This window comes from Callorhinus ursinus, unplaced genomic scaffold (assembly GCF_003265705.2).
Source record: "Callorhinus ursinus isolate GAN/ISIS: 27379988/994484 unplaced genomic scaffold, GSC_fseal_2.0 scaffold3, whole genome shotgun sequence".
Taxonomy (NCBI): domain Eukaryota; kingdom Metazoa; phylum Chordata; class Mammalia; order Carnivora; family Otariidae; genus Callorhinus; species Callorhinus ursinus.
This window is the reverse complement of record NW_027397065.1, coordinates 66,344,199-66,781,362: the sequence shown is the minus strand read 5'-3', so window position 1 is coordinate 66,781,362 and position 437,164 is coordinate 66,344,199. Positions and strand designations below refer to the sequence as shown.

General features: G+C 43.2%; 6 protein-coding genes and 3 pseudogenes across 10 annotated transcripts in view; 5 read left to right on the top strand and 4 right to left on the bottom strand.

Annotated features, from left to right (window-relative positions):
- Nucleotides 1-7,394, top strand: part of TARS1 (threonyl-tRNA synthetase 1) — a 26,047-nt gene extending 18,653 nt beyond the window's left edge. Inside the window, exons 14-19 of the mRNA XM_025867429.2 lie at nt 495-572; nt 728-828; nt 919-1,023; nt 2,988-3,060; nt 5,791-5,905; nt 6,868-7,394. Coding sequence (XP_025723214.1) covers nt 495-572; nt 728-828; nt 919-1,023; nt 2,988-3,060; nt 5,791-5,905; nt 6,868-7,016 — 621 coding nt within the window. The 3' untranslated portion in view covers nt 7,017-7,394. The remainder of the gene's footprint in view (nt 1-494; nt 573-727; nt 829-918; nt 1,024-2,987; nt 3,061-5,790; nt 5,906-6,867) is intronic.
- Nucleotides 7,395-39,946: 32,552 nt separating this feature from the next.
- On the bottom strand, nt 39,947-337,415 carry ADAMTS12 (ADAM metallopeptidase with thrombospondin type 1 motif 12). 4 transcript variants are annotated; one of them, XM_073891049.1, is made up of 25 exons: nt 336,826-337,415; nt 328,268-328,632; nt 224,123-224,273; nt 168,106-168,302; nt 167,291-167,374; nt 151,996-152,120; nt 148,356-148,505; nt 140,334-140,420; nt 139,236-139,379; nt 138,523-138,667; nt 133,118-133,210; nt 131,554-131,699; nt 127,032-127,201; nt 114,889-115,022; nt 107,561-107,681; nt 97,559-97,803; nt 95,678-95,816; nt 88,596-88,722; nt 80,975-81,185; nt 71,049-72,161; nt 65,033-65,185; nt 58,608-58,784; nt 55,483-55,626; nt 48,613-48,766; nt 39,947-41,434 (listed from the first exon to the last, which is right to left on the bottom strand). In XM_073891049.1, exons 1-25 carry the CDS (start codon nt 336,950-336,952, stop codon nt 41,256-41,258), a joined length of 4,881 nt encoding a protein of 1,626 aa, XP_073747150.1. In that variant the 5' UTR covers nt 336,953-337,415; the 3' UTR covers nt 39,947-41,255. The 4 variants fall into 4 exon arrangements, with proteins under 4 accessions (XP_073747150.1, XP_073747151.1, XP_025723212.1 ...); XM_073891050.1 differs by lacking the exon at nt 65,033-65,185; XM_025867427.2 differs by lacking the exon at nt 140,334-140,420.
- On the top strand, nt 233,411-234,808 carry LOC112820303 (mitotic checkpoint protein BUB3 pseudogene; annotated as a pseudogene).
- LOC112819843 (histone deacetylase complex subunit SAP25 pseudogene) lies at nt 330,730-332,135 on the top strand (annotated as a pseudogene).
- Nucleotides 337,416-353,067: 15,652 nt separating the features above from the next.
- RXFP3 (relaxin family peptide receptor 3) lies at nt 353,068-356,804 on the top strand. The gene has a single exon (XM_073886889.1). It carries the CDS (start codon nt 353,680-353,682, stop codon nt 355,054-355,056), a length of 1,377 nt encoding a protein of 458 aa, XP_073742990.1. The 5' UTR covers nt 353,068-353,679; the 3' UTR covers nt 355,057-356,804.
- A 3,049-nt stretch (nt 356,805-359,853) lies between these two features.
- SLC45A2 (solute carrier family 45 member 2) lies at nt 359,854-392,802 on the bottom strand. The gene is made up of 7 exons (XM_025867425.2): nt 392,337-392,802; nt 390,332-390,508; nt 372,553-372,878; nt 367,420-367,563; nt 366,602-366,725; nt 362,509-362,723; nt 359,854-360,137 (listed from the first exon to the last, which is right to left on the bottom strand). Exons 1-7 carry the CDS (start codon nt 392,719-392,721, stop codon nt 359,916-359,918), a joined length of 1,593 nt encoding a protein of 530 aa, XP_025723210.1. The 5' UTR covers nt 392,722-392,802; the 3' UTR covers nt 359,854-359,915.
- A 7,392-nt stretch (nt 392,803-400,194) lies between these two features.
- AMACR (alpha-methylacyl-CoA racemase) lies at nt 400,195-418,498 on the bottom strand. Its single transcript, XM_025867426.2, has 5 exons — nt 418,145-418,498; nt 415,921-416,064; nt 414,660-414,820; nt 409,743-409,929; nt 400,195-401,079 (listed from the first exon to the last, which is right to left on the bottom strand). The coding sequence occupies exons 1-5, from the start codon at nt 418,389-418,391 to the stop codon at nt 400,670-400,672; spliced, it is 1,149 nt and encodes a 382-aa protein (XP_025723211.1). The 5' UTR covers nt 418,392-418,498; the 3' UTR covers nt 400,195-400,669.
- On the top strand, nt 405,154-407,435 carry LOC112820300 (protein SET-like; annotated as a pseudogene).
- Nucleotides 418,499-422,733: 4,235 nt separating the features above from the next.
- C1QTNF3 (C1q and TNF related 3) overlaps nt 422,734-437,164 on the bottom strand; it is a 23,965-nt gene continuing 9,534 nt past the window's right edge. For both annotated transcript variants that reach the window (XM_025866664.2, XM_025866666.2), the window contains exons 4-6: nt 433,870-433,999; nt 428,431-428,530; nt 422,734-424,671 (exon numbers count right to left, since the gene is read on the bottom strand). In XM_025866664.2, coding sequence (XP_025722449.1) covers nt 424,512-424,671; nt 428,431-428,530; nt 433,870-433,999 — 390 coding nt within the window. In that variant the 3' untranslated portion in view covers nt 422,734-424,511. The remainder of the gene's footprint in view (nt 424,672-428,430; nt 428,531-433,869; nt 434,000-437,164) is intronic.

The following is a 437,164-nucleotide window of genomic DNA, read 5'->3' as shown; positions in this document are numbered from 1 at the left end:
CAGCTACCAGGGCCTTTCAGTCATGAGAACACAGCTACCAGGGCCTTTCAGTCATGAGAACAGCAGCTCCCAGGGACACTGATAGGCATCGTGATGACAGTAGCGGACACTGCTGTGTGACACACAGGAAGATTGGTCAGATAGTGAATCCTGGGAGTTCTCTTCACAGGGAGAACATGTTCTTTTTTTCTTCCCTCTTTTCTTTTTATTGTGTCTGTGTGAGAAATGGATGTTCGCTGAATCTAACATGGTAATCGTTTTACAGTATATGTAAATCAAAGCATCATGCTGTGCTTCTTAAACCTATGCAGTGATGAGTTTCAGTTATTTCTCAGAAAAGGGGATTTGTATGTGAGTATGTTTAGGTGGACAGAATTCTAACACAGAAAATAGGGACCTAAGAGACTAATTACCATGGTTTTAGTCTTAGATCAGGCTGGAAGAAGGGAAGTTGCAGATGAACAAAAATAAAAACCATCTTGCTTTATCCTTAGCAACTTGAAAACAGTCTGAATGAATTTGGTGAGAAGTGGGAGTTAAATCCTGGAGATGGAGCTTTTTATGGTCCAAAGGTCAGTATGAAAGTATATTTGAGTAGTGTGATTTTTATTTTGGGGTGAAGAAGACATACTTTAAGTTAGAAAGAAAGAAAGCCAGTCTTGTTAAACTACTGAGTTGAGCTTTAATATAGACAGCATCTTAAAATAACCCAGTCTTTACTTCTTAGATTGATATACAGATTAAAGATGCAATTGGTCGGTACCACCAATGTGCAACAATCCAGTTGGATTTTCAGTTGCCCATCAGATTTAATCTCACTTTTGTAAGGTGAGTTTCTGGAGTCTGCTCTGAGTGTACTCGTCTTCAGGGGGATATAAAGGAATATGTAAAGTAAAACAATTTTTTTTTCCTGTGTAGCCATGATGGTGATGATAAGAAAAGGCCAGTGATTGTCCATAGAGCCATCTTGGGGTCAGTGGAAAGAATGATTGCTATCCTCACTGAAAACTTTGGCGGCAAATGGTAATTTTTGTCATTGATTTGTCTAGACAATGTAAATTGACTAAAAGAAATGTCTGCTGTCCAGTTTAGTTATGCAGTAGAAAAGGAGAATGATCTGATTGGTCACTTCTAATTAATGACAGGTGTTCACTAAAGAATCATAATCTAAACCAAAATTTTTGCTTCAAGAATAATTAGTAGTACTATTTTTATTTCAGAACTTGATTTGTTTGAATGTTATATAATACTTTCTAATTGGAAGTTATTATACACTAAGAAGCACATTTGTTGTTTTGGGATTAATATGGTTTTGATGTTTCTGTCTGAGTAAACAAGAGTAGGCTTACCTTGTTGAGTATTGCTGATCGTAATAAGCAAGTATTTTGACGTCCCTTAGAAGCCAATTACTTTTTTTTTTTAATTGATCTTCAGGGGTTCTTTTTTTTTTTATTATGTTATATTAATCACCATACATTACATCATTAGTTTTTGATGTAGTGTTCCATGATTTGTACTCTGGTTTCTCTTCAGATCGTATAAATCTTTCGCCAGTTACTTTTTAATTGAAAGTACAGACTCCAAACTGATCAACATTTTTTGTCTTGTTTCTACAAGATTATGCTTTTGCTGGCAGAATATGAGCACATGACTTCCTTTTTTATTTTTAAGCAGTTTTGTCTGGGCCCACAATTTGTAAAGGCAGTTGAAAGCCACACAAGGTTATAAAACACTCATTTTGTAGAGTCTGCCATATTAATTATATTGATACAAAACTTTTGTAAAATGTTAATCGGTTTTACCTTAAAAGTTGTAGTCATTTCAATTTTATTTCTAATTTGGTTAGTTCAGTCATTAAAGGGAGTTTGTCATACTTGTCAGTGAAATGAAATGATCTCTTTTCAGTTGTTTCACAAAATCCAATCAAATATGGAAAACACTCTACTTGGTTTCTAGAGACTATGGCAATCCTCAGCTGATTGTTCTGTCAAACCTGTGATAGGTGGGAAACAGCCAGTTCAGGTAGAATTTAGTGCCTTTTCCCTGCTGTAATAAAACAACTGAAACTAGAGGACTGATTAAGAGAAACACTAGTCCTAATGTCTGCAGCATAGGGAAGATTTGACACCTGAAATCCTCCACAGGTAGAGTTACAAATAGTCAGTTTTTAATAAGAAGTGAAAACATAGGAGAACTTAGGGTGGTCAGGCTTGCAAGAGTCCAGACATTATTAAACGAGGCGCTACAGGTGGCATCTGCCTTTCAAAAAAAAAGGGAAAACACTCAATTTTTATCAAATACTGTCACCAGTTATTATCATTTACAATTGCTGAATACCGCAAAATGGATCTTGAATAACTGAAGGCATGGTCTGGTCCATGTCCCCCATGAAGAATAATTAATAAGAGAATGTTGAACAGTGAATCACTAAATGCAGTTCTTTCTTAGGCCCTCTGGCAGCTGGTGTGTGATGTTCTGTTTCCTGATATGTTGAGGTGCAAGGCAGAGTCCCTGCCCTCAATGTGCTTTGCCATCTGCCCTAGTAAATCAAACCTTAGTTACGGATTTTCCTGATTTAAGTTTCCCTCTCTGCTCCTGAATCTCCTCCCTTTAGTCTTTATTGGATATAAGGGGCAGGGGGAGAGTTTTTTAAAGTGGCCCTTGGAGCGCCTGGGTGGCTCAGTCAGTTAAGTGTCTGCCTTCAGCTCAGATCATGATCCCAGGGTCCTGGGATTGAGCCCCGCATTGGGCTCCCTGCTCAGCGGAGAGCCTGCTTCTCCCCCTCACTCTGCCTGCTGCTTTGCCTACTTGTGCTCTCAATCTCTGTTAAATAAATAAATAAAAATCTTAAAAAAAAATTTTAAAAAATAGATAAAATGGCCCTTGCATATTTTGGGAAGATACTGAAAAGCAGACTTAAGAAATGTGCCATCCTTTTTTAGGAAAGGGCCCCAATCCACATTAAATATTTTTAATTTCTTCTAAAGGCCCTTCTGGCTGTCTCCTCGCCAGGTAATGGTAGTTCCAGTGGGACCAACATGTGATGAATATGCCCAAAAGGTAATCCTTAAATACAACTTTTCTTTCAATTTACTGTCTGCCACTTGGCTTTCTAGATCTCATAAGACATACATATCCTTGGTAGCTCACGCCACTTGTGGTATAGAGAAATGTTCCTATTTCTGAACAGATTACATTACCTCTTTGATACTTTCCTACATGTTTCATGATCAGAAGACATAATTTGGATAGTGTTTTTAAATACGCTTGTATATTTTAGTGTTTAGTATGAGGAAATAATGCCCCAGTATGATACGTAATTTCCGATGCACAATGCAATTTAAGCTGCTCTTTGGTCAAAGAATAATTTTGCTTCATGTTTGTAATGTAAATTTCTTCAATTATTTGTAAATTTTCTTTTACCTTAATGGTGTGCCAGACCCATGTTTTGCCCTACCCATTGAAAAACTACCTTACTGGGCGCCTGGGTGGCTCAGTCGTTAAGCGTCTGCCTTCAGCTCAGGTCGTGATCCCAGGGTCGTGGGATCGAGCCCCGCATCCGGCTCCCTGCTCTGTGGGAAGCCTGCTTCTCCCTCTCCCATTCCCCCTGCTTGTGTTCCCTCTCTCACTGTGTCTCTCTCTGTCAAATAAACAAATAAAATCTTAAAAAAAAAAAAAGAAAGAGAAACTACCTTACTAACAGATTTGTAAATATCCATTCATACTTCACACCTTAAAGACTAGAACAGTCTGTTCTGTTAGAGGGACAATTCCATACTAAGGAATTTCAAATCGTTAAAAGTTGTGTTATATATAAGCATTGTTTCATAATTGCAAGCTAAAAGTAATAAATTGGCTGGTTAAAATCTAAATATCAGGGAACAGTATAACGTCAAAACCATCATGTTTCTAGATCATCAGAATAAATTGCATTCAGGTCTTAACTGTCTTAAAAAAAAATTCATGAACATTAGACCGCCTGAAAAGCAAACCATTCAGACATACTATATTTCTGTTACTTCGCACAATAGTTTTAGTTATAAATGATGAAAATCAGTTATGTTCTGTGCTTAATTGATTGTACTTTCTCTTATTTGCACTATGAAAGCTCACATGGTAGGAGAACGGTCTGTAATTAAATAACTCATTTCTCAACTGTAACAATACTGACTTACCCCAGTTGCGTCAGTGGTGGGGGTGGCATTTGGAGTTATGCGGGCATGGGGTTTTTGGTTCTATTGAGTGGACGGAGTGGGGGAGCACTACTACTGATACTTAATGACTGGAGACCAGATGTGCTAAACAGCCTATGATTATCCACTTCACCAGTTCCCGAGTAGTGCAACTCACATGCACACAAGGGCCCATGTGAAGAAACTAAAACACTATGCTTTATTCTTTAAAATAGCTTACAGTTGAAAGTATAATCTTATCGTGGCACCCATAATAAACCGTGCAAGAACCCTTCTAAAATTTGCGTACTTAACAAAAATCCCTATTGGTTAATGATCATGTAGACATAACAGCCTATTAGTGAGATAAAAATGGTTTATTCAGATCTTTTTGTCCTGTTAGTGGTAGTTGGTTGTCAGGTAGATGGAAATTTTAATCTAGTTTAATTTAACTTACAATTAATAAAATTTAATGTAGTGTTGCCTTTTTTTTTTGGAAAGGAAAAATGAAAACATTGTTTACTGTTCAATATACAAAAACTTAAGATGGTAAAGTGGAGCTGGTATTTTTGAGGGGAGAAAAAAAGGCCTGGAATAATAATCTCTAATGTAGATTGCCAACTTTAGATTCCTGGAAGTTTATTTCAAGAAATTCCAATTTGGTCTTTGCCTTTGGCTCCTTCATTTAAGAAGGTTTCTTTTTGGGGCACCTGTGTCGCTCAGTTGGTTAAGCGTCTGACTCTTGATTTTGGCTCAGGTTCATGAGATCAAGCCCTGTGTCTGTTTAAGATTCTCTCTCTCCCTCTCCCTCTGCGCCTCCAACCCCCACCCCCGCTTGCACTCTCTCTTAAAAAAAAGCTTTTTTTTTTTTAATCAAAAAGAAAATACCTGTTCAGAGAGAAAAAAAACTACTTTTTAGTATTTCTCAAACTTGATGTTTTCTTTTATTTTACATAAATTATTCTTGTAGAGTTCTATTTTTTTTTCTTACAGAGTTCTGTTTAGCTTAGGTCATGTACACAAAGTTATTATTAAAGAAATAATTAGTATTAAAAGACAATTTTATATGACTGTATTCCATTCTCTAGAAACATAAAAAACTATTAAGATGGTTTGGGCCTATTGTTTGTGCTGTCAACATTTCATATTAAAATGTTGCACACACAAATGACAGCAACAACTGAATTCCTGTTACCAGCTTGCTGCCTATTTGAGGGATCAGAAATACTACATTCTGTGTTAGATTGGACATCCATCATTATGTATTAATGTGGAGACTGATAAGCAATTTGTTTCTTGGCAACTATTTAGTGACTATAAGATATGTTTGCAAAAGGGTTTTTTTCTTTTGTAAAGAGCTGATTAAATTTAGCTGCTTGCCTGAATTCTGATTTTTAAGGATTTTCTAAAACATTTACCTCTCAAAAGCAAAATATATCTTTTTAATTTTTGAAAATGTAGTCCCAAGTCACAGATTAATAATATATGCTTCAATATACCTATTAGCATTCCTTTTTTAATAATTGCATGACTATCCAAGTCATATGTTAAATATTCATTTAAGATCAAAATATAATTCTTACTTTAGATCTGAAGAATTCTGTATCTGTTTAAATAGGTACGGCAACAATTCCATGATGCTAAATTCATGGTGGACGTTGATCTGGATCCAGGCTGTACGTTAAATAAGAAGATCAGAAACGCACAGTTAGCACAATATAACTTCATCCTAGGTAAGAAAGGAAACTTACCAAAGAAAACCTGCCAAACCTTAGGAAAACACTGAAGTCTTGAGACTTATGAGAATTGTGGTCGTTAGTTTAGCTCCCTCTAATCCAGATTCTTACACTATGAAGTTTGTTCATTTGTTGTAACAAAGGGAAATTTTGGTGTGAAAAAGAATAATGGTAAAGGTTTGTTTAAAAATCTTCTTTCCTTTATCTCCTATTCCTTCATATGGTAAGTTTTTATTAGGTTGGCTGGATTAAGTGACTCAGTAAGTACAGTGGTTTGAAGCATTATGAAATGATAGATTTTTTTAAATGAAAAGATTTTTAAATTGGTTGCCCAACTATACATGGTCACCTGAAAATTTTATTTTATTTTATTTTTAAATAGATTTTATTTCTTTAGAGCACTTTTAAGTTTGTAGCAAAATTGAGCGGAAAGGACAAAGTATCCTGTATACCTCTTGCCCAAAACCAACACAGCCCCCCTCACTACCAATATCCTGCACCAAACTGGTATACTTCTTACAAAGTCTGCAGTTTACATCAGTGTTCACTGTTGGTTTTGTACATTCTATGGATTTGGACAAATATATAATGACATTTGTCCACTGTTATGGTTTCACTGCCCCCCCCAAATTCTCTGTGCTCCACATACAAAACTCTCTTCCTAACCACAGGAAACCACTGATTTTTTCTTTTTTTTTTTTTACTATTTCCATAGTTTTGCCTTTTCCGGAATGTCATATAGTTGGAATCAGTATGTAGCCTTTCTAGATTGGCTTCTTTCAGTGAGTAATAATGCATTTAAGTAAGATTGCTACATGTCTTTTCATGGCTTGATAGCTCATTTGAACATTTTAAAGAATCAAAAGCTACATGGTGGCTTCTGGGTCCTAGGATCATTTCTGTTCAAATGTTCAATAAAAATCCTTCCACCTAACAAAGCTTTTTGTCTTTTGTTTTAGTTATTGGTGAAAAAGAGAAAGCCAGTGGCACCGTTAATATCCGTACAAGAGATAATAAGGTACATGGAGAGCGTACGATTCCTGAAACCATCGAGCGGCTACAGCAGCTCAAGCAGTCCCGCAGCAAACAAGCAGAAGAAGAATTTTAAAGAAGAACTTGACCCAGATTGGCTCAGTGGGAAAGGATTCTGTAGCATTAACTTTATACTCTAGAAAACATCGATTTATACCAAATTTGGAATAGTTTAGCAGAGTCTGCATAGGTGACTGCAGGATCAACCTATTTTGTGACCTATACAGGTTTTAGACAACATGTATTTGAAGGAGGTAATTAAAAGACATTAAAGTGATTTTATTTGTTAAATAAACATTGGAGCACTGGAAATAAAACATGAAGAATGCTTTAATGTAATGTGGGAGAATGTTTTTTTATAAATTTAATGAAGTTGAAAAACAAAAATTTTCAGATTTGATTAAAGTAAAAGACCAGAATTGGATTATGTTGGAAAAATAAAAACTTGAATTCATGTAAGTCTCAATGCTCTGTCCTTCACATACGTATACACCTGCCTGGAACAAATTGTGTGATTCAGTGTTTATCTTTAATGTTTTTTAATATGTTGTCATTTGGGAGGGAATGCTGTTCTCAGAGTGGGGGATGGGCTGGGTGGCTGCTTCTCAGGCATAGCAGGCATTTTTTTTTTAAGATTTTATTTATTTATTTGACAGAGAGACAGCAAGAGGGGGAACACAAGCAGGGGGAGTGGGAGAAGGAGAAGCAGGCCTCCCGCTGAGCAGGGATCCAGATGCGGGGCTCGATCCCAGGACCCTGGGATCATGACCTGAGCCGAAGGCAGACACCCAACGACTGAGCCACCCAGGCGCCCCATAGGAGGCATTTTTTAGGAGTGTCACTTTTTGATATGAACAATTAGAACCAACTATGAATCTAATATAAAGTAGATGTGCACAAATTTTTAAGATGAAGATGAGTTTTCAAAGAAATACATGTGGCTGGCAGACTGCTCTGGGCCTATATAGCATCCTGGTTATACAAATTCCCTATTTTCTCATAAGGAATAATTTTTCAATTTTCTACTGGTAAATGATTGGGAAAGCGCCACCAAATAAGGAGTTCCTTGTGTGGACATATATTAATTCCTCTTTAATACAGTCATCTGGAAAAGGCAACAGCCTGTCAGTTCTCTAATAACCGCAGTAGCTTGTTTGGCAGGGTCACTTCAAAATGAAGTCATTTTGCATAGATTAATCCTTAAAAGAGAGAAGACCTCTAATCATAGGGCTTTTTTTTTTAGAACTTTATAATTAATCCTTGCTTATAAACGTCTTAAGACTTAGCTTTTGACAGGTTTGTAATGAACTTTTATATGTATCTTGAGACTATATATTTGAAACAAAACCTTACAATCCTAAGTCATAATAAAATTTCTGATTCATTTAAAAAACCATGTATTTTATTTTTATTTCTTTACAATTCGTACTATCTTAATTTGAATTTTTCTTTGGTTTGAAAAAGTTCATATCATAGAATTATTTCAGATGGTTTCCGTAATAGTCCAAAAACCAACCTTGGTTTAGCTAGACTTTTTTGGGTACTTATTTTACACAAAGCAACAAATGGGTTATAAGTGATTTCCTTGAAATGTTTAGAGAAGCTTTATAAACCTCTCAGAACTTAAGATATAAAAGTGTAATAAAGGCACAGGTTGGTAGGACCAGGAGTCAAAGAATCTTTGTAACTGACACCTTAGCTTTAGTCCTCAGTCCTCAGTTCTAGGGGAAACATTAGGGCGCAACCCTCTAAGACCTCTTGGAACCGGGGGCTTATCCCATAAAGCTCTTAAGTCTGTAGTTCATTATGTTTTTGCTTTTGTTTTGTTTGTTTTTTTGTTTTGTTTTTGCTCTCTCCTGGAGTGCGGAGACTGGTCTATTCACTGTTTTATCCATCCATTCTATTCTGGTATTTGACTTGAAGAATTGAAGAGCTGAATTACTAAGCTTTTATCAATGAGCTAGTCTAGAGTTCTATGATCTCGGTAATCAAATATGCAAGAGCAGTTTTAGAACAGTGACAGCACAGTTGCAACCAGCATGCGACTCAATCTGTAAAGACCAATTTTGTGAAGTAAAAAAGGTACCAACACCAAAATATGTAGGAAAATGTAAAAGAGGTGCGCCTAAACCAAAATCTGCAGAGACAGATTAAGCCAGGAGTACTGGGGCAGGTTAAGGAGGTAGAGGCAAGGATAAAGGACCTCGAGTTGTGGGCTGAGTTCACACAAACCCTCTGCTGCCTCGTGTGCCCCATGAGTCGCCTCAGCTCACTTCTTCGCCTTTGTTACAGCAAGGGACACCTGCATCTCACTTCAGACCCCTGCACCATGACTGCTACAGTGCTCCTCAGATTGCTGGGCATGTGAGTCACCAGAAGGTGGCATGAAATACAGACTCACTCTCTAGGTTCTGGGCTGGGTTCGAGATGCTGCATCTAACAAGCTCCCAGCTGGTGCTGAGAAGCACACTTTGAGAAGTCTCTCCTTCGGACGGGTCTTGCTCAATTCGGCCTCAAAAAAAAAGTCGAACAGTAACAAAAGGCTTAGGAGGAAATCAGTCTCTTGTCCTTTGACAAGATTTCACCCATTCCCACACTGCCCCAGACAACCACTTTTAGGCGCGCTGGTGTATGCCCTGTTCCTGTTTCTAAAGACGGCTGCTCTCTCTTGGTTCATCACTTTTGGAACCCCTCTACTGACTTCTGTTTCAAAAGATGGGGATTTTCTTTTGTACTCCTTCATCTTCTCCCTCCATCCTTCCAACATCTCACCTTGTTAAATCCATATTAGGTGCTATTTTTACTATGTTCATAAATGCTATTGCTCTGATAAGCCAAATAGTCTTCTATGATTACATTATTTTTCTAGTACAATTTTTTGTTTTACTGGAGTTAATAATTATCTTTCAGAATATTTTCTTGGAATATCTGACTTGACCATCTCTGTTTTATTCCTTTCACTCCAGTTTCCCAAAAGTCAAAATTTTTTCCAGCTTTATTGAGATATTATTGACATATATGAGTTTAAGGAATACAATGCAATGATTTGATACACATATATATTGCAAAATGATTATCACAATACGGTTAGTTAACACCTTCATCCCTTCACAATTACAATCTAAAAGTCAAACTGGACAGACATTTCACTGGTTGCATTTATCCCGTGAGACAAATCCCCTTTAGAGTCCTGTCTCCCGCTCCGATCCAGGCTCATGGCAGCCCTCCCATGTGACAGCCCCCACCTCTCTAGCATGTTTGGTTCTCTTTCCTGGATTCCATGTTTTCCTTTTTCCGGGCTACTTCCTGTTGGACAGGATTTTCCAGTTGCTTTTCAAAGAAGGATGCATAGGATTCTTGATTGCAAACAAATTTTTTTCTTAGAATTGGGAAGACCTTGATTCTGTTTTCTTCCGCCTTCTAGTGCTTCTATGAGGAATCCATTCCGATTCCCGTTCTTTTGTATGTCCGCTATCATTTTCTCTGAAAGGTTTAGATCTCTTTTATTTAGCCTTACTGTTCTGAAATTTCATGGGGATGGTGTAGGTCTTTTGACTTCCAATATAGTGAGCAGCCTTTTCATTCTGGACATTTGTATCCTTCCGTTCTGAGAAATGCTTTTTGTGTTGCCTTTGTTGGTTTTCTCTTCTGTTTTCTGTTCTTAATGGACTTTCTATTATTTAGGGGTTTGATTTTAGTTTCTAAGAGTTCATTCTTGTTCTTATGTTATCTTAAAGCATCCTATTCTTGTTCCTTGAATTCAATTTCTTAGGGTATTTGTTTAAATTACATTCAAGTTTTGTTTAGCATACTGCATTATCTCCACTTTCTTCTAAGTTTATATGTTTATGTTCTGGGCTCTGTCATATTGTAAGTATGCCTAACTGCCAGAAATCCTTATTGAAGTGTGAAGTGCTAAAATATACATCGGAAGCGTGTGCGCACGTGGGCGCGCGTTACAGAAGGTGGTTTATAGTTTGGAGGACTCAGGGAATTAATACCTGGTGGGCAAATTATTTTCTCATTCTCTTCTGTTCTTAATGGAACTTCTATTATTTAGATGATCTAATTTCCTAGGGTTCTTCTTAACTTTATTTTTCCGTTCATTCTACTGATTTTTTAAAAAAATATTTCAATTGTTTACTTTTTTAAGTTGTTAAAGTTCTTCCTCGTTCTTATCCTGTTTCCTTATATTATAGCATCCTGTAGGGGGCATTAAGTTTCTTTAGAGAACTTTCTTCCAATCTTCCTGAGAGGTAGCCTGTGGCTTTTTGGTGTTGCATTTGGGAAGCGGGCTAAGGAGAGGAAGTCTAACAGCCAGTATGCAGACTTCCACCTACACTCCTATGGGCGGAATAGTACCTCGTCAGAGCCCTCCCCTGACTCAGCTGTCCCTGCAGTCTCTCTGGTTCTCTACAGAATAAACCCAGCAATCTTGGGGAGGGGGATGGGCAGGATGGAACAATCACCTGACTGCACAAGTTAAGATGCAGACAGGTGTCTAACTGCTCTCTATGTACTTTCAAACAATGCTTTTATATTTAGTTCCCCTTTTTCCCTTGTACCCGATCCTCTAATTCCTGAATCCTTCTCAGTTCTTCAGGGCAAATAGCCTTGCTACTCCTACCCTTTTCAAGTACTTAAACTTGACCTTCCTTTTCCCTGCTGCATCCAATGCCCCATTTACTTTCCATCTTCAGACGTTGTGGTTTCGGTTACAGATGTCTCCTCCTAGGCCAGCCTGCTAATTGCCTGTCCAACTTCTTACTTCCTGAACTCAGATTTTGTTGAGGAAGTCACTGTGCCCTCCTTAAGATGCTCAGCTTCCCAGAAGTTTGTTTTCCCCCCTGGGAGTACTCATGAGATAGATCTGACCAATGAGAGAAGAATGGGAGTCCTGGCGGGGAGTTCTGGGAAAGCTTGCTAAAGAGGACAATTTTTCTTTTTCTTTTTCTTTTTTTCTTTTTTTTTTTTTTGCCCTTTCCCTGCCCTTCTTGTCAATTCCTTCTTCCTCTTTCCGCTTGGAAGGCAATTCAGCAGCCACCATGCACCCACAAGGTGACCATGAGAATGAAAGCCACATGTTCATAGTGAAAAACACAATGATAGAAGGACCTCAACTCACTGGTGATGTTGTGGATCTGCTGAACCTGCCCAAACTGCCAAAGTCTGGATTTCTTCTGTGAGAGAAATAAACACACGTTTGATTGAATTCCTATGGTCACGTTTCTGGTTCATCATAGCCAAAGCAGTCCCCAACTCATACACCTCCTTTCATCAAAGATGAACAAGTGTTTTGCTCTTTGTTTCAAGGTCATTATTTGAACTAACAGTACTGAAAGTCCTTTATCTGCTTTAGGATCTCACAAGAGTCTAGTCTTCCGATTCCTTTTATTTTACCCCTGCCCCAGGACACCTTTTGCTTTTCTTCCTCACCAAGCCTTGACTTCCATGGCTGATCACTTGAATTCCTTTTTCATGAACACTCTCAACTTTCAAACATTGTTGCTCATTTGACCCATTGAACAAATACTTAACTTTCCTCCATTCCTACAGCCAAATGACTGGGCACTGTTAGGAAAAAGTACAGAACCATAAGAATTAGTGCGACATCTAGTTCATGATCTCCAACTCAGATGCACGATAATTTATCCTCGTGAGTAGTTTCTTTATCCAGTCCCTCAGTAAGTATCACTACTTTCTTCAAATCTGCTACATCTCTCTCAGCTTAAATCTATCTAAAAGCCTATGGAAATCATGCGACTTTATGTTTTCAAATATCACTTCACACTTCATCTACCCCCCTCACTCTCAGTAGACTACTGGCTCTCCTCTTACTTCCTTAAACCTAGAAATCTCTATCAGTGCTTCCCTCCTTCTCTCCAGTGTGAATGAGGTCTTCTTCCTTCTCCTTTTAAGGCCAACCATTCTACTGGAGCTCTTAGTCCTGTGGGAGAGAATGTGGTCTAGAGGCAAAGGTATGGGCCTTGTAGCCAGACATTTGGGTTAACATCCTAACTCGCACTTACCAGTTAGGCAAGTTCATTTAATTTCTCTGAGCCTCTTTTCTTACCTATAAAGTGTGGATAATGCCTCTTTCATTGAAATTGTTATAGAGTCACTAAGTTTTTTATGTAGTGTAAGAAAATAATGTTGTTCTCATTTTCCTCCAGCACTTTGCTACAATAGTTATTTCTGCTGTATCACAGACTTCTCGCCTAATTGTCTTCTACCTCTCAACCCCAAAGCACCATCTTTTCTGTTCTGCTGTATTGTGTTTTTGCATATTCTGACTTCAACCCCCTCCACACCATTGAAGGGGTGCTTTCCAAAGACCAGAGATACTCTGTGCTGCATTTGACCACTCTCTCTGAAGGAATTCATGTGTTCGGGGGAAAAATAACCCACTGGGATCCAACTATGGAACTGGGGCTTCATTAGGCAGTGATCAATGAGGATCTTGTCCTCATGGAGTTTACAGTCTAGCAGGAGAGGACGAAATCAAATACTTACAGTCCTGATGTATATTGTGAAGGAGGAAGCATCGGGACAATGGAAACACGCATTGTCTGCAGAGTCATGGAAGGCAGATCAAGAATGAAGGGCAGACTGTGAAATCAGGAGCTGTGGAGAATGAGAGCAAGGGACTGACGGAAAAGCTATCAGGACAGAAGTGACCAGGCTTGGGAGGAGGATGGGGAGAAAGAAGTAGCGGGAATAGGAGGCAGGGATTCTGTGGAATTGATTTAGATTTGCAATGGCCTGCTTGCGGTGACGTTTATGTGTTGACTTCGAAACTATAACTTTATAGTCTGGGCTCTTAAGATATTCAATCGGGGAGACTTAGGTAAGCCAATTTCTTCATGGCATGACTTCCTGAAGTGCATTAAAGATCTCCAGTGATGCCGGAAGTCTGTTTATCGGAGGGGACTCTCTGGCTACTAGTGTAAGGAATTCACTCTGGGAAAGCCTCATCTAGGATTCTGTAGTCGTGGGAAAAAATGAGGCTATTTTAATTCCAGGCAGCAGGGGGCAACCTTGCCCTCCTTATCCGGATTGATAGAGGCTTCAGGTGAGGTTAAAGTAAAATCAGTTAAAATCACCTTAGTGCTAGTTCGAGATTCTTCTGTTTCCTCCATGGTTACCCCCAAGTTTATCTCCATTATTGCAGAAAATCAGCTATGAGAATTGTTGGAATAAGCTGCCTACTGAGGTGTCAAAACTAACTCAGGTGGAAACATCTTTCTGAGTTGCCCCCTTACTGGAGAAGCGTAATGGAATCAAACAGCATTATTTGATTATGTTTACATCTTAAAATGGGACCTTGCACTGGTCGTTCTCAGCTGCTCCTCATTATAACCATACAAGATTATGTTTCATATCTGTATGTATTTATCATAAATTAAACGTAAGCTCATTTAGAAAAACTAAAAATATAAATAAGGAATAAAAGACTCATAATTTCATAGCATAGATAATTACCATTATACTTTCCTGTATATCCATCCACATTAGACTTATAAATAGGATTATATGTTATCAGTTTAATTATCTGATTTTCATTTTCACTTTATACCCCAAACATCATTTTAATATCTACAGAATAGATCAATAAATGACTATAACACATGAATTTAATAAAATTCCTACACTTGAGCAGTTAGCCTTCCGGCCTTCTAAAATTATATATAGGAATTTTGAACCAACTTGTAACGCAACCTTCTAATGTATTTTTGTTGATGTTAAAAAAAAACTTTCTCTGTTTTCATTATTTCCCTATTCATATTCTGCATTAACCATCGTCATGTTTCTCTCCATACCTCCCTCCAAGTTCATACAGGAATGTTCAACCATCTATGCACTTACATAGTTTTATTTTTAATAAACAAAAAAATAGCATTATAGGATTATACATCTTGCTTTTCTTGCCTAACAGTAAACAGTGGCAAAACCTTCAGGTCTATGGGTATAGATCCAATTTATCCTTTTAAGAAGCTGTAGACAATCCCATTGTAAGACATAATCACTTACCTAACAGAGAAAGACAACTTTGCCGACCTGAAGAGTAAAAAATGCTAACTCACTGCTCAATGATTTTCTTTCTTCTAGTACTAGGATATAAAATAAACTGTTGAATGAGAGATATAGGCATTACTTCCAGTTTGGAGACAAGAGATGGCAGAGCCATGGCTGTGCTGGGAGTTTGATGAACTGTAAAATGCACTTGCCCTCAGGCAGGGTAGCAGTGATAGTGAGGTGCACTGTGTCCGTCCCACCTGGCTGTGACCCCCCAAAGTCTTACCTCCGTCCTGCCAGCTCTGCCTCAGGCGGCTCCTTCCCCAGGGCCAAACTTGAATGGAAAGGGAGCAGGGCAGGCAAAGAGGCCCAGCTGATTCTCAACTGTGGCCAGAAAATACAAAATGACACAAAACTTTATGATACATAGAGTTACTATTATGATAGGTGATTGGAAGGAAACACATTTTTCTATGGCATTATTCCCCAAAGAGGATCAGTAAAGCCCTTTTGCTAAGACATCTTGCAGGAACATGTTGTTTTTTTAAGGACAATTTTTATTTTTATTTTTATTTTTATTTTTTTTAAAGATTTTATTTATTTACTTGAGAGAGAGAATGAGAGAGAGAGAGAGAGAGCACATGAGAAGGGGGAGGGTCAGAGGGAGAAGCAGACTCCCCGCCGAGCAGGGAGCCCGATGCGGGACTCGATCCTGGGACTCCAGGATCATGACCTGAGCCGAAGGCAGTCGCTTAACCAACTGAGCCACCCAGACGCCCTTTATTTTTATTTTTAATTTTTTTATTTTATTATGTTAGTCACCATACATCATTACAGCATTAGTTTTTGAATAGTGTTCCATGATTCATTGTTTGTGTGTAACACCCAGTGTTTCATTCAATACGTGCCCTCTTTAATACCCATCACCAGGCTAACCCATCCCCCAACCCGCTCCCCTCTAGAACCCTCAGTTTGTTTCTCAGAGTCCATGGTCTCTCATGGTTTATCTCCTCCTCCAATTTCCTCCCCCCCTCATTTTTCCCTTCCTGCTATCTTCTTTATTTTTTTTAACTTATAATGTTTCATTTGTTTCAGAGGTACAGGTCTGTGATTCATCAGTCTTACACAATTCACAGCACTCACCATAGCACACACCCTCCCCAATGTCCATCACCCAGCCACCCCATCCCTCCCACCCCCCACCACTCCAGCAACCCTCAGTTTGTTTCCTGAGATTAAGAATTCCTCGTATCTGTGAGATCATACGATACATGTCTTTCTCTGATTGATTTATTTCGCTTAGCATAATACCCTCTAGTTCCATCCACATCGTTGCAAATGGCAAGATTTCATTCCTTTTGATGGCTGCATAATATTCCATGGTATATATATACCACATCTTCTTTATCCATTCATCTGTTGATGGACATCTTGGCTCTGTCCGTCCATAGTTTGGCTATTGTGGACATCGCTGCTGTTTAATGTGTTCATTTTCGTTAAATCAAGGGTGTCATGGGATCAGTAGCTGGGGATTAGATACATAGGTAAGGAACCGGTGAGGGGGAGATACAAGAATATAAGGGTTTTAGGGTTTGGGAAATAATTCCCCTTTCTCCCTCTCCTGGATGTGAAACCAGTTGAGAAAGAGAGAGAAATTCTAGCAGCTGGAGAGCCCGTCATTTCCTTTATCACTGACAAATTGTTCAGAGTATACAGTCCCATATCTGTCATTCTTTATAGAGGTAGATGTAAATTCCTCCATCCAGTCCAGGGAGAGTTGCAAAACCCTCTTCTGATAAAACACGAGGCAGAGCATTTTCTGGACTAGTTGGTTCACAGCAAGAGGAAGAAGACAGGACTAACAGGAGGAGGCTCTTCCTCTTACCCCCTACCAGCTAATGTGCCCCCCTTAGTTGGGGAGTGGGGAATAAAGAGAGGTGCAGAGAGGAACCAGGGGACTGAGTCTACATAGGAGGAGGGAATTAACATTCTATCAACAATTGTTGCTTAGACTCTTCTTCAGGGATGCTCCAGCCACTGAGAATGCCCAGGTAGGTTACAAAATGCCCATGTGGATGTTTAGGCTGCAAAGGTCAAAGCCTCAGACCAGGTCTCTTCTCTGAAATGCAAATGGGACTCTGAATTTTTTTCTGTAGCCACTACTTTCAAAAGCATCTGCTGTTTGGAACCCTACCTACTCACAACTGACTGCATAGACAGAGACCCAAGGGCTTTGTTTACGCGATCTGGAATGAATAGCTTCCATACACCAGCAATTCTCAGCAGCTGCTCATACATTAATGGAAGAAACAGCGCTTATGTGCTAAAATCTCCATCTGGGGCTATCCTGGGAGATGTGGAAGCTGGATGTGGGCAGGTGTGGCCACTGGAGTCAGAGGCTGTGGATCTGGGTTCCAAACTCCAGCTCTGAGCCACTAGAAGCAATTGCATCCCTCCTCCCTGTGGACTTCAGTTCCATTTCCTGCACAGAATGAGGGGTTTGAGTATGGTGGCAGCCCTTCCACCATAACACGGGTTCATTTTAAATATACGAAAGGAATACTCGTTACTAATGATGCATCTATGTTTGAAAAAAAATTCGGCAAACTGGATGTGATGACATTTCAGATAACGAATAAATATTTGTAGATGACAGGATGGACAATTACTGTTCTCTACCAGGATTCTTAGCAAAAAACAACGGAATCCCCTCCAGCTTGTTCAATTGTTAAAGGATACCAAGCAGTTCACAGAGCCGGCTCTAAGGAGGGATTCCGCCCTCACATCTCCATGAAGGCTGCCTTGTAAAGCTGGGCATCTCTCTCCATAATCCTCCTGCCTCTCTTTGCCAGCAGATTCTCACGGTGCCACCTTCTTCCCCGAGAAAATCTTGCTCCTTGTATTCTCGTTTCAAGGCAGGTTGGTGGAGGGCAGAAGGGGGGAAATTGTGCCATGGTCGCAGGAACAGAATTCAAAAAGTATTGAGTGACAAAAAACATGGCAAATGTTCATGCCCACTGTTGCCATCCCGTCCTCCAGGCAGAAATCCTGGGGACTGAAATGTAATGCATCACGATGCCTTTGATTTGCATGTGTGTGCCCACACATCATGGAACCGGAGAACCATCCTATATTAACTTGCCATCATAGTTCTTGAAATAAATACTTTCTTTAAAAAAAATTCAGTTCCAGCAAGTGGAAATCATTACTGTGTTCATTTAATTTACATTAAATTCGCTATTGACCATTAATTCAGTATGCAGCTAGTTGGAAAGGTTGAGTAAGCTGTCTTAAGGCGGGGTTTTTTTTGGCGGGGGAGGGAGTGGTTAGCCAATTCTTAAGTGTTTGTTTTTCAAAGGTTAGCCCCTTCTAACACATTTCAAAATCACCCAGGGTCCTTGTTAAAATCCTAGGCTGATCCCTGACCTAACAAGTCAATATCTGGGGGGAAAGTCTGGAATATATAGTTTAACAAGCTCCTTCGGTGATTTCTCCCACATGCCAAAGCTTGAGAACTTCTGCTTTATGCAACAAATATAGAGACTGTGAGGAATGTTAATTAATACATTTAAAGTTAATTAATTCATAGATACAGCAGGGCATTGTTTATATTGTGATTTCTTCTAGTCTTTGTTGACTTGAAGTCTGCTACTTGTAGTCCACAAATTCTGGAGTGAAAATGTGTTTTTTTTGCCGGTACATTTGAACTTTAAATGTCTAAGGTTTCCCGGCAGTCGTTAGCTCACATTTTTCTAAGTCAGTGGTCACAATCAGGGCACCACTGCTTAGTGAGGCCGTTGAGTTTTTGTCTTTGATAGCAGAGCAGGTAATAGGGCTAGTTTCCAGCCCACCACCACCCCTGCCCCACACTGGGCTTTGACCTCTAATTGGCATTTATTTTGAAAAATGTAAATGTCATCTTCCTTCAAGGAAAACGATTCCTTAAACTTTCCCACTAGTTAAGCTTTTGAAGCCAGTGTTCCCCAAACTGAATGCACATCAGAAAAATCTAGAGGGTTTGTGGAGTCGGCAAGACCTCTGAGTCGGTGCCCGGGATGTGTGTGGGGTCTGCGCACTGGGCACTCACTCCAGGGGACGCTGATGCAGGAGCCACCCTTCCAACAGCTTGGAGGGCCCTAACTCCCCAAGTCGTCGTTATCCTTCTGCCATAATCACCAGGAGGATCGCTGAATTGTCTAAGACAGATTCTAACGAGTGCGTCTCAGGCTCATGAAGAACACAGACAAATGGGGGGGGGGGTAGGATGTTGCATCCAGCTGTCTGGACATTCTGGAGCCGGGTCCCTGTGTTGGCTGCACCTGCAGAGACGCTGCAGAGACTCACAGAGGAGGGCAGGAAGTCCTCTCCCACCACCTAGTTCTTCACCATTGCTTCCCGCTGGCGGGCTGTGCTTGCCCACGGCAGCGCAACAAGCCACTTCGACATGGGGCTTTCAGAGTTTAACTCTTCTGCTTATTCCTTACCACAACTTTGTGAGGAAGGCATTATTATTATCATCAGCCCCGTTTAAAGAAACTGAAGGTCAAAGAGGTTGGCTTGGCCAAGAACACGGCCTGAAAGCCATGACCAGGTACCAGTGTGTTGATGGAAAAATAAGGCCAACCTCAAAGTAGTTTAGTAAATGCTCTATTCTTGTCTTACTGAGGACAAAAGCCTGGGAGGCAGTCTTTCAGACTGCCCTGAAGAGCGGCTCAGAGCGTGTCAGTTTGCAGGAGATCATGTGTGAAAAGTGGACGAGGTTCACATGCTTGCAAGCAGTTCTCTGAAGTATAATTGTGGGTCATGAGGTTTAATTTGGTTGGTTGGAAAAAATAAAGGCTTACTGATTTGCACAGGGACATATGAAAGACCCTTAAGTCATCTTAATACATTATATTTCTATCATATCTGCTTGTTCAGAAATATTGCCTGCACGCCTCTGCCTCAGTGGTTTTCTGGTTCTTCTTGGTTTTGTTTTCTCCTTGAGGTCACTGGGGATGGTCACAGGAGGTCGGCAGCAGTCACCTGCTGCAGTGGTAGGGCACATGAGGATGGATGGAGCTCATACCTGTTTCCTAGGGAGCCTTGGAACACAGCTCTCCGTGCCGGCAGCGGGCAGTGAAGCTCAGGGGAGAGCGACTGAGCCGCCCATCAGGCCAGTGGAGCCTGTCCTTACCTAGGATGGAGATGGGGCATAGGACTGACACCTGACCCCTCATAGCCAGATACTCTCAGGTGTGAGAGGCGACCTTGGGAATGGGAGCAGTGGACCCGTCCTTTAGCACTGGAGGGGCCTCAGGGAATAACATGCCTTTCTGAATGGCAAGTTGCAGGACTTGAAACCCCTCCAAGAAGTATTTTTTCCTATGGGCTTACATAGAGCCTTTGCAGCCTCTAATTATTATCTGCAAGGAATGCCATCTCAAGACCCTTCCAGTACCATTTCCCTCGGCACACACGGAGACCCAGGAAGGCGCCTGGCCCGTACGAGGTGGACACACACCGAGATGCCCCAGCCATGAGCTTGTCTCAACATTGTGTTAGGGCTGGAGGTGCAGGTGGCCATGAAACAGCAAAACTCGTGAATAAGACTTAGACAAGGAGTTGTAGCTGGGATCTGTCTAGTATCTTAACCTCAAGATAGGAGAGAACTGATTGCAGGTATGCTAGGGCTGAATCAGACCACAGAAATCCACAGAGCAACATCTTAGTAAGTCTTCTCTCTCTCTCTCTCTTCCTTTCCTGGAAAACTCAGCCCAAAGATCAGTAGATGGGATTGAACAAAACAGGCATCTATTGTGGGGTGAGGGGCAGAATTAGTGCAGGATGTCAGGGCCTAAATGGGGTGAGGAGAACACCTGTGGGGTGAGCGGCAGGGCAGAGGCAAGACCCTGCAACCCTGGGAGTCTGAACAGGGTGAAGAGGGCATCCAGTCCAGTAGGGGAGGTGGTGGTGGCCCAGTACAGAAGGTGTGAACTCAAGTGAGGTGAAGAAGGGTCCGTGGGAGGGGGGGAAGGGTTTGATTGGAGAAAATGCAATAAATAAATCCATGGTGGGAGCCAGGTTTCTCACAGTCCAAGAAGGGAGAAAATTCACATAAGTCCTATGATACTCATTTGGAATTGGAGATATCAGCGTGGATTCATGATTTTCAGTAAATATAGATAGGTATAAAAATAAATATAGATATAAAAGTTTGTGTATACACACACACACACACTCAGACACCACCTTAAAAAAGTGATCAAAATTAAAATTACTAGTGATGGGACAATTTGAAATTGTGTGTCACTTGATGGGATTCGGTGAGAACATAGCCTCACTTCTGTGATATTCCTGCCCAAAACTCTAACCTGAATCTCATCATGAAAATATCAGACCAATTTGAACTCAGAGACATTCTACAAGACAACTGGCTTGTAATCTTCAAACACACCAAGGCCCTAAAAGTCAAGGAAAGATGGAAGCACTGGTCCAGACAGAAGGAGAATATGATAACTAAATGCAATGTGTGATTCTGGGTTTTATCCTTTTTCTATAAAGGACATTATTGGAACAATTGGTGAAATGTGAATGGCGTCTGAGGACTGGAGGCTGGATAGGTATCCGTGTCGATTTCTTAACTTTGATGGTAGTTTTGTGGTAGGAGAATGTCCTTATTTATAGGAAATACCCTGAAGTATTCAGGGGTAATGGGGCAATGGGTCAGCAACTGATTCTCAAATGGGTTCAGGGAAAAAAGTTCTTTGTACTATTCTTGAAACTTCTTTATAAGTTTAAAATTATTCCAAAAAATCTATTAAAAGATTTATGTATTTCCTTAAAATTGCTTTTGGGAGTTACTAACCTTGGGGCACCTGGGTGGCTCAGTTGGTTAAGTGTCTGACTCTTGCTTTCAGCTCAGGTCATGACTCAGGGTCCTTGGATCGAGCTCCTCATCAGGCTTGGAGTCAGGCTCTGCACTCGGTGGGAAGTCTGCTTGGGATTCTCTCTCTCTCTCTCTCTCTTTTCCTCTACCCTTCCCTCCCCCACTCTCTCGGTCTCAAAAAAAAAAAAAAAACAAAGGAAAGAAAGAAAGAAAGAAAGAAGAAAAAACAAAGCCTTAACTGTGGATGCTTCTTTTAAAACTGTTCAGGAATTAGTTGGGTTTTTTTTTGAAATGCTTCTATTTTATAGGTATAAATAGTAAACCTGCTCTTTCCAATATTTAGATATACAGCATGTAATACTAAACGATGTTTGATTTTTCTTTAAAGGTTAAAAATCTGACAATAAAACAGAGACATGAAATAAGATCTTTCACTGAAGACAACGCTTGAATTTCCTCTTTTTCCCCCATTAAGGTAGAATGAGTGCAGTATAGAGCAGGGGGATGTGCCTCTGCCAGGAAAAGCCTCATTAGTCCCAAGAAGAAGCCCTGCCCACCCGTCCCACTGTCTGCCCAGCGGTTACAGACACCTTCCTCGAGGGGTCATGCTCCCGAGTCTTTGAAATAACGCCTATGTGCTCCGCGGTGGGCCATGCACTTAACTTCCCTCGTCCTCACGTTTGGCTAATGGGCTGTGAAGCACGGTCTCACACTTGCTCAGCGCTCTATGCTGGGGCTCAGATCTCACCGGTGGCTGGAGGGAAGGAGTCGGAAATGGATCACTGAGCACAGGAGTCATAGGTCTCTTAATTCATTCTCTGCTTTTCCCTGACGTCCTTGTAGCAGGATAGAAACATTCAACTCTTGTCACAACTCAGAGGTGAGGGGAAAAGGAGATTGTTTTCTCTTGAGCCCTCTCCTGTGGGATACTAGGTGAGAATTAACTACATCTCCGCTCCAGTCTAAACCTTATTCCCTCTAAGTGGGGTTCAATTCCTTTTTTTTAAAGTTTGTATTTTTTAATAATCTCTACACCCAGTGTGGGGCTCAAACTCAGGACTCTGAGATCGAGAGTCACATGTGCTTCTGACTGAGCCAGCCAGGCAAACCTTCCGTTCCTGGTAAGAATGCTCAGTCCAGGGGCACCTGGGTGGCCCAGTCTGTTAAGCATCTGCCTTTGGCTCAGGTCATGATCCTGGGGTCCTGGGATTGAGCCCTGAGTCAGGTTCCCTGCTCAGTGGGGAGACTGCTTCTCCTTCTCCCTCTCCCTCTGCTCCTCCCCACCGCTTGTGCTCTAGATCTCCCTCCCTCTCTCTCAAATAAATAAATAAATAAATAAATAAATAAATAAATAAATAAAATCTTAAAAAAAAAAAAAAAGAATGCTCAGTCCCTCAAATAACATCTCTTCCTTTGTCCCTCTCCCTAAGAATGTGTCTGATATTGGAGGATATAGCTTACTTGTCCTTGTGGCTTTGGAGAGAAGTTGGGGTCACCCGGGAACCCTAGAGACTTTGTGCTGCCCAGTGGATATGGTTTCTGGATGTTTCTTTTCTACCAAGTTACTAAGTACCTTGTTGGTCCCCTGTGCCAACATCTGGGTGGTATTAACTCAGGGTTGTTACTATTCTTTGGGCAATGCACCCAGAGTTGCTTTCTGGCCAATCCGATTTCATCTCAGCTACTGCTAGTACTAACCAGCTGAGATACGCAGTGGTCTCCAGCCTCTGCTTCTTGTCCTGTGGGAGTTTGTGCAGGGCTCCCTTGTCCCAGTTAAGACAACACCTGGCAATTTCCCCCAGGCAGACAGGCAGGTACTTCCAGGTCCTGTGCAGCGTCCCTCGAGTGGACCGGGGTGAATTGCTGAACCTCTCTGCCTGTGATTCTTCATCTATAAAATGAAACTCATGAGAGCTAATGTTAATTAACAATCACTATTTGGCACTTGTTAATGTGCTTTACATCGTGATGTGCCAGGTAGTTTCTTCAGAGTTCCTGTATTTCTCAGACTCTCTGTGACCAATGACTGCTCTCTTCCTTTAATTTCCAGTTTGCCACAGATTAGCGTTTTTGCAAAATACGTAAAAACAAATTAGTGGAAAATGACATAGGAAGAAAGAAAAAAATATAAAACTTGTGCATACTGTTCATTGAAGGGCTATGTACGATTAATGTGGAGAATTATTATTATACTAGTAACTTGTTATTTCACAATTACTTCACAAGCAATTATGAGTGAAATAGCAAGTCCTCACATTAAGGTTCTTTATGCATACCTTGGATAAATACCATACACATTGATATTTAAAGTTTGTAATATGACAAATAAGATTTCTTTTTGCTTTTTAAACCCACTGATCCAATGAGATTTGCTTGACAAGTTTCAAAACAACTTCCACTATACTTCATATTGATCTGGTTGTGGACTGGGACTAAGCAATCTGTGGACTGTATTGGTTCATAAAATACACTTTGAGTTGCATTTTGTACATGCTTCTACATGCATGAACTGATTTAATTCTCACAATAACTCTATGAGGATAATATTATTATTATTACACAACTAGGGAAAGCAACTAATACATGTCAGAGTTTTGGGACCCAGGTTTTGAGACTCCAAGGCCATAGCATGTTGTGGAGTGAAGGAGAGATGTGCCTAGGTTTTCCTCATCTTGGAGACCCAGGGTGGAGTGAGCTAATGATCAGTAGGCTGTGGAAAGGGCATAGGATGAAATTAAAGTGAGTTGGAGTGGTCTGTGTCATCGAGGAATGGGTAAAATGGATGAAATGGTTAAAATCAAATGATTTTAATGAAAGATAAATAACAGGTATGGGTGAAACCAAAGAACCTATGGTGGGGTCCCAGCCCCTCGTCCTGGGAGTGAGGGGAGGCCTGAGAGTTGAGAGGTCCCTGTTGCTCAGTATTGGTTAAATATCCTTCAACCAGAAGATAAAGAATAAAGCATGCAAAGGATCACCACTTGTTCTGTGAACCAAGTGGCTGATATGGACAGTTGATTGTAGCTAGCAGAACAGTGGGGCTAATTAACACATGTTGAAAGAGATGCTTGACCCAGTTCTCCGTCCGGCTGCCTATACCATTGAGAAGGGAGGCTTGGCTCCTAATAAGTATTTCGAGAACGTTCTAGAAAGTTCCCCTTTTACAGTAGTGTTTTCATGGAAAGCGAATAAAATGTTCCCAACATCTTATTTTATTCTTGTGACTTACATAAGACCTTAAGGATTTGGGAGACATTTTCTCTATGATAAAGCAGATAAATAGGTGAAAGGGTATATTTCCTGAATATTCTTATCCTAAAGGAGTCTGGTTTAGAGAAAGGCGATGCTATTTGAGGTGTCCCTGCCAAATGCAGGGAGGTGGAAAGAAACCAAGATGAGGGTAAGGTACGGGAGTGTGTGTGTGTGTGTGTGTGTGTGTGTATGCACGCGTGCATGTTTCCCCACTTTGGGGGGCAGATCTCCGACTTCCTCACAAATACGTTCTCTGACCCAGCCTGGCTGCAGAGAGAGGTAGAGGTGACTGCAGGCTAGCCGTAAGTAACGACACTATCTCAGTTAAAGTGGCCTCTCAGTTTATTAGATGTAGACTTGATGAGGGTGAGGTTTGAGAATTGGGCTACAAGTGTCCTTCGGAAGTACTACATCTATAATTTCTCCTCCTCTGGTCCCTGGATGGGCCTTTCTCCAGGACCTAGTACAGTACCCAGGCCTGGAGTTCCTTGTTTGGTGGCTTTTAGTCCCCGTTCCCCACTACAGAGAAAAAGAGAATACAAGAGTTTAGCCCAAAACACAATGTGGTCATATTATTCACTTACAACCCCCTTTGATGGCCTCCTTCCATCCTTAGACTGAAGTAGAAACTCCTGTACAAGGTGGCAAGGTCCTTTGTAACCTTTGTGGTAGGCAGAACAATGGCCCCGCCAAAGCTGTCGGTGTTCTATTCCCCCGAACCTGTGGGTAGGTTAGGTTCATGGCAGAAGGGAATTCAGATTGCAGAGGGCATTATGGTTGCTAATCCGCTGACACTAACACAGGGAGAGCATCCTCAATTATCTAGGTGGGTCCAATGTAATCACAAAGGTCCCTGAAAGTCAAAGGAGTCCAAAGAAGAGAACCAGAGGGAAGCCATGTGCGAAGAACTTGAGCAGCTGGTGCCGGCTTTGAAGACAGGATGGGGACCGTGAGCCAAGGGATGCTGGCAGCCTCTAGGAGCTGGAAGAGGCAAGGAAGTAGGCTCCCCAACACCTGGATTGTAACCCCATGAGGCCGGAATTGGACTTCCGACCTCCAGAAGTGTAAGACAAGAAACGTGTGATGTTTTAAGCTGTCCAGTTGGTGGTAGTTTGTTGGAGGACTCAAGCTCAGCTTCCCAAGCAGGAAAGCCAGCAGGAAAGTCTCTTTTCTCCCTCTCTCTCCCCGTGGAGCTCGGGCTTCAGTTTCAGCTCCCTCGTGCATGGTTACATGAGAGAGACATCCTATAGCGTGTTCTTCCTAGTACTAGCTGGGGGAGTTATGCTGAGAATGACTCGAGATTATGAACGTAAAACGATTCTTTCCAGAACGGCTCTGTCGTACACGGCAGACGCTGTAGGCAGGGGGCAGTTCTCCCTGCTTAGGTGTACTTCCTATGCCGTACTGCCCTTGGGAATGACACGCCCTGGGTGGGCGTCCTGGCTTGAAATGCCGCCTGTAGACTGGGGCACCCGGGACAAAGGCGAAATACGTTCCTATGTTTTGTTTTTGTTCATTTTTGTTTTTTACACTCCAGATAGATCCCCTGGGCTCCTCAGGCCAGAGGCTCTGTGGGTGTGAGGACATGTGAGTGCGGGCTGAGGAGGTGGCATCGTGGCCTCAACCCGAGGAAAGCAGACAGAGCGTGGCTGCCCTGGCTTGAGGGGCAAGTGCACAGGGCTCGTGGGCAGAGCAGATCCCCCAGATGACCGGGCTCTCCCCTTCCCTCCGCCGCAGAGACATGATTTGGGCAAGTGTTTAGAAGTGCCTGCAGATTTTGAGCTGGAAACCTGAGGCACCAAGGAGGTGACCCTGCATGTCCTGAGCTCCTGGGGAGCTTGGCCAGGTCCGTGTCCATCACAGACTTGGGATCAGTCCTGGGGCTGGGCCAGCTTCTCAGGAGGCAGGACCAGCTCAGGGATGGTTTGTTTAACTTCTCAGTAACAAGGGGAGAGGGCCGTGCGATGCTGGATGGAAACCCAGGCTGGGCTGAGGATGTAGCTTTTTCTATAACCTTTAAGCATTAAGACATTTGGTATGTGGACCTCCAACTGGACTCTTACTCCAGGCCCCACAGATGCCAGGGACAAGGCTAAAGCAAACACCGCTTGGGACTCAGAACAGGCAGGGCAGGGGCCAACATTTGGCTGGTGGAAAAACCTTCAGCAGCTCTAGAGAAACCCAGCACATACTCTCTCTGCTGCCCGGGCTGCAACAGGCTGGGTCTGGTGCAGACAGGAGGTGGGGTCAGATCAGTGTGAGGAGGGAGGAAGTACCCATCCAGCCCCCTCTGAGATGGCCCAGTGTACCTCTGGTCTCCTGCCACGGTGAGTGAGTAGGGCAGGACACTGTCTCTGAGTTTCAGCCTCTTGGGCATCCCACTCCTCGGCTCAGCTCCTGGATGTGCACCTGCTCATGGCACTACATTCTCCCTCACAAATAGGCTGCTCTCATGTCCCCAGAGCATGACCCGTGTCTTCTCACCTCTGCCTCCCCACTCCAGCCCTTATGTTAGCTGCCTCCTCCTCCAAATTCCAACTTCTTGACTACACATCTCTCCGATGAATCCATGAACAAAAGAAAAGATGATTTCCACAAAAGTTATTAAATTCTTACTATATGGCAGGCACTGTGCTAGACATTGAAATTCTCAGAACATATTGCCTGTCTCACTTGCTGAGTGAGATCTGGGAAAACAGAGGCTTAGTTGCCACAGTGGGTGGTCAGCTAGCTACTCATGCTGAGCCTCAAAAGGTTTTGGGTTGGGGGGGTTGGCTCAATCATAGTCTAAGTTCTGACTTTCAGCTTGGCAGCTTTAGAAACTGAATTTTATCTGAGGAGTTGACTTATATTAACCAAGCTCACAGGAAATTGATGTATAAACGAGAATGTCAATTTATCATATTTCCAGGGGTACTTTATCAGTTGATGGTGATAGTTGTATAGCATGGTGAATGACTTTCTAGTTTGGAAAGTGGTGGAAAAGCACTTGCAAACTTTTATCTTTGTTTGCCTCCTGTAGGTGCTGAAGAGCAACCGGCTGTTTTCCTAAGTTTTCTCCTTAACAGATCAATTGTGTCCATTGGGCCTCAGCTGGCTTTCACAGGCTGGCGTAACTAGATGAGATTTACAATTGCAGCTCTTATTGCTTAGACTAGGGGAATGACCACGCACTTTGTCAGTGTTCCATGAACTCACACCAAAAGTTAGATACTGGTGAGCCTTTCCCCAACTAGAAGTGAATAAGTGAAAATAGGAAGTCTAATACATTTTCTTTCAAACACTTTTTCCTCGAGACTTTGGTAACCTCTATTCCTTCTTTGCAAGAAGTTAGCAGAAGCTGAAACAAATGAAAATGGATCAAACACATAACAACAGATGATCCTTCTTCCCTCAGACACATGTGTGCATGATTTTTTATAGCATGTGTGGCAGAGTATGCACTGAATTGATTAACATTCCTAAGCGCATTAAATAAATATAAGTAGATTGAGGGGCGGTTTGGCTAAATCACAGTTCAAATGTTGGAATGCAATATTAGTATCTCGCGATACTGCTCTAAGAGGCATCACTTCCCCTGTCGTGTCTCCCTGCTCACATCCGATGTTGCAAAGCTGGAGGCAACTTCTACACGTGACCATTTCCATTCTGTCTGGCGATCTTCCTAGTGACGGAAACAAAGTTTATCAGTGCTGCTGTGCAAACTGCTCCTTATTCCATCCACCCTAAACTACCGGCCTGCCAGAGAGAACTCGTGTTTTGTTCTTGCCGGCCCGGCTTCCCTCCTGTGCTGAGCCTCTAAAGAGGGTCCTGTCAGGGGCAAGCCCATTCCTGGGTTATATGCTGCCAATTGAGGAGAGTGGTTAAGTAGACTCGGGCCTGGAGACGATGGGGACAAGCAGGGAAGGTGTCGGGCTTCCTGACAACTCTGGGAAGAATTAGCGTTTGAGAAAATGAGCCTCTCTAAATATGGGACAACTAGAAGGGAGAAGAAAAAATTTAGAGAAATACAACTGTAGATTTTGAATTGCATTCCTTCATGTTCTTCGAGAGAGGCTAGCAAAGTTTGGAAATACTTTCCACTTGCTTTTGGTTGTGGGACTCTGTTTGTTTCAATGAGACATTGTACTTAGATTGGGCTACTCAGATGAAATTTCTCCCTGTCGGTGATCTTTTCAAACTCTGATGGCTGGTTATTCTGATTCCCTATGCACAAACTATTCTGCTTTGTGGTGACCTTTGATGTATTCCCTTTTACTGTATTTTGCTTCTGAATTTGAGGGAGAGACTCTCAAGCAGACTCCCCACTGAGCGTGGAGCATGGAGCCTCACATGGGGCTTGATTCCAGGACCCTGAGATCATGACCCGAGCCGAAATCAAGAGTGGGACACTTAACCGACTGAGCCACCCAGGCACCCCTGAATTTTTCTTTTTAGATGTTTGGGTTAGCTCTCTGCTGGATGGCAAACTCCTTTAGGGTGGAGACTTGTCTTAATACTTCTTTGAATTGACCCTAATTTAAAGCATAGTGTTCGTTGTCCAATAGACAGTCAATAAAATCCTTAGTGAACAAGCGAATGCTGTGATGATGCTAATACTAGGTTTCTACTCTTTCACCTACACAGCTTTTCATGGCAGGAGGACCACTCTCATTCGTCAAAGACCCTAGACAGAGCCCAGAGGCTTATCTGCCAAGTAACCTACTAAGGAGCCCCAGAAGATCCTTCTTTGTTTACTTGGCTAGAGTGGATATTTTCTTCTACACTGGACCTCAGAGGCCATGTACGATAGCCCAGCCAATGCATCTTGGGGGAAGCTGGCCTTTGGAATTGTGACGTGAAAATGTATTAGGAATACTATGGTACAAATGAATAGTCAACAAAATTTCAGCTTGGTGAGTATCTTGAAAAAAAAAAATCCCTACAATGGAGCCCACAGCTGTACCACCTTCACTTCTGATCTCCCTGCTACCAGTAATCTGATATTTAATTTTAACTGACAGCAATTTAATTTTAATCTGACAACAATTTTAACTTAAAAGTAACCCTCTTGTCCCTGGGTTGTTACTCCCTAAGTAAGAAGGAGAGAAGAAATGTTTGTCAGCTTGCATCTTCTTTCCTCGTCTTCTGAGGTTCAGATGCCTGTTCAGATGGATTCAGATGCCCATGTGCCCAAACACAAATGAAGGAGAGTTTTCTTAATGTTTTGTTCTTTGATAGGTCATAAAGGCAATTAAAGGCAATTGGCTTCCCAGCAATACATAACAAATCCATTTCTCAACCCACAAGGGTCAAGGAGAGCTAATTTAATCTCATGCTTTATTAGCTTACTTATTGTCTGAAATCGAAAACAGATGCAAAGACAATCAGCCAAAAACCAACTGCCATTTTGTGCAGCCGTAGATTTAAGCTGGTCCCCTGCAGCTCCGCCCATTGGACTCCATTAACAATTATTTCCACTGAGTTGGAGAAAGGTGTTCCTGTTTATTAGCTGATTGGCACCACCACTGTCTACCACTCTAATTTCTTCTCACAAGAGGATTTCTTTCCTGTTGAGACTCAGCATTGATTTTAAATGGGAAATACCAGTTTTGTGTGTTGGCCAGGTACGTTGGTGCAGCTTTTCTCTTCCTGAAGACAGCCACCAGGGGGCAGCCCATGCCTGAGTAAGCCCAGGTTTGTGCGAGAGGAAGTGAGGATGAACTGGGAGGGACCATGGAAGTGCAGGTCTGAGAAGAGGCCAACACTGGAAGAGGTTTGGGAGAGGGAGGCAATTAGGAGACCAGGAGAACTCCCCGCGCCCTGGGGATTCCTAGAATCAGTCTCCAGAGATGCATCATGAAGAGGCTATGTGGGAATAGAGATGAGAGCTCGTTAGGCTGGCCGCTGGGACATGAGAGAATGGAGGACACCCAAAGCTGGGCTTGCTGTCCCCAAATGCCTCCTCATTATGGGTTGATAATGTTTCACTCCCTGCATTCCAGAGAGTTGTTCTTGTTCCTGTGTATATTGGTTGTTTCTGTGTTTAATATTTTGGGTCTAGAGGCTATAAGTATGCCTCAGCACCATGGGATCCAGGCCTGGTCATGTCTGGTTTCTGGTGGCCTCACAGCTTCCTGCAATGGGGCCACGCATATATGATCATCTTTCTATGTTCCATACATGCTGTTCTAACACTTCTCCTGACAGACAAGGACAAGGCAAAGTGACACAATTCTAAGGAAGCAGGATCCACTGATGAAGTGTGATGCATTAAATTTGTGATCAGGAGACTCTCAAGGGGCTCAGAGATCAGGCAGAACATCTGGGGAACCAGAGGTCAGAATCCAGGGAGTGTCCTGAGAAATGGGCATGACTGACCAGAAGGAGGAGAGGTGTTTGATACTGAGCCACCCATCTTCATCCCTGTGACACCGAGCCACGACCCTGGATTCTGCCCCAACCAAGGCCAGGCTGAGAGCAGGTAGATCTTTGTCTGCAGAATTGAGTAGACACTGGAAGTTCAAATGGGAACTGTGGAACAATAGATTTGACAAGGGTGCAGCACAGTCAAAGCCATTGTCCACCATCTTTCTTTTCTACGGTAATGTCAGGTGCCACCCTTCTGATCATAGTCAGCATTCTTTCATCTCCCAACATACACCCAGTTATCTTAGTTTGGCTTCCCCCAGGGCCTGAGACAAGGACTTGGATGAGAATAGCTTATTTGGGGGAGCGATCTCAGGAAACAGAAGGGAGCAGGGAAGGAGAAAGCCAGCTTCAGGGTGTGTTACAGAGGTTGCTTCTGTGGGCAACAATGCCAACACCTCCTGCGAAGCATGCAGGATCCCCACATTCGTGCACCTAAAGGATGGGGGTCCTAAACATTTATCCACAATGGCCACCCTCATTGGTTGAGAGTTGCCTCCAGCAGTCTTAACTCCTCCGCCTTTCCGAGCTGCATGTACACATGGTGCTCTGGAGCAGAAAGCAACCAGATGCACGGCATGTGCTTGGAGCGAGATGAATCTGGGTGCATACAGAACGGAAATAGGGCCTTGGGAATGTGGCCAGAGGTGTCTGCTATATCAGTCAAGCAAGGCTAGGTTAGAGCAATGGTTCTCAAAGTGTGATTTCCAAGACTAGCTCCTGGAAACTTATTAGAAATGCAAATTCTTGGTACTGAGTCAGAAATTCTGGGCACAGAGCCCAACAGTATTTCACATGGCCCTTTCTAGTCAACCCTCCCTCCCGTCCAGCCCCTAGAGGCAACTGTTATTCTAATTTTTTCCACTATATATTGGTTTTGCCTGTTTTCAAATTTTATTTTAAAAAAGATTATGTAGTCTTCTTTTGGGTAAAGCTTCTTATATTCAGCGTATGTCTTGAGGTTCTTGCATCTTGTTGTGTGTCTCTATAGTTCATTCCTTTTTATTGCCAAGTGGTATTCCATGATATACATCTATCACAGTTGGCTTATTGCTCTTGCTGTTGATGGACACCAGAATAGTTTCCAGTGTTTGGACTATTTTGAATAAAGCTGTATCAGCGTTTTGGATGGTAGTGTAGTTCCTGCAGGGTAATGATAATTAATTAATAATTGATATGATAAAGAATGAATAATTAATACCACCTGAATGCTTTACCTAACTCTCACGGTCATGAAATGCCATGACCTGTGGAGGTCATTCTAACCCAATGTTCTCTCAGACTTTAGCATGCCCGGCACAGTCTTCTCGCACCTCACAGCCCCAGACAGACTTCAGCGCTATACTCAGAGGCCATTTTAACCAGTGAAGTCACCAACAAAAAGCACTAAACTGTGAAAAACATGGCACTAAATAGACCGTGAAGAGAACACTCGTTTACTATATGAAAGCTGAAACAAGAAGGCAGAGCATTGCCTTGTTCAACCTCAGCTGGGAATATGTGTGCAGGTGACGCCAATTTTTTGCAGCTCTGCGTGTATCAGGAGAACATTGCCAGTATTGATTTGGGAGTTATGACCACATTTTAACAAATAGGTGAATTTGCAAACATGGAATCTGTGACTGGTGAAGTTCTATCGCACACAGAACTTGGAACTTGGTGCACATGGTGGTTTCTAGTCAAAGGCCCAATTATTTAGCACCTCCTCCATGGAGAGGTGGGTCCATGTCCTCTTGCCTTGAATGTAGGAAGTGACCTCACTGCTGCGAGTTCAACTCCAGTTTGTGCAGAAGTGACTGGTGTTTTAAAGGGAGAGGGTGAGAGCAGGAAGGGGGAGTGGGGGGGGGCTGGAGCAGAGTAAAGGGGTGAAAAATTACTAAAATTGGGTTAGAGAGTTGGTCAGTGTCAATGTGATTAGGTCATCTGTGTCAAAGTGGGGTTTCTATCCTCCCACAGAGACTGGGAAACGGGCACCCTACCCTTCCCGATTATTATATTTCAAAGGAATGGCTTTCAGTCCTTGAGAAAGACACTTCTGGGCTGTAGGAGATACATATACATCTCAAAGGGATGGAGAAAGGATTTATAATAAGTTTTTATTTAGTAAATAAGAAAAGGGAAGTCAGGGGCCTATCCCCAAGTGTTAGCTGGACCAAGTGCTAAATTCTTTCCGTGCACTCAAGCTTTTCCAGACAGAAACTCATCTGGGGTGGGGGGTGGTGGGAGGTGGGGGTAGGGTGGGCTTTCCCAGGGACAAGGCCTTAAGCTGCTAGAATTCCCGCTAATATTTGCTCAAGTCTCTTAGTGCAGGGGTTTTGGATGGAGTCATTCGTGCAAAGTTTTTGCAGTTCTCAACATCATGGAGCAGAGACAAATTATCCCTCTGTGTGTCTGCTTGCTAAGCCTCTGCCCCACAGCATTGGCAAGCACAATAAAGTGGTGTCTCTTCTTACACCAAGGAGTTTGGGGGAAGTTTGGGAGGCAGCAACAGGAACTGGAACGTTGCGATTCATCTCCTCTGCCAGGAGTGGCCCCCAGCCTCCTGCCTCGGACCAGTGTAAATAAACCAGCTGGATAAAGTGCCTTGGATGGATCGCTTATTCCATCCTCAGAGTTGTGGTCTGAAGAACACTCAGCAACTGGCTGCTATGGGTTGAAGCTGGAAGAGAACCATTGTTTTACTTGGCATCCTGCCCATGATTGCCTCCAGGATAGTGGAGGGTGACGGGGTGAGGGGTGGAGTGGAAAAAGCCAGTCAGCCGCCATCAAAGCTTTATTGACTGCCAGCAAAATTGGACTAGCAAGCAAAGAGCATTGGTGCAGGGGGGCGGGGGGGGGGGACTGCAGTGAGGAACTGTGCAGCAGGGGAGAGACAGAGGGGGGATGTCCAGCGGGATTTCCATAGTGGCCAGAAGGCAAGAAATCATCATGTTACAGACTGTAGGAGCAGATCTGACTTCAGAGCACACTGGATCCGGCCTTAAACATTTCCACCAAAGATTCCCAAGGCAGGGGAGAGGCCTACACAACTGAGGAAGTGCCCTTGGAGTTTCCCATTTTATTTTAAGGATTTATACTTCATATGCTACAATATGTATTTTATTTTATAAAATGCTTCCCTTCTCCTAACCTTGCATCACATCAATAGCTCAGAAGCAGCATCATGATTTTCCTGTGCTCTGAACAGCCCTCAGATGCCTGGACTTAGTCCAACAGCCTCGTTCCACAAGTAGAGCTGTCCACGCAACCATTCCTTCCATGTCAGACATGGCATTTAGAACTGGGGGGATAATGACGAGTAAGAAGTGACTCTTGCCATCAGGGAGCTGATCACACATTGGGAGACAGAAATGTAAGTGAATGAATCCACAAGACTTGCCCAAAGTCTACAAGCTGGTGGTACTGGAACAGAGACTTACATCCAGTTCTGCTCCCAGTGTAGTCTGTTTGCTTCCCACCACACTGCCTCTCCTTCAAACACTGGGAAGACCCCAGAAAGAGGATGGGCATCAGACATTAGTAAAGTCGAAATATTGGGCTCCTTAGTTTCAGCCTCTGGGTCCTGTGTGAGAGGGTAGTTCACAGGGCACCCAAGTATGGTCCCAAATACCGTTCCTGAAAATTGCTTGGACATTTCAAGTGCCTATAATTATTGATTACTAGCTATGATGGTGAGTTTAGCTCTCTCTGGTGGTTTTGAATGGATTACCAAGTTCAGCTTCCAGAATAATCTTTCACCTCTCAGTTACTAAAAGACTTTCATGTGTCTTCCCAACTCCTTCACTTGGCATCAACACATTTTTATTGAACACATACTATGTGCTAGACAGTGAGCTAAGTTCCAGGAACAGAAATAACAAAAAATATTCTCCTTCTCTTCCAAGGGCTGAGTCTGGAGGAGTGGCATGGTAAAAGAATTGTAAGCAGGTTCTTGGTAGTCTGAAATTAAGACTATAGTTAGTCATGGTTTAAGAGTTAGTTTTTCCCTGGATCTGTTGCTACCTACCTTACAAATTCCTGATAGTTTGGGAGCAACAAGAGAATGTCTCCTGTGGACTAATTCTCTTAATGACTTTCTCCCACACCTCAGTGGTTTCCTATTGGCATTTGGGCAGGACCCCCACCCCCACTCCCAGCTGGCTGATACCTGATGCCCAGCTCCAGCCAGACTGTGCTGCTTCTTTGGGAATCTCTTGATAGGACTCTGACCCCGGGGACCATAGACTATCAGTACAGAGGCTGCAGGCACCGTCACTGAGGACCCCTAGTCTTCACAACAGCCCACAAAGCTGGAGATGGAGGTGTGCCAGGCTGTACCAATAAAAGGAGAGAGTCTGGGCTTGTCCAGGGAAGGCGTGGGTAATGCTTGGTTGGGGAATGCGCACAAAAGCAGGAGCACTCTCTCATTAATCTCTTTTTTTTTTTAACTATGCCTGCCACGTATTTTCTTTGTGATCTTTAAAAAATAAGTCATATCCTCATTTAGGATTTATGGAAAAGGAATCTTTTTAGATAATGCCTTCTCTGTTCTCCCCAGTCCCACATGTCTTCCCTTCACGCTACTCTTACCTCTCTCCATAGAAACAATAGGACTCAGTGTTGGTAGTATTGGGATATCCTTTTGGGACCTTTGTGATACCCTTGTCAAGAACTCTTCCCAGTGCAGGAGGGAATGCTGCTATTTGTGAACATTTAATGGCTATGGATAGTTTTAACGGGTTAATGGGTTGAGTGATCCATCTCTCTCTCTCTCTGGCCCCTATCTTCCTCGAGCCTGAAACCTGGAGAGGTAGAGAAGAATAGGAAAACCCTTTTCTATCTGCATCCAAAGTATGCTCTCTAGGCCAGCCTCACCTTTAGTGAAGCTATTATTTCGATCTGACTTATGTCTGTTCTGTTTGGGTAGAAAACTCAGTTGGAAGAGGAGGATTATTCCAAATCCCCAATACGTCATTTTTCTATTTTACTTGTTTTTGGTTTATTGCCCCTGGCTCTAGGATTGAACACTTGAGCCCCCAGGGGCTGATTAAAACTCTTTTGGAGCTATACTCACTCCTCTTTCCTCCAACATTAAGATGCTTTTTCAAGCAGGTGTGCTTTGAATCCTGATAAACATATTTTCTTCTTTGGAGGTTTCCTGACCCACCTCATCAGTCCTTTTGTGGGTTCTGAATTTTAGGGTGAGCTCAGTTTTACTCAACCCAGAAATGCTGCTACTCACTCCAGGGTGGTAATTGTTTGAGTGCAGTTTTTCAACTTCAAACTATTGACATTTTGAACCAGATAATTCTTTGTTGGGGGGAGGGGCTGTCACGTGGTATGTTTAGCAGAAATCTTGGCGATTCCTATAGCACTCTCGCCCCACTCTCCTACGCCTCAAATTGTGAAAACCAAAAATGTTTCCAAACATTGTCAAATGTTTCCTAGGGACAAAAATCATTCTTGATTTAAGAACTATTGTTCTAGAGAGAAACAGACCAGGTGAAGGAGGATCAGAGAAGTGTCTCAGTCTTTCTGGCAGGGTTAGTGTAAGCTTCTCGGGGGGGAGACAGAATTTAATCTGAGTTTTGTAGGATAAGAGTTACCTAGTCATCACAGAAAGAAGAGTTTTTAAGGTACAAACAAGGAGGTGTTCACGGCCCTCTGTGAGGTCTTCGTGACCAAAAAACGATACCACTCCTGTGTATGCCTTCGAACATCCTAGGGATTGCCTGCAGATGCCTGGCTCTTGCCAGTCTCATTTTTTCTTGTTCCATCTGAGTAAATTCCATGTCTCCATGTCCAAATTCTAACTTTGCTGACTACACTTGCTATGCTATGTACCATTTTGGAAAAAGGATTGGATTTCCAGAGTCAGATCCTCTAGAGGTGGATTACTTTCTCTTAAACATTATGTCTACATGTTGGATAGATTGAGGAAGTAAGTTCTACTGTGAGCTGCAAGTCTGAATACACTGAACCTGGTGCTGAGGAGAATTCTAGGCATCACTTCAGATCATCATACGGTGGACTGTGTCAGTTGTATAATCATGCACGAGAAGAGACCTACGTTCTACCTCACCTGGGTTGTGACTCATCCAGGGACATAATGAGCTAGGGGTGGAAGAGAAAGGAATCTGCATGGAGTGTGGGAGGAAGAAATTGGCATCCTCCTTCTCCAGTTGCTGAATTCCGGGGTAACACTGGTGGGTGGTGGGAGTCTCACAGCAGGAGTAAATGAATCACATGGAAACATCAATGAGTTTAGCCATTTATTAATACCACCCAATGGCAGGCTGTGATTACAATCTGGTTTTAAGTACTGAGGTACCCACCAAGGGACCCCTTAAGGAGGCTGGGCCTGGCCAGCACAGCACAGAGATGCAGGGAGAGCAAATGGGTCGGGCCATATACATTATACAACCACTTTGGAGGACAGTCATAGGTAGAACTGTGCTTTGCCAACTATGTGTTTTTTTTTTAAATGACATAATTTAAAATAATAATACTAATAATAACAATATTTGAATTTGCAATACAACAAAACAGGAGTAGCATCAAATATGTTGGCTAAGTTATAGCACCAGGCAATTCATGTCATGTGGTTTCTCCCCTGAAAGTGAATCGCTGTGCACTGAGCACCAGAAACACTGTCCCCTGACTTCATCGTAAAGTCAGAGGGAGAAGATCTAAGACCTGCAATCTCTGGGGTAGCAATATGTAGCTCTTAGAGTTTGAAGGATTTAAGCCAATTGATTGAGAAATTATGGTCTGAAACAATATAAATCGCTCAAATTTGCTTCAGAAACTTGATGAAAGTTATCAAAAACATTCACTAAATATCTGAAAGCACCACATTGGGATCATGCACCAAGAAAGCCCACCATCCAACAAGTCATTCCCACAAAGAGGCAATTGTAGTATCCACAAAATGATTTCCCTTTTTAGAAAAGTATTCACTAGTCTCTTGAAATAGTTTTCTCATGGTGCACTAAATTATGTTTCAATATTCAGAATTAAATTAACCCACAAGTTTTCAGAGAACGGTGAACTCTACCATGTGAAAGGCAATGTAAACCAACATGGGTTCGAGAACCTTGCTGTATTTAAGCACCAGACCCTGTGGTGGCCTCTCTGGTTCATGGTAGATGGGTATCCAGTGTGTCTTGCTACACCTCTCACTTGCTTATTCAAGGTGGGAAGAAAAGAGGACGTGTGTGAAATAAACCAATGATGCTGCTTTCGTGTTATCCCGTGAGCTCCAAAGAAATGGTGAAGACATTGTCTAGGTTCTTGTCTTCAGTCTCCCCTCTCTGATCGCAAACACAGGGACCTGTCAAAACCCCGATGATCCAAAGCTGAGTGATTGTCAAGGTAATGACTGTGTCAGATAACTCTAACAGCAAGGGCTATTTTTATCCTGGAGTCCAGAATGATGGATGTCACACAACTATCCCACAACGCAGCCTCCAAACAGGAAGGGAATGTGTGAGATGCATGATTAGGGGCTAATTTCTTGTCTTTGAGAAACTGGAGAAAGGCCTAGAATGGAGTATCTGGGCGGACCCTCCCCACATGTCTATCATCTTTACCACGTGGGTCATAAATAACGTGGCCCACTTTGTGTATTGGGAAATGTGGCCCAGCTGAGTTTGCTGAGGTCAGCAGGGATCTGGGTTTGTTCCTGAGTTTTGAAAGACTGGTCATATCCAGGTCTCTGATGACATGCATGAGCCTCTGATAGCTAGTACAGTACCAGGTGAAATAACTCAGCCCCAATGACAACATCCAGCCCCCTGGAAGCCCACACTCCACTCCAGGAACAGTCTTTGTGAACTGCCTCGTTAGAAAAAACCAGATTCTCCTCCACCACTCATGTCACTAACCATTTAAAGCTCCCCTCTCTAAAACTGTCGTTTCACCAGAGATTATCATCAGCCAGCAATGTTTGCCTTTAAAGACAGAGAATACAAGAACGTCATCTTTGAGAAATAAACTCCCTGGCTTCAGGTAAACATGTCTGTTTTCATCCTGTTTCTCTTTCTTAAGTTCCATCCCAACCCCAGTGTTTTATTTTCTACAGGACTTTATCAGAATAATACACATTAATGGCTTGAAAAAAAAAATAAAAAGCACATCATACAACAATGTTAAGCTTCTAGTGCCCAAGCAATAGAACTGGCATTGGCCAGCAACACCATTACATATTTAACGGATGTGGATAGACTTGCCCACTTGTACAAACACATCTATCTATGTGTTTATGTTAGTTCTGCCACCTTCTAGATACTAGCACCATTTTTCAATAGCACCATTCTGCTGAATGGATAGGTAATTCAAGGGAGCTAGGGGACACTGTGCTCCATGGTGAATAGTAACTGCCCTCTACCTGTGCATAAGTCTGAACTATGCTGCTCATGACATGAAGGCCCCATCCCTGCCTTCTCCTCTGTCAAGCGGCCCACCCACCCACCCATCCTCGCTCTCTGGGTTCAGTTCATGTAAATGCCTCCCCTTACAAACTAGGAAAGTTGCCTTGTATTTGAGACCACAGCCTCCTGATGGGTGGTGAGAACATCCAGAATAAGCATTTTCACGTTCATTTCACTATTTTGGACTCTCCTGACTTGGAGAACAGACCAAGGAACAGACCTTCAAAAGTAACTATTGGGTGTACTGGGGTCATGTTTAACCTCACTTTGAGTTGTGGGTTTTTTCCCTCAAGACTAGAAGTTTGTATCAAGTTCTTGTACTTAATACAGTTGACCTGGTCCTCTGAAATATTTTGATCTTGAGCTCCATCTTCCATCCTTGGGGTAGGTGGGGGTATGTCGCACCCATGGACCTGGCTATGGCAACTGTTGTGCAGGAACCCCCAGCAGTGGAAAGACAGTTGATCCTCTGAGTTGATGATTCAGGCAAGGAACACACTGGAGAGGAAGTCAGATGGGAAGACTCATCAGCTCTTCCCCAAAGAAAAGGTATTGGCCAGGAAAGTGGGAAGTATAAAGGTCCATGTTTCTTTTCTTATACCGGCAAGAAATTGATTTCTGTTCATTTCTTTTTAAGAGTTTTCATAGAAATTATCCTTGAGTCAGAAATGTCTCCCCTAGAATTAAGCTAAATCCCTTACCTTTACTAAATCCTACAGTTTCTGACCATTTCCTCTCATTTCTCGTGTCTCTAGGCAGGCACGAGAGTCTAAAGAGCCCAGATACCGAGTCTACAGGGGCTGAGTGATAATAGCCAACACTTTCTCTCCCTGCCCCAGCTGAGTGCTAGCTGAAGAAAGTGGCCCTCTGCCTGGGTGAATTAAAGAATGTTCCTGAAATTTCTCCCACGCATATTAAACAGCAGCTTCCCCAAGTAAGGAGGAAAAAAAGGATGATTTCACCAAGCTAAATTAACAAGACTGCTCCCTGGATGCATGTGGTTCTAGTTCCTGATACTCCTGAGGTAGTCTGGGAAAAATCTGGTGTCTTCATTTTTAGTTTTAAGGGAGGGAAAGACATCATGTCACTGACTTACCTAATTTGGCACCTTTCCCAAGAGCACATCCCAGGAGATGGCTGAACCTCCTGGATATCTCACCTGCCTATCAGGGAGCAGCAAGCATTACAGTCCCACGGCTTTTGCAAGGGCATTTTGTGGCTGATAAGACACAGGGGATTTTGTTTTGAGCCAAAGTTGGACCCGAAAAACCTCAGCAAAATGGTTTCCTGGGGCTGGAATGCAGTCGAGTCAGTCCCCGGGCTGCTGTAGTCTGTGGTGGGGGGTGGCTTCCTTCTGGACTTAGAATGCTTTGGGGTTTTTGAGCAACTGTGGCTTTCTTGGCCTTCGGGTGTGGACGATGTGTGTCTGGGAACATGAGAAGCAGCACTGAGCCCTCACAGTGGGCACAGAACATTTCTTCATGGTTTTTAGTGTTTGGCAGAAACTGGCTGATAAGTTGTCCTTGGTGCAAAGTAAATCTGTGGAAGGAGAGAAAAATAAGAAAAAAAAAAACCACAAAGATTATCCTTTGTAAGTGAATGAGCACAACTTCTATTAATGGAAGATGTTATATGTCTACCCAGAAAGGCTTCACAATAATTCATAGTAGCTGACACCCACTGAACAGTGATTATGTAACAGACACTGTGCAAAGTGTTTATGTTAAACTGAATTATCAGTCACAGTTCTTCACTACTGTGTAACAGTGTTATACACATTCCCACCCTTGCCATGGCTGCCTGGTGGGTGGTGAATACTTCACTGCTCGACTTTGGCTTCAGCCCAATACTTGCCTTGGACAATGTGATATCAGTAGAGATGATCCCTACGGGGCCTTGGGAGGTGCAGGGGGATGAGCCCGGCCTGATGAGCTTCTGCTGTCCCCAGGAGAAGGACCTGGTTTGCACAGCTAGTGGACTACGGAGGATGGGAGACACATGGAGCAAACCTAGACCGAACCTACGGCTGGCAGTCAAGGCCAACCAAGGCTAAGCTAGATTAGCTGAACCTTAGCTGACCTTCAGACGCTGAGCTAACTACACATGATTGTAGTTTTAAGGCCCTGGGTTTAGAGGTGTTTGGGTCTGCAGTATTGTTATGCGATAGTTGAACGCGATGTTTCACATGCATTGCTTCACTTAATATCCCCAGCAGTGCTATCAGGCAAATAGGAGTCTTTCCATTATACAAATGAGGACTGTGAAGCCTACAGAAGTTAAAAACCTGCACAATGTTACCCAGCTGGTAAGCAGCATAGCCAGAGCTAAACAGAGACAGTTTTATCAATCATATCATTCAAAGCACCAGACAATAACCCAGCTAGCTGACTAACCAATGGGTTCAGAGCAGAGCTCAGCAGAGCAGAAGCTACAGATAAATAAAATGTGATCACTGCCCTCCAGAAATGTACCACGTAGATGAAAGCATAAAACATACACAGATAATTCCCACAGTAAGCATCCGATGAGTTACCTGGATTCTAATCCTTGTTCTACTCTGAAACCTCTAGGCAAGTAAGTCCCTCATCCCCCCCACCCCACCCCTTGGCCTCATTTCCTCATCCAAGATGCAGGGAATTTCTCAGGGGTCCCCAGCACATACATTCTAGCAGCGGTACTCAGGTTGGACTGGTCCACGTACTCTTGGGCTGGAAGATATTCAGTAAGGCCCCAAAGAGCAGATTTTTCTTCTCTAAAGTGAAATTGTTTCAAACTTTGCCTGAGGGCCTCTCTGAGCTCTGGTTGCCTTGCTTTCTTCCTTACAGAAGAGATTTGAATAGTTTTGAAGAAAAACTTTTTTCATAGACTCCTGTCTTCTGTCAATAGGACTGGCAGTAAAAGTAGAGATTGAGGTACTATCTTCTACCCAAAAACTGTGCGAGTATTTTTTCCTCTTTCTGCCTTTTTTTCACCTTCCAGTCATGAAAGCAAAAAAAAAAAAAAAAAAAATGCTTTTAATCTCCTCATAGCTCATCATTCTCTCGATGGCACCTTGTTTTCCGCAAAGAAACAAATGTCTTCGGTTAGCTGTCAGAATCCTATTTTGTTTGCAGGTTCGAATGGCACTTAGGAATCGGTAACGCACAATGTTCCTAGAACCCAAAAATCTTCACTGCTGATTCTTTTATTCTTTAGGCCTCCTCTTTAAGCCTATTATAAAATCCAATCTCTCCTAAAATCCCACAGGAAAGTTTCTTCAGTGCTCTGTTTCAGAAGGAGTACACGTTTCAGCCAAGGATTCCTACTGGAAGAAGAATTTGGGCTCTTGGAGCTCTCCCACAGCTCCAAGAGGGCAGCTGGTGTTCTCCGTGGGGTCTGGGCCAGGCATCACGTGCGCTGGTATTCAGAACCAGGCAAGGATTCCTTTCTAGGCTGCTGGCTTTGGAACAGGACCAGCATGGATGCCTGGGTGTCACGGGCCTGCTCCAATTTCTTAGCCAGTGTCTCCTGAAGCCCTTGTGGAGGGCGGCTGGAAGAGGCGCATGTGGTGTAGCTCTCTGCCCCACGTCTTCCCTAACATGAGTATGGGAGTGCTCTGGGGCTACTTCAGGAAAGGAAGAAGACAGAGGAAGTGTGAAAGCTCAGCTTGCATCCCATCTCTTCATGAAGCTTCTCTTGGCCATGCTGGCCCACATCAGTCTCCAAACTTGCATTATTATTGTAATATTTGCTCAAACACGGCACTACATTCTATCTTGAACTGTTCTGTGAGTGGTGGTATGAGCCTTTTCTGATAAGGCTCTGGTGTGATCTCTCAAGGGTGTTTACCATTCTAAAAAGGGCTTCCTAGAGGCTCCCAAAGCCCTAACCTGTTGTGGGCTGAACTACATCCTCCAAAGTTTAAGTGTCCCCCAAAGTGGGAGTGGTACATGTGAATGTGACCTTATGTGGAAATATTTCTTTGAAGGTGTAATAATGATATAAATTAAGATGAGGCCATACCAGAATAGGGTGGGCCCTTAATCCAATATGACTAGTGTCCTGGAGGAGACACAGGTACACACAGTGAAGAGAAAGCCACCAGAAGACACTGACATCTGAGGGGAAGCTGGCCATGTGAGGACAGAGGCAGAGATTGAAGTGACCCAGCTACAAGCCAAGGAAAGCCAGGGATTGTTAGCAACCACCAGAAGCTAAGACAGAGAGCATGGCCCTATCGAGACTTTGATTTTTGAACTTCTGGCCTCCAGAACTGTGAGAATACCTTTCTGTTGCTTTAAGCTCTTTAGTTCCTGGTAGTTGGTTATGGTAGCCCTAGGACAGTAATGCACCTCCTCCCCTATGACAATAGTCATAACAGAAATACAACGTATTGAGCACTTACCCCATACCAGGTAATGTACTTACTGTATACCATCTCATTGGATCCATATAGAAATGTATCAGTAGGTATAGCTATTCTTTTAAAAACTGAGGGTTCCAGAAAGGCTTAGTAACTGGCCCAATATTGCATAGCTGACATGTAGCTGGTGGCTAGGATTTGGTTGTTGCTTCAGTGCCTCTAAAACTCTGCCACCAAGGGAATGAAGCTCTTGTACTGGCGATGGGGGAGGAGGGGGTCACATGGGCAGATTTTCCTTGAACACAGCATCTTCACTTGTTCAACATAGGCCCCCCAACTGGCAGGTCAGGTGACACCTACAGGAACAACAGAGGCTCAGCCACACCTGCTGTTCTTGCCTGATCTTGGGAACCATGGGATTATGAACACTGCTTTTTTTTTTTTTTTGAACCCTGCTTTTCAATGGTCCTCGGAGCCCTGGGAGCATGCTGGGTCTTGCGGTCCTCCTGTTCGAGAGTGGGGGACTTGAAGGAAGAACGGATAGTGGTGGCCTAAATTGGGAGCCTGTGTTCCAGGCCCATGTTTAGAAGCTCATTTAGACAATGACCATGAGCCTAACATCGTGGCATGGCTTGACTGCACAGTTCTCTTTATTATTATAAAACAATGAAGGCTTGTTGTGTTCATCAGCAAACTGGATCCCAGCCGAAGCACACACAATGCTTATAATTAGGGGCAACTTGGAGAGGAGATCCCAATTTGCCTCTGCCAGTTCAACAGAAACCAAGCTTGGAAATTTAAAGGGACAGTTAGAAGCCTGTTTCTTTGTTGTCAGCTGTGTCTAGGTTGAAAGGATAATATTTTGCCCACAAAAGAAAGTTGAAAAACAATTTCACTATTGCTGACAAATACAGTTTCTGTAAGAGTTTGGGTTCCTTGAGGCCAGGGGCTGTATTATACTCATTTCTGTATTCTCACTTTTTAGCACTTGTCTGAGATGTATCTTGTGATTCCTTATATTTGCTGAATAAATGAAAACATGAAATCCTATTCATCTGGAAGAATATTCCTGAGTAGAAAGTTTGCTGACTCAAATGTTCATTTGTAGCAACTCTGGGCCTAGGTAGTGTCTTTATTACTTTCCTTATTCTTTCTCTTGCCTTCTCTACCCCTCATTCCTTAAAACAAACAAACAAACAAAACAAAACAAAACAAAAAACCCCAGGAATGGTGTGCGTAAGAGTTTTGCTTTTGTTTTTTAATCATTATGAGTGTAATGCCTAGAATATACCCGATACTCAGTAAATATTTCTGGATAAAATAAAAAAAAATTTTTTTAACCTACTTAGGGTTTTACAGTCTCTACTTTGGAAATGGTAGTTCTGATTTAGAATTTAAATCATCAACAACTTAGATGGCATCTAAAGGAAGTAAAATGGCCTGGAGGAAAGCAAGCCTCACGCGGAATTCATATCTGATCTTGTAAGATGTACAGAGGGCATATGTTTATTGTGACGGCTAGCTGGCTGACAAGGTTCCAGGCACTGAATGATTTATTTTCAAAGCATTTCAGAGGGCACAGGGGTAAGGGTGGGTGGTGGGTTTTTAAAAGCAAGGAATTTCTTGAAGCTGCTCTTCGTGTTGTTTCTATATGAGTAAGCATGGCTCTGCCTTCAGGAGAGCTAGTAATTAACTTCTGTTGCTCTGATAATTGTTGATGAGTGGAATTCATTGCTGTTTACATCTGTTGCCAGTCAGCTGTTAGTCATCATCTTGACAGTGTGAGATTTCAAGAGAAAAAAATACCAAGTATACATTTAACCTGGTTTTGATTATTGAAGATTGCACCGTCCAGCAATAAAACAGTTAAAGACTATCTACGTAGACTTTAACAGGCCGTAACACTGGGCATGGTCAAACAGGACTAGATTGCTGCAGTCTCCCAAGTGGTCTTCCTTGTCTATCTTCCACATGGCAGCCAGCATGGCTTTCTCATCCCCACACCCCTGTCTGGAATATTCCAGTGCTCCTTCTGCACTGGGGATAAAGTCCAAACTCCCTGGCATGCTTCCAAAGCTCCAGCTTTTCCCTCCAGCCCTACCATTCTTAGCTTCCCATGACCTTCATACTTGAGTTAGACTCCTGTGCATGACCTTGTATTCTTCCCTGATTACTGCAGAAACTGAAGGCCTCTCCAGGAACCTCCTGTCTGACCTGCCTATTCACCCTTCACTTCGTCTGCAGACCTTCCCTGCTCTCCCCAGTTTACGGTTAATGCCCTTTCCAAGAACTCTTGTAACATCCTTACCTCCCTTATCAGTGTCACTGGGTTGCAGCTTTGTTTCTTGTTTGACATTATATTTACATGTAGTCAGTCAGGGCCCAGCAAATATCTGCTCAGTAAGTGCATGATCTGTCAACAAGCAACCTCTAGGGAAAATCTTCTCAGGGTATGAACTCTAATGGCATCTCTGTTGAACGCCAGCACCCTCAGTCCTTGGAAGGAGGTGAGGAATAGATTAACAGACCACAGCCTTCACTACCTCTCATCTTGAAGAATCTTCAGAACACAACTACCACTGTGTACAACCAACATGCTGGTTTTCAAGAGTTTTTCACTTAGCTGCTGATGTCTAGTAGTCAGTTCTTTAATTAGGGGCAGAGTAAATTCAACCTGACCCTCTAAATCCCAGTCTCGGGACTACATCTATAAGAGGCATTCTTTACTTCGTAACAGATGGAACTATCAAAAAATCCTCTCTCCCTGCCTGAAAACCTTCTCTCTAGGTTTTTAATTTAATAAAAAAAAAAAAAAAATCCTCACATATCAGTGAAGCCCCAAATACCAATGGAATGGACATTAAAATTCATGTTTGAACCCATTCATAAATGGATAAGAAAACTATAGTCTACTGAAATGAATAGTTGCCCAAGGAAGGTAACTGAACTGGTTTGTTGATGGAATTTTCTTTTTTCTTTTCAAACCTACGTAATACCTGGTATTTAAAATCTTGACAATACCTTTGGAAGGCTTGTGTTATTATTCTCCTTATATCCAAAAGGAAACAGGTTCAGAGCATTAAATATCCTGCCAAGGGCGCCTGGGTGGCTCAGTTGGTTAAGCGACTGCCTTCGGCTCAGGTCATGATCCTGGAGTCCCGGGATCGAGTCCCACATCGGGCTCCCTGCTCGGCGGGGAGTCTGCTTCTCCCTCTGACCCTCTTCCCTCTCGTGCTATCTCTCATTCTCTCTCTCTCAAATAAATAAAATCTTTAAAAAAATAAAAAATAAATATCCTGCCAAGGTCACGTAGATAGAAAGAGGCTGCTACGAAATGCACACCCATTGCTGTCTGATTCCAACACTGGATTCCTTCCACCCCCGAGGAAGTGAGGCATGGGAGGGAGAAGGAGACCTGGCCTGGCACTCTGGCTCTGCAATCGGCGCCCCCCCCCCCCCCCCCCGTAGTTCAACATACTTAACATGACAAAGGTGATCAGAAGTCATTCAACTTGGGATGCTTTCTGAAAGTGGAGGGTTGAATGTAGCAGACAACACTGATGCTTCCCTGTTCAGGTCTCCCTCCTTAGATTTGTTGCTCCGTTTTCATGTGTCACCCCCGACACCCCAGTTCCAGCATCCCTGTTCTTTAGCCACTAATACCCAGAGACCCTGGCTCTTTTGGAGGATTGCCCACAGAGCCTACTGGAGCTGGTTTGTCTCTCCATGTAGAGAGCTTTTAACACCTGTGAATTCCCTTCCGCTGGGGTAGCCCTTGGCCCATGGTTGAAAAGTGTGGGAGTGTGAAACTCCAGCTCCCGGGCCTCAGGAGCAGACGGCTCCGACCCATGGCTTACACCCCGGAGCTCCCCTGTGGGACCAGGCTGAAGCAGCTGCCTGGCTGTGCTTTCTCCCTCCTCTGTTCTGCTTCCCCTACTCCCTTCATGGTTTTCCTCGGGAGCACTTCTGAAATGGATCCCTTGCACCCAGATCTGCACCTCAGAGCTGTTTCTGTGGAACCTGATCTAAGCCAGTGGTGCTGCATCGACAGAGAAGGCCGTTCAGCCCCTGACTGGTTTCCTGAGAAAGGCTGGCACATCTCTCAGAAATCCCTGAAAAAGCAGAAGTGATTCTCATCTGTGTAGGATGACGTCAGTGTGAATGCGCTCTGAGGTAGGAAAATGGATGAATAACCCCTCAGGAATTAGAGTCAAATCTCACCAAATGGACAGCTTGCTTTGAGTGGAGCTGGCTGGCCTCTTCAGCATAAAGATTCCTGGCGCAAAACAGGGGACTAAAACTAACCACATCGATTCACACGGGACACCTTATTTATGAAAAGCTCTCTCCCCAGCCGGCGAAGTCATTCACCCACCAACACTCTTCTTGCAGGCCTGCTGGCTGCATTTCCGGAATTCTGCAGGTCTGGGTTCGTGATCACACACGCATCGGTCTTCGGTCGTACTGTCCTCTGAGGAGACGCAATGGACGGTCCTCTTCTGAAAGCCACCCCCACAGGAAGCAGTGCACTGAAAGAGAGGGGTGCGCGGAGAGTCACAAGTCTTCCCCAGTGGCACCATGAGGGCTCTAGCGGAGCCTCTAAGGCCGCCGTGCTCAAGTAGGGAGAAGTCTCCACTATCAGGAATCATCTTGAAGGGGTCAGAGAATAAAGCACTAGTCATCTGGAGATGTGAATTTAGGAGGAGTCTGTATTACTGACTGTGGACTGAATTTGGCTTAATTTACTATGGGGTTCTCTGAAGAATGTGGATGAAGGTTGAACAGCAAGAAAAATAGAATAAAATTTCGTATCTAGGCCCCGGTGCCTCAGGAATCCAGTTTCTCTGAACTCGTTTTGATTTGCGGCTGGGAATCAGATGTGAGGAAAGAGAAATGGGAGAAGAAAACCATGGAGAAATGGAGAGAGAATGTGGAATGGGCCCGGCTGGCCCATGTGTGGCCCCAAGCCACAGAGGTAACATGGAACCCCAGTGTCAGGAAGTGGCGGCCTACCAGCAGAAGGGAGGTTCTCTGGCCTGCGAAAGCAGCTTAGGATTCCTGGGGATGTGAGAACATGTGTCTGAATTTATCACATATACTTGTGAAAAAAAAAAAAAAGTATTTTTATTGTGTATACCTATAAAACATAAAAATTCGGTATTTTAACCATTTTTAAGTATACCGTCCAGTGCCTTAAGTGCATTCTCGCTGTTGTACAATCATCATCTCTATCCATCTCTAGAACTTTCTCATATTTCCAAATTGAAACACTGTTCCTGTTAAATAAGAGCTCCCCATCTCCCAGCCCCAGCCCTAGCCCCTGGCAACCACCATTCTATTTTTTGTCTCTATGAATTTGACTATTGTAGTTACCTCATATAAGTGGGATCATACAATATTTGTCCTTTGGCCCTTGCTGATTTCAATTAGCATAATGTCTCCAAGGTTCCTCCGCATTATAGCATGCGCCAGAATTTCTTTTAAGCTGGAATACTATCCATTGTATGTTTATACCACACTTTGTTTATCCATTCATCTGTTTGGATACTTCCAAACTGTTGCTTCCACATTTTGGCTATTGTGGACCCCACATACTCTAATGATTAACATCTATTTCGTGTTTTATTACTTTTAGCCTTATCTTTCTTATATAATCAAAACCTCCCAGAGGGCAGAAACCAGTAAGAAATAACTACTGAGCTGATCCTGAATAAACAAAAGTGTGCAACAGAGGACAGCGTGAAGAACAAGGGAAATTAATCAAGCCAGAATTTGACAAAGAGTACTGGACCAGGATTCCAGAGATGGGCTTTTCCATTTACTTCATATTGTCCTGGATCATTCGCTCAACTTCTTTCTTTCTTTCTCTGTAAAATAAGGTTGTTAGATAAAGAACAAATGACTTCCCTTCCTGCTTTCTGCTCCTAAGGGTCTGATGGAGCCAGGCTGGGCTGGTCCTGGGTGTGGAAGTCCTCCTGGCCCTCTTGGGCAGGGCAGATTAAGATGAAAGAACTAATTCCAAGCCAAGCACAAAAATAAGCAGAGAGGTCACTGTCCATGCATTTATTAGTCAATGAAAACGACTTGTGATAAAGAAGATGCATGAATTTGAGTGGTACTTAATTGGAGGATTAAGCATGGTTGCTAATTTGGGTTCTGTTAATAGTAGTAATGCTGTGAGTTGGGGGTTTTAGAGAGAAGGTGCACCTCTCTGAATGCTCAGTTCCACTTCTTTGGAAGCAGCAACAATAAGGAATCTTTGTGTAGAACTGAGCATCCCAAAATAGGGATGGGGCTAAGGCTGATTAGCTGAACTCCACGCTAGTCTCACTCAGTCCTGGATGCCCTGTCCAATCAAAGCGCAAGGGTTCTCTTCAGCTTAAACTGTTCTGTTTGGAAATGTTGATTCTCAGGATTCAGCAGATGATCGGCAAAGGTTCACCCTGTGGGCAGCTATAAAACTCTGGTGTTGCTGCCACTCAAACAACATGGATGGAATGGAGAAATATGAAGAGGAGGAACATTAGATATTTTAGAACTAATGCAAGCATCTTCACTGAATAATTTTCTTGCACTTACTACTAATTCCTGGTAGACACAGTTCTAAGTGCTCAGGAGATATCCTTGAGTTCAGTCCCAGTAACAACCATGTAAAGTCAGATTTGTTTTCTGCTTTTGCTGGTGTAGAAACAGGTCCTCCGCTCTCCTGACTTTCCTTTTTCTTATAGCATTTAATGGGCATGGAGCCTCATGTTCTCCAAATCTGGAGAATTTTCTTCTATCAATTCTTTGCCTGCCTCATTTCTATTCCATCCCCACTCTCCCTTTCTGGAATCTTATTTTGATGTTATGTCTCCTGGTCTGCTCCCCTACGTTTATCTTTTATCATATTTTCTTTTTGTCTTTGTTCTCCTTGAGAGATTTCTCCACATTATTTTCCCAATCCTTATACTTACATTTTTACTTTTGCTATTATAAAAATTTTTAAGTTTTTCTTATGTTCTCTGAATATTTTTGTATAGCTGTACTAGGAAGCTATGTCACGGATGTAGTCTCTTGTTTCTCTGAAGAGAGTATAGTTTTTGGCGGGGGGGAATTCGATGTTTCTTTCAAGGTCTCTGTTCCTTGGAGTTTCTTTTGTTCTGTGTTATTTTGTCCTTGGTATGATAGATTTTTTTCAAATGTCCAGTAATCCTAGGCTATTGACTTAAGATGAGGTACCTACGAGCTGACGGGAAGTTTCATGTGTGGCAGGTACTGACAGGTGCTTTATATAAGGTGATCAGGAAGAGATCTATTATGTGGGGTTTTTTTCTCTTGGGGCTAACCCAGTCCACTGCCTTTGTGGAGCTCTGTTGGGGGAAGGACACTATTTACTGTGTGTATTTTCACTTGATCATTGGTGAGATAAGCTCTTTTGTCCCTACCAACCGGGACTGATTCCAAAGTCTCTCTTGGTTTGCTTCTCCAGTGAGAAGACCTCCAGGCTATGGTCAGGATGTAGGAAAGATCTAAAGATCCAACTGCCTCTCTTCATAAACTTTCAAGCAACTCCATCCCCCCCGCCCCCCCCCACACACACACTGCTGCCTCAGAGGTACCTGGGAAATCTCTGCTATTCTACAGTTTTCAGCTTTCTCTGGCATGCTAAGTCAACTGTAAGTTTGGCTATCTGCTTCTAGCTTCCAAAATTTTATTGACTCCTTCTCCAATACTGTTTCCTGTCCTCTTGTCTTTGTGGATTTGTGGCACTTTTAAATTTTTTTATCTCTTCTATTGAATGCAGTTTGGGGAAGAGAGGCAAATATATATGTTCAACCCATCCACATGTGTTACCTGGGCTCTATAATTTGCCTTTTTCACTTAATAATAGGTGTTGGAGGTCAAGAGCAATTCCCAAAGCTGGCTTGGTAGGTGTTAGCCACTCTTCATGTCCCCTCATCTTTGATATGCACAATTGATGGACTTTTGACACATGGCTCTTCCAGGGAAACTTTAACTCATGTCCACCTCCAAGAGGCAGTTACCTCTAACTCTCTCTAAAGCAATTTTGAACTTATGCTGTTAGAAATTTTTACAACTCAGAAATATAGGTCTACCTCATTCTTAAAAGGGCTATACTATAATAAATTAATAGATTGACCAGTTCTATCAGAGCAGATTAGGTTATTTATAGGAATTGCTATTACAAACAACACGGCAATGAACATCTTTATCATCATCTAGGATTCTGTTTGATGATGTATTTGTGGGCTAAATTATTATAGGTAGAACTGCTGAGTCAGTCTATGTATTTTAAGTTTTTCACTGATTTTAATGCTTTCTGTTCTAACTCCAGACAGATGATTATAACTGAAAAAAATGTACTGGAAATTGAAGAACAACCACCACACAAAACCTTTTACAACCTGAATGCTACCTAAGTGCCAAAATGAGAAGCTGACTGCACTCTTACAGGCAAAGGGGGTGTTTTTGATAATTTCCTCTTCTCAGTGAGTTCCTTAAGAGCAGGATATGCTTCACACGTCATTACTGTAATATTTTCTGGGCTATCATTATCTTTCTTGCCAGAAAGAATATCGTTCAGCTTTCCTTTACAATGAATAATAAGGTACTAGAGCCTCAGGGAATCGACAGACTTAAAAATGTCCATCTGTAGTTGTTAATCTTCTATGGGATTTTGTTGTGTTCCTTAATGGGGCCCACATTTTTAACATTTTCATGATAGTTCATGTTATAGCAAGTATTTTCTTCTAATGGTCATATATGATTTGCTTAGTGATCCTTATATTGTTACCCAAGGTTCCAAGGTATTTTTCTTTTAAGATTTTATTTATTTATTTGAGAGAGAGAGAGAGCATGGTGGGGGGAGGGTCAGAGGGAGAAGCAGACTCCCCACTGAGGGTGGAGCCCAACACAGGGCTCAATCCCGGGACTCCGGGATCGTGACCTGAGCTGAAGGCAGGTGCTTAACTGACTGAGCCACCCAGGCGCCCCCCCCACTCCAGGGTATTTTTGGAAAAGCCTAATCCCGAAACACACATTTATTTGTTGGGTTTCATCTTTTTTTTTTTTTTAAAGATTTTATTTATTTATTTGAGAGAGAGAGAATGAGAGAGAGAGAGAGCACGAGAGGGAAGAGGGTCAGAGGGAGAAGCAGGCTCCCCGCTGAGCAGGGAGCCCGATGTGGGACTCGATCCCAGGACTCCAGGATCATGACCTGAGCCGAAGGCAGTCACTTAACCAACTGAGCCACCCAGGCGCCCTGTTGGGTTTCATCTTAAAGGTTCTGAACTCAAGGATGGATGAAGAAATTTGGTTTTGGAGTAATTGAATTTCTAGGGAACAGAAAATGAAGTCATTTTCCAAGGGAGATATTGTAAGATGCCCAAATATAAAGTGATTAAATTACATTTAGATGAAAAAAATTACAATTGCACGTGACATTTTCCACTGTTCACATGACCCATGGGGACAGGGTGAAAGCTGGGGGCTAGCCCTGGCAGACAGCTCAGTGGAATGCATAAACAAAAGCTTGCCCTGACACCGGTATCTCCTTTGGCAATTCATGAATCAACATTAGATGCCAGTGAAAATAGGGAATTCACAGAAAGTACTATGTGCCCTGTCTACCTAATGAAGTGGCTGACATCATTTTTCCTTGTCTCCTGGATATTTTGTAAGCTATGAAAATAATAAACGATGCATTTTTTATATTTCTGCAGGCCACACGATTCATGTACAATGTCCCTTTAGCACTAATGAATCATCTTGTTCTTCCTGGATTCAAGTGGGTGATAGTCAGAGACCAGCACAACCTTGAGTTGGATGTGCCAGCAGAAGCCTTTCTCAAGAACACATGCCAGCCTGTGAACCGGTCATGGGCATGCAGGAGCAACCGCACCACTCTGAACAATGAGAATCAATAAGGATATAGCGGCTTCAAAGTATCTGGGGGCATTACATTTGGCAAAAATACTGCATTGGCCTGTGTTATAACTATCAAAATATACAAGAACAAACTACTTTAAAAAATATTAATAGTTGAGGGATTTGTGTATCAGATCCTCTTGCCTACCCCCCCCCCACCTCCCCGTCTCCCAGTTGTTGGCCTTTGATCCGTCCCCGCTGAGGTGGTAACCAACTTCAGGAAGGCACAGCCCAACTCACTGGCCTGCTCACCATGTCCATGCTGTGTGCCTCTCACCTCCCGACTCTCTTCTTGTTGAGACATGAGACATGGTGGGGCCTGCCCAATGCCCACACATGAATAACCCCGGACAACAGGGGATATTAGTCATCTGAGAGGAGACTTTTTACCCAATCCCAAGAGATAGGAGCCAATAGATCATTTCCTCCCTTCCTGCCCCTGGACAAACTACCCTAAGAGGAGGTAGTTCATACAGCTTTTAGAAGGCCTTCTTTTGAGAGCAAGCAACCAGTTGTTCCTGACCCCGAGCAGTGGTCAGTTAGGACACGTGGTCAGTCTGGTAACGTATCACTCATATTCGTTTCCCCTCCTTCCCTGTCTCCCTCCTCTTTCCCATCATCCCTACGTCCTTGACATTGTATTTCCTAATAAAGTTTTAGATTTGGCCTTAAGACTCTATTTTCTAGAGAATCCAGGATATGACAAATCAGAGGGATGGCACAATCTGTCTATGGGAGAATTTTCTTTGTTGTCAGTGTCACTGATACAGTTACTTACATAACAAGTAAACTCTGTGAGGACAATCAATCTTTCCCTCATTTGCAGTTTAATTTTTTGTTTGTCTCTCCATCCAACAGGCTGGCCATCTGGCAAGCTGATCTGCGGGTTGACAAGATCTGAAACTCACAAAATCAGGCTAAGCCTCAAGCTTCAGGGCATATCCACTCCTGATTGCTTCAGGAAAAGCCCCAGGATCCAAGGTATTGGGACCCAAAATTGCCTTTCCTTAGGTTTTTGTGCCTCTGGGATAATATTGGTATTTGATCTGTTTTCTTTTGATAGTATTTGAACTTTTCTCTTCTGAGCTCAAGACAGTAAACATTGAACCACATGTCAGTTAAGGATCAACTTTTAGCAGACTTAGAGGTGTGGATGGCAGAAGAGTACCCGAACTAAAATATGTAGAAACCCTCTGTAAATCAATGGGGACACTGAACATTGACAATGAATGTACCTTACCTTTGAAATCAAGAGAAAAAAATGCTATTTTTTAAAAGACTAAAGTAAATGGAAGGGAATATAACCGACTCTTACCAGGTCCCAGTCTCCAGTGGCCCAGTGACAACAGGGGTGGCTGTTGCAGGGCACCGTGGGCGTGGGCCTTTCCGTCCAGTCACAGAGGCCTCCCGGACAAGTCACGGCTCTCTCCTGAACTCCGCCTCCACAGGACCTGGAACACTGAGGTAGGGCAAGGACACGTTTAGGTAAAAATCACCTGACGACATTTGCAGTGATCAGGGAAGACCTTCTTATTATCATTTTTGTTGTCTACAGAGCTATTAAGAATACCAGTGTCTCTACTGGAATTTGCGCCAGGGTCCTCGTGATGACCGCATAACAGCGATGAAACAAAAATTAAAGAGAGAGAAGGAAATTAATAAAGGGCATTCTGAGGATATGAAGAGGAGAAAAAAAAATCAGAAGATGCTACATAGTTCAATGTAAAACAGTATGTCACACAGAAGGAATTCTGGTTAAAAACCTAAATGAGTGGTCATTCCAGAATGGACGTCATGCTATTTGCATTCCGACTTCTAGCACAAGTATCTAGAAACCAGAATGTAAAATGTAGGTGTTTTCATTATGATTAGCTCCAACAGTCCAAACAGGGAGCACACATTTGCAATAGAATTTTATTTCCTCTTAAAATGGGATTCAGTCTTCCTTACCTACTACAAAATGCTTTAGAATTAAATTTGTCCATACTTGGAATAGGGGAATTGATGGGTTTGCCCCAGGGTCTGATCCACTGACTATAATGCTCACAAAAACAAATTTGAGATGACAAGCTGGATTCCTAAAGTGATACAACTCTAAAACATGTCAGGTTTTTGCTCACTAATATAATTTTATAAGATCTACTGTCTCATTTTCCTAAGGTTTCTAGAAGGAAATTACATTATCCACTAAGAATCTTTGAAACATAACATAATAAAATTTTAAAAATTAAAAAGAAAGTACTTTTAAAAATCTTAATTATGGTATGGCAACAACAACAGCAACAACAAAATAATTATGGTTGGCAACATCTTGCCCATCACATCAGGCACGACGTTGAGTGGTGGTGCCATAGAAAACAGGATAATTACATGCAATAAATGCTTTCTGCTCAATAAAAGAACTATTCTATTGCTTTCACGATATTCCAACTTTGAGAATCAACATGGATTTTTTTGCATATTTGTTGTTTTTAACCCTACATGAGGAGAGGGATTCCCCCACTTGAGATCATCATACCTACACGTGTGCATATATTCAGGGCCACCTGGCCACATAATGTCCAGGAAAGGAGGTGAAGAAAGTACAAACCAGCGGTTCTCCAAGTGTGGTCTCCGGACCAGCGACTTTAGCATCTTCTGGGTACTTGTTAGAAATGCAAAATTCAGGCCCCACCCCAGACCTCAAAATTGGACACTCTGGGGGTGGGATCCAGGCATCTCTGTGTTGACAAACCCTCCAGGTGATTCTGAAGTGTGCTAAAATTTGAGAAGCTCTCCTGTAGAGACATCCCCACAGCAGAAATGCTTCTTCCATGCTGGAAGGCTGGGCTGGCTGACAAAGTGAAGGGGCCCACAATATTCTCATGATGGTAGTCTGCTAGTATGTACAGACAAAGTAGCATCATGAGTAGTCAGGGTAAAGCACCTAAGGGTTCCCAGACTCTCAAAAGCTCCAGCGAAGTACTCAAAATGATTTTTGCATTTTCCATCTCCCTCAGAGGGTAGTCTTCCAACTGTGTGGTTTGCTCACACAGAGTACAACTTCAGAAAAGAGGGTGGTGGGAGCCCTTCAGGGAACAGCTCCTGGCTGGGGCTCCCAGAATACATCTTTTTCAGAGAGCAGATCTGATGGCTCATCTTTAAAAACCTACAGTTGCATTTCTCTACAAGGCTCCTCTGCAGATTCCTGGATTCTGAAACCTGTCACCAGGCTCATCATACATGGATGGCTTGGAGGCGCAGGTCCAGAGTGTGGGAATAGCAGGCACTTTATGTGCCCTAGAGCTGAGCAGGGAAGGAGGAGAAAGAAGGGACAGTGGTAGCTGCTGCCCCAGAAAGCACCAGGTACTGGCCCAGAGCCTCAGGAATCAGCACGGCTGCTTCACATGTAGACGGGAAGTGGCTTGGGGTGGGGCAGTCTTCTGTAAGCTTTGACACTCTGTATCCTATACTTGCGGTTCACCACCTTCCTTTCCAGAGCAGGTGGACGGTTTGGTCCCCCCCCCCCCCACCCCCCCAAACAGTTACTGATTCACTCTTTCTCCTTAGTTCACTCTTTGTTCGATGCCTACTGGGCAAATTGCTACGGTACAAAGAGCACAGGCACTGGAGTCTGCCTTGTGCTGAAACTGATGTTCCACCATTTATTTTCTAGTTGTGTGAACGCATGTAAATTTCTTAGTCTCTGAATCTCAATTTCTTCACCTATACAATGAAATTAATAAAGCCTATTATTCGGGTTGTTGCGAGAATTAAACCAAGTGTTGTAGGCAAAATGCCTAGCCCACAGACACACTCAAAATATGCTGGGTTCCTTTTTTTTTCTTCTTTCTACCACACATGGATATGGCTGGGAGTAGTTTTTGGGAGCTATTGATGTACTTGCCTATTGGCAAATGAGAAGAACAGTCACTTTCCGTTCATGTGCTGTCGTAGGACAAAGACCTAGCAGAGCCTAGGCCCTCACAAAACAGAGGACAGACACATACAGGCACAAACACACTTCCTTTTATTTGTATAAACAATGATCCGGGCATTGAACTGAGAGGTGGAACTCTAAAATATACTGTGTGTGGAAAGGAGCTGGCCATGACCCCCAGCTCAACTAGGCAGAGGCCTAGCAGAGGGATGTGAGACTCTGCCCTCAATGGCTCTCCTCAGAGTGGTCTGAGTACATTCCCCCAACATGGACCCCAATTGTGCCCAGTATATCCATAGGGAACCTGGGTTGTGCTAAAACACTGCATTGTCACAGCTGAAACCACACAACGTAGTCTTTAGGTTGACCTGTTCGGCCTCCTCCAGACAGTGCTGGGCCACTGAGTGGAGGCCTGTCATTGTCACGATGCACGGGTGGTCTTCCCTGACCTCTAGACTCGCAAGGTAACATAGAGATTCACATTTGCCCGGGTCTGTGGACGATGTATCTGGAGGCCATACCTGGCTCCAGGGCTCCACACACCACTCCTCACAGGGCGCCACGTTGCAGCTCATGCTCCGTGGGGGACGAATGCCGGCCAGGAACTGGCAGTGAAACGGCCTCAGGCTGCGGTGGTCCCGGCTGTCCACACACTGGATCTCCCGGACCCGGAAGCCCCCGCTGCAGTTTCTGGAGCACTGCATGGAGAGGGACACAGGAGGGGATACCTGGGTCCCTGGCGCCAGGCTTCCATTCCCCTGGATTCCAGGGGCGCTTGCAGGGAGAACCGTGGAGTTCCAAGGCTTCCAGGCACAAAGGAGGGTGAAGTCTAGCTCAAGTGAGCTGTTTCCCTCACAGGCCCTGGAGAGGGAGTCACTCAAGCAGCAACCAAAGATGGGGCCGCCCATGTCAGAAAACACAGGTGGGGAGGTCTAAGAACTGGGTGGCAAGTCCCGTTCTGTCACTCACTTGTCATGAGCTCTTGGGCAAGTCACAGAAACATTCTGAGCCTCAGGTGTCATAATTGTAAACTGGGATATAACTGCATCTCCCAGGGCTGTGGTGAAGACCACAGAGCCTGGCGTCGGGTGTCTGCAGGTGCAGGTCTGCCTCAGTGGGCAGCCTGTCCCTCTGGTGTGTCGTCATCCTGGGTGACCGAGGCTGCCCACACGGGGATGTCTCTGCCAAGCCACACCCATCTCTCCCTCAGAATCCTGCTGAAAACCTGTTTGCTCCGTGACTCTGAAGGCAGGATGGGCTGCCCTTTGTCAAGTGAAGGGCCTATATGAGGGAATTAATTGGAATAACTGCTCAGTGGTTTGACTCATGGGAGTGAGCAAACCCTGTGCTTGTCCCTACCACCATCCTTCCTCCCACAGCCAACATCCCCTGCCTTCATCACTGAGAGTTTGCTCAGCACAGGCTCATGGAAAGCCATTACAAGGCCCTCCTCACTGCCCGCCTCCCACATGCCGACAGCTTGCATAGCATCTCCTGCATCCTGCTGGCCCATGTGACAAGGGACAGATTGATGCTCTAATGCTTCCATAAATTGAATGTTTAGCTTCTTAAAAATAAATGACACTTGCCAAACAGCACCCCCCCACACACACAAATAAAAAACCTCACTTTCCTGGGCACCTGGGTGGCTCAGTTGGTTAAGTGGCTGCCTTCGGCTCAGGTCATGATCCCAGAGTCCTGGGATCAAGCCCCGCATCAGGCTCCCCGCTCAGTGGGGAGTCTGCCTCTCTCTCTCCCTCTGCCCCTCCCCATCGCTCATGCTCTCTCTCTCTCTCTCTCTCTCTCAAATAAATAAATAAATAAATAAATAAATTTTTTTAAAAACCTCACTTTCCGGCCATTTGGTAAGTGCACAAAGTAAAAAGTAACTGTCAGTTTGAAATCAGCCACAGAGCGAATGAGGAAACATGCTAATAATTTCCACACAAAGCAGCCCTTCATTTGACAAAACAGATTTCTGGGAAATAGCACGTGATAAAGCAACAGGGCTCTGTATTAGGACAAGGGAATTTTACAAGATGTAAGTATGAAATGAGATTTTATTTTCCTATTTTTCATTTGTTGCTGCAATCTGTTATTTCAAAATTTAATTTTCAAATTAGCATTCCCCTTTGTTATTCATTCAATGGGAAATGAACTTTATTAATATGCTGAAATAAACAATGGAAGACACTCACTAAACCATGACTTTTCCATTCCATTTTCAAAACAGCCTCTTGTTCAGTTAGCAAGAGAGAAGGGGCAGGATATTAAATCACTCCTAATGCTGTTCTGTTTGTATGCTGAATGCCAATTATTATATTCATTTTCTTACTGCCCTAGAGGACAGTCATTTGGATTCATGTTTTCCTAACCTGGAGCCTGTGGACCAGACTGAGGACAGAAGTCAGACTAGAACAAAAAGCCTGGCCAATGCCCTACTGTGACCAAAAGTGCTCATTTTCCAGTTACCACCTCAGCTCAACTAGTGTGATCTGCAGACCAGATCAAGTTAGAATGAAAAATACCCTTAGCTTATAGGAGCCACTGGAAGAGAAAATGAAATCACAATTCTCCCTTGTGTTGTTCTGATTTACAAAGTCATCCTGATACACGTTCCATGTTGGACTCACACAGGGTGTTCAGTCAAGAATAGTGAAATGCTCGAGCATAGCGTTGGGAGGTCGGTAGACTGCACTCCGGTGTGATCCTGACAGCAAGTGGTTACCTGACTGTGGGTTAACCACCGCTCGTCTCAGCCTCTGTTTCTCCATTGGTGTAGAAAGGTTAAACTAGATGATTAGACTATCCCAACATTCTGGAGTGGTATGAAATAAGGGATCGCTGCATTTGTATTCTGTTCTGATTTCAGAATACTTTCCTTGCTTTCCAAGTTGAACCAAATACTAAATTGGGATATAAAAAAATTCTTTTCTGTTCCTTTCCTTATGCTGAACAGTTTCGTAAGACCCTTAAGATTAAATATTTCATTCCAAAAATTCTAAGCTGAACAGCATCAAAATTCATCCTTCCATCTCTTCCCCCATGCCACCCCCACTTCCCTTACAGTTATTGGGCATTTCTATGTTCCAGACTCTATATTCCAATCTAACAGGAGAGGAGAGTTACATAAATGAGTAGAAGGAATAAAGATTACATCGTAAGTTGTTCATGATCTAGTGAGGGCACAATGGAGGAGGTGGGCAATTTCACCTGAAGAGGTCAGGAAAGGTCTAAATGAAGGAGCCAAAGTTTGAGCTGAAGCATATAGGATAAGTAGATGCTCACTCAGCTGACAAATAGGGTGGGGGACATTCAAGATGGAGAGAATGGCATATACAGAGGCACAGTGCTATGAAACAAGACTTGCTTGGGAATAGCAAGCTGGTCAGAATGCTAGGGCAAAGAGTGGGGGTGGGCAGAGGGACGGGCAGGGGCCATCATGGAGAGCCCCATGGTCTGGACATCAGTCCTCACTGGAGTGGTCTTGGGTTCATGCTTCCTGTGGTCCTAAATGTTTCTAATTCATTGTCATTCCTCTATTTTTTAGGGATCCCTTAATCTAAAACCTTCAGGGGTGTTACATGTCTGACAGTTCAGACATACAACAGATTATACCAAGAATAAAATAAATGCTGTGATTTTTAGTCTATAATGACCTTCTTGCTACTCAATGTTTGCTTTCTGGGGACAGAGGATCCCTTATCACATGCAATTCTATGTTTTGACGTCTGCACATTGGACTTCAATATATGTTCCTGGGAACATGTTATATATCAAAGTTGGGGATGGTCTGTATTTAGCAAGAAAGGGGCTCTTTCCTTATGAGTTCGTTTCTAAAAATTCAGATCCAAAAAAATGTAGCAATGCCACTGACAATCCGTAAAATCTAATAAACACAAAGGCAAGAAGGAGAATAAGACAGAAAGACTAGCAATATATGCAAATATATTAGCAAATATTTGAAACCCAAGACCATAAGGAAAGACTGCCACTTTCTCTCACTTTCCAGCAAAAGTCAATGACTGCTGAAATAAAAGTGCAACACGGCCTACGAGGGAAGACAGAACATTCCAAGAAAAAATGTAAAAATGTTTCTGATTCATTTCAGAAATAGTCAAGATCTGTTAAGATTTAACTATGAAAAGGGAAGTGCTCATTCTCAGAAAGCAAATAAAGGGGCGGTCAAATCACCAGTTTACAAAACTTCAGAAGGTGCAGGGATCAAGATGTTCCACTAGGCGGTGAGTGGAGCTGTGGGAGATGCATCGCTTTGGTGTCAAACCCAATGGAAGGCTTTTCAAACCCATTTTGTCACTTCCTGAATTTCCTGCATGACGACGCTCCCTCTTTTTTCCTCATAGAAATTTTAATGCTCTGAAATTGGCATGTGTCTTACAACTGATGTACATATTTATTGTATAGTGTTCTCTTTCTTCCCGAAAAGCTGTCATTAATTGGATGACGTGTCCCCCTGTTGATGGTTTCTTAAAATCGGGAGCATTTGGTAACAGCTGTGTGATTGAGCATTCGTGATTTAAACACCCTGAGCTTTCATTTCCTCAGTGGGAATTATAAAGAAGGTCCTAAGCTGGATGAAAATGGAATTGATGATCTAAAGCTCTTGTGTAATGCTAGGCACGTGATAGTATCGGCGAGTGCCAGGGCCCAAGGTAGGTCAACTCCTCCAAAGTTCCTGGACACTTTGAGCACCTTGTCTGCTTAATACTGGGGAGTAGACACCTGCTCCAGCCAGTCCTGTTGACAGAACTTTCTCCAAGGTCACCTGTCTACAGGCTTTCTGCCCTGAATCCAGGAAGCCAGAGGATAGTAAGCACCTAAGAGCCAGTCCTGACTTTTACCTGGAGCTCAAAGTTTGCCCAGGATTTCTTCTGAACAGTCTTTGACCATTTACAAAGCTGTTTCACTAACATTTTCTTTTCTGATCCTTATAACCACTCTATGAGGTAAGTGGAGGCAATATCATCCACTTTACTTCTCAGAGGTGTGAGAAACACAGTTTCTCAGATGAATGCACCAGTGTCATATGCTGGTAATGACACAGCAAGGCTGCCAACCCACACGTGTCCCATCCATCGCCCAGCACCACTTTTAGGATTCAGTTCTGCACAGCCGTCTTCCCAAGCATGCCTCTGGGACAAACCCAAGGACTACAACCTTAACTTTGCTTCAGACAGACTGATGCGTGAAGGGGAAGCAAGCCATCCTGAAAGACTGCTTCTAGACATGGTAAAGGCAGAGGCTGAACACTGAGTCCTATTCTACTCTCACACACAGGGGAACATGTCCACAGCAGCTGCCTCGGGCTTCATCAGGGAGCCCCATGGTGCTGGAGACAGAAGCCAGTAAAACAAGCACAACTCACAGCCATCACAAAGCGAGAGCACTATTGGCGAGTGACCCAGAGGCCTCAGGGGTGCTACCTGTAGGCTTGGGGCTGGCTGAGGCAGACCCGCAGTCCTATGAGGATTAAGGTGTCTGTGGATGGGGGGCAGAGACGGGGGGGGTAATGCAGAAGATTCAAGGTAAAATTAGAATTCTTCCCTCTGAGAAAGTATCTGTGAAAAGGCAAACCATCAACATGGCAGAATCTAAACCCTCTGGGCATTTAAAGACATTAAAAGGGCCTATGCTCCAACTCTAGGTTTTGGAGGTTTGCCTCTGAGCATGTTTGGAAGTCCTAATAGAACAGTGAAACGAAGAAGGCCCTCAAATCTTTCCTGGTGCATGATTTGGACTTCAGACATCTGTATGAAGTGGTTAATGATGCGGTAGTTAAAAAGGAATTACACACACACACACACACACACACACACACAAAGGAATTACACTTACTTGTCAAAATTTAAGATAAAATCTAAATTAACATGCCTGGGAAAAATGAAAGTCAGGTGTGTAAGACCCATAATAATAGAAACACAGAAGTCAGGGCAACTGAGGATCAGGGTTTAAGCCACATCTTTGACAAGGTTTATCTAGTATCCTGAGAGAAGAAACAGTTTCTTGAGTGAGAGGAATGGAGTAACTTGGAGGATCCGATTCTGGATGTGGTGGTTATCTCATTCTGGCAGGCCTGGTGATATGGGAGAGCTCCCAGGAAACCACCAGAACCAGATGCGCTACAGGGGGTCATACATAGCCCTGCAGCCCCCCTCTTCCCCCACCCCCCCGCCATGAGAGAGGACACCCAGAGACAGATGGGCCGGCCAAGCAGGGCTTTCCTCAGGAGGTCTGACCCCAGAGAACTGCTTCTGGATCTCTCATGCAGGGTTTTTCACAGGCTAGAATTCCTGGTACTTTTCATGGGAGTGTCTTTTCAAAAGTGTGAATGATTTCGCACATCTGTCCTTTCTTTGAGCTAGACAATTTCCAAGGAAAGGACTGTTCCCAGTGATAACAAGGCGGGCCTTTAGGACTGCTCAACGTTTGGCCGGGTCAGGAATATAAAATGTCTCTTGAGATTTTTCTGGATATGGAAGAGAATTTGTAGCAAAGCATTTAGTCTTTGCTGGATCCTGAGTTTGTAAGAAGTTGGAAGAAAAAGAAAGAACTAGCACTCGTTCTTGAAAGAAAAATAGTATGAAAGCAGAAGAAAGGGAGGGTGGCAGGTATCAAAGGGATGTGTGGTAATCTTTCAGGGAGTAACCCTACTGTCCCTCTCTTCCCCAGAATCGGAGCCTTACTTTGGGAGAAGGGGCCTAACGCAGATAAATGATGTTGCACACTGAGCCCTGTACGTGTTCTAAGGCTGCTGGGTAACTTTGAGAGGGCCTATGGTGATGCCCAGGACTGACTCCTCCAGGTGGTATCAGAGGGAAGGGCAGGAGGGAGGTAGCAAAGGAGGAAGGGAGGAGACACGCCTCCTTCCGCAAGCAAGCGCGTGGCAAGGCTGTCCCCCTGGAACCCGCGGAGCCCGGTCACCTACCTTGCTCCACAACCCCACTCTCCAGCTGGTACAAGGACGGAGGTGGCACCTCTTAGCGGGGTCGGGCTTCTGGATGGCGGCACAGTCAGAATCCGTCCCGGTGCTACAGTCCACGCTTCGCCAGTAGGCCCCTAGCCCACAGCTGGTGGAGCACTGTGGCAGGGAGGGGGACAGGACAGAGGCTGAGGGCCGCCTTCTCAGACATCCCCCTGCCACAGCCTGCAGTCAGGCGTTCTCACTCTTGGACGCTCACCTAATCGCCCGCAGGCCTTTCACAGAAATTCCGGCGCTGGGGTCCCGCCCCAGACAAACGAATGCGAATCTCCCTGGGTAGGGCCTGGACATCAATGTAAAAAGAAATGCCCTGGGGGGTGGGGGGGGCGCCTGGGTGGCTCAGTCGGTTAAGCGGCTGCCTTCGGCTCAGGTCATGATCCCAGGGTCCTGGGATCGAGCCCCACGTCCGGCTCCCTGCTTGGCGGGGAGCCTGCCTCTCCCTCTGCCTCTGCTCCCCCTGCTTATGCTCTCTCTGTCAAATGAATAAATAAAATCTTAAAAAGAAAAAAGAAATGCCCCAGGTGATTCTAATAAACAGCCTGCGATGAGAATCCCTGATCAGCGCATGAGAAGAAAAGCAAGGGGAAATTTGCTTCTCTTTAAAAATCATCCTGGCCGGAATGTCTGGGGGCTGCAGGCCGACTGCCGGCTGCACTTCTTATCAGTGCTGTCAATCAGTGCATAGGGGGTGTCAGATCCACGCATCTGCCTGTCAGAACACCGCAATGACCTTATGTCACTTCCTCCTCTCCACGACAAACCCGTGGGTAGCCTGGGATTGTCACCGTGCTGAATAAACCCCATGAGGCTTGGAGAGCTGGCCTGACCAAGGAGTAAGCCTGGGGCTCTCTGCCTCCAAAACACCATACGCTATCTGTTAGAGCAGTTCCTCTAGAACTTCAGCGTCCGTAGGCGTCACCTGGGCACCTTGCTAAATGCAGGGGCTGAGTCAGCAGGTCTGGGGTGGAGCTGCAGATTCTGCATCTCTAACCAGCTCCCAGGTGCGGCCGACACCGTGGATCCTCAGACCGTGCTCTGGGGCTAGAAAGACGTTACAACGTGGTACTTTTCACCACTTGCCCTGCTGGTAACGCTGGTAACGTACAGCCCTTTCCTCACATGATGTTGTTATTTATTTGGAATTCTTGAATACCTCAGGTTTAGCATGGGGTCACCTTGAAAACTACCCACCCTGCCAATTTCCTTTATTCTATGTGCTTCATTCTTTCATTCAGCTGATTTTTCTTGCATCCCTTCTTCCCCGCCCGCCTTCAGAAGGAGGGGTTCTTTTGTACACAGGTAAAACACAGCTCTGGGCTTATAAAAGAAAGTGTAGAAATTCCATCCAGGACATCTTTGAAAGCTCCTTTTGATGAGTTGTAAATAAAAACCAGCCTTACATTTCTCTTGCTCTGCTATTTCATCCTCCATATAATTTCATGTGTCACGTTATGCAAGCTCTTGTGTTGGATGTATGTGCGACAACACAGACTCTAGGTAGATGAGTCCACTACAGAATCATAGAATGGAAAGAGTAGAACACAGCCTAGGTCATCATTTTTCCAACTGGCTCATTTAGGGAGGTACTATCTCCTCCGCCTTAAAGTTCTTTAGGATTTGGCTTCTACCTAAGTCCCTAGCACTTTCTCTGTTGTGCTGCATCATGCAGATGTATGATAGAGTATGGACCACTGTCATAGGTTGATGGCACTGGTGGCCCACACGGGACACACCATGCTCTCTCTCTGCAATAGGACTTGGCAGCTTTTCTCATCAAGCAGTAGGATATATTCCCCTAGCTGAATCAAGGCTGTTCTTGTGACCTTTTTTGGCCAATAAAATGCAGTGGCTGATGTACCAGTTCTCAAGGGGACATGCTAGTTTCAATTCTCTATCTTGGACCCCTCTCTCTGCCATGAGAATGAAACCAGGCTAGCCAGCTGGAGGATGAGAGCTCGTGTGAAATAGAACTGGGTGACCCAGCTGAGGCCACCTGAGACCAGCCAGTCTGCAGCCGACCCTCTAACGGATGCATGGCAACTGAAGCTGAGATCTGCTGAGCTCAGCCCCGCTCAGCAGAACCTCCCAGATGATCCATAGACTCATGAACAAAACTCTGAGGTTTTGTGGTGGTTTGTCATCTAGCATTATTGTAGCAATAGGCAACAGATACAACCACATAACAGGTACCTTTCCTACATTTTCTCTAGCCTTCTGAGACTCGGGGTACAATTAAAATTCTGCAGTTAGCTAATGGTGTGATCTTTTGCAGTTTCCTAACTCCCTAGCCTATAAAACTGGTGGTAACATTAGGACCACAGAGATTCATGCACATGGTCAGGACTCTACAAATGTTACCTATTAAACACAACACAGCTGCGAGGTCAGCATTGTGAGTCCCACTTTCTGGGTATCTGGGGCCCAGAGATAGAAGCCACGTTCAAGGCTACATCATGTCTGTTGTTAATTTTGTATCATGACAGAGAGAAAAATGTATTTGCCCAAACCCAGGAAAGGACCTAGTGAGATGGAATTCCCAGGCTAGCGATAACCTGGTAAATCTCAAGTGGTGTCTAGGACTCTTTGTACCGTATTTGTGGGGCAAATAAATGCATGTTGTCTCTGGGGCTCTGACTTAGTCCTGCCAGATTCAGATCCCGTGAGCAGACATTTAATTCCTTTTGACAGTTTCTACGGAGGCAGCCAACAACAGCGCAAAGGGAAAGCTGACAGAGGGAAAAGCATGGAACACAGTGAAAGTGAGATGGGGTTCCATCAACCGTCACTTGTATTAGTTTCAAACTGGGAGTGAGGGATGAGACAAGAAAGGGGGACCCTGAGGAGGTGGAAGGACTTCACTTTGTCCTGGAAACCTTCATCCTTGTTAGGTTTGCTAGCGGCCCTGTGGCCACCGTTGTACCAGGGTAAGGAGCAGGTTTCGGGATGTTCAGAACCGGAACTAACAAGGAGGGCTGCGTCGGAATCACGTGAGAACTGCCGTGAACGGCTCTGGAAAATCGTTCTGTCACTTCAGTTCACGCAACTGCACAGCTGACGTGTAACGACCGGCCCTGGGGATCTGACTGGATGACGGGGAAATTCAGGGAGACGTGATTTTCTGACCACGTAAGAGCCACACCATGCACGCGGCATAGCACCTAGGTTTTCTGCTTGTAAACAGATACCAGAGCAAAAACACTTACTGGGTGCTTCCTATGTGCCCCATACTCTCCTGAGTACCTTACACATAGTTACTACTTTTACCCCCTACTGATCTTTGAGTCGGGCATTGTCACTGTCCTCCTTACACAGATGAGGAACCTGGGTATGTGAGGACACAGACAGTGAGTGGCTGAGCAGGATTCCGGCCCAGAAAGTCTGGTTTCAAGCTTTATGTCTTTTTATAGTGTTAACTTGGTCTTTATATCCATTCTTTAATTTTTGAAGTCACAGTCTGAGGAATGTGTTGTGTACAACAGGGAGCCTGAACAGCCCTTCCACACAGGACAGAAAGTGGGAGGACACAGTTCAGAGCGATTTTGGGTCAAATGATAAGGCGCTTTAGAAATGACTTCCGATCTTAGAGATCAGGAGAGGCTTTCTGGAGGAAGCAGCTCAAAGTTTGGTCCTGAAGAACAGGGCAGGATTCACAAGGGCAGAGGAGGAGGGGAAGGCACTTCAAGGCAGAGGGAACAACGTAAACAGACTGAGCAGGGCAAGAGGCTTAGGGGAAACTGAGCAGTTTCGATCTGCTGAAGCTAAAGATGGTGAGGCAGAGGGGAGGCAAGTAAGGCTGTTGAACTGTCTGAGTCGGTTTATCTGAACAATGAAGAGACAGGAAAGATTTGTGAGCAGGAGTTTGGAATGATTAGCATATTCCTTCCAAAGACTAACTTGGCAATTTTACGTCTCTTGTGATGATGTGTGGAAAGTGCTGCTGAGGGGAGAGGCTGGAGGTGCGCAGACCAGCGAGGGGCCGAGAGCAGTGACTGAGGCTCCTCCTTTCTTGACTATTGGGCCACTACTGGCATTGGACTGGACGATTCTTCCTTCTAAGAGACCTCCCTGAATGTCACGGGGTTTTATCATCTTCGGCTCTCAGATATTCAGTGTGGGTAGTGGCCCCCGCCCCCCATCACTGGAACAAACAAAAACATCCCACTCTTTTCCACGTGCCTCCCGCCATTAGACTGGAAGCCACTGGCCCCAAACGAACAAGAAATAAAGAGGAGATGACAGAGATGATGAGGTGACACCGACTTGAAAAACTGTCCAGGTTTTTATAGGGCGCTTGGGGAAGACTGGTATCAATGGGGTGACTGAGAGGCCATCCTAAAGAAACAGCTTCAGAAATGGACAGAATAAAAAAGTCACAGGACAGTGGGAAAACCAAAGTTTTCATTCTGAGTCCTGATCCTCTCTGACAATTCTGTGTATTAAAGATTTTGTCTCAAAAGATGTATAAAGGGGGCAGGCAACCAAACCCTATCACAAAGGGAGTTTCTGCCAAATGTTGAACTCTCTTCTCATAATATCCTTTGCAGCTCTGAAAAGCTGCAGTGTGGACCAAGTCCCCTTTTCTAGTCAAGCTACCCGGAATTAACAGCTCTCCGTGGCTTCACCCTGGTTGCCAAATTTTTGGTGAGCTATGATGTATTCTGTCGGACAGTTTATTTCTGTCAAAGACAAATGACGACATTTGCCGTAAGTCAAGGGTAGCTTGATTTACTACGATCAAAATGTATCAATTGACCTCTGGCCTCTTATGATCATCTGAGCAAATATATACTTTTATTTTGACTTAACTTACAGGTACACCTCACTTTACTCAGAGATAATGTGTTTTTTACAAATGGAATAGAGTGGAGTTAGAAAGTTCATCATCCAACTGACAATTGTGTCTTTAGACAAGTCACTTGACTGCCACAAATTTTATTTTCTCTATTTGCCAATTGGCATAAATGAGACCTTACCTGCTCCTCGGGACTGTCAAAAGGAGAAAACAAGAGCTAGATGTGAAAGTGGTTTGGAAATTAACATGCTTTATAAATTAAATGTACTGTAGTTATATTAGCTGCAAATACTTCATTTCTCTTTGGCCAGGGAGAGAAGTCATGAATCGTCACAAAAATGCTGACTAATTTGAACATGTGATTATTTTGCCACAAAGTCCTCCTTTGAGTTGTCAAATTATTTTAACAAGTTCATAGATCGTGCATTCAAAATTCAAACGGGTGAAAATGATTTTGATGCTTCAAAGGACATTAATTAGTTCTAGAAATGGAAAAACAAGTATTTAGCCAAATTTCTGAAGCTTGAAAACAGGGGCCAACATTCTGTCGTCATATTTATTCTCTTCTTCTTCCATATTCTAATTCTTTTAATGAGCCAAAATGATTTTTTTCATGCAAGTACTCAAACAGACCAACAAGAAAAGAAAACCATTGCTAACCCTGAGTTAGAGAAGGCATTTCAGGAACTTTATCTTCAATTCCCACTCCAATTAGGATTACCTGACAGATCTAGGGTCCCAACATCAGCTTTGCGAGTGAAATGCCACCTCAGGCCCTTTCAGCCGCTCCTCAGCGGTTCGAAGCTGGGGGTGTGTTGTGGGTGGTCTACACCAGTGCCACCACTCCGTAGGTAAGAAGCGGCTTCCGAAACACGGACTGAGCTCTCCGCCCTCTCACAGCTGGCTCGCCCAGCCCTCCTTAGTTCAGAGTTCTTTTCACTTTATCGCACCGTATTTGTCCTCCCTCCCCAGAGATTTTTAATTTTCCCTCTCTCCTTGTTGGAGTTAGGGAGGCGAGGAGGGAGGTGAGGGCATGGGCCTGACTGCTTCATGTTTCTTCTACATTGGGCTAGATCTTATACAAGCCCATTTTGAAATCTGTGCAAGAATGCAAGAGCCCTAGCTATTTTCCTACAGAGTCGGGCATGGGGTGAGAAATGGAGCTCCTACCTCACTCCAGTTTCCAGCAATCCAGTATGCGGAGCCGCCGCCGCCTGTTGAGAGCGTCTTGTAATCCGAAGCATTGAGCAAAAACCCCTCAGCGATCAGACTTGTAGCATCTTCCTCGGTCAGGACTGGTCCGGAACCCTGCGTTAGATTGGCGTCGTTTGGAAGTTCTGGAGGGCTATGGCGGACGGTGTGTTCTGTCGGTGCTGGCCGGCGGTCTCCTCCCAGAGGGAATGGAGTGTTCGCTGGCTTTTCAGTGACCATCCCCTCAGCGCCAGGCACACCATTTTTGAGAGTAGCAGGCCTTTGGCTGGGCAGCAGACCTTCCATGGCTGTGCTGAAGGGCGCCCAGAGATAAGGTGTTGGTGGAGGCCCAAAGGGCATTTCCGTACTTCTCACCACGGAAGCATCATTTCCAGCTACTCTGATTTTGGTCCATGTTACGGAGTTGTTTTCATTTTTGTTCTCAGACTGTTCACCGTCTTCCCCTGAGCCACTATGAATCTCTATCCCTGGCACTTTGGTCAAGGTATCGTAAAATGGAGTCACCTGCCATGTCACAGGCTTGCTGGAAGAGGGCAAATCAGCACCAGTCACTGTCATGGTGAAAAGGTCTCCCTGTGAGGTAGGAGCAGTGTCTGAATTGGGAACATTCTCTTCATTTGGCTGGATACTCAAAGCCCAGGAAGTGAGGATGGGCTGGGAAGTACTTCCGGTGGAAAGGACATAATTGGAGCGCGGTTCAGTTTGGTGTGAACTATTCTGCCACCGTTTGGCACCCAGGTCTCCTCGTCCGGGGGCTGTGGTAGGACCGGGGCTGCTGACGGCCCGAGTGCTTGTGCTCACAGGCCTGGGCACCGTGGGCGTGCTCAGTGTTCTGGGACTGGGTGGAGTTGGAGGGATGGGTTTTAGGAGGTCCGGCTCAGATGTTGGGAGCTTTTTCCCACTGGGAATCGTGCCTTTGTGGGGTTTCAGAACTCTTCGGCCAGAAGGGCATTGCTGGAGGCCACAAAGAGCTCGGCTGTTGGGTTTCCTTGTCACATCGCAAGGTTCGTCATGGTTCTTGGCACACGTAACACTGCGGATCCGCACTCCACCGCCGCAGGAAACAGAACACTGGAAAAGAGAGACAGCTGTTAGAGTCATGGGAAAGGTGCACTGGTTCTCATGCTCAGGTTTACAACAGGTGAGAACAGGCCCGATGGAAATGGAGCTGGGCAGCCGAACTTGTTTTCTTCCATCTTTGTATCTGGTTTCTGAGCAACTTTAGTTCTCCAAGGAAATATGTATCTCCTGGAGACCAGATGGGGCTCAGGACCAACTGTTTAGTCTTCGCAAACTGAATATACAAACCACGACATAGTAAAACTGAAGTCTCCCTGGGCTCTGAACACAGGACAGAAAATTCACAGGAAGTGCAATGATGTATACGAGTTCCATACTCTTTTTAAGAGATGGTAAAATTATCTTTCCTAGGGTTGTGATGCTGTTAAATTAACACAAACTGCTTACACATTTTCTGGAGTCTATTAAGTTGGTTATAACAAACCTTCCCTTTATATTTAAAAAACACCCAGTGTAACTGACAGAGTCTCACCCAGGCACACTGGCTCCATGTCCACTTGCCTATGTCAGGTGGAATCAAATTAAAAGCTAGACAACCATCATACTCACACCTGTATACAGATCCAGGACCTATTCTGAAATTTAAAGGTGGGGAATTAATCGAAGTAGAGAGATACCCTTTCCAAAGAGTGAGTCCCACAGCATGGTGCCAGTATGAGGGGCCATGGCTGGTACCACCCCCCACCATGTTCCCTCCACATTCTGTAGGGCATGCCAAGCACAGGTAGCTAGAGCACTTTTGGAGGAATCCTAACAGGATGGTCTTTCCTCAGGATTCATGGTAAAGAATCATTATTTCCTCAGTCTCAGCAGCTGCAAACTACATGTACTCACTACATCACACTAAATTTCTAGATGTTTTGAAAAAATCTGTACTTTTACCAGACAGCTCTATGTGCCTTTTCTTTCCAATTTTAAGTCAGCCACCAAATGTATTGCACTTGAATATGAACCTCCAGTGGTCTTCACAGGCTGTTTCACATTTGTCTGGCTTATATTCCTGACCTCAAAGCGGGTTTTTTGAGGACGGGGATTGCATAATGCTTGGCAGATTTCCAAGGGCTCATAGCCACAGTTCTGTGTGATACTGACGATGGCCTTGTGAGATTTACAAGGCAGGAATTAGGATTCTGCCTTCCACAGGAGAGGGAGCTGAGGCTCAGGGACTTGCTTGAAAGGCTACAAGTCGGTGGAGGAGTAAAATCAGATTTCACAGCCTCCATGAAATCTAGTGCAACACACTGACAGGTAGCCATCCACTGATTTCCGCTCTTGACCACGAACTCTCAATTTCCAAAAAGCTACCCAAAGGCAGGAACTAGTTCTTACTCATAACTGAATTCTAGGATAGTTTTTGGGACACAGCGATCACCTGATACACATTTATTAAGTGACTATTTCACCTGGAAAAAAAAATCGGGAATGGGAAAATTCTGTGAGCTTATGCATTTTTTGGCTTAAGTTTCTTGCCTTCTTGAGTCCTATTTTTAATTTCCTCTGTGTAGGAAAATAATGTGGATGTGTAAAACTCCCCCTTTATTTTGTTCCAGTCAAGTATCATTTCTCCCTGATGTCTGCTAGCTCTGGGAAAGCAGATGCTTTGAAAAGCAGGAGAAGCTTGTCAGCACAGGAGACCGTGCAGCTGAGAGCGCACTCAGCTGCGGATCTGGGGTCACCTCAGTTTGAAACCTGGCAAGGGCAGCCCAGAGCCTTTTACTTTCCTGGTTTGCTACAGTATTTCTGCCTTCTTCTGTGCAAAGGTGCCTTAAAGTGCTGTCCGCTTCGTCCTCCTCACTGGCTCTCCACCTGTTACATTCTAATCCCAACCCCTTGAGTTTTCAAATCTCCACTTTGGAAAAATGATCCATTCAATCAAATACCCTTCATGTAGGTCCAAACACATTTCTGCACTGCTTGCCTCAGACAGGCTGGGTTTCGAGAGCTGATCCTTGAAAGAGGCCCCGGCTGACGCCAATGGTCCTCAAGCAGCAGGTGCACCTCCCTTTGGGTTTTTTTCTTTCCAAGAAATGTCAGAGTAGACAGCGACATGGCAGGAAGCTCTCTGATTTTTCTTTTCTTTCTCTTCATTCCTTTGTTTGTTTGTTTGTTTCGACTTGAAATGCTTATCATGTCCACAGGGAAGCCCAGAGACACACACCTGTCTGTGGGAAGCTACAAGGTGAGCAGCTGCCTGGGTGAAGTACTTGTAGGCACATATCTAGAGGATACTGTGGATATCCCCCCTCCCACTGGTTTGCTGCTAGATTTTTTAAGATTTAGATTTCCTAAGGTTAACAGATGGATACATATATATTTTTTAGAATTTATAAATTACACGTATTAAATAACCTTATTTACCACTGTGTGAATTTGCTCAACCTAAAAGAATAAAACAGGAGTAAATAAAAGCTATCTAACAGGTGAAAATACATTAGATTTTGAGCTTTTAAAACTGAAGATTATTCTAGAATAGAGATTCCAAAGTGGCAGCCTTAGGACTACATTTGACCCACAAACATTAATTCTTTGGCCTGTCCAATCTTTTTTGTCTCTTTCTTTTTTTAAAAAATGGTGGCAAGGAGAGGTGGAGGGGGAAGGGGAGAGAGAATCTCAAGCAGGCTCCACGCCCAGCACAGAGCCGAACGCGGGCCTCGACTTCACGACCCTGAGATCATGACCTGAGCCCAAATCAGGAGCTGGATGCGTAACTGACTGAGCCACCCAGGCGCCCCTGGCTTGCTCAGTCTTAAACAAGCAAACAGACGAAATACAAACACTGAATTAGTAGCCAACACTTAAAGTAGATTTCATATTAAAATTCCTGATTTTTAGCTTCTCTCAAAAAAGCAGAGGATCTGCAATTACTGGCGCCATTCTCAAATGGCACGTCACAACTTCCTTCACGGAGCCCGGGGTCTGGGAGCAGTTCTTATGTTCTCCAGCACGCCTACCTTTCATCCCCACCTGCTTCCCTCACCCACAGACCTGGAGGCTTCCAAGTAGCCCAAGGATGCCGTTCTTTAGCCCCAGGGTGTATCGTGCCCAGCGGGACAGTGTTAACGATCTACCAAGTCTGTACGCGGCCTACAAACGAAGTTGCCTTTTCTCGTAGCCGTGCCGGAACAGGCAGCACTGGTTTGTCCTCAGCCCCATGCTCCTTCCGATACATCTTCCACCTGTGATTATCTCCTTAGGAGCTGTCAAGCCCTTCAGATGAGATAAACGCAGGGCACAATGCTGCACTCAGAGCTCATCTTGATGGGTAGTTTCGGAACTCTCAAAGCCAGTATCTGCCAGGTTGACCTTGTGCCCTGACCGTATAGTTTTGAACTCTGTAGCAGGCCAGCAGCTCGTCAGTCTGTTCCTGTCCCCCTGGGGAGTCATCTTGCTCTCACTTGTCATTCCTCCAAGACGAAGGCCTGTGGGGAGCCCGCTGAGAAAGAGGGTTGCTGCTAAATGAGTCAAGCCGCCCACCTCAGGTGCACTGTGGGAGAGGGGAGCTCACAAAGGGCTCGGAGCTGCAGTGCTGAGAGTTTATTCAAAAACACAGTCGGGGCTCATCACAGAGTTAAAGCTAAAGGGCTGAAGAGAGAAATAGCTAGTGCTTTGCCATAAAAACGTTTATTGTGTAGTCTCGGGAATTTATAAATGAATGATTGGATCTCATGCTAAAACCAGCTTTGAAAGCAAGTTGAAAAACTTAGGTAGCTCTTATGGGTTGAACTGTGTCCCCCCAAAAAAGATTTACTGGAGTCCTAACCCTTGCCCACCCCCTCCCCCTATACCTCAGAATGGAGACTTATTTGGACATGGCGCCTTTACAGAGGTAATCAAGTTAAAATGAGGTCCCCAGGTGGGTCCTAATCCAATATGACCACTGTCCTTATAAAAAGGGAAATTCAGATACAGAGACACACACATAAGGACAATGCCACTGAAGATGAAAGCAAAGATCAGGGTGTTGACATCTACAAGCCAAGGAAGTCAAAGGCCGCCAGAAGCCAGAAGGCATGGAACAGACTGTCCCTCGCAGCCTTGAGAAGGAACCAACTCTGCCAACACCTTGATTTTGGACTTCTGGCCTCCAGAGCTGTGAGACGATACACTTCTGTTGTTTAAATCACCCCGTTTGTGGTTCTTTGTCATGGCAGCCCTAGCAAACTAATACAGTACCTAGATAATTTAAAAAGTATTATCAGACAGGATGAAGAGAATCAACATGGCCCCCAACTGGTTTTCTGTGAGTACTTGTGTCAAATGAGGATGCCTGTATGTGTTCTCCAGGAAACCGGGCAAAGCACAGGCTGCTGACATCCGAGGGGCACTGACATGCTGGCACGCACAGACATCCCGTGCCACAAGACGAGGTGGTCCAGGCTCACATCTCAGGGGTCCAGCCCCACAGAAGTGCCTTGGACCTTAACTCAAACTGGGGAGTACCACAGGTAATGGGCTGAGAAGTATCTCCTCGCCCTCCTGCTCCGTTCTTCTTGGGTCTGCAGGCATTTCTGTGAGGCTTCACACAAGAGTTCCCTTTGCTTCTTGTTTAGCCACAGACATGCTGCTGGTGTTCGCTGTGGGCGATTCTGCCTGAGGAGGCAGGAGAGATTGTTTGCTAACATCAGCATCTAGTCTCTCCGGTCACTCGGATGTTCCAACACCCATGTGGACCGCTTTGCCCTTGACAGAGTCTCAGTAAGTTGGTTAATTGCTTTGTTCATTTGTCTGTGCGCTTTCATCAGGCACACAAAGGGCTCGGGGGCTGCCCCACGCCCCATCAAGTATATTAAAAAACATCTCTAGTCTCAAGGGAAATATCATTTTTTTTTTTTTTTTGCTCTGAAAACCATCTGAAAGGCTTTTTCTTCTTTTGCTTTAGAAGTATTTGGGGGGGAGCAATTTATTTAAGAGGGCTCTGATTTCTCAGCAATCATTAGGCATAGTCTGGAATTCCAGCAAAGTGACAAAAGCTGATCTCTAAATTGTTTCCAAATGTAATATGATTTTTTTATGAATACTAAGGGCCGTCAGATTGTTGTATTTTGTAGACGTGTGAGATGCATATGGCAGAGTGTTCCCAGTAAAACTCTGCATTCAAATCCTGGCTCCACTGCTTAAAGGACAAGTCTCTAAAGATCTCTATGCCTCAGTTTCTTCACCTGTAAAATGAGGTTAATAAGGCTGTTAGGAGGTATTGTGCTAATACCTATAAAAGTGTTTAATAGTAATACCAGTAAGTATCCAGTAGGTACCTGCCATTAATATGTAATTAAATATTGATTTATGATCTTGCTGTGTCCTTTGTTTTTATGGAAACCATCCATTAGCCTTTTCGTTAGGTCTCAAACATTTTTGTAGACCCTTGACCTCATGCTTATAGTGCTCCATGCAGAAAATGGCCCTGACCTTGGGGCGAGGGTCTAGATGAAAATGCAGAGGGGCACAGATCAATTCTGTCAGGGCATCTGGGTGCCACCAACTGGACAAGGCTTACAAAACCAGGGTAGCATAGAAGATAGACACTTGCCTTCTTGCTTGAGAATGAAGTTACCATTTAGCAAACACTCACTATTTGCGGACACCGTGCAAAGGGCTTCGGTGGATTATCTTCAAGCCTCACATTAACCCTGTCTTTATAAATGAGAAAAGGCTGGGCGGGGGGGCAGTTAACACTAGCTCAAGGCCACACAATTAGGGATTGCCAGGGCTAGAAAACCTAGGAAAATTACTCTCCCACTAAATCTATTAGCGTCTAACTGCCAAGAGTAACAGGGGAATTCATGAACATCACCCTCATGGAGTTACCTTAAATGTTAAATGAAACGAACCCTACAGTGTGAAAAGCACTCAACAAATGACAGACGATGTTGTTGTTCCCATCTACTTACTCTGCTAGGAAATGACTATGTCTATACTTTACTGTGTCCCAGGCACTGTTCTAGTAAGAAGTTGATGAAAGTACTGTCTAAGTACTGATGAAAGTTGAGTCTAAGTACTGCTGTTATTCCTGCTTCATGGATGGAGGAAACAAGCCACAGAAAACTAAAAGGAATCACAAAGAGATTAAAGTCACACATCTAATAAATGGCAGAGCCAGGATTTGAACCCAGGGACCCATACCCCTGAGACCGTGCATGTCCTTCACCACTAGACAAGGCATGTCACTGAAGCAGTATACCTAATAAAAATGGGGGGCACAGAAACTCTGATACTGTGTTTACAACAAATCCAGTCCCCCTTCTTTATCCTTCATGCCCAGAAAGTAGATTGGGTGAAAACAGAGCAAGATTCTTGGTGAAATCTGAGATTGCGGGTAGGAGTCAGTGTTCAGGGCATGAGCTTAGAGAAGGAGGGGCTGGTCAGACGGGCAGAAAGGGTCCCCCAGCTCTTGCTAGGTCGTCCTTCAGACCCCTGCTGGGTCAGGGATGAGGGTGCCAGCCTGGCACAACTGAGCCCACCCTTCTCTCGTTGCTTGGGTTGGCAGAGGTGTCTTGGCAGGGAAGGGAAGTCAGCCCAGAGAGGATGACTCAGCAGGAGCCTCCTAGTTCTTGGATATTCTGGCCCAGTTACCTCCCAGCTTCTGACATCTAGGGTGACCCAGACAGCTCAGTACAGACCAAATCATGAGGTATATCTGGAGTGCTATATCCTGCATCAATTAATGCCAATCTCAAGGCAAGATCCATACCATAAATACTATGATAGCAAAAATACAGCACTGCATCATCTCTCTTAAAAATGTATCTGGGCCTAGATAGAATATCAGAGACATTTCCTCATATTCCAGAAAAGCTCATTAGAGGGCTCACAGGTACAGACATTAGCAAAACAGCAGAAGGAAGAAAGGGAGACCCACTGGGTGAATATTTCCATGCTGATTTAACTAAAAGCACCTCTCATGACAGCATCCCAGGGCTCAGCCTTTCTGCTCAACTCCATCCAGTGGAAGCCAGAAACTGAATCCCATGTCTGCTCACAATACACTATGCAATGGCCTGTATTTGGGACCACAGACACGAGTACTTGTCATACTGTGCCAACTTTTGTCCTTTGTTCTCCAGTTAAGGCATATCATTTTGTTCCCCATAAACATGAGCACAGTAAGAAGAACTTCTCATACAAATATGTAATTGTAGTCCTTTAAAAAAGCACAAAGAATCTGGCAATTGGTAAATTCTACTCGACAAGAATTATGGACTGCTTTGGATGCAGCCCAAACATTCCTAGTAAACAGATGTAATGGACCAGTCACGGTACCTCATCCAGCCTTATTTTGACAACACTGTTATTTACAGCAATCCAGGCTGGTGGTGGCCTGACAGGCCAGGCCGGCCACAGGCTCTCATTGCCCTCTCCCAGGATCAGCCCTGTTGCTGATATCTGCACAGATTCATAGTACACTATTGGTTTGCAGATATGTTTTCTTTGCTTATATTTTTCTTTTTCTTTCTTTCTTTCCTTCCTTCCTTCCTTCCTTCCTTCCTTCCTTTCTTTCTTTCTTTTTCTTTCTTTTTCTCTGTCTCTCTCTCTCTCCTCCTTCCTTCCTTCGTTTCGGTTTTTGGTCCCATCTCTCCCATTTGATAGGAAGTTCCTACAACACAGGAAACATACTTGCCATTTTCTTTCTATTTTCACCTTGATGCCAAGAAAGCATTCTGCAACAGATTTAGAAGTTAAATAAACCTAAACTGTGACTGTGAGCTAATGAAATAAAGTTCTGGAAATAAGGTTATCACAGTGCTGTATTCAAATGAGTGTTTTCTACTTTCAAAGAGCTTCAGAGATGGCACCTTTGTTGATACAAATTTTCAAATTCTTTTTTACATAATACTTTGGAGTACCTTTATTAGTACAGATGGTACTTACTGCATTCTCCTGAATCAAGTATTTTCCATTTGTTTGAAGGTGAGTCCTAAGAGGAGTTCCTATGACATTCTGGTCAGTGGTCGCATTATTAACGAAAAGGACAGGGCTTTCCAAGGAAGCTCAGAAGAAGTCAGCATCCACCCATAAAGTCGGGACTGTTAGTTTAAAAAATCATGTAATTTGTAGTCATTCCTGAGGTCACTGAACTGCAATGTGCACAGGGAAGTAGAACAAGGCCCCTGGAGACTCCAGGACATTTGGAAAAAAAAAGGCTCCACACAGCGGACTCTGGCAGCACCAGGTGTGATAGGACCAGGTTCCATGGTGACCTAAAGAAAAATGAAGCCTGGGAACTTTTGTGACCTCCTAGCCCACTGATTTCTAAGTATACTTAGAGGATCTGATCAGATTAATTTTGGAAAAATGCAACAACACTTATTTGAATTTGTGTGGCTAATAATAGTACATGTTCTAAACCTCGGTCAGGTCTGTCCTTGACCCACGCCGAACAGACAGACAATTCGAGGGGCTTCTTCAAGTATCAAGTACACTGCCTATCATTCTACTATTACAGCAACACTCGTCCGGTTTTAACTCTCACGGTTTCAGGGAAACAGAAATATCAGTGTTTAATGACCTAGTTCTTGATTTGCTGCCGATGGTTTAACAACGGGACGGCAAAAAATCCTGACAATGTACCAATTAGCTGTTGAGAGCCTGGGCAAATGGGGTCCAGCTTATCCCTGGCAGGTGACTGACTCTGGACAAGTGAGAAGCAAATCCTGTAAGAACAGAAAAGAAGCAAGATGGGATACAAGGCAGGTGGAAATGCAGGAAACAGGCCAGAGGTGATACACACCAGCCATCGTGCAATTTTCTCTCAAGCCGCTTTGGGTTGGTTACTGAAGAGGCAGGGGTGGGGAAGTGATGACGCTCACCTCACTCCAGTTGCCTACTGTCCAGTCTGATGGACACAAGATGTCTCTGTTGCAGGAAATGAGGGTCTTGGGCCTCAGCAGGTGCCGGCAGTCTTTAGCCGGGAGAGCCTGCTCATCAGAGCCCATGGTCTGGATGCACAGCACCGTCCGCCTCTTCTCTCCGTGGGGCCCACACGTTGCTGAGCATGCTTCCCACTCCCCGGCCCACCACCTGCAGGCGCACATGGACACCAAAAGTATATGGACACATTCAGTTCAGCCACCGGAAAGAGGAACCGGGAGCAGAAGTGCAGGTCACAGAGCTGGGTGGCCCTTGGAGATACTCCAGCCCACTAGAGGAAGATAGGGCCACAGCTGGTTTGTGCAATCACGGCTCAAGTCCAGCAGAGCACCCAGCAGGAGGGGATGCTACTTAACAATGTCTCTGCATGAAAAAAAAAATGCCCTCTCTCTTTACAGTCAAGAACACTGAGGTCTAGTTTTCTGTTATTACAGCGTCACGTCAAGCAAGTTTAAGCCTTACTTTCCTCATCTGTTAAATGGGTATGACAATACTGACTTTATAGGAATATTGTAGATTAAACAAAGTACCAGATTTATATGTGGTGCAACATACAGAGCCTGACACATAATAGAACTTGATCATCTGTAATTATTTATTGTTATTTTGATGGTTGCTACTGAGTAAAAGAATCTCATAAAACGTAGGTCCCCTGGCTCCTAACTGAATGTTTTTCTTTTCTGCTCTGAAGCAGGTAGTGAAACAATTGCTGATTTTCAGTTATTTAGGAGATGGTCAGTCAGAGGCACTGCCTTCATCCTCCCCATCTCCTCCAGTCTACCTACTCCTAGTTTCACAGGTCCCTTTAATAAGAAAGCAGGAGAAAAAGAAGAAACAAAATAATTTCTTACTTCTCAACTATTCTTGACAAGTCAAAGTGTTGACATGGTTTGCTAAATGAATACTCTGGATTCACTGTGGAAAAATAGGGATGTGAGTTCTTTCTCTAGCCCCTTATCACGGATGATTTACTCCAGATTCTAGGAGGTTGACCCCGTAGCTATGTAGAAATAGCTTTTGAAAGCAGCAGGGAGCTCTCTTGGTTTCCCCTTCTCCATCACTGTGTAAATCTTCCCCAGCACAGAAGGGAAAACAAGTGTCTTGATCCAGTGTGGTTTGGGTTCACCATTGTTGGAAAGTATGGCCCACTTCTTTGGCTCTCTGTGCAGTAATAAAATGGAATGCTTCTCTTTTTCATGGGAAAATAGTATAGCATATGAAGTCGTTCATTCCTGAATTTAAGGAAGACTTCTGTCCTTGAGATAGTATGGAATTTTGAAGAAGACAAAAGTTTGTACTATGATTTAGAGTTAGTAAGTATTGGATTTATTGGGGTAAAACTTTTGAGTCTCACACTTTTAATCTCAGGTTAAAAATATGTGAAGAAAGCTATTCCTTGATTCTGTTACATTCTTTAATAAGTTACTTTTAAGTTATAAGGATTACTTATTTATTCTTTAGTGTTTAACATCTATAATTATGTAATTAAGATGAGTTATTCATTTATTTATTAAGTAATAATAATAAATAAGCTTACTCCCTTATTCCTTAGTGTTTATCATCTGGCTATCCTGTGTGGATAAAGAGTTAATATTGGAACCACATGATGTGAAACCAAAGGAACGCCCACTTTGGTAATCATGAATCTAGTTACTTCACCCTACTTCTGACATGTCTGGGGGAAGCCAGACATGTTACCGAATATATAAAATGTCATTCTGGAAGGCCTTTAATAATCTGAGTGGACCAAAAAAGTATAATTTATCAAATTACTTGCTACCAGGCTTTCAGCTGTGTCCCCACAAAGTGATAATGAACCTCCCTATTTTCTCTTTCTGGAATCTCCCCCAGAGTCCCCTGGGGACATTTTGCATCTGTTGGTCACTAGTTTAAAGTGAAAACAGCACCTCCCTTTCTTTAATATCTCCCAGCAAAGGTCTTCCAGCCTCAGGGCTCAGGAACTACTGTCCAGTTCTCTTGTCCATTTCACTTTTTGATGTCTGCCATAATGCCAGATTTCCAGGAGATGTATAATAGAGTATTGCTTTTATATTTATAGGAGATTTGTGGCAGAAGGCTGCTGAAATGCCCTGAGGGATTGGTGAGAAGGGCAATGTAATGCAAAGAACTCAGCAGGACAAAAACCCAGCCCATTTATTCACCCCACAAGACAACCTCCCTGGCTTAATCAGCACAGAATTAACAACAACCTTCCCTGATTTGTTCTGGTTTTGCTATTGATCTTTACCTTACCAGAACGCTGATGACACTCATCACACATCATGTACTGTTTCTTACTGTTCTTTAGACCCCCTACAGCAGTCAATCTCACCACCCCAGTTACAATGTAAAAGTCCTTTGGGGGGGCGCCTGGGTGGTTCAGTTGGTTAAGCAGCTGATTTTGGTCATGACCTTGGGGTCCTGGGATGGAGCCCCATGTCTGGCTTCCTGCTTAGCGGGGAGTCTGCTTCTCTCTCTCCCATGGCCTGTCCCCACCCCGCTCATGCTCTCTCTCTTTCTCTCTCAAATAAGTAAATAAAATCTTTTTAAAAAAGTCCTATGGACTGGGGCTCTATCAAAGATTCTCACTATAACAACACAGTGGGAGGATTTAAGAAGCAAAAAATTCTACCAATGACAACGATTTTAAAAGATTTGTTTGATTGCTATGCTTCCCTCTTCTTAAGTATAATTTTCAAATCGTTTGGAGGGAATCGCAGGAAATTATGTTTCCAATGTAAGAGCAGAAGCTGCGGAACAGAATGGGCTGTCTTGCTCCCCTGAAGCGCAACGATGTGCAAAGACAGAGACCGCAGCTGCAAAACCGACGCTCAGCTCACCGAGAACACCTGGGCGCTGGAAGGCACACCTGTGCTGGCCGGGACTGCCCAGTGGCTGCCTGGTGCCCAGCGCCTGCCTGCGGCCACAGAACCTCCTTTCTCACTGCGACCGGGGCTTCAGCACTGATGGTGGGAGAGGAGGCTGCATCCCTGGTCCATTTCAGAAGTTTGCTCTAAATCAACAAGCTGCATCCATGCGCTCAGCTTAAGAAGCCTTCCAGGGGGAAAAGGTATCACTTGCCTTGTTCTAACAATGCTGCTTTTAGAACGAAGACATAAAGACATGTCAACTAACTACAAAGCCCCAAGGGGGGCAAGGACCATGGGGACAGTGGCCAGGAGGCAGGGCTTTGAGTAAGGGGTCCCCATGGCTGGCTGCTGGTCTCGCCCTGACAACAGCTTGCCTTGCCCATGAATATGTATCTGGTAGCCTGCCTGGCTGCAAGCTTCCTTGGGAAGTGACCTATTTGTGCTATTCCAAAAAATTCTTCAAACAATGAATCATGGAACACTACATCAAAAACTAATGATGTAATGTATGGTGATTAACATAACATAGTAAAAAAAAATTCTTTGCCACACATTCCAAGAAGCCCCAATCCCAGGGTTTTCCAAGCTCTGGAGCGTCTATCGCTGGGCTGGGGGATCTCTCCTCTTCTCTTCACTTGCGTTAAACTGCCTCCATTAATTTCCTGTGGTTGCTGCGACAAATTAACCACAAACTTGGTGGCTTCAAACAACAAAAATCTGGTTTCTTACAGTTCTAGAAGCCAAATCTCGTCTATTATAGTCCTAAAATCAGTGTTACTGGGATGAAATCAAGGTGCTAGTGGAGCTACGCTCCCCCCAGAGGCTCTACAGAAGATCTGTTCTTTATCTCTTTCAGTCTGTGGTGGCTGCCAGCATCCCTCGGCTTGGGGACTGTCCCGCCAGTCTTCAAGGCTGGTGTCTTCAAATCTGTCTGTTCTGTCTTCATACCACCCTGTGTGTGTGTGTGTGTGTGTGTGTGTGTGTGTGTGTGTGTGTGTGAAATTTCCCTCTGCCTCTCTCTTATAAGGACACTTGCAATGACATCTGGGGCCCAAGTGGATAATGGCTGATAATATCCCCATTTCAAGATGCTTTAATTTAATAACATCTGCAAAGACCCTTCTTCCAAATGAGGTAACATTTGTAGGCTGCAGGGATCCGGATGGAGATGTCCTTCCAACCTGTCCCATGACCGCACCGAGGGTCAGCTTCAAGTCCACAGAGCTCAGCTGGTATTTTTTAAGAATTCCTTTACCAAGGCTCCACTTCTGTGTCCATGGGCTTCCCCCTCGGCTCAGCCTTTCCCCAAGAGTCCTTCAGCTTCTGGACTCTTGCTCCAACATCCTTCTCCCTCTCACACCGATAGTACCTTACTGTAAAGTCACCTCCAACTAGAAATTCTGATAGTTGGAGTGTGGACTCTCGTAAGATAACCACCCTTACGGGAGATGAATTCTGAAAAGAGTGAGGCCAAGTTTTCAGCCACAGGTAAATAAGAAAATGTCAGCAACAGATAAACGTCTGTTCTAAAGCCAGAGCTGATACCAGAATCTTCTTTGACTGTGTTGCTTTTACATACATAGCCCATGTCCCCAGAGTTCTATCTTGGCCTCAGCAGGTGAGTGTCTGCATCAAGAACCTTCAGAGCCCACCACACCTAGCACAGTGCTTGCTTTGCTTTGGACACAGCCTGGATGGGGGAGAGGTATGTGCCTGTCTTTGGGGGTATGTAATGGAGACCACAGGCTTATAGCCAGACAGACCTGGGTTTGAATCTTTGCTAGTTGTATGATACTGAGTGAGGTAAAGGAAATTTCTTCCTCTATAAAACTGACATAATAATAGTTATTTTTCTGAGTAGTTGAGAACAATAAAGGGAAGATATAAGGTATCTCTAAAACATCATCAGAAGTGAAGGAGGTGCTTAAAAACCCCACTGTTTTCAGGGTGCCTGGGTGGCTCAGCTGGTTATGAGTCTGATTCTTGATTTCAGCTCAGGTCATGATCTCAGGGTCGTGAGATCGAGCCCTGCATCGGGCTCTAGACTGGGCAAGGAGCCTGCTTAAGAATCTCTCTATCCTCCTTCTGTCCACCGCCCCCCCACACTGCTCTCTCTTAAAAAAAAAAAAAAAGCTAAAACCCACTGTTTTCTTCTTCTCTACTTTCACATTACTTCTGTTTCAACGAATGTGTGGGTTTTGCACACCAAGCAATTCTGACCCTTATTATCTGGGGTTAGTGTAGACCGGGCAGGTTAAGGGCTCAGCCCCATGACACCACCCCCACCCCTGCTCTTCACATCCAGGCGGACACCTATGCTGCTCACCAGCTGGCTATGAATCAGGGGTTCCCACAACCCCTGCCAAGGGTTTGATAATTTGCTAGAGGGGCTCACAGAACTCAAGAAAACATTTTACTTACTAGATGACTGGTTTATTATAAAAGGATACAACTCAGGAACAGCCAGGTGGAAGAGGTGCACAGGGCAGGGTCCAGGGGAAATGTGGCAGAGCTTCTACACCCTCTGCACAGCGCTCTCCCAGCACCTCCGTGTGTCAGGGGCAGAGACCGAATATACTGCCTTTTTGGTATCACACTATCTCAGTGCTCAATAAATGGTAACTCTTCTATGGATATAATCACCACTGTATCTCTTGTGGGAAATAACAGAAGCTTAATAAATATTTGCTGGCAAGAGTCAGGCCAAGGGAGACTATGTAATATGATGAAAATGAGAACCTGAACGCCAAGGACAAAATCAGAGCCAGGAAATAAACAGCTGTGGTTTTGAGAGGGTATCAGCCCATCAGAGCGAGTGGCTTTGAAAAGTGAGGTGAGAATCCCAGGCATGTGTGTCCCCAGGAGTGCAACAGAAGTTTACTGGTAGAAGGTCCATAACCTTGAGGGAGACAGAGTGTGAGGAAGCACATGAGCCCCGCAGAGCCGTGGGCTAGCAATGAGCCCCAAGAAGTGTGCCTCCTTCCTGGCTCCCTCTTCCCGGAGGAGAAATGATAGAAAGTGCAGCCACAAAGCCTAGGAGAGGTGACCATGTGAGGTGAGGCAGGGTGAGTCCGGCTCCCCCCTCAGAGCCCCCTCCTCCCCCACCAGGAACCACAGAGCTGGACCGAGAATAAACCTTCTGGCTCTGGCTGCTGGGTCCCGCCTGTCTGCCCCCACCAGAGACCAACATTGCCGGCTTTGTCTAGACTCTTCTTTTTACCCAGTTCTTCCGGATTTGTCACATTCTTCTGGCTCTTCTTTAGAGTTCAGTTCGTCACTTGTTTATTTATTTTAATTATTATTATTATTTTTTTTAGAGAGAGAGAACATGCATGAGAGTGGGGTGGGGGTGGGGCAGAGGAAGACAGAGAATCTCAAGCAGGCTCCACGCCCAGCTCGGAGTCCAACCCAGGGCTTCATCTCACAACCCTGAGATCATGACCTGAACCGAAATCAAGAGTTGGATGCTTGACCGAATGAGTCACCCAGGCGCCCCACTTGTTTGATTTATAATACCAGTGAGTCCCCTCCTGTTTAACTGAACTCCTTTTAGTGTGTCTTCTTAGGATTGGAATGAATGCCTGATGGAATCTGTAACCTAAGTGCAGCCCTACTTGAGGTCACTAGAGAATGAAGACTCTCCAGAATTAGTTCTTTCTTTCTCCCTTCCCTTCCTTCCTTCTCTCTCTCTCTCCCCTCTCTCTCTGCCTCTCTCCCTCCTCCCCCTCCTGCTTCTTGGTTTTTTTTTTCTCTCTCTCTCTCTTTAACCCTAATAACATTCCAGCCACCTTCTCGGATTCCAGTATCTAGAACCAATATGGTGAGCAGCAAGCAAATAGCTCTGTAACGCTGGTTCTCAACCAAAGGTGCTTTTGCCCTCTACGAGACACTTGGCAATGTCTGAAGATACTTTTGGTTGTGACAACCCAGAGGAAGGGGGGATGTTGCTACTAACATCTAAGCGGATATAGGCCAGGGGTGCCGCTCAACATCCTACCACGCTACAGCACAGCCCCACAACCGAGTTAGCCTCTCCGAGTGTCAACGGTGCTGACACTGGGGAAGTCTGCTCCGGATAGCCACTCTTGCAGGCTGCCTTACGTGCGGATGGGCATGTGATCTGAAAGGGGACGCCCCCGCTGCCTGGCACAATGCTCTCGGAAAAGCTGGACCCGTTAGCTAAAGAACTTTTGGGGGATCCATATAGCATTCTCTTCAACAACGCTCTGACACTTAGCCTTACCAAACAGACAAACACAGAACACACTGGCTTTGTAAGAAATACTGCTCTATGGAGAGAAGATATCCTCACTCACAGCTTTCCGCGGGCTCCAACAGCACAGCCACAGGAACCTGTAAGTTTCCCTGTACTTGTTCTAATAACAAAGCCTCTCAAGTCTCCTTTATCACTGGGAATTAGACTACTACTAAATCAGACATCATGCTTTTTTTTTTTTTAAGAGAGGGTGGGAAAGCGCTTGCGGGGCAGAGGGAGAGGGAGAGAGAGAGTCTTAAGAAGTTTCCATGCCTACTGCAGAGCCCAACTTGGGGCTCAATCTCACAACCCTGCAATCCTGACCTAAGCCGGGCGCTCTCAGAGCCAGGCACTCAACGACTGAGCCACCCAGGCGCCCCAATCACACATCTTTCTAAGCAGACACACAGAGCTCCAATTCTCATCAGTGCTTACCTGGGTGGACAATCCTTTTCGCGGCACTTCTTCTGTTTCCCATTGGGCTGTGTTTCTGGGTCACAAAACGTAGCTTTCACCATCCCATGGCCCTTCTTCACACAATGGGCAGTCTGGCGGCGAATACCTGGGGGTCGGGTAGAAGGGTTCACACATATTAAATCTTGAGCCCACATGCTTAGTGTCAGGTGAGGCCCCTGGTCATGTCAAGTGATCATGCTTACGGCTGATGGGAAAGTTGTCCGTAGGGTGTCTGGTTTCTAAAGTGTGGATGAGGAATGGGGTCTCTAACGCACCCGTGCTGCAGCCGCCAGTGGGTGGAAGAGATCCTGCTTTAGAAGGACTACAGATAATACAGGTGGATTAATACATAATCTAACATATAGATTATAATCTAGCTGTGGAGACAAGACAAACACATATATGCCAAATAAAAACAAAGTGAGATTTTAAATAACGAAAGCAGATATTATGACCAGGTGTTATAACACAATTGCTACAGTTTAATAAAGGAACAGAGAAGGTAAGGAGCTTTATATTAGAAAACTCTGAAAGAAAGGAATAAAATTTAAAAGAATGTTATAAAGTTTGAGAGGCTATGTTTCCAAACTAGAGGGTTTGATAGCAGGGACTGATAATACCATTGTTCCCTGAGACCAGGTCGGTAATGTGAGTAAGAGGAGCACGGGGGGGGCGGGGGGGTGCGGGCGGTGGCAGGTTCCACACGCAAACCAAGCGCATCTGTAAGCTGGGTTTAACTTTGGAAAAATAATAACAGCGAACACACCCAGTGCTTGCCTTGTCCCAGGCACTGTTCAAAACTCTATGTGTATACAAATAGACAAATATATATAGACATACATAAATATATAAAGATGTGGGTTACTTATTATCTATTTTGATATATAATAACCCAAACCTCACAACAATCCAATGAGGTCAACACTGCCGTCATTCGCTATGTGCGAGATGAAATGAAGGCACAGTGAAGCCACACAGGTTGAGAGAGGAAAGGGACCACAGGTTCTGCTAAGTAAGACATCGTTAGCAAGAGAGGTTAGGGGAGTGGCCAGAATGTCACTGATGGAGAAGCGCAGGGACAGTGAGAAGAGAGTCTTCAGGCACCTTGAGAGGGTAATGCTTCAATGTTTGATGTGAAACACTGGGGGACAAGACCGAAGACTGGGACACCCGCCCCCGGGGCGGGGGACAGAGCAATCAGCCTGCACAAATCTTGGCGCCCTGAACTCTCAGGGCATCCAGGCCTTGAGTGGGCCTGCTGGTGTACGGAATTCCCAAATTGGAAAGGCCACGAGGAACCTACAAAGCTGGTCACCGCCTCACTTCGGCGCATGGAGGGGTTTCCCCACAGGCACGCAGCTGCAGGACCTGACCTGGAACCCGCTGTCCTGTCCGCCGCCTCACACCACCTCCCATGAGTTGTTCCAACCCAATCTCCTAGGCTGGCTTTCATACTCAGATGCCAGAGATCACATCTCATCACTTAAAAATGTCAGAGCGAGTTGTCATAGAGTCAGCAAATCCTTTAAAATGAATCAACAATATTTCTTTTCAAATTTTTTTTTGTTTTTTTAAAAAAGATTTTCTTACTTATTTATTTGTCAGAGAGAGAGAGCACAAGCAGGCGAATGGCAGGCAGAGGGAGAAGCAGGCTCCCCGCGGAGCAAGGAGCCCGACCCGGGGCTCGATCCCAGGACCCGGGGATCGTGACCTAAGCCGAAGGCAGATGCTCAAATGACTGAGCCACCCAGGCATCCCTGAATCAATATTTTATTGTTAAATAAAACAGCATTTTCTTCTTTTGGAGAGACAGGCAACCTTTCAACCACTCAGGCTTTCTCAACTGATACGACTATGTTATTCTTCTTTCATCATATAAATAAAACACTGTCAATAGCTGGAAGTAACGTCATAAAAGGAACTCCCATGGCACAAGGAAGGAGTCCTTGGATGGACACAAGCACCTGTAGAGACGTCTTAGACAACGTGAGCAGAATACAGGCTGAGGTGGTTGAAGCCAGAAACACTGGCGTGCACCTGCCATGGTAGAGCAAAAAAAGAGAAAAGCTTAGGTACTTAGAAATTTCATGAAAACTTTGGGTAGTGTGGCAAATTCTTAATATCAAAACCTAAAATGAAAATGTCAGGTGACTCTCAGAGGTTGGAAACATCCCCCAAAAAGGCTTGTTTCTGCGTATGAATAGCAAAGATAAGTGTCCTTGCTCAATGCTCCTGACTCCAGAAGTAGCAGAGGGGCACAAAATATTACATAAAATCCCTGTCGCAAAGTTAACAGTATTGCATGGGTCACTGTGCTGGCTCCGCAGCGAGCTGAACAGATGGACTGGCCAGGCAGATACCGTCGAATGCATAGGGCAAAATTAATAACGATGTGTCAGTTTCTCTTTTGGAATTAATGGTGTTTATCACTATATATTACTTGTAATTTATCTGACAAATACTCTCTATTTATGTGTATGATAAACTATATAAACTTCATTCCACAGCATATGCTTAAATCCATCTCAGTAAATGTTACTACTATTTTTATGAAGTCTTAAATATTAAAAAAGTCTTCCAAATCTTCACTTGGTTGACCCTACCTGACAATTATAGTGGATGAAGCCAGGTGGATTAGTACCGAGATGAATGCAATTTTAAAATAGTCAAAGAAGTATCTGACTCTGATTTTCCAAAGAAGTGAACAGTCTTCTCAACATCATCAGTATATGGTCACACATCAAGGTCAGATTCGAATGTGTGTCCTTATTTGTGATGCTCACACTTGGTTTTTTTTTGAGATTTTATTTATTTATTTGACAGAGAGAGAGTGAGAGAGCACAAGCAGAGGGAGCAGCAGAGGGAGAGGGAGAAGCTGACTCCCCACTGAGCAGGAAGCCCGATGCCTGGCTCCATCCCAGGACCCCAGGATCACGACCTGAGCAGGCAGATGCTTAACCAACTGAGCCACCCAGGTGCCCCGTGATTCTCATGCTTTATCAAGGATATGTGCACCTATGTCAAATGTATGTCAAACCTATGTCAAACGGTTACTTTGAGCTTTCATAATATTGAGGAAAGCTGTTCATTACAGCATTACAAAACTGTTTATAACTGCAAAATAGTGGAATGTATAAATAATGGTATATTTGCACAATGGAATAGTATGCAGCCCTTCAAGTGAATGTACTAGAGCTACTTTCATTAGTGTGGATTTATCTCAAAAGCATAATACTGAGTAAAACCAGCAAGACAACAAATGATACATAGAGTATGATACTATTTACAGAAAGCTTAAATGCCTGAGAAACAGTATTTTTTAATGTATATGGCTATTCACATGTATACTAAAATATTTAACAACATGCATGAAAATAATAAATACTGATTTCATGACCTTAATTAGCTCTGGGGAAAAAGGAAAGGGAGTGGAGTAAGGGAAGTGCTCTTCAAGTATATCTGTGCAATTTTTTTTCTTTAAACATGAAGATTGAAATAAGCATAAGTAATAGTAAGATCTGAGAAAGGTGAGTGGCCGGCATGCAAGAGTTTGTTGTTACATTCTCCATTTTCCTTGGACATTCATAAGGCTTCCCAGCGACAAAGTGTAAGGCTAAAATAATACAGTAACAGTAAAAACAAAAACAAAGTAGTTGCTACTACCTGTTTGTAACTCTTTTACTATAGGGATCAATTTGGTAATAAGTTTCTTAATATTACCATCATATTTACACTCTTTGAACCTAGAAATTCCAACTACAAATTACACTAATGAAATCATTCTTTACATGGAATCGGTTAAAGACATTTTGCTTTGTCTTGCCAGGGAAATATAACGCATCCATAAAAATGATAGCTGTGAAGATTGAGTAGCACTTGGCAAGGTTACCCATGTTACCACATTAAGTGAAGGCTTGTGTGTATGTACATAAATACACCCGTGTGCACACAACTAGATACGTCTAAGACTAGGAAAAAGGATACTGAAAGGCAACAAAGTACACAAATGCATATGCAGGGGGATGACTTTTTCTATTTCTAATTTTCCAGTAAGGTATTTAACTTACTTTTAAAATATAGGAAGTTTTTGCTCAAAGAAAATAAAATGACATCGTTGACTGATTCAGTGTTTCAGGCAGTCTTCCATCTTTATATTTAGCCACGTGTGTCCTAGGGGAATATTAGCATTTCACCCTCTGTGTCTGACAGCAGGAAAGTAGAAATGCTGTCTTTCTTCTCCGTCAGAGGAAGAGCGCTCACTGTCACTCAAAAAGGCAGTGGGACTGCGACTGGGACGAGCACATGGACCACTGTGGCAGCTCGCTGACAGTTCCTGTGAAGGTTGAACAACCAGGATGACGTCTGCCCACGCAGGCCGAGGGTCAGGCCGTTATCAACACCAAATGCCTCCTTCACATTTGGTCAGGCCACTTCATTTCCTAGCTAAGAAAAGCCTGCTTTCCGATGACTGCACAAATCAGCCAATTATCTTGTATGCCTATTCTCTGAAATACTGCATGTATAATGCAAAGAATTCATCCCATGCTGGAACAGAAGGGGGGGGTGTTCTCCTGTCCCCTGCCCATCTGGACTGGCTGAGTCTTCCCTCCCTGGGGTCCAGGGACAGATGATTTAAGCTTTGCAGCTACACCTGTACTTCGCTGAAAGAAGAGAAAAATGGGGATGAGAACTGGGAAAAGTATTGGTGACTACAGTCCCCACGACCTCATTTTCCTTGCAATTGCAGGGAAATAGTTTTCACGAACTGATTTTCTGCTTAAATTGCTCGAGCTCCCCGGCCAGCCCAGCCCCCTGGGCAGTGGGGTGGGGCATCTGGAAATGCTGTAGCTGCAGCCGTGGGGTGACACCATCGACACCGACCCCACAACCAATTGCTGCCACACAACCCACCTTGGACCCTAATCGATCTCCAGAGGCTTAGGATTTTCGAAACATCACACATTCTGAAATGAACATGATCCCCAGGATTTCTAAAAGCTAACCCTTCTTGGTTCCTGTACTGAAGGAGGGAAAGAAAGAAGCTAGTAATACAAACGTCGCTCATTAGGCTGATGGCACGTGACACAGTGTCTGCCGTTGGACCTCCTTCCAGGACTACTTCCTGGGGCAGGGGGAGAGCAGGTGGATGAGGGGTGCAGAGAGAGACACAGGATGTGGGAGAGAAGCCCATGGCGGAGCCAACTGGGTTCTACTGAACCTTTCACTCCTTCACTTTCACTCCCTTGGCTCCATTGCTGCAGCGGGCACTTGCCCCTGGTGGGGCCTTGGTTTATAGGCAGTAGAGACAGACTCAAGGCAGGAAGTTCCAGAACAGACTTGGACACGATCCGAAAGGAGACAGAGGTGGAGGACTTCTCATCCAGTACTATTAAAGCCCCCCAAACGAGTGCAGAGCCCCAGGTACGTGACAAGCCCAGACCCTGCCCTCCCAGGCCTCTGAGAATTTCATCTAGCCTGCAGCAGAGAGAGCCAGTGCCTTACAAATGTCCCTGTGCTTGTCCACAGTTCCTGGCTTCTCTCTGCAGTTACTGTACCCAGAGGACTAAGGCCAACCAACGAAAGGTGAACAGAAATGATCTGTGTCACCATCAGGCCAAAGCCCCAAGTAAGAGCCAGTCCGGGACACCTCGATGGCTCAGTCGTTAAGCGTCTGCCTTTGGATCAGGTCATGGTCCTGGGATCCTGGGATCGAACCCTGCATCAGGCTTCCTGCTCAGTGGGGAGTCTGCTTGTCATTCTCCCTTTGCTGCCGCTCCCCCTGCTTGTGCTCTCTCTCTCTTGCTCTCTCTCAAATAAATAAATAAAATATTAAAAAAAAAAGAGCCAGTCTGCCTTTTCCAATTCTTTCTTCTCCTGTGGGGCACACTGGGAGCCACACCTTTCAGATGTCTTAGCTCCAAAATGAAGCTGGGCCACCCAACCTGCATCAGACTTAGAATGGGTTAGAAATAAACCTACATCGTGTTGAATTCCTGAGATTCTGATTTCTTTATTATGGTAGCAGAACTTTGTCCATCCTGGGCACCTGGGTGGCTTGGTCGGTTTAGCAACAGACTCTTGATTCAGCTCAGGTCATGATCTCAGGGTTGTGAGATCAGCCCCACATAGGGCTCCGTGCCCCTCAGGGAACCTGCTTAAGATTCTCCCTCTCCCTCTCCCTCTGTCCCTCCTCTCTCTCTCAAATAAATAAATAAATCTTAAAAAAAAAAAGAATTTACTTCATCCTGACATACTTAACAGCAAGGAATCTCTCCAATGTTCGATTTTATGAGAGAAAACTACTCTCCTCATAGATACAAATACTTGGTAAATTGGAGACAGAAAAAAGAACAATGGATGGGAATCAGGAGAGCTTGTTATGGTCTGGATTTGGCCATTGTTTACAGTCTGCCTCTGGGTGGGGTGTTTGACTTGTGTAGGAGTCAGGTCCTCACCAGGTTATTAAGGCTTTCTGTTTTGCTTTTTAAAACACATGTAATGGAGCACTGGGTGTTATACACAAACAATGAATCATGGAACACTACCTCAAAAACTAATGATGTACTGTATGGTGACTGACATAACGTAATAAAATAAAATAAAATTTATAAAAATAGATAAAGATAAAACCCATGTAATACTGTATTGTATTCTTGAAAGTTGCTAAGCGAGCAGATCTTAAATGTTCTCACCACACCCAAAAAAGGTATGTGGGGTGATGGGTGTGGTGGCTGACCTGATATGGTAAACATTTCACAACATTCACGTGTACCAAGTCGTCCAGTTGTAGACCTTAAACTTACACAATGTTTTGTGTGGGTTATAGCTCAAGAAAGCTGAAAACAAAACAAAGCAAAGACACGTAACACTTTTTTCAAACAAAACCTTTCATGAAGGACAGTATAAAGGGAAAACTGTCTCTGTCTTTAGACCATGACCAGCATATTCACTCCCACAGAGGCCCCTGGGCCATGTGTGTGGAAGGCTGGGACCTCTGGGCACCACCCGATGGCCCCGCATGAAGCGGACATGGATTCACGCACACAGCGGCTGTCGCTCACCTGTCCCACATGTTACACTGCACTCAGTCCAACGGCCATACTGCCAGGAATACCCCAGTTTTTCCACTTCGTTGGCAAGGCCATCTTTCCGGATTGTGTACTCGTACTTGATGCCGGGGTTAGTCACCTGGAACAGCAACTAAAAGGCAAAAGAGGGGTGACAATGCTGTCATGACTTGATACTACAGAACACAGCTGTGTGACTACACTACAGAATGCCCATCGTCTTAGGGACGAAGGCATGCATCAGAGAAAATGCCAACAAATGAACGTATCTCCACCTCTGCCTCTACGTCCACCGATACCCATCTCTCTGTAGCTCCGTCTACCTACATCCGTGTCTTTACCTCTCTATACCTCCTGTCTATTTGATCATTTCTTGGCTGAATTCCCACGGAGGTCTAATCCTGTGGAAACTGCTCTGAGGGAATGGGGTAGCATCTTTTCCGACTACAGACCGGTGGGCCACCTTGCACTCCTGTGAACTTACTAACTTGGTGATTACGGGTAAGTTACTTAATCTCTTTGTGCCTTAGTTTCCCCATTTACAAAGTGAGGATAATAATAGCATGACTAATAAGGTTGTTGTGAGAGTTCAGTAAGTAAATAAATGTACAGTGATTCGCATGAAGAGAATAGTGCCTGGCACATAGTTAGCATTCTATAAACACTGACACTTATTGTTTATAACTAGCTGTCATCTTATGATACTCTTCTCCAGCTCTCAGGCTGGTTAGTTCCTTTAAAGCATACGGCTCTGGGGTAAAAACTGTCATGGGCTTGAGCAAGGCATACCACTCTTGGGGCCTTCTCCTCACTTCTGTCTCCTGCAGGCAATCTACTTATCACACGTTTACTTTTTTTAAGATTTTTTTTTTATTTACTTATTTTAGAGAGCGAGCGAGTGAGCATGAGAGCAGGGCAAGGGGCACAAGGAGAGGGAAAGAATCCCAAGTGGACTCCACACTGAGCACAGAGCCTGACATGGGGCCGATCTCACGACCTTGAGATCACAACCTGAGCAGAAGCCAAGAGTCAGACACTCAACTGACTGAGCCACGCAGGCGCCCCTTACTACACATTTAAAATGGATTAATCTTAAACTTAGAGGTGCTGGATGGTTGCTCCTTGGGATCGGGGTTCCCGTATATGAATCCTTCACCATGCAAGCAAGTAAGATGTCAGGTAGACATTTATGAATCACAGCTGTCAAGCCTTGGTTTCTGGCTTTTGTGAGCGCTCTGATCTCTGGCTCTGGAATCACCTCCCTCTAACTTCTGAATATGGTTAGATCTGACTCTTGGGCCATTTGTCATCCCCAACCTGCCTCGTCTCTACTGGTATAATGATTCCACTCTTTCTCTATGGTTCCTTGCCAACACAAAAGGTGAATCACCCGTGTCTTTAAGGTGCACATACTACATTCTGACCCCCTCCCCCCCTAAGAGTTTCACAAAGTCAAACCTCCTGCCTACAAACAACCACATGGTAACATATGAAAAAACCATGTCAGTCCATCACCACTGCTGGAAAGCTACCTGGAAGCTCACGCCAGACCAACATCGACTGACAGCACCCTCTGTACACCTGAGAAACAATCACCCTCAGATGAACAGCCTATGTCAATCATACTGGAAGCTGAATTCAAAACTCCCAATAGATGACTTCAGGGCCCACGGCACTTCATTATCGGGGTTTCAGCAATTTTTAGGCAATAAAGGATTAACAACACAAAATAATATCTTGCTTTCCTCCCTGCTCCTTGTTAAAAGAAGTTTTAAGGGTTCTGAATGAGTGTCCCCTAACAAACACCTTGGAAAAGAAAATCAGAAACACCCTAACTAATATACACATGAGCAGCTGCCTTTGCTTCTGCATTACCTGGATCCACACCGACTCATTGGTGGGACCCGTGGCCATCAGTCTCTCCAGGTCTCCTTTCCTGTCATATTGGAAGGTGGTCCCCGCCAGCTTGTAGTTCCCATTCCACTGGATAATGAATCCTCCATTGAGGTAATATTTTTGGGGGTCTTCACTCCTGATGGCCAAAAAGTTTCCAGCTCCCTCAACCTCCATTACCCGTATGTCCCTTGCTCCTTTTGGAATCAGTCCGATGTCAACATAACCTAAGGAGAGAAGACACGATAATGAAAAAGGCACACTAGCTTAGCTGAACACAATCTGTTTCTGAGCCATCGTTCAAGCCCACTGTTTAGCGCCCTTGCCTTCCTCCTGGGTGGTCACTGGGATGAGCAGATGCAGTAGTCATGGGGAATTTTAAAGAGCTTGGCCAGGAGTGGAATGCCCAGGAGCTCTGTGACTCAGGATGCACACAGTTTTGTGAGAAGAGATGAAATAAATGCAGACTGGACCCTGAAATGTTTGTGGTTGATCCAGCATTGACTTTTCTGCGATTTTAAGTTGAGAGTTGACAGCCCTTAACTAGCTCTCCATTTGCATTTCTGCTCCCCCATTTGTTGCTGCTATCAGATGAATCTTTTCAACATTGCCCTGGGTACACCCTTCTCCTCATTCGTCCTCACTGCCTGCAAGTTAAAGACAGACTCTTAGAAATAATCTAATCATAGCTTAAATTCATTAAGAGAATCCCTGAGGGAATCTTGGATTGATTTGCCACCTGGCGCTCTTGAATATAGCTTGTGATGAGAAACTCAGCTCGCTCTGAGCACAGCTTTTTATATTGCTGGACAATTCTCTTCATTAGGTTTTTTTTTCTTACTTTTTATGTTTTGCTGAAATATGAACTTACATTCTACTTTTGTGAAAAAGCACAGAGGGCATCCATTTAAAAATGGCGATCAATTCTAGGTATAGTCCTACCCTTATTTACTGGTTGTCATGGCAGGAGACATGCTGGGGACAAAAGGAATTAACACATAATGGTTTCCTCCCTTAGGCAGACTCTGCGCTAAGCACCTTATGCATTTATCCTATTTGTGCTTCTTACGAATCATGACCTCATAAATGTGATAGAATGGAAAGAACATGGACTTTGGGGATGACATGCAAACGTGCTAGGGCAGGGGGCCAGAACACGTGAGTCCTAGTTCCTGCATCATCTTGAGTGAGCTCTATGGTGTTCATTGACTTATGTAACGTCTTCGAACGTCATCTGCACAATGAAGGGGCTCCAACAAGATGATGTCTGACATCCCTCACAACTCTGATATTCAATTGTTTTTCTCTCTTCCAAGTGAAACATTCTTTTTTCTTTTAACCTTCCCGTACAAATGCTGGCTTTAAGGCCCTGATCATCCTGGTCATTTTGCACTGGAGAGATACTAGGTTTTTCAACCACAAGCAAACCTTCATCTCTGTCACCTGAAAGTGCCTCAACCATTTCTTCTCCCTGAGACACTACAGTAGTGGGGAGTCCTGGGGAGCTCAAATCCTAGGGCTGGCCAGGATGTACGATTTGCTCAGAAGCTCAGGCCACACCCTCAGCTCCATTTTTCAAACTGGCAGCTCCCATCCAGCCAGACCAAAATGCAGGTCTTGTAGTATTTGATTCAATTCCATTTGGCCCTAACAATACCTGCCTGAAATAGCTGATTAAAACTACAAATTTTTTAAAAAGATTTTATTTATTTGAGAGAGAAAGAGAGAGAGAAAGAGAGAGAGAGAATGTGAGCAGGGAGGGCCAGAGGGAGACAGAGAGAATCTGAAGCAGATTCTGCACTGAGCATGGAGCACAATGCAGGGCTCGAGCTCACGACCCTGAGATCATGACCTGAGCCGAAACCAAGAGTCAGACACTCAACCGACTGTGCCACCCACGTGCCCTAAAACTATAAATTTATAACTAGCTCAGGGAAAATATTTATCACGTGTAATTGAGGCTAATGTAATTTTCTGAAATGCCTTTGGAGTGTTGTGACCAGCAGCCACTTTCTGACTTGGGATGTCGCATGCCTTCTCATAGCAGAACTCATTCAGGAAAATCAACTGGCATGAAATATTGTGGTGACCACCTTATCTCCTTTGTTTACAGACAAACAACAAAACAACCGCCCCCCAAAAAAACAATGAGAACTAGATGGAAAAAAATCCAAAAGAGTTTGTTTTTTATCTTTCACTTAAGAGAGAAAATCCAAAATTAGAAATGTTTATCATGGCAGATTCTGCCAAATTCAAATGGGAGGTACATCAAATTAGAATAAAAGTTTTCAGTGACTATAAGTGCTGCTTCTGAACAGTTTACATACAGAAGATGTAAACCGAGACAGATTTAGCCATGAGTCAAAGTAATGCACATTTACAAATATATATATTTGTAAAAGAATATCTAAGGGGAAGCCAAAAAATAAAATTATGGTAATTTGGAGTTAAAAATAACCACGATATATCCACCAGACTCCTTTGCACATGACCACAAAAGCCCACACTTTAGAAGAGTATAAAAGGAAAAGTAAAAATTTCAATTTTCCTTCATCCCCAGTCCTATGTTCCAAAGACAATTACAGTGAATGGTTTATTGGATTTCTCTTCCAAAATCTTCGTTTGCATGTATAAGCAATTTTTTAAACAAGTGGGATCATATTACATGAACTATTCCAACTATTGCTTTTTAAATTTAATATACCTTACATATCTTTCCATATTTTTTGAGCATTTCAACAACAGCAAAAATGACATAAACCCATTTATTTAACCAATCTGCTATTAATGGACATTTAATTGGAAATGAATGGCTACAAACATTTCTGCTTACCAAGTGAGAAAACTGAGTTCCCACGAAGGGGAGAAATCTATGCCACATCACACACCTAGGTGGAAAGTACATATACCTATATCTAGGGTTGGCTAACAAACTCTTAAAATTGTGTTTTTAATAAAAAAATGTGGTTGGTAGAAAGAGTTTTAAAAAATCTTTTGAGTATCTTATCCTCAAGGGTCTTCCTTACAGAAATGAGAATCTTATTTAAAGTAAGGGTGGAAAGTCACTTAGACATTTATTCCGTGTCAAAGGAAGGCTTTCAGGGTTGGTAAGACTCTCTCCAAAGTGTTAAGAATGGTGAATTTTTCATTCATAAAATCACTTCTCTCCCACCTTCCCTAGTAAACATTAGTCATTTGCACTAGTACTGGGGCAATAATGGGAAAATTGGGGAAGTAGGAAAATGTAATCTTGACCTCAAGAAAGGAGTCTGGGCCCATGCAGACTCACCTGGAGAAAACATCCCATCACTGAGTCCTGAGCCCCTTGAGCTGAAAGAATACTCAGGGCCTGTGGGGATGGGGCAGAAGAGTGGCCTCACTTCGGAATTATCGCAAGAGCTACAATAGATCATTGGTGCTAAAGCACATCTTATCCAACTGTTCTTTGTAATCCACCAAAAAGGATTTACCCAGTAGCATATGTGGTTTCCAGTCTGTCACTTCTAATAAAAAATGTGCTCATAAAGAGGTCATACTATTAACCCCAGATATCTTTTTAAAGCTCATCTTTTTAAAAAGATTTATGCTGTCAGTTTGAGGTGAGCAAAACAATCCACACTGCGGGCCCAAATCTTATGGTTTAATGTGAGGAGGCTCCTCGGAAAAGCCAGTCCATCTTCTGATGCTTGCCTTGACAGCAATGACAAGTCAATGTCAAGTTCAGGTACAACCCTGCATTTGACCCGCTCCCAAATCAGAGAAAGTAAGAATTATGTACACATAAATGTGTCCAGCAGATCTTTTGAGAAGTCCAAGTGCCATGACCTACATTGAGAGTTTTAGCTTCAATTATTTCCAAAAGCGGGTGGTAAGGGCACCAGAAGCTTGGCACGCGCAATGAGCAACCACAGCCCTCTCGCTCGAGGCCAGAGGAAAGGAAACACAGAAGAGGGAACAGATGTTGATAGGGGCTTCCTGACCCTAAATGCTTCTGGGACAAAGAGTGGCAGCCCGGGGCTCTCTTGATAGGAACACTGTCACGTAGAGGGCCCAGGCCCTCTCCTTCCCTTCCATTCCTTCCAGTCTGGGATTTCTCAGAAAACATGATCTAGGACAGTCTCCACGTAAGGTGATATTCTGGTTTCAAGGAAGCCACATCCCTTCTTCTTGTGATGCATTACCTTCTGCCTCAGACTTCCTCTGAAATGTTTTCTTATAAGAGTCTCATCCTGTCTTTGTGGACTCATCTCCTAGCCCTGGGCTCCCCTGTCCCAGGCAGTTGTGTGTGTTGTTGGCAAATCAGTCTTCTCGGACACTGACCTCCTTGTGTCATTCACCCACCTGAAATCGCACAGCAGACCCCATTCTCTCTGAAGCCAATAGCAAACTGAACCTTGCAGTGGAGCGTAGAGACAACTTTGTGTCATGAAGCCATGTCATCGGTTCCTAGAAGTGTCTCTTCCTTCTCACTGCCCAGACTTGTAGCTGGACCTCGCATGTACTGCCACCACAGCCCCCCAACCTGTGTCGTGAGGTGTTCTCGATGGGTTCCATTCCTTCATGAGTTTCCTCGGTGTGTCACAGAGACTAAGTGGCCCCAAGAAAAAGTCCAGAATCTGCCTCATTATGGGATTAAGACAGCAATCTTAACCTAACTTGAAACTGGTGTCAATTCCTAACTCTAGGTGAATCCAACCAAGAAGATCAGTGGCAGAGACTAGGGAGCTACACCTGGAAGAAGGAAGCACATAAACATACAGGCTCGAGAAGTGGGTGGGTATCCAAGAGGTCAGGTTCGAGCATAATCCCAGGCAGTTGCTTCTTTCACTACATTCCAGGAATCTCCTAAAGGTGTGGATACCAGCAGCAAGGGTTTCTAGAAGAAACTTTCTGTGCCCTTCCTCTGCTTTCTAGACTGCAGATTTTTTTTCGTTGTGAAAATGAAATTGTGACGTATATCAGAGGAAACCAAATTAATTTAAATATGCCAAGAGAGTTACAATAACTCTACGATGGGCATCAGACCCACTAAACAGATATGCAAGTGTATTTAATATATATTTCATAATATTTAGTAAGGAGAACAGATATTAAGAGTCTGAGCACATTGCTGTTATGATGAAATAAGGGAGGTAGGATTCAAGGCTGCCAGTCTGGGCAGTGAGGTAAGTGATACAATTACCTGCATGAGAGTCCCAGGGCGCTCAGAGAATGGGGTCCCTTTTTCCCGGCACCAGATCAAAGCAGCCAGTGTGAGCAAAACCAGGACGTGGTTTCGTGGTCACTGGGTCTGGCATTAGTCAAGTCTCGAGACGCCAAGCAAGGCCAGAGGAGTCAAGAGTGGTCATTTTAGGAAGCCAGTGAATTAGTCCAAGAGGCTAAAAACTGTCAGGTTTTAACATTTAAGACCAAGGTAGGTGAGTCATACAGAATCAAGGAAATTAGGCAACAGGAAAAAAAAATCCAAGCCTGAGGAACTAGACGACAATGGGTCAGTGTTGTAGGCCAAAAAGAATGGGCTACAAGAGTTTGGGATGAAGGTCAATGTTGTGGGTAACAAGCCCAGGGTGCCCTTGGAAGAACAGAGCTTAATCTCTACCACTTCCTTCTGAACCAGGCTCTTTATTTAAGTTCTGCCTCAGGGCCACATGGCAGAGTGGAGCCCAGGCCTGTTACCTGGGCAGGGTAAGGCAGAGAAGGCAGTGGAAAGAGTCATTTTTTTATTCGTCATTCTATCCCCCATGCCAAGCACAAAATAGATAGTCAATGTTTCTCAAGTAATAGAGTGAATGAATAAATGGACCTAAGTTCTTTAATGCCAGACACTTCTACTCACAGTAACCATGGCACTATCCCAAGAGGGCAATTCTTTTTTCTTTCTCTAAGAGAGGAAATGGAAGCTATTCTGAAGGGTCTACAAGAAAGTGGGCCTTATGTTCCCCAAGTGTGACACTAACTAAAAGGCATGATGCTGCCATGTGACGGCACAGTGTCAAATCTACTAAATGAGTTCCTCTTCACAGAGGTAGACAGGGACTTAGTTGTTGGGACAGTCCAAGAAGGCCATGGATAAAGACACCTTCTCCTGGAGACTCAGACCAATTTCAACACTTAGATATCAACAAACAAAGGATCAGCCTTAGGGCTGAGGGCAGGGGGAAGATAAAAAAAATACCAGACAGAGTTGAAAGGGGCCTCACAAATGGAGGTACAATGGGGTGATTTCCCCATGGCCAGTGGTAATCTAGATCAGCGCCTGGTCTCTTGTTTCCCAGCCTATTTTAATTCCACATCATCCATCATCTTCCCTCTTTCTTAGGAGCACTCACCAAACCAAACCAAACCAAACCAAACAACAATAAAAAGGAGGAAAAGGGACTTGGCTAATATTTTATGCTTCCATAGTCAAAGGGAGCAGCAGTGAGAGAGGAGGAGAAGCTGGGTCTGACCACCATGTGCATCTCTACTGCAGATTTCTCCACCTACACTTTTGTTTTAAACCACTCTATTAAAAGAGAGCCACAAGCCAAACTAAACAGGAAGGAAGAAGAACACAAGTAGACACATGGGTCAGTGAGGCTATGCAAGGTTTGAAAGAGTTTTGGATTCTTCTAGGTGACTGATTACCTATTCCCATTATTTCCTAGTCACAGAGATGATCTTGCCTCAAGTGCTAGCGGTACCTGTTGCCCAAGTTCACTGTTTTTCTGGTGTCGTCTGATGGTTGTTAACTTCGCTCAGAAAGGAGACACTGGGTTTTCTCTCAAGGTCATGGTTGTGATAACAAGGCTCTGGAGATCTGACGCATAAGTGCCAGGATGATGAAGCCATCTCTCCAACCACAGCCCCCATGTAACTGACTGCAGAAACATACTTGCTCTGGAAGAATCCTCCTTCAGGGCTCACCTCCTATCACAGATTCTTGAAGGTGCCTCGACCAGGGAGACGAAGTTACAGTGTGAACCCCCCAAGCCAATCACTGCCACCCACCAAAGAAACCGCAGTTCTTCTTTTTTATTTTTTTAAGAAACCACAGTTGAGGGTGGAGACACAAGGAGAAAAGAATACTTCAGGATATGTATAAGAAGGGGAAAACTCTGAGATTTATGTCTTTGGGCCACAGTAAGAAAGTGACCCAAACCCAGTATTATAATATTAGGTTTACAATATTACAGTTGCAATATTGTACCAATTCATGTTAAAACAAAAACAAAACAAGAACAACCAGAGCTACAACACTACAGCTAAGCCGGCAGGACAACACAGAGGAAAAATATCCAATATTCCTTCAACATAACTGTAAAACAGCCAATGATTTGTCTCCTTTATTGTCAAAGGGATATGGAATCAACCTTAAGAAAACCTTTTTTCATTTGCATTTATATGAGCGCTTATTGAATACTTCCTACAGATAGAAATAACATTTGCTGACTTGGGGTTGGGCAGGGTGGCGACAAAGCCTAAAAGACAATTCACCCCTCAGTTTACAACTGCACTAGAGAGAAAGAATACAACATAAGGAGAAGTAAGGCAGCATGTGAATACATACAGAAAGCAACTATGCCTTGGGTATCTTCAAAAAGAGGATATGAAGTTCCCTCTTTTGACTTTGGCCTTCGAGTTAATCAGTCTGCCCAGAGCCATCCCACTCCATTTCCCATAGTTTTGCCTTATTTCTTGGTTTCATTCCTATAGTGGAGTGGTGGCAGCCAGGGCATGCAGCAAAGGTGGGATCTGCCTGGTGGGTAAAAGGAACACAGACGACCCTGCTGGGTGTTAACAGGGTCCAGAGTGAGATCTGGCTGGATTTCCTCACTGTGCTGGGGTTAGCAGTGCCAGAGAGCCTTGAGGCTTTCTCAGGATACACACAGTCTAAAGTTGACACCCCTCTCTGAGTGCCAAGGGCCAGCAGAAGCTCTCTGGGAAGCAAATGGGAGAAGGACTGCAAATCAAAGGCAAGAGGGATGCCAAATATTCGGTGCTGGGCATGTGGCTGGAGGCATTAAGGTCTCTAAGGCAGGGGTGGGGGTGGGAGGGAGGCTCCAGATGCTTCTGGTCTTTTCCCTCACTCCCAAGAAACCAGGGTAGAGTCAAGAATCCAGAACCAAAGCCCAGTTTCCTAAGGGCTTAGTTAAAAGGTTAAGTGGTGGACATTTGAGAATGAAAACTGCTTTTCAAAAGAGTTACCATAATGTTAGGAGCATAGCATATCTGAGGGCAAAAATAGGAACTCCCATAGATAAACAAACAATAGGGAGAGTAAATGTAGAAACGTGATTTTAAGGGTGACTTTATAATCCAAGTAAATAAGGTCACATCTAACTAACAGAAAATATTTACACAGCAACTTTATAAGACTGAATAAATATTAGCTATTTATTTATCATACGCCTAAGACACACTGGGTTATCATTCACATTCCAAATAAGTGATTCAAAGGACAGGTTTCACGCATACGAAAGCCATCAAATAGACATAAATATAGTCCTTCAGTGATAATTCTAAAGGGCAAGATAAGCATTTCACTTTACAATTTAACCTTATTAATTCAATAGTCAAAAATCAAAAAATTGGGATGAAATTAAACAAATTCAGGTCGTCCTCTGTGATGTGTCCTAGGGGCCAAAAGGGCCTTTAATCAATGCACCTGATACTCGAGGGCATACTTAGTAACTTCATCCTGGGCGAAGAGCATGTCTAAAAGAGAGGCACTACTTTGTCGGGACCCAGGAAAAGGGTGGCCCACTACATCCGGGAGTCCCTGTCACTTCCGGCCCCGGGTAACGCTCCAGTGTAGACACCGCCCCTCTCTCCTCAGGCCCTACCTGGGGCGTGCACGGTGGACTCCCTACTCTCAGCACCTGCATTTCTTTGGAATCCAGAGAATTAACAACCTAACCGCCCCCTCCTCAAAGTAGCCTCAAGCAGTGACCGGCAAGAATTGGCATATATGGTCTCAGCTCCTTCACCCCTTGGGTGGGGAAATTCCAATGTACAACTTCGACACTGGCTCCTATATAATGGTCACTGGCTTAATGACGCACTCTTTCTTTGCTCTCCTCCTTTCCCCATTTCACTTCTTGAATGCCCTACTGGTGTTTTCCAGGATCCCCCGACCCGCAAACAAACTCTTGGTTCCTGAATTCTTGTCTTAAGGTATTTCTAGGGGAGCCTAAACTTTGATACTCCGAGTCGTCTTCCCCACCTCTGGGCCTCACTTAGCCTCCTCCCAAGACCGCTTCAGCTATCAATCACTGCTGGTGCCAAGGGACTGGCAGTTTCAACTGAAGACAAACAGGCAGGGCTCATGGCTGATTCGGGGTGAGGGTGGGCTCTTTATTCCCGAGGATTATTAGTAGCCCAGAGCCGCACAAAGCAGAAATCTTGTGGAAGGTCATCATGGGAAAGGAACAGCAGAGCGTGGGTCAGGAGAGGACGTCAGGTGGCAGCCGCCACCTGGGTCACCATAGGGCGGCAGGGGGTGGGACCCCCTTCTTGGGAGAGATGGGGAAGAAGAGCAAGCCCAAGCCACCCTGCCTTGCCTCTCCTCTGTCCCTGAAGGTGCACTCCGAGCCTTCTGCCTTGAAGCCCACTGCTGGCTTCTCTGCCCTCTCCCTGAGAGCCCGCCCTGTGTCTGCACCCTTCATGGCCGGCTTTTGAGCTCCGTCTCCCCCAGTCCAGTTCGAGGTCCATTCCTACACCACTGGCTTCAGCCCTGGATGCTCTCCTAGGAATGACACTCATTCCCGTTCCCGGGGACAGCCCCCAGGCAGTGGGAGACTTAGATCCCCGTGCAGTGGGAGACTTCCTGTAAGTGCCCAGCAATTAGCCCCATCCCTAAACCTGTCAGGGAGCCCTTATGCCTTTGTCTGGAAGGCTAGGTCCGTGCGGAGTTCTTTGAAAGTTACAATCTGTTTTAAAACACAGCCATTCATCTTGCCCTCCGTTCTCAGTCCCCTGCCACTTCCATTATTTGTTTGTTACCAGATCCTTCTTTCTGCTTAAACATCTTCTTCACGGTCTGGCAGGCAGAGCCATCCCCAAGGCACACCCCGCAGCGATCCTCCGTGGCATTGGAGCCGATTTCGTAGTCACAGCCGACCATCTGTGGGGAAGAGAGGCGAAGGGTCACCAACACGGACAGGGGACACCACACCCGCCTTCTCCTTTTCCCCTTCCCTTTTGATGAGATCGGGGCTGGGGACAGATACAGGGACAAACGGTTCCTGTCCCTGGGGGCAGCCAGAGGAGTAACCACAGCATCCACTGATGGTAAAGGCACTACCTGGTTAGGGGGACAGAGGGCCACACTGAGTGGGTATCTGGTTTCCCCTGAGTCACAGGCAGAATTGAACACAGTTCCAAACATTTAACATCGAAAATGTCTTGGAATCAGAGCTGCTGGAGCAGTAAACCCCCTTCTGATGTGCAAACCTCATGTCCCCTCGTCTCTGGTGAGAATTCCCGGAGATGATGGAGTTACTCCGCCTATAAAGTGGTGGTTCAGTCCCTTAACGCGCCTCCCTGGGGTGATCCCTGCTTCCTGTCTGAGCACAGCGGGTGAGCCAGCGGCCACCGAGAAGGGCTGGCTCAATGCTGACACTCCGTCAGTCCCATGAGGGGTGACATCTCTGACCTGTGGACCATCATCAGATGCTCTGCAGCCTCCTAAGACCCAGCCCCCACTGCACCTCACACGTAGCCGTATCCCAGCCATCGTGAGCTTTCTCCTGTGAGCCGAGACTGACTTCGCCCATGCTCTGGATCGGATCCCTTCCCAGGGCTCTGCCCATCGGCCCTTCTCTGTCACCTTTCCCTCGCCATGGATCCTTCTCCTCGGCCAAGTCTTTCCCACCCGAAAATCCCCATGCTGGGAAAGGAGAGCAATTAAACTGGGGGTGTTCAGTAGCATCAGAAACCAAAAAATCATGACACTTAGACAGAAAGTCATGAAACACACGAGCCTCCCCTGGAGGTCTTTGTTGCTTGCTCTCTGGCCAAAGAGAGAGGGAAATTGGACCATATTCTACTAGTCAGACTTCTTGCAAAGAAGTGTGTCTACGCAGTTTTATTTTTTTTTTCTCCTTCAAGGATAATTCCCTTGTTTTATTTTTTATATTTCTAAGTTCGTGTTTTAATTCCAGTAGAGTTAACATGCAGTGTTCTATCAGTTTCAGGTGTACAGTACAGTGACTGGGTACCTCCACAGAGAAGCGGTGCTCATCACATTTCCTTTCTTATTTTAGAGCCAACTCAAATCAACTGAAAGGAAGAACAGTTTGGGTTTTTAAATATACCCTCCCTCCACCAGCTGAACAGAGAATTAATGGCCAGTGACAGAGAATACCGCCATTTCCCAGTTGGGAAAAAATGAAGTGCTAAGAGATTTTAAAAAATTAATCATGCTAATCACAATAAGAAAAAGAAACTCTCTGGATGTGTACTCAGTGGTCACGAGTAACATGTCAGCCCTTCACAAGTGCTATGTTTACATCAAGCTTGAGCATACTCTGATAAGCCGATCTTCACAGATCATACCCCCAGAGACTTTCATTCCTTCACTCATTTGGGATGAGCCAGGAAATCAACTGGGAGACACAGTAAAGTGTTTTCTCAAATCTCTACCAGAAGAGGATAGACACAAATGTGAAGAATATTATTAAGAAAGCCAGGAAAACAAATACAGTGAGCCCATTTTTCTTCTCCAGCAATATCCGTCTGCATACTTGGGGCTGGAGGTGGGGGTTGGGGGAGGAAGACAAGGCATATTTGCGGTCCTACAGCATATTCAAGGGGTCCTTGTAGAGGCTTCACCTCAACTGCTTCTCCCATCAGCGGCACCCAGCACAAGCAACACTGAGTCCAGGGTCTAACACGAAGCCTAGGAAGACAGAAGCCATTCTCCCTTGCTGCACATAAATGCTGCACATTTCCCAGGGGAAAACAAACAGATGTCACTCTGCTTTTTCGCGCCATGTGCTCTGGCAAGGGGGCCCACAACAATATTGTCTTTCCGCCTGCAGCAGAATCAGAGGTGGCTTTCCTGCAGCTACCAAACGTGGACAATGAGTCCAGCAAGGATCTCCTCAGATGGGACTCCTCACATGCCTGACTGCTACTCCAATGAGCAACATTAAAAAAAAATAATTTAGATTTCCCATTATATAATTTCTTTCTTTAAAAAACAGCTTTGTTGGGGCACCTGGGCGACTCAGTTGGTTAAGCGTCTGTCTTTGGCTCAGGTCATGATCCCGGGGTTTTGGGATCGAGCCCCGGGTCCAGCTCCCTGCTCCGTGTGGAGCCTGCTTCTCCCTCTCCCTCTGCCTGCCACTCCCCTGGCTTGTGTGCACTCCGTCAAATAAATAAATAAAGTCTTTAAAAAAAATGCCTAAGGGACTTCTGTGAGTCCCAATTTCCTCATCTTTAAAAAAATAAATTAATCAAAATTAAAATTAAAAATTAAAAACAGCTTTATTGAGGCATAGCACATATAGAAAATACTGTCCACATTTAATGTAAACAACTTGATGAGTTTGGATTTACACAAATACCGGCGAAACCATCACTTACAATCGAGGTAACAGGCATAGCCATCTTCACCCCCAAGTTCCCTTGTGACTCTTCCTGTGTGTGTGCTAAGAAACTTTAGTGGGGGATCTAGGCTCTCAACACATTTTTAAGTGGACAATACAGTATATCAACCATAAGCACCATATCCACAGTGATGTCTAGGACTTGGCATCTTGCCTGACTGAAACTTTGTACCCATTGAACAACAACTCTCCACGGTTCCCTCTCCTCAGCCCTTGGCTTCCCTGTTTTATTCTTAGCTTTTTTGAGGCTGACCATTGTAGATTCTCACATAAGCAGAATCATGTGGAGTTTGTTCCTCTGTGAGGGTCTTGTTTCACTGAGCCTAATGTCCTCCAGACTCATCAGACTCATCCCTATCGTCACAATGGCAGGATTTCCCTTTTTTCAAAAGCTGAATAATATTCCATGGTATGGATACAACATGGTATATACCACATTTTCTTTGTCCACTCATCTGTTGATGGACATTTGGGTTGTTTTCATAGGTTGGCTGTTGTAAATACTGCTGTAATGAACATGGGAGTACAGATATTTCTTCAAGATCCTGATTGCAATTCTTTTGGATACACACCCAGAAATCCCATGTCTGGGTCATATGGTAGGTTCTGTTTTTAATTTTTTGAGGAAACCTGAATTTTGTTTTCTATAATGGCTGCATAATTGTACATTCCCACCAACAGTATGCAGGGTTGCCATTTCTCCACATCTTCAGCAACACTTATCTTTTGGGTTTTTTGAAGACAGCCATCCTAACAGGTGTGAGGGGTATCTTATTGTGGGTTTGTTTAATAGTGTTAAACACCTATTCATATACCCATTTGTATGTCTTCTCTGGAGAAATATCTATTCAAGTCCTTTGCTCATTCTTTTAATCAGGTTATTTGTTTTTCTGCTATTGAGTTGTAAGAGTTCCTTACACATTTTAGATATTAATCCCTTGTCATATATATGGTTGCAAATATTTTCTCATTCTGTAGATTGCCTTTTTATTCAAATGATTATGTCCTCTCTGTCAGAAACATATCACCAACTCTTGACCCTGTCATTTGGACTAAAGTGCACACTGTCTTGAGTATTAGAGAATTCAGGTTCCAGGCTTTCATCCAGGCCTCCAGCTCTGTTAGTAAATGCATAATATGTATTCTTAGCAATTCTCACATTTTGCTTATGAGTTAACACTGTTTTACTTTGTAAATTCTCAGGGGATGGAGAAGAACTGAAATAACAACTGGCGCCAAGACCCGATCCACCTAGGGTGTCGTCACTGCTCTCTACAGTCCCTTGGCAGAGGTAGACAACGGAATTCTGCCTGGTCCTAAGATGAGACTCGTTCTTAGCTGGTGAAACTCCAAGTGTAATACTGGGGCAGAGTTAATGCTTCCCTGAAAAGAACAGGTAAATGATACTGCCATTTGATAAAAAGGCTGTCCTCACCATAACTTTGAAAGTTAGGATCTGGCATTCTGGAGAGAGGTGTGGCCCAGACAAACTGATAAGGGGATGTTCCACAAATCACTGAAATGACCTAAATGGCCTGGCGAGAGAGCAAACCAGGTTCAGGACAGTTTCTGAGAGAAACGAGAGAGGGGAGCTGACATAGGACAGGTAGAAAGATACCAGGTATGGTGGAGGACTCAACTGGCATTCACAACGTTGAATTTTTATTTTAAGATGTATGCAGTAGGCTGAGCCTAAGAGCAAAAAGGGGTTGATTGGGTCCAGGGTCCTGGGCCGAGAGGTGGAGAGAAGGCTAAGAGAAGTCTGGGGACAGCTGATGTGACAGATCAGGGCATCCGGGCTGCTTGGGAAGGAAGTGAAGCCAGAGCCATGCTGACTGGGAGAAAAGGGGAGAGAGAAGAACTTGAAATCAAGAGCTGGTTCCCAGGAGAAAGGGCTGGGGGCAGGCGTGGGAATACCTGCCCTTAAGTTTACAAGCTTATTCCATGTCCTGCTTGTGATTAAAAATGGGAGATAGGGGCGCCTGGGTGGCTCAGCTGGTTAAGCGTCTGCCTTCAGCTCAGGTCATGATCCTGGAGTCCCAGGATCGAGTCCCACATCGGGCTCCCTGCTCAGCAGGAAGTCTGCTTCTCCCTCTGACCCTCACCCCTCTCATGCTGTCTCTCTCTCTCTTTCTCTCTCTCTCTCTTTCTCTCGCTCTCAAAAATAAAATCTTCTTTAAAATTAAAAAACAAACAGGGGCGCGTGGGTGGTTCAGTCAGTTAAGTGGCTGCCTTCGGCTCAGGTCATGATCCCAGGGTCCTGGGATCGAGCCCCACATCGGGCTCTCTGCTCAGCGGGAAGCCTGCTTCTCCCTCTGCCTGCCACTTCCCCAGCTTGTGCTCTCTCTCTCTCTCTCTCTGTCAAATAAATAAGTAAAATAATTTTAAAAAATTAAAAACAAACAAAAATGGGAGATAGCCTGCAAAGTCTAAGTTTAAATTCGTATCTTTGATAAACAAGTTTAAGAGCTTAGTACAACTTTTTAAAAAAATGGAGAAGGGCAGCAATAGACAGTTACCTCCTAGAACAAATTCAGCTCTGAGCAAGGCCTGCTGACTCTCTTGACAATGGAATCTGCAAATCTAACAGGCCAAAATGATGGCAAATATCATCATTTCAAAATAGCTGAATATATGAATAAAAGCAAATTCAATGAATGCTTATGTGAAGATAAGCAAACGTATTTTCATACTCACAAAGAAGATGGATTAGACACTACATATATATTTTTTTCTGATGGTGTATCTTTTTATTTCAATATACGTTCAATGTCCTTTGAAAAAACCATAGTAAATGAGTTTTACTAAACCTGAAAATAACCACAACCTAGATCCTTGGAAGGTAAATTGTATTTAGGCTATTAAGACAAATTTGATTTGACATAATTTTTCAGCTTAAAATCTTGCTCAATGTGGTAAAGAGAGAAAGTGGGTAATTACAGCTTCCAACAAGCCCCAACTGGTTTCCAAAAAGAGGAAGTCAAGCTGAGAGACTCCAGCTTATTCTATTAAGCTGATTTAATTGGTGTCAAGAGAGATACCCAAGACCCCTTATGTTTTGTTCAAAGCATCTGTGTTCTCCATCATATGCTAAAGATACCGTCTCTGTGCTTGCAAAGGTGTTTAGGTCTAACAGATAATTTTAGCATCACATTCATTTCTCAGTGATTAAGGTCCTCAGCCCTAGCTGCATCTGGCAATTACCTGGGAAGTTTTTAAAATGTCAGTGCTTGGGCCCCAAATCCCAGAGGTTCTGAATCAACAGGTTTGAGATAGAGTCCAGATATCACTAGTTTTTAAGAGCTCTTCAGATGATTCTAATAGGCAGCCAGGCCTGAGAACAACTGCCTCTGGACAGTGATGGGGCTGTTTTGGCCTGAATTAGCTAGATAAACCTCTTCCCACTCTGGAGAACAGATCTAACCTCAATACATATTAATTACTTCTGGCTCTGTGTAGCTACAGTGATGATTAGGAATAAGTCTGAAAGAGAGTTTTGCCGGAGTTCTTACAAATGTAGAGTATGATTAGGACTTGCTTTTAACTCACTCATTCCCAGGAATCATCATGTTGCCTCCTATGCTTTGGTCACTACTGGAATAAGTCAATAGGCAACTTCAAGGTGATAAATGTGTCTTTCCGGGGCAGTGAACATCTATGGGCAGGAGCTTTCCATGGCAGCAGTTTAGTCCAGTGGAAAAAAAATTACGATAAACATTTACAAAAGGAAATAAAATGAATTAGAAGTTTATTGTATGCCAGGGGCTCTGTTAGCAGCTTAACATATATGTCTGTCTTTAATCTTTTTGACACCAACTAGGAAGTTACATTAACATTCCGATTTTAAGAAAAGAAAACCGAGTCTCAGCAAAATATACAGAGTTACACGATTGGTACACAACGGTATTAAGTTCAGATTCTAGAGCCTGAGCACTAACCATTGTGCTTTCCTAACAGCTAATTAGAACTTTTATATAACTTTTCCTTCATTGATTAAAAACACCTTTTCTTTAATCAGAGATTTATGCCTGGGTGTTGGATCACAAAACTTGTTCATCAGTTCCTCGCAAACTAAACGGCAAGCACCGGAAAAGAATTCTTCAAGGGTTGCGCATATAAAGGCACTGACAGATCAGGTCCCAGTCATTTCTAAAAAGGCAGAGTTGATTAATGGAGTCAGTGTGGAAAAGCTAAACAGAAATCAGAAGACCTGGCTGAAAAGTACCTGTCATGCCATCTCTCTTCCTAAGGTGGATCATGTTGGTAATCAATGGAGAATTACATGTAAAAATGCTTTGCATAAAACACTATGCAAACTACTGTTAATTTCAGCTTTTTCTCAAGCTTAAGCACTCTGCTGGCAAGTAACCAATGAATAATTTAATACCACAAAAATAATCAGGGTCGTCTCTTAGTAATAATTCTTCCTTTAAATTGCTTCTTCAATTTGACCCTGTTCTAATGCCTGAAATGATATCACAGAGCACATCAATAAGTCCAGAAAGAAAGACCACAGCAGGAGGGAAAGCATTCAGTTCCAAACTGTTGACTCTGATCAACATTGTAAATTCCTGTCTCACAGCTCACATATAAACACCAGACCAATGTGAGGTTTTCGTGCCAATGTCACGAAAGCAAAAGCTTAGAACATCTGACTTCCTGAATTAATAAAAATCATGATTTTTATAAAGTTGTAGATTAAGGAAACATACCCAATACCTTACATATGCCATTAATACAGACATTTCTGCTGTTGCCACCTTCAAAGCAAGGGGTACCATCAATGACAGCATCCAGCATTTTCTCGGAAAACTGGCCATCTATGGGTCGGCAGTAGAGCTCACAAGGACGTGCTGGAGTGAAAAAGAGACAAATCCTTGCAAGTTAGCTTTTTTAGCTCAGCACCCTTCCTGCAGGATTATTTTTGTACATACTACCCCCCAAGAGTCGTTTATCTGGAGGTTCCCATCTTTCACCTTTCCTGTGACACATGCTGAAAGGCAGGCTTTTTTTTTTTCTTTTTCCAGTTAAAGGGTTCTACAACAAATTAAATGCAGAAGATTGCTTTAAAATGCTATGCCCTTTGTTATGAATGATGAGACCTTTCAATCAAACACTGAACTGTGCTTCTAAAAAGAAGGTGCGGAGCCTCTGGCGTTAACCTAGAAATGAGGTAAAAGCAACCACAGGACTCCAGACAAGCATGGCGCCTGCCCACCATTTGCTGCAAAGTAAGTAGACCTCTAGGGAAGAGGCAGTCCCCTCCCACGGGGCCCGGTCTCTACGAACACTGCCGCCACTATCATGACCCCACCGCCAACGAACATTTTCCTTTACTCTCCTCAAGTCCAAGAAGTCCTTGGACACAGATTTACAAACACAGAGAAACAGAAAGCCTGATTTTTTGCTGAAGCTGAAGCCAACGTGCTTACCGTAATGGTCTATCCCATTATGCTGGGTCCTACAATGAATATATTTTAGGGTTCAATTTTCTATTCCCTTGTGAATGAGGATGGGGTGATTTCCAGCACAGGAACTGTTCTAAAGATTTACTTAATAAAATAGTACCTATACATAGGTAAATACAGTAACCAGAAAGATAACTTTGAAAGCATAAATTGCCTTCAAAATTTTAATAGGCAATACTGTGTATGATATGAAGAATTCATATAGTAATTTTCTTGTGAATGTTACATCTTGGTTTTTTTTTTTTAATTGAAAAACTTGAGAATGTCTTTTTCAGAAAGGTCTTTCTTGGGGGGAATCTCTTTGGATCTGTTTATTGAGGAAGGACTTGAGTTTCTGGGGGGTGTGACCAGCTGAGAGTTCAATGAGACCAGCCATCGGCCATATGCCATGGACCCACCCAGTGTGGATGCTAATACAAATACCCAGCTAACACAAAGCCAGAGTGCTCAACCCTAGGTATGGCTGCTCAAGAATGCAAGATCCATTTGGTAAAGAAATAAAAGTATAAAACACAAACATAACTAAGAGCAGAAGTTCCGGGCAAACTTGAGGCAGAGGTCAAGAGCATCTGTTTAAAGCTTAAAGGACAAAGGTAAAAGCAAAGAAAGCATACTGACTGATGTTATATAAAGAGCAGTGGATAAGTTGTCTGAGGAATTGAACAAAGTCAAAATGAGTTGGAGAGATCACAGCACAAAGCACCAATGGAAAAGGACCAGAAGACCCAGGGACAAAGCAAGATTTGGGATTATTGCAAACCTTTATTCCTGGCAGTGTGATTAGCTCTGTCACTGCCTGAACCAGAGCAGAAGGACTGAGAGGGAGCCCCCTGGGTGCAGCTCTGCTCTCCTGGAGATGGGATCACCCATCCAGGTGTGCTGAGTCTGGGGAATCATTTCATGAAACACTGGGCTATTAAGTAGAAGGATGGAGGCAGGGGAAACACTGTTAAATAAGATTTTGATTTGAGCTTTAGAATTTGGATTTGAGATTTTGTATTTGGACACATAAAGCACAAAGAGAAAGCAGCTCTGAGTAATTCTGGAGCTTTTCTAAGGAGTTATCTGTTCTAGCCTGCTGGGAAGGGCTGGGACTAGAAGTGCCAAGGGTGTGAAATTTAAGATGGCGCTCACTCTCAGGGGTTGTATAAATGGGTCCTCCTAGCAAGGAAATCCCCATCCAATGGCAAGTGTTGTACTGAATTCCAGACTGGTGGAGTTCCAATGTTTGCCTTAGTTTTACTGCCTCTGGGCTTGTACTATTTGACTCACTCCCTGAAGGAAAAAACTATCCAGAGACTTTCACTGGTCTTGTTTATATGGTGAGTTAAGAGGAATTTTGCTTAATAAAATAACAGCCAATATATCATTTGCACACTCTTTCCCAGATCTTGTTGTGCTTCACAGTAGTGATCTCTCATTTTAACAATCACAACCCCCCTATGGTGTTAGTTCTTTTATTATCACCATTTCATAGATAAGGCATAGAAAAATGAAGTTTCCTGAGATCTCATAGTGTGAGTGGCAGAGTTAAACCTGGTGCTTTAGCTTAGAGCCCACTCTACTAACCCCTAACCTACAGGCACAGAATTTTCTTTAACAGAAGCTCTCTGAAGTATCCACTCTTTAGGCTATTAGGCAATGCATTTATTTACAGATCATATCTGAGGTGCAAACTTGGTAGAATTCCAGTGGAACTCCATTTTAATATTCTCTCACAGGGCTTAAATACAGAGAATCACCAGCCTCTGGAGACACTGATTTCTACAGAGAGTGTATGTAAAATTTTAGCTCATGAAAGTCCAATATTTCCGTGAGAAAGTTACTGAAGCTGTGACTCAGTTTCTTCATCTGAAAAACGGGGATAATAATACCTACCTGGCAATGCAATTGGTGAGGGTTAAGAGATCGTATGTTGAGCACTCTGCATGGGGTCTGGTATAACGATAAGTGCTTGACAAATGGCAGTTATGATTGTTGTTTTCACCTCTTTACCATGAACTCTAGATGAATTCTAAAGGTCTTGGGGTCGCCCCACCATGCTATGCTTCTATCATTCCAATCTTCTCCCACAGCAGCCAAAAGACACAAATTTTGTAATGCTGGCTCAGTTCTCCTTCCCACACAGACAAACCTTTCCTGAAATAGCCTCTTCTCCTTCAGATTATTCTGTTAACACCACTTCTAATCAGTTCTACACTAAATCCAGACTTTGTGTTACTATTTCCTGAACAATTTCTGTCTTGTCAGTTTAGCATAAAAAATTCTAGATCCCCGCTAGGTCAGCAGGTGGTTCCATGACTTTCCTTTACTGCCACTCTGGACCCGGTTCAAAGATGTTCTGCTCATACAGTAACTACTGAGGTCCTCACAGCTCTATGCTTTCAAGACTATGGATTTTACAAGCTCCTCTCAGCCAAGCTGCAATGTCCTCAAGGACACTTAGGTCCTCTGTGCATTGACCGGCCACTGTTGGCCAGCTCAGCATGTGAAGGAGGAGCCATAAGACACGCTTGTTGAGGACTCAACCACACAGTAGAAGTGAGAATAAGCACAGTCCGGGGGATTCTGCTTCACACAGCTTGAACATCAGATCCCCAGGGATTCCAGTCTAGGCCCCAACCCCTACATCTTACCCAAGGCCTCCTCGGTCTCTAGTCTGAGCAGTAGGCTTGTCAGAGAATGATATTAAAACCTCTAATGAGGTATCTGACACAGGGTGGTTGTTTAGATGTGGCAAGTTATTACCATTAACCTTTCCCAATGAATACTAGCAGGCCGTTACCCCTAGAAAAGGCTCTTAACGCATGTTTACTAATTAACAGACATGACCGAGGTCAACACTGTTAGGGAGAAAATTTGGGACCAAGTGGCAAAGAGATCATCTCGATCCAGAGAGAGAATCAACTCAGTCATAAAACTGAACCTTGACCTTAGTGACAGAAGTCAAGGGTGTTCACTGCAGCAATTAAAGGTTTATCCAGAGAGAAAAGGACAGATCTTGCACTTACATAATGTTGTTTAGTTTATTCACAGACTCAGTATGCAGTCACTACAAGGAATGAAGTAAACTGTAAAGTTATGACATTCTGCTAATGAATAAAGAAAGCTGCAAGATGGGCGAGGTATGATTTCATTTGTGTGCCAACTAAAACCTGCTGTTAACAATGGTTGCCTCTAAGGAATAAGTTACGCATGGTGCAATAATAATTTATTTTTATTCCATTCTATTATGTACACTTGCATGTGTTTTAAAGAAACATACATTCCTTTTAAAAATAATGTCTTAGCCATCAGACAATTGTGTGACAATTATCACACGGTTTCACCTATTTGTGGAGCACAAGGAATAGCAGGGAGGACATTAGGAGAAGGAAGGGAACATGAAGGGGGGGAATCGGAGGGAGAGATGAACCATGAGAGACTGTGGACTCCGGGAAACAGACTGAGCGTTTCAGAGGGGAGCGGGGTGGGGAGATGGGTTAGCTCGGTGATGGATATTAAGGAAGGCCACGTATTGCAATGAGCACTGGGTGTTATACGCAAACAATGAATCATGGATCACTACCAGAAACTAATGATGTAAAGTATGGTGACTAACATAACATAATAAAAAAAAATAATGTCTTGGCTATCCAACAAGAACACTGGAAAGGTCTCCTTTCTCCTATATAATAACACATCTCCACGAAGAGAGGCCCTCAATTTAGGACTTCTTTTCATTTTGCTTATGTAACACATGACTAATGCATCCTTCAAGGTCAGACAGGTTAGTTCAAGTCTACTTCATGCAAGAAACACAAATTTCTACCGAATCTAAGCACAGTGGTCCATGGAGTCTTAGGAATAATCTAATAAAGAATCTCCTCTGGCCTTTGTCTTCCATGGTGCTTTGGATATGTCATTAGGTTGGCCTAGGACACGGGCCTCTGCAGAAGGAGACAGGAGTAGCAATAGATGCTCTTAGCTCTCCATGGTCATCGTGAGTATCAGAGAGTCTGTCCCAACCTCATGGATTTCAGAACATCCACAGAGTTGAGTATTTTCACTGTCTCAGATTTATTCATCTGCCCTGACACGCCCTTTGGATCATAAGATTTTTTTTTTCTCTGCCTCTCAAGAGCATTCAAATCCATTTATAATTCAGCTAAGGGAAGAGCCTCAGACTCATTTACTGGTGAACTCTCAGCCTCACACTGATTAATCCTCTCCAAGGAAGCTCAGATAACTGAATGAACTTACTGAATCAAAGGTGGCATTTTCAGTTCTGGTGAAACAGGATGGCTCAAGATTTTCAGATAATGATTTTAAGAAGTGGTCATTAGAAGCCAAAGATAAAACTTGGTAAGAAGGGAAAAAGTATTTCTTAGGTAAAGGAAAACTTTTGATGCATTTCACATTTTGTAAACAGATTGCTATTAGAGTTTCACCATTTAAAAAAATCCAGTTTCTACATTCCATTTTCAGGCAGGTCTCCACGGGTATGAGCCCCAAAGCAGTTGGCCAGGGCATCACACTTGGTTGAATGCTCTGTGTCACTGTCTTAAAGCTCTTAATTTTTTTTTTTTTTTAAAGAGAGTGAGTGGGGGTGGGGAGCAGAGGGAGAGGGAGAGAGAGAGAATCCCAAGCAGGCTCCATGCCCAGCACAGAGCCTGACATGGAGCTGATCTCACAACACTGAGATCATGGCCTGAGCCAAAATCAAGAGTCGGACACCTAACCCACTGAGCCACCCAGGCACCCCTTGAAGCTCTTAATTTTGTACTTGAATTTGTGTCTTATACGTGAAATCTGATGGGACAATGAAGTGTGTGCATGAGCAGAAGACAGGGGTGATATGCACATCTGCTGTTCCTTGCCAGATTTTAAGAAATACTAAACCTTAAGCAAAAGGCATAACTTAAGATGTTTTATTGTTGTAACAAGTAATATTTAACTTAAGAAAGAAACTCAGTTTAATGACTAGGCTCAGATCAGCTTGAAGGAAAAAAACATATGAAAACTTCCTTACCAAAAACTCAACCAAAAATCAAGTAATTGCTAAGATCTGTAACTTTTGGCTGGTCTAAACTGATATATTCTTTTACTTTCTGATATGGCAATATTATAATCCCCAAATATATCAAAATATACATTAGCCAAACAGAAGAAGGCATTAAAACTAATATATTCTACAATAACCGTGGAGCTATAAAGACAAGAACAGAGCTAATTCTTTCAAACAAGTTAAACCTATTTCACTGATGTTTTAGGTGAGGCTAAATGTAGTAGTATTTTCTGTTTGCTATATATTTTTATGTTCTGTCTTTTGATTAATATGTTTAAGAACTGTGATTCTACCTTTGGAATTACAACTTAAATTATTTAAGAACAATTTTGTCGTAATGCTTAAATGTTTAGAAACATTTGGTTTTCAAGGATTCAAGACAGATCAGTTTAACAAAGCCAGCATTTGTCATAATGCAAACAGCATTTGGGGCTCTTCTCCCCCCACCAGAGTTCCTTGGCCATGAGATCATCTGTTCTTAAAATAGGAACGTCATCTTAGGTAAAATTCAAAATGTGATGCATGGTTGTTAAGGACACAGGCTTAGCCCAGTGTCTGTTTTACTGGTTAACATTTAGGCTACAGTCAGGCCTGGGCTAATTCCTCCTGGCTCTACTCAATAGTCTGAGTTTGGGCAAGTCATTTAAATTCTCTACAGCTATCAGCATATCTGGATAAATTGTATGAAAACCCTACATTTCCCCATACGATTTTCTTGTAGAGACAAAAATCAGGAAAACATGGTTATATAACAGGCTGAGTGGAGGGCCTGGCACAGAGCAAATACTGACCTAAGTCTAATATAAGCTCTTCCCACTATCAGTTAGGAATTAGTTTCACTGGGGTGCCTGGGTGGCTCAGTCGTTAAGCATCTGCCTTCAGATCAGGTCATGATCCCAGGGTCCCGGGATCGAGCCCCGGCTCCCTGCTCAACGGGAAGCCTGCTTCCCCCTCTCCCACTCCCCCTGCTTGTGTTCCCTGTCTCACTGTATCTCTCCCTGTCAAATAAATAAAATCTTAAAAAAAAAAAAAGGAATTAGTTTCACTGCAAGTAGCAGAAAATGTTGCTTCCTTGTCTGTAATAGCCAGGACTTTATTTTCCCCCACATGATAGGAAATTCAGACATAGGAGTTCACCTCCTTCCAGTCTTCCTGCTCAGCCACTCGGCATGGAGTGTCCACTTTCTGGCTGCAGTGTGACTGTCCCCCGACCCCCGGGCAGCAGGAGCGGGAAGGGTGAATGGCAGAAAGGCGAGGGGGTGAAGGACAGCTTGGTTGGTACCATTAAAAACCTTTCCAGAGGCACCTTGGTGGCTCAGTCAGTTAAGCATCCAACTCTTGATTTTGGCTCAGATCATGATCTCAGGGTCTGAGATGGAACCCCGCGTCGGGCTCTGCATGTGCACTGGGTGTGGAGCCTGCTTAAGATTCTCTCTCTCCCTCTGTGCCCCCCCCCTAAAAAAAACAAAACAAAAACAAAAAACCCTCCCAGAAGCCTTACCCAGTTGGGCCTCCATCTTTATCTCTTTGGTCAGAATTGGGTCTCCCAGGAAGATGAGTTCGTGAGTCTTTCCATTTCCTTCTTTTATTATAGAGGACAGTGAGGGCAAAGAGGGTTGGGACTGGCTTTGGGGTGTCTGCAAACATCACCTATTATTATTCCATCATTTTCTCTCTTCTAGCCCCAGATTCCCAATCTGTCAAATGAGTGGCTTCTGGCTAGATCTCCCAGGTTGCTCCCCACACTTACATTCTCTTTAAAGGCTGTTTCTATCAAAACCCCAAGTATTACTGTAATAAACTCTGTGCACACCACCCAGGCCCCTGGGTGTGGGCCTTAGCCCTCCAGCTCGTGGGAGCACCGCCTGCACCAGCCCCCAGTTGTTACCCTGGCATAAGAGCTTCCTTTCCCAAGGACACTCACTCCGTCCCTAGGCAGACACACCCCATGACTGGTCGAGCCAGGGCATAAGGCCTGGCTCTCCCACCCTCAACCTGGCAACTCTGAAACTCTGTGCCAGTTGCAGAGCTCCCCCTGGGGTGGGATACAGCCTCTGCTGAGCGTGCACTGCAGCTCAGCCTCCCCCCTGCACACTCCCTCTGCCTTCCCTCTCCTCTTCTTCCACAGCTGCTGGACTTCCTGCCTGCTAGTCTCCGAGTCTGTTTCCTAGGGAACCCTAACTGCAACAATTCCTGAAAGATGTTCCTGAAGGATCCTATTCCAGGAGGAGCAGAGGTGGTCTGACTTCATGTCAGACCCCCACCTTTGCTGAAAACCTCACTGGCGTCAAGCATTACTAGGGCTTAAATATCTGGAAGCAACAACTAAAAAATTAGCCTAAACGAATTTGGGCTAAATTGGGTGTTCTGAAAAAGATGAAAATCTAAAAAGAGAGATTCCAGGAAAGCGATGACATTGAGACCAGGCCCTGGTCATTTCCTAATAGAAGATGCAGGATATAAACACATTTCTATTAACACAGGCTAATAAAGTCCCTGAGAACCTACATAAATTAGTTTCAATCTATATTTATATCAATCTCTCTATCATCAGCTTTTTTTAAGTTTTATTTTATTATGTTATGTTAATCACCATAATTACATCATTAGTTTTTGTTGTAGTGTTCCATGATTCATTGTTTGCGTATAACACCCAGTGCTCCATGCAGAACGTGCCCTCTTTAATACCCATCACCGGGCTAACCCATCCCCCAACCCCCTCCCCTCTAGAACCCTCAGTTTGTTTCTCAGAGTCCATAGTCTCTCATGGTTCATCTCCCCCTCCAATTCCCCCCTCTTCATTTTTCCCTTCCTGCTATCTTTTTTTTTTAACTTATAATGTATTATTTGTTTCAGAAGTACAGATCTGTGATTCATCAGTCTTACACAATTCACAGCGCTCACCATACCACATACCCTCCCCAATGTCTATCACCCAGCCACCCCATCCCTCCCACCCCCCACCACTCCAGCAACCCTCAGTTTGCTTCCTGAGATTAAGAATTCCTCTTATCAGTGAGGTCATATGATACATGTCTTTCTCTGATTGACTTATTTCGCTCAGCATAATACCCTCTAGTTCTATCCACGTCATTGCAAATGGCAAGATTTCGTTTTTTAGCTTCTTAGTCAGACTTATGCTTCAATTCCAGCTCTATTATGTAAAATCCTGTCACCTTGAATAAGTTATTGTCTTCTCTGAGACTAAGCTTCTTCACCTCCAAGGATGGGAAGGGGGTAAGTGAGAAAATATAGAGTCACATGCTTATATAAATACTGGCTCAGAAAATGCAGTTGATTATGGCAGCTCTTCACACTGGTACCTACATGGGAGTGATCAAGGGGAGTTTGGATAATTTTTTTTGTCGGGAGTGCTGGAAAAGAAAATGTCTATCTTGGAAAGGAAGTTGATCTAGATTAGTAGTTTTTAAATCTTTTAAGCAGAATAATTATTTTTCTTTTTTCAAACAAAATCTTGCAAATAAAGCAAGGATTTAAAGTCAGGATTTTATTAAGCAAAATTTTGTAAGTTCAAGGATATAATGGCTAAAAATAAGTCAGTGGGATCTAAAGAAATTATTAAGATGAATAGGAAATTTTGAAATCAAGTTATGGATGGCAGTTACAGACTTGATGGCAGCATTTAATTTTTTTCTGTGAGTTTTTTGGTTGCACAGTACTGAAAAATCTTGACTCATACAGGCAAACAGTTTCAAATAAGAACAGTTTAGAGCAACTCAGCCTGCAATCTCAGGATATTTCTCAATTAAATTGTGTTGATGGGAGACTTTTATTCCAAGGTCTGCAGAAAGCCAAATTAATTTGACTGTGTAAGTCAGTGCATTGGTGGTCTTTGGTATGTTAAAATTTGAAATATAATGTTTTTGAGTGTAAGCATTGTTCTTTATTGCACTTTTATTTTTATTTATTATGTTCAATTAGCCAACATATAGTGCATCATTAGTTTCTGATGTAGTGTTCAATGATTCATTAGTTGCATATAACACCCAGTGTTCATCACATCACATGCACTTTTAAAGACTAGTTTAAAATTTTTTTTGAAAAATGAAATTAGAATCAAGCATTTTTGGAAGCCCTGGGATTCCATGGAATACTACAAGATTTGATGGAGATTCTATGCTTATTCCAAATGCTTAAATCTATGATTCTTCTTCTGTCATTGGCTAGTTAGCACATCTGCCAAAGGTCACTCACCAAGACACTTCTCGCTGTCCACTGAGTGGGTTGAAAACCCTGCTGTACGTTTGCTTTATCCTCTGGTGACTTCTAATGATAAGGCTGGGAGGGTAAAGTGCTCCATGCCTGGCACAGAATTAATGCTCCATTCACAGTTGTTAACATGAACGACCTACTTCTCACCACCAGGGGTGCCCAACAACCAAGCAAACAACAACTCCGCAGGTTAGAGTTTAATGAGGGAAATAAATCAGTGTGTTGGTCAAGGTAGTAGCTATCTGGATTAGCAGCTAAGTCACTATGCTTCAGTAATGGCTCCGGAGCCTGCAAGAAAGCCACGAGGATGGAGGAGGGAGGCTTACAGCCCAGGTGGATGGTGAGTTCAGCAGATGACACTCAGCTGAATTCCCTCCTCTGGTTTACACAGCCTCAATACCAGTGACAGATGCAAAACATCCCTCCAAAGTGAGTGAAGTTTATGTCCACTTTTATGACTCATTTCTTTGGTACCTATTGCTCTCTTATGCAATATTGTAGGCATACAACAAACTCCTTGTAAATAAATGAAAACCCAAGTCAAATCAGATCTTCTTATTCTAGGTTCGGCTACTGGAGCTGTCAGAGTTCAGATCAAATCCCCACCCTGCATCAGACAGGAGGCGGACCCCAAACTAAGCCCCTGTCACAACCCTGGGGCAGCTATGTTGTCTTAGTTCTGGAAGGTTGCTCATTCGGGGTCTATAGTACTACTGTCCCAAATAATTCCAACAAAATAGAGAATGTCCAAAATATAAATATAGATAGTACTGACAAGATGTACCTTTCATCATTAGTTGTGTGTGTGTGTGTCTGTGTGTGTGTGTGTATGTGTGTGTGTGCGTGCGTGTGTCCACATGAGTATATACATGTGTTCTGCTGCATTCAAATGCCTGGGTCAGGAAGCCGAACTGCCCCAATAACCAAATGACTCACTCCCCTAGAGCATGAATGATGCTCAGCAGTGTGGGAGCAAGGAGCAAACGTTGCCCATGACAACCAAAAGCCATCAGGGTATTTCAGAGATCCAAAATGGCAAAGCACTATTGAGTCTTATTGAGTTTTTCTTTCAAAAACAATTGACTGTATCATTTTTTTAAACAGTCCAAATATGTAATTTTCATTCACACAATTCCTCTTGTGTTCTATCACACTGAAACTTCAGAAACTTAAAAAAAATCATGAAAATTTTGCTTATTCTTTACTCCCTTGACTCAAATTTCCTTAGCTCAGGAAAATCTTTTCTCTTTCATTTTCTACTTGAATAATAACACATTGCACAGATATTTTTGGATGCTAATCTGTACCTAATGGTTAATGACTCTTCTTCAGTTTCAGGAGAGAGGGTGTAACGGGCACTTACACAGGGGAAACATTGTCAAAGCTGCTGTTCCATTCATTCTCCAGCTCGGTTGTGTCCCCATCCCCAGATGTGCCTCCTTTAGATGCTTGGTTTTACTTTTTACACTTCTTATACTGTCCTGTACATACAAAATATTGATTTCTGGCCCAGTGCTGGCTCTCATTTATTTCTGATGAAGGCATGCCTACCATCCTGTTTTTCTTGTGCTTTTCCTCCTGTCAACTGGAATGACTGATTCTATTTTGAACGCCTTCCCTGTTCCTTCTTCCAGTAGAAAGACCTCTCATGCTTAACAATCATCAACACTTCCTTAGCAGTCTTCTGTGAAGTGACTCCAAACCTACAATGACCTTCTCTGAATCTCCGCCAAAATTACAGTCAGTTCACACATTCATCAAGGAGCACTTTGATCAGCAATCCAGTACTGAATTCCTGCTTGCCCCACTGACCTCTTAGCTGCACCTCCGCTGTTCTGAAGTGAGCCGCCATGTTTGATAAATGTCTCTTTCATTTCCCACAGAACTGAGCACCGAGTTTGATAAGTGTCTCTTTTATTTCCCACAGAACCCTTCAACGTGTACTGATCAACCTAACCAGGCCAGCGTTTCCACTTCTTAAATCTAAAACTCCTCCTGGTGCGATTCACTCTCTGTGGAGCTTGGCAGGGCATCCCAGACACCCTGACGTAGCAATCTGCTCTCTCGTCATGGCTGTGGCCCGACCTCTGGAATAGACTGTCATAGCTCCTTACCTGGATTAAAAACTGGAAACCAGTGGTAGAATTCGTTCTTGTAGGGAACGGTGTCAAACTCACTGCACTGCATCTGCCGGAAGGTGGGCGTGTCCGGGCGGCAGGGGTGGACATTGCACAAACGATAGCGCTTCCTTTCCCCGGTGCAGTACTTCCCGCCAAACTTGGGTCTACGCAGGAAACAGACAAGCTGTTCGTTTCGTTTCCTTAAAGGCTACCATTATTCCTTCAACATTCCTTGCCACCTGGTCATGCCTGTTCTTTGCCAAACCATGCCCTGCTCCACCCTCAAAACTCACCTTTTACCTAAATTCTTCCAATTTTATACATTTTTTGGCTGTTGCTGTTGCCCACGACCATTCAGTCCCAGGTCTATAGTGGCCTAATTTGAAACAGTGTGTGTATCTTTTCTGCTTGTATATCCTCCCGGCCTCTCAAACTCAAAATATACGCCGAGAAGGGATACATCATTTTCCCTCCGAAATCCGCTCCTTCTCTAATTCCTGTTTAGCAAGTTAAAAGTGGTCAGACTGCAGAAGCTTCCATCCTTTGCCTTCCTTTCACCCCACTGTCCATCAGCTGCCCAATCATCAGTCATGTCTTTGCTTTTGTTTCCTCCTCCTCATTCCCACAATCACCAAACTAGTCTAATCCTTCTCTCTCCTCCTGTCTCCCCTCTGCCCATCTTTGCCCTCATTCAATCTACTGTATGCACAACTGGCTAATTTTTATGATTACCTTAATTACTTTAGTTTCTTGTTTAAAAACCTTTCGTGGCACCCAATGACCACAGAACTGAGTCCAGCCTCTTCAGCTTAACATTCAAGGCCCTCATGATCCTGACTTAATTCATCCTAACAACCACTTCCTACCAATGCTTTCAGGACCTAGAATAATGCTTTATCTCCATTATGAACTCTTCCTGGATTTCTGCCAGGAATAAGCTCTTTCTCCCTTTCAATGACACCTGATTGTTCCTACTGGATGCACTTCCTGTCCTTATCACTCCAAAACACAGTTCACTGATGATCCAATCCAAGCTCTATGTCATCTATGGTCTCTAAGTCATACTTGGAGTACAGAAGGCTCTTAATAAACATTCAGTCAATAAATAAGTTCATCTTATTTTAGAATAATCCTTCTCAACCTTTTATTTCCTTTACAATACACGCCAAGGGCAATAACAACCTTCCCATCAGGATCAATTATTCACTCAAAAAGGGAGGAGGAAATATAGCAGAACTGCTATCACAGAAGAGGAAGAACTCCCTGTCCTTCAAGAAAGCTCCAAGCAATCTATGTATGTCTTCTTGTCTCCACCTCGCTGCATCTGAAATCAGGAATTGTGTCTCCTTTTGCAATGCAGCATAATGGGCTCAAATAGCCTAGGGTTTGAATTCTGCTTTACTTTGTATTATTAGTTAGATGATTTTGAACAAGTTATCTTATTTCTCTGGGCCACAATTTTTTTTATTTGTGAAATGAGCATAATAGTTCTTATCTCACAAGATGGGAGGACTGAACGAGACAATGCATAAAAATTTAGTAGAGTAGCTAACAGAGTAAGAGCTCAGTAAATGACAGCATTGTTGGATTATTATAAATAATAATCAACAAGTATTTATACAATGTACTCAACATCATTTCCAGGGAGGACAGAGTCCAAAAAAAGGTCAACCCATGCCCTGTGTCTCCTAGAAGCTTATAATCTTGAGGAGAAAAAAAAAATCATCTATATAATAAATAAGAGAAAATTTAAGAGCAATTATGTATCCCTGACTGTAAGTACAATGTGAGTTTGAAGAAGGAAGAGAATAGTGGAAGACAGGCTGATTGGAAAGAACTCATGGAACTGTCCTGGAGAATGGACTTAAAGGATGGATGGAAGTGGCTTCTCAGTGCAAAGGCAGAAAGCATGCAAGTGAGCAGCCTAAATGAAATAATATTCAAAGGCACGGGAAAGTAGGACATCTTCCCAAAGTGCCCAGCTGACAGTGAGAGCGCCAAGATTTAAACCCTTATCTGCCTTAATCCATAGCCTGAGCCCTTATCCACTGTTATATTGCCTGACCATGCAATCTAAGGGGACAGAGACCTCAAATCTTGGCAGTCGGGTTCATTTCTGGTTGCAGTTGTACTTCTCATGAGGTTCTGCTGTACTTTGCTCTCCTTGAACACCTATGAGATTTTTCTATATTTCCCTCCCTCCCTTTCTCAATGTGGCTTGAATAGGCTTCTGTTCCTTGAACATAAAAGAGCTTTGACAGGGGCGCCTGGGTGGCTCAGTCGTTAAGCGTCTGCCTTCGGCTCAGGTCATGATCCCAGGGTCCTGGGTTCGAGCCCCGCATCGGGCTCCCTGCCCAGCAGGTAGCCTGCTTCTCCCTCTCTCACTCTCCGAGCTTGTGTTCCCTCTCTCGCTGTGTCTCTCTCTGTCAAATAAATAAAATCTTTAAAAAAAATAAAAAAGAGCTTTGACCAAGGCAGTTCACCTTCACTGACTCCATGTAAAAGGTAGTAAGAATTGTCCATGATATGTGAGGTTAGATCGGTTTTCTATTCATGATGATAGAGTGACACTCTATGACTCAGCACCTCTCCAGTTCATTTCCATCCAACAAACATCACTGAAAGCCTTTTACAAGCCCTGCTGGCTTCTCACTAGACACCTGACCAACATCAAGGGCAGAGTCTCAATGTCAGCTGATCATGCACTGACCTGAATCTATAACCTGAAGCACACAACTGAATCTGAGGCTGTTTTTCCATTGTCATTGTTTTCAACAAACTTAAGCAAACCAGCTACTGAGATCAGACATGGTCACTCACCTGAGAAGACTCTATGACAAACTGTGGTCTCTAAGATGGGTGTTAGAACCATTTTTCTCATGAGGCCAAGTTAGAGATTCATCCTACAGTTCCTCAACAAAGATGTCCCTTTCTGACCACCACAGATTACTGACCATCCTCCTGAGAGGCTGTAGACAGTGGTGGCTGAATACAAAGCACTAACAATAGGTCCCAGAGCAAATCGCCTACATTTCCTGATCTCTAAAATGGAAATCATATTTCTTATCCCATTGAAATAACCCATAAGATGAAGATTTTCTGCAAAAATAAGAAATCCCTGGTTTCTAATTTTTGAAGCCACAGAAATCTTGTATTTAAACAAAAGCAACTTTTATCAAAGAGTAAGATTTAAAAACAGTTTCATCCAAATTCCTCAAAGGTACAATTATATGTGTGGCAAATGAGAAAAGATGTAATAACTACTATAATACCTACCATTTATCGACAATTTAATGTAGTAGGTATTGTGTTAAACTATATATATTAATTTAATCTTTAGAAGAAATTTATTATGTACTTTTATTAAATATATATACTGTATGTGTATATATACATGCACACATATATACATAGAGTAATATATTTATTAATAAGAAGGAAGAGTAATATTTGGAACTGAGATACTGAGCAGATTGTAATCACATTTATCATTTGCCAATAGAAAAAAAGAGAGACTCTTACTCTTCAGTACAGACTAATGAAAATCTAAGCAAAAGAAGCTTAACATATTTTCTACTTACCAGAGGCATCATATGTACACTTCTTAAAAATTTTACTTGGGAACTCATATACCAGGAAATAATGAAGTTAAGAATGTCACATATATTTGGGGGGCACTGGGTGCCTCAGTCAGTTAAGCGTCTGCCTTCAGCTCAGGTCATGATCCCAGGGTCCTGGGATCAAGCCCCACATCAAGCTCCCTGCTCAGCGGGGAGTCTGCTTCTCCCTCTCCATCTCCCTCTCCCTCTGCTCATGCTCTCTCTCACTCTCTCTCAAATAAATAAATAAAATCTTTTTTCTAAAAAATGAATGTCATATATATTTAGAAAGCAAGAGAATTTAAATTTAATTCATATATAGTATCATTATACAAATTTAAAATAATGAAAAACTTAAGCACTTTGATTAAAAAATTGAAAGCCTCTGTGAAATAACTGCTATGGAAACTTTAATATGGCTAATATAGAAGCTTAAGGTTCATAAGATCTTTATCTAAAACATTCAAAATAATTATCCTCAAAAATGTACTATTTTATTAGTTACTTAAGGGAAGAAAATTATTTTTATAAAATTAAACGTTCATTATGATTGAAAGAAAGCTACAGTCTATGAGCAAAATTGAGTATTAAGTAATCTTTCACTGACGGAGTGATGTTATCTAGAAGGATTTCACTGCATAGTCTCCTAAGACCTTTCACATAGATTATACTCTTGCAAATTTGCTTATTTCTCCAAATGACGGCATCAGCTTACTTATCCAAGTTCTAGTAAGCATCCAGTGCCACACCAAAATGAAACAAAACAGAACCATGTTTTTAGGAATCTTCTGGTTCCCTTTAGTCTTTAGGAGCCCACTGAATTTCTCCTAGGAGGCTTGGGCTCACTGGCATCCCATTATCCAAGGCTGGTCTTCGGCGCTCATGGAAGGAAGGGAAATAGTTTTGGCCAGACTTACTCAGGATTGTTGCAGAGCCTCTCTGCACTCTGGGCTCCAGCCCCACAGGTCCTGGAACAGTGGGACCAGGGTGACCAGCGGCCCCAGCCCCCAGGAATGCTCTCTGGTTTCTTCCCCACTGTGATACACTTGCCAGCCATACACCACTAGAGAGGGAAGAGGCGGGAGATGCATACGTCATGAAGGTTCCCATAGCAAGGTGAGCCAAGAACCCCAGGAGTCTAAACCCAATTCTCCCGGAGCAAACAGGCTTCCTATGGTCACACAGCATATGAAGAACAAAGAAGGGCTTACAAAAAAATGTCCCCCAAGAGTCTTGGGTTTTAGAATCAGACAATGTCAAGAACCAAAGGGAACTTTATGCTGCCTTGTTGCAGTCAGCCAATTCGGTGCAGTTGGCAGAAGGCATGCCAGAAGGTAAATCCACACACCGCTTCCTTCACTGAGACAGTCTTGCTATGACATGCACGGCGGCTCAGTCTGCTTAGTTAACACAGTTGTTTTGTAATGTAATTGATTTACTTTTTGCTGCAAGCTCCTTATCTTGCTGCAGACCATAAACAGACATTTTGCAGACTGACACTGAGATAACATTTCTCTGTAGCCTCTATGGGTATCTCATGTCTGCAGCAGATACCTCATCCTCTTGCAAAGTCCACTCATTGCCAAAAAACACTAGTTGAAGTTCTTTCTAATATCAAGAGCAATTTTTGCTTCCCTGTTAACTCTATCCGTTGTTTGCAGTTCTAGCTGTGGCTCAGAAAAAATTCCGTCCTCTCTCTTCAAGGCCATCCTCCCACAACTGTCAGTTTAGGAAGGCGGACATACAAAAAAGAAAGAAAAGAAAATGCAACTTGGTTGTTTGAGGATTTGGGCATGTTTTCTCTGCTGGCCTCCTTTTCCTCATTATTTCTGGTCACTGTGTTTTGTGACCAAGTTCTATAATCTTGGTGATAGATCATGCCACTCTTAAGCTGCATAAAAATACACATTAAATGTCTGGATCTTAGGCTCACAACAAACTCAGCTGGTCTTGTTGAGCAGCACACATGACCCTGCCCTCAAGCTGTCTGCAGGATTTCTATCATCTGAATTCTTGGGTGTCTGGCTTTCCTCCTGAGTTAAATGGGCAGAATTTCAAGAAGTGTAGTCCAATCGGATGATGAGAGCGAGGATAACAAGTGGCTCAAATGCAGCATGTTTGGAAGGCAGAAGCCACTGGCTTGCCTTTTCAGTTTTTAACATGGAGGGGGGAAGAAGTCAAAATGAAGGGTGATAATAAGCTCAGCAGATGTTATTGGCCATAAATTCTGCAGACGTTCATCAAGAAAAGATGGGCCGGATGTTTTGCAAGTGAAGTGTGGGACTGGGCCTCAGCCCTCTCTCCTTCACTGTTTCCAATGAAAGCTCAAAAGGCGTCATGGAAATAGAATCCTTCTCCCTGGCTAGTCTGATTGTGTGACCTCCATTCACCCAGACAGCTGCTCTCCAGGGCCCTCTCCCCATTCCTCCCAAGAACCCTGGGCCCACCCCCCCACCTTCCTTCCTCAGCCCGACACGTCACCTTCTTCTCACCACATCGTGTCCCATCTGCAGCGGCATCCAGCTTAGAGCGACAAAAGCCTTTCACTGAGCACCACAGGGTCTGACAGACATTCTGGAAAACAAGTGTGAAACTGTACTCTTTGGGATTTTCAACACTTGCACAAAAGCATTTCTACAGGGATGGTGAAATATACACTTGGTCACCCACAGACTCACAATGATGCTGCTGTTGGCAGTGAGCAAGAGTGAGAAGAAGGGCTCATTTGAGAACTCTCGATTCAAACTTAATTTGGGCTTTGTCATCATTCATACACAGTGGTATGGTTTACTAAGCGATAAGAAAATAGGAGATAAAACACATTTCCTAGGAATGGAGACTAATTTCTATATAGGTGACACAGCATCACTGACCTCAGACAGGGTAACTGGTGACAGCAACCATCAAGGGCCAAAGCAAACTCTGCACGAAGGACTCTGATTACGAACAGTTGGGTGGTTATAACTTGAGCCTGCTCACTGAAGGAAATGGAAACTATTCGACTTAGACAGCCTAAGCTTATTTACTTATGACTCAGAGTAGCCAGCTTGTTTTATCTGCCAGGGAGTGAAACGGGTCTTCCCTATTGTTTCTCCTCCTACAGTAGGAACAAGGGAAAGTTGGTAAGATTCTTAACATATCATCAGAAATGGCTCCGCTGCTCCTATCCACCTTTTAGTCTTTCTTCTATCCACCCATCATCCATCATTCCATCTATTTAACTGTGCTCTAGATTCAGTGTTTTTTAAAATAAGAATTCATATTTTTACACAATTTTAAAGAATTCTCAATCTTGATCTAAGTTTTGCCTCTCCCTGATTACTGCTGTTCTCTCCTGGAACTCTTAACTGTTGGTCATGAGCCTTCCCATTCTGTCCTTCACATCTCAACTTCACTTTTATATTTTGAACTGTCCACTTTCTTGTATATTGAAGTTGAAAAAGTCTGGATTTCCATCATGCAACTCTGGGAAATACTCAAGTGAAATGGGAGGTAATTTTCTCAACTCTAAATTCCAGCTGATTGATTTTCTCTTCAACTGTGTCAAGTCTGCTGTCTAACCCAAACACTGAATTTAAAATCAGTGACCATATTTTTCATTTCTAGAGGCTGTAACTATTTTTCATATCTACCTTACAAATATCTTCTAGTGTATTTTTCCTTTTCTCAAATGTAACTCTTCTTTTATGCATTCATTTTATTATCCTTACCTAAAATATTCACTTATCCTAAGTCACTGAGGGTTTATCTCTCCTCACTTAGCTGTAGATTGTTTTAAATTTTGAATTAGAAGACAAATGATGAATTCATCTAATCAGAAGCTTTATCTATTGGAGATTTTTCTGCATCTTAGCTGAGCATTGGTTTCTCCAAGGCAGGTTTTTAATCTTTGTTTCTACCAGGTGTCCCATGGTTTTACCAGGTCAGAAATATGTTTATCTTAAATTTTTTTTGGCATAAGCGTTCTCTGTTTCAGGATTTCTTTTCCTTTAGTGTCTACAGTTCTTGGTTTACGCCACTTCAAAGAATGAAGAGGAAGATCAGATGAAGAGTGGTGGACAGCGGAACAAAGTTTATTGGGGATAGTACAAAGCTCCCGAAGAGGGAGGGGACCCGAGAGGTTGCCATTTTGGTGTTTAAATCTAGGGGTTTTTATGAGATTGTTGGCGGGTTGTCTTCATCTGATTAACCCTCCATGCGCCTGTCACCCAATCAGGTTTTTGTCTACATGCTCATCTACCTCTCAGGTAGTTGTTCACATGGGAAAGGGTAGAGGTCTCCTTTCAGGGTGGTGGAGATTAACATGGGGTCTTTTTCCTTTTAATGGTAGTTTTCCCTGGGGGAGGGGGGTGGGCCTTGCCCCCATCTGCCTTTCTTCCGACTATACATTACAACCACACGAGAGTATAAATTTGAACTCAAAATCAGTGAGGCTGGCCTGTGGTCAAGTATTTGTTAGTGAGAAAGTTATCTACCAGCATCCCTCCCTCTCAAAACCCAAGCTGAGATAAAAGATGCTTCTCTGCCATCTTTACCTTTGTTGCCAATGAGTTCTTCTAGCCCCCCTCTCCTCAAGTCCCCAGCTTCGTGTAAGGGTCTCACTTTTAACTCCCTGCCTTGCTCCAGGGGCGCATGTCATCATTTGTTGCCACTGGATGTTAAAATTAAGGTGTTCTGGTTTTCTCCCCGTCAGCCTCAACATGCTTATCACTCCCTTCTTTTAAGTTTTTTCCCCCCCTGAGGATTTTTTTTAAACTTTCTTATAATTTCATTATGCATTTATAAAGAACTCGGTAAAGGGTACGCAAACACTCTCTGTACTGTTTTTCCAACGTTTTTTGAGTTGTAAACTGTTTCAAGATAAAAAAAAGGTTTTAACAAAGAAGGTTAATATTGTATTCTCTGGTATTTTAGGTTTTTTTTTTTTCTTTACTGAAAAGAATTAGGTTATCTTGGCTGCAATATGCAGGAATCTGAAGTCTTCATTCATTTATCTCAAGTCTTCATTCTACTTATCTATGTGCCAGGTGCTGAATGTCAGGAATGAAAGGTTCCCTCAGAGTGAGATGAGGGCACAGATAAATAGAAAGCAACTATAATATCATCTAATGAAGTCTTTGTCCAAGAAAACACAGAATAGAATGCAAAATGATGTTTAAGCTGAGCTCCAAATGATGAATAGGAGGGATGGTGCAGAGGAACCAGAGCATACAGAGCTCAGGAGGTGGTGGAGAACCCACAGGACTTTTAGGGATTGAGGCTGTTCAGTACAGGGATAAACACAGAGCATGAAACAGTAATTGACCAGAGGTAATCAGGGTGATCTGTTTCCAGTAAACCACAGAATATCCTGGAAAATCCTTACCTTTGTAAAACATCTAAAATTGTGGATAGAAATATTTTAAATGCATTCCTGAGTTGGCAAGAAAGTAAGAGAAATCCTCAGAGGCTAAAAAGGGAGGAAAAATGTTGGAGATCTAGAGATACAAACCTGGTCCCTTAGACTTCAGTTTTAATGGTCACCTGACCACTGGAGACAATGACCTGGGCCTGAGTAGCATGGAAAGTTGGACTGGAGACCTCATAAAGACCGTAACCCCAGAGGACTAGCCCTTGTGTGAAAGGGTGAACTAAGAGAAACCTGGGGACACAGCTGGGAAACGTGTCTGTTTTGATTTTAACTCTAGAAGGCGTGGTAAATGTTACCCCGAGAGTTTGTACCCATGTTGGCCCTCACACAACTCTTGTAGTCAAACAACATCTAACCAATAATTTATTTTAACTGACTCCAAATTCTCTCTGGAAGAATGTGCCAGCCATCTCAGCCTTAAAGTAACTTTGGTAGGAAGTTTCACAACCATGAGTTTACAACAAAAACAAAAATCAAGACAAGGAAATAATCTGTAATAAGAGAGACCCACAAAAAAATCCCAAATAGGAGAAACAGAGCCACATAGACTTAGGATTCTGGAATTATGCAACATAAATTGCAAAATAAATGTGTCAAATATAAATAAATTATACGATCATATTGAAAGTTTGAATTAGAAACAAGAAACCATAACAGAGAAAAATTAGAAAAATAACCAAATAGATTGTCAAAAGTAAAAAATAAATAAATAAATAAATAAACAAATAAGATTAAGAAGTCAACAGACAGCTTAAATAGAGGAGTACGTATACCTGAAGAGAGATCTAGTGAGTCAAAAGATAAATAAATTACACAAAATACAAACATATAAAGGGACAAAAAATATGAAGGCGAGGTCCCAAGATATGGAAGATTAGTGATAAAGACCAACATACATGCAGGTAGAATTCTGGGTTACAGAATGGAGGATTAAAACAATATTTTAAGAGATAAGGCCGGAGAACAAGAGATGGGATGAATCCTGAGGCACCTTTTAAGCCATTTTAGAGAATGTAAACTTGATCGTAGGGAATGGGGTGACTGAAATATTTTAATCAGAGAGGAACACAATCCAATTTCCATTTACAATGTCACTTTGGCTGCATTTGGGGGATGGATCAGAGTTGAGAGAAGTAGTCAAACTCCAGGAAAGGAGAGCAGTGGGAGAACTACTGCAGTCACCTAGGACTTGGATTTGAGAGATATTCAGGAGGTAGAATTGGCATAACTGGGGAACCAGTTAGGAGCGAGGGGTCAGGAGTTTTTGCACCAACTTGACCTTCTCTATTAAGTCTCGCTTGTTGTGTTTAAGCACAGTTACTCACTGCCTCCTCAAAAGGTCTTTCTACATGTCTTTTTGTGTATTGATCTCACTGTATTGAAATTGTTCTGTCTGCCTCCTCCACCAGAGCACAAGCTCCTCAAGGTCAGACAACTTATCTTATTAATTTCTGAGGGCTAATCTTTTTCATCTCACTCAGTACATGGCACTGAATCTGGGAGGGGTTCAATGAGTCTTGCCTCGCCCATGTCTATGTGTTAACACTGGCACCTTCACTCTGAAAGTGATGCGTTCAGAGAATAGGCCAGACTCAGATCACAAAGGAATGCCACACAAAGGAGTTGGGACTTCATCCTGTGGTCTGTGGACCCTAAGAGCGGAGCAGAGCCATGGTTAGATCTGTGTTGTTTTGAAATAACCTGAGCAACAATTTGAATGGGGGGAGACTAGGTAATTACAATCGCAAGGAGAGAAAATGAGAGACTGAATCAAGACAGTACAGTGGGAATGAAGACAACAGGGCAGAGCCACAAACTCTTTGGGAGGTTAAATGTCAGGGCTTGACTGAACATTTGGGTGCTGAGGGGTGCCTAGGTGACTCAGTCGGTTAGGCATCTGACTCTTGATTTCAGCTCGGGCCGTGATCTCAGGGTGGTGGAATTGAGCCCTGCATTGGGCTCCGTGCTCAGCAGAATCTGCTTATCCCTCTTCCTCTGCTCCTCCCCCTGCTCTTTCTCTCTCTCAATCTCAAACAATAAATAGACAAAATCTTTTTTTAAAACTTTGGATTTTGAAAATTAAGGAGAAGAATGAATTGGGATGAATCATATTCCTACTTTGGAATCTGGGGGTTCTCTACAACCAGATGAAAATTCAGGAAAGGGAGCAACTTTAGGTTGCTACGGAGTCTACAGGTGTGAGTCACTGTGATTCATGAAAATCACTATAAATGTTCTTCACCACTTGCAAAGGAATGCTGTCTCCACAGAATACCAAGGAGGCACGGTCAAGGAACGTAAATGACTCCGACTTCACACCTTCTGTCTTACAAACACCTTGCCATGAATAGAAGGTTTCTATTTCTGTGTCTGGTTCTTTGGATTACCAAATATTTCCCTGACCCCTCCTTTAGCATGCTAGAGATCTCAAGCCCGGTACACACCCACCAGAGGCACCAAGATACCCAATACTTACTTCTACTTCCTGGCAGAAGGTGGCATTGGGGCCATACTGCAGCTGGCATTGATGGTGGACATCATAGATCACTCCAGGGGCAATAACCTTGGACTTCAAGCCTTTCTTTTGGGGGATGTCATCGAGACAAAACCCCCAGCCCCGGCTGAAAACAAGTTATCAGAAAGGAGAACAATTGCTTATGATTTCCTTCGTCTTTAGTCTTTTATTCAACAGAAACTTCCATCCCTGTGGTTTACTCTTTGTCCTTCAAAACAACTTTATTTCCACAAGGCACAGAACCCTCCAGGCCCAAGATGTAGGAATGGCCTAAAAGGAAATTAAATCATACCCCACACTGTTACTTCAGCTGTGAGCCAGGAAATACAAGCGGGAGAGTAAAATAACACCATCAGAGGGGTTTCAGAGACCACTCGAAACATATCCCAGCTGTTCCTGCCAGTGCCCAGGGACTGACACACTCAGATCATAAAGAGCCTCCCTGAGCAGGAGCAAGCAAGGAGACAGCACGTTCACCTGGTGTAGTGGGAAGGCAGGACCCACCTACATCTCAGGGGTGGAAAGCAGAAGTGAAATCCCCCCCTTTTGATGCCACCCTGATCCGATGACCTGTGAGAGGAACGGAGACTTTTCCAGGCCTCAGGTAAAACTCCAACGGACTTCCAGTTTCAAGAGCGCCAAGTCAGGCCGTCCTGAAACGTGCTGTCACTTACTCCAGGAAGCGGGTGATGTACTCCTTGCTGCACTTGGACCACGTCAGTGGGGTGGGGTTGTACTGGAGCTGGCGGGACATGATGTACGGGTGCCTGCCCACGGGCTCACAGTCATTTTCCTTCCCGTCATGCTGGATGCCGAAGCTGCAGGAAGGCACAAAACACAAGAGTTTTAAGGAGGCGGGGGGCATGAAACGGAGAAAACTACAGTCTCTCCAAGGTGAAAATTACCCACTGAGAGCCACCTTTGTAAACAGGTGCATTACAAAGTGGGACTCCAAGGTTGGAGAGGGATAGCTAATTTTGAACTAAAGAGCACAGGAGACATTTTAAGCCTATGCAACCGTGGGAACCATGCGGCTAATTTAAAAACTTCTGTTTGGCTGAGAGCTCCCAGTTTGGCTTTCTAGGAGTCTGGAGGAAGGAGGGCAAATCCTGCCTCAAGCGACCACAGCACAAAACACCCGAACTTTCCTTCTCCCTTTCATTATCATGTAAGGAAGGGCATGGAAAGGACAGCCTATGAGAGACTTTGTCAAAGGCCACAAGCTTTGAGTGATTGAATTTCTTTTGAGTATTGTCACAGGAGTCCTCCAGGATCGGACGCATTAGGGAGGCCTCCCAGGTCAGTGGTCAGAGCAGGGGTTTCACAGACAGATGATCTGGAGGGTACCAACTCTGCCACTTAATGATGTGGGAGCTCCACTCCTGGAAAATGCAGAGATCATCACAACGCTGGAGTCAGATCTGAATATAAGAGTCTGAAAAACACTTAGCAAGGGCCTGGCATATAACAAGGGCTCTGTGAATAATGGAAATCCTTTATTGCTGTTTTGATCCTTGTCTAGCTTCTTCTAAAACATCACAGAGCTCATGAGTGGTAAAACCAGGTCCTCTGCAGTGTGTGCTGCTCGATCTGCGTTCTTACGCACGTCTTGCTCGCCCTGCTCCCTGGCCTCCCCCTGCCAGGGCTGACCAGGTGAGGCAGCCCTGAACGCCCCGACAGAGCTCGCCCACCATGGCAAGGGGTGCCGGGGAAGGAAGCGGACTCAGAAGTGTCCATTTATAAGCTGAGTCTTCAGGATCGCCCCAAGATACCTGCAGAGGTCCCCACAAGAACTCTCTTCACTGGGATCTGCTGATGGCACACTTGCATCCCAGCACTGTTGGCTCAAACTTCCAAATCTGAACAGAGGGGAAGTATGACCTTTTACTCTGCTAGTGAAATTCAACCCCTCTGACAGGGAAGCTCATATGTAACTTTAATAAAATCTCCCGATCCACATTAGCAACTCTTACAGAGAATAATCTTGGGGGGATTTAAAGGTTTCTTGTATTTTGCTTAATGCAGTATGATGTTATCGACTTACTTCCAGACTCTGATCACATTCCACATAAGTACAAAATTCACAAAGGAATCGGAGAATTAATCTACAAAACTCTTCTCACTCAGCCGCAACGAATGTGACTCAATGAAAGATTTTATTCTAAGCAGGCCTTCCCTAGGCTGTTTCATATCATTCTTACCCAGCTCATGAAGCATTCTACAAGTTCACCTGCTTAATAATTAGTAAAAACCCTAAACTGTAAGCGTGGTTCAAAAATATGCCTGAATAATGGTTTTTCTAGCATTGGATAGTCTAATGCAAGAACCGTGCAGCTGCATCCTACACACTGGGTGGATTCAAACCTATGTTCAAAGCATATCAGTTCCCTTAAAGCTCATTTTGTTCTATCTAAAGTTGTTGTTTTTTTTTAAGATTTATTTACTTATTTGAGCGAGAGAGAGTGTGTGTGCACAGGGTGGGGGGCAGAGGGAGAGAGGGAGAGAGAGAATCTCAAGCAGACTCCCCACTGAGCACGGAGCCTGATCTCATGACCCTGAGATCATGACCTGAGCCAAAACAGAGTCAAAAGCTTAACCAGCGGAGCCACCCAGGGGTTCCTGTTCTATCTAAAGTTTTTAATTCACTAAAGGATTTCCCGCTCCAGCTTTGTCACCCCTCTGTACACCCATGTTATGAGAGAAAAGCAGTGCTACTAACAAGAAATGTCCCCCTGTGCTTGGTCTACCATGTCTAAATGCATGGAGCGCTCCTGTCCCATGAGCACAGTGGGCCAGTGAAAGCACACGGGGTCCTAGGGATGGAAGCTTTGTTTCCAGGAAGCTCCTTTCCAGCAGATGGGATGGAAGCTGAAGAGCAGTTGGCCGTATGGAGCCCTCTATAGTCTCAAACAACTTACTGGGTTGTTGGATTCATCTGTTTACCTCATGTTTGGCTTTCAACTCTTATTAGATGAGTTTGACCAAGTATAGATGTGAAATCGCAAGTTAATTATCTGGGTTTTAGGGTATCATATTCCTTGCCTTTTATTATTCTTTTTTTTTTTATTTGAGTAAAGGTGACACAGTGTTACATTAGTTTCAGGTGTACAACTTAGTGATTTGACAAGTTTACACATTAGGCTCCGGTTCATTGTACGTTTAGCTACTATCTGTCCAGTTACATCACTATTACAGTATCATTGATTGTATTCCTCATGCTGCACCTTTCATTCCTGTGACTTGTGATTCATTTATGGTGGAGAGGTAATAGCAGAGGACAAAAACCATGAAAAGTGTGATTGTGTGCTTTTAAGCTCATTTAGGAAATACCAATTTCATATATGTGACATGCAAAGGTCTCCAATGAAATCCAGAAGCAGGAGAGAAATACTGGGTGAATATTGCCTTTTAAGTGTTCATCTATATCGTGATATTTTCATTACTTAAAAGGAAAGGATGCTAGGTCCAGATAAGTTTTTAAATTTCCTCCTAGAATTCTACCTTCATTTTTGGTAATGTACCTACGCAGCCTAATAAAAAGGTAGTAAGAGACCTCAGGAATAAATGACGGATATAATCCAGGGTCCTCATAAATGGATTTTCAAAAAGTTTTCTCTCAAAAATGAAATTATTCACATAAGGCCATAGCACAAGTTAATTAATTTTACTTTCTATTTTGCATCACACATAATCAGTAATGGAACAAAACATGTTTCCTGGGAACAATGGGGGTCTATGTTATTAAACTATAAGGAGTGTCTTTGGGGATACTGTTTTATCACAGTTTTGTTTTTCTTGACCTGCCACTGGCCATTTCATTGATCTTCCCAGTTTCTCAGTTTGGTCCACAGATAATTAGAGCTATATAGCTAAAGAAAGAACTAAATACCTCAGAAGTATCTTTTGCCAAAAGCAAAAGTTTCTTAGGAAGCTCCTAAAGTCTTCTCTGGTTTGGTTTGTGTTTTACTAAAGCATTTTTTTCCATCATTCAAACTCAAGCTTATGTGTTCTTTCAACTTTCTCTTTAACAGTGACTCTAAACTTTTTTTTTGTCAATTAAAAGACAGTGTTTTAATGCAAATCAAAAGCACCATGAGATACCACCTCACTTCTGTCAGAATGGCTAAAAAAAAAAAAGAAATAATAAGTGTTGGTGAGAATGTAGGGAAAAAGGAACCCTCATGCACATAAATCAGTACAGCCTCTGTGAAAAACAGCATGGAGGTTCTTCAAAAACTTAACAATAGAAATACCGTATGATTCAGTAATTCCCCTACTGGGTATTTACCCAAAGGAAATGAAAACACTAATTCAAAAAAGATATATGTCCCCCATATTTACTGCAGCATTATTTACCATAGTCAAGATATGGAAGCAACCTAAGTGTCCATCGATAGATGAATGGATGAAGAAGACGTGGGGTGTGTGTGTGTGTGTGTATACATACACATATATATATATATATATATGTATATATATATATATATATATATATGATGGGCTATTATTACTCAGCCATAAATAGAATGAGATCATGCCATTTGCAACAACATGGATAGAGTAGAGGGCATTATGCTAAGTGAAATAAGTCAGACAAATACCATATGATTTCACTCATATGTGGAATCTGAAAAAGCAAATGAGTAAACAGACAAAAAGCAAAATCAGATGTGTAAATACAGAGAACAAACTGGAGGTTGCCAGAGGGGTGGGGGTGGTCAAAATGGGCAAAGGGGAGTGGCAGATACAGGCTTCCAGTTACGGAATGAATAAGCCACGGGAATAAAAGGCACAACACCTGAATATAGTCAATGATAGCGTGATAGGGTTGTGTGGTGACAGATACACTACACTTGTGAGCACAGCATAACTTATAGAGAAGTTGAATCACTATATTGTATATATGAAACTATATTGTATACCCAGAAAATGTAACATTGTGTGTCACCTACACTCAAAAAAATTTTAGTAAAAAAAATAAATGACAGTATTTTATTAGGTCATCTTTACATGGCCCATATAGTAGTTAGAGGTTTACTATTTAAAAAACTGACAACCTGTTCTCTATAGAGCCTAAACCACCTTACTTTCTCATCAGCAATGTATGAATGATCCAGCTCCTCTGCAACCTTGTCAGCATTTGATGTCATCACTATTTTTTTAGTCATTCTGATTGGTGTGTAGCAATATTTCATTGTGGTCTTAATCTGCATTTCCCTGATGGCGAATAATGTTGAATATATTTTCAAGTGCTTATTTGCCATTTATATATCCTTTTTGATGAAATTTTGGTGAAATTTGGTGAAATGGTCTTCTGCCCATTTTCGAATTACTGTTTGTTTTGTTACTATTGAATTTTGTTAGCTGCTTATATATTTTAGATGCTAGTCCTACTGAATATATGGTGTATTTGTTTCCTAGGACTGCCATAAAAATTTACCGTAAGTTCGGTGGCTTAAAATAACAGGAACTTATTCTCTCACGGTCCTGGAGGACAGAAGTCTGAAATCAGGAGGTCAGTAGTACTATGAACACTTCAAAGGCTCCAAGGGAGAATCTGTGCTTGCCTCTTCCAGCTCTGCTGACTGCAGGTTTCCTTGACTTGTAGCAACAAGACTTGAACTTCTGCCTCCAACTGTGCATGGTCTTCTCTTTGATCTTTCTGTGTCCACATCTCCCTTTCCAGTCATTGCGTTTAGGGCCCAGCCTGAATCTAGGGTGATTTCATCTCAAAATTATTAATTATTAACAACTGCAAAGACCCTATTTCCAAAACAGATTACATTCTGAAGTTCCAAGTAGCCTTGAATTAGTGAAGGGGAACACTGCTCAAGCCACTACATAGGGTTTGCAAATATTTTCTCTCAGGCTGTGGCTTGTCTAAATTTTCTAATTTTGATGAGTCCAATTTTTTAATGTTTCCATTTATGGACTGCACGTTTGAGGTCAAGTTTAGAAACTCTTTGCCTAACCCTAGATACTGAAAATTTTCTCCTATTTATGTCCTAAAAGTTTTTAGTTTTACATTTTACATTTAAGTCTGTGTTCTACTTCAAGATAATTTTTGCATATGGTGTGAAGCTTAAGTAGAGGGTCTTTTTATATTTTTCAAATTTTTGCCTACGAATGTCCAATTGCTTCAGAACCCTTTCTTAAACAGGCTACCTTTCCTCCACTGAATTGTTTTTATACGTTTGTGAAGAAATCAGTTGGATATATTTGTTTTGCACTATTTTTGCATTCTCTGGTTGATTCCATTGATCTTTGTGTCTCTCCCTCCACCCAAACCACACAATCTTGGTTACCGAAGCTGTATAATAAATTTTGAAGTTTTGTAGACTGATTCTTCCCATTTTATCATTCTTTTTCAAACTGTTTTGAAAACTTATTCTAATTCCTTTGCCTTTCCCTATACATTTTAGAATAACTTTTCTATATTTCAAAAACAATCCTGCTGGAATTTTGGTAGAAATATCATTAAACCTATATATTTATTTCAGGAGAATTCCATCTTGACCATGTTGAGTCTTCCAGTTCAGGAACACAGTATGTTTCTCCGTTTATTCAGATCTCTGATTCTTTCCTCAGTGTTTTGTAGTTTTCAGCATACAAGTCCTGTACATGTTTTGTTAGACTTAAAAGTATATAATAATTATATGTAAAAATTTCATACTTTTGAGTGATCGTGAAAGGTGGTACTACATTTTTAATTTCAGTGTCCACCTGTTCATTGACAGTATATAAAAATGTGATTGATTTTTGTATGATTATATTGTACCCTGTGAGCTTATTTGTTCTAGTTTGTGTGTTTGCACACATTCTTTGGGATTTTCTATAGATACAATTATATTATCTGCAAATAAGGCTAGTTTTACACCTTTCTAATCTATATGTCTTTTTTTTTTTCCTCATCTTATTGCACAGGCTAAAACTGTACTCTTTTTTTCTTTGTGGTCTTTAGACTTGATCATTTTCATTGTCCTATCTTCAAGTTCATTGGTTCTTATTCTGTCTGCTCAAACCTGCCAATGATTCCCTCTAGTTAATTTTTTTATTATAGTGATTGTACTTTTTAGCTTCAAAATTTCATCCTGGTTTCTTTTTAGATTTTCTATCTCTTTATTGATATTCTCATTTTGTTCATACAACATTTTCTTGATTTTCTCCACATCTTCTTTAGTTCTTTGAGCATCTTTAAGGCAGTTGTTTTAAAATCTTTGTGTAATAAATCTGCCATCAGAAATAATTTCTGTTGATTTATTTTTTCCTTTGAATGGGTCATACTTTCCTGGTTCTTCGTATGTTTTATGATTTGTGTGTGTGTGGAAAAATGGACATTTGAGTCTATTAATGTGTTAACTCTGGAAATAAGGTTCTTCCTCTTCCCTAGGGTTTGCTGTTTTTATTGTTATATCATCATCATCATCATCATCATCATCATCATTATAGGCTGTGTTTGTGCCAAGAATCAACCTCAGGTAAAAACTTAAGGTCTTCTCAGGTCTTTTCTGAGTCTTTACTTGGGCCTATGTGGTTACTTTCTAATCTTCCCCATATACGCAATTACTTTTAGAAAGTCCTATTCTTTATTGTCTGGCTCCCCAAAGGGGAAAAGGATAAAAATGAAGGGCGGGGAAGGGTGCTCTGGAAATCACTCCAGTTAAAGGGGGTAAGGGTCTTGCAACAACATGGAGAGGTGCAAAAATGACGGCTGTCCACAACTTTGTCTTTACCTGTATGATCAGAAGCAGTCATCAGCAATGAGAGCACAGATCCTTGACATTTAGGGGACAAATATCAAAATATCAAATCAATTCAGGTAGTGACTCACTTCTACTCTGTTACATAATCTACCACTTCTGATGACCAGTAAACATCTACAACTCTTTGTTTTCAAGAATTCAGGGAAATTGTGCTGGAGTAATGTTACCAAGGGGTTGTCACCCTTATTGGAGAATTTCTAAACTCTGAAAGGTGGATCATACTTGCCCTTGGCTTTATGGCCGTGGCTTTGTGGCCTTCCTCACAAAGATGGTAAGTCCATGTCCAGATAACCATGCCAATGATTGTGTCAAAAATTGGAGCAACTCTGATTTTGTAGAACCTGCTTAACATATTTCTGAATCCTTTTATAAAGCCAGATTAAGTTGAAGATATAAGGAATCCATTCTTTGAACACTGGCAATGAGCATTTGAGAGCATCTTTTATCAAGTCTTCTCAATTTTTCTTTACCTTGAGTATATCACTGCTGGGAAGATCTTGAGCAGTCATTTCTCAGTTTGACTTAGCTATATTCATTTGCATTGCTTAGCCAGCAGGTGCTACTGACACCAAAGACTTGACTGGAGGCTGCAGGGGACATATCCCTCCACATATCAGGATGGAGGATGCCTATACGTTTGCACATGAGAATAGCTTTCATTTTATCAAGTTTTATTATCGGCGTGCCAACAACTACAGCCTAGTCTTTTCAATACCTAGCCTTCTGTCTCCCATCATTAATTACCTGTATAAGCAAGTCACTTAACCTCTTTGTCTTTACATTTCTGATGACTAAGGATACTAAAACATATCACATTTATCTCCCAGGGCTTTTTGGTAAGAATAATAAAAAAAATGACAATACCTAAGAAATTGCCTTAGTTCAACCTACTCACTTCACAGATGAGGCAGCAAGTGAGGAGAGGTGAAGGGAATTATCTAAGGTGATAATAGTGGCTGATGGAAAAGCCAGAGTAAGCACTCACTTTTCCCAACTCCCAAGCCAATACTCTAGTTTTGTCATGCAGGTGAAAGTATTTTGAAAACTTCCAGTGTTACATGAGAAAAATGATGCCCAGACCAGGGAGGCCAGGCCTGGAATATCCAATCTCCAGGGCTCTTTCCAATCCCAACTCTTTCCAACCTGTACACTCAAAGTATGTCATGGGGTTCTGCTTCCTTCCTTCATGGGAGGAAATCCAGCCTGGTGGCTACACGAAAGGGAAGGGGTATAGCTGAGTCATTCACATGGCTCCCTACTCTGAGCTTCTAATTAGTATGATCTCTTATTTGTTGTTAGTAAATATACCAACAAATTAAGTTATAAATAAGCTAATACCTTTCCTCTGATACCTGGAAAATCCAGAATCCTCATTATCTCTTCACTCAAAACATTCTGCAACCTGCCTTCCATGAATTCATCTAATCAAATTCACACATTATTGAGACAAATGCACCTCCTGTTAACGGACATTTGCTTGATGGTCTTTTCCGATTGATGGCAGTTTTAAATTTCTGCTTTATTCAATGAGTTCCTTTAATCCATATAAGTAAAATGGGGCTAACAATAGTATCTGTTTCATAAGGTTGTTGAGAGGATTCAATGACCCAACATAAAGTGGATGACATAGAGTAAAGGTGCAAAAATGTTAATGTTTGTGACTTTTTAGCGATATTAATATTATTACTATTTCGTAAGAACTAAACAGGGATTGTTGTTTCTGAATTAATCAGGTGAGTTAAAGCTTATGTCCTTGTCTGTGCTCAACTTATTCTAATTCAGCAAACTGTAGTAGCCTCTTTGATTCTGCGATGTAGACAGGCACAGGTGGCCAGGGAATAAAAGACACTGAAATCTCTGAAGTTCATCATGATCCCCACTTTACAGGTGAGGAAGCAGAGGTTTAGGAGGGTGAGTCTCAAGACACAATGCAACCCAACTCCTGATGCCCCATTTAAGGTGCTTTCCCTTCTCTCTACCAACGTGGTGCATAAACATGGCAAGGAGATCCCCGTTTCCTTGGCCCTTTACCTGTGTCCGAGCTCATGGGCAATTGTGAAAGCCAGAGGGAGTCCAGAGTCTTCATTGATGTTACAACTCCGGTGAGGTTGGCACATTCCCGACAGGTGGGACAGACCCAAAGTCTCACAGGGGCGATTGACACCAGCACAGATGTCTTTTCTGGAAGCAGAGAACAGAGATGCATAGGCTCCCAAAGAAACATCTGAAAAAAACCCTTCTGGAAAAAATATGGGTAGTAATTCACATTCGATGTGGTCCGGGAAGCATGAATCAAATTGTTTTTAAAAGTCCATATGAATATAGCGGGGCAATTCTGAATTCATTAGATTATTCTGATTTCACCTCTTAATTACTGAATCTCACTAACACTTAAAAAATGTGCGAAAATATGACAAATGTTTTATTCTGAGTTGCTTCTGCCCTTAATCCCAGGAGGCCAAATTACACTGTTTGGACCAAAAGACAAGGATTTGATGGAAAATTAAAGATTATTTGAACTTTTATATAGAGAAAGGACAACCAGCAGTGGCTGAAGGTGTTCAAATATGAAACCCCTTTTTGGTCTTTCTGAGGTCTGTGCTCAAAATTCATCTGAGAACTTTTGCTTATTCATGAAAAAGGCAATTGGTCTCATCAATCCATCCGGAGCTCAAATCAGTTGTCTCTCCAGCCCCACTACCCTAACAACATTGCATATGGGAGGGAAATGCACATGCAAAAAAAGACTCCTGGGATCTCAAAAAATACTGGATATAGTCCTTAAATGTAAAATGTGCTCCCATATGTTTGTGGGGATTATTTCAGTCATTGATAAGAGTTAACTAGTCCTTTGGTTTTCTTCAAGAAGAGCTCTCTGCCGAGAATAAGTAACACAAACGCCAACAAGGCTCTGAGCTTCAGTTAGTTACAGACCTTCAACTCACCGGGCAACACATGGTCTGTTTTTTTGTTTCCACTGGGCCACGGAAAAGATCGAGCCTCTGAAAACTCCTGTGAGTCCTCAGTCGTCCAGGAGACAATGGTCGGGACAGTGGGAGAGGACAGAGGGCAGCCCCCATCTCAGGGCATGCCAGCTGGTCTGGTCTCCACGTTAATAGCAATGGTTGCTGGGCGGTTTGGTGTTGGAGAGCTGGACTGGATCATGCAGCCCAATCATTCTAAATAATTGCTGGGTCTGTGGGAGGACCAAGCAAACGCTGTACTGCCCCTACTGCAACATGTACTTGTCACTATTTCTTTTTTTTTTTTTTAAGTCTAGGCCCGCATGGAGCTGCTGGGAAAAGATGATTGGTGTCTCCTGCTAACCCACTGGTTTTCTCATTGTGATGGGACAGGAGTCAGGTCCATTAATTAATTGTTTGCTGAGTGCCTACTATGTATCCAGCACTAAAGAGGACAAAAGGGGGTAATAAAAGAAATGTATAGGAATGTGAGTCTTCCAGGGCAGGAGTTTACGCTCCCCAAAGCAGATTAGCTCTACCTCTACCACACGCTGGGAGCAGGATAAGAGAAAATACGCCCTGGTATGCAGCTACGGGTCCCACTTCATTAGGTACATTCAAGCCAAATATACTTTCTCCTCAATGCAACTCTGCAGAAAGCCTGTGGAAGTGAATCTCATCCCAGGCCTCCAGAGGCAAGTCTTATACCTCCCTCCCTGGTCCGGCTGGTTTCTTCAGAACAGAGGTTCCCAGAAGGGGTTGATTTGGCTCCCCACCCACTCCTAGAGGACATGTGGCAGTGTCTGGAGACTGTTTTGGTTGTCACACTTGGAGGAGGGTGCTACTGGCATCTTCTGGACAGAGGCTTCCACGCACAGGACAGCCCTTCACAACAAAGAATTAACCGACCCAAAATGTCTGTGATGCCAAGGGTGAGAAATCCTGTTTTCGAATTTGAAATACCCTCCACTGTTTAGGAGCTGGTGAGGTTCATCATACAGTGAAACCAGGCCCTTGTTCCAAAGAAGAAAAATTATCATAATAATAAGAGAGCAGATCCTTCATATCTTTATGGGTAAGAGTTAAGAGTATAAACTATTAGGGTCCAACTGCCTGGATTTAAGTCCCAGTTGCACCTGTTACCAGCAATGAGATTTGGGGCAAGTGACCTAACCAAACCTCAGTTTCACCCTCTGTAAAATGGGAATGGCTGATGGCAGTCAACGACCAGGGTTGCTGTGGAGGTTAAATGGAATGATGCTTGTTCTAACAGATGTAGCACAGTGCTACATCAAACACTCCCCAAATGCCAGCTCTTATCAACTCACTCATTTCTTCATGTGAGAAGGAGAGAAGAAATGATTTGTGCTTTCAGGGCAAGAAGAGAGGTGGAGCTGACACAGCTTCCAGCGGTGGCCCCAAAGCCAGGGTTATTCCCTACAGATAAGTCCTGCCTCGACTGAGCTCTTTTCCTGGCTTCTTGCCCAGGTCCTCAGGGTTTCCTGCCCGCTTGCTCGCTCCCCAGAGCCCCTGTGCTTACATTCCCTACTCACATTAACCTACCTCCCAGGGGAACTACTGATGTCACAGGTCCCAATATGAGCCTAATGTAATAGGTTTATGTCACAGACTTCCTTTGGAAATTGTTGGCATTCAACCAACACTTTGATACTTTCACTCAAAAGAAGGATTCTGATGGTTGGAGTGAAGGCCGGTTATCATCCTTTGCAGGCCGTCACGTGCACTGGGATACCAAAGGGACAGATGACAGGCCAAAATGTTCAGGAGCAGCCTGTCCCCCCAGGGAGAACATACACACAGGACCTTCCAGCGCCTGAGGTTCTCGGTGGCTGAAAAGCCAGGACAAGTGGCCTCTTCGAGGACACGTTCCTGGATTTCTTGATGTCTCTGAATCTGCACAGGGGTTCCCCATGAGAACTTACCTCCCCCATGAATGAAAGACCTTCATTTGTCTGGATTAAAATAGTGTTTGGTACACAGGAGGTATTCAACAAACATTTACTGAATCAATGAGCACACATAGCCTCCCTGAGCCTGGGTTGATCAGAAAAGTTCATTAGCCTTTCACAGCTATGAGTCCTAAAAGGTTGATGGTTTTTGTTAGCACCATAGGGTTTATCTGTAATCAGAACAAAATATTGTCTTCATGGGGGTAAAGGGAGACAAGTGTAAGCAAACAGCTCTGCCTATTCAGGGTGGGGACCTGCTGCCTATATTCTGTCTTCAACATCAGTCAGGGATAGGTTACCAGGAGGACTGATTTCTGTAGAGATAGTTGTATGTTTCTAAACTGGAGGAAAATGTTTGAAAATAAAAGAAAGGATAGGAAATCTCATGCTTAAGAGTTACAGTAGTCTTTAATGAGGATCTGCAAACATCTTCCTGATTGTTTATGGAGCTGCATGAAAAAGCCAATTTTAAAGATGAAATCATCGTTGGGATAGGAAAAAGCCCTGCAATTTGCCCGCAGATGCAGTTTATCATGGAGAGTTTTGCTACACACGTTTACTAACTGCCCCCTCACTGGTATGGGCATTGGGAGTCATCTGGTCACAGAAGCTACCTTTAAAAATGACTGAAAGCAGCAAAGAGTAGGCGATAATGCATAAGTCTGAATATGGGATAACTCTTTCACCCACTAGCCCCCCTATTTGCAGCCCCTGGCTTCCACGTAGTCCCCGGGGTACCTGGTGAGGAGGACAGCCACATCATGATGGGCCGGGTTGAGGTCACTCTTTGGATTGATGCTTTTCTGCCACTTACAGAAGCTGGACAGTGTCTTCTCTGCATGGTGGACGATTTTCAATCCTTGCTAGAGAAAGAAGAGGAAGAGACAGGCACAGCTGAGCTTCCCATGCTCAGGTCTCATCACACAAGTCCTCGGAAGCAGCCAGATGTGATGCGCTCTGGGTGGGTGCCTCAGACATCTATTTGGCAGGAGTTTGGCAGAGGGAAACTTACTCCCTGCTCTCAACACCATTACCCTCATGACTTTTATTAAAAGAACCTGAAGTCTGATTGCTGTTGCTAGGACTTGTAGTACTAGGTTGAATAATAGTGGCGAGAGTGGGCATCTTTGACATGTTCCTGATCTTAAGGGAAAGGCTCTCAGCTTTTCCCCATTGAAGATAATATTTGCTGTGGGTTTTTCATAGACGGATTTTATGAACTTGAGGAATGTTCCCTCTATCCCTATACTGTGAAGAGTTTTAATCAGGAAAGGATGCTGTGTTTTGTCAAATGCTTTTTCTGCATCAATTGAGAGGACCATATGGTTCTTCTCTCTCCTCTTATGTTCTATCACATTGATTTGCGAATGTTGAACCATCCTTGCATTCTGGGACTAAAATCCCACTTGGTCATGGTGGATGATCCTTTTAATGTATTGTTGGATCCTATTAGCTAGGATTTTGTTGGTGATTTTGGAATCCATATTCATCAGGGAGATCGCTCTGAAATTCTCCTTTTTGATGGGGTCTTTGCCTGGTTTGGGGATTAAGGTAATACTGGCCTCATAGAGATTCCTCAAAAAATTAAAAATAGAGCTACGCTATGACCCAGCAATTGCACTACTGGGTATTTACCCCAAAGACACAGATGTAGTGAAAAGAAGGGCCATATGCACCCCAATGTTCATAGCAGCAACGTCCACAATAGCCAAACTGTGGAAAGAGCAGAGATGCCCTTCAGCAGACGAATGGATAAAGAAGATGTGGTCCATATAGACAATGGAGTATTACTCAGCCATCAGAAAGGATGAATACCCAACTTTTACATCAACATGGATGGGGCTGGAGGGGATGATGCTAAGTGAAATAAGTCAAGCAGAGAAAGTCTATTATCATATGGTTTCACTTATTTGTGGAGCAGAAGGAAAAGCATGGAGGACATTAGGAGAAGGAAGGGAAACATGAAGGGGGGAAATCGGAGGGAGAGACGAACCATGAGAGACTATGGACTCCGAGAAACAAACGGAGGGTTTTAGAGGGGAGGGGGGTCAGGGGATGGGTTAGCCTGGTGATGGGTATTAAGGAGGGCACGTACTGCATGGAGCACTGGGTGTTATACGAAAACAATAAATTGTGGATCACTACATCAAAAACTGGTGATGTGCTGTATGGTGACTCACATAACCTAATAAAATAAAATTTTAAAAATAAAAGAACCTGAAGGACAGAAGTGCAGGATAGAAATTATCACTGGAACAAGTAGCCCTTGAAGAAAAATTAAAAATACATTGGCCAAGACCAACAGCTGTTCGAAGTTCCGTCTCTAGCAGCTCTCTGCTTCCTAAGCCAATACAATTCCAGAGAGGCATTTGTATTTCTAATTAAAAAAAATATATATTTTCAACAACAAGCTTCTTCCTTGCATGAGATCTCCTACAAGGCTGGGGTTGCACTCAGTGTTTCCTTGCCCATGGCTTCCATTTTGGTCTCACATCTGTGGGTGAAGGGCAGAGGGTGACATAATCTCTCCGGGCTTCTAACCCGTTAGGATCCCTGGTTGTCTGACAACAATTAGGATGCTGCGGTGGACATCTCCAGCCTGCAACTCCCAGGGCTCCTGAGTCACCCACTTGGCCACAGTTATAACTAGCGATGAAAGGAGAAGACATGTTCCAAATTAACTGCTGAACATCCGTCAAAGGAGGGAGAGGGATGATCAGCTCTAGGGGGACTCCAGCTTCATTTGAATTTCTAAAGGAGATACTCTTTTCACTTGCCCCATTTCTTTGGGGTCTCTCTATGGAGCTGTCCCTCATACAGGGTGGGTTCTACCTGGAGAATGACTACATCCACTGGCCCAATCTAATCTGAGTCTGTCACTCCGGCCTCAAACCAAGGAGTTCAGGACAATCTCTATGTGAAACTATGAACCTGCTTCTGTCTCATTCTGTATTTTGCTAAGGCCCACACCCCAAACAAACAAGACCCGAGAGGCTTCAGATGCCTATTAAAGGCACTTACAGGTCCCCCTCCTGCATGTTAATGAACCACCACAGACCACCTGCCTTTTACAAAAACACAAAAAGGTGGCTCATCATCACTCATGAAAACTCACCGAACTGCTGAGCATTATGAATTTAAATAGAATCAACAGACTTCACTATTTACTAATCCTCACTGTTTCATCATCCAGCAGAACGCTAGATGGTGGAGGAGGAAGAGGAGTTGTGGGGGGACTAGCCGGGCACAGGGGTCAGCCTCCTGTTCATCTCGTCAAGCGTAGTTAGAGTAATAGCCCTACCAGAGCCAACAGTCCCCACCCACCATAAAGAACTGGCAAGGGGCATAAAACAGGCATGGGAGGAAAGAGAAAGGAAAGGAAAGGAAGGAAAGAGAAGTAAATACAAAGGGAGTGAAGAAGGAAGGGAAAGGAAGGCAGTATTTCTTGATCATTTACTATGTGCCAGATACTTTCACATATATTCTTTCACTTAATTTAACTGCATCTTCCTGGCATTATTTCTAAAGAAAGCACTGTTATTTTCATGTTAAAATAAGAAGGAATTAAACCTCAGAGAAGTGAGAAGCTAGCTGAAGGTGATTCAGGCCAGATATTGAATCAAAGGCTCCAAGAACAAAGGCTCCTGGGAGAAGCATGCCTCCGGTGGGTAGCCAGCTTCATCAGGAGCCCGCCTCAGTTACAGCTCTTTCACACAGGAAGGCAGATCAGCAAACAAAGCGTCAACGGCGATTCGATTGTTTTGCGGTCTGTTTTCAACCCTACATCTCTTTGTTTGGTTGTGGGCTTTTGTTGTTTTATGTGTGTGAGTGAGGAAGTCTCTGAGAGAATACTCATGAATTAAAAAATAATACCATCTAGAATTATCCCAAAGAAAAAGAAATCCTTAGGCATAAGTCTAACAGAACAGGTGCAAGATCTGTATCGGGAAAATTACCAAATGCTGATGAAAGACGGGATCCTCAGTCTGAACTTCATACCTTACACAAATACTGACTCAGAATGGATCATAGATTTAAATGTAAAATGTAAAACTATAAAGCTTTTAGAAAAAAATCATAGGAGAAAATCTTGGGGACCTGGGGCTAGACAAAGAGTTCACAGACTTTACAGTAAGGACATGATCTATATAAGGGGAAACTGAAAAATTGGGCCCCGTTCAAAATTCAAAACTTTTCCTCTGAGAGAAACCTTCAAAGACAATGAAAAGATGATTCCAGAATGGAGGGCAATCTCTGTAAGACAAAGGACTCGGATCCAGAATACATAAAGATCTCTCAAAACTCAACAATAAAAACAACAAGAAAATAAGCAAACACGAAGTTTCTTCTCACCAAGGAGGATGGACAGATGACAAATAAGTATGTGAAGACGGGTTCAACATCCTTCGCCATCAGAGAATTGCAAGTTAAGACCACCGTGACCTATTACTACAGACATATCAGAATGAAGGCAACGAAAGACAGCGGCAGCACCCAAACAGTGGGGAGGACGGATGTGCTAAGCTGGTCGCTGGGACCAGGGCTGGTGAGGAAGGAAACGGGTACAGTCACTGCCGACATCGCTTGACAGTTTCTTTAAAATACGGAACAGGGGTTGCCATGATCTTGGGGTCCTGGGATCAAGCTCTGCATTGGGCTCCCTGTCCAGTGGGGAGCCTGCCTCTCCCTCTCCTTTTCCTCCTCCCCCTGCTCGTACTCTCTCCCTCTTTCTCAAATAAATAAAATATTTTAAAAATAAAATAAAATAAAGTAAAATGGAACAAATGCTTAAAGACACAGAATTTGGATGTTTCTTGAAGGAATTATGTTGAATGAAAACAATCCAGTCTCAAGAGATCACATACTCTATGATTTCACCTGTACACCATTCTTGAAAGGACACAATTACATAGAGAACAGACTAGCGCTTTCCAGGGGTTAGGCTGGTAGGCAGAAGGGAGGTACAAAAGGGTAGCATGAGGGGACTTGGTGATGAAACTGTTCTGTATTGCAGCAATAGTCACATAAATCTGTATGTATTAAAACTGCATAGAATGAAATGTACATACACACACACACACACACACACACACACACACACACACACCTCAATCAGTGCTGGTAAAACTGATGTGAAATCTCAATAAGGTAAGGGTCTCTACAAATATTAACTTTTCAGTTATGATATTGTACTACAGTTACGCCAGATGTTACCACCAGAAGATGGGGGAAGGATATAAGGGAACTCCTTGCACTATTTCTTTCAACTGCATGTGACTCTATAATTATTTCAAAACAAAAATACTTCTAAAATATCTTAAAAATAATAACTGGTCTGAATTAAGGCTCAAGGGTTGCAATAGAAAATCTTACACTGTACTTCTCAGTATGATTCTATGTGGGTTACTTACTACTTAATTTTATGTGAAATCCCATAGTTTTGAATCAAAGGGAAGCTTTCAATGGGTGACAGTGGGTAAGAAGAGCCCACACACTCAAATACTCACATACCCATACACTTCACACTCTCACACACCCACACAAAGGGTCAATTAAGCTCCCTGTCTAAATAGCCATAAATAGACAAACTTATTAGAGTTAAGGTGACCACACAGGTAGAGGCAGAGGGACCTTATTTTAGAATGTTCTTCATTGACTCACAAAGTCCCTGGTCAGGGCACACAGCTCAAGATGGGATGCTACCGGATCAGAAAAGCTCAATTTTTGCTTCGATATTGGCTGGACTCGCCATTTTGTAGGACTTACATATCAATCCATGAATGTTTGTTTAAAGAAAAGTGAATGTTTACAAACTTCCACTCTCTCCAGGACCTGAGCCAAATTCAGTGTCAGCAAGGACACCTCTTCATCATCCTGGGGTAAGCAGGGTCAGTTTTCCAGATGTTGCAGCAGGAACTCATGCCTCCAAGTTTCCCATCTTTACTAAGCCTATTTCCCTGAAGGGCCTTAGGTTTTATGCATCTAGTCTTCTCACTTTGACAGTGAGGAAATCCAGGCCAGAGAGGGGCACTACCTTAGCCAAGTCACACAGCAGGTGTTGGCAAAGCTGGGCTTTGATTCTAGGTTTTTAGTCCTAGTCTGGGATTAGTGGTTTCCAAACTGTTGAAGACTTCTCTAAACTCATTGCTTGGACAACTGGAACGATTTAGCAGTTAGCCAATGGATGACTATTGCTTATTTCTACTCCCCTAGGTCACACCCCCCCCCCCCAGGAAGGAGACAAACGCAGGAAGAGACCCTCCACTTCTCAGACACCCAGCTCTTCATCCCCCTCCTGCTCTCTGACTGCTTCTCAGGCTCCTTTACAGGCTCTTCTACTGCCCTTCTTTTGGCTCATTGCTTAGTTCACTCTCAATCACAGTCAGATTTGGGGAACTCATCTATATGCCGCTGACTCTCAAGTCTATAACTCATTCCAAATCTCTCCTAGAGTACAAGTCGTGCACTCAAATCTCTCGATAGGCACCTTCTAAATGGTACCACAAGAGCCCCCAAGTCAGCATCCCCAAAGTGCCCCCGCCCCCCAGTTATTAACCTGCTATTCTTCCTGCTTCCTCTTAGTTGAAGCACCAACAGCTTAGTGGTCTAATCTAGAAACACCAGGGTCCTCCTGTTGGTCCTCTCTCCCTCCACATCCTGCATCCCCATCTGTCCTCATGTGCTGCGAAGTCTCCCTCCCCTCCTCCATTTTTACTCCCAGCTGCCCGAGCTGAAACTCTCATCATTCCATGCCTGAGTTTATGCTCACATCATCTCATAACTGTCCTCCTTTCTTCCTTGTTCTTAAATCCATCCTCCATGCTGTTGCCAGGGTGATCTGGCCAAGACCAAAGTCTACCCACATCATGACCCAGGGCTCAAAACCCTTCAAAGTCTGACCTCCAGGAAGCTCTCCCTTCATCTGCAACCTCACAGTGTATGCTCCGGCAACATTCAAAAGGCTGATATTACCTTCCTCCCACACCCCACATGCCATATATCAGGCTCTTTTACCTTTCTTTTTTTTTGTAATATTTTCTTTATTTTAGAGAAAGAGAGACAGTGGGGAGAGGGGAAGAAGGGGAGGGAGAGAGAAAGGGAGAGAATCTCAAGCAGACTCCCTGCTGCGCACCGAGTCCGACGCGAGGCTCCATTTCATGACCCTGAGATCGTGACTTGAGCCGAAAGCAAGAGTCGGACGCTCAACCGACTGAGCCACCCAGACGCCCCTTCACCTTGCTTTCTTCAAGCTGCTCCTTTACCTAGAATGTCTTTCTTCCCACTTCTACCCCTTCAACCTATTCAGCATCCATTCTTTAAGACCCAATCTGAGCATTTCCAGCAGGTCTTCCCCAACCTCATTCTGGATTAGGTTCCCGCCAGTTTATCTTGTGCCCACCTGGCTCACAGCACTTGCTGCTCTGGGTTAAAATGATCAAACTGTATGCCTGTTTCCTCCTTAGCTCTTTCAGATCAAGGACTGAGGTTTATTCCCCTACTCATCTCAGGCACTGCCCAGAGCCTGGCTCACAGCAGGTATACACCCCACATTGAGGTTACACACCACCACCCCCCCCAACAAGGAATGGAGAAAAGGTGGAGACTACATCCCCTGTGCTGGACAAAAGAGCTGCCCCCACGGGGACAAGGTTTTGTGGTGAGTCAGTGAAGAGGCAAGATCTCCTGCGGATTAGAGAAGTGGAAGGCAAGGGGTCAGAAGCGTAAGAACGGAGCAACGAGCATCTGTAATAATAATTCTGGTGCCTGTAGGAGGAACCGCTGGGAGGCAGGTCCACATGGATCGCTCGTGTTTCTTCACATCATCTGAGCAAAGGCACTGACAGCTTTTGTCTCTTTCCAAGGATGTTGTGTAGAAACAGACTTGGAGTACAGAGTCAGTGTTCCCCTCCAGAGAAGAGGACAGATATCTTAGCTGTCCGGGGCAGGGGGCGGGGAGGCTAATGGCTCCCTCAGGGGCACAAGCTGACAGGTCTGCTCACAAGCACTTCGGAAGGGCTGATGTTTCCTTGTGTTGGGATTCCTCAGCCGAGATCAAGCCCACAACGTGCCCAGCATCCACCGGGGCTGTTCCCGTCACCCCGGTAAGGGGACAAGAGGGGCAGCTGCAGACATGAAGCTCGAGCCGTGTGTTGTGCTGTGAGGAAGAAAGTCCTCTTTCCCTGCCCGGAAGCCTCATGTCTTCTGCCAGCGTTGAGTCCAGGGACGCATGGCCGGAGAGCAGGTGAGCTCGCAGGGAGAACAAAATCTGAGACCCTTCATAGCTCGTGACGGTGATGAGGACGAGAAGGGAGAACAGAGACCCCAGGCAGGAGAGCAAGGTCGAGGCTGAACCGTCTACACACACGGGCCGGGTCTGCGAGGCTGTCCAGGTAAGCTGGCAGCAGGACGACTGGCAGAGGGAGTGAAGGAGAGGGAAAGGAGCTGAGAAGTAGATGGCAACAAAGGGGATTATTCTTCCCACATTCCATCATTCCCGCAAGAGCAATTCTGGAATAACCTGGGGGCTAGTCACTGAAGAGGAAAAAAAAAATGTTAGGGCCTGAAGGCTCCCCTCAAAATCTTCCCTACTGCTTTTGTCATTTTTTGTTTTTTGTTTTTTGTTTTTTACAAGGCAAGTGCACAATGAGCTAAGTTGCTGATCGTTTGTGGCTGGGTACCCTGCCCCTGTGTAGAACTTCCATGCACGATATGTGGCGCTTAACACAAGTTCAGTGACAGGGTCATCAGGATACCTTACTACTTTTCTACTAAATGTCATGACTCTGCCAAGAGGTTTTAAGTGAGCACAATTTTTCTGTGCCCTCTTGGCCTCTTAATCTCCAAGTCTCATAAAAGGTTAGTCCAGGAAACACTCGTTTATTTTCTTGCATGCCCTTGATCACAGAAGCCTCGAGAAGCATTAATTAGCTCTGCCTCAGTACCACATGCCCTGAGCATGCCCGAGTTGCAAAAGAACTTTAGGGAGGTCATGCTGGCTCACCGAATGTGGGGAGACTTGGACTACACATGTTCTACAAAGCACCCTCTTAATCATTTGAGCTTATCAAGACAAACCCCCATCCACACTGATTTCGCCCCCCCCCAAAAATAGCTTTCCCTTTTTGTTCTTTCACTGTTTTTTTCTCACCTCATTTTCTCAGGTGAGTTCAATTCACTCCCCACTTCCCCTTCCCTACTCATTTGGGTACATGACACCAAAGGATGGGAAGAAGACCTCAAGGAAATCAGCAACAGCTCACAGAAGCAGCCCCAAATGGGAGACAGGAAATGATTTTGCAAAATGTGGCTTTTGCTATAAATTGTTCTCTCTGGGTAAGCTCCCCTTATAATGAAAAAAAAAAATCTTGTATCGATTTCCTTGGGAATTGTTAGTAGCAGCTTGGGATTCAATGCAAAACCTGATTATTCTCTGCCAACCAGGCTTAGGTTCCTAGGAAGAAAAGAAATTGGACAGAGAAGAGAAAATAGTACAAAGTTTTACATGAAAACTAAAGAATAACTCATCTATCAGAGGAAAAGATTCTTTTTTTTTTCTTTAAAGATTTTATTTATTCACTTCAGAGAGAGAGAGAGAGAGAGAGAGAGAGAGCTAGCGCACAAGCAGTGAGGAGATGCAGAGGCAGAGGGAGAAGCAGACCCCCTGAGGAGCAGGGACCCCGATGCGGAGCTTGATTCCAGGACCCTGGGATCATGACCTGACCCAAAGGCAGATGCTTAACCAACTGAGCCACCCAGGTGCCCTATCAGAGGGAGAGATTCTTGATTTAAAAAAGTGATGAGTGTACAAATTGTTTGCCAATATTTTTGACACTTATCCTGAAAAAGCTACTATCATATGGGTTATTACAGACCTAAACACCTAGAGGGCAGGAGAAATCATCCCCCCGAGTTCCCAAAACTAACAGGTTTTTTAACTCCAGAGTCTTGCAAAAGGGAACCCAACATTAAATCACTCCCAGACCAAGAGGGAAATTCATTTTCTGTGCGAACAGTCACCATCTTCCTGCCTATCCGCCCTCCGGCTGCTGCTCCTTCAAGCCAGCCTGACACCCGCAGGCTCCACCCCAGACGGCACATCCGGCCTCATCCTAACTCACTCCCAGCCCTGTTTTTTCTGTATCCTATTCTTAAAAGAAGTCTCCAACTTAGGATCCTAATCTCGTCCTTCCTATTTTCTATTTTCCTTCAACAAATCTGCACAATTCTGTGCAATGAGCATACCAGCAACAGATTTACAAGGTTGTGGTAGGACCTTAGAGATGATGATGAGAAGTAACATTTACCCCCTGGTTTCTATGAGCCAGATACTACGCTAACTAATGCAGGAATTCACATGTCTGATTCTCACAGCAACCCTAGGAAGTAGATATGATTATCCCCATTTTACAAAAGGAAGAAACGGAGGCACAAACAGGTCAAAAAACTTACCAAATTTCCTATAGCTTGAAAGGGGAGGGACTAATGATACATCTGGAACTCTCCCTGATGTCAACTGCTCACAAGAGTTGGAAAGAGGAGAGTAATCTTATCCTTAACCTCTGACCCAAAAGGGGAACAGGGAGGCCATCGAATGAAATGGTCTAAAGCGGAAAGGGCTTGAGGCCAAGTCTGTGTCCAAGTCTTTGAGGGAGAATGAAATGTTCAAAGGACAGGTTTAGGGTCATAACAGGAAAATGAGAGCTTGATTCAGGGCTGGAGGGAGGCAGGATAGGAATGAGAGAGCACACTGCCTCATATCTGAAGCTACTCTTTGATTTTGTGGCCCATGATGTCTCAGTATGACTGACATGTCTTTCCAGTGCATGGTTTTGGGTACCTCAGTTTCCGCTGGTCTGAAATATGACCACCTCATCTTTGAGGAAGCCTCCAGGATGCTCCAAATTGAGTATCATGTCCAATTATATCCCGGTTTATTCTCAAAACATAATGAAAATCCATAGTGGTTTTTACATAGCAGTGACTGACAAACAAAAACTGTACTTTATGTATTAAGCAGAAAGTCTCTTGGACCCACCACAGGAAATGAAGTCCAAAATGATGTCAGCTGTCAGATGTGATTAGAATAAGAAAGACGGGGGTTGTAGAAAGGCATTATGGATGCGGCCTACCTCAGCATTCCCACCTCATGTCACTTTCCACGGAGCCCTAGAACTCTCTCTCTAGTGCCTTTCTCTCCATTTCATCCCTCAGTTTGGAACCACCCAGAGGCTCCCCTAGAATTAGATCCATATCCCCTTATTTGGACTCTATCCCTTTACAAGGCTTGTCATGACCATGGCCACTGCCAACCCTCACCTTCGCCCTCTGACTGCTGACTTCACATGCTCACTCTTTCCCTTATCTATTATGTACCAATAGGGCTAGGTGGGGAGCAACACCAGACCCAGCCTCTGTCTTTAAGTCTTGGATACTAATGAAGGGAAGTGCATCAAACAAACAGATGTTAAATTACAACTGTGATATGTGCTATGAAGGAGAAATGCACAGCACTGTGAAAGCATATGATAGAATCTTGCTGGGCATGAAGGTCAGGGAAGGCTTCCCCAGTGAACTGACCCTTGAGCCAATATCTGAAGGATTAAGGGGTCAACTGAGTGAAGACAAGAAGGAAGACAGTCTGGGCAACAAGACCAGTGGCAGGAGACACCATGAGGAGAAGGCTACTGCTCTATCCCAAAGGCAAGCGGGGCATGGTAAGAGATGAGAGAGGGAATCAGAAAAGCACGAGATGGCTTTAAACCAGGGGTGGGGGTCGGAGAATGGGTGCCAGGAGGGAGGGTATGATGGGATTACCATTTGGCTGCGATGAGAAAACGAGATTGAAAGGCATCCAGGTAGAAAAAGTAAACACAACTGTAGCCCAAGAAACAGAGGACTCTATCTTGAATTTAAGCGACAGAAATGCAGATGGTCAGACAAAATTGGCAACACCTACCGATGGACTGGATATGAGGGGTGGGAGAGGGAGGTGCTCTGGATGTCTTTGGATCTCTGGCTTCCTCCTCTGGAAGGGTGATGATGTCAGCACAGAGACCAGGAGGGCAACAAGACCAGGTGTGCATGGAGAGGGGCAGATGGGGACCCCCGATTCTCTCTCCTGCCTCCTGCAGAGTCCACTGTCTCTGTGCATGGCAAGGTTACTCAGCCTCCCGTCTGGGGGTTCATTATCAGTGATGTGTCCTCAGGTGTAAGATGCTAGTTTACATGCTCAAGCTGACTGTGCAGCTTCCTCTACCTGGAATGTCCTTCTTCACTAGTTAATTCCTTCTCATCCTCTAAAACCCAGCTTAGCCTTCCCTAGCCTGGGGCTCTTTTACTTTTTTTTATACTCAGGACAACTCAGTTTGAAATTTTCTATTTTGTGCTTGTGCACATCAGACTCTAAACATCTCAGAATCAGGAAATAAGACTTATATTCATATTTGTATCCTCAGAGGCCAACATAGTGTTTGATATACAGTTAATATAGAAAAATTGCACTCTCTTTTGATTTACAGATGGCAAAAAAAACAGTGTGTGCAGCAATGATGTCACTTCTTCAGAGTTACCTTCTGGATGAGTGCAAAGTGAGACTAGAACTCAGGTCTCCTTGCTCAAAGGAGGAGTCCCTCCCAATACCTCACACTGTACTTTCTGTCTCTGGCTGCTACCCTCATGTCAGTTAAGGCTGGGATCATTGTCACTCATTGTGGTCAAGGCTGCTCATTAGTCAAAGATGTGAAGAATAGCTTGAGTCATGATCTGGCAATCAAGAAAATGAGAATTGCAAATTGTAACTCTTTGATGAGACAGCAATTCTATTGTCAAATTATGGACCTTGTGTCACATGGAGGGAGATTCTATAAAAGTCTAAGATATTTGGCAAGTAAAAGGAAGGAAGCCATGTTTTTTGTTTTGTTTGGTTTTGTTTTTTAGCAAATCATTTGCATCTCTGCTCTTGCAAAATGAGAACAGGAAGAAGAAAAACAATATTATTGTGATGGAGTCAGAGAGGTAGGTGTCAATCAAATTCTTTCAAAGGATTCTGCTGAGGTTGCTTTTAGGCAACCAACTTGAACGATAGAAACATACGTAAGGTAGAAGAACCCACAGCGACACCTTCCCCGCCAAATACAGACAGGCCTATTAGGCGACCCACCTCAAAATACCCATAAGCCCTAGCTGACCAATGGGTCAACTGACACCCAGACACCAAAAAAGGAAAACTCCATATGTTCCCATTCGTCCTCACCTTCCTCCTTAACTACAGCCTCCACACTGCCTCCCGGCAGACAGCCTTTCCCCAGCTGTCCTGCCTGCTGCTCCCTGGCAGTGGGTTCAGTAGACTTCTATCCCTTTTGCTCTGTCTCAAGTCAATTCTTCCACCGCCCACGCTGCTGGCCTCCATCCAATTGAGTCACCCCACCTTTGGTGGCCTCCCCATCTGATCAGGAGACTTCCACAGTCTCCAAGGGCCATTGTTTCCTAGGGATGGAGAGATGTGGAGTTTTAAGGGGCCTGATCCATGGAAGGCACACTTTGAGGTCTGACTAGCACTACCATAGGGACTGCAGAGGGGAAAGTTTCTCCTTGGCTTTTTGTTTGTTTGTTTGTTTGAAAACCCTAAACTTCTACACATTTTGCAGTTATGCATGCATGTAAGAGAGATGATTATACAATGGTGGATATTTGTCTTCCAAAGTATCAAAGTATAACTTTTACAGAGCTAAAAACATAATTTTCATACAAATATATAGTGAGCATGTTAGGGATGTATTTAACTCATTGATAAGAAGATAGACAAGATGTCCAAGCTGGTTCAAAGGCAGATACAGGAAAGTGATGCCACTTTAGCTGGTGAAACTATAAAGAAGAATGCCGGAATCAGATCGCTAAATTTAGATACAAAATTAGTCAACAGACCAATAAAACCGCAACCTTCAGAGCTCTCTGCTAGATACAAATTATCTTCACCTCTTCGGGACAAAAATCATTTATTTGTACCCTGTCAGTTTTCTGCATCTTAATACCTAACTCTACTGTGTCTAGGACCTACTCAATAAGCACTTAAAAATCAGGCAAAATTGCATTCCCATAGAGTCAGATAGGTCATGTTAGACATTGAAAAGATACAGAGCTTTTGTGTTGCTTGGTTTCTAAGTTTTAGAAAACTTTTCATAACAAAAGGTTCACAGGAAGGAAAAATAATACAACCATCAGTATTCCAAGATACCCAAAGTATGCCTTGAGTGATTCGTTAAGTGGGGAATGGTAGGGGAGAGAAAAAGGAAAATGGATCCAGGCTCCAGATATGATTGTTTTTCAAGTCTTCTGATTGTGGAGGCCAGAAAACAGTAAATCCTGCCTCGAGCCTTTTGACCTCAGGTGTCTTGCAGAGGGAGACTTGAATGAGGCCATTCTTCACATATTTCAGCTGCTAGGTAAGGTGAGTAGTTTGCAAAGGCATTTCACCAGGTTGGCTGGTTCATTCCTTCACTGAATGTTACTTCATTCATTCACGTCCCAGGCACTGTGTTACGTGCTGGGGATACAGCCAAGAATAAAGAAGGAATTCACATTGTGATGGTGGCTAAGAGAAGAGTAAACAGGCAAGAGAAGAGTAAACAAATATACAGAAAAAGCAATGAGCTGTGAGAGAAGTACCAATAAAGGAAGTAAAGCTTATTCTGTGACGGAGAACAGCAAGTGGGGTTGGCTTCGAGTCAGCTGGTCACTGACACTTGTCTGGAGAGGCAGCATTTAAACAGAGATCTGACAGGTGCCAGAGAATGTGCCAACCATCAGTAGAGCCACGGAAGGGGTATTTCGGGCATCAGCAACCATAAGTTGCACAAGCCATGAGGCTGAAAAGGGCCATGCGTGTTCCAGAACCTACCTGAAGTCCAGGGAGTTCGAGGTGGGAAACAAGGCAGAGAGCAACATAAGGAAAGACCGGAAAGGGGGATGCAGGCATGATCATGAAGGTCTCGGCAGGGCACGGTAAAAATTTTTTATTTTGTTCTAAAAACAACAGAAAGCTATTTAACAGTTTTGTGCAGTGGAGCAACTCAATTTTCATTTAAGATTACCAGTCTAACTGCTACATGGAGAAAGGATTATGGAGGGCAAGTCTTAAAACAGGAAGACCATTTGGGAGTTCCCTGCAGTAAGATTACAATAAGGCCTAAGGCAACATAATGACTGTAGAGATGATGGACAGTGGGTGGTCTTGAGATGATCTTGAAGGTAGCATTGTGGGCCTTGCTGTTGAATGTGGACGATAAGAGGAGGAGGATTCAAGAATGACTCCTAGGCTTCTGCATGGTTAGCAAGACGGGTACCACAGAGGGCTGGAGCACGGGGGCAGGCAGAACTGAGATGATCCGGGCTGGGAGAAATCAAGAATGCCACGGTGGACTTACTGAGTTTGCACGTTTGGGTGGGCTCTGACACATTCAGGGTGAAATGGCAAGGAGGCGTCAGGACATGAGTCTGGAGTGCAAGGAAGCGGTCTGGGTTTGAAGAAGAAACTGCGTCTCAGCATGTAGAAGACATGTAAGTCTCTGCAAACAGATGACATTTCCAAGGGCAAAAGTACAGAGAGACAAGACAGCCCAGAGTTGAGGGGTATGTATTAATTAATTAACTAATATGCAAGAGGTAAATAAACAGGATAAAGTGTTCAACATTTCCATGTCCCTTTTAACTTTTACTGAAACCATGCAACCATTTTCTGATTTAGTCTTTTTCACCGTGGAACATTCTAAGTCACTGCTGTAAATCCGATTTGTGTGTTACCAGACTAAATGACTGCCAGGTGATTCCAATGATGTCTATCTCAGAAATGTTCTCCATCTCCCACTTGACAGCACAAAATTCCCAAGAAAATAATACAGAAATATCATTTTCCTTCTCAATAGGTTTCTAAACACCTTCCTGGTGCTCCCTTTCTTGTCCATCAGGAGCTGTCCTGTCAAGGAGGTAGGGAGTGTAAGAATACAGGTCAGAGGAGTGGAGAAAAACTACCCCTTACCTCTTCTTCTTCAAGTAGAATGAGCCGAACCACAACAATGTGAATTGCATTGCCAATGCTTGGGTTGTGGAACAACCCAGTGACCTAGAGTCGGAAATGGAAAACCATTAGCTCACATGAATAGGTAACAGACAAATGCCGGAGGAGGGGGGAAATAGCATGGTGATGCACTCAAAATAAATGTCATCTTAGAGGTCAGGAATTCTGGGGAGAGTACAAGGAAGAGTGAGAGACTCCCTGGCCAATCCACATTATGATACCCAAAGGCAACCTTTCCACGGTGACTGGCTGGCTGTCTGCTTGAGGGACTGGTGCCTTTCTTCTCTTTGACCCTTGCCCCGACCCAGGGTCTTTCTCTCTTTTATTATCAGTTCCGGAGGCAAATACTTTTCCCCATCTCGACAGGACTAACACTCTCTCTGGGGAGGCAGAAACATCAAGAATGAGAAAGGGAAGTCTGGAATCAGGGGTCATTAACTTTATTCCAGTTCTAACTACCTTCAGGAAATCATGTTCTAGTACTTTGCCTCAGTTTACTTATCTGTGCACTAATATAAATTGGTGAGATAAACTCATACTAAAAGGACTGAGTCACTTGAGAAATACCTAGTAGAAAATACGTGATAAATTCCAAATTCCCCTAGGATACACATTTTTAAGAGACAGACTAATTGGTCCTGAATTTCCAACCTTCCTCACTTAGGCAGGGAGTAGATTCATATATACATGTGAAAAGAACAAAAAAGGTCTCTCTTATTTTTGGAGGGTGACGCCTGTTCCCCAGCTGCCTCTCCTCACCCCACAGTCTGACTTACCATGTTCATGATGGTGAGGATATAGGACTCCACGCTGTCGCTCCCATGATACTCAATCATCTTCGTGTCAGCCACCACCAGCGTCTCCACCCATCGCTCTTTGCTGATGGAACGCCGCGACAGGCCTCTGCTGGGCCAGTGGTTCCTCTCCCACTTCTCTCGCTGTTGCTCCAGCTTCTGGGAGGTGGCAAGACCGTCTAAACATTAAACAGAAGACATGGGGCTAACGCTATGTATCTCTCATATACTACTCACCTATGTTTTAAAGATTCAAGGCCATAAGTTTAATTTATGTTTAACAGTGTAGGAACGCGATGTTCTTTTTTTTTTTTTTATTTGACAGAGAGAGAGAGAGCACAAGCAGACAGAGTGGCAGGCAGAGGAGGAGGGAGAAGCAGGCTTCCCGCAGAGCAGGGAGGCTGACTCGGGGCTCGATCCCAGGGCCCCGGGATCATGACCTGAACCGAAGACAGAAGCTTAACTGACTGAGCCACCCAGGCGCCCCAGAAATACAATGTTCTTATATATGTGTGTCTGAAATGGAAGAAGGGACCAATCTGAATGATTATGACCAAGATAACTGAAATCTGCCTCTTACAGGGATTCAAAGTACTTCTTTGAAATAATTACTACCTATTTCATTAAATAGGCCCCTCACTATTAAGAAGATGTTATAATCAAAACTGGGAACTTTTTCCTTTCCTCCCCCTCCTCTAAACTATTCAGTGCCTACTATATGCCAAGCAGTGTACAGGGTTTTAAAACACCGAGTTGTTTATCCTCATGAACATTTGAGGGACGTACTTCTATCTCTGTTTTGCACATGTGAAAATTAATGTTCAAAATACCTGGTTCAATAATTTCCCCAAAGTCACACAGCCCATAAGGTGCAGAAGATCCAGGGTTTTCTATGCCCTGGAGTCATGTGTTTTTCATATACACCACATTGTCTCCCGCCGAGTAAACATGCATACAGCTGGAGAACATGTAAGCTGGACAAGCTGCATACACTTCTAGAAGGTATGAAGGTAGAGTGGATACACTAATTTGCTCTGTAACCCTTCCCGCTGCCTCAGTTTCACTGTCTACGTGAAGTCAGAACACGCTGAGGAGTAGTTACCAAAAAAAATAAATAAATAAAATAAAAGAGAGAGAGACGTAATCATAAGTCTATAATTTCAAATTCATTTATTATGAGCTTTACTTGAAAATAATAAAGCCGCACTTTGATAAAATAACCAGGATTTTGTTAGCCTTGCAGGGAAGTCTTGTGAAGGTTTGCAGATGAGGAGATGGTTAGCCCCTCATCTGTCTGCGGGAGAACAACCTTCTACTTTCCTTCTCCACCGGCTTTACATGGATAAGTATGCCTTCCCTCAGAAATCTCCGGAGATGTTTTCAATGTGTTCTAACTCTGCACCCCACTTTTCCCCCCGTCTGTCACCCTCTTTTCAAAGCTCATGGGAACGATTCAGACTATGTTTCCAAATCTCTCTGTGCAAGCCAGGGAGCAAGCCACACTTGAGCCCACATGGGGCGTGTGTTCTGGAAGGGGTGTTAGCAGACCAGGCCAAGGAGAGGAATCCTGTCAACCCGCTTAGGTGTGATTTCCTTCTCTCAATCCCCCCCGTCCGTGCGGTGTGGGGGCGGACCTCCTCCAAGCGGCAGGGATCCTCAGTGCGCTCCCTGAGCCCCCTCCCTTGGCCATGTAGGCTCATCACCCACCCCCGCTCACAGAGGCTTTGGCCGGCTCCCTGCAGTTGGCACAGAGGGTGCGACAGCCCGTCCATAAAAGCAGGACCCTCCCGCCCCCCGCAGGCTGCAGCTGTGGGCGCCGCTCCACTCAGGCCTCAGGTGCCTACAGGTAGGAGCTGGTGGGAGGCTGGCTGGGGGGACGCTGCTGGGATAAAGTCCTTTCTTATCTCACGGCTTTGCCTCTACCCACCGCCCTCCACCTTTTATCTCAATGTCGGTCAGCAGAGTTTAAAGGAAAAAAACCAAAGATACCTTTAAAGCCCATCAAGTTATTTCCATTTTTCCAGCAAACAGTCAGGCAAGTTCTCAGTAAACAAAAGGGCAGGTAGGAGGAAATGTGGAAACGAGAATGCAGTCTGGTGAAGACATGTCAACCGAAGATTTCCTACAAGACCTACGCTAAGCACTTGCTAAAGGCCAGATCCTCGTGCTAATGAAAACGTCATCGGGCTTCAAGTAATTCCCAAGGTAGGGATGTCTGTTGTATTACGGACAGCGCCAGAAGCTTTGCAGCCGCGGTGGGATTCACTCCGGGCCCTGAGGGGACCGAGCAGGAAAAGATGATCGTACATATGTAGGCCGACTTTGTCAGGCTCTCTTGACGTCATCCCAGACTTAACAGAAGAAACGCTTCTGTTCAAAAAATTTTAGGCTGTACAAGAAGTCAGCCCCACGCATTTATCTCCAAAGGCCTGGTGACAAAGCCAGACAGTTCCTCAGGAGCAGGTGAGATGCCAACAATTCTAGAAAGCTCCCCCGACCCTGTCACCCCTCCCAACACACACAGGCTGTCTTAGTCCGCTCAGGCTGCCGTAGCAAAATACCATAGCTTAAACAAGAGAAATCTATTTTCTCACACAGTCCCTGAAGCTGTAAGTCCAAGATCAGATGGCAGCAAGTGCAGGCTCTGGCGAGGAGCTAGCAGGAGAACTGGCTCTCTTCCTGGCTGCAGATGGCCACCCTCCCACTATCTGTGAACATGGTTTTTCCTCACTGTGTGCACGTGGACAGATCTCTCTCTCATCCTCTTCTATGGCCACCCATCCTGTTGAATTAGGACCCCACCCTTATGACCTCATTTAACCTGAGTTACCTCCCCAAAGCCCTATGTCCATATACAGCCACACAGGGAGTTAGGGTCTCCACAGAGGAAATTTGGGAGGACACAACTCCGTCCATACACCACGCCACGCACACTGTTCAGAGATGCCTCTTCTGGGCTGGGGCAGCTTCTGCGCAGGCCTCACACCGAGAGCTTCCCACACTGCTGCGACTCCCTGCAGGCCTCACACCGAGAGCTTCCCACACTGCTGCGACTCCCTGCTCTTCAGGGGGCTTCCAGTGAGGCTGTGCGCACAGAAGGGCGTCTCCTGTAGCTTTGTCCCCAGGGCCTAACGCCATGTCTGGCGAACAGTGGCACCCAATAAAGGCTTGGTGCGTGGGTGAAGGAAAAACTGAAGATGAATCAGACACAATTTAGGAATCGCAAATACAGGAAAACGGCAAGAGCTCTCTACTTTTCCCTTTGGGATGACTCGTTTCAATTCAAGAATTCTCCACACTGAGACTGTGAAGTGTTTGTTTTAGGGGGCGAAATCTAGCTACGTGGGCAGTTTACATCAGGACAATTTCCAGTCCTGACCCAGGGCGGACTCTTTCCAGGCCTGAAGCTAGCGAAGGGCAGCTCTCGTGCTAACAGAGCTGAGGGCCTATGGATCTCTGCAAAATACAAACGATAGACTCCCTTTTCCCTTCCGCAAACCCCGCATGCTTTAGGCAGCTCTTCACAGAGCGCTCTCTCATTTAGAGCTTTCCGGGGTAGCAGAGCCTTTACCTGCGGCCCATCTCTCAGCCTTCCGGTGGGGCCAGGTCGTCTGCAGACAGGCAGGAAGCATGGCTGGAGCCAGGTGCTCGGAGGAGGCTCAAGGATGACCAGGGAACAAGGCAAGCGAACAAAGAGGGGAGAAGACCCAGGAAATGATACCTGGACTTTAAGGGATGTTTTCAGCGTGCCAGGAGCTTCTGGCACGGGCAATGAAGTCATGTCTCCACTGAGGTACGTGCTCAAGGCTCTGCCTCCGTCCCTAACTCAGCTGTTCCCTCACCTCGATTCTCTTCCACTGCCTCGTGCACAGATTTCTCGTGGAGAGGGGGGATGTCTGCCTGGCCTATAAAGCGTTACTTACCGCTAACTGCAAACTGGCCATTAACGGCACCTACCGCCAGATTTGAGGCCCAGCTGCCCCCACGAAGATCCTCTCAGGTTAATCTTCTCCAGGCCACAACCCTACAGCTTCTAGACAAATGAGACCCAGGGCCCTGACTCCCCCCTTCCCGCCACCAGCATGGGTGAGGTTCCTGAAACAACACCTCAGCAGCGACACGGTCACTGACTGCCACCGCCTAACAAAAGCCTGGCTTGTGAGAAGCACTTTTTTATTTGATCCTTTACTAGTTAGTTCTCAATAACTTTGTAAGTCTTATTATTGCCATTTTAAAGTAAGAAACAGGAAATTCAGAGAGGTTACAAAATTTGTTTAAACTCTCTAAGCCAATAAGCAGCAGCCCTGCATTTAAAACAAAAAATTGGTTTTTTTTAAGATGTATTTGAGACAGAGAGAGCCACATGCACGCACACAGGAAAGGGACGGAGGGAGACGGAGAAGGAGAATCCCAAGCAGGCTCCACACTGAGTGCAGAGTCCCCCACAGGGCTCAGTCCTAGGACCTTGAGATCAGTACGTGAGCTGGAATCAAGTCAGATGCTTAAGCGACTGAGCCACCCAGGTGCCCCAGCAGACCAGCATTTTAGATGAATCGGTCTGAATGTCATTTAGATTGGTGGGTGTGAAGATGGAGGTGGGGGTCCTGAGAAACTTCTGGCTGGAAACTGCAATGTGGGGAGTAGAAAGGATTAGCTCAAGATGGTCATCCTAGGGGAAAAGGTGGACCAGACACCAGCTGACCCCAAAGCTCCAAGTCCCTACCAGTCCTTAGCAAAGCTCGAAGGAAATTTGTGTAGGAGAAGCTCAATAGGTAATATGTCACTTTTTGCTACTGGCTTTCTGGAAACAATGTCTCACTTCTCTTGTACAATCCAGACGTAACATACTGAGAGAAGATGTCCTGGACCCAGATGTGGTGGCTGGAGAAATGGCACCAGGAAAAAGGAAGAACATTTTAAGTCTGATAGGACCTAGAAAGCTTCTATTCAGGCCCACCGTTGACAACTGTTCACTCCCCGACCGCATGGGCCTGGCCTGAACCACTTCTGTACTGAGCCACTTATAGGTCCCATGACCTTGGAGCAGTGATCTCATCACCTCCCCGACCCTCAACCCCGCCCCCCCCCGCCACGTAATGAGGACAGTGAACTGGACTCCTACTTTTAAAATGTATGTTAGGGGCATCTCTCTGCCTCAGTCGGTAGGGCATGCGACTCTTGATCTCAGGGCCGTGAGTTGGAGCCCCATGTTGGGTATAGAGATTACTTAAAAAAAAATAAAATAAATAAATAAATAAAAATGTGTTTTAGTAACAGAACCCTTTCTTCAGACAAAGATTATGCAAAAAGCAAGGGAAAGAAAGAATCCCAAGGCACGTGTGGCAGATGGCACAGAAAGGGAGTCCACATGGCAGAGCTGAACCACCCGATGACACTATCTCTAAGGGTCCTTTCAGCTCTGGGTGTTGTTCCAGTTGAGCAAACACACCTTCCACTGCCCACACAGTGGGCACACACTTACGACCAGACCCCCTTCCTGGGAGAACACTGTTGCCTTTCCCAACCGAGCTGAATGTCAGTACTGGTGCTCATATTCAGCGGCAAAGATAATTAAGCTGCCGGAGGTGTCTGTCTCTTCGGACCAGCTTTGGGTAGATCTGAAAGGCCTCAGCCAGGAAGCTCATTTTCAGTAAAAAGAAGTCTACTTTATTCACTATGAACCAAAACTATTTTTGTCCTTAGGTAATAGACTATCCATTTCTCAAAACTGGCCACTGCTAAAGTGAAGATGTAGGTCTTCAAGGACAAACAAGTGAAGCAACAGGAGTCTAAGCGTTAATAAGCAGGAGATGTCAAAAACAAGTACTCCCCAGATTTAGGGCTGTGGACAAAAAGTATAAGTACCTGAAAAAATCAAATGATATATGCTTCCTAAAGGCTGACTGGTCCTGGCTGACAATGCCCTCACTTCATTAAGAACATGTCAAAAAGGAGAAAGGAAATGACGAATCATTTTGGAAATGTGAAACCTCCCAAAATAAACAACATAATTAAATCAAGTGCAGGTGAAAGGGAGTTTTTTTTTTTTAAGCGCTCCAGAGAGCCAATAATCAGAATGAGAATTGATAAAACAATATGATCCATTATTATCTTATTTTAAATTGTCAATTTCATTCATTGCCAACACTCACAATGACAAGCAATTCCACTGATTTGAGATCTAATCCCACGCACTTTCTTTCCCTTCCTCATCCTCTGACAGAAATACACGGTACTGGCACAAAAACAGACATATAGACCAATGGAACAGAATGGAGAGCCCAGCTATGGACCCTCAACTCTATGGTCAAATAATCTTCAACAAAGCAAGAGAAAATATGCAATGGAAAAAAGACAGTCTCTTCAATAAATCGTGCTGGGAAAACTGGACAGCTATATGCAGAAGAATGAAACTCGACCATTCTTTAACACTATACACAAAGATAAACTCAAAATGGATGAAAGACCTCAATGTGAGACAGGAATGCATCAAAATCCTAGAGGAGAACATAGACAGTAACCTCCTCAACATCAGCCACATCAAGATATATCTCCAAAGGCAAGTGAAACAAAAGCAAAAATGAACTTTTGGGACTTCATCAAGATAAAAAGCTTCTGCACAGCAAAGCAAACAGTCAACAAAACAAAGAGGCAACCCACGAACATAGTACGTGTTCAAGTCAAAAAATGGGCAGAAGTCATGAACAAACACTTCTCAAAAGAAGACATACAAATGGCTAACAGACACATGAAAAAAAATGGTCATCATCATTAGCCATCAGGGAAATTCACATCAAAACCACATTGAGATACCACCTTACACCAGTTAGAATGGCAAAAATTGACAAGGCAAGAAACAACAAATGTTGGAGAGGTTGTGGAGAAAGGCAAACCCTCTTACACTGTTGGTGGGAATACAAGTTGGTACAGCCACTCTGAAAAACAGTGTGGAGTTGCCTCAAAAAATTAAAAATAGAGCTACCCTATGACCCAGCAATTGCACTACTCAGTATTTACCCCAAAGACACAGATGTAGTGAAAAGAAGGGCCATATGCACCCCAATGTTCATAGCAGCAATGTCCACGACAGCCAAACTGTGGAAAGAGCTGAGATGCCCTTCAACAGATGAATGGATAAAGAAGATGTGGTCCATACAGACAATGGAATATTACTCAGCCATCAGAAAGGATGAATACCCAACTTTTACATCAACATGGATGGGGCTGGAGGGGATGATGCTAAGTGAAATAAGTCAAGCAGAGAAAGTCAATTATCATATGGTTTCACTTATTTGTGGAACATGAGGAACAGCATGGAGGACATTAGGAGAAGGAAGGGAAAAATGAAGGGAGGGGAATCGGAGGGAGAGACGAACCATGAGAGACTATGGACTCCAAGAAACAAACTGAGGGTTCTAGAGGGGAGGGCGGTGGGGGGATGGGTCAGCCCGGTGATGGGTATTAAGGAGGGCACGTACTGCACGGAGCACTGGGTGTTATATGAAAACAATGAAACATGGAACACTACATCAAAAACTAATGATGTATTATATGGTGACTAACATAACATAATTTAATACAATTAAATTAAATTAAAAAAAGAAAGAAAGAAACGTGCTGATGCGTTTCTCACAATGAAGACCAGTGTGGAAGAGGCAGCTAGGGACAGAAGAGGAGGACGAAACCAAAAATTTAAATAATCAACCAAGTAGAATAATGAGTCCCAGCAAGCTGAAACGTTGATAGAACTCTAATGACATCCTTTCCTTAGCTTAGTAAGGAAATGGTGAATAACCAAGGGACTTTCACACTTCGTTAAGGCATCATGAAAGGCATTTTATACATAGCCTCTAGGTCCTCGGTGGTGAGCTCTCCATTTCTGAAGGTGTTCAGAAAGAGTTTATTCCTGCAGAGTTACATTTTCAAGTAGAATATAGAATTCCACCAGTTTATAAATAACTAGCTACACTGCAATCTAAGCAGGGAATTTAGTACACTTTTCCCAAGCTCTCTTGACCTTGGGACTTGTTGCTTTCAGAGCTCTCGTTAATACCTAGTGTTCCATGGCACATCACTTAGGAAATACAGCTTTTAAGGATTCCTAGCTCAGGAAGAAGTCAGATTAAATGAGTGCTGAAGCTTCTTCAGATGATAAGGATCTGTCAATCTAAGATGATCTGTAGAAATGAAGGAAAGGCTGCCTTTTCCAGGAGCTACAGAGTGGGAACAGAAACGCAGGGTACCTATTTATTCAAGTAGCTTATGTTCTCTTTCTAGGGTTCTCTCTGGTCTCAATGAAGGTGTACATCTCGATGGACCCGAAAGACATATGACTTAAGCAGAACGACTGAAAAAGTAGGAGAGACAGGAGGGGGCTCTTGAAGAATGGAGCCCTTTCATCTGTGGGGAGATGGATGATGGGCCAGTATGGGACCATGTTACCAATTACTTAGGGCTGATCGTGGGCTTCAGCAGGACCTTCCAAGAAAAGGCCCACTCTGGAACTCCTGATCTACCTATCCTGGCAGTACTTTAAAGATGATCAAATCCTACAAACATAGTACGTGTTCAATAAATATGAGCCCAACCACTTAGCAGGTTTTTCTTAAAGCTCACGAGGACCTACAGCCAACTGTTGTCCCAAGGAGGAGAAATGAATCCGTGTTATCCAAATAGATCGAGGCCATTCTAAGGTAGTGGGCAACCTAAGGTGGGGACCCTCTCAGCTCAGTGTCCCTTTCCCATCTGTCTACACTCCTGCTCTGTGGTTTGTATCCAACCCTAAAAGTGTCATTTCAAATACTGAACATGTCTAAGGCAATTTGTGCCTGCCTTTATGATAACTGTGTCAGACAGCCAGTTCTCCCAAAATTGGCTCTTCCTTCTTGATTTTTCTGCTGGGCATATGGCCTCCTAGAATCAAGAATAAATTTCCCAGCCTCCCTTGCAGCTCAATTCTAACCAATGGGACACTTGGGGAAGCACCATGTGTAACTTCTAGAACTTAAAAGGAGGGCACAGGGACTTCTTTTCCTGTTCTTCCTTCCTGGCCCTGAATGTGGATGGTCTGGATAAGAACGTGGAAGCCAGACATCAAAGAAGATAGAACAGGATAGAAGACAGGCAACAGGAGTCTGAGTTCCTAATGATTGTGGAGGACGACCCCAACCTTGGACATTTTATTTCCAAATTTTATTTATGGGAGAGATAAATAAAAGTCTATTTTTCAACTAGAATGGAAGAGGGCTGTTTTGTCTGTTTTGTTCATCCTTCTATCCCCAGCACCTAGAAGAGTTCCTTGCACCCAAAAACAATATTTCAAATCAATACATCTTATTTAGAGTTTTCTGTCACACATGAACATATCATCCTGAAGGATACGATGAGTTAATCACTCCTTCCATGTCCATAAGCTTTATCTCGGCTCATCCATAACCCTTGAGGGGTGGGTCCCTTTCCTCTCCAAGTGGTAGCATCTGATCCCTCTCCTTGGATCAGCAAGTTGATTAAGTGTAAATAAACAGAGGGTTCTCTTTTAACACCTCCACTGTGTAAATAGCAGGACAAAGACTGACCACCCCAAATGGCTTCTAGAAACAGCATGTTCAGAAAGGCTACATGCCCACTTGTGTTCTGTGGAACACAATGCCATGAGTCCTGTGTATGATCTTCTTAACATATCACCCACACACAGACTCAAAACCCAGAGTTCAGAGCTCCAGGGAAGCCATCATCTTTGTCTCTAGCATTTGGTGAACCTCTGCTGTCTGCATTCCCATCTTTCCCCCTGCCCCTTTGTTTTTTTGTTGTGTTGTGTTGTGTTGTGTTTTTAACCTCTCAGAGCTCTGCTCATGTTCATGTCCACTCCACTATCTATATTTAAAGAAAAGGGCTATTTTTTTAAAGCTTTTTGTCCAGAATTTTAAAGTTTCCCATATTGGAAGTGAGGGTTAAAGGTTTCTTGTCTACCATATTTGTGTGTTGTTTTTCACAGTGAAACTCAGCCCTACTATATTTACAAAATAGTGTATTCAATTTACAAAAATGTTTTTTGTAAAAGTAGGAAATGCTACAGAGTGTTGAGTTGCACCATGTGCTATAAGAATCTGTTTCCTAGGGGCACGTGGGTGGCTCAGTCATTAAGCGTCTGCCTTGGGCTCAGGTCATGATCCCAGGGTCCTGGGATTGAGCCCCACATCGGGCTCCCTGCTCAGCGGGAAGCCTGCTTCTCCCTCTCCCACTCCCCCTGCTTGTGTTCCCTCTCTCACTGTGTCTCTCTGTCAAATAAACAAATAAAATCTTTAAAAAAGAATCTGTTCCCTAAATAGTCTAAAGTCACTGAACGCACTGAATACAGCGTTTTTTCTTAGCCCTCTGGGATATCACACACTTGACAAAGTAATTCAAGGCAGAGGGAACTCAGGAAACATAAATTATAATCATAGGGGACATGATATCTGCTGCAATCATGGACCGCTTTGTTCTTGTGACAAGTGCCAAGAAGAGAGATTGCAATTTGCTCTTTTCTAGTAAAGGTCAGGATGATATTATCATTGTTATGAACCAAAGGCAGGATTTTAACTATTCTCAAATGTAGCCAATAAACGGATTTGCCACTTAATTCTCTTAGCTCAAAGCTCTATGTTTCATTTAATCTTTTGCCTGGGCCATCCTGCTGGTCTGGACAGCGCCCCCCTGAGGGGGAAGCCTTTCTTTACAAGGGAGGACTGATCAGTGTCTCAGTCATCTGTGTAACTCAACACTCAGCATTGAGCCTGGTGTCTTCTGACATGGGATAAGTGTCTGCTGAATGAGTATATGGATTCCTTCACTTAATATTTATTTGTGGGACTGGAGTGTCATATAGAGCATTAAATAAAACAAAAAAAAAAGTATTCGAATTCTAGTGAGTCTAATCTGATCTTCATCATTCATGCATTCCAACTTCTGTATTTTTCTCAACATATTTAGCCACTTCCAACCCCCAGCCCCCAAAGCAGAATGCTAACAACAAATGTGCATATATCGAAATCTGGCAAGTTTTGTTTCCTAAAGGAAACATTATTCTGGAGGAAAGTGCTCTCTTGCCTCTAACAGATGAGGGAAACCACTAAGTAAAAAGGCATTCCCATTTCAGCTCTCAAATTTCTTGGAAGTTCATTACAGAAAGTGGAATTTGGGGTAATTTTTTTCTTTTATCTGCTTTATTGTGTTTTCTATGTTACTTTTATAGTTGGAAAAATAAACTTTAAAAATGTGACGAAGGCCCTTTACTTTCATTTTCTTCACAATTTATAATTTAATAGCATTGTTCCGAGTATTTTCTCCAATTCTCTCGTTAATGTTTGTCCTTTCAACCAAGTAGCCAGAGGCTATTCTCCCCAACCATCTACAATGCTTCCTTAGCCACAGCCACTCCACAGTAAATGAAATAATTATTAAGAAATAGCTGATGCAATGCATCTATTCATTCATTTTCTGGTTCTCCAAAGGAAGACAAAGAGACCAGGGTGGGGGGGAAATACAAAATTAAGGAGGAAAAAAACGAATTATTCCTTTTATGTAAGCAGCCAGCCGTTCTTCTAGGAAAGTATGTGGTGGCAAAGAGCTTTCAAAATAGGAACCAGCATTTCCGTTAAGGAACTAAAGATACATGAAGTACAAAGGGAGACCCTGAACTTAGCCAGCTAAACACTCTTTCCGGGGCACTGGAAAGAACACTATGGTCCAGGGAAGCGCAGCACAGTCTGGAGCCCACCAACCACATGTGGCTGGAGCGCACCAACCACATGTGGTGCTAGTGTGCCTGAAATGTACTGTACGTGTCAAGTGTACCCTGGATTTCTTTTTCTGTTTTATCTGAAGTCAAGTTAGTTAACATACAGTGTATTATTAGTTTCAGAGGTAGAATTCAGGGATTCATCAGTTGCATACAACACCCAGTGCTCATTCCATCACGTGCCCTCCTTAATGCCCATCCCCCAGTGACCCCATCCCCCCACCCACCTCCCCTCCAGCAACCCTCAGTTTGTTCCCTAGAGTTAAGAGTCTCTTATGGTTTGTCTCCTCTGATTTTATCTTATTTTTCCTTCCCTTCCCCTATGTTCATCAGTTTTGTTTCTTAAATTCCACATATGAGTGAAATCATATGGTATTTGTCTTTCTCTAACTGACTTATTTCACTTAGCATAATACTCTCTACTTCCATCCACGTCATTTCAAATGGCAAGATTTCATTCTTTTTGATGGCTGAGTAACATTCCATTGCATATATATGTACCACTTCTTCTTTATCCATTCATCTGTTGATGGACAGGTGGGCTCCTTCCATATTTGGCTATTGTGGACATTGCTGCTATAAACATTGGGGTGCACGTGCCCCTTCGAATAACTATGCTTGTATCCTTTGGATAAATACCCAGTAATGCAATGGCTGGGTCATAGGGTAGCTCTATTTTCAACTGTTTGAGGAACCTCCAAACTGTTTTCCAGAGTGGCTGCACCAGCTTGCATTCCCACCAACAGTGTAGGAGGGTTCCCCTTTCTCCGCATCCCTGCCAACATCTGTCGTTTTTTGTATTGTTCATTTTAGCCATTCTGACCAGTGTGAGGTGGTATCTCATTGTGGTTTTGATTTAATACCCTCTGGATTCCAGAGATTTAGTATTAAAGAAAGAATGTAAACTATCACATTAACAATTTACATTGATTATGTGTTGAAATAATATTCTGGGCTAAGGAAATTATTAAATAATAAATAATATTTTGGGCTAAGGAAATTATTAAAATTAACTTCACCTGTTTCATTTTTTTTTCTTGGCTGCTACAAAATTGAGAATTACATGTATTGTGCATTAGATTTTTATTGCACAGAACTTATTTAGAGCTCCAGACACTTGGTTATTAATCCAGGGTCTCCTAATTATTTGTCTAAAGTCTGCCTCACGGAATTGCTGTAAGGAAGGAGTACATTACAATGTGGGGGGAGCATCAAGCACATACCTGCCACATACCAGAGTCATAATCAGTGTTATTTTGTTTTCCTTCATCTTATTTGCAACTAAAGATATGATGTTTATAATAGGTTAAAACCTTAGTTCCTCTTGTTTTCAGTTATGTTTATGTAATTTCGCTGATTGGGGAGAGCCATGATTTTAACCAGCCTGGCTGCCTCATCCCTGCCCTCACCTGATAAAAATATCTTGGTTCCTCATGCACTAAAGCAAAACGACAAGGAAGCATCATTCAGAAGCAAGTAATTTTATCTATTATTTTTTTTTCCATATTTTAAAGGAGAGAGAGAGATCAGATAGTTCTGACACTTAGATTTATTCTAAAAGTGACTTCCTGGGGTGTCTGGGTGGCACAGTCAGTTCAGGGTCTGACTCTTGGTTTCGGCTCAGGTGGTGATCTCAGGGTAGAGAGATGGAGCCCCACGTCGGGCTCTGTACTCAGCACAGTCTATCTGGGTTTCTCTCTCTCCCTCTGCCCCTCCCACTCATGCTCTCTCTTTTTAAAATAAAAAAATAAATCTTCCAAAAAAATAAAAAGTGACTTCCTGTCCTTTGACAGGCGAGCAGATAAACAAAATGTGGTGTATATACCTACGTACAATGGAACGTTATTCAGCATCCTGACACCTGCTACAACATCAATGAAACTTGAGAATGTTATGCTAAGTGGAATAACCAGTCACCAGAGGACAAAGACTATATGATTACAAGTACATGAGGCACCTGGAGTAGTCAAATTCATACAGAAAGATAACAGGATGGTGGTTGCCAAGGGCTGCCTGGGGAGGGAGAATATAGGAGTTATTGCTTGACTGATACAGAGTTTTAGTTTGGAAAGATGAAAACAGTTCTGGAGATGGATGGGTAGGGGTGAGGGCGCACAACAAGGTGAATGCACATGAGGCCACTGAAATGCACCCTTAAAATAATGAAAATGGAACATTCTATTTTATATCGATTTTACAATTAAAAAACTAATTTTAAAAAAGGTAACTTCCATGGTAGATGGTGGATGTTGAAGAGAACACAGATCCCCTCAACCTCTCACACTTCCTATCACCACGTCAAACAGTCCCAGAGTGACCTTTAGGTCCCTAAAGAGACTCACTCACCAATCACTATTTCACAACCACTGAAGTGTGCTTAATTATTAAGGCATTAACATTTTAACAAGTAGAGGTGCCAAAGTAAGATTTTTCTAAATAAACTCACATTTTAATTAGCCAGAAATTCCATTTTCCAACACATTATAGTGAAACGGAGTTTGGCAATAACATAGGTTAAAAGTTTTCCCTGACCCTTTCCAGGACTCTTGCCTGCAGCCCGGCTGGTCCTGCCCTCTGTGACTTCCTCCCCCGTCCCAGGGCTACAATCTATTCACCAATGCAAGACAAGCTGGTCTTGACTGAACCTTTATGCCTCTGCCCTCTTGAGTCTAGAGTTTTCTAGGGGGCTCTTTTTGGCTTAATACGGACAACCTGAGATGTGTCCTCCTCCATAGATCCACTTGCTTTGTTGCACTGTTTCAAGCATATGATTTTTCCTCTCTAATCCTCCACCTAATTCCTTGTTTGCCCAAGAAGGTGACTCTGTCAGCATCTACCAAATGTAACTCTTCTCTCGGATGTTGTTTTGGGCCTCCTGGCTTTAGAAAGAGAAACTCTAGAGTTTTCTTTTCTCAAAAATGGGGTAGTAAATTCAGTATGTATACAGATCTTCCTTGACATATAATGGGGTTATGTCCCAATAAACCCATTGTCAGTTGCAAATATCATTAAGTCAAAAATATATTTAGTCCACCTAACCTACCAAACATCATAACTTAGCCTAGCCTACCTTAAACATGCTCAGAGCACTTATGCAAACCTACAGTTGGGCCAAATCAGCTAACACAAAGCCTATTTTATAATAAAGCACTGACTATCTCATGTAATTTACTGAATACTATACTGAAAGTGAAAAACAGCAAGGTTGTATGGGGACAGACGGTTGTAGGGGTACCCGTTGTTTCCCTCCTGATGGTGTGGCTGACTGGGAGGTGTGGCTCCCTGATGTCCCCCACATTGAGACAGAGAGAGACAGAGACAGAGAATCTTAGCCCAGGAAAAGATCAAAACTCAAAGTTCGAAACATGGTTTCTACTGAATGCATACTGCTTTCACACTATCATAAAGTCAAAAAACTGTAAGCTGAACCCTGGTAAGTTGGGAATGGCCCATACTTAACTGTGATACTTAATATAGGCATAAGATATTGTGCATGTATTCAAAACCTGCTAGGCCTGCACTAGCCTCTCTGGGGAAAGATAAAGTAGAAACTAGAGTTCTTTTTTTTTATTTTTTTTATTTTATTATGTTATGTTAGTCACCATACATTACATCATTAGTTTTTGATGTAGTGTTCCATGATTCATGTTTTTGTATAACACCCAGTGCTCCATGCAGTACGTGCCCTCCTTAATACCCATCACCGGACTAACCCTCCTCCCTCCCCTCTAAAACCCTCAGTCTGTTTCTCGGAGTCCATAGTCTCTCATGGTTCGTCTCCCCCTCCGATTCCCCCCCTTCATCTTCCCCTTCCTTCTCCTAATGTCCTCCATTCTATTCCTTATGTTCCACAAATAAGTGAAACCATATGATAATTGACTTTCTCTGCTTGACTTATCTCACTTAGCATAATCTCCTCCAGTCCCCTCCATGTTGATGTAAAAGTGGGGTATTCATCCTTTCTGAAGGCAGAGTAATATTCCATTGTATGTATGGACCACATCTTCTTTATCCATTCGTCTGCTGAAGGGCATCTCAGCTCTTTCCACAGTTTGGCTATTGCGGACATTGCTGCTATGAACATTGGGGTGCATATGGCCCTTCTTTTCACTACATCTGTGTCTTTGGGGTAAATACCGAGTAGTGCAATTGTTGGGTCATAGGGTAGCTCTTAAGCTCAAGATGTTCTCTCATTTACTGGAGAAGGAAAAAAAAAAAGCCATCAGCCAGAAACCGAGAATCATATAAACAATAAATGATTAAAAGCCACTCAGAGTGCAGATAAGCGTTCGGAGGGAAAAGAGATCAAGCTGGATTCAATGAGCAGCTGTATTTTCCAATCACCGGCCAGACCCTGAGATCACAGAAGTGAATAAAATCAACTTTACTTCCACTGAGGTGCTCTCCGTCCAGTGAGCAGATGGAACAGACTTCCTTCTCAAGGAGGGAGGTAGATTTTCGGGGTGAATGTAACTAGACAGAGGAGAGAGGAGAGCAGATGGGGTGACCAGGATGAACAAAGGTGCGGGGAGAAGGCTCGATGATGCAGCTCTTCAAAAATTCACAATGGCCTGGAGAATTCCAAACTGCCTAATCCTAAACTGTTTTCATTTGCCAAATGGTTAGGGGACATTAGCTCTCCTTTGTGTTATGTTTTGCTTATTAAAATGAGTTTGTATTTCTAAACCAACACACAATGGGATGGTGGGGTGAACCCAGAGAGCCTGCAAAAGGGCTGCCGATGGAAGCAAAATGTTAATTTTGCTGCAGAGACTCCATGAAGTGAACATTTCCCATGTCCGCAGCTGAGTAGTAAGTCATTATGGTTCCCAGCATATGAATATGAAAATTGAGCAATGCCAACTAGATAAGCTGAAAGCATTTAAGAGGAATGAGTGAAGCTTGTTCTTCCCAGTAAGAACGTGTACCTTACACAATCATAGTTGCCTCTCTTGACAACCTAGCAGTAGGACTGCAGGTATTACTAACCCTGTTTTCCAGATAGGTCAATTTCATTTTAAAAAAGCTTACATTAGGAGGCATAAACACACAGATCGATGGAGCTGAATAGAGAACCCAAAGGTAGACCCATGTGAAGATGCCTAACTGACTTCTGGCAAAGCTGGAACAATTAGACATCCGTAGACAAAACAAACAAATGAAAAACCTTGGCCTAAGCCTTCTTTCTTATATAAAAATTACTTCAGAATGTATGAACATAATAAAAAAAGTATGAATGTATGGATTTAATCATAAAATGTAAAACTATAAAATTATTTTTAAAAGAGAAAATCTTTGAGATCTAGGACTAAGCAAAGTGTTCTTAGACCACCCATGAAAGGACAAACTAATGAATTAAACCTCATCAAAATTAAAAACTTTTGCCCTGGAAAAGCCAATGTGAAGCACAGAGCTTCACTCTAGGGTGACAAAAATGTTCTAATGTTGACTGTGGTGATGGCTGAACCACTCTGTGCATATGCGAAAAGACAATGAATTGTACACTTTTTAAAAAATGTTTTTTATAGTATTCTGATTTTTTACACATCATTTTTCAAATCTCAAATTTAAAGATTTTATTTATTTGACAGAGACAGACAGCAAGAGAGGGAACACAGCAGGGGAAGTGGAAGAGGGAGAAGCAGGCTTCCTACGGAGCAGGGAGCCCGATGCGGGGCTCGATCCCAGGACCCCAGGATCCTGACCTGAGCCAAAGGCAGATGCTTAACAACTGAGTCACCCAGGTGCCCCAAATTGTACACTTTAAATGGGTGAATTATATGTATGTGAATTATGTCTCAACAAAGCTGTCATTTAAAAAAAAAAAAGCCTAGGGGCGCCTGGGTGGCTCAGTTGGTTGAGCATCTGCCTTCGGCTCGGGTCGTGATCCCGGGGTCCTGGGATCGAGTTCCCCATTGGGGTCCGTGCTCAGCAGGGAGCTTGCTTCTCCCTCTCCCTCTGCCTGCCTGTCTGCCTACTTGTGATCTCTCTCCCTCTGTCAAATAAATAAATAAAATCTTTAAAAAGTTAAATAAAAAATAAAATAAAAGCCTATGTGAAGAGGATGGGAAAACAAGCTGCAGACTGGAAGGAAATATATACAAATCACATATCTAACAAAAGACTAGTATCAAGAATATATAAGGAATTCTCAAAACTCAATGATAAACAAAAAAAATCAAATTAAAAATAAGCAAAAGACAGAAACAAACATTTCACTGAAGAAGATATACAGATGTCAAAAAAGCACATGAAAAGATGTCCAACATTACTTATTAGGGAGATGAAAATTAAGGACAGGTATCACTACATATCTATCAAGAATGCTAAACTAAAAATAGTGACAGTATCACCATTGTGATATTGGATGTGGAGCAACTGGATCACTTATCCACAGCTGGTGGGAATGTAAAATGGTATAGCCACTCTGGAAAACACTTGGGTAGTTTCTTATAAAACTACCCATGCAATTATCATGTGACCCAACAATTTTACTCCTGAGCATTTATCCTAGAGAAATGAGAACTTACCCAAAAACCAGTACACAATGTTTGGAGAAACTTTATTTCTAATAACCAATAACTAGACACAGTCCAGCTGTCCTTTCACAGGTGAATGGTTAAACAAATTATGGTACATACATGTCATGGAATACTACTCAGCACTGAAAGGGACAAACTATTGATACACACAACAACCTGGTTGAGTGTCTAGGGAATGATGCTGAGTGAAAAAGCCAATCCCAGAAGGTTATGTGCTGTATCATTCCATGTACAGGACATTTCAAAATGAAAACAACTTTAGAAAATGTTACAACAGCTTGGTGGTTGCCCGAGGTTAGGAATGAAGGATGGGGAGCATCGAGGCGTGGAGGTGGTATGGTCACAAAAGCAACATGAGGGATTCTCCTGGGGAAGGAACTAGTCAGTATCCCAACTATGTCAGTAGATGCATGAAGCCATACATATAGTAAAATTGTGCAGAACTAATATCACACATGCACACAAATCCATACAAACGAGTACAAGGAGGTTGGGGAAATCTGAGTAAGATCATTGGGTAATGTCAATGTCAATGATCTGATTGTCATGTTGTACTATTGTTTGGTAATATGTTACCATTGGGTTAAAGTGGGTACAGAGTATGTTGGAACTCTTTCTATTGTATCTTACAACTGTATGTTAATCTACAATTATTTCAATAAAAGCTTCATTAAGATAAAAGAAATTCTTTGTCTGAGCTCACATAGGAGCAGCAAAAGCAAAAACTAAATTTAAATCTCCCAATTCTTAGTCCTACTCAATGACTCACCACCATTGAGTCATTGGAAACCTGAAAAAGAAAAATGACAGGGATGTTTGGGGCTCTGTGGCTTTGGGAGATTTTTCATTTTCATTTCAAATGGCTTCAGGCAGACTATGGGAAAGGTACTGTGCCTATGGTTGGGGGATGTGTATCTCCAGATTTTATCCCCAGAAATTGAGTCTCCATTTGGTAAAGGACCTGGAAGACTAGAGTCCCTGTCCTGATTTTAAGGCCAATACAAAAGGCCTTCAGGGCCTCTTACTTAGACAACCCTTCTGAGCTTCTGATCTGTGTTTCCTGCCTGAGTGGAGTGAGCACCAAGAAGAGCAGCCTCTGAGGAACAGAGGTAGGGTAGGGAAAGGGAAATTGTCCATAACAATAACAGCATGTATGATATAATCCCAGGAATGGAAATTAGAGAGCTGTGCATAAATAAATACAAACAAATAAGACAAAGTAAATCAAATACAGTTAGCCTATAAAAAGGCCCAGCTGGGCTAAAACCTGCTAAGGGAATTTCTCCAGATTTTGCTTCCCAACATCCAACCACCCTTAGAAACTTCATCCTCTTCTGGTTTTCTTGGAGAGGCAAGACCACTGCTCTCTTCACACATCTGTTCTTCCTTCCTTCATTACTAGCTGGGCCTGTGGCTGGCTGGTTCCTCCTTTTATTAAGTGTGACCCAATGAGCTCCATCAGCATGCGTTATGGACCATACAGGTGAGTGTCTACTTCTTTCCTTTGAGTTTCCCTTGAAACTCAAAATGGGGTGGCAACCAGCATACCTGTCCCAGGACAGCCCCTGGGAGCAGGCCTGAGACAAGAAGAAGTTATCCAAACGTGGATGTCTAAAATTACCAAGAAGCTCTCCTCATATTTTGTATGTTCAAAATATAAAGTAAGATTAAACAAAATTAAAAAGCTCATCCAGGCCATGGGAAAAGGTGATTTGAGACTGCCATATAAAGTGAGAGCCAATCCCCAGACTTCGGGACAGGGACTCTAGTCTTCCAGGTCCTTTACCAAATGGAGACTTAATTTCTGGGGATAAAATCTGAAGATACACACCACCTAACCATAGGCACACTACCTTTCCCATAGTCTGCCTGAAGCCATTTGAAATGAAGATGAAAAATCTCCCAAAGCCACAGAGCCCCAAACATCCCTGTCATTTTTCTTTTTCAGGTCTCCTGTCAATGTCAACTTAAAGGATAATGACAACCACCAACAGCAAACTTTAAAGGATTTTTGTAGTCCAGGCACCAGATCAAATGGATTTTCTGGGTATTCACAGATGGCCAAAAACAGATTAGTCTCCCATAACCTATTCCACAGAAGAAGTGTTATTAACGCTACACTAAATGACTTTGTTCACAGAACCTTAACGAGCACAAAGTTCAATCTGATACATACCTAGGGCTTCATTCTCCCCTCAGGCACTCCAAGTAATAAAGATATTGATATCAATAATTTGTATAAAGTAGCTTCCAGCACTGGTTCTAGAGGCAGCCCTGCTTCCCTACAGGATGCTCTCTCTTTTGCTACAGTGTTACATGGCATTCATGGTGATCGAGTCTGTGAAGACATATACACGCCTTCTCAATCATCAAAGAAATCCTTGTGCCCATCTGAGCTCCCCTATTGAAGTCTTTTATCACTTCTGTGATTTTAAATGCTGAGGGCACATGGGGACACAGATAAGAGTATAAGTTAAGCAGAAGGTGCAATTTGTCTGAACCCTTCAGCAGCTAATGGTTCTGGACAAAAGAGAGCTTCAAGTGAACTCACCCAACACAAAAACATTGCTAGAAGTGCCTGTGAGTGGCAAATGGCACCGTCTATTTTTTACTTCAGTTCCCCCAAGCCTTCCTAGGTAAGCATTGCTTTCTTTTATGAACCAACTACCCATTTCTACTGAAATCACAGCGTCTCCCTAGGACCTTCTCATGGTACTCCTGAGATTTGGAGAAGTTGGTGGTTTTGGTGTTGGGTCTGTACAACCAATGAGCTGAAATCCATAGGTTTTCAATGATGTTGGCAAATGACTTAAGTTTTCCATCTGTAAAGACTAACAACACCGTCCACTTCAGGGCTGTGTCCTCTACAGACCCTGGTATGTAATAGATAGTAACTCCTTCCCTGAATCCGTGAACTCCCTCCTTTTGAAACCACCCCAACCTCTCCTTTCTCCTGCCTCCCTAATTCTCCAGCCCATGCCTTTGTGGAGCCCCTCCTTCTCAGAACTTCATCCCTACCAGGCTCACTCTGATTCTTGAAAGCATCCTGCTCTGTCCCACCTTAGGGCCTCCACAATTAGATGCTGTTTGTGCTGCTTGGCACACTCTTTCCTTCCTCCTTCATCTCCCTGACTCCAGGCCTCCTTCAGACCTTAGCTCAAACGTCCCTTCCTCATGGGCCCTTACCCAACCTCCCTGCCTAGAATAAATCTCTCATAAACGCAGGGCTCTCGTGCCACGATGTACTCCCTTTTCACGTACTTATCACACTTGTAATTTTATATTTATTTGAGTGTTTATACATTAATGTCAATCTCCACCACTAGACTATAAGTGCTTTGAAGGCAGAAACCACATTTAAAGGCAGGGACTTTATCCCCAGCTCAGGACCCAGACAATGTCCTTCACATCCAAATCCCAGCCCAGTGAGTAACTGACTTGCCCTACTCAAATCATTCCCTGAAACATCCCCCCCTTCTAGACTCACCCTATCCTCCCCATCCAACTTAACGTGGAACGTTTCAAGGCATATTATTACTGATTCCCGCCAGGGGTGACAACCATTGGTAACCTGGCCCCATTGTTAGATATCATACAATTTGTACTGCCGACTTGCTGTTTTTGCTTTCTTTTCAATTATTATTTTGAAACACTTGTGACATACTTTGGATCCACAAGTGGCTCAGGAAATCCTAAATTAAAGCCCTTGCAGAGCTGCAGCTGGTGCAGCCAGGCCTCCGGGACCCGGGGTCCGTGCTACACAAACAGACTCTGGTGTCCTTCCAAACACACTGCATGGTCCAAGCACCACGCCCCGCCATCAGTCTCAGAAGGAATGGAATAGGTCAACAGACACAGGAGCAACATCCTGTCACAGAAACGAAATGCAAAATTAATGCCACAAGTGAACATCATCACTGCCTCCCTCCCTGCCCATCCAGTCTCCTCTCTAAAAATGTCTATAGAGCTGCAATTGCAGTATTAGTTATCTGTTGAAACCCAGGTACGAGTACTACTACATACAGAGAATAGAATGGAGTCTGGAGAGATGGAGGGCCCTGAGGACACAGGCAGAACAGAGGTCAGTAGTTTAATCTTCCTTTTGAGCATAGAATGATGCTGATGTGCAGAGTCTCAAAAGCCAAATTAACACTGCTTCTTAGAAGCTCCTGAGTGACTGTGATTTACCTCCCTTGGCCTTAGTTTCTTCATCTAGAAACAGAACATACTGGAATTTATCTGATGGAATTATTATAAGCATTAAATGAGTTGATGCATAAAACACCTCTAACAGTAGCAGACACACTGTAAAAAAATTTAATAAATGTTAATTATTACTATTAATAATTCGATAAAAACTGGCTGGAAAGCCTTGTCACTGTCAATTAATAGCCAAGGTAGCCTCGGGGTTTTGGATGATAAGAGCAGGTCTCAATATATTGCCCAGATGCACCTAGAACCCAGACAGTTAAGCTTTCAAGTGCTCTTCAAAGGTAGGCCTCAAATATAGACAAAGATAATGGGGATGGAAAAGAACTGCATGCAGAAGGAGAAGCAGGTTGTGGGAAAACGAAGTCATGAAATCCCCATCTTTGCAGTAGATCTGCCTCTTCCAGGTGGGATGAGTCTGCAGCATGAAGGGGAATGGATTCAGCGGAGTACGAACGAGAGTGAAGAAGTTACCATGGGTCTTAGGGGTGCCAGAGGTTGGGAAGAGGGTCAGTGAGGCTTGACAAGGTAAAGGACAGAGTCAGGGCCAAGTCCAAGATCAGTGAAGCAGACACGCTTGACTATTCATGTAATAAACTGGCAAAGACGAACGAGTTTGGCTTCTCAAACTGAAACCCCATTCCTCCTGAGCCTGTGGGGAGCCCCTCTTGTACAAAGAGATGGATCCAAATGAGATAAGCTCATGTCCTCCTGCTGCACACTGGGGCTTTGGCTCACTCAACCCAACATCTGGTCTTGAGACTGTGGAGTCGCCTGTGGACCACTGGCTGGATCGTGGCTTGGACCCAACAGCAATTCAGGTCACAGGAGAACACGGGTCTGGCTAGACTTCATGGAGCTTGGCCTCATTTTAAAATAAATTTGGAACTTGGTAGAGAGGCACATCTTGATTTTAAACAAATACTAGTCAAATACCCCAAATTCCACCCTGGATTTGTACATGTGGAAGGCCTATAATCTGGAGCCTTAAAGCTCTGAATTGTTTCTGAAACTAAGGAGATGCTTCCCACTCAGTTCTTATCATAGGGTAAAACGCAACAAAGGGAAAAATCAGTATTATCAAAAGGGCCAATCAGGGAGCTACACTTAGCACACATTGTTTTATCAAGATGTGTTGTACATGGATGTGTCTGTCAACAGCCGCAGAGAGTGCTAGTAGCTCATTGCTGAGGAAACCGAGTTCTAGGGAAGGCAAACAGAACCAAGTAAACAGAAGCCACCAACATACAAAATAATGTCCTTATTAGTTCTTACAAAGAGCTTTTCGAAAGGGCAGATTTAAAGCCAGAACTATCTTTTTCTGATTCATTCTAAAGCACTTTGGATCTTCAAAACTACAAAAGGGCATCACAAACTGGAATTTGAAAATGGACCCAGGATGGGACTTCAATTTATATATATATACATGTCCTGCTTTATTTCACAAAGGGGTTAACGTGGTTCCCAAATGTAGACACTATGTTAACTTATCTCCAGATTAACTTAAATCAGACCATAGCAAAAAAGAAAGAAAAATAAGAGGGAGGCGATAAAATGAGTGAAAAATTATAAGACTAACAAACTGGTTACTATCTTCTATCTTTTTTGCTTTGGTTGGTCCACAAACTTAGCTACAGTTCTAGCTATTACTGAAAAAAAGGGAAACATGATTAGTTGTTCAAGTCAGACAAATGTTGATACGACAAAAACCCACTGACCAGGAGAAGGGAAACTATGAGAACTGAAAAAAACAAAACAAAACAAAACAAAAAACATTAAGGTCTAGTTACTATCATTCAGAGTGAGAGTCTAAAAGATCTAGTTTGGCAATGATCTCCTTTCCAGGGTGGCCGTGTGACTGACTTGGTTGGACACCTGTAATCAAGGTAGAGACCAGAAGCCTGGGTGTAGGCTTGGCTGTGATACTACTTATTTGCATCGGGATGTCTGATAAAGTAATGGTCCATGACTATTTCTGGGAAAAGGACCTTTACAAAATTTAACTATCTATTCTCAGGGTCTGTTGAATTGCTGGAGTTCTTTTTCTTTCTTTCCTTTTTTGTTCTCCCACTGCACACAGGAGGGGGGGGGGGGGGTGGGGGGGGTCTGAGTGGGTGGGTGGGTGGGTCCGATATATATTATCTCTGTCTGTATCTGCATTTGTGACCCAGTTGTGTAGCTGAAGCTCTAAGCTGCTGGGATGTGTATATAAAAGAGATAGTGGTGGGCTGCGTTATTTGAGCTCATGAACTTTGCTCATGTCTGATGGGGCTTCTCTACAGCAGATGGTTCTTAAATATGACCTCCCAGTTTTCACTCTGAAATAGAAATTAGTTACTTTAGTTAGAAGTTATAAATGAGTGGTTGAGATACACTGAGAACAACAGTGCCCAACAAATATAAGTATAAAAATGTGTGTGTACAAAATCATCGGATGTGTTTTTATCAATGAAAAAAGAAAGTAACTCCATCTCACAAAAAACACCCGACTGTGCGGCTGTGAAAAAAAGACTAGTAAGACCCAAGACCTGAATGGGAACAGGATGGAGAGGGTTCGATGAAAAAGGAACTTTACTTGCCTTTCTTTATAAAACCTGTAAATTTAAGGCTGCAAAGAAGAAACGTTTTAAAAATGTTGACAGAGCTGGCTCAATTTTCATTAAAAAAATGCTCACGGGGGCGCCTGGGTGGCTCAGTTGGTTAAGCGACTGCCTTCGGCTCAGGTCATGATCCTGGAGTCCCGGGATCGAGTCCCGCGTCGGGCTCCCTGCTCAGCAGGGAGTCTGCCTCTCCCTCTGACCCTCCCCTCTCTTGTGTTCTCTCTCTCTCTCATTCTCTCTCTCAAATAAATAAACAAAATCTTTTTTTTTAAATTTTTTTTTCGATTTTATTTATTTGAGAGAGAGAGACAGAGATAGTGAGAGACCACAAGTGGGGAGGAGAGGAAGAAGCAGGCTCCCCACAGAGCAGGGAGCCCGATGCGGGACTCGATCCCAGGACCCCGGGATCATGACCTGAGCCGAAGGCAGACGCTTAACCGACTGAGCCACCCAGGCGCCCAATAAACAAAATCTTTAAAAAAAAAAATGCTCACGTATTTTTTGCTATCAAATATGACATTCATGCAAAATTAAAGTGTGGTTTTCTTTCCATTAAAATGATAAATTGGCCTTGGAGTATTCAGTCTTCTCTTAACAAGGGTAGTTATTTATCTTCTGTGTCATTTGTCCAGATAACGGAGATTTTGCTTTTCCCCAAAATACTTTTTGTGTTGTGTGCTGCCTCTGTATGTACTTAATTTTATATAACAAAGAAGAGAGGGCTCAAAGGGCTGAAGTTCCTTATGTTATTCTTTTTTTTTATTATGTTCAGTTAGCCACTGTATAAGTACATCATTAGTTTTTGATGTAGTGTTCAGTGATTCATTAGTTACATATAACACCCAGTGCACATCACCACACATGCCCTCCTTAATACCCATCACCCTGTTACCCCTTACCCCCCTCCCTTCTGAGACCCTCAGTTCGTTTCCTGGGGTCCATAGTCTCTCATGGTTCATCTCCCTCTCTGATTTCTTCCCATTCAGTTCTCCCTCCCTTCCCCTGTAGTCCTCGGTGCAATTGCTTATGTTCCACATATGAGTGAAACCATATGATAATTGTTTTTCTCTGCTTGACTTACTTCACTTAGCATAATATCTTCCAGTTCCATCTATATCAATGTAAATGCTGGGTATTCATCCTTTCTGATGGCTGAATAATATTCCTTATGTTATTCTTGACATATTTATTTCTGAATATTGGATTACTGTTTGGTAAATAAATTATGAGGCAAAGCCATGTACTATTGTTTGGCAGTTAGACTTCTGTTTGAATAAGTACCTGCCCTCCTCTGATGGCACTTTTTGATGCTGCCTTTTCAAATTAAGACACTAAATTCAGAAAAAAAATGTCATTGCCAAAGTGTTTTTAAGAGTTAAATCATCTTTGGCACTTGTTACATCACAAAAATGCCAACAACCCACTTTTTCACCTTGACACTAATGCTGTAACCCTCTTGTGTCAAGATAGTTGTTTGCATAGATTTGTTAAAAATCTTTTTCTTTTACAGAGATATAATAGAACACATTGATTACTAAACTTGGGCCACACCTGGAGTGTCATACCTGAATTAAATCGCATTTCCTCCGGTACAACAAGCTCACTATTAAGCAACAAAGGTTGGGCTTCATATGTAGAATTAACACCTACAAAACCATCCTTCGAGGAGTACCTGGGTGGTTCAGTCGGTTAAGCGTCTGCCTTTGGCTCAGGTCATGATCTCGGAGACCTGGGATCAAGCCGTGCATCATGCTCTCTGCTCAGTGGGGAGTCTGCTTCTCCTTCTCCCTCTCCCTCTCTGTTCTCTCTCTCTCTCAAATAAATAAATAAAATCTTAAAAAAAATATCCTCGGAAACTGGTATGCATCTACTCTGTGGTTTACTGGGTTCCAAGTGCATGGGCAGTAAGGAGAATCATCACTTCCTGCAGTCTTGGAGCTTTAGCAATTTGGGGGAACCTCGAGAAGAGAAGATTGCATGCGGAGTTGTAGGCACCGTAGGTAAAACCTGGATAGAGGTGAAGTTCTTCATTTTGTTTCTCTAGCTTTGGAATAGATAAGCTTCTAAGGAGGATTAAAAGAAACATTTGGGGTGGTGATCTCCGGAATAATAGAGGTTACTGAGATGCAATCCTAGATTTTTTACGAAGTCTCCAGACTGAAGCTACAGACTTCTCTGGCTCCTGCAGCTGCTTAGGTTCTCGTGGTGGCCCATGTGCTGATGGGTGGCTTGTGGCATGTATGCAGCTCCTCTGTAAATGAGGCTGGCACAGGACATAAACTGCAATGAGACCAGCCTTCTCTTGTGATCAAAAATAATCTTAGGAGACTGTTTAAGACCACACAGGGGACTAGTAACAAAAAATATCCAAATCTTGGAAGAAAAGCAAGAAGATAACTGGGCAATCTTTGTTATCACGCAGGAAGTTGTCTAATGAGCCCACCCAAGGTTCATCTGACTCTCCAGGCTCAGGGATCTAACTTTGTTTGACTTAACTATTTACTACTGATAAGGGCCCAGGCATTTACAACTCTGTAAAGATAGATGTTAATTTGTAGAAAACTTATAAACTACAAATGCTTTTTGTCCAGTGGATAAGATAACCCAAAGGTTATGGTTTTATTGGCCTATGAAGGAAATGAACCAGTTGTATATCTAAATTAGCAACGTGATTGAAGTTTCTTCTTTACTGAAGTGTTCTTTTTGTTTTCCCTTTACTGGCTGGTTATAGGTTAGTTTTCCATGTCGTATGAATCGAATCTGTTATCTGCTGGTCCTCTCTTTACTGTGGCAATTAAAACCTGGCACACGCTCACCAGAATTTGGATCAGAACTGTGCCTTTTTTATTCATTGAGAATTATATTTTGATATGAACCAAGGAACACAGTTTAGCCACAAACAAAATAAATTTAAAATAACGTGAGTAATTTACTTGCCAGGATGAATCATCACAATGATCATTAATCTCTTAAACTCCATCCCTCTGAAAATCCCCCTAAAATCTACTCCCCCAACCCAAGCCCAAAGGCTTCAGATTCTCCTCCACTTTCGCTGCCCTCCAAATTCTCCAGTATAAATGCCCTCCCCCCAAAAAACTAGTCTAAGTACAACTAAGCCCTACTCAGAAGATAGAGGAGTGTCACTGAGCTTGCCAAACAGAATCCTTAATTTTTTGGTTCAGGGAGAGGAAAATCTAAGGGCGTGCACACAATCCAATTTTGGTCCCACCATAGAGTTAAAAAACTTTTTGGCTTTAGAGGCTGGAAAGTTAGGTGTAAGTAGAAAGTGATTAAGAAAAAAATTCTACATTTTGGGATCTGTTGTGTGTGTGCCACAGAAGAAAGGTGCTGTTGGTCAGGGAAGAGTGTCGGGTGCTCCGGCATCATGGGGCTGTGCATGGCTTCTATTTCCTTGCTGAAGGCTTGTTATATGAGCCATGAAGAGAAAGAAAGAAGCACTCATGTTATGCTAGCCACAGTGGCCATCAAATCGGTGAAAAACCGAGGCTTGTGCATGCAATATTTTTAAATAAATAAAATTTGCACCCCTCCCTTGCTACTTTCCTTTAGCAACCTTTTGCCCATTTTTTCAGACAGAAAAGCTCAGTCCTGTCAAGTAAACCGCCTTTCTGTGCATCCAAAGTTCAGCTAGTCTTACTCAGAGCAGACTCTTCATCTTCTTGTCCAATGGAAGAGTTAAGTGCACTGAAGAAAGGGAAACAATGAACTAATAACAGCCCTGAACAAATAATAATCGTCCTGTACCAGATCCTATTTGAAGCACTTTGCGTATGTTAAGTAATCTACACAATAACCTCCTGAGGTAAATACAACTATTACTCCCCATTTTAGAGATGACCTAAGTTCCTTACCAGATGTCACAGAGATAGTAAGTGGCGGAGGAGGGATTCAAACACAGGCAATGTGGCTCTTAACCCCCACACTGTCCCATAAATACCCGCCTCCATCACAGAGCACTCTGTAGCGAGGAAAAAATCTTGGTCACTATGATAATATAATGGTCCTTATCTTGATACCTTCATCATTATACAGACATTCCTCAACTTACCCAATTTATCTATGTAGTAAGTCATTATGAAATTAAAATTGTACATAAGCCAAAATCCACAAATGAGAGTTTAACAATCCTTGCAGTCTCCTTGGGTTTTCATTCTTAGGTAGGAAGGTAGATGTGTTGAGTAGGTGGATGAAGGAGATAGAAAAGTAAGTAAGCTGTGAAAATGGGCAAAATGTGAGCTATAAAGAAGAGACAGATGGATGCTACAGAAATGTAAAGTAGGCCTGTAAAAAGGAGGTTCTTAAGGGGGAGCCAAGAAGGATATGTTTTTGTGACAGGTATTAAAGGAGGTAATGAGAAAAACATACACTCTCATATAGTCTGGACTGAATGAAAAATGACGCGACCCTTCTGGACCACGATTTGGCAGTATTTCTAAAATGTTTAAATATACTTACTCTTTGACCTAGCAATTCCATTTCTACAAATTTAGCTGCAAAATAGTTGTGCATGTGATTAGCTTGCTCTTCTGACCAGGGGTGGTAAGTCAGGTGGCGCAGCTGTGTGATGAGTATGGAATAATGACAGTGACTTCACAGCACTATCAACTTCTGAGTCTGACGTGGGTTCCTCATGCAAAGCGACATCTAAAATCCCTTCATGCTAAATATCCTACCCATAGGACAAACGTTCCTCAATACCCAGCCACTGGCTTTGGTCATCCTTACTTGCTAGAACTTAATTTATGAATAACAGGCAGCATGGAAAGCAGCAATTTTGCTAGTTCTCTCAAAAGCGGAGAAGTTACTATGCAAGATGAAAGCTATTTTTTTTTGTCTTTTGCCCAAAACCCAATAAAAAGGAAAAAAAAAACCTGCTAAACAATTATTGAAAAATAGAAGCTAAAGAGAAATATTTGGGGGGTGGGGGAGGAACCAAAAGTCAAATACCCATTTATATCTAATTTAGCTTTTAAAATGTCACTTGTTGGTTTTTTATATGGTTTTACAAAAAAAAAAGTTTGTCTAATTTTATCCATCTGTGTCCACAACCTCAAATCCAAAATCTTTATTAAAAATGTCTGCCAAACATTCCACAAGAAAATACACTGCTTGTAAAAGCATCCAAACAAATATCCGCAGTAGAAGTTATCCAGAGACTTCTAAAATTGTGAGCAGCTCTTATGCAATTAGACAGTGGGATTAAAATGAATTCTTTAGTGAGAATGAAAGAGATTTTGGGCATCAATGTATCAAGCTTCTTAAAGAGGCTCTTAATACTCCCCTCATTCCCCAAAATGTGATTGCCAATTTCAGAAGGTAGCTTTATCTTCCAACTCCAACTCCAGTCTAACTATTTTTTTCTGGATTCAGGAATAAGCATTCCGAGTTCTTCCACCCTTCCTGTCATAAATAGGTCATGGGGATTCAGTCTTTTGACAGCAACCATGAACAAAAAGATGCTCAGCAGGATTCTCAATGGTCTAAGGAAAACCAGAACCGAGGATCTGATCTGTGTTTCTATCACTAGGGACTTGATGATTCAAGGAAACATCTCATCAACGAGACAACGAGCAGCTGAGGTGAGCACGAACAATACCAGCTCTACTTTGAAAAGAAGGCTAAATAGAATTGCATGTTCCCTGTTATATGTGCTTAGTCTGTGTGCAGTCTGTCATCCTAGCCCGAGAATCTAGGATGGAAAGTAAATGGAACCCCCATACACCAAATTGGGACAACCATTTTGTAAAACTGTCAGTATCAGTGAAAGCTGTCCATACCATACTGTACGACCCAGCAATTCCAACGTGTGTATCCCAAACGCGCACACGTGCGCGCACGCACACACACACACACACACACACACCAAAATGTGCACAATGGCATTCACTTGATGGACTTCTCTACAGCAAAGAATCATCTCCAACCATAGGCAATTTTATGGATGAATCTCACCAAGGTAATGTTGAGGGAGAAAAGCCAGGTACAAAAGTGTGTATACTGAGTTATTGCCTCTTATGAAGTACCAAAAGGGCAAAAGGAATCTATTCTGGTAGAAATCAGGGGGTGGAACAAAGGCACAGGTAGGCTTCTAGAGGGCTAGTCATGTTCTGTTGTTTTTTTTTTTTAATTTTATTTATTTATTTGACAGAGAGACACAGTGAGAGAGGGAACAAAAACGGGGGAGTGGAAGAGGGAGAAGCGGCTTCCCGCAGAGTAGGAAGCCCGATGCGGGGCTCGATCCCAGGACCCTGGGATCAGGACCTGAGCCGAAGGCAGATGCTTAACGACTGAGCCACCCAGGCGCCCCTCATGTTCTATTCTTGATCTGGATGTTAGTTATGTTGGTGTGTTCAGTTTGTGAAAACTATAAATTGTGCACTTATATTTGATAACTTTTTTAAGTTGAATAGATGAAAGAGTTTTAAAAAAACAGATCCAGTCCATCAGTTGGAATAGTGTTCAGATCAGGAGGCAGGGTGGACATCCCATGACAGGGATCCTTGCCTTTTCCTTTCTAGACAGTTCCAGCATGGCTACAGCAAAGGGTTCCATGACCTCCCAGTATAGGAGGGGTTCCTTTTCTCTAAGTCTAGATTTCCACCTGCAAAATGCTAAGTGTTGGTAATTCAAAGGTTTCACAAGCTTCAAGACTGGTAGTGACAAAGAGGTGGCCAGGACAGAAGGTGCTGCTGAGACAGCAAAGGCAAACACTCAACCCGGCCATTCCTCAATGCCAGAGTAAATATTTTAATTCCGTATCCTGAGTTGGATTGATCTCAGCTCTCCTGGGTCTATCACGCGGCCTCCCCCTTCACCACCTGCATCTTCCTTTGTTTGTTTTAAAGCAGAAAGCCTTTGCTGAGGGGGAAACTCAGCAGCTCAGGCTACCACCTCCCTACACTAGACTGCCCTTCTTGCAATAGTCCTCTGAGCCTCCAGAGGCCTAGGCCCAATGCTGTGGTCTCTGCTCACAGCAGTCTGAGGCTGAGATTTCTCTACATTAACAAGCAGCAGGATCAGTGTGTAAAGACTTCTTTTCATTCCGATGGCAATGTGACAAGATTTCCCCCTCATCGGGGCTTCAATAGAACTTTCCCTTATAACGAGATAAAAGCACTTCTTTGTGTCAGCGTATTGTCCATGCAAGAGTGTAAGAGTGCAGTCTGACCATCACTGCAACTGGGAAGATATGTTTTTATATTTAAATCTAATGAAATGCTCTAGTGATATGGTCCACCATAATTATTTGCTATTAGAATGTAGCAAAACAGTGTATAGACCTTTCACCAGATAATAAATAATAAATAATAATAAATAAATAATAAAACCACTGTCACCACTGACCCTGTATTGTGTTGTGTGTTTGGTACCAATAGTGATGATGGTTAGCAGTCACACTATTCTTATGAGTATTCCAAGTGTCTTACACATATTAACAAATTTTAATGCTCAGAAACACTGGATGAGGTAGAAATTACTGCTCTCCCATTTCACACATGAAAGATGAGTGAGGCCCATAGTGAAGTACTCTGTGTAAAGCCTCAGAGTTGGGTAGGTGTGCAGCTGGGTTTAAACCTAAGCAGCCTCACGGCCTCCCCTAAGGCGGCTGGATCTTCCTGGGTTTTTTTTCTTAGGCCGAATATCAAAATAAGCTTGACTCCTTTGCATGCATTTTAGCTACGGCAGATAGGAGGACTGGCTAGAAGGATGGAGAGAGTCTAGAGAGACAATTCCTCTGCTAACAAGCCCGAGGGGTTGAGAGGAATTCGCCAGGAGTGATTTGGAAGCAGGTGAGTCAAAGGCAGGCAACGGCGGCATCACTAGGTCAGAACCATAGTCTAGGGAGTGACCAGCAAGTGTGACGGGAGCAGAAGAGCGAACTGGCCTGGCCCGAGGCAAGGAAGCATTGCGAGCAGAGGGCAAGTGCCCAACACACAGCTGCAGAAGAGAGAGGGAAGGAGAGCAGATCGTGGACGCCAGAGACAAGCCAGACAGAGCCGTGCCAAGGACACTTCCATAGCCACGGATGGCTCCGCCTCTCCTAGCATGCAGACTTGGGTCATCTAAATTCCTGCTCTTTCCCTACCCCCTCAGCCTGTGCGAATGGCCCCCTCCCCTTTCCACTGTCTTCTGTCGTCGTAATCTCGAGTTGGGACTTAGGCTTTGGAAGGCAAACTCCATCCATCCCTACATTCACTGTCTATAAATGACTCTCTTATCCTCCCTTTTATGTCAAAGGAAGAGACACAATCCCATCTCTGTCTGGTTGCTAACATGTGATCTGTGCTTTTGATCTTATTTTCACACTAAGATCTTATCAGTCTTCCGGTCAACCTCCTACACTTGAACTGCTTGTCCACCTGTTCCTGCCTCTCCGCCTCCAAGTGCACAGAGCTGTCCCACCTCACAGCGATCTGGCTTTGGCCTCCTCGTCGGACACACCTCTCTTTCCCTAACAGGAGAGGAGAGAGACCAGAGCGCTAATCTTAAATCAGATCTGGATTCAAGTGCTGCCCACATCAACCTACATGACACTGGCCAAGTTGCTCATCCTCACTGCTCCTGAATTTTCGCCTCTAGAACCTGGGGGATAAAAACAACACGAGACGGAGCATGGGTGCACCCCCGAATCCTGGGTGAGACGGAGGTAGCCGGTGCTCACGGAATGTTTCATGTGCTCCCCTATGTTTCCCAGCCTCCCTTGCAGTCAGGTTGGGCCACAGCCTGTGCACAGTCCCCACAGAGGGGGACATGTGGTGTCAGCTGCAGTTCAGAGCCAGTTCACTACAGTGCCACCCCCTCCCCTCTCTTCCTCCACAGCACTTTGGAGACCCCATGCCTCTGGTGGTAATGACGGAAGATGCAGGAAAGCTGCCTGACCCCTTCCCGTGTCATTTATGACTGTCCCAGGGGCATGGCAAAAGGTGGCACTGGAGTGAGCTCTACACTTGACCCTGACCCTTTCCTCTGCTATGAACCAGTGTGACTAGGGGCAACTGCATCACCTCTCTTTTCTAAATGGAGATTTTAAAAATATCATTCTGGATTTTTAACCCCTCTCAAAACATAAAGCCCTTTCCTTCAGTGAAATCTGATGTAGAGACTCAAAGTCGAAAACAGAAAAATGTGGAGATGCCCTAAGTTGACTGAGAGGTGAGGGGAAGGGCGAGGACCCCACACAGTCAGCGGGTCCCTTTGGTCCCTGAGATCTGAAGCCAACATAATTCCCTTTATTTCTTTATGCTAAATGATGCTAGAAACACACATACTTTTCCGTTCTTATTAAAACAACTTTGAGACCAAGCAAGAATATACGAGCTGCATGTTCCGGACATTCCTTTTTCTGGCAGATAATGAATCTCCTCAACAGCCTAGTTATCAACGAACAGCTTGCGTATCAAGGTCTACTTCGTGACGCTCACCTTGCTGAGCCCACTAATCCAAAGCTGTCATGTCATAACGTCTCCCAATCCCAACCATTTTCTCCCTTATAGGACCTGCCTTGACATCTCCCCACTCTAGACCTGAAAACCCCATCGGTGCCCTGCCCTGACTTCCCCACTGAGGGACACGGCTGAGCCCTCCTTACTGCGGCATGTCTAACCAAACTGGCTACGCGGGCGAGGTGTTTCTGGTGGTCTCTGAGGTGTGGACAGTTGGCACCCCTGAAACGGCCCTCACTATGGTTCGGCAGAAACACTAACTTCTAAAAACCACTGAGTTAAATGATCTCGAAAGTCCCACTAGCTTTAGCACACGGCTTTCAGCTCCAATCCTGATCTCCTCCTAGTGCATCCTCCAGATTTGTCTGGCTCTCCAGACACAGTTTCTCTTTATCTGATTCTATAAGACCAAACATTAAGGGAAGGCATTTGGCACAAGAGCCAGCCCTTCCTTCCCTGCCTTACCAACTCGTCCAGCCCTAAAGAGCAAGATTTTGCATTACCCACCCTTATAATATCAAACTCTGTTGCCATCCCAGAGCTGAAAACTCTCTGAAATATTTAAAACTCTTGTGTGTACAAGCTTGCCAAGTTAGAGGAGGGAGGACGGGGGGCTGAAACTAGACCATATGGAATCACAGAATCAGGAGCTGGGCGCCTTTTAGAGCCCCAGGAAACAGACACGGGAACTTCAAGTATGCGTGACCTTGCCAGGCAGGTCAGTGAGGAGGCCCGCACCTTGTGAAGTTCCAATCGTAGCTATGACCCAGCTTGAAGATGCCTTGGGGATGTCCCTTCTCAGAGTGCACTCCCAGGACCAGCAGCAGCAGCATCCCCTGGGAACTTGTTAGAAATGCAAATTCTTGGGCTCCACTCAAGACCTACTGAACCAGAAACTCAAGAGGGGCACCCAGAAATCTGTGTTTTCACAAGGGATTCTGCTGCGCACTCAGGTTCGAGAACCACTGCTATCTTGGGAAATACCTCCCTAACTCTTTCATTTACAGCTGAGGAAGCAAAATAGAGGCCCAGAGAGGCTGATTCACTTGCACCAGATCACACACCTCATTAGTGCCAGGGCCAGGCCGAGAAGCCAGGTCTCCTGCTCTAGGTCACCTACTAGCTGGCCAAAGCAATAACCACGGAAGACTCAGGGTCCACAGTAGTCTGTACTGAAAAGGTAAAAAAAAAAAAAATTTAAAAGCAAGGGGCTTAAGGCAGCAATGTGGTCAGAAGGAGGAGTGTCCAGGGGAGTAATGTGGAAGCCCCTTTACCTGGCAGGTACACTGATTTCTCTCACACTGTATGCTTGTGTGAGGAGGTCTGGGCAGAGGGCTACAGATGTGAGCTCCTTAAACAATTCAGGGGCTGAACTCCAAGCCTTGACTTGATCCTCACCAGCTGCTCTTTGGCTCCTGCTGGCTCCAGGGGAAACTCCTGGCTCTAACCAAGTCACATTCGCCAACCACCCTCCCCCCGCCCCCACCTCCTGGCTGCCACACAGAGTCCTCTCTCCTCTCACCTCCCCTGGAGGGGTGTTCCCACCTCACCTGCTGGAGGAACAGGGTTGTGAAAGAGGGAAGCCAGACTGAGTTGGGCTGGCAACCATGAATCAAGGTTTCCCTGGCCCTGTAAATCTGGGTCAAGGTCAGGTCCAGCCTGGAGGTCTGGCCTGGGTTGACAGATACCTGCTCATGTCCCTGCATTTCTGAATGATTTCTCCGTTAATCCCAGAGGAGGTTTTCAGGCTTGTGCGACTGTTCTTTCCCCTCAGGGGCATTTCGCAGCTTTGCAGCCAAGTCTCCGGAGGAGAAAGTTAAGAGCAGTTTTCTGACTCCGTTTTGAAGAGAGCACAAACCCCAAGCAGATCTAACATTAGATTTACAGACCGTCCTGAGGTCTGCTTCCTGGGCATCTCCATTTTCCAGATTTTCCAAGGCCTTGGATTATTACAGAGACTTGAGCGACAGTTTAGGGTTTATTCAAGGGGGGCCCTGGCTCTCTCTCCAAGCTCATTCCCTATTGTCTCTCTGGCCACACTAACCTTTCAGTTCTTCAGACAAGCCAAGCTGTCTGTGCTCAAGGCCCTCGTGCATTTTGTTCCCAGAACTCACGTTTCCCTGGATGTTGAGTGGATGGCCCCTTCTCCTTCCCTTCTCCCTAAGAGTCCTGTAGACCATCCTATCATTCTCTTGGTCCTCTGTGGCCTTATGCTGCTAATTCCGTTTCTGGTATCTACTGGTTTGCATTTATTTTTGTTTATTTTTAATATTTATCTGTTTCTTTACCACTCTTCCTATGAAACTGGACCCCCTGCGGGCCTGCTGCCTGTTGTGCTCACAGTCTACCCTCAGCATCTAGAACGCAGGCACTCCATTAGACATATCTGTAGATTCAGTGAAAGCACGAAGACTGGAACCCTTCATATTTTCTAAAGAAAAGAACCAATAAATTTAACAGAAACTGGCTCAAACACCTGGTAAGTCCGTGAAATGCTCAGGTGGCAGTTAAATGAGTCTTGGACATCCTGTCCCCCCTCCCGGGGCAGCCCTGAGACCCAGCCTCTTCCCCCAGAAGGAGGCCCCATGTCTTTGTATGTCGCTGGAGTCCCTGGGACCGGAGGAAGTTACTCCACTTGGGATATTTACTGAAATAATACATTTCAGCTGAAAATCCCCAGCCTAGAGAGAAGAGAGAGGGAGGAGCAGAGCCAAAGCACTGACTATGCAAAGTTCCCTAGGAGGACAGCCTGGGAGCAGAGCCAGCTTCCCCGGGGACTGCCTGCTTGGGATGAGATGCTCACACCCCGGGCCCTCAGTGACACGATCAGCCACGGGCTGCCAGGTGGACAGAGTGAGTTTCCAGTGCCCACAACTTCCAATCCTTCCCTCTTCCCTCCACAGAGCTGTGACCATTAGACTCACAGCCCTCTGCCTAATGACCCTCATAGGCTCTCATCCGATCGCCAGCATTTGGTGGGATTGGCTGTCCCTGGACCCTCTCTTCCAAAGCCATTTGCTCTTTAAACCTGACTTCTCCTTACTGAGGGTAGCGCAGTGTCCATGCTAGCAGGGATTCTCCACATCACAGGCTCTTCCACAAACCGAAAGGCCACCTACCCCACGGAGAGCTCAGACAGCGTGCAATAGAGGAAAGGCCAGTTAGAACAGGGATCAAGAGAAAGCATTTCTAGGATCAAATGCCTATCCAGGAATATCAGGTATGGCTGAACAAGTCATTTAACCTTTCGGTCGTGATGATGTCATTTATAAAGTATCCCATTACAAAGTAACATGCATTGTGTGTGTACGTGTGCATGTGCGTGCATACACACGGACATGCATGCGTGTATATATGTATATGTGCACATATACATATGGATGCATTAGGAGGCCTGATGCACATGAAATATGACATGAACATTAGCTCTATGTGTTGAAGAGTATACTGATATTTTATATTTTTTATACCCATATGAAGTTTCCAAATGTTATACTGTGCAGACAAAACTTACACAATCAGGAAAACAGTTTAATAGGAAAATAAGTTCAAGCCCACCAGGTACATCGGTAGTTATAAGATCCAATGGGATAACGCTCGAAAGTACTCTGAAGAATCAGAGGCATTGCCCAAATGAACATCTGGGATTTTGACAACTGGCGGGTCAGGCAGATCCTGCTTGTTAGCCAGTGGCAGAGTCTCCCCAAATTTCCCTCCAAATGAAAAGAAGAAACCCTGGCAGTGGTGAGATCCTTAACACCTAGTTTCAGGCAGCACAGCAAAAAGGGTGGTGTGTGTGTGTGTGTGTGTGTGTGTGTGTGTGTCTGTGTGTGTGTGTTTTATAAATCACTAGTACAGAATGTGTAGAGTTTCAAATAGTACTTATTAAATACCCAACATTTTAAAAATATGTAATGATGAAGAGGGTTCTATGGGCAAAATGTTCAATTCTGGAACTTTAAGCAAAAGTTAGAAAGTAGAAAGCTCCTCTCCTGCACCCCGGTGCTCTTAACAATGTCCTTCACCATCCACCCAGGGTTAGAAGGAAGGCCCTCCTAGCACAAGGTCAAGCTGAATCTTTCTGCATGAAATGGGATTATATACAGTTTATGCCAAGAGTTGCAAAAACAGCATATTGGTGACATTCTATGAGTATTAATATTGCACAAGGCCACAAGATGGCGATATTATGCTAGTAAAGTCGTGTGTGTGTGTGTGTGTGTGTGTGTGTGTTAAGAGTTAATCCTTTCTGGAAGGGGTGGATGGACAGAAAGGTGGGAGGTAGGAATGACCACAGAATCTGTCTTTCCTCCAGCTCCTTCCCTATTTCTCCTGATCTTGTACTTGCTCCTAAAATATAACTCAAATGCACATTTTTATTTCTTGTATAAAGTTTTGATTCATTAATTCATAATCTCTAGAGAGACGGATTAAAAATCCATAATCTTATTATTTTTCAGTAAGAGGAAAGTATACTAAAACCAGTCCGTGGTCTCCCAGAGGCCAATTCCCACCACCGATGTACAGAAAACAAGTGTCAAAACAAGAACAGTCCCTCTTCCACCTCATTCTACAGCAGGTTTGTTTCTCTGGGAGCCTGCTCTTCATACCCTAACTGTGGCCGCGGAAGACAGACAATTCTTTGCCTGGCCCTTTAACTTGGTTCATTTAGGATAAGCCCGTTATCTTGCTGAGGCTCTTTGGCAACGGTGACCCCCGCCTCAGCAGAGATTGGGGAAGGGTGGAGCATTACGGTAAGCAGCTCAGGAGTTGGGCAGATCTGGACACGAATCCCAGCTGCAGCTCCATCCACAGCTGCTACCTGGACGAGTGCTGACCTGCCTTGTTTTCTCACCTGTAAACAGGGACGTTGAAAATGGCCTCGGTGTTATCCTGAGAATGAGGCACATGATACTGGCAGAGTATTTCACTCAATATCATACAGATAATAAATGGCAACTTAGTTTTGATCACTGTTATTATGAATTACAAATCCATTTCCCCTCTGCTTGTGCTCTGTCTTTCCCCTACAGTACAGCGTGTACTGAAGACAACAGGCACGCATATAGGAGGAACTCTTGCTGCCTGGTCTGCGGTCCTAAGCATCACTCAGAAGCCCTAGTGATAGGGAGATGTTCTGTCCCAGCAGAGGCTGTCCAGGGGAAAGATGCCAGAAGTCTGCAGATGGCTCGTGACTCCGACCGAGAAATGGTAAGACTGTATCTTTTTAGACTGTGTGGGATGAGGAATTACTCCAAATACACAAGATATATAGGATACCTAGGATTTTACAACGACCCATCCTTATTGTCTATTTCAGAGAATGTGTTCTTCAGTAGAGATGTCAAAAAGGTAAAATCGTTATGTTCCAACTCTGACCGGCTGGTAGTGGCTCAAGCGGCAGCTGCATCAATACTCCCAGGCTGCCTCCTCCTGGCTGAACCAGCTGCAGTGTTGTGATTGATTAGTGATGTCTGCCCGGACACCGGGAGCCAGAAGCAGCAATGCACGCACATGCCACATACTCCTCATTTGAAATCCAAATGTAAGCCGTGAAGGAGGTACCGGGAAAAAAAATAGGCGAGTATTTATCTGATACTAGGTGGTAGTATCTTACAAAATAGAACTTTGTAAGCATCAAAGGAATGAAAGAAATTGCAAAGAAAACCAAACATTCTAACAAAAGCATAAAACATCTGAGCATCAAAAAATGTCCAAAATAAAAAGAGCAGGAAACATATTTTTCACAAATATGACAAAGGTATTACACATTTATGAAGCTCTTATGAATTATTAAGAAAAATACTAATGATCCAGTAGAAAAATAACACGTGATATCTCACGGAGAGAAGATTCTTAAGAATTTTAAATGACTCAAAAGCTTAGGTTACTAATGTGCACATTCATATTCACAGAAATAAGTCAAGAACTCATGAGACCACATTATGCACATAAAATCAGAGAAGAGAGTAATATACTCAGTGCTGGTAAGAATATAAGTGGATGCTTTTAGAAATATAAATCACCTTTTAGAAAAGACTTGAAAACACTTCTAGTAACTCATTTATAGAAATCTAATCTAGTATTTTTAAACGCGGGCAAAATTTGTAGCACAAGGATAATAATCATAGGGAATTTTGTTATAACAAAAATTTTTTAAAAAATCTAAATGTCTAAATAAAAGTTGATCTATCCAACAGAGTAGTTTCAAGCAATCCTTATTATTGTTTTGAAATAGTTTTTAATAACTTGAAAAAGATTTATAACTATTATTAATGTGAGAAGATTTTGCACATCCCAATTGTGTGTTTCATTGACATACTGTCTTACACTTTTACAATATTAAATTATATTGTCATGCCATGTATGTGATATTATAGGAAATAAATACAACACTCACAAACAGTGGTTATTTTTGGTTGTGTGATGAGTAATCTTTATTTTCTTCATTTATATTTTTCTATACTTTCCAAGTAAAATTAATATATATTCCTTATTTCTTTTAACTAGGAAAAGTTTTCATCTAGTTTCATTAAAACTGTCACATGAAGTTCTTTTCAAGCAAATGAACTGTAGATAATAGTAGTTGAACATGGTGGCCAGAAGTTCTGTATTCACACAGACCTTTGTCACTTCTAATACTGTGAGCATGGGCATGTCACTTAACCTCACTAAGCCTCCATTTTCTTGTCTGTGTAATGGGGATAATAATAGTACCTACCCATAAGCCAGCTGTGAGTCTTCAGTAAGAGATACTCTCAAGTGGTCACTATGACACCTGGCACACAGGAGGTACTTAATCCTGATCACTAGCTGGTCTGAGGGGAACTGGCAATCAGCTTGGAACAGATGAGCATCAGCCAGTGAAAGGGACTGTGGCATCCATGCTTCCTTACATTCCACATCATGCTTTACATGATCATGCTTTGTGCAAGTCCAGGTGGCTTTGTGGTTGGTCAAAAGAACAAATGCGAGCCGGAGTTTCCTGAGACTCTTCATGGATGCCATCTCCTAAAGCATCATTCCACAACGCAGCCAAGGAGGCTGATCAGTGAGACACAGCTGCTACCAGCCCCCACAACAGAGACCAGCATTTACTGAGCCCTTCATCCTCTCTGATTCATACAGAAATATAGCCAGGCAAGGACCACATGCATTTTATAGATGAAGACAATGAGGCTCAGAGAGCATCAGAAACTCATCTGAGGTCACAGAGCTGCTCCCTGTCAAGATTCATACCTACATCCATGTGACATCAAAGCCTGGACTCTACAACTACCACCAACACACACACACACGCACACGCATGCACACACACACACACACACGCAGCTCTTAGCATCAGGATGTCTCTGGAAGATGGCTGGGCAGTCTAGATCAGTGGTTCCCAAAGCTTTAGCCTGGATCAGAATTGTCTGGAAGGCCAGTTAAGACTCACACACTGGGCCCCACTCCCAGAGTTTCTGAGGATTTGAATTTCTAACAAGTTCCCAGGTGATACTGATGCTGCTGGTCAGGGGACCAGACTTTGAGAACCAATGGTCTAGACGAGGGGTCAGCAAATTTTATGAAAGGGCCGCAACAGTAAATATTTTATGTCTTGTGGATCAAGAGGCAAAATCAAGGATATTATATAAGTGCTCACCTAACCATTTTAAATGTAACCGTTTAAAAATATAAAATCCATTCCTAATTCTCAGGTCCTAACAAAACAGATGGCAGGCGAATCTGCCTTGTGGACAAGACTCTTAATTTCTGGTCTTGGTCCCCGCTTCCTCCCACCCCGCACCAGTTTTCCTGTTTTTCTTGAGGTCCCAGCTGCCTAATGGCCAAGTCAGAAAAGTGCACCTTGGCTTCGGCTGCTGAGAGTTTGACCAAGGTCCAGCACAGGCCACAGAACGGCAGTGACTGTGGGAGCAACGTCATTAAGGGGAAAACCGCCTCTGCAGCTGGCCCTAAACCTCGGACACTCACGGGCATCCTCGTCACCATGGGTTTGGAATGTCCCATGTGGATGTCCGGAAACTGATCATCTGTTTGATTTTTCCAGGGCCAGATGACTTTGAAAGTTCTCTATTTAGTGCCATTTTCTCTGGGAGTAGAGGGTTCTCATAGCTTTTTGAAAACAGTAACGATGATAATAAAGATATCCAAATTAGTGTCACCACCGGCCTTAAAAGTACATAATATTTTGCATATTTTAGATAACCCCAAAATGGAAGATCTGGTACTAAAGTTATTCTGTATTTATAAGGAGTCATCTGTTGGAGGGTTTAGTGTTCTGAATTGTGTTCATGGGCTTCCAATTTCTCAAACATCTACTTCTGTCCCCAGTGATTAAAAACAGGGGAAGTCATCACAAACCCCCTACAGAGACCAACCTCTCCATCTGCCCCCGGGATGTTCACAAAATGAGTGGTATGGAGGAGACATTCCAATAACGACGCTCGACCACTGTCGGGTTTTCCAACGATGACCTCGGGCAGTCCATGCACTCCCACAGTTATCGGAGATGTGTCAAGAATTCCCTGACTCATTCCAGTTATAGAAGACATGACTCAGAACCGGTCTCTATGCTGGATCTGCTGGGAATAACAAGGTGAGCAATTACTGCTTTTCATGGCATGCCTGGAGAGTTCTGCAAAATGCATAAATCCAGTTTTGGAGGTCTCCAGCAGGGTCGAAATAGGCTGGCGGCACGTTCCCCACAGTGCAGTCTGCATGAAGGTTTGAATGCTTTTTCAATGGGCCAGCATCCTACACCACGCTCCATGGCACAGAACTAAAAAGCTGACACCACAACCCATTGCCAGTGTGTGCCCCTCTACTTCTTGAAAAAAAATGAGATGGAGGCAATGACAGAAAAGGGGAGTGTTCATCACTGCCTTCAAGCACCCACACTCTCTCTGCTATTAGCAGAGGTGGTTGCCGGTGTTTCGCAAACTTTCACACCCAGGAACCTGATACTGGGAAGTGGGGAGCTGTGGCAGGAAGCTCCCTGGAGGATCAGAGGAACGGGCCTCTCCAGGACAGTCCCACGAGGTGGGGACTGCCAAATCCCGGTCATTCCTCTTCCCCAGCTAAGGTCCATGAGCCCTGATTCAGAACCCTTGGGGCTAGATCATCTGGAATTCAAAGTTTTTGCCATTATAAACATAGTATGGAAAGCAGGATGGCAGTTAGTTGGGAAGAGAAAAGGGAGTAGCTGTTTAATGGGTGTGGATTTCCGTTTTGCAAGATGAAGCATTGTAGAGACTGGTTGCACAGCAATGTGAGTGTAAGTACACTTAAGAAGGGCTAAGATGGTAAATGTTATGATACACGTATTTTGCCACAATTTAAAAAAAAACAGCTTGGGTCACACACTCTGTATTAGTGAACATCCCTATAGGGTCTAGGGGAGCACCCTGAAACCAAACATATGGATTCTTCTACAGCAAACTGGGCACCTAGTCTCACTAAAATAATTACAAATTATAAGCAGCCTCATATCAATCCGGGTTGCGTTCTGCCGCCAAATAAGGTTGCTCAACACTAAACTACTTTCGGTTTTGAGGGAATCTCTGGAATTTGGGCTTGTAGCTCAGGAACTACGAACCTGAAGCTCACTGATTCCATCCTACCCCATCTTGGTATGAAATCTGCACCACCCACAGTTTACAAATAAGAAGAAACAGGAGTGGGGCACCTGGGTGGCTCAGTCGGTTAAGCGTCTGCCTTCGGCTCAGGTCATGATCCCGCGGTCCTGGGATGGAGCCCCGCATCGGGCTCCCTGCTCGGCAGACAGCCTGCTTCTCCCTCTCCCTCAGCTACTCCCCCTGCTTGTGCGCGCTCTCTCTCTCTCTGTCAAATAAATAAATAAAATCTTTAAAAAAAAAAAAAAGACGTAACAGGAGTAGGAAAATAGTCTCCTGCCCAAGTTGCCTACCAGCTAGCTGGAATTCAAATCTGCCTGGTTCTACTGCTGAGGCTTCACCTTGACCCAGGCTACCATGGGCACAGATGTGATCAACAAACAACAGAATCCTAAAGAAGTCCCCTGAAATGTGAAGATGGAATCCTAGAGAACTCAGCCCAATACGGGTGCTAGTGGAAGGGGCGTGAGACGGAGCCATCTGGGGGTTTTGATAATGGCTTCTCCCCCTGGGAAGGCCATGACTGTTCTCACCAGCCCCTGATTCATGTCATCCTCTGAGCCAGAATCATGAGCAGGATAAACCACTGTTCTGTCCCCAGAGACTGTCCTTTGATTTTTTTTGTTATTGTTACTGAAATGCAGGATATCTCAATCAGTTGGCTTTTGTCCCCCCTTCCCCTCAACACTAACAGTCTGCTTTCAATTGGGACTGTTCCCCAGAAAGAGAAGGTGTGCAAATGAAAAGTGTCTTTGATTCTCTCAGCCTGGCACGTCTCCTGTGTATTCCCGGCAGAGACAAGACCAAAAGGGATCTGAAGCCTGACAGAACGAGCAAGGTAAAAGCCTTTGGCTCTCGTCTCGGGTGTCTGAGGTCAGCTGCCCTGTGCTTTGGCGGGGAGTGGTTCTGAGCTGCCGATATCCTATCTATCGGTGTTCATACCAGACCCGCATTCACAGCTGCCTGTCTTCCGCACACCAACGTGAGCACCCTGGGGAAGCCGCTGGGGGTCAGATGTCCCGTCATGATGCTGGCTGGCTGGGGAAGGACAGGGCCACCAGCGGTAACTCAGCGCCCACGGATCCCACCAGGAGAAAGCTCTGGTGTCCCAGAGGAGCCGGCGGGAAGGGCTGACTCCCTGCTAAAGGTTTCCTGAGGGGGTGGGAGCGGGGGAAGAGGTGGCATCATAGAACACAAGCCCTCTGCCCCTCCTGTGAAAACTCAGCAGCAGGATTCCCTCAGAAGTGCAGTGGCTACAGTGCCAGGGACTGGCACTCTTCTTAGCACAACCTCTCAGCAAGGCAAAGCGTGGACTCTCCCTCAGCTAAAGTAAACAAAGAACCCCTCTGTTGACTAAGAGAATACACTGGGCTTTCAACGTGGTATATTTAACGAGAATGGAAAGAACTTCCATAAAATCCTGAGTCATCACAGCTGAGCAAGCGATCTGCCTCCTGGAGCCAACGGTGTATAATGTGTGTGTTTAAACACACACCTACACACCACACACACACCACACACGTAAACACACGTACACATACTACACAAGCCCACACACCACACATAAACACACACCTACACACCACACACACCACACATACGTAAACACACGTGTACACATACACACACACCCCTCACTCGGGTTAAATTTAGCTAAAACATGAAGTCCCAAACCTAGAATAACAATCCCACTATATCTGATGTCACTCAAATATAAGTGGAGTCTTTTTAATCAAGCACCACATTTCAAAAGAAGTGTGTGTGTGTGTGTGTGTGTGTGAGAGAGAGAGAGAGAGAGAGAGAGGGAAGCTGGATAAGTAGGCCCTCTAATCTTACTACAACATCACATTCTTCCCTCTCTCCAACACGTTAGGGACCTTGGGTCCGAATTCAGTTTCTGGACTGACCCTTCTTCCCTGCTGACACACCAGACACATCCACTAACTCAGGGCCCTGAGGTTCTGCAGCCTCAGCTTCAGAGCCCCTGAAAAGGCAGGCCCAGCAGACCTCCTAGGTTAGCAGCCTGTGCTCCGAAGTTTTAGGTACGGCAGTTTGGGATGGGGCAAGTGTGTAAAGGAGGCAGAAGGCCCAGAAGAAGAATGGCCCTTGGCAGCCCTGCCCTGGGGACACTGGAGAGATGGTTCACACTCACCAGTATGAGACGCCAGTGTATACAAACCCACTTGACGGATTTTAAACCACACTAAGCAAAGAATGTCAACATTGATTTGCTTCTGGATACTGCAGAATAAAAACAGAAACAGACTCACAACATATGAGAGTTAAAAGAATCCACAAAGATCTTCCAAGCCCCTCATCCTACTGATGAGGAAACGGAGGCCATGGTTCATATACCGTGTTCCAGTTAGGGAGGGACAGAGGTGGCACAGAATGCAGTTCTCCTGATTTCCACTCCATTCTTCTCTAACCTCTACTATGAAAGAAAAATGTAAAACTCATTTGCTTATATATGAGAAAAACTAAAATTAATGATTAATAATAATTACTTTTCATCAATGGCTAATTCTACAGCAATCTCGGCATATCATTAATATGTGTCAGATTCACTTTAATTTTTTGCCAGCAAAGCAACTCTAAACCCGGGGCCATGATTTGCAGAGTGCAACACAAAAGGAAAATATAGGGCCCTGGGCAGGGGCAGAGAAGTCAATCTTTCCCTTACGGCCTGTGATCTCAAGCCACCCAGGTGGGTGATCCCGTGCGATTGCAAACACCACACCAGGAGATGTTCAGTATCTCAATGGGAAGTGGATAAGTGGTCCCTTCTCGGTCACCTACCAAATGTCAGCTCAGGATGGAGAGGACTGCTGCCATGCCTCATCCTAAGACACTGTAGGACACTCACTCCTGAACCTCCTCCTGCGCGTGCACAGGCTTCCCCTGGGGGTGGAAGACAGCCACGGGAGCAGGCCTCCCCACATTGGTGTGCTCTGCCCAGACAGGGTCACAGCGGTAGTGAAGTCATAGTAGAAAGTAAAGGTGGCCAAGAACCCATCCTGGGAAGGCAGGGAGGTGGCAAGATGCAAGAACATGTAGGGGCTGAGGCTCCAGGCCCACAGCACATGGTCCAGTGTCTGATTAGACTTCACTTCCAAAGCACAAAGTCAAAGATAAAAAATAAGATAAAATCATTAAGAATTTCAAGATGGCTGCCACAGAGCGCCACTCTTCTGAGTATGGCCCTGTGTGGTTGCATCAGTCAAACACCTTAAAGCCAGTCCTGACTAAACCTTATTGTTGTGTGTACAGTCTTCTGTTGCTCATGCAACATAACCAACTCCCCACAGCTTGAAAGAACTAGGGGAACACCGTGCAGGTAATCTAACAAGTCACTGCTCTATTAATCGGCTAGGCCCACCAGAACAAAGTACCACAGGGTGAGTAGCTTAAACAGCAGAAATTTATTTCCTCACAATCCTGAAGGCTGGAAGTCCAAGATCAGGGGGTTAGCAGCCTGCTTTCTTTCTGAGGACTTTCTTCTTGGCTTGTAGATGGTCATCCTCCCCTGTGTCTTCATATGGTCTTCCCTATGTGTGTCCAAATACCCTCTTCTTCTAAGGACATCATACTGAATTATGGCCCACCTTAATGACCATATTTTAATTTAATTACCTTTTTAAAAATCCTATCTCCAAATATAGTCACATTCTGAAGTGAGGTACCAAAGGTTAGAACTTCAACAATGAAATCTGGGGGGGACACAATAATAATCCCTAATAGGCACCATTCCTCAATGCTGGTGTTCTATAGGCTCCCTAAAAATTTATATCCTGTCTATGGCTTCTCTCAGACAGACCTTCTCTAACCCTCCTGATCATATTGGCTTCCTCTTCTATACATTCTTATGGCATTTGTCACAATGCTCATATGCACTATTTTTACAATTTTGGTTAGGTTCTCCTCCTACAATCCTGTAAGCCCATAGGGAGGGTCCAACCTGCCATGTTCAGAGCTGTGTCACTTAGGATCTGGCCCATAGAAAGCATCAAATTAATATATCTTGAAAGAAGGAAGGTCAACCAATGACACACAAACTCATGTAAATTAAACTCTGGAACTTTCTAATCTTTGACTTATCGGCCCAGAAAGCACCCTAGGGATCCACTTTTCTGCCTGCGGAGGAGGGGATTTGAAGCGTAAAATGCGTTCATAATTTCCTCAAATATTTGATTTCAAATCTAACAAGTAAACTTCCTTCCCCATAGAGAAACAATTTCATGGTTATTTATGAGACTTCCAGCTGCTGCACAGAAATGGGACTATGTGGGGGTGGGAATGTTTGTTTTCCCAAACACTGACATTAATCAAGTGGTGGGACAAATACAGACTTAACATTAACTGCTACCCAAAGAACACATTCGCTTTGCCTCAGTGACTCAGAGCACTCTTGGAATGCTTGGACCCCCAGCCTTGGTGAGGTAAGTGTCTTCTCACACCTGCAGGACCCCATTGCAAGTACACAACATTCACTGATTCAATGGACAAACACTTATCAACAGTTATTAGGCATCAGATACTGGGCTCGATATTTAGGACACAAGTATCCTTGGTACAAAGGTGAGTCGAGTGGTGGAAAGAGAATACAAGTTCAACAGGATAATCACTCATGAAGCTGTGATTCATTCATTTACTCACCATTCACTCAACATTTACTGGGTGCTTACTATGGCGGGCTCTGGGCCAGGCAGTGGGGTTACAGCAGAGAACAAAAGTGCGGACGTGTATGCCCTCAGGGAGCCTACGTTCTAGCTGGGGGACGACAGACAATAAACGAATACATAGATAAGTGACATCAGGTGATGACAAATGCTCTGAAAAGAGAGAACGCAGGATAAATGGTTTTCAAAGTGACGAAAAGACAGCTATGTTAGATGGTGATCAGAAAATCTTCTCTGATTGGGTGAATCTCAGCAGTGACCTGAGCAGTGGGACAGAATAAGCCACGAGGAAATGACGGGGGGGCGGGGGGGATGCGTGTTCCAGCGCCAGGGAACAGTAAATGCGTAAGCCCTGAGGTGAGCCCATCCAAAGGAACATCTAGGGAGTGGGGAAGGAGGGAGAGGTGAGGAGGCAGGAAGGTAGAAGTCTCCAGGGACCACATCAAAATGCAGGGTGAGCTCAGGAAAGGGACTCATCAGTCCTCCTAGGGCCCAACCATGTAGGGGAAGGGGACCTCTCAAGGAGGCAGCTTTTGAAACAAGACTGAAAGGATGCCAGAAATCTGCCGCATGGACTGGTTGATAACTGTCCTCCCAACTCTCCACAGGAAGTTGAAAATCAGTGTGTCCCAGGTTCAGAGGCCAGCATTAGGTAGTGACTGACTAGGCCCTCTCATCTTCCAAGGCACTTGCTCTTTTTTGCCTCTCCCTGGAGAGCACCCCTCTCCTGCCTGCCTTAGGCTTCCAGGCCTCTGTGTCGCTATATTCCTGGCGGGTGAGTATTCTGTTCTCTACTGCATCCCCAGTTCCTAGAACAGTGCCTGGTGCAAGGGAGGAGCTTGCCAAGGGAATGAATGTCACTTACTTTTTCTTATCCATCCATTCTCTTCTTTTCTAAAAAAATCAAAATTTGAAGTAGTCACTTTCAGCTACAACCTCAGGCCAAGAGTCCCAACCATGGCCGCATTTTGTCTCTTTGACAGCCAGGCATCAGCCTATCTACTAAATTTCTTCAGGAAGGTCTGGGTATTCTCAGAGGTTAAATGCGTTCCATGTAGCTAAATACAAGTATGTAATAAGTTGCCAAATGCATCAGAGAAGGTCCGTAAACTCAGTACTTACAAGTTCAACATTTCTGAGTTCCTACCCCTAGTAGGGAACTCTGTCAGATCTTGGAGACATGCTTGTGAATGAGCAGACATGATTCTTGTCCTCGTTGAGCTTACAGTGCAGAGAAGGACACAGACAGATATTCATCATATGATAAAGCCTGACGGAGGGAAAGGAGCTGGTGTTAAGAGCCAGAGGAGAGGCATCTAATGCAGATTGAGCCAAGAAGGTTTTCTAAAGGAAGCCATGCGTGAGTCCTAAAGATGAACACAAGTAACTCAGTAAAACTTCTGGGGAAAGCAAGTTTCAGGCAGAAGGAACCTAAACGCAAGGGCTAGAGGCAAGGAAAAGCAAGGCTTTTTTGAGGAATAAAAACTGGTTCAGAATGGCAAATGCTGTGTTTGGAGTGATAAGCTCCAAAGAGATAGTTATGGTATGTTTGGAAAGTGGGAGCCTATGGCCCTGAAATGATGATGAAACAAGGCAGAGAACTGTCAAGTAGTGAGGACATGCATGGCAGGGAGTACGTGGTGAGGTCTGGCTACCGAGGAAAGGCTTCTGACTGGATCAGGGAGTATCTCAGGGCTACAGAGCTACTCCAGCCCTGAGCCAACTGGTGCTTTGAGTTCCTGTCGTCTTGGTCTTAGATTTTACTACGTGAACAAAAGAACCTGGGTTACCAATTCCTCTTTCCATACATTTACCTATTATGTATTTCCCCAAATTCTCACTAAGAGTCCTCTCATCCTGCTCATTGGTAAGAGCTTGAAGCGCCTTACCAATCTTCCCACCAGTTCTGAAAGCAGATAATCAAAAGCAATATGCCACTCACTAGAAGAAAAAAGTACAGAACAACAATTAAAACGTTAACTACCTCACAGTGAAGTCAGGTATGGATCTCGGTGGGGTGGCTATAATCATAAGGCGATCAGGTAAATCAGGAATTTCAAGACAAGTCTCAGGCAGGTTGTACTCAGAAAGTTTGCTGCTAGCCAAAACAAACAAACAAAAAACTTGTGTGCTTTAGAACCAGCATGGAGTATGGCAGTGATTTAGAATCAACTAAATGGATTTCCAAAAATCTGAACAAGCCCCCTGCACATACTACATGGATTAGTGATCTGATGTGCTAATTATTCTAATGAGCTATTGTTAATGTTATAACATTTGTAACATTTGTTAGTATTTAGTAATGTCTGTGCGTGCCATTTAAAAGGCAACTCAAAAATTTCCAAATGACTTCAAATAAGAAATCTACTCAAGACTGATATCTCGCAATATGGTAGACTAGACACTCTGAAAAACTCTCCCAGTAGTAAGCCCCTGATAAGCATTGAAAAAGGGAAGAAATCTTCAGAGGCCAAAAAGAGAAAAAAGAAAAACAAATACAAGTAAGCAGAAATGCAGAGAGAAGAGCAAAAGATGGACCGTGATGATCTTTTCTCTGTGTCACTTTGGCTAGTCTGCTGTCTCCAGTATTCTAACAAACACTAATCTGGGTGTTGCTGTGGAAAGTGTCTCACAGAAGTAAATTAAAGTCCTTCCATCCGTTGACTTTAGTAAAGCCAAAGTAAAGAGAATTATTCTTGATAATCTGTCAGCCTGATTTAATCAGCTGAAAGACCTTAAGAGTAGGGCTGAGACTTTCTAGAAGAAATTCTGCCTTGGTCAGCTACTTCAGCCTAGGCCTGACACCTGCAGCCTGCCTTTCCTGACGGCCTGTCCCTGGATTTGGGATTTGTCTAGCCAGCCTCCACTACTGTGGTGATCAATTTCTTGTAGTAAATCTCCTCATATATATCTCCTACTGGTTCTGCTTTACTGGCTGAGCTCCGACTGATACGCGTGGCTAGCTGCGGAACCGGGGTATCTGCTGCTCGCTACTTTTGCTCTGGAGGAAAAAAAAGACAAGTTTAAAAGTCAGATCAGAGACTAAGTGAAAAAGTGAACCAGAAAACAAAGAAACAAGTAAGCAAACCTAAAGTTGGTTCTCTGGGCTTCCACTCTGGGTTCAGGGGAGAAAACTATTCTTGGAGAATCTATAGCCACAAGCCATAGATTTAGGGCCCAACTCCATAACAAATATGTTTAAGTTCAACATTAAGCATAGAGCGATACCACTTCATATCCACTAGACCAACCAAATTTAAAAGTGAGAATAGCAAGTATTGGACAGAATATGGAACAACGGGAACTCTCACTCACCACAATTGAACATCAACTTTGGAAAATAAGTTTGCATCATCCAGTAAAGCCAGATGTATATAACCTATGAGAAACTCATTCCACCACTTGGTATATGTCTTTGATAACCCTATGGACTTGAATCCTAAGAAACATGTTCAAGAACATTCTTTACAACATAATATATAATAGCTCCAAACTGGAAGCAGTTCAGATCTACTCACAGGATACTGGATCAAATGGAAGATTCACATAATGGAGAATATAGCACAGCAGGGAAAATAAATGAATTACAGCTACATGTCCTGGTGTAAACATAATGCAGTGGCAAAAAACATGATACATGCCTTAAGATTCCATCTTCCTTCATGGTCTTACCATACACTATAAAGATAAACCCTGGACCGGATCCCTACTTACCCATGTCCTATATCTAGGCTGTCAACTCTAAAGACCAAGAATCATATCCTATTCACATATGAACCCACAGAACTTAGGAGAGCACCAGCCATAAAGAATATACCCAATAGATATTTGTTGAATGAATAAATTTTGAACACAAAAATGCATGCCAGGAACCAGACCCCATGTTCCCAGCCTAAAGTCCTAATGCATGAAATTCCAAACTCTGATCTTACCTGCCCGGACCCCTTTCTGCCATAGATGACCCCGCAGCTGTTAGCATCTGATCTGACTAGTGTGAACTCCCTTCCCCAGCTTCCTAAAACCATAGTTCCCCTGGATACTTCCGTCTAATATCCACTATATCCTCGACAAAAAAAAAAAAAACTTCAGCTAAAGGAAATTGTCATTGTCAATAAAATGAACTTCTGAAGAGTTTAATAAAGTGAACTTCTGGACCATACTAATAAGGGACCCACCGTGAAACTCCTGGACACCTTTCTACGTGGGAGATCAACAAGTAAAGGGACACATTTTAGAGGGAAGTAATTGACACATTTTCCATCCTGAATGACTAGTGCACTTTTAAAGTACATCTTTTTTCAATACCAAAGGGGTTCCTGCTTTAAACATGACAAAGACAGAACATTTTACACAAGTAAAGGGGATCTTTCTTGATATAATCACAGTAATTCAACTTTGAAACACCAACTGACCTAAGTATAAAGTGTACGGTAATGTTGGCTAACGACAGGGCCGCTGTCAGTTAAGTCCATCATCTCTGCAGGGTAACGTGGTATAAGAACAGCGCAATTACCTTGTTTAGCAAGACCAAGTCCATTTCAATACACCAAGATTTATAAAATCCAAATGTCACTTATATTTTAAGAATATTCGCAAGCACATTAGATTATTCTTAAATCTCTAGCTCTCATTTAGGCATTAAATCATGCTTGGTACAGAGATGGTCACAAACAAGTGACATTTTCTCAACTTCTAGGAAATCCACATTTCTTTTTTCCTTCTATCAGTGTTATGTAGACGAGAGGCTAGTATACTCTAGTCTCATCTATTTGGCTATGAATCACTCTTCGTTTCATTCTAGTGATTTACTAAACTTCTGCTTTGCACCTTACACTATGGTATATACTGTTTGGGAAGGGAATTCCTACTTTAATGGGGCTTTCAAGACAGTTGATAAAACAAGATTTATGTATTCAAAGAAGACATAAAGAATAACCATGAGGGAGTATAAAGCCCTAGGTACAACAGAACCTTGACTTCTAAGCTTGGCTATATTCTGAACACCTACTACATTGATGGTTTTGAAAGTTCACTCCCTTCTCTGAGTCACACTTGCTTCTTTGGTAAAAAAAAAAAAATGGGCTGCATTGGGCGCTCTTAAAGGTCCTTCCAACAGACCTAGCTATTTAATTCTGATATTGTGAGGTTTTAAGCAAGTTTATAAGAGAGTATCTTTTAGAAGATATGTGTGGAGAAATTCACAATGCAAAGACTGTTCCAAATGGGATCAATCCAAGAAGTTTCCAAAGTAAAGGTAAGTCTTAGGGTTGGTGGAGAATGAGTAAGGAAATGGTATGACAAGCACTAAGGCTGAGGTATGGTGTGTGACCTAACGGGGACATGACATTTGTAAACCTCACTCCTTTCCTATCCATCCCTTCTGCCTTTATGACGAAATATGTGCCATTCTCAGTTTATTATTAATCAAGTCTATCTCAACAGAGAAGGTGTTCAAGGTGGGTGCGTGAGGAATAGCCTAACTCATTTCACAGCACAACCATGGCTACAGAAGCAACTCTGGCCAAGTTCACTCACTGCCCTAATAACTTTCTCTGCCATGTTGATGACCCAGTGATCTCAAAAAGAATGAATCACACATACAAAGTGTTATCCCATCATCCAATGTGTAGTAGGAATTGGGAAATTCTTCAAGTGATTAGATCAGAGTCCTAAAATTTCACATAGAGACTAAGTTATCTGGATTGGTAACTTAATCAGTCAGACCATCCAGAAGAAGAATCTCTTCCCTTCTCTTAGCTCTTGGCAGGAGATTTAGATAGTCCCTTATCTAATTTAGGGCAAAGTTAGAATAGCTTCCTAAAGTTAAGGAATGTAAGCAGCTGTCCATTTTTGTGTACAGGAAACATTATAGACTCAAAATGTCTTCTTGTTTACATACTCTGCTAAGATTACAAAAGAAATTCCCAGGAAAGTTACCATCTCTCCCAGGGTCTGGGTGAAGTCTATAGAGAAATTAGTTGTCCCCTTGACCTCTCCTTCTCCTGCTTGCAAAGTTCTGAGTCCTCCAAAACCTTTATTAGAATCCGCCTGCCCTAATTCTCTCACTCTCTTATTTTCCCACTGAGGCCCATGGCTCCCAAATCCTTAAGACATACAAATAATATTATGGATTCCTTTTGTTAACTGTCTCCCTGGCCCATTATTTTTTTCTCTGAAAAAGGAAGAAACTATACAATATTTAAGAAAATGTCCCAATTTCCAGTGGCCTTTTATGCATAGATCATATCTCCTACAAGTCAAGAGAGAATGTGGGAATTGCAAGGAAACAACTTGGGTGAGTTCACCTCTGAAAACTATCTGAAACTGTTTTGTACAAGGCAGAGAGGACCAGTTCAGATCACTCTCGAGCGGAGGGGCATGAAACCTACGTCAGTGAACTGCAAACCGAAGGCAGCCAAAAGAAGCTTAGCTAAATTCATCATCTGATAATGTGTTGATATTTCTCTCAGTTTCTCTTCACACATCATTATCAGCATCATCACACACTGAAATCTGCCTTCCATACACCGATACGACCAGCAGTTTGGTAACATTCCACACTAAAGTATTTTAACTTTGCTAATACTAAAACTCATTGTCTTTAATTTAAACGATCATCTTCTAGGGGATTCAAAAGTTTAAAAACAAACAATTCATCATTATGAATATCATGTGAATATCATCAATTAATGTGGCAAAGATGTGCCAAGGAAGTGAAATTATTCCTACAAAGGCACATACTTTGTGGCAACAGGAAGGGGGAGGCGATAAGAGATTTGAATAAGAACAGGTCACCTTGTGGGGTGCCCCGGTGGCTCAGATGATTAAGCGTCTGCCTTCGGCTCAGGTCATGATCCCAGGGTCCTGGGATGGAGCCTCGAGTCAGGTTCCCTGCTCAGTGGGGAGCCTGCTTCTCCCTCTCCCACCCCGCCCCCCGCTTGTGTTCCCTCTCTCGCTGTGTCTCTCTCCATCAAATAAATAAAATCTTAAACAAAAAAAAAGAAGAAAAAAAGAACAGGTCATGTTGTAATAGAACAATAATGGAACAAAACAGACTCCTCAATACGGTGAAGAGATTTAAGTCACAATACCCTTTAATCCACAGGCTTGTTCCTCCTGCTCTGGAGCTCTCTGCCTCGGCTTCCTGTAAATGATGTGTGGGTGGTACTCTCCCTCAGCCACGGGATGCTTTTTGATGGGCTCAATGAAGAAGTCTCCATTTGGTAGACGGAAAAACCCAGTCTGTAAATATATATAATACAAAGGTCTATTTGAATCACTTCTGTATCTATGCGGAGAAAATTAGTAAAGTGAAAATTACATAGATCGTGATGACCCCTTAAAACCCGTAAGACCAGTGCTTTCAGAATCTGCCATCTTATCTCACAGAAAAGCTACACATAAATAAGTTAATGATATGTCTACATAGTCATAGTTATTCAAAGTTTTTACGTCATAGATCCCTTTGAGATTCCAGTGAAAAAAGTGTACCTATACACATGTATCCAAAATGTGGCAGGTTCATTCCCCTGTCCCCAAAACCCATTGCTGGGTTATCTATGAATCTTAAATTAAGAACCAATGCTTTCCAGTTGCCCTATTATGGAGTTGGTACCTATATACCATATTCCACTGACAATTTTTTGGAACATTTACTTGTAGGGGGTCATCCAGCTACACGTTCACACAGCTGCTTGAAGTGTTTTTGCCACAATGCTCTCATGGAAACAAAGAAATCTGAGACTGAGTTTCCAGGAGTCCACAGTGCAAAGTCCTCTGTCAGTTTCCGGGGGAGGGGGGCACTCTCATTCACAGATATGGGAATCAGCAATATGCTGGAAAAAGCCCATTGATGAATCACTCTTTCTGGATGTCAAGTCTAGAAGGAAAATTTCTTAGTGCCAATTTGAGATGTTTAGAAAACTCCTTTGCCAACGATCTCCTAGGCTGGACTTAAGGCTCAGGATCTGAATTTTATATTAATGAAAAAAAGAACTTGCCTAGAAGATCTGCCTAAGGCATCACACTGAGGTGATCGGGAGCTCAGGCTCTGGAATTAAACTGGCTTCGATCCTTCACTTAGGAGCATTGTGACCTTGGGCAAATGACTTGCTCAGTTTCAGCTTTCTCAAGTGAAAAATGGGGATAATCAAGGCTTGTTATGAAAACCAAATGAGTTAATATATGCAAAGCTCTTAGAAAAGGGTCTGGCTCATAGTCTTAACTATCATTAGTCTCTTTCCAGATTTTATGTCATTTCAAGTATTAGGGTCAATAAAGCCATTCAGTGAGAAGACATTCACAAAAGCAAACCTGGAAACACTGGGAGCTTAGGGGAAATTGTGAAGGCTTCCAAGTCCAAGCCCCCTCACCATACCTCAGCAAGCCAGGACCGCCCTGCTCTGTGGATGAGCCTGAAGACTAGTTGAGCAGCCCCCACACTCAAAAGGCCAAGAGGGGCTCCATGAAAGGAGGCTGCTCTCTATGGACAGTCCCTGACTTGGATGTCTATCCAAAATGTTTGCCTCGTTGGACCAGTAACATAACCAGATCTTAACATAAATCTCAAAATTGGCTTCCTGTTTTGATTACTGACTTTGAAATACCTTTAATAACAAGGGGAACAGGAAAAAAAAAAAGGCACACATTACTGGCTGTCATAAGAACAGCTATGTGACTTTGAGGAGGTTACCCAACCTGTAAAAAAAAAAAAAAAAAATGCCTACTACTTTATAGGGCTGTTCGAGGAATCAAATGAGCTAAGGCTTATAAAAGTGCCATGCAAAGTACTTTACAGATGCAAGGTGGTTGTGTTTTCCCTGAGGATTCCCTGAGGAATCCCATGGGACATAAAGAACTGACAAGATCCAGATTGTAATAAAATAGCTGCAAACAGACTTGCACAGTGTTGAGATTTGGTTCCATTTCTACTCTGAGACAAAGAGCAGGGACAGGAGGAGAATGTAAGCCTGTTGCTGATAAAGCTCATTTGTTCCACGGAAACAAGGAGGACTCAAAGACTCCTCAGGGAAGGCTGGGGCGGGGTCCCTTTGTATAACTGCTATCAACCCAATATGGATGTCCCTGAAGAAAAAAAACAAGAAGGATTCATTAGTATTTCTTTAACCTCAAATTTTGGACCCAGGTGGTACAGAAAAAACAGATGGGGCTCCGGCTGAGAACATAATAACCATTTATGAGCAACATGAATGAGAATGCCCGAAAGCCAAACACGCACTTTCCTAAAGGCTTACTTTCATCTGCATTCTTCCACAAGGCCAGCCTTGCACCCAGATATTACCTACTCAGTCTAAGTATTTCTCTGAAGCTGGATGGTGACACCTAGGAGAGCTGGCTGACCCACCAGCTGGAGGGGAAACAGGACACCTGCTCACATGTGCGGACCCCCTGTGTGGGTCACACAGAAGGAGAGGGGATGAAGAGGCAGCCACTGGTTTGGGGGAGAGTGAGGGGAGAAGATATCCCAGCCGAACTCCTCTCTCCACCAACATATAAACACGGAGCTTTAGACGAGTATCCAGGTGGCCACGGGTTATTGGTCTCTTCTCACCTAACCAGAGCCAGGTCACACTGGAAGAACTCGCTGCTTATGGTTTGCTTTCCAAACAAAGGACTGGCTCCATGCTTTCCTGAAGCGAACCACCCAAGAGAATCACCTTCTCCTATTACCAGTTCTGGAAGAGGCACTCTTCATTCCAATCTTTCCTATAACCTGCTGACCTTTCTGAGATCTCTGAAGAAGAATAGGGAATGGACTTGAAAAAAAAGTATCCAATTCACTGGGGGCTTGTACTCTGTTCCCAGAAGAACCAGGGCAGAATGAACCCCAGACAGAAGCTCAAGGAGGACAAATCTGCCCTTTCTCTCCATTGTCACCTGCTCTTCCCCCTCAGTCTCCAGTAGTCTCAGCACACTGCTGACTCCCTTTTGGAAAGAAACTCACGTCCTTGTTTTAACTAAGTTATAAATATCTGTGAATGCTTCCTGAGGCTATCATCTAAGAACTGTTTTAAATAAACTTTATTTTGAAGATTTATAAACATACAAAAGGATATACAAATCATAACTGTAAAGTCCCATAAATCTTCTATTGATGGAACACCTAAATGGAGAAACAGAACATTCCCAGCAGAAACTCCCTATTCCCCTCCCAGTCAATACCATCCCCCCGCACAGAGGTAAGCATTATTTTGATTTCTAACACTAATATATTAACTTGAAGTCCATCTTTAACTTTTTACAGGAAGCATTACTTGATACAAAAGAAAAAAAAATGTCTACTAGTTCATTTCAAGTGTTAGGGACTAACCAGTGGAAAAGACTTTAAGGCAGGTGGATTTCTTAAAGTCCATTAAACCAGACTCTTCAGATTGCTTTATACTCTTCAGGCAAGCCCAACTGGTGGGCATGAGACAAAGGGCTGAGCCACCTTGGTGTGAGACAGTGGCACTGAACTTCTACTGCTCTCTGCTAAGGAAAGGGGGAGAAGGACTTTCACAGACTCTTTAGAACCAACTTATTTTCCCCAGTCTCGGATTGAGAAAAGTTGCCTACAACCCCTTCTCCCTCTCCCATCAAAGTGTTAGTCATCTTGATGTAACTGACATTATACTTCCGTTAGTGTGATGATTTAGGGCCCAGTGGGAAACTGGCAGTGTTTAACAAGGAATTTGTGAATAAAGTGTTCTAGAATCACACAACCTAAAGACCCTGAAGAGTCGCCTAACCTACGCTGGCAGCCTCCTAGGTAAAACCTAGCAGACTGAAGGGTAGCAACAATGGTCTTGTAAAAGACATAGGAAAGAATTACCAAATCAGTTCTGACACTCAGGGCCCTGGGCTACACAGCTCAAAGGGGTGCTGTTCACATAAGAAAAAGCTGTGAATTGTACCCCCTGGAGCTGTACAATGGAACAGTGCTGCCAAAACTCAGCAACCTGTCCTGGAAAGAAATTCCTTTTCATTTGAAAATTTCAGAAGTTACCAGATCAACTTTTTCTTCCCATGGGGACGAAGACAAGATGAGCAACATATTGGTTTGGGATAAAGAGATACCCAAGATACTCAATCACAGTGTATGAATCACTGGAAAAGATACCACCTGCTGCCCTTATAATACACAGGAAAGAGGATAAAAATGTACCCCACAATCATCCTTATTGTTTATCAATCTGTGTCTATCACTTGGCCAGCCCTGTGCTAAGGGCTCTAAGATAGGTATATAAACCTCAAGGTTTACAATGCAGCCAGAAGACAAGACCTGATATACAGCACCCCTGAGAAAGGTGTGTATTTGGGGGGGTGGAGGCTCCCTCCCTAGGTGCTACAGATTCCAGTGCTGTGGTTCAGGGAAGATGAAGACCAGTGAGGGGTGAGTGCTTTTAGAGGGCAAACACAGAAGACTGCACTTCTATAGTCTCCAAAACACTTGGCACAGTCCTAAAGCCATGACAGCCTCCCAGAATTACTAACTTTTTTTGTTGCTGCTCTGTAGCAGGCAGAGCATTTTATCATTTAATATGTAACCAGGACCCTAAACCAGGACTAGAAGTTAGGAGATGACAGAAGCCTCAGAACATAGATGTAAGACCACTGGGAAGATTCCCCCAGGAATACCTCACCCTCTGCTATGACCCCGAGAGTTCCCTGACTGGCCTGCATGGAGCCAATGAGGGGAGTGACTGGTAATGTCATAGATTCATGAAGATTTTCCATATTATTCTTAGCGATACTAATTCATGTGGTGTGAGGAGATAAAGCTCAAGCCAGGAAGACATTCTCTGGAGCATCCACTTGGTAGTTACCATATGTAGGGCAGATATTATAACAATACAGATCTGGTCCCTACCTCTTAGAACAGTGCTGCCCAAAGAACTTCCTGTGATGATGGAGATGTTTTATATCTGCACCATCCAATTTGATAGCCACAAGCCACATGTTGTTACTGAGCATTTGAGATGTGGCTAATATAACAGCAGAACTGAAGTTTAATTTCATTTAACCTTTTAAATTTTTTTCATTTTGAGTATAGTTGAGAGGTGTACAACATAGTGAGTCTACAAGTCTATACATTATGCTATACTTACTACAAGTATAGTCACCATCTGTCACCGTACAAGGCTATTACAGTATCTCTGACCGTATTCCCTATGCTGTGCCTTTTATTTCCTTGACTTATTCATTCCATAACTGGAAGCACATATCTCCCACTGCCCTTCACCCATTTTTCCCGTCCCTCTCGCCCCCCTCCCCTCTGGCAATCACCAGTTCTGACCTCAGTAGTCAAAGGTCTCATTCTGCTTTTTGTTTGTTTTATTGTTTTATTCGTTTTGTTTTCAGTTTCCACATATGAGTGAAATCGTATGGTATTTCTCTTTGTCAGTCTTATTTCACTTAGCATCATATCCTCTAGGTCCATCCATGTTGTCACAAATGGCAAGATCTCATCCTTTTTTATAGCTGAGTAATATCCTCTCTCTGTGTGTCTGTGTGTGTGCATGCATGTGTGTGTGCATGTGTACACATGTCTTCTTTACCCAATCATCTACCAATAGACATTTAGGTTGCTTGCATATCTGGCTACCCTAAATAATGCTGTAATAAACAGAGGAGGGTATGTATATTTTTGAATTAGTGTTTTCGTTTTCTCTGGGTAAATACCCAATAGTAGAATTACTGAATCATAGAGCAAAGCTGGAGGTAACACAATTCCAGATTTCAAGATATATTACAAAAATGTATTAACCAAAACAGCATGGTACCAGCAGAAAAACATACACCCAAATCAATGGAATAAAATAGAATACTCAAAAATAAACTCTTGCTTATATGGTCAATTAATCTATGACATAGGAGGCAAGACTATACAATGGGGAGAGAGAGTTTCTTCAATAAATGGTTCTGGGAAAACTGGACCACTTTCTAATACCACACACAAAAATAAACTCAAACTGGATTAAAGACCTAAATATGATACCTGAAACCATAAAAATCCTAGAAGAGAACACAAGCAGTAATTTCTTTGACATCAGCTGTAGCAATATTTTTCTAGCTATGTCTCCTCAGACAAGGAAAACAAAAGGAAAAGCAAACTATTGGGACTACATCAAAATAAAAAGCTTCTGCACAGTGAAGGGAACCATCAACAAAACAAAAAGACAACCTACTGAATAAGAGAACATATTTCCAAATGATACATCCAATAAGGGTTTAATATCCAAAATATATAAAGAACATTTACAGCTCAACACCACAAAAAAACGATTAAAAATAGGGAGAGGACCTGAATACACATTTTTCCAAAGACATACAGATGGCCAACAGACACATGGAAAGATGCCCAACATGACTCATCATCAGGGAAATGCAAATCAAAACCACAACGAGATTATTACCTTAAACCTGTCAGAATGGCTACTGTCAAAAAGATAAGAAAGAACAAGTGTTGGCGAGGACACAGAGAAAAAGGAAACCTTGTGCACCGTTGGTGGGAATGCAAACTGGTGCAGTCACTCTGGAAAACAATATGGAGGTTCCTCAAAAAATTAAAAATAGAAATGCCACAAGATCCAATTTCTTTTAACTTTAATTATTATCTTGAATTAAAACAGCCACAGGTGGTTAATAGGTACATTGGACTGCCTATTTCTAGAGACTGGCTGACGACTGAAGGAGAGCCATAGCAATGGCATCATACAGTGATGAGTGCTATAACCAAGGCAAATCTGAAGATCTGCCTTAAAAGAAAAACAAACTGCAAAAATGTGACATTTCACTATAACAGTTTGTTTTTTAAGATCAAGTCAATCAGGGGACTCCTCCGTGGCTAAGTTCGTTAAGCATCTGCCTTTGATTCAGGTCATGATCCCAGAGTCCTGGGATCGAGTCCCACATCTCCCTCTGCCTGCCACTACCTCTGCTTGTGCTCTCTCTCTCTGTTAAATAAATAAATAAAGTCTTAAAAAAAAAAAAAAAAAAGATGAAGTCAATCAGGAGCCAGCTTGGAAACACCAATATACTGACACAGACTTCAGAGCAATTAGAGAAATACGTAGCTATAAACAATCCAACACTTGCCAAAATTAAAATGAACCATTTGGCAGGACAAGGGCTATGTGAGGGGGTGGGTGCCATTGTCCTGAGACCAGAATGGAAGGGGTGTGGATGTCCCAGCAGGAGCCTGGGACAGGACTCATGATCATATAGAATTGGAAGCCAGGTTCCACTTCTAGAAAGAGTTGTCCCACTAAGAGCCCTGAAATATCAATCTGCATGTCCTCATACTTCTTCCATGCTCTTCAGAGAAGCCTACCACAACCCTAACATACACAAGACTACATCCCACTCACTGGCTGGCAGTTCAGAGTCTAAACAGTAGAAAAAACAAATCTCTGCATTACAAAACTGATGGAATGGATTCCAAAAAATATATAAGATCAAAAAGTTATGATAGGGTCTATTAGAAATAGCTTGAGCTGTGTGATCTTGGTCAAATTAGTCAACACAATGAGTCCCAGTTTTCTCATTTGTAAAATGGGGCATCACCTATCTTAATTTGCAGGATTGTAACTTTCAGAGACATTGTATGTAAAATATCTAGCAGAAGACTTTTACCGCATTTATTGTCACTCAATAAATGCATAGAAGCTCATGTTGTCAGAGCATCATCCACAGTACAATACACACAACAATTCAAAGTGGTGATAAAACAAGTCTCTGAAGTCCATCTGCTCAGCTCATCTCTTAGCTACAAGTAACTTAACTTCTCTGGGCCCTGATTTCCTCATCTGAAAAATACAAATAGTGAGAGTAACTTGCTAACTAACTTATTAAAAGTTGTCATGTGTATTAAATGAGTCAGTGTAAAGCACTTGGATGAATGTTAGCACATAATAAGTGCCCCATAAGTGTTAGCTATTAGCTATTGTGATAGTCTAAGGAAACATTTCCCCCAGACGCCTGGTGTGATGGTGAATTATATGTGCCGCCTCAACTGGCCACGGAATGCTCTGATTAAATATGACTTCTGCGTGTCTGTGAAGGTTTTTCCATATGACATCAGCATTTGAATTCAGTGGGACTCAGTAAAGGAGAACGCCCTCTGTAGTGTGGACATCACCCAACCCCTTGAGAGTCAGATCTTCTGGGATTTATACACAGACTGGGATTTATACACCATCAGCTCCCCTGCTTCTCAGGGCTTCAGACTCAGATTTAATTATTCCATGGTTTGCTTGGTTCCCCAGCTTGCAGATGGCAGATCGTGGGCGTTATCTTCCATAAACATGCTAGACAATTATTGACAATAAACCTCCTGTATGTACATATGTACTACACTAACTGGGGAGAATCAGTGGTGACCTGGTGTACACTGAGTTGTCTGGAAAAATCTGAGAGGAGACAGAATTAATAGATTTCTCTTTCTTCCTTTAATAGTCTGAGAGCTCGAAGTAACAGTGGAGACCTTCTAATCAAACCTCCAAAACATCACAGGCATCTCCTCAGCCTGGAGGGCCGATTTTCCTGGGCTTCTCTCGGGCAGAATTGAGCTTAACTCCCAAGCTGGGATTTCTTCAAATGAAGGAAGGCTGAAATCTTCAATAAACTTAATTTCACATCGCTAGGTCAACCATGGATGCCTAGTCCTGGCTTCCTTTTCCCCCTGAAAACAGAATCTGCAGCACAGTTTCTCTGCTTCTAATGAGAAAAACCAGACTTTGGAGACAAGGCTGAGTTACCAGTCAATTCCAGCACTAACAAGCAGTGTAACTTTGCACAAGTAATTCAGTGTCTCTGAGGCTGTTTCCTCATCTGTAAAATGGTAATCACAGCATGTTCTTTGCTGAGGAGCTTTAGTAAGAACTGAATAGGGCAATATATAAAATTACCCCAAACAGAGCCTGGCCTTCAATAAATGTTTCCATCCCTTATGGATTTTCTCAAGGTGATGGTATTTGCACTCTTCTCTGAAATTAAATCATTTCTTCATCTTGCAGCATGGCGAATGTGTTGTTTATTTCTGAAATTACTCAGGTTTTGGTTGCAGAAGAAAACTTTCTGCTCACGTAAGGGTAGAAAAGCTGTCTCTCAATTCACTAGATAATACTTGGAACTAAGTGCATTTATTCCATTCTAATTCCCAAGAGCTATTCACATAGATTCACTGTTGTTCTTATTAGGGAAGAAAGACTAAGTCCCTGACAGAACAGCCACTCAGCCCACTGAAGTGGATCTTTAGAAATAAGAACACAATGACAACACAAAGAGAACAAAGCATCAGATGGTCCACCTAGTTCTAATTTTAATGTGCAAAGGAATCATGGAAAGCTTATTAAAAATGCATATGCCCGGCCCAGCCCGCGAGTGCTCGGAGCGAAGCGAGGTGGTGGTGGCGGCGGTCAGCGGCGGCCAAGTTGTTTCTGAGCGGAGCCCAAGATGACCGGTTCTAACGAGTTCAAACTGAACCAGCCACCCGAGGACGGCATCTCCTCGGTGAAGTTCAGCCCCAACACCTCCCAGTTCCTGCTAGTCTCCTCCTGGGACACGTCGGTGCGCCTCTACGATGTGCCAGCCAACTCCATGTGGCTCAAGTACCAGCACACCAGCGCCGTCCTGGACTGCGCCTTCTATGATCCAACACATGCTTGGAGTGGGGGATTAGACCATCAATTGAAAATGCATGATTTGAACACTGATCAAGAAAATCTCGTTGGAACCCATGATGCCCCTATCAGATGTGTTGAATACTGCCCTGAAGTGAACGTGATGGTGACAGGGAGTTGGGACCAGACAGTTAAACTGTGGGATCCCAGAACTCCTTGTAATGCAGGGACCTTCTCTCAGCCTGAAAAGGTGTATACCCTCTCAGTGTCTGGAGACCAGCTGATTGTGGGCACTGCAGGCCGCAGAGTGCTGGTGTGGGACTTACGGAACATGGGTTATGTGCAACAGTACCGGGAGTCCAGCCTCAAGTACCAGACTCGCTGCATCCGGGCATTTCCAAACAAGCAGGGTTATGTATTGAGCTCCATTGAAGGCCGAGTGGCAGTTGAGTACCTGGACCCAAGCCCTGAGGTACAGAAGAAGAAGTATGCCTTCAAGTGTCACAGACTAAAGGAGAACAATATCGAGCAGATTTACCCAGTCAATGCCATTTCCTTTCACGACATCCACAATACATTTGCTACAGGTGGCTCTGATGGATTTGTAAACATTTGGGATCCATTTAACAAAAGGCGACTGTGCCAGTTCCATCGGCACCCCACCAGCATTGCATCCCTGGCCTTCAGTAATGACGGGACCACGCTCGCAATAGCATCGTCGTATATGTATGAAATGGATGACACAGAACATCCTGAAGATGGTATCTTCATTCGCCAAGTGACAGATGCAGAAACAAAACCCAAGTCCACCTAATCATCTCGTGAAAGTGGTTTCTCTATGGAAAGCTTTGTTTTGCTTCCTACAAATACATACTTATCCCCTAAGGGATGCGTTAGAGTCATTGTGGACACCTTATTTAGTATGTGGATTTCTCTGTTTTCTGTCTTAACAAAAAACTTGTCTGTGTGCCCTTTCACGCTGACTGTATAGGATGAGGAGTCTTTGTGTCCTTGTGTGGTAGTCCGAAGAATTGTTTTTATCCCCAGAAAGCCCAGTTGCTGTTTATGAGCAGCTAGAGCTCTTTTTGTAAAATAATTTAAACCTGTTATTTCCATGCTGTCTAATAAATCAGAGATTCAGAACCCTTAAAAAAATGCATATGCCCAGGAGTCTTGCCCAGAGATTCTCGTCAGTACATCTAATGTGTACCCAGGAATCTGCATTTTAGCAAGCACTCTGGGGTTTTTGATACAGATAATTCACGTGTCATACTTTGGAAAAATGACACTATCGCATTAGGTGGTGCTTGATTATTTCTATCTTCTTCTACCATCAAACCAGCGTAACACTAAAGAATGGAAAGATACTAGCAATGACCCCAATTAAACACTTAGTTCATCTCAACCAAAAGAAATTTCAGCTGTAACAATTGTTGACTACAGTTTATGGAGAATGTTCCCCTGAATCTTAGGTTCACAGAGAATGCCCATAATATCTTAACAGATCAGGGCAATACAAGATGCCAAAAAAAGTTTAAAACATTCTAGGAAGTAGATTCTCTACTAGAGTAAGTGTTTTGGATTTGAAATGTGGAATCATTTGATATTAAGAAGATGGGACATCTGAAAGAGCAAGCTTGACACAAATGCTGAAGAACCCCACCAAATTAAAAAAGGAATTTCATTACATCTCAAACCATGCATTCCTAGATAAGCTAACAAAATCAAGGAGCGTCAGCTAAGAGACACTGCAGCAACCAAACCTCATCAGAACTTCTCTCTCCCACAGTCTTCAGGGACAGGGAGGGAGCCTCCTGGACAACAATGTCTTACAAAATGTTCTTTTCAGCCCTGAGCAAAAGGAGGAATTGTCAGAGACTTAAGGTCATTTCTGACTACTTCTCCTTCTCTCAATAATCATCTATCAGAAAAATTTCGTTCCTCGGAATTTCTCTATGGCTTTGCCTTTGTCGGGGAGAGGCTCTATGTAACAAGCCATGTTTGTCATCACCAGAAAATTAGAAGTCCAACTAAAAAGAAGGGGGAAACTGCCAGCACACTGGAAGCCCAGGAAACATGTTATTAGCGAGAACAATGGGAGAGAACCAGCTTTGCAGAAGTGCAAGCACTTTCTCCCATGGGGAGCAGGATTTAGCCAAGATACAGCACTCTTTTTTCATCATGCCCCAGCAAGTCATCAGTCTCAGTCCAGAAACCATCCTCCACTTTAAGGACACAAAGCCCTTCTGGGCTGTAGAGAACATGGCCCTGGCTCTGCTTCTCCCACCATGATGGGCAACAGTTCCTGGCTGGGAGTGCTCCCACGTGGGCAGGAGAGAACACGGCAGCCAGCCAAGACTATTGCTACGGCTGCCAAAGTGATTCTGGCCTGAAACACAGCATTCCAGGGATGGTTAACAGTGGTCTAGGGCCAAAGGTGGATGTCTTCTCTGGTGGCCTAACAATGGGAGAAGGCAAACCATGAGGAAATTTGATAGATGTTAGCTTCGCTAAGTGCCACAGCAGAAAAAGGGTAAGAAAAACAAACAAACAAACGAAACCAAAAAGGAAAAGGAAAAAGAGGTCTAGTGTGAGATGTTAAAGACATGAATGTGAACACTCGTACTTATAACCTCATTACATCTCTAAAATGAAAGGATAAAAAAAAAAAAAAGATTTGCCTTCTCAAGGGCTCTTTCCTTAAAGAATAAGTCTATACTCACTATCTCTCCGTTCTACACTCCCCTGAAGTCACAACTACAGCAGAACAAATGTTAGTGATTTGTAATCCCCCACTGTCCTGTAGGAACAGGTCTTCATAACTCGTATTTTTGGCCAAGAACAAAATCTTCCTCGGCAGAACAGACTTTCCCAACCTTGAAGACAACATTAAAGTGGCAAGGGGAAGAGAAAGAGCAGCTCAGAGAGTCTCAAATGACTATGTTTAAGAAAGAAGGAAGAAGTTGAGAGTCCCGGAAATGAGCCAGGTGTAGACAAAGCAGCCCCTGGACGTGGAGAGCCCGGAAGGAAAGGGATCCACAGGGAACCGGAGAGATACACCAGCCGGCAGCCAAAGTGAAAGCTTTGCAAAAAGAAAGTGGAGCTTTTTCCTTGAAGCACAATCGAAATGTACAGTATAAACTCTTTTACCATTTTCACCTATGAAATCTTCAGTAAAAGAAACATTTTCTCTATTACTCTGATGGGACTAGAAGTGCTGAGGCCTCCTCCAAAGATGGCGTGGGAAGGAAAAGAGAGGAGAGTCACTGAAGCAATACCTAGAGAGAACCTCTATTTCTCTTAGCAGAAAGGAGAGTGCCTACTCACGGCAAGTAGAAAGGGTAGTTGGCAAAGTGCTCTGAGGAATGGGAGAAGACACCACCGTTGTATGGCGTCCTGCTAAAGGCTCAGCTGTCACAGAGCCACTGAAAAGCCAGTCATAGGAAATGACGAATTAAGCAAATGCCGGAGAGATTGTGGTCAGAAAAGGGAATATTAACATTTAAGTATTCATATGTGATGAAGTTAAGGATCTTGAAATGGGGAGATTGTTGACCCAGTATAATGAGAAGTGTCCTTACAAGAGGGAAGCAGGAGGGTCAGAGGGAGTAGAAGATGTAAAGACAGAAGCAGAGATTGGAGGGATGGGGGAAGGGGCCACAGTCCAAGGAGCACAGGGGTCTCTAGAAATTGAAAATGGCAAGAGAATAGATTCTTCCATGAAGTCTCCAGAAGGATGCAGCCCTAATGATGCTTGATTTTTGACTTCTGACCTCTGGAACTGTAAGAGACTGAATCTGTGTTATTTTAAGCCATTCTGTTTGTGGTCATTTCTTACAGCAGTCTCAGGAATCTCACATATCTGGGGAATTAACCAAAGTTAACCCAGTCACAGAAGTCTAGAGAAGGGCAGTCAAGAAGGTCAAGGATCCATGGGGTTAAGCTGTTGGCCCTGACACACAATAAAAAATATATTTCACATCGAGACTCCAGAACATAACCAAACCAACGTTTCAGGAATTCACGCTTCCCTCCTTTCCTATGTAGGAGGCATTCTGATACATTCCATTCTGTGTTACTTTATTTTGTTTAATTTAAATTCTGGTTCCGACACACGAAGTTGATTTCACGTCCTTGTAATGGATTACACAACCTGCAGATTCAAAAACATTGATATGGTCTTGGACTTTATTGCTCGATCTGGATCTGAGTTCTTACCCTGAGTCTCTGCTCTCTTCCTGTGTGACCTTGGTCAAATTGGTTGATTGATGAGTCTCAGGCTCTTCGTATGAGTAACAGGGAGTGCCTACTTGATAAAGCCGTTATGCAGAATAAAGGAACTCTTATGAAGAATCATCTATTACAGTGGCTGGCACACAGCATTAATTAAGAAATAATAGTGGCTTTCCTTAAAATCAGAGAATCTTATCATCATAAGACCCTACAAAGGTTCAATTTTGCAGCTTATACTGGAACTATGTCCTCAACTCCATGCATCCACACCTCAAATGCACTTCTATTAACAAAAGATAATTTCTCAAGGTATCCACTATTGCTAAATTACTTTAATTTTTAGAAATCCCTTCCCTTTGTGGAGTTAAAAATCTTTGTCCCCATAACCTCCACTCATCATCTTAGTTCTGTCTTCTGGAGTTACACTGGAATATGTCTGATATCTTTGGTACACAGTATTTACTTAAGTATATTGGATAACATTTATCAGGTGCCACTGAGATTTCTCTTTTCAGGATAAATATTTCTATTTCCTTCAACCCTTTTTTATTTCCTATTGTGCTCATTCATCAGCACTCTGGTTAATCTCCCTGGAACCATACTACGGCTTGTCAATATTTCTCTTAAAATGACACCAGAATTGGGGGCGCCTGGGTGGCTCAGTCAGTTAAACAGCTGCCTTTGGCTCAGGTCATGATCTCGGGGTCCTGGGATCAAGCCCTGCATTGGGCTCCTTGCTTAGCGGAGAGCCTGCTTCTCCCTCTCCCTCTGCCCGCCTCTCTGCCTACTTGTGCTCTCTCTCTCTGTCAAATAAATAAATAAAATCTTAAAAAAAAAAAAAATGACACCAGAATTGATCATTGGGAGTCTTAGCACTCCAATGCCATCAACCTCGAAGAAATAAAATAGTGGGAAAAGTATAGTTTTTTCCTTCACAATAATCAAATCCTGCAGGGAAGAAATCAGTAAGGCAAAAATTTGGTCTAATAAGGACTTACTTCTTTTACTAGGACTTAACAAAAAGATCTCTTTTCTCCATGGTATTACATGGGGTCCAGGAAATGAGCTCCAGAACTGAGGAAAATACATCATGACAACACTGAAGATAGAATGTCTCAGTGACCACTGAAGTTTAATGATTATTTTTTTCTTAAACAGGCCCCGAATTGACCAGACATCTTCTTCATTAGAGTGGGATTTCCCTGCCATTCGGACCATTCCCTCAGCATCCTAGCGGAGACGGCCGGTTAACAGTTTATGGCAGTGCCGTTTGGGGTATGAACACACCACACCAAAACCAGCCCTCGGCAAATGGTTCCAATCCCTGCAAAAGGAGCAGGCAGTCCCTGCCTTGAGATTACATTTCAGGGGACAGGTTGATTTCCAGAGTACGTATGAATGATGTGTCTTTTCCCAATGTTTTACTTCAAAAAATTTCCACTGAGAATTCAAGGAATAGTATAGTAAATACCTCTATGCCATTACCTAGATTCGACAAATATTAGTATTTTTCCACCTCTGAAATGGATATGCTGCATTATTTGAAGGTAATTTGCAGACACTGTGGGAGTCCCGCATTAAATACTTCAGCATGCTTGTTTTAAGAAGCATTCTCTTAGATAATCGTAGTTCCATTACCTCACTTAAGAAAATTAGTAATAATTCCACAACATAACCTAATTTTCATTCCATGTTCGAATTTCCCGTGTTGTCCCCAAATGCCTTTTAGAGCTATTCACCGTTTGTTTGTAACCAGAATCTAATAACGTTTAATACAATGCATTTGGTTGTTATATAATAAATTGGGTTTTTTTAAGCAATTCATATTACCTCAAGCACATAGCTTAATAAAGTGGAATATTTCCTAAAAGCCTGTGATAAAAAGCAATAATCTTTTGTTCTACCTCACCCAATCCCCAGAGGTAATGACTTTTGGCTTTTTTAACCCTATTCTTGTAGAAGCTACCTCCATATTTCTAAATAACATGCTGGGGTTTTTTGTTTGTTTGTTTTAATCAGTTTTAGGCCTTATCTGAGGTCCTGTGCCTGCCGTAATAGATAAAGATTTGGCTCCCTTACACAATCCCTCTGCCATTCTCTCAGTATCAGTACTTCCCTCAAACCAATACAAACAACTGTGTTTACATTATTAAAATAGCATCAAGGCAAACCTGGTCCTCGGCCAGTATGTGCAGATACAACTTACCAGCCAGTACCTACTCTCACGGGCTGGTCTCAATGCCGCACAAGTTACTAGTGTTTTCTTTCTTGTGTAGCTTTTCGTTTTTCTTGGAATCTTATCTTTCTTTTCTTATTGCACTGCCTTCTTTGTTACTACAATCCATCCTTTTAAAATCCCCAGCATGCCAGGCATTAGGCTATGGAGCTCCCTTTATTCTTAGAGGCTTCCCATGGAGCGCTCCATCTCCCTGCTCCACGCTGGCCTTGCGGTTCCCAGGCCAGCCCCCAGCCATTATCCAGGGACTCCCCGGAGGGCACCTCCAGGTGAGATCCACTGATTTCAGGGTTCTCCCATCAGCATATCTGCTTTATCCGGCAACCAATTTTAAAATTGAGGAATCTAATATCTTTCCTGATTCTCCATCCTTTTTTAGATGGCCTTCAACCTCTCTCTCCCCAGAAGGCTCAGGGATCTTCTCTTTACCCACACTACCTTAGAAATTTCACAGTTATGTGCCTTCGAGTGAGTCTTCTTCTACCCACTGTACTGGACACTAAATGTACCTTTCATTCCAGAGACTATGTCTCTCAGTCCTCCAGTTATGAAAAATAGTCTTGGTTGTTAGACCTCCTGGACTGCTCTTCCATTTCCCTTACTTTTCATCTCCTATTTTCCAAGCATCTTGCTTATCTACTTTTTGAGACATTCTCTTGGCTTTATCTTCCACTGTTTCTATTTGTTTCTTTCTAAATTTTATCAATCCTTTTTTTCCCCCCAGAAAGCTCTTTCTTGACCTCTAACTTGTTCCTTTTCACAGTATCTTCTTCTTGTTTTATGGACACAATCTATTCCAGAGTATTTCTATGAACACTAATGAAAGGTTCTGAGGTTTCTTACTTGTTTGTTTCCTTCCTTTCTGCTTTCTGCATTATCTGATTTCTCCAATGTAATTTTTCCTGTTTATTTATCTTGCTCTACTTATTTCATGTTGGATGTTTTCCAAAAATATCTTGACATCCTTGCTTACCCTTCCATATTTATGAGAGGGTCCTGAAAAGCCGATGAGGTGCTCTATGCTGGCATGGAGGACTTCTGACTGTTGAAAGAGAGGTCTGACAGGTACCTGATCTTTATGGACAGAGGATTTCTTAAATGCCAGAATGTAAAGGTCTTTTTTCTGGGCCATTTAATTCCCACCAGTCTACTGCTGAGTAGATAGACACCTGGCAGTAGTAAATCTGCCCAAGGTTGTGGAAGCAGACAACCATTCCATTTTCAGCTTCAGCCTGCAGCTTCCAGCCTCCCTGCCCTGGGTCACATCCAGAATCTCCAAGTCCCAAATCCCTCTGGGGGCTCCTGTGTCAAATCAACTTTCTTTTTGTCTATATCTCACCAGTGTGCACACTTAGTCATGAAACCGTAGCTATTAATTGTCCCACTTTTGTCTCCTAGAATGTTGTCAAAATCTCATATCCTAAGATGGCTCCTCCCTTATTCTCTGTTACTGTTAGGAAGGTGACCTACTGTTCCATCTGCCATCTTTGAAAACTTGTTGATGGTTTTAGGAACATTGAATATAAAAACAATTAGATTAATTAATACCTCTAACACATTTTAATAGACAATGAGTTAAACCTTCTCACTGACACCAAAGAGATTATAACATTAAATTCCTCCTTTTTAAAACTTAGAAAAATAAGTCTACTTCTTTTTTACTTCACAATTTTAAAACTGTTTATGCCCAAATAGTACGTAATGGAGAAATGATATATGTCACAAAACAGTAAAAATCCCTTTTAATATAATAATTATACACTAAAACATCACAGCCCTCTTGTCAAAATCTAAATAGCACAATTTACTTAATTCTGGAAAGTATGTGGTGAGTGCCATAGAACTTTCTAAAACAGCTGAATGACAGCTGAAGTTTACCTACCATTCGTAACGTTTTCAGTGACCTCAACCCTGATGAGGGCAATGTTCTTGGAGAAGAGTTGGCGTGATGCAAATGCCAACCTGTTTGACACTGAATTCATGACCTCCCAAATTACTAATGAATAGTAAGTGTTAGGTAAAGCACAAAAGTATGATCAAGAATTTGTGACCACAGCAAAAATATCAAGATGAGGGTTATTTTCTCTTTTATACTTTTTCTATAATCCTAAATTTGATACACTTTATATACAGTATATTTGATATGTGTGTGTATACACACACATACATACATATATATGTTTGATATATATTTCTTTTATAAACAAAATGATTATTTTTAAAAATTTGCCAGTGGTTATCTCTATGTGACACATTTATTTCGTTAAGATTAAAATACAAACTACTCCTGGGCACCTGGGTGGCTCAGTCTGTTAAGCATCTGCCTTTGGCTCAGGTCATGATCCCAGGGTCCCGGGAGGGAGTCCCGCATAGGGCTCCTTGCTCAGCAAGAAACCTGCTTCTCCCTCTGCTTGTGCTCTCTCCCCCTCTCTCTGCCCCTCCCCCCACTGCTCTCTCTCTCTCTCTAAAAAAATAAAATAAAATAAAATATCTACTTAAAAAATTTCAAACAATTCATTCTCTTTTTCATTAATATTAAAATTGGTGGAAACTTAATCAAAATCTGAGAATGAAAATTAAAATCTTCCACAGTAAAATTGTGCAATTACTCTGTCAAAATGGCCATATCATAATATTATGGTCAGATGGACACTCTCACACCTCCAGGGAAGTAAGGGAGGACTGCTTCTCCCTTTTGGGACAATCTGCATCAAAGCAGATTGCACACTTGTGCTTAGAAAAGCACACTTGTGACCCCAAAACTCCACTTGTAAAATTATTTCCAAAAGAATTGATCCAAAAAAAAGGAAAACAGTTTGTGCACAAAGATATCCATTACAGCATTACTACTAATATTAATAATAGTAAACAACCTATATGACCAACAACAGAGGGCTGGGAAGTAAACAGAGTAACATTTACACAACAGGATGTTATACAGCAAATAAAAAAATGTGCTGTGTTTGTAATGATATCGAACAATGTCCGTTATACAAGATTAAATGAAAGAATATGACACTGAATGTTCCACATGATTCAAATTTTTAGAAATATAGAAAAAATGAAGGAAAAAATATGCCATCATTGCTGCCAGATTTCTTTTCCAATAAAAAGCTATATCTGAAGAAAAATATATGTATATTCATTAATATTAACTATAGTCACTCCTGAGTTGTTGGACAACGGTTACTTTCACTCTTACACTTCTGCTGAAAACTCTGAATTTGCTACACTGGGTACCTATTTCTTATTAAAAAAAAGTTATCTTCAAAACACTTGCTAGTGCTTTTCTTTGTGTGATTACCACATAATTTTTATTTTCCCTTTGTGCCTTTCTGAATCGTTCAAATTTCTGTATTAGCGTGTGATACTTTTAAAACCTGACAGAATGTATAAAATGTTGTATAAGGCTTTTGTGATTCAATGCCTTGAGTGGTAACACATGTTTTAGCTAGGAGAATAATTTTGAGGTTACTAAGGGATCCCCACAGATAAAGTATGATGCTTGGGAGCTATTTATTTAGGAAGCATGGTTTTCACTGAAGTGCTTTCAGAATACATTCTGTTCCTAATACCCAGTCACCAGTCTGTGCAATCACACAGCTAACTGGGGTCCGCAGGTAAAGCCGCTGAGAGCAGGGAACAGGGCGGTGGGGCTGGAGAACATGGACTGTGAGGAAGTCAGAGAGAGAAAGGACAAGTACATTGGATCGGCCGAGAAGGGGAAAAGAAGAACAGAAGAATTGTAACAGGGACGAGGGGCGAGCATGTATCTGGAGCAAGGAGAAACGGGGCAGAAAAGGAAGAGCAAAGCATGCCCTTCTTTGAAATCTATCTATCAAGCAGGAATTTGGAAACAACATGAAATAAACTCACTAAAAGGCAATAATACAAGGTGAGAGGTGTTCTTAATCAGTAGATAAACTAACAGGGTTCAATCAGGCACCCATTTTGTTAAAAAAAAAATATTTTAAAGCTCTACAAAAGGGGCGCCTGGGTGGCTCAGTGGGTTAAGCAACTGCCTTCGGCTCAGGTCCTGATCCCCAAGTTGGGCTCCCTGCTCAGCAGGGAGCCTATTTCTCCCTCTCCCTCTGCGGCTCCCCCTGCTTGTGCACACACACTCTCTCTGTCAAATAAATAAAAAACAAAGTCTTTTAAAAAAATAAAATAGTAAAATTAAAATTAAAATTAAAAAATAAAATAAATAAATAAAGCTGTAAGAAAGTGTTCTGAGAGGCCACCACTTCAGCCCCCGCCGGTGTGCATGCCGACACTCAGGAATCTCCCGGTGGCCCAAGGGGCTGCACTGTTCATTTGTGCTCGGGGCCACCCTGTCACCTTCACTTCCTCTTCTCTCTCATTCCCTGTTTACCTCACAGCAAAAGAGGGAGAAGGGTAGACAAGTTTTTGAAAGGCACATCTCCCAGGCCAGAGCAGTGGTTTTGAATACAACTGCAAGCCACAGGGAAGTAACAACGTTAAGCTTTGGGAGGCTTTAGGGTTACCCAAATCACTATTCCAAAAGCCTTTCTGAATCATAAAGAAAGGAAAATTCTTTTTTTTTTTAAAGATTTTATTTATTTATTTATTTATTTATTAGAGAGCAAGCGAGAGAGAAACAGCATGAGAGGGGAGAGGGTCAGAGGGAGAAGCAGGCTCCCTGCTGAGCTGGGAGCCCGATGCGGGACTCGATCCCAGGACCCCGGGATCATGACCTGAGCCAAAGGCAGTCGCTTAACCAACTGAGCCACCCAGGCGCCCGAAAGGAAAATTCTTATTAACCAAGTATTTTATGGATGTTTCACTTGCCAAGATACTAGTTTTTAATCATATTTAAACAATGAAGTTAAAACCGTACTTTGATAGCTTTATCATTTTAGGTACTTGAAAATGCAACATGGAATTCTTTGCTTTACAGGGTTTACTAACTAATTTAAAAGATTTTTAATGTCTGTACCTTTTATTCTATAGCATACTGTGAGGTATTTTTTTAAAAGATTTTATTTATTTATTTGAGAGAGAGAAAGAGAGAGAGAAACAGTATGAGAGGGGAAAGGGTCAGAGGGAGAAGCAGGCTCCCCGATTAGCTGGGAGCCCAATGTGGGACTCAATCCCAGGACTCCAGGGTCATGACCTGAGCCGAAGCCAGTCGCTTAACCAACTGAGTCACCCAGGTACCCCATACTGTGAGTTTTAGCTATAATTTATTTGGTTCAAATGTTCCTTACAGGAAAACAGAATCCCACTTATTGCAGTGGTCAGGAACATTTAGTGGCATGATAAACTATCCAAATCGGAGGTTTGGGTTGTTTGTTTTTTTAAGGTTTATTTATTTATTTGAGAGAGAGAGAGTGGGGGGGCAGGAGGGGCAGAAGGAGAGAGAAAATCTTCAAGTAGACACCCCGCTTAGCAGGGAGCCCAACTCAGGGCTCGATCTCATGATCCTGAGATCACTGCTGAGTTGAAACTAAGCGTCAGACGCTCAACAGACTGAGCCACCCAGGTGCCCCTACCCAAACTGTTATACACTAAAATGCGCACTGTTAAAAGGAGACAACTAGAAAACAAAATAATATATATGTAGTAGACAAAATAAAGCCCCCCAAAGATGTCCGTGTCCTAATTCCCAGAAATTGTGAGTAAGCTAGATAACATGGCAAAGAGACATAAAGAATGCCGATAGAATTAAGATTGCTAATCAGAGATGGGAGATTAGCCTGGACTATGGTGGGGGGTGGGCTGGTGTCATCCAAGGATCATTATAAATGGAAGAGGGGGCTAGAGAGATGGCAGTGTGAAAAAGACTTGGCCCAACTTTGCTGGCTTTGACGATGGAGAAATAAGGACGTAAGCCATGAAAGGGATTTCTAGAAGCTAGAAAAAGCAAGGAAATAGTTTATCCTCAAGTCTGCCCCCCTGACACCTTGCTATCGGCTCACTGAGATGCATGTCAAACTACCGACCTCCAGAACTGTAAGATAATAAATCTGTGCTGTTTTAAACCACACGTCTTGCGGTAATTTGTTAAAGCAGCAAAAGGAAACTCACACAATATGCTTACAAGGGCCAAAGGTGAGAAAGGGCCAGCTAGAAGAGGAGCCAGCTCTAAATTAAAGAAGATTACCTAAATTTAGAAGAAAGTTAATATCCAGCCCTGGGGTTGATGGAAAGGGCTAATTTTGTTCCCTGGAAATTGCAGCTACTTGGTTCAGGCTAAAGAGTTTGAAAGAACTTAAAGAAGAGGCCACTGTAATTCACCTTAAGTCAGTCACAGTGGCAGGAGTTCATCTCAGCCCCGGGAGTTTCTGCCAAATCAGCACAAAGAAAATGTCAAATTTCTTAGGGTTGAAATATAGTTCTCTTCCCACTGAGAAGAAAATTTAGAAACAGGAGGCACTGAGATATTTAGTTGTCTTTCAAGATGTCTTAACATAGGATTTGGGACTCTGAGGTGGAAGGCGCAGAGTGAAAAATCGATTAATGTAAGGCAATCAGGAGATGCAGAGTCTTACCCCAGGATGTGACCTGATGCAGTCACTGAATCTCTTGGACCCAGGCTTTTCAGATGAAAATTATAATACCTCCCGTCTTCTTCCCATGGGTATAGTGAAAGGCAAATAAAACTATATACACGAATCTGCAAGTAATACACGCTCACATCCCTCTATCATTTGCAGCTGAAAAATCGCAATGACTTATTTTGCTGCAAATCACAATTCTGCCTTACTAATAGTTTTCTTTCAAATAAACTCATGCCTGGGATGGTGGGTGGGTGTTTTTTAATAATGTGACAGTCCATCAGAAAAAGTCTCATTAGAAAAAGCTCATGGAAATCATGAGCTCATGATTTTAAACGCATTTTCATTCCAAAGGTTCCAAAGAGACCTTCCCAGAACAGTCTGTGTGACCTCAACGGCATTAAGGAGGAAATGGTCTTATGCACTGGGACCAAGTTGTTTCCGATAATGAACTGAGTATAGGAAAATCTGAAATCCGTAGGGAACAAGAGATCCCATTCAGATCAAATTTTAACCTTCCTGGAGTCCCCTGGGAAACTGCAGAGACACTGCTGAATTCTTTCTCATTATTTGTAACTTGCACACTGTTGTACATGGTTGAGGAAAGGGGAGTCTTCAACTGTCTCTGATTCAGTTTTTCCCAGGACATATTAAGAACTCCAAATAAGTCCAGCTCTCACTGATTTTATGTCCCCAGCTTTATCTGGGGTTTTGGAGGGGCAATATAAAAATGTTTTAAAAGGTGTTTCTCAAATCAGACTGAAATATACATTCAGAAAAACTCAGGGGTCTAAGCAGGGAGTCCACTTTGAATCAGTGAAATCGTGTTTTGTTCAGGGTCCCTGCCTTCAAATTCTTCTCTTGTCCCCTTCCTCCAGACACACATACACTTCTCATATCATCTTCTAGAAAGTCCTTCCCTGACCATGCAAACAAAAATATAAATAGCTCCCACCCTAGCCCTCCCCATTCACCTTCATGCTTTATTTTTCTTCATAGCACTTATTTCATACTATATATTGGCATATGTTTACCAGTGTAATCTCGTCTAATGTCACTCTCCACACTACTATGTCAGTTCCATGAGGGGAGGAGTTTTTGTCTATTTCGTTCAATGCTGTATCACCACCATTACTTAGAATTGGGCCCAACACCTGGTAGGTGCTCAACATATGTTTTCTTGTATATTCTAAATCTCCTAAAGTAATTAGTTTTTATTACTAAAATATTAAACTAAAAAAAATGAATATCCATCCAGCAAAAATAGGTACAAAGGGGGTTTCTAGTTCCCCATTATGCATATAAGGAACTAGGTAGTCACCATTCCATCCTAACAAGTAAAAACCTCACAGACTGAAAAATCAACAACTCTGCTTAGATGCATAAAAGAGGGGAAGGACGTAGGGCAAACTGCTACTCCCAGGACTGGGGAGATAGACTGGTGAATACAGAGACAGCAGCTCACTGGAACAGACTCACGAGTGGAAACCACCATGGGAGCCAGAACCTGGAAAACCTGAACTGTAATTCTGAAACATTATTGGAGGCTCAGCATAGACACAACTCTGAGAATTAACACCAAGGGGACTCATTTATAAGGGACCCCTACAAAACTGTGAAACTTGGCCAAATCCACACAATAAATACCAGGAAAAAGATCCCCTCATTCTTCTGGCAGGAGGAAAGCAAAAGGAACCATTGTGAAATACTCCAGAACACTATGTTCTTCACAAAACCTGCCTTCAGAAGAAACTAGTTAACCAGAGCCTCATCTGCTCGGGTATTATCAGAGCCTGACTTACCTTAGGGAAAGGAAATACCCAACTTTAAATAGCTGTACATGGGAAAAAGGACTCCAGTCACTCAAGCCCATCTTGTCCCATCTAAAGGGAGGAAAAAACTGAGAATTACCTCTGAAGTTCACAGCCCAGAGGCAAGGCTCACTAAAACAGAGACCTAATCACAGGACTACAGAACCCTTTCTTTTCCCCTAAACCTCACCACCACATTACTAATGGCAGTTCCTTTCATCTGGTATATCATGTCACCTATCAAGAAAAAAGTACCCCCCCAAAATGGTAACTATGTGAGAAGATGGATGTTAATTAGTTTGACTGTAATAATCATTTCACTATGTATATCAAAACATCATGTATAAACATACGCGATTTTTCTTTACAAAATTACAAAACATACCAAAAGGCAAAAAACACAATTTGAAGAGACAGAGCAAGCATCAGAACCAGACATGGCAGGGATGTTGAAATTATCAGACCAGGAATTTAGAACAAATACGATTAATGTGCTAAGAGCTCTAATAGATAATGTAGACAGCTTGCAAGAACAGATGGGAAATGTAAACAGAGAGATGGAAATCCTAAGAAAGTACCAAAAAAATATGCTAGAGATCAAAACTACTACGACAGCAATAAAAAATGCCTTTGATGGGCTTATTACCAGATTGGTCAGGCCTGAGAAAAGAATCTTTGAGTTTGAGAATATCCCAATAGAAAGCTCTAAAACTGAAAATCAAACAGAACAAAGACTGGAAAAAAAAAAGAACAGATTATTCAAGAACAGTCGGGGCAACCATAAAAGGTGTAACTTGCCCATAATGGAAATACCAGGAGGAGAAGAAAGAAAGGAAGCAACAAAATAAATACTTGAAATAAAAAAATGACTGAGAATTTCCCCCAAATTAATACCAGAAACCAAACCACAGGTCCAAGAAGCTCAGATGACACCATGTAGGATAAATGCCAAAAATACTACACCTCAGCATACCAGAAGAAACAAAAAACCTTGATAAAAATACCTATAAAAAACATAAAACTAACATCATACTTAATAGTGAGAAACTTGAAGCTTTCCCACTAAGATCAAGTACAAGGCAAGTATATATGTCCTATCTTACCACTGCTTTTCAGTGTTGTACAGGAAGTTCTAGCTAATGCAAAAAGACCAAAAAAAAAAAAAAAGGAAAGGAAAGAAAGATAGGAAGAGAGGGAGGAAGAACTAAAAGATACACAGATTGAGAAGGAAGACATAAAAGTGCCTTTGTTTACAGATGACATGATTGGGTACATAGAAAATACAGAAGAGGGATGCCTGGGTGGCTCAGTCGGTTAAGCATCTGCCTTTGGCTCAGGTCATGATCCCAGGGTCCTCGGATGGAGCCCCTCATCGGGTTCCTTGCTCAGTGGGGAGTCTGCTTCTCCCTCTGCCTCTCCCCCTAGCTTGTGCTCTCTCTCTCACTCTCTTTCTCTGACAAATAAATAAATAAAATCTTTTAAAAAAAGAAAATACAGGGGCACCTGGGTGGCTCAGTCAGTTAGACGGCTGCCTTCGGCTCAGGTCATGGTCCCGGGGTCCTGGGATCGAGCCCCGCATCGGGCTCCCCGCTCAGCAGGGAGTCTGCTTCTCCCTCTCCCTCTGCTGTTCCCCCTGCTTGTGCTCTCTCTCTAAATAAATGAATAAATCTTTAAAAAAAATAAAAAGGAAAAAGAGAATACAAAAGAATCAACAAAAATCTCCTGGAACTAATAAAGTTTATAGCAAAGTTGTAGGATACAGGTTAATAGACAAAGGTCAATCACTTTCTTATATATCAGCAATGAATAAATGAAATTTGAAATTAAAAACACAATACCATTTATATTAGCACCCCCAAAATGAAATACCTAGGTATAAATCTAACAAAATATGCAAAAAATCTATATGGGGAATAAACTCTGATGAAGGAAATCAAAGAACTAAATAATTGAAGAGATGGTCCATGTTCGTGGAGAGGAAGACTCAGTATTGTCAAGATGTATGTTCTTCCCAACTTGACCTATATATTCAATGCAATCCCCATCAAAATCCCAGCAAGTTATTTTGTGGATATCAACAAATCAATTCTACAGTTTATAAGGAGAGGCAAAAAACAAACAAACAAACGAAAAAGAATAATCAACACAATACTGGAGAAGAACAAAGTTGGAGGACTGACACTATCCAACTTCAAGATTTATTATAAAGCTACAGTAATCAAGGGGTACCTGGGTGGCTCAACCAATAAAGCATCTGCCTTTGGCTACAGTCATGATTCCAGGGTCCTGGGATCAAGCCCCATGTCGGGCTCCCTGCTCAGAGGGGAGTCTGCTTCTCCCCTCCCTCTGCCCCTCTCCCCACTTGTACATTCTTTCTCTTTCTCCCTCACTTGCTCTCACTCAAATAAATACTCTTTTAAAAATAAAATAATAAAATAAAATACATTTTTTTAAAAATCTACAGTAATCAAGACAGTACAGTATTGGCAAAAGAATGAACAGACAGATTAACAGAACAATATAGAGAGCCCGGAAATAAACCCACATGAATAGTCAACTGATCCCTAACAAAAAAGCAAAGGTAATACAACGGAGCAAAGATAGTCTTTCCAACAAATAGTGATGGAAGAACTGGAATCCAAATGCAAAAAAAAAAAAAAAAAAAATTAATCTAGACACAGACATTACACACTTCACAAAAATTAACTAAAAATGCATCACTGACCTATATGTAAAACACAAAACTATAAAATTCCTAGAAGATAACATAGAAGAAAACCTAGATCACCTTGGGTATGACAATGACTTTTAAGATACAACACAAAGGCATGATCCAGGAAATAAACAATTGATTAGCTGGACTCCATTAAAATTAAAAATTTATGCTTTGCAAAAGCCAACATCAAGAAATAAGAAGAAAAGCGACAGAATGGAAGAAAATATTCATGAGACACATCTGATAAAGGATTGTTACTCAAAATACAACAAGAACTCTGAAATTCAGCAATAAGAAAACAAACAATCTGATTAAAAATGGGTCAAAGACCTTAACACACAGATGACAAATAAAAACATGAAAAGATGCACCACACCATATGTCATTAGGGAAATGCATATTAAAACAATAAAAAGTTACCACTGTACTCCTCTTAGAATGGTCCAAGTTTAGAACACTGCCAACATCAAATGTTGCTGAGGATGTGGATCAGCAGAAACTCTCATTCGTTCCTGGTGGGAATGCAAAATGGTACAGCCACTTTGGAAGGCAGTTTGGTGGTTTCTTACAAAACTAAACATACTCTTAACATACAATCCAGCATTCGAGCTCCTTTGTATTTATCCAAAGGAGTTGAAAACTTATGTCCACACAAAAACCTGCACTTACACAAAACTTTAAAGCAAACAAGATGTCCCTCAGTAGGTGAATAGATGGATTAACCGTGGTCCATCCAGACAATGGAATACTATTCAGCACTAAAAAGAAATCAGCTACCAAGCCATGAAAAGACTTGGAGTAAACTTAAATGCATATTACTAAGTGAAGGAAGACAGTCTGAATAGGCCGCATACCGTATGATTCCAACTATCTAGCATTCTGGAAAAGGCAAAACTATGCAACAGCAATAAAATCAATGGATGCCAGGAATTGGTGGTGGGAAAGGGACAAATAAGCAGAGCACAGAGGATTTTTAGAGCAGTGAAAATACTGCATATAAAAATTTATTAATGGATACATGTCATCATACATTTGTCCAAGCCCTTAGAATGTATAACACCAAGAGTGAACCCTAATGTAACTATGGACTTTGGGTGAGTATGATATGTTAATACAGGTTTATCAATTGTAATAAACATACCACTCTAGCTGGGAGTGTCGATAATGGGAGAGGCCATGCACATGTAGGTGCAGGCAGCATATGAGAAATCTCTGTACCTTTCTCTTAATTTTGCTGTGAACCCAAAATTTCCCTTAAAAAAGTAAAATCTTAAAAAATAAAGTTTGTTTAATAACACAGAGTTTCAATTTTTGCGAGATGAAAGTTCTGTGGATAGATCCATAAGGTGAATATATTTAATTCCACAGAACCGTACATGTAGAGATGATTAAGACAGTAAATTTTATAGAATGTGTATTTTACCATGATATAAACAAAAACTGCAAAAAAAAAGAGAAAAAAATATACCCATTGTCCTTAAAATGATAACATTGTGAAGGAAAATTATGTTGCAGACTAGATACCCTTTGCGGTTCCTTTCAATAAGTAAATTCTAGGGGCGCCTGGGTGGCTCAGTCGGTTAAGTGACTGCCTTCGGCTCGGGTCATGATCCTGGAGTCCCGGGATCGAGTCCCGCATCGGACTCCCTGCTCGGTGGGGAGTCTGCTTCTCCCTCTGACCCTCTTCCCTCTCATGCTCTCTATCTCTCATTCTCTCTCTCTCAAATAAATAAATAAAATCTTTAAAAAAAATAAGTAAATTCTATGTAATTTTAATTTTAAATATCCTTGCACAGAGCTAGTATAATCCACCCACACCAGAGATGGCAAAAACCATGTTCCCCAATGCTGCCACCTGCCTCATCTACATGGCCCTGTACTGTGTTCAGCAGACACTACTATTCTTTTCTAGCACACTCTCATCTTCTACCCACATTACAGATCCTCAACAAGCCATCTAGGCATCCTCTACCAATTAATAAAACTTGACATTGTGAAATGAAACTTTTTTACCATTGTGATCTAGACATAACTCCTCCTAAGATGTTCTATTATTCATTGAGAAAACATATGGGAGATCAGGACATTGAACAAAAATCATGGCAGAATTAAAAATATATATATATATATATATTAGGAAAAGAGATGGAGACAGGTCCCATTTCTGCCCACATGCGTACATAGTAAAGTACATATATGAATGAAAATTGAGAGCCTTTTTCTTCACAGTTCTTGGAAAGAAGCCAGTAGGCTATGCTTCACTTCTTTGCACGATGAGAGTTCTGTCTTAAAGACAGGTCTGCTTTACTCTTAAGAGCTGAACTAGTACATACTGGATAAGTTTTCACTGGATGTGATTTATTTTGAGCACCTACTATTTGAAGTGCATTAAGATGAGCACCACTGTGATGTACATATGAATAAGGCTTGTATTTTGCCTTCTAGATACAGGCATGAACAAGAGATACCAAAGGAAGAGCTACCATACTGTGGGTGCATAAAGAGAGAAATTAATCCTATCTGGGAAGGTTTCATAAGGGGGATGTTTGTGAAATGGGCCTTCCAGAATGAGTAGTACTTTACAGTTTGGGAAGAGAATCTTTAATCTGCTGAAAAGACTCTGCACAAAGCCCAGACAGCAAAGGTATAAGGCATAGCCAGGATTCCAGAAAATGGGAGCATTCGTGATTGAATCCTCTGTTCCAATTCTTCTTTGTCCTTTTAAGAAGAGCATTTGTTGCTCATCTTTCTGTTAAATCATATTTCAGGCTCCAGGGCCTGTCTCTTCTTGAATTGAGGCTCAACACAGTAACTCTTTGGCCAACTTCTTAATAATCAGTCTACTTGATGCTAAGAAAGGTCATGTTCTCGGGGCACCTGGGTGGCTCAGTCGTTAAGCATCTGCCTTCGGCTCAGGTCATGGTCCCAGGGTCCTGGGATCGAGCCCCGCATCAGGCTCCCTGCTCCGCGGGAGGCCAGCTTCTCCCTCTCCCACTCCCCCTGCCTGTGTTCCCTCTCTCGCAGTGTCTCTCTCTGTCAAATAAATAAATAAAATCTTAAAAAAAAAAAGAAAAGAAAAATCATGTTCTCGATATTTTGGTTGGAGCTGGGTAACAATAGGCTGAGAAGTTTTCACAGCTTTAAGAACTGTGAGTTCTTAAAGTTTTCCTTCTTCCTCCTCAAAGAGCTTGCAGAGAGCCCCGGATGCTGATGGCTGAACTATGTTGTCTATAAAATGAAAGCCTGCTCTCAAACCATTTATGGCCTGGCATCTACCCCAGGTATATACGTGTGTCATCTACAGAGCCTATGTCATGGCTTGTCACAGCTACACCATTGTGGCCATCAGTGTGATAAACTAGGGTCTGTTTTTCTATGTGAATTCTTAGTAACTGGACTCAGAATTCCCCCAACTCCCTGTAGCAGCATGGACCTAACTATATGCATAAACCTGTGAAGCAGAAAGATTGTATGTATCAGTCTTCTTGGTCTACCCTACACCTTGTATCCTCCTTAACCCCAAGCAGGTCTTGATGATGCTGAATGCCTTTTCTCCAGGAGACTAGCACAGAACCACACACACAGAGCTACTAAAAAATTAGCTTTTTTAAGATATTGATGATGACTGATTTTTTTTAAGACACATATAACCTTCAATCCTTTATGCTGAAGGGGAAAGAAGGGGCTTAGTTGGCCCTTTATCCAGAGAAACACTGTAAAGAAGCTGCTGACCATCAGCACTGGCCAAGGAAAGCAGCTGGCTGGGTTTCCTCCGAATCCACCATATTGAATTTTTCTTTCACTTCACACAAACCTGGTCGGAGATCACCACTTTCATTCACCCAATCAAGAAGCATGTGTTTAGGGGCTTCCTATCTGCCAGCTTCTCCTTCAAAGCCCCGAAAATACAACAGTGAACACACTAGACGCTCCAGCCCTTGTGGAGCTTACGCTCCAGTGAGGAATACACAGAACTAAACAAGCAATGAAAACCTATTGTAATAAAAGTCCCCATAAGGAAGTGTAGGATTCAGTAAGAACACACAAGAACCTAGGAGTTCCGGGAAATACTTCCCAGAGGAAATGACATTTAACCTAATCTGGCACCAAATAACACATTTTGAGGTTGCTTGTATGGAGGTGAACTATGCTAGTTTTTTCTAAGCATACCTGTACATGTTATGAGAAATTATCAAAAACTCTGAAATAAGGCAAAAGGCTGGCAGCATTTCCCTTTGACTTCATACTAGCACACTACCAGGCCCAGAGGAATGTGCTCTTATTTGAGTAAAAATTGACCATTTTTTTCTTTTAAGATTTTTATTTTTTATTTTTAAGTAATCTCTGTACCCAACATGTGACTCAAACTCATGACTCCGAGATCAAGAGTCCACCGACTGAGCCAGCCCAGCACCTCGAGGTACTATTTACCTTTGATGAGAGTCCAGACTCTGTGAAGTTAGGGTTAACTTGTACAAGATTGAAAAACTGAAAATGATGTTGTCCAGTAGAAATGCAAATGGTTACTTTCCAGTACAGAATATAACCCTGAAGGTTAGTTTTTATTGCCTCACATCACATTAACCCACTCTGCATGGGGCCTGGCATTCTAATCCTAGCAATCTCACTTCCTGTGACTTGTGTTCTGCTTTTACCAGAGTTAGTAGGCTGCTGGTTCCCTCTCTGATGAATTTAACTTTCGTGTGTGTGTGTGTATGAAAATCGTGTTTTCAACTCTTTGAAAGTGATACTAGGACACTGAAAGTCACCAAGGACAGAAAAGAGAGGAATGCTGTAAAAATGTAGGTCCTAAGTCTCCAGCTCAGACCTACTGAATCAGAATCTCTGGGTAACAGGGCCTGAGAATGCTGCCTCTTTTCTCAGCTCCCCATGTGACAGATGCTGAAAGTCAGTGTGACGGTGTTTGGGAACCACTGGAGGAAAAGCACCCAGAATGTCCCCACGCTCAGAGAAGTCATCCTCGGCAGAAGCCTACCCCCCCATCAACAGAACCTCTCCTCTTTATTGCAGAGCTTTGAGCCCCAGAAAATATAAACCCCTCTTGAAGATGAATAATTAAAGCTATTATTAGCCACTTATACTTTGGGGTTGTGGAGGGACAGGGAAGCAAATGGAGAGAGATGAGAGAATGGGATTTCCGAGGTGGATAAAGGAGAGAGGAGAATAAAAGCTCCGAGTGGGGATGAGGTGAGGAGGTTGGTGAGCAGCAGCAGCAACAACAGCATCATCACCATCGCTATCTTGCTTACAGCCCTGGACAGAACATGACCACGTTTAAAAATAATAAATTTGAACATATATACCACTGGTTGCCAAACGTATGCGAGGTTCTTTCTGAAAAAAAAAAAAAAGATACACACAAAAAGTTTAAGACAGAGGTTGCAAATTAAATCCATGAAGAAGGGTAAAATTCAAGTACCTCCACCATGGAGGCCAAAATTGAGCCTCGCTGCAATTAAAAATTAAATCTGCCCTGAGCTTTCTGGTCAGCCAGTTATGAGAGAGATCCGATGCCTTACGTGAGTGTTGTTCTCTGAAAGAAGAAAGTTTTAAATAACAAAAGATTCCTTCTGACACTAGAAATCTGACCCACTCATGCAGGGTACAGGGAGATGCTCAAGAGGTATGGGCTCAATGATGGGTTTACTAGACAAAAAGCACAAGTCATTGTCATATGGCTGCTTTCTTTCTTCCAGCCCTCAAAAAAAAACTCAAGGTGTCTCATTAAGGTGAGGTTTTGACAGGAATCGGAAGAGTTGAAAGGAGAGTAAGCTCAGGTGATTCACACAGAGTGACGAGTAAAGAAAACAGGGTTGGAGAGTTTCCTATGTAAAGATCTTCTATAAAAGTGTCTGGATTTTCATTTATACTACCACAGACGAAGTCTTCATCAGTATTTAGGACTTCATCAGGCTAATAGTATACTCAAAATGTTTTCTAGGGGCGCCTCGGTGGCTCAGTTTGTTAAGTGTCTGCCTTCAGCTCAGGTCATGATCTCAGGTCCTGGGATGGAGCGGGCTCTGCACTCAGCAGGGAGTCTGCTTGTCCCTCCGTCCCTGCCCCTGCTCATGCTCGCTCTCTCTCTCTCTCTCTCTCTCTCCCTCTCAAATAAATAAATACATAATCTTATTAAAATTGTTTTTTAAATCACATTGCTTCAAAAGGTGAAGAGCTAACTTCATTCCACTGGGTCAGGCACCTTTTGCTGCCCAGCTGACTTCTTTGTGTTTACAGCTCTCTCCCAAGCTGAGTCTAATAAACGTGGAAGTGGTCTCTCCCCTTCTCACTGGCAGCAGCATTTCAGGAGTTACTGGAAGTCATGCAGCAGGAGTAATATCAGAGAATCTCAGGGGCAGGACAGCAGAAGTTTCCAGGTAAAACTCTGAAGTTTCCAGGTAAAAACTGACAAACAACTTCTGTTTTCTTCTGTCTGTTCACTTTCACCAAGAATATTGTGGTGGTAGATACAGAATATGCGCTGCATATAATACATTAGGAATAGCTAGTGTCTTCTGGGATCGAGTTGACAGTGCAGCCATGGACACAGAAGTTTAGCCTCTCAGACTTTATGCTCTAAGGTTACAAGATGGACAGTCTCGATTCATATACACAACAGATAAAGTTTTTTTAAAACCTGAATTAGTAGTTAAAAATTTCCCACAAAGAAAAGTTTAAACTCCATGTCTTCACTGGCAAATTCTATCAAGTATTTCAGGAAAATATAATACCAATCCTATACAAAATCTTTCAGAAAGCAGAATAGAAGGTAAAACCTCCCAACTTTTTCTGAAGACTATATTACTAGAACATTAAAGTTAACAAACACAATCAGGAAGAATGGAATAATTACACGTCAATTTTTAAATACATGGGCAATATTTATACCCTGAAATCTATAAAATATCACTGAGATTAATTAAAGAATTTCTAAGTAGTTGAGGAGACATACCATGTTCAAGGACTGAAGACACAGTTTTGAGAAATTCTCCCCAGAGTGACCTATAGATTCAACACAATCCCTATCAAAATGCTGGGTGCCTTTTTTTTTGTAGAAAATAATCAGATGATCCTAAAATTTATACTGAAATGAAATATACCTAGGATAGCCAAAATAACTTTTATAAAGAACAAGGTTGGAAATTCACTACCTAATTTCAAAACTTACTATAAAGCTACCATAATCAAGACAGTGCAGTATTGGTATAAGGAAAGACATATACACCAATGGAAGAGAACAGAGAGCTCAGAAATTAACCCTTACTCTTAAGTCAATTAATTTTTGATAAAGTAGCCAAGGCAATTTAATGGGGACAGGAGAGGGAAACTGGGAAAGGAAATGGAGCTGAGACAATTGGATATCCACATGGAAAAGAATGAAGATGGTACTTACCTCACACCATATACAAAAATGAACTCAAAATGGGTCATAAGCCTAAATGCAAAGGCAAAAAATATATGAGGAGAAAATCATTATGACCTTGAATAAGGCAAAAAAAAATCTTACATATGATACCAAAAGCACAACACCTAAGAGAAAAAATTAATAAACTGAACTTCAACAAAATTAAAATTTTTTCTCTTCATAAGATCTTTTAGAAAGAGAAAGGACATGGAGAGGGAGAAAATATTTGCAAAACATATATCTGATAAAAAACTTGTATTCAGTATATTCTTATAGCTCAATAAGAAGACAAACCAATTACAAAACAGGCAAAATATTTAAACAAATACTTTAACGTAAAGATAGGACTTGGAGCCCCTCCTTGGTGCAGTCGGTTAAGCACCTAACTCTTGGTTTCAGCTCAAGTCATGATCTTGAGATTGAGCCCCAGGTCAGGCTCCACACTCAGCACAGAGTCTGCTAAGGTTTCTCTTTCCCTCTGCCCCTCATTGGGCTCTCTCTAATAAATAAATAAATAAATAAATCTTTCTTTAAAAAAAAAGGTAACGACTTGCCACTAAGCTTACAAAAAGATGTTCGACACCATTAATTAGGGGAATGCAAATTAAAACCCTAATGATATACCATCACATACCCATTTGAAGAATGGTTATAATCTAAAAGACTAGCAATGCCAAGTGTTGGCAAAGATTTGGAGAAACTGCAACCCTCATATATTGCTGGTGGGAATGTAAAATAGCATAGTTGTTTTGGAAAACAGTGTGGCAATTTTTCAAAAGACTAAACATATACTCTTCATTTAACCAAACAATTCCACTCCCAGGTGTCTACTCCAGAGAAATGAGAGCACAGAGTCACACAGGACTCTTATGCAATATTCACAGCAGCCTTATTTAAAGTAGCCGACAGCTGGAAACAATCCAAATGTCCATCGGCCGGTGAATGAGTAAATAAACTATCAATACAATGGAATACAGTTCAGCAATAAAAAGAACGAGCCACTTATATAAGCAACAACATGGATGAACCCCAAAGGTATGCTAAGTGAGAGACGCCAGACACAAAAGACTACATCTTGCACGATTCCATTAGGTGAAATTTCTTTAAAATGCAAATCTTGGGAGACAGAGAACAATGTCTGCCTGGGGCAGGGCTGGGAATGGGAACTGCCTTCAAATAAGCACGAGTGAACTTTCTGGGGTGACAGAAATATTCTAAAAATGTATTGTGGTGATGATGCCACAATTGCTAAGCTTACTCCAAAATCACTGAACTGTACAATTAACAGTGGGTGAAATTTTTTTTTTTAAAGATTTTATTTATTTGACAGAGAGAGACACAGTGAGAGAGGGAACACAAGCAGGGGGAGTGGGAGAGGGAGGAGCAGGCTTCCCTCCGAGCAGGGAGCCCGATGTGGGGCTCGATCCCAGGACCCTGGGGTCATGACCAGAGCCGAAGGCAGACGCTTAACGACTGAGCCACCCAGGCGCCCCAACAGTGGGTGAAATTTGATGATATGCAAATGATACCTTGATAATCAAGCTACTGAAAAACATTTCCTAAAAAAAAAATGCCCATTCTTCTGGGTTCGTGGTTCTCCGATGAGGGTGGGTGCTGGGGCAGGGGAGCAAGACAGAAGGCAGCATATTATCACCTAGGAAGGCTTTTTTTAAACACACATATTTGTTCTTCTGTACAGTATAATACCAGGCATCAAAGAATATCATCATCCATTATGGGGAGACTTACACAATTTGCAGATGATTCCAGGTGATTCTGATAGGCATTAGCCCACACACATATACTCCTGAGAATCTCCTCTGGATCAGACTGAGTCCCAGGAGTCTATGTTTTCAATAAGCAAAACGGCTGATTCTTGTGATCAGACAAGTTTAAGATACACTGCCCATGGTCTACAATGCCAGGAACCTTCAGCATGGTGGCAGGGCACGGTGGGATCAATATGACTTTGGGAAGACCCATTTTCTGACCTTCTTCCAATCATATCTATTCAGTCCACCTCCAGTGCCCGACACCAAGAACAGCAAACCCCTGCCCAATCCTAATGAATTAAACCAACAATTAAAATTCCCAATCCCTCCACCTTTGAGGGGATTCTGGTTCACTGAAAAGGATCCCTCTGCGCTCAATACCAAAAAGGCCAGCAATTTCATTATGATTATGACCTAATCACATCCATTACACATGTTAGCCATGAAATAATTTGCTTAATTTATGCCTAGGTGTGGTCCTCTATGGATGAAAAGAGCTTTGGGGCCTTTCCAATTCCGTGATTATATGATTATACCTCCCCTTTTAAAAGCATCATCTTTTTCTTTGAAACCTCTTGTCATTCCTTAGGCAGGAGGAGTCTCTCATCCTTGGAAGAACACAGGAAACATTTAAAAATTAGCATTTGCAGTCACCTCCTCCTGTTTTATTTTACTGACCGTCAAGTTTACCCAAAAAATCAGGTTGCTAGAGATAAAGGCTAAAGGTTCTTATTTTTTAGAAAAAGGACAGATTTGTAAAGGAGAGAATATGGGGACTTCAATAAAATTAAGGTGACCATCCATGAAAGGGTCATTGCCAGCTCCGTGCATGTCAGCGAGGTTCCTAAACCTGTCTAACAAATTGCCTGAAACTCCTACCATTGCTAGCATTTGTGAACAAAACCTTATGCATTCCCATGAAGGTCCGTTCATAGTGAGAACATGTTTTTTAAGAGAGCAGCTATGTGCACTCCAGTGACCACATATTTGAGAGGGGTACGGCAGCGACATTTGTAATCGGAACCAGCACAAAGGCTTCAAGAACCGAATGGCATCCAATCCACGGGCTCCCCTGGATTGTGACCCATCCTTAGGAAGGCCTGTCTCCTGGTTTCCATCTGAGCTGCCCACATCCTCGCCCCCTCCATGTCTCAGTCCTGGGGGACCCTCAGGCATGACTGCTCCTAGGAATCATTATTGCATCATCCTGTGGGGTTACAGCAGAGTCTCCCCTATATAAAAGGGAGTGGCTTTTCTCCTGGATATTTAGAGGCATAGGGAGGCAGGACAGGAAAAAGAGCTGTTTTCTCCTGACTCTTCCAGAGGCATGAAACAGACACTGAGTGCCTACCACGTGCAAGGGAGTGTCTCACTACCAAACAACTGAAGATGACTGTAACACAGTCCCTGCCACCGAGGAGCTCCCAGCCTCACTCAACGGGAGGGAAAAGGTGACGCTTAGTCACCCTCAATTGAGATGATCTCATAAGGATGCCAATTAATTCCAGAACCGATGGGCACCCTTGTCCCTGCCTTGATCACCAGCTAATGGTTGTGGAGCACACTGAGAACTCCGCACTGCAGTCTGTTCTGGAAAAGACGCCTGCCCACGAGTGGCCCCCCTGCCAGAGTGACTCCCACCACTTAACTGACTTAACAGACCTTGGAATAATGTACCTCCACCCGAAACAAACAAGCAACTCTGGGAGAGGTCTGGATCTCTCTCTCTCCCTCTCTCTCAATCCAGCCAATAAATAAGTACATATCTAAGGTCATAGAGGTATTAAATTTGACAATGACTCACTGGAATGGTATGAAAATGTACCAAGAAGGGAGGAAGAGGGTGGGAAAGAGGGGAAGGAAGGGAGGGAGGAAGGGAGGGAAGGGAAGAACGGAAGGTAAGGGGAGGGAAGGCTGGAAGGAGGGAAGGAAGCAAGAGTAGGAAGGAAGGCAAGAAGGAAGGAAGGCAGGAAGGTGGGAAGGCGGGAAGGTGGGAAGGCGGGAAGGTGGGAAGGCGGGAAGGTGAGAAGGCGGGAAGGCAGGAAGGAAGGAAGGAAGGGCAGGACTATAAAATATACCCGGTAGAGGTACACACAAAAAAGCAGATGACTTTTTCTACTCGACAGTTCATGGGGATTCATTTCCCAGGGCATCCAGGTGAGTTGGGGTGGGGGGGGAGAGAAATGGGACATGATTTAGAGAAAAACCAGAAGCAGGTGCACCAGGCAGCTATTCTGAATTTCTCCAGTCATGAGAGGATCCTTGCCTTACAACCTTAGAGGAAGTGAAGGGCTATTTAAGAGGAACAAGTGTCTCTCACCATAAGCAAACCAATATAAGAAAGCCCCACTTAACATCTGCAGAACACTTCATAATTTCCAAAGCACCTCTGCACACCTCCTCCTTTGTTCTCCCAGGAGCCCTGTTACAGAGGCAGGGCGGGTGTCACCACTGTCTTTCCTACAGATGCCCCAACCCAGTTTCCTCCAAATCTTCTGTTTCTACAGCGCTCTGCAGGAGGTCCTATCTCTCAAAGAGCAAAATCCCAACTCACTGAAAATGTGATTCAGGGCCCAGAAATCACACACACACATACACACACACACACACACACACACACACAGAGGATCACACAGATCCTGTAAACAGAAGCATGGTTTTGCTCTGTCAGTAAACAATCAGGATCTATGGGAACATGGGAGGTTTAAGAGGTTGTGGACATCATGTAAGTTCCCTCTGGGACAGAAAGGCCACACATGCTGAGCAAGGGAACAGCCTGGCAGCGTCGGTGTCCTGGGCACAGGGCCTCAGATCCCCAGAGAACCAGATGCTGCTGCACAGGGCAAGTCACGAAATGTGGACACAGACACATCTGTTAACCAAACAGCAGCTCGCATTGCCTACGCATTCTGTCCCTGAGGCTGAGACCAGGCCACACCCCAAGGAGAGGGGAGGGACAGAACAGCCTCTGTCACTCAGCGCCCCTGCCTACTAACCAGCCCGCTCCTGCCATCTGTCCTTTATTCTATCAGAAAAAGCCAAGGGAGGTTTCTGTGGCTGCCCCCACTGGCCTCTCACGCAGGAAAGCAGAAACTAATAACTGGGTCCATGGAGGAGGGAGACTACTGGTGGCCAAGGGCAGCACATCAGCCATATTCCCAATGGGTCTGAAAAGAAATGATGAACATGTGAGCAACAAGGCTCCTGACATCCTGTCGCTCGCATTTCAAAACTATGGTTTGCATTCCTTTATTTTGAAATTACTTGGTGTTCCTCAGCAAAGGAAACAGTTGACAAAACCAAAAAGACAACCGACAGAATGGGAGACGATATTTGCAAATGACATATCAGATAAAGGGCTAGTATCCAAAATGTATAAAGAACTTATCAAACTCAACACCCAAAGAACAAATAATCCAATCAAGACATGGGCAGAAGACATGAACAGACATTTCTCCAAAGAAGACATCCCAGTGGCCAACAGACACATGAAAAAGTGCTCAACATCACCAGGCATCAGGGAAATCCAAATCAAAACCACAAAAATACCACCTCATACCAGTCAAAATGGCCAAAATTAACAAATCAGGAAACACAGATGTTGGCGAGGATGCGGAGAAAGGGGAACCCCTTACACTGTTGGTGGGAATGCAAGCTGGTGCAGCCACTCTGGAAAACAGTACGGAGGTTCCTAAAAATGTTGAAAATAGAGCTACCCTACGACCCAGCAATTGCACTACTGGGTATGTTCCCCAAAGATACAAATGTAGTGATCCAAAGGGGCACCTGTGCCCCAATGTTTATAGCAGCCATGTCCACAATAGACAAACTTTGGAAAGAGCCCAGATGTCCATCAACAGATGAATGGATAAAGAAGTTGTGGTACATATATACAACGGAACATTATGCAGCCATCAAAAAAATGGTATCTTGCCATTTGCAACAATGGGGAGGGAACTGGAGGGTATCATGCTAAGCGAAACAAGTCAATAGGAGAAAGACAATTATCGTATGATCTCACAGACATGAGGAATTTGAGAAACAAGGCAAAAGGATCATAGGGGAAGAGAGGGAAAAAAGTGAAACAAGATGAAACAAGATGAAACCAGAGAGGGAGAAAAACCGTAAGAGACTCTTAATCATAGGAAACAAACCGAGGGCTGCTGGAGGGGACGGGGGCTGAGGAATGGGGTAACTGGCAGTGATGAACACCGGGTATGTGTTGTAATGAGCACTGGGTATTATATAAGACTGATGAATCACAGGCCTGCACCCCTGAAACAAATAATATACTATATGTTAATTAATTGAATTTAATAAATAAATAAATGAAATTACTTGGGTGTTCCTGATGAAGTGCCTGACTCCAAGGAAAGTCCATTCTCCTGCCGTGCTCCCCAGCGGGCTCTCAGTGCAGGCACACTAGGCTGGCTTTGCAGCCTCCTCCTTCTGACTGGCCACCTCAGTCAGCCCTTGTGCCTCCTGTCCAGCTGACAGAAGATCCAGGCTGGTAGCTGCAGTATTTTCAAGCAAACCTCAACACCACGTCATTTCACACCCAAACTACACTATGAATATTTTAAAACTATGTACATTTTCAAGCATAAGCACCTCATTTTTTGACAAAATTGCAATTTTCTCAAAAAAAGTTTAAGGGTGCCTGGGTGGCTCAGTTGGTTAAGCGACTGCCTTCGGCTCAGATCATGATCCTGGAGTCCCGGGATCGAGTCCCACATCGGGCTCCCTGCTCAGCAGGGAGTCTGCTTCTCCCTCTGACCTTCTCCCCTCTCATGTACTCTCTCTCTCTCTCTCATTCTCTCTCTCAAATAAATAAATAAAATCTTTAAAAAAAAAGTTTCTTTACAGGTCTTCTGTTCAAATATGGTGCAGAGAAGTTCCACACTTGGCATCTGGTTGTTTTGTCTCTTACTTCTGTTTTATTCTAGAGCAGGCCCACCCACCTTTCCCCCCTGCCATTGGCTGGGTGCAGAAACCAGGTCTATTGTCCTATAGAATGTCCCACATTCTGAATCTGTTTGCTTCCCTGTGGTTTTCTTTAACCCTGTTCTCCTATAAACTGGTAAGCTAGAAGCTTGACTAGATTCAGGTATGTGGTACACATGTGTGTGCCTATATATGTGTATGTGTGTATATATACATACATATGTTTACTTATATATCTGGATCAAATCAAGTTTCTAGCTCCATGTACATATACACATATGCATATTGATATATATATATATACACATATCTATGGATAAATGGTAGATATCAGCTACCTTTATATATATACACATAAATTCATATGAATTATTCCTATAAACAGAAATACTTCATAGGTTGGGCTGTGTTCTTTTTTTTTAAGATTTTATTTGACAGAAAGAGTGAGCACAAGTAGGCAGAGCAGCAGGCAGAGAGAGAGGGAGAAGCAGGCTCCTCGATGAGCAAGAAGCCTGATGCGGGGCTCAATCCCAAGACCCTGAGATCACGACCTGAACCGAACGCAGATGCTTAACCAACAGAGCCACCCAGGCGCCCCATAGGTTGTGCTGTGTTCTTCCTGCTGCATAAAACATGGGGGATCCCTGACATCTGGTTCTGCGACATGTAGTGATCCTAACATTTATCAGAGGGTTACCTGCCGATTTCAATCACTCCATTGTAAAGGGTGGGGTCAGACTCTCATGATGAAAGCAAACCATGCCCAGATCTGAAAGGGTTTCCTGAGATGGAGGCCAATGCCTCTGGCTTAAGCTCTGTCCCTGATGTCTTGCCCCACCTGCTCACAGCTTCTCATGTGCAAAGCACTACAGCTGGTACACGGTCCCTGGCCTCCTGCAAAAATTAGCCTTCTACAAGCTACCAGGTTGAAATAAGCCACAGGAGTGATCAGGAGTTTGAAAATCTTAAACTACACAGAGAAAGGGGCCTGAGCAGCAGAGAGCACTGAAAAGTTGGAGATCCTAAAGCTAATCCTGATGTCCACAACTCAGTTTATTATTATTTATATGGTATTTTCAAACTGGACCCTTTTCTAAATGAATCTCAAAGTCTGGTACTCTTAGCAAATAGTACCAGCAATAATTATTTATTGCATGATCCTGGGCTCTACTATAGAAGGAGTAGATACAAGCTTGACCTCTTAGACTGGTGGAAAGAAAAGACACCTACAAAAACTGACCAAGACCAATTATGGAGTGCTATGTTATTAAGCATCAGTGACATTCATATGGGACAAAATCAGCAACATATGCCTCTTGGGGCAGGAGGGGAGGGGGGTGAAACCCAGAAGGAGTCTTGAAGGAAGGATGGAATTTTAAAAGTGGGAAAAGGGAATATGAAACAAGAAGAACAATTGAATTGAAGGCCCAGAGAAAGAAATGGCAGAGAAGAATAAATATTTGGGCTTGACTGAAGGAGAAGGGATAGTCAGAAGAGGGGAAGATTAGTGTAGAAAAACGCTACTACGTAATCAGCCTTAGTTGGCTTCAATAAACTCAATACTCATAGTCAGGGGGAAGAGTTGACCAGATGATCCTTCAGCCAAGCGCAGTGGTTCTCTAGCTTGATGTACAATGGACTTGCTTTCCCTCTGAGCATACCTCTAAATTCAGGAACTACGACCAATGCGTGAAGTATGAGGAGAACAATAGAGTGCAGCGTACGAACAAGTGTCAGATGTGTCGCAGACTTGGCAAGTTTCAAGGAAAGACGGATAAGTGTTTTTGGAAGAGTCGAAGAAGAATTCCTGTAAGAGAAGAGATGGCATTCTCCTGTGAGCATCCTTATTACTTAAAAAGAGTAGAATCGAAGGCACTCAAGCAAATGAGGCATTGTTGGCCTGGTGAGGGGGAAAATGCCTGGAAAGATTCTTGTCTCTTTGGACCCATCCTGGTGCAGGAGCAGATGCTCACCCTGCTGTCCTGTCTTTCCTCTTTATAGGACAGCCACGGAATTAAGTCAGATATGTCAGGTCCTCCGGCAGCAGGGACAGCAGTGCAGGGAGGGAGCAGCCGACAGTCTAGTGGACACCCTTCCTTGGCTCTGTTTGCCTCTGGACCTGCCACCCGCGGGCGGCACATCAGTGTCAGAAGCATCAGCAGCCAGAAGAGATGTGTGTTTCACCAGCCTCTGGTCTGGCAGGCAACTGAGGCACCCACACACCTGAGCAGTGTCCTCACAGTGGACGAGGGGTCAGTGGGAGAAAGATCAGACTCCAGAGCTGGAAGGAAGAGCAAGGAGGCAGTACACCTTCTAATTCTATGAATCACATCTTGAGCTGTCACCTGTAGGAAATTCAGCTCCCCAAAAGAGACTCACTGGCAGCTTGAAATATTCTTAAAAGGACAGCCATCTGACGATGTCCTTTTCCTGACAGAGACACCATTATTTACATCTTTTTTAGTAATTATGAAGTTCTAAACGTTTGGAAAAGACCCTTGAAATGTGCGGTACCTTCAAGCAGCTGTCACAATAACAGACTTTCATGTACAGCAAAGTCTGGGTTTTATTTGGAAACTCTAAACGCACAGCTCAGGGAAGTTGGGAAGAAATGTCCTCTATATTTCTGGTCCTAAAGCAAGCACCATATGCACAAACGCCTAAAGCTCCTCACTTCTATTTCTGATGTAGAGGTAAGGGAGCTAAGATGGGGGGGGCCGCAGTTCCAGAGGAATACACAATGTTCCTCTCCCTCAAAGTCAGTAAGAGCTGCTCCGGCCCAAATATGGAGGGCTCTAAAATTTGCCACTGTTTCGCCCACTGATCAAAGTAAAGGCTGAAGAGAATGAAGGAACCAATATCCTTAGGCCAACTGCCTCAATAACAATGAAATGTTGGAGTAAGCAGAGGAACAACAACAAAGCCCAGGAAAAACACCTAGAAACTTCATTTGGAGAACCACACTCTAGACTAGAGTCCTACTGATAACCCATGATGACAAACAGAACCCTTCTGGGCACATGGAGAACCTCCACGATCCACAACTAATTCTCCGTTGTTAGGGCAAGAGAAAAACTTACAAGTGCTCAAAGGTATGGGTACAGTGAGGTTGCCTGCGGCATTATTTGTAACACCTAAGTGTCCCATCAATGAGGACATCAATAGGACACCAGACTGTGGTACATACCTACAGTGCATATTGCTACATACTAGCGGCACGGAGTGTGCCCATAAGGCAAGGCTGCCACGTCCATCTTACTCACTCCTGTGCCCAGCACAGGGCCTGGCAAATAGCAGACACTGGATTCATGAAAAAGTGAATGGAATGCACACACTACTGCACCAACTTTAGAAGAAACAAGACTTTTATAGACATGGAAAGATGTCAAGGTATATTGCTCCATGAAAAACACCAAATTATTGAACATAGGGATCCATTTTTATTATTAGTGATACATATACATTTATTTCTTTATATATTCTTCATATTAAAATTATATATGTTCATATAGATATGAAGTATGTATTTGTTTTTTTAAGATTTTATTTATTTATTTGATAGAGAGAGGCACAGCAAGAGAGGGAACATAAGCAGGGGGAGTGGGAGAGGGAGAAGCAGGCTTCCCGCTGAGCAAGGAGCCCGATGTGGGGCTCAATCCCAGGACCCTGGGATCACGACCTGCGCTGAAGGCAGACGCTTAACCGACTGAGCCACCTGGGCGCCCCAATATGTAGTACTTATATACACCTGTAGGACCTATAACTGTGTTGCTCACTGCTCTCCAGTACTCCTCTCTTTCTAGGCACATAGAAGGCTGAATTTCCTGGCCCCCTTGTTGTTGGGTGGGGCCACAGGTCTAGTTATGGCCAAGGAGTTGTGAGCATAAGTGACATATGTCACTTGCAGGCCACAGCATTTACATACCAGCATGTGCCTCAGAGCAATCTTCCCTCTCCCAAGTTTTCTTCAAAGTATTTGTTGAGATCAAGCCTCTGGCAACTTGAATTCTGGGATGACTATGAAGAGCAGCTCCCCTAGTCAGTATCATATAATACGGGAATGAGAAATAAACTCCTGTTGTGTTCAGCTGGGTTTGGGGTTGTCTGCTACCCCAGCATAACCTAACCTATTTCTGACAACTACAAAGCACACACACACACACACACACACACACACACACATTTAGCTATATGTGCGTAGGCGTACATATATGTGTATTTACAAATGTATGTGTATTTACATGTATGTGTATTTACAAATACATAGGTGCAAATGTCAGCATGCATACAAAATCTGTAAAAATAAACAACAATCAGATAAGGTGGGATGAAAATGGGATTAAGAAGGGAGCTGTCAGTATGTATTTTATGTAATTCTCTATTTTAAAAATTGTTTTACACTAAACATGATCACTTTTGTAATTAGTAATTTTGACTGCTACCTGCTCCTGATTTGTCCATGTGTAAGGCGAAATCAGCCAAAAGGTGACCTCAAGCTGTCGATCTCTCTCAGTTTCTGATGTCTTCACCTCCTGGCATCAGGTGGTGTATGATCCCTTGGAATCATTTAACTGAGTGGGTTAAAATGGAAAGAAGCTTCCTCACTGAACCAATCTAGGCAAAAGTGAGATCTGAGAAGCCTCTTTCCTTTAGTCAGCGGTCTCTTCTGTACCCTTCCTCTTCTTCTCTGTTCTCTCTTTTATTAGCAGTCTAACATCCCTACTTCCAAGGTACCCAAATATCCTATGCTTCTCCTCCAGCCCCATCAAAATCTCCATCAGCATCTTGCTCTACGCCATTGATTCTCAATCTCGGCTGTACTTGGGAGGCACCTGGGGAGCCTTAAAACATCCCAGCGTCCAAGCCGCATCCCAACCAGATGAACCCAAATTCCTGGTGGTGGGACAGAGAGGCACTGGTAGCTTCCATAGCTTCCCAAGGGCTTGTAACATGCAACCAAGACAACCAGGCTACCAAGGCTTAGAGAAAGGAGCTCATGAGGACCCACTACTCTAAACTGGTAACAGCTTGAGCAGTTTTGTGACCCCTCCTAGTAAGAAGCAGGCGTATCTGAACAGGGATCAAATCCTTCGGTTAAAAGACTGAAGCTCAATGGGATAACACAAAATGGAGCGCCCTCCCCCAAAGCCTCCAGAAACCAAAGCTTGTCTCTCCCATCTCTCCTTAAAAATAGAGAAAGGGAAAATGGGAAGAACTTCAAGACCAACTGTTATTTCATAATATTTGTATGACCATGAAGAGGCATCCCAAAGAGCCAAACTTTGCTTGCTACAAACTGGAATCTTTTTTATTGTACATCGTTAAGCTGGTCAGTTCCAACTTGGTAACTGCTAATATCACGAGCGCTACTTGCCATTTCAATTCTGTAACAAAGCTGTGGCGCAAGGAACAGTTTCAAAAGCCCACCCACAACCTGAATATCATTTATCTCTCACATCATCATTTTCCTTAAAAGGTCAAAACTAGAGAGCGGGCGGAATGGGCGAAGCAGGTTAAAAGGTACAAACTTCCAGTTATAAGATAAGTAAGTCATGGAGATGTAATGTCCAGCATGATGACGATAGTTAGTAACAACATATTGCATATTTGAAAGTTGCTAAAAGAGGAGATCTGAAAAGTCCTCATCACAAGAAAAATAATTTTGTAACTATGCATGGTGACAGATGTTAACTAGACTTATTGTGGTGATCAGTACACAATAACATACAAATCTCTAATCATTATGCTGCACACCTGAAGCTAATATAATGTTAATGTCAATTATGCTTCAATAAAAATAAATAAGTAGACAAATAAATAAATAAATGTCAAAGTTATACGATTTCAAATGAGCACTTTTTGACTACTGATGGTCAGAGATTCCTTCAAGGCACCTTCCTTCTTTCCAGCTGTAACAGGATTAAATCGGGTCCAAAATGAAAGGCAAAGCATTCACAGAAGGCAGGGTTGAAAAGAAGCGGAGAAGCCTTTTATAAAGGAATCTCTAAATTCAGGCACGAGGAGTTGACATACTGACAACAAGAGTGTAAACAAGCAATTCTTCAGCTCATATTATATCGACAAATTTAAATACTTAGCTTCCCACAGTCCCAGTACCAGTTGCTAGACAGGGAGAACTTAGCCTTCACTTTTGTACTCTAACGATGGTCAATGGTCTATGATCTTCCTGGCCATGCCTGTTGAGGAGGGCTCCTGCCCTATAAGACTCAAGGCAAGGGCATTCCTGTTGTAATCTATTTAAATGCTAGCTCCTGGAAATTCACACACCTGTTAGTTGTAGCCTTCTAATACCTCACACCTGCTAGAAAGACTATTATTAAAAAGAAAAGAGATAACAAGTTTTACAGAGGATATGGAGAAAAGGGAACCCTTGTGCACTGTTAGTAGGAATGTAAATTGGTGCAGCCACTATGAAAAACAGTATGGAGAGTCTTCAAAACATAAAACATAGTTACAGCATATGATCCTGCAATCCCATTTCTGGTTATTATCCAAAGAAAATGAAGTCATGGGCGCCTGGGTGGCTCAGTTGGTTAAGCAACTGCCTTCGGCTCGGGTCATGATCCAGGAGTCCCGGGATCGAGTCCCACATGGGGCTCCCTGCTCGGTGGGGAGTCTGCTTCTCCCTCTGACCCTCTCCCCTCTCATGCTCTCTCTCTCTCTCTCTCTCTCTCTCTCTCTCATTCTCTCTCTCAAATAAATAAAATCTTTAAAAAAAAAAAAAAGAAAATGAAGTCATTATCTCAAAGACATATCTGCACCTCTATGTTCAATGCAGCATTATTCACAATTGCCAAGGTACAGAGATGATCTAAGTGTCCACGGATGGACAAATGTAAAAGAAAATGTAGACATATATACATAAATATACATATATTCTACCCACACACACAATGGAATATTATTCAGCCTTAAAAAGGAAATCTTGACATTTTCAATGACATAGATGAAACTGAAAGGCGTTGTGCTACATGAAATAAGCCAGACACTCCCCCCTCCAAAAAAATACCGCATGCTATCACTTATATGTGAAATCTAAAAAAAAAGTCAAACTTAGAAATAAACAGGAGAAAAGTGGTTGCCAGGGACTAGGAGGTGGGAAAAACAGAGGTTGGTAAACGAGCACAAACTTCCCATTAGGTGAATAAGGTCTGAGAATCTCATGTATAATATGGTGGCTATAGTTGATAACACTTTTTTACAATTGAAATTTGCTAAGGGAGAGTAAAACAAATGTTCTCACTTTTTAAAAAAGTAAATATGTGAGGTAATGGATATGATCATTAACATGGTGGGGAGAACCCTTTCACAGTGTATACATATGTCAAATCATCCGACTGTATACTTTAAATATCTTAACAACTTTGTCAACTATACCTCCAAAAAGCTGAAAAAACGCCATCTCCTAGAGTTGGTAGACAATGGGATTAAAAGAGTGATAACAGCATATATAACTGCTAACACTTTGAAAAGCCTTCTCTCTAACTCCAGACTCCCCTATACCAGTGTGGAATAGGGTCTAACAGGAGAAAGATTCTGGGATCCAGGGGAACACAGCAGCACTGACCCCTAGATGACCAGGGCTGAGCAAAGAAGCCAACGTGAACTCGCTCATAATGCTAGAAGGTACTGACAATGGTGGGGATGGGGCTCCCCACAAGAGAAATTCAGCACATTCTTGACCACTTCAGACTATGTGTGCATTCTTTGTAAAATGGGAATGATAATACCTGCCTTACTGATTTACCACCCATTCATCAGACCCTTTCATTCACCGACTATTTTATTTAAACGTTAACTAAACCACTTTTTTGGCCATCTGTGAATCTCATCATCCATAAAATGGGGTTAATACCCCACTGGCTAGGTTGTCAAGGGGACTGAACAGAAAACTATGTCGTAAACCACCCAGTTCAATGCCGACAAATAGCATAGGTTCAGTTCATGTATTTCCTACCTCTTTCTTTGCTGGTCGAAATGACTGAGTGGACATCTAAAAGCAAGACTGTGGAGGCTAGTCAAAGGGGCCATGCCAGAGCCAACTGCCCTGCATCCAAACAAAAGACCAGGAAGGCATCATGGAGGGTGTGCCTGCTACATGCTGGATGCACCATATTCCCCTCAACCCGGGTAAGTGGGAACTGAGGCAAGGTCACTAAATGAAGGAGCAGAAGAAAGCAGAAAGCCAGGGTGTGTTCTGGGGCTAGAGGGATCGGTGACCAAAGTTCTTAAAAAATGCTCTTGGCACCAGGATTATGGCCTCCTGGAGGGGCCCAAGCAACACAAGCTGTGCCAACCAGGCACTGGAACCGAGGGAGACACCAATATAATACAGTTTTTGGTAAATTTTTAAAAATACAAGGCTTGTTCTAGTTTTCACACATTCTGTAGTCTTACACACATATGCACATATACACACTGCAATACAGTGAGGGGCTCAGGCAGTCAGTACATAATAAAGTAATTATGGGTTATGCATTAATTCAAGGCACTGTACTAGCTTTGCAGGGTCCAGGGAGAAGGTGAACGTCATGAGGAAGCTTAACACACAATCTGTGCCCTGAGAGCTTAATCTAGTGACACAGATGAGACAAAGGACATGAAGGGGAAAAAGCCAAAGAACAAAAAGCCTAGGACTGGAAAACAAACCTGATCCGAGAGGAACAATCAGAAAGAATCATTAGAGATAACATGGGTTTTCCAAAGAGCTCAATACTGTGCAAACTCTGGCCATGACTCACTGGATTCTCCAGCAAGGCTGGGGCGAGTTTTGACCATGTCCCTGAGCCTTTAACTGTTTGTTTCTACTACAGTTCTCACAGTCAGAAGGTTTTTTCCTAGAAAGAAACAACCAGAGTGGTTTTACATTAACTAGCTTTTTACATTTTATGGTCTCTTACAGTCAATGAAAAAGTATTCTTTAAACACTTTAAACACTACCTCACACTGGCTTGCACCAGACAAACTAAGGGGTAATCTCAATGTCTTCCCCCAAGAGGCCTTCAGGGGTGTGCTGCAGCCCCCTGTACCTGCTTGTGAGAACCATCTGCTAAACATTCAGGATTTGGTGAACTGGTTGTTAAACTGAGGTGTGATTGCTTGAGTAATGGTTCTCCAAAACACATCATGTCTTACTTCCTGCTGCATATGAATGTTAATTTATGGGACAAAAAGAAAAAAGGACTTTGCAGATGTGATTAAGGATCTCAAAATGGGGGGATTATCCCGGTGGGCCCTAGGAGACAATGCGGCCACCCAGGGAGAGAAGGGGGTGACATGGCCACAAGCCAGAAGCTGGACGAAGCAAGGAACGGATTCTCCCCTAAAGCTTCCAGAGGGAGCATGGGCCTGCTAACACCCTGATTTCATTCCAGTGGAATTGATTTTGGATTGCTGGCCTCCAGAATGGTGACAGAATAACTTTTTGTTGGTTAAAATTTGTGGCAATTTGTGACAGCGCCCATAAGAAACTAAAACAGGTGGGCAGCCTGAAATCAGCCAGGGTAGAATATCTATACCACAGAAATTGGCAAAGCTACAAATCTGGGTGTTTAGTTTCAGAGAGCTGGTGTGTACTTACGTTACAATTGGGTAGTGTAGTCTGAGATAAACAACTAGAGAATGTCACTTTGTGGCATGACATGACATGATGTCCTATGCAGGGAGGTAATATACTAGAAAATGCACTTAACTTGTGGCCAGGTTCCTCATTATGATTCTTTCCCCATAGATTCCATCTGTCCTTACACAGATCTCTGCTTTTCTCTGTGGTTTCCTTCTGGAAAATATAAGAGCCTCAAGACAATAAAGGCCGCCTTCAGTCTAGAACATTTACTAAGCAGCTACTACGTAGCAGAAACAGTGCTGAAGTTACAAAGATGAGCACGACAAATGCCTGTCCTTGAGAAGGGGACACTCACTGTGACATCAGATAGCCAAGTGGCCAAAAAATGCCAGCGTGAAGTAAAGGTGAAGGGTGACTGTTGAGGTGTTCCCAGTCTCTGTGATTTTCACTCTTTCTGACCCCAATGGCAAATGACTGAAATATCTTGTCACTGGAAAGTGGAACCCTTGGCAGGAGATGTTTCCCCAGATTAACCAAAGAGCTTTCTCTGAAAGGGGCTGAGCCGGATAGTTTGTTTTTCTGTCCAACACAGGATCAAACCACTATCTCCCAGCAAAGCTCAACGGGGCTAAGTAGAGAACTGGATTCTAACCACAGGCAGGTAGCATCTGTCAAACAAAAGGACACCACCCACAGTGTCACCATGGGGACGGTGCTCATCATGCAAGACGTCTCTGCTCCCACCAATGTTACCATAGCACAGCCCCGATGGCCACCTGGGTCACTGTTCTCTGCATCTTTTCCCATTACTCCTCATAAATGTCCTCGCTGAGTGCTCTGCTTCAAGTTCCGAGATTTCACGCAACTTCCTCTGGTGGCATCTGAATATATCATCTAGGAGTAGCTTATAGAAAACAATCTAGTCTTTCCTTTTTAAGACACCGCATCTCTAAATTCTTCTCTGTCCTTCTCTGTCCTTCTCTGTCCAATCCAAAAACTGCCCCCAAATATCCATTATTTTTATTCAGAGCTGTGGTAGATTAGGTTGTTCAAACATATCCTCTACCTCCCCATCCAAAGAATATCTGCCTCACCTCTGCCATGGCTCTGGGAAGAGCTTCCACCTAATCTCTGCTGGCCTCAGAGGAATTACACCTGGAGCAGATGAGCTCAAACCTGCATGGCAAGCCAAGGCCTGCCCACTCCAAGTTCGCCTGCAGATGTATGGGCAAGAATAAATGACTGTTAAGCCACCGAGTCTTCACTTTCCTCCTCAGATTAAGAGATCCTGGGAAACTGACAGCACTCTAGAAACCATTTCAAGAAAATGTAATTCATAAGTGAAAAGAAGAATGCTTTGTCCAAAAGGAGGTATCAGTCTAAGGCAGCTGAGTGGGGAGATAAAGTATCAGAACCACTTAGAAACTGCGGGGGACCTGCTCATCTCCCCAACTTCTATGAGATTTACCAGCCTAGGAGTGGGGGACATTGAGCTCCAGTGAGTCAGATAAAGAGCACCATGGGCGGGACGCCTGGGTGGCTCAGTCATTAAGCATCTGCCTTCAGCTCAGGTCATGATCCCAGGGTCCTGGGATCGAGCCCCGCATCGGGCTCCCTGCTCCGCAGGAAGCCTGCTTCTCCCTCTCTCACTCCCCCTGCTTGTGTTCCCTCTCTCGCTATGTCTCTCTCTGTCAAATAAATAAATAAAATCTTAAAAAAAAAAAAGAGCACCATGGGTTACAGAATAGAGAAATATTTGGAAGCCAATGGGAACTGGCATAGCAAAGATGAAGTTCCCATTCATTACACGTACTTTTTTCCCACAAACACACAAACAATGTCTGACTAGTGCCAGTGTAGTCATGAGACCAGCGTTATGAAGGCTGTAATTTACTATAAAACAGGACAGTCTAGTCAGTATGATATTATACATGCACTAAAGTTTAAATTCTAACAATATGCTTGATGCACAGTCCAAGAGTGGTCATCCAGCATTAAAATAAAAAGAGGCACACTCCCCAAAAGAGGCACACTTATTTGGGGGCAGTTTTTGGATTGGACAGAGGAGGACAGAGAGGTACAAATCCTACTACTTGGGTCAACATCAACAGTCTACACCTTGCTAATTAGCATAGTGTATATAAAAATACACTAATGAAAGTCATGCCTTGTTAATTACCATAATGAATATCAGAAATGTGTTCTCACTGAAGAAATTGAAGATGTTCAAAGTATATAAACTGATAAGACAGCTGAGCAACACTCTCCATTCCTGTATGAACAAGGTATAAGAATCTAGCAAGGCTAGAAACCTGTACGGGGCATGCAAGCCTGAACCCTCAATCAGACCCACATCCAATCACTGACTGCACAGCATCCTGCCTAGGAAGCTAGTTATGTCTGCCTCAAATGAGCTGTTCCATACTGGGGGGCAGAGCACCCAAGAGGAGAGACAAGCCTACAGAACAGATCTGTGCAATGTTCTGTGCCTGCCTTGTTAATGAATGCTTGTCTAATAAACGTCTGTATGTGTGATGGAAGAAAGAGGTTATGAGGTCTATGCCACAAAAGAAAAAAAGCCTTTTCTAATTTGATAAAATAACTTTGTGAAAAATAGAAATTCTAGAACATTTAAAAATAAATTAGATAGCATCATGTTAAATTAGAATCCACTGCAGTATAAGGGGTAAATAAGTACAATGTCTAATATTAGATGCTAAGGATCTGCTGCAAACCTTAGCTTTCTCATCTGTAATACAGAAGTCGCATACACCTTAAAGGAATGCTGTTATCAAATGGGATAATGCATTATAATAATGAGAGTACTGGGTACTCACAGCAGATTTGGAACACAGGAGGAAACACTGTGAGTTTTCAAAAAGTGTAAGTTCCCTCTCTCCCCTCCCCTCCAATATCCAGAAGTTACTGAAGAACCTAGAAATGTATTCGGTACACACACGAGATGAAAGGATTTAAGTTCCCTGGTTAGCCTTCAATAAAAGACCAACTCTAAAAGCCCTCAGTGGCAACCCTGTCGGGACCCCTCTCACCCCTGAGAGCGTTTTTCTTCTGTATCCCTGCTTAACAGAAACTCTATCGCTTTACTCGCTCTCCTTTGGCCGTGGGATTCATTCTAGGACTCTGTGAGACAAAAACCTCGCGCTCCCGCTTCAAAATGCCCGTGGCCGTGGGGACGAAGCGAGTTATAGAGAGAGCAAGGTGAGGTGCGGGACAGAAAGGTGACGGCTGATTCTACAATGTTCCCAAGGAAGTGAGGATGACAGAATCCAGAGCTTAAGAGGACAAGCACGAACTTTAGGCAGAAGGAAAGAGGCCTCTTCCGGTAGAACCGGAAGGAATTACAAAAATATCCGTCTTTACGTACACGAGTGTGATTCTCCGCCATGACTGCGGGACCACCGAAAAGCCAGGCCTGGGAAACGCCATTTCCATGTGCAGAGATGTTTTAGGCACAGGGACGTCTCTGTCAGCAGTGGTTCTCCGGCTTGACGAAGCTGTGGACTCCCTGAGAAGCTTTTTAAAAATCCCGTCCTCAGGCTACTCCCCTTACCCATTAAACCAGGATCTCTGAGGTGAAGCACAAGCTTCAGTGATTAGGAAACAAGCACCCAAGAGACCCTAACTGCAGTCAAGCTTGAGAACCAGGTATCTAGAAATGGGATGTAATTTAACATTTACCATTAAGAAGTAGCTACATATGGTTAGAACCAAAAAGAACTTTAGAGAGCCTTCAGTTTTAAAACACAGCAGCAGGGGCGCCTGGGTGGCTCAGTCGTTAAGCGTCTGCCTCCGGCTCAGGTCATGGTCCCAGGGTCCTGGGATTGAGCCCCACATCGGGCTCCCTGCTCGCGGGGAAGCCTGCTTCTCCCTCTCCCACTCCCCCTGCTTGTGTTCCTTCTGTCGCTAATCTCTCTCCGTCAAATAAATAAATCTTTTAAAAAATAAAATTAAAAAAAATAAAGCATGGCAGCAAATTTATGAAGGAAAGAAGAGAAAATATCCGGGCGCACTGCCCATACAAAGGACAAACATCATTCTGATAAACATTCGTTTACTTGCATAGGTGCCCATGAATGAACTGGGTCAAGATAAATGTACCTCTTATTGTGGGTCAGCTTCAAAAAAGTTTGAAAACCAGTGACCTAAATAAACTCCTTTCACAGATGACAAAATTGAGGCTCAGATAGATTAAAAGTCTTCTTGAAAGTCAGTCACACACACGCACGATAGCAAATTCCAGACTAGAGCCTAGTGTTCCTGACAACCACTTGCGGAGCACAGGTGGTCTTTGGTCTCCTGTGCCAGCTGGTGTTCCCGCTCAGCACTCTTGTAAACTCCCCAAGGGCAAGGATTATGTCTTCCACTCTTTACATTTCCGACATCTGCAGCTTTGAAAACACTGTAGGCCTAGCACTGAGGGAATACATAAGAAGTGGGAGACATTTTCATCCTTAAGAAGATGAAATTTAACTGGGAAGTTCAGGTTAGAAGCACCGAAGAGCATGATGTACTGGAAAATGCTACGTTATGGGGAACTATGAGGGCTTGGAGCTGCAGCAAGAGTAGAAGCACGAGCGTGATCCTCGCCACGCAAATCTCTCCTCCCTGAAAACCCTCCCCAAGCATTCTGTATTTTCATCTCTAGAGAACGCTACTGGAGAAGTAGAACACTCATCTGGTAGCAGAAAAAGATGCTTTAAAATAGGTCTGAAAAAATAAAAATCCACTCATGAATTTAATGTCCCTTAAATAGGATTTATGTGGTGGGTTCCTCTTAGACGTTCATTGCCCTAAAATTTCCAAGTGCCTGTAACTAAATATTGAGCATGTTTAATCAGGCAGTAACTGCTACTTCACATTTTCCCTTCAGCTTCCAGGATGATGAAAACCAAATGTTCCAATCACAGTAAATTCACTAGCAAACTTTTTTTTTTTTGGCTCATTACATCCTCTTGCTCCCACATATGCTATTTATCTTTCATGTTTATGCTATGGGTCTTACTAACTTGTGACCTATCTCAAATCTATTTAGAAGGAAAGCTGAAGAATTTGAGCGGGTTCTCATGTGAATCCCACGGCATATCTGAGAGCCCGGAAAAGTCTGCAGGCACCCACAACACAAGGAGCATAATGTCATCATCCAGAAACTTTGTCCTGAAATAGGGTTCTGGTCACTAAAGGATCTGCCTTCCTCCGGCTCCACTTTTGACCTCTGGACACAGAATAAAGCCAGGACTGTCCTTACTTGACTCCACAACAGCCCCTGGAGACAGCAGGCTAGTTATCTCTTAGCCAGACTCTGTCATTTTGATGTCCGTACACTCATTACCCACATATTGCTTCATAAGTAAATTAAATCCCGGTCACTCCTTCTGCTCTCTGGCCCACCTCTTCCCTGGGCTCTCTCCAGGGCCTCCTTTGCCATTTAGTTACAGCTGTTTGCCCCAGGGGGTGACGGGGGATGGCAGAAAGAACAGTGGCCTTGAAGTCAACTCCAGGTTTTTGCCCTGCCTCTTCCTAGCCCTCAAGCTTGTTCTCCCAGACTTAGTTGCCTCATCTGTGAAAACAACAACAAAAGGCGAGGGGTTAACGGTATTTGTTCTGTCCACTTCCAGGGTAAAACCCCACTCAATAACGGGACGTAAAAACACTGTGCAATCAGGGAGATCAAAACGAGAGCTTCCCAAACTTTAAGTTGCTTCCAAATTCCCCAGAGAGTTTGTGTAGAGGGGAGAAACAAATGATGTGCATAATAAATAAGGAAAATGTATAGTTTGTTAAAAGTAGTAAGGTGAATTTTCACAAAGGGGAAATTCAAAGCATGGCCAGAGAGTGCAAGGGAAGGGTGATTTTCGTTTTAGTTTGGGGTTTTTTTTAATTTATTTAAATTCAATTTAATTAACATATAGTGTATTGTTAGTTCCAGAGGTAGAATTCAGTGATTCATCAGTTGCATACAACACCCAGTGCTCATTGCATCCAGTGCCCTCCTAAATGTCTGTCACCCAGTTACCCCATCCCCCCACCTCTTCTCCAGCAACCCTCAGTTTTTTCCTACAGTTAAGAGTCTCTTATGGTTTGCCTCCCTCTCCGTTTTCCTCTTATTTTTTCCGGAAGGGTGATTTTAAATAGGAAGGTCAGAGTAAGTCTTGTCATAAAGGTGACGTCTAAGAAAAGACTTAAAAGAGGTGATGACCATGGAGCTGGGGGGCGGGGGGAGGAGTGATCAAGAAGGGCAAAGACCCTGTGGGGTGGGCTGCATGTGTTCAAGGCACAGCAAGGAGACCAGAGTGGCTGGAGGTGAAAGGAAGCAAGAAAAACAGAGAGGAGTTGAGGTCGTATTGCTCCAGACACTGTAAGCTGTGTTAAGGACTACGTTAAGGACTTTGGCTTTGACTCTGAGCGAGGAGCAGTGCTGAGAACAGCCTATATAAGGGTGAAGGTGGAAGTGGACCAGTTAGGAGGTTATGACCATAACCAGGGAAGCAAACAAGGTGTCCTGGGGCAGGACGGTTCCAGGAGAGGAGGAGAAGAGTAGATGGAAGCCAGACCTATGCCAAAGGGAGAGCCAACCGGATATGCAGGTGAATCTGGCAGGTGAAAGAAAGAGTGAAGTCAGAGAGAACTCAAAGGACAGGGAAGCCACCAGGTCAGATGGGAAGACTGTGAGTCGTGCAGGTTTGGGGAGCAGGGTGAGAAGTTCTGGTTTAGGCAAGTTAGTTTCTCCAGTTCTGGGGAACATACAGAAAGATGCACACATCTTAAGTGGACAGCTCAGTGACTTTGGACACAAGGAACACACCTTGATAATCACTACCAGGATCAAAAGATGGAATATTTTTGCCAACAGGGAAGGCCTTTTTCACGTGCCCCCTAGTCACCACTCACCCCAGAGGTAACTTATTCTGACAACCATCACCATAGATTCGTTTTGCCTGGTTTTGAACTCCATATAAATGGAATCACCCAATATGAACTCTTGTGCCTATTTTTCTCCTTCAATATCAACTTGTGAGAAGCATCTACATTGTTAAGCATAGCAATGGCTCATATTGTTTTCACTGTTGTATGTTATTCCATCACTTAAATACACTACAATTCATACATCCATTCACTGTTGGTGGGTATTAGGTTTGTTTCTAGGTTGGGGCCATCAGTGATGTAATTTGCCATTACATAGCAGAATCAATTACTTTCGGAGGCTTGCATCTCTACTTGAGGCCTCAGGGTCCTGGGGAGATTAGCACAGAGGTAAGGGAAGTTTTGGGGGGATCCTGGAATAATTTAGGTGGGACACTGAAGTTGAAAATCTTGCACAATGAGAGAGGCAGACATCCTGAGGTCCTAGTAAATGGAGGAGAGAAGAAGGAATGATCCTGAAAGGTAGGAAAGATAAGTTTTACCCAGATCCATAAATGTTTCTAGGACAAGTTCCAATTCTAATCTCCTCTGAGTATCCAGAAAGGATTCATCTAAATTGTTATGATATTACCGAAGATTCCTCTTTCTTCTCTTTCCTTTTACAGCTGTTGTGGACCAGTACTCATCACTTTATAGACCAACAGGACATAAAGAGACAAGCACCCAGGACCCTCTCATAGATCCTCCTTAACTCAGTCTGCAGACTAATCACCACTTTGCCATCCCATAAGTAATAAGTAGTTTGACACTCTAGAAAGACCATGAGGCCCCCAGACTGAGTTCTGGTCTGGTTCTACCACTTGTCACTTTGAGCAAGTCAACGGACCTCCCTGGGTTTCAATATCCTTAAGTGAAAAGTGGACTGTGAACTGCCTCTAGGGTCCGCTCCATGTCTTCGGATTCTGTTTTCCTCATCTTCAGGATTGCAACATTCCACATGCAGCCAGGACATGTTACCCAACATATCCAACCAAAAAAATAAATAAATAAATAATGGCTATGAAACACTTAAGTGCTTAGTGTGGTGCTAAGATACAATAAAGCAAAGTGGATTACAAACCAGTGGGAGGATTCCAACAAGAATACACACCCAGCAGAAATGCTAGGCTGGGGGGAAATACAGGGTTTCCTGGGAGTACTTTGGGTGAAGTTGAGCAAATGGATAGCAGATGAGGAATGAGTGAGTAGGATTATTCTGGATCAGTTTTACCTTAGCTGCCCACCTGCACATCTTTGCCTCAGATACCTATACCTCTAGGGGCCTCTGTCAATACTGAAACCTTCCCACACAGAACATCCTTTAATTCCTAAGTCTTTCAGATGAGAGATAAAATTTCTGAGCAATATAAAACTATTTTTCCTCTCTAAGTGTCTGTGTGGTTTTCAGTGCTCCCTTCTTGTGGTTCTGGAGTCAAAAATAAGAAACAAACAGCCACTGAGTCTACAAGCTGATCACAGTATGTGCTGTGTTAGCCAACTCAAGCGGCGCTCTTAAAAAATACTCAATTTCTACATAAAACAGCTGCTTGGAGGACAAAAGGAAGGATAAAATTCTGCCATTTCAAAAAGGCAACAGGAACATAAATTCATGCAACCACAATGAAAAACAGCATGGAGGTTGCAAAAATTAAAAATAGATCTACCATATGATCCAGCAACTCCACATCTGGGTATTTATTCGAAGGAGACAAAACCCACTATCTCAAAAAGACATCTGCACCCCTATATTCATTGCAGCATTATTTATAACAGTCAAGATACAGAAACCACCTAAGTGTCCACTGACGGATGAATGGATAAAGAAGTTGGGGCGATATACATTTATATATATATATGTATATATATATGTATAAGAGAATATTACTCAGCCATAGAAAAGAAGGAAATCCTGTCATTTGTGACAACATGGATGGAATTTGAGGGTATTACCCTAAGTAAAATAAGTTAACAGAAGAAGATAAATACTGTATAATCTCACATGTATGGAATCGTTTTAAAAGAAAACAACTCACAGATACAGAGAACAGACGTGGTCGCCAGAGGTGAAGGTGTAGGGAGTGAGCAAAAAGAGTGAAGATGGTCAGAAGGTTGAATAAATAGGTAAAAAACAACAACAACAACAACAACAACAAAACACCTAATCTGAAACCTACAGGTGATAAGTAGTCCATGTCTTAACAGGAGGCACTAACTTAAACTTCACTGGAAACTGCCCTGCACCAGAATCAGAAGAATCAGGTTTGGGTATTCATTCATTCACACTTGCAATCAATCTACCATTTAGTCAGGCAGGAAAGACTGATGATCCCACAGGGTGGGCTCCCCATCACGCAGCTCAGTCCCCCTCTCTAAGCCCTGAGTACTCAAGCTGGAGCTCCTGCCTTTCCCACCGCACATCCTAATAGGAGTTCCTCCACTTTTTATGATGGAAAATAGCCAACGTTACGAAAACAGAAAATTTTAACACACCTCCACATACTCATCACCCCCTTTCGACAATCACCAATTTGTGGGCCATCTTACTTAATCTATAGCCCACCCACTTCCCCAAATCCATGTCCTGAATTATTCTGTGGCAAATCCCAGACATCCGTTAATTTCATCAATAAATATTTTAGTATACATCTCCAAAAATGCAGATTCTTTAAAAAAAACTACGATATTATTATGCCTAAAGAACTGAATCATAATTCTTTAATTTTATCCAAATATTCAGTGTTCAAATAGCCTTGATTATCTCATTATCTTTTTAAACATACGACTTTTTCTCCCCCTTGTTTTTTTTCTCATTTAACATTACATCATGAAAATCATTCCATAGTATGATATATATTTTAAAAAGCCATTTAATATAATAAAGCACAAGGCTTTCCCATGTGAAAAGAAAGCTGCATTTGCCAGATAAGGATTTACTTGTCCATAAATGCTCCTCTCAGAAGAATCTAAGAGACCTAAAGGTGCCCGTCACTAAGCAGCAAGGGGTCATCCCACAATGGGGTCATCAGTGATGTCGTTTCCTAGTCTTGACCTAGACAGGAAGGGGAGAAGGGCAGAAAAGAGGAGAGAAAGGAAGACCAGAGAGAGAAGCTCTCAGGACTCATATGAAGCTAAAAGTTGACCCCCTGGAAAGGGAAAAAGGAGCATTCACCATTCTCTGGCTTCCATTTTGTATTTGTGATTATCTAGTAGTAATTTCACTAATCCTTTCTGTTAGTAGACTACACATGCAGGCCCCTCAAGATGGTTGTTCACATAGTGAGATGACATTTAGGCATCTCTGGTACTGACTGTGACCTTGGGGAAATCATTTAATTTTTCCAGCTCTCAGGTGTATCATTTCTAAATTTTGAGACTATGTTATATAATCTCAAATGTTCCTCTAAACTCTAACATTCTGTTTCCTTTTTAAAAAAAATTGAAATAAAGTAATTGAAATCACGAGAATTATTTGTGATATCTAGAGCAAAAAAATATCAGGGCTTCGCTCTTTGCAGAGGGCACTTCACTCTTTGAAACCAAGAGCAGATTTAAATTAAGCACAGAGCAGAGTGCTAACAATAATCCAGCTGTTATCACGTGGGAACACTGAAGGAACCCCATGAATTGTTCACTTCTAAGAAAGTTATGTGTGGCATGTCCGGGATCTCTTAGAGAAAGAATTTATACAAAGCTGTAAAAATGTGTTTAGTAAGGGCACCTGGGTGGCTCAGTCGGTTAAGGCTCTGACTTCGCTCAGGTCATGATCTTAGGGTCCTGGGATGAGCCCCACGTCGAGCCCCACATTGAGCTCCACGCTCAGCGGGGAGTCTGCTTCTCCCTCTCCCTCTCCCTTGGCTCCTCCCCCACTTGTGCTCTCCCTCTCTCCCTCTCTCTCAAATAAATTAAATAAAATATTTTTTTTAATGTGTCTAGTAGATCACACATGGCATCTGCACAAGATGTTAAGACAAATGCAAAATAGTTCATGGGCTAAGGACATGATTCTGTAGCCAGTAGAACTGAAGCCAGTTCCAGCTGAGACAGGAAATCTGATTACAGGGTTGGGTTTTTTATTACTAAATGATAACTTTTTATGGCTAAAGTATAAAGACAGTTTGGAAAATAGAGATTAGGAAAATATTAAGGTGATTATAACACCAGTCAACTACTGTCAACTACTGATGACATTCTTATAGCTTTACTAATATCTATAATGTTTATTTTTTTATAGAAGTTTTTGTTTGGCTTTATTTATTTATTTGACAGAGATAGAAAGAGAGCGAGCACAAGTAGGCAGAGCAGCAGGCAGAGAGAGAGGGAGAAGCAGGCTCCCCGATGAGCAAGAAACCTGATGCAGGGCTCAATCCCAGGACCCTGGGATCATGACCTGAGCCAAAGGCAGACAGACGCTTAACCGACTGAGCCACCCAGGCGCCCCAGTAATATCTATAATCTTTATAATTTAAAATTGTGACTCAAGTTCCTTTCACATTTAACAGTATTATGAATTCTCTTTTTTATCATCAAATAATCTTCCAAAATATTGAGAATGGCTACATAATTTTCCATTGTATGAAGATACTCTGACTGAGCATTTCCCAATTGTTGGGCATTTGGTTTGTTTCCAATTTATGTTTTTCATTATTATGGCCAATGCTTCTGTAACATCCTGGTAGCTGAATTTTAGAGAGTATACTGGAAGTAAAATTCTAGAAACGGAATCTTTAGGTCATAAATCATGCAAATTTTTGTTTTGATCTGTATCAACACACTGCCCTCTGAACATACTTGTGCTCAATCCATTCCAACCAGCAGAACATGAGTGTGCCCTTTCCCTTACCACGGTCAGTACTTGCTAACTTTCACCTAACTGAGAAAAATGTAACACTCATGAGACAACAGTAAATGTAACCGTGAGAAAAACAGTAACACTCAACAATTAGGAAACAAAGGTACCTAACTGAAAGCTGATAGGCAATAAATACATTTTTCTGAGCATTTTAAATAAAAAAAGAAAGACTCATTCCTCGGCTACTCTAAGACACATCTTAATCAAATCCATCAAAGTGCTTCCTTCCTTCCTTTCTCTAGCTCTGAACTTGTTCTACAGATCCTGAATACCCACCTTCACTCCTTCAATCTCTTTACTGAAGAGTTCTCAACAAAATAATGGATCTCCGCCAAGCAAGTCATCGATGACTAAATTCTTGCTCTTCATTTGAAATTGCTGAATTTTAGACTTGCTAGAACTGTTTACTCTCTGTCTAGACCGAAACAGTAAAACTTATTATCCCAAGTGTATCTGACCAAGATTTAGGAGCCCTCAAGTCATGTCCCATTTTGTTTCAACGAATGTTTCTCTAAGATACTGCTTAAAAAAATATTATATCTTTCCTTCATCCCTTATCCCCTCTCTATTCTTGGAATCTCTACTTATCATCTTAGAATATTCCACTTCCACAATTAAAGACCTACCATTTCTGTCTTTAATAGCATGCCTTAAACCTTGATTACTTTGATTCTAATCCCTAGAAAGAAAGCCACATTAAGCTCCACATGGTCTCTAAGCCTGCTCTCCAAGTGGCAAAGCTCTTCCTGGGGTATCCAACTGCCTATCTGAACAGCCAGAACACAGAAGCACTGCGGGGCAGATTTGAGCTCTAACTTTGGTTGTGTGATCATACTTACTTTTTCTCTGGGCCTCATCTCCCTTATCTGAAAATGAGGGAACTGGGTTATATTCTCTAGGAGACAGTCTTTCATCTCTATGATCTTCTCCAAAAGTTCCTAAGTTCCCGACGAAAAGGGAATTTCTAGACACCAATCATTTTAAAAGATCACTGCACAGCAATTAAACTCAATCGAGAAAAATACAAAGCCTTCCTTCAGAATGCCCATAACATTTGTTGTCCTATCTACTCTAGCACTTCATTATATTCGATTGCGAGCCTTCCTCCACAGATAGCAAGCACAGCTGCCTTCAGGGGCCAGACTGGTAATAGAAGTGAGTGAAGCATGCTAGCTTTTATTCTTTTGAAATTGGCACATGCTTTATTCTCAGACACACAGTCTTCACGTTAAAGGATTATGCTTTCTCCCGTTTTCCCGATACATTTAACACCACAGATTTATCTTTTGTTTCTCTCCTTTTTATACGGTTATTCATGAGAAAAACAGTAACACTCAACAATTAGGAAACAAAGGTACAAAACAATGCTGAAGGATGACACCCCGTTGCAGCCTTGTGTCCATGAGACGCAGGGAGTGGTGGGGGCTGCAGTGAACCTGATAGGACTCACCAATCTCACCAATGCAGTTGGGAGGAAGACTCTGGCCCCACCGGCATGCAGGCCTGTTGTTGTAAGAACTGCTTTTTTGAGGAACAGAATCTTCACATTTTTAGGTAAAAAGTCCTGATATTTTACTTGCCAGCTCTGGTTTATGTATAGTATTATGCAAGCTGAATAAAATATGTCCTTGTACAGTCAGTTTGGGATCTACCCTGTTGAAAACAAATCAGAAGCAACCATCTGATGAGACAAAGGTCTCATTCTGGAATCAAAAAGTAAGGGTGAATGGGGGCAGAAAGGGAGAAGCATGAAGAAAAGCAACCAACCACCAAGGTTTGAAATTATTAAAGATTCCAGAGCATATCCTGGTCATGAGCCAACTCACCCACTGAAGAGGGTCCTTCCTTTTCAATAATAACAGATAATAACAAGAACTAAGATATACCGAGAACATTCCAGATTCTGTGCTAGGGCTTCATAGGGTTCATGGCATTGAAACCTCAAGATCCCACAGCTTCAAGTGTCTCACCCAGGACTCAAACCCAAGACCATGCTCTTAACCTCTACCCTACAAAGCCAATGGCCTGAGGAACGGACCAAAGGAGATGAATTGTGCACTTGTAGCAGCCCCACTAAAGGGCTATGGGCCTCAAGAGCCCTTGAAGAAAGTCTCCCTTCTACAACACAAGACCATCTGTCAGTCCATCTTAGCAGAGAAAGCTGCCCCCAAGTTTACATTTTGGCAAGCTTCAATGGGGCAATTTAGTCAATATAAAAATTTTAAAATGAACAATAATAATATAAACATGCCTGAAAAAATCAATTCCCCCACTCAAAGTCACTCAGTCTTCATCCAGGGCAGAGGGAGAGCAGGAAAGGGCCCTGCTTGTTGCCCAAGAAGAGGAGCTAGTCAGCTAGCATCTGTTAAATCCAACAGCAAGGCCACTGGACTGACATGGGGCAAATGCCACGGTGGCCTCCATGAGTAAACCAAACTCAGCATCTACGTGCCACAAGGTTACAAAATCGAAACCTAAGGACAACCAAACAAACAGCCAACTAGGCTGTAAGCTGTAGCCAGTCAAATACTTTCTTAGCTCCCACACCTTACCCTGGTTCTTGTTGGCCAGACACTCCTCACCCTTTCTGGTTTGGCATTGCTTGATTTTAATCAATTTTTGCTCAAATAAACTCTTCCAAATTCTACTATGCCTCAGTGTACCTTGTCACACTCTGAAGAATGGTTGTCTAGGGGCAGGCCATCGGTGCAGGAGTAGAAATGAGGAAGAAAGAAAGGCCCTGGGATGGGATTTGTGGCTGAACTGCCTAGCTATTCACCAATCCCATTTCCTCTTTCCAGGCACACAAGACAACTTCGCATCCCTTGCCCCGTAAAGTCATGCAGTCATGGCTAGGATGGAACCTCCTGACCTGGCCCCGAACATCTCCTAGGAGAACCTTTGCTCACATCTTGATCGCTTTCAGCAGCTAGCAGGGGCGGGGGGCGGGGGGGCTCCAACGTTGCAGAGCCACAGGATGAAGGAGTTTGGATTCCTGAGTCACCCCTGGAAGGGGAACCATTTCCTGGAGCAGAGCCATCAGAAGAGATGCTGACCCAGACTGGACTATGATGTAAATGAGAAAATTTCTTGGAGTTGGCCACTAAGATTTGGGAGTTATGTGTTAAAATAGCTAGCAAGCAATAACCTAAGAGTTCCCATAAAAACTAAAGTGCTTTCCTCTATGCTTAACCAAAGGTCCAGTTTGCACAACCAGTTCTGCCCTTCAAATAATCAAAGAGCTTCCTATTAAGGAAGGCCCCAGAGATCACCCCACAAAATCTATTGAAAATCTCCTTAGCTGTGTGAAAAGCCAAGTCATCTAATTGCAACTCTAGACAAGGCCTCTTGGCCACATGTAAGAACAGAGTTCCTGAAAACAGAAAACCAGCTGGTAGCCAGGAGTCTACTGATACCTATGGATGCACTTCTTCAGGGAGAGAAACTGAACTGGACAAACCATTTCACTGGACAGGAGTTTTAGCCAGTGGCCAAACTTTCAGCTGACAAACACAGAATGTGGCAGAAGCTCCTGCCAAGAGAAAAATCCGTACACCCAAGATTTGTGTTTCAAATGCCACACAAAACCAAAGGGAGTACTTTGTTTTTCAAAGCATTCAAGTTTCTTCACTCCAGAGTTGTATAAAATTATTTGATCAATATGCAGTGCTTTAAAATTTTCATGTGATCAGAACTGCTTTTGTTTTTGCAAAGAAAGATCAGATGATTTCCAATTGATAATTCTAAAATGTACAGGTTCTGCTAAGCAAACTGTGACTGAGGTAGAAGCAATAACTGATTACATGAAAATTCTCTGGAAGTGGGAAAGAAAGCTAGACCAAAATGCAAGCAATTCTTCCCTGTGTTTCCTTAACTCCTCCAAGGAGAAATCGCAGGCAGCATTCTGTCACGCAGGTCCTACATCATGTAACCTGAAGAGTGAGTCCAAACTATCATCAGGCCTAGAAGATGTGGCTGAACCAGGTCACCTCTGCAAACTGGATTTAGAAAACACCACACAGTAACGTATCCTTCCCTTCCACAGCTGAACAGGTTGGACAAATCATTCGACTCACTTCTTGAACTACAGCTGGGGCAGGGTGTTAAAAAAGTGCTCCCTCTTAAAAAGAAGGAAGATTAAATACATGGTATTTTCACCTGTATATTCCTAGATTATTTGTTGGCAATAAGAGTTAGAGACATTTCCACAGGAAGTCAAGAGATAAATTGGTTTTTCTACTTCTCCTCTTCTAAAAGTTTATATCCAATTTATACCTCTTGATAAGATCCACAATAGTGTACTTGGGGGAAAAAAAAAGTTTTTCTTCCTGAGCCATGGATCTGAAACTTTTTTTTAAAATGGCCATCTACTCAGTGGGAACAGAAGATTCACAGCTCACCTAAGTCGTCTATTTTCTAAAAATTTTAACGGAAAAAAGTGGTACAGTACTAGCAAATCTCCAGAAGATTACACGCAAAGGTTTGAGCAATAGGATGTGGGTAATTCCATTTGCACCTCAATATATACATCCCTAGACATGCACATATATACACGTATATGACTTAAAGTCTGTTTGAAAACATATGTCAACTATAGAGAACTGATGGTTACCAGAAAGCAGGTGAGTGGGGGATGGGTGAAATAGGTGATGGGGACTAAGATGCACTTGTTATGATGAGCACAGGTGATGTACAGAAGTGCTGAATCACTACACTGTACACCTGAAACTAATATGAAACTAATATGAAACTAATATTAACTAACTGTAATTTATTTTTTTTTAAAGATTTTATTTATTTGACAGAGAGAGAGATAGCGAGAGAGGGAACACAAGCAGGGGGAGTGGGAGAGGGAGAAGCTGGCTTCCCGCGGAGCAGGGAGCCCGATGTGGGGCTCGATCCCAGGACCCTGGGATCACGACCTGAGCCGAAGGCAGACGCTTAACGACTGAGCCACCCAGGCGCCCAACTAACTGTAATTTAAATAAAAACTTAAAAAAATATTTTTTACCAAAATGGGTACCACTACATATTATTTGGTAAACCTAAGTGACAAATTAAATTAAGAATAGTAAGTAGAATTTGTAACTAAAAAGCAAGAATAGGAGCAAATAAAAACAAAGAGCTAAGTACCACCCTGATGGTAAACCAGTAAGAAGCTTCTGCCCAAAACCTGCAAGAGCTGCAGCTACCCATGTGTTTGGATGGCAGTGTGCTCTCTGCCAGGCATTTCAGAGCAACTGGGCTTATTAGTAAAATACCAAACTAGAGCCCATAATAAGCTCCAGTAATGCACTAATTTTAGTTTATGGATAATAAAATGTAATAACCCTTAACAACTCACATAATTGACTACCCTTAAATAGCTCTTAGTCACCCACAAAAATTAAGGTCTATGGAACTGGGCACACATCATTCCCCTGATAAAGACCTGGCCCCTTTCTCAACCTATCAGGAGGCCCTAAAATCCATGCACATCATTCTGCGCGACTGCTGGTAATATCAACACTGAGCCACTGTTTTGCGTTCAGGCTTTTGCATTCTGTTACTTACAAAAATTACCTTGTGAACTGTTAGGAGCTATGAAACAGCAGAGAACAGTTAAAAATGAAAACGAGATTCTGGCACCAGGTCCTCAGAACACTTGGCTTCAAAGAAAAGTCACCCAGACATAGAAACATAAAATAGTTTTTAAAAAGAGCTGCATTGATTGTAGCCATGGTGTGGGGCCTGGAAAAATACTACATCACACATACATAGCTATGTAGATGTTACTCAAAACCTGGGGAAATTAACTGGAAACAGGAAGTCCAAAGTTTGAATGCTAGAAGGCTTTTTCTTTGATTCTCCCATGCATTTTTATTGTCATCGATTATTCTAGAAAGGCACAAAAGTAATTAGCAGCCATAGCTGTTAGGTATCCAAACCCCCGATACCCCTCCTAGAATAAATGAAGATAAACAGATGGTTTCTCAAGTCACTCTGGCTGCATAAAGTCTTATCCTCACCTCATATTTTTTCTCTTTGCATTTCCAAAGGGACGACTTTGCAGAAAAAGAGGTGGACAGATGCTGTGCTTGCTTGGTGACTCTTGAGAGTGGACTCGGGGGGAAACCTTGACATCTCAGGCACCATCTTTCTTCTGCACAGTCAGGAGGCTGCACTTCTGATGCCTAGGCAAGCAAGCCCTAGCAGAGGATAATGCAGACCAAGGCTGGGCACCAGAATGCCCGAAAAACAGCCCCAAGCTAGAAGGACCTGGAGAATGTAACTGAAAATCTATTCTTCAAAGCCATTAATGAACAACATCAACCCCATCTTGGGGGAATGCACCCACTATACTTGGCAGGCTATCGGAAACAGATGAGGCAGCCTGACCAAGTCAAGTCCCTCACAGGAATACGGTGTTTTTGTGAGGTTTGGAACAGTGACTTGAGCTCGATAAGCCTAAGGTGGCATACTGCATAGCCAGAAGGCATGCGGCTCGTTACATTAGTGGCAAGGTTGGGTTCCTCATGGTGCCTTCTATGATATGTTTACTCCCAGATCAAGTCAAGTTTGAAGATGAGGATGAGGGCTTTGCAGGGTAGGAATACTAACTGAAGAAACTATGAACAAACAAACGTGAAACCCTTTCCTGGAGATCACAGACTCTGACAGGAGGTCAGTGTTGTAGGCACACTTCCAAGAAGGTCCCAGTCCCTGCTGTCAACACAGCTTCTCCTAGTTATTCAAAGGAACACTAATCTAGGGGCTGCGAGGAAGGGATTTCACTGACACAGTTCAATTCCCAAGTCAACTGACCTTAAAATACAGAGATCATAGTGGCCATGATCTAATCACATGAGCCCTTTAAAAGCAGGGTTTTCTCGGTCTCGTCACCGGGAAAGAAATCAGAGGTTGGAAACAAGAATTTTTTTGTGTGACTGCTGGCTTGAAGATGGAGGGGGGGGCATGTAGCAAGGAATGCAGGTAACTTCTAGAAGCTGGCAGTCTCCCTGGCAGCTTTCTTAGAACCAGCAAGAAAACAGGGACTTCAGTCCTACAACCACAAGGAGCTCAGCCTAGAGACAGACTTTTCCCCCAGAGCCTCCAGAGAAAAACTCAGGCAATCTACCACTTTGACTTCAGCCACATGCTACCCTCAGCAGAGAACCCAGCCATGCTGTGGCAGATTTCTCACCTGCAGAACTCTGAGCTACTAAATGGGTGTTGTTGAAAGGTGCTTAGTTTGTGGTACTTTGCTTTAGCAATAGAAAATTAATACCTCGGGACACCTGGGTGGCTCAGTTGGTGAAGCGTCTGCCTTCGCCCAGGTCATGATCCCAGAGTCCTGAGATCGAGCCCCGCATCGGGCTCCTTGCTCAGCAGGGAGCCTGCTTCTCCCTCTGTCTCCTGCTCCCCCTGCTTGTGCACACTTCTCTCTCTCTCTCACTCTCTCTGTCTCTCTGACGAATAAATAAAATCTTTTAAAAAAAGAATTAAAAAAAAGAAAACTAATACCTCAGCACATTTCCTTTTATCCACATTCCTTTCTCATTCCCCTTCACCCATAGACAATCTGTTTGTATCCTTGAATTTGTATAGGTCCTGAAAAATATATATTCTTGTTTTGTGTATGTAGTTTGATTTACATCAAGAGTATTGTGCCATACCTGCCATGCTATTTTGGGTGGGTTTTGGAGGGAGTTTTTTATTTGTTTTTTGGGTTTTCCTGGTTTTTTGGGTTTTTGGGTGGGTTTCGGAGGGGGTTTTTTGTTTGTTTTGGGGTTTTCCTGGTTTTTTGGGGTTTTTTTACTCAGATTTACCTTGTCGAGATCTATCCATTTGCTGTGGGTATATCTAGGATTCCCTTCTAATTGCTACAAAGTATGCCATAGTGTGTATCCACTACATTTTTATTAATGCATTTTTTTAAGTTGGTCTTCAATTCCCTGCTACCAAAACCTGTCCTGTGATAAGCATCTCTCACAGATGTTTCCTCAGGATCCTAAGAAACCCTCCAGAGTGTACACCCACAAATAGGATGGATAGGTCACAGAATAAATGAATACTTAATTTGACCGTATGCTATCAGATCACTGTCTCAAATTGGTCACAACCAGCTCCTCCCCTAGCAGCGCATGGGATCCTGTTTTCTAGCTCTTCCAAGATACGACATTACTAACTTCCTAATCGTTGTCAGTCTCCTGCGTATAAAGTGTTATCTAGTTCTCTTGACTTGCATTTCTCTGATTCAGTGATTCTAAGTGTTGCTTCATGTAGTTATTAGCCACTTGGATTTCCCCTTTTGTGAACTGCCTGCTCCTATACTTTGCCAATTTTTCTACTGTTTCCCATCTTCTCCTAGATTTGATCTGATTCTAGATATTGACTTCTAGAAAGTCCTCGTATCTTTTGGATACCAGACTTTCCCGGTATCTTTCAGTGTGATATTTTTCTGTTAATGCAAAAATCCTTAATTTTATATAACCACATTCATCAATGTTTGCTTTATAATTTATATTTTATTGGAATCTTTTTTTAAAGATTTTATTTATTTATTTGTCAGAGAGAGACAGAGAGAGACAGAGAGAGCACAGCAGGGGGAGCGGCAGGCAGAGGGAGAGGCAGAAGTAGACTCTCCGCTGAGCAGGGAGCCCGATGTGGGGCTCGATCCCAGGACCCGGGGATCATGACCTGAGCCGAAGGCAGATGCTTAACTGACTGAGCCACCCAGGCATCCCTGGAATCTTTTTAAGAAATACTTCTCACCATTAACTCACTAACATATTATCCAGTACTGTCTTCACTTGGTTTCATATTTTTACCTTTCCCATTTCAGTTCTTAATCCACCTAGGGTCCAGATTTGTATGAGAATATAGTTTTACTTTTCTCCATATTGTAAGCCAGTTTTCTCAACACCATCTCCTCAACAATCCACCCTGCATAGAAGTAAGTTGAGAAATATGGATGTGTGTTGGGCTGGGAAGCCAAAGTGATCCTACCATTCTCTGTGGGAGGGCAAGGCGTAGTCACTGAAGACGTTGGTAGTGGGAAGACGTAAGGGGAAAGATCTGTCTCAGTAGATACTGTCCTGAACAGCCTCTTTGGGCCATATGTTTTCATTACCAATCTCAGATTTATCTGCTTTTATTGAAAACCAGAGTTCCTTTCCACTTGGAAGGGTGGCAGAGAAAGACATACATGTAAAGCCCTGGTGACATCAGCAGTTGGCATTAACCACACCGCTCTGCATGTGTTGTTCCATTCCAACACAAGCCCATCCTACCTCAAAATCTTTTTCATTGCAAAACGGATAAGGTCCAATGGGATAAACAAATGGTACAGTTAGGCCAATGATGGGAGAAGAACCCATTAAAAGAATCACACTTGTGAGCTGTGCCTCCCCAAGCCGGCACCCCCTGAACATAACATGAGGGAAGACTCGGGCCAGCTACAGGATTTGGTCTCAGACATCGGGCATCCTAACATACCCTGTCAGCAAAGCCCTCGCCAGATAGGATCTTTTGTTGTATATTTTAAACTCACCGCTTTTTTTTTTTTTTTAAAGTTTTGAGGGAGAGTTTTCCATTCCTCTTCTCTTCTCATTCAGCCAGGACCTTTCCTCCCCACCTTTCCAAAGCAGTACAAAACTAACTTTCTGCTCTATTCACTCCCCTCCACTTCTCATTCAGTCTGGAAGTTCAGAAGTGATTTCCCAGGAACTGCATGGAAGGAGGATCTGACCTCTGGCCTACAGAATGCCCCTGCCTTCTTTAACCCCCATGGGTCTTAATAATTAATTCCTCCCTGGGCCTCTCTGTTTCCTTGAATTCATTCCCTGGAAACAATTCTACTATACAGCTGTAACCAGTCCACTGAACTAAGCAACTATGGTCAGAAAGTACAAAGCCTCCCTTAAGAAGGGCCCTTTCCAGTTCCACTTTAATGTCAACCAGCTTTCTTCAATTCTCAAAGAATTCAGCCTCTCTTTACTGAGGAATCTATCTGGCACCAGGGATGGAAAGTCCATTCACCCACAGGGAGCGTCAATAGACCTCAAGGCTCCTCAGTGGCAGTCAGAAATCTTTCCCCATCACCTTCTCAGTCAGTATGCACCTCTGACTCAAAATGTTAGTGTCTTGAACCCTGATGTACAAGGAAGGTAGGTAAGACATCCCAGAATGTAAAGAGGCTTGGGTCATTGAGTATAAATCAAAATCAGGAAGAAGATAAGGCAGCCTTTTCTGGCCAGCCCATGGGAATGGGGTTCTGATGGATTAGAGGAGAAGAAAGGGTAGAACAAGTTTGGGGTGAAGATCAAAGATCTATGAGCAAGGCAGACCGGAGTGAAACGGCCCAACCAGGGCTCCTGAGAGCCACAGTTGTGGCTCTGTTCCCCTTGCAGGACGGAGGAAGGGAGTGACACAAAGGGATGGGTCGCAAAGGGGCCGGGACAATAGGAGTGATGTGATAAATGTGATCTGTATCACAATTTGACATAAGACCAACCCAATTACATGATTATATTCATTTTCAAAAAAGATGATAATCAGCAAATGGTCAGCCCACTAAGAAAGTAGCTGGGTAACACAGAACAAAATAAAGGTCTAAGGACAAGGCGGGGGGGGCTAATAATTCTAAAGCCACCTATTAAAGAATTCTCCCTTTTCTTCAGCTTCTTCAAAAAAAGCTCATACTATAACTGTTGGCAGTTGCTGACTTGATGCCTCTGATTCCTGGTTTAATTCCATTTTCGAAATGACTTCCATTGTGTGTGTGCTACAGACTCTTACCTTATGAAGTACGTACACACAACTCAGGACACACCCAAAGCAGAGTACAAAAAAACTAATTGTAATAATAGGGACAAAATAAATAATAGTATGTTAGAGTCACTCTGTTAACACACAACATATATGAACTCATGGAGTCCTATGAAGTAGCAATTATTTATATCCCCATATGTTAGGGCATACAGTAATTGACTATCTCATCCAAGATCATACAACGAGAAGGGGACAGAACCGGGATCCCAATTCATGCACGCTGGCTCCAGAATCCATCGTTAAAACCACTCTGCCACCCTGCCTCCTAAATGATGGGGACTTATCTGACCAACAAAAATAAACAGTGACCTTAAGGTGAGCTTTCCTGTGAATGATTCCCCCCTGATTAGCCCAAACAGCAGTATAGCAGCTAAAGGCAAGTATTTTGCTTTGACACGGCCCTTTAAGCAACTAATTGCAAGAAGCACATGGTCATTTCCAGTCAAAGGGGCCAGTTCCATCTTCTGGTTGGTCCTCAGTCTGGGTGACTTCAAACTCCTCAAATCACATGGGAGACAGCACTCCAAAGCCAAGAGCTTGCTACATCCCATTTACTATGCTGCTTAATTAGTAATAGCATGACAGTTGCAAATGAAGCTGACCCCTTCATTATCTTGTTTTTATTCTGGAGACTTTTCACTATTACTATCCCACCTGCCTTCCCAGGAAACAAAATATATTGCCATGGCAAATGATTAGCTGCCCAACATTAAAAATGTAGGTGGCAGAGAGTCATGAAAGCCCTGCCCCCCAGCCAAGGCCACTGCAGGAGCCAGAAATAGGCAGGTCCTCTCAAGTACCTCCCGACACCCAGGGGGAGTCCTGCCGGAAATGATAGAACAAGGGGTGCTCCCCATTAAGAGTCAGGGGTTTACAGGATCCCTGAGGGGTAGCTGGTACCAAGCACCGTTCCTTCCCTTCTGATGAATGTAGCACTTTCCAAGGGTTTCAGATTCATAGTTCAGTTGATCACCAAGACTGTCATTTGTGACTTTTGCTGAAATTTTCTGGAAAGGTTCAAATAGAAGAGGGGGTAACAGTATCTATCTGCAATTGGCTTTCTAAAGGCAAAATCCTGGATTCTCTGGGTAGAAGAAATTAAATAGTAAATGAGATCTTTTATTCATTTCTGAGGTGTGTGCCCCCGACTCACTGTGGAGCTTCATCAAAATCTAGAAACTTACCACGCCTCAGTTTCCTCATCTGCCCTATGTGACAGGTTCCTACCCGACCACGTGTTTGCAAAAAGAGTGACCTGCTAATGAACATCTGGTGATGTAAGAAGAAAAACCTTTTGGCATGGGCACTGTACATCTACTTAAAATTATAATATGAAAGCCAAAAATAATCAGCGTAAGGCGCCTGGGTGGCTCAGTCATTAAGTGTCTGCCTTCGGCTCCGGTCATGGTCCCAGGGTCCCGGAACTGAGTCCCGCCTCGGGCTCCCTGCTCAGCAGAGAGCCTGCTTTTCTCTCTCCCTCTGCTGCTCCCCCTGCTTGTGCTCTCTCTCTCTCTATGTCAAATAAATAAATAAAATCTTTAAAAAAAATAATCAATGTAGTTGGAATTTTCTCAAATACGAAATATATTTTCAGGGTTAAACTGAGTTCCAGTCAACTTCTGTGCAGGCAAATGTGTTATACACTAAAAACCCCACAACACACCTAATGTGTCCAGTTTCCACCACTTGGTATGACACAGGCTCGGAATGAAAATTTCCAATCAGTGCCGGAGGGGTGGTAGTGTTTTCCTTTGGTATGTTTTGATTCAGGGACAATGATACATTTGAAATGATGGTTTACAAAACAGCTGGATTTCCCCTTCTTTAAATATAACCCATACTTTGCCTCCATTTATATCAACATAAATATAAGGCTCACTCCTTCTAACTCTCACACATGCACCAGAGACAACAATGGGAGGCAGAGACCAGACAGAAAAATTGGCCAGACATCAAAAAGTAAAGGGAAGTACAAACTTCCAGTTATAAACCAAAATACGTCCTGGGTACATCACGATAACTACAGTTAATCATACTGTATTGGATATTTGGAAGTTGCTAAGAGAGTAGATCCTAAAAGTTCTCATCACAAGAAAAAGAAAAATTTGTATCTACGTGTGCTGATGGATGTTAACTAGATTTATTGTGGTGATCATTTTGCAATATATACAAATATCAAATCATTACATTGTACACCTGAAACTAATGTAATGTTTTATGTAAGCTGTATCTCAACTTACCATGCTTTTAAAAAGTGAGAAGAAAAAGGTCACTTGCTATTTCTCCATCTTTTGGTGCACCTTTTCTTCATCCTTTTTTTAAAATTCAGTCAATAGAGTCCTCTTATTTTTTTTCACTAATAATTTTTTTTTCATTTTATTTTTTCTCATCCTGATAAGTGTACTCTTTAACCCCCATCACCTATTTCCCCCATACCCCCCCCACCTACCCTCTGTAACCATCAGCTTCTTCCCTACAGTTAAGAGTCTGTTCCTTGGTTTGTCTCTCTCTCTTTTTCTTTGCTCATTTGTTTTGTTTCCTAAATTCCACATATGAGTGAAATCATATGGCATTTGTCTTTCTCTGACTTATTTCACTTAGCATAATACTGTCTAGCTCCATCCACATCACTGTAAATGGCATGATTTCATTCTTCTTGATGGCTGAGTAATATTCCATTGTGTATATACACCACATCTTCTATACCCATTCATCATTCAATGGACACCTGGGCCATGCCATAGTTTGGCTGTTGTAAATAGAGCCCTCTTACGAGCACAGATTCCAGGAACACGCTGACTTCTCTCTAACCTTAGACCTTTCAGGAACACAACAGCTATGAATAAAAGTAAAAGATGTGAGTCACTGCCCCCATAATTTTATAAAAGCACACAGAAGTTAGCATGAGATGATGAAGATGAATAACTAGATGGGGGTGTGATGGGGAGAAGAGAAAATAAAATTTCTGTTCACAGAAACTTTGTCCCATTAAGTTCCAAGTGTGCCTCAGGCCACTGAGCAGCAGTACGTACTTTGTAAGTACTTTGTAAGCTGCTACACAAATTGGCTTCACTGGACTTCAGCTCAATATAAGTGGTAAGATGAGGGGTGAATTTCATTTTTCTCTTTGTAATTTTTATGAATGTTTCAAATATTCTACAATAAGATATGTTACTTTTAAATTTAGAAAAAATAATAAAGGTTATTTTTAAAAAGCAAGTTCTTAGCATTCTTAAGAAACACAGAAAGGCTGCCTGCAAAGCTGCATGCTTCACAACGAGCTAATTGTCAGGTATGTGTCAGTGAGGGACTTACTCCTCATTCCAGAACCCCTTGACCGTCTATAAACTTTGGGTTTATGTTCCAGGGGCCAGGGCCCTGCCCTTCTCCATAAAAGCCCCACTGGAGGAGTCAGAAGGCCAAGCCCATCTGCCAAAGTCAGATGGACCCCTGTCAACCACCCCCTCACACACACAGATTTCACCCGAGTTCCCTGGGCAGACAGGAATTTAGGACAGATGTCACCAGTGCTCTGGAGGATTATGACACTGTGTTCCAACCGTGCATACACACAGGCTGCTTTTGACCAAGAATGCTTCTTCCAAATGCTTGCTTGAAAATACATATTTAGGTCACAAGTCAAAGGCTTGTGATACTCACTGATCATGGGAAGACTGGTGATTCCAACTCCCCTCACATCCTTGGGAACAGTTAAGTCCCAAGTGGTACCTCGGAGGAAGGGGGGGCAAGAAAAAAGCAGAGAAATCACCTGCCCCGTGACAATACCTGACAGAGCACTAGCAATGGAAGGCAAGGATCAGGCACTATCTCTTCAGCACTCTCTGTAACCCGTGAGTGGTGCTCAGCACTTTTCAAATGCTATCCCTTTAATTCTCAGGACAACCTCTGAAGTCTATTCTGTTTCTCACAAATGAGGAAGCTAAGACTCAGAGAAGTTACTTGGCCAAGGCTGCACAGTGAGTAAGTGGCTGAGCCAGGACTGGAGCCCAAGCCCATCTCCCGAGCCCCCATTCCCAAGCGCTCGGCACCGTAAACTCCACTAAGGCAGGGCTATGGCTACTATATCGCCAGCGGGGTCCACCGTCAGGATTCACCAAATAAGGAAAGAAGACCACACAGCCTGCCCCCGAAATTAGCTTCACTCACAGAGAACCACCATTGCCAGGTAAGTCCTGGTCAAGCATTACCCTCAGTCCTTACACTAACTTTGCAAAACTGGAACTATGATCCCCATTTCAGAGTTGTGATAACGGGCCTTAAAGCAATGAGACATATGAGACATTCTCAGGATTGGAAAATAGAGAGCAGGATTAAGATTATCAGGATTATCAAGATAAGCAGGATTATCAGTCCCCCGGCCTGAAAGCACTTATAAGCAAATTGAGGGTACCATCCCCGCATTACCTGTCTAGCTCAGTAGTTTACGCAGAGACCCAAATGAGACACGTGTGCTGCAGAAGCTCAGTACAACTATAAAGATTCCTGGTTTTGTTTATGTTTTCTGGAGATCTACACGCTCAGTACATTACATTATCACAAAGCACTCACCCAAAAGGGAAAGCCGAAGGAATGTGAGTGCAGAATCCTGAAACTGTGCAGCCATGCCCGTTGTGGTCTAGTTGGGTCAGGGGAGAAGGGTGTTCACCAGCCACAAGGAGACTCCTCCAGCTAGAGGAGCAGGTGGTGACAATTTGGAATGGCTTGAAAGCAGTCCTAGAAATCGTCCCTCCCCTAAACCCTGACATTCTCAATGGGTGACTCACTTCCTGTGTTAGCACCAGCCTTCTCCAAAAATCTTCCTTCCATGTGCAAATACCCAGACAGGAGTGGCACATTACATTTCTGGGTAGGAGAGGATAGGCAGCTGGACAACCTAGGAGGCTACAAACAATTCCATTCAACAATCTTTATTTCATAGTCACTAGATATTAAGGCTATAACAAACAGTAAGAGTGAATGAGACAAAGGATCCTCTGCCGTTAGATGAACTTCCGTTCTAGGGGAGGCAGACATTGTGGGTTTAAGGCAATGAAGAAGTGCAAATTAAAGTACTGGTGGGGAGAAAAATGGGGAAATGGAATGGAAGATGATAAAGTGGGGCAGACACTGACTAGGAGAGCTCAGCTGACTCAAAGAGGACATAATAAGTAAGCAAAGAACCGAAGGACCAGAAGGAACCAGATGCCGGTAAAGAATGTTCTAGCCAAAGATAGCAGCATTTGCACAGGCGGGAAAGAGCTTGAGGCATCCAAAAACATCCAAAGCAGACCAGGGTAGCTGAGGCTTGAGGACCAGCAGATGGACTGGGTAGACCAGAGCCTGCAGAGAGAGTCATACCCGGCCTCTACAGCAGTCTGGGTTTTAGCCTACGAACAATGGGTAACCAACCATTGGACGGGCTTCAGTGTGCCAGACAAGACTTATGTTCTTAAAAGGTGACTCAAGCTGTTCTGTGTAAAATGAATCCTACAGCAGCAAGATAGAGAGCACTGAGACCACATAAGACATGGGGGGCCTGGACTAGAGTGGGAGTGGACATGGAGAAAAGAGGACTGAACTATACTTTGGAGGCAGAACCAACAGGACTATGGATGGACCTAGATCTGGTGGTGGGCAGGACGAGGGGCAGGCACAAGTCCCAGCACTAAGACAAACATGTATTGTAAGGAAATCATCATGAGAGGTCTGCTCACTACACCCACATGAACAAACAAATTCCTCTGACGATGCACCAATTGGGTCCACCAGGAAATTCTTGAAAAGCATCCATTTCTTGTAGGAATCTGACCCTGTAGGGCAGGGAATGCCTTTGTTTCCAGCTGAACGGGATGCCTGGGCTGAGGCAAAGCTCTTCCCCAGCATCTGCTGTGGCCTTCCTGCTTGGTACTTCTCAGAGGGTAGGATTATTCTGTGAAAGGAAGTTTAAAAGAATGTGTGGAACAGAATAATGCAACCAAGGAGACAGGTCAATGGCAATGAATATCTGGATTCAATAACAGCATTACTCAGTAAACACTTCCTACAATCAGAACACTGCTGAGAATTAATTATTGAAAGAAACCTCACTTGTAACTTTTTACCAGGGAAAGAGATTTCCTACTGAGGAGGGCCTGCTTTTCAGAAAACTTAACTTTTAAGATACTTAAAAGTTGTGGAGTACCTGGGTGGCTCAGTCAGTTAAGCATCCCACTCCTGATCTCAGCTCAGGTCTTGATCTCAGGGTTGTGAGTTCAAGCCCCGTGTTGGGCTCCACACTGGGCGTGGAGCCTACTTTAAAAAATGTTAAAGTTGTAAACAATATGAATACATTATGAAAAGTATCACTTACTAAGAACATTAAAATGTCACAATAAAATTAGATCAGTATTTGTGGTTAGGCTTAACATCTCTCCCATTTTTTTAAAGTAAGAACTGTCATAAGGAACCACACTGCACTGAAATCCACAACACTGCCACAGAAAAGCTTACAGAGAAACTCCCCCAACGCCTCAAGGGGACTTACATGGGTGTCTAGACTTCCAGGATGAGCAAGGACCATACAAATTGAGAAAATATGAAGCAAGAGGGTCATCTTTCAAGTTTAAAGAACCAAAGATGTTCCATCACAAGAACCATGTCAATTGCAGTTTCTTAGATCCCAACAGCTGAACTCACTGGAGTCAAAGTATAAAAAAGAAAAAATTAAAAGTAGAAAATGACAGTATTAGAGGAAAAGGTGAGAAAAGATATGGGAAGCTAGATGCAGACGAAGAGAATTGTAGGACATAAGTGTTAGAGAAACAGAAGTAACAGGGGGGCGGTGAGACCCAGAAAGAGTGAGCGTGGGAAAGAGGGAGAGGGGGAAAGGAATTAGGGAGGAGATGAAGAGACAGAGTGTAGGAGGGAAAAAGACAGAAGGAAGAGCTCACCACAGGATGAGGTTGGTCATTTCCTAAAAGAAAATGTGCCCCGAGGCTAGACAGTTGACTAAACACTTGGAAATGATAGCATAGTCATCTTAACTTCCTCTTCTGACCGAAAAACAACTGGCCTCAGAATGGCCCAACTCTGAAATTAATCTGAGATGCTATTTCAGCTGCTCAGTTCAACCGCCCTGGATGGCAGGTTCCCACCATTTACCAGATGCAGCAACTCGAGCAACTTACCTAACTTCTCTGGGCCTCAGTTTCTTCTTCTGAAGAGTGGAGATCATAACAGGACCACCTCATAGAACTGGGTTGAAGGTTAAATGAAATTAAAAAGTAAAGCACCTATTATAATGCCTGGCACACACAGATGAAAGTTCAATTTAGTACCGGCTCTCTTCCCAAGGTCCCAAGAGTGCAGCAGCCTTGGTCCTCCATCACTTGAGACCCTGGGCTCCCAAGGCCAACCAGCAGGGGTAGGAATGATCTTCAGCCTGCAGACTCAGCCTCTGCTCGGTTTCTGATCTAGCCAGTGTTTTAGCTTCAGGCTCCCCGCTACCAGTCTACCATGGTCTAATGCAGAGGTTCATGAGGCTAGAACCTTCCATGTCTGCTAAGCTGAGCTGCCTCCATGACCAGTCCTGTCATGATCACCTGGTCTTCGTGGCTGACCTTCAGCACAGTCTCTTGGCTCATACACTAGCACTGGATTTTCACCCTGAACTCCAGACTACCCAGCCAGGGGATGCTATCCCCAGCCCTTACCAGTTCTGGCCAGGGTTCCAAGGCTCCAGACAATGCTAGAGCTGCCTTCACCTCCTGTTCCCCAGCCTCAGGCTTCTCTGCATCTCCGACCGCTTCGCTTCCACCCTCGTTGTATCAGCACAAGGGATCCAGTCCCACAGCCAGGTTGCGCCCTAAGCCCTTAGTCTGAAAACTGTCTGCCCGCTGTTGAACATGCCGGCGCCCAAGCCTCGCCCCGTGAGCACGCAGCTGTCTAGAGCCGATGAGAAGCAGCAGCGGCCAGCCTCGTGGGCACCACGCTGCCCTACAGCCCAACCTGCAGCCGGGAGCGCACACCCACCGACGGCATGTCCACAGGCTGGAGCTGAACAATACGGGCTTTAACGCTTTCCAAAGCTGCCCACCCACGGTCCGCTCACCCACCAGCCCAAGCAGTCCACTGCCCTGGAGATCCTAGCGGAGGAGAGGCGGTGGGCAGAGGCCGTGGCCAGGGCTGGCGACAGCCCCCAGGGGGACACGTGTTTCCCCGCTGGGGAGAAAAGGGTGCAGCCACCTGCTTGGCGCAGCCAGGAGCAGCAGCTAGAGTGCATGCCTAAGAGGGTGTCCCTGAAGGAGCAGCCGGAGAGGGATGTCTTCCTCCACATGGTCTTCAGGAAAGCAGCAGCCGCGAGCGAAGATGACGCAGTCTCCGGGACAGACCGGGCAGAGCGGCGCGGGGGGCTGCGGTGGGCAGGAGCGACATCCGATTTAACTTCCAGGAATGGGGTCTCCAACACCGTGCTGCGCGGCTTGTGCATCAGGGACCTGCGTTGGCCCAAGCCCCATATCCACGCCAGACGCCCCCAACCACGTCACATGTCCCGGAACCACGCCAGACGTCCCGGATCCACGCGGATGCTCCGGAGTCCACGTCAGGTACACCCCCATCAATGCTGATCGCCGCAGAATCCTCAATCCACGCTGGATGCCCCTGATCCATATCGGATGCCCGAGAGCTATCCCAGACATCCTAGGACCACACTAGACCCCCCCGGATCCACACCAGACACCCTGGAGCCACGCCAGAAGCCCAGGAACCAGGGCAGATGCTCTGGGATCCATGCCGAACACCCCAGACTCATGGAGTACACCCTGGGGTTCATGCCCGAGGCTCCGGGTCCACATGGGACACCCCAGATCCATATCAGAACCCTGCATCTGAGCACACCCCGGGGCTTACACTGAACGCGGTGGCCTTGCCTTCTCTCTACTAGAATAGGTACAGAAGTACAGACACCCTCAACAAATCTTTAAGTCACACCTTTCAAAATAAAAACCCTAACCATGGCAAAGTCTTCTCACTATGCTCTGGGTCTTGGACATTCTTACTGCCTCGGGGTCCTTGGTTGAACCACTGTCCTCTCTCTATAGGGTTAACTTCTGGTTCCCCATGGCTCTTCTCAAGTCTCTCCCAACTTCCAAAAAGAAAAAGTCAGTTCATACATAATCTTGTGTTTCTCCTTATTCGTTGACCTGTAATTTTCTTTCCTTCAAAAAGAAATGACCACATTTTGAACTTCACTTCTTTCTCTGCACTCTTCCATGTAATACATCGTGGTTTCTGCCCACCCGGCACCACTGTTCATCATGTTCGCCAGGATATTGCAGACCCTGACACCTGTTTTCCTCTCATACCACCCCCTTCCTGAGCCCATGATCTTGAACACTGAGATGCGTGAATGAGTGGTATTGACAACACTCACGCGTCAGGTAAGACTCAGCTTTGTCTCCTTCTCAGTCTCCAGAACAAAGATTATGATTTTACTTGGTTGGGACATCTCCATATATAAGCCCAACAGGTAATTGGAAATGTTCATCTATGACTCACAAGACAGAGAAAATACTTGGTAATCCTATGTACAAAAGTGAAATGTGTTCTCCTGGTGCCTTTTCAATCGTGTCTCTGCTCCCTTTACTACTGATCTGCATTTTTTTCTTTCCAGTGCTTACATGAATTTAAAAGATGCTTTACTTAGAAATGGATTTCAAATTATACAGCTGAATCAATGGTAAAACAGCATGGACTTGGGGCTGACTTCACTATAAATAAACTTACAGAGTTGCCCCTACCCACAAAGGGAGGGTTAACAAAAGTATAAGTCACAGTCTCATAAAAGCTTTTTTGAGCAGAAGGAATTCAAAACAGGACTCGTCCACACTGAACTCTTAAACAGACCTTTTCACACTGAAACTAGCATCAAGTTGACTTAGTATCTACAAGGTTCCACAAAGAACTATTGAGAAAACTTCACAGGCAGCTGGAAAAACACAGGGAAATAGGAAGCAGGCATGGTGCCAACCACTGGGGCAGCTTCTCCAGCTAAGCCATCTGCTGGCTAGGGCAGAGGCCCTGCAGATAACTCAGACAAGAACAGAAGACTCCGGGACACCAGCAAAACGGGCTTTACATCCAGAGCCAAGGTAGCAGGTGTGAACACAACAGCCGGAAGCAAAAGCAAGGACGGCTACCAAAGGCAGAGCCAGATGCGGCGGGCACAGGAGAACCACCGAGGCAGGACTGAGAATCTGTCATCAACCTGGATGGAATCACAGAACACCTGAACTGGATGGGCATTTAGTGATGGGCATTTAGACACACAGGGTCAAATTACAGACAAGGTGCCCTTCCCCTCCCTACTCTCTTCTCTGCCTGGACAATTCACTTCTAAAGCCCTTAAGTAGGTCAGAATGCAGAAGGCATCTGTATGGGGTTGGAATAGGGATGTCGGGGTTCACGGATCACTGAGGTGGAGCAGAGCAGCACATCAGTGCCCGAGTAGAGTGAAAAGATCTCCGTGGAGGGGAATGTGTGATGCAGGAGAACAGAACCCAGAACGCAAACCAGGCAATAGCAATGCTGGGTTTCAGTACTAGTTTCTGAGCTCTGACAACCCCACAGGGCAACAGCCTAGCTAAAGAATCACAGTCCCATGGCCTGGCATGAGGGCCAGAATCTAAGCGAGATGAGGACAGCAGTCACATGAGGCTTCTCGGGGGAGCCAGCATGGAACAGGAAGCCCATTTGAGGTGAGAAGGGCATCCATGCAAGAGAAGAGGTGGTCATAGCAATGACAGCAATGGGGCACAGGGCACAGACAGGTGTGTGATTCAAGGAGAAAATATGCTAAGAATAACAGGAACCAGTTTTGTCATTGTCAGAAAAGATATTTTTACAAATTTGGAAAGAGAGAAAATTAGAACGAATCCTGTGGTATTGGTCTGGAATTGAAGGTATTGCTGTAAATTTATGATTTCCTAGATAGATACCTAGACTAATAACTGTAGGTGTACTTGTGTGTTTTGATTTATGTGTATCTATGCATGTATACACATTCCATTGAGAGGCCTGGAACAGCAACACCCAATAACAGTGAGCACATCTAGTGTCCAGATCTTTGCTTAAATACTACTCTTCTGGGAGAGGGGGGAGTCGCGGTGGAGGGAGAGTTCCCTGAAGAAATAGCTGATTCTAGGGCTGGGAAAATACAAGGTGAACTTAGAATATCTTATTGTACCAGAAAACAACAGAGTGCTCAAACAGTGATGAGACGAGTCCAAAGGACACAGAAACCAGATTGAAGGGCTCCCACTGGCCAAACTGAGACCATTGAGCATCGTAATATTACAATAAATAATGACATATCACACTAAATAATAATGTGTTAGTATAGACGTATTAATATAAATAAGAGAATGAGTAAATTGAAAGTCTGTGAGGAAGAGAATGCTCACATAGTTTCAAAGTCTTCCCCCTAACTATTTATTAATTAGGAAGAGGAAAAAGACTAACTTGCTCTCTGCCCTCTGGCCACACCACCTTCTTGCAGTTCCTCCAAGAGGATCCCTTTGCTCCTTCTTGCTCCAGGGCAAGACACACATACACGTGTTCCAGAAATGTTCTCTTCCAGTCTTTTCTCCCGCTTGTCCTCCAAGCTCAGATCAAAAATTATCTTCTCACAAAAGCCTCCCAAATCCCAGACATCACTGGGTCCTTCTTTTATATGATCCCATAGCACTCATACTGCTTGCCAACACCCCAGTTATATGTTTGCAGTTAGCTATCTAATAGCTAATCCCAACAGTGAGGCACAATGACAGCATTCTGATATTGTGGACACTTATTAATGGTAGCAGTCAGATGCTGGGATTTCACCTCTTCACGTAAGCGCTTGCGGTGAACTATTACCAAGGTGGACATTAACAAAACGCACGGAGGACCTATGGGGAGTCATTTACTGCACCTAGCAGTCAAAACCAACTCCCCGAATGAAGGCAGTCACAGGGTACCTTGGAATGCAGATCTTCAGGCTCCGAGCTTAGTCCTACTGTGCCACCAGGCTACAGCTCTGGTCTGGGAATTCTAATTGACATTCATAACATCTGTTCTCCACAGAGACACTGAAATTTTTAAAGTCTACACTAAAAATTTCCTTCCAATTTAAGACTGAATAATTAATTAGAAAGAGATTATCTATAATCATCTATATTATTACATATAATAATAATCTATTATCTAGATTATGAATAATCTCTATTATTCAGCCTCAAAAAGGAAGAATACAAACGGCCAACAGGTCAATGAAAAGATGCTCAACATCATTAGTCATCAAGGAAATGCAAATCAAAACCACAATGAGCTATCCCATCATACCTGTTAAGATAGCTATGATTTAAAAAAGTAAAAGCTAAGAATCGTTGGGGAGGATGTAAATAAATTGGAACCCTCATACCCTGTTAGAGGGAATATAAAATAATGCAGCTATTGGAAAACAATATGAAAGTTCCTAAAAAAAATTAAGAATAAAACTACCATGGGGTTCCTGGGTGGCTCACTTAGTTAAGCATCTGCCTTCAGCTCGGGTCATGATCCCAGGGTCCTGGGATGGGCCCCGCACGGGGCTCCCTGCTCAGCTGAGAGCCTGCTTCTCCCTCCCTCTGCCTGCTACTCCCCCTGCTTGTGCTTTCTCTCTCTCTGCCAAATATATAAATAAAATCTTAAAAAAAAAAAAAAGAATAGAACTACCGTATCATCCAGCAATCCCACTTCTGGGTATACACCTAAAAGAATTGAAATCAGAATCTCAAAGAGCTATCTGCACTCCCATGTCCACTGCAACATTATTCACAAAAGCTAAAAGATAGAAATAATCCAACATCCATCAATAGATGAATGGATAAAGAAAATAAGGTATACCATAGAATATTACACAGCCTTAAAAAAGGAGAAAATTCTACCATTTGTGACAACAAGGATGGGGCTGGAAGACATTATGCTCAGTGACATAATTCTGTCACAGAAAGAATGTTGCATGATTCCTCTTACAAGAAGCATCTAAAATAGTCAAAGGTGTGAAGTGGACAATAGAGTGGTGGTTATCAGAGGGTGGGGGAGATGGATATGGGGAATTAACTGTATTTAACGATGAGGTGTTGCATACTGAAAAAATGTTGGAGGGGGAAGCTCATGTCAAGTGTTCTTACCACAGGAAAAGATAAGGAAAAGAAAGAAAGAAAAAGAGACACAGGGAAACTTTTGGAGGTGACGGCTATGTTTATTACCTGGATTGTGGTAACGGTAACATGAGTATATACATATCTCCAAATGCACCAAACTGGATACGTTAATGATGCGCAGTTTTTTTTGCATACCAAGTATACTTCAGTAAAACCTGAGGGGTGAAAAAAAGCACATGCTACAACACGGTTGAGCCCTGAAGGTATTACACTAATTGAAAGAAGCCAGTCACAAAAGAGCAAATACGTACGATTCCATTTCTCTGAGGTACCTAGAGTAGTCACATTTATGGAGACATAGCGTAAAATGGGGGTCGCCAGGAGCTGCAGGGAAGAGCGAATGGGGAGTTATTGTTTAATGGGCACAGGATTTAGGAAGCTGAAAAAGTTCTGGGGATGGACGGGGGTAATGGTTGCACAAGAATGCAAATGTACTCAATGCCGCTGAACTTCACACCGGAAAATGGTTAGTTTCTGTTATGTGTATTTTACCACACACAAAAATAGTCTAGAATAATACCTCTTAAAGGCTAGGCAGATCAGTTGTTCTGAGAAGGTGACTTGGGAGTCTCTGGGAGGCCGAGGTAGGTGACCAAGTTGCATCATAAACCTTTTTGTATTTTTTATTTTTTTTTTAAAGATTTTTTATTCATTTATTTGACAGAGAGACACAGCGAGAGAGGGAACACAAGCAGGGGGAGTGGGAGAGGGAGAAGCAGGCTTCCCGCCAAGCAGGGAGCCCGAAGCGGGCCTCGATCCCAGAACCCTGGGATCATGACCTGAGCCGAAGGCAGACACAACGACTGAGCCACCCAGGCACCCCCTTTTTGTTGCAGCACATGAATGTATTACCTGCTTCAAAAAAAAATTGTAAGTGGCGAGGAAAATCTGGAGTCCTCTCCTGTGGTGATTTGCGTTCTAGATTATTTTTTCTTCCCCTGGATCAGTAATAAAAGGTGAAGATGGGCAGAAAGAGAGTAAAAACTAAATGCTCAAGCTTAAGGTAGAAAAATGTGTTTAAGAAAAAAGAAGTAATTGAAAATGTTAACTTATTTCGTCCAAAAGACTAAATGATGAATAATATAGTATATGCTAATTCTAGGGTACTGCAAATAAATGTGAATAAAATTATTTACTTAAACATTGGAAAAGGGCGCCTGGGTGGCTCAGTCGGTTGGGCTACTGCCTTCAGCTCAGGTCATGATCCTGGAGTCCCGGGATCAAGTCCCGCATCGGGCTCCCTGCTCAGCAGGGAGTCTGCTTCTCCCTCTGACCCTCCCCCCTCTCATGTGCTCTCTCTCTCTCTCTCTCTCATTCTCAGTCTCTCAAAATAAATAAATAAATCTTAAAAAAAATTGGAAAAGTCATTTTTCTAGAGGACTGAATCTTCTAGTTATTCTGCAGTGATTAAGGCAGAAAAGTCTTAATCTCAGCAGACTGGCCTAGAAATTAGAATAAAAAGGAAGAAAAGCCTGCTTATCAAACTTGTATCTCTCTATTAAAACAGTTTAATGTAAATAGAATTAACTAGTAAATGAGCAAATCCTTTCCAGAGAAAGGATATAAAGCATTTATCAGTGGATCTCAAATCCTTTCCTGGTCACTTGCCATGGCTACTGCCATCACAACCTTCCAAAAAGAAAAGAATACTCAGAAAGGAAACTGCAGGGTTGCCTCCCGTCCATCATCCAAGCTCAGATGTGCCCTCTGGTCCAATGCAATTTCAAATGAATGAGGGTCAAGGATGTTTTTACACATTTAACTGTAACTGTGATTTCAGTCATTTCTCCTGCAACATAGCTTCAGATAAAAACCTCTTTCTGTGGACTTATTCTGTATTAGCTAGCTCCCTCCTCCCACAACACACACACACACACACACACACACACACACACACACACACACACACACACACAAACACACAGTCTGCTCCTCTACCTCCAATAAATTCTATTTTATCTGGAAGCTCTGCTGTGAACAGCCTATTTCCACTGTTCTTTCTCTATCAAGCTACACAGAGATTGGAAAGGAGATAAGAAATTTTTTTTAAGTTTATGTATTTATTTATTTTTAAGTAATCTCTACACCTAATGTGGGGCTCAAACTCACGACCCCACGATAAAGAGTTGCATGCTATTCCAACTGAGCCAGCCAGGCGATCCAAGATAAGATATTCGGGCGCCTGGGTGGCCCAGTTGGTTAAGCGTCTGACTCCCCATTATGGCTCGGGTCACGATCTCAGGGTCATGAGATTGAGCCCCGCATCAGGCTCCACTCTGGGCACGGAGCCTGTTTAAGATTCTCTCTTCCCTCTCATTCTGCACACCCCCCTGGCTTGCTCTAGTGTGCGCTTTCTCTCTCAAAAAAAAAAAAGAAATATAACTTAATAAATGATATATGAGATATAATTTAATGTAATTAATTTAATTTAGTTAATATATACTATTATATATAACCTATGTAAATCACTTAAATAATTTATAAGTAATATATAACATATAAAATATGTATTATAAAATATACAACATATAAAATTACGTTAAAGAGACCTGTTTTGTAAGTTAAATAACTTGTAAGTTATATAGGCCTCCTTTGAGCTAACTGCTCAACTTCATTTGTTCCTGCTGCAGATCTGCTAAAAAATAAAAGATATTAAAAATAACTAAAACACAGCAAGAGTAAGAAAAAGGAAGGAAAGCCAAAGAGAAAGCCCAGAAAACCCACAACCAGCAAAGGGAGGGAGGATTAGTCATCAGAGATAAGGTGAGAATGTTGGAGAATCAGAAAGAGAAAAATTCAGTTGCAAACTTAAAAAAATGGAAAAAACAAAACAAAACAAAAAACTTGCAAGAAGAAAGGAAGCCTGCTTGGAAGAAAGATGTGATATCTGATGACCCAGTCAGAGAGTGTGGAAGTTGTGTATTTTTAAATTGTGTGACTCACTCCTTAGGGCCAAAGCAGAAATCAAGTGAGGAAAAAAATTCCCAGAGAAAAATATGTCAACAGGGTGGTGGTGGTGAGGGGAGGGTGGATTGGTGACGAGGGGAATCAATGACACCCAATGGGACCATCTAGTATGAAATCGTATCATTGTGACAAATCTGTTTCTCAGAATAACTTATTGCCCTCACCTCCAATTTCACTGCTAAACCCTGAAGGAATGTGTAAGTGGGAATGAGGCTGATGAGTTAGAGTAGGGGGTCTGGTATAGGATGCACTGGGGTATGAAAGTCACTCTGTTTTGTTTTATTGTATTGTATTGTATAGTATTGTATTTTAATTTTGAGAGAGAGAGAGCAGGGGCAGGAGGCAGAGAGAGAGAGAGAGAAAATCCCAAGGAGGCTCCATGCCCAGTGTGGAGCCCGAAGCAGGGCTTGATCTCACAACCCTGAGATCATGACCTGAGCCAAAATCAAGAATGGGACGCTGAATCGACTGAGCCACCGAGGCCCCCCCCCCAAAATCACTCTGTTTAAATGAATGCCTGAAATATCTCAAGGAGAAAAATCAGCAAATCCAACAACATACACCACTGGGAAATCTCAGATCTTATTTTTTTAAATGTGTTTGTTTAGAGGAAGATTTTCAGTGTTTGATTATCAGAAAAGCCTTAAAAACAAATAACCAAGTATAATCAATGAAGAAGGCAAACAGGACAATCATGGTGTTACCAAATGGTTTGTGGGGCACATCTTCTCTAAAATCCTCATGTATTTAGTCAAGGATACAGAACTTTGTGGACGTAAGGTGGACTGGCCCGGAAGCAGAGGCCGTGTCTCCTGTCCTGTTGTCTATGGGGTGCACTGTTGTAAATGGCCCTCTCTGCAAGGGTAGTGTCCTCCCAGAACTGAGAGGAAAGCCTCATTCTTGCTTTGCCCTTTTATTCCTAGACTTTCCTAAACATCCTGGAAAACTCCACACTTACAATCTCTTAAGGGAATATTTATAAACATCAAGGTTTCCTTGTTGTTGACCCAAATTTAGCACCAGCAAGGCTCCATCCCCCTGGGAGTGGGAATGCAGTTCTAAACAGTATCAGTTGCTATGGTCTGTCCTAGTCTTGAGAGGGCCAGGAAAGCCTATCTGTTCTCAACAGCTTAGATGAAGACACCAAAACAAAAGATTATTGCTTAGCATACTCACCAGAGGTGAGATTAAAGAACTTGAGAACAATGGGAAGTTGTCCTGGCAAGAGCTGTCCATGCCAAGGCCAAGGGTTCTAACATAACAAAACTCCGTGGAGGACAGAAGAGCAACAAAGGATGACAGAGAGCACATCTGGCCACCATAACCCGTCTTATTTGGCTCCCAAGCCCTCAAGTGCATTTTCAATCTTCTTTTTTTTTTTTCTTTTTTTATTTTATTATGTTCTGTTAATCACCATACATTACATCATTAGTTTTTGATGTAATGTTCCATGATTCATTGTTTGCGTATAACACCCAGTGCTCCATTCAATACATGCCCTCTTTGATACCCATCACCAGGCTAACCCATCCCCCCACCCCCTCCCCTCTAGAACCCTCCGTTTGTTTCTCAGAGTCCATAGTCTCTCATGGTTTGTCTCCCCCTTCGATTTCCCCCCATTTTTCCCTTCCTACTATCTTCTTCTTCTTCTTCTTTTTTAACATATAATGTATTATTTGTTTCAGAGGTACAGGTCTGTGATTCATCAGTCTTACACAATTCACAGCGCTCACCATAGCACATACCCTCCCCAATGTCTATCACCCAGCCACCCCATCCCTCCCACCCCCCACCACTCCAGCAACCCTCAGTTTGTTTCCTGAGATTAAGAATTCCTCATATCAGTGAGGTCACGTGATACATGTCTTTCTCTGATTGACTTGTTTCGCTCAGCATAATACCCTCCAGTTCCATCCACATTGTTGCAAATGGCAAGGTTTCATTCCTTTTGATGGCTGCATAATATTCCATTGTGTGTGTATGTATATATATATATATACTACATCTTCTTATCCATTCATCTGTCAATGGACATCTAGGCTCTTTCCATAGTTTGGTTATTGTGGACATTGCTGCTATAAACATCGGGCTGCACGTACCCCTTCGGATCACTACATTTGTATCTTTGGGGTAAATACCCGGTAGTGCAATTGCAGGGTTGTAGGGTAGCTCTATTTTCAACTTTTTGAGGAACCTCCATGCTGTTTTCCAGAGTGGCTGCACCAGCTTGCATTCCCACCAACAGTGTAGGAGGGTTCCCCTTTCTCCGCATCCCCACCAACATCTGTCGTTCCCTGACTTGTTAATTTTAGCCATTCTGACGGGTGTGAGGTGGTATCTCATTGAGGTTTTGATTTGGATTTCCCTGAGGCCTAGCGATGTTGAGCACTTTTTCATGTGTCTGTTGGCCATTTGGATGTCTTCTTTGGAAAAATGTCTGTTCATGTCTTCTGCCCATTTCTTGATTGGCTTATTTTTTCTTTGGGTGTTGAGTTTGATAAATTCTTTATAGATTTTGGATACTAGCCCTTTATCTGATATGTCATTTGCAAATATCTTCTCCCGTTCTGTCAGTTGTCTTTTGGTTTTGTGGACTGTTTCTTTTGCTGTGCAAAAGCTTTTTATCTTGATGAAGTCCCAATAGTTCATTTTTGCTCTTGCTTCCCTTGCCTTTGGCGATGTTTCTAGGAAGAAGTTGCTGCGGCTGAGGTCGAAGAGGTTGCTGCCTGTGTTCTCCTTTAGGACTTTGATGGACTCCTGTCTCGCATTTAGGTCTTTCAACCATTTTGCGTCTATTTTTGTGTGTGGTATAAGGAAATGGTCCAGTTTCATTCTTCTGCATGTGGCCGTCCAATTTTCCCAACACCATTTGTTGAAAAGACTGTCTTTTTTCCATTGGACATTCTTTCCTGCTTTGTCAGAGATTAGTTGACCATAGAGTTGAGGGTCCATTTCTGGGCCCTCTATTGTGTTCCATTGATCGATGTGTCTGTTTTTGTGCCAGTACCATACTGTCTTGACGATGACAGCTTTGTAATAGAGCTGGAAGTCTGGAATTGTGATGCCGCCAGCTTTGCTTTTCTTTTTCAACATTCCTCTGGCTATTCGGGGTCTTTTCTGGTTCCATACAAATTTTAGGATTATTTGTTCCATTTCTTTGAAAAAAGGGGATGGTATTTTGATAGGGATTGCACTGAATGTGTAGATTGCTCTAGGTAGCATTGATCTCTTCACAGTATTTGTTCTTCCAATGCATGAGCATGGGACGTTTTTCCATTTCTTTGTGTCTTCCTCAATTTCTTTCATGAGTATTTTATAGTTTTCTAAGTACAGATTCTTTGCCTCTTTGGTTAGATTTATTCCTAGGTATCTTATGGGTTTGGGTGCAATTGTAAATGGGATCGACTCCTTAATTTCTCTTTCTTCTGTCTTGTTGGCGGTGTATAGGAATGCCACTGATTTCTGTGCATTGATTTTACATCCTGCCACTTTATTGAATTCCTGTATGAGTTCTAGCAGTTTTGGGGTGGAGTCTTTTGGGTTTTCCACAAATCTTTTTTTGAATCACATTATCTAAGATTTCTCTTCCCCCTTCTATCCATCAACATCGATTAGAACAGCAGCATCCCCCCTACTGTTTCTAAGCTTCATGAGGCTTAGAACATCGGGACAACAATTTGCCACAAGGATGCAATATGCGGAAGGGTGAACTCAAGCAGAACTAGTGTCTCTGGGTGCGGTGGGCTGATGCCTGTCAAATTGTAATGCACACAAAAGTTACCTGGGAAGCTTGTTAAAATGTAGGTTCTGATTCAGCAAATTGGGTAGGATCTGAGAAGGTGCATTAGTAACAAGTTCCCACGTGATGCTCATGCCGATGGTCCATGGGCCACATATTTTGTAGCAAGGACCCAGTCCACTCAAATAACAGACCCAAAAAGGCAAAGGGTCTCAACTAATGTCACAGGGTTAATAAGTACTGAGCTAGGACTTGAGCCCAGTTTCTCTGACTCCCAAATTTAGTGGGATTGCTCTATACAAAAAATATGCCAAGTCTCCACAGATCTGGCTGTATGTCTCTCTGACATAGGTTGTCTGGTCAAAAATAAATCACTTATGTCACACTGAAAGATCATCTCCAACAACCAAGCAAAACATTTTTTTCAGTTACAAAACCTAAAACGCAGGCCTCTTGTTTTCTCATTTTTCAAAGTTCTTATTAATATCTGTTAGTCAGTGGAGACATTTGTGAAAGGAACTAGAGCTTTCTGAAGCTAATAGTTAAGCTCCTTGGACCTATGATTCATACACAATCAAAAAAGAAGAGGAGCGGTAATATATGAACATCAAGTGGGAAACTCTGCACATCTCATCTTCAGCCTCTGTAATGAAAACAAGAAATGAGATTCAAAATAAAGCCTTTGGAGAAGAGATATACAGGAGAAGGGAAGAACATCTCCAGCTGCATTTGTGTGAACACATAAGCCAAGTAATTAACCCAGTAACAAACAGAGCATCTGGCCTCCTCTCATCTCCCATAAGCCGGGGGTCATTCCTTCTCCTGACCTGTGCTTGGTCCACAGAGAGGGCCCCTAATTCAAAGTCCGAGCAAAGGAAAGAAAATAACCCTGCTTCTTGAAATACAGATTCGTCAGTTCTCTCTCTCACTTCCAATCCATCATGCTGGGAACTCACAAGATAACTGAAAAGGAAGCAGAAAGATGAAAAAGAAGGGGAGGGGGACAACGCTCATGTGATGAGCCTGTAACACAAAGCACTGATAGTGAGGAGAGGAATCTCCTGCCAGCCAGAGGCCCTGTTCCAAAGTCTCATGTCAGAGTTAGCACGGGTCTGACCAGGCAACCCCCAAAGGTCAGGGGTCACGGGGAATTCCTCAGCCTGGGAGCAGAGTTAGGGGATACACAGAGCATTTCTTTCCATCCCTCCTGGTGAGGAATGACAAACCCTGACACACAGGCATCCCACAACTCAAATGACTGTGTTCTGCCAACAAGCCACAGAGTTCAAGATCAGGAAGCAAGGCAAGAAGCCATGCTGGGAAAGTTTTCCCACACAGTTCTGCCAGTGGATTTCATTCCTTGGCTACATCACCCTGGGCTTCAGCCGGAGCTCAAGAACAAGAGGGCAGAAACGGTTACATTCTTTGATTGTATGGAAAAAGAAGCCGCAGAACTTTTCATCTGGGCCAAGAACTGAACTGCATTTGAGGGAGTACGGTGGTACGAAGCATACCCCTCTCTCAGTGGATGCACCATCACACAGCACAGAGGTTTTTTTTTTTATTTTTTATTGTTATGTTAATCACCATATATTACATAATTTGTTTTGGTGTAGTGTTCCATGATTCATTGTTTGTTCATAACACCCAGTGCTCCATGCAGAATGTGCCCTCTTTAATACCCATCACCAGGCTAACCCATCCCCCTACCCTCCTCCCCTCTAGAAACCTCAGTTTGTTTTTCAGAGTCCATCATCTCTCCTGGTTCGTCTCCCCCTCTGACTTACTCCCCTTCATTCTTCCTCTCCTGCTATCTTCTTCTTTTTCTTTTTTTTTTCTTAAAATATGTTGCATTATTTGTTTCAGAGGTACAGATCTGTGATTCAACAGTCTTACACAATTCACAGCGCTCACCGTAGCACATATCTTCCCCAATGTCTATCACCCAGCCACCCCCTCCCTCCCACACCCCCACCACTCCAGCAACCCTCAGTTTGTTTCCTGAGATTAAGAATTCCTCATATCAGTGAGGTCATATGATACATGTCTTTCTCTGACTGACTTATTTCACTCAGCATAACACCCTCCAGTTCCATCCACGTCGTTGCAAATGGCAAGATCTCATTCCTTTTGATGGCTGCATAATATTCCATTCATCTCATTGACAACATTTGCACAGCAAACCACAGAGAATACTTCATTCTTGCATTTTTGGAAATTAGAACCTAACAAAGTTTAAAGAGTTTAATGATATAACAGCACATCCTAATAAAAACTGAGGTCTTGTTAGTGAGAAGCTGAAAGACCACTCCAAGGCTTCATAGTGTCCTGCATCCTAAGATTAAATTTTTTTGAGCATACCTTCCATTTGCTCTGGTGACAAAAAGTAAAATTCTCTTCACCTCAGTGTAAAGATGGCTAAACAAAGAAACAGAGGGGTGCCCTTCCAACATGGTTATTGGGTAGAAATGTTTTTCTCTGACATGTCAACAGGATCTGAGCATTTATGTAACTGTATCTTCCCGAGAAGCCCCCTCCCTTGTTCCAGCTCAAGCAGTTGTTCATTGGCGATCAGAAGCAAAGACCCAATAGTCTCAGAAGATAGACACAGACTTGTTCTTCACCTTGAATTGAAGAAGAGATTGGGGAAAAGTATTGGTCAAGAATTTCGAGAGCCCAATGGAAAAAGATCTGCTCTTAATGTGCATACACAGCCCACCTCTCCATACTGCTATATGAAACTGAGTACCTCTAGCTTTGGGAAACATGTTGACAATGGGTGACTGTGTCCTCATGTGACCGTCATCTGGGGGCAAAGGGATGATAAAAAGCCCTCTTTTCCTCCCTCCTGAAACTAGGATTTGGTTCAGTTGGTAGAGCGTGAGCTGGATTTCAGCCCTCACTGGTCCCCATGATGGGGTACTTTTGTGGGGTTGGCTTTAGGTTGGGGTTTCCCCTGAAGCAAGTAGCTATTCCTTGCAAGATACACCTGGAAAAAAGAAGTAGAAGATGGGCCTGAGTCTGGGGTGGGGAAATTCTCCTCCTTTCTCAGAGGCCTCGTGAGTGGGCCCAGGACTCAGCAGAACATTACGCTTCAGTGCACCTTTTAGCAGGGAGATGGCCTGTAAGGCAGATCCTTGCTACAGATCAAAAGGCCAGGCGCTTAGTCAGAGACCCTCTTGGAGCTCAGCCTAGACTCAGCACAGCCAAGGCGGAAAAAAAAGTTTCAGGTCATTATGTATATTGTCCTTCCTTCTTTTCATATGCAAACTTTCTAAAGAATCTTACTGAAAATTACAGTTTGGAATCTGATGTGCTTTGCAGAACTAAGAAAAGGCCTAACCCAGGCCCAGAAGAGAATAGTAAAGTTGATAGCAGTGTCCCCTTCCCAAAGTCAACAGGATGGTGGCAATCACAGTATTCTTGGAGTCACAGTGTTCCTAGAGTCACAACGCTCTTAGACCCAGGAGGGCCAGAGAGCAGAACAACATCACACTGCCATGATGAGGGGCCAGTGCCCTGGGAACACACCAGAAATGATTCACGGACCATTTAAGCCAACTGCATTCTAGAAGTCAATAGGTGGCATGCGAGCCATTGTTTGGGTGGTTGAGGAACCATAATCTCATTGTGAAGCCACAGCCTGGAAGGCTCTACAGGAACGTGCGGCGGTAAAGGGCTAAATGCTGAAATAAACGCATCCTTCCCTTCAACCACTATTTACTGAAGGTTTACCATGGAACACAGCTAAACGTGTGAACAAGACAGCGTGAGGGAAAGAAAAGTTAAGCAAAAAAGAAAAGAAAATGTCAAGTATTTTAGGTTCTTTTTTAAAATAAAACAGGCAATGTGATCGAACACTGGAGGCGTCTACTGCAGGTTGAACGGTCAGGGAAGATCATAAGCTGGCAACTGACAGACAAGGAGAGCAGCCATGTAGAAATCGGAAGGAAGAGCGTTCTAGGCAGACGGAACACGAATGCAAAGCGGATGAGGCAGAGTGTGCTTGGTGCAACTGAAGAACAGAGAGAAGGTCAGTGTGCCTGAAGTACTCGGCGGGAGGGCAAGGTGATGGGGCAGGAGGGCAGAGAGGTAGGCAATGAGCAGGTCAGAGGGAGCCTGGAAGCCGGGACAAGACATTCGGATTGTATTCTACTGTGATGGGAAGTAAGTAGAGATTTGAAGCAGCAGAGTGCACTGCTCTATAAATGGGTTTAAAAGTTCAGTCTGGCCATGGTGAGAAATGGTCTGCAAGGAATTAACACAGGAAGTGGAGGACCACTTGGGAGGTCAATGCCGTGGTCCAGAAGAGATAGGATGGTGACTAGAACTAGGGGAAAGTTTCTCAACCTCAAAACTATTAACAGTTTGCACCATATAATCCTTTGTTGTGGAGGGCCGTTCTGTACGCTGTAGAAAGTTTCCGGTACCTCTCACTAGAAGCCAGAAGCAATGTCCCCTTTCCCAGTTGTGACAATCAAAAATATCTCCAGACATCGCCAAATATTCCCTATAGGGCAAAACTACGCCTGTTGAGAATGAGCGAACTAGGGTGTTAGCTAGTTGGAAGTGACAAGAGTGGTAGATTTTGCACATATTTTGAGGGAAGAGCAGACAGGATTTGCTGATAAGAATAAACAGAGAGTGGGAGAGAAATAGATGAGTCGATGATAATTCCACAGGTTTTGGCCCGGGGAACTAGAAGAACGTAGACGTGCCCCTTGATGGGGAAGATGGCGGGAGGAGGGAATAGAGACAATTGCTTTGGGGGTGCCTGGGTGGCTCCGTTGGTTAAGCGGCTGCCTTCCGCTCAGGTCATGGTCCCAAGGTCCTGGGATCGAGCCCCGCATTGGGCTCCCTGCTCGGCGGGGAGCCTGCCTCTCCCTCTCCCTCTGCCTGCCGCTCTGCCTCCTTGTGCTCCCTCTCTTTCTGTCAAATAAATAAAATCTACACTTGATCTTAGCCAAAAGGCCGAGAAGCGATCAAATAAAGAAAATCTTAAAAAAAAAAAAAAAGTATTGCCTTGAACATGTCAAATTTAAGATTCCTATTAGGCATACATGTAGAAATGGCAAAGAGCTGGAGTTATAAGGAACTATCAGAGTTAGATACATAAATCTCACAGTTACTCACATACATATACAGAGATAGAGGCAGATGATATAGATGATGGGCAGATGAGTGATGACAGACAGATAGACAGACAGACAGACACAAAAGACAGATAATTATACAAATAGATGATTAGATAGATGATAGATAATAATGATAGATGATAAATGAACAGATAGACAGATGGACAGACAGGATGACAGATAAGTAGAGAGCATTTGAGGCTGGTCAGGATCACCTAATAAGAGGATCAAGTTAGAGAAGAGGGAGCCACAGACCAAGCCCTGGGACACTCTATTAATTAAAGATATGGAAAGGCGTAAAGGATGTTGAGACAGAACTCTCAGAGTGGTAGGTAGGAGTAAAACCGTAATAATATGGTGTCACTTAAGCCAAGAGAAAAAAAATACTTAAAAAAAGGAATTGTGTCACATAGTGCTGAAACACAAGTACAAGGAAACCAGAGAGGCACGTACTGGCAACATGACCTTCACTGATGACTTGACCAGAGCAGTTTTCATGAGGTGTCCCAACAATGTGGGTAAAGAGATTCAGCTACTCCTACTAAGCCAACAAGAGAACTGGGTACTTTTCTCAAGTATTTGAAGCTGTTATCTACAATGGTGTGAGATAAGCAGGGATGACTAATGGGATTATCCATATTTTTCATGTAGAAATAGTTTGCAAGGGGCATGTGAGGGTTAAGGCGGTCACTGAAATGAAGGTTCTTGCTGCAGCTTTCGAGACAAGCTGCACACTTAAAAACCTACCAAAAGGGAAAAGGGCACTGGAATTCTTCAGACTGAAAAGAAATTCTAAATCGTACTAATGAGGCATAGAAACTTGGGTTCCATCAGAGCAGACTCTTCTCCAAACCTGCTCTGAATCAATGAGCTGAGTCTCTCCCACCAGCCCCCATCTTTCAGCAGCAGGGGAGGCAGTGAGGTTCAGCACAGAAGAAATTACTATCATTCTACCAGACTAATTTAGAATCAGGAAACTCTCCAAAACAGAATACTTCAAGAATAAATGTGAGTGAACAAACCAAGGGAACAAATTTGCAAAAACAGTTTCACAATTTTTCCCCAAATAAATTCTCTGACCCAGAAAAGTAAATTAAAAAAAAAAAAAATACAAGGCTATTATTGAGTCCATTTAACAGCCTCATTCTCTAATCATACTAACTACCGGACAGGTGGGATGGGCCTGCAGGTCCATAAGAACAGCCCATTTAATGGCTGGGAGATTCCTGGTGAGAAATGCCATCAGAGGGGCGCCTGGGTGGCTCAGTCGTTAAGCGTCTGCCTTCAACTCAGGTCATGATCCCAGGGTCCTGGGATGGAGCCCCGCATCGGGCTCCCTGCTCGACGGGAAGCCTGTTTCTCCCTCTCCCACTCCCCCTGCTCTGTTCCCCCTCTCACTGTGTCTCTCTCTGTCAAATAAATAATAAAATCTTTTAAAAAAAAAGAAAAAAGAAAAGAAATGCCATCAGAGGGAGATTTAAAAGGGAGGGCCCAAGGAGCTACAAAATTAGGAGGGAAGACCAAGCATCATGGATCTTTCAGTCCCACCAGTCAACCTGGATAGGTTTCATGGGAAGAATTGGAAGAGACTTACCATGTTCACGGATTGGACTAAACATAACAAATGTTAATTTCCCAAATTTATATATAGGTTTAATTTAATTCCTACCAAGATCTCAGCAAATTTTTGTGGTCAGAGTATTCTAAAACTTATATGGACAGGCAAAGGAACGAGAATTACTAAAACAATTTTGACAAAATATGAAACAGTAAGAACCAGTTTACTTGATTTCCAGATTATATAGCTATAGTGATAAAGATTCTACTGGTGGAATAGAACATAAAACTCAGAAATAGACACAAAAATATTTCCAAGTGATTTTTGACGAGTATAGAAGCAATTCAATGGAGGGAAGGTAGCCTTTTTTTAAAAAATGGTGCTGGAGCAATTGGACATCCATAGGCAATAAGAAAAAAAAAAAGAGAATGAGAATGAACCTCTACCTAAGTCTCACATCTTGTACAAAAATTAACTCAAAATGGATCATGACTCGGGGCGCCTGGGTGGATAAGGTGGTTACGCGTCTGCTTTGGCTCAGATCATGATCTCCAGGCCCTGGAATTGAGCCCCACAGCAGGCTCCCAGCTCAGCAGGGAGTCTGCTTCTCCCCCCTCTGCCTCTCCCCCTGCTTGTGCTCTCTCTGTCTCTCTCTCTCTCTCTCAAATGAATAAATAAAATCTTTAAAAAAAATTTTTTTAAATAAAGGGGAAAATTTTTTTAAAAAATGGATCATGACTTAAATATAAAATGCACACATAAGGAAGAGCTGGGGGCAGAAAGGAAACAGGTGTGTCTATAAAAGGACAGCACATGGAATTGTTTGGGACGGAAATGCTGGGCATCTTGACTGTATCAATGTCAAAATGCTAGCTATGATATTGTACAGTAATTTTGCAAGATGTTACCATTGGAGGGGACTGAGTCAAGGGTACATGGGCTCTCTCAGTATTAGTTCTTACAACTGCATATGAATCTATAGCTAACTCAAAATAAAAAGTTTAACTTTAAACAAAAACTGAAAATAATACCTCTTTGAAAGTTGCAATCCATAATTAGGCTCAAAACAAGAAAGAAAATCTCAGTGTGCTAAAAGGGAAAAGGAAAAAGTTGAGTGGGAGTTGAAGCTTAGTGGCCCTCGAGAGAGAAAGAGAGAGAGCCATGACCAGCTAGCTAGCTCTTCAGATTAGGGGTCAGGATCTAATTCCCCGGTAGTGGCTGGAATTGAGGCTAGGGTTTAGGATAGAGCCAAAAGTCATATTCACTTTAATAAAGCTTAAGCTGAGAAATACTGTCTCTGACTGTGAACAAGAATTTAAAATATTTATTAAAATAACAAACATTACAAATATTTACTGACTCAGGTATACAGTCCAGGTGCTGGGAGACTAGACCAAGCCGTCGGTGAAAGGGGGTACCCATGAAGGGTCAGAACCCCAATCCCATATCATGCAGAAGTGTGGAGTGTAACACTTTACAGAAACGTCAACTGAAATACTAACAACAAACTAACCTGGAACAAATCCTTAGAGGGCCCCTGGCAACAGCAAATCCAAAACGACTCCCCAGGAGTCTCACAGGTAATGACTTCCAAGTCTAATTGATTAAACAACACGGTCTCTCCATCAAAGAACTTAGAATGGAACAAATCAACTAAACTGTTCAAAGGAAGCAAATTCCATAACTTCAAGGTTATAAAGACTTGAAGGGAGAGAGTGACGAGAATGGTAAAGATGACGGAGGGAATGCTGCTGGGCTGGGACATGGGCTGACTCAGTGGAGAGCAGCCTCCAAAAATATGGGGACCAAAGCCACGTGGAAGGTATTAAGTGGAGGAAGGAGGTCACCCCACACCCTGGCCCGAGTGACCTTTCTTGGGTCTTCAGTTTGCAACCATCTGAGCCTGCTCCCAGGGAAGCTAAACAGACCCTAAATTATAGACGACCCCAAGAGAACACAGCCTGTGGCATTAGGGTGACTACATCTAAAGCAAAGATGATGCCACGCCTGAGCCATAGAAAGGAGAAGCAGATGTCCTCCTCCACGTGAGAGTGTTCCCTTCCTCAGAAAGCCTTCCCAAACGCCACCTCTGTCCTTAGGACGGTGGGGGGGCTTAAAAGAGAATATATCCTGAGCCTGCCATCCTGTGAATTTGATTGTGGGGTCATGTTTGAGTGAAAGGGAAAATAAGTATCACAGAAGTCAGATTCCAGATAAGTGATCAGGAGAAATCAGAGACAAGTCCAACCACCATCATTCTGATGAGGAGCACTGGCCATAATGGCAAATGAACTTGAAGCTGGCCAGCTCATATGCTCACAGAAAGGAAAGAAAGTCATTTGGATTTTAGTGCCTATTTTGTAACTGTCCATAAACTGTTCAATTCTGTGTAAAGGGCTCCAAGATTATGTCAGTAGACTCGTTCTTCTGGCAAAAATCATTCAGCAATTTGAACCTAAAATTTCCATCATCTTGGCTACCACATTAGTCCATTAGTTATTATTTGCTTCTTTGTGCCCCTGTGTTTAGTATGAATCTGGAATCTGAATCTGAAAATGCCCACATGGGAGTCTACACTGCTCCCTGGGGCCATTTGAAATGGAAAAGGTTCCAATATTCTGTTCCCGAGCGTGGAATAATGCTAAACAGTGTGCAGTCTCCCGGGGAAAGCACAGGATGAAAAGAGGGGGCAACTGAGAGCAGCAGTTCTCAACCCTGGCTGCGTGCTAGAATTATTCGGGGAGAACTGCTACTTTAGAGTAATATTGGCTACTACTGCTAATTAATCCCCACTCACGCTAATCCACTGGCTGGCAACACCTACCACACATTAGAGTTTCCTAGGGAGCTTTAAAAAATTACTGATGTCTGAGCTCCAGTCTCAGACCAGTTAAATCCAAACATCTGGGAGGACGGGTGGGGAATGGGTACTTTTTAAAAGCTCCCCAGTGGATCCTAATGTTTAACCAGGCTTATGAGTGACTGCTCTAGTCCAGTCTTAAACTTCAGTGAGCATCAGAATCTCCTGGAGGGCTCATTAAAACAAGGGTTTCAAATAAGCAGGTAACAGAGAGAGAAGGTAGATTAGTGGTTCCTCCTCTCCTAGGGGAGGTGAGGGGATTACAGGGCAACCTGTAAGGGGTAGAAAGTCTTGGGCTCAAATCAGCTGTGCAGTAAAGTTATTCAACATCTTCAAGCTTCATCATCCACGAAAATATAACCAAGATGGGGGGCTGGAAAGCAGAAGAGGGCAATGTACAGAAACCACCTCACACACCACACAATCCAGTACCTGGCATATTGGAAACATAAAAAATTAATAAGAGCAGCCAACATCCATTGAGTGTGTATTATTCGTAAGCACTCTTCTAAGGTGTTTATATATATTTATTCATTTAATTCCCACAATACTCTATTAACGGGGATAAGGACATTTTTTTTTCCTATAAAAGCCAGATAGCAATTTTGGGGGCTCATGGGCCATACAGTCCGGATCCCAGCTACTCAGCTCTGCCGTTGTACTTTGAAAGCAGCCTTAGACAATGCAAACACGTGGGCTTCTCTATGTTCCAATAAAACTTTATTTATGAAAACAAGAGGCGGTCCAGATTTGGTCTGCAGGCCGTCCTTTGCCAAGCCCTGCTGTGTGAGATGGGTACTGTCATTATCCCCACTTGATCTCTCACAGATGAGAAAACCAAGGCACGAAGGGATAACCTGACAGCCTAAGTTTCCGTATGAAGTCTGAGGCCGAAGTCCACATAGTCAACTATCTACCAGAGCAGCTGCTGACAACACCATCTTTGCTAGTCAGCCTCTCACTCTGTCCAAATCCAGGTCCTCCTAATTCAAAAGGGGCTGGCCAGCCAGGCAGGCACAATCCCCTCAGAGCGGCCTCAGAGGCTGAAGACAGGACTCCAAACCTCCCTTCCTCCCGTGCTCTTCCTGGTTGAAGTTCTCCCTGCTCTGAGGCCTCAGGGCCCTTACTCTCCATACCTCCCAGATCAGTCAACTTTTACTGTTATGCATTTCTCCCCCACCCACTTGGCAGCCAGGACCATGCACATCACACGCGCTGAAGGCGCGTGCGAGCCCACTGGTACTGGGTGCGCGCGCTGAGAGGACAGGGACCTGGGGGCAGAGGAGGGAGGCGAGGGACCCAGGCACTCACCAGTCCCTGGCAGGCGCTGAGGGCCGCAGCCCCGATCCTCGTGCCCCGTTGCAGCACCGTGCCCCTGAGATGGCAGGGGGGTGCCGAGGAAGCCACCATCTTCACATGGGAAAGGTTCCCGTATCTCCGCTCCAAGATATAGCTTTTGGAAAGAAATCCCTGATTGACCGACAAGTTAAAGAACAGGTCCTTCTCCTCGTGCGAAATTCTGTAGTACACCCGCTCCTCTGGGCCATCCAAGTCTCTCTTCCTCCTGTTGTTGGTGCTGACGGGATGGTGCAGGCCATAGGACAGAAAATGCCCACTGGCATCTACTCGGACGGGGGCCACCACGTGGTATTCAGGCAGGGCCTTGATGAAATGCTCTGAAAGAAAAGGACACAAAGAATAAAACTGAGAGCACTCTCTGCTGAGTCTCCGGCAAGGTAAACGCTCGGCCATTTGGAACTTAAACTTCAGCGTGTTGATGGCAAAATACCCCTGTTGGCCTGAAGTTTACAGATCCCATCTACCGCACAAACACTGGCAACAGTAAACTCCCTGAACGACTCAAAATCGACTCGGGGTCCCTCCTTGATGACACGTGGCAGTCTGAGCCGACACCCAGGCGCAACTCTGGATGGCAGATGTTTCCCCAGAGACAAATCAAGACGAGAATTCACTCACGAGGCGTCCCGTTAGCAAGAAGGCAAGGTCAGCTTAAGGAATGTTTCAAGTCTTGAGTTCATGAATACAAATCACAGAGCTTCGCTGTTTATTTTAAAGAGCTTAAACGCCTCAGGAACTTCCCATTAACTCAGGTTCGAGGAAAAATAAAAACAGCTAACCCGTCGTATAGACTCTGACAAACCTCACACCGATCACAGCATTAGTGTTCCGTAACATGAAACGGGTACTTAAAGAAACAAACTTGGATATTTTTTTTATTTTTACAAAGTATACAAAATAAAATGGTAAGATGAAAACTGCCGCTTTAAAAATGCAAGACAGGACACTTGTCCCTTCCACACAGGAGAACACATCCACCTTTTGGCTTGCTCACGTTTAAATCCCCACCACTTCCTCCTCATCCTGATGTTTGAAAAGAACAAGGACTCTAACTAGCAGGGGCGAATCATCACTCAGGATGCCAGGCTACTTAAGGCAAACCATTAGCCACTTAGTAAAATAACTCCTTTTTTGCGTTAGAGAGAAAAAAATTAAAAAAAAAGAAAGAAAGAAAGAAAGAAAAGGAGTCAGGGAGGAAGCAAGAGAGAGAGAAGGAAAATCAAATCCACTTGCCACCTCCCAGGCGTATTCCTTGCGCCTTCTAGCTTACGTTGGTTCCCGTGTTACGTCGCACTTTTGCACTCTCTACTGACACCCTGTTTATTCTCACTTAGGCTTGAACGTCCCAACTCCAAACCCCCTTCTTTCTCCTAAGGTCCCTGGTTCAAGTTCTCTCAGGTCCTTACTTTCTGTACCTCCCAGAATAGCCTCATTTTACCATGGTTTTTGTGCATCAGACTTTATTCCCAAAGCCTCTGGAGGCCAGAATCTTGCCCATCACAGCTCCCTCGCTCGCAATGTGTCGCTCTATCACTGAGCACATCTGTAGTTGATTAACTAAAAGAACTGGACTTAATGGCGTACGTTTAATAAAACAGCCTCTTTTCCCAGACAACTGCCTTCCAACACACTTTGTGAAATTGTTCATTTCTGCCTTGGATGAAATCTGGGGCAGAGCGCAGAGTTTTCAACTTAGCTACTAATAAATAGCCTCAGTTTTTCAGGTGTAAAAAAAATCCAGAACCACTGCTTCTGATTGCGGCGGTTCTGAGCAACAAATCACATAGCAACATGGACAAACCTTTAAAAACAATGTTCAGTGAAAAATAAGAAACAATACAAGTTAATACAGAGCCATTGACATCAGTGGAAAATACATGCACACCAAAACAATAATACAAAGTCAGCCAGAACATATGCAAATGAAAAATACATATGGAACCCATTAAAATGGTTTTCCATGAGGAGGAATGGGAGTAGGGACGAAAATGCATTAAAAAAAAATAAAGCAAGAAAGGGGTTTTGCACAAATCAGTGATGCTAGCATGCCATGAACTAGGAGTCAAATTGACTCAGTCCTCTGACACTCCCCAAAGAATATCTGGACATATTTAGTATCAGAGTCTCACTGACCTTCCAAGTTCAGAGCTTAGGAGGGGAAAGGCCAGGGTGGGTCGGAAGAGGGTGGATACAATTGGCTTCCCTTGGGTTATTCTTTTCTTCTACTACTCACAGTAATGTCTCTGGCTTCTCCTGGGTGAGCAGTGGGTGGAAGTTAGCGGCAGAAAAAGTCTTACCCAACAGCGTATAGCCATCATCTTGCAATGGGCCCAGCTGTGCATGCTCACTGCCCAGATGCTGACTCCCCCTCTCAGGGAATGCTCCTATTTGCCTTATAGGGCCTGTCTCTGAAGATGCATCTCAAAGAATTAAACATGATTTTTGAAAGTATAAAATGAAAGGCAAAGCTTGCCTAAGCCCTAGCACCTACTCCTCAAAGAATAAAAGAGCAAACAATTTAGAGTTCTTGACCCAGTTGCTTTCTTTCTAATGGGTTTTGAAGAGATCCAGCATAAGTTGGCTATACAATAATATAATGATAATAACTGCAGTAACCATTTAATGAGCACTTGCTGTGAGCCAGGTACCATCAGTCCCTTCTCACTCAGTCCTCACAATTTCAGTGAATTCTCATTTCATAGATTAAGAAACAGAGGAGAGGTGGGCCGGCGACGTGGGCTCGTGGGGCGAGAGGGCGGGCCGCTGCGGGAGGTGGGGGCCGCGAGGGGCGAGGTGGGAGGCGCGGGCGCGGGGCGCAGAGGTGCTGCCCGGCGCTGCCCTCCCCTCCCCCAGACGCGGCGTGTTGCCCCGGCCGCCTCGGCGGTGGGACGCGGGCAAAGAGCAGGCGCCCACGGAACAAGGCCCCTCGGCGGGCGGTGACCCCGGCGGGGCATGGACCTCTGGAGAGGAAGCACTGGGGCAGCCAGGGACTCCCCCACAGGACAGCCCGCAGCCCCGCTCCCGAAGGCCTTCCTGGACCCGGAGAGCGCAGCTGCTGCCCTGGGCCGCCCCAGGCCTGGCTGCCGTGCAGTCCCCGGGAGCCCCAGGCGCCCTTCCCCCCCACATGGCCTGGGAGGTGGCCCCCTCCAGGATGACCGTGCTGGCCCCGTGGGACCCCCGCTACAAGGCTAAAGCAGGACCTCGGCTGGTGTGGGGGCCCAGCTGTGCGTCAGGCGCCTCCTTCTCAGGCCGGACCTTGTGTCATCCCTCGTTCTGGCCGCTGTGTGAGGCAGCCCCAGGCCGGGACCTCAGGCCCCTGGCCCCAGCCACAGGGTATCAGAACGGAGAGCATGCGCCCAGGGATGCAGGGTTCCCCGCGGTGTGCCGTGAAGCTGTCTTTCTGTCAGACCCGCTGCTGCCCTGTGGGCAGCGGGTCCCCCTGTACCTGTCGGAGGCCTCTCAGCAGGTCACGGGCTCTCTGAAGCTGCTGTTCCCACCTCCTGTCGTGTCTCCCTGGGTCCTCCGCACCCCATCCCCGGGCTGCTCCACTGCCTGGCTCAGTGGGCCTGAGCTGATCGCCCTCACTGGCCTCCTGCAGATGAGCCAGGGGGCTCCGAGACCTGCCTCCCCGGGGGCTCCCATGCCCCCTGCTGGCCCCCCAGACCCTGTGGCTGATCACCCAGGCCCCAGTGGCAGCCCCAGCTGTTCTCATTGCACTGACCCATCTGTCCCACGAACCCCAGACGCCCGTTGAACATAGATAGCTCTTTTGTGGGTTGAGTGGGATCCCCTACTCCCCCAGGCAGCTTCTGTTGACAATAAAGCAGTGTTTTGGTTTGCAAAAAAAAGAAAAGAAACAGAGCCTAAGAGAGGTCCCAGAGCCAATATACAACATCACTTATACTGAAATCTCATGTTTCCTATTTCAAAATCATGTTCTTAGCCCCTGTACTTCACGTACATAAGCAGTTGCCCTTGGCAGAATGTATAACAGAGTAGAAGTGATACCACTGCCCTGGGGAGATGATTTGGCAAGAAGAAGGTGGCTTGACTTCTTCAAGAGGCTTCAATTTGCTCAGCAATAAAGGGAGGATAATAATGCCTGTTTAGCAGGTAGAGTAACAAGAGGGAAGACTAGTTTTGCCTCTTGATTTGATTGCAAATGAAGCAGCTAAGCCATGTCAGCCCATAGGTGTGGACAGAAATAAGAGGCCACGGGAGTGTGACTTATGTTGGTGGCCCACCTGCCGTTGCCTTATCTATACAAAGGCGTCATAATACGAGTTTTTACCTCCTAGGGTGGTTGTGAGGATCCAATGTGTATTAATATATGTAATAGATGTAAAACAGTGCTTGACAAATAGCACTCAGGGGCTATGATTGGTATTAAAGATACAAACTTGGCCATCAATGATCACTCTGGCCATAAATAGATATAAACTCCAAGCAGAGACAGGGGAGAAGCCCTCACTCACCTTGGCTTCCTCTCAGTGGGTATTTAGTCTGGAAGTTGAGGTAGCTATAACTTTGGCCAATAGAAAGCAGAGCTCAGAGGGGATATGATAGGAATGGAGAAAGTACATGTCAGGAAATAATTTTTACCATTTTCTGTGGTCAAGCCCAACATTTAGAGTATACCAATCTGGTCTTGTCTAATCTGTATGGTTCTCTGGGACAGACGTTATTAGCTGTGTCCCTCATCTTAGCCCTCATTCCTACCCCCGTAAAAAGACAATGAAGAAGGACAAGGATTCGTTCTGGGACGATGTGAGCCCGGAGCCCACCCTTCTAACCGCCGCCCTTGCTGCTTCTCAAGGGTCTACCGCTGAGAACCAGACATCAAGTGGGGGAGTCAACAAGGCTGTGGGTGGGAGGAACTGAGGCACACTGAAATCCCATCACAGTCTGCAGCTTTATGGAAACCCATTATCAGCCCTGAATACCTTGCCTGCCTTCTTTAAAATTAGCCTCGAAACCCTCGGTCGCAAACATTGATGATACTTCCTGAGAAGCTTTGAGTGAAGCCTGTTGGCACAAGTGCTTTTGAAAATTCACAACATCAGGCGATTTTTTACCCTCTGCTTAGAAAGAAAGGAGAGAGGTAAAAGAATATTTACCTGCCAGATTTTATAGTTTAGGTTAAATCTATACTTAACTCTTTGTATTGTGTATTTCTATCTTAGAGAGCAATGAATTTCTAAGGACTCTGCACTAAAAAGAGCCATGAAATTCTCTAAGAGTCAGAAGTTCATTTTCATAATTCTCTTCCATGGGATGCTGCAACCTTTCAAATATATTTTTACCATAGAAAACCACATGTGTCAAGATGTGGAGGATCGCGTTGATCCCCCCCAAGTTGTAAAATACGCCACAGGAGGTTGGATTTGCTCACCAACTATATGATCACTAACCTCCAGACTATCATTGCTTATGATAACAAACACAAATAAAATATCAAAACTGTGAAGTGTCTTCTTACATAAAGAAGATATATGAAATCATTTCCTTCCTTCTTTTTTTCCAAATAGCATAGATACATAATTAGGCCATTTGTCTTGAAGCACACTCGAAACACTTGTCTGGAAACACTCCCTCTGTTCTTGCACCAACCTGTGCTGCCGAAAACACATTTCTACCGTGAGATAAAGTTCCTGCCCTGTTGATTTCAGAGTTGCCGGGAGCAAACGAGATCATAGACGCAGCCGGTGACTTGTAGACAATACAAGGAATAAGGAACCCGAGAGGCTATCACTGGCTGTGGAAAAAAAGGCAGTATGTTGTGCACAGGACTAATATTTCCCATTGTTCTGATACTTGGTTCGGAACCAAGAAACCTTATGGAAGTCACTGCACTTTTCTATATCACAAGTGAGTGATGTGGAAAGAATACTGGGCAGAGTGTCAAATCTGCCTTTTCTGGTCCCAGAAAAGATTGGATGTACCCCTGTGTTCTTTTCCAGGGCTAAAATCCTCCCTCTGCCCGACACGTAGGGCTAGGAAGAATGTTAACGATTATCTAGAGTCAGAATGTTTCCAACCACACCCTGAACAATCCCCTCCACCCCTCGGGTGAAGGAGCACTTCACAGGTGCCCACTGAACACACGCTGACTAACAGACTCACCTCCGAGGCCCCCCTTCCTCCTCCGGAAAAATAAGGATAGCAGAGATGATATCTGAAGTCACTTTCGAGTTTACATGCTCAGAATTTGGGTGCAATTCAAAGATGTCAGAGGGCGCCTGGGTGGCTCAGTTGGTTGGGCGACTGCCTTCTGCTCAGGTCATGATCCCGGGGTCCTGGGAACGAGTCCCTCATTGGGCGCCCCCTGCTCTGCAGGGAGCCCGCGTCTCCCTCTCCCTCTGCCTGCCAATCCCCCTGCTTGTGTGTTCTCGGTCTCTGTCATATAAATAAATAAAATCTTTAAAGAAAAAAAACAAAAAAATGTTGTCAGAGTAGAAGTGGAAATCTAGGTACGTTGGTTCTTTGTGAAATGACAGGCTGGTCATTTGGGGCAAAACCCAGGTCATCCTAGTTCCAAGAAGCCTTAGAATTTTCTCATCCCTTCTCTCCAACTCTCTCTCTCTCTCTCTCTCTCTCTCTAATTGTTCTCCCTCTCTCCACTCGGTTCTAAATGAAGCCTGCTCAGGAATTTCTCTGTTGCACCAAATGTGGGTTACTTGTAAACCCATTGGTGAGTTAAGAACAAACATTCTGGAGAAGACTTTTAGAAATGGAAATTATTTTTAAAACCTAACTATCTGTGCATCGCTGATAAACTCCGAGCACTCTACAGCTACTTGTCAGTATCAAATACTTTCAGCACATAACCCCAGTTGCGACCAAGCAAAACAACCATCTCTCCCCTTCCAGAGAGGAGAGAGCAACGCCCAGGGGGCGTCTGCTCCACACTAAATTGAATTTGCTTACGAAGAAGATGTGGAGCAAGGAGAGCTGAAAACCAATGCAGGACAATGTGTGTCTTTGAACCAAATCATCTCCAAACGCCCTGGGAAGCGCTCACAGGCTCTGATTGTGCTGCCAGAAGGGAGACTTTTCACAAAGGGGCTGTTTTTCAAAGAAAAACAAACGCTGCTATTTTAAACTTGGGGGTGGGAGATTGTATCTGGAAGGTTTACACAAACAAGTGCTGGGTGATTGACATCTAACCCTGGTGTTCAGGCTCCAGCTTCCAAGGAAAGCAAAAGGGACTTGCTTCGGATTGCTCCTAAAGTCACAGCAGATGAGCTCTCAGCAGTATTTGAACTTTGCAATGTAGGCAGAACCCTGTGTGGAAATCCTCAACAAAGGCAGGCTCCTGATCTCTGCCACCCAAGTGATCTTGCGGATTAAAGGGGGTCCAAATGCTAGAGAAGCTTCTCAAGGCTTGAGCATAGTCAACAAACACTGAACATAATGTTTGCTAAAACAGTGCTCTGTGTGTGTGTGTGTGTGTGTGTGTGTGTGTGTGTGTGTGTGTGTGTGTTGCCCCTACCCTATTATTGCTAAGAGGCCAGGCTCTGGAGCCAGGCTACCTGGGTTCAAAACCTCACTCCACCATGAGCTGGGCCCATAAACCCATCAAGCTTCCTCAGCTTTAAAACAGGGACAGTAACAATGGTCCCCGCACCCCAGAAGGCTGTGGACAGTGGTTGAGGGGCTGACACATGCGGAGTGCCGAAGCAGTCTTGGTGCATGGAACTTTCTGCAGCCACACAGGCCACTCTTGCCGCTCTGTCTTCTCCTAGAGGCACAAGGAACTCCCCACCGAACACAAAAGTGTCTCTGACCCTTCCAAGTCCAATAAAAAAGCAGAAGCAGCCCCGCTGCTCTGCCCAAGGTGTTAGGTTTAAAGGACAAGTTGTCCTAACAGGCCCGCCAGTGTTTTCCACAGCATTGTATGTTTCATGACATTCACAAGGACATGCAGTCAGCCCTCCCCAGGAAGGCAGGACTGGGAAAGGTGAGCCCCTACAGTGGTAAATTTCCCCCCAAAAGAACTGTTATTTTTAAAAGACAGCCCTAAATCTTTCCAGGAAACCAAAACACAGCCAAACTCATTCAGCAGGGGGCCGGAATCACATTTCCCCTCCCCTGTCCAGAGCTGAAACTAACTGGAAACACTGCCGGTGGCTAGTTGGAACTTAAAAAAAAAAAAAAAAAATCATTTTCCATGTTCAGAATTTGAAAAACAGAGGATTGAAACAGTGCAGCATTCAAAGAAGAGACAAAGGGGGGCGGCATTACCAGTTACCTCTTGGGTCTTTCCCCTGCTGCAGCATTAGTGTGTAAGAGACGGGATACTGGCCTTTCAGTAAGAATTAAGAAACCATCACATTCAACACTGAATTCTGAGATACCCCATGTTACTGAGCTCCCAGCCCAGATTTCCTTACAACTCAGCCAAACGGTTTTGCAGAGTTCAGCCAGTGGGGGAGGGGAAGGGAGAGCAACCAACTTTCCACGCGTCTCACCACCACGGTTTTCAAAGGAAATAAAGAAAAGCCACTAACCTTGCCTCCTGTCCGGGAAGTGCACCGGGCCTGGCTGAGCTTGTCTCCCATAGCAAAGGGCCCCAAAGTTAAGGAGGTGAGCTACAACGGAGAGGTTTGCAAGCCAGCTCCTCTGGGCACATGGCATGATTCGGTTGTTGGGGAGAAGAAAAGTCACCAAGGTTTAGCTCTCAGCTCAAGAAATCAAGTCCCCGCCTGTGGCCGAGCAGAAAGATGCAGAGGTGCATGGTCCAGGAGTGGGACGGAGCGGCTGGAAAGCTGCCCACGACTTCCCTTTGCTTTTTTAAGGGGAAAAGGGCTAGTTACCTTTATCCCCCTTCCCTCCTGAAAGGGGAATGATTCAACTGGCAATCTGCTTTCCGCGGGGTGTGGGACGGGTCCGAGCGGGAGGGGGCAGCCCACCCAAGATCCCCACCCCTCTGCCTTCCGCGCGGGGCCTCGCAGCCAACTCCGCGCATCTTCCTCCGGCCTCCCACCCCCACGCTCCTCCGGCCCCGCCCAGAGCCCTGCAGAGCCGGCCAAATAGGGGAGACCCGGGAGAGCCACCCTGGGCGGGACTGCGAAAAGAGAGGCCCCCAGGCCAGCCCTCTCTGGCCGAAATACAGGCCGAAAGTGCTGAGCGCAGAGGTGGGGCACCAGGGACCCCACTCCTCCAACCCTCCCGGCTCAGTGCTGCCCCCTTGGCTGCCTTTCTCCACCCAGTTCCGAACTTTTCCTAACAATGCTCTACGGAGACCCCGCCATCGGGCCAGGCTTCTCTGGGATTCCCCTCCAAAGCATATTAGGACTTCCATTTAAAATAGAAATGGGCAGTTTCTCTCTTGGCCAAGTCACACAGAGGGAAATGGCCTGAGCTAATCTTCTGGTTCAACCCTGAACCAGTCCATGGGCACGAAGAGGTGATGCGACCAAATGATTACGAGCTCCGCTGGGTCTGCAGGTCCCGCTGGTGCCTTTCTACTTTTATTACCCCACCTTTCCTAGCCCACCTCCACTCACCCACAAGGAAACCAAGACAATGGAGGAAGTAAATAAGCCCAAGACCTGGGTGAAGGTATTTCTCCAGTTGACCTGCCCAGCTGCTCATGGAGGGGGCATCCACTGGGCTGGAGCTTTACATTACTGAGAGAATGCTGCAAACCAGGGGGCTCGCCAAGCATCCTGAGAATTTACTGGGTAATCCAGCCAAGATTTCACGCCTCTGGGCTGAAACAGGCTTCCTCACTCCATTCAGGAGGAATTTGGCCCCATACTGGTCCTCCATGGCTTCCAGCCAGCCATGTGTCCAATGAGAGGTGCAGGAAGGCTACTCCTTCAACCCTGTGCAGGCCTGGGCAGCCCCAGCAATGCAGTGATCCAAGGGCAAGGTGGTCCTCACGGGTTTGGGGTGGGTATGAATCCTTCAGACTGGATGCATATGCTCCACGGTATTTCGAGGGGGTATGAATTAGTTTTCTCTTATCGGCATTAAGCATTCCCATAACGTTGGTGACTTAAAACAGCACAGATTTAGTATCATACAGTTCTGGAGTTCAGAAGTCTGAGATGGGTCTCCCTGGACTAAAATCCAGGTATTAGCACAGGTGCATTCCTTTCTGGAAGCTGTGGGGAAGAGTTGTTTTCCTGTTGTTTTAATCTTCTAAGAGGCTACCCACACTCCTCAGTCCCTTGCCCTCTGCCCCTGGTTTCAAAGTCAGCGATGGCCGGTGAGTCTCCTATATGGCATCATCGTGACACTATCTCTTTTCCCTTCCTTTTCCATTTATAAGGACCCTTGTGATGACATTGGGCCCACTCAGATCATCCAGAACAATGTCTTGATCTTAAGGCCAGCCCATTAGCAACCTTAATTCCACCTGCAACCTTTATCCCCCTCATAGTGTAACAACATGTTATGTCATCATGGGCCAGTCTTGGAAGTGCTCTGAGCCTCTTCTCCTGTGACATAAATATTAAGTAGGAAGAGCATAACTTAAGTGCAAAAGAAACTCAGATATGACAGGCATGTCTGGTGAAGTGATCAAGCAGAAATGCAATTGCAAGGGCACTGAAGAACCACTTGGAGCCAGAACTCCTTTTGTTTCTTTTCCTTTCTTCCTCTTCATTTTATCCTTTTAATAGCAAGCGGGCTCTCCTCTGAGGGTGGGATCACTCCTGCCTTCTGTGCCCTGGAGAAGAGCTGTGTCTCTCAGGCGAGAAAACTCTGGGGACTTTTGAGTCCCAGTAATGTCAGGGAATGTCAGGGAGGATCCATGGAATGTTCTGGACTCACAGTTTCATAACCTCTTCAACTCTAATGGCTTTCCCCTTACTTTCTCTCCCCCTCCTACTCTCAAGACCATGACCAGAAATATCTGTCATCCAGAGTCATCCAAGCCTGAAACATTGAAACTATAAAATCCCACCAAAATATTGTATTCTGTCAGCCCTTTCAAACCTTTGTACCCAGTACCATGGGTCTTCAGCCTAGTAAGGACTGTCTGTCTCCTGATCTCTCCATCTTTGCTTGTCTCATAATCTATAAGCATCTCTCTGGCTTTATCTCCTTTTCTGCCAGCCATATCCTATAATTCATCTCCTTAAATAACCTCTCACCAGTGCCTTCAACTCTTCCTCATCAAACTCTAACCTTGTTTTATCCTAACTGCTGATTTTCTCGCTTTATGTTTCCAAGTGCTGTTGAAAAAACTGACCTAATTGCACCTACTGGTGCAACTATCAATTCATGTCTCCAAGTTCAGCAAGTTTTCAACATGCTGAAATGAAACAACTCAGCACAAATACACATCCTGCCACTATTCTAACACCAAGTTCTTCCTACTTTTTCCAAAATTTACAAAATACCTCCAAAGCTTGGTATTTCCTCGGAGTAGAGGGAAGAGTTCATCTTACTCAGCTTTTGCTCCGCTCGTTGGGAAAAGGTAACAAATGTTCTTGGTGACAAAGGTTGGCAGTGATTAAAAAAAAAAAAAAGCCAACTACCTTTCCTGATATGTCCACTGTAGAGAGCAGAGCTGTGAATCACTGCAGAGTCTCCAAAATACCCCTGAGGTGGCTGATGAAAATATACTACCACTGAAGAAAGACTATAAAAACATGTAAAATACAAGAATTGAATAATAGCTAAGAAGAAAGTTTATTATACACTGATTACGTACGGGGCTCTGTGCTGACCACCGTACTGCATTACCTTATTTAATCTTCACAAAAACCTATTACGTAGGTACTATTATTATTCTTGGTTGAAGGGGGGGAAACACTGAAAGATTATACAACTCGCCTAGGACCACATCACTATGAAGTGGGAAACCGGCATGAAGTGGTGAGGTTCAGAAGAAGGAAAAGATTTAGCCAAGCCACTAAACAGAATCAAATACATGTCTGTCTTACTTAAGGCCCCTGTGTCATGCCCTTATTCACAGAGAGTGGAAGCGCTAAGAACACTGATATACAGACATCATTGTAGCATCTCAGGTGGTGGTTTAGTTTACTATGGTGAAGTATTTTCTGTGCAAAAATACAAATTGTAACAAAAGATATAAGATGCTTCACCAAGAGCTCCCTCTGTTTTCATGAGCAAAGAAGGCTTTCGAAAAGCTCATACTTTCCAACTAAGCCTATAGAAGCACAAGGGATAGCTGAAATTCCAGGACCGGTAGTCCAATGCATTTCTCAGAACTGTCATTAACACTGGAAAGGCAAAATAAACTGACTGCAAACAAAAACAAACCAAAACCACCCTTTCTTCAAAAATCATACATTTAAATATTGTTGTCACATGTACTATTTTCTTTTTTTTTTTTACGTTTTTATTTAAATTCCAGTTAGTTAACATACAGTGTTACATTAGTTTCAGGTGTACAATACAGTGATTCAACACTCCATACAACACCTGCTGCTCATCACAGCAAGTGCCCTCCTTAATCCCCATCGCCCCTCACCCATGCCCCTGCCCGCTTCCCCTCTGGTAACCATCAGTTTGTTCTCTACAGTTAAGAAAGAGTCTGTTTCTTGGTTTACCTCTCTTTCTCTCTCTTTTTTCCCCTTTGCTTATTTGTTCTGTTTCTTAAATTACACATATGAGTGAAATCATATAGTATTTGTCTTTCTCTGACTGACTTATTTTCCTTAGCATAATATTCTGTAGCTCCATCCATGTCATTGCAAATGTCAAGATTTTATTCTTTTTGATGGCTGAGTAATATTCCATTGTATATGTGTACCGCATCTTCTTTATCCATTCATCAGTCGTTGGACACTTGGTCTGTTTCCAAAATTTGGTTATTATAAATAATGCTGCTATAAACATTGCATGCCTGTATCCCTTTGAATTAATATTTTTGTATTCTTTGGGTAAATACCTAGTGGCACAATTGCCAGATCATAGGGTAGTTCTGTACTATTTTCTTTTAAACCTCTCTGCAGTCTTAAAAGAAGATGGAAGTAAGTATTTGTAACCCTCAGAAGTGTAAGTTCACTTTTATTCTTCCACCCAAGTGTATTCAATGTGTAAGTGGATCAATCATCAGCACTGCCCACCCTGTACACTCAGCTCGCAGAGAGTTTGCCTACCTGCCTCAATCTGAAGATCCTGGAATCTATGCCTTGCAGATTTTGTAAAGTTACCTGGCCTTGGATCAAGTGGATTCCATTTTGGAACATCCTTCTGATGTTGTAATTAATCAATTTAATCAATTTAATAAACAATGTCATGGTAATGCCCCTTTGAAAGCCATGGCTGAAAAGGCTATGGATCCCTGATTAATGAAGCATACTATTGGCTGGAAGAAAACAGCCCATTTCAGAAAAAAATGTGTAGCGCATATTTTTGCAGTAAATTGAAACTAACTTCAGTTTGTTTCTTAATGCATCTTAAGCCTAATCAAAATGAAATATAACAAGATTTTACTGGGTTGATGGGGGGAGATTCACATGGGAGGTCTGCCAGAGAGAGCCCAAGTCATTCGAGGGGGGACAGGAAGAAGCCTATTGAAAGGTGTCAGAACCTCAGCAATTTTAATTGTCATCCATGTAGGACCGCTGCCCAACGCATGGTGTCAGAGACTGAGCAGAGTGAGGAGGGCATCCATCTGAGAAGAACTGTCCCAGCAGGGTGTTGAAATACTAACAGGGTAAAGAGGGGTGGGGTGATGGTGGCAACTGATGGCGGGAATTGGAGATTGGTTACATACATACTGATCAGATAAGTAAACATAGCAAGGATAGTGGGAGTCAAGTTCCTCACTACCAGTGAAGAGAATTACCAATATAAAAAAAAAGAGAAAAGTAGAATAAACTCTGTGTTGGATTATAACTAAGGTAACTGGTATGAATCCAAAGTTGTTGATGACTGTATAGGTGCATATAGAAGTAAAGATATAAATAGGCATAAGTATTACGGCTATGGGTGTGTACCTACATATATTGCCTAGGCCTGTTCACTTGAGGGTGTTGGAGCAATGACTCCCCAGCAGCAATGAGCACATCTGACACCCAGATCTTGGATTCTAAATACCATTCTCCTCTAAAAGGAACCAGGACTCCTTAGAGAAATGACTGACTTCAGAACTAGGGCTTGGGAGATAGAAGATAAAACTGAAACATTTTATTGCTAAAACAAACAAACAAAAAAACAAAACAAAAACCTCAAAGAAAGATGAGAGCTTTGTCAAAAGGAGAGAGGGGTTAACATGAAAGGGCCCCCACTGGCCAAGTCTAGGAAAATTTAAGCAAAAATATATAATAGTAATAAATTATTAGTCTTATAATAAGATAAGAACCCATGAATCCATGATACAAATAGATAAACGAATAGAGAGATTGATGAGGAATGGGAACTTTATATCATTTTAAAGCATCTCCTCCCAAATGTTTATTAAATATAAAACCCAAAAGAGTACTTCAGAGTAGACAAGCATAGGGAATATCCCCTTAATCAAGTAAACAAAGAAAACAAAATCAGTAGTGTGGACAATCAAAACCGTGTGCTACCTGACAGGCTGCAGTAAGAACACTATCACTCTGTAAAATATCTGCCCAGGATACATAACCTGAATCTAATCATGAGAAAACACAGACAACTGAAATCGAGGGAGATTCTACAAAATAACTGTGGTGTTTGGTTTTTTTTTTTAATCTTCAAAATGCCAAGAAAGTCAAAGGAAAACTGAAAAACTGTTCCACATTGAAGGAGACCAAAGAGGTATGGCGACGAACAGCAACACATGATTCTGAAGATCCTTCTGTGACAAAAGACATTGTTGAAACAATTAGGAGACAGAGAATGGGATGTTAGTATTGTATCACTTAATGTCCTGATTCTGAGGGTTATGGCTGTGTAGAGGACTGTCCTTGTTTGTTAGAGATACACATGAAAGTATTTGGAGGTGAAGTGGCATCTCGTTGACAATTTACTCTCAAATGATTCAGAACACAAAATGTTGTCTTTAACTTGACTTCCAACTTTTATGTGGGTTTGAGATTGTTTCTAAATAAAAAACACAAAATGTAACAGTATGTTCTTATTCTTTAAAATAATTTAACACTTGGTGGAGATACTATAGAATTGGAAATTAGAGAAGCCTAATAATGAGAAGTTAGTAGCCAACTGAGTGCCCATGCATGGTGGTCTCTGAGCAGCCATGCTGGCACTTACAGATGCGATCATTATCAGATTGGTCCTGTGTTAGTCCTGAGCCATGTGGGCACCAGTCCCTCTCTGTCATTCTGCCTTAAAGATTAAGTCTGAATTAAAGAATAGTGTGCCCATTGTTCCCAAGGAGAGGAGGAAATTAGGAATGGAATGTATTAGGGAAACCTTGGGCACTCCTGCCTTAGCAAAAAGAGAATACTTCACGTCTTCATTCAACAAATATTTATTGACTGCCTTCTGTGTCCAGGCACTGGGAATATAACAACAAATGAAATAATCAGAGACTCTTTCCTCATGTTTGCATATGCCATGGCTTGAGCCAGGGGGAAAGAGAATAAAGAAGTAAATATATAATATGTAAGACAGTGGTAAGAACAGTGGAGAACAATGAACAGGCTAAGGAGGACTGGAAGTGATCAAGATGGATGGGTTCCTGTTTTATATAAGAGGGTCAAGAATGGCCTCCCTTAAGATGATTTTAAAGGAAGGCATTAAGAATCTGGATGAAATAAGTATCTAGGAGAAGAACATTCCAGGCCAAGGAGACAGTAATAGGAAAGACCCTCAATTGGGAATAAGTAGGAATGTGCTTAGAGAGCTCAAGAGGAAGCAAAGTGTTTGTTGTGGCTATAGGGTGTGAACAAGGGCAGAGTGCTGATAGACAGGAGAAGGGAAGGTCATGAAGGCACTTAGAGACCACAAGGAAGATTTTGGATTTTACCCTGAGCACTTTAAGAAGCCATTGGGGATGGGGGGGGGTTGAGTACAGGAGTGACAAGAATTGACCTAGGATTTATAAGTTTTCTTGGGCTGCTGTAGAGGGAAAAGGAGGAGCACAAAGAGCAGTTAGGAGGCCACTGAATTAACTCAGGTACAAGATAATGATGGATTACATCAGGTGGTAGCAGAAGACATGGTGAAAATTGATCAGATTTATTTTGAAGGTAAAAAAAAAACAAGACTTTCTAATCAATTGGATGTGTGAGAAAAAAGAACTCAAGATGGATTTCAAGGTTTAGAGTTGCCCATAATTGAGTTGGGGAAGACGGAAGGTAGAATAAAATGGTGGGAGTGGGGAAAGTCAGAAGTTCAGTTTGAGACATGTTAAGATGTCTTTTAGATATCTGAAAGGAAATGTCAAGTAGACCATTGGATATACAAGTCTGGAGTTCAGAGAGAGGTTCAGGTTGGGAAGTCATCATAGGTATTTGGATGATATTAGTAGCTTTGAAATGGAATGTGAATACCTATTGTATGTATGCATGTAGCGGAGAAGAAAAAAGACATGAGGCTTGTGCTCTGGGTGCTATAGACTAAATATCTGCCCCCCCCCCCCGCCACCGCTACACATAAACAAAATTCATATGTTAAAATCCTAAACCCCAATGTGATGGCATAGGCAGGTGGGGTCTTTGGGAGGTGATTAGGTCATAAGAGTGGAGGCCTCACGAATGGGATTAGTGCCCTTATAAAAGAGAGCCCAGAGAGCTCCCTCACCCTTTCTACCGTGTGAAGACCCAGCAAGAAGTTGGCCGTCTGTGAACCAGGAAGCAGGCTCTCACCAGGCACTGACTCTGCCAGGGCCTTGATCTGGGACTTCTCAGCCCCCAGAATTGTAAGGAATGAATTTCTGTTGTTTATAAGCGACCCAGTCTTTGACATCTTTATTATATCCGCCCAAACAGGCTAAGGCACTGGGAGAGCACCAATATTTAGAGTCCCAGGAAATAAAGAGAAATCAGCACAGGAGACTGAGGAGTGGCCCACCAAATAAGAAGAGAGTGAATGGTGAGTGTGGTATCTTCAAAATCAAGTGGAAAGCGTTTCAAGGAGGAGTTATTCACTAGCTCACACTGGAACAAGGACGGGAGAAAAGTCCAGGCTTTACATACTCTGCTGCCCAGAAGAAAAAAATGGAAGAGAAAGATTGAGTTCATCTGGTTAAGAAACAGTAACTGCACCCACTAATAAATGTAGCTCAATCAACGTCCTTGGAATCTGACCAATCATAAATTCTTTCATGGAAAGCAGTGTCAGGAAGGTATGAAAGTGCCAAGGAAGGTTCACGATCCTAGTTTATCCCACTTTTAACACCCTTTTAGCCCACTGAGGTCAACAAGAGCCCATGGGTAGCCTGGGCTGGCACTCCCGTCCTCAGAGGAGAGCTCCTGCCCTGGTCCCGGAGGGTCACTGCCCTGATATTCATCACTGCTTTCTGTTAGCCTCCTGGGGTCATTGAGAGCAGATCAGCTATGTCCCCAAGAAACTTCGAAATGAGTAAATGAGATTAGTTCAGGTAGCAATAAAGATATACCATAAGAGTACCCCCCTTTTTCTATGTCATTGAGGCACAATTGACAGGCAATAAACGGCACATGTTTAAAGTATACAATTTTATGTGTTTGCAAGTATATACATACACACCTGTGAAGCCATCGCCACAGTAAATTTTGACATATGTATGTGCATGTGCACATGTGGTGTGTGTGCTGGTGTGCATGGATCACACCAGCAATTTCTTCCTGCTCCTGTGCAGTCCCCTCCTCCTGTCCCTACTGGCATGACCCCACAGCCACAGGTAGTCACCCCCCTGTTGTCACACCGGACATTCTTTAGCAATTCCTTGAATTTCATGTAAGGGGACTCATACAGCATAAACTAACTTCTGTCTGCCTTCTTTTACTCCGCATCATTATTTGGATGTTCTTTGCCCTAGTGTTCTGCTCCTTTTCATTTCTGCACAGTGTTCCATTGTAGGGATCTACCACTGTGGGCCCATTCGTTCACCTTGTCACCAATTTCTCTGTTGGTCATTGGAAAACCGATGGAGCAAAAACTTGGTCAGCAACACCTAGCCTAAAATCAGGCAGACACATACATACTCCTAATTCCTGTTGAAGATATTTCCTTGTAACTTAGGAAGCAAGGCCCCTAAGTTCTCCAACAATCTCATTTCAATGGACAGTATATGTTTCTCCTCAGGATAAAGTGACTTTAAAAAATACACATGAAAATCATGACAAATGGGCTTTGAAGTTAAGCCTGGATAAAGATAGAACTTCTCTGTATAGTTTTGTAGAGTTTCAACATAGCTTGTCCACTCCGCCAGACAGAGGTGTAGGTTATCTCTACAGCCACAAGATGAGTATTTGCAGCCCTTTGGTCTTCAGAGCACAGAAAGCCAGACTCTGTGCTCTCAGAGACCCTTTCATGAGGCCCCGGGGGACAGCTAGCCGAGGGCTAGATGCCTCTGTGAACACCTTTCTCTACCTTGGCCACACTGTCCAAACAGTGCCCACCAGGATGACCTCCTTGGCAATAAGAAGGCCTGTTCTGTTGCTTCACAGCCCCTCTGAGTGTTGCAGATAACACTGACTCAACTATTAGTTGATTGTTTGCTGTCCTATTAAATCTGCCCCCAGTGTCCTGAGAGGCCTCCAAGAGCAAAGGTCTGTATTGATTCAGTCACCGCTTCCTGCAGTGAAGTGGTGGCTGTGATCCGATTAAGATGTTGTGATTCCTCTTTTGAAGGTGAGAGGACTGATATGTGTATGGATAGACTGACGGAGTCTTTGAAACCCAATGTGAGAAAACTGGGCACACAGGATATGTTTTTTGAATACATGGACTAGTATGTAAGGCAAAGAGAAATCTGCGAAAGACTCATAGAAAGAACTGATGTTGTCAAGTGGTGAATTAGAAAGCAGGCAGCCAAGCTGAATTTCACACAGTGAGATTCAAGTTAATGAATCTCATGATTCCTTATCATTCATTTCCCCCTTGATTATAAACTATAGATACAAGGACTGTTTTATTTATTACTGCATTTCCCTCAAAGATAAAAATGATAAACAAATATTTGATCCGAGGGTGGGTGGCTGGGAGACTTAGTGGCAAATGTTCTGGGAATGACCTGCTTTGAGACCCATGGACACACCTCTCCATTAAAAAGTTGGCTTCCTCTCCTAACTCCCACCTGGAATTGGGAAACAGACTCTGGTTTTACTATGAGACTATTCATTTCTCTCTTTGTCCTCAGAAATAAATGTTCTCCTTTATGGATATGCTGAAAGCCTCCCGAGTAATCCCACCTTGGCTGCTCTGGTCTTCTCTTGACACCTCCTCCACCCACTCTCTCTGAGTCAGCAACTAGAAGGTTAATCCCTGACATAGCAGGGGCTGTCCAAATATTCTGCTCTTATCTTTAATATACCCATGCTGCTTCTTTCTTTGGAATTAAAGTGTTTGTCTTCCTCTAGGATTTTGAGTTGGAAGCTTAGATCACTGATGTTTAACCTCTTCTCTCTCTTTTTTTTTAAGATTTTATTTATTTATTTGACAGAGAGAGAGAGAGACAGCAAGAGAGGGAACACAAGCAGGAGGAGTGGTAGAGGGAGAAGCAGGTTCTCCGCCGAGCAGGGAGCCTGATGTGGGGCTCGATCCCAGGACCCTGGGACCATGACCTGAGCCGAAGGCAGACGCTTAACGCCTGAGCCACCCAGGCGCCCCAACCTCTTTTCTCTTTAAAAATATGCACTTACAGCTATAAATTTCCCTCTAAGCACTGTTTTGATTGCACTTCAAAATTTGATGCCATGTTTTATTATGATTTACTTTAAAATATTCTATAATTTATTTTATAACATTTTATATTTTAGTTCTTTAATCAGGGTTGTTTAAAATGTGTGGCTTAATTTTGAAACATTCAAGGCCTTATAGTTATTCTTTTGTTGATATCTAGTTTAATTCCACTGTGCTCAAAATACATGTTCTGTATGATTTCAACCCTTGGAAAGGTGTTGAGTCTTGATTTTGGCCCAGCAAGTGGCCTATCTTGGTGAATGTTTTATGTGTATTTGAAGAAAGTGTGTATTTTCAGGATGTTGAGAACAGAGTGTAGAACCTACCTTTAGGATGTTCCTCTTTTGGGGTTTGGACTGAAAGCCTAGACTGTTTACTTACTCCCCTCCACTTTACTAAGCTTGAATTTCAGTCTTTATTGTCCCAGCACTGCGGAGCTGTTGAGATAACCACTCAGTTAAGTAGGACTTCAACTTCTGTTTCCTGCTGGATATTGTGACAACCTGCCCTATGTCAGGTTTCAAGATGATCCCAATGATGTCTGCCTCCTTGTAATCATATTCCTATATAATTCCCCTCTCCTTGAGTGTGGCCTGGACTTATTTTTTTTTAAGGTTTTATTTACTTATTTGACAGAGAGAGAGGGAGCACAAGTGGGGGGAGTGGAAAGAGAGAAGCAGGCTCCCCACTGAGCAGGGAGCCTGACACGGGGCTCGATCCCAGGACCCTGGAATCATGACCTGAGCCGAAGGCAGACGCTTAACTGGCTGAGCCATCCAGGTGCCCCTGGACTTATTGATTCGCCTCTAAAGAATAAAACAGGGAAGAAGTGGTGGGAGTATCACTTTTACTAGATCATAAAAACACTATAGCTTTCATGCCAATTCCTCTCTCTCTCTCTCTCTCTCTCTCTCTCTCACACACACACACACACACACACACACACACACACACACACATCACTCACCCTGCTGGAAACCTGATGCCATATTGTGAAGCAGCCCTGTGGAGAATCCCACAGAGTGAAAGATCAAGGTCTGCCAACAACCTTCTGAATGAATCCCCCTCCCTACCACTAAATTTATTAAATAAACCCACAGCCCCAGCTGATAGCTTGCCTGCAACCCTATGATAGACCTTGAGCCAATGACCTTATGCTGCACCTGGATTCCTGACCTAAACAAATGGTGAGATGATATTTGTTGTTTCAAGCCGTAAAGTTTTAACATAAATTATTATTCGGCAAGAGATAATTAACACAGGGAGAAATGGAAAAATAGAAAGAAGTAAATAGATTCAGGAATTTGGGGGGTTTGTTTTTGTTTCTGCTCTTGAGAACATGCTAACAAGACCTTCTAGATTGAGTTAAATTGGTGTAAGAAAAACTGAGAGATAAAGAACTACTCTTGGGGTTTTGGTTCAAACAGTTATATGAACAGTAATGCCTTAGACTAAGACTGAGAAATCTGAAGGGAATCAGCAACCATGTAGAAGTGCCAAGTAGCAGTTGGATATGCAGCTCTGGAGTTCTGAGCATTAAAGGCTGAAAATCAGATCTGGGGTGATAGTAGTATCAACCTCACTGGTTTTCAGTACTAGGTGAAAAGATTCAGATAAAACCCTTTGCACAGGGCACACAGTTGTTACCTGTAGTTGGTAAAATTTTGTCCCCTAGAAATATATGTCCAAGTCTTAGTCCCTGGTACCTGTGAATGTGACCTTGTTTGGAAATGTAAATGTACATTCTTTGCAGATGTAATTAGTTAGGATGAGGTCCTACAGATTAAAGTGGACCCTAATTCAATGACTAGTGTCCTTACAGAGAGAAAACAGAGATACAAAGATATACACAGAAAGAAGAATGCCATCTGAAGACAAAGACAGAGATGACAGTGATGCACTTACAAACCAAGAAATCAACATAAACCCACCAGAAGTTGGGAGAGAGGCATGGGATGTTTTCTCCCTCAGAGTCGCCAAGGAACCCACTTTGCCAACACCTTGATTTCTGACTTCTAATCTCGAGGATTTTGAGATAATAAATTTCTGTCTTTTCAAACCACCTGTTTTGTTGTAATTTGTTACAGCAACCCTAGGAAAATAATAGTGTCCAAATAAATGTGAAGTATGAGTTGTTATCATTGTTTCTATTATTATCATTCATATTGTGCCATTGTTGTTTTTGTTGTTATATATCCAAACACCTAACACATTGCTTTGTGCCTATTAGGAACTCAATTCATAATTATGGTAAAATAAAAATCTGGGATATCTGCAGACTGAAAAGAAGTAATGCACAGGGAAGGGTATCTGCACATATTCCAAAAGAATCTTGAAAGAATAGATTCTTTTCTCTGAAAACCCACCTGGCTTTGTAGAATCCCAGAATCAAGATTATATATCTCCTCTCTAACCTGACTCTTGTAATTTCCTGTCTCCTCATTTAGATCCAGCTCAAGTTCTGTCTTGCTGCAGTCTACCTAGAACAAACAATCCATGTGATAACAGGCTTCCCCAAACTCACACCCTGGCCCTTACTTACCTGTTAGTTATATACTACATTATTTGGATTATGATCTTATATACCTAAGTGATATTTGACCACAACTGATATGTTTCTCTCCTTGAATTTTTTAGATGATGTTTAAGAAAAGCATGGCCCATGCTTTTAAGATAAATGATCCAAAATATCTTTAGTTCATATTGGAAAAGTTCATTTCATATTTGAAAGGGGATTTTTGCTTCCATAACAAAGGCTTAGTTAAGTGATACTATAAATTCCTGAACATGATCTCTGGTTCATTTTCAGAGAGCAGATTTGGAGATGAAGAACATTCTAGGCTCAGAAGCATCTGGCAGCATTCTTGGAGAGTAGCACTTGGGAACAGCCTCTCCTGAGGGCTCAATCTGAGTTGTGTGGGCTAGTATTCAAGGCCTGGCGTACCTCAAGAGCACATGGCCATCCCAGTCCCACAGTGAAGAAAATATCATTGTTGGGCCCAAATGTGATTTTAGGGAAACTTGCCAAGACCTCCTTCTCTTCCTTTGCTTCCAATCCTAGTGTGCGATAAACCATCACTGGACATTAATTACTTTGGGAGACTTAATATTTTTTAAATGGAATGTTAGAAAAGAAATAAAAGTCCAGATGTTCCCAAACTTGGGGAAAAAATTAGTATCATCTGGAAGAATGCTTTAAAAACGTAGAGTCTTGGGCCCTTTTCCAAATCCACTGAGAATCAGAATCTCTGGGCCAGTGTGGGGCTGGGGGGAGAATTGCAATTTATATCTTTAGCAAGCTGCCCACCTGACTCTGATGTCACCTGCTTAGTACCTATCCTCAGAATATTTGAAAACTATAATTCTTTCCATATGCGAATGTGAAAACCAAGGCAAAGGGCTGTCAGGGTATGCCCTAGTCTTCCTTGTTTTTCAACAGCACCTTGAAAAATTGTTTTTTTTTTTTTACTTTTTTTTTTTTAAGAAAGGAGAGATAAAAATTTGATGGATAAAGAACTGTAAAACACGAAGTGAAAGTGAGCTTGAAGGTGAGACTACTAAAACAGAGATAAGAGGTGTCCACAGAGGCAACCTGTGGTTTGGGAGCAATAATCAGAGCAGGGCTGAGCTTCTCCAGATTAGAACAGTTCAAAGGTGGTTTGGTTTTGGTTCGTTCTTTACTAAAGCCCTGACGCCCTCTAGCAGGCAAGTGGAGAAATCCAGAGTCTCTAGTGAAGAGTGTTCTCTGCTTAGAACTGGGTTCTGGCTTTGGAATCCAGATTGTTTTGATTTCCCTTCATATGTTTTGGGTACCACATTTCTTTTTTTAACTAAGTATTTTACTATCTCCTCTGCTTGAAAGTCACATCCTCTCGATTTCTGTAAGTAAAGTTGTGGACTTCGCAGGAGAGAGAACAACCATGCTTAAGATACTTTTGTCTCAGTTTCGTTGGGGACAGTGAGGAAAATATTTCAAATTTCTTAAGTCCACCCTAAAAGGTGCAATTTACACTAGAGCAGTTGAACTGGCATTTAAATAAACTACAATTTGAGAATTAAAATGGTTTACACTGGTTCCCCGTGTCCAAAATAACTTAGAAGATTCCTTAGCATTTACTTCCTTTGGTCTGAAAAACACTTGTTAAAGAGTTCTGATTATAATATTATAATAGTAGTTAAAGGAAAGGGCTGGCGGTCCAAAAACAGCCTTATGGAATCCTCTATTCCAACTGAATCAAGGTAAAGAGAGTGCATGTGGGTAAACAATTTGTGGAAGAGCTTTGGCCTGAGGGCTGGACAGGCGATATCTAGTGTCTGTGAAATCAGCTCACCAATGATATAGTCTCTGCTTAGCTTCAGTTATCAGAATATACCAAAGGCAGAGGGCAACACTTGAACCCAGAGTTTTGCTATATGAGGACGCTTTGAAAATCCTGACAGTCACAGGCACCAAACCAAGTAAAGTGCTTAGATAATTAAAGAAGGAGAAGTGGAGCTTGTGTTTGTCTATACGGTTAAAGCCCATCATCTGACTTAGAGTCTGGGCATGAAGAGGTTGCTCATTGCTTTTAAAAACAAAAATGGGCAAGAGATCGTGAATTTTTAGAACCATCTTTCATCAAATGGGATCATTTCGAAGATAAAGTGGGAGTAAGGAAGAAAGAAAAAAATTTCTAATACCTGTAGTTATGTTTGGGAATAAGAAAGAAAAAGGGATCGCAAATCAAAGCCGACTCTTTCTCCAGCAACAGAGGAAACTAAAGGGGTACAACCATGTCCTGAAACTTGGAAATGGAAAAGGGGAATCAGCTAGTGGGCTCTGCCCCCTACCCACAGCTTCCTCCTCCCGGAGGCGGGCGTGGAGAAGTTCAGCACCTCGGAAAGCGCCCCCTCTACCCCCCCCCCCCCCCCCGCGCGGGGAATACGCATGCTCCCTGGGAGCCCGCAGCCAAGGCTTTGCGGGTACAACTATAACTCCGGTGGCCGCAGCTGATGACTCACTGGGAGCTGACAACAGCGGAGAGGTGAAGGCGCGAGGCAGCTGGGTAGACATCGAAAGACCTCCAGAGGGTCAGAGCGAGGTAGACGGAACTCTGCTGTCTCTCTTTTTCTCTCAAAGGACAGAAACCTAGTCCAAGCAGCAGCGGAGGGAACCGACAAAGGTATTTGAAAGAGAAGGAACGAGCCCCCAGTAGCGCTCCTGAGCGCAGGGTGGATATAAGCTAGTGCCCAACAAAGGCAGTGGGGAAACGTCTGAATCGTACGGCAAGGACCGGGAGACTCCGACCTTGGCCAGGGAACCCTTGGGCGCCCACCGTTCGCCTCAGAAGCTGCACTGCTCGGCTCTAGGACTCCCCTCCGGAACAGACGCCAAGCGCAACTCCAGCGTCCAAGGCTGTGTGCCCCGCGCGGGGAAAGCGTTTGGCACTCAGTTTCCAGGAACTATCTACAGCTGCGGCTTTGAAAGCTCCCACGGACGCCCTGCGCCCTTGCCGGGACAGAACCCCCAGAGAGTTGGACTGGCTTTGGTCTTGACTCCACTCCCCCCCACACACACACCCCGGAACATGACCTAGAAGCCCCTGCGCTTGCAGGTGGTCGCTGCCGCCACGACAGTCACCATGAATAAGGAGGCTGGAGGAGACGAGCTCGCAGAACTCTTCAGTCTGATCCCGTATCTTCTACAGGCGGCCAACACCAGCGGCAATGCGTCGCTGCAGCTCCAGGACTTGTGGTGGGAGCTGGGGCTAGAGTTGCCGGACGGCGCGGCGCCGGGGCATGCCCCGGGCACCGGCCGGGCCGAAAGTGCGGACACCGAGGCGCGGGTGCGGATCTTCATCAGCGTGGTGTACTGTGTGGTTTGCGCGTTGGGGCTGACCGGCAACCTGCTGGTGCTCTACCTGATGAAGAGTAAGCACGGATGGCGCAAGTCCTCCATCAACCTCTTTGTCACCAACCTGGCGCTGACAGACTTTCAATTCGTACTCACCCTGCCCTTCTGGGCGGTGGAAAACGCTCTCGACTTCAAATGGCCTTTCGGCAAGGCCATGTGTAAGATCGTATCCATAGTGACGTCCATGAACATGTACTCCAGCGTCTTCTTCCTCACCTCCATGAGCGTGGCGCGCTACCTGTCGGTGTCCTCTGCTCTTAAGAGGTACCGGACCCGAGGGCATGGCTGGGGCGACTGCTGCGGCCAAAGCCTGGGGGACAGCCGCTGCTTCTCAGCCAAAGCACTGTGCGTATTGATCTGGGCCTCCGCCGCGCTGGCCTCGTTACCCAACTCCATCTTCTCCACGACCTTCAAGGTGATGGGCGAGGAGCTGTGCCTGGTGCGCTTCCCCGACAAGTTGCTGGGCGGAGACAGACAGTTCTGGCTGGGCCTCTACCACTTGCAGAAGGTGCTGCTAGCCTTCCTGCTTCCGTTGTGTATCATCAGCCTGTGCTACCTTCTGCTGGTGCGCTTCATCTCCGACGGCCGCGTGGCTGGGACCGAAGGAGGAGCCTCAGCGGCCGGGGGCGGCCTGGCCGCAGCCAGCGCCCGTAGACGGTCCAAAGTCACCAAGTCAGTGACCATCGTGGTCCTATCTTTCTTTCTGTGTTGGCTGCCCAACCAGGCGCTCACCACCTGGAGCATCCTCATCAAGTTCAACGCGGTGCCCTTCAGCCAAGAGTATTTCCTGTGCCAGGTATACGCGTTCCCGGTGAGCGTGTGCCTGGCTCACTCCAACAGCTGTCTCAACCCCATCCTCTACTGCCTGGTGCGCCGCGAATTCCGCAAAGCGCTCAAGAATCTACTGTGGCGCATCGCGTCGCCTTCCCTCACCAGCATGCGCCCTTTCACGGCCACCACCAAGCCAGAGCCCGAGGATCAGGGGCTGCAGGCCCTGGCACCTCTCCACCGGACCGCGGAGCCTGACCTGGTCTACTACCCGCCCGGCGTGGTGGTCTACAGTGGGGGGCACTACGACCTGCTGCCCAGCAGCTCCGCCTACTGACTCGGGCCCATGGGGCACAGTCGCTGCAAAGTGGCCTTCCCCGAGTGGGGAAAGGGATTAGGAGATGCTGGGGGCCCACGGGATCGAGAGGTAGGAGGGACCAGGATAGGGAAAGGCGTGAAGGAGCAGCCTGTGAAAAGGCGGGGGAGGGGAGGCTGTCCGCGGAGAGGGAAGGCTTCCAAACCGGGTGGAGAGAGGACGCTGGCAAAGGGGCCGAGGTCAACCTCACAGGGCCAAGCCACCAGCCTGCGTCCCCTTCTCCCCACATACGCCTCTTCCTCCCTTAAGCTCTCAACACTGGGCGGGGGTGGGGGGCGCCCAGAAGCAGGAAAGGAATCAAGAACGTAGAGAAATTGGGGCACGAGGAAGTGGGGCTCAGCCAAAGGTGCGCAGATAATTGAACGCATTTATTCCAGCCACTTTTATGGAGCTCTTGAAGGGATCGTCAAAGTACATCCAACCGCGCAGGAGCCGCCTACAAAACCTTTCCTTTGAGCCTTGGCACGCGAGACCGCCACAGCGCCATCTGACTCGCTGCGTGGCTGCCCAGGAGACCTAGTTTGCGAGTAAGAAACTTCTTCGGAGTCGAAAGAAAGTAGTGACCACCCCGATCCGCCCTCCAGAGAAAGGCACCGCGAGAGGGGCACCTCCCAGGGGGGCATTGTATCGTTTATCATCCCGGACAGAGCGAGTGGCTCTGCGGGAGCCGGACCGCGACTCTGCGCTTAGGTGTCACCCGAGGCAAAATACTTGTCTCCAACACGCGCTATCGATTCGCTGGGGAGTGGCCTCACTGCGGGAGGGAGCGGATGCAGTGTGATGAGAGGGACTGAATAGAGACCTCTTCGGGCCACCGCCTCTAAAGGAAAAGGGGAGCTGACGTGCTCACTTGGTGACCGAGTAGGAAATGAGTGCGCCAGGCGCTGGCAGCCGTGACGTCCGGGTTCCCCGGAGAGCGGAGGGGTGCCTGGAAACACTGCACGCTGCAGGTGAGCTGTGCCCTGGAGCAACTTGACAAGGTCTGAGTATACAGGCCTGGGAGTGGGGGCGTCTCTGCAGCGCCCCCCCCGCCCAGCCCTCACTCTTCGCGAATCGGATGTCCCTTTGATAGCGGCTTGGGACCAATCAGTAGAGGGATGGCTCCGCCAGAGTTTTTGTAGGCTTAGATAGAAAACTAAGAGATGCTGTAGAAATGTGCAGGGGCAGGGGAAAAGGGGGGGGGCGCTCCGGGAAACCAAATTCCTAGAACCAAATTTCAACAGGAGGGGTGGGGTGGGAAAGGGAACGGAAGACTCAAGTAAAATCTGTCCTAAAGGGAAGAGAGTACAGAGAGCGTGTTCTAAGGGGATCCCCAGAATTTCTGGTGTGGGGTTCTCTCTTTCTCATGATATGGAGAGGACAAAGTAGGGAGTAAGACTTCCCATAGGACACACCTTAACCAAGTTCCATTTACTCTAAGCAGTGCTCTGCACAGTGAATGAGTATTATGAATTCTTCTGGAACCCCCCAGGCAATCTAGGGAACCATCTCTGAAGAGTGACATGTTTCTTATGACAATTCTGTTCTGGCCACAGCAGTTTAATCCTTTCTTGAGGATGCTTAGAGAATGGGGATCAAATATCAGTCTATCCACCCAACTGCTAGTTTTGACAGAGGTGCTACTGTTCTCTTTGGCGATCTAGCTTGGGGTAAAACAGCAACAACAACAAGAAAAACCCAGCAATGTGGGCATCTACTGGTGTGGTTATTTTAATACAATAAATAATCATTATACAAACATGTCTGTTTAAGTAACTTCTCAAACTGTAAATCTTTTTGTAATTTTGTTGGAAATGTATGTATATTGTCTGAGATTTAAGGGTAAGTGTGACCATCTACAGCCCTAGCATCCCTTATCCTGCTTTCTGTGACACAACACAATGCAATTACTAAGCATTCATACCTTTGCCACAAAAACAAAAGCTTCCTGATTTCCTCAATCCTGAGCAGTCTTGAGAAGTTAACTTTTTTAGAAAACAGAATAATGCTTTTGTTTTAAAGCAGTCAAATTAGGGACCCACCCATGGCTGGCTCAGTCGGTAGAGTATGTGACTTTTGATCTCTGGTTCCTAAGTTCAAGCCCCATCTTGGGTATAGGGTTTACTTTAAAACATAAATATATAAAGTAGTCAAATTAGTCTTTCTTTGCCCTTTAGGAAGAAAAATTATTGATACAGATATTAAATAGCAATTGGGCTAATAAAAATTGAACTGCAGGGCGTCTGGGTGGCTCAGTGAGTTAAGTCTCTGCCTTTGGCTCAGGTCATGATCCCAGGGTTCTGGGATTGAGTCCAATATTGGGCTCCCTGCTCCACAGAGAGCCTTCTTCTCTCTCTCCCTTTGCCCCTCTCCCTGCTCGTGCTCTCTCTCTCTCTCAAATAAATAAATAAAATCTTTTTAAAAAATTGAACTGCAAGCCCCTCCAAGTCCCCAAAACAAACATGCAAGTGAACACCCAGAAAGAACAAAGAGTAGTAGCTTGGCATTGTATCCATGTATAATGTTGATATTAGACTCTTATTGAGAGATTCTCTTTATCAAAGGAACTCGCCATTTCAATTCTGACAATAAAATACTGTGTTGGTAGCTTGGGGTTTTTAGGAAAGTTGTTGAAGTGTGTGCTTCTGCTGTGATGGACACTAGAAAAATGGAAGGAGCTAGGGACAAGGCCTTCATGAAAGAATACTGTGAAAAGAATCAACTGGTCCCCATCTGAACCTGAGGGCTTGTGAGAACATGGCTGGAGGGAGCAAAAACCATGACTTCTGTCTACCACAAAGACAAAAAAATGAACTAGGCAATGGCCACATTTTTTTTTTTTGAGTGCCAGTTGCATGCCAAGCCCTGTACTGGGTGCTGAGATGGCATATACCAGCTGGACACACTACTGACTTTTACATCTAGAAGGAGACACAGCCATGTCCGCAAGGTAAGTAAGTCGTGGAACAGTGAGTTGAATGTCATAGCAAGGCCTAAAAGAAGTGCTATGGGAATATAAGGGATAGAAAGCCTGGCTCTGCTGAGGAGGCGGGGCAGTCAGAGACTTCCTCACCAAAATAGTACTTGAGATGGACCTAGAAATATGGGTACAATTTAGATGGGCAGGAATGCCCGTTTAGACAGGCGGTGGGGACATAGAGGACATTTGAAGCTGAGGAAAAGCAATGATTAAAGGTTTGAGATTGGCACACCAATGCTGCATGGTGAGGGAAGCAGGAAGCAAAGCAGTTTGGCTTCCTTTTCTTCTACAGAATTTTCCGGGATTTCTGTTCAGAATTTAGGTGTCCCCGTATTTGTTTTGTCTGGGAATGGAACATTTTTGTCCCAGAGAGAACATGCCATTGGTATACTGAGAACAATTACTTGAGTTCCCAAAGGTGGTTAAAGGCTTTTAAAATTGGCTTCTATCCACTCGTTCAAACCTCAGTGGAGTCGAGTTGAAAGAGCTGAGTGTTTATTTGAATATTTGAGTGTGTGTGAGTGCATATGTATAGGGGGGTTAGGGGGCGCATGCTCTAGGGCCTTTCTTCATGCCAGCAACCCATCCAGTACTCCAGCTGAAAAGAGCTTCACTCATAATAAAGACCACGCCCTGTGGTTGGCCAAAGATGACGACTTTTAACTTCTTGGAGTCCAGGTAAGATGGTCCTCAGCTGCAGGTCACCCTCCTAGCTCACCCATTCATTGATTTCAAAATCTTCAACCACCAGAACACTCTTTGGAGAAATGATCAGGAAATAAACATTGAACTCTGCAAATAATTCCGTTTTTAAACCTTACAGAGGCCAAGGACAGGTGGGTAAAGCAAGGGAGGTAGCTCGGTGTTGTTTCTTTTATAAATGTAGGGTACTGAGTTACCTGGCGTCCTCTGAGCATTTGCTCATCATCATCCCACACTTACGGGAAAGGGAGCAGGTATTGATTGTCCCTGATTGTTCCTCTAACTCAGTCATGACCTTGCAGGTCTAGGATAGATAATGTGATGGAGAGGGAGGAAGGCAGACTGGGGAAGATGGAGTGGTTTTGAGTGTTGACTGTCTCATGCAATTTATTGAATACTGTACTGAAAGGGGAAAAAAACAGCAGAGCTATATGGGGACAGAATGGTCGTCAATGTACCAAGTTGTTCTCCTTTGTGATCGTGAGGCTGACTGGGAGCTGGGTTGTCACTACCTGGCATCATGAGAGAGGATCATACTGCATATCACCCAGAAGAGATCAAAATTCAAAATTTGAAATATGGGTTTCTACTGAATGCGCATTGCTTCCCAACTATCATAAAGTAAAAAAAAAAAAAAAATTGTTAAGTCGAACCATTGTAAGTCAGGGACTATCTGTCTACATGAGCAAATTAAATATAAATTAAATTTGAGTAAATTAATTATCATAAAATAAATCAGCAGTATTTTGAGTATTGGTGAATTAATGAAAAATATGACCCTCTGACAAAATATGGACCTCTGATTAAAAAAAAAACACACACGATAGAATAAACCCAATTTGTCAGGTGTAGAACCAGTCTGCTTCTCGAGTTTTGTCAAGGCCAGAAATAGCCTGAGATGGAGGCGCTCTCTCCCACACTCAACCTTTGCCCCAGTGAATGGAGGCAGAGCCCAATCTTTTCTAAGATAAATGATGCCCGAAACCTGGAGACTGTTGTGCAGAGAGCTGGCAGAAAGTGAGGTGTGGGCAGACCGCTGAGGCTGAGGTCTTATCACAGGGCATCCAATGGGCAGATCCTAAAACTGCGGAGCCAGAAAAGAGACTGATTTCCTGCCATGGACTTCCCTGTGTCTAGGGAAGGGACAATGTTTATTGACCTAATCCACGTATCTAACAAAGAGAGCCACAAAACAGGAGCCGATCAGCGCCAACGCAGAGGCCGTGATCACCACGATGACGCTCCCAGCCTTGCTGACCAGAAAGCCCAGGCCACCTCCAACCAGGATCTGAGCCAGCTGCACCATGCAGGTGAGGACGGCGCAGGCCAGGCCCTGCCCTCTCCCACTGCCGTCCGGGCTCCCTCCCGGGGCCTGCTGTCTCTGCAAGGGAAACACAGGAACACACTTTATCTACAGGAACTGTGCTTTAGGGCAGAAGTTGGCACACTTTTTCTGTGAAGAGCCAGAGAGGAAATCCTTTCAGCTTGTGGGTCCCATGGTCTTAGTTGCATCTACGCAACCTGTTCAAGACCAAGTCTTAAACTCCCCTGTTAATGCCTAGGAAGGTTAAATGGTTAAGATATGCAAAATTATCTCTTCCTAAGAACTCAATAAGTAGGGGCACCTGGGTGGATCAGTTGTTAAGTGTCTGCCTTCCGCTCCGGTCATGATCCTGGGATCCTGGGATCAAGTGCCGCATCGGATTCCCTGCTTGGGGGGAAGCCTGCTTCTCCCTCTCCCACTCTCCCTGCTTGTGTTCCTGCTCTCGCTGTGTCTCTCTCTCTCTCTGTCAAATAAATAAATAAAATCTTTAAAAAAAAAAAGAAGTCAATAAATACAATGTAATGGAAACTCAATAAATATGCCATTCCTTTCCTTCCATCGTGTTAGAAGTTCAAATATGTATAAGAAGGGTATTGAAGCACAGATCTACATAGGAAAAGCAACATTAAAAAAAAAACACACACACATTTCAACCTTTCAGAATGCAGTTGGTCTGAACTGGCTGATAATGTTGCCATTCATTGGGTGTCTTTTATGTGCTGGGCCTTACACAAGATTCTTTGGCTTGTGTCACTTCAGTGCTTCACCGCATCCTCCCCTCCTCCCAGGATGCACATATTATCATCCACATAGAACAACAATAATACTAACTACCATTTTTTGAGTCTTTCCCAGGTGCTAGGTAGGCATGATGCCAGGCACCCCACTTGCACTACCTTGTTTAACTTCATTTCCCAACCACTCCTTAAGGTGGGCTTATTTTTCCTATTTGCTTGATTAGGAAGCTCAGGCCCTGAGAGTGTGAATGATTATTCCTATATCATTAAGTAAAAAAAAAAAATAAAAAAAAAGCATTGTGCAGAATAAAGCACATTATACTTTGAATATGAGAGGAAAGATAGGAAAACAGATCCATACTTGCTTGATGTTCATTTTAAAATACTGGAAGGATAAACAAGATAAAGAAGCACCTAGCAAGGGGCTCACACGGGCCCCGGAGGGAAAGAGGAGAGGTGTCAGCGGGAGCCACTTCGGGAGTGCGCATGGATATGGTTGGCATTGTGGAACCATGTGAACATACTGCCTTACCGAAAAAGGAACTCATTTTAAGTGATATTTAATATCACTTATTTAAAAAATAATGATATATATTTATTAAATGATATTTAATAAATAAACGAATAACACCCCCTGTGTTGCACACCTGCAAAGTAGGGGTGGTAGGATTTGAATCCAGGTTTCTCTGAGTCCAAAGCTTGTGTGTTTTGCCCTGGTACCACCTAACTTTCTCCTAGGAGGGACGGTTCTTCACGATAATTGTCTCTAGCAGCAAAACCCTTGCGTGCATCAGAACATCAGTGACACTGATTGCCAGGGCGGGTGAGGACAGCCACAAACTCTCGTTTGGAAGGTTCTAACTCCTGGTGCCACTTCGCCCTGTGGCCTTTGCCAGGTCAAGGGATAGAGAAAGCGGTGAGCATTGCAACCACAAAAATTTGTTTCCGCAGCGTCACACTGTGATAGAGTGAGCTGGAAGTTACCTCTTTAGCTCTTGTATCACTACTCCAGCTAAGGAAAGGTGATGCCTATTTTCATGGAGGAAAAAGTGACATCTTTTGAAAAGAAGAGGTGGTCTTCTTAGAGCAGAAACACCCAACCCACTGTTGTTGGGGGGCAGCATGGTGCCTTGCCCTCCAGCCTGAGCTTCAAGGCAGAGATGGGGCAGGCCTCCCTGGAGGCAGCTGGTGGGTGACCACCTACAACCTCAGCTTTCCTCCTTGCACACAGGGTCTGACTTGCTAAAATCTGGTCTCTAAGGGAAATCTCCTACCTTTAACCAACAATTCCCAGAAATTCACCTTGCAGCCATTGGGATGGGTGCAGGTGCTGATGCAGGTGAAATGCTGCAGGTGCACAGGACATTGGGGCAGGCGTCAGAGTCCCCAGGTTCCCCTTTCTTTGTCTCTGTGTGACAACCATGGTGGGCTTGTTTCTCAACATTACAAAGCCTTCTGTTCCTAATCAGATACCGGAGGGTAACTGGACCTGCTCTACTGCTCTCCAGGTGCCCAGGGCTTCCGATTAAGGAGGAGGGTGTGGGCTGGGAAGGCGGTCATGCTTTGGCCAGACCATCATTACATTTGGCTGGGCATTTTAGAGTTGCTGTTTCAAGACCCTGATTCTCCAGCTTTGCCCTGTACTTTCCTACCACAACCCCCCAGCCTTCCGGTGAGGTTCAATGACGCACCTTCTCCTCCTGCTCCTCGCGGTGGTACTTGGCAATGAGGTTAAAGGGCACAGTGTATAGAGTACTGGACATCACACCAAACAAGGTACACAGAGCCAGGGTGGAGTAGACGTTCGGGAAAAGCCCAATAAATCCTGTCCCCAGGCCAAATAGCAAATACCCCATGAAATAAAGACCCTTTAATCCGATGTAGGATACCAAAGGTTTCTGAAAGTCTGTGGGGAGAAGAAAGAAAGAAATTACAGCTGGAAGTGCCTCACAGCATTTGGTAATTTCAGACAATCTTTTCTTTTGAAGATTCACTTCTTTTTAGGAGCTTTCCTTTGATACCGAATCAGGAACAAAAGAACCTCCTTATCTGTGCTTCAAAATAGCTGGCTTTTGGAATCGGTTTTAAATCCTGTGCATGCAGAGGGCTGGAAATTGCCTTGCTAGGTTGGTTTTTTTCCCCACAAGTAAGGACCAGGCGCCGTTCTGGCAGGCAGCTGAATAGCAATAGGATGCAAAGAGGTGCTGGAAAAGCCCACCTTGGCTGTGGGACTGTGGGGATGCAAGACATGGAAGAAAAGTGGATCCTTCTGATTCACAGAGTCTGACCTAACAGGACACAAACAACAATCCTGGCCTATCTTGGCCCCATGGCCCAAAGTCAGGTTGGAGGCAAATGAAACAACCAGATTTTAAGAATGATCCAAGTCATCTGGTCCCTCCACCTCCATTTGAATGTCATCTGCATACCTGAGAATGAAGCCAAAAATGTTCTTTGTCTAAAGACAGGTTCCCTGACTTGCCAACACTTCCCAGGCTGGTGAGGGGCCCTCACTGTACCCTGCACCTCCCCATTGCGGGCTCCCTCCCTGTCAGTCCATTCCCATCACTTCTCAAAACCTCAAGTTCCTCATCTAAAAAAAAATCTAAACAAACAAATGGAACTAATAAAACCCTTCTTTGTGGTTGTTGTCAGGATCAAATGAGATCCAACGCTTGTGACATCACTCAGCCCAGTGCCAAGCACACAGAAGACATCCCGTTAATGGTGGCTATTGTCATTTCAACAAATACAGGCTCAGATGAGGCTGAAGATGGTTATCTCTTAACCTGGTTCCCCTCCCAGCAGGAAAATTTGGCTTGCTCATAAAAGTACTGTAGTAGAGTTCATTCTTAAAAACTGAAAATCCTGCTTTTCCTATGTTTTCCACCATGGTAGGAAAATTCCCTTAAAAATTTCAGTCATTTGGGGCACCTGGGTGGCTCAGTCATTTAGCGACTGCCTTCAGCTCAGGTCATGATCTCAGGGTCATGGGATCAAGCCCTGCATCGCATCAGGCTCCCTGCTCAGTGGGAAGTCTGCTTCTTCCTCTCCCGTTCCCCCTGCTTGTGTTCCCTCTCTCACTGTGTCACTGTCAAATAAATAAACAAAATCTTAAAAAAAAAAAAAAAAAAACTTCAGTCTTTCTTTTTTAAATAGCTGTTTCTCATCCATAGGCTTCCTATCTTTCCCCTGGCCATTCTACTGGAACACGAACCCAGGGGATGAATGATAAAGACCGAAATGTGTCTATTCAAGAATGAAATTCTCCCTGTCTGTCCAAATAACTGTTGGATTCACATCACAGAGACAAGAAACCTAATCTGTATTACATTTGAATCAATTATGAGACTAAATACTGTCTCAGATCATCCCATGGAAGTCAAAGCTCTGAAAATGACAAGTGGGCAACGTTGCTTCCTCTTTTAAGTTCATACCAGCCCTCTAGGGATGGTTGAGAGAAAAAGCAGTATAGAGCTAGGTCAGTTTCTGTTTGCTTAATGATTATATTTATACAAAAAATGTAATCTAGGTGTCTCACTACCTAAAAGACACCATCAGTATTCAGTGGGGAAATGCTCTCATCCAATATGTAGGCCTGCCAAGAAGAAGGCAAAGAAGCATAAAGAGCTATTTGGAAACATAAGTAACTTCAGAACAAAGTCCGAAAGCCAAGCAAAGAATCCTTTATCCATGAAGAGAAATCATTAAGTGTAAGGGTAAACCTGACTCACCCTCCACTGGGTCTAGTACCCAGTCATGGTTATGTCCTCACACTGGTCCTCTCATTAGGACTGGAGATAAATGACAGATTTAAGCACCAGCTATGACTAGTAGTGTCAGATATGATAAATTGGCTACATTTCAGTACTCAATATTGCTATTTTCATGGATCTAAGTAGGCTTGCTATGCAAAAGGAACTTGAAAATACCATACCTCACCCTCCACCATAGCAGCCAGATTGCCCTGCCAAACTCCATCTGGATAGAAATTCTAGATCTGCATCTGATGTTATGTGATGAGTCCAACATAGAGGGTGCGCTCTGAACTGAAGGAAAAGATTGATTCTGCTCAGGGTGGGTTGGAGTGCAGGGGGAAAGAACTTGGAAGATTTAACAGACAAGGCCCATTGGAGCTGAGTCTAAAAGCATGATTAGCAGTTGTCTAGATGTGGAATTAGAGAGAGGATCTAGAGAAGGAGAAACCAAAGGCAGTAGGAAATACCCAGAGCTGAGAAAGTCTGTGTAGTGAGTCATGAGGGGTAGTGAATCTGAACAGGAGTGAGAGAGGTCAAAGTGTGAATGGGACCAAACTGAAAATCATGGAATGTCAGGCTGAGGACTTCGACTTTATCTTATGGTCATGGAGAGCTCCTGAAGATCCTTAAGGACTGGTATTTTATAAATAAAATTTTAGCTCTAATTCAAGTGAAAGGGATCCCATAAGGGCGCCTGGTGGCTCAGTCATTGGGCGTCTGCCTTCGGCTCAGGTCATGGGGATCGAGCCCCGCATTGGGCTCCCTGCTTGGCGGGAAGCCTGCTTCTCCCTCTCCCACTCCCCTCTGCTTGTGTTCCTGCTCTCACTATCTCTCTCTCTGTCAAATAAAGAAATAAAATCTTAAAAAAAGAATTAAAAAAATAAACTTACTTTAAAAAAAAGGGATCCCATAAATTTATATATTAATATAACTTTAGAAAACTGTTCAAATAATAGTATATTGTACACAGGGCTTTTAGCTCAAAAGGGCCTAAAAATAGCATGCATTTTAAGCTCAGGTCATCATCTTGGGGTCCTGGGATTGAGCCCTGCATCGGGCTCTGAGCTCAGCTTGGAGTCTGCTTATCTGTCTCCCTCTGCTCCTCCCCTCATGCTCTCTCTCTTTTTCTCAAATAATAAAATAAATAAAATCTTTAAAAAACACAATAAATAAATAAAACCAATCACAGAAATCTCTTTGTTTGCAATGTCTTTACAACAAAAACTTAGCTAAGTGGGGATTAATCAACTCCGGTCCCCATGGAAATCTAGTACCTGAGAAAGAAAGTTGTCATCCTCAATCCTGGAATAGTGCTCCTGTGACATACTTCCCTCCCCACCTGAACTAAGGTCACTTTGCATGTTAATTCTGTCACCTAGCATATTAACCATCCCTCCTATGTTCTGTCATCTACAGATCTAATAAGCATATCTGTGAAACTCCACCAATGATCTTATTCCAGTAGAACATAAACTTGATGCTAATCAAAACTCAGAACCGGGACTCTAGCCCTTGTGCATCTAATATTCCACCATCTTGTTTACAAGATTTCCTTTTATTTTCCAGGGAACTTTGATCAAGAACCCATGGACCACAAGGAAAAAGTAATCAATGAGGAAAATAACATAGAATTCAGTATGGCAAAGGATACTTCTTGTGGTCCTTTCTACGGGAAGAGTTTTTCCTGATCTCCATACATTTATCAAGAATCTGGTATTTTATTTTATAGATTTATTTATTTGAAAGAGAAAGAGCAAGCATGAGTAGGAGGGGCAGAGGGAGAGGGAGAGAAAATCCGAAGCAGACTCCACACTGAGGGAGGAGCCTGACATGAGGCTCGATCTCATGACCCTGAGATCACGACCTGAGCCAAAACCAAGAGTCAGATGCTTAACCGACTATGCCACCAAGGGAACCCAAGGATCTGGTATTTTAAAGAGCAAAAAAATAAATATAGAAATATAAAACCCAAGATTCTGCTAGACCAGAGCCCTCTAGAAGATACCTTCAGGAGGAAGAGACTTACAAGAATAAAGTGAGGAAAACACGGAATTGATGCACAGGCCCCAACATCCAACCTCGACCCCTCTTTCATAGATGAGAAACTCTGTGGAGTTGTGTGCACCGTAGGGATCTCCTTGGTACACAATCTGAAAGAGAGATTTGGGACCATTGAGATACAAATGCAGTGTGGTAGGGACTCCCTTTCATGTACTCTGCTTCTCCAACCTTGGGGAGTGACATGTCCCTGCCTGGGGGCCCTTCCTAAGACACAGAGCTCATTCTCCCATGACCATATCACCCCTTTCATCCTTTTATACTTCTAATCAAGGACCTTCCGGAAGTCCTAATGCCATCAAGTCTAAACAATATTTCCCTGGATCGTTAACACCCTTCTTTCTGCCTAACATCTGGCCCCTGCCTGACTTAGGCAACCCTGCCACCCTTCTTCCGATAGAGCCAACAGGCTTCTGACTCATCTCCACGCATACCATTCCTATTGCTGCTTAGAATGTTTTCTCCCTCTTCTCTCTCTGTCCAACTCCCATTCACCTTTCAAGGCCTGGATCGTACTGTACCTCCTTCATTAAGCCAGCCATGACTACTACAGCTCACACTGATTCTTCCCTGTCTGTTGTATTTGATCAAGTACTGGTCCCATAGAGATGTCTAGGGTGTAGTAACTTGGTTCCACTTCCTGCCTGTAAGACAGCTTCTTGAAGGTACTCTTCCTTACACTCTTACTGTGCCCATCCTAAGGGAGAGCCCAGAAGAAATTCGACAGGTGTTGAATGATGGATTGATGTGCAAGTCAATGAGTATGTGCACAGACACGTTTATTACCTGGCCCATGAAATCTGTAAAGAAGAGCATGTTAGATAGGAAGGCGGTCCATCCAATGAAGTGGCTGATGCAAAGGCAGCGGTAGTGGGGAGGCATATTCACCAGCGCCCTCAGCAGTGACTTCATGGTCATTGCCTTCCTAGTCTGGAATAAAACATGAAACAGGTGTGACCTTCAGTGCAGACATGCAGCCAGCTGTGTGAGCCAGAGCACACAGCCATGTTACATATCTGTCAGTCGATTACCCCACAGAGTCATACTTTCTCAGCATGGCACCAAGGTTTCCACGGAGAGGTCTCATAGGAGGTGTTCTGTTAAGTATGTGTGGATATTTAGCAGTTTCAGGCCCCGAATATAAGCTTTGGAGACCTAAGGGTAAAGGGACTGGAAATGGGGCTTGCTTTGGGCCAAGATGTAAGAGATATGTAGCATCCTGTCTTTGAGTGACAGAACAACTACACAAGGACAGAGCTCACAGATCTAAGCTAGACCTTAGATGATTATAATTCTTAGCTTTCTTGAATCTGAAAGTGTGGTAGGCTGAATTCTAAGATGGCCCCATGATCTCTGTCCCCTGGTGTTACCCCATAATTATGTTTGTTACATGGCAGAGGGATTTTGCAGATATAATTAAGGTTACTAATTTCTTGATTTTTAGTTAATCAAAAGGGAGATTATCTGGTGATTCTAACCAAATCACATGAACCCTTTAAAAAGCAGAGAATTTTCTCCAGCTGGGAGCAGAAGAGGAAGTCAGAGAATTTCAAAGCACAAGGGTTACTGGTTTTGAAGGTGGAAGGGGTCACATGGAAGGGACCTTAGAGAGGACTCTAGGAGATGAGCGACTCCTGGCCATCAGTCAGCAAGAAAACAAGCACCTCAGTCCTATAACCACAAGGAACTGGAATCTACCTGAATGAGCTCAGAAGCCGATTCTTCCCCAGTTGAGCCTCCAGATGAGAATGAACCTCCATCAACAACTTGATTTCAGCCTTGTGAGACCCTAAGCAGAGAACCCAGTTGAGCCCACCCAGAATTCTGACCTATAAGACTGTGAGATAATAAATATGGTTTTAAGCTGCTCAAGGTAACTTGCTAGGTAATTTGCTAGGTAGCACAGAAAATTGATACAGTGAGCCAATCAGCTCCCTGTTCTTGGTCAGGTACCGCTTCCCAGTTTATTTCTCTGGATCCTGCCATGAGCCAGCACATATAAATGAGCCCTATGTGGAGTCAGAGGTGAAAACAATATAGGAGACACCCACACACACATACACACACATACCCACATTCTTTATTTTTTTTTAAAGATTTTATTTATTTATTTGACAGAGAGACAGAGGGAGGGAACACAAGCAGGCAGAGTGGGAGAGGGAGAAGCGGGCTTCCTGTGGAGCAGGGATCCCAATGTGGGGCTCAATCCCAGGACCTTGAGATCATGACCTGAGCTGAAGGCAGACACTTAATGACTAAGCAACCCAGGCAGCCCCCCACATTCTTTAATTTAGACTTAAATTATGTTGAAACCAAAGACTACACTATTTTTTTTGTATCAGAAACCTTGAGAAGATGAGAAATTTTGAACTATTGACACAACTGTTTTGAAATACAAAGAATAAAACAGCTTTCAGCATCTTGTTATATAAGAGAAGAAAGAAACCTTGGGAATATTAAGACACTGAGACTATAAACATCAGTCATGGTGGGGTGATAGGTCTTTCTTGTCAGATCTTTATTTATTCTGAATCTCGACATAATGATATTGAGTCCTGGCTAGTTTATTTATAAGGTGGTCTCCTGGGAGCTTCTATTTTAACTATAACAACATATTGTTTTATAGCTCTTAACTTTATATAATAATGCTTTTTACTTCAATATTTATTGTGGAAAAATATATTTACTTATTGTAGATTTGGTACATAAATTGAGTTTTTAATTTGTTAGTTTTGTAGTATTTAACCTACTGGCCATGACTAAACTGATCTTATACATTCATCCCCACCCTTATGCATGAGGGATACATTCCAAGACCCCCAGTGGATGCCTGAAACTGCACATAGTACCAAAACCTATACAGACTATGTTTTTTCTTATGCACACCTACTAATGATAAGGTTAAATTTATAAATTAGACACAGTATGAGATTAACAACAATCATAAAATAGAACAATTATAACAATATACTATAATAAAAGTTGTGTGAATGTGGTCTCTCTCTTCCAAAATATATCATTATGTTGTACCTACTCTTATTATTCTTGTGATGACATGGGATGATAAAATGCCGATGGGATGAGATGAAGTGAGGTGGATGACATGGCATTAGGCTACTATTGACCCTCTGATGATAAATCAGAAGGATCATCTGCTTCCAGATGGCAGTTGACCACAAGTACCCAAAATGTGGAAAGTTAAACTTCAGATAACCGGGAACAACTGTGCCTAGTCAGTATTTAAAAAGTATAGACATTCCTTTGGAATTAGGAAAAATAACTTTTTTGCATGTAAAATATGCTGTCAAAATAAATGTTGACTGAAAAAAAAAAACCCTCAGTGAAGACTTGTTACTTTTTATTTGACCATAGGAAGAAGCTAAGGGTATAGAACAAAAAACAGCGGGGGCTCCTGGCTGGCGCAGTTGGTAAAGCATACAACTCTTGCTCTCAGGGTTGTAGGTTTAAGCCCCACGTTGGGTGTAAAGATCACTTAAAAAAAATAAATAAAATCTTTAAACAACAACAGCAACAGCCTGAGTTTCATGCCTCAGACTAAGTGATTTATTTTTACTTTTCTTCTTTTCTTTCCAAAAATGCAAAATTTTGAGACGTGAATGTGGCCAGCAAGTATTCATCCTCATTCCAAATATTAATTTATGCTTCTGCCTTATACATAATTTTCATCCTACTTTCATTGTTAATCTGTTTTCCTTTCATCCAAAAATAAATATGAACTTTCAAATTGTACCTAGTAGTTCTGTAAAAGCTGGGAATGTAAATATTCAAAGCCCTTTGGGTATTTTCACTCAGAATGAAAATTCAGCTGACATCTTATTCTGTGACTGATTGATTCCCTTGGTGAAGTCCTTTCAATAGTTCTGAACCCTTGGGAGTTGCTCTACTCCATGTATTGTACACCTTTGTCAACTAGAGATTGGGTGGTGGTGGATTTATACATGAAAAAGGCACAGGAGCAAGAGTAGGGAAGAGAACTTCACAAGAGTACACTCAAAAGGAGACTACTAAAATATTGAGGTAAGCAATGATGGCATGAAGGAATTGTAGATGAATTTTATGGGATCCAGTTTGAATCCTGAAATAATTCAGGCCTCCTCTTGCCATTAAAAAAAAAAATAGTCCCAGTTCTCAAACTGCACCACCACTCTCATTTTGGAAAATGTATATTCTACCTTGGAATATAAGTATTGGTATAAATGGCTTATTATGGCCCCTGTTAGGGCTGTAAATTCTTGAGCATAGGAAGCAGAGATTAGTCAATTTCACGATCCCTAAATACCTAGTAATGCTTTGTACATACTTGGTACCTGAAGTAGTTTGTTGACTGAATAATGACTGTAATACACTCATATACTTATATAAAGCTTAAAAAAGCACTTTGCATGCTTTATCTTAGCTGAACAACCCAATAATCTTGGAAAATAGATAGGCCAACCCATCAAGAGAAGTTGAACTCATAGAGATTCACTGAGCTTGTATGAAAGTTCTGTTAGAGCACAGATTAAATCTGTTCCGTGTTCATGTGTGAGGTGCTCAGCCTTCTGTCAGGCTCCTAATAGGCACTTGTACCTCACACCTTACTATGTGGTAGGAACTTTGCATGGCTTATGTCATGGAATCTGCACAAAATCCTTGTAGGTAGATAGAATTACTTTCCTATTTTACAGAAACAAACGCCCAAGGTCATGCATTCCAGAGGTGGTAGAGGCAGGATTTGAACACCTATGCTCTTTTTTTTTTTTTTTTTTTTTTTTTTAGAGAGAGAGACAGAGTGTCTGTAAACATGGGCAGGGAGGGGCAGAGGGAGAGGGAGAGAGAGAATCTTAAGCAGGCTCCACGCTCAGAGCAGAGCCCAGACACCAAAGCAGGGCTCGATCTCACCAACCTGAGATCATGACCTGAGCCCAAACCCAAGAGTTGGATGCTTAACTGACTGGGCTACCCAGTTGCCCCATATGCTCTTAATCCTTAGGCTCTTTACAGCAAGTGCCTAGTAGCTGTTGAATGAATAATGCAAGTCAGTCAGCTAGAGGAATCAAGATTTCAACCTAGGTCTTCCACAACCCCTTTGCCAGTGAGGGAATCCTTTGTACTTATATCAATGAGGTATTGCCATTAAACTCAGCTTGAAGGAGGATGCAGCTGTGCATCAGTGTTGTCCAAAAGAACTTTCTACAGTGATGGACATGTTCTATATCTGCACTGTCCTGGACTGTAGTGCCTTGGCCCAAGGAGCTATTAAGCATTTGAAATGTGGCTAATGCAACTAAGGAACTGACATTTTAATTTATTTCATTTTAATTAATTTAAACTTAAATAGCCTTATGGGACGAGTAGCCAATGTACTGGTCAGCATAGTTCTAACCTCTTCTCTCTGACAATTTCCCCTTAACCTAGTCCCATTTCTCTGTAATTTAGTAGAGTTTTCTTTAAATTTTTAAACTAATTAATTCACTGACCAGTTCATTGAAAATGGCCTAAAAGAAATATTTAATCAACTCATGAAATACAAATTCAACATGCCCAACCCAGTGACCAACCCAGGGATGCTGTCATTTGGAGGAACAAATTTCTGATCCCAATCTAAGAGTTAAGATATTCCTTGAGGCCTAAAAATGGTTCCAGGCTTCTCTTATGGTCTAACATTTTGGAACTGGCTTCCTCTTCCCTACTCTGATGCTCTGAAAAGAATAAGAGGAAGACCAGAGGAAAATGCACACATTTTTAAAGTTTTAATTCAAAGGGATAAGAGCAAAAGGGGATTGGAGGATTCAATTAGACTTCACATCAAACTTTTCACGTCAAATAAGCCAACAAAACAAAGAATAATAAAAAAAATAAGAAGGGTAAGAACAAGGATATTTTTCCTGAGTAAAGAAAAAAGAATTTGCATCTTACCTGTTCAGCAGGATTTTTGTTTTTTTCTCCCTTCAATGCCAGCTCTGGGTTTACAGAACCGTTTTTAGCTTTCTCAATAGACCCATACTGGTACATTTTGTCTGATGGCAATGGAAAGTCCTGGGGGGCTTGCTGTGGGGATGTGTCCTTTGTAACATCTCTAAGTGGGGCTTCAGGGATACTGCAGAGATGAATAATAAAACACAGAGTGAGCACCAAGGCGGAGAAGAAGAACATGACCTGGAATTCTGTGCCCAGCACTCTTCCTATCTCCAGATGAGCCCAGTCGATGGCACCCAAAAGGTAACCCAAGGCACCTCCAAAACCTAGAAAGCAAGAAAGAGCTGTATTAGCATAGTTAGCAAACCATCTTCTCTTTTCATGGTGTCCAGGCGCCGCCCCCCTTCAGTGAGAAAGCTCCCTGGGGACAGCAGAGACATCTAGTTATGATGGAGAGTTAACACAGCAGGAGGCCAAGACATCTACAGCCACGAAATGTGGGTACAAGCTCAGTTCTGACATATACTTGCTGTGCCCTTGGCCTTCCTCGTTCATAATGTGGGGGTAATGATAGAAGAGCAACCTACGTATGAGTAGGGTCATGATTGGAAAACGGACTACTCCCAGACACAAATATTGCCACCATCAGGAGTCCTGTGGCCTTTCTAAACTGCACTCTCTAGGGGTACCTGGGTGGCTTAGTTGTTAAGTGTCTGCCTTGGGCTCAGGTCATGATCCCAGGGTCCTGGGATCGAGCCCCACATCGAGCACTGCATCGAGCCCCGCACCAGGCTCCCTGCTCGGCGGGAAGCCTGCTTCTCCCTCTCCCACTCCCCCTGCTTGTGTTCCCTCCCTCTGTCTCTCTCTCTCTGTCAAACAAATAAAATAAAATCGCCTTCAGCTCAGGTCATGATCCTGGAGTCCCTGGATGGAGTCCCACATCGGGGTCCCTGCTCAGCGGGGAGTCTGCTTCTCCCTCTGACCCTCTTCCCTCTCGTGCTCTCTATCTCTCATTCTCTCTCTCTCAAATAAATAAATAAAATCTTTAAAATAAAATAAAATAAAACAAAATTTTTAAAAAAATAAATAAAAATAAACATCACTCTCTAAACTGCTTCAGGACTAAAATTCTTGACCTTCAAGAGCCCCAAAGAGAAGCAACCTCTGACTGCAGTGAAATTATTTGTATTGGCATTTATATGTTAATTAGCTTCCTAGCATGACATGAGTTTGCAAAGATCAAACAGCTTTAAACTCTGTCTTCTTTCCTCTATTAGAAACTAAAGGAACGTGTTCCCAGCTGATAGCCACAGAACAAATAACAAAAGTTGAAATAATGAATTTTTAAAAATATTATTGTCATCTCACAGGACGTTGACCTGAAGTCTTTCTGTTGTTAGTTTTACCTGCCTTTTCTAAAGACAGTGTGATCTGAGGGACATTGAGGAGGGACTCCCCCAAATCGATCCTGCCCTAATGGTCTAACATTTGAAATCCTATCAGTAGTGATTCATTCTTTTTGGATTTTAAAATACAAGTGCCCCTTGTTGGTGGGAATGCAAGCTGGTGCAGCCACTCTGGAAAACAGCATGGACGTTCCTCAAAAAGTTGAAAATAGAGCTACCCTACAACCCTGCAATTGCACTACTGAATATTTACCCCAAAGATACAAATCTAGGGATCCGAAGGGGTACGTGCACCCCAATGTTTATAGCAGCAATGTCCACAATAGCCAAACTGTGGAAAGAGCCTAGATGTCCATCAACAGATGAATGGATAAAGAAGATGTGGTACACACACACACACACACACACACACACACAATGGAATATTATGCAGCCATCAAAAAACCAAAATCTTGCCATTTGCAACAATGTGGATGGGACTAGAGGGTATTATGCTAAGCGAAATAAGTTAATCAGAGAAAGACAAGTATCATATGATCTCACTGATATGAGGAATTTGAGAAACAAGACAGAGGACCATAGGGGAAGGGAGGAAAAAAATGAAACAAGATGAAACCAGAGAGGAAGACAAACCATAAGAAACTCTTAATCTCACAAAACAAACTGAGGGATGCTGGAGTGGTGGGGGGTGGGAGGGATGGGGTGGCTGGGTGATAGACATTGGGGAGGGTATGTGCTATGGTGAGCGCTGTGAATTGTGTAAGACTGATGAATCACAGATCTGTACTTCTGAAACAAATAATACATTATATGTTAAAAAAAAAAAAAGAAGACAGTAGGAAGGGAAAAATGAAAGGGGGGAAATCTGAGGGGGAGACGAATCATGAGAGACTATGGACTCTGAGAAACAAACGGAGGGTTTGAGAGGGGAGGAGGGTGGGGGGATGGGTTAGCCCGGTGATGGGTATTAAGGAGGGCACGTATTGCATGGAGCACTGGGTATTATACACAAACAATGAATCATGGAACACTACATCAAAAACTAATGATGTAATGTATGGTGACTAACATAACATAAAAAAAAAAAAAGATAACCAAAAAAAAAAAAAAAATACAAGTGTGCCTGCCCCGGACAAGACACTGTATTACCCAGTGCCAAAGTAGTAAGTGCTCTTCAGATAGTGGCAGGTGTCAGTGGTTCTGAAAATGCGGGGGGGGTGGGGCAGCAAGGGGAATACACCTGGGGGAGTAAGGAGATGGATGCCAAACACACTGCCTACCTATATCACAAACTTATGTATGGCTGATCATCCTGTCAGATACCTTTATATGTCAACCTCCCATCATGCCTTACCAAACACTGATATCTACCTGAACAGAAAAGTTTTGTTTTTGTTTTTCTTGTGTGAGTGAAGTCCCCATTTTCTTTCCCAGATAAAAGACAATATCCTCACAAACCAGGGAATTGAGGAAGAAAACAGAACTTAAGGAATTCTCTAACTCTAACCCTAAACACCCAACATAAGCCTTGACCCCGGGAACACAAATCTGAATGTCAAATACCATGACAACTAATTTATCTCCAATGGTGGAAGAATGGGCGATTCTAGTCACACTACATTCTGGCTAGTTGCAATTTTCTACAAAGGATATCTACAGATGACCAGCTGTTTAACTGTTAACCAGTGAATTTCAAAAATAAAGCATCATTGTCATGCCCTGAGTGCCAGAGCATTATAAGACAGAATTATGGGAGACTGTGGCAAATGGGTGCAATGAAGTTAAACATACGTCTTCCGCCAAGAGGAATATATGGTCTAGTCATAGGTGATGGGCGTATCCATAAACAGATAAATGACACATATGGGGACCTGTCCTGGCTGGTGGGTTCCAGGTTTTGAGAGGAAGGAGAGGCCCCTGAGCCAGCCACATTCTGTTGTGATTCAGAGGGCAGTTCTGGGACTAGTGGTGCCTCAGAATCACTATCAGACAACGACTCTCTTTATCACATTGTGGAGATGCCCAGGGTGTCAGAGGTCATGGGCTGAGCCGAGCAATCAACCAAAAAAGATGTACTAAATTCCCAGCACGATTTGAGGGTCTATCTAAATTAGGATTTCCCAATTTCGACACTACAGACATTTTGGGCTGAAGAATCCTTTGTTGTGAAGAGCTGCTCTGTGCACTGTAGGATGTCTAGCAGCACCTCTGGCCTCTCCCCACTAGATGCCGGTAACAACCTCTCCACCAGCCTAACAACCAAAAATGTCTCTGGACATTGCCTATTGTCCCGTAGGGGGCAAAATGGCCCCCAGCTGAGGACTCCTGACCTTAATTAATCCAATGAAAAATGTACACATTCCTTTTTTGAAACTATTTATCATTTGTTACCAGATCAATGTTGTCATATTGTCATTTAATTCTTCTGTCCTTTATGACTCTTTCCTTCATAGTTACCATTCTGCTGAGCAAAGGAAATGTAAAGCCTGCCCATTTAAAAGAATTTATATGTGAAATAAACCCTCCGCTGTGCAATAAAATGGTGGTTTTATTATAATATATATTTATAAATATATGGGTATAAATCTAATGATGCATTCATATTCAATATTGACTAGAATGATCAAGTCCTACAATTGGAAGGTTTCTTAGTCTATTTTCATGTCTGCTGGCTTAGCGTACTTCAATAAATATTGTTGAGCACTAAATATATGTGAAGGACTCTCCTAGCTTCTGGGGATGTAGATGTAAATGAGACACAGCATCCTTTCCCTTCCTCCACAGAAGGCGGTTCAAAGTGGGAGAAGCAGGTAAGAAAACAGCTATTTAAAAAAAACCTGTAACAAATGGTGATAAGGGGCACCTAGGTGACTCAGTCGTTAAGCGTCTGCCTTCGGCTCAGGTCATGATCTCAGGGTCCTGGGATCTAGTTCTGCATCATCAGGCTTCCTGCTCAGTGGGGAGTCTGCTTCTTCCTCTGCCCCTCCCCCTACTTGTGCGTGCTGTCTCTCTCTCAAATAAATAAATAAAATCTTAAAAAAAATAAAATAAAATGATGCTAGAACTGTGAGCTGGGTACTCAAAGAGTATGGAAGAGTTGTGAAGAGTTCATTTGTCATTGGAGCCAAGTTAAGAGTACCAAGATGATGTTGATTACTTAATAACTATTATAGGATTCCTCTTGATTAGCAATGAAGTTCATAAGAGTTCAAATATATCAATGGTTGCAAAGATTTTAGAGGTAGAAGGCTGTTTGGAACTCATCTGGTTGAATTCCATCTGAAAGCCAAGGGCTTACAGTAGTTAAGTGACAGGGAACAGCATGGAAAAAAAAGGATTTGGAATTTTCCCTGATTTCAATCCCCACCTGTGTGCTTTCTAGTCATGTGATCTTGGGCACTTCTCCTCTGAGAAATGGGGGCAGTGACTCCTCCTCGTGTGAGTCTCATGAGGGCTAACATGACCATCTGTGTACAGCGTCAGCACAGAGAGTGGCAGGACCAGGGCCCAAACCGAGGGCCCTATAGACTTGCTACAGAAACCCTGATTCCAAAGCCTCCCCCAGAAGTGGGAGAAGACAACCACTGCACTCAGGGTGAGCGACAACCTGCCTAGAGCTGGCTGAAAGGACTTGGACAACAAGGCCCAGTGATTAGAATCCAGGGATCATTCTGGGGGCTGACCCAGGCCTACCACTGACCAGTGGGAAGCATTGTGGAAGAAAAATGTTTCCCAAACCTGGAAAGAGTAACAACTGTTAAGTGCCTGATTTAAAAAATAGTAGACTAGAGGCACCTGGGTGGCTCAGTGGGTTAAGCGTCTGCCTTTCGCTCAGGTCATGATCCCAGGGTCCTGGGATTGAGCCCACCCACGTCAGGCTCCCTGCTCTGCGGGAGAGCCTGCTTCTCCCTCTCTCTCTGTCTGACACTCCCCCTGCTTGTGCTCTCTCTCTCTCTCTGTCAAATAAATAAAAGTCTTAAAAAAAAAATCAGTCTAAAGCAATACTTCTTAAACTTTAATGTGTGCATGGGTCATATGGACATCTTATTAAAATGCAGATTGTCTTGGTCTGTTTGAGTTTATATAACAAATATGCCATAAACTGGGTGGCATACAAACAACAAAGATTTATTTCTCACAGTTGTGTTGGCTGGGAAGTTCACGATCGTGGCGTCAGCGGATTGGGTATCTGGTGAGGCACACTAATTCCATTCAGGAGGCCTCGTGACCTAAGCACCTTCTAAAGGCTCCACCCCCTGATACCAGCACATTGGATATTAGGGTTTTCACATATACATTTTGGGGGACAAACATTGAATCTATAGCACAGGTTCTGATTTTAAAGATTCAGGTTACGGTCTGAGATTCTGCATTCTTTCCAAGCTCCCCAGTGACACCAGTGCTGCTAGTCCAAACATCACTCTGCGTAGCCAGGTAAGAGAGCAGTTTCTTTTTCTTTTTCTTTTTTAAAGATTTTATTTGTCAGAGAGAGAGAACAAGCAGGAAGAGTGGCAAGCAGAGGGAGAGGGAGAAGCAGGCTTCCCGCTGAGCAAGGAGCCCGATGCGGGGCTCGATCCCAGGACTCCGGGATCATGACCTGAGCTGAAGGCAGACGCTTAACCGATTGAGCCACCCAGGCGTCCCAAGGGAGCAGTTTCTAATCAAACCAGTTCCACCCTTATCTGACATTCTCAGGGAATGGGACTTTGTTGTCAGAGGATATTTGACCAACAGTGCAAAACTGACAAAGTACAATGATGTGCAGTTGTGTAAAATTGAGGTTAAGTTGCAGACATTATTAGGGTTCTGTGAATTGTGTTAAGTTTCTGCAGCCTAATAAAGGAATTACCCCGAAAATATTACAGAGGAGTTATAGTTTTACTGCCCTGTAGAAAGTTCATCAGATTTATATCTAACCTAACACTTTTTCTTTTGCTAGTCACACACACACACACACACACACACACACACACACACACACACACACCTGCAAGAACCTGGGGAAACAGTTCTTTAAGTCTTCCCTGTCAGTTCCCTCATTAGTTGAGCAAAATTTTGGCACCTGCTTCAAGTAATTTAGAGAGTTTCGAAAGCTCTCTTCTCTTAGGGAGGGGGAAGAAAACAAAACAGGCAAAACTGTTTCGTTTGTCCCAAAGCTATTGTAGGATGTAGCTAAATGTTACAACAAAACATGCCCGGAAAGAATAGTGGGCCACTGCGGTAATTATTCCATAGACACCACATTAACACTCTGGACAGAAACACCCTCAGATATGATAAAGGCCAGCAGAGGGCTGTAGGGATTCACTGAACACTTTCTTTTCTGTTGCCTCTGCTCAAGCGAAGGATTTTTATCTTCAAAGATAGTCTCCAAGACAAAGCCAAGTCATCTTAGCTGCAACAAAGGTCAATACAACCTCCCACATCTACATCCAGACTGCATTTCTCTCTCTGCCAGCATCAGTCTCACTGGGGCCTCTGGGATTAACCACCAGGTTATTGGTCAAACTGTAAACTGGAACATCCACAGGACATCTGCTAATGTCAGATGAGGAGCCTTGACAAAGACTGTAAAGAAGAGCCCACGAGTGATTCAGCTGGTTCCTTCATAGAACCAGGCCGTATTGTCACACTCAGACCACAGCCAACCTCAGAAGAATGCATTGCTGGATGGACAGATGTTATATTTCATAACTTATGATACAACTTAAACAAGGCTCGTCCTGGAAGAAGTCCAAGCTTATAGAAATAAGGTTATTTTTCTTTAGCTTGCAACTATAATAGGTAAAATGGGTAACAGGGGGAGTTGCAGGACCAAGGAATCTAAAGAGTCTATCTATGTCAATCTCTGCATCTACGATGTACCTGTAATTTCCCCTCTGCTTCAGGCGTATGACTTAACAATCCACATTCTGACGGCAAAATAGCTCGAGTCAAGACAGCTAATGGTGTGCAGTTAGCTACTTCACTTCAACAAGAGATCGGACTAAAAATCCCCCAAGTGCCTATGGAGTCCATGAGAGAGTGATTCTGACTCTATTCTAGATGCTAAGAAAATAGCAATGAAAGTATTCAATTAGGTATATGGTTCCTACCTCCCCGCAACATATACACACTAATCCTGGAGTGGTAACAAATAAGTACCAGCTACTGTGTGTGTGTGTGTCTGTGTGTCTGTGTCCTTAGACACAGTTATCAATACAAATTGATGGAGCACCCGCTCTCCAAGAAATGTGCGAGGCACTGGGGACACAGCAATGATTAAGACAGATGTGACCTGTCCTCTTGGAGGCTGAGAGTAAAGGAAAATCAATGAAGAAGACATGTGTACTCTGGCCAAAGAGAGAAAACACGAGTAGTTAGACAGTTCTTCAGATTTACAAGGCAACTTTTCTCCCAAAGCATGGTGAGATAATATATTTAAAGTGCTGGCCATTGATTCCATCCCCTCCACCACCTGCGGTCCTATGGTATTTCCTTACATCCTTGCCCCTCCGGGACTTTCCTTCATATTCAAGCTGAGCCAGGATTCGTCATTGCTTTAGGGGAAGGACAGGAAAGTAGAAAGCAGAGAAACAAGAATGTGTCTTCTTGCTTTGGAGTTTCAAAAGTCCTTAGGCTCCAAAGGCACAGAGGGAAGATTTGGTAGAAAATGTGATTTAAGAGCAAGGCATTCGTGATGGGTGCACATGTACTGGTGAATCGCTCAGGCAGTGGTGGTTCTGACCCTGCTCTTAGGGCCTAGTTGGTACTGGGAGGGTGGGAGGTAGGGAGCAGAACCACCCCCAAATGGCTTGGAGGGATTCCCCAATCAAAGGGACCAATGCCTCATTTCCTGGGCAGACCCCAGGGAGGCAATAAGACCTCAAGGAAGAAATGGTTTGCAGTGGGTCTAGACAGATGAGCTGATGGTGTGTCAGCCTCTGTTCTAAGTTCTTGACATATTGACTCATCCAGTCCTCACAACAATACTTTGAGGAGGGTACTGCAATAGAGTCCTATTATTAGCCGTAGTTATGTTAAAAGTCACCCCAAGCACTAAATTAGTGAGTAGTAAACTACTGTTCTGAGGGGAAATATGAGGCTAAGTTACTGTGAACCTTTTCACCAACTGATCAACACAGTGCTTCTATATGTGTTTCCATTTAGAGATACTTAATATATATTGTTGCTTCATTAGGGTTGAGCCCATGGGCAACAGCTCTGTAACTCATGCCTGAACAAAACCTAACACCCATATTTTCTCCACAAGGCATATCACAATGTTCTGGCCCTTTTGAGCCCCAGATAGCACTTCAGCACTACATTTGGAACCATTTTAAACACTGAAATCACATACACACAAAAAAGACAAACTTGCAAATGATTTGGCACTAAATACACCATGAAAAGGACACTTGTTTACAATATGAGAACCAAACAGGAAGTCAGAGGTCACCTTGACCTGCCTCAACTGGGAATCTGGGAATGAGGACTCCGGTGACTTCAAATTGCCCCTCTACACGCCATGCTTGTTTGCACAGGACTGCAAATGAGCTCCCTGGAATGCTTTGGATGTTACACAGAAGTTTTACTGAGTGAATTTACAAATACAAATCCATGAATAATTGATCAGCTTGGGGCGCCTGGGTGGCTCAGTCAGTTAAGCGTCTGCCTTCGGTTCAGGTCATGATCCCAGGATCAAGTCCTGCATCAGGTTCCCTGCTCAGCAGGGAGCCTGCTTCTCCCTCTCCCCATCACCACCCCCACACCCCTGCTTGGGCTCTCTCTCTAAAATAAATAAATAAGATTTTATTTATTTATTTGACAGAGAGAGACAGCGAGAGAGGGAACACAAGCAGGGGCAATGGGAGAGGGAGAAGCAGGCTTCTCGTGGAGCAGGACCCTGGGATCATGACCTGAGCCGAAGGCAGACGCTTAACGACTGAGCCACTCAGGCGCCCCTAAATAAATAAAATCTTTAAAAAAATTAACCAACTCTATTTTATCTCTATCTTCGAGACAAAGAAAGCAAAAAGCAAAGAGAGTTTGCAGCTCACAGAGTTCCACTCACCTTGGCATGGGGAGGGAAGAGCAGAATGGCAGGGAGGGAGCCGAGAAGCCTGTGGTTCTACGGGGGCCTCACAAATGAGAACAAGACATAACTCAATTGTGACCACTTCAGCTTGAGCGCTGAAATGCGATGGGACAATGGACATCTCAGTAAATAGCCAGCGTGAATAATGACACCAAAACCCAGGGGCTCTCCGCCCCAAACCCTTGCACTCAAAGTCCCCAGAACTTAGAAGCCACCTTGGGGAAAACAATGGGGAACATTCTAAACCAAGACTAAATTTTCACCATCCTGTGGCAATGAGGTTCAACACAGGAGCGATTAAATTAATTTTGGGGACTGGCATTCACTCCCATTTCAGACATAAAGATTTATCCACGCTTTGCATTACTGAGCATTAGCTATGCCGTAGGCAAAAAAAAAAAAAAAAAAAAAAAAAAAATTGCGGTAAAGCAATGCCAAAATCCTGTTCTTCATCATTAAAGAAATAAATACAGAGAACTGGAGTAGGGTGTTTGCCAGAGGTCAAATGCGCTGAATTTGCAATTTGTGTTCCTGCTGAAAGCTGCCAATATGTGCTAGTATGTCTAATGCAATAATGATTCACATAAAAGTATTCACCTTAATTATCCCCCCATTTTTCCAAAAGCAAGTTTCTCGATTTGAACATATGCACAACTATTGCTACCCTAGTTCGGGTAAGATTCCCGAAACTTCTCATTCCCTGACACGACACAAAAACCCTACTCTTGTTTCTTTGCTTAAGGATTAGAAATGACTGCAAGGTCAGGTAATTAGCTGGCCTGGTTCTAGAGCCATTTGTGATTACCTTGAGTTTTCTTTAACTCTGCAGAGTTAATATTTTAGCTCTGAGTTACAACAGCTCAGTTCACTGTAAGGTTAATCGTTGAGCACTTTGCAAAATGCTTTAACTCTTCTAGTGCTGATGGAGTAGCACAAAGCACCTATGCTAGAGAGAAAAGGCTCAGGATGGGAAGTCACAAACTGACTGTGACAGCCCTACGGTGATTCAGCAGGTCCCCTCAGGGCTCCGCCCCCTTCTCCAACAGCTGCTGCAGGGCCCAGTTGTAAGCCATCTTTGGCCACCTTTCCTCAGGTGCATCTGGACAGTGCCTTGCCTGAGGGAACCCACACTCAGGTTGGGGTCAGCACTCACATAAGTGAGGTTAACACCCATGGGGCCACCCTTGGCCATGGAGACAGGAGCCAATGGATTAATCCCCCTTCTTGATCCCCTCAAATAAGAAAGTTCTGAGACGAACTCCATTAGGCTCCTCCTCAGAGGATCCTGGTGAGATGGAGGACGGTCACCGAGAGCAAAGGCCAACTCTGCAATGTCTCTTGTATTGGCTGGTCTGCTCCATTCCACCATTTCCTCACCTTCACACTCCAGATTCCTTTCCCAAATAAATTATGCGTACAAACTTTCTCTGGGGCACAGGTTTTAGGGGAATCTGGACCAAAATATGAACCATGTCTTTGGTTGGCTGGCTGGCTGGCTGGTTGGTTAGTTGGTTGGTAGGTTGGTGAAGTTTTGCCGCTAATCTAGCCTACTGCTACCCAGCTGTGTGACCTTGGGTTAATCACTTTACCTCTCAGTAACACAGTTTCCTCAAAGGTACAGTGGGGATGCTAAAATAGAATATTTGTCCTGCCAATATTACATGAACATATTCCAGGAACTATGCTAAGGACTGGTGCTATAGCAACAAATAGGAAAGATGATGTTCCTGACCTCAGGAAGCTTATATGTTCTTAGAGAGGCAGAAAATAAGCAATAAATGAATAAATAATATAGTCAGATAATGATAAACACACCACAGAGGAGGGGCTATGTGACCCCAGAGTGTTACAAAGCAAGGAACAAAACCAAGGTGATTTGGTATCTGGGGGAAGAGCTTTCAAGCAGAGGACAGAGCCAGGGAGAAATCCCCTCAAGGGGATTTCATTCTCTAATCTGCCTTTGAGATTCTTGGAGAGATGGGCTGCTCACGCTTGAATGGAAAAGAAATGGCAATTTGGAGACATGAATTGTTTTGCTCTAAGTCACCCATGTTGCCCACAGAGCTGACATTCCTGTGTCCTTGGCTTGTGCTCTGGCCACATCCTTTCTGAGCTAAGTGACGGAGGAGATGTGAAAATTCACCAGGGATGGAAACTTCAAAGGGAACCCAGCTGACACGAGAAAAACCACTCATGCGTTCAAACAGACTCTAACGTGAAACACAGCATCTTTTCCACTTGTGTGAGAGGTTTGCTCACAGGAGCCCATGCCTAACCTTCATTTTTAAGACTTTTTCCTCAGTCCTTAATTATTTCTAATCGGATCATTTGTAACCTGAGCATTTGTATGCATACTTTGGGATATTAAAAAACCAGAATAGTTCAAAGAGGTTGTGCTCCACAAGTTACCCATCCTTGGACATGGGGGCAAGTTCCTCTCTGAGTTACCACAAATAAAACATTGATGGGTTTTATAAGCCCAGTAGGAACAGAGGGAATGAACTAAATATAGACATTTGGTGTTTGATCCTTTTAAACGATCTCTCACTCTGGGCATTTGGCTGGATATTAACATTGTGGGGGCGCCTAGGTGGCTCAGTCGTTAAGCGTCTGCCTTCTGCTCAGCTCATGATCCCAGGGTCCTGGGATCGAGCCCCGCATCGGCCTCCCTGCTCAGTGGGGAGCCTGCTCCCCCTGCTTGTACTCTCTCTCTTTCTGTCAAATAAGTAAATTCTTAAAAAAAAAAAACAAAAACAAAACTAATACTGTGTAAAGATTCACAACCCTGTGAGGAAACAAGAGTTCAGAAATACTAAAACCACTCAGCAGTTAAGAAGAGGGGCCGGGATTTGAACCAGGACAACATTTCCCACCATGCCTCGTTCCAGCCACCCACTGCAGGATAGAGCCAACTGCTAAAGATAGTAAGGTGGTGGGTTCAGCTTAACAGACATACGCTCAGTTCGAAGCATTCTGACACAAAGAAGGAATTCTCTACTAGTAAATGTGGGTTCCACAGGCCCAGATGCACCCCGAAGTGAAGGCATGGGGTAGCAGCGATGGTGGGAGGATAGAGTTAGTTACCTTCAAATATAAGAGACAGAAGAAGCCAGGGGACAAAAATGTCCCCTGGGAACCAGTGGAGACTTTTCTTAAAAAAAAGAAAAGTCAGAAATATGCTGGGAAATATTTTGGCAACAAACCCTTTGACACTTATTCGCAAAGCATTTGGAATTGTTAGGCCTGGACTAAAATGAAATAAATAGCTCTGAAATAAATAAGAAGAATTTCAATTTACTCAGATGATTGGATTCCTTGGGTGAACAATGTCTTGCTGCTGCTGCTGCTGAAAATCAAAGTGGACTTGTTAAGGGAGCAGAAGGCTAGCTAAGGACAAAGCACAAGCTGACACCATGCAACCTCCCCCCTTAGTCCCACTCCTGGGTGGGATTTGTGTGACATTCCTCCAGGAAGCTCCCAACTCTCTTCTTGTTAATGCCTTACAAGAGGGAAAAACAACATTAACTTGACAATGGCAAAGGCCCCCAGTATCTTGTAGGTCCTCTTTAGCATATGAAAGCTCTTTGGAAAACCTCCCTTTTCCTTACCCCCAATTCCCAAGTATATAGTCAGCCCCCCTCACAACCCCAGGGCAGCAGCTCTTTTTGATCACGGTCCCGTCCCCGGGCTTTAATAAAACCACCATTTTGCACCAAAGACGTCTCAAGAATTCTTTCTTGGTTGTCGGCTCTGGACCTCACCCCACCAAACCTCACCTATATTCCAAAACTACCTCAGGCTCTGACACTGAACATGACTTTATCATAAAATGCTTGATTCAAGCAGAATGCTATAGACATTTCTTTGCCAAGTTCATGTAAATTCAGGAGGTCTGGCCTGTGTACAAAGACAGAGCAGTACGATAATGCATTGCTTGTTATTTTTCACTCCATTTTTTTAATGTGGCCTTCCATTCAGAGCAAGGACACTATAGTGGGGTAACACATCCATGTTTAACTGGACAGGGTTCAACTATTTATACTTTGAAAAGAAGGGGAGAGAGAGAGAGATTAACATTTTAAATAATACAGGTGACCCTATCTTCTCTCCCATTCATTGAGCCCACGTCCAGCAGTAAACATTAAAGAGGAGATATTTCTGCAGGTATATTTATATGTATCCATCACTATGCAGGTCTGTGCACACAAAACAAGGCATACTGTATTTTGTGTGTGATCTAAGAGATGTTTATGAATAATAGAGACTCCATGATTATCACTTAAGCGGGGACTTTAGAATCTAAGCTTTAAACAAGGTGAGACTTCACTGTACTGTTTTAGAAGAGGGAGATGTTTTCTTTTTTTCTAATAGGAAAAGAAAACTTGCTTTGAGCCATCCACACACCCTCAGGGGTCCCCCTTTAACCAGGGACTGTTGGCTGGGATTCAGAGCTCAGTGTTGGTCATGAGACAAAATTAGATAACTAAATGAGCATATTCATCTGATTGATGCAATTTGCCATCAACTTGATGTAAAGCTGCAGGAAATGTAAACCGGGTTATGAAACCAAGAGTCTCCTTTTATGCAACTAACATTTCTAAGTACCTGCTGTCCACAAGGCAATGGGTTAGAAGCCATAAGGAAGTAAACCCTAATGTTTTTACAAATTGTGTAGTTTATAAAATCTTGTAAAAGAGAAAGATAAATACACACTGAATTAGAATACAGGGGAGGCTGTGAACGGTCCTATAATAAATGTGATCAGGTAACATTGTGAACTGGAGTATAATTTTAAGATGCAATTACCTTTCAATTATTCACTAGAAGACTGGGCTTTGAAAGTTCTTTCTTGGGGCGCCTGGGTGTCTCAGTTGGTTAAGCGACTGCCTTCGGCTCAGGTCATGATCCTGGAGTCCCGGGATCGAGTCCCGCATCGGGCTCCCTGCTCAGCGGGGAGTCTGCTTCTCCCTCTGACCCTCTTCCCTCTCGTGCTCTCTATCTCTCATTTTCTCTCTCTCTCAAGTAAATAAATAAAATCTTTAAAAAAAAAAAAAAAAGAAAGTTCTTTCTTGCAATAGTCTTGGCCTTTAATTGTTCTCATTAGGCTACCACTCAATTGTGTTTGTATTCTATGTGATAGCTACCACCTTTTGGCCTATTCCATAATAATTACCCCTTCCTCCTGGCTAACAGAACTAAAATTTGGTTTAGGGATTTGCCTCTCCCAACCTCCCCAAACCCTCACTTTTCCAATCTTCTAGGCTCCTGGGTGCTCATGTGGCCTAATTCTGCCCAATGAGAAACAAGCAGAAGTCTATGGGAGTTCTAGGAAGGTTTTGCTTTCTTTAAAAGAGACATATGTTGAGGGGCACCTGGTTAGCTCAGTCGGTTAAGCCACTGCCTTTGGCTCAGGTCATGATCCCAGGGTCCTGGGATGGAGTCCAGCATCGGGCTCCTTGCTCAGCAGGGAGCCTGCTTCTCCCTCTGCCTGCCGCTCCCCCTGCTTGTGCTCTGTCTCTGACAAATAAATGAATAAAATCTTTAAAAAAAAAGAAGAGAGAGAGAGAGAGAGACTTATGTTGAAACCCCGATGTGACTACATTTGGAGATTAGGCTTTTAAGGAGGTAATTAAGGTTAAGTGAGATCATAAGGGTGGGGCCATAACCCATAGGACTGTGTTTTGTTTTGTTTTTAGATTTTATTTATTTATTCGAGAGAGAGAGAGAAAGAGCACACAAGCAGGGGTAGAGGAAGATGGAGAAGCAGACTCCCCACTGAGCAGGGAGTCTGATGCGGGGCTCAATCCCAGGACCCCAGGATCATGACCTGAGCCAAGGGCAGACGCTTAATCAACTGAGTCACCCAGGTGCCCCAGGACTGGTGTCTTTATAAGTGGAGGAAGAGTCATGAGGAACATGTGTACTGAGGAAAGGCCATGTGAGGTCAGAGTGAGGAAATGGCCAGGAGGACTCACCAGACGGCCAGTGAAGTCTCACCAGAAACCAACCCTGCAGTCCCTTGATCTTGGACTTCCAGCCTTCAAAAGTGTGAGCACATAATTTCTGTTGTTTAAGCCCCCAGGCTGTGGTATTCTGTTATGGCAGGCCAAGCAGACGACACGGGCCCCAAGGGCACTGAAGTTCAGGGTATGTATGAGATGAACTGTAGCCTCTGCCACCTCTCCCTGCTGGAGTTACCCACCTTGTCCATACCTCTATGTTCATCTACTTCATAAACTCTTGCTTTGATCATTTTATGGGTAGAGTCCCTGACCAAGCTGTTTGCCTGCAATTTAGAAGAAAGGGGGTCTTCTCCCCAAGAAGTGGGTGGAAAGTTTCCAAGCAACTTTGACTTCCAAAGGGAGAAAGAGGGAAGGGAATTTTGAAGTTGGAACAGAAAAGGGCAGGCTCCTTTGTTTTTCCCATTAATATTTATTTTGAGCACATATGATATGCCAGGCTGTGCTGAAGGTATAAGGGATGCAGTGAGTAAAACAGACCGGGCCTCTGCCCCTAGGAACATGTTGGGAAATTGTTCAGAGCACAGAAAATGTGGAGGGAGTAATGGGAAGTAAAGCTTGAAGAGTAGGATGGGAACAGATTATGGGGAGTCTTGAACCCTGTCTAGGAATTTGTTCTTTATCCAGTAGGTGAATGGGGAGCCCCTGAAGGTGACTGAACAGGACAGTACCCTGGTCATAGCTGTCTTTTAGGAATATGAATCTGAAAGCTGTGTGTTGATTCAACTGAAATAGGAAGAGATTAGAGACCGGAGAGACAGTAAAGGGAAAAATACTAAAGCTCAGACAAGATGTAGTGAAAGCCTAAACCAAGGTAATATGAAAATTATACTATGTTTTGCTAAGGCCACCATACACTAATATCAACAGAAAACCTTAAGATATTTTCTCAGACTCATAGAAATATTACCATGTGTTAGCCTTTGAAAAGTTCCCTAAACACCGAACTCAATCTTCTTTTAATGGGCAACAAAGGAGAGACTGGCCAGGACTAACACTGACGTGAGCTGGGAAAGGGTGGCCACGTTGCCCAAAGTACTTTAGAGCAATAAAACTCTCAATGTGTCAGGTTCAAAAGCCAAAAAATCTCCCATTGTTGTAATTAATTTCAGCAAATGATGATAAAGGAGAAGGGATTTAAGTTGGAAGACTGCAGGTCGAATCTCTATTCTGAGACCCTCTAGCTGCAGACAGGGTGGTCAGGGGGCCACAGACGGATGGGCTGGACTCCGGCTCTTCCATCTTCCCTAAAGCAAAGAAAAACTACTCTCCTGGCTGGGCAGCCCCCTTCTTCCAGAGTTGACCATTCAGATTTTGGCTCAAACAACCAATATTGACCCAACAGCTGCCATGAGCAGGCACTGCTCTTGGCTGTGGAAACATAAACTGAGCAAAATATAAGATCCTGCTTCTCATGGGACCGACCTGGCCATGAACAGACACAGAACATATCAAAACATAAAATAAATATATTGGCTGGGCCATAAAGATATCAAATAAGGTGGACTGATAGAGCACCCCACCAACTAGATATGAAAACACTCCCAGGCCAGGATCATGCTGTATTCTTATGTATAACCTCCCTCCCCGGCGTCCTAGAATAGTCCTGACTGGTGCTCTATAAATACATATTGAGCATTGCTAGCATTGCTCTAAATGAATGACCCAACAGCAACCAAAGGAGGACAGCAACAGCCCCAAGGATTGAAGAGAGCCCCTCATTTCAAACCAGGAAGTTGAGGAAATGCCAACTCTTTATATAACTAGGAAATCTCTAGGACATGTGGGGCTTTTTTTCCCCCTTAGGACACTTGCCACAGAATCATCCAGGATACTTATTAAAAATGCAGACTTCTGGGCCCCATCTCAAACCCACTGAATCAAAATAACTAGAGGAGAGGCCAGGAAGCTGCATATTAACAAGCTCCTAAGTAATGCTGATGCTACGTTACTGAGCTAAAAAAAAAAAAAAAGAAAGAAAGAAAGAAAAAGTAAAATGCACAAGGGCCCCTTTTCATTGCAGTTGTAAATGTCTCCACAAACCATTCTTCAGAATGCTCTTATGTATGAACTTCCTTTGCAAAACCTCCAGAGCCCAGTCACAAGCTGATTTGTTTAGGGAAATGCACTGAAAGACAGAACCCGCGTGATGGGAGCCTTCCATCAACAGATCCATTCATTCAAAAACTCTGACATGTATAGACACTAGATGGTTTCAGTGGAAGTGCCTCCCTGTCTGAGGAGCTTAAGGAGAGACTTTCTGGAATATTCCCTACCTGTGAAGAGGGCATGGTAGTGGAGGCCCCTCTCCTTATCCTCATGGGAGCAGACATCAAATAAGTAGGCTTTAATGGGCCCATCAATGAAGTCAGCAGCAAAATCAAAGACAACTACACCTATCATGGTGATGGTTATGGCCCAAATCCGCTTCCTTCTTGGATCAGCAATCAAAGCTAAAAAGGAAATAAATATACATCATCTAAATCCCACTTTAGAATGATTTGCATTTTTATTTCCACCAAAATGTCCTGTCATTAAATTTCTCCCTTTGCTTTCATTTGCTTTTCCAAATAAAAATGGCTTCATTATTTTCTCAGGTTTTAAAAATTATACACGTGAATGCCAGAAAAGGTAGATCTATAGAGACAAAAAGTAGATTGAAGGGTCGCTTAGGCCTGGTAGGGAGGAGAGAATGGGGGATGACTGCTAATGGTTACTAAGTTTCTTTTTGGGGTGATAATATATGGTGGAATTAGATAGTGGTGATGTTTGCACTACCTTGGGATATGCTAAAAGGCACCGAGTTGTATGAATTTTATATCATATCTCATTTTAAAAAGTTGTTTAAAAAATTACACACGCTTATTGTAAACCATTCCAATAACGTAGAAAAGCAGGGGAAATGCTTCATCCCAGACCCCTCAATGGTCATCCTTCAGATACCCCTTTCTGTACGTACGCACTAACAGAAAAAACTGTATACCTGTGCCCTAAGGCAGTGCTTCTCAAACTTCAGCATCCTTAATCATCCCTTGGACAACTTGCTGAAACAGATTTACTGGGCTCTGTCTCCATAATTTTCCATGATTCTCCCATGACTCTCTCGGAGTTCTGAGGTGGGGTTGGGCATTTGTCTCTCTAACAGCCCCCAGGGACGATGATACCCTGGGTCTGAGGACGACGCTTGGAGGAACACTAACTAATGGGATCAGGTTGGAACTGCTCATCTATAACCAACTCTCCTCATTTCTTTGCATTTCAATTAATGGAGAGCTGCTGCACAATTTTTAATAGCTGAATAATATTCACTCTGTGGACATGCCCGAATTCATTCACCCAATCTCCTATTAGAGAAAAAAGAATTTTTTCCCTTGCTTTCAGTTTCACTTAAGAATAATGTGCAATATATGCACATTTTTTTAAGATTACAGTGTAACAGTAAGTGAAAAATAAGCCTACACTCCACTTTTTACTTCCAAAGTCCTTTAGTAGTCCCCCCTAGAGGCAACCATTCTTATCAGGGGTTTTTTGTGATTATTTTGCCGAAATAACCTACATTTGTGTGTTGATGCCCTCTTTTAAAAATATACAAATGATAGCTGATTATCCTGCCTCATTATCAACCATTCTGCTAGCCTGAGAGTTAATGGTCCAGAAATGGGTGCTATTTTTAGGTTTAACAATTCTTTCTTCAGTGAAACTTTTCATGTACTACCACCAGTTACTGATTAATCGGTGGCTGATTCATGTCAAGAAAAAGTGTTCACCATGAGGTTTGTTTTTGACCAGAATTTGCAGTGCAAAAATGTCCCCTTGAGCTGACAGGCTGATGCCCTCCTCCCATTAAAAGACTCTACATAATTCTATGAACAGAATTAGCTCTTATTTAGACATATAGGTAATTTATTATAAGTATTCATGGAGTCATATGGTAAATGGTTAATTTGACAAAAATACTAACTAAAGCATAAGCTCAAAGAACACTGCAATTGATAAACATGTAAAAATATTTCATGTGATAAAAGAGATAAAAAATTATTCCCATTTTTAAATCCTCACAACAATAAAACAACAACAGCAATGCATCCTGATGTTTCTAAAAGTAAAGTCTCCCCAACCACGGAATTTGGGTCATTCCTAGATGGAAGTTCATTGTAATCTAGATAATTGGTTCTAATCAATTTCTAAGTAAGTGTCACATAAAGAAATCTGCCTTCTCCTCCTATTGAGTTGCATAATGGGCCCCTTTCCCCTGCCTGCCCACCTGTGCGGTCCACTGACCTGATACAACAGCGTCCCCGTTGAGGTACAAAGCCATGCCCGAGAGCATCATGAGGCCCAGGGTGAGGATGTATGGTCTCCGCCGGCCCCACCTGGCCTGGCAGTGGTCGCTGGCTAATCCCACCACAGGCTGCAGCAGGAATCCCAGGACAGGGCTGAGGAGCCACACCGTGCTGTACAGACTCTTGGGCAGCCCCACGCTGAGCAGCACCGGAGTCACGTAGGCGGCCTCCACCGCATAGCAAAACTCCCGGCCAAGCATGGCCATGCTGTGCATGATGAGATTGCTCGTGGGTCTTTTGGGTGGCTCCACAGGGTCAAAGGGGTCCTCCGCAGCTAGGGACTTAGAGGTATGAATGCCAAGCTGCCCAATGTTGCCGCCCATGGCCACAGGGGTGAGGAACCTGCCTGCAAGCTCACCAACTTCTGTGTGACCCTCAGGCTTCTGGCCCAAGCTGGATTTGACATGGAGCGGGGCTGAGCGGCCAACAGAGCTGGTGGAGCTGGGGGAGGGGTTCAAATTCTTTCATGCCTCTAAGATCACAAGTTATGATGAGAGGGAAGGGGGTGGGGTCAGGCAAGCATGAAGGAGATTAGCTGCTGTGAGCCCTCTGGCTCCTCAGAATGTTTGTCTAAGGGCATGTTTCTTTGTACTGTCCCCTTCTCCCGCTCTGTCTGTCACACACACACACACATCGACACTCTATTACATACAATCACATACACAGCTTTGAGACGGTGGAGCTGTATGACGCAGGGGTTAAGTCAAAATATGAAGGCATCAATATCTCCTTCTAAACTTTTTCTAGATATAAATATTCTGTTTTCCTGAACGCAAGTTTCTACCCACGCACCTCAAGAGTCAATTAGACTTAAAGCTGTGGGAGGTTGCATCCTTTCTCTAATCTCTAGCTGTCTCATAGCACTGTGATATTTCCCTTCGTTGCACTTAACACACTTTATAATTGGACAGTTCTGTGTTTATTCCTTTTTTTTAAAGATTTTATTTATTTGACTGAGAGAGACAGAGAGAGAGGGAACACAAGCAGGGGGAGTGGGAGAGGGAGAAGCAGACTCCCCGCGGAGCAGGGAGCCCATGCGGGGCTCGATCCCAGGACCCTGGGGATCATGACCTGAGCTGAAGGCAGGCACTTAACGACTGAGCCACCCAGGCGCCCCAGTTCTGTGTTTATTCTATTTCTCCTGTTAGTCTTTGATCCCTTTAAGAGCAGTGATCAGGTTTATTTCCGTCTTTATGCTATCCCTGGCATCTCACATGATCCCTGACACCTAGTAGGTCCTCAATAAATATTTGCTAAAGGAATTATTGAGTGAATAAAGTGTATACACTATATTTTGTAGTATCAATCAACTGCCTGTTTGCTCAGGTCCATTCCGGGCTCCTCCTCACACGTTCTATATCATAAGAGACTACATTTCCCAGGTTCCCTTGCTCTCTGGCTTCTAGCTAGGTTGGGCCAATGGAAGGCATTGGTGGGAGGATTGGGAGCAGGAGGGAAATCATGTTATTTTCCTCCTTTTCTTTCTCCTTCCTGAGCTGTCCATGGCAGTGGCTACATCTCCATAGTGGGTCCAGCTTCCACCAGGCAACCTTAAATTCTGGATCCTGCTGACACTGCCTTTCCCATCATCCCCTGCAGCCACAGGAGTGGCCCTGGCTTCCCTGTTGTGGCTCACATCTGAATTGCCTGCCTCACTGTCCCCTGGGCTTCTCAGCTCTTTTATCACCAGTGAAATTCTCTATATTACATTTCCTGACTGACTGATTGATTGATTGATATTTCACCCATCCCCCCACCTGCCTCCCCTCTGGCAACCACCAGTTTGTTCTCTGTATTTAAGAGTCCGTTTTTTTGTCTCCTTTTTTCTTTCCTTTATTTCTTAAATTCCACATATGAGTGAAACCATGGCATTTGTCTTTCTCTGACTTTTTCACTTAGCATTATACCCTTTAGGTCCATCCACGTGGTCATAAATGGTAAGAGTTCATCTTTTTTTATGAGTAATAGTCCATTGTATATATACACCACATCTTCTTATCCATTCATTATCAGTGGACAGTTGGGTTGCTTCCTTATCTTGGCTATTATAAATTTTGCTGTAAGAAACATAGGGATGCATGTATCTTTTCAAATTAGTGTTTTTTTGTTTTCTTTGGGCAAATACCCAGTATTGGAATTATTGGATCATAAGGTAATTTTATTTTTAATTTTTGGAGGAACCTCCATACTGTTTTCCCCAGTGGCTGCACCAGCTTGTATTCCCACCAACAGTGCGGGAGGATTCCTTTTTCTCCACATATTTGCCAACACTTGTTTTTTCTTCTGTTTTTTGATTTTAGTCATTCTGACAGCCATAAGGTGATTATCTCATTGTGGTTTTGATTTGTATTGCCCTGATGATTAGTAATGTTAAGGATCTTTTCATCTGTCTGTTGGCCATCTGTATGTCTTCTTTGGAAAAATGTCTATTCAGGTCCTCCGCCCATTTTTAATAGGATTATTTGTTTTTTTGGTGTTGAGTTGTATAAGTTCTTTACTTATTTTGGATATTAACCCCTTATCAGATATATCATTTGCAAATATCTTCTCCCATTCCATTGGTTGTCCTTTTGTTCTGTTGATGGTTTCCTTTGCTGTTGAAAAGCTTTTTATTTTGGTGTAGTTCTACTGGTTTAATTTTGCTTTTGTTTTCCTTGCCAGAGGAGACATATCTAGAAAAATGTTTCTACAGCCAATGTCAAAGAAATTACTACCCATGTTTTCTCCTAGGAATTTTATGGTTTCAGCTTTCCCCACATAGGTCTTTAATCTATTTTGAGTTTATTTTTGTTTATGGTGTGTAAGAATAAATTTCCTCTGTTTTAAAGACTCTGCGTGGGTCATATTTTCTTTGTTGGACCCTGAGTTCCAGTGAAGAGTCTCTGGGGCAAGAGGAACACAATCTTATGGGAAGGGCCCTAAAAATCGTTTAAGAGCAAGACTCAGGGGCGCCTGGGTGGCTCAGTTGGTTAAGCGACTGCCTTCGGCTCAGGTCATGATCCTGGAGTCCCGGGATCGAGTCCCACATCGGGCTCCCTGCTCAGCAGGGAGTCTGCTTCTCCCTCTGACCCTCTTCCCTCTCGTGCTCTCTATCTCTCATTCTCTCTCTCTCAAATAAATAAATAAAATCTTAAAAAAAAAAAAAAAAAAAATAAAAAAAAAAAAAAAGAGCAAGACTCAGAGTCAGAATATTAAAATTTAAATTCTGGTTCTGCTTCTTCTTAGCAGTACCTTCCTGGGCAAATCACTCAAACTGGTGGTTCCCAAACTGTGTGCTAAGATGCCCCAGGACACCACACTGAACTCAAAGGGGTGCCTCAGGATATTTAAAATTTCTAAGATAGTAAACAGAGTGAAACTCAACATCTGTCAGACACCACATGAACTACCAGTGAGGTAGCTCACACTTTCAACATACGATTGCACTCTAATCCTTTCAATGAAGCTAACAGTATATGAAAACAAATGTGGAACAGAAAATGGGGGTAGTGGTGTCCAATCCAATTTTGAGGCATGAGAAGCTGCACAGTGTCCAACACATGTATGACCCACAAGTGTGTTAAAAATGAAATAAAAATAAAAATGCTTTCTCTCAATTTATGTGTATTATATTTTTTCAAACAGTGAATTAGCTGTTGGGGCATAAATACTTAAGTTGTTGGGACCTAATTATTTATAAATGGAATGGCTAGATATTTCTTTTGGCCTAGGGGAACCATGAAAAAATTATTCAGACACAAAGGGAGATGTGAACGAAGGTTTAAAACCATCTGAGCCTTGCATTCTCATCTGTACAATGAAGAAACCTGCCCCACCTACCCCTGTGATTGTTGAAGAGAGACTGGGATACTGTATGTAATGGATATTTTTTGCTGCCTACCCAACATCCATTCTCCACTCTTTCCATCCTGATAGGACCTGGATTAGATTCCAGAATCCACCCCTTCCTCACACACCCATGTGCTTCCAGCTAGCTGAGTCCAGGGGAGCTCCAGGAGCAGGCTGGTTTTATCTAAGGACAACCCTACCTTCTCTGATAAAGACTGGCGTAGGACTGGCCTATGACTTAACTCCAACAAAAGAGACACAAGACAAGATTTGCTGATGGTTCCCGAGACCATCTCTTCTTCTGGATGTCCCCGTGTGTGGATATGAGATCTAGAACTTGTTACCAGGCTGAGGATAAAGTGAACATATGGAGGATGGCAACTTGACAAGCCACAAGAATGCAGGGAACTAGGGTCTGGGTGACTGGATTCAGGCAACACTAAAATCCTTCTGGATGCAAGGTATGTGAGCCAAAACATTTCATATTTTGGATATTGTTACTGCCAGTTGAAGGCATCCTGATGTGACATAGGTAAAAGTATTTTGCAAATTATAAAGTACAATGTAATTGCGACTGAAGCCAAGAATGTGCTTGGAGGAGTGATGTGAATACAAAGAGGCCTGGATGCAGCCGGTCATCTTGTTCCATGTGATTTATTTATCACCATACAGTTGTGATAGCAAGATAGTTGGTAGCATCTCATCACTTCCTACATTGTAGGATAAAGTGCAAATCAGTGTATATCAAACTATACATTCAAGAATAAAATTCCTATTTACTCAAGAATATAATTTGTCTTTCATTAGAATTTGCCATCTTCAATTTCCTGCTTCTCCTCCACCCTCCTTCTAGCCTCCTATGTTCTTTTCACCTGCCCCCTTGCCTATTCCTAAGTCTACAGTTTGTCAAAAGATAACAAAAGAGAAAGTGTAGCATTTTCTGCACAAGGTCTTAGACTCTTCAGAAGGAAAGTATGGGTCACTAACAAAAGCTATTATTAACCTTATTTACATACCTGTATTCCTTAAAAAGTTTATACCCTACAAAAACCAATTTTTCATTCAACATTTGATATGAAGAAAATTAATCACAGAAATCAATACTTTGAGCGAGCCTGTCTGTTTATTTACAGATTTTTGCCAACTGGCTCTTATCCTTTCCCTCACCAACCCTTCAACAGTTATTTTTTGAGTACCTACTATGACAGTAACAAAGGGAAAAAGACTTGGTTCATATCCATTATGACAGTGCTACTCAAAGTGTGGGCTTTGAACCAGCAGCATGATAATCACCTGGAAGCTTGGCAAAAATGCAAATTCATGGGTCTGGCCCTCGCCATACTGCATGAGAATCTCTAGGGGTGGGCCTAGGAATCTGTATTTTAACAGTATCTCCAGATGATTCTTCTATGTGCTAGAGCAACTACTGTAGGAGCTTATGACCTAGTGAAGAGTTCTGTAAACTACATTAAAAGCAATGACCATCCTTGGAGATATGTACGAAGTACAACGGAGACATAGGAAGGGCCCCTTAGAACTAAAAATTACTGAGCACTTAGGATGTTCCAGGCACATGATAGGCCTTGTCTTAGACACCAGAGTGACTGAGTGATATTTGAACGCAAGACCTTTCTGACTCCAAATTTCACAATCACTGTATAAAACTGCCGTAGGGCTGAAAGTTTCACAAAGAAGGCTGTGTTTGAGCCAAGTCTTAATTTGCTAAATCAACAACCTGGAGCAAAAGGGACTAGGAGTATTGTTAGTCCTGCTAAATGGTACATAATATAGAAAGGAATGGAAGCCAGAGAGACCATCACAGAATTAGGAACTTAAGGCAGTCCAACGTAAAGTGCTGGGGAGCAGCGAGTGCAGATCGGCGAGTGCAGATGGGACTAGACAGCTAGGGAGAAGTCTTGTTATAAATAAAGGGTTGAGGGGATGCGGAGAAAGGGGAGCCCTCCTACACTGGTGGTGGGAATGCAACCTGGTGCAACCACTCTGGAAAACAGTGTGGAGGTGCCTCAAACAGTTGAAAATAGAGCTACCATATGATCCAGCAATTGCACTACTGGGTATTTACCCCAAAGATACAAATGTAGTGATCCGAAGGGGGACGTGCAGCCCGATGTTTATAGCAGCAATGTCCACAATAGCCAAACTGTGGAAAGAACCAAGATGTCCATCGACAGATGAATGGATAAAGAAGATGTGGTATATATACACAATGGAATATTATGCAGCCGTCAAAAGGAATGAGATCTTGCCATTTGCAATGACGTGGATGGAACTGGAGGGTGTTATGCTAAGTGAAATAAGTCAATCAGAGAAAGACATTTATCATATGACCTCACTGATATAAGGACTTCTTAATCTCAGGAAACAAACTGAGGGTTGCTGGAGTGGTGGGGGGGGGGAGGGGGGGGGTGGCTGGGTGATAGACACTGGGGAGGGTATGTGCTACGGTGAGCGCTGTGAATTGTGCAAGACTGTTGAATCACACATCTGTACCTCTGAAACAAATAATGCAATATATGTTAAGAAAAAAAAGAAGAAGATAGCAGGAGGGGAAGAATGAAGGGGAATAAATCGGAGGGGGAGACGAACCATGAGAGATGATGGACTCTGAAAAACAAACTGAGGGTTCTAGAGGGGAAGGGGGTGGGGGGATGGGTTAGCCTGGTGATGGGTTTTAAAGAGGGCACGTTCTGCGTGGAGCACTGGGTTTTATGCACAAACAATGAATCATGGAACACTACATCAAAAACTAATGATGTAATGCATGGTGCTTAACATAACAATAAAAAAATTTTTAAAAAGGCAATAGCATGAAAATCATACTTGATATAATGCTTTTTATAATGATTAATCTTTTTGGGGGTTCTTTTTTATTTCAATTTCACGGAGGTATGTGTCTCATGTGAATTAAGTATAGTTTTCAGAATATTTTTGCTGATTATCTAGTCACAATTTTTTACCATGGCTGACATTGAACAAAATAAAGATGATCATTGTATTACTTGGAAATAAATAAATAAATAAATAAATAAATAAATAAATAAATAAATAAAGGGTTGATATGGCATATAAATGGATTTATATTTTGTTATATAGGAAAAAGAGAGGACCACTGAGAAATTTTACAGGACTGAAAGACCAGCTTGGTGTGATAAAGATTACCAATAGAGTAACATGATACAAAAAAAATGAAGGCAATAATACTGGAGGTCAGAAGTCAGGTAGGCAAGCTGAGCAGTAGGCCGGGGCAGAGATAATAGGGGCCCAAATGAAGGCACAAAGGGTGTTGGGCAGAGGGGACTGGTACAGAGCTATGAAGATGGAACTGACAGCACTTCACTATTGAGATTCACTTCTTTAGTAAATATTTACAAAGTTCCCACTATGGGCCAGGTGCTGTTCTATGAACTGGGGATTTAGCAGTGAATAAAACCCACAAAGTCCTTCATAAAGCTTTCATTCTAGTGTGCCTTGGTTAAGAGGCAGTGGGTTAAGAGTGCTGGGGCTATTCAGTATAATGTCAGTAATGATACATGATGTGAAGGAAAACAAAATGGGTGAGGGGAGAGTGAGTGATGAAGTGGCTGCCATTCTAGGAAGGGGTCAGGAAAGGGTGCTCCATAAGGTGACATTTGGGCAGTGGCCTGAATGAAGTGAAGGATAAGCCATGGATCTACTGGGGGCAGAGGTGGACATGATGGGAATGGAGGCTGGAGACTGGTAAGTGGAGGAAGAGTCTAGAAGGACTTCCAAAAAGATGGCAATTTACTGAGAAAGAGACGTGGGTGAGTGATACCAAAAGGCAGCCACACAGAAAAGCAGGGCTCTCAGTATGGTGGTCTAGATGGAGACTGGGGATTATTTGAAGAAAATACCAAGAACATTTTCTAAAATTCCAATTCAAAGACACTGGCTGGATGATTTTATCACATAAAAAGGATCAGACCTTTTTTTTTTTAAAGATTTTATTTATTTATTTGACTGAGAAGAACAGCAAGAGAGGGAACACAAACAGGGGGAGTGGGAGAGGGAGAAGCAGGCTTCCCGCTGAGCAGAGTCGGATGCGGGGCCTGATCCCAGGACCCTGAGATCATGACGGGAACCAAAGGCAAATGCTTAACTGACTAAGCCACCCAGGCGCCCTATTAACATTTAATATTAAAAATATAATCTATCAAATAAATCGAAAGGCAGAAAAACTGTCACAATTTAATACTGGTAAACTAAAAACATTCCTAAATCAAAAGCCATGATGTTAACCATTTTCAGAATTCTATCGTTACTGTGTAATCAGTCTTGTTTCTTGATTGGACTAGCTGGTCCACTGTGATACTTTTCCTTCATGTTTCCATACTTAGAATTTTACATATTCTTCTGTACTGAACATGCAATATTCAAATTCATTTGAGCTAGGAGGCCTGGGACTTACAGATTAGCTCTTGGCTTATTACTTTCAATAATTTTATCTGAGGCAAGCTGATTGATCTCTACCTGGCTGAACCCAAATTCTCTAAGTATCTCTTCAGTATGTTCTCCTACAAAAGGATCCCTTTTGGAAGAAGGGATAGCTGGGGTGTCTGACAGCAGAGGTGCAGGGCGGGGACTCACACCATGCTCCTCTTCAGTGATAAATGAGCCCCGTTCTTTGTTATGATCATGGTGGGCAGCCTCTTCAAATGTCAGAACTGGAGTCACACACGCATCTGTGCCATCGAAGATCTGACACCACTCCGCCTTTGTCTTCTTTGCAAATACATCTGCAAATCTCTTCTTCATTTCTGGCCAATCACTCATGCTCATCTGATGAGGAAGCTCATCGGACTTCAGCCCAAGTCCTGAGATAAAAACACAATTTCTTTTTTTTTTTTTTTTTAAAGATTTTATTTATCTGACAGAGAGAGACACAGTGAGAGAGGGAACACAAGCAGAGGGGAGTGGGAGAGGGAGAAGCAGGCTTCCCGCTGAGCGGGTAGCCCGATGTGGGGCTCAATCCCAGGACCCTGGGATCATGACCTGAGCCAAAGGCAGACGCTTAACGACTGAGCCACCCAGGCACCCCACAATTTCTTAAATTTTTAAGCTTCGGGTGGAGTGATTATAATCAATGAAAATGCATTTTGACCTCACCATACCATCCCAAACAGGATACCTCCCAAACTGGGTCAAGAGAGGAAATTCAAACTCAACTTGAAGTTGGAGCCAATGGCTAGGGGTAAGCGGGTAGCAGGACTCCAAACAGACTTCCTGCTGGCAAGATTTTATTATTTCTATTTCATCGAAATTAGTCTATTTGTAAAGGTCTAGTTCCAGAAATTGATTTTTTCCTAGAGTAAGTTTTCAAAAATAAATTTCCTCATGATGCTATTATCTGTCATACTGAATTCAAATAACCCCACATTTTATATAGTGTACCCAAACCCTACAAAAAATAAAATTTAAACAACTTGACACACAGTTATCCCATTTTTTAAGAAAACTAAAGGTAAATGATTAAATTCAAAATTGCAATTTTATATATAATATTCACCTCTCTTTATTTTGGTCAAATAAAAGAGCTCTAGTAGGACAGATGTTTGACTCATTACCCTCTTAGAACACTGCTGTGAATTAGAAACAAAGGATTTATAAGATAACCAAAGACACACGCAACAAATTATTCCTACAGCAAACATGACAGAAAGTCATCACCCAGCCAAATCATGAGTGGGGCACACAGACTTTTCTGTCAAGCATGAAGGAGACCTTGAAGGGCCCATCAACACACGGTGCAGAAAAGATGAAAGCATCCAGCTGGGGATTTAACAGAAAGGATGGCTTCTTGGGCCTCTGTGCCTCCTTTATAGACTAAAGCTATAAAGCATCTGCACCCCTGCAGATGAATTGAACTCCAGTGCTGACTGAATTATACCCAAAAGGCCACTTTACTAGGGTTTGGTGTAAATGTCCTTTTTACTCCCTCATGGAAGAGGGTTTTTAAATGTAGACGGTGAGAGTGGAATAATAATGAAAGGCCCTTCTTCTTATACATGTTATTTTGCATAAGTTTAGTCAGGTTAATCTAATAATTATCACTTTTATCATCCTTTCCTTCCCTATCATGTAGAAGAACAACGACTAATTGTAAACTGCTCTGAAGAGGAAAATCCCTCAAGAGGTAAGAAGACATGAATACTGAAAGCCATTCTTAGGGTTCTGAGGTATATAAGGAAATAAGGAGAACTCATATAGTTCTGGACAGTCGTGAAAAGACAACTGTGGGATATACAAATAAATTTTTCTCTGTAGCCACTTGTCCCATTCAAATACCAGGAAAAACATGGAGCCATAACTTCAGGTTTATCACTATAATCTAACCAAAAAAATGTTTCTAAGGATGTCTTTTACTTAGCTTTCTTTTTCCTGATTGCCCCAAACTCTGTGATTAAAAAACAAATAAAATGACCAGTTAGCCAAAAATAGTGATATAGATCATAGCTACTACTAGAAACATATTTGCATGCTTTTTTTAATTTTAATTTTTTATTTTTTTTAAAGGATTTTATTTGTTTATTTGAGAGAGAAAGAGAGCATGAGAGAGAGCGAACAGGAGCAGGGGGGAAGGGGAGAGGGAGAGAGAGAAGCAGGCACCCCCTTGGGCAGGGAGGCAACTCGGGGCTCGATCACAGGACCCTGAGATCATGACCTGAGTGGAAGGCAGACGCTTAACCAACTGAGCCACTGAGGTGCCCCTGCATGCTTTTTTAATCAGAATGTGATCAGAATCCTAACACTAAATAAAACTGGATCCAGTATGTTCTCTCTGTAACAGACATTATATTTAAGATCAATGGTCTCACAAGTTATAGTTGTATACTGGAAAAATACTAGAAATCAAAGGACCCCAGCTCCTACCCCTAATTCTGACACTCCAGCTCTTCAACTGTCTTCTCATCCTTTCTCAGCCCACAGTTTCCCATCCTGCCCAGGACCCTGATCAAGGCCACAGGATTAGCCAGCAAAGGTTTAGGATAGGCTGTTTCCTGTGCTCTTGACATTCCTGTATGGAACTCTAAAACCACTCCCCCACATAAATACAACTGTAGATGGTAGCTAGTTTTTATAGCATAACCAATATTAAATTTCTGGTATTTTAAGTCAAACATTTCAAGGACCAGTCTGTAGACTCAGACACTATTTAAAACTTGGGAAAGTATGTTTTAATTTCCAAAAAGCTACCTTATATATACGTGTACACATATACATACACACAGGTGATCATACAAAATACTTACTATTTTAAGTGTGTGTCATAAACTTTACCGCTCTGTGACACAATATCTGGCAAATATTAAGCAGTCAAAAATTCATGTTGTAAGCATCCAATGTTCTATGTACAAAGATTAATGTTTATTAATAAATAATGTTTTAGTAGAGGGACACCATACAATATCATATGGCTGCTATATATATCATGAGGCAGATTTTTTGGATTGACAAGAAAGGACATCTTTAGAATACTGTTGAATAAAAATGATAGCTATTAACTACAAATTTACATGATTATATACTGTATATAAATATAATTTATAAATAAATAAAACAATTGTGTTGATATGTGCACAGAAAAAGTTCATGAAAGCCACATCCCAAACTTTCCCAGAGTGGAAGGACAGGAAGAATTTTTACTTCTTACTTTACAAATTCTGTTTTATACTTTTTTCTAAAACACACATTATTTTGAGTTATTTTTCATTTTTTAAAAAATTGTCATAGCATAACATTTATAGTAATTCTGTTTTAAGTTTCTGAGTAACTGCCATACAGCTTTCTACAGAGGCTAAATAATTTTACATTCCCACCAGTAACACACAGGCCTACAGGTTTCTCCCACAACCCTGGCAACACTTGTTGTTATCCGCTTTCCTTTTAATAATATTTTGAAGTTTTAAAACTACTTTAAAAAAATTCTCTAGTGCTTACTGATTATACTACAAGAGTCTTGTTATACCAAAATGTCATGAAATTCTGTGTTTTCAGATTTCTTTGCCCCAGAAAGCAGCAGGGTCCTACTACAGTAGAATCTGTACCTTGCAAGAACCTTGTGTATTTATGTTCAGACACTGAAGAGTTCAATGAAGTATGGTCTCAAGATCTCAAATATCAGGTAAAATAAATGAGGTACATAACTAATACTACCTAAAAAAATCATTATGGAAATGGCCGTTGGTCCAGTTGGGATCTGAGAGAAAAGTAATGTACATGTGATTAGTAAAAGTACTATTTTTGTAAATAAATACTGTAAAAGAAAGAAAATGCTGAGGCATTTTGGCATGGACTGTGTAGATTAGCCAAAGCTGATTTAACCTGCTAAGTCAGCCTGAACCACAAACCACCTAACAGCTAAGGATCCCTAGTGAACTTTAAAGGGAGAAAGGAGGTTAAGGATACCATAAAAGGCTGTGGATGCAAAGAGAGGAGGCTACAAAAAAAATCAGGGTGGTTACAGAGTTTAGACTTAGAAAGAGAAAATCTAGAAGGTGGTCAGAAGATGAAGGGCTGGAACAATTAGCCTGCTAGAAAAATATCGCATTTCATTTTCAGTATTTCCAGAAAAACTCATTCATTGTGGTGGAGTGTGGATGTTAGAAATGATCATGCCAAACACATATGTTTTAAGATAACAACAAGATACACCAAGGAGGGAAGTTAACTTCTGGAATGGCAGAGCCAGAACCTTCAAAAACCCGCTCTTGCATAAAAGCAACAAGAACCCTGGCACAAATGGTCAGAATGAACCTTTTCATAACTCTGGAAATTAACCAAAAGTTCACAATAATCCAAAAAGCATTTATTCAGGAGAAACAACTACATCCCAATAAGATCGGTGAGACTTGCGGCATTATAACTTGCACTAATTTCATTTCATCGAAATGTGGTAGCCGTCAAAATCAACGGGCTCCCAACCACAGTGCTGTAATAACTAACAGGATAACTGCCATTGTAGGAAGCAAATGAGTTGAGAGCTTCCCCAAAATCCCATTCCCAGAGAACTGCCATTTGTCTAGCAGCTCCCTGAAAGGCTCCATTCTCAGGGCTTGTCTTCATTTGATCTGACTTAGAGCTCACAATGCCCTATTCCTGGAACGTTTTTGACATTGTCAAAAAAAAATCAGTGGCAACTGTTTACTATCAGAGCTATCTGAGGTGGCATTCCCTGTTGGGACTAAAAGGAAGCTGACAAGTAAACTTAAAGAAAAGTGGGGAATAGGATTTTCATGGGGGGCTTTGAAATGCTCTAACATATTCCTGAGAATTTAGAAGGCACATGTGTAGGGCTGTGAGTGTGCCCAGGAAAGATCTGAGAAGGTCCCAATCTTTCACCTCTGGCTGACCCCGAGTCCCCCTCCGCACAAGCATGAAGGGAAGGCACAGAGCGCCTCGGAAAAAGATGGGAAATTAATCGGTTCAAAGCATTTAAGGACATCTCTATCCAATCATGACCTGATCGCCAAGCTAACGGAACAGACTTCAGTGGTTGAACATACCAAAGAATACAGATTTAGTCCAGGAAAGTCATTAAATAAACAAATAGCAGAAATGACAAACCCAGGACTGAGGAGACGGGAAAGGAAGGTGAGACCTGATCTCCAGAGTTGCCACATTACAGGATTTAAAATATCAAGTGGCACGCAAAGAAGAAGGAAAATATGACTCACACATAAGACAAAAAGCAATGAACAGAAACTGTCCCTGAAAAAGCCAAATATTGGACTTACTGGAAAAGACTTTAAATCAGCTAGCTACTTAAAATATGTTCAAAGCACTGAAGGAAACCATGTCAGAAAAATTAAAAGAAGGTTTGACAATGATGTCTAATCAAAGAGAATATCAATAAAGAGACAAATTATTGGAAAAGGAACCAAATAGAAATTCTGGAATTAGGGACACCTGGGTGGCTCAGTTGGCTAAGCATCTGCCTTTGGCTCAGGTCATGATCCCAGAGTCCAGGGATTGAGTCCCACATGGGCTCCCTGCTGCGGGGGGGCGGAGTCTGCTTCTCCCTCTATCCATCTCCGCTGCTCATGATCTCTCTCTCTGACAAATAAATAAAATCTTAAAAAAAAAAAAAAAGAAATTCTGGAATTGAAAACTTCATTAAAGGGACACGACAATAGACATGAACTAGCAGGAGAAAGAATCAGGGAACTCAAAGAAAAGTAAACTGCTTAGCCAGTCTGAGCAACAGAAAGAAAAGAGAAAAGAAAAATGAACAGAACCTCAGAGACCTGTAGGACACCAGCAAGAACAGCAACATATGGAGTAACTGGAGCTTCTTCCACACATGCCTCTACCCTTGTTTCCTGGACTTTCCTCACAGCCTGGCCCCCAAATGCCAGTCTTCACTCCTGCCTCAAACGAAGAAACGGAGACTGCCACCTGCCCCCAAGCCAGAGGGAGAGGGAGACATCTCAGCCCTTGCTGAAGGGAGAAAAACAACCGCAAGCCATCAAACATGTTGATGAAATACAAGGTGAAATAGACTTAACGGACATGCCAGTGAGATTCTGAAAATAGAACAGGAACAGGAACATAAAAAACTCTGCCATTTCTTCAGGAAAGGGCAGAATTGACTGCCCAAACCCCAAATTGTGGGGTAAGAACATTTGTCAACCATCCACAAGTGTCTGCACTGCTTGGGGAGGAGGATGAAGAGGTGTTACGTTATTTGACAAGAGTTGAAGTGGCAGAATTTGAAGATATTAAATCGGGTTACAGAACAGAATATTATTTTGATGAAAATCCTTACTCTGAAAATAAAGTTCTCTTCCAAGACTTTCATCTGAATGAGAGTAGTGACCCACCTTCAAAATCCACTGAAATCAAACGGAAATCTGGAAGGGATCTGATGAAACATTCAAGTCAAACACAGAATACAGCCAGCAGGAAGAGGCAGCATGGGGAACCAGAGAGCTTCTTCACCGGGTTTACTGACCATTCTGATGCTGGTGCAGATGAGTTAGGAGAGGTCACCACAGATGACATTGGGCCAAATCCATTACAGTATTACTTGGTTCCTAACACAGATGAGGAAGAAAGGGAAGGAGAAGATGACGATGACAACGAAGAAGAAGGTACGGAAGATACTGGTGAAGAAGATGAAGGTGATGATGAGGGGGCCGAAGGAGAGGAGGACGAAGCAGAAGATGACTAATGGAACACTGATAGAGTCTAACCTTCCTTTTTTAATTCTCGCTAGTCCCTGGGAGCAAGCTGCAGTCTTTTTTTTACCCCCCTGCTCTTGTGCTCATTTGCCCTGTTTTTTCAAGTCTCTTTTCTTTCCCTTTATACCAAGGTTCTCAACTTATTTTCGGGGGAAATACCTTGAACAAAATACTTTGGGAAAAGAATGTCCACCCCTTTCTGTTCCAAATTTATTTTTATCCCTTCTTGTCTCAACAAAAACTTGATGGAATCAACACCACTGTGTTCTGTGGGGAAAAAAAACCCTGCTCCCTTAGCTCTGCTGAAAGCTGGAGGGTGCTAGGCCCTTGTGTGGTAGTACATAGAATTCCAGCTTTTTTTCTCCTTTCTCTGTATATTGGGACCCTGGATAGCCAAAACAATCTTGAAAAAGAATAAAATTGGAAGGCTCACACTTTCTACGTTCAAACTTACTACAAAGCTACAGTGATCAACATAGTGCGGTGCTAACATAAGGAGAGACATGTACATCAATGGAACCAAACTGAGAGTCCAAAAATAAACCCTTACACTTATGGTCAACTGATATTCAACAAGGATGCCAAAACCATCCAATGGAGAAAGAATAGTCCTTTTGACAAATAGTGCTGGGAAACCTGGATAGCCATATGCGAAACAATGAAGTTGGACACTTGGCTCACCCCATATACAAAAATTAACTCATAATTTAACAGAGACCTAAATGTGAGTGCTGAAACTATAAAAACTTTAAAAGAAAACACTGGAGTGAGACTATAAAACTGGGCGTTCTCTGGATAACTTCTCTGCAATATTTACTAAAGGATAAGTAATAAAAATGTGCTAATCAGCTTACATGTTATTAGAACTCAATAGCAGCTGAAGCAATTGTTCAGAGCTCAAACTAACAACATTTTTTTCAATGAGTATATTTTATCATTGTCATTTAGAATTGCCTGTGAATGATGATGATAAAAAGCTGACTGAAGTTTAGTTATTTTTATTATTGTATTTAAATTCTCTATAGACAATGCATAAATATACAAGGTTTACGTCAGGTACGGACTCCACTGTGCTCTCTCTTGCTGCCTTCCAAGGCCCTGCAACACCGAGGAAGGAGTGTCACTCCCACAATTCAGCCCCTCACATAGCACTGTTCTGTCCTTGATTTTGAATTAAGACCTTCCATTCTGAGTTTTAATTTCTGAACAGAAAGGCCTTTATTATCTAGAGAAACCATTCTGTTCTACGTTTCTCCAACTATATTTAAGTTAGTGAAGTTAATATTGTTGATTATAAAATGCTTTCTGATGCTTGTAAAAGACAATTTCAGTTATATGCCAATAACTGTAGGTAGTATACTGCATCTGAAAAGCTACCAAACATAACAACAAAACTCCACACTTAAAGTTGAAATGATAGATGCACCATGACCAGCTTGTCACACCACTACATGATATATTCTACAACTTCTTACTCAGGTATCTGTAAACTTTAAATTCAAACATTTTACAGGAACAAAATAACATTAGTCCAATTATTTAATTAGGGAAGAAGAGATCCTAAATATTCCTGCTAACTTGTGGCCACATGCAAATAAGACAAGAATCTGCAAGAAAGGTAAACTGTAGAAGCATCAAGTGATAATAACATATTCCAACAAAATCTTATTCACCGAAGTCACTCTGTATTCTGGTGACCCCTGACACTGGGGAGAACTATAGATGACATCTATCAAGGTATACAAACTGGTAGAGGGGCACCTGGGTGGCTCAGTTGTTAAGTGTCTGCCTTCGGCTCAGGTCATGGTCCCAGGGTCTTGGGATCAAGTCCCACATCGGGCTCCCTGCTCGGCGGGAAGCCTGCTTCTCCCTCTCCTGCTCCCCCAGCTTGTGTTCCCTCTCTCTCTGTCAAATAAATAAATAAAATCTTTAAAAAAAAAAAAAAAGAAAGAAAGAACTGGTAGAACCAGCAGGTCATTCCTAAGGAAGAATAAGATGTGGGCACACAAGGGCAATATAGATATCCAACACTACTGAGTATGAAATGTGATAAAAAATTGAACTTCCACAAAATGGATTATTTTTTAAAAGTCTGAGCTATTTTATAGACTTGTCAAATTACCTGTCAATTTAAAACATAAGGGAAATGCCCCACAATTTAATGATGGCTCTAATTAGGTTAATTAGAGGTAGATACATAACAAAAGACACAATGAATTTCAAAAGGCTCCAAAACAGAGGTTACAGAACATCCACAAGAAAAGGGGAGATGGGGAAGGCACATGAAAGTTACTTACCTTTGATCAGCAGCTTGTAGAACTGGGGCTCTAATGCTCCAACAGCCATGAACCCCCCATCTGCCGTTTTGTAAGTTGTGTAGAAAGGTGCTCCACCATCTAGTAAGTTCTGTCCTCGAGGCTTTTCCCACATTCCTACTTGTTGAGATTCCCACAGAAAAGAACTCAGGTATGCTGTCCCTTCCACCTTTGAAGAAGAAACAGGATACAATATGAATCCAGATATTTAAACTATAAAGGCATGATTAATTTCCACTTAAATTTTTTTTAACATTGGTATACAAATTTTTTTTTTAAAGATTTTATTTATTTATTTGAGAGAGAGAGAATGAGAGATAGAGAGCACGAGAGGGAAGAAGGTCAGAGGGAGAAGCAGACTCCCTGCTGAGCAGGGAGCCCGATGCGGGACTCGATCCCAGGACTCCAGGATCATGACCTGAGCCGAAGGCAGTCACTTAACCAACTGAGCCACCCAGGCGCCCCATATACAAATGTTTCTTAGAGTATAGGAAGATTGTATCTAATTACACAACTTCTTTGATATTTCAAGAAAGTGTGTGAGAACCGGTTTATGGTAGAGGGTTTCTCCACTATTCAGGTCAGAAGATACTTTTCAGAAAAGACTTTGAAGGAACTACTTTTGTTCTCCCTTTCAAATAAAACTGCCAAATGTTGATAATTTTTGAAGCCAAGTGAGAGCACATGGAAGTTCATTATATATTCTCTCTATAATTATATACGTTTAAAACTATCAGGATAAAAAGTTAAAAATAAAGCAAAGAGGTTTTTGAAAATCTATCTTCTGATCTCAATACCTATAAACACATACACATAGATATATGAAGCATATCACATTATAAAGGTAAATCATATTATAGTTAAATTTAGCTTATTTTAGTTTGACTCCAAGCCCAAGAAAACTGTATTTGAGTATTTAATACATTTTAATTTTAACAATCACTAGAAAGTAACAAAATAAACATAACAATATGAGTGGCAGATACACGGGTTTTCTGAGTCCAGACAAACTAGTTTGGGAATGCCAACTTCCCACTGAGTCCTGAAGTAATAGTAATGGAGTCATACCCTCAGGTATAATTGTTACAGGCTGGATGCATTGGGCTATCCGAAGAAGACTACTTCCCTCTCCTAATGGCTTTATGATCCTAATGATCTAGGCCCCCAGGGAGAACACCATGAAAGCACCCTTGGTGGGCCTATGGAATTTCTCACAGTTACTGGCTATGAAACAAATGCGAAATATATCTTTGGATACATCCCAATTTTCCCTTTTAACTTGAAATCTCATGCACACCTAAATTTATGGCTTTGAGATCTGACATACCAAATAGTATGTATATTTTGTATAAGTGGCTTCTTCTGAAACTGGGTTACATAGATTCTAGAGAGTCCCCATATCTATACACACACACACACACACACACACACACACACATAGAATGATACACCACATATAACAATACATACACATACATACATGTATATATGTACATACATAAAATCTCCTTTATATACTAGATATGCTGGTGAGTACCTTGAAAAAACGTGAACTAATAGAGTTATGGGTCCAGTTTGGCCCATCCAGAACACAAAGAGGCTCTGATTTAATCCTAACTTTATTTGGGTAGGAGAATATAGGGCAGCAACAGCAGTTACAATCCTCACCTCCTCACGCTACCCAGATGTACGTCTTCTCTAACCCTTCATGCACATGTTGAGTAGCTGACACAGACAAGAGCCCTTTGACACAAGGGAACTGCAGCCTCAATTTCCCAACCTTTTACCCTGTTCTCATCATGTGGGACCACAGCCTATGTGCTAGCGCCCAGCCACCTCGCCCCAGGTCCAGCACACTTCCCCAGATCGGGGGTAAACACGGCAAAACAGGCATCATGTTCCACAGTTTTCTTCACTTGGCAGTTTCCAAGGAGACGACCATGGGACATCACAGGCAGGCCTGAGTCAAGGATTCTGCCGCTAAAAACACTTGAAAACTGTGGCCTAGAAGAATAAGGTATCTGCGCTCACTCATCAGCTTCTATAACTATTTGTATCACAAGGGTTCCCAGAGATGGGAAAGTAATGAATACCATGCTTTCCTTTTTTTTTTTTTTTTTAATACCATGCTTTCCTGACCCATTAGGCCTTGAGTTATTAGCCAACACTCATTTGACCCTAATGTGAACATGAACCCCGAATCAAGTTTGCATTTCCACATATACTAACAACCAACTATCTTCCTAATCATCATGTAATTCTGATTAGACACAGTCTGATGAAAGCAGCAATTATCTTTTATTGATATTTGACTATAAATAAGCAATTACACATCATTAGTAAATTATTCAAATTATTATTAAATAAGTACTTAACCTTATATTCTCCTTAAAACTCCCAAGGTCTCATGTTTGTTCTTAGCTCATTCCTTTTGGACCACAGGGACCATGTCCATGGAGGGCAGTGACAGAAAGCATGAGTTTTCATGCCCATGAAGATGTCAAACTGCCTGTGTCTGACCCTCTCCAGCCACCTGCTTTGCAAGGCGGTTCCCCTCTCCAAGCTGGAAGTCTTCAAATGCCAAGAGAGTGAGCACACCTCCTTGATGGAGCTATGTGGATCAGAGGGAAGACATAGGGAAAGCCCCTCACCCATGCTCGGCCTACAGTAAGTGCACAGTGGGTACCACTGCTGCTCCTAGGTGTGCAGGGACTGGGCCAGGAGCTGGAGATAGAAAGACCAATCACATACCACTCCTACCTAAGTCACTTCAGACATGGACACAGAGGACAATGTGAATGTCCCCTGATGGGAGGATCAGATGGCACAGAAATAGCACAGGGGATAGCCTGTGAGAAGGTAGTGCAAGCCAAGGCCCCAAGATGAGGGGCCCTGGAAATGGCTTTTGCAAAAGGTCACCAATGGCAAATCCAATTTACACTGTTCAGATCTAAATTCTTGAGGTCTCCACCAACATCTGGACCTCTGACCATTCCTTTTTTTTTTTTTTTTTTAGCATTCTCTTTCCTTTGTTTCCATGGAAACACTCTACGGTTCTCCACTTTGCTCTCCTTAGCCCAGGTTTCTCCTCTTCTGCCCACTCTTCAAACTCAAGTGTTCTGTCTGCTTCCCTAGAGGTCCACACAGTCTCAGGTGGCTCCCAAATGACTCTAAAACTGTTTCTAGTCTCTAACTTCGAGTATTCACTCCATCTGGACATCTGAGAGACTTCAAACTTGAAATGACCCAAACTGAATTCCTTTTATAATAATAATAATAATAGCAAACCCCTGCAGAGCACCACCTCTATGCCAGACACTGTTTAAACCCTGAACAATGGATAAATTCATTCAGTTCTCTAACGATGCTCTGAGGTAGGTACCATTGCTATCTCCATTTCACAAAGAAGCAGCTGAAGCGCAGGGAGGTAAGTACCTCACCCGACATCACAGAGCTAGTCAGTGGCAGAGCTGTGGTGGAGGAAAGGGGGCTGCCGGAGTCTGTGCTTGTACCCACTAACTCACGCTGCCTCTTCCATCGGCAGTCCTCCCCCATGGTGCCAGTGCTGCCATCCACCGGCTCACCCACATCAGAAACAGGGGAGTCAGGGTGCCTAGGGGGCTCAGTTGGGTAAGGGGCCCACTCTTGATTTCAGCTCCATTCGTGATCTCAGGGTCCTGGGATCGAGCCCTGCATTGGGCTTCTCTCTCAGTGGGGAGTCTGCTTGAGGATTCTCTCTCTCCCTCTCCCTCTGCCCCTCCCCTCACTCAAATGCGCACACGCTCTGTCTCTCGCTCTAAATAAATCTAAAAAAAAAAAAAGAAGAAGAAGAAACAGGGGAGTCAGCCTTGACTCCTCCCTTTCCCCCTCACTACCAATGCATCACCAAATCCTGGCAATTTTACATTCTCAAAGATAAATTTCCCTTAAACCCAGACCCATTTTATCACCAATGACTTTAGTGCTCATGCTTCTCTCTCAGCAACAACCCAGTAACTGTCTCTCTGCCTCCAGTCTTGTCTTCCTCCCATCATCTCCATTCTCTCTCCAAAGAGCTGCCCAAATGCAAACCTGTAGTGGTGCTGGACTGGGTTCCTTCCAAGGGGCTGTGAGAACTTGGGCTTCCTCCTCTTTAAAATAACGTACTCCAAGTGAAACTGCTGTTTTGAGGATTAGGAGAAACTGCATATGGAAAGTGCCTAGCATAACATGAGGCCTGTGCTCAAGGCATGGCAGTGAAAAAAAAACGAAGCCTCACAATGTTGGAGTCTCCCCGAAAAACGTAGAAGGAAGGTCTAGACTGGCCCATTTTACTTTAGCACCCTTAAGAATCTTCTCTATCTAGGGGCGCCTGGGTGGCTCAGTCATTAAGCGTCTGCCTTCGGCTCAGGTCATGATCCCAGGGTCCTGGGATCGAGCCCTGCATCGGGCTCCCTGCTCAGCGGGAAGCCTGCTTCTCCCTCTCCCACTCCTCCTGCTTGTGTTCCCTCTTTCGCTGTGTCTCTCTCTGTCAAATAAATAAATAAAAATCTTCTTAAAAAAAAAAAAGAATCTTCTCTAACTATCTGCTAAGGGAGACTTCCTGAGCCCAGTTTTAAATGAAGATTGCTTGAAAAATGTATTTTGAAGCACAAGAAATAGTATGGGGAAAATTGCTAAACCAACACAGGAATCAGATGAGCCATGGAAAGTTTAGAAAATGGATTCCACAAACAGATAATCAATGATGACATTCTAACACATGTAAAGGATATGAAGCTATTTTAAAGAAAAGTTAATTTGGGTTCTAACTTCAAATCTCATTTATCTCCTGTCTTGTTCAGAAAAGAATCTGAGGCAGCTGCCTATCATACTTAGGAACAACTGGGAGGCTTATCACTTCCCCTAATTCACACTTACCATGCTTGCATCAATGACCTGACCTTTGCCAGAGCGTGTGCGTTCAAACAGAGCCATCAAGATGCCCAGTGTGCACATGAGGCCACCACCACCGAAGTCAGCCAGGAGATTCAGTGGGGGATATGGATTCTCACCACTTCTGCCAATTTTTGATAGAACACCTACATCATTAAAAAACATCAGGGAACAGTACCTGTAAATTTAATGTCTCTTTTAAATAAATACATGAACACCTTAAGAGGAATAACCAGTCCCTCTAGTTGCTGACATAGTGAATACTAGTACATAATGCTTTTCCAAATCTAAACCTATTCAGCATATTTATAAACAGGCTTTTCCCACAACAAGGCTCCTTGTTTTGTTTTTTGTTTTTCTTCTCTAAAACTTTATTCCAACTAATGCTTTCAGAATTTTATTGCTAAGTTTTTACTCACTGAGTTTCAGGGACAAAATTATTATCAATTTAGTTTATGACTTAACAACAGTATAATTCACTACCATTCTTATTAGAAAGAGATGCAAGAAAATGAACACAAGAAAATTAAAAGTGACTACATTTTAAAATAGCTGGAAAAATCAATTCCATCCTCACTCTTTTCCCAACCTTTAAATTTGTACTCACAGGAAATTTGAGACTTTCTTTACTCAAAAACACACACTCTCTTAGGATCTTAGGATTGGGTCATTCTAAGACATGTTCTCATAGGCAAAAATTCTAATAAAGTGATAACATGACCTAAAACTACAGGTATTCAGAGAAGTCTAAAATGGTGACTCATGCAATGATTCTCAATGAAGGTAGAAGGAGAGGGGAGGCGGACTCAAATGATATTAGCATTTTCAAACTATAGGACAATCAGGTCTCTTACTTCCTGGCAGGGGCTTGCCTGAGAATTGATTAGACAAATGTAGTTAGTAAATGTTACTAGTGAGAGTGTATTATCCCTCAAAAGTGTGAAAACAAGGGGAAAAGGTTGAGAATAACTGTTCCAAGACAAACCAACCCCCCCCCCTTTTTAATTTTAACTAGGCTCCATGTGCAAAGTGGGGCTTGAACTCAACCCTGAGATCAAGAGTCACATGCTCCACTGAGCCAGGCAGGTGCCAGACAAACCCGCCCTTTTTGAACGACCATGGTCCCCTTATTGATTCTGGTAAATATTTAAATCTGTACCTTTAAAAATTCTTTATAATTAGTGTAACTGTCCATCTCGACTGGGAACAAAATAAACAGTATAGAGAGATTATTTTGTCGACGTACCTGACAAAGCCAAATAGTTGATGTCATGGCCAGCTACTCTAGAGAATCTTCCTGACTGGCCAAATCCACTCAACCTGGCATAGATAAGCTTTGGATTCTCTTTCTGCAGAATCTCTGGGCCTAGCTGGAGTTTTTCCATGACACCTTAAGAGAAAAGTAACAGTGATTTTTTTTTTTTTAAAGAGGTTTGAGCTGAGGATGGATATAATCCCATCTCTGTGGCAAACAGAAAATAGCACTCTTGCAAGTCATACTAATAACATTTGTGGTGGGTTTTAGCATGTTTTAAGGACAGGGACACAATGAGTGAGGCCACCATTTCTGCAATGTGTGACTTCTGCCCCAGAATACTATTTCCTTCCAGCCCTTCCTTATTTCCCTTCAGGCATATCCAAGCTCCTTCAATCCCCATAGTGTGCCTTTCATTCCTTGAGTCAGTACCTTTATAGTTCCCCAAATCCTCTCCTTAGTTATTTATTAGAAATAGTTTGTTCTCTTGGAGCAGTTACCCTGGGGCTTTATTTGGTCAAAAATACACTTTTGAAAATGGCTATTCCTTTTAGGATCTTTTCTTTTTCTGTGCCTGCATCACTGCCCAACACCTTCTACCTCATGCTGTGCTTTTGTGGGTAGATATTCCATCACCTTCCCTATCAGCTTAGAATCCTCTGGTAGGATTCATGTCTGACCTGTTTCCTCAGGCCTCTAAAGTGCCTAGCATGGGTACATTCACAAAAGGCTCAGCAAATATCTGTGGAAAGATTTGCTACAATAGCATCTAAGAGCTCTTTATCAGCAAGTACCATATTCATTGCACAAAATTCAGATAACTGGTACTTTAAATCTCCTGGGACTAAAAATAATAAAGATTATATAATAATTTTACGGTCTTTTTTTCTCCTAAAGCTATGTAAATTACAAAAAAAAAAAAAAAAAAAAGAATTCTAGTCTTCTGCTTAAATAAATACCAGCCACAATCCTCTCACCCAGTTGCTATGACTGTATTCAGGGCTCTATTTTCCTCCTAATTGCAAGACCTCGGAATCAACCATGTTGAGCCTCCATCTTTAAACGGGGCATTATTAAATTATGATATAATCCTAATTATTAAATTATTATAATCCTCCAATCTGCTGTGAGGATAAATGAATTAACACGTTTAATATGTCTGGTGCCCCAGACATTCAATTCATTCACCAAACATTTACTGACTTCTTGCTATATACCAGGCAAAGCTTTGGTTTAGTACTTGAGCGAGATTACCTGGCAGCTGTCTGAGAATGGATCCAAGTGGTGCTAGACCCAAACGTCAGCTTTAAAAAGGCTGTTTCAACAGTGTGAAGGAAGCTACAGCAAGTATGGAAAGCCCGAGTGAGAGAAAGGAGGAAGAATGTCTGGATCCCTGATAACTGTAAGCAAATGAAGTGAAGAATATTTGGAGTCATGGACCGGGTGCAGGCTTCTGATTCAGGCAACTGGGTGGGTATTGGTTCCATTTACTGAGATAAATAATATAGAAGGAGGAGATGCTATTTTAGGAGGTAACATAATGGTCTTGGGATTTGTGGAAGTTGCCATGCCTGGGAGACAGCCAGTTAAGAGATGTGCAGGGCTTGTGTATTCCAGCGGTCTGTGGCTCTAAAAGAGGGGGGTACAGTTATCGATTTGGTCATCATGTCTATAAAAGGTGAAAACATTCGGAATAGATAAGGTGGCTCCAGGACGCAGAGTGTAAACTAAATTGATCTGAAGCTGGAACTTGGGAACACCAGGATTTAAGACAGAGTGTTAGCCTGGGTCAGAGGATAGCTTTTAGAGGGTACACCAACCCCCCAAACTGTAGAAAAACGACTATGTACCTAAATGCAGTTTTCCAGGGAGGGAAATCTATGGCTTTCGTTAGATTCTCATAGGATTCGTGACCCTCCAATAATAAAGAAAGGCAAATACAAAGAGGCGATTATAAAAACGAGCAATTTAGGAAGGAGCCGGCAATGGATATAAGGAGAACAAGGGCAACAGCAGTATCTAGGATTCCAAGTACGGAAGATCATCTCAAGGGGCGAATGGTCAACAGCAAACGCGACAGAACAATCTAGAAAGGCAGTGACAGGAAAGGGTTCGAGCGGCAACGGGGCACGGATGTAGCGGGCGCTGCCTGTCAAACGTCCCGGCTCCTGCGTCCGGTCCCCCAGCTGCGCTGACGAGGCGCCGGGGGGCTCACCGTGGCGGAAGGGCTCCAGCACCACATCCGTCCGGGCGCACAGGCGACGCAGCACAGCTGCCCCCTGCGGCCGCTTCAGGTCCACCGCCAGCGAGCGCTTGCCCCGGGCCAAGAAGCTCAAATCTCCGCGGGAGCCCAGTCGGTCCACACGCACCACCTGCGCCCCGAAGTCCGCCAGGACCATACCGCAGTACGGGCCCGGGGCCAGGCCGGCCAGCTCTAGCACCGAGATACCCCGCAGCGCCATAGCTCCCGGGTCTCCAAGTCAAGAACTGTCCCAGCCTAGGTATTGCGCAGCCCGCCAGGCCGCCAGGGAAGCTTGACCGCCTAGCGGTCCCTCCCTCCTACGCTTGCGCGGGGCCCTGCCCTGGAGTCTGCGCATTGGGCGGGTTCCGGCCCCGCCTCCTCGCCGGGTCCAAAGGGTGACTTCCTTTTTCCTCGGCTCCTTGCCCTTTGAGGGGTTGCTTGTCCCTTGACTCAGACAGGATTTCTTTGCTTCCCTCTCTGCATATCCAATGTTAAACTGAGGCTTGTTAAAAAATTTTAAGGTGTTTGTTTGTTTAGCAAAACATATTCTAATCAAGCAGGAAGTGATTAGGAGCATTCTACCAACAGGAGCTGGGGAGAGGCTTTTACAAAGAAAAGCAAGTAAGTGATTGATTAGCTGTAGATGAAAGTCCGCTTGGCTGTTTGTGATGGGTTGTTCTGAGGTTTCAATTTCATGACTTTGAGGCATTTACAGGGTTGGATTTTGGTTTGTTTAGTAGGCTGCCAAGGCTTTGAAACCACAGCAGTCTAATGGCCTCCTTGTTTAATTAATTTAACACCTCCTTGGACCCTCTCTAGCGCATGTTCCTACCTTTGTTCAGACATAGCTTCCTTACTCCCCTTCTCTTGTTTTATTTATTTTTTTAAAAGATTTTATTTATTTATTTGAGAGAGAGAGAATGAGAGACAGAGCACGAGAGGGAAGAGGGTCAGAGGGAGAAGCAGACCCCCCTATTCGGGACTCGATTCCGGGACTCCAGGAGCATGACCCGAGCCGAAGGCAGTCGCTCAACCAACTGAGCCACCCAGGTGCCCTCTTGTTTTATTTTTATTTTAAAAAATATAAAGAGAAAATTGCAAAGAATGATAAAGAAAACATCCAGATTGATACAATTTTTTTTTATATTTGTTTCCAGCCTACTGTTTCTAAAAGGAAACAGTACACATATAACAACCAGGATGGTTTCACATGAATCAGAAATATTACCCAGCATCAAGTTTTACTAATAAGTTCAAAGATACAGGTCATGGAAAGGCTCAGCCAAATCAGAATCCTTGAAAATCTCACATGGCCCTTCCTTCCTACATTGGACACCTACCCTCTGTTACAGGCTGACTTATGTCCCTTCAAAATTCATATATTGAAGTCCTAACCCCAGTACCTCAGAACGTGACTGTATTTGGAGATAGGGCTTATAAAGTGGTGACTAAGATCAAATGAAATCATATGGGTTGGCCTTAATTAATATGACTAGTGTCTTTACAAGAAAAGATTAGGACACAGAGAGCAAGGACTGAAGGATGGCCATGTGAGAACCCAGCAGAAGGTGGCTATCTGCCAGCCAAGGAGAAGGGCCTCAGAAGAAACCAAACTTGCAAATACCTTGATCTTGTACTTTTAACTTCTAGAACTGTGAGAAAATGGTTTTCTGTTGTTTAAGCTGCCCAGCCTGTAGTACCTTATCATGGCAGCCTGAGCAGACTAATATAACTATTAAGAGGGTTGGCGGTGGAGAGTTAGGATATTTTGTTAGAGCCCTAGCAAACTAATATACCCTCTGACCCATGGCTATAGTTTAGGTCTCTAATGAGGTTCTCACGTACCTAACAGACTTCATTTTACATCCTAGAGAGTTACTTAGCTCTGGAACCATGCTTCCTAGATTCTGGGTTTATTTAGCATAAGTAATGCTATGGCCAGGGCTATCTGTTAAATGCATCAAATAGATAATTTTTCTTCCTTCTAGCAAATAGCATTCATCTATTTACGCAAGGTAAATAGATACAAAAGGTACAATTGACAAGGAGAGTCACATGCCTTTTTCTTTAACCCTCAAGTCATCCCTGTAGTAAAGGGAGCAAATAGATCACAGGCCAGCTGCTTTTAACACCTTCCATAACTAAAATCTCCTTTACCCTCCCTTCCTACCCAAAGTTATATTTCTCTGCTCCTGCTCACTCCACTGATAAGACATAAGCACTCCCATGATTTTGATATATGGTCCACAGTCTATCTATTGATGCTGTAGCTATACTATTTATATACTACATTTTTATATATATCATATTTTGTAGTTTTAATTTACATAAATGATGTTACATTGCAGTCACTCTTCTGAACTTGCTTTTGTACTCCATCTTATCGTAACTTGTCTCCCCATTCCTACTCCTCTCTCTTAGATCAATCAGATTATTGGCTTAAATACAACAGAATTCATTGGAAGGATATCAAGTAGCTTGCATAATTGCCTGTTGCTACTGAATTCAGGCCACTGGAGTCCCATCCAAGGTCAAAGCATAAAAGTCTGTTTGGGATATAGATCTACAGTTTCCACTCACCTCTGGCCCTGCCGAGAGATTTACACCAGCCTGATTCTGAGTCAAAAGAATAGAGGTAGTTACTTGAAGGGCCCCCCACAGATGATTCAGATGGGGCCATTAAGTTATAATAATGACTCTGGTGGATTGAAACACATTAAATATATGAAAAATCATATTAATAATAATGCTTTTTAAGAGATCTTATTAATCACCTTTGAAGATTTCTAGGGCACCAACTCATTATTCTAAAAACTGATAAATAAAAGTGAAAAAAAATCAAGCATCTATCTTGTCTTCCATATAAACAGTATTTCAGAATAACCAAATTGCTAGTGAAAGAATGTATTTCTTTAAAATGTCACTATTTTTGCACAGTGAAGGAAACCATCAACAAACCAAAAAGGCAACCTACTGAATGGGAGAAGATGTTTGCAAATGATATATCCAATAAAGGGTTAATATCCAAAATATATGAAGAACTTACACAACTGAACACACACACGCACATACACACACACACACACACACACACACACACACACACACAAAACCCCACCAAATCATCCAACTAAAAATAGGCAGAGGGGGGCACCCGGGTGGCTCAGTGGGTTGAGCATTTGACTCTTGGTTTTGGCTCAGGTCATGATCTCATGGGTCATGGGATCAAGCCCAGTGTCAAGCCTTGCGTTGGGCCCCGTGCTCAGTGTGGAGTCTGCTTGAGACTCTCTGTCTCTGCTTCTCTCCCCACTCATGCTTTCTCTCTCTCTTTCTCAAATAAATAAATAAAATCTTTAAAAGGGGGGGGGCAGAGAACCTGAATAGGCATTTTTCCAAAAAGACATACAGATGGCCACAGACACATGAAAAGATGTTCAAGCAAATCAAAACTACAATGAGGTATCACCTTACCACCTGTCAGAATTGCTAGAATTAAAGAGACAAGAAATAACAAGTGTTGGCAAGTATGTGGAGAAAAAGGAATCCTTGTAACAGTTGGTGGGACCGTATATTGGTGCAACCAGTGGGAAAAATAGTGTGATAGTTCCTCAAAAAATTAAAAATAGAATTACCATATGATCCAATAATTCCACTACTGGGTATTTACCAAAAACAAAAACACTAATTCAAAAAGATATATGCATCCCTATGTTTATTGCAGCATTACTTATGATAACCAAGATATGGAAGCAACCCAAGTGTCCATGTATAGATGAATGCATAAAGAAAACATGCCATACACACACACACACACATATCTATAAAATGGAATATTACTCAGCCCTAAAAGAGGGTGAAATTTTGCCATTTGGGACCACGTGGATGGACCTAGAAGGTATTATACCAAGTGAAGTGATTCAGACAGATAAAGACAAATACCATATGATTTCACTCATATATAGAATTTTTGAAAACAAAACAAATTTTGAAAAAAATGAAGAGACAAATACAGAGAACTGACGGTTGCCAAAGGGGGACAGAAGGGATGAGTGAAATAGGTAAAGGGGATTTTTTTTAAAAAGTTGGTTGCTTAAATGATACCTACCTACTACCTCCTTTTTAGATCCTCAATTTTATGAAAACTTGTAAAATTAATCTTCCAGATATAATTCTGGTCATGGGTAAAATTGTGAAACAATCAATCTTGACTTCCCCCACCTTCCTTACTAATCACTCTTTTTTACACCTGGGACTTACTTGCAAGCCTAAAGTCTTTTCCACCTGCCTGCAACCAAACTGGGTGTTTCTACTAAGAAGAAAACTAGAATTTACATCAGCATAGAAAGACCTCATATATGTGATGAAGCTCCTGTTCCCTTAAGATATTCAGATTACATTAAAGGACCTCCTCCAAACATCAATGTCTTAAATTTGCAGAGGGTTGAAGTTATAACAATGGGATAGCTGAAAAGTGGAGTATTTTGTAGACAAATGACCATGCTCTGTGCCCACATCATCAATGTATGGCTGTTTACATCATCTGCATAAAAATATTTTAACTTTGTGTTAACAAACCATAGGGACTTACAACGTATGACTATTCAACTTTATTAAGAACATTATAAAACAATACATTTAACAAAAGTATGTTTATTTCCATACAACGCTTTTACATTTCTCTCGCCTCAGTTTTATCTAAAACTAAGCCAATATCTTCTTCTAAGGCACTTCATTAATAGTGCATGTTCTTTAGACACGGAATCCCTTTGGGCAACATGCAACATTCAAATGTCTGTTGGCGATACACTTACAAAATATTTATGATGTCTGGAAATAATAAACCTCAACACCCATGACCACACAGCCCCAGGGGCAGTAGGGGACATACACAAAATCACAAAAACATTACCAACCAGTCAAGCACATTTTGGCTAATATCCATTCACAAATAACGTTACTTGTGTTGGTCAGGAAGAATTTAAAAATATTTATAGATCAAAAGAAAGGGTCAAAGACAGAACTGAGCATGGAGCACACCAAGTTAGCTAATAGGGCAGCCCTAATTCTTTCTGCTTCTAGCTAGAGGGGATAATCAATACAATTAAACCCATAGTTTAAAAGCTTTTGTGGAAATTCAAATTGTAACAGAAAATAAACTAAGGGCTAATTGCTTCTAAGGGAATTCATTAAATGACATGTGCCAGACAGGTATCTATCTAGTGCATTTTAAATATGATTTGACATCAAGGTAAACACATATGCCAATGATGCTTTCTTTGCTTAAAATAAATAAAATCTGTGTACTATCTTCTGTACTTGTCCCTTTTTGGAGGGACAGGCAAAAGTAAACGAGCACAGCTTCATTGTAAGTATTGCCTAAATCTGGTAATCAAAAAAGTCGTATCATTTTTTATTTTTAAAAAGGTTAAGAGATTTTATTTTATGTCTTCTAAATTGAATGCCCTTATATTTTGTATCCATTAGTTTGTATGTAACTGAGTTTACAGCTCCTTCAAATATCAGTATGTGTAAAGTTTATTGGGGTAATTTCTAAATTGAGAGAGAGAAGGTCACTGTATCTGTATATATGGATGTAACCTCACTTTAAGCTTGTTCTGCAGGCCAGGGTCAACAAAGATCTGTTGTAATCCAAGAAACACAATGGGAAAAATTCAATATAATAAGTCAGATCTGATAAACCCAGTTTTGGATCATGAGAAAATTCTACATCCAAAAATATAAGCCATTACAAGTCAAGATTTAATTACAGCAGTATTCTTATTTTAAAAAAAAAAAGGAGGAGTCCATTATTTATGGGCATTGTGAATACTTTTCTTATCTAAAAGCTATCTGAAACTACTAAAAATATCTATATTTATTCATAAATATTGACCCACTGGATCAAAGTGTTACTTCCCAGTCTAGGCTTTACAAATGTTTCTGGTAACTTGGTCCTGGCAAGTGCCCTTGTTCCTCCTGAGCCCCATCATAATCACTGCACCCTGGTCTCTGAAATGTTTTAAAGAATGATGACCCCCAAACCTGAGGAATTCCTGAAAGTTGTTATTAAATTAAAAACAGAGCAGCCAAATTCTTTGCAAATGACTTCTTTGATGGAAACAGTTATTTCCAACCTGTATCAAGAAGGGAATTCTTTTTTAGGTGCCTGGGGAAGAGTAAACATGCCAAGTATATTAGTCAAGAGCGCTTGAGAAGACTGTTTTGTGGATTCTTCTTCTGAGCTCCTGAGTAGAACCCTCAACTCTAATGTCCCTCAGATCATAACAATACCAGCTCAGCCATAAGTCTTCCCAAAAGAAGAGCTGGTCTGTTCATATATTTACTTGGTTTCAAAGAGCAGGAAGCCTGCAAAGGTAGAGAAGCGCTGGTGGTCCCCATGAAGAGCACCATTGCCCATTCTCAGCCAAACCTCATCCCCTTTAGCCAGCTTCAGTACTGCATGGTTGCTGGACGTATCTGACTTCCCCTTTGTTTCATAGCTGTAAAGAAAAAAAGGTACCAAATACTTAGTCTTTGCAGTGGACAGTCACCTCTTTACCAAAGTATGTCCCCCCCTTCTCCTCCAGACTCTCATGCACTTAGAGTCCTATGATTAAGTCCTCTAAATAGCATATGAACAAAGACGACATGTACCACTTATAGGGTTGGACAACACAACTCCCCCAAACATCTCTCCTTGCTTCTTCCTCATTATGGCCATGTGGATTGGTAATGACAATGACCAGAATGACCTTGGAAGCCAAGTGTTGTAGCCTGAGTTCTTGAAGACTGTGTTGCCAGAAGCTCTCTCTCACTTGCCCCAACCTGGAACAACCACTCTGGACTGTTCCATGAGAAGAAAAGGGATTTCTTTTTTTTAAAGATTTTATCTATTTGACAGAGGGAGACACAGTGAGAGAGGGAACACAAGCAGGGGGAGTGGGAGAGGGAGAAGCAGGCCTCCCGCTAAGCAAGGAGCCCGATGCGGGGCTCGATCCCAGGACCCTGAGACCATGACCTGAGCCGAAGGCAGACGCTCAACTACTGAGCCACCCAGTCGCCCCGAAAAGGGATTTCTATTATGTTTAAGTCATTGGGTTAATGGTATAGCAATTTAGTCTACCCTAACTTATTTAAAATTTGGTACTGAAGGACGGTTTTGCTATAACCCAAACTAAAATATGTTGCATTGGCTCAGGATCAGGCAGAGAGCACTGAGGAGACAAATATTGTAGGCTTGAAAGCTGGAGACCTATGTTGTGATGGGGCAAAACATTTAGGAAAACATCGGATAACGTGGAAAGCAGACCCTATGTCTACCAAGCCTATACCCTAAGAAAGGAAGTGACTGGGGCGCCTGGGTGGCTCAGTTGTCAAGCATCTGCCTTTGGCTCAGATCATGATCTCAGGGTCCTGGGACCAAGCCCCACATCAGGCTCCCTGCTCTGCGGGAAGCCTGCTTCTCCCTCTCCCACTCCCCCTGCTTGTGTTCCCTCTCTCGCTGTGCCTCTCTCTGTCAAATAACTAAATAAAATCTTAAAAAAAAAAAAAGGAAGGGACTGGAAAAGCCAAAATATTGCTTTTAGTAAGATGTTTCTGCAAAAGACTAGTTCAGACAAAACCTGAGATGTCTGAAGCACAGGAAGCAGAAAGGGAGAGTCTAGAAAGTTGAGGTCTAACAGAGTTGGAAAAGCCAAGTGCTTTTATACGAGAGATAGCAGAGATAAAGTTGGATAAATAGGATGTTGTCCTATTAAGACTTCTCATTCAATCTAATAGACACGGCCTGTGACATAACTTGATGGATTAAAAATATTGCCTTTCTACCTAAATCTATTGTTTAGAAGTCCTTGTGGTAACCACCACTAGTCAAGACAGAAGGGCCTGAAGACAAGGAATCAAGGGAAGGGAAGAACAGGCTGAAAAACTGTCAAGAAAAGAATGTTGGGTGTGGTTTGCTAACACGTATAACTGACTGGTAGCAAATGGAACAAAAGCCTGCTAAGTTTCTTAGAAATGGTCTTACCCAGAAACCCAAACCTGGCTCACAAAGGACTTGGGGTGTTTGACTAAATACTCTTAGACCTCAAATTTGCATGAGCAGGAAGTGGGCTGTGAAAGACCCCAGGGAAAGCCTACTCACTTTTTAGATGGAGACAAACAAACAAGGAAGGTCCTCCCAGAGGACAGAATTAGGAGCCAAAGAGAAAAACAGCTGAGAGGCTGACTTGATAAAAAGGATTGCTCATCCCTAAGCCTTGGGACTTTGAGCTGGATGCATGAACTGCAGTTTAGGCTGGCTTCCGTGGGGGTGGAGATGGGGAGACATATACTCTAAATGTAGAAGAATTCAACAGCTACTTGGTAGCCAGAGGAGCAGAGAAGCCTAGCTGTTCACCAGACTCCATCTCCCTGCTTCCAGAGGAGCAGCTCTACCTTTCCTTGCTGCCCTTGCCTTGGTTGAGGGGAGTTAGGGCTGGGCAACACTGTAACTGTATTCTTTGAATAGAATGTGTGATGCATAAACATTTTCACAAGCCTGTTGCTCTTTTCTCCTTCCGACTATGGCAATGACAATGACCAGGGAGAATTTGCAAGTCAGTTTTACAGGTGACAGAACTGCTTTCACCAGTCTGCATCTCTCAGAACCCAGATAGAGCACCTCCCTTCCAACCTGCCTCCACCCAAACCCTCCTCTGCCCTCTCTGCCTCGCCCTTCCCCATCCTGGAGCTGGTCAAGCAACATAGAGCTCTGCAGTGTTTGAGCTGCCATATTGAGTCTCTCTCTCTCTCTCTCTTAAGAATTTATTTATTTATTTATTTATTTATTTATTTATTTATTTATTTATTTATTTATTTATTTATGAGAGAGCGCAAGCAGTGTGGAGAGGCAGAGGGAGAGGGAGAAACAGACTCCCCACCAAGCAGGAGCCGGACGCAGGGCTCCATTGCAGGACCCTGGGATCATGAGCTCCAACAAAGGCAGCTGCTTAACTGACTGAACCACCCAGGTGCCCCTTGAGTCTTTTTTTTTTGCAGCAATTTCACCTACTTCTCTTTTTCTCTTTTGGTTTTTCAAATACATCCTCCCACTGGAGGCCAGGCACCAGAAGAAATGGCAATCCTCCCAAGTCATCAAAAATGACAGGGATAAGATAGCAACCACAGAGTTTTTCATAGATAACTCACCACCCATTTAGTTATGGGAAAGATGTTGGCTCTCTGCCTCTTTCCCACATCCTAAGTTTATATCAGAACACGTAGTAATATTTCTTTTTAAGATAATTTTTTTAAAGATTTATTTATTTATTTATTTGGGGGGGTGCATGCCTGTGTGCACATTAGAGTGAGTAGGGGGAGGGGCTGAGGGAGAGAATCCTCCAAGCAGACTCCCCGAGAGCAGGGAGCCCCATGCAGGGCTTGATCTCAACACCCATGAGATCATGACCTGAGCTAAAACCAAGAGTTGGTCACTCAACCGACTGAGCCACTCAGGTGCCCTAAAATAATTTTTTACAAGAAACTCTAGGGCCGGGTTGCTAGGATAAATATCAGATCCACAGCACAGCCTAAAGGCCTGGGTCTACTCCCAACTCTCTACCTGTCAGCTGAGGAAGATAGTAGAGAAGACCATCAATAGGGGTAAACTCTGGCCAGAGTAAGAAAATAGAAGAAAAGGCTGAGAAAGAAGGGAAGAAGTTATGAGTTAAGAAAAGAATACAAATGGGGGTGCCTGGTTCAGTCAGTTAAGCATCTGCCTTCGGCTCAGGTCATGATCTCGGGGTCCTGGGATCAAGCCCCGCGTTGGGCTCTCTGCTCGGTGGGGAGCCTGCCTCTCCCTCTCCCTTGCCTGCCACTCCCCCTGCATGTTCTCTCTCTCTCTCTGTCAAATAAATAAATAAAATCTTAAAAAAAAAAAAAGACTCCCTGTCCCCCGACCCCGCTCTCACAAGCACATATGTGTTCTCCCTCTCTCAAATAAATAATAAAATCATTTAAAGAAAAGAATACAAATGATTAGTTATGAGGAGTGTTGCTAGTAATTAGCTCAAGGCCTCTTATCCACCTGCTTATTCTCAAGTTCATCAGATTTATTTCCTCCCAAACAGTAATTATAATTTGGCCATATATTGGTATATGGGAGATCTCAGTGATGCCAAGTCAGGTTCTCTTGATTCTTACACACTCCCTGGCATCTGCCATCCTTTGAGCAAGCCATGGCGGCATGGTTGATCCCTGTGATAGAGAAGACCACCCACCTGTACATGCTGAACACTGTATTACCATTGTGCATGAGGTACACATACACTTCTTCAACATCCTCGTGCTTCATCATGCTGAAGGTGAAGAAATACACACCTGAAAAAGGCAGGTATATACCCACATTTGTATTAATATATTGTACATCGAGGACCAGGAGATATACGGTATGACTTCCCTTTTTTTGTTTATATTCTATTTGGTATGTAGGCTCTTCTTCGCCTTTATTTGTATGAGTGTTCTTTCATCTGCTCTTACCTTCAAACTACTTTAAAGTTTTTTGAGACTTTCTCAGTGTGTGTACTATGTAACACTGATAAGTGCTTACGGTGAGGCACATGCCATTCCTAGGTATCAATTAACTATCATTAGATTAGCACCTACCACAAGACTCTTATTGACAAGGTACGGAGCCCCTCGTGGATGAACACACAGCCTCCACGGCCTAACAAAATGAACCATGTGCAGCATTACAATGGATGAGTACCCTCAGCACAGAGATGTTACCCAGAGATAAGAAGTATTTTAGCAGATAAGTGTTTATCAGTTCTGAAGAAATAGTGTTAGTAATTTATCATGTTACTCATTGTAAGTAGATGAACTTACGTACAATAGAGACTCAACTATGACTCAGCAGCATGACCTTGCTACTAAAAATAGGGATCCTTCTCATTTGTAAAGGATCAACATATTTTAAAAGATGTGAGTTTTCTTATACGTCTCTAGGCCACCTAACAGAAAGGAACTTAATATGACCCAATACGGTCTAAAAGATTAAAACGAATCAAAAAGCAGAGAGAGGAGCAAAAAGGAAAATCTTCCTCATGCCAAATGATGTGATATTTGAGAGTGCATTTTGGAAAGATGAATGAATATACATCATCAAACTTTTATGGATTTCCATGCTACATTTTTAAACTTGTGACCTTGTCTTAGTCCATTTGAGCTGCTATAACAAAATGCCACCGAATTAGTAGCTTAGAAACAACGGCAATTTATTTCTCGCAGTTCTAGAGGCTGGAAGTCTGAGACCAGGGTGCCAGCATGGTCAGGGGAGAGTCTTCCTGCAGGTCACAGACTTCTGATTGTATCCTCACATGGCAGAAGGGATTAGGGGACTCTGTGGGGCCTCTTTCATGAGGGCACCAATCTCATTCACGAGAATTCTGCCATCATGAGGTAATCATGATAGGCCTTTGGACCCTACCTCCTAATACCATTAACTTGGGCCTTAGGTTTTCAATGTATGAATTTTGGAGGGACACATTCAGACCATAGCAGCAGGCCTTGTAAGAGAAAAAGCCAGAAATGTCTTTAAAAAAAAAAAAATAGCATGGCACAGTTCTATGCTTTTTTTCAAAGGTGCAATCAAGTAAGATAGAAGCTGTAAGGGTTCCATGTTGACCACCTGCTTCTGAGTCAAGTTGAACCAAGTGAAGAAGTGTGATTATGCTTCACTTAGTGCCAGGCTTGCATATTCAATATGCTGGGAATGAAGGAACCGGTATAAAAATCAGTCATATCCATTCATATGCCTAGAGATTGGTTCACAGGTGAAAAGTAAAGGCAGATTAAAATTAGAGGACTTGAAGAAAGTAATTTATGGTGCTTAGGTTTTTACATTTTACAAAATGTATTAGACACACACACACAATACACGCATGTGACAATTTTCAATGCCTCAAGAAGATAAAGCTGGATTCAAAAGGGCAGGGAAAAGTATTGGTTTTCCTGAAACAATGATGGCTGCTATACAAAATAGATTGCAGAAGCATGTTAGAAAGAGCAGACTAAGACACCAGATGGGGAATAAATGAAATGCCTAGAAGTGGAAATATAAAAGTGAATATATATCATATCCACCTATGGCTTTCTTCTGCAAGGGAAGATACTGAAAGCAGAGGCAACACACTTGTGCTATGGTTTTCAGGTCTTTGTGTTACTGTAATTGCAAAAATCAGCCTTCTCTGTCTCATCGCTCCCAAAGTCGAAAAGTAGAAAATGCTCAATTTGTCATCTATTGAATGAGGTTTAAAGTGGGAGGCAAATGATGGTTGTTACCAAATGATGACCCAAGGGAGTTCCAAAAAACTACTAAATTTTTGAACTTCCATTATAAAGCCCTTGAAAGCAAAGGAACCATCAGGCATCTCTAGGTGCTTATGTAAACTGCAGGCCAGATAATGTGTAACAAAATAGTTACAAGAAAACTGTAAGCCTTCAGAGCAGAAAATCACATAAGAAGGTTTAAAACTGGTTGTGAAGTGTGATGAAAGATTGCTTCTATCACTTCATATATCTGTTTATTTCTGAGTTTAGCTGCGTGGAAAACTAAATCAAGGCGTTAAAAGCACTTGTGCCAAATTTGACATGGCGACTGCATCCATCATAATTTTCCTCTATTCCTTCTAGATCCCACACAGGGAAATAAGGAGCATTGAAAACAAACACCAGAAAGCATCCATTTTTCATAAAACTAGGAGTCTGAAAAAAGTCAATAAACTTAAAATACTTGTAAGTTTGTCAAATGCAACAAAAAGCAGGCAGAGTCGCACGGAGGCAGCATGGGAGCTGGGCAAGGAGTTTTGAGGAGGCCAAGCCGAGGCAGATCTCACAGTACCGGAAAAAAGGCACTCCCTGATGGAGAAGGGCCACCCATGCGGCAAAGCAGCTCTTACGAGCAGGGCTGAGATGAAGCCTAAGTGATGTTTTGGGGGAAGGTTGCTAGATAAAGTACAAAAAGTGAGGTGAGTGGTCCTGAAGTGGCAGATTTCTGAAACTACCAGCAAAAACAGGACTCCTAAGGGCAAGAGAACTACACGTGCAAGGCTGGGTCTCAGAACTCTTCCCAGACCCAGTGCAGTCTGGGGAGGGAGGCAGAGGAAGTGTGGCCACACAGAGAAAACACACAGAAGGGCCACACTTCAAAGACCAGACTGAGTCCCCTGCTAGCAGGAGAGGGAACCATGGAGCCAGAAGTATGCTGAAGTCCCTCCCCCTTCCGCAGAAACTACTGCCCCTGGCCGGTCTAGGGAAATCCAACTCATTCAACCACCAGTTAATTTCAGAAAGTAGAAAAGAAGGGCAGAAACTACCAATAGAGGAAGAATACTCACTGAGAAGAAATGTTGTCAGGTAGTAGATGAAAACTGTAACCAAATATTCCATCCTGAGTTTAAAATATGTTAATGAAGCAAACCCCTCCATGAAAGAACATTATTAACTCACGGCAGGTATGTCCAGACAAGGGGCGCCTGGGTGGCTCAGTCGTTAAGTGTCTGCCTTTGGCTCAGGTCATGATCCCAGGGTCCTGGGATCGAGTCCCGCATCGGGCTCCCTGCTCGGCGGGGAGCCTGCTTCTCCCTCTCCCACTCTCCCTGCTTGTGTTCCCTCTCTCACTGTCTCTCTCTCTCTCTGTGTCAAATAAATAAATAAAATCTTTAAAAAAGAAAAAGAAAGAAAGAAATGTCCAAACAAGAGGAGGAACTAAAAATTGGTCCCATTAGACATAGAAAGAGGAAAGAAAACATCACAGAAATAAGACAGAAGAAATTGGAAGAAGCAAAAAGGAAAAGTCATCCTTAGCATATGTAATTAAGAACATGCAGAAAAGTGACAGAGAAAGCAAACAACATGAAATGGAAATTTAAAAAAAACAGCAACAGATTCGAGAAAATAGTAGATACAGCGAAGAAAAGTTAAACACAAAACCAACAAAACATAATTGGAGCCCTTCACGAGTTAACCAGTGGTGTCCTAAGGTGTGTATATGGGGGGTGGATGCTTGTGAGTGGTCAACCCTAAAGGAGAGGAGTATTTTATCATTGACATGGTTTAGAATTGCTGCACTAGGATGACGATAAAAATCTAGTGATCTTTTCATTGGTCCTATTATAGTTCAAAAATATCCCATAGACAATGTGCCCACTTATTGCCTGATTGCCTAACACAAGTCAGACTGTTCCCAATGCCACCCCACCTTAGTGCAGGAATGAGAAGGAAAAACAGTGTTTAAATTTATATTTAAAAATATAATTCAAAGAAACTTTTCAGGGCAAAAAGAAGGCTTACATCCACACATTCAAAGGACAGCAGGAAAGGTCCACCCAGAACGATCAGCTTGTGGTGGCTGAAAGTAAGGAAGTTGTAGGCGCTGAATGACGACTCCCAAATCGGCCCAATTCCTAAAATCTCCAGGAGCTGCAAATGGTACCTTATATGGCAAAAGGGACTTTGCAGTTCTGATTAAATTTAGGATCTTTAGATGGGGAGATTATCCCAGATTACCCAGGGGGGCCCAAGGTGATCACACTGCCCTTGAGAGCCAAGGAGGTCAGAATCTGCCAGGAGGTGACATGACCATTGAAGTAGAGACTGACATGATATGGCTGATGGAGAGGGGATGTTGACAGCTTCAGAGTCGCAGGAGGCAAGGCCCTCCAGCTTCCAGATGAACCAGCATTGTCTATACCTTGACTTCAGCCCAGTCAGACTGATTTTTGACTTCTGACCTCCAGAGTTACAAGAGAATAATTGTGTGTCATTTTAAGCCCCTTAGTTTGTGGGAATTTATTAGAGCAGCGATAGGAAATGAATACAGAAGTGCTCGAGAAATTTTAAAAATTCAAATAAAAAAACCATTCAAAGGATCAGGTCCTCCTTGGGGTGGTGGCAAGAGGAGGACACTGTTACTACACATTTAAACTGTGAGAATTAGGATCTAAAGAGTTTTAAAGTCAGAGGTAACTATGTCCTCTGAGGGATTATTTGCTTCAGTTCAAATCAGAGTTAAAAATCTTAGTAACCGGGCGCCTGGGTGGCTCAGTCGTTAAGCGTCTGCCTTCGGCTCAGGTCATGATCCCAGGGTCCTGGGGTCGAGCCCCACATCGGGCTCCCTGCTCGCGGGAAGCCTGCTTCTCCCTCTCCCACTCTCCCTGCTTGTGTTTCCTCTCTCTGTCAAATAAATAAATAAAATCTTTAAAAAATAAAAATTAAAAAAATAAAAATCTTAGTAACCATAGAAGTGTATTCATCTTGGGCGCCTGGGTGGCTCAGTCAGTTAAGCGTCTGCCTGCTACTCAGGTTATAATCCCAGGGTCCTGGCTCAGCAGGGAGTCTGCTTCTCCCTCTCCTCCCGCCTCACGCTCTCGCTCTCTCTCTCACAAATAAAAAAATAAGATCTTCAAAAAAAAAAGTGTATGCATCTTTTTGAATTCTAATAAATTTACTTTGAAATCCAACAGAAATCTATATATGAGCTGATTGTTTTAACCAGAATCAGAAAGAATTCTCAACCCTCTTCGTGTCTTCCTTTCTGTTTCCTTTTCCTTCATTTTCCTTCCTCCCTTCCTCCCTCACCTCTTTCCTACCTTCTTTCTGTCCTTCCTTCTAGATGGCTAGTTGAATAATTCAGTCATTCATTTATTTTTACATCTCACCTGATACTGGGGCCCCGAATCTACCAGTCATGACATCAAAGAAGTTTCCGATGTTTGTCTCCACACTGCTGAAGATAATCCCGCTGTTCTGATTGCTGAAGTGGGTTGCCAGAGAAGCCATGAATGCAATCTAAGGAAAGTTCGTTAATAGGAAATTTACCTTAAAGAAATGAGGTTTTTATAAAAGTAAGTTTAGTTCAATATTATTTGTAACAACTAGATCAGAAATGAACAGAAAAAAATTAATCATGGTAATTTCTAACATTTTATGCTATGAAGCCATTAAAATGATAGTATATATCAGAAGTTCTCACCTTGTGTTTCAAAATGTTTTTTGAAATATTAAAATTCTATTACTGGGAAAATGTGGATGAAATCTACTTATAGCTATTAAATGCTATTAAATGCACATTAGCATATTAAAGGATCTGAGAAGGCCTGCAGCCAAATAACCTTTTAATTTTGTTCACTCTGTTACTTTTTTTCTCCAAAAGAACTGTGATACTATGATTTATAATAAATATACATTTAGTCTTTGTCCCAGTTTTTGGCACAGAGTTCCCAAAACCATTGGAATACCTTAAGTGGTTAGGGAGATCAAGGGGTCTTTTGTTATGTTAATGAGGCGACTTTTGGAAAGCACCTAGGCAACCTAAAGATGGGAGCTCGTTGCCATTGGAGCCAATCCTGGGATTAGAGGGTTGAAACTTTCAGTCCCACCCCACTTCAGGAAGGGCAGAGGGGTGGGAGGTTGAATGGCCTGTGATTTAATCAATCACACCTATACAATGAAGCCTCCATAAAAACTTAAAAGGAAGGGGTTCAGAGAGTTCTAGGTTGGTGAACATGGGAAGTGCAGGAGAGTTGTAGTCGGTCTCTGAGAGGGCAGAGAAGCTCTGCACTCCTTTCCCTAAACCTTGCCCTATGCATCTCTTCCATCTGGCTGTTCCTGAATTATATACCCTTTTACAAGAAACCAGTGATTGAGTAAGCAACATATTTCTCTGAGTTCATGCTAGCAAATTACTTGAACCCCAGAAGGGTTCATAGCCTCCCCTTCATAGCCGGAATGTCAGAAGCACAGATGACAATCCAGACTTAGAGTGGAGTCTGAAGTTGGGGGCGGCAGTCTTGTAGGGCTGAGCTTTTAAGCTTGGAATCTGATGCATTCTCCAGGTAAGTAGTGTCAGAATTGAGTTGAATTGTAAGGATACCTAGCTTGGGGGTGTGGGAAAACCCCCCACACTGGAATTGTACCGCTATTAGACAGTCACATTTGAAAATCAATGGCAATCCCCCGTCCACATGCGTCATTGTAACTGAGTGTGAGTTAGCTCAATAAATTCTTTAGCTTCCTGGGATTACCAGTCTTCAATGAATGGGAGTTTTAAGGGAGGGGTTGAGAGAAGAGAGAGGGAATAATTTGAAGTTTGGAAGACTCGGGGGAAAGCAGGCTTAGGAGAATCAACATGGAAAGGATTTGGACAGTCAGAAAGACAGCATGAGGGCTGTGGACTCAGAAGGAAGGGGAAGGAAAGGGATGACCCCGGAGGAGGGATTTTGGAAATGGGAATGAAGGGTCCTGGAAGTCACCCTTCTTTACAGGCTGCCTGAAGCCAATCATTCCTCCTCTGTAATGCCTCCTTTAAAACAGGTGAATGTAGGGGGTGCTTGGGTGGCTCAGTGAAGCATCTGCCTTCAGCTCAGGTCATGGTCCCAGGATCCTGGGATGGAGCCCTGCAACAGGCTCGCTGCTCAGTGGGGAGTCTACTTCTCCCTCTCTCAGCTCATGCTCTCTCTCTCTCTCTCTCAAATAAATAAAATCTTAAAAATAAATAAAATGTGTGAGTGTAGTTCTCCCAAATTATTACATTGTGGTTTTAGGGTAAAATAATTGATGAAGCATTTTAATAATTGCCCAGGGTGCGCTCCATCAGACTGGCTACTCCAGGGCCCCCTGGCCCTTGTATAACCATCACAGGTTTAGAGTTAAAGTTTCTAGATTTGAGGATGTCAAGCATCCCTCTCATTAGACACCTTTAACCTGGCCAAGCGGCATCTGTCTTCTTTTCTTTGTAAATTTTTGCCGGCCCATTAATCCCAGGTTGCTAAGATTATTAAACAGCATTCCTTTACGAGTGACAAAACCTCAAAAACAGTTCGAGAAACACAAAAGACCTCTCAGGTTATAACTTAGAAAACTCGAGGCCCAGAAAAATGATGGAATGTATCCGAGGTCAAACAACCACCAGATATGCCCAAATAAAAGGCAAAGTTTTCCCCCAATTGATCTTTCAGAAAGAGTCTCTGTATTCTGATTCTTTTTTTTTAAACAAAGTTTTTATTATTTTTTATTATTTTATTTTTAGATTTATTTATTTGAGAGAGCGAGAATAAGAGAGAGAGAGTACATGAGGGGGGGAGGGTCAGAGGGAGAAGCAGGCTCCTCGCCGAGCAGGGAGCCCGATGCGGGACTCGATCCTGGGACTCCGGGATCATGACCTGAGCTGAAGGCAGTCGCTTAACCAACTGAGCCACCCAGGCAGGCTCCCTGTATTCTGATTCTTTAAAAGTCTCTCAGGTTATGGTATATTCTCTCAATTACACACAGCCCCCAGCTGTGTGAAATAATATTTCAACTTTAGATGCTGCCGTAGCAATCTGCTTTCAGTAGAAACCATACTTCAGATTTTGAATTTGGATCTTTTCCGGGGCTATCAATAGGCAATAGATCCTCTCTTGTGATGCTGGGCAGGGGCAGTGGGCCACAGCCCCCAGTCAGCCACACGGTCAAGAGCGTCAGCAACCAATGATACACTTAACAGCCATTATAATTAATAATAAATGCTTGCTTTCAATGTCGAGAGAAATCCCTTGGAAAAATCTATTTTAAAAACATCAGCCAGGAAATAAATAACCAAGACTTAGTAATTTTCTTGGTGACCTAACACATTTGCAAGTGTTAGATGTTATTGGCAACAAAAATTTTGAACATCACTTAAAAGAGAAATAAATAGACAAATGAGCACGTAAGCTTAGGATAAAATATTCAATTATAGCTTCATAAATAGATTCAAAACACATTAAGCTGAAATAAATATAATTTAGTCTAATCTAAACTAGGATGGATGACTAAAAAATAAAATGTCTCTAGCGATAAAGAAGATGCTGATGAGAAAAGTTTATTTCTTTTTTTAAAGTTTTTTTTGGCGGGGGGGCACCTGGGTGGCTCAGTTGGTTAAGCAGCTGCCTTTGGCTCAGGTCATGATCCTGGAGTCCCAGGATCGAGTCCCAT

Bases quoted from the DNA above. Each gene is read 5' to 3' on its own strand.
- ADAMTS12 (XM_073891049.1), bottom strand. From the start codon at position 336,952: ATGCCATGTGCCCAGAGGAGCTGGCTTGCAAACCTCTCCGTTGTAGCT. The intron at 138,668-139,235 runs GTAAGTGACAGC...ACTTGTTTTCAG, and splicing joins TACATCACCCGCTTCCTGGA to CCGGGGCTGGGGGTTTTGTC. The intron at 95,817-97,558 runs GTAATGCAGAAG...TTTGCCTTTTAG, and splicing joins ATGAGTCGGTGTGGATCCAG to TTGCTGTTCCAGGTGACTAA.
- RXFP3 (XM_073886889.1), top strand. From the start codon at position 353,680: ATGAATAAGGAGGCTGGAGGAGACGAGCTCGCAGAACTCTTCAGTCTG.
- SLC45A2 (XM_025867425.2), bottom strand. From the start codon at position 392,721: ATGGGCGGCAACATTGGGCAGCTTGGCATTCATACCTCTAAGTCCCTA. The intron at 372,879-390,331 runs GTAGGGAATATT...CTTGCTTTCTAG, and splicing joins CTACCATGCCCTCTTCACAG to GTTTTGGAGGTGCCTTGGGT. The intron at 362,724-366,601 runs GTAAGTCTCTTC...TTCTCCCCACAG, and splicing joins GTTTTCCTCACTTTATTCTT to ACTTTCAGAAACCTTTGGTA.
- AMACR (XM_025867426.2), bottom strand. From the start codon at position 418,391: ATGGCGCTGCGGGGTATCTCGGTGCTAGAGCTGGCCGGCCTGGCCCCG. The intron at 414,821-415,920 runs GTACGTCGACAA...TTAATGATGTAG, and splicing joins CAACTATTTGGCTTTGTCAG to GTGTTCTATCAAAAATTGGC. The intron at 401,080-409,742 runs GTAAGTAACTTT...TTTTTATCTCAG, and splicing joins CTACAAGCTGCTGATCAAAG to GACTTGGGCTGAAGTCCGAT.